General features: G+C 46.5%; 3 protein-coding genes across 3 annotated transcripts; all 3 read right to left on the bottom strand.

The window, feature by feature from the left end:
* Positions 1-120,832: 120,832 nt before the first annotated feature.
* On the bottom strand, positions 120,833-201,344 carry LOC132243251 (collagen alpha-1(XXII) chain-like). Its single transcript, XM_059723713.1, has 38 exons — positions 201,292-201,344; positions 200,805-200,849; positions 194,438-194,500; positions 193,491-193,535; positions 191,186-191,227; positions 187,972-188,004; positions 182,090-182,143; positions 181,653-181,706; positions 180,201-180,254; positions 177,499-177,552; positions 175,448-175,501; positions 174,602-174,706; positions 173,872-173,916; positions 170,973-171,050; positions 166,038-166,073; positions 164,691-164,744; positions 161,329-161,373; positions 160,792-160,839; positions 158,610-158,723; positions 157,875-157,928; positions 155,537-155,590; positions 154,448-154,501; positions 152,100-152,153; positions 149,112-149,165; positions 148,241-148,294; positions 147,136-147,189; positions 146,476-146,520; positions 145,306-145,359; positions 144,246-144,299; positions 141,292-141,345; positions 139,597-139,668; positions 137,831-137,866; positions 137,236-137,280; positions 136,733-136,912; positions 134,524-134,590; positions 130,607-130,789; positions 127,082-127,159; positions 120,833-126,187 (listed from the first exon to the last, which is right to left on the bottom strand). Exons 9-38 carry the CDS (start codon positions 180,249-180,251, stop codon positions 126,000-126,002), a joined length of 2,118 nt encoding a protein of 705 aa, XP_059579696.1. The 5' UTR covers positions 180,252-180,254; positions 181,653-181,706; positions 182,090-182,143; positions 187,972-188,004; positions 191,186-191,227; positions 193,491-193,535; positions 194,438-194,500; positions 200,805-200,849; positions 201,292-201,344; the 3' UTR covers positions 120,833-125,999.
* Positions 201,345-202,165: 821 nt separating this feature from the next.
* On the bottom strand, positions 202,166-439,408 carry COL22A1 (collagen type XXII alpha 1 chain). The gene is made up of 28 exons (XM_059723465.1): positions 438,995-439,408; positions 406,643-406,803; positions 404,885-405,451; positions 347,518-347,592; positions 316,417-316,528; positions 299,967-300,090; positions 297,925-298,200; positions 296,849-296,929; positions 296,019-296,132; positions 295,130-295,174; positions 290,165-290,218; positions 289,311-289,349; positions 269,694-269,747; positions 267,578-267,631; positions 265,639-265,692; positions 258,805-258,858; positions 251,718-251,762; positions 247,386-247,439; positions 241,712-241,765; positions 237,341-237,376; positions 236,599-236,628; positions 234,836-234,889; positions 233,799-233,852; positions 216,138-216,191; positions 204,358-204,411; positions 203,660-203,713; positions 202,669-202,722; positions 202,166-202,180 (listed from the first exon to the last, which is right to left on the bottom strand). The coding sequence occupies exons 2-28, from the start codon at positions 406,731-406,733 to the stop codon at positions 202,166-202,168; spliced, it is 2,352 nt and encodes a 783-aa protein (XP_059579448.1). The 5' UTR covers positions 406,734-406,803; positions 438,995-439,408.
* A 30,194-nt stretch (positions 439,409-469,602) lies between these two features.
* Positions 469,603-473,623, bottom strand: LOC109281726 (hypothetical protein). The gene is made up of 2 exons (XM_019481755.2): positions 473,482-473,623; positions 469,603-470,835 (listed from the first exon to the last, which is right to left on the bottom strand). The coding sequence occupies exon 2, from the start codon at positions 470,806-470,808 to the stop codon at positions 469,804-469,806; it is 1,005 nt and encodes a 334-aa protein (XP_019337300.2). The 5' UTR covers positions 470,809-470,835; positions 473,482-473,623; the 3' UTR covers positions 469,603-469,803.
* Between the last annotated feature and the right edge of the window lie 103,093 nt (positions 473,624-576,716).

The raw sequence follows: 576,716 nt of genomic DNA, 5'->3' as shown, positions 1-576,716 counted from the left end.
GTGTGTGCTCTTCCTGGATGGAATGAAAGTTAAGAAATCAGATTCTATCATGCCTTTACCTGGCACAACTGCTCGTGGCACTCAGGACAGGTCCCAGAGGACTGGAAAAGGACCAGCATGGTCCCTATTTTTAAGAAGGGGAGGAAGGAGAACCCATGTAATTATAGGCCACTTAGCCTCACCTCTATTTTCAGCAAGACCTTAGGAAAAAAAAATAATAAAGGATGACATTTGCAGGGGGCCAGTGAGTCACACTATGGTAAGAGGCAACCAGCCTGGGTTTATAGCAGGCAGATCCTGCCCGACTAACCTGATCTCTTTTTATGACCAGGTCGCAAAGTGCTTAGATGCAGGAGTGGAAGTAGATATTATTTACCTGGATTTTAAAAAGGCTTTTGACACGGTGTCAGACCCAATTCTTACGAGCAAACCGAGTAGCTATGATGTAAATTTTTTCATAGTAGGGTGGGTGAAAAGCTGGCTCATAGTATGCACCCAGAGAGTGGTGGTGGATGTGGTGGTTTCCCCCTGGAGGGATATGGGCAGTGGTGTCCCCCAAGGCTCTGTCCTTGGATAAGTGCTGTTCACTATTTTCACCAGTGATTTGGATGCAGGTTTCATAGTTCCATAGTAGCTAGGGTCAAGAGGGACCTGAATAGATCATCTAGCCTGACCCCCTGCCACAGGCAGGAATGAATGCTGGGTTCACAAGACCCCAGACAGGTGATCGTCCAACCTCCTCTTGAATATGTCCAAGGTAAGGGCGAGGACCACTTCCCTGGGAAGTTGGTTCCAGATTTTGGCCACCCTAACTGTAAAATATTGCCTCCCGATCTCTAACCTAAACCTATTCTCCATCAGCTTATTACCATTGCTCCTTGTCACCACAGGTGGTGCTGGGAAGAAAAGGGCTCTGCCTATTTGCTGTTGATCTCCCCTGATGAGCTTGTAGGCAGCCACCAGGTCCCCCCTCAGCCTCCTCTTGCTGAGGCTGAACAGGTTCAGGTCCTTCAATCTCTCCTCGTAGGGCCTGTCCTGCTGCCCTCTCACCAAGTGGGTGGCCCTCCTCTGAACCCTCTCCAGACTGGCCACTTCCCGTTTGAAGTGCAGCGCCCAGTACTGGATGCAGTACTCCAACTGCAGCCTGACCAAAGTCACATAGAGGGGGAGGATCACCTCTCTGGAGGGGCTTGAGATGCACCTTTGGATGCATGACAAGGTGTGGTTGGCTTTGCTGGCTGCAGTCTGGCATTGGCGGCTCATGTTCATCTTGTAGTCAATAATGCCTCTGAGATCCCTTTCCGCCTCTGTGCTCACAAGGGGGGAGTTCCCCAGCCTGTATGTATGCTGTGGATTCCTTCTCCCCAGGTGCAGCACCCTGCATTTGTCTATGTTGAACCCCAACCTATTCTCATCTGCCCGCTTTTGTAGTCTGTCTAAATCTAGTTGCAGCCTCTCTCTCCCTTCAAGTGTGTCCACCTCACCCCACATCTTAGTGTCATCAGCAAACTTGGACAGTGTGCTTTCCACCCCCTCGTCCAAGTCACTGATGAAGATGTTAAACAGTGCAGGCCTGAGGACTGAGCCCTGGGGTACCCCACTGCTCACATCTTGCCAGGTTGAGTACAACCCGTCCACCACTACTCTCTGGGTGCCCCCCATCAGCCAATTTTTTACCCATCCAACTGTGTAGGCATCAATGCCACAGTCGCTTAATTTATTGATGAGAATGGGGTGAGACACAGTGTCAAAGGCCTTCTTAAAGTCCAGAAAGACTATGTCCACAGCGACACTATCATCCAAGGATTTAGTTACTTGGTAATAAAAGGCAATCAGGTTGGTCTGTCAGGACCTGCCTTTGATGAACCCATGCTGGTTGCCCCTGAGCATGTTGAAAGCACCTTGTCCAAATTCGCAGATGACACTAAACTATGGGGTACAGTTAACACACTGGAGGGCAGGGAGTGAATCCAGGCAGATCTGGACAGACTGGGTAAGTGGACAGATCAGAACAGCATGCAATTTAACAAGGATAAATGCAAGGTGTTGTACTTGGGGAGAAAGACTCTCCAACACACCTATAGACTGGGGGGTGGGGGGGACAATTCTGAGCACCACAGCAGTGGAAAGGGACCTCCGAGTCCTGGTTGATGCAAAAAAGAGCATGAGCCGCCCGTGTGATGAGGTAATAAGCAGGGCTAACTGCACTCTGTGTTGCATCAGCAGGTGCATCACAAGCTGGTCCAGGGAAGTGATAATTCCCCTCTATGCAGCACTAGTGAGGCCACAGATGGAGTACTGCATCCAGTTTTGGGCACTACTCTTCAAGAGGAATGTGGACAACCTTGAGAGGGTCCAGAGGAGTGCTACTCATATGGTTGAGGGCCTACAGGTAATATCCTATGAAGACAGACCGAGGGACCTGAATCTCTTCAGCCTCCACAAGAGAAGGCCGAGAGGTGATCTTGTGGGTCTCTACAAGCTCATTGGGCGGGGGGGGGGGGTCACCAGGGAATAAGGGACACTGTTTACCAGGGTGCCCCTCGGGGTTACTAGAAACAATGGCCATAAACGGAAGGAGAGTAGCTTTAGATTGGATACCAGGAAGAACTCCTTACAGTGAGGGTTGCCAAAATCTGGAATGGGCTTCCAAGGGAGGTGGTGCTTTCCCCTACCCTGGAGGTGATCAAGAAGAGATTGCACAGGCATCTGGCTGAGATTACCTAACCCAGCGCTCTTTCCTGGCTGGAGTAGGGGGTCAGACCCAATGATCTGCCAGGTCCCTTCTGACCCTAGAAATCTATGAATGGATAGAGGGGCTCTTTGTTTTCCAAAGATACCCAACAGGACAAGAGGAACAATACCACCAATTAATGATTTTTTTAAATTGGGGGTAAACTGATTTTTAAACACAAACTCTCTGGAGATGTAGGTGGAAAATGAAAAACACGTACCAAAACATGACTCAGCTCTCTGTGCTAAATTATTTATAAAAAAAGATTTAAAACCAGAAAAAAAAATGCTATTTTGAAGCATCTAAAAAAAAAAAAAAAAGAGTGCGTTTCACAATGCAGTTATTTCAGTGTGTTTGCTTTTTGAAACAGTCCTACTAAAAATTGATGAGACCAAAGTGGAGTTTGGAAATATAGCAGGGTATTAGCAAAATTAACAGAGACATGACATCTTATTAAAATGGCATATTAGAATTCTTGTGGCAGGGCCAGAATTACAGAAGATGAAGACTTCGCTAAAGGTTCAGGTCAGTCGTGCAGCTAGAATTTCTAGTCCGTAGTTGGACTGACACCAGCTTGGATCAAAGTCTCTCACCACCTTCCACTATGTAATTTATACACGCATACATTCAAAAAGATACAGATCAAATCTGACAGTTCATATTCCTCCCAGGTCTTCCATCACTGGCTTTTTAATCAGTGTAAGCCCTTTCTCCCTTCCTCAGATCCCGAAAATAATAATGCCCCCCCCCCCCAATAGCACTGTCTTCTTTCCTCCATTTTGTACAACAGTCTAAGTGGAGAAACCATCTTACTGGCATGCTCAAAAAACAAACAAATAAATAATCCCCATTTATTCTACAGTCTGAGTGGTCAGACAATGAAGACAAAGTCTTCCCATTAGGAAACTATCACTAGAATAGCTCCAGAATAGATTGTTCCTGTCTATGTGCCCCATGTTAATATAAGAGCCAAGATCAAGAGTTCTAGTCCTACTTCTTCCACTGACCGGTCTTAATACTCCTGCATACTTTATAACCATTACAATTTAGGGCTTTCTGTTCATCTGCTCACATTTAGCAGAAGAGAGGGATAGAACGATGCAGGTGCTAGATCCACATCATTCAAATCTGGTGTTATACAAATCCAGACTGGACATAAGGCACACGTGATTTTCATGAGAGTAGTAAGCCATAGGATAGCTTGCCTGCAGGCAGGTGACCTTCACTTTCTCACTGCCAGCTTTTAAATCAGGACTGGATGCTTCTTAAAGCTATCCTTGAGCTCAAAAAGAAGGAGTATGCAGATCGCATGGACTCACAGGGGTTAATGCAGAAATTATTTGATAAAGCCATGCCTTCCATTATACTGGAGGACAGATTAAATGTTCATATTAGTCCCGAGTGGCCTCAGAAGTCTATAAATCCCTTCCTCTGAGAGGGGCAATATTGTTCCCTCCAACACAGCGGTAAGCCAGATTTTCCTTTTAAGAGAGTTGTGTTAATAATTGCACAGAGGTGAAAAAGCATGTTGAAAAAGGAAGAGATTTGGGTCTCTCTTTCTCAACACACAAACTATCCAGGAGCTCTGGATTCACCACTGTAAACCTATGGGAAAAGTATATACTTCAAATTTGTTTTAAAAAACTCCAAAGGTTCAGAAGTCCTAATAATTGTCAGCCAAAGACTGCAGCTCCAACATGCTGTAAGCAAGGGCACTTGACCCTGGTAGACTCAATTGCATGGAAGAGACTACCTCTGAACAACTGGCCCCGAGCAGCAAAGGGAGATGGAACAGAAGAGTCGCAAGCGAACATTTGCCCAGGCAAATGTGCAATCCACATGAACAGTGCCCTACCGACACAGGGTTAATCGGCATCAAAGAAAACCCCCACATGGAATGTCAGTCTGGACAAAAGCCCTTCATTTAGTGCTCATCAAGAGACATCCCGAGTGTGCCACAACATCATGACCTCCATTTACTCACATAATAGATGCAAGTACCTCAAGCCTGTCCCAGATGCCCCACTAAACCAGCTCATCCCTGACATAAATGGCCCGGGAAAGAGAAAGATAAATAGGTAAATAATCTGTGGTCAGATTGCTTAGGAGCATTTGGGAATGTGAACAAAAGCAAAACATAATCGTCATGGAAAGGGTCGTTTAAGTACATCAGGGGTCAATTTTGATGACTAAATGCTGGAAAGGTTATGGCTTCTATACTCAAAGGGCGAAAGAATGAGAAACTGCTTGGGTAATAGGCATGACGTTTGTTCCCCCTCCCTTACAGCAAAGAATGAGCTTATATCTCTACAATGGAGGGACAGTTGTACAGGAGCCTGGGTGAAATGGCCACATCCAGAGCAGACTAACTCAAACCACGTGCACCAGGGAGACTCCCCTGTTGAACACTGAGGAATCAGATTCCACAAAGATGCACAGAAGATGCATCCCAGTGACAAATATATAGGACCAAAACCTATGACTGTAGTGAATTCCCTTTTCATGGAATTAGGTTGATTCAGACCAGCTGACAACCCAGTAAGACAATGCCACCCCTAACTCAGGTTGAGCGTCCCCTACTTCATGAATGATGCCACTGCCATTAGTTGTGGGGAGCAGAAGGGGGAGACATCCATGTCTGTACAAACTAGTCTGAAGTCAGCACAGTGGGGCACAAGCAATGTAAATGCTCTCGTGAGAGTAGGCATTGGAAAGTCCCTGGGCACTGGGCATTATTTGGGCTTGTGCTTCCTTTGAGATACCCTACCATGAGCCTGCAGAGATGCATCTTCTGTTACCATCATCATGCCTGCTGCACTTCTCATCACTAAAGAGAACCATTCATTCACTGCATGCTATTAGAGTTAAAAACTAGGGGTGTGAGAAGTGGGCCCTATTCAATTCAGATTAGGATTCAGCCTGAATCAGGGACAGTGATTCAATTAGTTGATTTGGATCACTGTCCCCTATTTGATTAAGCCAAATCCGAATCTGAAGAGTCGATGCTGATTTGGACATAGACACAGCTTTAAACATCATTTCTACATACCTCGAGGTACCAGCATAGCTTGTGAAGGTTGCAATGCTGGAGCGGATGAAGCATCCCACAGAATTGCAGGGTGGCACTCTATGTGCTCGGCAGCAAACCCAGAAGTGGACTGGACATACTGCCAGTCCACTTCAGGGTCTGCTGGGGATCATGCTGGGGGGCCCCACATACCCCCCTGGCTCAGTGATTGGTTACAGGGGGACCCTGGGTCCCCCCCCAGACCCAGGAGGCACCAGGCACCAAGTCGTGGGGGGGGGGGTCCCCTGCGTGCTCCCTGTCGGACCCAAAAGTGCTTCTGGTCCACATCTGGGTCTGCTGCCAAGCACACTGGGGAGCCCCCCTGCACTCCTGTGGGATACTCCATGCACCCCAGCATCGCAGCATTCACGAGCCACCTGCTACCTAGAGGTATGTAGAAAAAACATTTAAACTGTGTCTATGTCTGAATCATCAAATCTTCCTGAACCTCTCTGAATTGATTCAGAAGATTCAATTTAAATTCAGAGAGCTTAAAGTGTCCTCTGATTTGATTTGGATTCGGAGTTTTGGCCACCAAATCGGGCCAAATCGAATCAGGGATTGAAGCTTCACACAGCCCTATAAAAAACCCATAGCAACATTGGTAGAGCTCCTTCCCTCCCACAGTGCTGCTTCCACCTGGATAGGAAAGTACAGAATTACCTGCCCTCAAAACCGACAAAAATACAGCTGGCAGCTGGAGTTGCTCTGCTCTTCCTGAGCTCATTGGTTCATTAGTCTACTACATCAGCCCTATGACAAGGATTTCATTACTCACCTCTGATTCAGTTTACCCCTTGCTGACTAACATAGCTTGATTTTGGATTACTTCTTAGTGAGCAGGGAAACCAAGACAAATTAATACTTATGTTAATTTTGGCTGGGAGGGGTCGGGCTGTGAGCCTAAATCACAGTATGGTTCTATAATGAGGAAGTACACCATGCTGAGAAAATAGTGGTGTAACAGGAACCCGAGGAGCCAAGGAGCACACCTGGTGGGCTGTGGCAGGTTCCATTTATCATCCATCCCGGCTGGGGTGCAATTATAAGTTTAGCATAATGGAAGTAGTTCATAGCAACTTGTGAAAAAGACAGTTAGGCTGGAGTAAGGGGAAGAGACAGAAATGCAACCAGTCCTCTGGCAGGTCCTGGAACAAGGATATAGCTAAGGAAGGGAATTCAGCAAGCTGAGATTCCACAAAAGGAATGGGCAGATCCCAGGAAGGGCCCAAAATTTGAGGCCAAGATGGGCAGGCACTATTTACTGGGGACTTTGTGTTGATGTTTGCTAAAGAGTCTCAAGAGGAAACTCCAGTGCTTGAAAAGAAAAAGAAAACCCAAGGAAGTGCCAAATGGAGAAGAGGAAGATGTTCTGAGAACACTGTAGATTCTGGGGCTGTAGATAGATGTGGCATTTGTCCTAAGAGAAAGCCTCTTGTCCCAGGATCCTACAGATGTTCGTGTCCATTTGACCTGCTGCAAGTGCCTCTGAAGTAAGGGGGATAAAATGTGGTAACTTTTTCCTGGGACATGCTGGTGCGCATCTGTAAGGTTAATATGCCTCATTCCAGGACAAGGTTGTGTGTGTAAATAGCTGTGCCACTCCTGTTTTGATGAGGGAAAAACCCAGAACAAATCAGGACCACCTCAAATGCAACCTTTGTTTACAGCAGTGTTTCTCAGCCTTTTCAGATTCACAGTACCCCTCCATCACTTCTGAGTGGCATTTCATTTTAAAACACGATTAAGAAAAATAGTCGCAGCAAATGGGTACTCAACCCTTTTTTCCTGATGCTCCTTCTCCTTAAAGCATTTTTTTTTAAAGAAGTAATTTTTTTTTTAATTAAAAAAAGGAAAGAAACATAAATACTGCTCCTACAGCCGTATTACAATTAAGAAGTTACGGTGTAGCAGCAACTTTGCCAAGCCCCATAACTCAGAGTGATGATAGCTCGTGTGCTTGCAGCTGGCCCAGCAGGAAATCAGAAAATCGGCAGAATGTCAGGGTGCTCCACCACTTCCCTGCCCTCATGTTGAGATAAGCAGTTAGTATGGAGCACACTCAGAGCTGGCCCCTTTCCCAGGCAAAAGTGAGGTGCAGAGCCATGGCTCTGGCTCTCAAACAAGGAGCTCAGCCAGCCAAGTAGGCAGGTGGCAAGAGCAGACCATAACCCCTGGGGCCCAGGAGCTACAGATGTAGGAGCTGATGAGTCCCTCTGAGGCTCTTAACACCTGGTGGCACACACAGGGTATGTGGAATCAAGCAGGGATCCAAGTTGGCCAGGTCAACCCAGAATTTATGGTATAAAAGAGCACCAGCCTCAAATGAAGAGGCACTGGACTGTACTACATTGCTCCATGAGAACCTAGGATCTGGATTGAGGACCAGGGAGCCATAAATTCTTCAAACAGCCCTGACTGTCCCACCTAGGGGCCACACAGGGGTTTGTGCAACTGGTGGCTCACAAGTATCTAAAGGGCTCAGCCCAGGCCATCCCTGGACTTGGACTTGGCTCACAGACAGGGGTGGGAGGGAACCCTGAAGAGCCCTGATCACCTCTGCAAGAGCAGCCGAGGTATACTATGGAGTTACCAGGAGACCAGAAGTAGGTACAAATAGCATTATCTGAGTTATAGTTGTGTATTTGTGGGCCCATCTGCCTGTCAAACCAAGCCAGATGTCTAATGAGACCAGGAGCCCAAACCAGACACTGACAACACCCATGTGGAAAGGGGTGGGGTATAGGGGAGGTGGAGCCCCACAGAAGACTTGCAGTTATAGGGACCCACATCTCCACAAACCCTGGATCATCAGGTACCACCTCTTGACAGCTTTTCCAGTAACACTAAGTTGTGGTGGGTGAGATATAGGAAGAACAGGAAGTAGACACCCATGGAGTAGGCTGTAGGGATGTGTGAAGCAGGCCCTGTTCAATCTGGATTCAGATTTAGCCTTGAATCAGGGACACTGATTTGATTAATTGATTCGGATCACTGTCCCTGATTTGATTCGACTGAATCCAAATCTGAAGATTCAATGCCAATTCGAAGAATCAGTGATTTGGACATAGGAAAAACTTTTAAAGCTGTGTCTATGTACCTTGAGGTAGCAAGCATGGCTCATGATTTCTGTGATGCTGGCATATGGAGTGTCCCACAGGAGCTGGGGAGAGGTGGGGAGGCCTCCATGTGCTCAGTGGCAAACCTGGAAGTAGCCTGGAAGTACCCAGGTTGCTCAATGGTAAACCTGGAAGTGGCATGAACCCCCGCCCCCCAGCTCAGTGATCAGCTGCAGGTGGACCCTGGGTACCCCCCCAGACCCAGGAGGCACCAAGCCAGAAGGGTTAGGGGGGGCCCCTGCACACTCCCCGTTGGACCTGGAAGTGGGTCGGAAGCATTTCTGGTCCACTTCTGGTTCTGCTGCCAAGCACACTGGGGAGCCCTGACTCCTCCATGCTTCTGAGGGATACTCCTTGCACCCCAGCATCGCAGCACTCATGAGCCCCTGCTACCTAGAGGTATGTAGGAAAAACATTTAAAGCCGTCCCTATGTCCGAATCTCCAAATCTTTCTGAGTCGATTCAGAGGGTTCCGATTAAATTTGGAAAGATTAAAAGGGTCCTCCAATTCAATTCGGAGATTTAGGCACCCAAGGGTCCCTCTACATATAGAAGGGGCTGCTCCCATACATGGCTGCTCACCCAAGGGTCCCTCTACATATGGATACACAAGAAGCCAGAAAATAAAAATGTGCTACAGTCACAGTCCTGTAGTTAAAAGGGCACAATGGTCTAATTGCATGATAGGGACTGTGCAGTTAGTCCCCCAAGCAAAGCCTGTTTACCTGTAGGTTTGATGCAGGGACTGGCTATGGAAATTACTTGAGAAGTGGGGAACAGTGGGAGTAAGCTTGAGCTGAACAGGAGAGATAGAGGACAGACACAGATCATGAATCTAGATACATGGTGTCCATATGCTTTTGTGCCATCTACATGGCAAGATTTGCATTGCACCCTTTGCTCCTGCATACAGGCTGGAAGGGGTTCGATTTCCAACTCAGCCAGCTAGATGTCCCCATGTTACCTTTTGGCTCTCTTCTTTTGAAGGAGTTGGCACTGCATTCTGGGAACCAGCAGCAGGAAGGAGAGGAGTCAGCACATGCGTGTCCCGCACGCACGTGTGCCCCTTTTCCCAACTGACTGACCGAAGGCGGCGGCGGCAGCAGCAGCAGAGGAATCAGCAGCGGGGGCAGCAGCAGCTGATCCCCCGAAGGTAAGTGGGACGCAGGGACCCGGAGCAGCTGAGCCGAATCCGGAGGGGAAGCCCCCCGGGTCCGTATAGCTGAGCCAGTAGGGAGCCGCGCTCCTGAGCCGCGCGGCGTGAACAGAGCGCGCAAACAGGCGCGCTCTGTAAGAGCACGCCGGCGTTTGCGCAGGCGTTCGCGCCGGCGGGCGGGCCGGGAGGGCCAGGAGTGGGACTCCTGTAGGGGTAGGGCGTAGACACCGCGCAGGTCTACAAACAGCAGCTTATAGAATGGTGTCTACGAGGAGTGCTGCTAGGGCCTCTGCCCAGGGGAGACAAGGCTACCCGGGGCAGGTCTGAGGCCTCTATCCAGACCGAGCCCATGGGGGAGCTGATGTCCCCCTACCTCCTGGCCTGTGGGGGATCCCCAGCAGGGCCGGGGGGGGCAGAGATTGGGGGCCCCCACACCTGTCCGGCAGGTGCCCGTCTTAGGGCTCTGGAGGCTCAGGTGAGAGAGCTCCAGGAGGAGGTTAGCAGGCTGAGGGGGATCAGGGAGGCGGAGGATGAAATTGACTTTTATTTCCTTTCCCTGCAGGCCCAGGCACCCAAGGAAGAAGCAGCCCGGGGAGTGCCCTCCGCAGCAGAGTGGCAGATGGTCACAGCCAGGACCGGAGCAGCTCGCAGCGAACCGGTACCAGCTTCTCCAGTCCGACTGGTGAACAGGTACGAGGCCCTGGTGACCCTGCAGGAGATGGAAGGGGAGGAGGAAACCCTTGGGCAAGAAGAAACACCACGTTCTTCACACTCCGAACAGATCAAGAGATCCACGAGGACCCAGAGGAGGGGGCGACGAGTGCTCGTCATAGGCGACTCCATCCTGAGAGGTACGGAAGGACCCATCTGTCGCAAGGACCCCTCGGCACGAGAGGTATGCTGCCTCCCTGGAGCAAAGATTCGGGATGTGACGGAGGTAATCCAGGCCAGGATCAAGCCCACCGATTACTACCCCATGGTCCTAGTCCATGTGGGTACTAATGATGCGGCCAGGAGAACCCCCGATCACCTGATGACGGACTACAGTGCTCTGGGTGGCGTGCTGAAGGAGTTCGGTGCACAGGTGGTTTTCTCTTCCATCCTACCAGTGACCGGAAGAGGAAGACGGCAGGAGAACTGCATCCGAGAAACCAACCCGCAGCTTCGGCAGTGGTGTCTTGAGGCAAGCTTCGGCTTCCTGGACAATGACCCGCACATCACGACGAGGGACATGCTCAGCTGGGATGGGCTTCACCTGTCCCCCAAAGGTAAGCGTGTGTTTTCTTCTAGGTTGGCGGATCTCCTCCGGCGGGCTTTAAACTAGGCTCGTCAGGGGGAGGGGAGTACGAGGGCAGGGGAAGCTGTGGACCACCAAACCATGTGGCACCCACAAGGACAGCCCAGCCTGAGGAAAGAGAGCATTGGGAACCTGAAAGCCATGGGGAGACCAGCACTACAGAACAGGTAAGAAACAAGAAGGTAAGAAACAAAGGGCCCCTTGGGACTGGGAGCAGGGGGGCAGCAAAGGCACCAGTCGCAGGGCTCAAGTGCCTATATACTAATGCTAGGAGCATGGGGAACAAGCAGGATGAACTAGCGCTCCTGCTTGCACTAAACACCTATGACTTAGCGGGGCTAACAGAGACCTGGTAGGATTCATCCCATGACTGGGCGGTACATATTGAGGGCTATAAATTGTACAGAAAGGACAGGTCAGGGAAGAAAGGAGGCGGGGGGTTGCACTTTATGTCACTGAGCAATATACATCAACCCTCATCAAGGCAGAATCCAAGGTTGAGGAAGTAGAAGGATTGTGGGTTAGGCTACATGGGGGGCAAGGAGAAAGGGATTTGGTGGTAGGGGTCTGCTACAGACCCCCACACCAAGGGGAAGAAATAGATGCGGGGCTCCTGAGGCAACTCTCGGAGACCATAAAAGCTAAAGAGGCAGTAGTCATGGGGGACCTAAACTACCCAGACATCTGCTGGGAGACGCAGACAGCAAGGTCCCATCGCTCACGCAGGTTTCTAACCTGTATACAGGACCTCCACCTGACACAGGAGGTGCATGGTCCCACTAGGGGGAATGCCATACTGGATCTGGTATTGGCAACAGGGGATGACATGATAGGGGACCTCCAGATCGGTAGCCATTTGTGAGACAGTGATCACCTAATAATAGAATTCAACATAAGACAGCGAGTGGGTAAGGTAACTAGTAGGGTGAAAGTGCTAGACTTTAGGAAAGCTGATCTCATTGCACTCAGGCGATTAGTCAAGGACGCACTGCAGAGTAGGAGTTTAGAAGTGATGGGAGCCCAAGAAGGGTGGCTGTGCCTTAAGGAAATGATCCTTCGGGCACAAAGCAAGACGATCCCCGAGCGAGGCAAAAGAGGGAAAGGGGCCAGGAGGCTTCCATGGCTGACCAGAGAAATCCAGGGCAGCCTAAGGGCCAAAAGGGGAGCACATAAAAAGTGGAAACAGGGTGAGATCACTAAAGATGAATATACCTCCTCTGCTCGTGCTTGTAGGGAGGCAGTTAGGCGGGCCAAAGCTACCATGGAGCTGAGGATGGCAACCCAAGTAAAAGACAACAAGAAATTGTTTTTTAGATATATTGGGAGTAAAAGGAAGGCCCAGGGAGGAATAGGACCACTGCTAAATGGGCAGAAACAATTGGTGACAGACAGGGGGGACAAGGCTGAACTCCTCAACGAGTTCTTTGCCTCAGTGTTCCTAAGTGAGAGGCACGACAAGTCTCACTGGGGTTGTAGAGAGGCAGCAGCAAGGCGCCAGACTTCCATACGTAGATCCTGAGGTGGTGCAGAGTCACTTGGAAGAACTGGATGCCTTTAAGTCGGCAGGCCTGGATGAGCTCCATCCGAGGGTGCTGAAGGCACTGGCCGACATCATTGCAGAGCCACTGGCGGGAATATTCGCATGCTCGTGGTGCACGGGCCAAGTCCCGGAGGACTGGAAAAGGGCTAACGTGGTCCCCATTTTCAAAAAGGGGAGGAAGGAGGACCCGGGCAACTATAGGCCAGTCAGTCTCACCTCCATCCTTGGTAAAGTATTTGAAAAAATTATCAAGGCTCACATTTGTGAGAGCCCGGCAGGGCAAATTATGCTGAGGGGAAACCAGCACGGGTTTGTGGCGGGCAGATTGTGCCTGACCAATCTAGTCTCTTTCTATGACTAGGTTACGAAACGCCTGGACACAGGAGGAGGGGTGGATGTCATATACTTAGACTTCAGGAAGGCCTTTGATACGGTATCCCACCCCATACTGGTGAACAAGTTAAGAGGCTGTGACATGGATGACTACACAGTCCGGTGGGTGGCAAATTGGCTAGAGGGTCGCACCCAGAGAGTCGTGGTGGATGGGTCGGTCTCGACCTGGAAGGGTGTGGGCAGTGGGGTCCCGCAGGGCTCAGTCCTTGGACCGATACTCTTTAATGTCTTCATCAGTGACTTGGACGAGGGAGTCAAATGTACTCTGTCCAAGTTTGCAGGTGACACAAAGCTATGGGGAGAAGTGGACACGCCGGAGGGCAGGGAACAGCTGCAGGCAGACCTGGATAGGTTGCACAAGTGGGCAGAAAACAACAGGATGCAGTTCAACAAGGAGAAATGCAAAGTGCTGCACCTAGGGAGGAAAAATGTTCAGCACACCTACAGCCTAGGGAATGACCTGCTGGGTGGCACAGAGGTGGAAAGGGATCTTGGAGTCCTAGTGGACTCCAAGATGAACGTGAGCCGGCAGTGTGACGAAGCCATCAGAAAAGCCAATGGCACTTTATCGTGCATCAGCAGATGCATGACGAATAGGTCCAGGGAGGTGATACTTCCCCTCTATCGGGCGTTGGTCAGACCGCAGTTGGAGTACTGCATGCAATTCTGGGCGCCACACTTCAAGAAGGATGCGGATAACCTGGAGAGGGTCCAGAGAAGGGCCACTCGTATGGTTAAGGGCCTGCAGACCAAGCCCTACGAGGAGAGACTAGAGAAACTGGACCTTTTCAGCCTCCGCAAGAGAAGGTTGAGAGGCGACCTTGTGGCTGCCTTTAAGTTCATCACGGGGGCACAGAAGGGAATTGGTGAGGTTTTATTCACCAAGGCGCCCCCGGGGGTTACAAGAAACAATGGCCACAAACTAGCAGAGAGCAGATTCAGATTGGACATTAGGAAGAACTTCTTCACAGTTCGAGTGGCCAAGGTCTGGAACGGGCTCCCAAGGGAGGTGGTGCTCTCCCCTACCCTGGGGGTCTTCAAGAGGAGGTTAGACGAGTATCTAGCTGGGGTCATCTAGACCCAGCACTCTTTCCTGCTTATGCAGGGGGTCGGACTCAATGATCTATTGAGGTCCCTTCCGACCCTAACATCTATGAATCTATGAACAGCAGGGCTGCAATGAGTGATGACTATTGACTAGGAGTGTTGACTATGGGGCCTACCCAGTGCCCCAGCACAGACATAGCCCCAAGCTCACGTGCCTGCTGCCAGCCAGACCCTGAAACCCTGGGTGTCCCTGTGCCTGCCTCTAATCACTCTCAAGGTCCCGTGTCTCATTGAGCTGCTTCCTTGCAAGTAATTGCAGCTCTTGCTCATCCTCCATGGACCCCTGCATTGGCACTGGGGACCACCTGCACCATGTGATCCAGTCCAGGCTAATTCTGTCAGGCCACCCCACCAGCTCCAAAAGACCTGGGTGCAAAGCACAAACAGGTCAAGCTGGGCTGCTTGCAGGAGACTGCACATACCCCATGGCACCTTTAGAAGTATGTTGCAGTACCCTGGGGTGCCACAGCTTCCTGGTTGTGAACTACTGGAAGCTGTAAGTGGAAGATGGATGGGGATAAGGAGGAGGAACTGGGAACTTGAAAGACACTGTTGCCCTGGAAAGGGTGGGACAGTCAAGTCCTCCGACAGGAAGACCAGCCATCTGGCTGGTCCAGAACATGGGAAAGTCAAAAAGGATGTCCTAGGAGGCTGATCTCTATCTCCCTTCCTCTCTCTCCGCTATTCACCAATTAGGGAAACATCTCTGCAGCTCATCACTCACTGTCGCCCTGCTGTTCCCAGAACACACTGCCAACTCCTGCAAATGGAGGGAGCCAAAAGCTAAAGTGGGGACATCTGGCTGGCTGAGTTGGAACTCAAACCCCTACCAGCCTGTAGGCATAAGCAGTGGGTGAAATGAAAAGCCTAGCATGTAGATACCACAGAACCATATGGGTACTACATATCTAGGTTCGTGCGTAAAAGCAAGGAGATGGACTGTATGGAAAGAGACATTGCACCCTGTGGCTGGAGAATAATGCTCAAATTGCAGCAGCAAGACAGAACACAGCCCTCTCCAGCTAGTGGATACTGAGCTGAAGACCAGTCACCATTAACTACAGTGCATGATTTCACCAGCATTTGCAACACAATAAGTATTTGCCACACAATAAAATCAGCTCAGCCTCCCATCCACCCGCATCACATTCTGTTCTGTCCACCTGCTGCATCCCATCTACTAGATGGATCTAAAGCTCTTTAAGGAAAAGTCTGAGAGGCATACTTGTCCATACATTATCTAACTGAAGGGGCCCTGGTTTGTTTGGGTTTTTTTGTTTGTTTTTTTTATGGGAAGTTCCTTGGTGCTACCTCAAATAACCATGTTGCACTATCACTCTACAGTATGGTGGGGTACAGGGTGTCAAATACATAGCCCAGTGACCAGATGCAACCAGTGGAGATATGCCTGGCCCAGGAATTCAAAGGTATGAAGATACCACTGAACAGAGTTGGGGAGAGAAAGAGGGAAAAGAGATAAATGGCTGTGGTAACCCACCCCCACCCCAAGACTGCTACTCCTGCTACATTAAGATGTGGCCCACAAGGATCCTTGCCATCTGCATCAGGCCTATGGGGCAGGGCAAGCTTGCCACCCCTCCTATACAGGAATGAAACAGAACAATTGCACATGTTGCGGGTGAACGTAGGTTGTAAAATCATTTTTTTCTCTTGCAGCTGTACTAATGCACATCTTTTCTCTGGCACTGCAATGGTTATTTCTTGTATTGGTATTATTTCCTTATTTATTTATTCATTCATTCGATACGCATGCTGCCTTTCCCTAAAAATGCTCAGGACAGTTTACAATGAAAGACCAAAAAAGTTATTGAAACAGAATAAAAATAGTGAAAAAAGGTAGAGCAAAACAATAGGGCTGTGTGAAGCTTTGGGAGCCAATTTGATTTGGAGGAGATTTGGCTCAATTTGGGGACTGAATCACCAAATCAACTCAGGAGACCAATTAAAAGCTCTGAACCAATTCAAGGCATCCGAATCAATTTGGAAAAGCTCTGGCCACTTCAGAGAGTCTGCTATAGACTAAGCAGGCATCTGACAGCTGCCTCCAGCTGGTAAGTCTGTTGGGTTTGCAGGAGGGAGGTATTGGGGCTCAGGCTGGGACAAGCTGCCCAGTCAGGGCAGGGGGGCACATTACTCAGGGAGGGGGCAATGTGGGTGCAATAACACTGGGAGGAGGGGCTCTGCCTTGCTACCACTTGCCCAGCCAGGGTGGGGGGAGGGGGAGGGGTATGGGATGCAGGTGTGGCTCTCTCCAGATGAATTGGGGCAACCAGCAGCAGGCACAGCCCCCGCTCCCAGCGCTACCACACCTGCATCTTGTGCCCTTCCCACACCAGGTGGCAAGCAATGACAGGAGCCCCTGCTCCCAGTGCCGATGCAGGCACAGCAGCACTGGGAGCAGGGGATATGCCCTGCTGAGGCTCAGGGTGAGCCGTGCCTACATCGCACCTCCCCCTGAACCTGCTGAGCAAGTGGCAGCAAGGCATAACCCCTGCATCTCCCTACACTGGGGCAGAGGCAGGCACAGCTGGAAGAACTGCAGGAGAAGTCCCCTTGGCTGCCCTGCCCAGCCCATCCCCTGCCCAGCCCCAGCTTAGTCCCAGCACTTAAAAAAATAATAAATAAAAAAAAAAAGCCCTGCACTCACCAGCTCTGGCAGTGGTGATCAGGGCCCCTGGGTGCTCATGGCAGACCCACCCAGCACAGTGCAGGGCAGGGCAAGGCAGCTGGGATTGTCCCCCCCCTCACCTGGAACCTGCACAGCAGCTGTCCCATGGCACGGGTACAGCGCAGCATGGCTTGGCAGGGCACTGCGCAATGTCTGGGACTTGGGGTGGATCCACCTGTCATCCAGAGCCCAACACCACTCAGCCCCATCTCCCAGACAGCACACAGATCCCTGCTGAGATGCGCAGCACCTGTGCAATGTGACAGCTGGAGCATGGATGCCAAGTGTGGGGGGCAATCCCTCCCCCCCCACTGCAGAGGGAACTCTGGCCCCAATTGCCGCTCCTGCAGCCTGTGAGTGGGGCCTTATTTTGCCCCCCTGCCTTTTTTTTTTTTCTTCTTATAATGCCCTGCACTCACCAGCTGCAGGAGTGGTGATTGGGGCCTCTGAGGGCTCATGGTAGAGTGCCCCCCCCCACGCACAATGCAGGATCACCCCTCCTTGGCACCCGCATGGCAGATGTCACATCGCGCAGGTGCAGCATGGTTCAGCAGGGCACTGCACACTGCCTGGGAGCTGGGGCTGAGTGTTGCCAGGCTTTGGCTGACTGCTGGAGCCACCCCAGCCCCCAGACAATGCACTGCACCCGTACCATGGGGCAGCTGCTGTGCAGGTGCCAAGTGTGGAGGGGCGATCCCCACTGCCCTGAGCGGGGCTCTGCCACAAGTGCCCAGAGGCCCTAATTGCTGCTGCCAGAGCTGGTGAGTACAGAGCTTATCTTATATATATTATACATACATACATACACACACACACACCTATAATAAAAAATAAAATTATAGTAAGTGCCGGGACTAGGCTGGGGCTGGGCAGGGCAGCTATGGGGGATGCTCTTGCAGCTCCCTCCACCTGGGGAGAAACAGGCACAGCTGGAGGAGCTGCCCAGTTGTGCCTGCTTCTCCCCAGCCAATCTGAATCACCAAATCTGTTCAAATCAGTGCCAGATCTTCCCAAGCCGATTTGGCTGAATTGATTCAGGACAGTGATCCAAATCTCCAAATCAAATCACTGTCCTCCAAATTGGCCAAATATAAATCGAATACTTCCCTATTCACCTAGACCTACAAAACAACCTGCCCCAGCCCCCCCCCCAATTCAAAAGCAATCTACTCCACTCCAACCACTCCCCTGCCTCCAATCACAGAGGGTGCCCCCCTTGCCCAGGGCGACCTCACTTCCCCAACCTACGTTCACCTACTCCATAGAAGAAAGCAACAACTCAATATTCCCCACCCCATTGCCTCCCATCCCTCTCCAATCCCATGCTCTGGCCACACACAGCCAGGGCAGTACTTCCCCTTACCATTCCTTCCTCTCTCTTAGGAACAGCCTAGTTCTTTCAAAGCATACTTATCCTCCTATTCCACCCAAGGTGACACATTTTTCAAAATGTAAGCAACAGCAATGAGCAAGGCAATCTCCCCATGAGCCTCATCCTTGTCTTTGTTGAAAGGCAACACCAAATGGCTCAATAAATCTCACTGGAAGGACACCCCAGTGCAGCCTGCAGTCCTGCTAAAGGACTCAAGCCATCTAGGACCAAGCAGTTTCCAACTCGTGCCTCCAGGCTCAACCCCTAGACTTTCACCCTCTGGATTCTGCTAGAACTGCCACACACTTGTAATTGAAAATGAAATCTTTGAAACTAAGTTTTAAGCCTGCCTTGTCACAGTAAACTGTTTCCTCAGTCTAGATGCTTTAACATGGGGTTGCTGCTGCCCTTTTTGTTGCTGAGCTACAATGGGAACTTTGCAACCACTTAGCAAGTGAGATATTTCCAAGTTGGAAAAAGAGAGGAAACAAGAAATCTTTGTTAACAGAGACAGCCCAGCCTGGCTTCTGTGATTAAAAATCCAACGGCTGCACAACTGGAGCCAGAAGGCCTTATTGTTCTCTCCTACTGTAAAACACAGCATTCAGCTCATCTGTCACCCAGCCAAGTCAGTCCAACTAATTACGCCTGCAACATGCATTTAAAATTGCCTGTGAAATTACTTACAATGAAGCTAATCTGGCCAACCATTACTAGAAATAAACCCAGGACTGAAAGTTGGCTGTCTTCAGTCACTCATACCCGGGGTGGGCTAAGGTGTGCAACAATATGTAGAATTTTGACTTGATGAAGTACCTGTGGTTGGACCGAATATCACCTACATGTAGTCTTAATCCGCCACTTCATGGACTATAGGGTGACCACCTGTCCCTACTTGGGTGGGACAGTCCTGCAACAGGAACCTCAAGTTCTGATCCTAGCCCGTGTGACTCCAGGACAGCATTTTTCCCAGATTTGCAGCATCTTCAGGGATTGGGAAGTGGCAGGTTTCCCCTTGCAGGCTGGAAGGATTCCAGCCTGCAAGGGGCTGCTGGGAGTGGGACACAGGGTGTGCAATGTACATATGCACACATGCATGTGGCTGGGAAATACAGCCAGGAAGCTTGGAGACAGGCTTCCTGCAGGTAATATAGGGGGGCAGGAGGGGCAGATCAAGGCCCCCACAGTGAGGGAGGCAGTGGGGCAGGAACTGGGTGTGCTGCCCAGCCATGACAGTGCATGAGACCAGGGCAGAGAGTGAGACTGAGCCATGGATGGCTTGTCTAGGGGGCAGCAGGCACGTGCCCCCCATATTTGTGCATGGGGTGGGACTCCCTGCCATGCTCCAAGGGGCCCTACCCCCAAACCCCAGAGTTCTGCAAAGGATAGTTTGAAAACCACTATTCTGGGGAAAGCCTAGATGAAAAATAGTCTTCCAAGTATAGTCAAAAACCCAGGATCAGGATTCTCTTGGGGTTTGGGGGTTTTAACATGTTAATTTTCAGGTGCCAAAATAAAGTCTCCAAATCTTGACCAAAAAAAGTGAAAATGAGCAACAAGAAAATTGTCACTTTTCCCAAAATATTTTTTCAAAAGCAGCCAGCTCTGACCATCTGGGTCTGACCTTTCAGAGCTCCCCTGGGGAGCAGACTGCTTAGAGCAACTGAGCTGCGGTGAATCCAAACCTTCCTTTGAGGAGTACATGCTACATGTCCAGCAAATGCAGAGGCAGAAGCACAAGCAGAGATTCCTGTAGGGCCGTGTGAACCTAGCCGAGCTGCTGCAGAGCCGTGATACCTGGAGACTAACACACCCACACACAACATAGTTCCGGCCTTTTGCCCAACCTGGAAACAATGAGTAAGGCTCATCCATATGCAGGCTCTGACCTTGTGTCTGGGACTGGACAGGCCAAACACCTCAGACGTCTGCCCATGGGTGACAAGCTTCTCTCTGCACAATGAACTTAATGTCCATCCTGGCTCTCCCACAACAGCGATGTTCCACTCATACACCTGAGCCTCCCTTCAACATTTATTAGTGATTGGGAGGAAATAATAAGCCACGCATTCATTATATCAACATCTGCTGCTGCAAATACTGGTACTGCCAGCAGCTCAGAGAAATGTTAAGAGACCTCAAGCTATTAGAAGGAAACTCATTTTATTTCCTCTCTGTATTGCTGACTTGGAGCTGTACATCCCTTGCTCATCACCATTAGCCATTCACCCTCCCCTCTTCCTCGCCCCCACTTGACCTAGACTCCCACCTTCCCTGGTCGGCTCATTTGCAACCTCTTTCTCTTTCAAACTTGGCCTCTTTCCCCTGCACAGAGAATCTCTCTGCCTCTAATTTCAGCTCTCTCTCAAGACTTTGCCTTTGAGCTTCATGAACAAAGTGTAGTCCCTCCACTTAAACAGCTTCTCTTCTCCTGGTTTCCACTGCACCCCACCCAAACTGTATTTAGCATCACTAATCGCCCTTTCAAACTACAAGACCATTTTTTTTTGTTTTAGTTTTGCCCTCCTTTACATACCAAATAGTTTTAGTCACTTACTAGATTTTCCTAAATTCTTGCATTCTCTCTCTCATTTTCTCATTATTCTTTTTTGCACATTTTTCTCCTCCCACATCCCCAAGCCTTCTTCTCAGTCATCTTTGAATGATGGCTCCTTTGCCTATTTGCCCACTCTCAGAGTGTGCATCAGGGATCATTCGTGGGTTCACTCTTCTCTCAAGCGTACTTTTTTCTCTGGACAGCATCGAATCCTTCAGTATCTCTGTTAGCTTCCTTCCAATGCACTGGTGATCACGTCCACCTCCATCTCTTCATAGTCGCATCTCATTCTGCTTGTCCCAAGGCCAAGTCACAGCACCGCAGAACAGTTTTGCTGCTATCTGTCTCCTACCAGGGTCATTTACACCTGTATAAAGCAAACTTAACAAGCTCCCATTCTATTCCAATAACATCTTGTATGAAGGTTGGGTAACACTAGGTCCCTCACTGTACCTCCCAAACCTCCCACTTTGCAAACACTCTTCTTGCTGTACTGGACCTTGAAGTCAATCATGGCCTTCACGCAGCAGTCAGTGAGGTTCAATAGCCTGCAGTATCCAGGATGCCAGACCAAATTACCCAGGGATACCTTCTTGGCTTTAAAGGTCATGGCACTACCAGCTCCACTATCCTCTCTCTTCTTAGCCTGACAGCTTCAATGTCATATTTAACTGCTCATCTTTTCTCCTGCTTCTAATGTATTCAAGACATCTCCCAGTTCTCCGAATTGGAGTGTCCTCCCAAAAGTTAGCCTCCAACTCACCTCTGTGCCCAACCCAGTTGTCCATCACTATCAGCTTCATCTCTGTTTCTACTCCTTCCTCTCTACTTAGTTTCATAGTTGGTAGGGTCGGAAGGGACCTGAGGAGATCATTTAGTCCAACCCCCTGCTGTGACAGAAAAGAATACTGGGGTCAAACGACCCAGCGAGGTGTTCATCCAGCCTTTTTTTAAAGACCCCCAGAGTAGAAGACAGCACCACTTCTTTTGGAAGTTGGTTCCAGGTCCTAGCCGCCCTGACTGTGAAATAACGCCTCCTGATGTCTATCCTGAAACTACCCTCCACTAGCTTGTGTCTGTTGTTTCTTGCAAGTCCCGGGATTGCTCGGGGGAACAGGGACTCCGCCAATGCCTGCTGGTCTCCCTTGACTACTTTGTAACAGGCCACCAGATCCCCCCTCAGCCTTCTCTTGTGGAGGCTGAACAGGTTCAGGTCCCTCAGCCTCAGCTCGTAGGGCCTGCCCTGCTGACCCCTGATCATGCGGATGGCCCTCCTCTGGACCCTCTCCATATTGGCCACATTCCTCCTGAAATGCGGCACCCAGAACTGGATGCAGTACTCCAGCTGCGGCCTGACCAGCATCGCATAGAGGGGGAGGATCACCTCCTTGGACCTGCTTGAGATGCTTCTGTGGATGCATGACAAGGTATGGTTGGCCTTCTTGACCGCATCCCCACACTGTCGGCCCGTGTTCATTGTGGCATCAGTGATGACTCCAAGATCCTTCTCTGTCTCGACATGCCTTTCTCCTCATGCCTCTTCACTTTTTTCAAAATGTCCTTGTGATGGATTTTCCTAGTGCTGCATTTTGCCCTCTCCCCATCTGAATCCCTTCCCTGGTTTTCCTTCTGCATTTCAGATTCAAGTTGTGTCCTCTCCTGCCAGGCTCTGCATTGATCTGCTTCTCCATACATCTCAACTGAGTCTTCCCGCAGGACCAACCTTCCATCCAACTAAGCCTCGGATCAAGTTCCTCTCCCCCTGTGACTTTTCCTGAGCTATCTGCCTTACTTGCAAAACTCCCTACCACAGAGATCGCTTTTCTCCATTACAAATCCTCCTTTAAAAGGCATGAAACACGTGTACAAAAATGAGCGATACAAATATCCCAACGGTTTCAAAATGAAACTTGGCTTATGTTCTTATTGAGTCATAGTCACTAAATACATCTGGACCTCCCTTGGCAATGCCCAGCCACAGGTTTTTAAATCTATATTTAGGTCCTTATCCAGCTGACTTGCTAATCCCACTGGCTTGACCAAGGTAGGTGCTCAGTTCCTTTAGCAACCAGGCTTGGCTAAAATAGAATTGCTAGGTTTTCTTTTTCTATTAATTTTTGACTGAAGGCTTACCCTGTTCTCCCATTATCACTTATGGCCCAGCATTTCCTAAGAGCAGATATCTTCACTTTTCATATTGTGTGTCTGTCTTTCCAGTTTACATGGCCATTTACATGGCACTGTAAACATTGTTCCTGAAGTTAAACGACTAAAAAAAATACCACTTTCATTCCTAATTGCATCAAATCATTCAATGACCCATCCATACTAAACGATGTAAAGGTAAATTAGCATTTAGTTCCATTGCTCAGAAACATAGGCAGTCTGCATATTGTCTACTAATAAACCCAAAACATATTTGAATGATCTTATTATTTCCATTCATCCCAACTCTGCTCTTGTTCTTAATGGTAATGGAAGAAAAAAAAAATTAATGATTTCTCCATGAGGAATTTTCCCTTAAAATAACTTTATATCACACCAATCTTTAATTAAGTGCAAATGTTAATTATAGGATAGCCTTTTAATATTGGCAGTAATGATGACTGCAGTTATATTATGCTGAGGATGCAGTTTCCTGAAGAAATATCCAAACAAAGACACTATAATAATGAATGCAATAGGACTACTGAGATTTTTAATCCGTTCCTGGAAAATCAAGAGGTATTTGCTTGATTTGGAGCCTGATTGCTCAGAAGCTCTCAGCCCTTGCCATTTTTATAGCCTTATTGGAGCTGTGAAGACTATGTTCTTATGAAAACCAGCTTCACCAAAACCTTTGTGGGGCTAAAGTGAGCTACACCCCCCTCACACACTGGTTATCCTTGTGTGGGTGACTCCTCTTAGGTTCTCCCAAAGAACTTAACTTCCCATTTGAGTTCTTATGGATGCTCTCTACCAAGACATTCTACCCATATAGGAAGGTAGGACTAGAAGTTGGTGACCTAGGGGATCCCTTGAGTCCCCCAAGATTACAGGCAACCACATAATAGACCCTCAGTCCATAAGAACATCCACTTTAGTCCCTCCCAAATACACCAGGGACAGAACCCCCCCCCCCAAAAAAAAAACTTCCTACCACCCTATGACAAAACTTAAAATCTCTAGCAGAAAGAGATCTGCAATGTGGTAAAACAAAGCAAAGACCCTAGTCTGAAGATCTCACAGGGCAGGTAGTCATTCAATACAAGGACAAAGGATTTGAAAGGGAAACCAGAGCCAACCCTAAAGTTTTAAATGAATCAGTCTTGAAACCTGGGGACTTCTGCATATGAGAATGAAAGCAAACACATGAAGATGAACAAGGAGCACCAAGCCAGGTGAACTGAAACTGGGGAAAGATGAACTATCTGCTTAGGATGCCTCCCACCCAATTGGTTAGGGCAAATCAGCAAAGGTGAAAGAAAAAAAAAAAGGTGACTAAACTCTTACTGGTTTCAAGTGGGAGGTTAAGTTCTTTGGGATCTGTCCTTCAGGGTCTTTAAGCAAATATCAGATGCGTTTAAGGGACATACTACTCTAGCTAGCTCACAACTTGAGGCAACAGACTCGGAGGAAAACTCTGCTATACAGGAGGTCAGACCAGATGATCTCAGCCATCCCTTATGGCCTTCAAAATTTATTTCTAATGAACTTCCTACCCCATTTACAGCCTCTGTGGTTGATACGATGGTAGAACGCCTTAATGCGGATAAGCTGTGTGTCAACACTCTCACCCACACCCATTCTAATTTGGATTTAATGCGGAAACTATACCAAATGCTTGATCTATTTCAGGAATCCTGCCCATCACTATCCCACGCCTAAGCTCATTAGATTGGCATATCAAGGACCCCCATGCCTTTGGCTCGCCTCCCTCCTGCAGATGGAGTAGGGGGATGGAGAGTAGGAGGGGATGTCTTCGTGGATGTGAATGCTGTTCTGTTCTTGATGGAGGAGCTTTGCCAGGTAAGAAAGTTGTTCAGTGTGACCCAAGGGCAGAAAAGACTAAGTCTCCATACCAAACTCCAGGAGAAACACGTTCATTCTACATCTAGCTCACTCTCCATCTAAAGGCCCCATCTCACACACTTTGCTCTGAGCTGTGTGAAGGTAAGTGCAGATTTGGGTCTTCAGTCTACTTCCATGTTTTCCGCTGCCCAACTACAAAGAGTGACATTAATGTACTCACAGCATCCTTATCTGTATAATCCTGCAATACAATCCAATAAAGTCTGCCTGATATTATATTTTCCCCCTCCAACCTGACAAACCACATCTGCTTAATGCTTATGCTCCCACCATTGGAAACATACTTAACATTTAAAATCAAGGGAAACTGCCCCTCTCTTTAATGAGCTAGCTCATTCCTCAAAGTCAGTAGCTAATTAATCACCTCCAGGCTAGCACGTCCTGCTGTGAGAAGGTTGACAGTGGCATGTTTAGATGTTCCTTTGGAATAAAAGCCTGCTGTCGTCACTCAGTCTGTTTTATGAGCTCTCCAAGCATTTGGTGCCAAAACCCCAAAATCTGTCAGGGACTTGCGTGCCCCTCAAATACCATATTCTCGATTGAGTTTGGGGTGGGAGGAGCAGTTAGACTGTTCAGCTAGAAGGCACCTCTGAAGCTTTATGATCCATCTAAGTATAAAACATGCCATACTTGGGGGAGACCACAGATCCTTGTAGCCCAGGAGCTGCATCTCATAGATGCCGATACCTGCATGGAGCCCTCAATATGGATACAATTCACAGACTCGCCAGACACCTGCATTTTATGCAGCAAGACAACAACTCCGGTGTTACTTCACAGCTCCGTGTTCTTGGGGAACCCTGACACAGGATGCAGCCTGTCTGACTTGCAAAGAATCCCCGCCTCTATCTGAACATGAACTGATTATGAAAGACAGTGAAGATGCAGTGGGAGACACCTAAAGCCCTCCAGATAAAGGTGACAAGAATGAAGAACTCCCCTAGGTCTCATTTGCATCTGAGATGGAACCAGATGACAATTCATTAACATGGGAGATGGAAAACAGAGAGCATAAAACAAAGACAGCAGTGAATTCTGGGATCAGAGCAGTTGGGGAGCACTGCATGCTGGGGAATCTGTGCTCCAAATGCTAATCCACCCACATTCACACACACCCAGCTCAGCATTTATCAGACCAATTCTAATCTGGATTTACAAAGGACTCCCCCCCCCACACATACACACACCTCATCTAACCAGAACTAAGCAGAAGTAAAGTTTAATAGGCATCTCAGGCCGTACATTCCCCAGTCCCACTATGGGATGCCAATTTAAACTTGATTGACTAAAACTCGGTTGCCAGGTTAGGGAACGCTGAGGCAAGAAACCGAGTCAGAATGGGTATGGGCAACATATGAACAATGGTAAAGGGTTTATCGCAGTGTCCAGCCCATTGGACCCCAGACCACAAATGTTGTCATACTTTTCCCGGGATGACTGGTGGAAGTCCTCCCCACAAAATGGATGAACACTCCAAGTAATCCCCTTAAGTCTGTCAAAAGACTACAGTAAGATCTGGAAAAGTCATGCTAAGCTGAGGCTTGCTCACAACAGGTAAAAATACAAAACCCTGATCCTGCAAGCTATCTATTGTATCTGAAGAAACAGTGAGGTATCCCATTCAGTATATCTGCTATCCATAGGAATTTCAAGCTGGCTCCTAAGTGTCTGGTTACTCCTGAAAAACTTTTGTTTTTCCTGGTTGTTAATCAGTTTCTTGAGATGTTCCAAACCAGATAATTGTCTTTTCTATTGTCAAAGGGTTATTTACACAATTAAAAGAATGCTTTGAAGAAGCTGAACTGAGGGTATAAAAATCTGTAAAAGCAGCAACCTGTGTGCTTCAAGAGAAGACATCTCTCTGACACCATCCACTGCTGTGCCTGAGAAGCTGGAAGAAACAGATTGTCTCCCTTCAAGGACTGTGCTAAGAACTTTACTTGTCAGTATGGGAACCTGAGTGCCTTGGACTGGTGAGACCCCAACTCTCACTTTCGCACTCTCTAGGCATAGATTTCTGAATCTGAATTGTATTAGTTAAGCTTGAGCTGTTTCCCCAAATACTTAGTGAAACCAGGATAGTATTGTAATTGTTTGCATTTGTTTTCCTTTGCATGTCTATTATTACTAGTCCCATTATATATTTCATATACTCAGCAATAATGTTTATAGTCAAACTGGTAGTAACTGGGTACATTTTTCCTTCTCTACTTCTCCTTCCCCACTTGCTCTGTAGCAACACTTCTTTTACCTAAGCTAAAGATCCCTGTGAAGCCCAGAAATACTGTGGGGTCTGCTCATCAGAGGCTACCCCTACTAGGACAGTTAGGACAAAAGATTGGGACATGCTGAGTTTGAAACACATAAGGGAATCAGCTTGTACAGGCTGATTGACCCAGTTTGGCTCAGATGTGCCCTTATGAACTGAATGCTGGCCCATGAGGGTGGCAGCTGGACACCCAGCTGGATTCAGAGGTATTTTGTTTACCTGTGTACTTGTGTCTGACTGCATTTTATTGTTACCTTAATGAACTGATTCCTGGCATATGAGGGTGTCAGCCTGTCCATGCTGATCAACCCGGCTGGGTCAGTCGTGTCAGGTTAATCTGTATGTTTGTGTGTATGACTGATTTCTGTGACTGAAGAAACCCAGCCCCATTGAAACCAAGTCCTGCAAGATAGCTCCATTGGGGGTGAGGACTTGAAGAAAGGAGATATACAGCTCCGTATAGAAACACAAGTAACACAAGCAGCACATTGATAGAATTACAAAGACCCTAGAAACATATCCCTAATAAATGAGCACACCCCAAAAGTGATGGGCAAATCTGGTAACACCGGTGCATCCATATCTGGCGCATGCCAAGCTGCAGCCTCTCTTCTACCTCCTCAAAAACCTCTTCTTCACATTCGGACTGTACTTTTCCCCCCACACCTATTAGATTATTCACATCCTACTTGTAGCCCCACAAAATCCCTGGACCTTTTGATGTCGGCCTTGGCTAAGCTGCCCATCTACAAAGCCAGAGAAGAAATTCTGGCCGGAGGGGATCGAGGTGACTGTGTAGCTGTCTTCCTTTCCCTTTCCCATACAGGTCGTGGAGCAGCATTTCACTGGACAGCACCCAATGATTCCTTAGATCCCTTCCAAGAGCAGTAGGCACCGGGTCCCTCTGCTTAGCGTCCTCCCTTGGCTCTCTGGTTAATAACTTGTAACTCTCACTCTCGTTCCCATTTGTCATTTGTTTTCCCCAAAAAAATCAATTGTTGTGCCCCCAGCACAAACCCTCTAGCCATGGAGGGGGCCTTGTAGGTCCAATCTCTGCTGTCATGGCACATCAAATAGGCCTGTATCTCACAAGGGCAGAGCATGGAAGCTACTGACAGAGTATTTATGCAGGGCCAAAACCAGACTGATCAGATCCGTGTTCTTCCCCCTGTCCCCCTACATGGCTGCCAGCATTTAGAGGCCTAGGAAGTCTTAACTTGGACAGGGGCACTAGGATTTTGCCAGACTATTGGGCTTCCTATCTTGCCAATATAGTCCACAGAAGCTTATTTTACAACTCTAAGTAAATTCTACTAATTAACTTAGGAGTTTCTTCTAGGTTGACACTGGTGTAAGTAATTATAGGCTTGTGTTGCCTTTACTCTATTTTTATGAATGCCTGGGGGATTGTGAATGATAGGAGGAGGGGTTCATTTATTTTTACGTTCAACCACCCCCATGTTCTCCAAAGCCAGCACTGAAATAGCCACTGGTTTACTCTGGCAACTGGGATAGAAAGCAGAGGAAGCCTTGCCTATCTCAGCAAACCTGAAAACTAGCCCAGGGTTGGATTTTTATGGCCAGAGTCAGGATCACAGGGGATCTTCACGGGCTAAAGCTCTTGTTTTCCTGCATCAAGCTGAGCAGGTGAACAGTGACTTTCATTACACTTGTTCCTTCCTCTACAGCCCCTGCAAGAGGTAGGCCATGGCAGGGAAGCAAGCTCTGGGCCTTCAAGGAAAAAAAAAAAAATGGTTCTTGCTGCCTAGGCCCAAATGAGCTCAGTCATGCTCCCCTCTGCCATGGGGTGCTCCATCTCATCCCTCTGTCATAACCCATTATCCTGGCCCTGCATCAATGCCTTAATATTACAGTCCCCTGGAAAACTGCAAGGTGCCCCAATGCCAGCATGCTCCAGATCCAGCATGCCCTCTCTCCTGGGATATCCTGTTACCACTCTGATTTTCCAATGATGAGCCACGGGTTCATTTACGGCACATTTCCAAGAATCAAAAACATGTTTTAATGTCTAATTCTGCTCTGAAACAAAACTATTTTAACTAGCACCTCTGTTATTCAAGGGACTTGTTCTTCTGAATTTAAGGACTAACATACATACTCCTTGCTATTTTCTTTTCAGGAACCTTGCAGAGCCAGCCTAACCAAAAGAACAAGAGTTGAAGTCTGTTATCATCCTTGGAAAGTGCTACACATTACACAGAACATGTCAAACCTGTGCCGGGCTACACAGTCTGAACTGAGGGCTTGTAGAAGTTCAGCACAGGCTGGGGCAGAAAGTTGTTCTGGGTATGAGGGTGAGTGGCTTTTGATTAAGTCTCCCATGGCATTCTCACTAACAAGCTAAAGAAGTAGAGATGAAATGAAAATACTGTAAGATGGATATGTAACGAGTTGATTTATCATGCTTAATGAGTAGCCATCAATGGTTCAATATCTGGTTTAGAGGAGGTATCAAGTGGGGCTTCCAAGGGGGTCTGTCCTGGGTCTGGTGCTGTTTAATATCTTCATTAATGATTTGGACAATGAATCCAGGGCACACTTAGCAAATTTACAAATGACATCAAGTTGGGTGGAATTGCAGACATTCTGCAAGGAAGGGCCATGATCCAGAATGATCTGGATAGACTGGAAAAAAATGGTCATCAATCCAATGAAATTCAACAAGGACAAGTGCAAAGCCTTCCACTTGGAATGGAATAATTGCATGCCCAAATGCAGCTCGGGGAATGATTGGCTAAGCTTCAGGACTGCACAGAAGGGCCTGGGGGTTACCGTAGACTGTAAGCAGATTACTTAACTTGCTAGCTTCTGCAGGCAGCTTTGCCCTGCTGTGGAGCTCCTCAGCTTTCCAACGACACCGGCCTCAAGTTATTACATGGACAAACAAAGGAACAAATGAAGCCAAAACCATTCTGCTTCTTCCCTGGCACTCAAAAATAAAATAAAATAAAAAAAATGGGGGGGGGGGGGCTTTTGGGCTCTGGCTCTCAGCCCAGCAACTTGGTTCCTTCTGGCAGCAGGAAGTTGCACTCACCACTTGCCTCTTCCTCCTCCTCCTTACTCTTCTGCAGCTTTTTATAGCTCCTAGCAGGACACTCCATCACTATCTAAATACCCTGCAGCTGGGCTCTCTCAACAAGGCTTCCTAACTCCTGTTAAGAGAAGCAGGTTACCCTGTTACATAGACTATAAGCTGAATATGAGCCAACAATGTGCTCTTGATGCAAAAAAAATCAACAGCATTCTAGGTTATATTGATAGAAGCAGCACTTGCAAATCAAAGGAAGCAATTCTCCCACTCTATTTGAAACTGGTGACGCCTCACCTGAAGTACTGTGTCCAGTTTTGAGCCTTGCACATCACGAAGGATGTGAACAGATTGGGAGGAGTCCAGGACACGGCAACAAAAATTATCAGAGGCCTGGGAAGCATGATTGATGAGAAAAGGCTGGAAGAGCTAGGGTGATCTAGTTTGGAGACTAGAAGGCTGACTGGGGGATTCAATACAAGCAGATACAATCTACATGTTTTAATTGTTTATATTTAGCTGCAGTATTAAAAAGAATATCTCAGGGGAAAAAAGGAGTAGTTAAACTCAAATATACACACCCCAATTGTTTTTTGTTTGTTTGTTTTGGTTTTTTTTACTGAAATAAAGTAAAAGCAAGACAAAAAAAAAAAAGATCTTGTTTGATCAAGATTTATAGCTCACCACCTGGCTTTTAATTCATCTTCCTCCACTAATTAATAGACCATGTCGATGGAAAAGAAGAGCATCAATGACACAGGACAATAATGTCATCTCCCACTGCAAAATAAATCTTAAAGAAAAATCAAGGCAGTTATTGTAAATAAATCAACAGCCCCTTCAGTGTTTGCTGTCAGAGGGGCAGGTATTTATCATATCACATGATCCTTGTGGAAGGACTGTCTGGAGTGCCAACTGATTCAAAATAAATTGAGAGAGGCATAAAGGGACAGAGGCAGATTTTCAGTGTCAGAACTGTACAATTCTGTTCTTTTTTCTGTAGTTTAAGGATGAAATACCAAAGCATGAGAGAGGCAAAAATTCTTGTGGGAGATATCTTTTATTGGAATGACTGTATGACTGGTATAATACACCGGGATTGGGGGAGGGGGGGTGTCTAGCCCAGGTTAATTACCTGAAGTGTGGGTGTAGTCCAGGTTGGCTCCCCAGGGTGCCCGAATCTGAAGGGTTCTGGTGTCAGAACTGGATTCAGAAGCTGTAGCCAAAAGTCTGAACAAACGGGGTTCAGAAACCAAAGCCAGAGATGAGGTAAACTGCATGTTAACTGGGATTTGAAGCCTAAAGCCAGAAACAAAGGTCAAACCAGAATCAAGGGACCAGAATCAAGGAGAGCCAAGGGTCTTACTACAGTCAGAAGCCAGAGTCCGGGCAGGGAGTCAAACCCAGAAGACCAGCAGGGAAGCACACAGAGGATCAGGAGCAAGAACATTGTCCTTTGCCTGGGCAAAGAAACTACAGGCTGGGCCAGGCTTTTAAAGTGTTGGAGTGAGTAAAGCCTACTGCCTGGAGCTTCAGGAGACTGGCTGCCATGACTGCCTCACTCAGCCCAGATGGGAACAGGGCACTGCTCCAAGCTTGCTGCAGGTAGCACTTGTTCTGGGGATGCCTTGTCCTGATCTCTTTATTGGGACAATCTGGGTCCAGGGTTCTCACCAGGCATTATTACAATAGGCAAGTTTTCAGGTATCAGAGTACCCTTCCTCAGGCCAGTACTGCAATACCTGGAAGTTTGTGTATTAGGAGTGTCAATGAATTGCTATTAACGTGCACGATTAAAGTGGCAATTGGTTCTTGCATTAATTTTAAGGCATTAATCACACACCTTGTTTTGGAACTGGCACCCAGGCTCCACTGCGCTGCCTTCACTGCTGCCTCCAGGCCACTTAGCTGGGCAGTGGTGGCAATGTAGAGGACCACAGGGCAGCCCAGGAGTGGGCTCCAGGCTGCTGCAGCAAGGCAGCAGTGGGGAGGGCCTGCACACAGACAGGCACAGTGGCAGCATGCATGTGGCTAGGGAACGCAGCCTGGCATGTTCAGTGGCATGTAGAACAACCCCCAGCAGTAGGCCTATGTGAAATGGCTAGTCTTCACTTCGGATTCAGCCAATTCGGCCGACAGTGATTTGATTTGGTGATTCAAATCACTGCCCCAAATCAATTCAGCTACTGCCAAATCTCTGAATCATCCAGGCCCATCTGCCACCCACTCTCCCAGCCTAGCAATGGCTGCCCCACCTGCCCCAGCTCCTGGCTCTTTGAAAAAAGCCCTGACTCACCGGGTGCTGTCTGGCAGAGTTGAGGGCAGGTGCAATCCCCACTTCTCCACACCATGTGGGGGGCTTTGCACAAGCCCCCTGATCACCCCCTCCCCCCCACTCCACTGTCCCTGCCCACCCCAGCCCTGGTCCTTTAAAAAAAGAAAAGGAAAATAAAAACCGAGAAAAAAACCCCGAACTCACTGCTCCTGACAGTGGGGGGTGATCCCCACTAGCCCCCACTGCCCCTGCCATGTGGTAGGGTTCTTCCACAAGCCCCACCCCCCACAAAAGCCCTCAGTCCATTGCAGGAGCTGGTGAGCCCCGGGTTTTTTTTTTTGTTTTTTTTTTTCTTAAAGGGCCAGAGCTGGGGTGGGTATGGCAGCTATAGAGAGACTGGGGGAGTGAGGGTAGGCAGGGGACTTGTGGCAGAGCTCCCCATGCAGTATGGGGGGCAGCAGGGATTGTCTCCCCACCCAGCAGCACCCAGTGAGTGGGGCTTTTTTTTTATTTTTTTAAAGCACCAGGAGCTAGGGCAGGTAGGGCAGCCATGTGGGGGCAGGGGACCATGGGGGAACCTCCAGCCCCCTCTCCCCTACCCCCTACTTACAAGATCAGAGTCCAGGTCCAGCTCCATGTTGCAGTGGGCAGGGACTGTCCAAATCAAAGATCTCCAAATCTTTCCAAAGATTTGGAGAGCTTCAAATGGATTTGAACCTTTTAATTGGGCCCTAATTCAATTCAGATTCAGAGATTCAGCCACCAAAATCAGGCCAAATCTCCTCCGAATCAAAATCAGCACCCGAAGCTTTGCACAGCCCTACCCAGCTGGTACGTCTGCGGAGGGGAAGGGGCGTGGGCAGAGAGAAGGGGCAGGGTGGGCAAATTGAGGCCTCCATGGTGAGGGAGGGAGTGGGTCAGTGGCTGGGGTGGGTCATGGGGCAGAGCCACAGGCACCTCATCCAGAGAAGTAGAGGAGGGCAATGGGATAACTTTAAACTTGTGTTCTAGACACACAGGTCTAGGTCTCCATTTCATTTATTGCTCTTCTTGAAAGTTGTGTTTTCACTGGCACTGAAAACAAATCCGTCTTGTGCTTCAGCCAATCAAAAGCCAACTTAGACCCAACTGCTCAAGTTGGCTTTTAAAATTCAGTGCATTTTGATCAAGGTGGTTCCATTGGCCGCCTGTGCATCAGTAAGCAGAAGTCAGAAATCCTGCAAGCTGTCTGCCTAAAAGAGTAATTTTCCCTTGTTATAATAATCTGTTCACAGCTGAGATTAAATGCCAGTTTAGTAGCATTCAGTTTGGCACTGGAATCAATCGACTGGCTGAACAACTGAAACAGTGTCCTGCAGTGGTTAATATAGGGGCTTAGAAGCCAGAACTTTGTTCCTGGATCCTGTAGGCTTTGTAGATTGTGTGATTTCATAAATAGAAGGGGCTCTGTGATCATTTAGTCCAATCACTTTCATAACAAGCCAGAGAATTGTACCTAGTCATTCCTGTAGCAGAGGGAATGAGTGTTTCTTTTAACGTTTCTACTATTGAGCCCAGTACACCTTAGATCCCATATTTCACAAAGGTATCAGATTTTGATCAAGCTACACTTCACCTTGGAAAGAGCAGAGAAAGCACGCACACACCTTTTTTTTTTTCTTTCCTGGCAAAGATAATCCTTGGAATAACTTCAGGGGGATTGTGACAAATTGATACAGGCTCTGTTTAAAATGTATGCTGCCGTCATGGCAGACACGAGCAAGATCAGCATTTTCAATTATAGGTGCCCAACCAAGTTTGAAAACATAGACACTTGATTCCTTTTCTGTCTTTGTAAACAGAGAAAAACCCCTGTCACCTCAATGGGATTGGGGGGACCTACCAACTATCCAGCAGGAAAACTAGGTTGAACCCCTTGCACTTCATTTCTGCCACCAATAAGCTGATTCTCCCATACTTACTCCCTTTGTGCTTACACCCAATGACTGTACTGCAATTAAGAGGGACACCACGTGCTGAATGCATTCCAGAGAAGAAAAATTATTCTACTCAATGCCTTTCCCCTGGGAAATATTGGTTTTCAATTGTTTTCTTAGAATCGCCCTATGTTAACATCGGTAGTTTAACATTTTGGGAGTTTTGTTACAAGCCGTTTTGATGATTTTTTTTTTTTAAGATAATTTTCAGTAAAAGCATTCCATTTCAGAAAGCTAAACACATTTTTATTTAGTTGTGGAATTATTTTTCTTTTTTTAATCAAATTATTTTTTCCATAGAACGTTTTCTTTGGTCAAAAGACCATTGACACCCCTTTGCCAAATAGTTTTACTAGAGAGAGTCATAATTCATCACTGAAACTAAATATAAGGATTTTAAGGTCTGGCCTTGAACACTTGTAAAATGCTTTCCGATCCATAGACATAAAGTATAATGCAAGTACTAATAAATATAATTATTTTTCTTTTTTATTACATCCTATTCCATTAGTTCCTTTTTCTATATCTTATACATACATGGGCCTGTAACCATAGTATCTGAGGACCTTGCAATCTTTAAGCAATGCATTTGCCCTCGCAACACTCTTATTTTTTAGCATCATATTAAACGATGAGAAAGTTTGGATATAGAGATAGTAAATGATGTGCCAAAGATCACAGAGGACATCTGGTATGGAGGAGGAACTTGAAGACACACATCTTGAATGCCAGGTTACTGCACAAAGCACTTGAGCATCCTTCCTTTCAGTCCCCTGGGAGTGACAAAGCTAGCAGTGACCGTGGGAATATAGGAGAATTTACATTGATCTCAATGCTGACTGAAGTATTTAAACTGGAATTCAAGTCAGTTTTTCCTTTTGCCTTCGTATTTCTTTTGTTCCCCTCCTCTTTGACGTGCAGCGTGGCAGAGGAACTGCTGACACTCACAGGTTCAGATGCTATGCTTTATCACAGCAGGATTTGTTAAACCACACAGGCAGGGCATATACAACATCAGCCCCTTCCCACTCACATCCCAGAGGCAGATGCCAACATGAAATTATTCTGTGTGCATAGGTGCAGACTTATTTTTGCCAGGGGCTCCTATGATGATGGACATGTGGAAAGTTTTACACATTTCAGGTGATACCTTCTTCCTGAGGGGACCAGAGCCCTTGGGCCCCCTCGTACTCATTGCCTGTCTGTGTGTGTGGTTAAACCTTGCACTGTAGAAGGACTTAGGCTTTGGCTCACATCAGGAATATGTACTTTGCAAACAGAATGGAAAAGAGCTACATCAAACAGCAGTAGGCCAAATAAAGTTTGTTAAGAACAGTTTCTTTGAATGAACGAAAGAACCAGACCAGATTTGCACCAACAGCAAACCAACACACTACCAAGAGGTACATTTCCTTCCATACACAACTTCCAAACAGGCAATATTAGATATTTCTCCGTTTCCCCCCTATACACACGTTGGAAGTCATTCTAGCGCAGGGGTGAGTAAGATGTGGCCCGCGGGCCAGATGTGGACCTCCAGGCCCTTCTATCCAGCCTGCGGGGCCCCTAAAAATTTATAAAAACTAATATTTATCTGCCCCTGGCTGCCTGTCACAAGGCCCTCGATGGCTTGCCAAAACTCAATAAGTAGCCCTCCGCCCAAAACAATTGCCCAACCCTGTTCTAGGAGGTATTGGAGTTGTCCACAGCTCTGACATTTATAAAGTAGATTATACGATGCAAATGCCAACAGTAACTGGATTTTTACCCTAACGGATCCTTTCCAATCCTATATACGTATGGTGGAGACAGCATAATCATAATCCGTGATAGAATGAGTGGTCAGGATTTGGAAGTGGATGCAGTAGTCAGAGGTTATCTCTTCCCTCTCCCCCCTCCAACCAAAGGGCTCCAAGTTGCGCAGTTGCACGTCTCTGAGAATCTGGCAAACCACAGTTACAACTGAAGAAACTGAAGGTTCCCCATGAGCATCGATTCACAGATCCTACTCCTTAGGCAGGATCAGCTAACTAGATACAAAGTGATTCTTACTGCTTCTGACGCTTTAGAAGCCATCGTGGGGACTGATATTTTGTAGTTGCGAGCTGGAACCCTTCCACAAAAGTTGTGTCATTGCACACATCCCCCAGACCACCTGCCTCAGCTTCCCGTTGGGGACATCAGTTCTCAGGGCTCGTCATCACAGGGAAGTCACTGCAAAATAATCTGGTATAAACAGATACGGCAATTCCACACTAACTACCCATGTGGACACTCATTCCACAAAAAGAGCCTAAACTAAGTAGTCAAAGGGCATATTTGTACTACAGAGGAATAACAGAATTCATGCAGATTGCTGCTGTGGAATAGCTACTTCCGCAGGAAGACAAGCCTAAAGAGTCATTTAGCCTCCACTTTCATTTAGGCTTTCAGCCTTCTTCTTTTACCACCAACTTGGGCTTCAATTATTGTATACCACATTTAGATATCCTTACTCTTGTTGGCAACATTTGACTCCCCAAATGTGGCCGTAACAGGACTTATTTTGAAGATTTTCTTTCAATAGAATACAGATTGTGACTGAGCTCAATCTCCCCTCCCTTCCTTTCCCCAACCATTTGAAACAGGTATTGGACAGCAAAATCTTTTGGTAACTAGTGACCTAGGTTGCATTAGCTATTATACGTCTCCAGGGTGCCACTGTCCCTTTTCAATGTCCATTTTTCTTAAGCGAAACTCTAACAATGCCAAAAATATAATTCATCTGCATTTAGGCACACAAAATAGATGGATAAATGTGACCCAGGCATTTCTATTTGAATGTTCTCATTTATGTTTGCTGATAAGTGGTCATCTTGTACTCTAAATCATATTGATTATTCATTAGGTGTTCATTGAAGTAATGGAAGTGTTGGCTATGTTCTACAACCTTCAAGTCATTTGGTATGAAAGGAGAGTTAAAGCAGATTAGAGGACAGAGCCAAACATGAGCATAAAGCTGATGCTAGCATAAATCACTATTTCCCCCCTGTTCCCTTAGTTCTGGCCATTCTGAGGGTCTCTCTAAATACTTTCACGTTAGGGACAATGTGAAATGGAGACAACGAATTCTGCATCTCTTAGAGACTACAAAATCTTTTGTAGTCACTTTAGCCCTATGATTCCATGATTCAGTAAATAGGATTTCCTCAATCTAAAACATATTCCTTTATCCTTCTATTTTCTTATAATGGCATAGAGAATGATTGTAGTTATATAGACATATCATGTACGTCTCTACACGTCCACATTTACTGTGCAGCATGGGCATGCATCTACACATGCATACCTGTACTGCATGGTAAATATGGCAACTTACTTCAACTCGAGCATAAATTTGATACCTACATCATGCAGGTATCAAATATACGCCCAAATAGTTACTGCACAGTAAGGCTTCTACACACGTGTCACTGTGCAGTAATACTGTGTGTGTGTGGACTGACTTGGGACAAACTTTAGTCTCAAGTCAGTCTGCACACAGTGTTGATGAGCTTTAATACCTGCACATTTAGGTGTCAGCCTATTCTGCTTACTGCACAGTAAATTTAAGCCACCATAAGTGCACATGTAGACAAGCACACTGATATTAAGAATACAGGCTTTCTTGTAATGGGAGTCAAAGCCCCCATTAAATCCTGACCCAAAGCCTAATGAGATAAATGAGGCTTAAATTTTTGTTTAGGTGGTTTGTTGAATTGGGATGGGTCAACAAATGAGCCATGGCCAAATTTTCAAGGGTCACTAAACCAAATCCATTTTTCCCCTGCATCTTTTCTGGATTCGTGCCATTTGCCATTACAGTTTGCAATTGAAAATCTTAGTGGAGGTTCTCAGGAAATCCACTGCATTTTGGAAGCAGTAGTGCTTTCTACAGGTATAAGGAGGTGTTGCCTTTGCAGCAGGATCAGCTGGGCTGTTCCAGCACAGCTGATCCATTTCATTGGCATTTACAGATGTTGCCCAGGTCTGTTGTCCCACAGGGTCAATCCCCCTGCCACTCATAGGGCTTCAGGGGCCTGGTTTGATAGTTGGTAGGGTCGGAACGGACCTAATCAGACCCCGGCTAGGTGATTATCTAGCCTCCTTTTGAAGAGCCCCCAGGATAGGAGCGAGCACCACTTCCCTTGGAAGTTGGTTCCAGATCCTAGCCGCCCTGACTGTGAAGTAGTGCCTCCTGATGTCTAGCCTGAGCCTACTGTCAATCAATTTGTGGCCATTATTCCTAGTTACTCCTGGTGGTGCTCGGGGGAACAGGGACTCTCCCATCCCCCACAGGTCCCCCCTGGTACGTTTATAGGCGGCCACCAGATCCCCTCTCAGCCTTTTCTTGTGGAGGCTGATAAGGTTCAGGTCCCGTAGCCTCTCTTCATAGGGCCTGCCCTGCTGCCCCCTGACCATGTGAGTGGCCCTCCTTTGGACCCTCTCGATGCTGTCCACATCCCTCCTGAAGTGTCGCCCAAAACTGGACACAGTGCTCCAACTGCAGCCCAGCCAGTGTTGCATAGAAGGGGAGGATCACCTCCTTGGCCCTGCTCATGATGCATCTGTGGATGCATGACAAGGTGCAGTTAACCTTACTGACTGCATCCTCACATTGGCAGCCCATGTTCATCTTGGTGTCATTATTGACTCCAAGATCCTTTTCTGCCTGTGCTGATAAGAAGGGAGTTCCCCAGCCTGTAAGTATGCTGCTGGTTCTTCCTCCCCAACTGCAGCACCCTGCACTTGTCAGTATTGAATTCCATCCTGTTCTTATCCGCCCAACCCTGTGACCTGTCTGTCCAGATCTAGTTGTAGCCTGTCCCTCCCTTCTATCATGCCCATATCTTAGTGTCATCCATGAACTTGAACAAGGTGCTTTTCAGCCCCTCGTCCAAGTCACTAATGAAGATGTTGAACAGTGCAGGCCTGAGGACTGAGTCTTGTCGGTCATCTCAAACTCATCTCATGGTCTTGCGGGAAAGCAGCCCTGGGTACTGTGCCCTGACCCGGGGCACACATCCACAAACAAGGGGAGCCTGATGTGTGCACGGTGGGGAATGGCCCACTGGTGAATTCCTGGAACACACAACCAGAAAAAGACTCTCCTCTAGGAGACATCATAAATTCTGACTACCTTTGGCCTGGTTGTAGCAGCATTTTTAGACACTTGGGATAAGTGCAGACAGTTAAAAAGCCCAAGGCAGAATCAATTCAATCTAGGCAACTTTCTCTAAGCTATGTAGGTTGAACCAATAACCAACTAAACTGACTCCCAGTTTTTAATTGGGAAGGGTTGGGGAAAGCCTGCACTGATCCAGGCCAATAGGCAAGGGGCATTACAGCATGTCTCCCAACCTGCTGGCCACTGCCATCAGGGCTGGCCCGCCCTATCCTGCAAAATCTGTGGCCACAGGGAGCCCCACAGCTAAGGGACTCCCTGCATCCGGCTGCTCGCCATCCCTCCCCTGCCGCCACTGGCTTCACATCTGGCCACTTGCCACCCCCTCCCCACAGCTGCTGCTGGCTTCACAACCAACTGCTCACCACCAGCCCTTCCATTGACGCCACCAGCTTCTTCAACCACTTGCCACCCCCCGCTGTTTGCTCACAACTTTTGCCACCATAAACATTTTTATTACAGCAAAAGGGCAATGTCTGGTTGCACCCTAATTGCCTCAATTTTACATTCTATTTGCAAAGTATGAACTGGCAACAATTATATGAAATTCTCACCTTTAATTGTATGAAATGTGTCATATTTTCCAAGCCTTATTGATGTGAAAGAAGGAATTAACATGCGAGCCCTAAAAGCCTTGGGAGAGAAATAAAAGAGAATCCAACCTTTTGTTCTTCCATCTCATGCTTTTTTAAGCCTCGTTGATGATTTTGAAGCTTTGAACTTGGCATTTTTGGGATCAGTTCAATCATTATCATTAACTTCAAAAAAAAAAAATCAGCAAAATTTTGCACAAATCAGCACATGCCACCATCTCCTTAAGTCCCTGTTGACAATGATTCACATTTTTAATAAGATCTTTGCTCATCTTTCACCAGCTGGTATTTCTTTATTTAATGAATTTTTAGGATTATAGAACCAAATCAGTTTTTCTTAAAAAGGATATTAATATGTGGACTTCCAGGCACACGACCATGAAATTCAGGTCACAGCATGGAACATTTTTTTTAAAGGGATTATCTCTCGATAAAAATAGACCAGCAAACAACCATGCTAGTTTTAACACAGCGAGGGGCAAGAGAGTGCTGAAATTTAGGAGGCAACTCTTAGGCCAAACATAAAATGTCTGATGAAACCTTTGTTGGGACAAAATCTTTTATTATGGGATCCTACCGATATACAAGCCCATTGATCCACTTTAAGTATCTGTGAAGTGGCCGAGATAACACTTTTTCCCTGGACAATTCAGGCTAATTCAAGTTGATTGCCATTCAAGTTGCATGTGTAAACAACTGCTCCATACCTCTTTTAATACAAGTCAGAGTTCAGGGCAATCAAACCCTGAATAAACCTGAAATCTATTTTACCCTTGAGTGAGAAATAGAAGTCACCAAATGAAGAGGATCAGCTGTGCTGCAACACATCGCAGCGTACCTGATCCCTTTCATCGGGTGAAACACACATTGCTCCCTACCCCTACCCTTTTGATGGCATGGGACAAGGGGCAATGTGACCTCCAGAGGCAGTGTGGGTAAGTGGGGAAAGCCTGATAGCCCAAAGCCACATTCAGAGATCCCAAGATTGAGTCTTGGTGAAGGGGGAAAACAGAGCTTTCCCTGCTCACACTGAACTGTTCCCCATGATCACAATAGCATATCTGTGCAAGCAGGGCATGGGTCTAGGTAAGCACGGACCCCTGCCTTCCCCATTTATGGAGAGGCACCCTGAGATTCACAAGGGTGCCCTTCTTTAAGCAGGAAGACATGGGCAGGTGCTCGGAGGACCTAAGGGAGCCAGGGTGGCTGGAGAGCATGAGCAGGCTGCCCGGAGAGCATGAGCAGGCTGCCCATACTCTCTGGCCAAAGAACTAAAATACATCCACGCTCATTTTCTTCTAATGTGGCACAACAACAGGTAGGGAAGTCTATTTGCTCACGATTTGTTCCACCCTAACCTTTTTATGGCTGCACAAATGAGAGGTCAGGCAAGGGCTACTTCTACCCTGTGAGAGCAAGAGCTAGGAGACATCAGTATCATAGATATCAGCAACCCACAGAAGCTGGCACTTGAGTACAGACCTTACGTTTAATAAGATGGCATGCCATTTATAATTTAGACATTTCCAACGAAAAGATTTCTGTGCATTTTACAGCAATGTACATGTATCATAACTAAAGTGGCACCCCAGGGCTGAGAAGGAAAGATAGCAGACCAAAGCACTAGTTTCACAAGACTGACATTTCCACCAGTGATACAATAATGAACGGATACTGTCATAGAGACCACACGCACACAAGGGATATGGCTATCGATATCTACACCTATATAGATACCGATTGATATCTGTCGATAGCTATATCCCTTGTGTGCATGTGGTCTCTATGACAGTATTCATTTGTTATTGTATCTATCTATCTCTATCTACCTAAATATAAATATCTATATGTCCTTTAGCAGCCATTCAAAGTAGTCAGGATAATTTTACCCTGAATTTTTATGGGCGACAAGCGATATCAATTTGATCCCCTGAAGGTTATCGCATAGGTTAGCTTGAGCCACAGAAAAGTTAAGAGGGTAGTCTGTGCAGCACCAAAGATTGGGTAATCCTTGGTCTGCAATGAATTTTAAAATCCAGATCTAATTAAGAGGGCCTGATTACCAGCAAGAATGACCTTTTCTGTGAAAAATCAAAGTGTGTTAAGATTGCTGCGGTTGGACTCTCAGAACAAAAGGCAAGCAAGGTCACTGTGTGCTTGCTCTCACCTTCAAGGTCATGCTGCCTTCTGCCACAGCCTACAGCTTGTTCCTGGTCAAGCAATAAAACTCCTCTTTGGATCCCTGTGCTCTGCCAGTTCTGCATCCCTCCACAGTCCTAATTCCTCCCTTCTTCCAGAACCACCACCATACTTCTTCTGGGCCACCATAGCCCAGGGACCAGGCAACCTTCCCTTCCTCATAGCACATCCTTGCCTGAGAGACTGAGGGAAAAGGTGGGCAAATTCATCCCCTTAATGGAACACAATCAAATAAAAGCATATAATAAAAACCAAAAGCTTGAAAACTAGCTTGAGTTGTAGTGTCTCAACCAAAGTGCACCATAAACTTGCCCTGAATCTTCTTCTTTAAAGTCTTTCCTGCCTCCTCTCTCTACTTTGGAGTCCTAGCATGAGATAGGTGCAGTTTGTAAACTCTTTAGACATGGGATTGTGTTTTTATACAATAGCCCTGTCTGGTTATGAGGCTAGATAGCTATGAATAAATAGCTGTGATGCTAGTGCTTGAGTTTCACAAGTGCTCCAGTCTGAGACCATGCTTAAGTGAATAGCAGCATCTGAAAGGGAAGTGCGGGGTTTATTTAATAGTCTTCTTAGAGACAATTCACAAATTCTTCTACTGACAGAGACAAATTTCACAGGGCTACTTTAGGACTATGGGTTGTAACACAGAAATACTGGTTTCCTAAAAGAGCACTACAGGTGACAACTACCAACCAAATGGCCACAAGGAAAGCAGCACATCAGTAGATGATGGAAGCCGTGTCCTGAGCTGACCTTCTAGCTTTGCAGAAATAAAACGGGGCTGGTTTACACAGGCTGAAAATCTGGCATTTCAGGGGTGTTTTGGCTAAGCAACACATTAGTGCCACCTCAGAGGAGCTGTATTTGGCCTGGTTCATCTTTGCAGACATACAAACTGTCAAACAGGCCTCAGCCACAACACTTGGGCATTTAGATCTGGATACATATTTCAGCAACATTTGAGCTTTTTAGACTCATTGCCCCAGTTCAAGCCATCCTACACTGATAGGCTTGACCTGAAAAATAGTTCCCCTTTGAGTCAGTTGAGTCAAGTCAGTTTTCTGAGTACATTTCCAAAAATCTGAGAGGTCGACTGACACAAATCCCTACACGCCAGGCTTGTCAGGTACCTCACAGTAATATTTATGCCTTACATCCCAAATCCTTTCAATCTGGCTCACCTGTCCTCATGGGGAAGAAGCTCACCTCTCATTGAAATGCTGGATAGGCTACACCCCATGAATACTGTAGTTTACCTTGCAGCAACAGTGAAGACGTGCTACATGTCTTTCTTGCTATTTGGAAAATAATCTTAGTGCAAAGAGCATAAGGTCTGAAAAGACACTGCGAAAGAAAGAGTGAATGGTGAGGAAGTAAGAAAAAAAACACAACTGCTCACACGTAAAGGAATCAGGGGGAGAGAGACATACAGATCAATAGCTGCACATCTAGTTGTTACTGTTGCTACTGACTTAGGTTAAACACTGAAGATAAGTGCAGACAGTCAAAAAGCCCGAGGCTGAATCGATTCAATCTTTGCAGGTTAGTCTAAGCTGTGTACACTGGACTGATAGGCAAGAAAAGAGATTCCAGAAATACAGCCGCATGCCTGCAGTGGCCCAGCCAGCACTGTACCCAGAGTCCTGGTGGCCCCGGGTGAACTTTTAGTATTGGGCCCCTCTTCACCAGAGATGATAATAATAATAAATGTTAAAATTACCATTTTGGGCCCCCTTTCTATCTGGGCCCTGGGCGGTTGCCCAGTTTGCCCATGCCCATGTCTGGTCCTAGGTCAGAAGTTGGGGGTGCTAAAGCATGCCTCCCTGCTCAGCTGGAACAGGCAGCTTGGGCCAAAGCTAGCCTGCCCACCCTGCAAGAAGGGTTTTGGGGGGAGGTACAAACATCCTGGGAGTTGACTTGAATCTGGAGGGGATCTGGGGCAGACATTCAAGAAACCATTTTACTGTAAATCAGTGAAGTCCGATACTAAATCTAACCAGGTTTGTCTTAAACCAGTTTCAGCCATTTTGCAAGCCACTTATATGCACTGAACTTCTGTTGTGTGGTACAAATTGAAACTGTTTTTTTCATACCAGGTTTCGTGTAATTTCTGTCCCTAGCCTAATTCTCACTTCCATATTACTCACCTTTGTCTCCTCCTACCTGAGGAATCCTCAGTTTCAATTTTCCCTCCCAAAATGCAAATCAAGCTCAAGCAAGAAGGTAATCCATAGGACAAATAAGAAAAGAAAATTAAGAGACTTGTATAAGAAAGGAGGCGGCAACTTGTTCCTCAAAGGTGCAGGGAAGATATGCCTATATAGAAAGGCTCCGAATATGAAGAGAATGGTGGCATTGTGACTTACTTTAGACAGATGTATCCCCAGGTGTGTAGGGGCAGGGGAATGCTAAAGCACAGGCAGAAAACTGAAAGAACAGAACAAAGCTGACATTACCCAAGACAGCAAAACAGGATGGCAAGATAAAAGGCCCAAATTACAACCGAAAGGTTTAAAGTTAGAATATTTTAGCTCCCACATTGTGGCCACCCTAACTTAAATCCTAGCCTTGACTAGTCCAAAGAGGCAGTGGCAGATCTGTAGGAAAGACCAGAATCACAAAGGACTTTTCAGTCAACAGCAAGAGGTTGGAAGGTGAAGTCATCGGAACATGATCAGAGCACAGGCATGGCCATCTGAGCATCTGATTTTTGCTCCAGACCTACACCTGTCTTATTAGGTGCAAGTCATGTATATCGCTTGTGGATCACGTTACCCATCTGTCAGGCATGCCTTGCCCCAGAAAACTTCTCTGCGGGCCAGATCCTAGGATTTGACTTAACCTCCTATGTGGCTTTGCACCATACTTTAGGACTTATATTGTGCTTGCGAAGCGCAGTCCAAAATTGCTGCTCTAGACACCTGTTTTAATTATATCTATTCTCCAGGGCTCTGAGAGGCTTAATTCATATTTGTAATAATAATGCCTGGCAGCACCTGGCATCCCAGCAAGGAAAAGCACTTTGCAAACATTTAATCAATCCCCCCCCCGCATGGTAGTAGGCAGGTAGGCATTTCATAATGACATAGGCCCATTCAGTGACTCATTCGGAAAAAAAAATTACACAAGGGATAAATGGTAGAAATGGAATCATGACGCCAAAGTATCAGCTCCTGCTTCCCACATCTCTCCACCTGTGAGGACACGATGATTTTGGAAGAGCTTCTGCCTTCTAGTGCCCAATGGGGTCTATGCCATTACTAGACCATGGCTGTCCACTGCACAAGCCAATAAAATTGGTTGCTACATGCAAGTCATATAGTGAATCCACCCATCATGACAGGTACCGCTCCTAGAGTACCCTCTGAACTGGCACACCTCTGCATTGCCTCCACATACTCCAAGTAGGGTTTATCATTAAGTTTTAGTGAGACAGCAGTACAGAAAAAGCAAACAGAGGGATACTAAGGCCATACACTCGTGTCCCATCCAAACCTTTAACCCACCAGTCAACAGATGATAGGCAGAGATGGAAGCTCTGAAGGATGTTTGCTAATTCATGGGCTCCTGGAAATAAAAGAGCTTTCCAACCTCACAGCCCTTACCCAGGTCATTCATATATGTTTTGAAACATTTTTGGGTCGCATGATGGTTGGCTTGTTTGTTTTTACAGCCTTGCTTGCCATATTTTATTGGTCTGAGCCTGAGATTTGTAACAATGGAGCCACAACATTTTGGACTCTGCAGGAAGGAGGGGCAGAAGGATGAGGCACTAGGACTCCAAAGACTTTGTTCAATCCACAGATTGAGCCATAGACTCCCTCCATGACCTTGGCCTGGCCTCTTCATTTACCCTGTCCCTTGCTTCCCCTATTTCAGGAAAAAAGAAAGCATTGTGAGGATGGATGTACTAAAGATTTATACAGTCAAATGTTGTAGGTGAGGTTCATATACTACCCAAGATACCTTTGGCTCATATGCAGTGTACCTCTTGTGTAAATAATTTCCTTTTTGACTGAGGAAACCAACAGAAAGTCTGATCTCTCAATGAATATTTTTTCTGTATTTTTCCCCTTTCTTCTTCTCCCCCCCTCCCCAGATGCTGCATTTGAACCACATCAGATCCAATGACTACCCTGACTACAGGAGCAAAAAAGAAGAGCTACCAAATAAACTGAATTAATATAAACATAACTCTCAAATAGCACAAGTCAGGAAACAATAGCTAATTAGTCAAGTCAACCTCTTTCAGTTTCTGTATGTGTGATATGAGGGTGGATGTTTAATCAAATCATTGCTTATAAAGCATTTGGAGATCCCTTGGTGACATGTATTATCACCAGTTTTTCTCTGTGCTATTTGTAGCCATCATTTATGGCTAGAGATAGAAGTCATAAGAGTTAGAATAGATAACAGAATCCCAGAGCATTCCCAAGCAGTAGAGAGCTATAGGCCAAAATACATGCGCTTTAGGGCCATGGAATACATTCATAGACATTTGGGCTGGAAGGGACCTCAAAGATCATTGAGTCCAGCCGTTGCCCCAGGGCCAGGAAGTCAGCTAGGGTCAAAGGACCCCAGCAAGATAAGCATCCAAGGCCGAGTACAGCAGGAGGATGACATCCTGAGATTTACTTAAGAAGCATCTGCAGATGCAAGCCAGGGTTTTGATTGCTTTACCAGCTGCAATAATCGCACTGGTGTCTCATGTTCATCTTGTGGTCAATCATGACCCCCAAGTCTTGTTCAGCAGTGGTGCTAGCAAGCGTAGCACTGCCGAGCCTATAAGTATGCTGCAGGTCCCCCCCCGCCACCAAGGTGGAGTACCTTGCATTTATTAGTATTGAATTTCATCAGGTGTGTGTCTACCCACTAACTAAGCTTATTGAAGTCAGCCTGGATCACTAGCCTCAGGTGTGGACGCTATGCCCCAAAGTTAAGTGTCATCAGTGAACTTAGCCAGCGCGCTTCTGACACCATTGTCCACATCATTGATAAAGATGTTAAAGAGAACCGGTCCCAGGACAGAGCCTTGGGGGATGCCACCGGTTACATACTGCCATAATGACTTGCTGCCATCAACCACTACTCTCTGGGTCTGACCTCAGAGCCAATTTCCCAGTCATTGGACTGTGGTGTAGCCAAGACCACATTTGGCCAATTTTTCCATGAGGAGGCCATGGGACACAAGATCAAAGGCTTTTTTAAAGTCCAGGTATATGACATCAATCTCTTCTCCCTTGTCCAGGTGATATGTCACCTGGTCATAGAAGGAGATGAGATTGGTCAAGCAAGACCTACCTGCGACAAACCTGTGCTGGCTATCCCTCAGGATGTTGCCCTCGGCCAGCTTGTCCAGAAGGGTCTCCTTGATAATTTTCCTTGAGAATTATAACAAGGATTGAGGTCAAGCAGATTGACTTGCAATTCCCAGGATCTACTTTCTGCCCTTCCTTGAAGATGGGTACCACATTGGCCTTCTTTCAGTCTTCAGGTACTTCACCCAAGCACCACGAATTTTCAAATATTTTTGCCAATGGTTGAGCTGACACCTGCCAGCTCCTTGAGTACCCTAGGGTGTAGTCTGCCAGGACCAACTGACTTGAAGGTGCCCAGGCTCTCGAGATGATCCCCTTTACTAGATCAACACCAATGCTGGGTGTAAATACGCCCTCACCCTGGCTGTCCCATGTCTTGCTAGGCAGAGCTGTCCCATTGGACTGATAAAAGACTCACGCGAAGTACCTGTTAAGCAGGTTGGCCTTTTCCTGTGTGTCTGTTATCAACTGCCCCATTTGGTTCAGCATGGGTCCAATGTTACCCTTGATTCCTTTCTGACTACCTACATATCTGAAAAAAGGACTTTGTTATCCTTGATATGTGAAGCCACATGGAGCTCGGTTGTAGCCTTGGCTTTCCCGATCTGCTCCCTGCAGGTAAGGACCAGTGCGGTGTATACTCCTTGGAGGCAATTCCAACTTTCCATCCTTTATAAGTCTCTCTTTTGAGGTGTAGGAGGTCCTCAAGTTCCCTGCTGAGCCAAGGGGGTTGCTGCACCCTTTTGCTACCCTTCCTCCGAGATGGGATGGCCATCCCTTGTGCTGTCAGGATTGCTCCCTTGAGGAGCAGCCACACCTCTTGGATTCCTCTGCCTGTTGAGTTATGGCCCCTTAGGGCATCGACAATGAGCCTCCTGAGCTTGTCAAAGTCAGCTTTCCTGAAGTCAAGGACTTCTGCTTTGCTGACTGACTTGCCAGATTTGCAGTGAATAGTAAAGGTGATCAGCTCATGGTCAAATTAAAGCTGGCTTGAAACCAGCTATAGAGTTGTTACACATTTTCAAGCACAAACTTGAAAGCTGGATAGTCATTTCTATTGTGTGATAATTCCTTTGCACATGTGGCTGGTCTGAATATATTGTGCAATTAACCAGTTAATTGCATAATATATGTAAAGTATAGCAGGGGCCTTAGCCTCTTCTTGCTGCATGTGGATTTCAGGGGGGGTGCGCTCTCCGGACTCCTTGGCCATTTATAGAAGTTATGTTTTTTTCTAGATTTAAGCCAGACAAAAGCCTTCATTATATACACATGTGGACTTCTGTAGCCTGAATTAAAATGGGTTCCAGTTTGAATGAACTAATCATCATTGAATGAGGATTAAAGTTAATGAAGACTAGGGCAGTTCGAATTAGGCAATTTGAACTGTATTAACCAACATGTACGTACAGTGTTGTTTTTAGGAAAAAAACAGTCCTTAGGGATTTATATACGCAGATAAGCATTTCAAATATCAGTCTCCACAAGGGAAACTCAGTCGGGGTTTTGCAACACAACAGAGGCTATCAGGCACAAAGCAACACTTTTACAAAGGCAAATGTGCCAACAGCACTATCAGGTCCATTACAGCTTCTGGAATAGCACTTTAGATAACTGTAACAATGTAGCAGTGCTTAAACAGGCTTATTATTACCTTCTAATTACATCCAACCTCTGTTAAGCAGCTATCAAGTGTATACACTGTGCGTAGCCATTGCTTCCTGCTATAATGGTTAATGGATATCTATTAACCCTTAATCCAAACTGAAATTTGATTTGAACTTTGTGCTACAAATCAGTTAACATGGGTTAGAAAATGCTGAGCACGTCTGCAAACAGCCCTTGATTGTAAATCCCAGTAGAAGCAGTACTGGGGAACCTATTGACCAAAATAAAACCTATAAACTAAACACCCTATACGGCAGAATCCAAGCTGGAGTGTGAACAAATGATCAGAGGTCTTTAAAGAAATCCTTAAACCTTTTCTTTTACCTGGCCTTGAGATAGTCTGTTCTGATAAGAAGTGGGAGAAAGAACTGCATGCAATTTGACTAACATGCCACATTTATAGAAGACCAGGATCATCCAAGTAAAAGAAAGCCACAGCAAGTCGTTTCACAGTCATTTCTTAAAAGCCCAATATGCTTCATTATAATTATAAAAGCATGCCTTATGGCAACTGAGCTAGCTGTGCTAGCTAGCTACTTGGCATACAACACGGCTTCTTCCCAGAGCCAAGAAGTTTTTACAAGTACCAGAAACTTGTGTTTCCCATTGATCGCTGTTCAGTCCTCTTTGAAATCCAAATAATTGACTTCTTCCCTAAAAACTGGATCCAATTCTAACTGTCCTATGCCAGTCTGAAAAGGTTAGATGACAAGGAGCTTCCTACCCCAGCTGTCCACTCCAGGGTTGAACCCAAGCCTGTTTCTCCATTACTGACTGCAAGGGCATTAATTCATTGAAAGAGGTGAGAACACCCCTCTTCGCACCCCTCTGCACTTAGGAGTGGAGCTGTAACTGAGGCCAGCAAAACCCAGTAAGGGTGCCCATCATCCATGAAATTCAAATAGAAGATATTGCATCTCCCAAAACGAAGGCCTGCCTGGCACTGCTTATGACCCAACTGCTGCCAGTGTAGGAAAAAAATAGTTTTGATTTCTTAAGAAAAAAAAAACAAAGACAATCTTTGTCTAGATTTGACAAAACTGAGTGGCCAAGGTTATGGACGAGCCACCAATAAGTGTAACCACAAAAATGGTGTAGAGGTTCATGTAAAATCTGATTTCCCAGAAGCTGTGTAATCACAGTCTCTCTCATATTTTAAAATCTCACCATATCAAAGTCTTGTACAATACTATGCAATAGAAAATCCCTTAGGCACTCTAAATGAAGCCATCAATTATATTCAGGAATCAGTCAAGCAAGTGAAATACCTGAGTGACACTACCAATTTCCTGGGTCCAGAGGGTACACAAAAGCTCGCACGCTGTATGTGCCACTTTGTGGATGGAGCAATATGAAAGTATCATGACATACACCGACCTTCGTGATGCTATTATTGCAGGACTGGAAGCAATGCTAGCCGACCAGACAAGAGCTATAGAGATAACACAAATCTGTGCTACAAACAAACACACAAAACAAAACAAAACCAAAACCAAAAAAACCCCAACAAATTCAATTTTGAATTTATCATCAACTTGATGATTGCTAAAACACTTTTAGGAATTAATCTTCCACCTTCCAAGGAACTTCAGAAGGTGCATGCTCACATTGCGCAATGTTATAAGGAAGTAAAAGTAGCATTTGGGGTATATGAAGATAAAAGGTCTAACTCCAAGGATGAATTCATTCAAATATTTAATTTTGCTCAGTTGCAACCAAACAGGATATTGAGGTAAAATTACCTCAGCGTTCAGCCCAGCAACAGCACAGATGCAATGCTCCATGTGGCAGTGTTGAGGACTACTTTTGAATTACCTCCTACCTAGATCCCATTTGGGGATTTCACAGTCGGAGAACTGACAGATTTACATCACGTGGCAAGGCTGTAACAGATCTAGGCGCTCTAATACCTCATTTTTCAAGCCAGTATCTATCTGAAAAACTTAACTGTGTCTTACGGAGGTATGAAAAAGACTTGTCAGGTACCCGGCATGTACTTTTGACAGGACTTCAAATATGGAAGAAGAAGTGGGAGGGCATGGAAAAGAAAGAGAGAAGTGCCAAGTACAGCTATTGATAGTCTGGCAGACTGCGACAAGAAATGGCATCCAAACGTTCCTATTTCACTCAGGATTTGGTGCATACTTCCTGCATCGACAGCGATGGTGGAAAGAAGTTTTTCTACTCTCCAGAGAATTAAAACTTGGCTTTGCTCAACAAGGGCCAATAACCTCTCAATGGACTCGCCGTGTTAAAAAAAATAATTCAGGTGTAGTCATTGTCAGTGAAGTACGGTATGCACAAGCTCGAGAAGGCTAGATTTTGTCTTATGAATCTGAATGCGAGACATGCATTTAATTCTAATGACTACAGGACTAATGAAACAACACAGTTTGATTATTTTCCCCATCTGTTACAAGTTTTATCTACTTAATATCTTGTGATGTGCACGAATCTGCTATGCAATAAACTTATATTGCTTTTGTTTCTATTTTAAAGCAAGTGATATAGCCCTAGGTCCCAAGCATATTAGTAAAGCTTCTAGGTTATTTTTAAATGGAGAAAAATGTGCTTTGTTGTATGAGATGATGCATACACTGTTGGCACCCTCTGTTTCAAAACCCTAGATCTGCTCACGAGGGCAGCTGAACATTTTTGCTGCCCACAGGTCTGGCTGTAATACTCCATAGAGCTCAGTATGGCAAAAGGATGGCACATCTCTATCAGATGAGCCCTTAGGGTAGCCCCAAAAGTTTGCCTTCCCTTAACGCTACAGAAAGGGACAGTGATGAAACTGCCTTGCGTTGCTCTGATCCAACTGCATGTTTTGCAGAGGTGGAAAGGGAAAACAGATTTTCCTAGTCGCCTATTATACTGTGAGAACCAAGGGCATTGAGCAAGTCTCGAGAGATGATGGGCTAGGTGACGGCTAAGCACAGACAGTCAAAAAGCCCAGGGGTGAATCAATTCAATCTTCACAGGTTAGTCTGAGCTGTGTGGATTAAACCGATAAGCAAGTGAACACACATTCACTTTTGATTCTGGAAATGCAGCCACATGTCTGCAGTGGCCCAGGCCAAAAGCTGATCGGGGGAGGGGGGCGCAGGGCACACCTCCCTTCTCAAACAGAGCAAATAGCTTGGGCTAAGATTAGCCCCCCACCCTGTGAGGGGAGGTTTGCAGGGAAGTACAAAGCATCCTGGGAAGCTGGGGAGCTGCAAGTTAACTTGAATCTGGAGGAGATCCAAGACAGAAGTTCAATAAACTGAACTAACCTATATCAATCAAGTCTGATGCTACATCCATCCAGGTTTATCTTAAACTGGTTTTGGCCATTTTGAAAGCACATTACGTTCATGGAACTTCTGTTGTGTTACAAACGTGAACCAGTTTCCAATCACTTGTACTGATTTATGTGCATTTCTATCCCTGGCCTTTAACACTCCTAGGTAGCCCAGGGTGGAGCTGGGTCAAGCACCCAATTTACAATTTCTATAGAAGACAATCCAAGAATTAACCCCAAATGAAAGGGTGGATTAAAGCTTGATGAGATGCATTTGAGAGAGAATGTTCTGCTCTGCTCAAGGCCTTTGGGGCGAGGATAACTCCTTCCATATACAGGGAAAGAAGACTCCCAGGTCTCTTCACAAAGTTAGAGAATCTTTAATAGCATAATACCGCCGAGAGGAAGGGGAGAGGAGATTAGCCTGAACAGCCCAAATCAGAAGGCATATCTTGCTAAATAATTCATCTCAAGAGAGAAACACTCTCCCATCAGAGCCCTGGGCTCAGCAGGACCATAGAGATGCTATGATGGAAAGGCTCTCCCAGAATTTACAACTGGTGGATATGTTCTGCCGCACCTCATTTCCAACACTGTTTTTTCCCCTTCCTTTATAAATCTACTGACATTGCAGGGAGAGGCAGGTTCCTTTCAGCTTGCAAAAGGCTTTGGAAAAAACACGTATTTCATCCTGGAGATTTAATAAGGGGGGGTGGGGAGATGGGGCGGACAAAACATTGCAGCTATATTTCTACTGAGCCACATTCCTTCTAGCCTCCTCCTGCCTGAACTGATGCTGGCAGGGTTTGATGCCATTCAGCAATTTGACAGGTGAGGAGCACAAAATAAAGGGAAGAGAAGGTCATATTCCTTGCAGACAGTTCAGAGCTTACTGGCATCCCCAGCAGCATTGGGCAGTTTTGGTGTTTTATGTAGGTGAAGGAAACCTGACAGGGAAGGCAGAGAAAGGCAGGGGGTTGAATGAAGGTCTCAGGAGGGCTGTGGGCACACGCTTGGCAAGAGCTGGGAGGGGTCTCCTAGAAATACACCCAAAGAGCCAAGGATAAGGGCAGATATCTGCCTGGGGACAGAGTGTACAGAAATAAGGCTTTAGAAGAGTGAAGTTTTATATGAGCCAACAGGGAACAATTTGAACAGCGAAGGAAAATGGGAGTGAGAAATGTAATTGCCATATGTACTCGCAATGCAATCTCGTGCTGATTTCTTCCCACACTCATCACTGGATTGCTTTCTTAAGGCCCAGTCTTGCAATCACTGAGCGACTACAGGGTTGGTTATGTTGGGCAGCACTCCATTTGCCCCCATCACCTCCTTCGGGGGAGAGGACTGTGCTTCTCACGTACCAAGCATGCCAAGTAAATAACACGTGCATCCAAACTTCTGATACCATACAAAAACCATGGGGTCCAAGCTCTTATACTAAAGAAAGCCCCAAGCTTGGCAAGCAATAGCTGCGTAGATTGCACTGATCTAACTTTTGCTCCAACTTTTGAGCTCAGACTCATCTCTTGTAAATACTTCAGGCCCAAATCCCCATTTCCTTATGCTTTACGGGGTCATTAACACATGACAGGAAGAATGTTTGGGGCTGTCATACATGTTAGCTGGGTCTACATCAACCTGAAAGCTTTGTTACACCACTCTGGCTGCACAAAGGGGTCAGAGCGAGTTGAAATGCAACATGAAGCTGACGTTATGTCCCATTTTGGGAATACAGGAGAGCCAAAGTATACACAAAAATCAGATCCCAGACTGGTCGCTGGCCATCTGAGTTCTGCAATCACACCCTGCAACTAAATGATACACTGTATATAGGAGCGATTCTGCAAAAGACTATTTGGGCTGGTCAAGTAGAAGATGACAAAATCTCCAGACAAAGCACTGGCTTTACTTTCAAAAGTACCTGCATAATAATAATGATCAAATCCTGGGGCACTTTATGAAAGTTGTCCAAAAGACAAACTGGGGTTTTACATTTCTCTTTAAAGGAAAAAACAAAAACAAAACATATTTTCTAAAAAATAAATATACACTTTGCTGAGATTTGACATTTTAATAGAAGTGTAGTTAAAATTAAAAAGCAACTGCTTCCCACATGACCGGCACTCTCTTCCCCAACTCCCCTTTTACAGCTAATTAAAGGGAAAACATTTTCCTCGTTGTTAAGTTTGGTTGAAATGTTCTTTTATCATTTTACAAAAGCTTTTTACACTCTTTTTTTTTTTTTTAAATAACTTTTGATCAAAACTTCTGGCCAGTGCTATTGTGTAGAACTGCAGGCCATACTAATAAGCTCTTGGATCATTCCCCTCAAAAGCCAGCAGTTTGGCAACTATCAAAAGGGTGAGCAGATAAAAATTGCAAACCATGAATAACATTTTGCATCATTTGTGTGTTTAATTCAAAACAAGGTTCTCCCATGCCAAAGGAGTACAAAGCATGAGCCTAGGTGACAATCTGATACCGAGTTCAGGTGCTGTCTCTCAAGTGACAGCGGTGATGCAGTTGGATTCAATGGGAACGCTGGCATTGCCTTCCACGAGTTTGGGATTTCCCTCAATGGATTTATACGGAAGTAAAAGCAGCATATGAACATGTACAATCAAGCCCTTTAATTGCATTCCCTCTTTGAAGAGAGGCACCTCTCCCAAAATTAATTCAGCAGTGTTATTCCCAATTTACATTGGCTTTTTCAGGATCAGGATCACAACTTGGGAGTTGTTTCAAAAGAGCAGTACAAGCAAGGGTAAAAGAGCCATCTCTTGTCACTATTGACTAGTTTTCCAGTAGATCTTCAGCTCAAAACAGAAAGAACAAAGGTGGATAAAATATTTAAAAGATTCCTCATTAAGTGAGTATGCCAGGGAGAACTAGCCTCCCAAACAACTAAACCAGGCAGGGATTAAACAAGCTTTAATATGATCTCTTATCAGAGCTCAGGCATCCCTAATTAAATAAACTATAGAGAGCAGCACTAAATGAATCTGCAAATAAATATAAGCAGGAGAGGGAAAGAAAGCCTGGGAGAGTCCAATCTTGCAAAGGAGGCTCCAAGAAGAGCAATGCAAGATCAAACCTGCAAAAATGCCATCTGACCTCCTTAATCTCAGTAACAGAGGTCCTAGCCAAGGGCCCATACATACAAACCCCTGATGCCCCTCAGAAAACTTTCACTTCCGTAACCTTTCCACTCTCAGCCCCCCACCCCCAATGCTCTCATGTGCTTAAAAAAAAAAAATCACTGCAACAAGCCCTTGCATGCACACCACTAAAATAAAGGAAATCTGGAAGAGAATTTGTTGTACTACTAATCGCTGGGAGATGGGATGATATGCACTGTGCTACCTGCTTCCTTAGGACCAGCTGATCTAACAAACACAAGCAACACTGGAGCTCTGAGCAGGGCTCACTATTTATATAGCTAGCATGAACACAGAGGCATGGGGAAGATTAACAATATAACACAACCCCCTGATTCTGCAGATGACGTTGCCCTGCAGCCACGGCACACGGCGATTCTAAATAATCCAAGGTAACCCGCCCCAGACAAGGAACGGCCAGCAAAACAATAGTCCACAGCATCTTCTGCCTCTCCCTGGCCTTTCCTTACTCCCACTTTATGTCCAGGATAACAAGTTGCATGACTCCCTCCCCCAGCATCCATCACTGACATTCGAACAGTCCCAATGAAAGTCTGAGCAGAGAAAACCCGCTCTCCCCTTCCTACCCAGCCCAGGCTGGAGCTTCCAACGTCCCATAAATTTTCTTCAGTTCCTCTTCCTTCTCTTCTGGTTTCTTTCCTTCTTTCTGCTCCTTTTGCTCCCATGCCCTTTCAGAGGTGCTCACTCACAGGCAAGGAGCCTGCTAAATTAAACATGTTTTTTTCACAAGCACCTTTGAAAAAGTGTAACTCCTCATTCAATCCAGAGCCTTTCTTGAAACTCTCTTTATACGTAGCTTCTACCCAGCCCTTCCCATATAGCAGAAAATCCAACACACCTGGCTCCTCTCCTCTCCACTGAGCTCTCCCTAGCTTTTAGAAAAAGCTCCCCCACATTCACAGCTGAAGCTGCTAATTAATCACAGCCAGCCAGGGAAGTGTAGGCCGCGTCCTGAGGACAACTCCTCTTGAGGGACTGGCCAGCTTGTGCTAGCTGGTAATTCCAACACTGCCTTGCTTTCTTCCCCTTTCATCTACTGCATCCGATCCTGATATGCCCGGTTAGAGATTGGCTGATGAATTATCACCCGTCTTACCTACCATGGTATTTCTACTGTTTTTTGAGACCCCCAGAGCATCCACAGGAGGACAGGAAAGGCAAACAGGTTATAAGTATGGGTAATAAAAAGTATCTGAGGAAAGGAACAAATTGGGTTGAATACCAGGAAGCAGCTCCTCGCTATAAATGCCTTTATGTTATAGCTTTTATGGTATATTATCTGCCTGTTATGAACTCCCCAGGCCTGAAGAAGGGGGATTGTGCCCCAAAGCTTGCTAAGAGCTTTCTTCCAACCCCTCAGTTGGTCTCATAAGAGGTATCACATCTACTCAAAGAACCTTGTCTCCCTTTATGTTATAGCGTAATTTCCCAAGGGAAGCAGCGGAAACCCTAGAGGGTTAGCCAGGATAAAGGGCGATTACTGCCGTCCATGGTACAACCACCTCCCACTTTGGGTGGGATCCCACTGAGAATCACAACTCTATTCCCATGGGTTACACTATGCATGGCCGTGCAGGTACGTAACTTATATTTGGATGCTACAACAGTCACTGAGCTGGAACGCCAAGCTGGGGATTGGCATTTAAATAAGCAGATGAATCATGTTGTGCTGTTTGAGAAATACCTTTTCCACATGGACGTTAAGGTGACACACATCATACACATTTAATATTGCACTGGGTCCCCAAGGAAATTTCAAGGAGACCAGCATCCTGATTTCCCCATGCAGCAGGCTAGAGGTAGTGTTTCCATAAGAGCCTTAAATTGCTCATTTCACCTCTTTTAACAGTCCATGCCTTTAATGGTTGTCATGCATATCAGATAACTAGCCCAATACAGCCAAGAGGAGATATCAGGAGATCACAACAGAGATGATAACCTCCCAAACCAAATTAGGCACTGTGCAATATTTCAGCTCAGAGATCTGATCTCGGTATCTTGTACAGCCTGGAATATTCAACGTACAGTACTGAGTTTTCCAGCAGGACATCACACATCTGCTCACTAACACAGCGATAGTCAGGATCTGATATGCAACAAGCAGACTGGCAATGACCCCACCTCAGAAAAGAGATGACAATCTGTGTGAAAGATGATAATCATTTATATTTACTACCCACCCTGCCTTTCTCCATTTTTGCCTCCAAGATAAGGTTCCTTATCTCTCTTTCCCCACCCCGCTCCCTTTTGGATATATTGTGCATGAGACTCACCAGCCTCCACCCGCTCTCGGCACTAGATAGTAGCGTAAGAAAGCAAATGGAGAGCACCCCTTTTATAGAAGATGCTCCACCCATAATCCAGGTTATCCTAATTAAGGGTGAGGCTAAGGCTACCTGTATACTTCCATGCTGGTCAGGGTGATTGAAGTGATGTAGAAAGACATTGCAGCATCCCAGATCTTCCCCGCCTTTCTTTTGGCTTTGCTCTATGTCAGGCCTGCTGTTGGAAAAGACTTGAACGCCCGTATCTCTCTGTCCAATCCTTATGAGCTGTGACTGACTGGCAGCTCTGATAACCAGACTTTTTGTTTCTCTCCCAATCTGCCTGTCATAATTTCTGCATTCCTCCTTGAGCCCTGGAGCCATGTGTTATAATAAAAGCCATAAAAGCTCTGCTTGTTGTACCTGCCTTCTGAACACAGGGCTCTTACTGGTATTTCCCAAGGCAAGAAAACATGCTAGTATCCACCGAGAGCAGATAAAGCTCATAAAGCAATAAAACTCATAATTACCTTTTTTTTTTTTCCTATGGATGGACAAATGTAGAACCATGGAGACAGGATGGCAAGTGTTGCCTCCCTCTCCAGCCCTGAAACAAGATAGTACCTGGCACCGACCTGCCTGCGTTAATGAGGTGATGTGGAAACATTGATTGAATCAACAGCAGCTCCTCTCCAGAACAATGTGACTTTCCTGATGTGCTTTCTTGTCCTCTATCCATGGGATGATGCAACGGTTACATGTACGAGCTTGCTATTTGTTTTATTATTTTTTGTGCCATGTTTGATCCCCAGTGCTGAGCTGTTCCTTTCTGCTCCCTGCTGTGCCAGCAGGTCATGTTTCTGCTCGCTCCAGTTTCAAAGGATTATTATTTTTTTTGCTAGCCCTAAGTCTCTTGTACTAGAGGTAGAAAGCACACCTATTCTTAGAATCATTTCAAGTCGTGCCTTTTTTGCTGTATGCCTATTTTTTGTAAAAGAAGAAAAAAAAAAAAAGCACAGCAATGCCCACGTGTACATTTTACAAATTTATTTTCATGACAAAGTCCAGAAGTTTCATTCTAACTTCCTAGGGGGCTTCAGGATGTACTCAATTGCTATTATCCCAGCTATAAATCACCCTTCCCTATTCCATGGCATGAGTAGGAATGGGGTTGATGGCTTAGTATGTAATTCTACCACCAAGCAGAGGATATAGGGATATCTTAAACTCAGTGAAAAAGTTTCCCAGTTACTACACCATCTTTCACTATCCTCCCTTTCACATTACACCATTTCAAATTTCTCTGTGGTATCAGCAAATTGGACCTGATTCTGTAAGTCTTCTTCAGCTGAAGTTGCTGGGAGCTCATTTGGGGTACTTAATACACTGGTAGAGTGACTGCATGCCATCTCTACCTTCTGGCAGCTGGTCCACCAGCAAGATAACAGTCTAACATTGCTACTACCTAATATACTCAATACGTTCCAGTAGTGAAGGTCTGAGCTGATGCCTTCAAGGTTTTTGGTTGAATGCCTGTGGTTGCCCCAAAGATGTAGCTCTTAAAAACACAGGACAGAGTTAAAGGATTGTGCTTCACACTGCATGGTTTTCAAATCTAAGCTGTAAATACAGCCAAAACTGCATTTACCAATTGGTGTCGCCTTACCCTTGCTGGTGTTGCCATACCCTTAGCTGAGCAATATGGAAAACTGGTTGTGTTCAAGTGCAAAAATACGTGAGTAAATCCCCCACCCCCACTGCCATGGTACTTTTTAGATACATACAAGATAAAGGTTTGAACCAGTTGATGCTATGTTGGCAGCATGTGACTGTTTATCCCAGAAAGAGTTTGATAAATTTAATCCAGGAGAAATTAGTGAACAGACCCTTCTATGGTGGGACAAGAGGAAGTGAAGAAGAGTGAAGGGAGATGATTTTGTTTCACCCGTTGCTGAACTACAGCCAGCTACATGTAGTTTGAGCTAGAATTGTACCAGGTCACCAGGAAAGCCACTGGACTGGAATTTTTTATTTTAATTCAGACACAGATATGTTCACAATCCTAGCACTTTAGTACCGTATCTCCTATGTCCCCCTCCTGCATTCCTAGTGCTTTATATTTACTTATAACCCCAAATTAAGATCCATTATATATTGATTTAAGACCATGTGGACCAATAACATTCATGGAGATCACCAAATCTCTAAGATTTCCTCTGATTGAGTAGGAAAAGATGTATATAGTCATTTCAGGTATACCAGTCATGTATATAGGCCAGTGGTCTCAACCAATGTGTGCTACCACCTTGGGGTGCTTTGAGATCCTTCCAAGGGGGCTGTCAGGTGCCAAGGAAGGCTTGCACTGTTAGGTGGGCAAGTGTGATTCATAAGATAAAATGAGATTTCCATAGGAATTCACAGTTTTAAACGCATTCTGACCTAGTGTGGTCTTTCTGAGTTCTTTACAGCAGAATTGCTATATTGTAGTTCTGTAGTCACAAAGCAAGTTAAAACGAATCATTTTCTGAGGGGTGCCTTGAGTCTAACAAAGGGTGCCTTGAGTTTTAAAAGTTTGGGAACCGCTGATATAAGCCTTTCCATTTAGGGGCCCAGGTAGGAAGCCCTGGACTCTCTCCATTTTAAGCACAGTAACTTACTGCTGAGAATGTTGTAAAAGTTGCCATAAATTATGAGACAATACATTAGAAGCCTCAGTACTGTTGCATCCAAGAGCCATATGCTGCCCCACGGAGTCTGAAGAAAGGCTAGAGCAATGCTTACCTTGAAAGAAAGATGGATAAGAAGTAACAGCCTCAAAGTCTGTAACAGAACGAAGAGTCCCTAGAAGTTAGATTTCCCTGTCTCACGACACAAAAAACAAGCTTTAAATGAAACGGGGAGGGGAGGGATCAAAATTGAGCCAAAAATGTTTGTACTTATGTCCTTATTTATTTCATGAAATGTGGGTTAAATGATTGGGTTAATTACTGCAGGATAAATTTAAAAGGGGAATAGATAGCTACATGGATAAGAATATACAGTCAGTATAATGATGAACAACTTTATCAGGAAAAAAAACTTAATATTAAACTGCTTGAACCAATCTCTATTAAAGACCAGAAGGAGAGCTAATGTATTGGGCAGATTATACTCATCAGCTGATTCTTACCTTTGCATCGTGGCCAGGAACCTTAAAGGAATTTGAAGAAGTTTGACCATCAACTCCCATTTAACTTCAGTGTGAGTTGGTCATCTAGTTTTTTGTGCTCCTTTGAATCTCCCAGCCTGGACCAAAGTCTGTTGGCCTGTAAACCCTCCCATCAACACAGTATCTGAGTACCTCAGGCGTCAGAGAATGTAGTGGGCCAGACCTGTGTTGTGTAATGCAGTTCATCATCCCACAGGTGACCACCTGTGGCTGTCTATCAGGCCAGTCTATCAGATAGAAGATTTAATGTTAGAATCTATTCTCTTTTGGTGACCCCTCTAAGATATTATATCATCATTTCTCCTTAAATCTTACCTTTTAACACCTTTCTGCTTTTCTATTAGCTCGGTATCGATTCTGTAAAGCTCTTTTACAGGTGCCTATATACTAATGCTAGGAGCATGGGGAGCAAGCAGGATGAACTATCACTCCTGCTTGCACTAAACACCTATGACTTAGTAGGGCTAACAGAAACCTGGTGGGATTCGTCCCACGACTGGGCGGTACACATTGAGGGTTATAAACTGTACAGAAAGGACAGAGTGGGGAAGAAAGGGGGAGGGGTTGCACTCTATGTCAATGAGCAATATACATCGACCCTTATCAAGACGGAATCGAAGGAGGAGAAAGTAGAAGGATTGTGGGCTAGGTTACATGGGGGTCAAGGAGAAAGGGATTTGGTGGTAGGGGTCTGCTACAGACCCCCACGCCAAGGGGAAGAGCTAGATTTGGGGCTCCTGAGGCAGCTCTCGAAGACCATAAAAACTAAGGAGGCGGTAGTCATAGGGGACCTAAGCTACCCATACATCTGCTGGGAGACGCAGACAGCAAAGTCCCACCATTCACGCAGGTTCCTATCCTGTGTACAGGACCTCCACCTGACACAGGAAGTACACGGTCCCACTAGGGGGAATGCCTTACTGGACCTGGTATTGGCAACGGGGGATGACATGGTAGGAGACCTACAGATCGGTGGTCACCTGGGGGACAGTGATCACCAAATAATAGAATTCATCATAAGACGTCGAGTGGGTAAGGTAACTAGTAGGGTGAAAGTGCTAGACTTTAGGAAAGATGATTTCAATGAACTCAGGCGATTAGTCAAGGATGCACTGCAGAGTAGGAGTTTTGAAAAGATGGGAGCCCAGGAAGGGTGGCTGTGCCTTAAGGAAATGATCCTTCGGGCACAGAAGGAGACAATCCCAATGTGAGGAAAAAGAAGGAAAGGGGCCAGAAAGCTTCCCTGGCTGACCAGAGAAATCCAGAGCAGCCTACAGGCTAAAAGGGGAGCATATAAAAAGTGGAAACAGGGAGAGATTACCAAAGAGGAGTATACCTCCTCTGCTCGTACTTGTAGGGAGGCAGTTGGACGGGCCAAAGCTACCATGGAGCTGAGGATGGCATCCCAAGTTAAGGATAACAAGAAATTGTTTTAAAGCTATATAGGGAGTAAAAGGAAGGCCCAGGGTGGAATAGGACCCCTACTAAATGGGCAGAGGCAATTGGTGACGGACAGGGGGGACAAGGATGAACTCCTCAACGAGTTCTTTGCCTCAGTGTTCCTAAGCGAGGGGCAAGACAAGGCTCTCACTGGGGTTGTAGAGAGGCAGCAGCAAGGTGCAGACTACCATGTGTAGACCCTGAGATGGTGCAGAGACACTTGGAGGAACTGGATGCATTTAAGTTGGCAGGCCTGGATGAACTCCATCCGAGGGTACTGAAGGTACTGGCTGACGTCATTGCACAGCCACTGGCAGAAATATCTGAACGCTCGTGGCGCATGGGACAGGTCCTGGAGGACTGGAAAAGGGCCAATGTGGTCCCCATTTTCAAGAAGGGGAGGAAGGAGGACCTGGGTAACTATAGGCCAGTCAGTCTCACCTCCATTATTGGCAAAGTCTTTGAAAAAATTATCAAGGCTCACATTTGCGAGAGCCTGGCAGGAAAAATTATGCTGAGGGGAAACCAGCACGGGTTCATAGCAGGTAGATCATGCCTGACTAATCTAGTCTCTTTTTATGACCAGGTTACAAAACGACTGGACACAGGAAGAGGGGTGGATGTCGTATACTTAAACTTCAGGAAGGCCTTCGATACGGTATCCCACACCATACTGGTGAACAAGTTAAGAGGCTGTGACTTGGATGACTACACAGTCCGGTGGGTGTCGAATTGGCTAGACGGTCGCACCCAGAGAGTCGTAGTGGATGAGTTGGTATCGACCTGGAAGGGTGTGGGCAGTGGGGTCCCGCAGGGCTCGGTCCTGGGACCGATACTCTTCAATGTCTTCATCGGCAACTTGGACAAGGGAGTGAAGTGTACTCTGTCCAAGTTTGTGGATGACAGAAAGCTATGGGGAGAAGTGGACACGCCGGAGGGCAGGGAACAGCTACAAGCAGACCTGGATAGGTTGGACAAATGGGCAGAAAATAACAGAATGCAGTTCAACAAGGAGAAATGCAAAGTGCTGCACCTAGGGAGGAAAAATGTCCAGCATACCTACTGCCTAGGAAATGACCTGCTTGGTAGCACGGAAGAGGAAAGGGATCTTGGAGTCCTAGTGGACTCCAAGATGAACATGAGTCGGCAGTGTGACGAAGCCATCAGAAAAGCCAATGGCACTTTATCGTGCATCAGCAGATGCATGACGAATAGGTCCAAGGAGGTGATACTTCCCCTCTATCGGGCGCTGGTCAGACCGCAGTTGGAGTACTGCATGCAATTCTGGGCGCCACACTTCAAGAGAGATGTGGATAACCTGGAGAGGGTCCGGACAAGGGCCACTCGTATGGTTAAGGGCCTGCAGGCCAAGCACTATGAGGAGAGACTGGGGCACCTGGACCTCTTCAGGCTTCGCAAGAGAAGGCTGAAAGGCGACCTTGTGGCTGCCTATAAGTTCATCACGGGGGCACAGAAGGGAATTGGTGAGGTTTTATTCACCAAGGCGCCCCTGGGGGTACAAGAAATAATGGCTACAAGCTAGCAGAGAACAGATTTAGACTAAACATTAGGAAGAACTTCTTCACAGTTCGAGTGGCCAAGGTGTGGAACGGGCTCCCAAGGGAGGTGGTGCTCTCCCCTACCCTGGGGGTCTTCAAGAGGAGGTTAGATAGGCATCTAGCTGGGGTCATCTAGACCCAGCACTCTTTCCTGCCTATGCAGGGGATCAGACTCGATGATCTATTGAGGTCCCTTCCGACCCTAACGTCTATGAATCTACGAATCTATAAAGTTGTGTGTCATGGGAAGCATGACTCTATACAGAAATTAAATCTGGCATGTAGAACCAGAGCAATCAGCAGATATTGTCTTTTACTGGATCATTTCACTGTAGCTTGGGAAAGGGTTTCCATCCCACATGCGTGATTTCCCTGGTGACACTAATTTAAATGTACTTTTCAATATCCTCATTTAATTGCTTGGGCTAATGGCTTTAGCATTATGATCAATAGCCCCTTGGAACAAATTGAAATGAATGTGGTTCAGTGGAAAAGAAAATGTAGTAAACCCCTTAAGACCCACCTTCTCTGCACCTCTAAACTGGTACAGAACCATAAGGTTGCTTTACGCAGGTCCCCCAGTAGGGCCCAGACTTCTCCTGAAGAAACCACTTCCAGGATGAAGAGAAGAGTTCACGTTACAAGCACATTCAGTCTCTGTCTTCCCTGCTGTGGGTGCGAATTAGCAGATTCTGGCCACGTCTACATGAGATGCTGACTGTGCAGTTGTTACTAGACAGTCATTTAGTACTTGCACACCCAACTGGTGTTACTGCGCAGTAGCATCCCCACATGGCTTCCTAGTGACACTGACTGTGCAGTAGCTCATAACTACTGTGCGGTAGCGTCGTATCATGGTTTGTGCATAGTAAGTGTCTCGTGTAGATGCGGCCCCTGGTGTGTATTTAGGATGCTAGGAAACCAATGGTACTTTGAACATCCAAAGGCAGAGAAAAGAGTTTTATTACTTTCTAGAAAACCATCTTGTGATCGAGTTGCTATAAAAAATAGGAACCTGTGACACTGCACTGAATGGGACAGAGCTTGCTTTTGGGGTTTGAGGGAGTTTTGTTTTAAGAAAAGATGCAGTGGATACATTTTATGACTAAACAGGGCATTCAGAGATAATTTTAAGTCAGGAATTTTGTTCTGTACGTTTAGTCATTTTGCTTAGACTGAGTGTCATAGCTATGCTTTTTCAGTCCAAAGGAGACCTATACAATGGAGAATTAGATGCATTGCTATAGACCTCTTAGTGACAGGAAGGGTGTTACACGGCACATTATACCTCAGTAGGGAAACGAATGATTTAGGACAAGGCTGTCCAAGTGGCAGCCCAGAAGCTGCATGTGTCATACATGGGGTTAACACTCAGCCCATAGGCTCTTGGCCAACTACCATTCTCCTTATTGCTCTTGCTGCAATGGTGGCTGAAATCTCTGGACTTCATTGGTGCCTCCCTGACTTCTGCTTTCTTCCTCTGCTTCTCAGGGCAGGGCAGTGCAGCAGGAGGGGGCTAAGCCTGCCATCCTGTATATGCACTGGGGGAAGAGTTGGGCTGCCTACATGGTGGAAGGAAGGGCTGCCTACATGGCACTTCCCTGCCTCACATTAGGACCCTGTCTGATTTGACCCGATTCTTCCAGAGGATGTGTTTCAAACTAGAAGCTCAGGGCAACAAACCAGCCCCTTTAGCTGAAGTGATGCCTCATGAGGCTCCACCTCTGCCCCTATGAGGTTAGTACAAAAATGTTACCATTGACTTAACAATGGGAGAAGGAGAATGGACACAAGCCTTAATCTTGCCATGGTTCAAAGTCACTTCAAATCCAGGTGCTTTCAATGAGAGCGGAGAGTGTGCCATACATCACAAAGACTGATTGGCAGGCATTGTCAGCTCTATTGGGCCTTGGGTATCCACGTACCATTCCTACTAGCAGTCAATCACTTTCTGATGTAATCATTTTTATACCTATCTCAGTGAAAAGGCGCAGATCCAGCTTGGTATCCTCAGCCCAGCTCACCCAAGCGCCTTTCCATCGTATCACCCGGGTTCCCATTCCATATAGCACAGGGGTGGGCAATTATTTTGGGTGGAGGGCCACTTACCAAGTTTTGGCAAGCTGCCAAGAGTCGCATTTCCCTCTCCAGTGCAGGGAAGCAGGAACAACCCCAAAGTACCAGGCCAGAAGCCTCTGCTAGGCAGGGCCTTCTAGTTGGAGGGGGTGGGGTTGGGGGTGGCCTTGCTGCTGGGTCCTGCTGCTAGCTTCCCCTGGGTCCTACTGCCCCCGTTTCCTGTCATCTTTGACAGGTAGCCAGGAGGAAATAAATATTAAATTTTCTAAAATTTTTAGAGGCCTTGGAGGCCAGATAGAATGGCCTGGCAGGTCGGATCCGGCCCCTGGGCCGTGTTTTGCCCACCCCGATGTAGCAGCAACAGCCTCACCACTGATAAATAGACTGTAATCTTCTGGTAATCCCAGACAATACCCAACACTTCTTTGCATTCCTGCCTTTTTCTTACATCTACTTCACAATTGTTTTCATCATTTAATGTAGATCCACATGCGGTTTATGATATTCCCTTTCACTACTATGTCTACCCATCCATCTCTGAACTCCCCATTACTTCTGTTCATTTTCAGGTCACCTTCCTCTCATGTATCTGCCCATCTAGACATCTTTTCTGCAACTCCCCTCCCGTCTCTGTTGTGATATGTAGATCATCTGCAAATAGTAACTCCCATGGTAAACCTCTTCTGCACACACTAATAATATAATGCACAAATAATACAATGAACTGTGTCTCATTTAGTAAAGAACCTTGGTTTAACATAATTGTCATGTTCTGGCTTTCTCCCTGATGTTTTGACATTCTGTCTTTCTATACATTGCTTTTACAGCCCTCGCAATCCCTTTGGACACTCCATTCTTATGCAAGAACTAACGTATTAGTTCACAAGAAAAAAATCCAATCCCTTTTCCAAGTCTGTAAATTTATGAGACAGTTCCTTATTCCCCTCTAGGAATTGTTCCTGCATCTGTCTTTTCACAGATATTGTGTCTGTGGTTCCTTTATCTTGTACAAATCTAAATTACAATTCATGTCTCTTTATTCTCTCCCAGTCACTTGTCCATGAGCCTTTCAAGGACTTCAATGATAAATTCTGCAGCCCAACATATCACTTGTTTGATTATTTTTCTTAGTATTTCTATCCAACAGCTGCAAAATTCACTTGATCCCTTTGTTTCCCACCACTTTTGTTTCAGCATTGATTCCGGATTTCTTTTTTGCTACAGCTATACTTACTTTAATCCCTTCCTCTCTCTGGCTCACAGTTGTTTTTTTCCCCCACATTAAACCCATGTTTTCTATTTCATTTTTAACATTATAGTCAACCTTCAAAATACTCTTTCCATTGGTTCCCAAAGTCCTTTCCTCTAGTCAGAATGGTCCCGACTTTATCCCTTAACAACGGTATGTTCCTCAAGTCCCTATTTGCTGTTTCTTTTGCTTTTGCTATTCTATGTATTGCTTTTCCTCCTCCAAGAGATACGTACTTAACATATAACACCATTCAATCCACAAGGGGATTCTGGATTTTTTACATGCTTTGTGTCTGTCCCAGTGGTTAAAATCCTTAGTTTTCTGCCATTCCCAAAATGTCTATTTATCATATTTTGCGCTTCTGTATTCCACCATCAGGCCTCTTTCTACTTTGGCTTCCCAGTCTGTCTTTCAACATACTTCTTTTGCCACCTTGAGTATTATCGTCTTAATTCATTTGTTCACTGATGTTTCAATTTGTGTAACTTGTTCTCTCTGTTCTCTCACCCCTTTTCTATACTTCTCAATGTTCTCTCCCTCCAGGCTCCACTCATTAATTTGTCCATCCTTCTTCCTCCTTGCACACTTTCCTTTATTCTCTACTGAGTCATCATTGCTTCCCCTAGCATGACCTTATTGTTTACAAGCTTTTCTCCTATCTGTTTGCCTGACCAGGATATAATCAGTTTGGCTTTTGCTCAGGCCACCATTGTACATGATGCCATACTCTTTTTTTTTTTTTTCCTTCTGAAATGCCATGTTCTCAATGACGGGATCTCAGCTATTTCCAGTACTTTGTTCTCCATCCTTATGCCTAAATCTGCCCCATTCACCCATGCTTTGCCTCAAGCCCTTCATTTCCTTCCCCAATGTATCCATTCACACCCACTTCTGTTTATACAAGGCATTGCTCTAGCCGAATCCTCCAGGCTTTCTCTGAATTCCTCTTTCTCTTCTTCCACATAACCCATCTGCAGTTCATTCCCCGGTCTTCCATATTGTGCCAACTCAACTATTATTAACCTGATGCTCACTCTTGTAGCACACTCAAGCACACTCTTGTAGTTCACTCAAGCACACTCTCTTTAAGGCTGCTATGAAATAACAAACCAACACCATTTATTTTCCCCACCCTCCCCACTATTAACTATCTTGCACCCCACTCCCTGTTCTTTGGCAGTACTGCCCTTCTACTTCATCCTTCACAAGCATCTCCATGTGCCTTTCTTGTTTCCAAGAGGCCTGTTGGAAACAAGACTAGTCCACACTGGTCTGTGAGACTCCCAGTACTCATTCTCATCAGTGGTGGTTCAACTCACTTCTTAACTGCAGTTGTAGGTCATGCCAAACCTCTCATCAACTTGCAGCTGCAATGGGTGGACCTCTAAGCATCACTTCTGGGGTACATGCCCCCATGTTTTTATATTTGATTTAAAATCTATTTGGTTTTGGAGCAATTGTTCATGGGTTCTCTGCATTGCTTCATAGGATTTGAATCTACAAATGGGCAGATCTGGGCTTCTGAACAGGGGGTGTGACCCCATGCTGCCCTTTGCTGATGGGGAGGGGGGGACTGAAGGGGAGTCTGAACAGCTCACCTTGGTCCTGGGCAGAACCCCAGGCTTGGCTGCTCTAGGTCACTCCACTGGCAAGAGGGCACTGGATACAGCAATGGAAAGCAACCTCTTCTTCCCTCCTGGTGGAAAGCTGGGAGGGCCTCGTCCCCATATGCCCCTGCCATCACCTCCTCTCTCACCAGATCATGCAGCTGATCTCAGTGCTGATCTCCCTGGTCATGATGGCTCCCTGACCCTGCTGCTGCCACAACAGGCCCAGCCAGCACTGAGTCAGAGAGAGCTCAGCGGAGCCACGCCAGCTTCTTCATAGCACCCCCCTTCACCGCTGCCCCCATAAGGAGCCAGGCCCCTCCTCTCCAAACCTGCAGCATGAATTCAAGGGGGTACAACCACACCACTGCACCCCCCTGGATCTAGCCATGGCCACAAGAAGGGTGCTCTAACCACCAGTTATAGGCTACTGGGGAAGGCAGCAAGAGGCAGATTTCCATCTGTTAAAGCTGTTTCATTGTGCATGGACTAAACACAGACTTATTGGGTCAGAGGAAGTGTATTAATCTGACTTTCTAGCCTAGTGTTTAGAGGGCTCTACTCAGTTCTTCCTCTACAGATATTGCTGTATTTTATATTAAGTATTACCGGATGCAGGGTCAGCAACCCAGGGTTTTCCCTTCCCTGTGAACACTCACATTCGGTAGCCCCTCGGCGTCCCTTCAGCCTGGAAGATGGCTGATCTGCGTGGTCTCTGAAGGGATTCGTGCATGGACTGTATTTAAAAGTGTTGCTCTGACCTAGCTGATTCATACCTTTCATGTCATTCCCATGGGCAAAGGATTATCACACTGGCACTGTCCTTCATGTACTAATCTCGGTGACCAGCAGTGCTTTGCTGTAATTAATAGAAGCTTCTGCTGCTCCCCATATGACATCTTGGGCAGCAGCTGTCTAATTAATTTGAGAGAGTTCCCTGCTAAGGTGAGGGTGAAAAGAACTGCTCATCAGCTGCACACCTGGCAGTGAGCTTGAGAAGGACAGGCCTCATTCAGATTTACTGAAGGGGCAGCTAGGCCACTTCATTTTCAGTTTGTGGTGCTGGGCCAAATGAATGTGTGATCCCATATTCCACTGTTGATTTGGATACCTGGGACTTTGTTGACTGCTTAGAGGTGACTGTTGTCTTCTCTGCACTTTTCTGTTATTTTTTTGGAACTGATCCAGGCACTTCGAAGTTCCTCCTCACACTGCTACAGCTTCATCCCTGGACAAAGGACCAGTTTGCAGCGGCATTTAGTCTGTTTGAGAAGATTATGTTATTGAAAGGCATGTAGTGCTGCAGGGGCTGCCTTCTCAATGTGAGAAACGTTGTCCTCATCACAGATCTTAATGCTGGTTTTGCAACAGTGTCGGCATTAATCCTCAAGTGCTGGGAAAGCTCACCTGGCTGATTACTTTTGCTATTTAATCAAATCCTACATTGCTGCTTCAGGTCCACAGACTCCAAGTCTAGACAAGGCCATTATGATTACTCAGCCAGACTCCACTGCTCTGTGTCCATGCAGCTAAAGATCTCATCCAAGTCTTCCTCCTTGCTGCCCTTGGCTACGACAGCATTGCCTCTGTCACATCCGCAACAAGTACGGCCAGTTCACTGCTGCACCAGAGTTATTCCTGCTCTGAGAAGAGGGTTTTTTTTTTTTTTCTGCCCTACAACCCTGCTCCCAATGCAGCCTCTTCTGACAGATGTGACAAGGAACTATTTAGAGTGGCTAAGTCGGTGTGAGGGGAAAGAGCAGCTCCCTGCATGGAGCCAGGATCACAAGGAGAACCCAGCAGGAGCCTTCAGTGAGGGATTAGCTGGCCGCTAGTAAAATGCAGAATGTGGAATCCAGGCCAGACCCGATGGCTAAACTATGAGATCAGCACATCCTTACTAAAACATACCACAACACAGGCCAGATCCAATGACTTTGTGGGCTGGATCTGGCCTGTGGGCTCTCTGTTGCCAGTCCTTGTTCTCGGCCATGCAGCTCTGATCAGTCTCTATGTCTGCAGAAGTTCTACATCCAGACTATGGCATCGTCGGTGTTACTGCTACCTGAACAAGACAGACAAAAACTCGGTGGGTTTGTGCCCGCACATGCTGTAATCACATCTCAATTCCAGTGCAAGCCTAGGCTAAGGCAAGGTCCACATTTAACCTTGCAGCTTCTAGCTCCTAGACACCCTGAGTTAGGTGCCTAGGGTCCCTACATGATGCACAAGTAGGCATATCCAAGCCACCTGCAATCAGGGCCACAGGGGTAGCAATAGCAGTGAAGACCCAGTGATGTGGGATTCACTGCTGGCAACCCAAGCATGTGTCCTCCTCTGGGAGAAGGTTGTACAGTCACATACCACTATAGCTTCAAGTATGTCCCTCCACAGGGATTTACTGGCATGGACTCTCTCCTGAGTTAGGCACCAAAGCAAGATGACTCTTTTCAAGGCAAAACACAGTAAGCAGTACCCAGCCACCTCAACCCTGGAATGAGGGAGACCTGGGTTCAGAACCCTCCTTTGGCTGATTAGGAGCAGGGATTTAAATGCCAGCTCCCAGGAGACCACCTCAGTACTCTTCCCCTGGCTTACTGGGTAGAAAGGAGCGGCCGGTCACCATCACTACCTGCCTGGCACCAGGCAGTCTGAATGCCAACCAGACTAGATGTGGCTGGCCAGAGACCCTAACACCAGGCTCTGCAAAAGAAATATGCAGAAAAAGGCTTAGTTTTTTTAATTGCCCTGGGATCTAGTCACCAAGTAGCATAGGGCTGTCAAGACTTGGCTGGTTGCTCGCGTGCCCAATAATACACACTTAGATGGCCAGAGTTAGTTATTAGGGCTGTGCAAAGCTTTGGTAGCCAATTCAACTCAGAGGAGATTTGGTCCGATTCAGCAGCCGAATCTCTAAATCTAAATTGAATTGGGATATCCATTAAAAGGTCTGAATTGAATTGGAAGCCTCTGAATCGATTTGGAGAGATTCCGAGATTCTGAAGGCTTGCAGCAACAGGCAGTCCTCGATTTATGATGGTAAGTCTGTTGTGGTGGGCAGAGGGGAGAGGGAAGGGGTGTGTGGGGGAAAGTTAGATCAATGCCTCCACAGCAAGGGTGGGGTTGGGGTTGGGGCTGGGACAAACTGCCCAGCCATGGCAGGGGGGGCTTAGGACTCAGGGCGGGTGGCTTCCACCACTGTGTGCCACCGTGCACCACTGGTCTGGGGGCTGCTTTTCTGGCGGCTCCTCTGGCAGCTCTCACCGCCGGTCCAGGAAGGCATGGGAGTGGGTGTGTGCCCCCAGATCTGTGCAGGGCAGGCTGGACTGGGCTGTACTACAGGAGGCCCAGCCGTCCACTGCGGGGCTGTGCTCTGTGGGGTGGGTGGAGCCAGGGCTGCAGTCCAGGAGGTTAGCCCCAGCTGCAGCCCAAAGTGCAGCCCTGGTTCCATCTGCCCTACAGACTGTAACCCTGCAGTGGGGGCTTGCCACCCAGAGCACAGCCCTGGCTTCACCCACCCCATGGACTGCAGCCCGGTGGTGGGCAGCTGGCACTGTGCTCCTAGAGTACAGCCTGGCCCAGCCTGCCCCACGCAGATCCAAGGCCACACGCCCACTCCCATGCCTTCCTGGACCGGCTGCAAGAGTCACCAGAGAAGCCACCAGAAGAGCAGCTCCCGGACCAGTGGTGCGCAGTGGTGGGAGCCCTGCTCCAACAATCCCATGCTCCCCCAACCCCGGCTGGGCAACTTGACCCAGTCTGAGCCCCAATCCCTCCCTTGCTGTGGGGGGCATTGATCTGACACCCCACCTCGCGCCCCTTCCCTCCCCCCTCTGCCCACCACAACAGACTTACCAGCTGGAGGCAGCTGTGTCCAGCATCGAGAACTGCCTGTATGGTTGAATCTCCAAATCAGCGCTGAATCTCCAATTCCAAATCACCAAATTGAATCACTGTCCCTCTGAATTGGCCAAATCTGAATCCAAATCAAATACTTGCTGCTTTGCACAGGCCTATTAGTTAGTGGTAGAAACTTAGGGCAATTTAGGTGCCTCTAGAGTTAAAGGGAGCCACTAAGAGGACTGAGGATCTACACTTTGGACATAACCAACTCCAGTGGCTGTAAGCTGCCAGTGTCTCTTTATACATCCAGCCCACAATCAATAATATTGTACTGTGCAGGACGTACATGTTCTGACCCATTAGTATTGCAGTCTTGGCTCAATGCCCTTGCAGAAGTGAGAAAGCAGGTTTTCAGTGAACGTTTGGAATTAAATACAGACAGTGTTGAAGTAGATCTGATGAACTCAGTACAGACATCTTCTTCCCCACTAAGGATTTCAGGGATGTCATCATTTATCCAATCTGCACTATCCTAATCACACAAAAGGTTGACTGCAAAATTCCACTTAATATGTGGCAATCTTCCTGAGGCAGTTATCAAATCACCAAACTGAAATCTCTTGGTCTTTTCATATACAGAAGAACAGATGTTAATTCAGGCTATTGATATTTCTAAGATGGACTACAGCATGTTATGTATTAATGAAGAGTAGATCTGGCTATTTATTACATGCCAGTCAAAATGACATTATTATTCTTTGCAGATTTGTACTCATCCATCTCTGCCTTTAAGCATTGTAATGAAGTATGTATACATTGTTGGATTCATTTCATAACCCTATTGATTTCTTTCAAGCCACTTCACTGATTAGCACTTAGTTTTCTAAGCAATCTTACTACTAGTTTGTAGTAACATTTGTAATCCTTGCATGCTGGTCTATACCAAGTCCCAGAACATTCAGAAGTCAAACTATATCTCTTCATACTCCTTCACCAAAGGACCTCATAGATTTTTGTAAATATTAAATCATTTCTCAAAGGACATTGGAGAGGGTAGATAAGCTTTTGGCCCCATTTCACAAAGAGAGGGAACCAGGCACTACTGGTGAAAAAAAATGTCTTTAAAGTATTTTTGGCAAAAAAACAAAACAAAACAAAACAAAAAAAACTTGTTTTTTTGTTTCATTTTGGTTTTTTTTTTGGTTTTTGGTTTTGTTTTTTTGTTTTTTTTACTAAACACAAGGTCTCATGAAAAGTGCCTCCTTTCTGTAGGAAAAATAAATACTTCCTAAAAGAAATATATATTTTTTTAAATTATAGTTCAGTTTCCTCTTGTCCCTATATTTTCTGTAAGGTCTGAATTTTTAACTACTGAGACCCCCCATAATGCAGTATCTTTCCCTCCACATTAGGAGAGGCCTTGGTCCACTGTGGGAGACACTGTGTGATGGTGAGACAACCTATTAAAACCTATTAAGCATGACAAACTATGGTCGCATTTTCAAAACAAAACATTTTTATTGTCAGCCAACATACTTTAGTTTTTGATATATATATATATATTTTTAAATCAGACTTTCCATGGAAAATTTAAAATTAAATCCTTTGTTTTTAAGGAAATGTTTTAAAGAAAAAAAAAATAAAGCAGCTCATTTCCAACCAGCTCTAGAAATGAGGTGGAGATAAGGCTGAGGTTGAGGACTCAAGGTAACTCAGACTTAGGATGCAGCGAGATGTGGCCCCCCACCACATTCTGATTTTCAACCACATTGAATAGGAACATCTCTAGGTGCTTTCAAAGGACTTCAGTACCTTTGAGAGCCAACCATTGCAAGCTTCAGGTTGGCCTCACGTGCTCAGAATGAGAGGACCATTTGTGTTGTCAGAAGGTCAAGGGAGTAAGAGAAAGGATCCTGAGACCCATTCACATGCCTTCCCTTGATCCTTCTGTGTGACACTGTAGTCACTTGGAGTAGGTCTACCCAACCATCGCAGAGTCCTTTCTCTGATGGCCAAGACGATGCTTGTAGCACACGTACCCTCCATTCCATAGGAGTCCACATCGGAAATGAGGAAGCAAAGATGCCCTAGCGGTGCTGCAAGCCACTTGTCTGGAGCATGCCACAGACACAGGTCTCAACTGCAGAGCTAGGGGTGTGTCCCTTGCTGTCTCATTTCTTGCAGTCACACCTTGGCTGGTTCAACACAAGCACAGTGGGAGCAACTGGGGAGAACCTCTTACTTGAAGCTGTTAATAAACCATTCCTCAATTCCTTTGCACATTCTTTCATGCCCTCTACCATAGGGATCATGTCTGCACATCAGAGACAGTTCTGAGATTGAATTAATCAACATGAGAATATCCTGGGATGAGAGACTCTGCCAAATACCTCTAAAGCTACTCTGACTAAGATGTACTTACTGTGGCATTTCCTTGCCTCTGCTATTTTTTCTTATTTACCAATATTTATTTTAGTTTCTCTGGGAAGTGTTCTGAGATTGACAGGCACCTAATGAAATATGCTAGGCCAATTCAGCATTTAATTGATTGGCCAATTTGACTCCCCTTCTGATTCTCTGTTTATGCGCAGTTCTGTATTTCATAAATAAAAACAGCTTAATTATTAAGTGGTCGCATTCATGACATGAAGTATCTTCAGGCATCCTAACTCCATCCATGCGGAGTGTCTCTGATGTTCAGGGAATTAAGGACAGAAAGATCTTCCAGCAAAATCAGTCACAGCAAAATCTGAGTAAAAGGCATAGGGTGAGAGAAATGTACTAAAATTCATAAGCTTTTAAGGTGGCACAGGACCCTACAATCACCTTGCCTGACCAGTATAACATAGGACAGCATTTCTCAAACTGTAGGTTGTGACCAAAAGTGGGTTGCAAGAATATATGAAAGGGTTGTGAACAAAAACTTTAAAAATAGATCAACACACTTTAAAAATGGATTCTCCTTTAAAGGAGAAAAACATGGGAAACAGTGGCTTTTCCCTTGCAGACTGGCAGAGTTCCAGCCTGCAAGGGGCTGCTTGGGGCCCCTCATGCCCCGCCCCCTCCCCCCCGCCCCACACACTGGGGTGCTAGGGCCTGGGGACAGGAGGGAAGCAGGTCAGGAGTGAGGGGCACTGGGTCAGGACTGGCCATCGATGGTTACAAATCGGTCCTGGTCCAAAAAAGGTTGAGAACCACTGACATAGGACATAGAATTGTACCTAAGTCCTGTGTCAAGCTCATACCTTGTTGCTGAACAAGAGGATATATCTTGAGATACATCCAGTCTGGACACAAAGATTTAAAGTGATAAATAACCTTTCCTATATAAGATTTCCAGTAGAATTATCTTCATTGTTATCCAATGTTGTTTTATTATAGTCTAAACATGTGTAATTGTTGTTTGAATTGTCAATTAACCAGATTCTAGAAGTGGGGACAATTACAGTCTCCTGAGAGCAAGGTGAAGGTTTTCAACACACCTCTATAGTTGGTATTATTATCTGGGCTGTAAGGGGCTAACTTTCAGGAAACAGTTAAGGACTCCAACTTAAACCCATGCACTCAAGTCCTGGTGATTTCAAGCTAAGCTAAGCACATGTTTGTTTTAGTGGTTTCATGAATCAGGAACTGAAATCTTTGTGTGCGTGTGTGTGCGTGTGTGCACACATGTATATTAGGGCTGTGCAAAGCTTCGGTCCCTGATTTGACTCGGTGGAGATTCAGCACAATTCAGTAGCTGAATCTCCAAATCCAAATCGAATCAAACGGCCCTTTAATCTCTCTGAATCGAATCAGAACCCTCCAAATAGATTCAGAGAGATTTGGAAAGATTCAGAAATTCAGACATAGAGACAGCTTTAAATGTTCTTTTCTACATACCTCTAGGTAGCAGGGGCTCGTGAATGCTGCGACAGTGGGGTGCATGGAGTGTCCCAGAGAAGTGTGGCGGAAATGGGGGGTGTTCTGCAGTGAGCTCAGCAGCAGACCCAGAAGTGGACCAAAAGCACTTCTGGTCCACTTCCGGATCCAGCAGGGAGCGTGCTGGGGGCCCCCCTCTGCACCCTCCTCAGCTCAGTGACTGGTGCCTCCTGGGTCTGGGGGGGCACTCGGGGTCCTCCTGCAGCCGATCACTGACCCAGGGAGGCATGGAGGGGGCCCCCAGCATGCTTGGCAGCAGACCCAGGAGTGGACCAGAATTACTTCTGGTCCACTTCCAGGTTTGCCACTGAGCACATGGAGGGGGTCCCCTCTGCACTCCTGTGGGATGCTCCATGCTCCCCAGAATCACAGAGATCACAAGCTGCACCTGCTACCTCAAGGTATGTAGAAAAATATGTGTCCGAATCGCTGATTCTCTGAATCAGCATCAAATCTTCTGGTTCGGATTTGGCCAAATTGAATCAGGGAAAGTGATCTGCACCAAGGAACTGAATCAGTGTCCCTGATTTGGGCCGAATCCAAATCGAATAGGGCCCACTTCGCACACCCTCAATGTGTATGTATATGTGTGTACAATTTATATAGAATTTCTTCACTACTTGTTCATTTCCCATTAAATAAGTCATCTACACTAGATTACATCTGAGGGAAAACACTACTCTGTTCCACTTTTTGCTTTAGTTCATGTCGGTGCAGGTTTCATAAATAAGCTTGAAATTAATTTATGTTACAGTACATTCAATTTACAATTCATTTGTGGTGGGCTCGCTGTAAAGTGTGTTTTATGGATTGCTTCTGTAGTTGCACCTGTCTTACCTTTTTGTTATGTCTCTCTAATGTTATACAAATCAATAAAAGAACATGTAAAAGTTTAACAGTCTGGAAGTCTGCACTTGAGATGGAAGGAATCCTCTTCAGAGGAAAGTGTACCTGGAAGTCTTGTAAGTCTTATATTTACATCCCAGAGTGGCAGATTGTTGGGGATAGGTGGGGGTGGCCTTGACCCACGTCTGCCCAATGTTTTACCAGTAAGCCATTGGGGAACCAGGCAGTATTGCCACTAACTTCCTATGTTCTCCTCTCACCTGCCACATCTTGATGTACTATTAACTATTGGGAGCTGGATGTAGGGTTGGCAAAGGTCCTGACAGATCATTTTTGCAGGGTTTTCTTCATGGGGCTCCATCTCCCCTCACACCCTACCCTTACCACATCCTGGATTCCTGACTCTGGGGCCCAAATCTTATACCACCCTCATGTGGCTGACAACTCAACACTGGAGGACCCAATGGGTGCTCCAGAGTTTAGACACTTTTACTCAGGCCACTTGAGGCCATTTTTCTCAATGCCCCTCACCCCTTTTGGCCAAGGATCTGCCAACAATGAGATCAGTCCATTGCAAGTCCACCAGGCCAATGGCCTTAAATCAGCTCTACCTAGATTCCTAAGTTAAACAGTCCAGGAAGGCCCCTTAAGAAACTAGTGATATCATCCAGTGGGTAGTAAAGGAAAAGAAATATGAACTCAACATGTCTCCCGTTCCTGGGTTAAATGGCCCATCTCTGTCCTTTGTAGGGCCTAATCCAAAATTGAATGGACAAACAAACTAATGAAGCTGATGCCCCTCGTTGGGCTCCTGGGTCAGTGAATTTAGGTCTGCCTCTTTAAGGATGACTCCATTCTTCAAACAGAAAACCTTCTAGCTGGGTCTTCTCACTGGTTTGGCTCCCAGGGTGAGAAACCTTCCAAAAATCCTTTCAGGAAGGGGCTTCTTCCAATCACTACCGCACACTGGGGGAAGGGGAGCACAATCCCCATGCAACAGAAAAAAAAAGAAAGGAAAGAACCAGAAAAACACCTGGGCAATGCCCCTGAACTCACAGACCACTTCTCAAGGGGTTCAACTACTTCCATCCTTGGCCAGTGTCTTCAGGGGATTCTTGTTCCAGTGGGTCACAAAGTTAATCAGTGATTCTCTCTGACCACTCTGTGCAGAGGATCTGATGCCTTCTTCTGCCACTGGCCATGGACAGCTGTTGGCAGGCGTGACTTCCAGCATCACCTCTGTCTGCCAGATGCAGACCTCCTCCCACTGCCCCTCTCCAGGGCCAGAAACACTCTCCTGTGCCGTCTGCCCACCTATTTTCAGGGAGCACATGCTGCAGAAATGTAGCGATGTGTTCCCCACTCCACCCAAGCCTCTCCCTGCACCTGGGGTGAGTGGTCCTTGTGCAAGTCCCTTGGGGCTTTTCTCTTGCCCCACACTTTCCCCCTCACACAGATCTAGCAATTTTTGTTTGTTTGTAGGCTGATAGCTTGGTTTTCTAGGGATAGCTCAACAGAGGCAAATGAAAGATGCAAAGTAGCAATAAGTGGGAATTCATAAATTTCATAGACTTTCGGGCTGGAAGGGACCTTGTAAGATCATCAGGTCCAGCCCCCTGCCCCAGGGACAGGAAGTCAGGTGGGGTCAATGGATCCCAGCAAAATAAACGTCCAAATGTTTCTTGAAAATATTTGTGAGTCATACATCAGAAATCATTTTATCCACTCCAGTACATTCAACTGAGAGAGAAGTGAAAGGAAGGCCTAGGTCACAGATCTGCTATGGCTCAGGTGAGTTGTAAGTGATATTCATCACCACTGAAGGCCAGCCAGTAGCCTGTAAAAAATGACTTGTTGGTCTCAGCCCAGCTTCCTCACAAGCGGACTTGGGGCCGGAACCAAGTGGACACAAGTGGGCCTAGTGTCAGCACCTTTATTGGCGGCTTCACCAAAGAGAAAAATCAGCAATGACTGTTCTTTCACTCTCCTTTCAAATTAGGGATAAGGGATAGTTGTGGATGGGTGCATGTGCGTTTTCTTGAGCAAGGGAGATGATCTTGCACAATAGCTGCTATGCTGTTGCTGTGCACAAGAGGACTGGTTTCAGTCTACTGGGGACACTACAATTCCTTGTCTGTCACAAGACTAAACACATTTAAGAATCACATGCAAAGACTGTATCAGTGAAAACAGCTGTAAGTGAGGTAACAGAGTACTGTTCTTTTAAAGTAGGGGATACGCCGAGTGATTCCAATCAGGGCACTGGTCTGAACAACATGTGGGCATGAATTCCCTGAGTAATCTTCTGTTGATGTAGGCGGCTGTTTCCTTGATTGCCTCCTTGTTCTGAGTACAACCTTTGACACTGTGGACCACCCTATCTTTCTCTCTTTCTGGTAGCAACATCTTCTCTGTTCCATAATATCTCCAGTGCAGAGACCCAGAGGCATCAATCCCTGGTGCTCTGCTCTTTTCTACTGTGTACCATGTACAATTGCAGTCAACCATGTTCAAGAAAAAAGATCTCAAAGGAGAAGAGTGCAGAGAAAGGTCATTAGGATTATCAGGGGAAAGGAGAGCCTAGTTTATGAGAAGAGAGTGAATGAGCTTGGCTGCTTTACTCCAGCAAGGGGACTGCTGAGAAAAGATATGATAGCTTCCTGCAATTGCATCAGTAGGGCAAACACCAAGGCTAGAGAATTATATAAAGCAAAAGGGAAATGCTTGCATAATGGCAAATGGATATAAACTGATTGTGAACAAAGTTAGATTGCAAATTTAGTTTGCAAATAAGAGGACAATTGCTAAGAAGACTCTGGGAAAGTCTTCAAGTAGGAATTGTGGAGACAAAGGAACCTAAGTAGTTTTAAGATGGGAACGCAACCAGCTTATTATAGGGCTAATGATATGGTTGCCTGTGACAGTAGGACGCTGGACTCAATGACCCAGAAGATCCTTTCCAGTCCAATGTTCTGCAACCTTCCCTACGCAGTCAACAAGCCCACCGTGCTGAACTTTTCTGCCTGTCAAGAGTCATTCGTACCTGTATAAAGCAAGTATAAAAAGCTACCACCACATCAGCACTAGAATGAATCACACCCTCTGTACTGAAGATATAAGGCAATGTAAAGCCAGACCCCATATCTCTCTTGAAATTGGGCCTAGGATTTTTGTTTTTAATTAGGAAGTGTCAGATGTTGGGCTCCAAAATCCCAATTTAGGCACCCACATCCGTTATCAATTCTTGCATCTTAAGCCATCTGATTCTCAGAAACACGGCATGCTCAACAGCTCCCAGTGCAAAGTTAAATCACCCAAACTGATTCTCCTCTACTTTCTACCTGGACATGGTTTTCTGATAGCTGTGCAGAGTGGGTGATAAAAGCTCTGTAAGGCACTCAGCACAGGTTTAAGTGACCCAGCTCAAGGCTAGGACAAATGAAGCCCACGGACCTGTTCAAAGTGTCCCCCATCACATACATCACTGTCTCTTCTTTCTTTTATATAGAATTATATGGGCTAAATCCTCAGGTGAGGGCTTGAGGTCTCTGCCAAAGCCATCATGAACCAAATTCTACTGAATTCATTAGATTCACACCATTTCCACTGGCTGTGGAGCTGGTCTGCTCTCTTGTTAAAATTTACCCCTTTCTGTGGGAACTGATTATTTATTTTATTCCAAGCCACTTAGGAGCTCAGAGTGGCTTTACATATGTTCCAGGATGGAGGGTAGGAGCATTTTCATTACAGCGGCTCTGAAAGCCACTCTAATTAAAGCATCTGCAGCGTCATGTGTATTCAGCGTCCCACACTTGAAAATGGCAGTGGGGGTTCTTTAACTAAACCTTGTTCGACGAGCTTTAGTTAAAGTGCCCCCATCACCATTTTGAAGCACAGACTGAATTCACATGACGCAGAGGCTGCCAGAGTGTGCTAATCAGTCTAAATTAATCAGGTCTTCTCTGACGTGTGCTAAGCAGTGGCTTTTGTAGGCTCAGGGCCTATCAATTGAGGCTGTATCTTGTCACAATGAGAGTCCAGTTATTTCATTGACTAGTTTGGTGTGGGCAAAATGTGCCCTTTCAACTGGATGTCGTTGTGCTGCATTGCGTGATGTCAGTGCAGGCCGGGGAGAGGATTCATGTAGTAAGACATGATCTAAAGAAGAATGACAGCAGCTGACATGAATTCCACTAGGCTGGCACGATGAAGATCCACCTTGCAAACCTTGCTCTTCTTGTAATTATGTCACTGCACATCAGGAGTAAGTTGCTGGGAGGAAGCTGTTTTTATACCCGTACTAAGAAAGAGCAGAGCTAAGCCCTCTGTTCAAAGAGGAATTCAAGCTTCCACGTGCTGAGCTAGTCAAAGCGAAAGGTATCCATCCGATGAATATAACACCTGCCTCACCAACCTATCACCACGGTAGTAGCTAATTCTTCTTCCCTTTGATACTAAAATGGGCCCTGTTTTCCTTGAAACAACCCCCTTCAAAGCATATAAATACACACACACACACACACACACACACACATATATCTCATCAGATTGCACTAGCTAATAGCTGGCTTTTATGGGGACTTGATTAAGAAATTTCCATTCAGGGAGAGTTATAGGACACCTGTCAGTTAATAGCCTGCACTGCTTTGATTTGCTACTGAACCAAGGGCCCTGTATGATATTAGGGAGCAGTGTGCTGCCTTGAGTGCTCTCCTTGGGATAATACATGTGATGTGGACCGGAAGATTTCATGGTCCATGATGTCGTAGTAAGACTGCTAACATCAGCATTGTGGCTGAATTCAGATTAGATCATTGTATCCTATTTATTACAGTTCTTTCATTAGCTTAGACTTCCTGTTATAAGTGCTTGGGCAGTCCTGCTGCATGCTCCTCAAAGCTGTAGCCATCCATCCCAGCTGGAGCTGGATTTCATTGGTAAACAAGGTGTCATGGGATACCCCCAATTTTTTTTAAATCCTTGTTCTAATGTCAGTCTACTCCACTCATGTCTGCCATGCCTAGGTGTTAATTGAAATATATACTGTGGGAGGCTGCCTTGATCTGACTATACTGACCACCCACCTTGTATTCATGGCCTTAAGGGCCAGTCACATGGTTCCTTACCTTCCCTACACCGTGCCCCTTGCCTCGCAGATGGCATCCTTACAGAACATCTACCTATTGCAGATACTGCCTCTTGCTGGGCCTTCTGACCTATTGGCCTCTCTCAGTCACACTTAGGTTGCCAATCCCCCCCCCCTCCCCCCCCAGTCTCTCCCCTGACCCCTCGGTGTCTTGTGCAACCACTCACTGGGTTATTGGCCACTCAGTCTCTCTCTTGATCCCTTTCCTAGATGACAGCTCCTGTCTTGGTTGCTTCTTGTAGACCCTGTTAACACTTCACTCTCCCAGTCACTCTCCAAGCCATTGGACCTGGCCAGCCCTAAACACTGCTCTAACCTTTCACTGGGCCACACTCTGCTCAGGGCTCAGGCCTCTCTTGCTCCCAAGGTGTTGGCTGGGCTTATACCCTGTCTAAGACCAGCCCTCCTCCACTCAGGCATCTTCCCTGCAGTCAGGGGACTCCCTTGATCAGACCTGGCCATACCTGCCAGCCCCTGTGTAAGCTGACTCTCTAATTAGGCCTGGCCCCACTGATCGGTGGCTCCATAGACTGCCTGACCTCTTCAAGTGGCAGGAGCACCAAGTGAGTGCCCTGCCACAGAAAGTTATCCTATGCTATACTAACAATTGTTTTGCCAACTGGGTACCATCAAAATGGAGGTCATTGTATTATGGGCTTGATTCTGCTCTCTGTTGTACCAGTCTCAGTCTGAAGTACTACATTAAATTCAGTGGAATGACTTCAAATCAAAGTTGATATAAATGAGGCTATATCATCAACCTTTATTCAGAGGATCATAGAAAAATAGAGCTGAAAGGGACCCCATGAAGGCATCCAGTCCAACTTCTTGCACACAACAGGATCATCCTTGTCTAAACTACTCTGGACTTTTCCTAACTCCTCTGGGTAATGCGTTCCAATATTAAATCACCTACATAGTTAGAAAGTTCTTGCTAATATCCAACCTAAATTTCCTTTGCTGCTATTTTAGACCATTACGTCTTGTCCTTTCCCTTGAAGCCACAAAGAATAGTTTATCACCATCCTCTTTACAGATACCCTTCATATATCTGAAGACTATTATCAAATCTCTTGCAGGCCTCTCTTATCCAGACTAAATACCATGTATCATGTTTCAGGGATATCAGGTATCATCTTTCTTAGACCTCTAATACCGTATCTTGTGTTAATCTCTGTTGGACTCCAATTTGCCACATCTTTTTTGAACTGTAGTGTCCAAAATGGACACAGTATTTCAGGTGAGGCTTCATCAGTGCTGAACAGAGTGGAAGAGTCACTTCCCCTGACTTGCAGGTGTCACATCTGTTAATACAACCCAGTATGCTATTGGCTTTACAAGAGCACACCGTTGCCTCATATTCAGCTTGCAGTCCATTACAACTTGCAGGGCCTTTTCTGCAGCACTGAAGCCTAGCCAGTCATCTCCTAATTTTTATTTGTATCTTTGATTGTTCCTTCCTTGTGTAGGACTTTGCATTTGTCCTGACTGAGTTTTGTTTGATCATTTTTCCAGTTTATCATGGTCATTCTGAATCCTGATTGTTATTCTGGTGTATTTAATATTCTTTATTAATTCTGATCCAGATCTATATTTAAACATACCAAATTTGGGGGCTTTCAGATCTGAGTCCATCCCTCCCTCTATTTAATTATATTTACAGGTAACCTTTTTCATCAACCCTACCCACAGCACATTTCCACTGTCCCAAATCTATTTAGTGAAACAAGCAGCATGCTAATGAACGCTGATCTGTGCCTGTTCACGGTTATACATGGCAATGGGGCCTCTCATAATATTCAACAAGTTCCTACTTTGAAGAACATTGTGAACCTAAAGTTCCTGCTCCAAATGTCCTTCTGTAAGGGGGAAGCTTTGATCTGTTCTCACTAATGGTTTCTATCATCCCAGCATTTTGCTCAGTTCTTGAGTTAACTGATAAAAATGGAAGGACTGAAGTTTTAAAATAGCAGAAACACAGTGCAGCACAGAAGAGGTGAGAAGAGGGGTTGGTGGAGACGATGTAGACAGGGAGCTTCAAGGAACTCAGCCACCCTCATCTAAATGAAGGGAAGGAGAGGTGAGGGAGAAATGAAAATCTTGTGTCTATTTTTCAGTGGAAATAATGTCAAAGGAAGGATATGCTGTCCTAGACCAGGGTAGGATGAATTCACAAAAGTAACAGCTTTAAACTTAAGAGGTGAAAAACGTTGATAGGAGTGGGGGGTAATTCTCAATTCAATTCAAGCATTGCAGGCCTCAAAAAGGCATGGAAAGTCAAGAGTGAGCCACTTTGCGGGTAGATTATTCAAAGGGAGTCCAGCTAATGTGCCTCAGAATAGCATAAGAGAACCTCATGTCAGGACATAATGTGGTCAGAGTGAGAAGGGGTGCAGTAGGTGATGACCACCATTTTGGCCAAAAGTTGGAAGTGGACTACACTACTTCTAGAGGAGCCTCAACAACTTGGACTGAAGAGAAAGCCCTGGGGCTGGGCCTACAGTATATATCCTCTGTGGATAAGAGATGGGCTGGAATAAGTAAAGACCAGAGACATTGCACTTTTAAAGGGGGAAAACTTGGAGGAGACCCCAGAAGATGAACTTTTGGCAAGAGACTACATCTAATGGCCCATAAGTGCTTTTCAAGCTTTCTCATAGTCAGTCCTGAGTTCTTGTGCATGTTCATTATTACACTGGAAAAGACGGGCATAACTGATCATAGGGGGGCTCCTGCTTCCAGTTCTTTGTATCCAAAACTTTTAGAGAAGATTTGCTCTATCATGCCTGCTGGGACCATGTGAATAATCACTGTATCACTCCAAAGGCCAGCTTCAATCATAGAAAAACACCAGTATCCAGTTCTTAGATTTCCCCACATTCCCCCTGTCCCCAAACCTAACACTTTATGGAAGATGGCAAGGCATTTCTGAGTCTCTCCCAAATAATTAGGCAGTCAAGAATAGGAACAGCAATAGTAGCATGATCCTTGGACTCTTGATTGATCAACAGAGCTGCACAGTAGCAGTAGGGGAGAGAGCTCCATGTTCCAAGACCAAGAACAGTACATGATCCCTGTATGAATTACTCTAATTATACCCTAATTATTGTACCTTGAGGGAATCCCTCAAGTACTCTATATTGAAATCGCATCGTTGAAATGTTACCGAACAGCTGCAAATTGCTATCAACGTCACTAAATCACTGACAGAATGAGGATATCAGGGAGTTTTAAATGGCACCTTTAACATGCCATTTCCTTCCCACCAAAAACTTAAATATCATCTAGAGGAGAGAATGGCACCTACCTCAGTGGTGAGAGCACCTTCCTGCCCCACATACTTTATTCCAGATAGGAACACTGGACTAGAAGGGGCTGCCCAGACCACTGAGTCCAGTTTCCTGTATTCACAGGAAATTGTTCATCAAAGGATTCCCCCAAATCACATCCTAACTCGCAGCTACATCTGAATCAGGCTAAGATACAAACATTCCTATTTCAATTAGCATATATACATATCAGCCAGATGCAGTTCGTTTCTATATGGCATATTTCACTCAGGCGTGACCATACAGTTATCAAGGATTGCATATGGTGGACAAGATGAGGTAGGCATTTTACCCATTTTACAGATAGGTACACAGATAGGTACTAAGCACAAAGAGATCCCAATTCTAGCACTGTAGCACAGCAGAAACTTCCACAAGATACAGAGGGAGTCACTTTTGTTCTGCAGAAGGAGAATCATTCCTTAAGCCATTTATTTAAAGTCTCCATGTACTGCATTTAGTGATAGGCAAGACTATAACCCAGGAGGTCTGGCTCAGTTTCTATACGCCTCTGCCTGCTTTTTTGTGCAAAACACTTGTGAACAAATCTTCACGCCTATGTTCCCAAAAGAAAGATCAGGCTTGACATACTGAGGTATTGTATGTACGGGACGAAGCTCAGGCTCTGTGCATGGACTACAAGGGGGTGCTGCACATACAAGGGCAAGTATTCACTGGTGCTCCTCCTCTTACAATAAAACCCCTGCTCAGTTCTCCTAGTCAAACAAATATGGACCCACTTAGAGAGATCCACGAAAGGGAACCAGAGAGGAAAAAAAGGGGCAATCCTGAAATAGATCTGGAGCGGTCTGTCAACACAACAGGTTCCTCCCACACCCACTCTGCCACTGCCATTTAATGCTCCTACAGCGTCCAGCTCAAAGCCGCCACAGCATGCTGCAACCAAGACACGTGGACAATTGTTCACATTTTTATAAGGATTTGGTTTATAGAGGGACAAAGCCATTTAACGAGATCAATTAAGCCTGGTAACAGCATTGTAACTGAACAGGCAATTTGACGCAAGGACTGATAAAGCACCTTGTAAAATGCCCTCTTTATTCCCAGACATAGCCAAATTGCTGTCTCAAGCTGTGCTCGCTGGACATCGTAAAATCAGAAAGCCACTTCACCTCCTTCAAGACAAGGACTCTGCCATAATCAACCTCCTTAACAAGCACACACACGTTTCCCTCAATGCCCATTGGGATCCGGGGACACACTCTTTCTTGCTTGTTCCCCTTCTGAACATGAGGGATGCCATGCCGGCTCAGACCACAAGTCCACCTAGCTCAGTACACTGCGTCTCACAGTGGCAAAGAGCAAATGCTTGAGAGAAGAGCATGTTTGATCTGTCCTCAGCCTTTCTTCCTTTACAGCTGCCAGCATTTAGGGCCCTAGGAAGTCTTAATTTGGAGGCTGTGTGCTGAGCCTCGGCAACTGGAAGTAAGGAAAGGGATGTATCTGGGACGTCACCCTTTTCCTGGACTTATAGGTTGCAGACAGAAGTGACAAGTTTTGCCCAATCTGGCCACAGAAAGCAGTCTATAGCCATGACCAAACACAAATGCACAGCGGCAGACTGCTTCAAAAATGGCCGATCAGGAGAAAATCTGAACTCATTTCATAAGGGGTCAGACGAAGATATTTCAAAACAGAACATCTTCTGTAACTTGTGTCCATGCTGATAGAGTTTCAATACAGGCCACTACATCCCAGACCTGATAGTTTGGGATTCAGTGGCATTAAACCCTCCATAAGCTTAAATTCACTTCTAACTGAATCAGCTATTGGTACGTCTCACATAATATTACATCTAATTGGAATGCCCCTACCAAGGACAGCAAAGCAGACCTCCATTTAACCACCGAGGAAAGTTGCAACCAGTTTTTTTGTTGTTGCTGGTGCTTCTATGTTGACTTGTCATTTTTCCATCAGGGTTATATTGTCATTTCCCAATTGTGTATATCTGTTCATGCCAGTCTCATAGATTCCCTCTTTTCTTTGTAAAGAAGAAATAATCACCTGGTCATAGCAGAGCCTTCTTTTACAAAAGCCAATGGAGCTAGAAATATCTATGACAAATTAGACTGGAAATGAGAAGATTCCTAACTCTCAGAAGACTGAACTTTTGGTAAGGTCTTCAGAGCCAGGTAATGAGAGCAAAGAACCCGAGTTGCTTAAAGACTGAACTGGATGAGTTTATAGAAGGGATTCTCTGACAGACCAGGGCTTTCTTGCCCAACAGACAAGGTTTGTGTTTTGGGGAGTTACATCTTTGCAAGCTCCTGTTGGAGAACTGAGGGCATGCTCTTGCAATCTGGCAAGAGGCAATTTGGTGATCCCGTGATTCAAGGCATTCGCTGATCATCTGTCAGAGCCAGGAAGGATTTTCCACCTCATGAATGCTACTGGCTTTTTGGGGACAAAATGGGCTCACCTTCCTCTGAGGCATTGGGCCACTGGTCACAGCTAAGGCTGAGGGATCCTGACTGGGGTGCACTGATGGTCCTCCAAGGAGGTAGAAAACTCAAGAGGTTCAAAGTCAAAAAGGTCTTGTTCTTTGCTCAGGGCCACAGAGATCATCAAACTGGGGCTGGGAATGAATTGTCCCCCTAGGTCAGATTAGCAAGGTCAGTAGGTTGGTAGGTCTCAAGCACTTCATCAGCAACCCAACACCCTATCCACCTGGGTACGAGGTCCCCAGAAATGTATGGATTCAACTAAACAGGATTTTCTCTGGAGCTGGATGCTTTAATGTTACACCCTGTAAGATTAGCTTAAAGGACAACATGTGAGTGTGGTGATGCACCACAGACTGCTGACCACCTCCTCACATGGGCACACACCCAAGACGAGGACCTAGCAAGCATCAAGGATCAAGCAGTTGTGTGGCTCTGCCGCATTAATCATGTGTAGAGGGGGAAATGAAGTATATGAGAGAAGAAGAAGATTAGGGAGGATGACGGGGGGTTTTGCCTACCTTTGTACCGTGGAGCAAAGTTGTTTTTCCAGGATTGCTGAGATTATAATAATCAATTGTTTTCCTGTCTGTGCAGTAACGAGGCATTGTTAGTGCCATTTTCTCCCCATTACCCACTGCATGTTATGAGGCGATCCTGATGTTTCTGCTTTTGTTCCTGGCAGTTGTGTGTGAGAGTCTGAAATGATCAAAGCTCGTGGCAGAGGTGATATCTTCCATTAGACTAACTAGATATTTGCAAAAAAAAGTCTGAAGTGGTGATTTTTGAGGTTTCTTGGGTAAATGGTTGCCTGTGGACATAGGGGCAGTCCAAGAGGTCCCTTCCAGTCTTATGTGAACATGCTCCAAACATTTCCCGGTTGGTTCGTTCAAATTCTCTCTGTCTTGCTGAGATTCTGCATAACGGATGGGATGAGTTCCTCGAGGGTCCACTGCCCATGTGGGGTTTCTGTTCTTGTGGCAATTGTAGCCTTGGGAAGGAATGAGCCCTTCTCTTCTTCCTTTTCATCTAAAGAAGCTGTGCATCACCATCCTGTTTTCTGCCTCCATTATTTACAGTCCTGTCTAATAAGCCTGCTTCTTGTTGTCCTAGCTTATCAAAAAAAAAAATGTACCAAAAGTATATATAGTCTTAAGAGCACAAACAATCTCAGGTACCGTTGGGTACATTAATCACTGCTTATGCTAACACATGTATGCTAAACCTACTGCAGGCTGTGTTTGAGTTATTTGTCTTGGGACGTTCTTGTCGGCTGTTACTTACTCGGTCTTGTTCTTATTCTATATTGCTATTTCACCGCTGGTTTGGCTGGACATACTAATTACTTTGCACATTCTGCTGAACGTGCCAGCTGGAACAACTGCAACGGTTCACTTTGAGGGCACTCAGATGGAGATAGGGGTGGGGGCCCTTTGAGTTATCTGTACATCTGTAGCTTGTCCCTGGACCCCTTGAAATTGCCTGAAAATAACCATATTTTCCTCAGTCACAACTTACATATTTATCTATTAGATCAGGGGTAGGCAACCTCTGGTACGAGTGCCAGTATGTGGCTCTCAAAGGCATTTTGCTTGGCACATGTGCCTCGGGGAAGATGGCGGGGAAGAGGCCAGGGCTGCACTGCCACAACAAGGATTGGGCACCTTCTGGCTCCCCCACCATTTGCCCCTGGCACGCCAACATCTACAAGTCGAGGTTGCAGGTGTTTCGGGCACTCTGCCCAAAAACGTTCCTGATGCCTGGATTAGATCTATATGCCACCCTTTCCCACAGAATGGCTCAGGACAGCTAACAATCAAAGACAACAATGTATAAAAACAGAATAAAGTATTAAAATAAGAGCTTGACAAGGGTAATGCCCCTACCTACCCACCCCCACATTCAAGAACAATCCACCCCACCACCCCCATCTACCGTCTATCACCTAAGAGGGTGGCCCCTGCCCAACCCAACCTCACTTCCCAACCCCCCTTTACTACCTCCAAAAAAGAAAATAACAGGTCTCCCTCCCATGTTCCCTCTCATTCCTACCCACCCCTACTCCTTCTCTGTCACCAAGGGCAGTCCCTTGCCCCTTCCCATAGTGTTTCTCCCAAGCCCATACCTCACTCTTTCCCAGGGTGGGGATGGCATGACCTCCCCTTTCTCTCATGGACACCATTACTCAACTAAAGCAATACCAACCACTTTTCCTGTTTCTGTTCCCACCAACGGACAAAGCCAATGGGTATTCTTGAGTATCTAACCCCATCAATTTGGATCTACTTTCTGGGGCAAGGCTATATGCCAAGCATTGCAAACCCTAAGTGAAAGTTGTTCAAATCTGGTCTCATGAACTCAGTGGGGCTGCAGGTACAATCACTGTCAGCACAAGTATTGAATAACAGAGACCATCCTGAACAAGCATCTCCAAGAAATTAGATGGTGATACAGCACTCAGTGAGGATGTTTCAGGATTGCATTTGCTCTTATACACTCCTAAACCCTTACCAATCCACTTGTCTTGCAGGAAGAGAGCATTGCTTTTTCTTTGCCAAGAGCCAATGTTATTCAATGGAAGTCACCCTGCACCAAAACTCCTTGCAGAAAATTGATGTGTTACTTCCAACATGCTGCAGTTTTGATGTGCTGTGCTGCTATTCCAAGCAAATAAAAGGAAAGAGGGTAGACAAAATAATTTAGCAATGCATTGTCTTGCCTTTCCTTCCACTCCACATAAAAACCAGGCCTTTGATAAATGAGCCCAGTCGATAAAACAAGATGTTTATTTACAGAAATCTGCTGAATGCCAAATTTGTGTAAAACAGAATTTCACTATAAAAGGATTGTCCATTAAACATAATAGCTCCAGTTGCATTGGACATTTTGTTTACATTGAAAACACTCAATAAAGGAGACTGGCTTTAGTTCAGAGGGGGAAAAAATGTAACATATGCAAAAACAGGAGTCAAAAGAGACATACAAGACCGGCACGGTGAAGGTGAAAACTAATTGCTTTCATTGATTTACTGCCTGGGTTCAGTACATCATTCTCAGAGTGGTAGGGTAGGCAGCAGCCATACAGCCAGAGAGCAAGGCAGGGGGAAAGCCGGCAATATCAGTTCAGAGCTCTACTGGACATATATGGCCAGACGGGATTGGTCATGGTCTCTATGTCTTTCTTTTTTTGCAATTCTCTGCCCAGAAGTTTGTTCGTCCTTCAAGCACCTCTGGGCTTGGAAGGCACATCAACAGACTCAGAGTAGCCTGCAGAGGCTGCGGAGAATGCTGTGAAGCCATGAGAAGAAGGCTTGCCAATGTAGGCCTGAGTTTTATCTGGTGCAAAAATGTTGATGATCATCAGGGCCCCTCTGGTTTCCAAATAGTTTGAATTGTTGCTTTTTTTTTAAGAGTATGGGGAAACAGCAATGGGCAAAAAAAAAAAGTTGTTTGTAGCCATGTGACTATAACTAACCTGACTTGAGAGAAGGAGTGGCCTAGTGTTCTAGTGTTCACAGGCCAGATACATTTTGTGGGTCCAATTTGGTTCACAAGGCCAGCTTGGTTACGACCGGCCCCAGCCTTGTGCACTAGATCAGATGCAGGCCTTGGCCCCAGGCCTGGTCTGTGCCAAATTATGTATGTGGCTTCAACCATATGCTCAGGCCATGTCATCTTACTCTCAGGACTTGGAAATTTGGTGGGAGGGCAGTGATGAAGCAATAATTGGAACTCCTCCCCCACCACCAAATGTCCAGGCCCGTGTAGAGCTTGGTGGCCTGGATGACATGGCTCACTGGCCACAGTTTGAGCACCACTGACCTACACTGTGCTAAATCTGGAGTTTCAGTGGATGCCTATTGTTGGGAACACAGGGTGGCAGCTGGGATGCTCAAGTGCATGACTGCAAGAAATCTATTTAACTTCAATGACCTGTTTACCAAGATATGGCCAACCACTGCCCTGACCGCTTCCATATCATACTGCTTCTCTTTGGTCTATGTCCATCTCCCTTCTGGTCTGTCTCCTTAGACTGCAGCTCATCAAGGCAGGAACAGCACATTCTTGTCCACACATGGCAGCTGCTACCACAAACACACAAAATGTTTGCTAGAAACAAGGGTACATATGAAGACTTTGACTCACATAGCTAGGAAGCGTCCTAATCCATGCGACTGAAGACTTTCAGACCTTGCTCTGAACAGTACCATGTCAACATCATGTTATACCACAGCCAGTTATCGCAGCTCCATTATGTTGTCTCCATTTAAAGCACTGTGATAATTATACTGTTGTTTTGATTATTACCACTTGTCTAGTGTTAACAGCTCTGCCAATTCAGTGTTTGATTTTTTTGTTCAAAATATCAATTCTTTTTCAGGACTAACCCCTGTCCCCCCACAAAAAAAAACCCACTTTTTCCCAGCAAGGAGAACACAAGTCTCACCAAAATGGGATGCTGCTGTTTTCTATCTAACCACAAATGACACAATGGCCTTGCCTCTAAGGCCTTCAGTACCAAGTTCGAGCTTGAAAGAAAGATTAACTGCTTAATTTACTATTCCATTATCGTAGGCACCTGCTGGATGAAGTTCAGCTGACACAGAGCAAGTCTTGAGCTGAGCTTGCTACAGTAAGTGAGAGTCAGGAGTGATCTCCGCTGACATCAGGAGGGTGGTGTCTCTATGGAGCTCAACTGGTGCAACCAAGGCTTCCAGGAACCAGTTAAGGCCCCAAATATTTTGCCTCCCCCTGGACAGGTCTGCAAGGACCTGCAAGGACCATCCAGCTTCTGGAGACAGGTGGAGCATAGAGCACTTCTCCCTGCCTGGAAGAACCTACCAACCCTGACTTTGTTGGGGAGGGTAGCAGGAAACAGTCACACAGTCTTGGGGCAACCATCTATAGGAGGGATTTCCCTTTGCCCTATAAGAGCAGTAGGATAGGGCAAGGGATCAGGCCAAGTGCAGTTGTACCGGTGTCGCAATGGTGCATGACTACACGGAGTCTTGTCCTTACAGGAGTTGCACACTATGAGGTTTCACTATAAGGCTCCCAACTGCCCTGACCTCACCTCTGGGATGGCAATGGAGAGATGTCCCTTCCCCTTGCAGAACGACAGTGATGCTGGGCCACTCTATACCCCAGGAGTGGTAGCAGGGAACCCCTCTCCTTGGGGCAGCAGAGACAGTAGCAAAGGTCCTAATTGACATTCCAGAAAGACAAGGGTGGCCTCAGCATCTACCTGTTAACTTGTGTTCACTTGTATGGATGGGTTCAACACACCGTAACCTCTTTCCACTATGGACTCCTCCCCTGGGGAGCTGCTGGCAGGGCTTCCACATCTTGGTGCTGACATCCCAGAGAGGAGCGTGACCCATTCCATCCCCTCAAGGCCACTGTCTGCAAACTCAGGTAGATACTCCCACATCAGTTATCCCTAGAGCACATTCTCAAATGTTTCTCCCCAACTACCAAGGCCTAGAGTTTCATTTTTAATAATGCTTGAGACTCTGATCTGACCATGTGAGATCCATGTGGGGGTCTTAGTCACAGCCTGACCATAACCTCCTCTGTTCTGCCATGGTGGAGCTACTTTTTGTCTTTGCTGACACCACTGGAGCTGCACTGACTTCTGCTATACACTTGTTGAAGTGAGAGATGATTCAGACACTATAAAGTGCCAGGTTCCTGGACACCTTCCCAGAGTACAGATGTAGACAAGTTCATATGAGTTCCGTTGCTTATTGTCTTTGCCCATGGAAAGGGACATTATGAGCCCTCATGTCAAGGCAGCTGCATTCTGTGGAGCAAGTGAAGTGATGAGAGTCTACCCTCCATCTACTGCACCCCAAGGAGGGGTGAAGAACAGGAAGCAAAGCCATGCCCCACCATACCAATTTAGTTCTAGCGCAAAACCCTCCCAGGATTGTTCCAGGACAGGGGAGCTCAACACTGGTCCCAATGCATCCCTCACATCACCCATTACCAGGAATAACTCGATGAAGACGAAGCCCAGAAGGCAAGAGTGAGGGGTCTCAATCCTCCATGGCACTACTCCCATTTTACGCTGGCATAGTTTTATCATACTTACATAAAACCTGTCTGGTGAATCATACATATGGGTATAGAAAGACCTGGAAAGGCAGGGAAAAAAACAGTGGATAGTCGACCATATTAACTGGCTCAATCTACTCAAATGACTGGCTGCCAGTTGGCAGTGTTGATGTTTAATATATTTATTGTCAGCAGCTGATGCACTAAAAGGCAGCACTCAATGCATTTTTGTTGTGGAAGATGAGTCTGCATTATGAAGGCCATGCAGGCTGCAGAGAAGCTTTGCTCTGTCCTTGTCTGCTTTTGGTTTACACCAAAGTAAGAATGGAGTAACCATGAAGCAACTCTAGATTCCCACTGGAGGAGCGGGCTACAGAATTTAACCCACATTCGACAAGTTGGCAATCACTAGTAGGTAAGGAATGGGATTTATGGGCATTGTGAACCTGTCTTTTTCTGTGCTTGTAGAGCAGCCAGCGCAACAAGTTTTGCAATCCATGATTGGGTTTACAGGCCTCAATACCACTCTGAAAAGTAATATAAACAACTCCTTGTACAACACTTCTGAAAACAAAAATGAAGCATTTCCTTGAGATTTGCTAGAATTTAGTACAAGATCGTAACAACCTAGCACTTCAATGAGAAAGGGGGGAAAATGGGTGGCTCTAATGAGCCAAACCAAAGGGAATGATATTATTTTGGTGGTAAACAAAAACCCCTATGGAAATGACCTGTTTCAGCATATTCTGTTTCTGCTTGATTCAGCAGAACATTTGGGTCCCTTCTTATATCCTGCTGTACTGGAACTACTGACAAGGAACCAGATATCCTGTTAATAAAATTAGTTTTATTTAAGGAACTTGGAAAGAAATAAAGATTGGCTGAAAGCTTAGATTTAAAAAAAAAAAAATGCATACGTCAACTGCATGAATCCATAGCCAGAGCATGCAGAGCAGGTTAGCACCAAACCCAATGGTTCTCAACTTATTAGACCCCTTGTTAGACTCAAAGCAGCCCATGGAAACTGTCAACTCTTAGCTTTTACTCGTTTTTTTGATTATGGAAAAATACTAAAGGAATTCTTCTGTTACAAAGGACTCAAAAAGATTGCAACAAGTCCGAATGTTTTTAATGTTATGCATATTTTAAATCTCTGGTTTTATTCTGAACCATGTTTGTACACCTAACAGTACTAACATTATGTAACACCCAAGAGCACTCATGAAAGAATCTGAAGGCTCCCTGGTTGAGAATCACTGAACTAACCTGTGCTCCCCACCTGGATGAGAGGTCTGACTTTTTACTCAAAAGTTTCCTTTATCTTTATGGAAACTGTCTACATGCTTTGATAAGAATGTTAATACTTTTGCCTCCATCTGACCAATTCTAAAGGTAGATGTATCTTTTTTAAAATCAGAAAACAGGAACAAATGACCCAAAATAGCAAAAATAAATTTTTACTGTGTTTCTCAACCACACCAAAATGAGTTCATGCTCCTGGAGGTCTTCCACCTTCAATTACTTGGGAGTAAGTTTTTAATTTAAACAACATATAACAATTGTGAGTCCTGAAAATGGCAGAAAGACAGAAAGAAATGCGCAGCAGAAATGGGCCCAATGGCAGATACAGCCACTAAAGCGAAGGCTGTACAGATCCAAGCAGTTCAGAAAAGATCTACCGCTGAGGTCTACGGAGAGGATTTGGAGGACCAGTTCCCATTACCAGAATAGCACCTAGGTGCCCACATCCCTTAGGAGTCTCTGACAGCCTGAGCCTGAGGGTCTGACTGAGTTGACGCATGGGTGTAGGGCAGGAGCGACACCAGTGATAACAATGGAGTCTGGTAAAAAGAGTGAATGGAATAAGAATGAGGTCTTGGCCTTTATTATTTGCACACACAGAATAGGAAAAAGTCCTTGCAGCTATAATGTGCCCTTGACGATGGACCTTGTCCGTGTCTCCTTGTCCTACCCCAATCAATGGCTCCCTTTCTGATCTGTCCTGTTCATTGCTCCTCTGATTTCCCAGCCCCTTCTCATCCCCACCCACAGTTCCAGTTCCTCAAATCCCCTTCTCATCCAGCCTCAGTATCCCACCTCCCCGTGCTCCTGGCTGTGTTCCCGCTCTAGGCCCTGTGTTCCAGTCTACCACCCAAGCTGCCCTGTGATGCCTCACCTACCAGCTAGGTGGTTTTCTTCTCCTCCTCCATGCTGCCTGGGTGCCAGTCAGACTCTCTACTCCCAGTTTCCATGCCTGACATCACATGCCACAACCAGAAGCAGGACAAATTCTACCCAGGCCCTGCATCTGGCATGCTCAGTCCCTCTCTGTGGACAGTTGCACTGAAACATAAGGGACTAGAATATGTTTAGAGTCTTTAGCTACTACATTGCAATAAGCCCCTACTCAGTATGCGAGGGCTGAACTTTTTCAGAGGCCAAATTTCAGCCCTGACAACAGGGTGACCCCCATGCCAGTCCCTGCTGCAAAGCAAGGAAGCATGAGATTTTTTCAAGATTATTTCTGCTTCTTAACTCCCCTTTCCCAGGTGGTCCCCTGAGCTAGAGACGGTCTCCCCCTTGCATTCTGTCTTTTGGGAATCATGCATGTCTTTCTGCAGTCTTCATAAGAGGCTGAAGTACACCCACCTACCTAAACCTTCACTCTTTATTCACACCTTTACTCTCCCCTTGCCCATCACAGAACAAACATTGCCTTGTGGTTTCCTTGTCCTGTCCTGTTTCTCTGTATCCACCTTTTCCTGCACTCTCTTAGATTGCAAACTCCAAGGCAAGGACCTGAATTCAGGGACCTTTACTTCTGTTTGTGTATTTTCCACCACAGTGGGGCATTATAGTATAGTTTCATAGTTTGTAGGGTCGGAAAGGACCTTGACAGATCATCAAGTCCGACCCCCTGCCATGGTAGGAAAGACCACTGGGGTCAAACAACCCCAGCAAGGTGTTCATCCAGCCTCCTCTTAAAGACCCCCAGGGTAGGAGCCAGCACCACTTCTCTTGGAAGTTGGTTCCGGGTCCTAGCCGTCCTGACAGTGAAGTAGCGCCTCCTGATGTCTAGTCTGAATCTACCCTCTGCCAGCTTGTGACCGTTATTTCTAGTCACTCCTGGTAGTGCTCAGGGGAACAGGGAATCTCCCAATGCCTGCTGTTCCCCCCTGACTAGTATGTAACAGGCCACTAGATCCCACCTCAGCCTTCTCTTGTGGAGGCTGAACAGGTTCAGGTCCCGTAGCCTCTCCTCGTAGGGCCTGCCCTGCTGTTCCTGCATCATGCGAGTGGCCCTCCTCTGGACCCTCTCCATGCTGTCCACGTCCCTCCTGAAGTGCAGCACCCAGAACTGGACACAGTACTCCAACTGTGGCCTGACCAGTGCTGCATAGAGGGGGAGGATCACCTCCTTAGACCTGCTTGAGATGCATGTGTGGATGCACGACAAGGTACGGTTAGCCCTACTGACTGTTCTCGCATTGGTGGCCCATGTTCATCTTGGAGTCAATAATGACTCCAAGATCCTTTTCTGCCTCTGCACTGACAAGAAGGGAGTTCCCCAGCCTGTAGGTATGCTGCTGGATCTTCCTGCCCAAGTGCAGCACCTTGCACTTGTCAGTGTTGAAACCCATCCTGTTCTCATCTGCCAACCCCTGTAACCTGTCTAGGTCCAATTGCAGCCTATTCCTCCCTTCTAGTGTGCTCACATTGCCCCACATCTTAGTGTCATCAGCAAATTTGAATAGGGTGCTTTTTACCCCCTCGTCCAAGTCACTGATGAAGATGTTGAATAGTGTGGGCCCGAGGACTGATCCCTGGGGAACCCCACTGCCCACATCCCTCCAGGTCGAAAATGACCCGTCCACCACTACTATCTGGGTGCGGCCCTCCAGCCAGTTAGTGACCCATTTGACTGTGGAGGTGTCAACACCACAGCCCCTAGTTTTTTAATGAGAATGGGGTGAGAGACAGTGTTGAAGGCCTTCCTGAAGTCCAGAAAGACTCCGTCCACTGCTACCCCTGCATCCAAGGATTTTGTGACCTGGTCATAGAAGGCCACCAGGTTGGTCTGACAGGACCTGCTTCTAATGAACCCGTTTTGGTTGCCCCTAAGCATAATCTCCCGTGCTGGTCCCTCACAGACATGCGCCAGGATAATGCTCTCAAAAAGCTCACCCAGGATCGAGGTAAGACTAACTGGCCTATAGTTCCCTGGGTCCTCCTTCCTCCCTTTTTTGAAAATGGCAACCACGTTGGCCCTTTTCCAGTCCTCTGGCACCACACCAGAGCACCATGAGTGCTTGTAAAGCCATGCCAGGGGTCCTGCAATGACCTCTGCTAATTCCCTCAGTGCTCTGGGGTGGAGGTCATCAGGACCAGCTGATTTAAATATGCCCAGTCCCTCCAGAAGTTCCCTGACTAGATCCTCACTGACCCTAGGCCTAGGCGCGTATCCCCAGGGGCCTGAGGAGGTCCTGGCGGACGGGCTGATCTGGTCCCTGTTGAGGTAAATGGAGGCAAAGAAATCGTTAAATAGGTTAGCCTTGTCATCTGATGCAACAAGCAGATTTCCTAGCGTGTCTTGCAGAGGCCCCACATTACCGAGTACCTTCTTTTTGCCCCCTATATATTTAAAAAAGGACTTCTTGTTGTCCTTAATCCAGGTAGCTAGTCCCAGTTCCATCTCCACCTTTGCCTTCCTGACTGCCCCCCTGCAGCCCCGAGCAACCGAGGTATAGTCTTCCCTGGTGATGGCCCCTCCCTTCCATTGGGTGTACACCTCCCTTTTAGCTAGGAGATGATCCCGTATGCTTTTGGTGAGTCATGGGGGCTTTTGAGCCCTCTTGCCCCCTTTGACAAGTATAGAGAGATGTAACATTTATTGTGTATTAAGAAGCTTAAAATTGCACAAAAATAAAAAAAAATAAATAAAAAGGTGGGGTGGGGGAGGGGGGCTCGGACAAACAGTGCACAGCACTATTGCACTACACGTCAGCCCTTCTCATATAAAAATAGCTCTACAAAAAGCAGAGCTCTCTCTGGAGTGCTTTAACAAAGCATATTAGGTTATATCCAACTGCTTCATCAACACATCACAGCTAGGTCAAGAGAAAGCAATGCTTACCTATCCCATAGGCCTGTGCAAAGTATCAAGTATTTGCTTTGGATTCAGATTCAGCCGATTCAGAGGACAGTGATTTGATTTGGACATTCGAGTCACCGTCCCAATTCGATTTGGCCGAATCAGATCCGAAAGATTTGACACTACTTTGGAGATTCAGCCATAGACTAAAATCCAAATCAAATCAGGAGACCAATTAAAATCAATTTGAAGCATCCAAATTGATTTGGAAAAGATTTGGTGATTTCGCTGTGGACTAAACAGCTGCCTCCAGCTGCTAAGTCTGTTGGGGTTGGGGGAGTGGAAAGGGAAGGGGCATGGAAGAAGGAGGGATTGGGGTTGGGGCTGGGACAGGCTGCCCAGCCAGGGTGGGGGGGCATGTTACTCGGAGAGAAGGGGTGTGGGGTGCAGGACGTAGGCACGGCAGCTCTTGAAGCGGGGGCTTTGCCCTGCTGCCACTTGCCCAGCCGGCATGGAGGGGTGAGATGTGGGCGCAGCTCACTCCAGGTGGAAGGTGGCAAACAGCCTCAGGGCAGAGCCCCCACTCTCAGTGCTGCCGTGCCCACATCCTGTGCCTCGCTGCACTGGCTAACAAGTGGTGGCAGGACAGAGTCCCAGCTCCCAGTGCTGATGTGGGCGCGGGAGCGCTGAGAGCGGGGGCTATGCCCTGCTGCCATTTGCCTCCTTCTGCCTGGAGTGAGTTGCATCTGCATTGTGCCCCCCCAACCCTGTGTCACCTGGGCAAGTGGCCCCAGTGCTGCTGCACCCTCATCCTGTGCCCCACCACCTCCCTACTGAGTCCCACACCACCACTCCGGCTGGGCAGCTTGTCCCAGCCCCAATCCCTCACCCCCCATGCCTCTTCCCTCCCCGCCCCCCCGACCCCAACTGACTTACCAGCTGGAGGCAGCTGTTTAGTCCACAGCTAAATCACCAAATCTTTTCCAAATCGATTTGGATGCTTCAAATTGATTCAGAGCTTTTAACTGGTCTCCTGATTTGATTTGGATTTGGAGATTCAGTCCCTGAATTGGGCTGAATCTCCTCTGAATCAAATCGGGTACTGAAGCTTTGCACAGTCCTACTATCCCGCTCTGCCTCTCCCTCTCCAGGAGCCTCTCTAGTTTCCACCCCTCGCAACTGAACCAGGATCTCAAAGCTGCTACATTTCCAGCTAAAGATGTTTCCAGCTAAAGAGCGATGCCTCCCAGGTGGTCTGTGATAGATTAATCTCCTGTGTGATTCAGGGACAGAAGGAGGCCTATCACACACACAAATGTATCATTTGCTTGTGGCTGAAAAGGCCACTGGGATTCCTGCTACCCAGTGGCAGATTAAGATTTAATGGGGCCCTGGGCAAACAGAAAATGGGAGTAATTCCCTCCTCCCACCCCCGCACACACCATTATAAACACGATACATTCATGAATGTATCGTGCCACTCCTCCCACATAGCCAGGCCCCAGATCCCAGGAGATGGACTCCAGTGGAGGAAGGGGCCCCTTCTCCTCCTGGTGGTGCTGCTGCTGCTGCTGCTGAAGGTGAAGTGGGCCCCACAGGGGAGGCCGAATGGACCTGGCTGGGCTAGGGGTGGGGTGGCACATGGTGCCTCTCCTCCCTATTCCCCATCCCCCTTCCCTTCCACCACAGCTGGAGCAGAGTTGAGCAGGGCAAGGATGGATGTGGAGTGCTGATTGTGGGCTTGGGGCTCTCTGCTCTGCTGCTTTTGCCCCAGGGGTCCCATGACAGTTAGACAACCCCTGCCCACCCGGCATTGGTGTGTACAGCTCACTGCCCCCACTGCTGTGGTGCAAGGCTCCCCTGGGAAGGCATCAGAGTAGAAAGCCCCGAGCCCACAGTGGGAAGCCTGCATCTGCCCCGTGCATAAACATGGGGGGGCACATGCCTCCCCTCCTCCACAGGGAGGTGCATTCAGTGGTGGGGAGTGGTCTCCCTCCTTTCCCACCAGACAAGCCACCTGTGGCTCCATGCCACTCCCCACCCTGGCCCCAGATCCTATGCACTGCCCTGGCTGGGCAGCATCCCCAGCCCCTGCCCCACTCCCTCCCTCACCATAGTTTCATAGTTTCATAGTTGGTAGAGTCGGAAGGGACCTGAGCAGATCATCAAGTCTGACCCCCTGCCTTGGGCAGGAAAGGATGCTGGGGTCAAATGACCCTGGCTAGGTGGCTGTCTAGCCTCCTTTTGAAGACCCCCAGGATAGGGGCAAGCACCACTTCCCTTGGAAGTTGGTTCCAGCTCCCAGCTGTCCTGACTGTGAAGTAGTGCCTCCTGATATCTAGCCCGAATCTACTCTCAGTCAAGTTATGGCCGTTGTTCCTTGTTACCCCTGATAGTGCTCGGGGGAACAGGGATTCTGCCATTGTCCCCTGCTCCCCTTGACAAGTTTATAGGTGGCCACCAGATCCCCTCTCAGCCTTCTTTTGTGGAGGCTGAACAGGTTCAGGTCCCATAGCCTTTCTTCGTAGGGCCTGCCCTGCTGCCCCCTAATCATGCAATTGGCCCTCCTCTGGACCCTCTTGATGCTGTCCACCTGCCTCCTGAAGTGCGGTGCCCAGAAGTGGATGCAGTTCTCCAACTGCAGTCTGACCAGTGTTTCATAGAGGGGAAGGATCACCTCCTTGGACCTGCTCGTGATACATCTGTGGATGCATGACAAAGTGCAGTTAGCCTTCCTGACTGCATCCCCACCCTGGCGGCCCATGTTCATCTTGGAATCAATAGTGACACCAAGATCCTTTTCTGATTGTGTGCTGACAAGAAGGGAGTTTCTCAGCCTGTAGGTCTGCTGCTGGTTCTTCCTCCCCAGGTGCAACAACTTGCACTTCTCCATATTGAAAACCATCCTGTTCTCATCTGCCCACCTCTGTAACCTGTCAAGATCTAGTTGTAGCCTGTCCCTCTCTTCTAGCAAGCTCGCTTCTCCCCACATCTTAGTGTCATCTATGAACTTGAACAGGTGCTTTTTACACTCTCGTCCAAATTGCCGACAAAGATATTGAAGAGTGCAGGCCCTAGGACCGAGCCCTGGGGAACCCCACTGCCCACATCCCTCCAGGTTGAAATGACTGAGTGCGGCCCTCCAGCCAACTTGTGACCCATCTGACTATGTAGGCATTGACAGCACCGTCACCTAATTTTTTAATGAGGATGTGGTGAGAGACAATGTTGAAGGCCTTCCTAAAGTCCAAAAAGACTACATCCACCGCGACACCTGCATCCAAGGCTTTTGTGATCTCACCATAGAAGGCAACCAGGTTGGTCTGACAGGATCTGCCTCTAATGAACCCATGTTGATTGCCCCTAAGCATAATCTCCCCTGCTGACCCCTTGCAGATGTGCTCCTGGATAATTTTCTCAAGGCGCTTCGCCAGGACTGAGGTAAGACTAATGGACAGATAGTTTCCTGGGTCCTCTTTCCTCCCTTTTTTGAAAACGAGGACCACATTGGCCCTTTTCCAGTCCTCTGACACCTCACCAGAACACCACAAGTGCTAATAAAGCTATGCCAGGGGTCCTTCAATGACCTCTACCAATTCCCTAAGCACTCTAGGGTGGAGATCATCAGGACCTGCTGACATGGGAGCCTTGATCTGCCAATGGGGGCCTCGATCTGCCATCCCCACACTTCTTCCCCTCCATAGACTTACCCGCAGGAAGCTGCTCTCTATGCTGCCTGGCTGTTTTCCTGGCCATGTGCACATGGTGCCCCCTGTGTCTCGCTCCTGGCAGCTCCAAGCAGGACCCCCTCCAAGCTGGAATGCTGCCTACCTGCAAAGGGAAACCCACCATTTCCTGAGGAAAACTAGGCACCAAGGGGGGCCTGATTGGCAGGGGACCTTGGGCCCAGGCCCATGCATTAATCTGCCTTTGCTGCTACCCAACTCCCTTGAGGTGAAACCATGCAATAGCATCAACCTCATCAAAAATCACTGTGGTTTTGGTAGGAGAGGACTGTGTATCTCTATGCCCCTGCTGTGATACAAACTAGAAGTGTTTCAAATCCCGCCTTTATTTTAAGCATTTTATTGTACATTTTATCAGTCCGTGCCCCTAATTTGACTAGGGCTCCTAGGTGCTAGGCCCATAGAAATAATTAGATCTCACATTCAAAGGTTGTAATCACCAAACTAACTATCTACAGCCAGCAAGAATCGATGTGCAATAAGAAGCCTCTAGGCTGCTCAGTTAGAATGCCACCGTACCTGATAGTAAATCCCTGTGTCGTTCTATAGTACCTAATCACTTCTGTTCCTCATCTGCGCCCATTCTTATTGGCATTCACCTTGACTTGAGACTGACTCACTGGGTGTTGAGCTAGGGGCTTGGAAGTGTTTATTTTCATGCTGTACACTTTGGCCTTCGCAGCTGCAGAAGAATTAGGATAAAGCAGAAAAGCCTAATGTTACATAATAGACAAGTTTGACACATCACTGTGATTAGCACTCCGTTAGACAGTGCTACACGCTGATTTGGTCTATTAAAAAACAATCCGAATTAATTAATTAACCCTTGTCCATATCACCACAGGTGCAGAAAGAGAAAGTACATCTGCTCTGCTCACCGGTCCCACATTGGAATTGACATTGATACGTCGTTTCTTTGGCTCTGTACCCAAATCACACAGGGGATCAAACTGGCATAGACCACCTAGGAGACATCACTCTTCAGCTGGAAATGTAGCAGCTTTGGGACCCTGGTTCAAGAACACAGCCACTGGATTGTTGCCTCACATGGGGACAAACTGAGGAAGCACTACCCAGGTAAGGAAGAGTTAGGGTTGTTTATTAGTAAATAGAAACAGGTTTGAAGGACTCATAGAAGAGGCAGGTTGGAAAGAAGATTCAGCTTGAAGGGGGGAAAGAATATATTTACCAGGTGGGATACAAAAAGGGCAAATATATTTACCAACCTTTTATGAGCTTGACAATCTCCTCCCAAATCTAATGCCCAGCTACTGCTTGCTGTTGCAACTGTCCTGAAGTCAAGGGTCTGGGGCTAACTTTTCTATGGCTCCATTCCTGATGACTTTGCATTGACTGATTGGTTTTGTCCCTGCAGAGAGTTGGTCCCTCACAGCCAACTTTAAACGTATGCAAACTTGGTCCTTATCTATTTTAATTGAAAAAAAAGGGGATCATTGTAAAGGGAGGGGAGGGGAAGTCAGGGATTTAGTAAACTCCTCATAGGAAAGTTAATGATTTGACTGTATTTGTCCTTTCTTGAGGGAGCTGTAAAGGAGAGGGATCAGGAACCCAAAGTGCACAATCACATGCCATACATAGAGGAGCCAAATTGTGAGGTCTCCGTGATGTCTGGCCAGTACGTTCAGCACAACCCAAACAGGTGTGGACCATACCCTCCCCAGACACTTCCACTACTGCTGGAGAGGAACACACATGGCACCTTTCTGTGAATCCATTCAGTACTCCTTAAGTCCAAGAGCTCCACTGCTCTCCTGCCTCAATAGTTCAAAGGCAAAAAATATGATTTGTTTGGCTTGGGGTTAATGTAAAGGGGAGAGAGTCCTTCACTGCAACTCAGTGCTGATAAAGGACAGAGTCTTACTGCATCTTATCATAAAGCCCTACCTAAAATGCGGGGTCTGAATAGTTAAGTTGATAGTGACTGCTACAGAATGTCCTTTAATAGCAGGTCTGTAAATAAAAAATACAAGCCGCGTGTCGGCACAGGAATCAGGGGTGTGTTCCCCATGCCTGTCATTCTACTGCACTAATTACACTGCAGCTCTGTTAGAAACGATGGCAATGTCACTGTATCTCACAGCCTCAGAGGCACAGCTCTGCTCTCAGATCCCTGCTGCACATGCTGTATCGGATCAGCATACTGAGCTCTCTCTGACGTCAGTAGAAGTTCACCTGGGGATTGAGAGCAGAGAGAAGGCAATCACCGAGCTGGAGCCAGACAGCATGCATTCGCCTAAGGTTTCTTTTTCCCACTCCAATTCCTCATTTTGTCTATGAGATGAGTTGAAAGGTGCAGGGTGGACAGAGGACTTTGCTCCTCTCAGGCTAAGTACAGACATTCTAAAAGCCCAAGCCTGAATTGATTCAATCTTTGCAGGTTAATCTAACCTGTGTAGATTGAACTGATTTGCAAGTGAATAGACATTCACTTTTGAGTCCAGAAATGCAGCCACTTGCCTGCATTGGCTCAAGCTAGCAGCTGTGAGATGCTATAGTAAGCTCTCCCTTTTTTTCCACAGCAGCCCAAGGCTGGAGGGAAGCTGACCTTGGGGAAAGGGCTTGACCAGGCCCTGGCAGGCTACTGAGTATGACTGAGGAGGGATTTAAATCTGGCCTGTGGGGAGGGGGGAAGCAGCCCTTGCCAGGTTTGTCCCCGAGTGTGTGTGTGTTGGGGGGGGTGGGGGTATGACCAGACACAGGCCCAAGAAGTGCCTTTGGCAAAGGAGGGGCAGGGAAGGGGATTAAACTTCCCTGTCTCCCACGGGCATGGGGACCCCAGCAAGAGTCTCCCAGCTTTGTGCCCTGCTGGCCACTCATGCAGTGGGGGGCTTGGCCAGGGCTGGCCGGCATGGATCTGCCATCCAGCTGGGGCTGCAGCTGGAGCTGGGGCTGTGGGGCTGAGCCGGGCTGGCCCGCAGGAGCTCCTGAGGGCACACACAGAGGGGATGGCTTGGGCTGGGCTGCAAGGAAGGGCCCTTCCCAGCTGGCTGAAGCTCAGGCTGGGGCCATGGGAGCTGTGCACCCGCCTTGCTCCCAGCTCCCTATGCCCAGGCTAAGCCAGGCTGTCATGGAGCTGCAGCCAGCTCAGAAGGGCCCTTCCCCCATGACCTGGCCCAAGCCAAGCCAGCCCTGCTATCAGCCCCCTTTGGGCAAGGCCATGCTGGCCAACTCTGGCCACCCCCCTGCCCCTGCCACTGAAGCTGGGTGCGGAGGGGACCCTGACAGGGACTGCTCTGCCCCAGCCAGGCAGACCCTGGCTGTGGTACCCCAGGGGAGAAGGGAGGGAGAGAGGGGGAATAAACCCCTCCCTGCCCCTTCACCTTAGGGGACCATGCTGGCTGGCTGTGCCCCACCCCTACTCCAGCTAGAGAGAAGAGGGGTGAGGCCAGCCTGCTCTCTGCAGCAGACAGCAAAGCCCAGCCCAGGGCTGAAATGCATGCTGCGATGCTGGGGGACTGTGATTTAACTTAAACTAGAAAAGGATCTGGGATAGAAGTTCTATAAACTGGTTTGCCCCACATCAGTTAATCTGATGCTACATTCAGCCAAGTTTATTGTAAACCACTTTCAGCCATTGTGAAACTGGTTTGTGTGCACTGAACGTCTGTTCTGTTACAGGTTTAAACCGGTTTCTAAACACTTAAACCGGTTTAGGTGCAACTTCTGTCCCTAGCCTAGGGCTTCATATCTGGGAAGAGACACATCAGCCCTGCCAGCCTGGACCTGCAGGGCAGCCATCTCTGGAGAAGAGAGGACAGTCTGTTCTTCAGATGTATTCAGTCCATAGCCTCCCTGCTGAGATTGCTGACACAGCTGTGAACAGGCAGAGCCTTAGTGTGATGTGGACAACTCTCCCCTGACAACTGGACTGAGACAGCAAAATGGTTTGCTTAGGCTACAAGATAACCATCACATTATAAAGAGTTGACAAGTGACTACAGGGCTTTGTCTGGGTCTGGGAGTCCCAGTATAGACATTTCTGTCTCTACAGTCACCCCCCCAGACTAGATTCCAGTCCGATATGTGAGATAAAAAGGAATAGTTCATGAACTGACCTTGGAGTGATTCAGTCCCTCATCTCTGTAGTGTGATGTCCATGGCTACAGAAGTTCAACGTCATGCATATAATTAGTCTTATTTTAAATCAGTAGGACTATTCAGAAGTATAAAGTTAAACTTACTCCTAGGTGTTGGCAACAGCTATGCCTATCTCTTGAAAAATGGTTTTGCATGCGTCTTGCAAAGACAGAAACAGAAATGTAAAAATATAATACAGTATGTTCTGTTACTGAATACCACACACAGGGTTTGTTTGTTTTTCACATGAATAAAAAGGTTTTCGTGAATTTGAAGAGGGAAAATTGCTATTTCTGATGGAAAACACTGCTCACAGTTTGTCATGGTGAGAAGAAGAATTTCATTCACTTAGATACAGATGTCTTCTTGGAAAAACAAGTTAAATAAATTTTTTAAAAATTTAAAAGAGGAAAAAAAACTATTTCAGCTTGGGTCGTTTCTAGCTGCAGGTATTCAAAGCTATTCCTAGCGACTGTCAGATTAGTTCTGATAAAACAGGTCTTTGCCCTTCCTCTTTCAATTAGTTCATGTTTAGACCCTAACAAGGAAGCGATCTCTAAGGCATGACAATCTAGTGTTAGATGGGGTCTCTAAAGTACTCTGAAGATGAAAACCATGTACAAGAGCTAAAGTACACAGTCCCTCTCCCTCTGCACAACTGTGCTACGTAGAAGAGGACTCACAAACCTACACAACAGACAAAAAGCATCCACATGTCATTTTTGTTCCCACTCCCCAATTTCTCAGCTGTATCAAGCCTTGAACCAGTCAAATTGTAGGCCTGGGCAGCACCAGGCATGTGCAGAGGTTGGTCCAACAAAAGATACTACCTCACTTCACCAGTCTTGCTCCTTGGAGAAAAGCGGGGCTGAGGCGGTGGGGTGGGGGAGGCAAAACCTGGGCAGTTTTCCAGAGGCAGGATTATCCCTTCCTGGCCGTGGCTGACAGGTTCAGCTCTGAGAAGGGCTGGAGACCCCACTGGAAATGTTCTTGCTGTTTTCCTTCCATGTGCAGAATGCATCCCCCAGCTGGCAACTCCCCTCCAAAGACCTTTACAGACCTGCACACCAACACTCAACACAGCCGCCAGGTAAGAGGAAAGTGTCTCACGCTATTGACCAAGGGAGAAAACTGAAGCTAAGAGTTGACCACCTTGCCCATGGCCCCAGGTCACCATCAGACCCAGGTGGGCCCAGTTCCTAACCACCAGCTCCCTCTAACAGCTCCCAGCTGAGGTCTCAGATGCCAATGGCTTTGGGTGTCGCCAAGCACCCCCAGCTCCAAGTGAACCGATAACCAAGAAGCACATCTCAGTGCAGCTCTGCCAGGCCATCCAGCTCCCTTTGCATGCAAAAGCCCATGACTTAGCTGCATCCATGATCACTCCCTACATGGGATTGTGTGCAACCAGAACCAACAAAGCAAGAACACGAGCTATAGAAAACATTGTTGATTTACCCTGGAGACATTTCCTACTTACTTTTTTGGGGCTGCCGTTTTGGCTGTTTGTTTTCTCTCTCTCTCTTTTCTCTCTGGCTGAACTGAAGGCTTGTTTGCACGGTGGTGACAAGGGAAACATATTTTCCAGTTTGCCAAGGGCAACAAAAAGTCTCTCCCCATCCCCACTCCTCCCCTCCCGGGACCTTTAACTTACGCTTGAAATATATGGCTTGAAGTGTTATGTTTATTTAAGCACTATTTACTGTCTATCACCATTCATGGCAAGGTGCCAGCAAAGCACTCAGTGGAGTTTTCCATCCTTCCTTGTGTGGCTGATAGTGCTCTTCATTATACGCGATATTTAGACTTGCATTGTAATTTGATGTGAAAAATGGTGCGGCACTTGCCCGTGATTCATCCCTTCGTCCCCACCACAGCGCAACGGCCAACTCCAGGGAACTTCCCGAGGTTGCAACCTGCTGCCCCTGCCGGTGCCTTGATTGTGGGCTAATAGCTGTAATGCAACATGCAGGCTGCATGGAGAAGACCAACAACCCAAGTACAGGCTGTTACGGATGCACAAATACTAAATACCGATTTTGAGGAAATAGCCACATGGAACGCACCTGCGGAGCTAATAAGTACATGCAACGCGAGCACGGGAAACCCCCCTAAGATGCACAAATCTGAACATAACCCCCTGATATATGAGGCCAATCAATATAGGAGCATCCATGCAAAAATTGCCCTCACCCATTAGTACTCACACACCTAATGCAGAGGTAAACTGCATCACACACACTCTATTTTCAAGCTACCTAGTGCATTATTTCTTCATGGTACAAGTCAGGATGCACTATGAATACAAATGAAAAGCTGAGTTGGCTTTTTTAATTGAATTTGCATTGAGAGAGTAAAAGAGAGTGGAAACATTTCAGAGACAGAGGTGAAGGATGCTCAGCACTCAGCGGGGGGTTTGGAAATGAGAAGGCATGACATCCTTAGGACTAAGTATACAGGTCATGCCATAGGACCACTTGCAAACAGTGTTCCCATATCAGTCCAAATTGATGTGTTAACACACTGTAAGCTACATAGGCAATTATCTATGGATTTACCTCAAGGATGACTGGAGGAGATGGGCTATACATAGTGCCAGGGATGGATGACACCAGCTGAGCCCTTTCTGGGTCACCGTTCACCAACTCCATTTCCAGACAGCAGTAAGTCCCCCAAATCCCATGGATAAAGACGGTGGTAGCAGAGGGATGTAACCGCCATGTTCCCAACAACATGCAAGAGGCAAGTCTGCTTCTTTCTCAGCACTGAGGAAAGGTGCCTTGTGCCAGAAAGCTCATCCAAGATCTCCCCAACCACACAGTTGGTCCACTAAAAAGTATCATCCAAAAATCCTCACCCCCTGGGTACAAATAGCACCAGTAAAAGAGTCGGTTTGCAGGTTTGAGGAAAACAACTACCCTGCACTATCCACCGCTGTCAACGTTTTTCTGGTGCGTACTTAAGTACTATCACCAGCCAGAATTTCATCCAAAACTCATACCTTTACTTCTTTACCTTTTTTTTTTGGCCATAAATATACCTTTCCCACTAGTGCTTGGACTAAATCTGCACTGTCTCTTGTTTGTCCAACATCTGAAGAGCTCCCTATTTCTTATTCCTCTCAAATGTACATTACTTGTGACATACAAACTATAAGCAAGATTTTTCAAAGAAGTCAGGAGCAGGGAAGACAGGATCTCGATAAGCAGCATGATCCTTGCCTTGTTTTTCATTTTTCCTTCAGACGCTGTTGTGAAAAAGCAGTGTAGAAAACCTTCAGACAGACAGATGGATTTAGAGATTTTGAAGGCCAAAAGGGCCTATTATAATCTGGCCTCCAGTACAAGATGGGACGCTGTTTCACTCCAGTTTCTGGCTGAGCCAGCGTACATCTTTTTAATCTAATTTTAATTTAACTCAAGGACTTCAAGGGTTGGAGAGTCTCCCAAATCCCCATAATGACTCTTGCAATGGTTAATAGCTCTCACTGTTAAAAATGTGCATCTCCTCATCAGCCCGAATTCCTGTAGCTTCACCTATCAGCCGTTGGACTTTATTATGTATTTATCTGCTAAACGAAAGTGTCCTCCTGTGCTAAAAAACCCCCACAAAAATCCTTTCCCCCTCTTCATAGCCTAGAGACACTTCCCAGGCTTGGTTTTACATGTTGTTACTGTTCAGCTGGAGTGCTTCTAATTTTTTTTTTCCCACAGAATTTGCAAATTAAAGCTTTTTACAATTCATTGCAAGCATTCATGTCTCACATGCACGTCCATTTACAGCACCATGGGGGAGGAGGAGAAGGAAATGTGCAACGCCCATTAATGCTGGGTGTCAGCTTTGAAAACGTCCCCATGGAGTGTGGCGCATTTCTAGGTCTTTTCACCAGAGGCCCATGTACTAGCAGCATGTCGTCCTCAAATATCAATACTTGAAGCTTTAATGAGTGAGGGTAAAGGGAAGAAAAAAAAAAAAAAAAGAGCTTAGGAACAATTCATAGCACACCACAAATGCAGGGAAAGTGCTTTGCGATTAGATTTTAATATCATCTTAATGACAGCGCCGTGAGCTAACGATTGCTCTGCGTAGCTCTGCCCTTTAGACAGATGCTGACTTTATTATGTTATGTATCAAAGCCTGTGGCCTCCCACTTTGAGAAGAGAAATTCCTCAGGGCTCTCTGCAAGCAGCTGGGGTGCAGGGAGAGAAGGGAAGACGCAGAGCAGGCTCTCAACAGTGAATGCCCTGCGCGGCTGGGCAGTTCATTTCAGTCTCGTTGCAGCTGGAAAACTTGGTCCTGTGTGCTGCAACGGGCATGCAGGGCCCGGCAGAGGCAGCCCAGGGCCCCGTTCCAGCATGCGCGGGTGGGTGGAGGTGACATAGCAAAATCCAGACAGGCTGAGCCAGGTCAAGGTGATGCAGGACCTAATCTTGGTGCACTGGGCCAGGCACAAGTGGTACAGAAGCAAGACCCAATCCAGGTGTGCAGGGACAGGAGAGCCAGCACGGGGAGGGGTGCAGTTTGGGTGCAGTTTGGCTCTCTGCCAGTCAGGGGCCAAAAGGTAGAGCACCACTGCATTCATAGTTTCATAGTAGTTAGGGGTCAGAAGGGACCTGAATAGATCATCTAGTCTGACCCCCCGCCACTGGGAGGAGCACACCCTGGGATCACAAGACCCCAGACAGGTGTTCATCCAACCTCTTTTTGAATTTACCCAAGGTAGGAGCAAGGACCACTTCCCTAGGAAGTTGGTTCCGGATCCTAGCCACCCTGACAGTGAAATAGTGCCTCCTAATCTCTAACCCAAACCTATTCTCCAGCAGTTTCTGGTCATTGTTCCTCGTCACCCCAGGTGGTGCTGGGGAGAACAGGGCCCTTCCTATTTGCTGCTGATCTTCCCTAACGAGTTTGTAGGCAGCTACCAAATCTCCCCTCAGCCTCCACTTGCTGAGGTTGAACAGGTTCATGTCCCTCAGTCTCTCCTCATATGGCTGCCCTGTTGCCCTCCAACCAAGTGGGTGGCCCTCCTCTGAACCCTCTCAAGGCAGACCACGTCCTTCTTAAAGTGCGGTGCCCAGAACTGGATGCAGTACTCCAGTTGAGGCCGGATCAATGTCGTGTAGAGGGGGAGGATCACCTCTCTGGACCGGCTTGAGATGCATCTTTGGATGTACAACAAGGTGTGGTTGGCTTTGCTGGCTGCAGTCTGGCATTGGTGGCTCATGTTCATCTTGGAGTCAATAATGACTCCAAGATCCCTTTCTGCCTCTGTGCTCACAAGGGGAGAGCTCCCCAGCCTGTATGTATGCTGTGGATTCCTTCTCCCCAGGTGCAACACCCTGCATTTGTCTACATTGAACCCCATCCTATTACCATCCGACCAACTCTGTAGTCTGTCTAAGTCTAATTGCAGCCTCTCTCTCCCTTTGAGTGTGCCTACCTCTTCCCACATCTTGGTATCATTGGCAAACTTGGACAATGTGTTTTCCACCCCCTCGCCCAAGTCGCTGATGAAGATGCTGAACAGTGTAGGCCCCAGGACTGAGCCCTGGGGGACCCCACTGTTCACATCCTGCCAGGTCGAGTACAACCCGTCCACCACCACTCTCTGGGTGCGCCCCATCAGCCAATTTCTGACCCATCCAATTGTGTAGGCATCAATGCCACAGTCGCTCAGGCATTGATGTGAATCAATTCACATTCAAATCAGAGCATCACAGAACAGTAGGGCCAGCAGGCACCTCAGGAGGTCACTTGGCCAACTGCTTGCTCGAGGCAGAATTGTCTCAGTCTAAGTCATCCAAGACACATGGCCTATGGGCTGCATCTATCCTGAACAGATGGACTAGTTGGCCTACAGAGCTTCTCATAGACTGAAGCATCCATCTGGCATAAGGGGCTCATCGCTGTGCCTACCAGAGCCCTGCCGAAATTGCTGCCAAAATCCAGGTCACCCACAGTGGATAAGATCAGTGATGGGGAAAAGAGGGAGGGTGGGTGGCAGTGGCATTAACCCCCTGGGTTCCAGACCTGCACTACAATAGTGGCTCTAATGGCCACGGGGATTACTGCTGCCACTGCCACTCATGGGTCATTCAGCCCATGGGAAACCCTATGGCCTGGATCTGGTCTGCAAGAAGCCTTGGGGTTGGATTCAGCCCACAGGGCCAAAGACATTCAACAGCCTTCATCCAACCTATCCTTAAAAGCTTCAGGAACAACCCTGATGAGCAACGACCAAGCACAATGCCCGGTGCATCGAAAGCATCCTTGAACCTGCCTCAGGTCAAGCAGGGGGATGAACAGCCGGCAATGTCATGCTGCTGCCAGGACAGGAAGCAGTTGTTAAACTACACTCAAGAGAGCAAGGGAAGAAGAAGGTGAATCAAGTGTCTTTACTCAAAGCACATCAGGATCTGTGTCACCCTGCTAATTACATACGTGCCTCTACTATTGGCTTGCAGCAACATCCATGCACACACTGCTGATGGGAAAACCAGGCCCCAGCACTCTTGTCTGACCTCACAAGGGCAGGAGAGAGTGGGAGAGAGGGGAATCACTCAATGTGCTTGAAAATGAATCCCTGCTCGCTTCAGCTCCCAGCTTCTAGAAACCCCTCTTGAGCCCTACCGTGGTGACTCCTTCAGACTTCCCCACTGAAGCCTATGACAACATTGGCTTTAATGCAGCCATAAATCAGAAAGATTAGTCATGCCTGGGGAACTCACTGGCACGATCGCTTTCCAAGAGGGAATGGCATGGAACAGAAGGGCTCCTGCAGCCCAAATGGGAAGCTCAAGCACAAAGCAACGGAGAGGGAAAAGACATTGCTAAAGCTCTGCAGAGCTCGTGGGGCTTGCAGGAGTTTGGCTGGAATTGCCAGAAATTTTCTTCCTAAAGGGGTGGCTGGCATTTTGTTCCTAGAAAGGATTTATGCAGCAAAAGATGGAGAATCTCGTCTTGAGGTTTTGAGAACTAACAACCTCAGACACATGCACACACCCCGGCAGAGCAAGGAGGAGGTCTTCTTTCCGCTGTTATTTTGCACTGAACTTGCGTGGACCACTACCCAAGATGCACTTTGCATGGCTGGTGATTATTATGCCCATCTAACATGGGAGGCAGGAGGCACAAAACAGTTTAAGTGACGTGATCAAGGCCAAAAAGTGAGATGGTGGCAATTAGGGGAAAAAAGAAACCAGTTCTTTTGATACTTCTCTGCTATAGCCACAGAGCCTGGCCCCACTGTTCCCAGTTCTATCATCTCTAACTTCCCCAGTCCTTATTTCACAAACAGTCTCCAGTTACACGTCTGCAAAATATTATGGCTGTAAGTCACCTGCAACTCATGTCCCTGCTCCCTTCCTTCCACTTGTTCCTGCCTCCTGGGGACTCTTGACCTTTATTGACATAACCAATGACCCTGATAAGGTAGCTCAGTAATACTCCTCATGAATAACCAGGATGCCCCTGTACCTCTGTTTTGTGTCTCCAGCATGTTGTTCTTCACGTGTCCTAAAGGCCCAGACAACACTGCCTTTGAAAGCTGTTGTCATGCAAATGTCCCTGTCCAGCGATGAATTATCATGCATTTGAACATGACTTTTACAAGTTGCTGTTTTAATGCTGGCTTCAAGTGAATATATCATTATGCACATCACCAACATCACATAGGGGTGGCGTACTGCTGTACTGGTTTGCCGTGTCATTGGAATAAGATGGACAGGCGAAGTATTGTTTTCCTGAGGCCAGGGATAGATTCAGTGAGAAAGCCCAGAAAAAAAGTCAGCTCTCACTCAGAGCATCAGAAGTTGCCTCGGCACCAGAACGAATTTCGGCATTAACTCACTTTCTTTGATGCTGATCCCTGCTATAGGGAGAGCAAAATGATCAAGCTGGAGGCTTAACATGCCTAGGATCAGTGTTTTAAATACTGTACTTATGATCCTTGAAACCACACGTTCAAACCCCAGCAGGTTTGACAGCCCGGCAGCTCTCCGGAAGAGGCAGAGTTTGCCGTGTGCTGTGCTCACGCTTGGACTGCGGCCAGATGAGAGGCGCCAGAAAGGACACAGCAGGGAAGAAAATAACATTTTCGAGAAAAGTGAGGAGAGTTTGGAGGGAGAGAATCAAAATAAGAAGAGCTGCAAAAGAACGAGAGCAAGACAAAACAGGATGCAGTGATACAAAGTAAAAAAAAAAAAAAAAAGGCTAAAAGTTTAGAAGAGAGAATGCAAGAATGAAAGAGAATCAGGACTCGTAGTAGAGATGATATTTTTTATTAGACCAACAAGATTTTGCAAAAAAAAAAATTCTTTAATTGCAAGCTTTCAGGCACAAACACCCTTCATAGGGCATTGGAGAAGAGATTGTAAAAGTTCTCCTGGGTAGAAATGAAAGTTCATATTTCATAGGATTTCACAGGAGTCAATAGACGGACAACGCCTCTGGGCATGGTGAATGAAAGAGAGGAATACAATTACTAGAGGCACCATTATTATTTTGCCTTATATTTTTCATGGGTTTCCAGTTTTGGGTGCTTCTAGTTTAAAAAACCTGAAAACTCCCCAGCTGAGGATAAGAAATAACCTTTCTGGCGTCATTGGATACTCTCCATCTACCTCCTTTTCCTCACAAAGGCTGAACAGAGTTTGCAAATGCCCCTCAGCAAGGCAAATACCCAGGACCATATCCTGCAAACAAACTGCTGGTGGTTGGGCTGTTCTCACCCGGCAGGCTGCAGTGAGATGCCACGTAGAGGCTGTCGTCTAGAGTCAGCTGCAAGATCAAAGTTTAAGCTGAATAGTGTAGGATTTACGTGTCTAAGTGACTTAGTCACACGTTCCTTTCTCCATCTCCTCACCTGTCCAAGGTGTGACCTGATACTATGTCAACTGAGCTGAGAAGAGCAGCCTCAATTCCCTGACTCTTTTCTGTTGCATCATGGGCCTTGTGCATGGAGGATGTTTCTTTTAATGCAGCATTAGATGCATCTATTTCCTCACTTTTACATCAAGGACAGACCGTATCTGGACTCTCAAGCACCTTCCCATTTCCAAAAGGATGGCACTCAAATCACTGGATCTCTTCCCTATGGTTCTTGATAGGCATTTCCAAAATGTGAGGAGACTCATGGGCATAGGACACATTATAGGATTTTGATACTGTGCTTTGGCCCTGAATGTTGCCCCCAATCTCAGCCTAACCTAATCCAGGTTGAGATTCAAACATGGGCTCTTCTATTCAAATATGGGTTCTTCTGTCTTTAATTTCATTTTAGGCAAGGGCCTAAGCCATGCCCATTGTAAAGATTTATACAACCATCAAAAGTGTGACTGGCACGGTACCCACAGAATTAGAAAGAGTTAGCTTCTTCATGCCCATAAGGCAATATCATTGCCAGAGAGAAACCTTTGAGACTGGAAATACCGGTAATGAAAAGATCCCATCCACTCCTGAAATATTTCTTGGAGGATGTATACAACCATTTGCTTAACAGTGGTATAAAATAACCATAAGCCATCTAAGTCTCTCAGCTTTCTAACTGTACCAGCCTTTTCCATTATGCTGGAAGATTTGGATGGTTTGGTATAAACCCATCAAAGACATTTCCCCATCATTTCTATTCTCTACACAGAGAAGAAAAGTACTCCCTGATCTGCCGTGGGCCTCTGCTGCACACTTCTGGGGGGGGACAATCCAGTGGGTTTCCCTCAAAGTTACATGAACAGTAATTATAACCCCAGTCCAAGTTTACCAGCTCCCCAAAGTTGGCAGGAAGGGATCTGAGCTTGTTATTGCCTAGCCAAAGAGTGCATAAATTTCTTAAGACGCATATACTTCCTGGTAGATGCTCCAGAGAATTGAACAGCAGCAGCAGCGTCTCCAGACTCTCCAGGTGCTGAATGCCAGGGGGGATGGAGCTGATCTGGTTGTCACTGAGGTCCAGAAAAGCCAGGTTTCTCAGCTGGCACAACTGGGGCGGCAGTTCTGTGAAGCTGTTGTTGGCCAAGTGGAGGCTGTGCAGCTTCTGGAGCTGCCCAATTTCCCGTGGCAGCGAGCGCAGGCTGTTGTTGCTGAGGGTGAGTCTCTCTAAGCGGCTCAAGGTGCCGATTTCAGCAGGGATCTCCTTCAAGTTGTTGGAGTCCATGTAGAGGAGGGTCAGATTCTTCAGCTGGCTGATTTGTTGGGGGATCAGCTTCATCCTGTACTGGAGACAGCTCTTTCTTTCTGGGCTTATCTCTAAAACCTGCAGGGCTTCCAAGGCGAAGATCTGCCGAGGCAAAGACACCAGCTGCTTGCCTTCTACTTTGAGTTTCTTCCGTCCTTCATACTTAGGATCATGCTCCACAAGGTACTTCCATTGCAGGTCTGAGCTAGCATAGACGGCACCGAAGAAGTGAGCGGGATGCATGCTTCCTCCAGAAGCAGAGAGGGGTGAGCAGAGGGGAATAAGGTCCCTAGGGGAGTGTCACATTCTCTGCCGGCCGCTGCTGACTTCTTGAATGCTCGACTCTTGGCTGACTCTGCCAAGCAAGTTCTCAGCACACATCGGGTGTTCAAGGTTGCTCAGTTACCTCCATTGAGCAAACACTCGTCTTCCGGCTCAGATGAATTTCCCCCCCCTTGTTAGAGTAGCACACACTGCCCAGCCCACTGAACAAGCACAGCCTCCTCTGTGCTCTTTGTCTAACTCAGTGAGACATGGGAGAGCTTTTGTCTAACTTCAGAAAGCAAAACAAAACTCTCGAGCTGAGCCTAGCAGCGGCTTGTGCTGGGGTCCCTTTTATGTCCAATTTTTACTAGGGGGATGACCTGTGGTCCTGTGGGTCTTCATTACTCACTGAGGAGCAGATCCAACCCCAGTGAGTCTTCAGATCCACACCCAGAGTGGTTCAACTAGCTCCAGGGGATTTTGTGCAACTAGCTCCAGGGGGTTTTGTGACAGCAGCACTAGGACCCTGTGATAAAAGCATACAGCAGAGTCAGGGGAGTTATTTCTACTCTTCCTGGCTCTGCTACAGATATACACGTGACCTCAGGCAAACTTATTTGGGCATCTCATTCCTGTTTAAGTGCTTAAATCCCAGTGATACCAATGGGAGTTGGGTGCTCGGGCCTTAAAGCTTTATTTCCAAATGAGGAGAAGACCAGCTTAGACATTTCAGTGGAAGTGCCAATGGGTCCAGCACATTTGAAAATCAGGTCCTAAGCTGCCTGCAAACTCATTTTCCCCATTTCTAAGAAGGAAGATAACCACTAACCACTGCAAAGTAGTTTTACAAGGCTGTATTCACCCTTTCAGATTCTGGGATTGAAGTGTCTGTGGCTACTATATAGGCATTTGTTGAGATTAGCCCCAAATGCCACGTTTGTGACACTATAATACAGAGGGTCAGTTCTGGGAAAACAACCCCAGTTTTGGAGGTTATTGAGGTCAGCAGTGTTTAATGAAACGCACACTGCTGACTTCAATGGGCATGGCTTAGGCCCTTGCCTAAAATGAAATTAGAGACAGAAGAACCCATATTGATGAAGGATGCCATCTTGGTGCTGAACTGACAGTGCTTCTGTCTGGAGGAAGTCCAAGGAGACGCCACGAGGTTCAATAGAGAGAACGTGTTGTTTAAGGGGCAGGAAGGGCTCAGTAACCTTGTAAGGTAACATATCCCTGGAATGAAAATAGCCTCCATGCTTCAGAGTCTCATTTGTGGAGGAAAAATTCCTGACCAGAAATGCTGGTTCCCCGCAAAATGGAGACTCGGGATGAGAGCCAAATCCCGCCAAAGGATGCTCTCAAAGACACCGTGCCCACCATCTCTCATCTGCAGGCACCAAATCGGCAGTGGAGCAACTCAGGGAACCCTCTTCCTGCTCCTGCTGGCTGTTTCCAGCATGCTGCGTGGTCCTCAGATGAGTGCTCACCCCCAGGGTAGGACGCTAGCACAAAAACCAAATAAGACTTCAGCCCCATAGGAGCTCTTGCAGCTGGTTCTGGCCATAAAGACATGCATCTCCCCCTCATTGCCTAAGAAAGCATGCGTGGAAAATTTGCCCAGGAAATGCCGTTCTAGCAAAGTCCCTCCAGAGCATGCTTCAAGTCGGCTGCGGACAGCGATTTTCCGGTGACACTATAGATACGGGTCCCCGTGTCACCGAGGAAGCCGAGCGCAGCCATACCCTTGGGAAGCATCTCCCGCATTTCTAGACAAGATTGTTCGCTGTGGGGGTACGGCTCTAGTTTGTCTCCTCTCTTGCTTGCATGCCAACATGGTCCCATTAATGTAGCTTTGCTATCTTTAAGGCCTCTCTGAATGAGTTAGTCTAGAAGGTGCCACCCTGCCTAGCTTTGTGCCTTAGCCTTACAACTGAGCCATATCTAGGCTGGGGCCCAGCTTCACAAAGAAACGCCGGCACCTCCCAGACTAGTTCGGCTCGTGGTGGATCTGAAGCGACTTTTCCAAGACTTGAATGATTTCTCTATGAACACAGAGGAAGTCTGCGGCAAGGCAGAGAACTGAACCCAATGTTTTTGAGCCCCGAGGTGGCCCCAGACCACTGCAGTGTCCTTCTCCTCTAAAGATGCTAATATCTCATACGGTAGCCTCCCATCGTGCCTAGGGCTCTGAGCGGAGACCCTCGAGTACGACACCGATGCAGCAAGAACATTATGTTTACAGACCACAAAATCATTCGTTTTACCCTTCTGCTCTTCTGTTTTCTGTTGGTGAGCACAAATTTCCAAACAAACAGGCAGAACAGCTGGTCAATTTGAAATAGTTTAATAAGCCCATATTAACAACAACAAGAGAAGAAAAAAAAAAACAGAGCTCAGTAAAATAGCACCATGAGACTGTGTTGCAAAGAACCATTCACAAATGGCAGGGAAGGAAAATAATTAAATGCCAGCGAGAGCTTCCTTGAAAGAAAGCTAATTCAGGCTGAAAGACTTTTAACCACAAATAAGAATCCCTGAAATAATTTAACGCACACGTTTCTTTCCCCCAAAATAATTCTGGGGTTTTCATTTAATAGGCAAAAGAATAATAATAAAAATATGTTTTTAAAAATGCTTGAACAATAGCTTATTTACTAACAACCACAATAATTTATACACTCCATTAAAAAAAAAAAAAATCACACGATGCCATAAAACTCAAATATAATTAGCACCTTTTTAATATATAAATAAAATGTTGGCTGTATCCCTAATCATATTTAATCAGCATGCCCTGTTTTCAGTAATGCTGGACTGCATTGATGAAAAAAGGAGAGCGATGCTCAGATACAAACCACAAGCTCCATTCATAGACATATTGTGATAGGTTGCACTTGCATACACTAGTACTTCTCATCCCATGGACATCACAGGGCTTGATCATGCAACCATTTAGAGATAGGGATGCTGAGGCACGGAGAGGTTAAGGCATACCATGTCAGATCCGGGTGCATATGCTAGGTAATTCAATAAGGCACTGATCCCCTCTCCTTTACTGAACTGTATGCCTTGGAGTAGCCCCCTTGCACCTGCTTATGATACATTGAGTAGGATCATAGGAAAGCACAGCTGGAATGGACCTCGCAAGGTCATCTAGTGCACCCTCTGATTAAACCATCCCTTCCAAGTGTCGGTGTACCCTGCTGCTGAAAGTTTCCAAGCCTGGAGATGCCACAACTTCCCTAGGTGGCCTGTTGCAACGCCTGACCACACTCATAGTCAGAAAGTTCCTCCTAAGCCCCAGCCCAAATTTCCCTGCTGCAGCTTGAGGCCGTTGTTCCTAGTCCTGTCCCTACAGCCAGAGAGAAGAGCCCATGTGTATCCTCTCTATAATCACGCTTCAGAGATTTGAAGACTTGTCAAATGCCCTCTCAAGGCTTCTCTTCTCCAGGCTATATAAACTCAGGCCTTTCCTCATAAGTCTCATAAGTCTTACCTCCCAGGCCCTTCATATTTTTGGTTGCCCTGCACTGAACTCTTTCCAAGCTGTGCACATCCTTCTTCAAGCATGGGGCCCAAAACTGGATGCAGGACTCCAGGTAAGGCCTCACCAGTGCTGAACAGAGCAGAAGAACCACTTGCCTTCATTGGCAAGTGACACTACTATTAATACAACCCAGGTTGCTGAGGGCTTTTTTTGCAACAGGAGCACACTGTTGGCTCATATTCAACATATGGTCAGCCCCAGGTTCGTCTCTGTAGCACTTCAACCAAGCCAGTCCTTCCTCAGTCTCTATTTGTGCAAACCTGCTCAGTAAAGCCCACGTGTAAGGACATGTGCGATTGGGGTCTAAAGAAATGCCCACTGGGGGCTGTGGGAAGATTTCTCAACACTCTTTAAATTAAGTCTATTTTGGATGTTGGGACCTGCACTTCAAATTGCACACACTGGGCCTGTTCCCATTGTGTTTCATAGCAACAGGAAGTTTCTTATTGAATTCTCTATCAAGGCTATACTCTCATCAGTGTATTTCTATATCTCCCGTGATATGAAGTTTTACCTTAAGAAGGGCTTGTTCTCCCTAGGTGATCCTTGTGGGCCAATCCTCTCCTCTGGATGTTATTGCTTAGATATTACAGGTTTGCTCCACAAGGAACACGTGCTATTTTTGCGAAGTGCTTGCGCCAGTTCACAGGGTATTGTTAACTGTTGGTGCGATCGGCATTATCCCTCTAGCAGCATTAATGACATTCTGCCCATATTTTAACCAAACACCACTCTCTTTAAGATCTTCTCTTCTTATGCAAGCCATTTCCTGCCCTCCTGCAATTCAGAGGGGCTTGTAAAGGGTTTGGTCACAACTGATGAGGATGGGTAAGCTACATAAATGAGACAGCCATAGCACACACTTGTAACCAAGTGCATGGAGCTACAGCAAGCAGTGATAGAGAAAGAAAAGCAGAACCATTGGAGTGCTTTCTCAGTGTCCCAGGAAGAGCATGGACTGAAATCAGGGGCATGTCACAAGCATCTAGTCTGTGCATCCTCTATTCATATTTGCTAACTGCCGCTCAAATTGCAGAAGTGCCTTTTATTTTAATAGTAGCCACCTCTTGGCAAAAAGTGCATAGATTTCTGAGTTCAAGAGATTGCAAAGGGGAAAAAAAACACCCTCTTCTCCCTCTCTCAAGCAACTGCATCCTGTGTTAGAGCCTCAAAATGAGATTCCACTGCACAATCTCATGGAGGGGAAAAAGGCCTTGAGCCTATTTTAAGAACATTTGTATGTATTTCCCACTTACACTGTGTACATCATGCTGACTTTGTTAAAGCCAAAGCAGAAGGTGCAGAGGCATTCCTAGATATGATTTAAAGAGTCTTGTGAGTTACTGAAATGACAGGAGTTAAATGTCACATTAACATGGCCCAGTTAAGATACCTGACCTCTACACAACCCGGCCGCTGCCATGATACCTATCAGAAATGACGTTCTGTGCTATCAAGGAGGCACCTCTTGAGTGTGAAACTCACCCTATGTTATCGCTATAGTAGGTGGACTGTATCCTAGCCTTGCACAGAAAGCCTGGTACTGCAAAGCGCTGTGTGATCAACATGCCTGCCTACTGTTTGCTGCACCGATTAGACATTTCAATGGTTTAAATACAGAGAATTGACCTATCAGAGGAAGCACAGCATAGATACACTTCCTTAAGTTACTCCATAAGTAATTAACTCTTCCATGTATGAAATGTTCACCATTATTGTCTTTATATGGCAAAGAACATGGTAAAATAAAATACAATGAACCACTGTGTATTGGCAGGGGAATGACACCACTGCAATCTACAGCAGAAAGACTTCTTTCCTCCCATACGGAGATACGGTCATTATTGCATTTTTCATACTGAAAAGATCATATGCTATGTGGGGGGAGGAAAGTTTGCAAAGTGGCAAAATGGCTCTGTTTATAGACGCACCATCGTTACAACTCTGCAATGCAGCAGTTTCCAATCGCGGTCCGGGTACCACCAGTGGTACACAGATCACCTGTCAGTGGTTCGCGTTAACAGATTTATTATCCTTATTTTATAGGACAAAAATGTGCTGGTGGTACTTAAGGTTGAACTGAAAAATTGGCTGGTAGTACTTAAGGCTGCATCGTTTTAAAATCGGTGGGGCACAATCTGTCAGAGTTTGGGAATCGCTGCTGTAATGGATTCACACTCTCCCCAAGTGACTTCTGCTCAGTTTAAATAACTTGGAAATGCCCTTTTTTTCCTCCCAAGAGAACTCAATTTTGGCATCTAACAAGATCTGCAAAAGTGTGCAGACATCAGCAGTGCCCACTGAGGCCCAACACCCCTTCCCTCTGTGAGAACAAGGCAAGTGACTGTATTCAGAGCACTTCTGACAGTCAGGGTGCTTTGTGTTGAAGTGTGTGCATGAGGCTCATCTTTCCTGATTGCTTGGGAAAAGCTGTCTCTTTGCTTATGGGATTGTGCTTCAATAAATGTGTTCAGCATGAGGGAGAATCTACGATGGAAGTGAATGTCTTTGCCCAGCCCAGCCTGGCAGAACAGGCTCTTTACTCTCTGTATATATTTAAGTTTATTTCTTGCAGCCTTGCGGCCCAAATATTTTCAACAGCTAGTCTCTGGGTGGGATATTTGACACGCCTACAACACTTCCTTTAACTCATTTGTTCTCCAAATGCTTATCAGCACTGCCCACTGCATGTAAGAGGCCTTCTTACGGATCAGCTCTGACATATTGTCCTTACATCCAAAGCTGTGCACAGCGTCGTTCAGAAATGGTGGGCTGCACATTGCACTCAGATGTTCAGATTCGCAGGCAAGGAGGGAGCTCTCACAGTCATAGGACTGGAAGGGATTTCTAGGGCCATCTATTCCAACCCTTGCACTGATGCATGATGGGCTCACTATTCCTAAACCATCTCAAAGAGACATTTCTCCAGCCTCTTCTTGGATCCCTTCCACAATACAGTCCATCTAGACTGACCTCCCATAATATGCTCCATCCAAACATAACATCTAGCCCAGACATGGAAGACCCCTCTATTAATGTTAGCTGGTGACGTTAGCCATTTACAGCAAAGACGGCACAAAATGTCATCTGAACTGAAGGAGGACAAACTTTCCAGTGGCTTGCAGAGGCTTCTCTTCGGCAGCAAGAGCAAAAGCCTCACATGCTGGGACTACAACCTCTGGAGCGTAATGGGAGAACACGTGCAGAGCAGGATGTCGCGTCTTACCTTCTATTCAGAGCCCTACTGTCACGCCTGTAAAAAGGCTGTAAAAAGCCTATAAAGTGGATTCGAATGATTAAAGTTTGTGTCCTTTATGAGCAAAAGAATGTTAAACTTAACATGGTTGTTCTGGGAAACCCAGAGCCTGTTGCCTATAACTGATTGTCCATTGTGAGCTGAATGCAAGGCATCGCTCTTTGCCAGCCTCTGCATGGCATTTTCCCCCAGCGACTTAGCAATTATCAGCTAGTGCTAACAACCTCGTTGCAAGCCCGTTTCACAGGCATGACCATGGATTGAATGGAGCACTTGGGATCTTTCTGGGGGTGGGAGAAGGGGAGGATGGGGTGACTGACGTTCAGACAAGAATTCACCAGCTGAACTCTTATTTTTGGCACCACAACAATTTCTATATAAACAGTGACAGCTATGCTATAAATCAATATCATATATATTTATATATATATATATTTTTAAACCTTTACTCTTAATTTTTAACATTCCCTGATGTTAGAGAGAACAAAAAACAAAATCACTTCTCACATCAACAATAATAATAATAATTAATAATAATTATAATACTAATCTGACCGACCGGCAGCATTTGTTGGCTATCATCGTCTAAAAGGCCTCCCATAAAGAAATGCAAGGAAAGAAATCCAGGAGCTGGATTGTTGAATTCAAGTTTTAGAAATCAGTCCAGAGAGGTTGTCCCTAGGCTGCAGTTTCTAGGGTCCCTTGACGTTGCTGGGCCTGGCAGCCAGACTTGCAAAGTAAGCGCACTGAGAGGGATCGCACTGTCCATTGGCTCCAGAAGGTCCTGGTGGGCCCATGAGGCCAGGCGCCCCAGCTTCACCTTGGGGGCCTGGTGGTCCTGGCATCCCATCTTTGCCATAGCCAGGTTCCCCTGGGAGGCCTAAAATATAAACACAGCATGTTGGGTGAGCACTGCTCCCAGGGGTTGACTCAACAGCATTGTGTCATGAAACAAGGGCCCCATCCAGATGTTTGGCTCAAGACCGTCATGATGTATCAAGCCCAGTCTGGACCATTTCCCCACATGCAGCTAGAAGCAGTGCACTTCCCTGCCTTTCACTCAGCTGCCACCTGGAGTGGCTACTGAACATGCCTCTGTGCATAGCTGCTTTCACACAACATGAGGTCCGCGTGCCAATCGCGGCAGACAGAGTCCTGAAGCACAGCGCTGGCTCCCTTTTGGCAGCGAATAAGGGTGTGAGGAAGGGATGACTAAAGGCTTTTCAACCTGAATGGCTATCAAATATTTGCACATCTGTTGATAAAGACCCAGGATTATGCTCATCTGCCTCAAACACAAGGCTTATATTGAGGCTTTACCAACATCTGGAAAAACCCTAGAGTCTGGGCATTTGGCTGAGATGTGATCCTCTACTTGCTGGCAAGGTACCAGCTGCACTCTGTTGTTACAAGGTTTGGGGAGGCTGACAAGCATCCCAAACTAATCCACTGAAAAAGGGAAGTGAGGAGCACACAGCTAGTAAGATGTCCTGTTATAGCTTGGGAGGCATGAGGTTGGGCCTCCATCTTGATGCAAACACAAAGACCACCCCAGCAGGCTAGCTGCGAAAGGGAGATCGGGTCATTCTGCCTGGGTGTCAAAGGCAGCTGGACCTTTAGCTTGCTACTTCATTCCCTTGTGGGCTGTTGATAAAGATACCAGCTTGCCATTACCACACAAACCCCAGAGGCCACCTATGCTTGGGCAGATGTCCGACCTTGAGCCTATCTTGAGAGACAGTGTGGGACCTGGTTTTAGGAACGACCAACACACCTGGAATCCCTGGAGAACCTATTTCACCCCTCTGACCAACGCCAGCTTCTCCTTTTTCACCATTCGTGCCTCTTTCACCTGGCAAGAGAAAACCAAAATGATTAGTATGATTGGCATAAAACAAAGGTACCCAACAAGGAGGTCCCAGCTCCTGAATAGTTTTGCTAGACCCAAATGTAATACAAGAAAACATAATGGCCATAGCAGGAGTGCTCACATTGCAGCCCTGCAAATTCTGCTAAGTAAATACCTATCATCAACAGTCTCAGACAGGACCTGGTAAGGAGATTAGAGAAGTTGTGTGGAGTGATGCTGTTTGGGACCAATCACTTCTTTGACACATGGTATCTACTGTGATGAAGGCCAGTGGCAGGGATGGGTTGAGAAAGCGTTGAACAGTTGGAGACATCAAGAAATTCTCCCATCCTTTGTATACTTCATACAAGCATTAGGCACATCCCAAGGAGTAATATTCTGCACTGGTCCGGTCCTGCAGGGAGCGAACCAGGAAAGCCAAAGCTGCAACTAAACTCCAACTAGCTTTGAGCTTCAAGGACAATTAAAGGTCCTTTTTCAGATATGTGGGGAGCCGGAGGAAAAGCAGGGGCAACATTGGACCTATGCTGAACCAGATGGGACAACTGACAACTGACACCCAGGAAAAAGCCAACCTATTAAATGGGTACTTTGCACTGGGCTTTCATCAGTCCCATGGGATGCCCATGCCCGCTACGGGACAGGGAGGTCTGGGTGAGGGAGATTCCCTGCCCTCTATCAATGTGGACCTCATAAAGGAACACCTTGAGAGGCTGGATACCTTCAAGTCAGCCGGCCCTGACAATCTACACCCCAGGGTACTCAAGGAGCTGGCGAGCATCATAGCCCAGCCTCTGGCACGGATCTTTGAAAACTCTTGGTGCTCTGATGTAGTGCCCGAAGACTGGAAGAAGGCCAATGTGGTGCCTATCTTCAAGAAAAAGGAGGAAAGTGGATCCGGCAAACTATAGGCCCAACAGCCTGACCTCTATCCCAGGGAAGATCTTAGAAAAGTTTATTAAAGAGGTGATCCTTAATGGACTGGCTGATGCCAGCACCCTGAGGGATAGCCAGCACGGGTTTGTTGTGGGTAGGTCTTGCTTGACCAATCTCATTTCCTTTTATGACCAGGTGACCTATCACCTGGACAAGGGAGAAGAGATTGATGTCATATATCTTGACTTCAAAAAAGCCTTCAATCTGGTATCCCATGATCAACTCTTGGCGAAACTGGCCAATTGTGGCCTTGGGTCCACCATGATCCACTGGCTGGAAAATTTGCTCTGTGGTCGGACCCAGAGGGTGGTAATTGATGGAAGTCAATCGTCATGGTGCCCTGTGACCAGTGGTGTCCTCTAAGGCTCTGTCCTTGGACCCATATTGTTCAACATCTTCATCAATGATGTGGACACTGGAGTCAGAAGTGGACTGGCCAAGTTCGCCGATGACACCAAACTTTGGGGCAAAGCACCTGAGGACAGGAGGGCAAACCAGGCTGACCTGGACAGGCTCAGCAAATGGATGGACAAGAACCTTATGGTGTTTAACACTGAAAAATGCAAGGTTCTCCACCTTGGGAGGAAAAACCTGCAGCATCCTTATAGGCTCAGCAGTGCTATGCTGGCTAGTACCATGGAAGAAAGAGACCTGGGGGTCATGATTGACCACAAGATGAACATGAGCCTGCAATGCGATGCAGCAGCTAGTAAAGCAACCAAAACGCTGGCTTGCATCCATAGATGCTTCTCAAGCAAATCCCGGGACGTCATTCTCTCCTTGTACTGGGCCTTGGTGAGGCCGCAGCTGGAGTACTGCATCCAGTTTTGGGCTCCACAATTCAAAAAGGATGTGGAGAAGCTTGAGAGAGTGCAGAGGAGAGCCACATGCATGATTAGAGATCAGGAAAACAGACCTTACGACAACAGGCTGAGAGCCATGGGGCTCCCTGGAAAAGCGCAGGCTCAGGGGTGATCTGATGGCCACCTATAAATTTATCAGGGAAGACCACCAGTATCTGGGGGAACATTTGTTCACCAGAGCGCCCTAATGGATGATGAGGTCGAATGGTTATAAACTACTACAAAAACATTTCAGGTTGCACATAAGGAAGAATTTCTTTACTGTCTGAGCCCCCAAGGTCTGGAACAGCCTGCCATCGGAAGTGGTTCAAGCACCTACATTGAACACCTTCAAGAGTAAATTGGATGCTTATCTTGCTGGGATCCTATGACCCCAGCTGACTTCCTGCCCTTCGGGCGGGGGGCTGGTCTCGATGATCTTCTGAGGTCCCTTCCAGCCCCAATGTCTATGAAATCCCCATCCCTCAGCTTGAACAGACAGACAAGGGGCTGCTCTTTATGATTTTCCTTTGAAGCCCACATCACTTCAGGTAAGTTAAGCAGGAGAGGTGCACAAGACATTGGGCCAATTTTAGTGCATAGCTGAGCTGTTTAGCTGGCAAGTGGTAACAGAGGAAGACTGAGTCCTTTTCTGAAGGTCACTCCTAAGTGGCATGGTGGGAAGCCTAGTTAGGAATCCACTCTAGAAACCATATGCCTTTTGCACAATTCGGTCAGGGTACTAGATTGGGATGTTTACATAATGGTCTACCCACCTAAGGCTTGATTCTGCAACTTACTGAGCTCTCTGCCCTGGTCCAGCAAAGCACTTTACCATGTGCTTAGCTTTAAGCTTGGATATCGCCCCACTCAGATCCAGGGCACTATTTACAGTTTTAAAGTGAAATGCGTACTTGAGCATATCGATGGACGACAGCCAGAGTGGAACTGAACCACTCCATGGGACTGAATCACTGCTTATTTGAGCTCTGGATGGCCGTGGCCCACATTGTTACAGTAATTGAGCAATGAGAAGTCAGCCTAAGGCAAAGGTTGATGATGCTCGGTTAGATCCAAAGCAGGGATATTTAAATGTCTTGCCAGATATAGGGGAGTTCTGTCCCAAATGATGAAATGAACCCCTTAGAATCATATGCAGTGCTAGGAGGGACCTTAAGAAGTCATGATTAGACTACATGATTTGCCTACTCAAGACAAAATCATCCTTGTCTGAACTGTCCCAGCCAATGATTTGTCTAGCTTGCACTTAACATTTCCAGGGGTGGAGAGTCCACAACCTCTCCAGGTAATCTGTTCCAATGTTTAAGTACCTGATAGTGAGAAAGTCTTTCCTAATACCAAAATTAAGTCTTCCTTGTTGCAATTTAATCCCATCACTTCTTGTCCTGTTTAGGACTAGATTTAGGAATAAGACTCCGAAACAAAACAAGTTAATTAAACATTTCACTGAAAATATTGATAACTGCTCTGTTTTTGGAATCAACAGAACCAAATGATATTTAAACCAGCTCCATTTACCAGCAAAACACTACATGCTCTGTATTTAGAGAAAGTACTGTGTATACTTGCAGCAAAGTGGCATCTTTAAAGGGTGCACAGGCTGCTGGAACAGACTGGTGGATTCACTCACCTTTTGGACCCACAGGCCCTGGTGGTCCTTCAGATCCCGTTTGCCCAGGTCGGCCAGGCTCTCCCGGAGGGCCAGGTCTTCCTGGGAGTCCTTCCTTGCCAGGAACACCTGGAGGCCCTGGTCTACCTTGAGGGGCTTTGACCTGAGCTGGCTGCATCTGAGCCATGAGGTAGGCTAGTTTTGCTGAGGATGGAAAAAGAGGTGGCTTTATTAGGTTAAAAGGTAACTGGCTGTGAGCAATGGAAAGCCAAGGATGCGCAGACAACAGGGCCGGGAACAGTACATGTATTTCTTAACTCACGTCTTAAAACTTTACAAGCAGACTCAATCTGTCATCTCCAAATGACATCCCTCACTTTCCCTAAAATGCTTTAACATACTGCCCTCTTGCCCCTACATTTCCTGAATCTCAAACTGTCCTTTCCTCACCCCGTTGGTCCACATCCTACTCTCTCCTGGGACTTGCTTTCCTCTGACAAAATGGTTAAGCACTTGCTGTGAAAAGAGAATATGTGACTGAGACATTACCCACGTCAGCATATTTTCCATGCATATGCACTAACTGCAACTTCCAGTTTGTGAAGGCCCTGAAATATGTAACACCAACATAAAAAAAATGTAAGGGGGCTTTAGGTGCCTCTAGCTAATCCAAACCATCAGTGATTTCTCTGCTGGGGGCATGACTAGCAATTTGGAATCATGTAGAAAATTCAAATCATCTCTCTTTCCCCCTGACTTGCATATGGACGCAAATCCTGCCCCCGGCACCATACGGCACATACTGCAGAACATGTGGTAGGTTTCCGCTGCATCTAAGCTTGTGGGGAGGAAGTCTGCACAGTGGGACTTCACACCTCATTGTGACGTGAGACCAGGTTCTGCTCTGACACTTGGTGTGGAGACAGGGGGCAAGACCGTGGGCTGGTTGGGGTAGCGGCCAAGCTGTGGCCAGTCATTCTGCCAGTAGTATAGGTTCTCTGCGCCTGCAGACTGATGAAAAATTATACTGGTTTAAATTACACCAGGTTTACTGCACATCACACTGTACTGATGTAAGTGCTTTGTGTGCTCACTCCTATACAGGTAGATGTGGAGAGAAATGAATGCAAGTTTCATAGTTGGTGGGGCCTAAAGGGACCTGAGCAGATCATCAAGTCTGACACCCTGCCATGGGCAGGAACGAATGCTGGAGTCAAATGACCTCAGCAAGGTGTCTATCTAGCCTTCTTTTGAAGACCCCCAGGGTAGAAGTGACCACCACTTCCCTTGGAAGTTGGTTCCAGATCCTAGCCGCCCTGACTGTGAAGTAGTGCTTCCTGATACCTAGCCTGAACCTACTCTGAGTCAACTCATGGCCGTTATTCCTTGTTACTCTCAGTAATGCTCAGGGGAACAGGGACTCTCCCATTGCCTGCTGGTCCCCTTTGGCCAGTTTGTAGATGGCCACCAGATCCCCTCTCGGCCTTCTCTTGTGGAGGCTGAACAGGTTCAGGTCCCGTAGCCTCTCCCCGTAGGGCCTGTCCTGATGCCCCCTGATCATGCAAGTGGCTCTCCTCTGGACCCTCTCCATGCTGTCCACACCCCTCCTGAAGTGCAGCTCCCAGAACTGGATGTAGTACTCAAACTGCGGCCTGGCCAATGTCACATAGAGGGGGAGGATCACCTCCTTGGACCTGTTCATGATGCATCTGTGGATGCATGACAAGGTGCAGTTGGCCTTCCTGACCGCATCCCCACACTGTCGGCCTATATTCATTTTGGAGTCAAGAATGACACCAAGATCCTTTTCTGACACTGCACTGACGAGAAGGGAGTTCCCCAGCCTGTAGGTATGCTGCTGGTTCTTCCTCCCCAGGTGCAGCACCTTGCACTTGTCAGTGTTGAAACCCATCCTGTTCTCATCCGCCCACCCCTGTAACCTGTCCAGATCTGATTGTAGCCTGTCCCTCTCCTCTAGCGTGCCCACTTCTCCTCATATCTTAGTGTCGTCTGCAAATTTGAACAAGGTGCTTTTCACCCCCTCGTCCAAGTCGCTGATGAAGATGTTGAATGGTGCAGGCCCAAGGACTGAGCCCTGGGGGACCCCACTGCCCACATCCCTCCAGGTTGAAAATGACCCGTCCACCACCACTCTCTGGGTGCGACCCTCCAGCCAATTAGTGACCCATCTGACCATGTAGGCAAGGTTAAATCAGTTTTCATTCAGCTTTAATGTTACAGCAGTTGAGCTCACTCCTGTCACTATAAAAAGTCCGCAAATAAAACTGTTACATTGATTCAGCTGATGTGCACTTCTGTTCAGCAGCTTCCACACACACCTCCTACTAGGCCTTTGCAAATAGGGAAGTATTCAATTCAGATTCATCCAATTCAGAGGACAGCAATTCAATTTGGAGATTCGGATCACTGTCCTGAATTGATCTGGCCGAATCAGCTTCAGAAGATTCAGTGCTGATTTGGACAGATTTAATGATTTGGATCAGCCGGGGAGAGGCAGGCACAGCTGGGTGGCTCCTCCGGCTGTGCCTGCCTCTCCCTGGGCAGGGGAGCTGTGGGAAAAGCCCCCATGGCTGCCCTGCCTGGCCCCAGCCTAGTCCTGGCACTTAAAAAAAAAACAAAAAACCAAAAAAAAAAACCTGCACTCACTGGCTGAAGCACCGGCAATTGCAGCCTTTGGGCACTCATGGCAGAGCCCCTCCATGCAGTGTGGGGCAGCAGGGATCACCCTCCCTCCTCCCCGTTTGGCACCTGCATGGCAGCTGGCCATGTGCTGTCTGGGAGCTGGGACAGCTGGAAAGGAGCATTGCCAGGCTCCAGCTGACATGTGGAGTCACCCCAGCTCCCAGACAGCGTATAGCGCCCTGCCAAGCCACACTTCACCCACTCCATGGGGCAGCTGTTGTGAAGGTGCCAGTCACGGGGGAGGCGATCCCTGCTGCCCCCCACTACCCCACACTGCAGGCACCAGCAGGGCAGAGCCCCTGCTCCTAGCGCTGTCACACCCACATCCCACCCCCACCACACCCCTCTCCCCAAGTAATGTGCCCCACTGCCCCAGCCGGGCAGTTTGTCCCAGCCCCAGTCCCAATCCCTCCCCTGCCCCCTCCCCCAACCCCATCAGCCTTACCAGCTGGAGGCAGCTGTCAGCTGCCTGTTTAGTCTATGACCGAATCTCCAAATCACTGAATCTTTTCCAAAATTTTTTCCAAATTGATTTGGTTGCTTCGAATCGATTCAGAGTTTTTACTTGGTCTTCTGGTTCGATTCATATTCGGACTTGTGGTCCCCAAATCGGGGTGAATCTTCTCTGAACTGAATCACCTACCGAAGCTTTGCACAGATCTACCTCCTATGCTTCCTCCCACCCCAACTTCTTTTTAATGGTATAGTGATACACCAGTCTACAGCCAAAATAAAGCAGCAGGCTTCATCTGTTTCCTCCCCCTCATTTTCCTTCAGGCCACTGCTTAAAGGGCACGTGTTTCTGAGCCTACAGACCTTTCATTCCAACTCTGTGCTCTCTCCCAAAGATACATTTGTTGGAAGATATCTGTAGTTCCCAGACCCTACTTACTGCCACTGTGAAATCCTGATGTGAAGTCACAATAATATCATAGTTATTCCTGTAACAGGAGGCCATGATGTCGTAAGCACATGCTTTGTGCCTGACGGAGCAGAAGGAGAACTTGGGCTGCAAGCCTTTGTGTTAATACAAGTACAATCAGTGACAGCAAAAAGTGCAAGGCTATGCAAGCACCATTTGGTTTTACGTGTCTTGTCTTCCCAAGTTGCTCCCATCCTAAAGCTGTCCTTGGACCTCTAGGAAAGGTTCAGACACAAATCACAAGTGTTGGGGACATACAAAGTACATTTTGGCACTTCAGACGCTGCAGTGGATTGCCCATACTGACACTTACCATCGAGCTGCTTTCCTAACTCCTCCTGAATAAGCCTTCTCAGAGTTTCCAAGGATGGAGGCTCCCCCTGGGGAGAAGAGTGAGAAAGAAACATAATACTCATGGCAAAGACAGCAGACAAAACCTGTCACCTGGAGTCTATTAAAGAAGTTACAGTGGGCTTGCTTCTTTCAGCTGGCAGGGTCTCCAAGTCTGAAGGGTCTGCCCCCCAGTTCCCACTCTGAACTGGTAAGAATAGCACTACAGCACCTGGAGACGGCTGTGGCCAGAGTGCCCCATGGATACATTACTTCACTGCATCTCCCCAGTATCCTATGAGTATCAAATCTCTCTGCAGAAGCAAGTTGCAGAGAGATTTCACCCTATACAGAAGGGTGTGTGGGTATACAAACATGCATGTGCATGTGTGTGTATGAGTGTCTGTGTGTGTGTCTGTCTGTGAAATGAAGGCAAGTATCTAGATTTGTGTTATTCGTACTGACTCATATTTGGACACTATATTGATTGACCTGAAGCTCCACTTCTCAGAGGATGAAATATTCACATGAAAAATTCCAGCCATCCCTAGCTTCATTTTAATGGATAATACAGTGGCATTTAACCTTTACCTCTGCTTGTAACCTGCTGAGACGCCTTCTTGAAACAGATTGTATTATTTTTCATTAATAATTAGGGAAACTCGTAAACATTTAAAAAAAATAAACCTCTAATATAATGTTAGAGTTTATACAACAAATATAATTCATGTCAGAATATAACCTATTTAAGTCCATTTCCTACCTGACTCAAACATGAAGACTGGTCCATCAGCATCAAAACCAATGTCCTCATTACTATAACTGAACACTTGCACCGAGCGTGTCAAAAATACTTTGGAGCTTGCGGACTGTACTTATAGGGCTATAAAAAGGAAAAGCCTTTTGCAGTTCTAAACTTATTGCGTTTAGTTGTCTTAATTCTTTATAGCTCATTAGTGTATGTCATCACATATCTTCCAAGTTGTTGAGCAACAAGGATGTGCTTTGTCTAAGACATAGCCATCCTTTCTATCAGAGCTTATTTCTCTTGGAATCCCCTTGAGGTAACAGTTTCCGAAGCCAGAATTCATTTCTCAGAGCATGAACAGTGACTATGCAACTATAAAACAAATCTCTTCATTCTCTTAAATATTGTGCCCTCAGGCACTTTAACTGATTATAGTGTTTTTTGTCAGACAGAACAAATTATTCAAATAAATAAGATTTAATGATCTTTGCTGAGCTGAATCCTGTAATTTTTGGACTATAGCAACAGTCCATGCAGCCTAGCATCTTCTTTCTGACAACATCCACTAACAGAGGAAGCTGTAAAACTTTTGAATCAACTATTATACAGTATAATGCTCCTGGAGGGAGCCTCTTCCTATCTCTAGGCCCTTTGTGATTACACCCTCAAGCATAACGCTTGCCAAGATAAAAAAATAAATAAGGAATATCTACTGCAAAGGTCTCATCTTTTGTTTTAATTATGCTGCACCGTTGTTTCCATAAAAGCTGGCTGCAGAGAGATCCCTGTGTGTTTTCCTGTGTTAGAGCATCTTCTCCATGCCAAATTTGAACCAAAAGGATCTTTTAGCAGAAATGAGTCACTTAACCTGCCTATATAACTCAAGGTTGGGTGTTTTTTTTCTGATCTGTAATTGAGCACTTTTTAAACACAGCCCAGCCAGAGCTTCTGTGGGAAGTGAATACAATCACATTCATCTTGAGGCAAGAGTTTTAGGTTGGTAGAATTGTGTTCCCCAGCTGGAATTCGCCAGTCAGACCTGAATGAATGTTTTGCAGAAACACTGCAAGGATATCAATGCCGCAAAAATACCCCAAGAATGGTAATGACTTAGTGATCTCATGGTTATGCTTCATCTGAACAATGCCCCTATGTTCAGCTATATCCATTTAAGTAAAATATTATGTAGCGGGAGAACCCCAGGAGATGCATCATCTCTATTGTGTTGTAATGTAGTTTGGAGAGACAGTAGGTGAGCATACGTAGTTCATGTTCGCGGTGTGTGCTGCAGTCATCCTTAGCACAAGGTTATTGGATAAGATGGCTCGTCTCCTAAGCAGCTATAGGTCGTTTTTCTTTGACTCCATGATCATGTTTGCCTGGTCTCATGCCATTGAGCTTGCATCTCTGTACAAAACTTGTCACTCACGCCTGCTGTCCTTACCCGTGGACCAGGAAATCCTGGCTGTCCTGGGGGACCTGGAGGTCCAGTTTGTCCATTGTCTCCTGGTGGCCCTTGAGGACCCATCAGTCCTGGGTGGCCTTTATGGCCTGGTATTCCAGGCTCGCCAGGTGAGCCCTTCTCCCCCTGTGGGCCTTTGTCACCTTTGACTCCAGGATCTCCCTATCACACAAAACCATTGCATCAGCACAAAGAGATGAACATGTCACTTTTTTCTTCCCCCCACCAACGCTTAGGAGAACATAAAGTTACTGAGCAAAGGGTTAAGCATCTTTTCACCACCAAAACGTGCAGTTTCTGGGTCCAGTATCTAGTTCACTGCAAGTTATGACTGAAGTACAATGACTAAAGGTGGTAGATGTGTGCAGAACATCAGATCCTCATGGGCTGCACTTAGCCCATAAGCCGTACTTTCGGCCAACCCCATCTAAACTTCTTTTGACTTCCATGTAATACAGAACAACAAATGATATTGTCCAATGCACCTTGTCTCCATTGGATCCATGTTCACCTGGTTTCCCAGCTGCACCCTGCAATGAAATAGTCAGCATGAGCATGCTATTTGAATACTGAGTTAAGGACAGGATGCTTCCCCTTCTGATGGCTCCCAAGACTTCAGGAAAATAAAGCCCTATATATTTCACAGTCCCTTCATGCTCTTTGTTTCTATTAGTAATTTAAGGATAAAAAATAAAAAGTACTCTTTTCTTGCATATATCACACACTTTTTCCCAAAAAAAAACAATTGTTGGAAATTTAAGTACATGTTATATGCAAAAAATAGGGTAAGAACCGTTTCTGCTCCTTAGAGCCAAAAATGAAAGTAAATCTGCAACCTTCTCACAGGGAGCAGAGCAATGAGCAGGGTCAGCTCCCTTGCCGCTGCTATTGAGCTACTTACTACAAGGAAAGATTTTGTTTGTCTTCAATCTGCCTATCAAAAACAAGGTGCATATTGTATTCCAAGGGGTTCTGTATGTGAAGAAATATGGTAATGTATAAAACCCAGCTGAAAAGCCCAATATTTTCACTGAGCTTAGACAACAGTACTGCTCTGAAACAGCTAGGAAGTGGACTTACCTCTTTTCCCGGGGGACCTTTCTCTCCCGGTTCACCCTAAGAGATACAGAGAATGAACTCAGAATATTGCACTACAAATCTGACTCTCTGTTACCATGTGTCAGATTTGAAAATGGTGAGTAGGGAATAGGAAAAGTCAATGCTAACCAAAGGGAGATCCTAAAGAATCAAAGACTCACAGAGGAGTAAGGTTGGATAGTCCCTCCAGAGGTCATCTGGTCCAACCCCCTGCCAGAAGCAGGATTATCCCTAATCCAAGCCATCCAATACAAAGCATAACCTAAACTTTACATCAAGGTTAAAATGAATTTCTCAAACTGCTGCATGCTACAGGAAGGCTCCTAAATACAAGGGAACTTCTAGTCATCCCTCCAAAGCTAGCAAGGGTTGGGATGAATTATTCTTTGCAGAGGTTTCTCTGTTTCTGGTGCCATACAGGGGAATTTTCTTTTGGATGTTTCACAAAGCTCTCAATGTGGTTTACTGAACTGCTAGTTAGGTTACCTAGGCTTAAATACACCCTTCTCCATTAGCTACTCTGTCATATTTTGTATTAAATTTTTTAAAAATTACATACTCTCTTTATTTTCACATTTCGTGCAACATCTGTTACTGCAATGGCAAAGCACTGGATTGAATGCAATACCCATGTAACAATGTAAAACATTGTAGGTACCAATGTACCTATTGCACTCTCATACAAGGAGTACAACATGCATCTAAGAGCCTTGGAATACATTTTATTTTTAGTATGCGTGCATGTGCGTATATACTGGATATTCCTTTCATAAGCTGGAAGTGCATGTAATCAGTCCCACAAGCCAGTGAAATATATATGCTGAAAAAAAAAAAATATATATATATAGATTACATATCCCTGTAAGTGATATTATGCTTCCTACTACATCACCTGCCAACTACACAAACTCCTGGGACTTATTCCAATGTTCCACAACCCCAGTGAAGCTTTTGCAGATACTATATTTTGCTTAAATGAGCTTGCCAAGGAAATATTTCTTTTCTCTCTCTCCAGTGAGGAATGCCCCTTTCATTCAAAAAAAAAAAAAATACCCTAGCCTGAGACTCAAGTTAGAGAAGCTTCAGTCTGAATTGGGAGCAGGTATCCTAAAGAGAGATTCACCACAATGGTAAGTCTGTTACTTGCAGGGCTCAGAAAAAGACATTTATGCAAAAGGAGAGGGGAGAGTCCCAGCTTCCCAGCAAGCCCTGACATTTGCCTCCAGCCTTGGAAATTTCTGGATGTTATGGCTGTGATATTCTTATGTATAGAAAAGTGGTTTTAAATCATGTTGGGCAACATTTTAATTTCTAATTGCAGCAGACTTCTATTTCTGAGCCTTGAACAACTAGACCCATGTGTATCAGGGAACTTAGCCTTTGGCACAGGACTATGAAAGAGTGTGAAGAATTCAAAATGCTTTAATCCATTCCTAATGCAGTTCTTTTATAATATGTGGCCCAGCGGAAAGCTTTCTGAGTACTGCAATCTTCCCAAAGTCATGCCAAGAAAACCTTTACACCACTCACTCCCTCCCTCTGTACAACCTAAGAGTGTCATGCCCAGGGATAATAATTTGACCTTTTGTGGGCAGAAAAGAGGATGTGGGGGAAAAGGAGCTTGCATTAGAGTTCCCCGTTATATGAGCCCTCTTGTCTGTGCTTTTGCACAGGTGAAGCATACCAGCTCCATCCACCTTCAACAGCCCAAAACAGGCACCGTGTTGGACAGCAAACCTGTTACTTACAGGAGGTCCTCGAGGTCCTATGAAACCAGGAACTCCTGGGCTGCCATTTTCTCCTTTGTTTCCTTTTGGACCCTAAGAAAGAGAAGAAAAAAAAAAAAACAAAGACAGTCATAGCTTCCCCTCTGCCCTGCCGTCTGTGTCCTCCCAGAGCGTCCATTTATTGAGTTATTTGAATGGAAAGTGTCGCCTTCCTCTCCCCTCTTTCCATGCTTAAAATAAAGGCATAATGACTTTGTGTGTTCTCCAGAAGGAAATCCCTGCTGCAATAATTTTTCTGTGAGGGTATCATGTTCATTTGAGTAGTGAGGGTCATCTTAGCGATGGCCAATAATAATCGACAAGGCTACTGTCTCATGCCAACCCCTTCTCATGCATCGTTTCCTCATACTCCAACATCAGTGCCCCTCTCTCAGTCATTTCCTGTTACATGCTCAGTTATAAGCCTTTTTTGTTCAGTGTATTTGTACAGAATGCAGTGTAATGTGGCCCTGGTCCACAACTGGGTCTTGTAGATGTTATGGGGATATAAATAAGAACAAGCACCAAAAAATTAAGAGCCACTTAACAATCTTCACTGAGCAGTTCAATGACTGTTGATATTAACTGCATCTCCTTACACCCCTGCACAAATGTACACCTGTACATTTTAATGGGTTAAGGACAAGTTTCAAGATTTGGAACCTGTGCACGCAGACTGTTTAGGAGACACCCAAGACTATGTATTGTGTAGTAGCAGCCAGGAGTAACAGCCAGAGGTGCTGGCTTGTTTTCATTTGCCATGCCTACTGGATGATGCTACCTCTCCTCCCATATGGCTGTGTACTATCAGCTACCCAAGGCGGAAAGACTTTGTCCACTTCATGGCCAGTGCATGGAAGGAGAGCTCCCTGAAGCTAGATTTGATGAAAGCCTACCCGAAGTGGAAGACCTAGTGGCAAGGCCATGGCTTACTTCGGACAGGGTAACAGAGGTGGCACTGGAACTATCCAAATCCCTCCTTGTGATACCCTCAGGCTCAGCCTGAATCAAAAGTGCCAATGAGCACCCGTCCTTAGGTAGTGCCAGAGGCACAGTAAGTTTTAATTGTCTCTTAAACCCTAAAGAACGGGGGAGGAGAAGAAACTAAATCTTCTTTTTTAGTTGTGTTATCAGCGCTCCATTGTCAGACTATTCTTGCACATATGGTGGCACCCGAGGGCATCCATTCTGTTTTGTGACCTCGGCTTACTACCCAGGGCCTACATTTCCCCTGCATGCCTCGAGTGAGCTCTCCACTGCTCCTTTCAGTGGCTGCCTGCCAGCTCTTCTCACAGTCTCTCTTCTTCCATGTGACACTCTCTGCTGACGGCACGTTTCCTCACTGGGCAAAATTAAATATCTTTTTAAGGAGGTGCCATACCACTCTTTTCTCTGTTTTGAATAATAAATTACTCCCCTCTGTCCCGTCTTTAGTGAGAAAACAGTGATACAACCAAAGGACTGACATCTCTTGATCCCAGCCACACAGCCACCCACCAGACAGCGGACCACCCGAGTATAACCTTCAAACAGTTGGCCTTAAACTTTGAACCTGGCAATTTCCCATTGAGAGTCTATGGACATCCCAGCACACCTCAGGCTTCTTGTTCCCCTAATCATCCCCTGCAATTGTTGCACGAGCCCTAACTGTTATACAATAGCCATCATCTCACTTACTGGGTTTCCTGCAGGCCCAGGCTCCCCTGGGGGACCAGGTGATCCACTCTTGCCCTGTACCAAGAGGGAAATGAGACAGAGTGAGAGAAAAAGAAAGAGATTTGGAACCAAAAATTTAAAAAATCAGCTGCATCTAAGCAGCAGGGAGATCCTTCACATCAAGGTCATCCCCACTGAGACAGAGACATAAACACCATGAGCTCCCTTCAGGATGCTCGCACTCTGGTGATGGGCACATTGAAAGACCTAACTGGGTACTAACTGGTTAGGATGTACTTCTGGGCTAAATGGCAATGGTAATTCTCCAATGGCTAATAGGTGGCTAAAGGAAGTGCATGTTTGGGAGAGGTGATAACAGGCTGTCACCAGCGTGGGGCAAGGAAGTCCTGCCAACTTCCTATGGCCACCTGCAAGAAGAATAAAAATCCCCAGGATCACCAGTACTCACAAAGAACAATTCCCTTCCATGTTTCTTTCCTCATTCTCTTCTCCCGGATCCCTTCAGCCACAGCTGAAATAAAGCTTCTGGATTTAAATGCAATGGCTTTTAGGTAACACTCAGAAAAAACAGCAAGTGCTTTTGGGATGGAAAACTAAGAGGAACTTCTTTGAATGTTTAATGGGTTAAGGACAAGTTTCAAGTGGGCATCATGTCACTTCAGAGACAGTGATTTGGCCTGGACCTACTTCAGCTGGAGGATCATTCCCAACCCTGGTTGTTTGACTCCTGATTCTGGTTTCCATCTTCTCTGGAAGAAGCAGTGAAGAGCACCTCCATCTCTGAGAAGTCTTTGCAAGAGGGGGACCTTGCTCTGTCCTTTGTACTGCTCTGGTGGCACCGAGGGGACAGGGAGCTCACTAGGAGGGCAGCTAGTTGTACCCATCATAGAGGGAACCTCTGGGGGCTAGAAAGCTGGGATCCTGGGCTAGGCCACCGAAGCCTGGGGGCCATTTCTGCACCATGTGCAGAAATGTAGCCACAGGAACTCAGCATGCCAGGTTTTCCATCTGCCTGGGGCATTTAGACATTGCCAGTGTGACCCTGCCTAGGCATGTCAAAATCCTTATCACCCGTGTTCAGCAGATCTTCTGATGTGGTGCCCACCATTCACTGATGATGGAAAAGCCCCATCACAGGGAGAATGAAAAGCATGGACATGAGCATGTGAGGATTTGAGAAATGTGCAAATGAGGAGAGCTTTTGAAAACTATGTTGGAGAAACACCCTTATATGGGACCCACAGACGTGCTAAAGAGGCCACCTTGTTGCCATCCCCTCCTACATCAGTATGCTGAGAGGTTTCCTGCCTAATTAGAACAGCCCTCGAAAGCTGGCCCTTTTACCTGTAATCCTCACAATCTGTATTGCCCCCAGAGCCTCTCATTAATTATAATTAGGATGACCATATGTCCCAGTTTAACTGGGACAGTCCTAGATTTCAGAGGCTGGTCCTGGCAGGCTGTTGAGCATTATAATGGGCATCCCAGAAATCCAGGGGCACGGTGGCACAGTCAGCCAGGAGCCGGAGTGACATGGGTGGGCGGGCAGGTAGGCACCACTGCCTACCCAGCATGCCCTGCACCCCAGCCCTGCTGACTTGGGAGAGCACAGGGAGGAGATGCGGGGCCAGTGTCCTGGATGTCCCAAATTTCCTTATGGTTGGCCTAATTATAATGCCAAGAACAGTAGGTACAAAAAGAACAAGAGGGGCTGGTGCTTTGTCCTTTCACTAATCCACCTAAATCCTTAGCATCTTATCCCTCCTGCCTTCCCTCCTGGAAGCCTTTTTATTCATTGCAAGTGATGTACTGGGGCAAGATGTGTTAGCGAGCAGTGCCAGCACCACAGGTCACATGTGGAATAATGGATTAAATTGAAAGGTAGGCACAAGGGCTCTCCATATGTTACTGTCATCTCCTCTAGACCCTGATGCTCCCTGCTCTCAAGGACCTGATGTTCTCATTCCTGGCAGCGCCGACTGAGTCAGCATTTTGTGCTTATTATAGAACAGGTTTCAGCATCTTGCTTTCTGTACCATGCTTTCCCACGGAGCAAAGAATTACCTGCTACTGCAATCCATTAGGGATGTGCACAGGTCCAAACATCCCTATTTGTATTCAGCCGTGGAATGAGGTGATTTTTAAAATAGAATAAAAACCATGAACAGCGGTATAAGCAATCTCTCAGTCATCCCAAAAGACACCTTTAAGAAATTTTAGCTAAATTGCTATTTCTGCACTGCGGGCAATACTACAAACCGGCTTCCTACATGCTTTCAATAATGAAGAAGCATCTTCTCTTGAAGTTGTTCTTGCACATGCATTGGGCATGATAAAAATCAGGAGCTGGTTAATAGGCATCACGATCAGATGCCTGGTGTCTTAAGGTGAGCATCACGTTAAGCATCAAAATTAACTACTTCTTTGGGAAACTGTAGTCAAAAGCCACAGAGGGCATCAAATGGCTAAAAAGAGCCAAGATAGGAACTTAAAGAATCACAGAAAAGTAGGGCTGGAAGGGAGCTCTAGAAGTTAACCAATTCAACCCCCTGCTCAAGGCAGGAACATCCCTATCCAAACCACCCAATGTAAGTGCCTGTCTAACCTACTCCAAAAACCACACTGATAACCCTGTCACACCGCTACAAGACATTCTGCCCCCAAACACCAGAATCACCCTAACCGGCCACGAGTAAAGAAAGGGGACAAGGACACTGTCATGGTCCCAGCATTGCAAGTGTTGTTCAAATGCACTCCTGGTTTTCAGCTCTCAGGAGAAACCACCAGTCTCTGCCCCTGCCTGTTTTAAATCTACTGGCCATCACACATCCTTTGCCAAATGCCACCAGAGGCTTCCACTGGATCATCTTCCAAAACAGACATCTGGAGTCTATGGTACACCTACGAGGTATTATCCATCCTTCAAAGACCGACTGTCTGGAGGGCAAACTCACCGGCTGCCCTCTGAATCCGCGAGGACCCTGAGGTCCGGTGAGGCCGGCGTCACCCTGGAACAAAAGAGCAATGGTGGCACTAAGCAAACAACATCAACAGCAAACAAACCCCAAAACACAGGCAATTTAATTGTCATTTGAAAAGAATTCAGGTCTCTTAATTACTTTTCGTTGCCCCTGGGTTAGCAAGAAAAATGCAAACAAAAACATTCTGGTTTCTAAATATCCTACTTTCCCAGGAGAAACCAGCACTCTGAATTACAAAAGGGAGCCTCCACGAGGCAAGTCTATTAACGTGGGAATTTCTAAGCCAAGGTCGGATTCTGGCCACATTTTTATTTGATGGGAAAGGCGAGATGTCTTTCACTGCACCTTGAACCAACTCTGATGCCTACACACCTCGGGCAGGCCTTTTCCATTTGATCTCTTGTAGGATGAATTAAAAAAACAACATATTCCAGTCATCAGAAAAGGATGCAAATGAGGATCTGCTTTCCAATGACCTCTAGAGAGACCATGGGAACCCACCGGGTCCATCTCTTGGTCATCATCACCGTATGTCCGCCTGGGCTCTGCTCTGTTACTGCACTGCTGCTAATAATGCTATAGGACTCGATTTTTCCCTTTAAGTAGCAGCTTATTCTAAGAGCAATCTCACTGATTTCAGTGGGGTTACTTGGGTAATAAGGTGCCATTCAGGATGAGAAAGGGTGATGGACTCTTGGCCAGTGGGACTTGGCACAATGAAGTACTGTTTAGAGACAGCAAATGTAGCAGGATCAGGACAACAGGTATCAGAGATACTGGACATACCTCGCAATTCAGAACATAATTCATTTCTCTCCATGTTTCCAAAGACGGAGCTGACATTTAAGTTTCAGGAGGCTAAGCAGTGACAAAGGCCCTCAAGTTCCTTGTTATCCTAAGGAGCCTTGTACAAGCATAGCTACAATAATATGCTGTTACTATAGCTTCCATGGCTGGATTTATCTTGTATACTGTAAAACAAGCCTTCATCAAGGAGCAGAGGATTTATTTCCACTCCAAGGAGCACACTTACATCCTTCCCTGGTGGTCCCTCACGCCCAGCAGGACCTGCCACACCTGGCTCTCCCTGCAAAGAGAGGAAAAGAAGAAATGAATTCAGAGCATCTGACACAGCTCTAGCAGTCCAGCCGCACCTCCACCAATGGCACAGGGAATCTGCAGGACGAGACTGAAGTTCAAAGGGTCGTTCATCAGGGCTGACAAATTTTTAAAGAACTGGGCAGCTGGCTGTTAGCCTGCCTTGCTTCTTGCTTCAGTTGGAGCTAACAGAGCTCAGACCTGACCCGCTGCTTATAAAATGATCAGGAGCACTCTCCATATGCCAGGTAGCATATGACCAGCAATGGTATGTTCAATATGGAAAGTAACTTGGGAAGAAAAGTTATGCACTTATCACATAGCACAAGGAAGAGGTGATCAGTGAGGACACTAGGGTTAGCCAACTGTCTCTCTATGGTCTTCCACTGCACCATTCATGTTTTCCTGGGGAGCCAGAGTTAGGCATAGGGTTTCCCATTGCTTCCGCAGGATGACACCTGCTATCATGAGGAGTCCCCTTGTACAGTGCCCAAAACATCGCAGACCAGAATGAGGGCAAATCTTGGTGTGGGGCCTGAGCTTCTGGCTTTTTTAGGAAACAGAGGTGAGCGCACCATAGAACGGGGATCACTCCTATTCTCTTTGCTGTGCTTTTCAACTCTGAATGTGTCCTACATCTCCCAAGCTTGGTGTCATGAGGTTTGATAGAGATTCAGCATGCACAAAAGGCTCCCCTTGCCCTCTGCTTGGTGGCTTTCATGCCAGTGGGAATGAAAGCACTGTGTGAAACAGGTGAACATCCCAAAGACCATCAGAGATGCTACCACGCTCACCGCAAAGGCTCTCACGTTAGATGGGCATGGAACTGCTGTGCAGATGAATGAAGGCTGCTCTCGTCAGCTTGTGAGACAGGAAGCGGACACCAGTTACGCCAGTGATTCTCCCCCAGTGGGTCAGTCAATATATGGTTGGATGGACCCGTTTATTCTGCCACCCATTATAAGACAACCCCACAGGGTCACAACAGCTGAGGTAAATGACATCACAAGAGCGGGACATAATCCCCTCTCTCAGTGCAGGACCGTTCAATGCTGATTCCTCGATAGACATGACCTCCTGCCAAAAGCTGGTGCATGCTACTTACCCGAGAGCCTGGGGGACCCATGTCTCCTCTTTGTCCCTTGAAGCCCTGCAGAGAAGAGTGATATTAGTAGCAACTTTGCTTCTAGAGGTGGGGATCTTTGGGAGAGCTCTGGTTGAATGGTGCATGCACACGTTTGCCTTCAGTGACTGGTCAGCATGGTGCTGCTGGGCTGTGGAAGAGGCTGTCACAGGGAGGCACAATCCCTCTCCCTAGCTGCCTTGGGGGTAGAGGAGACCATGCATGATACAGCCTTCTCTTACTGCTGTGCTAGGCCAGCAGACTGCCAGGGACTTCCCTTTCAGTCGTCCCTGCTCTGCCCTTCCACTCAGGAGATACACGTGCCATAAGGATACCTGGGGGGAGCACACGGCTGGCAGTTGTGAGCAAGTCTCTTCACTCATGTCCCATGAGAAGAGAGGGAAGACTCCTTGTGACCCACCAGAACAGCCTGTTGTAAAGCTGCTGTGGTGCAGAAGCTGTGGAAACCCCGTGTTTCACATTGCTGATGACTTGTTCTCTCTCACACCTGTATTGCCTAAACCATATGACCAGTCACTGCACAAAGGCTGTATGGCTGCACATCACCACTCAGGTCTCAAAGAGCTTCCATCTAGAAAGACAAGACAATTCATGGATTAAATCCTCTGGTGTAGTACCTACCGGTAACCCTCTGGCACCCTCCTGGCCTGGAAGCCCTGGTTCTCCTGATTTGCCCTAACAAAAACAAGGACAATTTAAAAATCATCGTTGGTCTTCTCATCATCCACAAAGCAATTCTGCTCTTCCCCTTGCATTGCAACAACAGCTTTAGGGCTGCGTTTTCAAAAGTGCATGCAGCAAGGATGCTCAAATAATACCTATATCTGAGCACACAAGACTAGGGGTATGGGGTAATCAATGGACATGCGTAAATTCACCTTTTGAAACATGGCACTTGGCATTTTGTGCAGCCCCTGCACTGGTTGCCACATACATTTATGTAGAAGATAAACATTTATGTTTAACATGAAACTGCACATGTCCTTGAAGTGGACGTACAAAATAGTACTGTGCACAGAACAGCAGGGCTCCTGCCACTGAGTACAGACAGTTTTGGACTCAAGAGTCCATTTTCAAAGCAAGATGCTCAGCACAGTACCTGAGCCCTGAGTGAGCACTGGTCCTCCCAGCATAAGGCAAGCATGCAATGTTTGGCAGAACTGCAGGACAACAGGAGCAGCATATTTCTCAATGTAATGAGCACACACATGGAAATCCCGTTTTTTGTCCAATTATATGAATACAGCCTTCTGGCCAGAAGGCTACAGACCAGGTCCTTTTCCTCCCAGTGATGACAGTTTAACAAAAATTGAGAAAATCAAACCCTCTAGCCAAGAAAAGAGAACTAATCAGGAAATAATCCAACAAATGCACTTTAGGATGCATGTTTCCTGTTTCCTTGTCCACCACGCAATTTTCTCTCCACTGCTGAAAAAAAGAAACACCCCCAAAACCCACAGCTCAGGAGGTTTAATCTTACGAGACAAACTGCTTCCTTACAATATGCACAGTGGTTTTAAGAGTAAAGCAGCCATATTTTCTTCTAAGGTGGTCTGCATGCAACTCATGTGGCTCAGGGCAGTGCAGTTTCCTTGCATTAAAAAGGCATGTGCAAACACACCTCCTGACCCCCTACATAGTCTGGAAACAGGCATCCCTGCAAGTGCAAGCCAGAGGTGGCTCTGTGAGCCTCAACTGGAAAAAAGTTTATAAAATGTTTTCTTACAGGTTCCCCAGGAGATCCTGGCTTGCCATCCTTGCCATCATTCCCATCAATGCCCTGTAAGTGAAACACAGAAGAGAGGTCAATAAGGAAAAGTGTATTTGTTAGTGTGGGATCTCCCAATGACTTCTCTTCTTGATCATAAGCTACCTTAAGATCAGCTGTCTCACAGTACTCATTTCTATTTTCACAGCTCATCTATCATAAGCACCTCAGTTTGGCTATTAGCCACACAAAATCTGTCCTCCCCTACTGTTCAGATAACAGACTTCCACCTCCCAGTCTGGAGATTATAAGAGCTGTCTTTCTTACCGGTATCTCTCATACACCACAAAGGCAGAAGCATAAGGGTGGATCCTCAACTGGTGTAAATCCAACTAGCTCCACTAACTTCATGAGCTAGGTGGACTTGCTCTAGAAGATGATCTGGCCCATAGATATTAGAGATATAAAATGCCACCAGAGATGCCAAAGAAAAGGTGTGGTCAGACACTGCACCAGTGATGCCTTTGATCTGGAGCCAGAGCAGGGGACAGAACTGCAATGTGGGGTGTAGAGCACTATCACTTTTGGTGCTGCGAATGGTTTGCACAGATATCACTTACTGTTATCTCAAATCTATGCCATCTGGGTGCAGACCTCTGCCAGAGTGCAAAGAGACGGGCTAGGGCAACTGACCCACTCCAGCCCAGAATCTATCGCTTGGGCAGAAGGTGATCACACACAGGATTCCCATTGCACAGAGCCAATGTGGAGTTAATCTGATACGTACAAGTCCAGCTCTTTCACTAGTGTCAAGGCATCTCCAACCTGTCCACGTGCTCAAAGGAAGTTTAACCCACCGAATGAGAAGAAGCTACAGGTCATCACTTACTTGAAGTCCAGGCAATCCTGGTGGTCCCTGAGGTCCTGGTGGGCCATCTTTACCCTGAAAAGAGAACAGGGATGTAGCAGCTCAAATAAGCTTCTCTAATGCTTCTTACATTTGTGCCTCTGTTTCTGGGAGACACCATGTAGGGTTGGGCAAGGAAGGGCTGTGGCCAGACTAGGTGCTCCTGCCTGCTTTTGAGTTATCAGATAGCCTAAATGCAGGCAGGAGAACATGCTTATGCCACAGACTTTCCTATCCTGGCTGTGCATGAGGAGTGGGGGACAGGTCCATGTGGCAGCAGTGGCTGTGGGGGACCTAGGCTATCACATCTCTGAAAGGGTATAGCGGCACCCTGGCTGAGAAGTACTGCTTTAGATCAAACAACCAATCTTAAAAAAACCCCCAAACCACCCAAAAAACAAAAACAAAAAAACCACATACAAGTGATAGGGAATGCCCCACAGCTCTTAGGAATTTATTCCAATGGTTTTTACCCTTGCTATCAATAACACGCACCTTATTTCTAGGCTGAGTTTACCCAGCTTTAGCCATTTGATCTAGTTACACCCCTGTCTGCTACAGACGGACACCCTTTTTCTCCTTCCCAGGTAGGTGCTTGCAGTCCTTCCTTAAGTTAAATGGATGGTGCTCCCTTTGCTTTCCCCTACAAGGCTTGTTTTCCAATCCTTTCACCACTCTCATGGCCTTCTTGGAGCCATCTCTAATTTATCCTGTTTGGGGTATGAACACCTGAACTTGGCCACTGGTTTCCAGTAGCAGTCACACCAGTGTTAAGCCCACCAGGACCTCCCTAATCCTATTAATTAAATCCCTGTTTATACATGCAAGGATCACAGAGGTCCATTAGACCACAACATAGCTGGTTGCTCATGTTAGCTGATTATCCACCATGACCCCCAGACGAACAGCTGCGGTCTCTCCCTGAGTTCAGCGGGCAATCATTTCAGATGGACCTGGATTTGGTCCAAGAAGCAAGCATTGCCAAGTGGAAAAGGGAAAAGAAAAACAACGTAGTAAATCTCTGCTCAGCATTGTGCTTCTGGGACTCATACACAGGCCAGGAAGTGCATGTTTTATATTTCGTGCACATTAAATTAGTGGTTATGAAGGGTGATTAGCCAGCAGCCCCTGAGAATAAAATCCTCTGTTTATCTCTGGAATTGTACAGTGTGTCAGATCCCTCACATTGCTTCAGCCTTGATCACTTGCAGGACCTGATCCCACCTGCTCAGTCCAGAGCCTCTCTGCTGAGTCGGCTCATTAATCGCACAGTAGCCATCCGCCCTGCAATTTGGAGACACGACTGATGAAGACTAGACTTGAATGAATGGGCAAGAGTGACAGGCCCATTATCAAACACTTAGTGATCCCAGATCTAGAAGTAACCATAACGCAAGGCTGCACTGTCCTGAATCAAAAGCACATTTTAGGCCCTCCCCTCTTCCCTTGCAGTGAAGATCGATCAGATTTACACCAGGGTACACATCTATTTTAGTGTTCTGTACTGCAACTGAGGACTAGCATCTGAATACATCCCACATAAAGCTGTCCACGATGGCCAAGTCACTAGCAAGTTTCAGAAGGCATGTAGGGACCGCTAACGTGACATGCAGCATGTTTGGTCTGTACATATTGCATCCCAAAAGGGGTGGGATGTAGCCTGAAAGTGGCAGTAGGCATGTGTCAAAAAGTCATCCTGGAAAGCTTCTTGGTTCATACCTAGTGCTGTGAAGAGGTGGCTAAATCACCCTGTTTTAGGTGCAACACATCTGGAATGGGTATGCCATGCTTCACCGTGACAATCCTTAGTGCAGGCCTTTAATGGTGTGGATGTTAGGGTCATGCAAAATTTTGCCAACTGTTTTGTTTTGACACTGTTTCGATTCGTTTCAAGTTCAAAACAGCAAAATCGTAACTAAACGAATGGCTTCGAAACAGCCTTGAAACAAAATGAGAGCAGTCAAAACGTTTTGAAAGTTTCAAAATGTTTCGAGTTTTGAAGCAGCCAGCCAGATGGTGGGAGACAGGGGAGAATCAGGGCTGTGCCTCAGCGGCTTCACAGCCCCATGTGGCTCAGCCCTGGCTCTCCCCGCCTCCCGGGGCTGGGCTGCTCGGTGGGGCTGGTGGAGCGTATGGGAGCGCAATACCAGCTCTGCCCACCTCCCGCCACAGGGCTGCGCTCCGATCGGCTCTGCCAGTCCCATGGAGCTCAGCTCAGTAGCAGATGCCAGCAGAGCCGGCGCTGCGTTCCGCCTCCCGCCATCAGGCTGACTTCCAGGGGATGTGGGAAGCCGATTGCAGTGCTGGAGAACTGCGGCCAAGCTGAGTTTCCTTCCCCAGCCTGATCGCAGCCTGATCGAAATGTCAAAACAGCGTCGAAACAGCAAAACCGTTTCGACGAAACAGAATGGAACAGTGCTTTCAAAATGATCAAAACTCAAAATGAAACACCATGTCGTTGAAACGTCAAAACAGATGTCAAAGCACAATGCTGCTGTTTCTCACAGCCCTAGTGGACATGAGGTCTCTACTGTTCTTCCCAGCTCGGTCTCTCAGCAGGAGACAATTCTGCTAAAAATACCAAGCATTTTTTTTCTATTCGCTCCATCCACTTCTCAATACCCACGTGGATACAGAAGACTCAGAAAGGATTCTCTAGAGACAGGCTGCACAGGCTGAGAGGAACCTTAGGAGGTGACAAGACCAACCAGATGACTTGGACTGGATTTGAGACTGTTTAATTTTCAGTTGCTTTGGACTCCAGGAAAAGGAATGAGAGGCACCATACTCAGATTCTAAAGAGGCTGGACGGCATGGAAATAAAGGGATCAGAGAACTTTTCAGCAGGGTCTTCTGAATATGGATAACATTTTAAATACAACTCGCATGTCTTTGGGAGGACATCATGTTTGTTCCAATTCAACCTCACACTAAAGAAGCCAAGGGCATTCTCTCTGATCTATAGCTTACAATATCTCCAGGGATCCCAGGGGCTCCTGCTGGTCCTTTTACACCATCTGGTCCCTAAATAAAACAAAGCAAAAGGAACATGAATAGCTTAAATATAGTATATCCTTGTCAACAGAGGCACTGCTACAGATGGCAACACTATAGGCTATTCTTCTGCATTTCATTCATCTGTATAAGCATCCATTCATGTTAATTCAGCAGATACATGAATGCCAACCACTGGATATAATTAGCCTTCTAATCCACAAAAAGTCAGATATTTGTGATCATTTTCCATCCCAAAAAATGGGTTATCATTAGGGAAAAAAAAAACCTGTGCGACACAAATAACTTCAGGAAGAAGAGAACTGCTGGGAGAAACATCTCTGAGCACACAGTGGATATGGCAAAGTCTTAGGGCTTTGTTACATGTTGCACTTTGAGCTGCTCAAAAGTTGCTTGGTATTAGTGCTAGCTTGGGTTTGAAGCTGTCGCACCTTTAGGTTAAAACCTTTGTCTGACTGTCCCCCACTTGCACAGCTATGAGTTGTCACTCCAGGAGGGCTGGTGAGCCAGGACAGGCTTCTATCCCAGCTCTAGGTGGGGATGTGTGAGAGCAGGCTGTTTGCAAGGGGTTGTGCCCCCAGGGATGGGAAGGTCACATCCCCACGGGTGGGAGGAGGAGTTGGCTTGGTACAAGAACTACTCCCATGGCAGTAGAGTTCAGGAGGTGGAAAGTTTGTCCCCACAGAACAGGAGGGTGGGAGAGGTGACACTACATCCTGGGAAGCTGGAGGACTGCAACTTGGGTAGCCCCTCTGTGGGGAGTGGCCACACACCAAAGGAACATGAGCTGGGCAACATGGATCAGAGAGAAACTTGCCCTGTGGTGGCATAACTAAACCACCTAAAGTGTGCTTAAAACTAGTTTCAAGTATTAATGTGTGGATGATCCAGGGGCGAAGAGCTCCAGGAGCCATCTAAAATTTAGGTGTAACAAGGCCCTTAGGAATAGTCACGTGAGAACAAAAACCTGCTGGCCTAAGTTACATCAGGGAAAAGGCAAATTAAACATAATACGGGAAAGCTGAACTGCAAAAATGTATAGCAAGAAAGCAAGCCCTTGAAGGGGGACAGTGGATTTATTGTACCTAGAAATGTCCAAGAAGACTTAGATAGCCACCAGCTGGAGAGGATATGTATGATCCTGCCCACAGGCCAAGGGTTGAGGGATATCAGTTGCTAAACTGATTCTATGATACTGTGCCAAAAAATAACACAGCCTTCATGACAGATGGCCTGAGACGGTTACTGGGACACCCCATACCATTTATGCTACCTAACCACTGGACTTCATGCATGTGGAACAGGTGGGGCTTGGTTCTCAGTGCTTGTCTCAAATTTGGCAGAGGTAGTGGCTCTAGTGATCCACATGTGGTCCTAGTGGCACCAAAAAGCCTTTCCATGTGGTATTCGTATCACAGTAGCAAAATGTCAACCAGTCTCCTACTGCTGATGTGGTGGCCCTTTCCCACTAGCTACACTAGAATACCCGAGTACCTCCAGGTAGACACCCTGTGTTATTTCTTTGGTGCACAGGCAGTTCAAACCATGATCAGCTTTGCTGCTGACACCAAGATTAGAGGGGTCTGCAAACCTTCAGGAGGGCAAATTCAAGCTGTAGTGACTAGATGAGGTTATACAATGTAGATGAGGTTATACAATGGTAGCTGCTGGCAATCAGAGGAGGCTTGGCAACAGAAGTCCTACACTTCAGGAAAAGATACAATTCAGGAGCTATAAGAGGCTGCACCCAATGATTGATGCAAACTTATTTTAAACTTGACTCTTCAGTGCTTTCCTAACACAAAAAGAAGCCACCGTTTTGTTTTGTTTTCCCGGGAGGAGCAGTGTTAGGATTAAGTTAGGATGGCACGCAAAAGGATTCCTCCATTGGGAAGTAGACCACAGAAAACAAAAGTTTGTGAAAACTGACTTGAAGATCTTCTGAAGACTCCAAGAGCCAAAATCTACCCCCTGACATTTGTTAACTGGCAGCCTGCTCTGCTGTGCATGGGCAGCATTGCGTAGGCAGTGAACATATTTTTTCATAACCATTTCTTTTGGGATAAAGAAGGTGATGGAAGCAATGGATGAGAAATGGCTGCACAGTATATGAAGTACCAGTTACCAGGCATGTACAAGTCTGTGCTGTTCTGAAGCCCGTTAGGAACCCAATGCAAAACATGAACGAAGTGGCTCAGAGGGTAGATCTTGCATATCTACTAAAAATCTCGTAGTTGCAGACTGGAGAACACACACGACAATATGCTTTTCAATATAAGGAAAAAGGGAAGAGGAACACTTACAGGTGGGCCTGGGTTTCCAGGTGGGCCCAAAAAACCAGGCATTCCATGGTGACCCTGCAGAATCACAAAACAACATTTAGATGGACACCGTACTCTTCATAGTTAACTCAGGTCCAGGTAAATAACTCACAGTCACAAGGACGCGGTGAGTAAGTGGTGCAATGGGAAAGTAAGCAGGAAATAAGCTCTCCTGGCATTACAAATTGAAACACAGACGTCCCAAGCATGCACATTTATGCTGTGTCTAAGACCTTAATAGATGAAGGCTTCAGGGACTGAACGTGTCAAGAAATGTAACAGCGGGCTTGGTATGAGTTGCAAAATTGTATGAAAGGGAAATATTCACTGAGCAATTACTGCAGTGTTAGCAACAAGTCAAGAACGGAGAGCAGTTATATTGAGGATGGACTTTTCCTAAGGCATCTTCTCTTGGAGGCTGGGAGAGGCAGACTGGGAGGTCATGGCAGAAGGATGGGTAGAAAACAAGAGCTGTGCAAAAGGTTTAAATCAGTTTAAGCCTCCCTGACTGGCCAAAAAGTCTGGCCCTGTTTAAACCAAAAGCTCAGAAAATCTTCCACAACATGGGTCTGAATTTTGGTTATGATCTGTATCATGTATTACCACTGGTTTTAGATGAGCAGTATGGGCAGCATGAGCAATTTAAAGGGGTTTCAAGGAGATAAAAACAGCATGGGTGCATCAAGGCATGGTAATGTTTTTGGTTTCCCTATGCTGGAAGGGTTGCTCATCCTCCATCAGTGCATTTCCTGGGGAAGGGAACTCCAGAGGGTGAGGTGACCAAGCAAAACACTTCCCAATGTGGTGGGGGTGATGGTGTTGGTTGAATAAAGCTCATCTGGCTGCTCCCAGATGCTAAAGGGGTGGGGGCGCTTTTATATGAAGGAGGTACTGACTACGATGGTCTCGGCTCAATCTGACCCCAGCCCGCCTGGAGATTGGGGTGCTGGGTGGCTTCACCTGTTGCCTTGCTGAGGATAGACTAAGTGTTGCCAGAGACAGAAGTATGGTTATATCATCCATACTTCCTTTCCCATCATGCTAATTTGAGAAACACATACTTCTTTTTACCTGTTCACCTTTTTCTCCAGCCTCCCCCGTTGTTCCACGGTCTCCTTTAGTGCCCTGATAATGAACAAAGCCTTTGAAAATCACTTATGGTCACCCAATTTCCTACTTTGGCATTTACATATATACATACATATATACATACACACAGGCATACATATATATATATATATATATATATATATATATATAATAAACATGTACACACACACACATATATACACACACATATATATACACATATAGATCAATCAATCGATCGATCTATCTATCTTGTTGTCTCCAAAATGGACTTACAGAAGTGCTTAGAGACAAGCAGACCTTTAAGTGCTTGGGTGAACTGGAGTCTTCTCTCTCTCAGGCACATATTCATGCATCTCCTCTTCCCCCATCACAGAAAAGGCCTCTAATACATTGTTCTATGGCAACTATCAAAGCTGGCAGATCCAACATGAGACTCCAGCAATAACACAGCTTATTACTAAATTGCTGGCTGAGGGAATCAGGTCACCTGATCATACAGGATTGTTCACTAAATGTGCAGTCACTGGATACCTGGGATCGAATATGTAGCACTTGAGAGAGATGGTTCCTCCTCTTGGGAGGAACAGGAAGCAGCATCTGGCTAGAGGAAGTGTGATGGAGAAAGGGTGTACAATTTTACTTAAAACTGTACCCAGATACTTGCTTGGTTTTTGGTATGCCAGGGTGAGAGCGCATGGGGCTCTTGGAAGAGCACAGCACACAAGGGAAACCCTAGAGTGCACGGCTCCTTTATGAATTCATGTGGGTTCATTACTTCATTTGGAAACCTGCAGGGTACATGTGTAGGAGCTGAATAAAAATTAGACTATTAGGGTTATTCATGTTCATGTTCACAATTTAAATCCGACGCTACTATTTAAGCAAATGCCTAACCTTCTTGCTCAAATCTCTCCTCTTGCTGCAAGATATAAGGGAATGGTAGAGGAGGGAGTATTTTCCAGACTGCTGAGTGTTTACAGCAATTACCTATATTGCCTGTGTCTATCTGGGTTGCTAACTATCCTCTGAGTTTTATCTCAGAGTCTTCTCCCATTTCCATCTGCTGCACTTCTGCGCCTGTTCCTCTCTTGCTTTTTTCTGTACTTTTAACTGCATGATGTAAAATTAATTTGCTGAATCAATACAGCAGCTTGTTGTACACTGTAATAAGTGCAAATGCAAAGAAATTAAAATAGCAAACACTGCTTAAGACAGCAGTACAAGCAAGTAAGTCTAGGGGGAATTATAAGTGCATCATGATGGAAACTTCTTATCTCTATTGCCACTGCCATTGCTTTGCTTCACGCTCGGCGGTTGTAAATGTTTCATTTGTAACTGAGCGCTGACATGCTGAGCAAACGGATGGCACGGGTTACAGGAAACAAGAGCTCAAAATGTTAAAAGTACTAGAGTCCTTCAGACATCATGACTCAGTGTGTGTCTGTGGCCCCTGATTATGAGGTCAAGATATGGTAAATAGCTGAAATGATCCTTTCAGGGTAATACTAGGTGCTAGATAAAGTGGCGGCGGCTATTCGTGAATCTTCAATATAGCCTCCGGCACACCAAATCTTCAGTTAAGTAGAAGCCACTGAAGCAAACAGGGTGACATGGAGAAGGAACTGCACAGGATTTCTATTGCTAAAGCTTACCACAGCTGGATCTACATCGACAAGAATAGATATTTACACACTTAAAGAAATGATGCCTATTTACTTATTTAAAGAAAGCCCCTGATCTTACAGCCTTTGCTTGAGCAAAATATCCAGAGAGATAAACTTTGGAGTCGAGGGTTAAATCCCCTAAAGGCTCTCTATAAACAAGGCAATGGTGAGTGAGATACCACATTGCAGATGCATCTACATGAAATGCTAACTGTGTAGTAGCCAAGTAACACTGTGCAGTAGTGTACCGGGCAAAACTTGTGCTAATACACTACTGCACGGTAGCATTAGGCTACTACTCTGTTAGCATCTGTAAAAGCCCATGTGCCAGCACTGCTGTACAGCTGTGCCAGTTACTGTGCATTGATTTAGTACTTGGTCATGCAAGTACTAAACTTAATGTGCAGTAACTACAGTGCATTTAATGAATGTGTAGACACACCCTGTGGGAACAGGCTGCGCGGTTCTGCCCTCTGGGGATGAAATTCTCACTCCCGCTCCCACTCCCTGGCAGAGTCAGTCCACCACGTCCGTCTCGCTTAAGTTTTGCCCCTTCACACAAAAATGCAGTCCATCTGTGTGTTGCTTCAACTTTTGACCTATATGAAAACCAGAGTCGATTTTTGGGATATCGATCAAAGGGCATAACTAACCTTTAGACCATCTGGGCCTGGAGGGCCTGGTGGACCTCTGGGACCAGTAGCCCCCTACAATAAAAAGCAAGCATTGGGTTAAGAAGAACTTAATCACATTCTCATCTTGCAAGATCAGAAGGGCACAGTAAGTCACCAGTAAGCCCATGGACAGTACTTTGCCCACCCTTTGTCATGCTAAGACTCATTCTACTTAGCCTCTTTTGCTACCTGATCCCACTTTTGCTCCCTGATCCCACCCTGTGTGGGCACACTGCCTCTCTCCTTCCTGGGCACAACTGAAAAGCCTCTGCTGGCTGTAGTGGCACCCCCTACTCAATGGGTAAGAGGAGCAGCAGAGGAGGAGGGAGTGAGGCAGAGCCATCTTTGTAGCTCCTGGATTTGAGGCTGCTCAGGGCAGCAGACCCCCACATAACATTAAGCCTTGAATCCTTGAAGGACACGGCTTTTCAGTCATTGCCCCTCTCACTCAGGCTATCGACAGCCAGGGTAAAACTGCATGCCCCAGCTTGGTGCTGCTCCAGACTGTGTCCCCTGTAGCTTGTCTGTGCTACCAAAGCAGGGTAAACGGGCAGCAGCAGAAGCTGGAATCCAGTCCCTGGGCTTCAGACCTGCCTACAAAGTACCCAGGACCTTGCTGTCACTATGGAAACAGGTAGAAAGACATTCTGGTAAAATAAGGTTAACGCAGTTATAGAAATGAGCCCACACAACATGCCTTTCCCCAGGACTCACCGTTTTCCCATCCAGGCCATCTCTCCCAGGAGGCCCTCGCAGACCTTTATCACCCTTGAAGCCTGGTATTCCTGCGAGCCCTGGCGGGCCAGGTGGGCAGTCTGTACACACGTCCTAGGAGAGAAAAGGGGATGATGAGAAAAGAAGCACAGGGAGACTGAGCTCATTCCTGACATTCAACATGAACCAAGGAAGGAGGGTGCGCTGCGTGCAGGTGTGCACGCGGTCTTTGTCCACATTGGCCTTGGCTTTGTCAGCATTACAGACCAAAGGTGTGACTGCAGCTGGTGTAGGTCTATCTGAGCTAACCTTAACTCAGGTCTCAAATATTTAAGCACAGAACTTGGTATGGGGAGGTCATCAAAGATTTGTCCCAAGTCCCAGTAGGTCCTACAGCCATGCAGAAGCTGCTGCTACCACACCTGCACTACTATCAGGACCCACGGTAGCTTCAAACTAGCTTAGGTCATTTGCTGCATGAGCTACAATTGCACCTTTGGGCTGCCAGGTGGTCACACTTTCAGAAGTATGTCACAGCACCGGTGTGGGGGGGATAGTCATAGCTGGGAAGTCATAGCTGATCATCCAGTGTGGGACCGCAGACAGGAGGAGACAGGAGAAGCAGAGGAGACATGGTGCATCTCCTCTGGTATGGTATGAGAAGACAGCAGAAGCAGAGGAGACATGAAGTAGAGCTACAAAAGAAGACTTTGCCTTCTTGTTGACTGGAAGATCCAAAACAGGGTTTCATCCACTCTCAAAAGCGGTGCTGAATCAGGTCAACAGAGAAAGTCCACCACTGCAGGCAGCAGGGTGGGTTATTTAGAAGGGGGTACTTGTACTCCTACTCATCACTAAACCCATAGTAGAAGGTGGTTTACAATTCAAGGGAGAAGGACACCCTACTTACTCATGGTCCTAAAAATTCTCTTCACATTTGTTTCATGAAAAGATATTTGCACCAGTGGCTTGGCCAGCTTCCAGCATGGGGGAATTATACTCCATCTCCTTCCGATGTCCTCTGGAGCATCAGTTTTGTAAGGTGCTCTTTCTATCTACTCCCACAAATGCTGGGGTGATGTGATTCCTCTCTATAGACAGGCAGGGCAGTCCAATAGAAAAAGCACTGGACTCGAAGACACTGGTTATAGTTCTGGATCTGCCAATGGCTTAACATGATATAGCCTTCGGCAAGATCTTGCTGACGCTCAGTTACTCCTGTCACCCATCTTTTTAGAAGAAAAGTCCTATAGGGCAGGATCTGTCTCTATGTGATAATTGTCCAGCATCTAGAAGAATGACATGAGTCTCAGCTGAAGTCTTCAGGCAATATTACAACACTGAAAGATGCCAGGCCACACATGCTGGGCTAAGACACCTGGGATCTGCTGACAAGAGAGCTGCTGCATGAAAACCAGGGCTCACGTCACAGCAGCAACTGTGAAAGCACCCTTTTCAGAATTAAAGAAGCCAGCAGGCAAGGCATTTTTCTACGCCTTTTAATTGACGCATAAAGATTTCTTGTCTTGAGACTGCTTAAACATTTCTCCACTGTGCCCATGGCAATCTGTAAAGATTGTGTAGCTGCTCAGTATCGAATCCTGAATTGCATCCCCTGATGCCATCTACGTGGCTTAGCAGGAACAAACATGTGCACTGACATTTTCAAACTTGGGTGTCCAGCACTAGCCACTTATGGCCACATCCAGACACTTACTGCGGAGGGACTTAATTTTCAAGAAGTGCTGAGCACCCGCAGCCCAGGGCCAGGTGTGGGTTTTCTGGCACACTGAAAAAATGAGGCCACTTTATTTAGCTGTTTCAGATAGCCTTGGGTGCCTTGCTTTGCACAAGTCTGCTTGGAAATGTCCAATCCAGTTCAGAGCCCAATAGATGTTAAAATAATAGCTCCTGGGCAGTTCAAACACACACCAGCCTGTGAAGTCCCTAATGAGCCAATGCACTTCAGGGGCTTGCTGGAATGAGTTTCACCACAGCGTCATCCCCCTCGGCTTGTATCACATCCCCCATTGCACATGGACAGGGTAGTTGGGTGGAGCACAAACTGCAAACCTGCTCCCTGCTTACCACATTCAGGCATGCTCTTTGCACGCAGAGCTGAGACTCTGCAGGTTAACGGATAAAACAACCCTTCCCTACTCAGCTGATATCAAGGCCTTACCTTGACTAGGAGGTTGATGTCTTCAGGAGTAAGCAAGGGAGAAGTACCCTGCAAAAAGAAAAGATCATTATTTACTGCCGTTTCAAACAAGGGATTTTATCAAGGGAGATGCTGCCAGTAAACTTGCAGAAAAACGCCCTGTGCTACAGTCCTGTTTTTCTTTACGCTGTCCATTGCTCAGATAGTCAAATATACCCCTGGACCATTGCATTAGAAATTAAATCCATAGTATCAGGGCACTGCAGATACAGGACAGAGTTTTGCTGGAGTGTATTATATCCCAAAGCTAACAGATTGTTACTAGGGGCTTTGACTTTTGCCTTTGGCTCACTTAGTTTTCTAGTGATCCAAACCACTCTATCATGGATGCTCCTACCATAAACCTGCACTTTCAGTGCTTCCCCAGCTGTTTGCCCAGCAGGGATGTTACAGTTAGCTGTTGCTGTAAGGGAGGCAGTCTAGCTAGGTGCAGAGATAAAAGGGAGAAAAGCAGAGTGCAAACTGATTGGGGTTTCGCATAAAAGCAAAATTACATACCGGCTTTCCAGGAGGTCCCCGTTCCCCTGGATTTCCAGGTAAACCCTAGAGCCAAGAGAAAGAAAAACCCATGAGATGATCTGACAAACCTTTCTGTCTTCCTCCACTACTCATGCAGGCGCACCCACTGTCGCAGGTTATCACACATCTGTGCTTGCTGTCACACAGCCCTGCCAGTTTGGGGACAATCATAAGCATTGCAATGAGAGCTATTCATTCTTCTAACCATCAGCAACATGTTGATCTGCATCTCAGTCTCTCCATCGCTCCTTCTTGCCGCCCATCAAATTAAATTCTCCCCTGGTATAGCTCTGACCGCTCTAGTAACCCTAGCTGAAATTGGCTCATCATGCTTTCGTGTCACAGGAAAAGCTTTGCCCAGCTGTGATAGCTTCACTGAGGAATGAATGAAGTATTACCTGATGATAAGTGGAACATATAAAGCCAAATGAATGATCTCGCAAGGGGAGCCAAGGGTGCAGACCCTTGTGCAAGAGTGGGGCAACCCCGAGCCATGCTGTGATGGCCACTCCTCAAAATCACATAGATGTAAGGAGATGGAGATGGATGACTGGCAAAGCACTGTTAAACCTGATGATGCATGAGGCCAGGTCCCAGAAGGGACCAGAGTGAGATACAGAAAATGAAGAGGGGCATGTACAGAGGCCCAGGAGGGGTTGGGAAAGGTCTCCAGAAGGACCAGAACCCAGTAGCTCTTGACATCGTGGCCCCTGCTGCCGCCTGGCAAAGCCTATCTCTGGGCTGGGTGGAAAACAGGGAAGTACATAGATCATGCATAGACTGCTGATCTTGTTTCAGCTGCTTTCATGCCACTGGCATTTGGCTCGTCTGCAAAATTTGGCAAAGTGGCCATTTCTACAACCAAAATGGGTGCAATGCAGGGGTGGACATTTGCTAACCTGGGCATTGAATGTACAGCATCTAAATGGGAATGCTCCAGCTTTCAGAGGAAGGTAGGGCAAGAAGGACCTTACCTAACTCCGCTGTCAGTCAGCAAAGCTGGCAGGCCCCACAGGGAAGCAAACTGCTGAACCTGCCCAGGGACCGACAAAGTGAGCAGATCCCCTTCTGAGCCATGAAGCCGAGAGAAGGTCCTGTGACCACCAGTCCTGCCTGGCTGTCTCTCTAAAGCACAATGCACTGCCATGTGGAAATCATCTTCCCTTTTCTATTCTCCATAGAGGTCTCCATAGAGGTCTCCATAGAGGTTTGATTTATAGAAAAGCATCTGCCTCTATCTGCGGTCTCCTAGCCAGTGACCTCCAGCCTCAGCTGGGATGGAGAAAGTGGGAAGAAATGTTGATGGCTCTTCTTTCATGATAAATGTGGGTGTGCAGAGAAGAGCCCTTCTGCCGCCTCTTTCTCACTCAAGTTTATGCATGTGAAGCCATGATAAAGAATCCCAGATGGGAATAGCTGCAACTCCCAAGAAACTGCAACTTCACCCCCTGAGAAGTCATAGGAGGTGAGATGATAAGCAGAGACTTGCCTTACAATTCCTTGCAATTATTCTTTGGAGGAAGTCAGGAAATGCTGGGAAAATGATAAATGATTTCTTAATTTTGCTTCCCCTGACACAGTAGAATATCATAAGGGTAAAAGATGAGAGATCCTCCCCCAAGGTGCTTTAGCTTTTGCCTAATTTTGCCGTTTCTCATTTAGCCAGGACTTGCTGGCTTATGCTGCTGGGGCTGCTTCTGAAAGCAGGAGCGGAGTTATACCGGGTAGTGAAGGGCAGACCTGTACTTTGCTCAAGGAGGAGCATAGCAATGCTTACAGGAGTGGTCGTTGTTCAAAGAGCACAAAAAGCATGCACAAGGACAATGCCACCTGCCCTCAGATAATCTCCGTCAGAAGTAGGGAGAAGAATGGCACATCACTTGTCTCCCCGTGACTGGGTGATGGATATACAGAAGCTATTCTCAACATGCCAGACAGCACACGGCAAGAGTCGGTGGGAAGAAAATCAGATGCTCTGCTCCAAAGCCCTCAGGAGGAACTGAGATCTATTCAAGATGGAAAGTACATCTCTCTAAGCTGATGAATTGGCCTTCGTGGGTGTGAATTTGGCCCAGATTTTGTTCCATCAGGTCCGTCATTTTCTGATGTCCAAAGTCACAAAATATTTTCATGGCTCAAATAAAAGCTAGGAATCACTTCAAGTATTATAGATGACAGGGTAAAGCTGCACCTTATAAACCAACTGTGCATCGGGGCTTTTGTAGGCAACAGCTCACTTCATCACATGCTGTGAACGGACATGTAGGCCACGTCCAGATGTGCAGGGGCATGCGCCTGCAGTGGCACAGATAGTAGTGGCACAAATTTGTGCCACTATTTTGTGCTGCAGGGCACACCCCTGCACATGTACTTTGTTGTGGGACAGCTTCAGGCAAGCAGCCCTTACCCAGCTCCTCCTGGCACCCGGCACGCTGGCGCAGCCCAAATGGAGGAGTGCAGACACTGCCTTGCAGTCACAGCATCTCCCTGGAGGACCAAGCCTCCATTTGTTCCAGCACATGCTATTGTAGCATGCATCATGCTGCTTTTTTTCCTTGGGTTTTTTTGCTACTGGGGAATCCTGGGAGCAACTTTTGCCGCTGCGCTGCAAATTGGGGCATGTTTTAATGCGCTACAAAGAAGTTTGTGGCAACACAAGCTGCACATGCTTGCATGTGAGGATGCAGCCATAGCAGGCACGTATTCAAAGAAAGAGTAGTTTAAATAAAAAAGGGTAGGAAATGGGGGAGAAAGGAGTGAAGCACAGCTGAGAGAGGCAACGGTGAGTTGAAAAGAAAAACAAAGCAGTAAAACCAGAAATCACCCAGACTGGATTACGTTAAGTGCTGTCAAAACAGGGACTACAGATTCTTATCCCATTACCTAGGTTTATTTTTTTTTTAACCCCTATGCTTTCAAACTCTTTTAATACCCAATGGGTTTACAGCAATAGCAGGAGTAAAAAAAAAAAAGGCTGAACAGAAGTCAAAAGTCACTCCTCCATGTGGCCATTAGTGGCTTCACCTGTCTTCTCACACAAATACCACCGATCCAGGAAGATTTGGGTAATTTTGGCAATCCCCCTTCCCAGTGCAGTACTGATCCTTAAGGTCTATTGCCAACAGCCGTCTCCAAGGTTGTTTTAAATAGCTTAAAAAGGCTTTGACCCTTCCTGTGAGAGATGATTCACTAGTCAAATAAGTCTACCAAGACACGCTTCCTTATAACCACCCTATATTTTCCTTTAGTTAATCGCTCTGCTATGAAGACTCCCCCAGGCTGCTTTTCAGGAGACAGGCAGCTGGGGTCCATGCCATTTCTCTCTCATCCTCTTTACTTACATCCTGCCCGGGTGGTCCTTGGGGGCCTGGGACGCCGGGTGAGCCTCGGGAGCCCTAGGAAAAGGAGAATAAAGGAACCCAATCAAGCATGACATATCCAGCAGCCTTCAGGTTCCTGTTTGCTGCCAAGAAGATATCTGCAGCCCATCAGCTCCCAGAAACTGCTAAGCTAACACGGCTCCAACTTTGAACTGTGTGCTGCCTCTGTGTCTTAAGCAAGGGATGGCCATTCCTCAGCTCCCAAGCCCCATGTAGCCATCAGGCTGTTTAAATGTCATTTCTGAGAAAAGTCATTTAACAACAAGTTACTATCTGAGCTGAGACGCTATTTACAGAACCCTGATTCTGGGTATCTCTATTTTGTGCCCTGCATTTCTTGGCTGTGTCCAAATTTTGGCTTGCAGCTGGAATGGTTATATGCTTTTAGCCACCCTTGATCTATAAAGCCTGGCATCTCCAGCATGGGATGGGTATTACAGGCCATTAGGCACCAAGAGGGGCACTAACGCACCCCAGGTCTCACAGGAGAGCAGGGAAAAGACTGCCAAAGTCCTGACTTCCAGTCCACTGCTCTTAAGGACAACTTGCCTCTGTGTAAATCCAGATTCACTCTGCCAATGGCAGAGGAGGTGCTCAGGATTTGCAGCAGTGACTGCTTAAGCTGGTATGTATTCAAGCCAGTTTATTTCATTCTGATCAAGTGGCAGACTGGTGATCAGGGAGATACTGTGATGGACTAGACACAACGGGAAGGAGACTGCATATCTTCATTTTCCATCAGCTGTCAAAGCCAGCAAAGCACTTAAAAACACGCTTATGTTTAAGTGTGTGAGCAGCTCCACTGACTATTAAGCTTGAGCTCAAGTGCTATGTTGGATTGCATCTTAAATCATCCAGCTTTCTCCTTCCACCTGTAGGATGTTTTTCAACAGCCTGAAAAGATGTGGCCTGATCCAGATTCTTGCCTGTCCACAGGGGCTCAGTTCATTTTCCTCCCAACACAGAAAAAAACCCTGCCCTCCCAGCCAGAGCTGCCTGCTGGGGCCCTGACAGGTCTCTCTTGGCATCTCTCCTCAACGTCCCCAGTTCAGGAGCTCAGCGCATTTGATCATGGTAGCTCTTCTCTCTCAACTGAGTCATTCAATGGTATCTCTAACCACTTGCTCAGTAGCATCAGAGAATTTACACGTGGCTTGGCCCCAGCTTCCAGAAAGGGCTGGCCATCATTATTAGACCCAAGGAAAAGCTAAATGTGCCTTTACAACTTTAACAATGGAAAATGCCACCCAGGGCCACAAAGCAATGCCCTCCATAGAAGATAGGTGTAGGCAGAAAGGTATACTGTACCAATGTCCCTTTGTCTCCTGGTGGTCCCGTGGGGCCCTGCAAGCAAACAACAAACACACAGGATGAAAACAAAGACAGCTGAACTTGAACTCGGCATCATATTTGACTAATAAGCACAAACGCATATAAGGGAGGAGGCAGGAGAAGGAATAGGGCCACCTTCGCAAGACGTCATCCTAAGGCAGGTTAAGGTGACTGCAAAGGGAGAAAATTAAGGAGAGGATGCTCAGAGAGACCAAGAAAGCCCAGAGCGTTGTGTCCAGAGGTCTTCCGGTAACAACAGGTGACAATGGTATCAGTGCGTTCAGTACAAGAGCCCGAAGCTAAAACCCGGTCAGTGCAGAACACTTGCTGATTTTAAGCTCAGAAGAAGTGTCTTTAGCAGCTGTTTCATATACAGAATGACACCCATATTATCCGCAAGAGAAATTCATTGCATTAGGGGAGCCAACATCTATTCAGCAGAGACCTTGAAACCATCATGAGAGAGAGAATTCAATCTTTCCTTCCATGCATAGTTTCTCTCTCGACTGGGATGTTTGCAAGCTGTTGACACGCAGCATGTGATGCAGTGCTTTACACCTATTGATTTCCTACTCCGAAGGGTAGAAAAAATAAATGTTTATCTCCGTGTCAGAAGCAGCAAAGCAGGAGATTTACTGAAGGCCACAGGAGCAGCCAGTATCAGATCGGGGAGTTAAGCGAGAAGTTGCAAGCTCCTAGCACTACACGCAGGAAAGTAGACACATCCCTCTCACTCTTCTACTGAAAGGCCCAATTTTGCCACTCTTAGCAATATTTATACACCTGACTAATACTGTTACTGTTACTTTGCTGTGTCTATGGGAGCTCATTCACTACAGATGTAAGCATGATTGGGAAGATGCCAATCAGTCACTCCACTACAAATCTCAGCTGCAGAGATCTCAGTCTCCCAGGCTAGGGACAGACATTACACGTAAATGGGTTTCAGCGACCAGAAACTGGTTTAAACCTGTAACAGAACAGAAGTTCAGTGCACATAAACCAATCTGAAAATGGCTGAAACCAGTTTGAGATCAACCTGGTTGAATGTAGTATCAGAATTAACTGATTTGGCTCAAACTGGTTTATGCAATGTCTGTCCAAGACCCCTTGCTGGTTTAAGTTAAATCAGAGTCCCCCAGCATCCCAGCATGCTCTCTGGGCTGGGTGGGGCTTTCTGCTCCACAGCACGGCTGGCCCCTCCCCTCTGCTCCCTGGCTGGAGCTCAGCACAGACTTGCAGGCACAACAGGGTCTGCCAGCTTCCCCATGCTCCCTTCTCCCTACTCGCTGCTTAAGCAGAGGTCCCTTCCTCCTCTCTGCCACAGTAGGGACCAAAGCCAGCATGTAGTATGCTAGCTAATGTCAAGAGGTGTCTGTGTGTGTGTGTGTCTCTCCAATTTCACTGGGACAGGCAGACAAAACAGTGACCACTTAGATCTTTTGGAGCTAATCAACAGGTCAGCCAGTAAGCTGTTTAAGAAGTTTGAAGTAATATGGAGAGAGGCTATTGTTTTGCTAATGGGGTGATAAAGCCTGTTATCAGCCCCCTGGCTTGCTCACCTGTCAGTTTGCTGCAGACAGTAGGATGAAGCAGGAGGGAGATTGAAAAGCTCCATATCATCAACAGATGCATGCACTGCACCCTCCCCCACCACTTGCCTCACAGTGCTAGCCCGGGACTAGGGGCTAGCAACGTACCTGCCCCTTGAGCAGCAAGCGGGGAAAAGCCTGGGATGGTGCAGGCAGATCTCCCTAATGAAAGAGTCCTGGCCTGGCCATGCTCCCCTCAGCTCAGCACTGGAAGGGAAGGGGGGGCTGCTGTAGCGCCCCCCGGCTTCTAGCCTGAGCCACTGAAGGCATGTGCCTGAATTTCTGTGCCAGAATGTCTGTCCAGTTTCAAAACAATTCAGCCTAGCCAGATCAGACTAACTTGCAAAGACTGTATCTATTCAGGCTCAAGCTTTTTGAATGTCTGTCCCTAACCCTAATGTAGCTGAAATCTGTCTGGAGAACAGCAGGAATAAAATCCACACCACTATATTTCATAGATTTCATAGACATTAGGGATGCAAGGGACCTCGGAAGATCATCGAGTCCAGCCCCCTGCCCAAAGGGCAGGAAGTCAGCTGGGGTCATAGGATCCCAGCAAGATAAGCATCCAGTTTCATCTTGAAGGTGTTCAATGTAGGCGCTTGAACCACCTCCGGTGGCAGGCTATTCCAGACCTTGGGGGCTCGGACAGTAAAGAAATTCTTCCTTATGTCCAGCCTGAAACGATCTTGTAGTAGTTTATGACCATTCGACCTAGTCGTCATCCCTTGGGGCGCTCTGGTGAACAAACGTTCCCCCAGATACTGGTGGTCACCCCTGATAGACTTATAGGTGGCCATCAGATCACCCCTGAGCCTGAGCTTTTCCAGGCTAAAGAGCCCCAGGCTCTCAGCCTGTCATCGTAGGGTCTGCTTCCCTGACCTCTGATCATGCGCGTGGCTCTTCTCTGGACTCTCTCAAGCTTCTCCACATCCTTTTTGAATTGTGGAGCCCTAAACTGGACGCAGTACTCCAGCTGCAGCCTCACTAAGGCCGAGTACAAGGGGAGAATGACGTCCTGGGATTTGCTTGAGAAGCATCTATGGATGCAAGCCAGCGTTTTGGTCGCTTTACTAGCCACAGCATTGCACTGCAGGCTCATGTTCATCTTGTGGTCTTTTCTTCCCAAGTCTCTTTCTTGCATAGTGCTAGCCAACATAGCACTGCCGAGCCTATAAGGATGCTGCGGGTTTTTCTTCCCAAGGTGGAGAACCTTGCATTTATCGGCGTTGAACACCATCAGATTCTCGTCCGCCCACTTGCTGAGCTTGTCCAGGTCATTTGAGATTTTAAAAAATGTGGAAAGCTATAGTTTAAAACAAGTCGGTATTCTTTCCCCAGAGCAGAAAGGGAAGCTTGTCAGGAAAGTAGTAAAAGTTGCCACATACTGTATCTCCATACACCACCCAGTCATATACCGATACATGACACTGGTACTTCAAGTCCTTTTTGTGAGCTAATAACCCACTTCTGACCAGTTTAAGGAAAAAAAAAAAAACCTAGTTTCCCAGAAGGGACTGAATGATGGACGGAGCAGGGACGAGATGGGGATACTTGGTCTAGTCACCCATCTTCACAGATGCACAATTTTTATTAAAAGCCAAAAGGGGCCTCTGATGATGGACCAACCTGACCTGAATGATGAACCAGCTGGAAATTTTCCAATTACCATTGTAGTGAGCTTTATAACCATTAAGAAAAAACAGTCATGCTCCTCTGGCTTTCAAAAAAACCAGTGCTTCTACTTGTTATGCTAATTTTAAAAGCCTCATTCAGGCACTGCAATGCATCAGCCTGGTGTAATGTTCATCACTTTTAGAGTCTAGGTGCTCATGCCAGAAAGCCTTTGGGTATAAGAAAATGTACAGTTGCTTATAAAGTGAGACAACTGGGTTGTGTCCATGCCAGAGGAGAAGCAAATAACTAGGCATTGTCAGCACACTAGGCAAAAAGCCAGCATGCATTGAACAGCCTGTGATGCTTGGTGAAGGACCACGCTGCAGGGCTTATTACCTTGTAATGGTCAGACTATATGTTTCACAGCTGATCTTTTGCCAGCAGAAGGCTTATAATATAGACAAGCCCAAAGATTACCACCCTACAGACATAGCTGCTGGAGACTGTGCGGCAGGGACTGAGAACTCGGATGGGAATAGATGGTTACTGCACTCCAGTAGGTCTACTGCAGAATAAGGTCTGCCTCATCAAAACTGATTTCATTTACATACCCAGGGAGGTGAATGCTCAAGATTATGAACAATAAAGAGGAAGAGCACCCTCAAATCCCATACTCTCAAGAGGCCCAGGAGCTGGCACCAGCAGGCCCCAAACCCACAAAACCCCAAACTCTTGAACGTAGCCTCAAAGAAGTATTTTGTTGTCTATTTAAAGAGAGGCAGGAGATGGGGCTGTGGGCACAAAGGATTATGCCTGAACATAGTTCAACTAAATCTCATCTGAGAGGTACTGCCTAGTCTAAAAGAATCAAAATTCAAGAGCCAACAATTTTAAGGAACCCAGGTGTCTTGAAAATCAGGTCTTTAAACAAACTTATTTGTATTTTCCAAATCGAGGCTTTTGACTGTAGTACCTGTTAAGCATTCATTTTAGAAAGCCATTTGTTTCAATGTTTTCAATCTTACTATAGCCAGAGAAAGAATCATATTTGATTTCAAATGCATTTGGCTTTCTAGGTGAAGCAGATAAAACATGCACGTAAGGGAAATGGGAAGTCTTATCTAGCTGGGATCCTTTGACCCCAGCTGACTTTCTGCCCCTGGGGCAGGGGGCTGGACTCGATGATCTTCCAAGGTCCCTTCCACCCCTCATGTCTATGAAAGCCAGAAGGGTCTAATTCTACTAGTGGAAACGTGGGATTTGTATTGGTGGTCCTTACTGAACGACAATGCAGACAGACATTTAAACAGCCAGTGAGACATGCTAAGTAAGCCAAAACGCAGGTGTCTCCCAAGATGCTTGGGTTAGGTGCCTCTGGTTTGAAGCCCGGCCAGTGTATCAAGAGCTCAAATAAATGTCATGAGCAGCAGTAACTGAACTTAACCGTGTTGGTATCTTCTCTCCTTCCTCTTCATTCTCCCTGAAATAAAAACAACCTCCCTAGCAACTCCTTATGATAGATGCACAAGCATCTGGGCAATGCCAATTTGTGTAACGGTCAGCCATTTGCACCTTAACTGAGTGAATAAAATAAGAGAGCCAAGTTCACAGCAGAAACCAACACGCAATGCTCAGTCGGCAGCTGGTGATGGGCATGCCCATGTCTTGTCATAGGTGACAACAGGTTCTGCCTACTACTCACAGGAGGCCCAGCGACTCCAATTCCAGGCGGACCTCTGTCTCCAGGCTGGCCAGGGAGACCGGGAGCTCCCCTATCTCCCTGAAACAGAGAGAGACAAAGGAGTTAAAGAATGGCAAGCTTCTGCATAAGCTTTCTGAGAAAGGCAATCAATGTTTAACACTAACTCACAACTCAGAAACCGCCCCTGATAAAACCTGCACGTTCTGCAAGGAACCTCTGCAATACGTATTAGGAGGCTGCAAGGGAACCGAGTCAGCCCACAGTAGTTCAGAGCCACGGAAGACTTCCCGACACATTGTGCAAGGAAAAGCACGCCGATGATTTACCCTATCCTTTAGCTGCCTTTGTCCTCCATAAAGCTCTCCAGCCCATGTCTCTGAGCACTTGTATGATCCAATCCTACATCATACCTGCTGGTAAAGCAGGAGCACAGGGTGCAGAAGCACTTTGGTTTACCTAGTATAGGGGGTGTCTGGTATTTCATTTCCAGCAATGTCATCGTTTTGCTAATAGGGCTGACTTAATGCACAGAGACCATGCAAGAAGCTCAGGGGTCTTGGGACAACTGTGCAGCTTTCACACAGCTCCATATATTGAATGCCAACTGCCTACTATGCACTCTGAAATGCAAAGGAAAACACTGTGTCATACAATGATCTACCACCTACTTTTCTAGAGAGACTGTTAAGTACTGTATAGCGTTAGTAGTACAGAGTAATTCATTAGCAGATCAAAAAAAAAGGGAAGAGTTTCAAGGGACTCATGGGTTACAAATTTGCGTGGCCTGATGCCTGTTTATTCTCTAAAACATTCTTCTTTACAAAGTCCCATTAAGTGTTTTTCACACTCTAGTTTAAAATGATTCAGTTTTTGCCAATCCTTTCAAAAGACTGTGTCTCCAATTGAGAGCCCTCCCTTTAGGATTTTAAATAATACGTACTGTAGGGATTCTGAATAGTGGTTTGACACCATTTGAATGAACAGTTTAGAAACAGGGTAGGATAGAAGCACAGACTATATTGGTGAGGTGCTTGCAACTACAATAATCCAAGAGCTCTGTTTTGCTTGTTGAAGTGAGGAGCATCCAAGAAGGCTTTTAAATGGACTCGAGTGCAATTGGGAGCTACAGCCTCATACCAGAGGTGGCTTTGCACTGAGTAGGCTTCTTTGCAGTATTTATATTCAGCTTTTCTTCTCTGGGCATGGTAGAAGATCATTCTCCCTTGACCCTGGCCTACCAGAATTCAGTTTGCAGCACTTCTTCTTTCACTCTGTCCCAATTTCAATTGCCAATGAAAATTTACTCCAAGGATTCACACAAATCCTATCTGGATTTGATCCAACCTATAGACAGATCCCTCTTCTAATATTTTGTTTGAGAAAACACTTGTACCAAAAGCTGATGAGTAGTTCCCAAGTACAATTATTTCACCTTCATTAGTTTATGCTTAATGATAGATTTTACTTAGGCTGAAGTGGTGTTGTAGCTGAAAAGGTTCAGAGACTCTGTGAGAAGCAAGGTTTTTTGGTGTTATCTTTTATTGTGCTTATTGTATAGTTGGGAGAGATGCTTTCAGGCATAGAGTGGGCACGCTATGTCTGATGCCTGGGATTCACTTAGGTTTTTTAAAGATGTTTATCGCTCTCTCTCTTTTTATTTTTTTTGGTAATAGCTTTCTTTGTGTTAGTAACTATGACTCCTGAAAAGTGAAGGACTAAATAGAGTGAAGTGTAGCCATGTCAATAGGAAATGCTGCAAAAACAAAATCAGTCTGGGGAGCAGGCAATTTGGTTTACCCCAGAATATGGATTAATTCTCATGGTCCCATACAAAACTGCATCAGTATTCATGGATGAGCCTGCTTTTCTACAGTTCCTGCTCATGACTTGATTAATCCCACTACAGAACTGCTGCAGCATCTGTCATGTGCTCTGAACACGACCCAGGTGATCCTAGACCGGTATTCATTCCTTGTAGACTTTGGGTAAAAAGGAATGTGTTATAATAAAGTGTATGCACTAGCTCTCTAACTTAATACTGAGTCTCAAGACTACAATTTCAACAGCAGCACAATAGGGTCAATCAATTTTTAGGGAGCAAAAGGCTGGGTTGCAGACAGAGACTCTTTAAGAATGGCAGAGGAGTCTTCCACCCTAGTCAGTGGTCCCTGGGCTCAGACAAGGATAAGGTAGGGGTAAGCCTGGATGTGTAAGCTGCCTTTTTGTTTTAAACTTATTCTCCGTTTGCTTTTGTTGCACAAGCTCTGAAGAAGCTGAACCACATGAACCTGCTGCCAGTGATAGGCTTACAAAGGGATATTTTTTTCAGGTGCCCAAATATAGTTGAGCCTCTCGTGTTTACAGAATCAGGAAAAGGGGGCTGAAATCCAGACATTCAACATGAGAATAGAAAACCCAGCAGGAGAGAGTTGAAAGCAGTGATGTCTTCCACCAACAACCATCCACGAGAAGATGGGAAGGGAGTTCAAAGTGCATTTTGCCTTGTAACTGTGAGGATGGGTTTTTTTCATTGCACAGCTTCAACGCAATAGCTAGGTGGGAACATGCATCAAGGTGCCAGCTGAAGGCTTCTTTCCATGCACATGTAGGACTTAGCCCACAAGCTTAGTTACAGGTTTATTATACGGATAAATGCTGGAAAATGAGCAGTCACGTAATGTCCAAACATGTACATTGGCAAAAGGCCAGTTAATTATGACATGGTAGATACTTCCTCCACTGAAAAAACAAGGATCCCATTTCTGGGGGAAAGTTTTACAGAATATATTTCCAGGAAGAAATAAAAGGGAACTTTCACAGAAGAGGTGACTCAACAGCTCCATTAACAAGGTGAAAAGTGGGCCTGATTGAACAGCAGCGGTGAGAGCCTCACACTTACCTTGTGACCAATGAGTCCCGGCAGTCCAGGCAGGCCTCGGTCACCCTAGAAGGGCCACAGCCAGAAGAGGTATTAGTCAGCACCGTGCTGAAGAAGAAGGACCTTCAACACCTCAAAACAAAAGCACGCCTGCCAACAAAAGCAGCGTTGCCCTGTCATCAAGCCAAAACTCCCGGGGGCTGCGTGTCATTCTCTTAGCTTGACGGGGATTAAATGCTTTCAGGGAGTTTCCAAGAGGGACCTGTTTTTTTTTATTCATAAATTAGTCACCAAGGTCTATATTTTCAAGCACTCACTAACTGGGGATGCCTAATGTGATGCAGCCATCAGTTCCCTCAGGTGCATCTGTAGGCTTTCCTGCATGAAGAACTTGGGACACTGGCTACAAGGGTGATGCAAAGATAGACAGCACAAACTTGGATGCTGCGTGGGATCCCGATGTGGCATCATACCGTGAAGTTCATCCGCTAGTGTTTGCTTTTCCAGAGGAGAGGTGGGGGGGGGGGGGGGCGTGGGGCTGGGAATATACAGCCATAATGAAGAATGCATGGGGGTGTCAGGAGTAAGACAGCTCGCTGTAGGTGCCATTGGTGGCAGCCATGTGAAGGGCAGTCTTTCCTCTGTGATTTTATGTGATTGAATAGTACAAGCTGCCTCTGACCGGGCCATTTCTATTGAGCCACAGAATGAGTAGCCCTCGTTGGGTGCAGAGGGTGGCGAGAGGACTTACCCGGTCTCCATCTTTACCCTTGCCAGGTAAGCCAGGTACTCCAGCAGGGCCAGGCTCACCAGCAGGCCCAGGTCCTCCTGCTTTTCCATCTCTCCCTGGCTCACCCTGTAGAAGAAATTACAACAGGTGTCAAGCATGAGCAAAGGACCATTTCTGGATCACATCCCTCCCAGGAATAAAAATATCAGAAGCTCTTGGAGGTTTTACAGACTGATTGCTTTTCAATGCCACTGCAAGCCCTGCTTTGTTGTGCGGCAAAATGTGATGAATTATCTTAGCTTTTAAGACTGGGCATTTTCCTCTTAAAAGAAAGCATAAACCCTAAATTTGGGGGGGGAAAGGTTGGATGGTACGATGAAACGAAGCCTCTGGTAGGACACTGAGAAGGAGGGATCTTCCATTATAGACCACACGTGCCCTCCCCAGCTTAGTGATACACTAGAGGGCCCATCTATTTTGGGGCAGGGGCTGAAAACTAGGTTGCAAGTGGCTTGAGGCATCTCAGTCTTGCTCCACTGATAAGGTGGAAAATGTAACTTCCCCCCACCCCATACTCTTGACAGAATCCTTCCTACAACACATGGCTGAGAAGGATCATTAGCAGATGGAGGTGATTTCAAGGCAATGACATCACTGCACCTAAAGTTGCCATGACACAGCTCATACACGGGTGAGCAGGTAACGTCCTACATCTTGTATTATGCAGGAGGTGAAAGGATACGCTCTAATGGTCCCTTGTGTCCTTAAATAACACATATTCATTAATCCAGATCAGACTGTTTCTGTTCCACGTCATAAAAAACCCTAGGCAGACACATTCACGTACCAAACAGGAAGGAAGCTTACCTTTTCGCCCTTTTGCCCATCCTTTCCTGGTGGACCCACATCTCCAGGTACACCCTAACGAAAAAAAATACATGATGATTAGTTAAAAAACTTCTTTCACAGATTCACAGAAGTTTAGGGCTGGAAGGGACCTCGTGAGATCATCGGGTTTAGCCCCCCTGCTCTGGGCAGGAAAGACAACTGGGATCAAATAACCCCAGCAAGGTGTGTGTCCAGTCTCCTTTTGAAGATTGCCAGGGTAGGTGCCTGCACCGCCCTCGCTGGGACTCTATCCCAGAGTCTGGTCACACAAACCGTGAAGAAGTTTTTCCTTATATCCAGTCGGAAATCTTCTTCTAGGAGTTTATGGCCTTTGCTTCTGATTTTCCCCTGGGTGGTCTCTGATTGTAAATGAAGTTCAATAGGAGGAGATGTACTATACTGTGTCTCATGGAGAGTTTTAGCAATTCTACACATCTCAGCAGAGAGAGCCTGTAATCCTGGGAACAATGGACTAGAAGAGCTGTGCATCGCCTGCCTAAGAGAAAGTTACTTTATCGAAGCAAAACTGAAGTGCAAATCCAAAGGAAAAAATGAGTTAATCCTAGATTTGTGAGCTATTTCCTCCACCACTAATCAAAGTACATTTTTCCCCATTGTAAAATTCTCTTAGTACTTTTTTGCAGTGTTGAAAACAACTCAGAAGTCATCACTTTTGATATCAGAGAAACCAGAAATCCAGACAGAAATTGTATACTTGTATTATTTCACTAATACCCTGTACTCCCACTCTGTGGAATAGGAATGCTCATAACACAAATCTGGCTTTAGTTCAATATTCATTTCATTCCCCACATTTCAGTTTTCCTTCCGTTTATTTACAGGCAGATGGAACCGTACTGAGTTGCAGATATAAAGGTGATTTTCCTCCAAGCCAAAAATATTACATTCATTTCATCCATGTTCAAACTAGGACCAAGTCTGCAGGATACATCTTTCATGAGATGCTTTTTTTTTTTTTTAAGGAAGTTACAAAATGATCCAAACCCACCAACAGCAACTGGGGCGTTGCCCAAATTCATCATGCACAGTGCAATTATATGGATTTTTTCCCTGCATCAGTAAGTGTTATATCTTGCTAGGTTGGCTCTTTTCAGGACTTCTGGCTACATGTGGAAGATGGCATTACTTCCAGCTTCCTTTTGGCCAAATATGCAACGTAGAAAAGGCACATCAGGGGGTCAGACTCGATGATCTATTGAGGTCCCTTCTGACCCTAACATCTATGAATCTATGAAAGTAGCTAGTAGAGTGGGTCTGTGATTATTTGAATTGCTTGATTAGCAAAGGCAATATCACATAGGCTTCCTCTTGATCTGGTTTGCTTAAAAAATGCCCCTGCACTCCAAAGTCTAAGATTTTTCTTTTTTATGCAGGTATAAATCCAGAGAAAGAACGTAGGTTACTTGTAAAATTACTCCAGATTTACCCAGCCAGAACAGATCAGACTAAGACGAAAAAATGAATATGCAAAAAATGAAAGGCTCACTCCTGCAACATGGTGCTGGTGAGCACTTACTTGTACAAGTAGCCCCACTGCATTGACTTCAAGGGCTCTGCTCATATGAGTGGTACAGAACTCGACTTGAGGGGATTGTAGGTATTCTAATAAAAATGGGAGGTGAGTGAGAGTCTGTTGGCTTGCCCTGGTCCTCCCTTCACTAAAACAGGCAATATGGGAACAAGGAGAAGCAAACCACAAAGAAGAAAGAAAGGAAGCAATGTCATTTTTCATCTGAGAGAGCTGGCAGTAAATCAGGCAGTGAGAAGTGAGGTGGGAACACACATCAAAACCTCCATCCATCCTTGTTGCTAGAGCGGTGGCGAGAATTAGCTCCCTGAATGCACCAAGCTCCTCCAGGTGCATTGAGCCTTTCAAAGGCAGAACAAAAGGTTGCAATGAAATACCACATGAACAAACAAGCATAGTGCCCCCGCTTGGGAATGGAAACCCAGTGAGGGGAATACAGCAGGACTCAGATGGGGAAACAAATCCAGCAATGACTACTTACCACGTTTCCTGGCAAGCCGCGTGGGCCTGGGGGGCCTTCAGCACCAGGAGCACCCTGGTTTAAGAAAATCAAATAAAATGCAGACTATTTGTATTACTCTAGTAACTAGCTGTTCCTGATGAGATAGGGGGCCAGACTAAAGGGTAGATGTTGAACGTTTCCTGTCCCAAATTGCTTATGGTCCAAGCTAAGATTAAACAACATAATACTAATGTAGATATATACCTTAGGGATTTAAAAATTATCCCTCACCCAGAAAAAGCCTCAGTTTAAATCAGGTATTGTGAAGGAGTGTCCTCTTGGGGAGGGGAAGAGGTTTGCTCAGGACCACTCCAGACTTGTTTAGTCTCTGAAAGCATCTCTGAAGCCAACCTGGGCATGGTTTCTGGAGCAGAAGGGAGACCAGGGCCCTTCCTGCTCTGAGACCCTGGTCTTTCCCTCTCTCACCGTCCCTGGTTCTCTGTGGCCCCGACTCAAGGAGTGATCATCCAGGTCTGCTCCCGAGATAGGGACTTCACCTCCTACTGGGGAGCCTGAGTGCAACCCAAAGTCCCAAGCAGCAAAGCAAACCGTTCCTTTGGCAAGAGCATTTAGTGGTTCAAAGGCCACCCTGTCCGAGGTCCTCTGCCCCCTCTCCAACAGGTCAAGCAGTTCCTCTGTCCCCAGTCCAGTTTGCCCAGCCCTGAGCAATGCCCAAGTAACTCAGTTGTTCCCTTCCCTCATTTGTCTCTCCAGGTCTCCCAAGCTGGTCTCCTACCCCAATCTCCTGCAAGGAGCGTTCTTGTAATGCAGTGATTTTAGGTGGCTTCTTAGCCCCTGGATTGGCTCCACAGTAATACCTTTAAATGGCTTAAAGTGCTCATTATTCATCTTGAAGTTACGCCACACCAGGGCAGGATTATCTTTAATCTGCATGACCTTCCTCCTATTCCATTAAAGGTACCTATATGTGTGCCCGATGCCTGCTCTGACACATGCTAATTAGCACGCGTCGGAACAGACACAATTAATTGAGTCTGTTGAAGCGTGCTAATTAGCATGCTCCAGCGGCCTTGGAATCCCTATGCTTTAAAATGATGGGGGGTGGGGCTTTACCTAAAAATCATTCAATGAGTTTTAGTTGAAGTGCCCCTGCCACCATTTTGCAGAGCAGGATGCTGAATCCAGGAGATGCCGTGGGTGCTTTAATTAGAGCAGATCCCAAGAGCCACTTTAATTAAAGTCCCCTGGCCCCTCCATCCCAAAGCAGATGTAAAGACACCCAAAGGTGTGGCCACTCCCCACAGCTATTCCACCCAAGTGGAAGTCTTCCAATATCCCGCGATGCAGTGGCTCCTCCTGAGTCAGGGCGAGGTGGGGTGCAGTGGGGCTGAGCACGGCACCTCTCCCCCACCGCTGCCACTGGGCAGTGAGCACCGCAGCCCAGGATTGTCTTCTGCTGCCACCGTACCTGCTCGCTGCTCTTGGCTCAGGAGCAATGTGGCAGTCCTGCCCCTAGCTCCTACTCAGGCCCCTGCTCACCAAGCCTGCCATGGCAAGTCACAGCTGTGCAAGTGAAGGACAGTCAGAGAAGGTTTTTTCCCTTAAGGTCTGACTGCTTCACCAAGCCACTCACACTAAGCTGATTAACATTTGTGCGGTTTACCGCGTAAGGTGTAACAAGGCATTTTGTTCACGCTCCCCTCCCCAGCGTTATGTTCATCTTTCTGCAGCCTCCTGGCTGTGGGCCATCTCGCCGTTGCTGATATGTCCACGATGATATTCAGACTCTGTGGATGCTACAGGTCCGTAGCGCTCAACTTATCTGATCCCAGAGAAGGGGAAGGGAGCAGGGCAGCATTCATTGCTGTATCTCTGGTATCTGGACCCAGACCCATGGGGAGCTCTGTGGGCCGTAGGTTGAGCAGCACAGCTACAGATCCATCTGGTCTCGTCTCGCACGTCCCAGGCATAGGCAGCTCTGGCACTTAGCAGGGACTCAATCAACCCAGTCTGAGATATCTGCAGGGATAGCTACTGAGAAAAGCCATGCACAGGGCTCAGACTCAAAGAGTTTCCAGTCCTGGCCTGTAAGGAACAAAGAGCTGCAGATGGGCTCCTCTCAGATGGGAACAGCTCCCCAGGACTGTATTCCTCTCTCCCAGGGACTACTTCAAGTACCCCTTCCAATACTGGCTGCCCACCTTGACCCATTCCTGGATGAGTGGTTTGTGGTAGGTTTTGTAATGACGATTCTCCTTTTCAGAGGCAAACATGGGACTGATCAGCAAGGAGGAGAAGCCGACGGCCAACCTAGATCGAAACTCATTCTGGCTCTCGACGAGAGGCACGCTCACCATGCCAGAGGGCAGTCTGTGCCTTAGCGATATGGGCACGCATTATCGAGCACATTTTGTGTCCAGCGTCTCATGCCCAGAAAAAGGAGAGGGATTTTTTGTTTGAGGAACCTGCTACTTAGACAGGAGGCTTGCAATTCAGACCTGCGTGCGTCAAACTGATTAGGGCATCGATCCATCTGCTGCTGCCAAGCAGCTCTGCATTCCTGTTTGCCCAGAGCAGCAGCTCTTGCTCCAGTTGAAGATTAGAAATGCAGGCTGGGCAGGATCAGCCTGAGATTACTAATCTGCAAGGCACCAATTTCAGAACCCCTTTGGGGTGTATTTCCATCAGGGGAAACTGCACTAAGTGAAGCAATTACTCACAGTCTCGCCAGGAGTTCCAGTTTCTCCTCTAGCTCCTTTCTGTCCCTTCATGCCCTGAGCAAAAAAGAAAAAGGGAGGCCAAGTGATTAGAAAGGGGACAGAACTGCCTGCAGGACAGAGAGACACAGTGTCCTCAAGACACCTGAACATGCTCTTGGCTGCCAACTTAGCTAATCAATTCACAAAGGACTTTAATGGCCCAGGAAACTGCTTCCAGTTCTATACCCAACCAGAAAATGACAGGTAAAAAGCAAAGCTTTGAGACACAAGATGAATGAGTAATGACTGATCAGCTCAGAGCCTGTTACTCAAGGCCAGATGCTGGGACGTGAGGATATTCATGTGGGTGTATTTCAGCTCTCGCGGTGCCATCCCCCTGCCCGCACACCACCAAAATCCAAGTGAGCCCCTCTGCACAGGGGCAGGTTTGCCCCAGCTCTTTCAGAGGGCAACCACATGAAGAATAATTCAGAAGGGATAAGATCCAACCGTGGGCAGGGAGGGAACACTCCCTGATGCACCACGGAAATGCCACTTATGCCTTTTGTGAAGGGTTTAGAGGGTACAGAGGGCCTTGCGCAGGCCTCTGTACAAAGTGAGATTTTCACATGAGAGTGTGGACACTAAAGCTCTTGCTTTCTTGGTGAGGCAGAGACTACTGCTGTCCTTAAATGCCTTTTCTTCTTTTTTTACACTAAGATTAAAGGGGCTCAAACCACATCCAACTCCTGTACCTAGAATGGGCCTGGCAGAGACTGTGACACTATGAACTTCTCCCATGCAAGTGTGCGGTCAGCCCTAACAGAGAGCCCACATCGATCAGAGAAAGTGGTGTGCTCCCTCCAGCCTACCTGTGCCCCTTCAGCACAGGAGTTACAATCCTGGCCAGATGGTAACAGCAGGTTGTGTAGCCCACACAATGGTTTTCAGTAGAAACAGGACTCACAATATAACCTATGGCTTGTAAACTAAGGAGAACTCAGAGGGTAAAGGACTTAGTGTGGCTCTGAATGCTGTCCTGAAATGTGTACTGATACCCTGTACCGGTACAAATACTAGTACAGATGCTGGGACGTGAGGATATTCATTCGTTATATGCGTAAAGATATTAATTTGGGTTTGTATCGTTCACTGGTTGGCCCAGTGGTGCAGCCCAACCCATCTTTGGCCTAGTGGTGTAGCAGTAAAGGAGACCTGGGTTGGGAGATCCCTCAAAGCTTCTGCCAGAGTAGAAATAGCAGGTCCCTACGATTCATCCAGAGCTTGGTTTTTTTCTCTTTTGCACAGGTGGGAATCAGGGGCAACTAACTTCATAGAAGTCAACAGAAGGAAATGAAAAGGGTGCCGCAATGTTCATGGGAAAGAAAGACATGCAGTGGCCTGCTCCCCGAGTCTCTCCCTCCTCTATCTGGCCCCTCCAGGGAGTTAAAGCCGCACCAACCCTCTGCTTACCTGTAGTCCTGCAAGCCCTGGGAGCCCCTGCTCACCGGGAGCACCAGCTGGTCCCTGCAAAGAAAAGGGCAGAAGGAAACAACTCAATAATTTTGCTAGGCCAACTGGGCTCGAGGGATTTGTGGGTCAGGGGCTGGACACATCTCAGGATAGCTGCAGGTCTGACTGAGAAGAAGCCCATCACCCTTGAGTGTTCCCCACCTCTAACTCAGGGGGGACGAATCGTTTGAAAGGATGTTACTCAAAACAAATGGATCAACAGAGCTCTTTCCAGACATCCCTCCCTGTACGCTTATGCTTTGCTATGCTATGTGTCTAGGAGGAACTCCTCATATCAGACACCTCCCAAGAGAACATGCCACCCGGCCACCACACGCTCTTCTAGGAGGCCATCACAGCTCTAAGCCACCTCTGATGAAATACCGTCATGTGCTTACAGGTTCTCCGCCGATTCCTTGATCTCCTTTCTCTCCTTTTGGTCCGGGTTCTCCCTGAAGCAAAACAAGAAGAGGATGAAGAACAAAAAAAAAGGAAAGCAAAGCAAAGCGATCTCCTTCACCAGGCTGATAAAAGCATGCCATTTCCGCTCTTCAATGGAAGCGGGAGACCAAAGAGACCCTCCTTCCCATATGAAGCAGAAGCTTTTCATTCCACATTGAAAATAGAAGGGATATTCTGGTTTGATAGATGATGAGGTGATCTGTCCTCTATTACCCTTCTACCCAAAAGAGGACAACCCTTTCCGGGTTAAGGGAATATGGCCAAGGACGTTGGCTTTATGAGAAGCTGGATTCAAAGATCATTTGAGGCCAATTAACAAACACATGGTAGAGCATGGTGGACTTTGGCCTAAGCTAAAAATGAATGAAAGAAAGAGCACCCTTCAGCTAAACTGCTGCCGTCGCCACCCACGCTTGGTGTCTGGATTCCCAGTGAAAATAAAGGGATGAGGGATTTTTACTGTCCCAGATGACGGGGCGCGTGGGATTGTTAGTGGCTGTAACTCAGTAAAATATTGCCTGTGGAAAAAAGCCTCGTTTTCCTAATTCTGCATTCAAAATGTTTTCAATTGAAGGGATTGTTACTTTCCCTCTGAGATTACACTGACATAATCTAATACCTTAAAAGCAGCACGTTGCATATTGTTTATTTCAGAGGATATAATATTCCCTGTGCTCTATATTACATGCCCAGATCGTTTGAAATGAGATGTCAACAGTAAGCATGCTGCAGTCAGTGAACTACTGCAACCTGTTGTAAGGTGGCAGGATGAATGTTTTTCCTTCTTACTCCTCTTCAATGATGGGCACAGAGAGGAGGGCCTGTGGTATATCCAGTGTTGTGGTTTCTACAGGCCCTCTGGGTAACGAATGCCATTAACCTCATCTTGCATTCATGGCATTTCCCCTCCTTTTCCCTGTTGCAACATCAGTGCATTATTTCGTGTGCTGCTGCCATTGATTAATGGGATTCATTTATCTCTGTCCTTCCTCTTTATAGCAGTTCAGTCTGTTCAAGAGGGTGGAACACTGCAAGATGAGAGTTCACCAACTTTCATTTGAATTGTAAAAAGTTTAGCAAGATGACCCCCATCGTGCTGCTGGGATAGACTTAAGCAAATAGCACACAGCTGTTGAGGAAACGGTGCATCATTGTGGGTCTGATCCTATCCCTACTGGCCCCGGTGGCACAAGGTAGGCCCTATATTCATCCCCGCATTTATATTTGTATGAAAACGTATGCAAGAACAAGCAATATTCATTTTTTGTTGTTGTGGTGCCATTTTATAAATGGCTCTATTACCCAGCTAAGGATCAAGAGTGCTGCATAACTTCTGTTACCAACCACACACCACCAGCGTAATGACCCGTCAAAACAGAGTTCGAAAAGACTCTGTTGTTTGACATCGGCCCGTGCGAGCTGTGCGCCGCATCCGTTTTAACAGTGTATTTTCAAACTTCTCGTTCTGCTTACAAATAATTGCTCGACTGAGAAAAGGAAAGAATCTGCAGTGAATGTTATTTGCACGGACGAATTCAACAAGGCCTAGTGCATGGAGCAGCCGGCGGGTAAGGGCTCGCTCCCTTGAACTGACAGTCGCTGGTGCCACCTAGTGGCCACACCAAACAGGAGGCTGCAACACAAACTAGTACAACAAGATTAACCAAATAATAATACTGTGACAATTGGTATTTGGCAAAATTACATTTCAATCTTTTAAACCCTTCTGTGTGATGAGAGCACCCAAAGGCACAACTGCACACTACTAAAGTCAAGGAAAAGGATGCTTTTATTAACTAGCAAGTCAAACAGGTATTGCCATGGAAACCAAGACTGCGGGAGAAGATATTCAACCGTCTAAGGAAGCAGCTTATTTAATTCTCCATTTTCCTACTTTTTGCTTGTATTTTTACGTTAGACTGGAACCTACCGGCCCAATGGACCGGCCTCCAAATTAACGATCTCACATACCCACAAATAAGGATAAAAGGGGCGAGTGGTTCCTGAGCCAATCTGCCAATGATCCTGAATCCAGAAGTGTAGGGACAATCTAGAGGGTCTCCCCAAATTCGATGAGCATGGGCTCTCCATGGAGCCTGTCAGCTGCATTAGGTCAGCTTTTGTCCACTGGCAATTAAACATAAGCCACCCACACACTGTCCACAGCTCGGTGAACAGCAGTGGGATGGCAATGACTAACATCTGCTACCTGCCTGGACTTGAGCTCAGAGCTTCCCTTGAGTTACTGCCTCCCACTGGGTTTTGGGGGGTTTTTTTGACACTTCATTACCTTCTTCCCTGCTTGCAAAGGGGAAATGCACATACTGGGTGCCAGAGTGGACCCTGCTACTCTGTGACTTGACAAGAGGAGGGACAAAAAGTGAGAATTCGGACCACCTAACCTCTGGGTATGACCACAGTCGGGACTCTACTGACCCAGAGGGCAAGACAGCTAAGAAGGGACAGGAGGAGACAGGGCATTAGCCTGGCTGTACACACGGGTGTTTGCTGCACCCTCAGCCAGGAAATTCCTATGCAGCCCCTTCTGCAGAGGCATACTTCTGCACAGCTCCCATTGCAGTGCTGAATATTAAGCACACAACCAAAGCCTGCTTTGATTCATTGTAGGCCCAAACATGGTTAAACCAAATCCACACTCATGCAAATCTCAGTGATGATTGAGGAAGGTTCGAGGTCAAGTGCTTTAATTATGAAAATAACCAATGTATAAAGAAGTAAATGGAGTGCTGATGCCACTTTGATCTAGTCTGGCTGTGTCTCAGCCTCTGTTCTTGGTTCCCTGCCAGGGTGAGGAGCAGCAAAAAATATGATGCCCTGCAAGATGCATGGCAGCTTTTCAACTTCTTGCTGAAATGTCATGGCCTACACAGGAATGCCAACCTGAGACAAGGCACAGCCTTCTGAACACCTCGCTTTCTGAACCTACGAAGCAAAGGCAGCTATGTCGACATTTCCCTCCTTTCTCCTGAAATCTTGCATCTTTATTTTCAGACTTGTCCTCATACATTAGCATTGCCATTTTACAGACCATGAAAGGAAGGCCCATTAAGTTCTGCCAGTGACACAGGGAAGCAAATCACCGAAGTTGTAGGTACGTTGCCCTGAGGCTTTCACAGCTTTTTACACCTGTGCGCTGCCAAAGCAGAATGACAAGACCTTGAGGTATGGTTGTGTACACCCACTAAATCAAAGGTTCACCCAAGACTAACAGCTCCTGGGGCTAGTGTGGTGAAGGCACTCTAGTTTCTATAGCTAAAGGCACATAATGGAGTGATGTAGCCAGCATCACATCTGGCTGCCAGAGTCACAGATTCATAGACATTAGGGCTGGAAGGGACCGCATAAGATCATTGGGTCCAGCCCACTGCCCCAGGGGCAGGAAGTCAGCTAGGGTCAAAGGATCCCAGCAAGATAAGCATCCAAATTTTTCTTAAAAGTCTCCAGAGCTGGTGCTTGCACCACCTCTGGGGGGAGTCTATTCCAGCCTAAAACGGTCTTGCAGGAGTTTGTGACTGTTGAACCTTGTCAGCCCTTGGGGCACTCTGGTGAGCAGGTGTTCCCCTAGGTCCTCATGCACACCCCTTATAGGCTGCCACTAGGTCACCCCTGAGCCTGCGCTTTTCCAGCCTGAAGAGTCCCGTGGCTCTCAGCCTCTCTTCATAAGGCCTGTTCTCCTGCCCTCTGATCATGCATGTGGCTCTCCCTTGGACTCTTTCAAGCTTCGCCACATCTTTCCTAAATTGTGGAGCCCAGAAATGGATGCAGTACTCCAGTTGTGGCCTCACCAAGGCTGAGTACAGTGGGAGGATGACACCCTGGGTCTTGCTCGAGATGCATTGGTGGATGCAAGCCAGAGTTTTGTTCGCTTTGCCAACTGTGGTAGTGCACTGGTGGCTCGTGTTCATCTCACGGCCAGTCACGACCCCCAAGTCTCTTTCGGCCAAGGTGCTAGCATGTGTAGCACTGCCGAGCCTATAAGCATGATGCCGGGTTTTTTTCCCCTGAGGTGGAGCACCTTGCATTTCTCCGTATTGAATGCCATCAGATTTTCATTCACCCACCTTGCAAGCCTATTGAGGCCGGCCTGGATCACCAGCCTATCTTCAAGTGTAAACACTCTTCCCGATTGGCCTGTAGTTTCATGGGTCTTCTTTTGTCCCTATGTTGAAAATGGGCACCGCATTGGCCCTCTTCCAATCTTCAGGTACTTCACCTGAGCACCACAAGTTCTTGACTATCCTTGCCAGTGGCAGTGCTACGATGTCGAAGAGTTACTTTAGCACTCTTGGGTGCAATTTATCTGGACCAGCTGATTTATGGGGGTCCAGACTCTTAAGATGCTCCCTCACACAATCCACGCCAACGGTGGGCAGATATTCACCCTCCCCTGGTCATCCCGTATCTTGTCCCGAAGGGTGGTCCCTTTGGGCTGGTAAAATACTGATGCAGTCATAGAATCATAGAAAGTTAGGGTTAGCAGGGACCTCAGGATGTCATCTAGTCCAACCCCCTCCCCCCTTGCTCAAAGCAGGACCATCCCCAACTACATCGTCCCAACAAAAGCTTTGTTTAGCTGGATTTTGAAAACCTCCAAGGATGGAACTTCTACCACCTCTCTGGTAACCTGTTCCAGTGCTTTACTACCCTCCTAGTGAGAAAAGTCTTCAAAATATCTAACCCAAACTTCCCTTGCTGCAACTTGAGACTGATGCTCCTTGCTCTGGCATCTGCCCCCACTGAGAACAGTCCAGCTCCATCCTCTTTCGAATGCCCCTTCAGGTAGCTGAAGGCTGTTATTAAGTCTCCTCTCAGTCTCCTCTTCTCTAGACTAAATAAGCCCAGTTCCCTCAGTCTTTCCTCATAAGTCATTTCCCCAGCCACCTCACCAATTTTTTTGTCCTCCACTGGACTCTCTCCAATTTGTCCATCTCCTTTCTGTAGTGGGGGCCCAAAACTGGATATAGGACTCCAGATGTGGCCTCCCCAGTGCTGAATAGAGGGGAAGAATCACTTCCCTTGACCAACACACCTACCATTGCAGCCCATGATGCCGTTAGCCTTCTTGTCCCAAGCCTGAATGACCAAGTGCCCATTTACAGCTGGATGAACTGGGGTGCCTTTGGCAGAAGCCCAGAAAAGGGCCAACCTCACCCTTCAGGGCTATACTGAGATATCGTACCTCTGCCACCATGTCCACGTACGCCTGTGCGAAGCCCATGCAAAATGCTGGCATTGGACTGCCTTGGTCACATGCAACACTTGCTTGCACAGGTGCAAACACACTGTACACTTCACCTAGTGCAGGCTTCTAGCAAAGGAAACCCAAGAAGTCCTGGTGCCCTATCTCCAGTGCTAGCTCCCCATTCATGTTCCCTTTCCCTTTGGCTCTCTGAAGTGCCAAGCATGCTGAAACCCCAATTTCTTTGTGTTTTGTAATGTCACCTCTGTAACCAACTGCCTGTGTTTGTTTGCATCCTGTGGTTTCCAAAAGGCATCAGTACACTTCAGTTTCCAGTTCAGCTCGGTGCTGAGCATCATCAGCAGGGTGCTGGAAACACCCACAATGTCAGCTAGGACCAAATGCAGCTGCTCCCCAACTACAGTTTGGATGCTGCTGTTACCAGGACAACAGCTTCCTGTTCCTAGAGACTGGCCATAGCAGTGACGTCTCCTGGAGCCAGCTTCAGACCCATCATACAAAACATTTAAATGATGTGTAAAACAGCGAGGTGCTTTTTATCTATCAAGGGAGAAAGGCAAGGAGCCATAAGCCATCTTTATGAGATATGTTACTTACTGGGATTCGGGGATGTGGGGTGAACAGTGCTGTCTGAAAAGGAAACCAAACAAATAGAGCAGAAAGTTAATAGAAGCACATTCATAAAATCATTATTTTCATATAAGCACTAATAATTTGTGCGTCTCCCTGTGCTTCAAATAAGAAGAGGAAGGAATTTGTATCTGAACAGTTAACTGTGGTCCCGCGTCCCCTGGAAACAAGCAACCAAAGCAAAACAGAGCAGCATCCAAACCACCCCAGCACTTCCTTGGGGTGTTTGTACTATGGGCGCCTATACACGAACAGCAAAGCTGCTCTGATGTGCTGTAATTGCAGCGTGTCAGAGCAGACTCCATTAATCAAGTCAACTGGAGCACGGTAATTACTGCACTCCAACAGACTCCAGGTCTTGTATATTGGTGCCCCCACACTTAAAGATGGTGGCAGGGATGCTTTAAGTAAAGCTTGTCGCACGAGCTTTAGATAAAGCATCCCTACAGCCATTTTTAAGCATGGGGATGCTGAAGCACAAGATGTGGTGGTGGTTTAATTAAAGAGGTTCTCAGAGCCACTATCATTAAAGCATCCCCCTCCCCCCACCGACTCGCAGAGCACACGTATAGCCAATAAACCAATATTGTCACCTAGGCACTTTTGTTACAATGAGCTGAACCAACATCCCAGATTCAAATGGTCTTGAAGTTCAGGATATTAGAAAGCTGGATCTGAATTTATGCTTGGGGTCATATTAAGTCTTAATGAATGTCCTGCTTTGGACCAAATTCAGGCTGGTAGTTGGTGCAACTTGCACTGAAACTGGAAGGCACTATAGTATGCTCACTCCATGTCTAAGCTCAGGCCATCTTCTTTCACCCTTGGGTCACGAAGGAGAGCTATATTTTTCCCCTCTGCGGGGTCCCCAGGAAACATGAGTGTTCAGAAGCGTCTTCATTCTCATGCGTATGGTGTTGCATTCATGACCACTGACCTCCTCTTTAGACTTTGCCAAAGTTATTCAAGCTGTTGTGGCTGGGTTACTGTCACAAGATGTGCACACATCTCCCCTTGCATTGACTTGACAGTACCCATGGGTGAAAAACCAAAAAGAGGAGTAGCTTGGCCATAGAGAACATACTACATCAGGCTTCTGCAGATTGCACTTCTTGGTGAATGTTTGCTTTATACCCAGGAAGGTCTAGATGAGTATCCAAGGGACCTGCTGACTCTATTCATGGTGCCCCATCATGGCAGCTGCAATCGGCTCTTGCTAACCATCCCAGACATGAACATCAGAGAACTGCTGTGACTGGAGTTTACTCTCCTGTCTAAGTGAGAGTTTCACTGTAACACAACTGGGGCAGTAAGCTTACTCCAGTTTTTTATGATCCAAAGAATTTGGCTTAATGACTGCTAATGACCTTGTATCACGTGATTTAAGAATGATTCCAAGAATAGCACAGCGTCATTTTAAAAGAAGCTACAGCTAGAGGTGCACCGATACATCGGTCCAATATCAGATTGGCACCGATATAAAGAAAATTGGCTGCATCAAAAATTGGCTTGATAGACTGATAATTTAGCACATAGGCGGCGAGAAGTACTGCCAGGAAACTTGGAGAGCTGCATGAAGCTGGTAAATCTGGTGTGGTGGAAGGGGAGGGGGGAGGGAAGGGGCATGCGGGGCAGATCAAGGCCCCCATAGTGAGGGAGGAGTGGGGATGGGGATGGGGCAAGTGCTGCCCTGCTGGGGCAGGTGCAGGATGGAGCCAAGCTCATCCAGGGAGTGTGGGGGTGGCTCCCGCTGCTGCACGTCACTCGTCCAGGAGCTGCTGGTCCGGCAGCTCATCCAGCACTTGCCTGCTTACCCGGTGGCTCCCGCTGCTGCTCCTGCTGCTTGTCCAAGAGGGCATGGGGGAGCATGTGCCCCTGGATCTGCGCTGGGTGGGCTCTTCCTGGTGGGGTGGGTAGCAGTGGTGCTGGGAAGGGACTACCGGGGAACTGCAGCCACCCCAAAATTCATTGTAGTTCTCCAACCTCCCTCCCAGTGCCCCTCCCTCCACCACCTGCCCCGTGCAGCCTCACCCCACCAGGAAGAGCCTGCCCCACCCCACCCCACCTTGCACAGATCCAGGGGCACACGCCCTCCCCCCTCCATGCTCTCCCAGACAAGCAACGGGAACAGCGGTGGTAGCCACCGGGTGAGCACTGGACAAGTCGCCAGACCAGCGGCGCACAGCAGCAGGAGCCACCCCCTAGCTCCCTGGGCCCCCGGGACGAGCTGTGGCTCCATCCTTTGCCCACCCCGCCCCGGCTAGGCAACACTTGCCCCAGCCCCTGTCCCAGCCCCAGCCTCACTTCTCTCATGGCAGGGAGGCTTGATCTGCCCTCCCCCACATACCCTTCCCTCACCTCTCCCCTTCCACCACACCAGACTTACCAGCTGCTAGGCTTGTAATAGAAATCAGATCGTTATCGGCCAATATTCCTCCTTAAAAATCAGCTATCGGTATCGGCCCCAAAAATCTGTATCGGTGCACCCCAAGCAACAGCAGGTTGCCCCGTGCTCTTCTAATAGTGAAAGGAAACTGGACATGGCTGATTTGGTTGCTCACTGGACCCAGTTCTGAATGCAAACTAACTCCATTGTGTCGAGGATGGCTTTTGGGAGCCCAGGGGGTCTCTGATCCCCAGCATATTATGGTGCTATAACTGCTGAAGTCTCTCCGAAAGGGCTCAGGGGGTTAGGAAACAGCCAGGATAGATTATTTTCAAGCTGTAGCCTAAATCCATGTTGGTGAGACAGTGAGATCCATGCTCTGCTACTGCTACAGACTCAGCATTTATTACTGAGAGTTGGAACAGTGCAATGCCCCCTTCAAGGTCGGCTTCTTTTTCCTATGGGATCTATACTGACAATGAAATGGTTTCGCAAGGAAGACACCAGGATATCATGGACAACACCCCCTTGCTGCGCATAAAAGCATTTTGCTGTACCCATGTAAAACCAGTAGTGTAGTAACACATTTTCTCCCTTTCTTTGCACTTGTGGGTAGACACAAACATAGATCCCAATACCTACTCTACATGTCAATGAAAAGGTGGAGTCACAGCTAAAGTGACAGCACTGTACACAAGAATGCAGGAAACCTGTGACCCCTTATTGAAGCTGTACCAGGGCTCACCTCTACAAGGCTATCAGAAAATAATAGACTATGGTTGCAATATTACTTACAGTTCCAGGCAGACCAGGGGGACCAGGAGAACCCACATCGCCCTAGGGGAGCCAGAGAGAGGAATGGTATTAAAGAAATCAAAGGGAAGCAAGATTCATCGAGTCTGCTCCAATGTGATATAGTTACAGCATGTCGGAACAGCCTCCCACACATTTTACCAGCCCCCTGAGTGACCAAAATGGAGATTTCAGTAGCAATCAGAACTCCTTGGGGGGGGGTTCTACCCTCCCATCTACATCCATAGGCTTGTGATGACAGGTGACTAGAATATCCCCCGAAATGCTGGTGCTTCCTCATCCCAACAAAGGAATGCCTCCCACGCTGGGCCCAGATGTGCAGGCAGGTGTGGTTTGTGGTGCTGCAAAATTTCTTTGCAACGCCAGAAACTGCCTGAGTTGCATGTTAATCAGTGCATGGTGCTGCTAATTTGCAGTGCCAGGGCAAAATTTGCTACTGGGATTTGCCAGTACCCAAAAAAAAACAAAAAACCCTGGACAAATAGTGGTGCAAACCAACTTAGAGGCACACAAAGTGGTGAGCGCCAGGACAAACGCAGAGATGGGGGAACAGGCAGCAGGCAGCTGCCTTCCCGGCTGGCTGGGATGCTGGGTACCCCAAGACGGGGGAGCAGGAGGCCCTGGGCCCAAGGGCTCCACTAAGGTGCCCCTGCACTGAGGCATGTGGGGCTCCCATGCCGAGGCATGCTGCACCCCAGCCAGCAGTGGAGCAGCTGGATGGGGTGCAGTGTACCTTGAGACAGGAAAGCAGCTAGCCCAAGACTGCCTGGTCCTCCGACTTGGAGCACCCTGCACTGCAGCCAGCTGGGGGATGGTTGGCTGGGGGCAGGGTGCCTTAGCACTGGGGCTGTGCAGTGCACGGATGGGGGAAGTGATAGCCCTGGGCTGCCTGCTCCCCCATCTCCATGTGCCACTTCCTAGCTGGCCAAGGCAAAGAGTGCTTCAGTGCAGGGAAGCCCCAGTCAGCACCCTCTGCAGCACATGAAGCACTGGGACAATGTGTCCCACAAAGCACGCAGGCAGGGGCATGCACTGCGGCATAAAGTAGAGGAGCAAATTTATGCCGCTATTATTTGTGCTGCTGCACATGCATGCCCTTGTTCTTGTGGACCCAGCCCCAGCAGAGTGTATGGCTTTACTTCTGTTAGCCGGATACAAAGTCCAGCTTCTTTTATAAGCTGCACCTGTGCTGAAGAGTTGCAGGTCACCAGTTTTATGGTTGGTTTGTGTCTCCAAATCACTGCAGAGCAGTGTGCCATTGTGTTTTGCTCATTACCCCTAATGAACTTAACTGTACAATAGGAAAGCGAATGACACCAGGTTTACCACTGGGACATAGGAATTACCATCATGCATTGCAATGCTGGTTCAGCTGATCCAGTAACCTGTCTATCACTGGCTAATACCAGATACCTCAGAAGCTGCTCTGTGTTTTATCAGCAGAAAAAGCACCTGGCACCCCTAATGGATGATTAACCTGTCTGCAGAAAAAAAAAATGGTGCGAGACATGACCAGAGAATTGATTCATGCTACTGGGGAGTCCGTGTAGTCATATCCTGTAACGTGAGCACTTATATCTTTTACAACGGGTTGCCAACCTGTGGCTGCAGCTGGACCCAGCCCTCCAGCCTGTTGAGCTGAGGTTTTCAGCCATGTTCTGGCAGCAGAGGAGTGGGGAAAGGAGATGGGAGGGGGTTGCTCATGCCAATGCCAGGTAATGGCAAGGGGGCTTTGGCTATGCCACCATTGGCAGAAGTGGCAGCAGTGCTGGCAGCATCCAGGTCTTAGCACTGGCCCACCTTGGACCTGAGCTGAGTTATTCCAGCACGCTGCTAGAAAATCTTGTTGACTGTTGTTCTAGTACATTATAACCTCCAGCTGTAACTCTGGCCAGTCTCTTAATTTTATCATCACCACGATGGCCTTTTTGGACTCCTATTAAGATGCTGACTCTCGTATCTTGTGACAACGAATGCCACAGGCGGTGCGCTTTATGAAAAGATGCCCTTCTTTCCCTTCTAACCACATTGCCTTTCTGGTTCTTCAAATGTTCCCCTTTTATTTCCACAGCTAGTAGATAAACAGAAGTGTCCCACTTGCTCTCTCTAGCACGCTCACCACATTGGCTTTTTTTCATCTGGCTCACCTGCATGCCTCCAACACCTTTTTTCTCCTCAATGCCACAACTTAGTCACCTTGCTCCTAGACCCCACCTGTGTCAGATGTACAATGCTCTACCATCTCACCCCTTCTTGCTTTAAGGGATCTACAACATCTGGTACTCACCTTTTCACCTTGCTGTCCAGGGAGTCCCTCTCTTCCCGTTTCACCCTAAATGCAAAGAACAAGCAAGAAACGTGCACACCGTGCTGTTACCCAAAGCAATCTTTGCTACTGCACCACTACCACAATGCTGTCATGTTTCATACTGTTGTCGAATCTTACCCATCTCCCCCGCTGCAATACATGGAAAGGCATGCAATCTTCCAAAGATGACAATCTGGGGCTTAGTTCATGGAAAGGCAAACTATAACCCTAAACCAGCTTGCAGATAACAAGTATGAATGCCTGCAACATCTACAGTAAATGCAGACTCTTAGTGTCTGCTAGAACATGAGGCAGTAGGATGAAGGATTATGAAGAGTAGCTTAGTGCTTTGCTCATGTGTATACTAGCTGCACATGCCCTGCCTCCGAGCAGGGGGATGCACTAGGTGACCTCTTACATTCCCTTCTGGCCCTACATTATAATTTCTGGTATCTGTGAAATCCAACAACCAATAGAGTCAACTGCTGAATTCCCACTGATGTTATGCCCTACCTACCCGGATATAGACAATCATTTATAAAGAAGATGGTAAGTGAGACATAGAAGCAAAAGTCCCCTGGGTTGCCACTGGGGCTCATAGTCCTTAATCATTCTGGTGCTATCTGGAAATCTCAATCTGTTTCTTTTTCAGTGTGGTGGGATGCTTCTCTCCCCACCTGCCAACACCTTGCAATTAATAAGATCTTTGTGTTTGATATAAGTCCCCTCACATTTGCACGGACCTGCCAACACTGTGATAGATGGCTCATTAGCCATCTCCGTAGTTGCGGGGAGGGGGGTGGCGAGCAGCTGCCCTGATTTCCAGGGGTTTTTCAGATGTTCACCACAAAGAGCGTATCAGGAGGGAAAAGAAAGACCGATCAAATGCCCCTGGTGTAACTCAGCAACATCTCACAATCATTCACCTGGTTCCCCTTCTCTCCTCTTGGTCCGGGTAAGCCCTGGAGTCCAGGAAGCCCTGCTTCACCCTGATAGAGAGAGAAAGAGTAGTGTATGAAACCTGGAGGACAGGTTTCCCCTGCCCCAGCAAGACATCCATGAATCCACATCAAACTTAATAAACAAGGAGGCAGAAAACCTGGCCAAATTCTGGGGTTTTTTGTTACTCTGATATAAATCTCTTGCTCCTGATTCCCCGGTTGGCCAGCCAGTGGCACACATCCTCTAAACTGAGAAGACACCAATCCAGTTCACATTGATCATCTTTTTGCACTGTTACAGCCAGAGCAGGAACGTGCCATTGGCAGAGACCTGGAGGACGGCTTACTGAGAACTACCAACCTAATCCTCCTCCAGATTGTAGAAGTCAAAGCTCCTTTAGGGCTTTCCCCAAAATCACACTGCAGCTGGCATGCTCCTAAGCTCTGCATCCAAAAACAAGGCTGGTACATGGCAACACTTCCATGACCTCCTATTCTGTGACACAACATGACCAATACGTTTCATTATTGGGGCACTTTTCCTTTAACTAGTCTGACATGGGAAGTAGGCTTGGAAGTGGATTCTAGCAGAATGATTGTATCATCCTCTATTTCATATATTTTCCCAGTGCCGAGACAACTTTGTGCTCAGTGCTGTACAAATGCAGAACAAAGTGATGGTCCCTGACCCAAGCAGTGGGTCTAGAGCCCCAAACAGTAGCTGGTCACAGATGGATGGGGGACTGCAGGGAACCAATGGGGCAGCAATGGTCAGAAGGATAAGCCAGAGTCTTGCTACTTGAGCAAAGGAGAGGTTGGAAGGAAAGCAACTGAATGGCTTTGGGGATGTTAGAAGGAGGCTCTTCGAAGCATTAGGGAAACAGAAGATGATAAATGGCCTTGCAGAGGAAAGCAAGGGGCATATATCTGATGCAACAGAGAGGGAGAGGTACTGCAGGGATGCCAAGAGAGAGGTGCAGTCCAAGTCAGAGGCTCAGAGACTGATAGTACAGCACTGTTTAAAATGCTTCAGTTTGCCAAAGCCAAAGAAAAAGATGCTGTAGAAGCAGGGTTGCCAGAGAATAAGGGTCCGGGCAAGATATTTTTTTTTCATTGTTGGCTAAACAAGGAAGACAGTATATTATAGGTTGTGCAGAAAAGATAGTAAAGTTAGACATAATCTGGGTGTGAGGACCAAGAGAGTAGTCAACATTGCAGCTGACATCCAGGCTACGGTGCTCAGTGACAGGCAGGGCTGCAGTGGGTCTGACTGCATATCGAAATAAAGGCATATACTGGGTTCATTTAGAGGGCGAGTACAAAATGGGAAAAGCAGCAGCAGAGAAAAACTGGTAGGATGCAGGCGGAAACCCCTCTACAAGAGGAGCAAGCAGATTCAGGCCAGGCACCCTTCACATGCCCCCATGGGAAGGGTCTCTCCCATTATACAGCTTCCTTATGGTATGGCAGTTCTATGAATCTATGAATCTATATGTTAGGGTCGGAAGGGACCTCAATAGATCATCGAGTCCGACCCCCTGCATAAGCAGGAAAGAGTGCTGGGTCTAGATGACCCCAGCTAGATGCTCATCTAACCTCCTCTTGAAGACCCCCAGGGTAGGGGAGAGCACCACCTCCCTTGGGAGCCCGTTCCAGACCTTGGCCACTCGAACTGTGAAGAAGTTCTTCCTAATGTCCAATCTAAATCTGCTCTCTGCTAGCTTGTGACCATTATTTCTTGTAACCCCCGGGGGCGCCTTGGTGAATAAATACTCACCAATTCCCTTCTGTGCCCGCGTGATGAACTTATAGGCAGCCACAAGGTCGCCTCTCAACCTTCTCTTGCGGAGGCTGAAAAGGTCCAGGCGCCCCAGTCTCTCCTCGTAGGGTTTGGTCTACAAGCCCTTAACCATACGAGTTGCCCTTCTCTGGACTCTCTCCAGGTTATCCGCATCCCTCTTGAAGTGCAGCACCCAGAATTGCACGCAGTACTCCAACTGTGGTCTGACCAGCGCCCGATAGAGGGGAAGTATCACCTCATTGGACCTATTCGTCATGCATCTGCTGATGCACGATAAAGTGCCATTAGCTTTTCTGATGGCTTCGTCACACTGCCGACTCACGTTCATCTTGGAGTCCACTAGGACTCCAAGATCCCTTTCCACTTCCGTGCCACCCAGCAGGTCATTCCCTAGGCAGTAGGTATGCTGGACATTTTTCCTCCCTAGGTGCAGCACTTTGCATTTCTCCTTGTTGAATTGCATCCTGTTGTTTTCTGCCCACTTGTCCAACCTATCCAGGTCTGCCTGCAGCTGTTCCCTGCCCTCCGGCGTGTCCACTTCTCCCCATAGCTTTGTGTCATCTGCAAACTTGGACAGAGTACATTTCACTACCACGTCCAAGTCGCTGATGAAGACATTAAAGAGTATCGGTCCAAGGACCGAGCCCTGCGGGACCCCACTGCCCACACCCTTCCAGGTTGAGGCCGACCCATCCACCACGACTCTTTGGGTACAACCCTCTAGCCAATTTGCCACCCACAGGACTGTGTAGTCATCCAAGTCACAGCCTCTTAACTTGTTCACCAGTATGGGGTGGGATACCGTATCGAAGGCCTTCCTGAAATCTAAGTATACGACATCCACCCCTCCTCCTGTGTCCAGGTGTTTTGTAACCTGGTCATAAAATTAGACTAGATTAGTCAGGCACGATCTGCCTGCTACGAACCCGTGCTGGTTTCCCCTCAGCATAATTTGTCCTGCCGGGCTCTCGCAAGTGTGAGCCTTGATAATTTTTTCAAAGACTTTGCCAAGGATGGAGGTGAGACTGACTGGCCTATAGTTGCCCGGGTCCTCCTTCCTCCCCTTCTTGAAAATGGGGACCACATTGGCCCTTTTCCAGTCCTCCGGGACTTGGCCTGTGCACCACGAGCGTTCAAATATTCCCGCCAGTGGCTCTGCAATGACGTCGGCCAGTGCCTTCAGCACCCTTGGATGGAGCTCATCCGGGCCTGCTGACTTAAAGGCATCCAGATCTTCCAAGTGACCCTGCACCATCTCAGGATCTACGTATGGAAGTCTGGAGCCTTGCTGCTGCCTCTCTACAACCCCAGTGAGAGACTTGTCGTGTCCCTCACTTAGGAACACTGAGGTTATGGCATGGTTCAGCACCTTGGGGTGCCTTGAAATCCTCTCAAGGGTGCTACACAGTGCTAGCATTTTTAGGTGGGCAAGCATGAGTCACCCAGAGAGGATAAACTCAAAGATTTCAAATAGCAAGCCATAATCGAGTCAAAGCCATGCTGGTCTATTGTGGGCTTCCTGAGTTCTTTGCAACAGAAGGATTGCTCTATTATTTTTCCTAGTCAAAAAAGTGAGTGAAAACTAAGAAATGGCATTTCCTGAGGGGTGACTTGAGTCTAACAAGGGGGTCCTATAGTCTAAGAAGGTTGAAAACCACTGAGATATGGGAGCACCTCAGCTCTTTTGTGATAACACCCAGTTGGTGGGAGGCCTCGACCTGGGCGAAGAGGGGAGCAGGTCCTGTAGACTGGCTGGTTTTGCTCCCTTCTCTTCTCTTTGGGTAAATGAATGCTTTAAAAGACACATTGAAAAAGACACAGAGCCCTCCATCACCATGAAACAACCAGAGCAGCATGACTTTTCTTCTATCGTGAGGCTAGGAATAGACTCAGGAGTCTGATTCGTGGTGAAGCACAGCTTTTTCATCTGTGCTGGAGACAGGTTTACAGGGTGGCAAACTGATGTTGCTCATTAGCTCGGGAAGGTTAATTGTGACCAGGTGCTTAATCCAAGTAAAATATACAAAAGTGGAGAAGAAGCATGTGACCAGAAGAAGGAACAAGTTAAGGCATATTGAGAGGACTTGGATGCACTGATATCTGCAGATCATAATGAAATACGGCCAAGATTACTAAAAGAACTTGTCGAACAATCTCTCGCTCGTTAGCATTTTTTTTTTTTTGGAGAATCCAGGTAGTGCTGATGAGGTCCCCAAGGACTGGAGTAGGGAAAACACTGTGCTAGTCATTGAAGAGGGAAAGGAACTGGCCTGGGGAACTCTCCATCCATCAGATTAGTGAAACACATTATTGAACAAGCACAGAATTGGAGAGACTAAGGCAGCTGAGACATCAAAGCTGTTAGCCAGCTGGTGTACACCGAAGGTGATTTATTTTTATTGCTACTGATTAATGTGGGGAGAAGAAGAAGAATGCTTTTTGGGGCTAGGACATGTGTTGTGGGATTGGTCAGACTCTGGGCTACTTCAGTGATTTAATTTGTTGGTTGTCCACACCTGACTGCTGACCAGGCGAGACTGCCCTGGCAGATCTTCTTTAGTGTGTGAATTAGTTATGAATGTCAATTAATGCAAGACTCTTTGAAGATAGAAAAGGGCAGTTGTCTGCAATATACTACTGATTAGGTGGCTAGGGAATGGAAAGGCATCACTCACGCAGTAGGGTTAGTGTGCGCAGGGGTGTCTGGAGAGACTAAGGCAGCCAGGAGGCACAGGGACTAGGCCTTGCAAACTCTATACATTCGGTACAGTGTTTTTTAAAGGCTTTTGAACCAAATAGGCATTTGCAACTTTTATTAATTGTTCTGAACCCTAAAGCAATGAATACATTTGAGATGAGCATTGCCATGTGACGCGGGAAGGGGGCTGAGTGCACCATGGGAGGGATGAAGCCCATAGGGGAGACTAACCCGGTAAAGGCTAATGATGGGCATAACTTACCTACACACACCAGATCTGCGCCACCGCCTCTCCATTTTAAGAGCACATGCTCCCTGCGCATAGGTGGGTGTGCAGAGGAAGATGGAATAAAACCATGCCTACAGTGTCAGAGGGCCTGGGCAGCTGAGCTGGACAGAGGTAGCAGAGAAAACTCTCCAGCCCCAGCAAACCGGATAACAGGGACATAGGGAGAAGATGCTGGAGCCCGAAGACAGAGAACCTGGAGGGATTCTCATCCTCGGAGATATCGTCCAGAGAAAGCCTGGACTACTGTGAGATCCCACACCTAGTTAGGGGGATTAGGAGGGATGTGTAAGTGTGAAAACCATGCCTAGCGCCGAATGGAGGGCACTAGAGGGGCTACGTTTTGTTTGAGTTTTCTTCATTTGTCAGAAGTCATTTCCTCCATCCATGACAACACCCGGAGACAATTAGTGAAGGGCATTTACCTACCCTGCTGCAGCAAAGGAGCTGATTAAGTTTTGAGTTCTATTTTCTACAAAGAAATCTAAAAGCAATCCGTGTTGGGATGCTGACACTGATCCCAAAGAGAAGTTATTGGGACAGGCTTTGCCCACCCAGCGTGATTGCCTAGGAACACCGTTGGCAGTAGGGCTGTGCGAAGCTTCAGGCGCTGATTTGATTTGGAGGTGATTTGGCCTGATTCGGTGGCCAAATCTCTGAATCCGAATCGAATCAGGAGACCAATTAAAAGGTCTGAATCGATTCAAAGCTCTCCAAATTGATTCAGAAAAGATTCAGAAAGCTTTGGCGAGTCAGGCAGTCCCCGCTGGCTGCAGCAGGGAGCTGGACCTGGACTCCATGCTGGTAAGTAGGAGGCAAGGGACGGGGAGACCGTAGGAGTACTCCTGCCAGGCCCCTAAGTGCCCGGCCGCCCGGCCCCCCAAGTACCCTCCCCCCACATGGCTGCCCTGCCCAGCCCCAGCTCCTGGCTCTTTAAAAAAAAGCCCCCATGCCTGCTGCCAGGCAGGGGACAATCCCCACTGCCCCCCACTGCCCTGTACTGCATGGGGGGCTCTGCCACGAGCAATCCTGCTTGCAAGTGGTTTCAGAGGAGCCCAGATCCAAAGGATAGGGCAGAGCTGGACAACTTGGCTGCTGCTAAGCTCTTCAGGCAACCTCTGAGCTGGGATTCTTTCCCTAACACATACTTTTTTTCACTACTACAATATTTAGAGATCAAGCAACACCACTGCCCTTCCCTGGTGTCATGCAGTTATAAAGAGGGCCCTGCCTCTCAGAAGCATCAGCGCTGCTCTGCATTGGTACCATGCATCCAGGGGAGGAGGCACATCTCACAAAGCCTCTCTGCCTCTCCTTTTTCTCATCCATCAGGAACAAGACCACACCATCCAGGAGGTACAGCGTGCTTAGCTACAGATCAGTTTGTACAGAGCTTTCACCATATTTTGGCTGACCAAGAACTTGATTAATCGGTACGCTATTGGCCTTCAGTTAGAGTCACATGAGTGTTGCTTATCTTGTTACTGGCTAAAGGCTATATGCTCATTTATAGTCCCTATATACTACTCTGGCAGATAGCCTTGTTAAGGCAAATTGGGCCACTCACCTGTTCGCCTGATAGACCCGGCAGGCCACGAGCCCCTGTGTCACCCTGGTAAGATAGAAGAACCACGTTAACATAGCAAGGACCCTACAGCTCTCTCGGCAATGCCTTTCAGTCACTATGTTGCGTCCTACATTGCTGTACAGTGGATGCATCTCTCCTGCCTCTCTCTGAAAACTGGTCCCCTTTCAGGGCCTAAAGCACGGTGATCCAATGTACATGACCTATCAACCCCACAATGCTTTGGAAGCACGTGTCAGCCCCCACGTTCGGGGTTGGGCTCGGCTGCATTTTTAAATGACACCTTATGCCAATATAAATTGTACCCAGACACACATGGCACCTACTCTTCCTCCTTGCCCCAGTTCATAAGCATGTCACTCCATTGACTGCAGCAAACAAATGCCAGCGGAAGTAAAATCAGCATCAGGCTTTGCCAGACCTGATTCATATCGATAGCAAGTTGCATGAAGTGGGATTCCTTCCCTACCTTGGGACCAGCTTGTCCAGAAGAGCCTTCCTGTCCCTTTTCTCCTTGTTCTCCCTGTAGGGAACATGAATGAAGGTTAATAAAGGACTACTTCTTTCAGCAGCTCATCATATTTGCAGACAGAAATTAATGAGGGGAGTGCTAAGGGTCAGATTTCTAGTAACAATGACCTGTGCAAATGTGTACGAGTGTGTATGTAGGTGTGTGCATTCATGTGTGCAATCCTGGCATGTCTTCCCAACTCTAAAAATATTAGTTTACTGAATCCCAGAAGTGATTCGACCCCATTCTGAAACCCCAGGCCAAATTTCCTTTTGTAACCTCAAGCCTTGTTGTACCATAGTTCGTGAACCAGAACTACAAACTTATACACAGTTTTCCTTGTGCCTGCACAGTGTGTAAGTGGATTTGACCATGGATTGCTAAAAAAGCAATACATCGGGGAGGGCTGAGACCCTGCTTATTGGTCCAAGAGGCTAATAGCTTAAATCTCATCTCAGAAGCTGGGTAACAGAAGTGCTAAGTGAAAGGCTGCTGAGACGCACTTAAGATCAAAGTATGGCTGTCTTCCAGGGATATCTTGGAGCAGGGAATGGATTAAGGACCCCGGGGTAGATTAACCCCAGTGCATTCATGCAGGGGAAGCAATAATTTCAGCGTCCTTCTGCAGCGCACGCAGAATGCCAGCACAGCACTAGGTATTGGGCATGTTTGTGATCATACAGATTGGAGGCTACTGCCTATCTGAGTCTGCTCCTGGCTATGGTATTCATAATGCTTCCACCTACCCCTTGTGGGGATGCACTTGCTGCTTCTCTGGCTCTGGCTGTTAGAGCTGGAGTAGGGCCCTTTCCTTCATTTTATTCAAGCAGCATCAGTGGTGACCCACCTGAGGACAGGAGGGTCCAGACAGGAGTCTGGAGACTCACTTCCATTTCCCTGCGATAGCAAGTCAGAAGAAGGGAAGCTGCTTTCTAAACCCATCATCACTTGTAGCATTCATTGTAGTTTTCCTGTTGTGCTCAATCCCTCCAATGGGGCAAAACAGCTAGGGAAGGGTTAAAAGCTGTGTTTGCCTTTCACATGGCCCAGTAGGAGATTAAAGGAATTAATGCACCATCTTTCTAGCCTCTCTGGGCCCTGGAGACCATATGTGTTATGCGTGTGCTTGAACAATATACTGTGCTCCGTCCAGCCACCTGCGGGGCTGAATGTCCCCGGATAAAATACCTCAAAAGTCTGTCCATGATGTTGCACCTCAAGGCTCAGTGGAGTGAACTAGGACAAATGAGTACCTGACTTGGGCCCATCTGTCACTCTGCACAGTTGATAAGGGAGGGAGCTAGTGTGATGTGAACACAGGCTGTTGTCACTTGCCTTTTGACCCAGAAGTCCAGGTAGACCATTTAATCCATCTTTGCCAGGCAAGCCCTAGACAAGGGAAAAATGATTAGTTGGAGGCAACCTTCTTCTTCAGATGGTTTCAAGCAACATCTTGTCCACCGTCTAGCTAGCAGACCTGAACACATGACCTTCTGAGGTCATCTTTTACCCTGATTGAAAGGACAGCGGACCTGCAGAGGGAGTCGTGCAACACACAAGTTTACTAAACCAATCCCATAAAGCAATCCCAGCCAGTGGCCACTGGATGTCACTGTAGCCACAGAAAAAGAAGAGCACACACGCATGTTAAAGACTATAAATTACTTGATTCTTAAGTAAATTTAGAGATGGCATCTTTACTTATCTCTTCCCAGTCTCTTCTGCCTGCGAGGATAGAAAAAAGTCTGCCTCCTTTAAGTGCCAGTAATTCATTAACTATACAATCTATCTTATCTGCATTAAACCATCAGCTGGCAGGAGCCGGATGAAAATTATGTCCCTAATGTATTACAGAAGTAGGGGAAACATTGTCCTCTTTCTGAATGTCAATTGCTTATACAGCTGATAACGAATGTTACGAGGTTGTGAGAGGTGCCCATTAAAGCCAATTACATCCTAATTGCTGTGCCTTGGCATTAAGCAGCCAACAGAAATGGGTTTACCCTTCAAAGTTGGAGATGCTGCTTCAATTCATATGCCAATTCAAAAGTATCCATGCACCCGAATTCCAGTTGTACCTGTGTAAAAGGATCCTGAGTCCTGGTCTGGTCGACAGTGGTATTTAAAGCCAGGATGTCACACACTAAAATCCTAAGTCTCTAATGTTTAAATTAAAGGAGGAAGTGCTCTTAATGGGCTCATTAAAAGCTTTTATGTTAACAACCCAATGGCAGAGGAACAAAGGCTCTTGCCTTCCTATTCGGGACACGCGCACACACAATCACCGACCACAGAAAGGAGATGAAATAAGCTGCTTACAACTTACAGGGGGTCCTGGAAGCCCAGGTTTTCCTGAAACGCCAAGTTCTCCAGGCAATCCCTAAAATGAAGCCATAGCAGAGAAGCATCACTGGTTCTGACCCACAGCAATCAAGTGATGTCCGCGCCCTTTCCCCCATTGCAGCTTACTGATTTTCACTCGACCCGAACAACACTATTCCCCTACCCACAGTGGCATGTTTCTACCTTAGGAAACCAGTGGAGGTGTTAATCCAGTCTGGAGTTGCAAGAGGTGGTATTTAATGTAAAGATAATGATGGGTGTTGAAGAACCACTACCTGAGGCCAAACATTGCCTCTCTGTGAAAAAGCATAAATGAGAATACATCCTTAGATGAGGGCCCACCAACTCTCATTAACTTCAAAAGGAGCAAGACTGCATCTATCCCATTTCAGTATGGTGCTAAGAAACCTTCCCCTGTAGTGCTCTAGGACCATGCTGTGGGCACTGCCTCCTGAAATGCAAGTGGTGTAGCTACATCTGTGCCAGGCTGGGACCATGCCAATGAAGCATGGACCCAGCATCAAGCTAATGCAGCTGGTTTGCACAAAGCAGGGACTTCATGTGGCAATGCAATGCTCCCTGGCACCATACCAAGGGAGCATAGGCATACCACACCCTTACCTTCAAACCACTATCCCTTTCCCCTATAAAGTAAAACTAAAGCCAAAGAAGGTTTCTTACTGGAGCACCAGGAATGCCACGGGGACCAGCACTGCCAGGAGGCCCCGGAGGACCCTGAAGAGGAAGAAAGAGCAATGGTTTATCAAACTCACCAACACGCAACCTTGGCCTGCACATGGGGACTCTGTTCAGGGAAACATAACTGCACAAAGCACATCCTTTTTGTTTTTCCATTTCATTTACACAACAGGAAAGATGCCAGGACTGAGGTCTCGGGGAGCCTGCGTTCTCAAGCAGAACAGAATTACCTGTGTTTCACAGGCAGCCTCTTCTGCTGCTAATTACCATCCCTGTGAGATGAACTCTGGCCTGGGCTCTGCTACAAGCAATCAGTGAGTCTACAGCAATCGATGCTAACCCGCCAAGCTAAGTTTGTCCAATGAAACATTCATACAGCATCCAGCCTAATTCCATCCTGCTCAATGCTGCTTTCAAAGAAAAGGAACAAATGATCTGCTTCTGCAGACAGATTATTCTGAAATCATTAATGTAGGAAATTGTGTGGGGTTTCTTTCTCCTAAATTCAATTCCATCTACTTGTCTTCAAACATGAGAGATCTGGGTAGACTACATCAAAGCCCAGACTGTGTATCAAGTGGCCTCAGTACATTATACAAGTTGGACATGGAAATGCTCACTCAGTTCATCTTGTCCACCCCCTTGCTAATACAGTGTTGCCTGCCATGGATCAGCCAGTTTTTGCATAGTTTATTTTAATAGATTAGAGCAATAGAGATTCCAACAGTATCCTTTGGGAAAATTTCTGACTCTATATCCCTCACTTTAGCAATGGCAAGCAATCCTGCGCTGGAAAGAGTGCTGGTCCAAATTGTCAAATAGAGGTCTTTAAAGTAAAACACTTGCATCTCTTTTTAATAGACTTAAATAAGTTGCTAGATAGTTAAAATGTTGCAGCTTCAACTGAAGATGCAGGGTGTGATTACAGTACTCATGGTTTAAAACTGAGAGTTTCCTGGATTGGGGTCTAGGCAAATCATGCAACAAAGGATGTCAGCAAAGGACCAGTGACCGAGCCATACAAGCTTCACAGCATGATTTTGCGGGCAGCTCCAGGTCTTTTATTTTGAAAACTTATGTGTAAGAAATCAAATGGAAGTAAAAATCAGGCACAAGAACAAAAAAGGATGCGTCAGCACCTTAGCCAAGGAATCCTGGCAGTGTCAGTAGTCAATAGCACAGGTCGCAAAGCCTGTGACTTCAATATTGCAGGTCACGGATCAATATTATACCTTTTATTTATTCATGTAAAGGCACGAGGTGGCCGGGGAGCAGTTTGGGGGTAGTGAGAATGAAGGATGAAGAGATGCTCGTCGCCCTGTGGTTTAGATGAGGGCATACTAAAATGCAATGTTCGAGTGCACTGCCTAAGAGGCATCTGGCAATACTGTGAGTATCTGACCAATAGATGGGGCTGAGTAACCAGAAATGGGACCAAGTTAGATTCCCATGGCTGGCTATAGACATATAGTCTACTTTTAATGAAGCTCTTTCTAGATTAGATAGCATTATTATTTAGAGAGGGTCTGCAGTCTACAAGGATATCTGCTCTCAAAGAGGAGACATGAATGCAGCCCCGGTTTACACTGACCGCGTTGGTGTAATACACGGCTAAGCAGAAAACCCATCTCTGGGGATCTGAGATGCCACAAGTCACCTGCACCTTACCGACATGGGGACCCCTTGATTGTACTAGTCAGGTGATGGCCAATGTCTATGCTAGCAAGATGCCTACCTAACTTAGCAAGAGAGAAATCAAGTGCAAAGAAGAGTCCAAATCATCCCTGGGTCAGAGACAAAGTACATATACTATTAAAAGGAACAAAAAACACAGGAAGCTTTCTGGAGAAGGATATTTTGTGTCCACAAGTCTGTCTCTCCCAGCTATAATGTTGGTCTAATAAAAGATACTGCCAAACCTTTTTTCCTATATTGGTAATTCCCAAACCATAGTGGCCACACGAGCACTAAAACATGCACTGTTGAAGAGATCAGGAGATTAAGGAACATGGGAAGTGAAGAGGCTGGTATTAGAGGAAACGCCAGGCTCGGAGTTACAGGCAGAAAAAAGGACCTGGTCCCATTCTTGTAGAAGCCAATGACAAATGGAAATAGCAGGATCAGGCCCAAAAAAGTGGATAAGAGAGGATGTGGGCAGTGGGGAGGGGGCTCGGGATGCTAGTGCCATTCTGGCGGACCACTGAAATTCTCCATCTGCAGGAATTTCTGAAAGGCGCCTCAGAAGGGTTGGGAAGATGTGAATAAGGTGAGGGAACAGCAATGGCAAACAAGGGGAGAGGGTCCCAGATGAAGGGGCTGTGTGGATGAAAGCACAAAGAGAAGACTGCAAGGAAGACTCAGAAAAAATGGTAAAAGGAGAGAGCCTTTTGGGGAGTGGAAGCAGAATGAGAGGAAAAAATAATCATGTCACTGTTTTTGTTCAGTCCAAAGTAAATAGAAATTAGACATGAATCCTGAAAAAAAATCTCAACTGTTGTGGGGAAAGTAAGCATCCCCATACTGGGTTAGACTTATGGGCCATATCTTGTCCAGTAGCCTTTTCTCAGAGAAGGGCTACTACCAGATGTTCTGGCAGGAGATGCTAGAACCAGGATAGGCAACCCTGGGCACGCATGCCAATTAGTGGCATAAGAAGACATTTTCCCCGGCATGTCTCCTGAGCCTGGCATCCTGCCTCAACCAGGCAGCAATACTTTGTGGGCAGGGCGGTGGTAATCCAGCCCCGTGGAGCTGCATGGGCCAGCTCAGGCTGGGCTCTACCTCAGATGCCATTGGGCGCCCCCGTCCGCCTGCCACGGCTCAAGTCTGTGGAGCCCCAAAGCAGTGCCTGCTTCCCACCTGGCCCCCTCTCTCCTCTGGCTGCTGCCTTCCCAAGTGCCCGGCCAAGCTGGCCACAGTGCCTCCCTCCTTGTCTTCTTCTCCCCGCATTGCCCAGACCCTGTCCCGAGTGCCCAGCCCAGGCGCTCAGCACCCTGGTGCTACTGCCACCTGGGTAGATGGGGTGTCTGTCTGCCCAAGCCCCGGCTGGGCCCTCCCTCTCAGCCCTGGGCCCAGGCTTCCCTTGCTCCAGGACCATCGGGGAGATTTGAATGCCTCAGCCCTGGCAGCTGCTGCTGGGATGTCGCTGCCTTCCTCCACTGGACAGTGCCCTGGATCAGTGGGCTGGAGCCACAGCCAGTAGCAGTGGGAGACATGGACAGCAAGGGACCCACCCTCTTTCTCTTGTTCATTTTTTTCTCTTTTCTTTCTCTCTCTCCTCTTTCTTTTTCTCTCTCCCCTCTTTTTTTGTCTCCTCTTTTTCTCTCTTCCCCTTTTCTCTTTTCTTCTTTCTTTCCCTCATTTTCTTTTTTCTCTTGTCTGTCTCTCTTCTCTTTTTTTTCCTCTCCTTTTTCACTTCTTCTTTTTCTCCCCTTTTCTATCCTGTTTCTTCTTTTTCCCTCCTTTTTCTTTCTTCTTTTCCTCTCTCCTTTTTTATTTCTGTCTTTTCCTCTTTCTCTTTCTTTTTTCTCTCTCTCCTCTCCTTTTCTCTCTCTCTCGTCCTTTTTTCTCTTTTTTTATTGTTGTCTCTTTTTCTTTTTATTTCTCATCACCACATGTTTAACTAAAAAGACTACAGAAAAAACAAAGGTAGCATGTGAAGTTTTATTTATTGTCACCAGGTTTCAGAATTTTTGGAAAGCCTAGTATTTACCCAAAAAAAAGCAAAATTTATGATTATTAACTATATTAATATGCAGTGTATGCTGCCATGTACCCCCTGCCCTGGTTTTGTTTTTCTGGCATCTAACTTACAAGGTAGATACTGTATTTTTTTCGGCACTCCAGCCAAAAACATTGCCTATCCTTGTGGGAGAAACCCCATAGAATATTCATGAGACAATCTCTCTCTTCCCCCAGGGAGTCTCACTCTAATCCCAGCTAGCCAGCAATCATTGTAAACCCCCAAACATGAGGTTTCATATTCCCTCACAGGTCTTTTAAAACCTTCATTGAAACATATCCTGGATATTCCTGCAAGCTACAGAAATGTTCATGCCAAGAACCCAACCGCCTTCTGCAGCAAGGAGTTTCACCATCTAGCCATGCTTTCTAATTGCTGCCAATAAATCATTCCAATCTTTTTTCTCTTGAAAACAAGGCTGAGCAGGATATCCATCTCTGGGGAACTTTGGAGGCAAAAGTCTCCCGAGACATATAATAACTGAGATTGATGAAGTGCAAGCAGACCAATACCCCTCACTGGGAACAGGTGCATGGAATCCACAAATCTGCAGTGATGGGAGGACGCCTACACTCTCAGAAACCTTGCCTGCAGGAAGCCGGTGGACTATTTCATTGCCAGGGCTCCTTGGAACAGCACTGTAAAAGGACACCTCCTTGACACCATGGGCAGTTCCAGACATCTCTGTGACACAGCTTGTGGTAGTTGCATGCTGCTACCACCTTTCCTGCTAGATTTGTTACTCTCTGCAGGCTGGATTGCATTAATTGCTCATTGGTATGAAGCAGTCGTGGTCATGTTCATAACATCCATCCTATCCTGTTCATATTCAAGTTACTATTAAGGCCTTCCCTTCTGCCGTGCTGCTTACAGTAAACCTGTTTTACTTTATAGATACACTGCCTATTCCTATTCCCTTTCCTCCAGTCCCTGTTGTTACAATCTGAAACCATTGTAAAAGCAATTGACTTTCTTGGGCATCAAAATGTTCACTAGAGCTTTCTCTTCTTCCCAGGATGGATAACTTGCCCTGCAAGCTGCAAGAAGCAGAGCTCCAGGGAGGAGAGGAGCTGAGCTTGACTGGACAAGGAGCAAGACTACATACTGCAGGGAAGCTATGAGAAAGCCCCTGCATCACCAGACAGCAGAAAATAAGTATTTTGGGAACTTGTGTTGTAGCTCATTGCCATGGTGTCATGTTTACCCAGGATTGGAGGGGCCTTTTATTTGACAGCAGATGCTCATATTTTTATTCATTTTGATTAAGTACTGGAGGATTGGGTTGTGGGTGTAGGTGGGCACCAAGAAGGGTGCCAGGAACAGCTTGAGTCCCAATCCCTGCAGAGAAGGATCAAGTAGTAGAAGGGGGCATTCTGTGACAGGCAGCCCAGCCCGGGGTCAAGGACCCAGAGGGCAGATATTGATATACCAATAGTGCTAACAGGAAAGGCAGCCTAGCCTGGGGTTAGGGACCTAGGGGCTCAGAGCCCGCATGGGTGAGACCAGGAAGCTGAGAGGCCCCATGTGGGTGAGACCAGGGGGATGAGGAGAGACAAGAGCCTAAGACCCAAAGCAACCCCCTTCTCCCCCCACCTTCTAGGGGCAGCCTCCTTGCCCAAATATAGCACCAAGACGTGGCAGGAGAGACAAGAGGGTGGGACCCTGAAAGGTAAGAAGGGAGTAAGCAAGGAGGTGAAGGGGTGACTTGGCCACCTCATCACTGGACCCACTACAAATGGATACAGAAAGTTCACTCTTTTGGAGATGTGAATGTAGCAACCTAAATTAGGTTTGCCCAGATCAGCCTATGGGGATGCCTCTACCAGCTGCATAAGCTAGAAAGGTGCACAGAGGAAGTTTCTTTTCTATAATCAACTTGTTTCTATCATTTGTTCATTGGTGTCACAAGTCCATCCAACACATGTGATATCCCAGCTCTTTTGCTCCTAGTGAAAGGAGATTTTCCTCCTTCACTGACTTCCTATTGATATTGTTCTTGACATAGCATCAAGGAATGTAAGGTGAGGGAGTGAGTGCAGCAACTTAGATTGCATGGCCAAAGTGGAAGACCTGGATTCTTATTCCTCACTCCGACAGGGCAACCTCTGATGTGGCCTTTGGCAGGGTTTTCATCATAGGTCCTCTCCTTGTTTACACCAGCTGAAAGGCTGATGTAATCTATGACCAAACCATGTGCCTGGGTCCTAAGGAAACTGTGGGAGTGAATAAGTTCCTATCACAGTTAATGCAAACTAAGTAGGGAGGGTTGGCACACACCACTCTTCTGTAAAAAAAAAAAAAGGTGGTCAAATTCCAGGAGGAGGTGAATGAATGCATCATCCGTAATGCATACTGGAGTGTAATGACCTCTCCAGAAAATGGCCACTGGATCTATGAAACTATGAAATGAAGCCTGCTTAGATTTGTTTCCTGTAGATCACATATTCCATGCTGGCATCCAAAGCCTCTACTAACATGAGAAATATTTAGATACATTCTTAAGCCATGTAACAGAGACAGGTGTTGTTTTTTTCAGATAGCAAGAAAGGCCTTTAAGACATAAAGAATGTCCTGATTCTCAATGCAATGATAATGAAATGAACACTGATCCCACTAATGGGTCTTTCTCATCTCTAATGTCTGTGCTGGTCTTCTCCTTTCTTTTGAGCCATTCAAACTCACACAACCTCCTCAATCCTATCTGTGGTTATTTTCACCCGTGTTTTCCCTCTCTCTCTCCTACTCCATTTCCCATTCCCTCTGTAAGGGATAAGGCCCCTTTGCTATCCCCACTCTGGTCCACATGCCTCACTCCACTGCACCGATTCCCAGTTCCTTTGTGAAATAGATCACAAAATGCCCTTCTATTATGCCATGTATAATAAGCAGGCTTCTAAATAGTTGTCGCTACTAGTTCCTTACACCTACTTTTGCAAGCTGTTTTTATGAAGGCTCCATTACAGCATTTAAGTGCTTTTCCTCCTCCAATCCTGCCCTATAAACTGAATAGTAAGAGGATGTAGGAAAGGTTTTTGTCTGCAACAATAAAAGCCAGGACACAAAGGGCCAGGTGTCCTATCTAACTGACTAACATACTTTTAACCATCTCAAGGGCTAGTTTTATCATTCCTAAATGGACCAGATCTCCATTTATGAATCCCAGTGGCGTGTTAAAATGAAGAACTAATGTTATTTTAGAAAATACCACTCCCGAACAAAGATTATTGGTAATCTCTCTGAAGCCATAAGAATTTGATATAAAGGCAGCTTTGGGCAATGCTAATTCCCATAGAGCAGTGTGGGGGAGGGACTTTTTCTTAGGCCTGCCTCAAATTAGCCCCATACCTTCCCCAAGTACCACTCCACTGCCCCTTCCCTACCTGATCTGTTGCTCTGCTTTTCACCCCTTGGTCCCTGCCTGATCTGCTTTCCTCTCCCTGGCCTAACGTGAACCCACGCTCCCCGTTTCCTCCCCCGTTTGCTGTGCACCACACACAAAAGCTGCCCATGTTACTTATGGCATACATGCCATAGGTTGGCTGCTCCTGTCTCAGAGACTTATCTTCAGCACAAGACAACATTTGTTCAACTTTATATTTGATTTAGTTTTGTATATTTCTGTTTATATTTAATTTTATATTTAGGTCATAACCTGGGATATCTTGAGGTCTCTCTCTCTCTCTCCCTCCTCTTTCCTTTTAATGGTTTCTATTAATGCCATGTAGCAAGTGAAAAACCACCAAAATATTCATCATGGCCCTTGTACCCCAGAAGTATGAGTGAGGTCTCAGACCCAAGACATCTTCTTCTTCCCCCTTTTCAAGGTACAGATCTTGTTAAAGACAATACTCAGCATTGCCTCCCAATGGTAAGCACTGTTGAGATTGTTTGGGTCCAGAGCACCTCTTTGCTTCAGGCCCATCTCTGTTTCTTGTATTTCTACAACCCTGTATTATAAATAGGACTTTGAAAATACAGCAGGTTCCAAGGGATACAGTTTGCTTTCACTGGGTTTCTTATACAGTACTTCTCATACTTATGGCATCTTTTAAAAAGGTAACGAGCTTGGAAGAACTTTGATCTTCTAGAATGACTCCACACTTGTCATACCGTACTCATATTCCAGAAATCAGTAGTAACAGTGAAGCTTGGATGTCTCCTTCAGAATGGAAAGGCTGAATGACCTTTGAGGCCAGCCCTAATCTTCCACTTGTTACTTGTTCAAAAAACCACCTTCATCCTTCCTTCCAGGTTGCCCCTCAGGTTTGGAAGGAGCTCCCTGTAAACATCTGAAAAAAAGCCCTATCCTTATCATCCTTCAATTCCTCCTTAAAATGCTATTTAGCTGTGATGCTTATGAAATATTTGACAACAGCTTGTTAGAAGGGATGCTGAGAGATCTGATTACCATGCTGACCAGTGCTGGCCTCACTGTTTCTTTGCATTCCCCCATCTGTCTTTATCCATCTGCTGTCTTCTCTTGTCTTATGTGTCTATTATATGCTTTTTGTCATGGGGACCATCTTCTGGTCCTGTCTTTGTATAGCACTCAACACAAGACTTTGATCCTTGAGTGAGATTCTCCAGTGTTACAATCAAGGTAATAGTTTAGGTGAGTTATGGAATCGGGTATATTTACTCCTGCCTCTCCAAAGTCTGCGTAAGGCAGAAGATAAAAATGCCTCATCCAATCCACATTCACTCTTCCACTATCAGGGAGGCTGGGGCACATTCACCAATGCTAGCGGCTACTGAAATAGAAATGCTAATTTTGTGGATATGAGACAGAACCAGCAGATATTCTTACAGAGACAGTCCATGCACAATTAGGACTGAGAACAGAAACCGGCAACATTTCATGATTAAATTTCCACTGGAAAAAAGGGTCCAACATTGTCACAAAAATCTCCAAACCAATTCTTGACCAGCTCTTCATACAAGTTGGGAAATGAAGAGCAAGGACACAGGTGTCACCCCCCTTAGTCTTTCCCTTCGACCTGGACAGAAAGAGGCAGGAAAGACAACTGCCAGTCAGGTATTGTGTCACTTGGGTGAAGTTATCCCACGTGTCCTCTACACCGTGTCCAACGGAGTAAACAGGAAGTAAAGAGAAACAGAGGAGGCAAAAATGGTGGCTGTTCTTAAAGGCATTGCCTGAGAAATCCACTTTCCCTCTTAAGTACTCATTGCATGTATGGATAAATGTACTGGCTTACATAGGAGACTATAGAAGTAGATAGAAGTATTAATAAAGGTCCTTTGAAAATCTGACACAAAATAAAAACGGTGAAAGTTATTCCCATTATAATCAGAACGCAAGTTCCTCCTAGGTAGGAACACAAACCTGGAAGCCTGCGGCCTTATGCTCAAGCTCAGAGTGTCATTGCAGGAACAGAAAAAAACCCTGTGTTTTCTCTCCTCATAAAGTTAAAGAGCATAGAAGAACAGCAAATGGACAGACAATTTAAAAATCCCCAGCTCGTTCTGGGCTTATATCTATTTCTGCCTAACCTAAAGTTTGCAAACTGTGATTCATGGAAGCCGAGGAGAAAGTTGCTTAATATGTGAAATCAGCAAATTCTAGCATTATAATTGAAATGGTATCATAAAAATATATAAAGGTTGATTTTAAAACCCCACGTAGAAATGTAAAGCTGGAATGACGCACATCCCTTCTTTCACAGACCAAGCTCTTGAAATGTATTCAGGGGAAGAGGGGAGGGGAACAAAAAAAAAAAAATGCTCACTAAGCATAATGTCCAAAATAATTATCAGGAAATTTTCATGCCACGGGACTTTTTTTACATTGTATATAAAGATATGCTCATGCCATCCCTTTTGGGCTGCTGGTGAATAATGGGCAAACCAGCTGTTGCAGCCTTGAAGTGAATCAGGGAAAGCAGCAACACAGTGACAAAAAAGAACATCAATGGCAGCTTTCTCAATTAAATATAACAGGACTCTTCAGAGCCAGCACAGCAACCTACTGGACTCCACCTCCAAGGATTTTCACAGCCATCTTAGCACTGCAAGACAGCAACTCTTGGAGAATCCTTTTCCAGCTACCGCTTCCTCGTTACAACAGCAGTGCTTGATACAAGAAATAAAATATATAGCCTCAAAGTGGAAAGCACAGTCATATTTACTCTTTATAATCACTAATCACTGTACAATTTACAGTTTTTCCTCATCTGCCCAAGACTGAACGGACCGTTGGAGTAACATTTTCAACACTGGGAACTAATGGTTTATTATTAAAAAAGGAACAAATAGATCTTCACCCCTGGATTTTCAGCTGGAAGGAAGTCCCAAATAGGTCCAGCACAATTTTTGGTCATATTCACAATTTGTAATGTTGGGCAAGTTAATAAAAACTTTAAATGGAATCGCCTTATTGGAAATAGCCATGAGCCACCGTCCTAGAGCAGTTGACATTGCTTATGAAAGGAAAAAACAGGTCAGAGCCACTTCACTTCATGTGCTGTTCCAAACAAGAGACAACAGGCCACATTCAGCCTGAACGTACAGCATGTACAGCCTCAGGCATGGGTAGATCTAGGATTTTGAAAAAAGGGGGTGCAGATAGTGTGGGCAACCATCACATATAACAAAACACATTTTGCTCAAGTTAAAAAGAACCTAGAAACTTTATTAACATGCTAGGGGCCTTGGGCTATATTATTCAGTGTGACATTGAAGCAAAGCCAAATATAACTTTGCTGGAAGGTGAATCAATTTGCTATGTCATGTATAGAAACGCAACAAACTAGACGAAAATAATCAAAAGACATTTCATTAGTCCTGTAGTCATTAGAATTGAATGTACACGGGGCATTAGGATCCCAGCACTCATTCCTGCCAGGGCAGGGGGTCAGACTTGATGATCTGTTCAGGTCCCTTCTGACCCTAGAAACTATGAAACTACATTTTTTTCAGACTCATAAAACAAAATCTAGCCTTCCTGGGCATCTTGGCAGTGCCTTCAGTGCTTTAATGAAAGTTATTTCCACATATGAGTTCATGGCTCTAGACAGAGTTAAAAACAGCCTTCAGGACTGTGGCATAAGAGCTACACTACCAGGGAAAGCTAACAGACAGCAGGATTGCAGAAAGCAAGGCTAGCTTGATTGGTGGAAGCACTCAAGACCATGAAAACGGAGAGAGGGTCGTTAACGCCTGTGGAACGGAGATTCCTACCTGAAGGAATCAGATTATAATGAGCCTGGATTTCAATGGAGTCCCTCACTTCTGCCTGAATAGAAAGTTTGGGTGAAGCAGGAATCAAAAGAGGTACAACTGCCCCACCGCAACCCCTGCATCCACCCCCGACCTCAGGGACCACTGTGGAATTGCAGCAGATGGAAACGAGGGCACAGTCTGACCCATTTGCCCCGAAAGACTGAACTAAGGGGGAACAGAATGAGACTAGGCCACTTTGGAGAGCATTTGGCCTGTCTGCAAAGATATTTAGTCAACTCCTCCCCATCTTCTTTGCAGAGAAACATGTACACGAAAGGCCCAAACCCAAATTTAAGCTGAAGGCTACAGGCTTCTTGAACAACAACTCAATGTTTAGGCAGCACTTTCCACTGAAACTGCTACACTTACAGAATCTGTAATTACCAATTGCACCATCGATAATTAGTAGGCGCTGCCCTAAATATTATGAACTGCTGCAGCATCCTTTCAGCCTGTCTCAAAGACAAAGCAGCCGAGAAGTGCAAAGACTATTACCCAGCATGTGCAGGAAAGGTGCATTGAGAGAGGCTGCTGAGGGCAATTAAAACAAATGGGATTGGGCCTATTCCTCCTTTTACTCACTTTGGTGCAAATCAGAGTAACTTCAATGAAACTAGTAAAGCTGTACCCCTACCAAAGTGGTGTAAATACAGTGAGAATGAGGCCACTTGGGGCCTACAACATTGCTGATGTTCAAAGAGTGACGTCTCCTTTGCCACTAGCCATTTTAGTTCTTGTTGCACTTCTACATTAAAAGGAAGAATGAATAAACTTTTCTTACCTGAGGTCCAGGCAGGCCATCAACTCCCGAGACCCCCATGTCACCCTTCTTGCCCTGTGCATTCAACAGAGAAGTCAATGTTATGATCCAGCACTGAACATGGCTTCACAGACTTTTGTTCAAACACATGTAGAGCAACAAAACACAGGGAGGTACTAGACGGATAAGTTAAAAACCCCCAGGCCAGAGTCTAGCCAGGACTTGTATGTGCAACTTCAGTGATTTCACTACCTCTGCGCATTCCTAAATCACACTACTCTTGGCCTGTCCAACTGTGATAGCACCAGCTACAGTTGCAAAACAATGACCCTGTGGCAACATCTCTTTTTTCAGTTGAGGTCTCTCCATAAGTTGATGAAAAGAACCTGAGTTAAAATGCATACTCACCGTGCAATAACAGAGAAGTCCTGCTTCTCTCATGGTCATGGTCTCTGTACATTAGTGGAAGAGGCTAACAATTATTGGACAGGCACTTGGCCTTACCACACCCACCCTTCCCTCTTGAATATAAGGGAAAGACAGTACAAGATGCGATGCCTTGTGCCCACACTTCGTCTGGGAGAGGGCTGCAGAGTTTGGGAAAATAGGCAGCTCCCCCTGGAGAGGTGAAGGCACAACAACGACTGTAGCCAAGTCAGGTAGGGCAAAGACGTCATGAGATACTAAAATGACATCACGAGATATTAAATTCAGATCAGAGCATAATCAATCCGGCGGCAGAAATTCCTCCCCAGTCTGATTCCACCACTGGTTTTCTGTTGCCAAGGTCCAAAGTGATCACACATTCAACCCCAAGCCATTCAGATCAACCGATTCCAATTAAAAGCAAACAGAAATATCAATTGCCAATGCCCCCATACTAAAATACAACAAAGATAAGCTGTGAAATGCTGAGATCTATTTATAGAGGGATATATTATTGGTAAAGCATGTCCTTAAGCAGAACTTCCCCTCCTTCCACTGTTTTGTAGAAAGCTGTGTGTCCACCATCCCCTGCCATCACCCCAGAGGTGGCTACAGTCCAGCTGTGCTGAATCTGTCAAACTTGTTAGGGTTTTTGACCCCCTTTGAAAAAACATTTCAAAAAACTAAAATGCTCTCTTGTTTTCCAGGGTCTAAAGCTAGACATCTTATAACATTAACAAGCCCTCTATAGTCAAATAATACTTTGAGCATAATGCATGAGCAAAGGCCTCCTATATTTAATACAATTTTACTTGTCAGCTGGGTATGTGTGTCAGAAGCCTCTCTCAGTTATGCCCAACAGGATCCCTGGCTGCTGCCATTAAAAAGTTTTCTCTGAAGTTTGGCAGGCCTGCAGATAGACGAGGGTAGGGAAATAAAGGCACCTCAGAAATTTCCCCCCCAGAATATGCATACTGCTATTACATCCATGCTGGTTGCACAAACACACACATACACCGATGCACACACACACACACACACACACACACACACACACAAAGATCAAGACATGCTTATCCGGCTACAGAGCTTTAAAAGCAAAGTGCATACATTTATGTCTGTAATTCCCTCTTAGTTCTAGGAAGAGCATTGGAATCCAATTTTGCCCTTGCTTGTGCACTGGAGACATAAAAAAAATAACACTCCCATTTTTAGGGATGTCCCCTGTATTTAATAAGACAATCAGCACTCTACCATAATAATTCTAGATCGATAAGATGCTTTTATATGTGCCCCACTCTATGTCCCAGAAACATAATTTGTACATTCCTGCTAATAAATGAGAGTTTTGCTTCTGCAATAGACTTCTCAAACCAAAAATATGCATTGATATTCAATGGGATCACTAGATTCCCTTATCTGGAGACCTACAGAAACATCTGGATGCTCATAGAAATGAGCTACTTCTACTCAAGCTTAGCCTGGTCTTCAAGGGGCAGACCTCACTGCTGCTTCTTCTGGCACAGAAGACCCTGCGCAGGAGCCTCCGTGAAGCACCACTGTGCGAGGGGAGCAAACTGCAGATGGGGAGAGCACAGCGATGAGGCATGCTCTTACACATCTGTTAGGGAGCTCCACGCTCCCGGGGCTCTGAGTACACAGGTGCACAATGGAGATTCGGCATGCAGAGCTCAGGGCAGGCGAGTGTGGAGAAAGGCAGCTTGGTGAACTGGACTAAAGGCAGGAGACGTGCCTTCATTTCTCAGTTCAGCTAGACACTTCCCGTGTGGCATCAAGCAAGTCACTCAACATCTGGGGACTTTGTTTTCCAGCTGTAACATGCAGGAAATATGTTCATAACCCAGGGGCACTGTAAGCAGGAAATCAATAAGATCTGGGAGGAACTCAGATGCTATGGCCATGAGCATCGTATAAATATCTAAACAAGAGGTAGGATCAGTCTAAAATGTGGTTCTCTTCTTAGGCAGGTTATCATAATTAAAGAAACTTCGTATGATTGGACAAAGTGATTTGCCACTTACCCATATGCCTAAACACTAGGCAGAGCACTGAGATGCATAGTGTATAGTAGAGAAAGATTTAGGGGTTTGATGAAGCAACACTCTCTTTTTTTTGCATTAAATTCTGTCCAGGGAGGGTACACATGGTTTCTATTTGATGGGTATGGAAGATGGAAATCTTCCAAAATTTGCATGTTTTTTTTTGCGACTGAAAAACAGTAGGGGAAAAAACCTGTGAAAAATTGCCCATATTTTCACTGCATTTCATTCTGTCTTCTTCTAATGGGAATGGGTGCATCAGAGGACAGAATCTACCCCTTTGCTTATTTTTCTCATAATAATACAATTAAGACCTGTCAAACCCTACAAAAGTTAAAGCTGCAATTAAAAAAAGCAATTAGCAGGCCCTGCTGTACCAGGAGGAGTTAATATAGCCAGCCTTGGTTGCATACCAGAGCCAAGAGGCTGTGCTAGCCATTCAGATACGTGCCATATGTTCTTTCTCCCAATGTTTCCTGTTCCCTGCACCTCTAATGTCAAACAAGATCATTTTTCAACTAGCCGTTGCACAGGCCGACTGCCTGCGACCACCTGGGGTTGCCAGACATAACCCACAACACCCACATCGCAACATGAATCAGCCGTTGTGCCACAAATCAGAAATATTCATTTAGCCATCTGGTGGAAAGGAAGCCAGCCTAGAAGGTGCCTATTAAACATTTGGAAGAGTAAAACAAAACACAAACGCAGGAAATGCTTAAAATGGCTTGCAGATTGGCTATTCCCCACTCCTACAGTGTAAAGCGACAGCAATACCAGTCTTGATTTTCAAACCTGATGGAGGGAAATGACTGGAGAGGCAACACGTGTGGTTCTAAATATCTCTACCCATTTGCACACCCAGCATGACAATGATATCCCACATTGCTCACCTGCCTCCATAAGGGACCTGCAAATTTACAATCAAGACATTCTGAGCTGAGCGCAGTGTGTGTCCGGATGTAAAGGAAAAGGCAGGTTTCCAGGTGGGATGTAGACGGTAGCCCCATGAACCGCTTAACCTCCATTTTCTATTAATACTACACGGCATTAAACTCTGCATGCAGTGCCAGCATGGGTGCAAGCACCAGCCATGGTTTTTCTGGGCTAGATCATCCTAGCCTACTTACACCGCTCTGGAGGAAATACAGCGCTGGGGGTTAGGACAGCACCAAACTCAATACACCACTGAATCTCACCTAAACCTTAAGGCTTAGGGGTGTGTGGACCTTGTGTTGGCTCTCCATGCGCAGGTAGATTTCAATGCTTTAAATCAGGGGGGAGGACGGAGGGCTTTCAGCTGCCAGCCTCTTCTCCCAACTCACCAACAACCCAGCCCCCAACCCCATGACTTGGGGGAACCAGGAACGCGTTACACCTCGCTCCTCTGCCAACATGGCTCAGAAGCAATGGAAGAAGCAGATGCTTGGCTTGCAATGATAAATATATAGTATAAGGTTTTATTCCCATACAAATGGCAGGCTGGGCTGATTTGAAGCTGCTACCAGGAGAGCAAAAGGAGCCTGCCCTTTCTTCAGGCCCAAAGCTGCAAAACCTTAGTGTCTTCAAAACAAGGAAATGCCTTAGAGCAGCATATAATTTAGACTGATAAGAGAGGCTGCAAGACTAATTTTTCTCCTGGGTAGGGGAAAATATTTTGGCCGCTCATGGTTTAGCTAAACTCAGAGCACAACAGAATTGCTCTGTCATGCAACAGCCTGTCTGGAAGGTACCGAGGACAGTCACTGGGAGAAATTATACCTATGAGAGTAAAACTCAGAGAAATGTCACATCACCTAATAATACTTGAGACAGAACCAGCAATTATGCTCTGTTTCTTATAGCAAGATTCATTTAAGTGCATATAAGTGTGTATCCTTTGACTGCATGAAAGGTATGTTATTTGCCTTCAATAGCAACTTGAATAATAGCACAGTTAAAAATGCGTGTTTTATTGGGAATGAATATATTTACCTCGCTGGCAATTACAGTTTTGCTCTTGATTTAATCTAGGCTATCAATCATGCTATTGCTCTTTTTTACTCATTTGCCTGCGTTTCTATTCCTGCACCGTTTGGTTAACTAGCTTTTACAAGGAGGTACGAAGCTGTTTTGCATAGCCCAATGCCCCACTATGAGTACAAGGTTATTCAGAAAGCAGTTATCTTTGGGAAGAGTGGTTAGGGCACAGAGGAGTTTGGTTTCTGGTTTGCTAGGGGAAGACTTTAATAAATTATAGGACAAGGCCATTTCTAACTCACTGTGCAACACACTGATCCTAAGTCTCAGGACACCCAGTTAATTCCTAATGGCCAAGATCACCTCTAACGGAACCATTACCTTCACTAATGCTACACCAGAAATGCAATTGGCCCCAGGTGTAAATGAGGAATCCTCATTTAGAAGATGTAGATTATCATAAATAATAGAGACCATTTGGGGTTGTATAAGGACTGAAGGGAATGCAAGTACTGTATTTTTGCATGCTCTGCCCCTAATATAGGACTATTACAGAGAGGCCAGAAGGGATGCAGCAGTGGGCAGCAGCACTGTTTGGGACTCCCGTGAGACTCGGCAGCCGTGGGGCTTTTGCAAAGCTGGATCTGTGTTTGACAACAATACATTTTGCCATCTTAAAATATGCCCCATATCACACTTTATAACATGCAACAGAATGAAGACCAGCCACTTGGAGCAGCACTGCAGGGGGGGATGCGACGCCAGAGAAGAATGAACTACTGGAAGACAGAGCAGCATAGGATTGCCCTTGTCGCCACCTTCCAAGAACGAGACCAAAGGACCCATATGCCTTGTGAAACCCCAGCCTGCCCATAGCAGCCTTCCTGAACCTCACTGTCTCTCTCTGCTGCTAGGCCCTGCTCCCTCTGGTTGGATCGAGGAGGGTCGCTCACATCAGAAGGACATAAATGCATCCACAAGGGAAAAACAGTAAGTAAGGTGATGTTCTCCTTGGGCTTGAAGCAGCAGTAATGGGGACTGAGGTCATAGGGCTGTTGTGGAAGTCCCTTTTTGTCAAAGGCAAAGGCAAGGAGGGGCACAAGCCAAGAGAACCTGGCTCCAGTCCTGGCTTGGACACCCTGAGAAGAGAACAACTGTCCTTACCCTGAAAACCTCCTCTCCCTATGCCAGCTGAACAGGGGCACAAGCATTTGTGCCCTATTTGGTTAACAAATAAGGTGCCTGACTTGGGTGGAAATCCCAGCTTGCTGTTTCCTGCTGTCCTGGCAGGGGCAATGGGGACAACACTTCGACTGCCAACATCAGCTCTGGACAGACCCAGGTGTGGATCCGAGCCAGGGCTGACAAGGGATGATGCCGACAAACACCCAATTGTTGGCACCGCTTCAGACAGCACCAGGTTTCCAATCAGATCTGGGGCTATCTGGACTGGGGTGGGCAATCACCTGAGCCGGGGCTGTCTGGACAGGCACGAGGCAGCCCCAGGGTCTGGGACATAACTGCCCCTGCCTTATTTGCAGGATGGGCTGGGGGCAACCTGCTAGCGGCACACTTCAGGATCTGAGGAATTGCACGCTCCCAAACACTGCACTTTCGGCCATCACCATGTATAACTGGCATGCCAAGACGCATGATTTTTGGGATGAGGCATAACATTTCTTAGCTCTTAAATGCACCATTACTTGCTCATCTGCAAGGGGCCTGGATTCTAGGCAGCTGTGAACATACTTCAAAACCCTTTGTGCTCAGGACTAAATTCCTCCACTGTCTGCAGCTTGTTACTCACTACCTGTATCTCCTGAGCTATTAAACAAACTGGAGTATCTGTACCGAGCACTCCTGTGGTATGTCCAAGTCATCCAAACATTGCGTCGCTTCAATCTTGCAACTCCAGCCACGGGCAAACTACAGTTGGGGGACGAACCTCTTCCCTCATCTTTAACTCCGGGGGAAAAGAAAGTAATATAAACAACCTACAATAAATTCATGCTCTCTGAATTTTACCCCTTTCAATGCAGTTGCAGTAAGATCAGCAGAGACGCTGCTGCCTACAGTTCAAAGGTCTTCAAAGGACAGATGGAAATAGCACAGCTCTGCTACTCCCACTGTGCAGTCTAGATATGAGGATATCAGGGCAGAAAGGTAGTCCTTGGCTGCCAGGAACACACAGACACTTGGAAGCTGGTGACTAATGAGACAAACATATCAGTGTGGCTTGGTCGAGGCTGGAATGATTATTTACTGGTCCCACGAGAGGATCAAAGCTATCAGTGAGATGAGGCTTCAGATGAGCATCTCAGCTGGAAGGAAGAGCTCAAGGGCAATTTCCACAAATGCCAGTAAAAGGCCTTTCATTACAGGAGAGTAAAGGACACTGGCAGATAAATGCCAACAGCTGATCGGTCACACTAGCTCACGCTCACCCCAGCAAGTGTGCTGTGGCTGAGGCTCCCCCACTTTTAAACAGATCTCATCAAGCTGCTCGTGACAGCTGCTCTTCATAACAATCAAACTGGAAACGTAAATTCATGCCAAACTGGGGCGCTGGGGATCACTGGGGTGTGCGCATGTAGGAGTGATTTTGAATGAATTTGTCGAATTTCCCTCTGGTGCAACTCAACTGAATTCAACTGAGCACGGTGCTCCCTCGCCCCTCAAACTCCTTGCCATGCCGAGGAAACCATCTGCCTGCATCCCCCATGACAAGGTGCACTACCCTCGCCCCTCAGCACTGGTTTTGCTCCGGGGCAGATGTAGGGCAGCTGATGCCTGACTGAAGCTAGGGTCCCAGTTGGGACAGACCTGTAAACCTGTATATATTCCTTAAAACCAACTCTAAGCCAAATGAAACCATGCTTCTCTCACTCAAAATCCCTTCTCCTCTCTCTGCTTTGCATCACAGGACAACTCCAGGAATTCAGTTGTAAACCTGCCTTCCGGTTACATCACTCGCTGCATAACCCTACCCTACTGGTCAGTGGCTTGGATCACACCGTCTTTTCCTGTAGGTGGCTGCAAAGCTGACGTATTGTGTAGCAAAGGCACCTCTAAAAGGGGTTCAGCTCCAAGACTTTCAATATGAAGGTACTGAAAATAAAGATATGCTTACAGTGGATGTTACCACTTAGAAGCGAAGAGAAACCTTATATGGGTGGCTTAGAAAATGCATGTCCCTCTCGACCATGCACACACACACACACACACACACAGAGGGTAGGGGTGTAGTTGTAGACCCCAAGCTCTGTTGGGTATGCAGCATGTCCTTTCCTTGTTTCCTCAGGGGCCACAAAGTGGGTTTGAAAGGGGCTGTGTCTCTATCCTTCCAGGTGCACCCAACCTGGCTGCCCTGGGTCCCTTGGATACCTGGAGCCAGCGACAAGATATATGTAGATTCCCCACACCAAGGAGACATTGGGCCTGAGAGTAGGGCTAGGGACAGACATTACACATAAACCAGTTTAAGTGATCAGAAACTGGTTTAAACCCGTAATAGAACAGAAGCTCAGTGCGTATGAACCAGTTTCAAAATGGCTGAAACTGGTTTAGGATAAACCTGAATGAATGTAGTATCAGACTTAACTGATTTGGGTCAAACCAGTTTATGCAATTCCTGTCCCAGACTCCTTCCTGGTTCAAGTTAAACTAGAGTCCCTTAGCATCCCAGCATGCTTTGCAACTCTGGGCTGGGCTATCTGCTCTAGACAGCAGGGCTGGCCCCACCCCTCTGCTCCCTGACCAGAGCTCCCTGCTCCCTGACCATGCCGTGCAGGCACAGCATGGTCTGCCTGGCTCTCCCCTGCCCCACCCTCCCCTCGCTGCTCACTGCTCAAGGAGGGATCGCCCTCTCCCTCCCATCTCCCACAGCATGGACCCTAGGCATGTGGTATGCCAGCTAATGCTGAGAGGTGCTTGTGTGTGTGTCTCCAATTTCACAGAGACAGGCAGACAGAACAGCATTTGCTTAGGGCTTTGTGGACCTAATCAATAGGTCAGCTGGTAATGTCCCTCCATTCCTTCCTTGGAAAAAGCTATTTAAGAGCTTGAACTAATGCGAGAGGCTTTTGTTTTGTTGATGGGCTGATAAACACTGTGCTATCAGCTCACTTCTGGAATACAGACAGTATGAAGAAGCAGGGAGAGGGAGGTTAAAAAGCTAAGTATCAACAGATGCAAGCACTGCCCTCCCCCGCCTCCTCCCCTTGCCTCAGAGTGCTAGCCAAGGGCTGGGGAATGGCAACACTCCTGCCCCTTGAGCACTGATCTGGGAAAAGCCTGGGATGGTTCAGGCAGGGTTGGGGTTTACACCCCTCCCTAATCAGAGGACCCTGTCAGGGCCTGGCCATGCTCACCCTCAGCTCAGCATTATGGAAGGGAAAGGAGAGCTGCTTTAGCGCCCCCTGGCTTCTAGCCTGAGCCACTGCAGGTGTGTGCCAGCATTTCATCAGTCCAGAGAGAATGTCTGTGCAGTTGCAAACTGGTTCAACCTAGGCAAGTTAGACTACCTGCAAAGATCAAATCAATTCAGGCTCAGGCTTTTTGAATGTCTATCCCTAACCTAGATGACTGGTATTGCCCCCTCCTCATATAGGCTGTGTCCACAGAAACCGTCCACTGATCAAGGACCTAGTCCTTACCATGGTGCAATTAACGTGCAAGTGATGATGTGACCCATAAGAAGCAAAGCCTTTCCAGTCTCTTGGTTTAGTAACCTGTCTTAAGTAGGGCAAACAAAAGCAAAACTCTCCAGGTCATTCAGTGGTCTGCTTTAAGACTTGCTACAGGTTGTGACTAAATGTGAAAGGTGCATTTCTGGCTCTGGGGCTCAAAGCTCAATCTCCATTTTAAAAACCACAGTTGCTCTACAGACACAAAAGTACTTAGTGCCCCTACCGTGTTGCCTTACTAATAGCCCTTTTTCATGGGATGACAATGAACTCACTTGAATAAGGGCAGTTTCTGTAATCCCATGTTAAGAAATTACAACCAAGGCCCTTTCTTTTCATAACAATGTAAACAGTACCTCTAACAAGTGGGCCCTCACTACTAATCCCATTCTTTGGCAGCAGTACTATACTATCCTTGCTTCAGTATCAGTAAGAGCAGCAGCCCTGGCCCTACCATACATTTCACATCTCCTCCTCTTCTCTCAGTCCTTCTGAAATGTCTGATACTGTTTCTGCTGCTACAGCTGCTGCCAGTGGCACTCACCCGATGATAAATCATCGTCTGATGAAGTCTCACACACTGCAAGGGAGGTATCACCATGTCTCACTGAGAAACTCAGCTGGATAGGGCCAAACTTTCACTCTGTTCTTTCGTTGCCCCAGCTTTCATAACTCTAGTGCGTAAGGAATGAAGTCCTGCAAGAACTATTTCATCCTACTGCATTCTGGGCCATTTGCATTACAGCTACCTAAACATCAGAGGCTTACCAAGAACTCTTGTAGGGTGTATCTAACTTCTTGGATTGTAAAACTCTCCAGCCAGGGCTGTCTGTCTCCTTCACTGGAGGTTTGCACTAGGAGGCTGGCTAAGCATTGGTTAGGGATGATTTAGCAATAGCATTCCTGCAGTCGTGCAAAGGGTTGGGCACCAAATGACCCTACGGGTCTGTGCATTTATCCAGTGCCTGACACAATAGCTCCAGTCCTGAGTGAGGCCTCTAGAGCAGCCGTTCCCAAACTCTGACAGATTGTGCACCACCAATTTAAAATGATGCAACCTTAAGTACCACCAGCAAATTTTAGTCATATAAAGTAATTATAATGAATCTGTTAACACATACCACTGACAGGTTGTCTGCATACCACTGGTGGTACCCCTACCACCGACTGCTGCTCTAGGGAATAGTACAATGATTACTACAATTGCTTTAAAGCAGACCTCTCCTGCATGGTGTCAGGGTCCTATAGAGTTATATAACTTCACAGGACCGCTGACACACATGCTTAGGCCAGGCATCTTCCCTGCCTTGTGTTATTTGCCCTTGTGAAAAGAGAGTGCCAAATAGGTCCAAAATGTAACCAAATCCTTGGTTCAGGTAAACTCAGAGAACCACTGAGCTGGAGCCTCCATCATTAAACCAGCTGAGGATACGGCTGCAGACTATTAGTGTCTATCACACACTCTGCTTGTGCAAACATGATAACAGAAGGTGCAAGGTCAGGGTGAAATGGGCCCTGCAAACAGAGTGAAATCTTTGCCCTGATGAACAAAATGGGAGGTTATCCAATGACTTCAGCAGAGCATGGATTTCACTTGTCCTTTTCTTCTCTCGGCTCTTCCCAGGAGCAGATCAGATTTTCAGAAACCTGAGTGCACTGCCCTTGGCATTGTATTCTCATCATCCTCTCCCACGCTCCTAGAGCAGGAAAAGTGTCTTTCTCTTTCTGTTTTTCCTTTTACCGTGGTGATAGAAATTCTCCACCTGCAAACACTCCGGCTTGGCTGGGATGTTCATTCCAGACATGTCTAAAGAGCACAGGCAGCATCCATGTTGAAAACAATATCATCTGCAAACCTCAGGGTATTATGCCCCTATTATGCTTCCATTCACACTCAGAAAGGGCTCTCACATTAAAGCTCTCCTAAATGGCATGTTTTGTAGTTGTTTTGGCTGTTTTCTCAGCCCTGCCCTCCACTTTCTGGTTGCAGACTGGAAAAAGGGGTTGTTTTACTAATGAATGCAGCAGACAGATGCCTGCTTTGGACACCATACAGATAATGCAGTCATCTGTCTGCTGCATTCATTAGTAACGGCACCTCTGAGCCCACTTATTCCAGCTGTGCCTAAAGGGTCCAGCTGCCTCTAAAGCCTCAGTGCACATAGTACCAAAGTGTACCTATACATGTGCTTTGGGTTGGGCAGGGGCATTTTAATTAGAGAGGCCATGCTAATTAAAACACTGAAGCGTCTTGTGTATTCAGTGTCCCACATTTCAAAATGGCCACGGGGGTGCTTTAACTAAAGCTCATTCAACAAGCTTTAGTTCAAGTGCCCCCACTGCCATTTTGCAACACAAGATGCTGAATACATAAGACGCTGCAGCATGCTGGATTAATGGAGACTGCTCCGATGTGTCAGAATACATCAGAGCACATGTACAGGCACCCAAAGAGGTCCTCATCTACACAGACAAAGAAGAGAAGAAAGGGAGGTACAGGTTGGTCAAGTCAAGGTGACCCAACGGTCATTAGTGGAACTAGGAACAGGGCCCAGGTGACCTGATTCCCTGTCCAGGGTGCTGCCTATTAGACCACAAGTCACTAAATGCTGTTTTGGAGGTGATCCCAGCCCCCTCAAAGTCATTTCAATTTGGGCTGGACAATCACAACCCAGGCACGGGTGGTAGTACACGGGATCAGAAACCTGAGCAAAGCCAGGACAGGGTGACAACCAGGGTGTGAAGCTAGAAGTCAAGCCAGAGTTAGATGATTGGGGGTGGCAGGAGGATGAGTGATGATGAGAGCCACAATCAGAAAAGCGTAACTCGAGTCAGAGCCAGAAAGCCAGAGTCAGTAGCCAGTGCTCACACCAGGCTCAGAAACTGAGAGCCAGAGTCAGGAGCAAGCCAAGGGTCAGAAGCCAGACAGACAGCAAGAACAGGAAGCAAGAGCAGGGACCAGAGGCAAGGCAAGGTCCTGAGACTAGGATAAGAGAGGAGATGCACTGTGCAGACACCTTCCTGGAGCCTGTCTCCTGCCTTGAAGGCTGTGAATGAGGCAGTCCATTTCTTGGATGTATCTCAGTCAGTGCTTGGGTGCCTGATGGACAACTCTTCCACAGACAGACCATGATTCATCACAGAGACAAAGCACTTGAACAGGTAGGATAGAGAAAAGTCTACTCTGTCATTTTAGCCCCTATGGTTTTATAAAAGCATTAGGCATTTGCACAGAGTAGTAAGCAAAGTCTGCATGTTTTGCAAGGATTAGGAAAAGTCTATACTAATGCTATAATATCCATCTGCTATAATCTCCACATGCTTTCCTGGATTCCCTTTTAAATTGAAAAAAAAAAAAATACCTATCCAGCTAAGTTTCTCAATAACTAATAAAACTTCCTTCCCTAAGGGGTTTGATAGCTAGGCACAATAGAGTAGCCAGGGAAACATTCAAACACAGTAGGTATTTGATGACAGCTCTAATCAATTGGTCATTAGTGCCAGCATTTTGTGTCATGCCACAGACCCTGATGTATCATGGTCCTTTACTCCGCTGATACCATCTATTAATCTTACTGGAGAAGCAATGTTTCAAGGCAGGTTTTAAAACCGGGACAATGCAGAACATGTCATCTCATAAATAAAGCACAGCACAGTAATTTGCTGAAGAGGTAGGGCGCTATTTCGTAAAGCACTGGAGGAAAGGAGAGATAAAGGAAGAATCCTTGTCCATTAAAACATTAACCTGCTCTTGCGTGTGCCATCTTTCTCAAGAGCGGACCCAAAAGGTCAGGATTATGGTTCAATTATGTGATTAAGCTGGTCGTCTGCAGAAAGCCTGCTATGGAAGAATAGTCTCTTCTCTTTAATTTTTTTCCCTTAGACTATAGGGTGATTTCATGTCCCTTTAATAGCTTTGCTGGAGAACTAAGTGCCAGGCACACTAGAAAAAAATGCCCCTCCAGTGTTATTTACCACGTACTACGTGACCAAGTCCTTAGATCTGGACAGATGGCACTTTTACAATAGTGGAGTTTACACGGATTTTGTATCCCGAATGAGTCCACATCAGGATGCAGAGTGGACAAGCTGCTATTCCAACGTAGTTGCTCATAGTAGGCATTGTCATAACAGCTACCCCAGGCTGGGAGCAGGCAGATGACACCTGTACCAGTGAAACTTAAGCCAGTGCCATTTTCTCACTGGTCTTTTGTGTGTGTGTGTCTTATAGCAGCACAGGGATTTATAGAAGTCTGCTTGTGCTGTCTGTCCAAGCCCTTGTGATTGCCATGAAAGACTGGCTCATCAAATGCCACAGTGACAGCACAGAGACTGGAGTGCCCATCTGCAATGTGGTTAAATATGTATTTTGCTTCCAGCCTTGGACTGGAAAGGATGCTTCTCACATCACTAGGGCCAAAACCAGGAAGGGGGTAGGGGTGGGGGGCAAAGCCTTCCTATGACAGGATCAATCATCCCTGCTGCAGTGTTACATTGCAACAGCATGCGGATGAATCCAGCTGTTACTGAGTCACTGCAAACCTCAACTCGACAATAGAGAAATGGGCTGTGCACTTTGTGAAGCCTCTAGAGCAGGGGTGTCAGACTCACCCCATGCGCTGGCCCAGATCTGGACCGTGGAGTTGCTTGTGGGCCAGACCCATGGGGCAAGCAGCAGCTATGGTGGTGGTGAGGCTACTGGTGGAGCCAGTGGGGCCAGGAACTGAAAGTCAAGTAGCTGCATGATGCCACAGTGGCACCAGGGTAAGCAGCCAGGGGCCAATTGGTGAGCAGGACTGTGTCCGTGCAGCCTTTGACTGCCTGCCTGCTGCGGAGAGCCATATTCAGTGCTGCTGAGGTCCCAATTCAGTGGCAGAGCCCAAGCTTCCCAGGCTGCTTGTGTGACCACTCCTCCTCTAGAGAATAAGCTACAAATCTACGAGCACATGGAAGAACCAGGAGGAAATAGAAAGAGTTATATTTATAGGGCTAAATCCTACAAGTGAGTTTGACTGATTTGGCACTGCCTTGCTGGATTCGATATACACGCCTAGGTGGTAGAACAGCAAAATGTCCCATCGGACATCCTATCCTAACCCTGCAGCCATCAATTCAAAGTTAGCCATTGACTCCAGTGCAAGAACTTCCTGCAAATTATCTTGTTATGCATACACATGTACAAGACAGGAATACACCCCGCACACCTGAACTGCTGCCAGAGAACAGGGAGATCAGCATATGTGTATATTCACCAGTTTTTTCAGAGGTCAAAAGTTTTAAGCATTCAATGGGACTTGTGCTCCTAAGTCAGTTAAAAGTAAAAAACATTGTTTCTTAATGAAACAAAACACAATTTCCCCAAGCATTTTAATACCCGAGAGCACTTCTGTTAGGCTCAGGGTTTGGAAAAGCTTTTACAAGGAAAAAAAAATAAAAACATTGGTCAAGTTTGACCTAAAAGCATCACTCTAAAAGACACATGCTATTGAGAGATATAGTCAGAGCTATTTTAAACTGCAGATGTACAATACATGAGCTAAAGCAGCATTTCTCAACCCCTGGGTCATGACCCAAAAGTGGGCTGCAAGAATAGATGAAAGGGTCATGAACAAACTTTAAAAATGTATTTTCCTTTAGAGGAGAAAAATGTGGGAAACCACAGGTTTTCCCTTGCAGGCTGTCACAGTTCCAGCCTGCAAGGGGGTATTTGCCCCCCCCCTCCCTTCCCCACACACTGGGGGGCTGGGGCCTGGGGGCAGTGGGCCGGGGGTGAGGGACACTAGGTCAGGACTGGTCATCAATGTTTACAAATGGATCCTGGTACAAAAAAGGTTGAGAACCACTGATCTAAAGCACACCCACATAGTTACTTCCAGCATACTGCTATATAACAGAAATCCACCTTTGTATGTTAACTTCCTCCCCTGCTCCACTTCAACTACCTGAAGCCTGCAAAGAGGATGGGGGTGGACTGTTCTCAGTGGTGGCAGATGACAGAACAAGGAGCAATGGGCTCAAGTTGCAGCAAGGGAAGTTTAAGTTCGATACTAGGAAGAACTTTCTCACTAGGAGGGTAATAAAGCACTGGACCAGGTTACCCAGAGAGGTGGTAGAATCTCCATCCTTGGAGGTTTTTAAGATGTGGCTAGACAAAGCCTTGGCTGGATGGATCTAGTTGGGGGTGGTACTGCTTTGAGCAGGAGTTTGGACTAGATGACCTCCTGAAGTCCTTTCCAACCCTAATTTTCCATAATCCTATGACTGATTGACATCAGACTTTCCTCCATGGCCACAAGAGACTGAACTGGGACAATGGATTTAAACTGCAGCGGAGGAACTTTAGGCTGGAGATAAGGGGGGCTTTCTGACCATGAGGGTGGTCAAGCACTGGATCAGGATACCAAGAGAAATTGTGGCATTTCCATCCCTGGGAATTTTCAAAAGCAGGTTAGACAGACATTGACTGGATGGTTTAGTCAGGGATGGTCCTTCTCTAAGCAGGGGTCTAGACTGCATGATCTCATGAGGTCCCTTCCCGCCCTCCTGTCCTATAATCCTAACACACACAACTATTTTTGGTTTCTTGTGGACGGAAACATTCAATGCACATCTCCAGATCACCAAGGACTTGATTCTGCAGCCTTTACTCCAGCCAAGCACTTGCATTGAGTTCAAAGGAGAGGTGTCCCAAGAGTGTGATCAAGGCTTGTATATTCAGATGTCCAGACTGGGGGTTGAGGTGGGGTGAGAGAAGAATGGATGTAGGAGTACAAAAAAAGCAGGAAATTGGTTTTGTAAGCATAGCATACAGCAGCGGCAGGCTGCAAATGGCCACTGGTCCTGCACAACAACTAGCAAAGAGTAGCATCTTAGAAAAGCCTGCGCTTTCAATCTAGGGGACTAGATTCTACTCCACAGTAGGTATATATGTAGACTTAGGCACCTACGTGCAATTCTCTTCAGGCCTGTTCAAGTTCAAAACCCATTCCTTGGTCTACTTTTGTAACATACCATTATATGACAATTAAGATTAAGCTCACCAAAAAACAGCGGGAAGGGGAATATACCTGTCTTCTGTATGACCTGGTCTCAAGCAGGGTGGAACAGAATCATACTTGGATGCCTAAATCTACTTAGGTACTTAACAGGCAGAACAGAACCTGACTGAGGATGTTACCTGAATATTTTAGATTGGGGCGGGCAATTATTTGGGCTGCAGGGGTCGTTAGTGAGTGTTGGTGAGCTGTTATGGACTGGGGCTAGGGGTGCTGACTTGCCATGGGGGGCAAAGCGGTGCTGACCCCTCCTGGCACAGGGGCAGGATGCAGGACACAGGAATTGATCCCATCTGGCCTGGACCTGTCCACTGTGCAGCCACTGCTGGGGTTGCCAGACAGAGCGGGCAGGCAGGGTATACAAGGAAACTGGCCAAGGACCCCCATGGGCAAGGCACGCTCAGCTGGGTGGATGGGATAGGGCTGCACACCAGCAGGGAGCAGCATCCAGGAGTGCTGCTCCTGGCAAGGGCTAAGGCTGAGGCTGGGGTTGGGATCCCAGCACAGTGACAATGTGGGGCCGGGGCTCAAGGCAAAGCTGCAATTTTCTCCCCGATGCCCCTGCCTATAGAACTGGTGCCCATCGCAGGGATGTGCAGGGAGCAGATCACAGCTCTGTCCCGGGCCTCAGCCCTGCACTGTCACTGCCCCTCAATCCCATCCCTGCCCACCCATCCAGCTTCTGGATGCCGCTTCCCACATGCCCATGATCCTATCCCATCCACCTAGCCTAGCATGCCCTGCTCGCAGGGGTCCCAGGCCAGTCTCCATGGAGAACCCACCTACCTGCCAGCTTGGTCCAGTGCCCCAGGTGTGGGGCGGATGGGCCATGGTGCCCAGGCAGCAGGGCCAGGTCCAGCAGCAGTGGTGATACTGGAGGAAGCAGCTACCACCACCTGGGCTGCTGAGAAGCTGAGTCCTGCCACCGCACCACCCCAGCCCCACTGCACACCCGGAGGCAGCAGGACCAGCCACATGTGATGGTTTAGCTGCTCCCTGCACCTGTCAGGCAGGGCCAAGGGACCTGCTGTACAATAGATAAAATCCCTTGGAAAGACAGATTCAACCCATTTTGGCCTCCCCTGTTCCAGACAGTCTTTAATATCACCATTATTCACATTTTATCTACACACTAAAATTATCTCTCTGTTATTATACCAGAAGAGTCAATGTGCCATACCTGGGTAGCATATATACAGATATCTAAGTAAAAAGTGTATATTGCACTGTTATAACTACTGCTGTAGAGGAGTAAGATAAGTTATAACAGTGTAAGATACCTTCATACTGATATAACTATATAAATACAAACTATCTGTGCTACCGACTGGGGAAATGTAACTCCATTAGTGGGAAAATAATTAATAGTCCCTTAACCAAAAAAAATTAATCAGTGCAAAAACATGTATGATAGATCTAAGTAACTAGGTTTCAAGGAAACAAAGCAACCATCTACTGACTAAGTGAGATGTATGTTAAATAAAAAAGTCAACTCACCCTTTGACCTTGCAGACCAGGAGCTCCGTGCTTGCCTTCTGGACCAGCTGGCCCCTTTAAAATACAAATCATTTATCAGAATCTGTTAAGTAAAATATGGAAGTATGCAGCCGCTTTCCCTCAGTTCTGTGCTATTGCTGCAGTGCATGACAGTCCAGATGTCTTATCTAGAAAGCATGTCACCTTGTGAATAGTAAAGATGAAAGCACAGCTTAAAGAAGGCGATTTAATGTTCTAATTTTAAAAAAGTATAATAGTACCTAGTTAGGTATTTGAAATGAGATTAGCCTCACCTACCTAGTGACATGTTTTCACAGTGCCAACAACTTTCCAAGACACGATACAACAGCTATAGCAAAATATGTCTGTTTCCCGCTTCAGGAGCGAGAATATATGGAGTGTGTGAACACGAAGTAACAATGAGAGTGTAAACTGTGATATCCTGAAGAGTGAGACCATAAGATATGTCTGAAGGTAAGAGACTGAAATGAAGCCAAGTTGTGAGATGCTGAATGTGTTTAGATGGTCGCAAGAAACCACATCAAATTATCAAGTCTCTGTTTCTCATACACACATGCTTATATTTTTTATAACTCATTGTAATGGCTTTGGCCTGGAAGTCTTGAATGATGCTATCTCCTGTGACAGCAAGCTTACTCTGACCTCCATTACATTGCTGTCTAGGAGTTAAGAAAAGGTTCCTGTTTGGAAACCACTCTGCGAGACACTGAGTAGGTCCCAATAAAACCAAATGGCATTGAAGTTAGCACCTCACATAGACTGGGCTCTAGTTGAATTTCACCTGTACGTAAGGGGACAGCCTATGCACAATGTACAGGCACTAAGTGGCACAAAGGATTTGAAGCCACATAAAAAGGATGATTTTTATTTACCAGAGTACACAACCTAAGATTGTGTACATCACTACAGCCTGTAACACAAGGTTTGAGATGTGAACAGGACTTTTGGGGTCTCCACTGGCTGGAGTGAGTTTCCATTCATCAGAAACAATATATACAGTGAAGGAAGCTACTCACCGGTGGCCCTGGCAGACCAGGTAAACCTTGTGGTCCTCGAGGACCGGGGTCTCCCTAAAAAAATAAGTAAAAAAAAACAAACAAAAAGTAAGTGTTAAAACAACCAATTTCCTGTTTAACACACTAAAACTGAGGGAGGCGGCTGGTACCCCTGTCCATCTGTACATACGTTGGGTGAGCACTCTATGTACCAATGGTCTTCACCCTAAATGTGGAACCCAATATGCTGTTGTGCACATATGATTCGCACCTAATACATGCACCATATAAGTTCCACTTGCACCCCATATCAGTGGGATATAAAACTGGTGCACAGATCTTTCACCAGCCTTTGCATAGGGCTATAGTGGCCCACTATTCCACTATAGTGGAATTGTATCATAAAACTGCTGTTATCCATAAGCTAATTCAGAGCCTTGATTGTTCATTCTTTGATTCTGGGACTGGCAGGGATTAGTTCATTAGAGCATGAACCAATCTGCCTGAGGCACCTATGGATGTTGAGACAACTGGAAAAGCACCCAAGGCAGAAGGCCATCCCAACCACATTCTCTTCCCTCTCCGATCTAGCTGGAAAAACTCCATATGCAAGGACTATTGTTGGGGAGTCAGCTCTCATCGAAGACCTCTTCTGTACCAGGGGTATTCTCCAAGGTCCCCGATTGCCCCCCGCCACTAACATAGCTATCAGTCCCCCAAAGTATATAATATGTATTTAAAAATCAATGACAGCCAGATAAATACCAATGGCTGGTTTCCCACCCCTGCCTGTGCGTACATGCTTGGAAAAAACCTCAGTTAGTGTTTGAAATTTTCATGAAGGCCTTCTATTAAAACACAAAGACTTTTAGAAAGCAAGTTGCTGCTTGCAACATGGTTCATGTCATGAAGGGGACACTGGCCACTCTTCCTGTCTAGCAGTACAATAATTTGGGGTGGGGTGGGGCGAGCAAAGCAGCAGACCTGGAAACTCTCTGAGAGGAGGCACCAGAACTGAACCGTTTACCCCCAAAACCAGGAATCTTTGTCAGAGCAGGAATAGCCCCTAGGCAGGCATAGCCCCTCACTCAGTGATGTCCCTGGGGGCAGTGAGCAAAATGCCAGCTGCCTGTTCACCCCTGGGAGTCGTATATCTGAGCAGGAAGGAGCAAACAGGGCACCAGGGGTGGCTCCTGGGCAGACTGCTGCATGGGACTGCTACAGCCAGTATGCCTTGAGCTTGTCCCCCAGAGAAAGGAGCCCGAGCCCCCACTGCTAAAGCAATAGCAGCTGCCACTTGAGTGCAGAAAGCAGGGACAAGAAACACCCTGTTCCTCTTCTACCCACTCCCTTGCTCTACACTGGTCTGTATTACCAATACACACAGGGCTTTTGTGGTTTCCACTGGCTGGAGTGAGTTTTTAGGGTCTCCACTGGCTGGAGCACCCCACAGGTGCTGAAAAACCTGCTATGCCTGTTCTGTCTAGTACCAAGTACTCAAGTACCAGCAATTGTGTGTGTGTGCGCGCACGCGTGCACGTGTGTGCGTGTGTGTGCATGCACCACAGGTGTACATGTGAGCGAGACAGCAAGCATATGAGAGGGGAGGGAAACAGATTTTTTTTAACGTAATGAATTTATTTCTAGGCACATTGGGCTTTGTAACATGCTCTTAAGATAAAATCTAGTCGGAAAAGCTAAGCTGCCTGGCAACATCCCTCTAGTTGTATAAAATACATGCATTACTTAAACCGAATGCAGCAAAGACACTGAACAGCTCTTACTCGCTCTCCCTTTAGGCCTTCGGTCTGCACCTGAAATGAAGATGCCAGCGTCATAACACAGAAGAGTAAGCAGGAAGACAGACACAGGAATTTCCGGTCCAGGATTGTTCTCCAGAGTGCACATCTATCCCATTGTCTACTCCCTCACGATCCCTGCTAATCTCTTCACAGCCCACTTCAATTCTATTGCATCCCCTACTTAGCCTGGCCTATGCAGTCTAATTGAACAGGATTTCTTGGCAACAGCCTTGTTCGCTTGGCTGTCTATTGAGTCATTAGCATGTGTGTGTTGTTATTTAAGCAGCAGTCAAAAATCTGCCTTGTCCTTGCCCTCTCCTAGAACTATACTCATCCTTTGTGTCAGAGGCTGAGCTGTTCAACCTGACCCTGAGCTCTCCTGTGCCCTCCCCAAGCCCATGATCATCACACCACTACCAGGTCATGTCGCAGGTCCCAACCAGTCTTCAGCAAACCATTGCTTCCTGTCCTGCCTCACTCTTTTGTGGCCTCTGCAACTCCCATCTTTTCATATTTCAAAGCCCCCCCCCAAAACAGAGGAGGTAATCTCCTCACTGGTACTCATGATATGCTGCTCCTTAGAAATTTTCATTGGCATAAGCCTCCTGTTCATTTTAAAATTCAGAACTAAATCCGTCCCTTACTTAACAAAATCCTCCCAGTCCAGCCCTGGTGTCCCCATTCTCTTCTTATGTATCGTGTTAATGCTAAAGAAACGTCTTACCGCAGAGCCTGGTAATCCTGGGAGCCCTGGTTCACCCTGCAGAGAAAAGAAAAAGCAATGACATTTAAAAATACCCTCTCCAAACTTTCTTTTCAATAGCAGCTGTTTGCCTTAACAGTCTGCTTTCTCCACACACAAACTGCGCCCAGGTAACATGCCAGAAAAGGAGAACTCACCAAGAAGTTTATAATACAGCAGTAAAATGGAGGGCCTGATCCAATCAGTTTTAATCACATGTAACACCACTGTTTCCAGTCGAATTCAGATAGCATAAAACTGGAGTCATGCAGTGAAGAACTGGATTGATAAGCTGTAATCTATCTTAAAACACTTTATCACTAGTGTTTATATATGAAATACATTTTAAAACCCAAATAAACAAACAACATAAAAAAGCACAGCTCAGCTCTCAGATGACTGGGGGATTTTGTAGGACTCGGATTTAGGGAGAAAAATAAACATCTGCCCTTGCTTATGAAGCGCGTGTGATTTTTAGCAACGATTTGCATCAAATATAGACCCCAGGGTGTCATCTGCAAAGTTACTGTGCAGACCAGAACCATACTATAAGTACCTTCAAGACTCTTCGATGATACGTCTCCATCCTGGTGATTTATTGCTTTCTAATGTATAAGTTTGCTCCAGCACTTCTCTCTCTAACAGTCCCAAATATTTATTACACTGTAACAGTGGGGCCCATACAGGTATCTCTTTAGCATACCCCCAGGCAGGGACTGATGGAAGAAAAATCTATATATGTTTCCTTATCTGCAATATCCTGTTCTTCCTTAATTGATCATTTAATTCCCTGGTTGACTTACCCCATCTTTCACATACTTCCTGATTTATAGGAATGTAATGGATTTAGGCTCCTATAGTATAGGATTTCCAAAGAGCCAAAGGGAACTAAGTTGCCTAATACTATTGGGTATCCTTGAAGATCCACCATAACTTTTTGATATACCATCCCTCCTTGAAACCTGTATGGAAAATCCTCCAACAACTACAACCCTTACTAGAAGAAGACCCAATTCTTAAAGAGATCTTCCCAGATCCATCCATCCTAGCCTTTAAACGAGCACCAAATCTTACCTACCTCATCACCAGAAGTGAACTTCCTTCGGCCCAAAACACACCAAATGGATCCAGACCATGCCAGGACAAGAAATGTAAAGCCTGCCAACACACCTCCACCACTCCCACAATAGCTACACCTCAGTACAGAACCATCACTATTCCTGGATCTTACACCTGCACCTCCAGAAATGTTATATGTCTCATCCAGTGCACTGAATGCCCTAATGGAAAATATGTAGGAGAAACCAAACAACAACTGTGCACCATACCACACATTTAGGATAGACAAAAATACCCAATTACCCATGGGGACACATTTCTCATAAAACAACCACTCTCTCTCCAATTTCTCAGTTCTAATCCTCAAAGGGAGTTTACAAAACACCTTTTGCAGATGAGCCAACAAACTTCACTTCATCAACTCCTGGATACAAAAAAAAATCATGGACTAAATACAGAAAATAGATTTATGGCACATAATAACCTGCAAAACATCTGATACCCTAGGTAACCTCTCTACAATTTACCAGCTATATTCTATCACAAGGTCATCTTTTCCCTTCCCCTCCCCACCCTACCCCACCTGTTTCTCACCCATTTTCTCTCGCCCCTCTGACCCTCGCTACCACACATTTGCATTCTCACTCACTTGCAATTCTTGGCTTCGATCCCATCCAGGAAGAGCACAAAACAACTGCAAACTCTTCCTCTGACTGAAGAAAGTTGTTAGCACCCAAACAACTTGCTAAGAAGAATTTTTCCAACTATTCTAGCTGCTCTAATAAAAGAGATAAGATTTACCCAGAGAACCTTGTCTGAGCATAACTTTGTGAAATCCAAGCAGAGATGTAATGGCAAAAAAAGCAGATTGTTTTGGACACCCGTGTTTGGGGATGCTCATCAGTCAAAGGGTTATTTAACTACTTCAGGGAAAGAATAAGGCAACTGTTTTCCCCTTAATGCCCATGAATTAGACATGGAATTAACAAACATGATGCATGTTAGAGGAAAGTGGCATGAGACTGCCCTGGAAAGACTAATTGCTAGTTTTAAAATAACAAGGTAAAACTCAGCACTAAAAATAACCTTGAAGAGCAGCAAATAATTAGTCGGAGGAGGGGAGGAAGGGAGTAGCTTGTCATTTTTTCTAGGCAGCTCTTTGCATGTAGATGGAGGTGGGAAGCAACCTTCACATGAACTCATCCCCACTGCCACGGTCTTGCTGATTCAATGCCTCTTTTGGTTCAACTCTCTTCACTAACCTCAATTCTTCCCTTTGTTTTCTGGACTCATCTACACTTCCTGATTTCTCTTTTGAGGACTCTGAATCCAGCACTGGAAGAATACAGGTTGCCTGATTGTCTTCTCAATAGTGCACATTTCAGATTGTTGCAATCCCACTGTCACCCCAGACTTGCTTTTGCTTTACACGAGGGACCAATACTGCCTTTAAACCTAAACAGAAACCCATACACTACACCCCGTTCCCCATGATGTTCACTTCTCCTGTATTATAGTGCTGTGGGTGTTACTGGTTTCATTCACTGAAACTACTGGCTCAGGGTTTCAATGCACCAGACGTGATTCTAGTTGAAGGAGCTGGGCCACCAAAAAAAGGAGAGCAAGAGTGCTGGGGCCTGGAGAAGAGCAAGGAAGAGGATGCCTGGCCCACAACCATGTAGTAAGGGCACTTCTGAGAAGTTGGAAGAAGTGGGTCAAAGCCCCCTCTAACAGAGTAAGACTTTAAGAATACAGTTCTCCCATTTGCTTGGCAAGTGCCCTAATTACCAGGCCCTGGGCCAGGCAGAGATGAGGGCATCCTCTGTCCTGTGTCCTTGTTCTCCTTCTGACTCCAGGATTCTTGCATTTCTTTTGCTCAGTGCCCCAGCTTCTTCAACAAGAAACACATACAGTGTCTCTCAACCCTGACCTGGGGGTGATGGGCACATAAAAGAAGGGTGATTCCTCCTCTTCATGATTTGGATCTTGGGATAATGGACATGGTCAACACAGGGACTTCACCCTTTGCCCCATAACTATCGTTTCCTACTGGATACCTTCAAATGACTCTCTCTTCGGTGCTCACCTGCTCTGGAGACAGAGAAGGCTGCTCACTGTGCAAATGGGAGAGCTATTCACCTCCCTGGTTGGAGGAAGATTCCTCTCCTGAGGCCAGGTTAATGTTTTAGAGGTTAGCTCCCACGGAGGCTTAGACGTTTCACAGACAGAATGGGATCTGAGTCAGAGTCTGAATTTTCTTCTCGCCGAAGAAGGGAAAAGGAGGGATATGCTCATGTTTTCCAGATGATTTCCAGAAAGTTGCATCAAATGCTTCTGGCCATCATTGGAAAAAGGAGTGAATTGGACCAATTCATATGAAGAGCAATCTAAAGGCAAGAGAACAAGCTGTGACTATTTTGTCAGAAGCACAGATCGCAATGATGATCAAAAAAGCTAACAAACGTATGATTCCTCGCCAAGTTTTCGTATCCGGATGTTTCATTGAGGGTGGACATGTCAGCCACAAGACTATCTGATCACAAAAGCATCTGGCAGTGCTTCAGGAAGGAAAATCAAGCAGAGCAGGAACCAGAACAAAGGCAGGTAAGCTCACACCAAGCGGCCCGTTGTACAAATAGTTTATGAACAATAATTCCCTGTGAAGAATAGGGATATAAGCCACAGCCGGTTGTTCTCATTTCCAAGCAATCCTAAAACAATGGGGACAGGCCCATAGGATCATCGTCTGCTCCCCTGCAAGTTGATGGGAGCTTTGCTATTAGCTTACACACCAATATCTGCTCTAGTGTTAGCTCCATATACTTTGTGGAGTTGATTCAAATCCCAGTGCAAGGTCAAATCCTGAGACTTCACCCATTAGTTCTCAATGGGAGCCTCTACACATCGCCCTACAGTGATGTAGCAACGCACTACATTGCTGTATGGCGGACTATAGCAATGTAGCAATCACATGTGTCTACACATGATCGCCAGCTAGTCACCATAGTGGCATGCTCCCTGGGTATAGCATGCTGCTACAGTAACGTAGCAGCAAAATTTACCCATGCGCTGCACGCACAGTGCAGTACCCGCCCGTACTGCACCATGCTTTAGTACTTCCAAGAGGAAGTGCCATAGCAACATCACTGTAGGGTGACATGTAGATGCGCCCAACATGACCAATTGCTCGATGTGTTTGATACCTTTGAGAGTAACCAGCAGCACCACCATTTCTAGAAGAGCTTATTAAATTCAAACTAGTTTGCTTTCCCTCGAGCCCCTTGTCCAACTCACCTTTTCTCCTGTAGGTCCAATGGCACCTGGTGGGCCTGAGCTGCCCTTGGGACCCTGTAAAAAGTTAATAATATATTAAGAGTTGTAGTGCAAGGCAGGGAAGAGCATTTAGCAAAACCTTAAGAGCTTAGGTTGTTTTGCTGGAGTATGGGCGTAGTGACCTAGTCAAGGTTGAGAGGTAACCTTATAGAAAGGGTTTGCAATCAGAATAAAACCAAAGGTGGTGACATTGTGCAGACAGAGGATTTGGTTCAAAGTTATGAAGCAAACCATCCATCTACGCAGTCTGGGATCCTTTCCTGGGACCAAGGGTCACTCCACGGGGACAGAGTCATACAAGTCCTGGATGTTTATAATCCCAGCTGTCCTGTAGAAAAGAAGCGATCTTCTTCCAGGTATTCAGTCTTATCCCATGGAGTCTACCCTGCAGCACAGGGTGACAGTGGGGGAGTGCCTGGCAGGTGGGATCGGGCAGGTCTGGCTGTACTGAATGTAAAGGAGCAGAACAGCAGAAACAGGAGCAGGGGAGAGCTTTGTTCTTTGTTTGTTGGGCTCCATAGTGCGGCTTTGGAGTAGGGACAGGATGCATAGCACGTCCCTCTCCCCTGGAGACACGGACCCTGAGAGTGCAATTCACCTCTTAGGCCAGTGGGAAGGGATCCTGATCCCAGGACAGAGCATCAGAGCCCAGCCCAGATCAAATACTCAGGCAACGCAGAATAACAAGGCCCAGGTTTGAAGAAGATAGAAAAGCCCCCAAAGAGTACCGTTATCTAACATGAAGCCATACAGAGCAGGTCATGATTAGCTTTTTTCTTCACATCACTGTGCAGTTTCCCAATGCAGCCAAAGTGGCTGGAAAAATTAGGCAGTCCTCAAAATAACTGAATGGCTCCAGTGGAAAAAATAAACTGCAATTTTAGTGATCCCATAACTTGATGCATTCCCATTAGAAAATTGGGAGATAAATAGAAACTTGGCAAAAATACTACAGTGCAGGTGAAAAAGTGACTGAGGAAAAAAAGAAAGGAAGGAAGATAGTGATGATTAATTGTCAGCTTGTCCAGCAAACAGAGGAACTGTTTTACATAGGTTACTGAGCCGGGAGCCATATCATGCCTTACAGAAGAAGGTGTATGTTCAAGCAGCATTAACTCTGCTAATGACATTGTACCTGGTGCAGAAACAAGCACACAGGCTGACAAAACCAAATTGCTAAGTAACCAGGAGAGATTATACATAGAGGATGCAGAAAGATTATTCTCCCTCAGGGAGAAAGTCAAGAGCACGGAGGCAACCTGATCTCTTCTCCTCTTTCCGGCACACTAAATCTAGTGTTAGATCTGCAACATGGGGCCATGCACCGAGGGAGAGTATTTCACTAACAACTCGAGTGCCTTTAATGCATGTTCAGATGAAGCGAACTGCTAATTCATGGGCTGTTCCTCTCCACCACTTAACACTTATTATTACAAACTCGCCACAAGCTTGTTTGATCCAAGCAGGCCTGGTAGCACCGGCCTCTGGCAGCATATCTGTGTAAGTGCCAGTCCGGAGCGGCAGGAGGCAAGCTTCTGCAAGGAGGCAGAAGGCTTTGGAAACCTCTCCAGTATCCAGAGCTCAACTTACCTGAACTGCAACTATTTGCACCTCAGAGCTCAATTTGCACCCATGCCACGCTGCAAGGAAGGCAGTATGATCTAGCAATTATGATACAAATGTGGGAATCTGTAGACATGGGCTCCATGTCCAGCTCTGCCACTGACTTACCGAATAACCTCAGGCAAGTAACTGCAACCCTCTGGACCTGTTTCATCTCCCATGCTGTCCACTTACATCATCGTCTCGTGAAGGCAGAGGCTGCTTTTCATAGATTCATAGATTCATAGATTCATAGATGTTAGGGTCGGAAGGGACCTCAATAGATCATCAAGTCCGACCCCCTGCGTAAGCAGGAAAGAGTGCTGGGTCTAAATGACCCCAGCTAGATACTCGTCTAACCTCCTCTTGAAGACCCCCAGGGTAGGGGAGAGCACCACCTCCTTTGGGAGCCCGTTCCAGACCTTGGCCACTCGAACTGTGAAGAAGTTCTTCCTAATGTCCAGTCTAAATCTGCTCTCTGCTAGCTTGTGACCATTGTTTCTTGTAACCCCCGGGGGCGCCTTGGTGAATAAATCCTCACCAATTCCCTTCTGTGCCCCCGTGATGAACTTATAGGCAGCCACAAGGTCGCCTCTCAACCTTATCTTGCAGAGGCTGAAAAGGTCCAGTTTCTCTAGTCTCTCCTCGTAGGGCTTGGTCTGCAGGCCCTTGACCATACGAGTTGCCCTTCGCTGTACCCTCTCCAGGTTATCCGCATCCTTCTTGAAGTGTGGGGCCCAGAATTGCACGCAGTACTCCAACTGCGGTCTGACCAACGCCCTATAGAGGGGAAGTATCACCTCCCTGGACCTATTCGTCATGCATCTGCTGATGCACGATAAAGTGCCATTGGCTTTTCTGATGGCTTCGTCACACTGCCGGCTCATGTTCAACTTGGAGTCCACTAGGACTCCAAGATCCCTTTCCACCTCCGTGCCACCCAGCAGGTCATTCCCTAGGCAGTAGGTGTGCTGGACATTTTTCCTCCCTAGGTGCAGCACTTTGCATTTCTCCTTGTTGAACTGCATCCTGTTGTTTTCTGCCCACTTGTCCAGCCTATCCAGGTCTGCCTGCAGCTGTTCCCTGCCCTCCGGCATGTCCACTTCTCCCCACTTCAGTTTAGGTGCAACTCCTAGCACAATGGGAACCTGATCTTGCTGGGTCCCATAGGTGCCAGAAGTGCATAGAAACCAAGTTTGGTGTTCAGGGCAAAGCCCACCCTCACCCCATGCACACATATGCTCACAGATCCCCCCCATGCTTGCCTGGGAGTGCATGCAGCAGTGGGAGCCATCCTTCCCCCATCCCTATGCCTTCCCCCCAAAACGAGCTGCTCACAGCTCTATCCTGTGCCCATCTCAGCTGGGCAGCACCTGTTGGCGCCCCTTTGATTTGGTGCCCAGGTCGGTCGCCCCACTCACCCTACCACTTGGTACAGCACTGGGTGCCAGCTTAATACAAGTAATGGTACCAATGTACTGTTTAACTCATGAGCTGCAGGGTGCATGTTCTCTTAAAAAAAAACAAGGTCCTTTCCATCTGTTCTTTTAGCTTAATGCGTTGAACAAACCGCACTGTAATTACTGCTGTCCATTACAAGGAAACAGCCAAAAAACAAAACAAAATACATAAAAAAAAAACCCTTAGGGAAAACCTATTCCATGAAAAGGTAAATCTTAGGATGCATTTGCCTTGTCTTTTCTCATGGCCTGGTCACAGCCTGGCAAGCATAACATCAGCCACAGCATTTGCTACTGAGCTCCACCGCTGAGCCCATCATGAATTCTGCGAGAGCACACACTCCTCTTGGCACTGGCACTCTTGCATCTTGTACACGTAAGCACAGGATCTCTTCTACAAATCCTGTTTTAAAAGGGCTCTGAAGAGTTGACAGCTTTGAGTGAAGCGTTAGGGAAATGCTTTGGATATGCAAGGATCCCCACACAAATGCCAGTGAGTGTCACAAGATGACTTTAAAGATTGCTTCACCCAGGGTGCAGATTAAAGGGGAAGAAATAGGCTGGTTTGTATTTATAAAAGGCAATAACAGCAAGTCTTAAGGGGATCATGTTGTTGTCTCTTTGCCTTTGAATGATCTAATGCCCATAGGCTAAGATGATAAGTCAATAAAATGTTTTGTTCCCTAACTGTGTTGCCGTACTGTGCTTTGTACCTAGGCAGGAGCCTTCTCTGGTCCCACACTAAAAGTATAGTGCTCTTTGTATCAGAAAAAGACTGGTTAGAGCAAAGCAATACTACTCTATATACAGCCAGGTCACCTTACAATTAGGAACTCAAAAACACTTTCATAGATTTCATAGACATGAGGGCTGGAAAGGACCTCGGAAGATCATTGAGATCATTGCCCCAGGGGCAAGAAGTCAGCTGGGGTCATAGGATCCCAGCAAGATAAGCATCCAATTTTCTCTTGAAGGCATTCAAAGTGGGTGCTTGAACCACCTCCAATGGCAGGCTATTTTAGACCTTGGCGGCTTGGACAGTAAAGAAATTCTTCCTTATGTCCAGCCTGAAACAGTCTTGCTTTAGTTTGTAACCATTCGACCTTGTCATCCCTTGGGGTGCTCTGGTGAACAAACGTTCCCCCAGATACTGGTGGTCACCCCTGATAAACTTATAGGTGGCCATCAGATCACCCCTGAGCCTGCGCTTTTCCAGGCTAAAGAGCCCCAGGGCTCTCAGCTTGTTGTCATAAGGTCTGTTTTCCTGACCTCTGATCATGCGCGTGGCTCTTCTCTGGACTCTCTCAAGCTTCTCACATCCTTTTTGAATTGTGGAGCCCAAAACTGCACAAAGTACTCCAGCTGCGGCCTCACCAAGGTTGAGTACAAAGGGAAATGACATCCTGGGATTTGCTTGAGAAACATCTATGGATCCAAGCCAGCGTTTTGGTCGCTTTACTAGGCGTAGCATCACATTGCAAGCTCATGTTCATCTTGTGGTCAGTGATGACCCCCAAGTCCCTTTCATCCATAGTGCTAACCAACATAGCACTGCCAAGCCTATAAGGATGCTGCAGGTTTTTCTTCCCAAGGGGGAGAACCTTGCATTTTTTGGTGTTAAACACCATCAGGTTCTCGTCCGCCCATTTGCTGAGCCTGTCCAGGTCAGTCTAGATCACCATCCTGTCCTCAGGTGTGGATGCTTTGCCCCAAAGTTTGGTGTCATTGGCAAACTTGGCCAGTCTGCTTCTGACTCCAGTGTCCACATCATCAATGAAGATGTTGAACAGTATGAGTCCAAGGACAGAGCCTTGGGGGACCCCACTGGTCACAGGGCACCATGACGATTGACTTCCATCAACCACCACCCTCTGGGTCCGACCACAGAGCCAATTCCCAGCCAGCGGATCATGGTGGAGCCAAGGCCACAGTTGGCCAGTTTTGCCAAGAGGTGATCATGGAATATCAGATCAAAAGCTTTTTTTAAGTCAATATATATGACATCAATCTCCTCTCCCTTGTCCAGGTGATAGGTCACCTGGTCATAAAAGGAAATAAAATTGGTCAAGCAAGACCTACCCACAACAAACCCGTGCTGGCTATCCCTCAGGGTGTTGGCGTTGGCCAGTTCATTAAGAATGGCCTCTTTGATAAGCTTTTCTAAGACCTTCCCCGGGATAGAGGTCAGGCTGATGGGCCTGTAGTTTGCCGGATCCACTTTCCTCCTGTTCTTGAAGATAGGCACCACATTGCCCTTCTTCCAGTCTTCGGGCACTACACCAGGGTACCAGGAGCTCTTGAAGATCCGTGCCAGAGGCTGGGCTATGATGCTTGCCAGCTCCTTGTGCACCCTGGGGTGCAGACTGTCAGGGCCAGCTGACTTGAAGGTGTCCAGCCTCCCAAGGTTTTCCTTCACGAGGTCAGCATTGATTTAAGAAGATGTCTTCCTGCTTCTATATTTGTTATATGTGAGCTCTCAAGATAAGTCCTAATTCAGGCACCAAGTTCCCATTCTGTACAAGTGTGTTCATTTTTAAAGAACACTTTCTCACCTCTGACTGCTCTCCACATACCTGTTTTCCCTCCACGCCTGGCTTCCCAGGGAACCCGTCAAAGCCTCGTTCTCCCTAGGGAAAAGAAGAGAAGTTAAATGATGACCCACATTGTAGTCATTTTGTAAGAAACGTTTCTGCTTACAGAACCGCTGTGCATCCCAGTGACAAGGCTGAGGCAGGGGAGGAAGAAAAGCAAGGAAGCGATGCGGGAAGACCTGGATGGCTCATCTGAGAGATGGGCCGTGGTTTCAGCAGAACGGTGCACCCCACTGCAGTGCTCTCGGGACCGCACTGCTGACCTGGTCAGGGAGGAAGCCCCCAGGCCAGCCATGCAGTTATCTTCCAAGCACACAGAGAGGCCAAAGGGACTGTGGGCATGAGTCAAGGGGAGCGCTTCTTGAGGAAACCCCTTCCCAGGACCAGGGTTATATCAAGCATCCCATAGCACACTAGTTAGTAAGAGCACTTGAAGTGGGGAGAAGGCATGAGCAGGTAAGCGCAAACTCGGCACTGTGAAGCAGATAGCAGAGCCAGTATTTCATGGTGCCGCTCTCTCGAAGGCTGCAAGGTGAGGAAATGAACAGCTTCCCTTCCCCGTTGCCTCTGAGAATACTATGGACATGCGACTGGCCAGCCGTCGTGACAGTCCAACCATCACAATCAAGAGGGAACTAGCGGTTTCAAACACCCACACAGCTCTGCAGCTTCCCTTCAGCAGTTCTTGCAAGATGCCTGGGAAGTTTGGCTGCCGAGGGTGCAGCTTCCCCCCTTCCCTGTGGAGCAGCACACGAGCCGCAGCTCCAGCAAAAGCTGAGCTGGCTTGGTCAGGAGGGGGCTGTACATTTGTACGCTACCCAGGTGGCACAAGCTTTAAGTGCTCCAGCAAAGGCAGAAATTGAGATGCTTTCTTGTGTACATCCATCTGAGCCCTGTTAGACCTCAGCATGTCATCCTGAAGTTATAACACAGATCTCAGCATCTTAAAAGCATGGCTTGGGGACAGGCGGCAAACAGACCGGGAGGTTCAACTCTTGCCTCTCCTCATGACTCAGATGCCCATGTGCAAAATGAAGATCATATTTCCCTGATCTCATCTTGCATCTGTCTGATCTTTTTAGATTTCATGCTCTTGGAAGCAGGGGCAGTCTTACACCAAGTGCATGTTCATCACCCAGTAAAACAGAGCCCTGATTTTGCCCGGGGGCTGTAAGCACTCATAGTGTTAGCTCGAGGCTGTGGTCACCTTGCCTGGTGCTGATAATGACGATTCCTGCTACAAAGGCAGATAAAGGGGTGTAGGTTTTAGCTGTATTGGTCTAAGGACATAGGCAGACAAGGGTCTTCGGGTGAATTAAAAGATATCAGAGAACCTTGCCTGCCTTAGTTTGATCAAGACATACAAAAAAACTAGAACTCTTGGTTCCAAAATGATACCTTTTATTAGTTTGAGAAATACATTTTACCACTGGAGGGAGCTATGTACAACAAAATATCAGAATTTTACTCCTAATCGGCTTTCTAACCCATAATGCAAATATTTAACTTCAGCAATTATCAGCAAACCAGTGCTTATAGCATTAGATTTAATGACCTGATGTTGTAAAAAAAAAAAATGCATTGATTTAGCCAGCTGAAAATGGAGTTGAAACTCAATTAATTGATGGACCCTCCCCGCCTTAAATAAAAAAAAAGGCTATAAATCATGTGGCAAAAAATGCTGTTTCATATGGAGATGTCCAAAGGCTGGACGTACGCTGCTCTGCATTTTACCAGGTCCAGTCAGGAGACTGCCGGATGGACTCTCGATCTTTTCTCTTTGCAATCAGAAGCAGCAATTGCTGCAGGGCCAGTTGTCTACCCACACAAACACATTCGCGCTGCCCAGCTCCTACTGCTAGTGCCCCGCGGTACAGTCGGACAGTTCGACAAGCCACAACTTTACTGACTGCTGACAAAGGGAGAACGGCACCACAGCTCATCTCCTCGCTGCCAGAGAAAGAGTGAGATAGAAAGCATGATATCCCCGCAGAGCTGGCGCAATCATGCTCCAAAGACAAGGGGAGTTTTGGGTGAGAAAACAGAATTTCAACTGAAAATATTCAAACACAACCATTTTGGAGAAATGTTTCATTCTCTGAAATAAAAGGTGGGGTTCCTTTTTCTTTGGTAAAGGAAAAAAAAAAATCAGAAGTAAATAGCCTATTTTCCCCTGCATTGCTCATTTTAAAACTGTATTTTTTTTCTCCAGCTAGAAAATGGTCAAAAAATATAGAAAAATGCCCTTTCATTTTACTATACATGATCATAGTTTTTCCACCATTTACCCTTAGAAGTCAGTAAAAAGTTTCTTAAAACATCATTTTCCAAGCTAAATCAATGCCCTGATTCTTAATTAAAAAAAAAAAAAAATTCTCCCTATTTGCTTACACTTTTTTTCAATTGGGAAACAGAAAGAAAGACAAGCAAACTGCAGGAAAAAATAATCCATATTTTAAAAAATATTTCCCAGGGAAACAGTAGAAATTTCCAGTGGGAAATTCTAGTAAGGTGGACTCCTGTACTAGAATTTCCTAAGTGAAATGTGCTGAAATGTCAGTTTTCTGCCCAGCTCTTTTTCATAAGTACACACGTGCGCATGCTAAATTAAAAAGTACTATTGATTTTATATCTATATCAGTAATCTAATCTTGGCAAGTTTCAAGATTGAATCAATGTGTCATTGGCAGCTCCTCCAAGTTTCTCAACATGACTTCACATAAGTTTACAAGAGTGCTGGAGGATCCCAGGTTTGGCCATGCATGCCAGTAGAGGACTTTAGTCCATATTATATAGTTTACAAGAGTGCTGGAGGATCCCAGGTTTGACCATGCATGCCGGTAGAGGATTTTAGTCCATATTATATACTTCATTGGTTCTTTGAAAGTGCTGAGATGATGAATAAAGGGTATGGTTATGGATCTCACCCTAAAGGCTTAGTCATACTCCTTTTTTTTAAGAAGCTCCTACCTGCACAGATGCAAGGGTGTCTGTGGGCTATTTGACTTTTCTTTTCAAACACTGGCATACTGATTGAAAGTACCAATAATCACAATATGGTTTCATAGTTTCATAGTTGATTGGGTCGGAAGAGACCTAAGCAGATCATCAAGTCCGACCCCCTGCCATGGGCAGGAAAGGATGTTGGGGTCATGGTTTATGGCTCTTACCTAAGATAAGAGAACAAATGCTTCACAGGCCGGGACAAGTCTAGGGGAGGTAGGGAACAATACTTAAGAGTTTTCCCAGGGGAAAAAAAAGCAATGGTAGATTTGAGAGCAGACAGGGAGATCTTTGGCCTGTCTCTTAACACCCACTGTTTTCAGCCAGTAGGAATGAAATCAGTGGAACTATGTCTCCTGAGAAGAGTCTCAATGCACGGCTAATGCATAATCATTATAACAGAGATCTGGGGTTTCAAGATACAATTACTTGTGCATAGCCTCAACATGAATGAAATAAAACCAAATTCAGTTGATCCACATGCTACACCTTGTTGAGTCTAGTCAGTCTTTCGCCCCCTCCCAGCTCCAGCCTCCTCTCCCATTTCCAGGAATGTGAAAACAATCTGCTGGTTTATGGAAGCCAGACACCCTCCACCCTTGGAGACCAGACAGTGATGCCACAGGAAAGGAGGCTGAGGGAAAGGCTATACGGTTTGCTGGTTGGACTCCAAGAGTGAGGGTGCAAGGAAGACAAAACAATAAAGGGCACTTGCTCTGGCTGCAATGGTGAAAACAGCAGGACCGAAACTAAACAATGTCCGCTTTTATTGTAAGCTCTATATGGATGTTGGGAGCAGAGCACGGGCCAACAGACACGATGAAGAAAATTAACATTCCTCAATCTGAGATGCATTGAGTATTTTGCTTGAAAGAAGCAGAAGAGAAAGAAATGAGAATGAGGTTGGGTTACAGGACCGATGACTCATGCAACTGGCACCTGGCTGACTGTGTTAGCAGACAGGCCCAGGGACTTGGCCCGTGAACTCCTTCTTTACCTCCACACGAGAGATCAGTTCCAGGCCAGGAGTGTGCTACATTGGCAGTAGCATAACTAATGCAGGGGGAGAGGTGTGTGTGCAAAAATAGCAGCTGCCATAGCCAGTGACCGGCTGTGCCACTGCCCGTGGCACAGAGCTGCCCTGTTACACCTCTGTACAGTCACAGGGCTGTGTGCAGCAGCTGTGCAAACTTTAGCCATCAGGATTATCAACCCAGCTCCCTTCCCCAGCCAATGCCCATTTAAAAAGCAAAAGGCCAAGAGGAATAGTTGCTGAACTTTTCCCTGCCAGGGACTTCAGATAAGCAATACCTTGTCTCCCCGAGTCCCCTTTTCTCCTCTTTCTCCTTGCAGACCCTAAAAAACAAAAGAAAAGAAATTTTAAAAGTCATCTTCCAACGTAGTCCATATTCTCCTCTTTAAAGCAGGAAAGAGTCCATTCACTAACCCCGGGGGCAGTCTCTGGCAGTGCTTCATTTAGCACTGAGTGACCAAACACAGCATTATTTGACAGGGCTGTTTCGTAACTGAGTAAAAATATTCCATCCCAATGGTGCAAAATGCCTCGGTGGTGGAGACACCTAACAGTCACCAATGACAGCACGGTATAACCCCAGACCCCTGGCCTCAGCTAAGGCCTGAATGAGAGGAAAAGTCTATTGAAGTGAATTTGGCCCACACCATTGTGTACTTCAGAGAGAGAGGCAGTGGTTTGTTGGGAAGGGACAGCTTCCACCTCACTCCGATGGGAAAGAAAGTCTTCTCGGCCAGAATGGCTGACCTGCTTGACAGGGCTTTAAACTAAGATTGTCAGCGGGGATGGGCAGACAATCACCAGTGCAAGCCCAGGAAGTGACAGCCACAGAATCAGGTAATGCAAGGAAACTCACTCCTACCCCAGCCCAAGCACAGGACTCTTCTAAGAGCGCAGGGAAGTCCAGAGTTTCCGATGGCTGGCTTAGCTGCCTGTACACAAATGCCAGGAGCATGGGGAACAAACGGGAGGAACTGGCCCTTCTGCTAAGCAAACATAAATACAATCTCATAGGGATAATGGAGACCTGGTGGTACTCCACCTATGACTGGATCACAGGTATAGATGGCTATACCTTGTACAGGAGGGATGGTGTTGCAAGAAAGGGCGGGGGTGTAGCTCTCTATGTGAAGGAGCAGTACACTTCCCTACAAGCAGAGATTGGCACCCAAGGAGAGCAACTTGAGACCCTCTGTGTTAGGATACGGGGCGAACATAGTGAAGGGGGTATAACTGTAGGAGTCTATTACAGACCTCCTAACCAGGAGGAAGAGCTTGACCATGAATTCGCTAGGGAACTGGCAGAGGCTGCACACCCTTGGTGCATGGTTGTCATGAGCAGCTAAACCACCCTGACAGCTCATGGGAAGAGCATTCAGTCAAATCTGATTGGCCGCGAAGCTTCCTCACTTGCATTGATAAGCTCTATTTGACTCAAGAAATCTATGGGTCAAGAAGAGGCAAGAAGCTGCTGGATCTGGTACTGGCCAAAGAGGATGATCTAGTCAGTGACCTAAGGATCGAAGGGAAGCTTGGTCACAGGATCATGAGTTGATCACTTTCTCTATCCATTGCAAAGCTTGCAAATCTGTCAGCACCACAGAAACCCTCAACTTTAGGAAAGCTGATTTTCACAAGCTCAAGAGGTTGGTTATCAAGGCCTTGAGAGAACATGACAGGGAGAGGAGTCCATGACGAGTGGTCGTTCCTTAAGAACACAATCCTAAAAGCACAAGGGAAGTCCATTCTGGCTCATAGGAAAGATAGCAAAAGGGCTCAGAAACCCCCTTGGCTCAATAGGGAACTCACGGAGCTCCTGAATCTGAAAGGAGACAGTTATAAGGGATGGAAGTTGGGAAATACCACTAAGAAGGATTATGCAACACCGGCCTGCACCTGTAGGGAGAGGACCAGAAAAGCTAAGGCTTAAACTGAACTCAAAATGGCTACGGAAATCAAGGACAATAAAAAGTCCTTCAGAAAAAAGCCAAGGGCAATGTTGGACCCTTGCTGAACCAAACAGGACAGCTGACAACCAACACACAGGACAAAGCTAATCTCCTCAATGATTACTTCGCATCCATTTTCCACCAGCCCAGGGGGGTCACCCTGCCTGACAGGATGCGGGATTACCAGGGTAAGGGCGACCATATGCCTACAATTGGATAAGGCCTTGTGAGGGAACAGTTTGAGAGGCTGGACATCTACAAGTCAGCTGGCCCGGATGGAATGCACCCAAGAGTGCTAGAAGAGTTGGCTGACATCACAGCACAACCAACGACAAGGATATTTGAGAACTCACGGCACTTGGGAGAGGTTCCAGAAGACTGGAAGAGGGCCAGAGTGGTGCCCATCTTCAAGGAAGGAAGGAAGGAAGATCCAGGGAACTACAGGCCAATCAATTTGACTTCAATCCCTGGAAAAATCTTGGAAAAAATTATCAAAGAAACCATCAACAACAGGCTAACAGAAGGCAATGTTCTGAGAGATAGCCAACATAGCTTCGTTGTGGGTAGGCCTTGCCTGGCCAACCTCATTTCCTTCTATGACCAGGTGACGCATCACCTGGACAACAGAGAAAAAGTTGATGTCATATATTTGGATTTTTAAAAAAAGCTTTTGACTTGGTCTCCCATGATGTCCTCACAGCAAAATTGGGGAGCTGTGGCCTTGACAAACTTACGGTCCGATGGCTGGGGAACTGGCTCCATAGTCAGACCCAGAGCGTGACAGTCTCTCTGAGTCAACATGGAGCATGGTGACCAGTGGCATCCCCCAGGGTTCAGTACTTGTACCAGTACTCCTTTATATATTCATAAATGGTCTGGATTCAGGTGTCAGAAGCGGACTGGCTAAGTTCACAGATGATACCAAATTATGGGGAAGTGCGGTCATGCTAGAGGATAGGCTGGCGATTCAGGCCAACCTGGACAGGCTTGCAAGGTGGGTGGATCAAGACCTGATGGCATTCAAGACAGAGAAATGCAAGGTGCTCCACGGCGGGAGAAAAAACCCACATCATACTCAAATGCTCAGCAGTGCTATACTCACAAGCACCATGACCGAAAGAGACTTGGGGGTCATGACTGACCACAAGATGAAAATGAGCTACCAATGCAATGCTGCAGCTGGCAAAGCAGATAAAACCCTGGCTTGCATCTACTGATGCATCTCAAGCAAGACCCAAGAAGTCATCCTCCCACTTTACTTGGCCTTGGTGAGACCACAGCTAGAGTACTGCATCCAGTTCTGGGCTCCACATTTTAGAAAGGTTATGGAGAAGCTTGAAAGAGCCCAGAGGAGAGACACACACGATTCGAGGTCAAGAGAACAGGCCTTATGAGGAGAGGCTGAGAGCCGTGGGACTCTTCAGCCTGGAGAAGCTAAGGCTCAGGGGTGACTTGGTGACAGCCTATAAGTACATCTGGGGTGTGCATCAGGATCTGGGGGGAACGCCTGTTCAGCAGAGCACCCCAAGGGAAGACAAGGTCCAGTGGTCACAAACTGCTGGAAGACCGTTTTAGACTGGGTAGAAGAAAAAACTTCTTTACCGTCCAAGTCTCCAGAGTCTGGAATAGACTCCCCCCAGAAGCAGTGCAAGCACCTACTCTGCATACCTTTAAGAAACGCTTGGATGCTTATCTTGCTGGGGTGATCTGACCCCACCTGACTTCCTGCCCCTGGGGCAGGGGGCTGAACCTGATGATCTCATGAGGTCCCTTCCAGCCCTAATGTCTATGAAATCTATGAATTCAAACCACAGCCTCCTGATTAAAGTGGAAGCCACAGGATTTGCTGTGACTTAGCCGACTGACAGACACACTGAATCTCAGATGGGCTTTACCACTGTCGTAGAATCCGAATGATTAACTAAAACCCCGCTGCAACCAGCCAAGTACGCTGCGTCAGCAGAGGCCTGTCAGAAACTGCTAAGGTGTTAAATGTTTTCCATTCTGGTGACTTTATATCTTAATACTTTGTGCATCTCTACATTTAAGTACAGCTGCCTCATCCAAAAAATTAATGGAAACTGCCTGCCTCCATTTATTTGGTCCAGAGGAAAAATTAGATGCTTCTTGAGCTGTTAAGATTCCAAGCCAGATGTGAGTATTATCGAACTCTGGACAAGCCCGTCCATCTCTGACAGTGTATTTGCGATCAAACTGTCCTCCTGGAAAAACATCTCACGTGCTATTGTCATGTCTGATAAAGTCACTTGTTTGCACTGCAGACTCCATAATGCAAAGACAATTGTTTGCTCCATACACATACACATATATACACACATACATATGTGTGTATGTGCATATATATATATATATAGAGAGAGAGAGAGAGAGAGAGAGGTATGTATGTATGTATGTATGTAATTTAAGTCTTATTTAAGTGAATTGTCATACATAATTTTTATTTCTTCTGTCGCCCACTAGAGCCCAAACTTGGACATCTTTTGGAAGTGCCATAAGCTCTTTCTATCTGGGCAGGCATTCAGCAGACAAACCTCGACTGCAATGTTGTTTATTGGGTCTTTGTTTTACATTGATATTCTCGTTCCCTTTTAGGTTACTCTGTTCTCTTGGCTTTTAAGTTATTCTGTTCTCAGATGGTAAGCTGCCCGAGCCTTTTTCAGGAAGGGCAGCAAATGAATCAAATAAATAAATAGATCGCTTCAAGAGATACATTAATTAATCAATAAAAATAGATAAATAAATAAAATGAGTAAAAAAATAAATACATTAATAAATAAAATATTAATATACTCAAGAGACAATCATGCCTAAAAGAAAGTCTAGCGAATAAGATGGACCAGAATCCTTGGAGTTCACTTCCATAGCTCAACCCAGCTTCTGACATCAAAAGAGTTAAGGGGGAGATAGGATTTTCACTGTTCATCTTTAGCAGCAGTGTATAATCATTAAGGCCTAAAACACCCTCTGCAATTGCTTTCATTTATGAGACTGGCAGCACCGCACGTTGTACTGTTTTACAACAATCCCATGGGGTTACACAAAGAGCAAGGTCACAAAGCTTGCTGGGCCACATTGGAACGATGGGTGCCTGTAGCTGTGCAGAGACGCTGCTCCCATGCACTGTAATTACAGCTCCTTGGAGCAGACTTCATTAATTGAGTCTGCTGGAGTGTGCTAATTAGCGTGCTTCAGCAGCCTTCGCGTCTCATGTATTCAGCATCCTCGTGCTTCAAAATGGCAGTGGGGGTGCTTTAACTATAGCACATAAACCGAGCCTTAGCTAAAGCACCCTGCCACCATTTTGAAGCACAGGACACTGAATACATGAGATGCTGCAGGTGCTTTAATTAGAGCGCATCACGGAGCTGCTCTAATTAAAGTGCCTCACCACTCACCCCTAGTGCATGTGTAAAGACACCCTATGAGACTAGAAGAGAAACTGGCCATCCAATTTAATGCCTTTGGGCCAATGCCAAATGCTTTAAAACAATTCATGATCTACCCCAGGCACCGCAATACACCTAGTTGTGTCCACTGGTGGAGATGTTCCCTGCCACATGGCCTTTGTGCCTTTATCCTAAGCATGGTAACTGAAATTCTGTTCTTTGAGTTCCCATAGGAGGAATAACAGAGCAAACTTTGACAGCATCCCATTCTGCATAGCAATTACCATGCCACTTCCAAAAGCAGATTGGGAGAGGTTAGAAAAACGACGCTTCTCCAATGCTCTACCGCCTTGGGGCCCACCTGCTCACTGCAGTGGCCGACTATATCCCGGTTCCTCGGTCACTATGCAAACCGGATGTCAGTTGGGTAATGAAAACAAATGGGGTTGTTCTCAACAGACCCCAAGCAGCACTGAAGCCTGACACTGAAAAGGCTTGCCTCCTCGCACACAGGGATGGCTTGAGACACAGCAGAAAATACCCTCCTAACTTTCTTCAAATGGGGCCACGAGTGCAGTTGAGCTTTTTGTTGCAATGTGGCCAAGCACTGCTGTGCCTGATTTATGGTCCTAGGGACCATCCAGGCAGATTGCTTTTTGCTTTCAGACATTTTAGTAGTAATATTGTAGAGACCCTTGCCATGTCCCCCACAAAAAAGAACCCCTTCCTCATATCCATTTCTATTCCAGTAGAAACCAGCCCTTACACAGGAGTTGGCACACACCTGTGTTGCCTGGGGTTATGAGTGTTAATATTGCTGTTGCTTTCATCAAATGTTATCAATGCCCTGTTAGTGTTCAAGTTTTAGGAACTACGATGCCGGCAAAAGTTGCAGCCAGGGGATCCCATCGCTGATCTTGTATTAAAGAATAACCACAGGCTTGGTTCAGTGGGAAAAATTTGGCCAGGTTTATTTGCTACAAGCACAGCCCCAACACATTTTGGCCTAACAAGTACGCTAGACCAGAACTTAAGGCAGGGGTGGGTGAAATGTGGCCCGCGGGCCGGATGCGGCACACCAGGCCATTATATCTGGCCTGCAGGGCCCCTAAAAAATTTAGAAAATTAATATTAATCTGCCCCTGGCTGCCTGTCACACGGCCCTCGATGGCTTGCTAAAACTCAGTAATCGGCCCTCCACCCGAAATAATTGCCTGCCTCTGAGTTAAGGCATTTGTACCTGTGACAAGGTAGTTGGCACAACACCACACAGGCTGAAACCTGCACCTGCCCCAGGGTATAAAACTCAAAACCCACTTGAAAAACCTAAGCCAGAACAGAGAAAGCTTTAAATGCACCAGCAGGTTGGGCATGCCATTTCAGTGTGCCAATGCACACGCTATACCCAGGTACAGTTGCTCTAAAGTTTACTTTAAGATGGATTTTGCTAGGATAGGTCCCATAAAAAAGCTGATAACTTAATTCTTGATTAATAACTTCTGGACGTGCTGTACATTCAATAAGGTGCCCCTATGCCTCTCATGGCTAAAATCCAGCACCCCAAATTGTTCTAAAATAACTTCTGGTGATAAACATCAGGGGGTGGCGCTGTCAGACTGGTCTGTGATATAACACTGATGCCGTATAGTAATGCCACAATACACCAATCCAACAAATGGTTTGAATACTGCATTTTATGCAAATGAGTAACCCTGCCAAAAGTGCCTAGGCTTCCTAGTAATTTCTATGGGCTGTTCTATACTCATACACTGAGCATATTTACCTGGGTATGGCCTATTTGCTTCTAGATCCAAACTAAAGTAATGAACTAAAGCATGGAATCCAGGAAGTTTCACCATATACATCTGAGGTGAGTAAGTGGTGCAGTAGACATCTCTAGAGCATGCAACAAAGGGTTACCTATGCAGAATACACCAAAAAAGTGGCGCAAGTTTCCAGATGGGAGAAGCGTTCTGCTGATAAAATATGATCAATGAATGATGACTTACAGGCGCTCCGACATAGCCTTTGATTCCCGGTGGGCCTGGTTTTCCCTCTGATCCCTGGTAAAGAACGAAGACACAGAAAGAGAGGTGAGGATCACAAATTGGGGTTATTTAAGAGAGAAAACAATACATAAATTCGTTCTGAAATTAAACGTGCCCTCCCTGGTCCAAGCACAGGTCCCTGACAGCTGGTTCATTTGCATTTAAGCACCAAATACCCAGAATGCTCTTCCACCCCGCTGCAGCTTACCTTCCCATTTCGCTCCCTGGGTTCAGACACTGGTACTGCTGCTGCTGCACCAGGTCCTTTGCCTTTCTACCACGTTCCCTGCCCTTTGAAGGCAAACTGAAGCATGGAGATTTCTGCATGAGCTGCTTCCAAAGCTGCAAATAGGACTGATGACGTGATTTTGGCACTTCCCTATCTGCACTCTGCCTCTCCCGGCTGGGCGAGATCAGTCATTCTGAACACGGCACAAGTGAAATAAAATGCAGGCTGGGAAGGCAGCCGGTCCAGGTGTCGAAGACGGGCCCCGGTGATAAGGGAAGCCTCGGAGCTCAGAGGAGCGTGCGCCATCCTTGTATTCGCATGCTTGGTTGAAGAGTGACAGATGGGGTTAGGAACTTGGTCCCCAAATGGAAACTTAAGAAATAAAAGACCAGATTCTCAAGCTGCCCGTCTCTCGGAGGTGCAGTGAGGGAGCCTGTTCTGATTCAATGATCCTGGAGCCAATTCTGCATTGGCTGTTGAGGAGCCATCTGCCGGGCAAGGCCAGCTGGAAGGCAGCAGGCTCTTCCCCATGTAGCACAACGCAGGGCAAACTGCAGGAGGGTCTGCTGCAAGGCCCAGCCACAGAACAATGCAAAGAGTCTGGAGAGACAATGGACTCAAGTGTTTCAAGAAGGCCCCGTTAGATCCCCGGTTTATTTGGTTGTTCCATATTGTGCTGTTTAAATACAGATTTTTTAGTTTTGTTTCCTCCAGTTGTTGGACCCTCCTAACACATAAGGCCTCCGTTACAAAAAGAGTGAGTTTTTTTTATCTGAAACATAGCTGGGTAGGATTTCAGCAATACCACGTGCCTGAGATTTCCAGATGAAATGAGGGCATATAAAAGCCGGCTGTGCTTGCAAGGGCCTCTCAGCAGGGTCAGGGGCTGTAGGGAGCAAACTTCAGATGCAAATGGCCAGGAGGGTCTTGGCGTCATGAGCTCCACTTGCACTGTGACTCGCACCTAGTCACACTGTCATCCCAGAAGAGCTGTTAAATCTGGTCCTGGCAGGGGATGACATGGGCATGGCCCTGCTGTGTTCAAGCAGTTTCGAGGAGAGATATTATAATGTTTTATTTTGTTTTGCCAGAAGGGGATTTTTATTGTAGAAAGCCAAAATGCCACAAGACAAGTACTATCCTGCTGTGGAGTAAAAACTCTGCAGCAGTTCAGGTGTAGACACTGCCCGGCTGCCTGGGGCACAAGGGTGCTTCGGTGCAGGGGCTGGCTGGTGGCTATCCCCACACTTAAACACCCTCGTGCCCAAGCCAGCTCCTCCACAGCTCTGAGTCACGGGGAAGCAGTCCTGGGCTGGCAGGATGACCTCTGGGGCTCCCTGGCAGCCAGGGCTTCTCTGAACTGGCTCAACATGCTGCAATCCCAGGTGCACATGTAAATGCACACCCGGAGCAATAAACTCCAGTGCGATAATCACTGGAGTTTACTGTACCGCATTAATATGCATGTATAGACGCACCCACTGGTGAGCAAAATAATGAGGCAATACGCTATTCTACCCACTACTTTTCAGGGGCCCCCTTAGTTTGACACTAATATAAGAAGATCGGGTAAGAGTTTTATTATTGCACTGCAAAGCTCACTCGGTCTTGGGACTAAAACACTAAATGCACTAAAATGATGCATTAGATGCACTAAAACACTACTGAGCTGTCATCATCTTGCTCTGAGAGAGGACCTGACCATGCCGAGCCAGACAGAGGTACCCAGTGGTCTTCACCTCCAGTGGCTTTGTCACTAGTCTGAGCACCTAGCATGGGAGACTTGGTTTTCTCTCTCACCTCCTTCAAGTCTCCATTTCCTTCCCTGCCTTATTTCTTCTCTGTCGTAGCTCTCTTCTTACCTCCTGCGCAATAGGAGCCGGCTGAGTCTGTATGCTTTGCCGCACTTCTCTGGGTCTGTGACTACACAAGCAGCTAAGAACAGCTGACTTACAAAGCCTCACACTTGTACAAGTGTGCCAAGTTTCTAAGTGCCCAAAGAGATCATATGCTGTGCCTGTCTTTCATTAGCAGGGAGGCTGCAAATAAGTGTCAGCATCAGAAAGAGTCGGCAGTTCTTATCTTCGCTCTTCTTTCCTCTCCCCCTTTGTGTGCGTTTTCCTTGTTTTGTCTTCAAGGAAGCAGTGAACAAGAGCAGCAAGTGCCCAGTCCATCTCAGCTAACTACTTCTCTTTCCCCAGACAGGGCAGTTGATGCCAATTTAAACACCACCTACACAACTGTCATGCAGGGAGGTTTCCTTATAAAAGCTTTCCACAGCTAAATGGAAAAGGAGTAAGGAAGGAAAGAAAAAAAAAGAAGAGGCCTTTACATACTATTTTAAATCCCACATGCTTTATCTCTTCTCCTCTCCCTTCTTTTTCAGTGCCGCTAACAAAACACGACAAGGATTGTTAAAGAGGGTGATTTGCTATGGGATTAAGCAGGCTGAAGTCCCTGTATTCAAAGCCCCAAACCTGGTCGAACTGTTAAATGTTGTGCAGTGACAGTTGTGCTAGCACCGTGATTCTCTCGGCCCTTTTATTCAATTGAAGATAACACAGCATGGTGCCTTCCTACTTCATTGCAACTCTTTTTTACTGTCCCCAAACCACTGAAGAGCCTGAGATTGCACTGGAATAGCAGGAGGTGGAGATGGGCTGGGCTGGGCTAGGCTGGGCTGTGTGGGACAGGGGAGGCTCTGTCGACCCTGCACGGGCTGCCTGTGCCACTTGTGGCCCCAATGCCACAGGCTGGCCACTCCTGATGTAGACGCACCTTAACACTTACCCATCAAAGCAATTTGCCACCCCAAAGACCTTATCTGTCCAAGCAGCTAACACTAGTGATGACATACTGAGGGCATGTCATTGCGGTAAGCCTCATTTAACAGCAATTTTGGGTACCTCTGGGGATTAAGTCCTCTTACCGGATGCCCACAATATCATTATTTGTGCTACCGAAGCTTTCATACAATTACCAAAGTCTGTAACAATTGCTCTGCATGTCTTGGAAGGAAAAAGAAAATGCCTGTGATTGCCACAGAGGCAGCAGGCTAGTAAATCCCTCAACCACACAGTTACATATATCTAGCTGGATTTCCTGAATGGCACAGGCAGCTTGTGAAACTCTGCATGCCAGGCAACCTGACCTAGCCGGGTAGAAATGAAGCCTGATGGACCCCAGGACCAGCCGCGACCCCACTGATCAGATAAACAGCAAGTTAGTGCTCCGGGGAGTCTGGAGCAGACCCCAGCGCTCTCAAAGTCATGGGACCGCTGCTCCGACTTCTTTTAAATAAAGATAAGTGATGTGACAAAAACCAATCATTGCGGCAGTAATAGGCGACATGACCTTTACAACTATCGACCCCTCCCTTCTTCACACACACACTTATTGGCTCTCCGCTGATATATAAGCTTAGCAAGGAATCGGTTAGTGGGTTTTGGAGCCGTAATTTGTATCTTAATGCACTGTCAGCAAAATCGGGCGAGCTTCTTAAAATAGCACAGCCCAGAATCCAGCCAAAGGACACTCTATCACGGCTGGTGCACTTTTGAAAATAAATACACCTGTGGTGAAAGGAGAAGACTGTTTTGTCTTTAGGCAGGGCAGCAGAGAGCGAGAGGCTGAAAGTTTGCTCGTCTGCAAAGGATGCTGGCATTGCCTTGTCCGAATGGATTTGCACTGTGCGAGGTAAGTGGCCGCAGCAGCCGTCATATAACCAATCCTTCCCAGCCCATACTGCCAAATGCACTCCAAAGATATAAACACACTGACTTCCGGTCACACTGGCATTTATTAGTATTAGGATTAGTAATAGTAGTAGTAGTGTAGCAGTACTACAGGAGAGACCCACCAAATTGGAGTATTGATGCTAAAACACACTATGGGAAGAATCAGGCCTTGCAAGTGCAGTCTACATAGGTAAAAAGACATGAAAGAAGAAAAACTGGAAGAGAAAGGAGCATTGTTATCTCCATTTTTACACCTGGGAACTGAGGTGCACAGCTGATCAAAAAAAGTCTGTGGCGCAGTTAAAACAAACCCCGCAGCTCCCAGGTTCCAGTGCAAGATGCTGGAGATGTTGCAAGGATTATAAATAAGAGAGAAATGGAAACTATCCTTCCTGCACAGCCCGGTGCTCTTCAGTTCCAGGTTTCTTCCCTGCCAGCTCTTGTGGCAGTGTCCCCAGCCTGGCTGGTCCAACGACTACCCCGGTCTGCGTGCCGACATCCTTCTGCACCTTTCTGGTGCTTTTGCTCTAAGCATATCTGGTGACAGTGCTTCCCGCTGCACTCCACCTGCACAGACCAGCTGGGCGCCTCTCCGCCTGTACCTTTCTGGATACAGCTTCTCTCCTTGTACACAATCTCATGCTCAAGGGGACAATCGAGACCCACCCTCTGCCACTATTACTCCCCAAAGGCCACTTTTCAGTTCCTTCTCTAGCTTCCTTTTAAATAATTCAGAGAATGAGGCTTCTCTTCCATTACTTATCTTAGGAAACTAGTCAGATTCAGGTATTTGCCCAAGAAGTTTGTGATGTTTTCCAACCTACATATTCCCCTTTCCCACTGTATCCTTTCCTTTCTAGCTCCTTTTATTGCTTTTTAGCATCTGGATGGAAGATCCTAGATGTTGCCTCTGCATTACTCTAAATAATCCCTCATTGACTCCGGTGTGCTAGGGGAATGCAATTTATCAAATACTTGCCATTTTCACACCTCCCCTTGAGCACAACTATACTCACTATCTTCTCATGCAAGTTCTCTGCACCTTCCAGGATTGAGCCTTTTAAAAAGAAGTATTCATAGTGCAATTAAGTATCTATAACTGATTCAAAACTGGAGCGAGCCCTAGGAAGAATAGAGGGATCAGGCAGGGCACAGAAGTCATCGCTATATTCGGTTACCATGGCACAACTGAAAAGCATCCGGGATGAATGCAGAAGTGGGATTTCTGTATTACACAACACATCGCAGAGCCCCAGCTGACCAGCATTTAGGGGTGACAAATGCATTTTGCTTGCTACCTGCTGCCAAATCCCACTGCAGATGAAGAGCATCTCAAGTCATTAGGAAATCTAGGGCTGGGTTACAAATGACTGAATTAAAATGCTTCCCAAGCTCCTCCTGCTCTCCCAGCCCCGGCTCCAAGTCACAGCTGCCATTCATCTTCTGCAGAACATGCTGTCATGTGGTTTCCACAATGAGCCCCTCTGTGCTGCTGGATACAATCACCGTGCTTCTCCCGCAGAGTCCCGGGTTCCCTGCCACATATTTCCACCACCTAATGCTGACCTGATTAATACCAATGAACTCATGAATGGGACCTATGGGAATTACAACAGTTTATAGCATTTACCCACGCCAGCTATGGGCAGTTGGGAGAAGAGACTCTCCATATTTCCAAGGCTGAGAAGCCTAATGATCCCTATCCACATGGAAGGTGCTTGCCTGCTTCATGCATCCCCTCGGACTGGGTCAGTTGGGAACTGAATTCCTTCTAGGAGATGCTGGGTGCATCTACATGAGACATCAAATGTGCGGCAGATCAACTCTACCACTTATCAGCCCGTCATGGCAAAAGCCATGCTACTGCGCTAATGCGCAGCAGAATGAGTCTACTGTGCACTAGCGTCACTAAAACAGTGTGCGCCAGCACTACTGTGCAGTAGTGCCGGTTACTGTGCATCCAATTAGTACCTTTTATAGGTACTAAATTTAATGTGCAGGATGTATGGTGGATTAATGCACATGTAGAGGTGCCCACTGAGTATAATTCTGCTTCAACCAAAGGCAAAATTCCCAGTGACATCAGTCGGGCACGTCTGGTATCCATTATTTCAGCCAACTGATTTGCTCTTTGGCACGTCCTACCTTGTAGCATATTGCATGATTTGTGTCTCTACAGCACAGTCGCGTGGCCATGCTCATCTTGAACATGGAAATGAAAGACTACAAGACATACCTCTCAGCTCAAGGGGGTCCACTGTGCAAGGGGACTTGTCTTACCTAGAGACTGCATCTCTGTATTAAAGGATGGTGCTGCTACCTGCTCAAGTTGATGCAAGTTCAGGGCTCTTTCTACTCCCAGTTACAAGGGAACAACTGAACTGTGTCTGGACCTGGATAAGTCAGTGCAGAAATTGGCCAAAAACGCATCCCTCCAGATCCAGATATGATCCTGATGCTGTGCTCAGGGGTGTTGCCATACCCAAACCATGCGTGTTCTTTGGACCAAATACAGACGTGGCGTCAACAGGTTGGCAGAAGTTGCACATTGAAGAATCATTGTGAACTGGTACAAACAGAGGCACCCAAAACTAGCCAAGGCTTCAAAATTGAGACCTCAGCTGCTGTATTTCCATTCCGTTATCTCTCTCTGCCCGAGGGAGGCTGTGAGGATTTACTGATAGCTTAATAATGCTCCCAAGGCATCGAGCCTGATCACCATCCTAACACTTTGAGCTTATCCACAGGATTATCCAACAGACCAGGCACGCAAATATTGTCATTACAAGAGCAGCATCTGGTAGTCCAAAGGCTGGATGGAGAGCTCACCTTAGGGCCCTCTGGACCAGGTAGTCCAATTTCTCCCGGCTGTCCTGGCTCCCCCTGTAAGCAAACAGAAGATTCATTAGTCCCTATGGGCACTTTTAGGTGCACTCCAGGGGTGGTGCTTTAATTAGAGCAGCTCTCAGAGCACACTACAGGCTCGCAAAGCTGGTCCACTTAAAGCGCCTCAGCACCTCGTGTATCAGCATCCCTGCCCTTCAAAATGGGGCACTTGGACGAGCTTTAGTTCAAGTGCCCCCACCGGCAGTTTGAAGCACAGGGATGCCGATATGCAAGATGCAGGAATGCGGTAATTACCACGCTCTAGCAGACTCGATCAATGGAGTCTCCTCCGATGCGCTGTAATTACAGTGCATCAGAGCCGCCTCCGAGCTCGTGTACAGCCACCCTATGATTGTAAAGGGTCTGGATTTAAAGCACTCCTGGGCTTTACGCAGGGAACGTGCCATGCCGTGCCAAGGTTTACAATTCTGTATGTCATGTACGGGCAGCCTGAAATGCCTATCATGTGCTTGATCTCAAGCAGAAACCCAGTAAGGGCCAAAGCAGACAGCTAAAACATTCAGACGTTCATTTGCTCTTTGAAGGCAGCAATTGAAGCGACAAGATGCCAGCTCTCTCATTCCCATCAACTAGGGGTTATTATGGCCTGGGTCTCTGAAGGCTGCACTAAGAATCTAGCCTTTACACATTGGCCCAATTGCTGCAGGACAACAGGTGGCTCCAAGCCTGGCTCACCCTGTCACTACGTGCCAGTGCCCTACTCCACATTAGTGCCATTGCTGTCAGGAGGAAGTGGTACTGATGCTGAAAGGGGTTGTGAGCGGGTATTATGTCCTGCGACTGGAGTAGTGCATCTCAAAATGTGGTGCAGGGGGCAAACTTGGCTGAACACTCGCACGCAGCATGGGAGGGAAGGGAAGTAAGAGAGCCTTTTGCTTTTCACCCCTTCCCCACCACTGCTTGGGCACATCTGCACTCCCAAAAGATTTATTTAGCCTTGTTGGCTGCAGCTAAATAGCCCCCAGCGACCAGGAGCCAAACGGCTAATGGACCCCAGCCCAGGGAACAGCAAATAGGGAGAGAGGCAAATCCTACAGATCAGTGGGGTGACCAAGATTTCATTGATTTCATAGACATTAGGGCTGGAAAGACCTTGGGAGATCATCGAATCCAGCCCCCCGCCCCAAGGACAGGAAGTCAGCTGGGGTCAAAGGATCCCAGCAAGATCCAAGCGCTTCTTGAGAGGTAGGGTACAAGGAGCAGATGGTTGAAGGCAAGGGTTGATGTGTGAGACCCACCGGGTAATACTAAAGCACAAAGGGGAAGTTTAAAAAAGCAGGCTTCAATGGGTGATAAAAGACACTCTGTTCTCTCGGTTGCATTTAGGCTCATGGCATTTTATCTCGACCCTTCATTTCCATGCTGCAAAGCCTGCAGCAGCTCTCCTAAGCACTTAGCAGGGGCGGCGTCACCAAGTGGACTCCCAGCCCCTGCTGTTGTGACATTTGCTTCCCCGCTACCCCCTTCCCCGGGTGCTGCAGCATCACTCCATCCCCGTTCCCCAAATCCACCAGCTGATAACCCCTCTCCCAGTGTGAGGCAAGTGACGGCAGCATAGAGCCAACACAGCAGCAGCCGGTCCCACTGCACAGCCTGCCAACCTGTCCTCTCTCCTGGCTTAATGAATTGCAATGGATCTGCCCCTGGAGTCTTTCCCTACGGTTAATCCATAAGTCGTCCACAGTCTTTGCAAGCGTGTTAGGGAGAGCGCTGAGGTTATTAACCTCCTGTCATTTGTTTCTGTTGCTCCTCAAATGGTCATACAATTCCCCCAGACACGTCCCACTCAATACAGGTAGATTTCCATTGCCCGGCTGATGCTGAAAGGAAAGGATTACAAAGAGGGAACAAAAAAGCTTACGGTTTCTCCTTTTGCTCCTTCCCTCCCAGGGGGGCCAGGTGAGCCCAGGGACCCCTGGAACAACAGAACCATCAGCAGTATAATATTAACATTAGCCGAAAGCACAAGGACATGAGTACCGCAGTGAGACAAGAATAAGCAAGAGGAAAATCATTGAAACCCAAACATCTATTATTTACTGTCTCCAGAGAGCCCAGTGCTGACATGCAGGCACTGTAGCCAAGCAGATGGGCTGCTAACGAGCCTAAGAGCTCCTGTCCACTTAGCTGATTTAAAAATAAAATAATGCAAACTCTCGGGAGATCACCATGTATATAACCTTGTGAACTTGTTACTGGCAGCCCCTGGCCACCCCTCTGTCACCCCTCCATTGTGCTCCTGTTGCATCTCCTCCCTAAATGGGGTCTTTGAAGCAAGGATCAATTCTCGCTACATACTTGTACAGCATCCAACACAAAGCCAAAGAGCCTCTAGGCACTGCTGCCAGACAAGCGCACAATAAGCTGAGCCTAAGACAAACAAAGACATCTCGGAAACTTTAGATGAGACAACTTTCCTGAAATGTCCGCAGGGAACTGAGCGCCATACAATTGGAGAAAGGTTGGGGGGTGGGGGGGATAAAAAATATTCCCAGGCAACTGAGAAGCCTGCATATTTCCATGTTAATGTGCATCTTTAACATGCATTTTAAGATGCTAGAACCCAAGGGCCTATAGCATCATTATGACTCAAATGGTGCTGTTGAAATGCAGAGGAGAGCCAATGTTTGTCCTGCAGGACTAACAGGGTGCGTGAACACGTGACAGGGGTTTAATCTCCAGGGTTTCATTTTATGCACCGTAAATTGAAATGATGGGTATTTGAATTGAATGAATAGGGCAATTGTTCTGTTGCAAAGGACACAGAAAAACCACATGTATGGATTTCTATTTGAAATCTCCGGGTTTATCTTGGGAATCACGTTCACAAACCTATCAGTGCTAACATTGTGTGGCACTGAAAGGATCTCAACCCACCCCATGGGGGCTAGGTGCCCTGATTAACAATCACTGACTTAGGCACTTTTGGAAAATGTTACTTGAAGCTAATCCAGTGGTGGATCCGGGATAATAATGTTCAGAAGGGGCTGCCATTTTTGCAGAAAAAATACATCTTGTTCCCAAAGCGATTTCCTTTAGACAGAAGAGAAGACGAGCTCACCTTGCCTTTTCAGTCACCGAAGATGCTGCGAACCAAGACATTTAAACTACCAGCAACACCAGGTGACAAAACCGCTGGACAAAACAACTGCAGGTATCAGCACTTTGAAGAAGCCCACAGCAGCTCTCAGGAAAATCTCACTGAAGACAGATCACAACTTACTCCGAATGTGATGTGTCTTACAAGCAGAAGCAAATGTGATATACCAGGAAGCAGGGGAGGAAGACACAAATAAAGATGCAGGTACTCACTAGGATCCCCTTGAGGCGTCTGTGTTGAGACAACTGAAATTTTGGGAATACACAAGGCAAGAATCTCCACAACGACCGTGTGATAGCAACAGGGTGCAGACTGCAGGGTGCATGCATCTCACAATGAGCAGGGACCAAAAGTGGCAGATCGTTTTCCTCCTCTGGACCCCACAATTATGGATAGGCACGTATCCATGAATGTATTGATGTCCACATGGCATCTGCATGCTTCAGCTGGTATGACTTTTATGGTGCCCAGTAAAGTGCTGTTCTCATCACTGCTCTACTACCAACGACCTTACCCCTTTCCAGTCCTCCTTAGGTGATGAACCATATGTTTGGATCAAAAAAAAAAAAAAAATAGTTTCCAGCCATGATATTAGCTTCTTCAGGCAAAAGAAAAAAAAAACTCCCGAACAACTGCTCACTTCTAAACTTAAATGGAGGCTGAACCTTCCTAGACACGTGCATATGATTGCTCTTCACCCTACTTCAGAGCAGGAAGTGGCAAAGACTAGCAAGTGCCCTGTTCTCCTGTGAATTCAGGTGATCTATCAAGTGCACCCCTACTCTGCCATCTGCCGGAGATGTCGGTGTTAACATGTATAGCCAGGAGATTTGGATAGCTTAACGATAGAGGTTGATGTGCCATTTCAAACACTTACCTTTTCTCCTTTTTCACCCTTCAATCCAGAAAAGCCCCTGGGCCCTTCTTCACCCTAAAATACAAGTACAGACATCAAACCTCAGCATGAAACACGGCATTGTTCTACATTGGACGGGTGGCATTAGGTTCCCCTAAAGTTGCCTTACGCTTGCCATTGCAAAACACTGCTTTCAGCTGCTTGTTACTTGCCAAACTTTGAACTATTCAACCTCAAATTTTCAATGCCTGGTACATGCCTTTAGGCTGAATTTTTTGGAAAGTCTCACTAAAAAAGCTCTGGCTGTTTCCAAGAATAAGATTAAGGGAAAATATGTAGTTTTGTTCCGTGGGGGGAAAAAAAGTCTTACAGTTGTATAATTGTCTTCTTAGGAAGCTCTAATGCTTCCCATCATCAAAGGGAGGACTACACATTTAGTGGTGGAGAGAGGAGGCTTCCTTTGTGTCCAAGATTTGCCTTTTGCTATTTCTATGAAAATCTGCCCGCAGCTGGCCAAGCGGTGGCCTCTGATACACCTCATTTTGCATATGGGCTATGGAGACTTATCAAAGTTTGACAAGTCCATGCTCTAAAGATCCTATCTGCACTGAGGATGCTTCAACTCAGGGGTCCTAAACTGCTCGTGCCCTGTAACCACCAGACGGTCCCCCCTCAAAGACTGGAAGAGATCCCTAAACCCCTCAGTCTCACCATTCTTTTGCTGTCGGTCATGAGCTCAAAACCCAGGATCAGCAAAATGTGGGCCTCATCTCCCTTTAGCAGCTGGCTCACATGGAAGATAACAACCCTCTATTGCTACCAGGTGCAGCTCCACTAGCAGAGATCTCTGCTGCAAATCTAAAGGTTTTCACACTGCTGCTAAATCATACTGGGTTACAATATGGTTCCCTGTAAAGGATTTTCTTCTTTTTTTTTCAGTGTACTTTTAAAATGCCTAGGAAATTACATGCAATAAAACATTACATTGTTAAATCAGGCTCTTAAAAATTAAGAAATGCCAGAATCAAGCATATATTACTGGATATAACTGTCTGTGAGCACACACATGCTCACTACACATAAGCAGATAAATCTGGGGGCAGTTTGTGCCATCCATGCTCACATTGCTACTTATTTACTGCATGGGTTGCCCCGTTGCCTTCAGCAGCTATTTTTGGAGGGTACAGTTCTACTCAATGGCATAAACATGACCACACTTGGCCATAACTGATAGGATTATTGGCACTTAGAGGTTAATAAAAAGCTGAGCCCCGGAAAGCACCTATAGTACATATGCATGTGAAAGTCATTAGGTACTTTTATAATCACATTTTTTGCTAACTGACCCTTTCAACCAAGCCCTCGATTTGGAGCTTCCAATGAAGAGAGTGGCAGAATCAGATCTGCTCTGCTTGAATAGTTCCCCAATAAGATAGAAAACCCATCAAAGGGCTACTCTGATTTTCAGCACAATTATTTGCTCAGCGAGGCCCATATAACGTGAAGGAACGGTGGCTTCCTGACATAAAGCTGTCAACACAGGTAAAAATGCAGTTTTTCCCTTTCTCACTCTTTGTTTCCATTGTAGAAAAGTCGGGATAAAATCCCTCTTTCCTCACTAATTGCCTCCCCCGATGGAGCAACACTAGCGTGGATGAGCGAGTGAGTCCTCACATCACCCACACAAGCAGCAGACAGCCTAGATGCACCCAAATCCTCCCACTCCCATTCCTCCTCCCAGAAACATCCCCACATTGGCCCCTAAGATAACAGGGTCTTGATCCATGTCACTGGAAAAAGGAGCAAAAAGCTATGAGGGGATAATGGAGGAAAAGACCAGTCCAGTCGAATAGTACACATTTGAATAGGAAGCCACTCCTGAATCCTACCTGGCACCATAAAGTCACGGCTCAGAGACTTATCATGTTTTCCCTTTTCATCAGCTCCTCATCAACCCTGGCTAGTTGCTTTCTGCCTCTGCAGAGCAGAGTAAATCACCTGGACAAGTCAAGCGATAGATCACTGCAGCTGCTTGTGCTTCAGTAAAAACACAAGGGCGGATCGTGGAGCTTGGCTCCAAGGTGTGCTTTGGCAAAGTAAAGGCTTTAACCTCTGAGAATGAACAGCGGGAAGGAATGCGAGCACAAAGCAATCAGGTCTGGTGCACATGTAAAAGTTGAGCCAGCACAGATAAGAGTCATGGGCAGATCCAAGATTGGGTGGGGGCACTGGTGTAGTTGCACCCCCTTTGCAAGTGAAGGTCACAATCTGGCAGCTCCACTCCTCCCACACACCTAGGTCCCCTGAAGTGTCCAGGCACGGCTGGAGCGGGACATCCAGAGGGACCAACTAAGGAACAGGTAAAGAAGGGGGACCTGCCTACTGCTGTTCCCAGCATGAAACCCCAGCAATGCCCCTGCCCCCTCCAGACAGAGGCTGTGGGGAGCGACTGCACACGGTGCCGCACCCCGTCCACCATGTTTCGCCCAGTAACTCTAGCTATGCAGAGGACCAGGCAGGGCTGGGGATGGCAGAGCTAGTGTACGGTCCCCCACTTCCAGCACTGGCTGCAGGGGTGAGAGAGGAATAATGCACCCCTAATAGATGCAGTTGGGCCAGCAAAAGATAGATGCAGCTATACTCGCCGGGGGGGGGGGGTGGGGAGGAGTCACTTCAGAAACTACTGGAGTATCCAAATACTCCGCTGACTACAAACTGCATCTCCACTAGGTAGCAAAACCGTTATACCATAAAACTCTACAAAACATCCCAATTATGGCCCCATTACACTAATTTTAGGCAGTTCCTGGAGCTCTTAACCCCTGGATGGTCCACACATTAACACCCTGAAACTAGTTTTAAGCACACTTTAGGCGGCTTAAAGTTATGCCACTCTAGGGCAGGTTTATCTCTGGTCCGTGTTACCCAGATTAATGTGTGGCCACTCCCCACAGATAAGCCACCCAAGTTGCAGTCCTCCAGCATCCCAGAATGCTGTGTCCCCTCCACCACCCTCTTGCTCTGTGTGGACAACTTATCTACCTCCTGAACTCTACTGCCAAGGGAGCAGTTCTGGCACCAAGCCAACTCCTCCTTCCAAACCTGGGGCTGCAACTCCATTCAAACAGCCTGCAGAGCATATGCCAGCTAGCCAGGTCACCGGGCACAGACAAATCCAGAAGTGGGATCTAGCAGGGGTGGGCATGAGGGAAACAAGGCAGAAGGCTGGATTGGGTCCCCATGAGGGGTTTCCTTCCTGGGGCAGGGTCAGAAGCTCCCTCAAAAGCACCTTTCCTCACCACTTCTACCGCCAAGGCACCCCCAGAAGCATGATCAGGACCCCCACATCCCAATTTATTAGAACACAAGACATTCCCCGCCCCCATTTCCTTTCCCCCTCCCAGTCCATTACCTGCCTTCATCCCGTTAAACTCTCCACCTCCTAGCATCATGTTCCCACCATACCGCCAAACCAATTTTCATGCACCTGCACCCAGAGCAGGGAAGAAGCCTGCCCTGATTCACCCTGTCGCGGCAGCTCACAGTTGTGGCTCCTAGTCCGGCCTCTGCTCACCAGCCCTCTCTATTGGCAAGTCACAGCTGTGCAGGTGAGGGACAGTCAGGGAAGGTTTTTAGCCTTAAGGTGTGACTGCTCCAAACTCAAGCTAGCATTAACACTGAACAACATTTGAGCAGCTCCAAGTGCAATACGTAAAAGGCCTTCAGTGAATGGCAGAGCAGAAGAGAATTTGGAGGGACCTGAGATACCAGCTTCAGCAATTAAACCCAGCCAGAAGGCAGCTGGCTTTACTGTATCCTGGCCCCTTTTGGAATCACTGGGGGAGCTGCGCCGTGCTTTCTCTTGGATTTGATCCCAGCCATTACCGACCACTGCTTGTTAATATCTTTGTCTACGTTGCATAAGCAGTAGCACTCATTTAAACCTTTTTGCCTGGGTTAGAGGGCAAGCAAAGATGCTGATTAGCTTCTACAAAAATATTTGCAGAAGGGAAATGTGTTGTCTGCAAGCTGTGACCTGATCTACAGTACCTAGTGGATGGGGCTTGGCAAACCACGGTCTGTCATGCAGAGATGGAAATTACCAGGGAAGAGAGGACACTTGGAAACCAAAGTCCCAGGGCTGTATAATTACACAGACAATAGGGACAACTTTACTATGCTGCTCTTTCTATGGTGCAGGTGAGGCATATAAAAATTGGCAGGCTTTTTTTTTTTGTTTTGAATTGCTTACTTAAATAAGAGTAATGCTTAGAGGGTGCATCTACATGAGACACTAAATGTGCAGTAGACTAATTCTACTGTGCATGAGTGTGTCATGACAAAAGCCGTACCATTGTGCTAATGTGCAGTAGAATTAGTTTACTGTGCATTAGCATCACTGAAAAGGCATACGCCGGTGGTACTGCACACTAGCAGCAGTTATTATGTATTGAGTTAGTACCTGTTATTACAGGTACTAAACTTCATGTGCAGTAACTACAGTTCATTAATGCATGTGTAGACATGCCCAGAGAGTCCTCAATGAAGTCATAGTGCTGGGTAATCTATATATACATAATAAAAGACAGTCACAGCACCTATAATTTCATTTTAACAGCAGCAAAACTGTCTGGGTATAAAGAAAAAACCAAGGAAAGGAAGAGGAGGGGAAGAGCAACACACTTCACACCCCTCCCCCATGCTAACTAGGCATACAGCTTATGCACAAGTGTTTGCTGATGGTGTGTAAGTATACCAGATATCTCAGTAGGATTAGTTCCAGCTGGCCACCTAAGTCTACAGGTACCTATAGTTTGATGGGAATTGCTATTCTGAGAAATTTGCCCGGAAAATAATGCAAATGAGGGAGAGAAATCCAAGGAAAAAGACACCCATAAGCTATGTCAAATGAATATGGCTCTTTGGAGAGTTTTCCTGCTCCGCACCTAAAATATTGGACAGCACAGCAATTTTGACAAGGGCATGCTATTTTGTCAGCATAGGTTTGCAGGTTAAAGTCTTTCACATGCTGTTTTAGCTGGTGCAGTGTATTTTGTTTGGGGGATGAACTAGAACAATATAAGCAAAAGTCCTTTTTCATTGGCATAATTCACCCCAGCACCAAGAGGGAGTTGCCGGGCCTCAAAAACACTCAAGAGGTGGCTTTCAGTAGGGGCGGGTGAGGATTTCTTTCACTTGTACTGATTTTAAAGGTGACATTCATCTCTATGCAAAGGGGCCTACATACCCCTTGTATTTCAGTGAGGTCCGCAAAGCAGGGTTTGAATGATGCATTTGGCTTGTACCGACCCATTGCACAGATGGTCATTTTATTCATAATGAATGGAGATAGTCTGTTGACATGTGTGTCAATCAAAGTGAAGAGACTGGGTAAATGGGTGGTTCTGCCTCGCAGGAAGCCACTTTAGATGTACAGCGAATCTCCTGACCGCGACTTAAGTTGGATTTCTTTCACATTATGTACATGGCCAGCTGCGGGCATACAGGGCCATGAAAGTGCAAAGTCAACTTTTAAATACATCTGCCATAGACCATGTGGCTCTGTGCTGGGACCTGTAATACAAAGGGCCTTTTTGTCATAGATAGTAGAATTTATCTTCATGTCAAAACCAAGTGGTTTAATAAAGGGAGAGAAGCATCTCATAGGGGCATGGAGAGATGTAGGGATGGATTAGAGCTATTTGTTATCATCTAGTTCTAGCTATGAATAATGAAAAAAAAAGGAAGAATCCCTCAGTGGTGTTGTTAAGCTTGCAAGCCATGTTAAAGTGCTTCTTTCTCCTGTAGTTGTAACTCCTCAAGTAGCTGCCAAGTATATAAACATTTCTCCTCATTTGAAAACAGCTGTGGTCTATAATCAACCATTTTATTTCGAACTCTAGGCTGTGGATTACGGTCATGGAAATGAGAGCAATGTAAGCAAAAAAAAAAGTCAAGGCAAAAATGAGCCCTAAACACAGTCAGACTGTAATTAGCCTTGTTGCCTTCAAAGTCAAACAGTAATTCACTTGACTTGCTTTTGACTTCTTAATTTTATATAGTGGGCAATGGCAGACGTATTATATGTAACCCGGGTGGTGGCCCAATAGTTGCCACCCCTGCCCAATATCAGGGATGGTGCGGTGAGAGTGGGGCAGGGCTTCCGGCCAGCACCAATTTACTTTCCGGCCGGCCCCTGCTCTCCACAGAGCAGGCCGTGGTCCCAAGAAGATCTAACACTTAACTGATTTAATTATGTATACTTTATATATGAAACAAGAATAGTAGGAAAGGTTATTTACAGGTGAACTTAAATGGCGTAACCAGAATCACAACACAAACCAAAATGCATTCGTCAACCCTTGACTCAAGAACCACAGACAGGGGAACTGGCAGCTTTCAGCCACTGCTGAGATGCTACCACAAGGAAGCAAGGTGCTCACTCCCAGCAGCTCCAACAGGCTTCCCAATGGGTGACAGACTGAAACAGGGTAAGCTCTTCTGGTCTGCAGCAATCAAATAGTATCAAACCCCAAGCCCCTAAAAGAGGCTGAAGAGTGACCCTCCTTTGCAACCCAAAAGGCAAACAACAAAATAGGGTCCTGCAGCAATCAGCATGACCCAAGCACAAAGCTCAGCAACTCCATCCGATGACAATCAGCTGCAGAATAAGGGACAGGACTGAGTCCCCCTCTAGGGCAGTCAGTGGCAGAGGGTCAGCAGCACAAGCAGCTCCTAGGGGTCATTGCTCTAAACCCCTGCTTCAGATGACTGGCCGGGCACCCCACACACTCACCAATCCTGCTCCAAGTGCCAGCCTGCACCCCCAGCTCCCAGGGACACTCGTCCTGGCACTCTGCTGCTCCTCAGGATCCCACTGCCTTGCCTGCTGCTGTCCCGCTTCCCCAGGGAAGGTAAGGGGTTTCCTCAACTCAACGGCCCACCTCCCTGCTCTGGATAAGGATGCCGCCTGTGCTCCTGGCCGCTGCCTCTTCTCCACAGTGGAGTGCAGGGCTGGCTGCCACCCCTAGTCTCCGGGACGCCTGGCATGTCCAGCACACTGCAATGGGGCCGTGGGGCACCAGCTCTCTGCCCCAAGCCCTGACCACTGCTCCCTCTCTGCTGCAGGTCTGGAGGCATGGCCGACTGCTGCTGCCTTCTTCTCCCAGGGCCTTCGAGGCTTTTCAGAGAGGTCTCTCTGCTCCCTTGGCTGGGTCAGCTCGCCCCAGCTCTTCCTAGGCCTTCTGCATTGTTGCCCAGAGTCACTGTCAGCAGCTCCTGCATGCTAGTTCGGCTGCTGCTTTTATCCCTTCCGGCAGTCCCTCCCTGGCTTGCAAACCGGCCACCCAGGGCTCAGGGTGGTGGGTCCCCGACTCTGGCCATCCACCTTCCATGCAAATGAGGGGACTGCAAACCCCTTCTCTAGATTGGCTTCTCCTTTTCCACGGGGCAGGGCTCCCCGCTCCACCCTTGGAGTCGCTCCAAGTTCACCAGCACTGTTTCTAGCCCAGGGTAAGTATCTCAAGCCAATCTGATGAGCCCACATTGGCAGTCTGTTACATATACAAGGTCTATCTATATTCTTTTTGCCCTCTCTTGTACACAGGCTCCTTTCTTGAAGCTGGATGCACCTCTCCTTTTAATAAAAAAGACCTACATGGAATTTCTCCCCAAGACATAGCAATGTCCATAGTGCCATCTCCTATGCTGCCTTCAGGAGTCCTTCAAAAGTCAGCAGAGGAGGATTACATGACTCGCAAGCTTGGATCAATGTGGCATGGGCAGCAACAGGGATTCAATGATCTGGTCACAGAGCACTGAATCATTCTCCCGTGCTGGCACCAGTTTAAATGCAGACCAGTGACTGATAGCAGTATCCATCTCTGCAACAAGTTTGGCAGTCACAGCCAAGCAGAGAAGACCTTACCTGACAAAACCACCATTGCTATGTCACCATCTGGGCTATAGACTATGATCTAGATAAGAAAGGGAATAGATGAACCTCTTCTCCCCCACGTCTTTAGCAAAGGATGGAGGGTTGTTGGCTGTGAACTGTCTGATGGCTTAATATACAGACCCTGGCAGTTCAAACTGATTTTTGAGTAAATAGAGGGCTCCCAGGTTAAATGGTGTCTTTCACTAGCACTTACATTTTTTTGTTTTTAATAAACAGAGCAATTTTTAGTATTATTTTCAGTTATTTTTGAAAAAGGAGCTGAGCTAGAAAAAGAGCCTGCCTGCAAAAAAAGTGTTGGTGAAAAAGCACAGTGGGGAGATGCCATTAATCAGGCCTCAACTAACCCCTTCTTCATACAGTACTTCTGAATACTACTGCTTTTGATGATCCGAGTCAAAGCCTCACCTCCCTGTCAACCGTGTTTTTAAAGAACATGTCTCATCTTTGGCCTAAACTTCAATCAAACCAGCAGAGGGAATGCACTGCATGGCAACTTTACAAGCCAAAATTATCAAGATCTTCAAAATGGGAGGGAAAAGGCAGGACCAGAAATGTGCACTATCCACATATTAAGATGACCTTGTCATTTTGGGATCTGAACACCTCAAAACATACCTATGAAATGAGAGCAGCAATATTGTTTACTTCACTAGAGTAGACACACTGTAGTATGAAGACGGAAAGTCAATCCCAGTTCATAAGAACCAGGCCAATGTCTTAACCACAAGTGCTTCCTGGCTCCCCAACATGCATTTAATGCAATAGCCTATATATGTCTTAGGAAGAACATGATTATGTTTCTCTTTCTCCTGCAACCTTTTCTTATTCTGCTCTTAGTAACCAGGGGATTTTGGCATGAAAAAGGCTTCACAGGATGGCCACAAATGGCCAGATCATGGAAGTATTTTCTTGCACAATCTCACCGGTTTTTTGTTTTAATATCATTATAGTTCCTGGGCGTTCTGTGGATTCCAATTTTACCCAGGACGACTTTCAGAAAGCTGCTGAGCACAGGCAGTACAAATTACTGAGCTTTGGAGAATACAGGTGCAGGATTCTTTTAGCTTAATGAGGTTAAAACCCTATTAATATATTGGCAAATTTGACACCAGATTTCTCTTCAGACCATTCAGCCAAAGGGAAATAAAAGCAGCAGAACTCGGTTGCTGTACTTAATTCTTTCTCCTTTGAACAGAATCCTTAAGGCTTTCCCTTTCAGAGCCCAGTGGAAGCCTCTGGTGACTAGCTCCTCTGAAAACTCAGGCCGTTAAGGTATGGGGAACTGATCAAAAGGCAGGTCATAAACCTTTTCTATACTATCAACACACACCAGAGTGATTTCATCCAGTACACAGGGAAAATACATGAAACTCAGTTGTTCACAAGAGGTACTGTCCTACTATGGACAAATACATCTTCAGCTCGACCTCCAACAGGCACTAGGCTTCAGGCACACATAGGGACTTCTGAGGTTTCTGTGGAGAGCAGGGGCTGTGGGACATTTCAGAAGGTCCAGTGACAACTCCTTGGAAAGATCAGAAGTAACATTCATTGTTATGTCACCAGAAGGGGAAAACCAACTTGGGCAGACGAGTGAGCCTGGTCCATAATCTTTCCACTGACCATGATTTCCTAGCCCAGGTCCTAAAAAAGTTTAGAACACCCTGGGAACTACTCTAAATCCTGCCAAGCCATCAGCATTTCCCAAGGAGATGTATAGTCTCCCTTAAGCCTCCTTTCTCCTTGCCACTCAGGGCACTGACAGACATGCAGATCCCCGCTGTAACTCATGGTGCTTCACAGAAAGCGCTATGAGTTACAGCAAACTGGCCCACAGACATTTATTGTTTGGTCAGGGAGGGGGAATGAGTTCCACTTTGGAGCTTGATTCAGTGGAAAGAGGCTATGTGTCTGCAGCCTTTCTCCCCTAGCCCCCATATCCTCCCCCCTCCTCCTCCATAACCCTCCCCCTAGCTCTGGTGCTGTCATCAAGATGAGCTGGGGAAATGGCAGGGGAGGAAGCTCTGTTCTGGGGTTTACCCAGACTGTGCTGGGGGGAGTAGATTGGAGCCACCCAGAGGTAGGGGGCTCCAATGCACCCACCCCCCCAACCCCTCGAGTGCAGGCTGGTCAAACCCCAGAATGGAGCACCCTCCCCAGTCTTTCCCCACCTCCCATCCTGACAATGGTGCCAGAGGTGGGGCTGAGCTGCATCTGCCAAGCCCTCAAATGTAGGCTGGGCAAACAGAAGATAATTAAGGTGCTCCACTTTGGAGTGCCTTTGTCTGAACCTCATTAAATAAGGGTTAATTTGTTGCATGAGTGGGTAGTTTTCAAGTGCTCTGCAGCCATGTGCTTCTGTCAGGGCACAGCTGCGCAGCACTTTCAAGGGGCTGATCAAGCAACAAATATCACTTCTGTCAGTGCCCTCAGGATACTGAGGAGGGATGGTAATTGCTTAGAGCAGGGGTGTCAAACTCATCCAACCCCATGGCCTCCAGATCTGCTATCTATGCTGGAGGAGGGGAAAGGTGGAGAGTCCATGGGCCTAATAGGGCCTGTGGACTTGGCTCTGCTCCATGGCTGTGCACCGGTCCACATGTGGGTCTGTGCTCGCTGAACACTGAAAAATTACTTCATTCAATGGTTCCCAGATTTGTTTGGTTAAACGATCAAAGTGTCTAGACTTTCTAAAGTTAAAAAGAAAGAGAGAAAGAGATCTTTCCTATTGTTTTCAGACCTGTTTTTGCCTGAACTTGCCAAAATGGAGGGCAAAGATCAAATACAGTCAATTGACCTCCTGTGCTCTGAACCACTCCAAGTTCCCAAGTATTGCTAAAGAAAATTACTACATTTCTGCAAGTGCCAGCCAAGTAACAGCTTTCCAGAACCGCTGCTTATAAAAGACCTCTTTGCAAGCACTTAGAATCTGTAAAAAAGCTCCTGTGTTCACAGTTCTCACCAAAAAAAGGCCCACAATCACAGAGTGGAGTTTGCACTGCAGAGACAGAGGCCATTCCAGGATCAAGGTGGATTTCTGAGAACCGGTGCCTACATTTCTTTTGATGCAGCTCTGCTGGTGAGCCACAGACAATGAAGATGAAGCCAATCGGTCTTGGGGAAAATCCTTGAAATAATTATCAAGGATCACATCTGTGAGGGGCCTGTAGGGGAGATCATGCCCAGGGGAAATCAACATGGGTTCATCCAAGGCAGGTCCTGCCAGAGCAACCTGATGGCCTTTTATGACCAGGTAACTAAATCCCTGGATGATGGTGTCGCCGTGGATGTAGTCTTTCTGGACTTTAAGAAGGCCTTTGACACTGTCTCTCACCCCATTCTCATTAATAAATTGAGCGACTGTAGCATTGATGCCTACACAGTTGAATAGGTCAAAAACTGGCTGACAGGGTGCACCCAGAGAGCGGTGGTGGACGGGTCGTATTCGACCTGGCAGGATGTGAATAGTGGGGTCCCCCAGGGCTCAGTCCTGGGGCCTACACTGTTCAACATCTTCATCAGTGACTTGGACGAGGGGTGGAAAACACGTTGTCCAAGTTTGCCAATGACACCAAGATGTGGGGAGAAGTAGGCATGCTTGAAGGAAGAAAGAGGCTGCAATTAGACTTAGACAGACTACAGAAGTGGGCAGATGAGAATAGGATACGGTTCAACATGGACAAATGCAGGGTGCTGCACCTTGGGAGAAGGAATCCACAGCATACATACAAGCTGGGGAGCTCCCCCCTTGTGAGCACAGAGGCAGAAAGGGATCTTGGGGTCATTATTGACTCCAAGATGAACATGAGCTGCCAATGCCAGACTGCAGCCAGCAAAGCCAACCACACCTTGTCGTGCATCCAAAGATGCATCTCAAACCGGTCCAGACAGGTGATAGTCCCACTCTACACGACATTGGTCAGGCCGCAGTTGGAGTACTGTGTCCAGTTCTGGGCACCGCACTTTAAGAAGGATGTGGCCAGCCTGGAGAGGGCTCAGAGGAGGGCCACCCACTTGGTTGGAGGGCAACAGGGCAGCCCTATGAGGAGAGACTGAGGGACCTGAACCTGTTTGGCCTCAGCAAGTGGAGGCTGAGGGGGGATTGGGTGGCTGCCTACAAACTCATTAGCGGGGACCAGCAGCAAATAGGAAGAGCCCTGTTCTCCCCAGCAGCACCTGGGGTGATGAGGAACAATGGCCAGAAGCTGCTGGAGAATAGGTTCAGGTTAGAGATTAGGAGGCACTATTTCACTGTCAGGGTGGCTAGGATCTGGAACCAACTTCCTAGGGAAGTGGTCCTCGCTCCTACCTTGGGTAAATTCAAAAAGAGGTTGGATGAACACCTGTCTGGGGTCACATGATCCCAGTGTGTGCTCCTGCCAGTGGCAGGGGGTCAGACTAGATGATCTGTTCAGGTCCCTTCTGACCCCAAACTACTATGAAACTTTGAATGCATTGAGACTAGAAAAGCATTTATCAACTGCACCTGTGTGCTACCCGGCGCCCACTTTCAGTGCCTTATAAACATCAATGATGAAGTGCCTGCTTTCTCCACCTGCATACAGGACCAACTGCAGGCCCCTGCTCAGCTTCCTTTGGTGAAAAACCAGCAAGGCAGACACAGCAGCAATATCTTTATTCTATGCAGCCATCTGCCACCAGATCAGGAACAAAGTGGAGGTCAAAGACCGATCCCCAAATGCAATGTGCAACCCTACCTTGGTGAGGGGGTGTCTCTGCTTCTGCATTATAAGTGAGGAATCTGTCTTTCCCCTGTAAAGCTTGCCATGGTAATAAAGACACACATCCTTCTCCATGGCCCTCACCTCTTTCAAAATGTGCATTGCAGCCATGGATACTGTCTATTGTGCCTTCCTCTGCTGACAAAAATGTTTTTGATAAAAAGGTGGTCTACTAACAGATTGCTTGCTATCCAACTTGCCAGCTTCCTGGAGAGTCCAGAAGCTGTTGGCATTTGAAGGTGCCTCAGCTATAGTTAGGGCACATTGTCAGTGGTGAACAAGGGTTGGACCTCCAAAGCGGTGCTGTTCATGAAAAAAGAACAGCCTAAAACAACCCCATGCTGCTAGTTATGCTCCCTGGGCTCCTTGACTTGCTGCCTATCTGCCCTAGCTGTCACAGCTGTCGTCCTCAACCTCTAACAGGGAAGGTCAGCGTGGCAGCAGGCTTTGATAAGGGGTGTGCAATATGAAGGGAGGATGTAACTGCCTAACTTTACAAGCAACTGATACTGCCTCTGCCCTTCTCCCTGTCTTCCAAGTGTTCAGGAGGGGAGTCAAGGGAGGTTGTTACCCGCTTGGCCAAAAGAATAGATTTCAAAGCTTTTAGTCACGCGAGAGATGGCAGATAACACATAATAGGGGGCTGAGGCCTTTGATAGATGACCAGCCCTGCCCGAGGTGACAAGGACCTGTTTTGTGTAACACCCCGGCAGGCTGTAATTTAATCAGCTAGCTCATTCATTTCATATTCTGCGCTCAAACCGAACCGTTACGGAGGATCTTTTCACCTCTTTCTGGCAGACAGCTAATCCATAGCTGTCAATCGGGAGACCAGGTTAAAAGCTGCTTGGTATGCTAATGCAGCTATCAGTGACGGCATCGCAGAAACCTGTTGCACAGATCTTTTCCCCAAACGGGAATGAGAGACAGCAAAGCTTTCTGACACTGTTCGTTTTCACACTCGGAGTTGATCTAAGCAAGGAAATGCCCTCCAGAACCAGGCGGCAGAGATTTCGCAGCCTTGTCATTGCCAGTAGATGTCATCATATACCAGCAATGCCTAACTATGAGAGACCATGATAGAAAACAACATGATAGAAAATAAGGTGATGTTCCCTGAAGTTATGTAAAAAGGGGTGGGGGTGGGGGGGGGGGAACCCCTGCATATAAGCAGAGCCATTCCCATAATGCTGAGAATTAAGCTGTCAGGCTGCACAATTAGTGTGTGATCTGGCTTCGAGTTATTTGTTACAAACCACAGCTGTTATTCTGGGTCACAGAAACCACAAAACGTACCTAAAACCCTTTAATTATTGTTAAGAAAAAGAGCTCCACCCAGGCTCAGTTATGTATTTAGCCATGCAGAATGGACTCGCAGCCTAGGAAAGAGGGTTTCAAAACATACCAGAGCCGCGGGATGAAATGGCCCCGAACAGACAAGAGGATTGACAGTTCCCTCTGAGCATACTAACCCGTAACAGTCCCAGAGCCGCTTTTATCTGAGGATCCAGAAAGAGCATAACAAACACCAACGCATCCGAAGTCACGTGACAACGCGGCAAAGCAAGGGAAATGTTATTATACAGATGGGTAAACACAGGGTGCAGAGGTTAAGTGCTGTGCCGCCGCAGACATGAAGTCAGTAGCGGAGCCGATTTCCAGTCCCCAGCATTACAGGAGGAAAAATCAATGAATTCCTGTCTCACACAGCCCCGGGCATGAACAGCTGCAACCTGTAACACTTTCAGATCTTCCTGCTGTGACCCGAGTCCTAAGGAAGTTGGGTTTCCCCCAACCCAATCAGCTGCAAAACAATGACTGTTGGCATTTCGAACTCTGGCAAAACCAGCATCTAAACAATGGTAGGTGTTTTCCCTCGAAATGAAGTGGAGAGGTTGGAAGGAAAGACACCCACTAAGATTACTCCACAAGCTCCGTCCACAGAAGACACCAGCATATGCACATATATTCATATACCTGCATTTTATAGCAGCACCTAAGGTCAGGCCCTAATACATACAAAGAGAGAGAACGCCATGGGCCCAAAGCACTTGCACTGATTTCCACAGGAGTTAGGAACCTAATCCCTTTGAGGATCTGGGCCTCAGGCAGGATGCACATAGGGTGCCTATACACGTGCAGCAAGGCTGCTCCTTACAGCGCGTCGGAGCACACTCAAGTCACTGAGTCTGCAGGAACGTGGTAAATACCGTGCTCCAGCAGTCTCCAGCATCATGTGTATCAGCGTCCCCACGCTGAAAAATGCTGGTGGGGGCACTTTAACTAAAGCTCATTGAACAAGCTTTAGTTAGAGCACCCCTGCTGCCATTTTTCAGTGCAGGGATGCTGATACACATGACACCCCGGGCGCTTTAATTAAAGCAGCTCCTAGAGCTGCTCTAATTAAAGTGTCCCCCCATCCCCACTCCCAGAGCATGTCTCTAAACACCTAAAATGTTTAGGGAAGAAAGCTATATTTTATAGATGGGAACCAGGGAGATTAACTGCCTGGCCCAAGGTCACACCTAGGAAGGTCTTTGTGGCAGAGACAACACCCAAAACGTCCTACCTTCCAGTCCAGTGAGTCTATACAATTAATTTACCTCTTGACACTTCACCTTGCAATCACTGTTATCTGTCCAATCCATTTGGGGTCCTATATTCTCATTAGAAATAGGAAAGCAATCCTCCTTTATTTTTGACCACTACTAATCACTATGAGAAGAACAAAATATGGAGTTAACTCAGGTTCAGAGTCAAGTTAGTTACTGCCAGTCCAAAGTTGAAAAAGGTAAAGCCCAATCAATCTCAAATATTCATGGAAGCATACTGGTGTGGGAACAACCTTAGGGCATTTTAGTCCATGATGAACTACATCTTTGTTCCCTTCGTAGCCAAATGTGAAATGTCCCTGCTTAATATGGTCTCCCACAAGGGAATTCTCTCCTATGGAAAACCAGGGAAATGACCTCTTGACCCAGCTACCTCGTTGCACATCTCTGGGTATTTTAATTTATCTGCCTACTGGCAAAGGAAAGTGGTGATTCATGAAATCGCCAATGTGGGATGCACCACAACACACTGTTTTGGGCAGTTCTGTGGGGTTTAGTTGATGAATAGGCTTTATTTAGGATTGGTCTGTCAAATAAGGAGAACGGGACGTAATTCCTGCAATGGGAGTGCAAAGAAGTTGACTGTGTGCTCAATAGCACACAGATCTCAGCCCTCTGAATGCCCTTTGCACTTAGTTTGAAGGAAAACTGGCTCAGCATCTCCCAGAAAATGCTCTGTCCTTTGCAAGACTAGCCCCTCATTCCTCAAAGCCTTCGAAGTCAAACATCATCCCCAGGCAGGCCTTGCACTGCACAGCATCCATCTCAGACATAACTTCCCTAGCCTCTGATTAAGGGGCTTGTCTTTCTGGTATCCCCTTGGGAGATGATCCCCCCTCCACTGCTGCTCCCCACCATCCTCCGGTTTTACCTGGACTTTCCCCATGGACGTGTGCAGGCCTATAGGTCTGTGGCACAGCTTGCACTGTACGCTCAAGGAGTAACAGAGAAGACAGGTTACATCCAGCGTAGCAGGGATCTTGCCAAAAAAATCCAAGGGATGAAGTCACAGACACCACAAAAAATATGTGTACTGATGATTAGGCCTGAGGGTGTTTAACCACGTAAAATCCGTACCATGTATAAATCAGTATTTCCGTTATATACAGAACTTCATTTAGGCTGAAAAAAATAAAACTGGTGTGGGCATGTGCTCAGAGGTAACAGCAAATGTGGGTGGGTGGGTGTATACATAAAACAGATACTTGTGTTTGCAACACAATACTGGCACATGCATAAATGTGCCAGCAGTCTTGCTTCATCACCAGACTGCACTTGAGACCTCATGATGTAAAGTAGGAGCTTCCACAGCTCGATCTAGCAGACTAACTCACAGAAACCGGGGCTGAAACAGATTCATCTCTGCAAACAAAACCTGCAGATGAAAGGATACTACATAATATAGCTACAGGTATTTTGTCAGCACAGTGGAGTATCCGAGGCCAAGGCCTACAGGTCCAACAATCTCTTAGTGTACTCATATGTATTTCAGTTCAAAGAGATCAAGCACCCATCAACCTGTCATACTCAACTATCCTAAAGATGCCATCACAGCATATTGGTTTTCTGTCATCCGAATCCTCATTCCTAAATTTTCCAGTCTGCAAGGAGAATTTTAGCCACAGTTGGTTTCATTTTAGCTCTACCCGTATGTGCTTGGTGTTGTATGATATCCAAATACAAAGGCGAACCTTTCCCTGACACACTTCAGTAGACTCCCTTGGGCCTTAACCTGATGTGATAGAGTGAAAAACCAGCCTCTCTGCCTCTACTCTCATCTTGGCAGAGATTAGGAGCTGACCTCAACTGAATGCTTGAGACCTTACACAACCACCCCCACAATATAATAAGGTTTTACAAAGGCACGGCTGGCAGGCATTTGGTGTCGCGCAGCTGGAGAGCACTACTGTAATAAGGGGAGGATTTTAATCAGCCCATCTCAGCTCTCTCAAAGGCAAGATAACCTTCTCTTCCATCAGCACTTGAGATGCAAGCGCCGTCCTCAAAAAGACCAGAGTGCAAAGGAGAACAAAGGAAGTCCCACATGGCTCTGAGGCTTTTGAATTCAGGAGTTTTCTCTATCTGGTTTCTCACCACCAGCGGATGAGCAGCCCACGCCATCATAAACTGCTGGAGACAGAGCTGTCTGTCCCAGCCAAAATGCACAGTGGGAACAAAGGGTTTATACAGACAGGGCAGTGCAAGGGGAATACATGCCAAGAGGTATACGACTTGTCTGCTCCCACGTGACTCCTCTGCTCACCTGCTCAGCAGCTGAGAACCCCTTTTCGGGAAGTCACGCTCGCACACTCCCTTCTTCCATCATGAGTACAAAGCACACCTAGAATTGCAGGGATCTATTTTGTAGCCGTGTTGGTCTGGGACCACCTAAAAATAAAATTACTTTCCACCTAAAGGGACTTTTACCATCTTTCATTCCCCCTCAGCCTGAGGAAGGGCACGTGTGCCCGAAAGATTGCAAAGAAAGATCATTTTGTTTGCCATTTTCTTCTCGTTCTAACAAAAGGAACCACCCTCTGAGCCTAAAATTGCATGCACTTGTCTCTCTGGCTGCCAAATGTACTAGCAGTTTCCATCAGTCAAGTACCTGTGCTCCTGACACATGCACACACGGTTCCTCTGCTTCTGCTCCCACCTTCGAGGCAGCTGATGATGAACAACCCAAGTGCTCAACACCTCCACAGTTCAAATCAGCAATGCCACCTCCTTGGACCTGCTCCCAGGGAGACCAGCCCTATTCAGCAGAAACACCACCACCACCAGCTGTACTAGGGGTGGGAAACTATTTTGGGCAGGGGGCCACTTACCAAGTTTTGGCAAGCTGTAGAGGGCCACATTTCCCTCTCCAGTGCAGGGAAGCAGGGGCTGGGGGGTCTTGATGCTGGGTCCTGCTGCCAGCTTCCCCTGGGTCCTACTGTCCCTGGCTCCTGTCATCCTTGACAGGCAGCCAGGAGAAAATAATTAAATTTTCTAAATGTTATAGGGGCCCTGTGGGCTGGATAGAATGGCCTAGCGGGCTGGATCTGGCCCCCGGGCCATATTTTGCCCACCTCGAGCTATACCAAAATACCCTTGAGGGGGAACACATTCTCCACTGGCCAGAAGAAAACCCCTCTGCCGCTGACACGGACCCACGCTACCTCCACTGGTGACCATGCTAAACAAACAGCCGGTGGCTCACAAACCCATCGATGACGAGGAGCATGCTATTTTGCAGCAACCTGCAATGGTGCCTGGCTGCTCTGCAGCTCGCAGAGTTGCTGCTCAAAAGTAGCAACAGGGCTTTCATCAAGAACTTGCAGACTCGCCATTTCCCCTCGGCAAAGGGACAAAGGCACGAAGTGACGCTTCCTGCCACTTGGATCTGTGCGGCACAGATCAAGCCCTATGTAAAGGTCACTTATTTCTGTTCCAGCGCAAATGTCTTGAATAGTGGCTGTCTGACCCAAACCACACATTGACATGTGCTGACGTCAGGCTGGGAATCAGTTTAGTGCCTATTGCAGGGCAAACTCTGCTTGCTGGCGAGAACGCTGCAGGTACAGAAATACAGACACGTCTTGTATCCCTCCCACAACTGTCGACTGGCTCAGTACCGATTTTTATCATAAGCAACCTTCCTTTAAAACCTGAGCAATGCATTACTGATTTATCAAATTAACAATGATAACGCCTGCAAGGGGGAACTGGAAGGCCCAATAATCATGAGCTCGCTCTCTCTGCCGGTGCAGGATTCTTCTTCCCTGCAGTACATTCATTGTTTCATTATCCAGTCTCATGTTATATATACCAAGCAGAGGCATTTCCCTGGAGAAAAGGTCATGCAGGCTATTATTTCTCAATTTCAGGCCCCTTCCTGCCATTCTTTTTAATTTACCCCAATGATGCCCTGCTACTGCCCTTTTTAATAAATTCAGCTTTTTCACTGGTGATCACTGTCTTCAAAAACATTTGTAGTCACTTCATGTCCCCCCAGAGCTGTCCCTCAATCACCTACTTTAAATCTTTCCACACCAGGCAACCCTTTTGTCCCCATCAATCTTTTCTGTTCTTCTCTCCAATTTGTCAGTGTCACTCCGGTAATAAGGTGAACTGATCATCGCGCAGGTACAGAGAGCGACTATTAAAACCTTCCTCTCCAATATGATGCTTCAGCATGCGCAAGCCTTATTTTGCATTAGCCCTTTAGCTACCGTTAGGCATAGAAACTAACCTCCACATTTGCAGAATACTAGCATCACCCCTTATTTCTTTTGTCCCTGCTGAGATCCTTTGAATGCATTTTCCCCCAGAGAAAGGAACCTACCTTTTCTCCTTTTTCTCCTCCTCCATATGCTCCTCTGGCCTAGAAATGAGAGGGGAAATGGTCAATTTAATACACTATAGTGTTATTTTTCACCTCTTTCTTCAAGGATCTCAAAGCATATTAGGAACATTAATTAATTCATCTAAAAAAATCAGGGGAAAATTATTATGGCGTGATGAGGCTATCGATGCGCACTCGGTCCTTTCCAGGTTGAAGTGCATAAAACAATGACACTGCTTTCAAGAGAGTATAACCCAAGGTATTTGTCCCTATAAGGGGAAAGGTCTATTCCTATAGATTCACTGGGAGGATCTGTGCCGGATTAACAAAAAATATAAGGAGAGAGAAATTACCCCCCCCCCCCCCTTTCCCAGAGCAATTTATGTGACACAAGAGAACAGGACCCCAGGAACAAAACCAGGTGGCTACTTTAGTAGGTGGCTCATATACTTTCAGGGTGACAGTATTTGACTTTAGTTCAAACTTGTTACACCCGCTCAGTGGCACTGCACCTACCCAGGGGCAGAGAGGTCAAGGACTATCTCCCTTCCCCTTGTGTGTGACCCTCACTAAAACCTCCCAGGTGGATGCTTAACTGCATTCAGCAGTCAATAAGATGATTCACACATACTAATTAAAAACCAGTAGGGGGTCAGCTATGATGTGGAGGCAGTGAATCACAACCCACAGACAACTGCATCAGCTGAACACTGCAAAAGTGAAATTTAGCCCCAGCCACAGGCCCAGCATGGACCCACAAAGCGCACAAAATTGTAAAAAGGATGCTAAACACAGGGATTACTATACCATCTCACACTGTAGAGCCATCCAGCCTCTAATACTTCTGTCCTTACCAACTCTCCTTTTTCTCCTTTTTGGCCAGGAAGCCCTCGGCTGCCACTTTCTCCCTTGAAAAGAGGAAAATAGTATTAGCACGACAACACCAAAAACACATTTCTTTGATGGAAAATGCACCCACATTTCTTGTCAACAGCCCACAACTTCAGAGCTGTCACATGTTACGGTCTCTGTGCTAAATGTTTCAGTAAAATAAAAAATGTGTGTTTATTGCTGTGATACACAGACTGTCTAGAAATACCGAAGCATACACCTCCTGACCCCTCAACTTGCAGTTAGCAACAAAGGGTGCTACTGCAGTCAGAAGGACCATGTGGTTATTGCTTTATTTAACTTAAATTGGAACGCGGGTATATTTTAGGCACCATTCTTCATTTTTAAAGACAGAGAGAATCTTTGAAGAAACTTTGTCAAGGAGAAGAGACCTTTCCTATGGGGACCAAGGAAAGCAAAAGCCAGACGAAGTAAAGAAGACCGGTACACCACAAAGGAAAAAAAAATCTTTTTTCTAGTTTCTTAATTTTTTTTTTTAAAGGAATATTTTAATTAAAGCTGATGAAAAACGTTTTCTTGCAACAAAAAAAAGTCTCTACCAGTTCTGGAGCTACAGTTGGTGTACATAGGGTTTATTTTTCACCTCTTGAACACAGAAGGGGAAAGGGCTCTAATGAGGGGGAAAGAACTTTAATGACCTTTATATCATGCATAATGCATAGATAATTTACATAATGCAAATGGCGCTTTTTTTTTTTTGGCTTTACATAATATAAATGATCATTTGCATCATCACAGAGCCTCACAGGAGGTGAGAGGCTTCATACCAGCTATGAACTGCCTGCCCAGAGGAGTTTTCCATCTATTGACTCCTCCTTGAAATCTTATGAAATATGAACTTTCATTTCTACCCAGGAGAACTTTTACAATCTCTTCTCCAATGCCTGATGAAGGGTGTTTGTGCCCAAAAGCTTGCAATTAAAGAAGTTTTTTTGCAAAAATCTTGTTGGTCTAATAAAAGATATCATCTCTACTACAAGTCCTGATTGCCTAATGATCTTCCTGTACTTTTATCCCATCCCTACTGGGCAGGGGCTGATTCAGCCTCTGCACAACTCAAAACAATTTTAAGCCTACTCTCACCCCTGCTGACTTCCAGCACTTCCTTGGAAGATCTTATACCAGTAAGAGGCTGCTGGAGAGGACTGCGTCCCATCCATGCATCTTCCACCCAGCATATATCCTTGCAGAAAGCACCCTAGAGCTGCTGTGCTGAGATCCCTGCCTATCATATTGATCAATGAGCCTCATTGCTTCCTTATACCACCCCGATGCCTGTATACATTTGTTATCTCCTACTCAGATTAAAAACTCCTCAGGGTAGGGGCTGTGTCCTTGCTCTGTGTGTGCATACAGAGTCCAGCACAAAGTGGCCGCCACGCTAAAAGCAATGCAGTGTTGCAGATGCTCCCACATTAAACACAGACTCCCTCTGAGCACGGCTTACTCATGAATTCATGATGGTAAATTCAATTTGTTCTTGTCAACACGTGTAACCACGGTGTTTTGAGCTGCCACTGCTTGCTGAGCCCCTTGACAGGAGCAGGCACTGCTTTTTGATGGAGACGATCTTTGTAAGGCCACAGAGACCAGCTGATGGTTTCGCTGTTTAATCTGATTATTGTTACAGAAGAAAAAGACACTCCCAGAATGAACACGAAGGGCATCGTGACAGCTTGTTGTCAAAGAAATTCAAGCCGGAAGAGCAGGTAAATTAACTGACTGCACAAAAAGGGTCACAACACTGTCTCTGCCAGGTTGTGGTTACAATAAAACACAGCTCCTTTCCCTTTTGGGGATGACAATAATTATATTTATCATTCCTCCAGCACTTCTGATAGGCATGCTTTCTTTAGCACCGTGATACTGTGTACACATGCTGTACAAAGGCTGGTAGGCCACAGCAGAGCTGCAATACAGAGAAGAGAGTAAGCTGCAGAATATAAAAATGACCTTGGCCATAAGGCCATAAAGCAAATTATTGGAAGTGTAGGGAGCAGAGCTGAGGCCTCCTGATGACAAACCTGATGCTGTAGCCAAGGCTGCTTCTGACCAGGTGTGCAAAACAAGCTGTACAAAAAAAAGGCTATATTCACCATTGCACTCTGTAGCAAATGAATGATATTCCACGTTCACCCTCTTTCTTCCAAGTCTATTTCCAGCTCCACTTTCTGCAGCACCATTTTTGCTGCATCTCCTTCCAAAGCATGTCTGGTGTGTCACACGGTATTACCCTCAGCTTGACAGCAGAGAGAGAGGACTGAGGCAGAAAAACTTGTCTGCAAGGGCATTTTCCCTTTCTCTAATCACAGGGAGCCCTTCTGTCTTGCCCTGGGTTACGAGATTTAAATTGGAAAACTACAGGAGCTTGTTATTTTCCTACACTGGATTTTTGCTCGGTTGCATGCCACATTCACATGACAACGCCACAATCCTGACAGCTACGGGGCCTTCCTCAGTAGCAATGTCGAAAAGCCCTTTAGTCCATCCATACGCACTTCTGACAACTTCGGTAAGGACTGAATATCTGTACTGAAGGGCAAACCTAGGCCCCGGTCACTCACAGTTGGACAGCACGCTGCATGGAGAGATGTGCCACAGCCCCACGCCGTGATCCAGTCCCAACCCCTCCCCTGCTCCCTCCTATTCTGGGGACAGAGCAAGATCCTTCCCCTTTTGCGGAGCACCTTCCTCCCCTCTCTGCAGCTGGCCAGCTCCTCTCTAGCCATTAGAAAGGGGGTCTGAGCTGGACTTTCCCTACTCCGCCCACCTGCTTGCAGTACTGCCAGCTTTCCTGACAGTATCAGGAGCACTGTGATCCTTCCCACTTGTTTCTGAGTGCCCCAGCTCCTGGATTCAGGTGATGCTGCTGTTGAAAAAGTCACGGTTTAATTCTCATGGTTGCAGAGAAAAAATTTAACATGCAACTCAAGTGGACCCTAAAAGTTCAGAAACCAGAAGAAAACAGAGACCCCTCCCCACCCCCAGGTCTGGTCCCAGGTCGGGTCTGCAGCAAGCCAGCCCTGGCAGCAACGGCAGGTAAGACAGCACTTGTCCCACCCTCTGTTCCCCTTGTCGCCCCAACCCCCTTGCTCTCAGGTGCTTGGCTTCCCACCCACTACCCTTTCCCCATCCTGCCCAGGGTACCCGTTACACCTCTGATGATAGCAAGTCAAGCTCTCAATATTCATGGCACATGGATGTCATTAAAGGCTCTGTATCCATGTCTTCCTCCCAGCGAGGACGAAGCCTGCTTTGCCCTGTTTGGCACTTGGAGAAGCTGACGCACAGAGAGATCAAATGGTTTGCCACGTTCTGCAAACCAAGCAATCAGCAGAGCTTTGATTGAAACCGAGTCCACAACTGGGCATGGACTCGGCTTGCTGGACCTCTGTGCCATCAACCTGCCTTGGCTTGTACGTGTCGTGGGAAGCCAAGGGATGGCTTTCCATGCTTCAGTGCAAAAGCATTTCAAGCCAATCATTCATCCACAGACTCATTGTTTTGGTCACTTGGGAAGTGAAGTGAACTAGTTGCTAGATAGAGCAAGATATGTGTAACACTGTGCAATACCCTCTTTACACACTGCTGCTAGTACCCAACTGAGCTCAGGTATCTCCACATTGGGCTGCACTGCACAGTGTAGATGGCATGTCCCCCAAACATACACAGCTTGCCGATGGGTAAAGCAACGCGAGCTTTGTGTTTTAAATCACTGTCCTGCTTTTGTGTCCTTCTCGGAACAATTCCACACGGTTCTGGCACGCTGCAAAATAGCCCATCATTACTTAAACTGTCACCCATTAAGAGAGGGAGCTGCTATTTATAGCCACAAAGAAACAAAGGGAGGAATTTGCTGCCAACTTCACTGAGTATAGCTCAAAGTTAACAGGCCCATGTTCATTTACTCGAACAGAAAATATACACCCCCCCTACCCCCCCCAACACACACACACACATGCATGACATTTCTTTGCAAACCCAGAAACATTTTTCTCAGGGTGCTTCAGCAAGCACCTCCAAAAAGCCAGGATCTTTCAGGCCACAAAGCATAAATGACTGCCTCGCTGCTCTCTTTTCTGAACAGAGATTTGCACTTCAACCGTCATTTCTGACGTCTCCTCCCTCCGGTGTTTCAGCTTAACAATCAAATAGGGAAATCAATTTTACACGCAGCCTGAATCATAATTCAAAGGTGCAAAGTTGAACGTCACACGGCTAAGGGACATCCAACTGAGTCAGATTTAGACGCATCGGTGGAAAGCAGAGATGAGCTCTGCAGAAGACTGTGTGGGGAAAAGGCCCAGGTAGAGCACAAGCTAATGTACAGCTCACATTGAAAAGCTAAAGAACAGATGGACTTGAGGCGCTGTGTGCATTTTCAGAGGAACTCTTTGCTAGAAGTGTGACCTAAATTTAACATCCTACGATGACTCAAATGGTCTTGCCAAGGAAAATGGATTACAGTGCTCCATTTCCCTCCCATTCTCATAAAGTTCATGGAACGTGACTAACGGTAATAACATCACCCAAGGTGCATTGCAGATATTGCACAGCATTCCTAGAAAAAAGTCAGTAATAACATCACCCAAGGTGCACTGCAGATACTGCAGAGCGTTCCTGGAAAAGCCTCATCCAGACCTCACCCGTAACACCAGGTACGTGGAAAACTCACATGGAAAAAACCTTTTAGTAGTTCTGCATGCTCTCTACGAATGCCGTAATGAGGTGAAAGGACCCAATGTAACTACTACACTCTGCCATACCCTAGTCCAGACTCAACTGCATCCTCCTCTAGTTTGCCATGACATCAATTAGCTTTTGGTCATCAAACTCATGAGGTGGTGCAGAATTACCCAGCACATCAGCTATTTGTTAATAGACAAATTGAAAAATGCAGTACTGACCTTTTGACCTTGAGGACCTTCGGGGCCAAATGGACCCCTCTCACCCTAAGGAGAAAAGAAGGGCTTTAGGAGACGGCACATTTCATTACATCAGAACAGTGACTGGCCCAATCCAACATCCATCAAGCTTCATGGAAAGAGCCCCACTGATTTCAGGGGGAAATACATTATAAACGACATGCTCTCAAGGCTTGAGCAATGGCACATTAATACAAGAACAGCAAGAACTAAAAAGACTGCAGCTGTGCTAACCCCTTGAAGGCACCTTTTGTCCGAGATGACATGAGCAAGCACCGCTCCACTGGATCCGAGGGGATTTTTTTTTCCCCATTACAGATGACATTTGCCCCCAAAACCTTCCCTATCCCTGCTCTCTGAAACCCAGACTTCAATGGGGTAGTAAAAAACAGCAGCTTTATTTTCTACATTGATATGCAGCAGCCACAATCAGGATAAGGGTACCGATAAACACCAGCGAAGAGACCACTCTTTGTCCCAACCAACACAATTGAGGAATAATTAACAAACACCTGGCTTTTATCAGTAGGTGTCAAAGTTTTATATAATCTGTAAAAGATGTATCCTCTTCATGCCCCTGTTAGGTAGAGGGGAATAATTACCCCAATGTCATTGATGGGGAAATGCAGAACAGAGAAGCTCTAGACTGCCCAGTGCCACACAAGTACTTCGTGGTGGAAGAGGGAGCTGCACACTTCCAGTGCTCATATCACTGGACCACTCTTACTTGACGCCATCAATCTACACTTTTATCCTGTCTGGCACTGCAGATCAAGCACCAAGTGTTTGACAGCACCCCCTCCTCTACTGACCATGCTATTCAACCCAAAAAGTAGCAGACGTTCCCAATGGAGAGTGCCCCGACACTCACCTTCTCTCCAGCAGGACAAGAACAGTTGAGGGTCTTTATGTGACCGATTTGTTCGCTGCCAACAGTGGGTCTGACTTCAGGGGGTGGTGCCTCCGTAATAACCGTCACCTGGCACTAAATCCAAAGAGCCCATGTTATTATCAGGTCTTTGCTTTAGAAAGCGCATTTGCCTTTTGCCCACTTTTCAGAAGCCAAACTGGCATTTATTTGGGCACGTAGCTTAGTGTCATGGGGGTCAAAAGGTTCAACAGATTTTTATTGTCTTTCCTAGTAACATTATTTTTTTTAACTAACTGAATAGTACCTGATTTGATGCTGAAATCCTGTTCAGCAAACAGCGGCCGAACAGCGGCTATAGCAGCAAGAAGCTCTGAAAACTTCCCCACCTTTTCTTCTTTTTGCAATGCAGACATCTGTCGACAGGGAACTGAACTGAGACTAACTAGCAACTTCTGCTGCTCTAGCTCTTCCCCTATAGCGGCAGTAGGAAACGTTGAATATTTTTACATTGAGTTCTTATTCTGCGCTCAGCACTTGGACACTTCAGCGTTTTCTGTTTCCCCATGACAGCTCGACAGAGAACAGACAGGGACTAGGAGACTTTTAATTTTTTATACTTCTTTCTCCTCTTTTTTGTTCTTCTTCATTTATGATGAACTCTTCCCTACGTTATGGGACTGGTACAGTTTCCGTTTGATTTGCTGTCATTATAAAATCATAAACTTACACTGGTGCATCCCCTTATTGGAATAAAAAAATGCAACTAAGAGAGAGGGAGACTGTGTGTGTGTTAAAGGAGCAACACCAAAAAAAACCCAAAGCCAACTCACTGGTCCAGAGGGAATGTCACAGCAGGTTTCCAACTCAGCATGTCGAGAATCACAGTAAATCACCATGCGCTGTAGATCAAACTAGAAAACAAAATACAACAATAAGCCCAAGGACTGTGAATTATTGATGATAAGTTGTCCTAGTGCTCTGATACAAGGAATAAAATAAGGGGCTAGATCTATAATGGCTCTAGGGATTCTACAGCCACTACTTATTCCCCTCTCTATGAGCAAATAATAAGTTGGCATGGTATAAGAGGTACAAATTAATAAGATTTTTATGATCTGGACTCATTAAAGATCCTTTACAACAGCTTACAAGAGTGAAGAGGTGTATTAACCTCTGTGTCCCAGACAAATTTCTATAAGGAAATAGGCAGACAAGGCTTTTTGGGTGAATCTGGTATTTTTTATTAGACCAAGTTAAATAATATGCACTCTACTCCTGAAAACTTTACTCTGGTTTCATTAGGACATGAGGGTGTTGATTTTTTGTTGTTGTTGTTCTGTGAGGAAAAGCCACAGGAATCACAAAACAATGGGAAATCAGTCCCCTTACATTCAGGAATCAGGCTTGATAGACCTACCTACACCCTTTAGCTAAGATCAAGTATAGCACTAATTTAACTCCTATTAGATTCAATAGCTTGTAAAGTGGGATCTATACCCTGCCTTTCCAGGGGTGAACTTAATGATATATAGGATTTTCTACTGCTAACTACTATACATGAATGCCATATAAAGCCAGATGGAGCCAACATTTTTTTTTCAATACCTAGTTAGGTACTATATAGATCGGGTGCCATTTCAGGGTGATCAGTACCAGTGAGTTTGCACTGGACTTCAACAAAGACAAACTACAACTGTCCAGAAGGATGAAAAGAAGTTCCTGTTTTTAACCCCTTAGTACATGCTTCAACCCCCCCGGCACTGGATGGGATGCTGGTCATTCCCATCCTAGGCAGGGATTCAGTAAGTGGCATGGAATAAGGAAATGGCATAACCTATCTTCCTGCCTTTTACAGCTGGCCAGAGAACCGTGTCCCCAGGTCTCGATCTGCCTACTCAGGACTTACATCGATGGGTACGCTGTCATAAAGCCGTTTGCCAATCACAGTCTTTCCCTGAATGTCGATATTTTCTCTGTCTTCAATAGGGAGCGTCTGCACCAGCTTGCAGTCTATGTAGAGGGAGACGCTCTTGGACTGGATGCTGAGGGCGATCTTATGCCAGTTGCGGTCAAACAGGTCGCTGACTCGGGCGCTTCGAAAGACCACTCTCACGGCATCCTTGGTCAGCCCGATGGCACTGTACTCCACAGCTTTGTTGTCCCCGTCCAGCCGGATAGAAACCTGAGAACCAACAGAAATAGCCCTGCACATGCAAACAAAACTTTGTTCCTTCAACAGTCGTCCTTTCATCTACGCCATATCTCAAAGTGATTGATGGAGTCATTCAGTTAATAACAGTAGAGGGGGAAGGACAGAGATACAAGCAGGGGGCTGGGGGATATACATTCAGATGAGATGTTAAATGAGACGGAGGAAGGACAAGGCAGAGGGATACAGAAAGGCTGAAAGCCATTACATGACACCTGGTAAAAGCCACCTACTCTTGTGATGCAAGAGTAACAAAAAGCCTGGAGCACTGAGTGCCTGGGATCAAACCAATGATGTTTTCAAGCAAGAGAGAAAAAGTCCAATTTAACCCTCTGCTTTACCCTTATCACCCATCAAATGTGAACTCTACTGTTTCATTGTAATCGCCACCCAATCTCGTTCCCTCCATTGCTAAGACCCAACCGCAAGAGATTTCGATCTGTCTTTGGACGGTGGAACAAGCAGTGTGCAGAGCAAACTATGGGATTTAGGAGCAAGCAGATATGAGTTAACCTTTTCAGAAGCATCTCAGTAATTTAGGACCCTCAATCCCTTTTGAAAAAAGACATCCAAATTGTAAACCCACATGACAAACCAGAACCTAGGTGGAACAGAAGGAGGCATCTAATGGGCCGTCCCGAGTCAGGCATCTGGTCCTGGGGTTAAAAAGGTGTTCAAACACCATTCCTGCTTTATGTTTCCAAACGTTTAGCGGTAGGCATCTTAGCACCGAGGTGCTCAGGACTGGCATTTGGAGGACAGGCATATCTCTCTCATTTGCTGCCCCAGGAAGCCAGCTGTCTACCCCCCCGTATCTTTCAATCACCTCCCTAGGAAAAGGCACCTATTTTTTTTAAGTGGGTTGAAGCTTCAATGGAGGCATGCACCACGTCAGCCTGATCGGGGCCGTATATCTTTGGGAGTCTGAGTTCTACCGACTTTGAATGAGGCCTGTAGTCACCTCTGGGAATAGTACTGCAGCGCTTTTGAAAATAATGCTCATGGTCTCTGTTGCTTTTTGCTTTCCAGATCTAACAGGCTCGATTTTTCAGCTCAGCCCACGAGAAAATGGACTCGTGAGTTATTCTACCATAAGAAAACAATGTGCGTATGCTGGGCAAAGAGAATTCCTGTGGCCTGGTGGTAAAAATCCTACACAGGAACAGATAAGTCTATCATGCTTTCTATCTGAGGATCTCGAAGTGCTTCAGATGTCAATGAATTACATTTAAAAAAACCCAGGTTGGAAAAGAAAGCATTGCTAGTCCCACTTCATAAATAGCAAAGCGGAGGCAGAGAAACACTGCTTGACATCTCCAGGGTCAAGCAAGAAGCATATGGTAGAGCCAGGGGTAGAAGCCACCTTTCCTGAGTGCTAGTCTTGTGCTGTAATTACAGAGACCATCTTCCCCCATTCAACACAAGCAGTAACTTTTCTTAAACAGCACTGCCTGAAAACCTTCAAAATTTGGAGTTCAAATCCAAAGTTTTTTTAGGAATGGGGACTTGTTCACAGGGATTTTGCTAGCTTGGCACACCTCCCTGCAGACAGATAACCACCATGGGCCAATGTAAACCAGGGGCCATTTCCAATTCAAAGTGCACTGCAGAGTGATCTGAGCAATGGGCAACCCAAAGGGATTGTTATTAATCCTTTCTGAAGAGATAGCGGGAGTCTAAAGCAACAATTCTGGCTTGTCCAACACGTCTTCTCCGAACCGCTGGAAAGAGTCCCGTACCTGAGGTATCCCGTATTTGTCGATAATCTGCCAAATATACCAGTCCTCTCTCCGGGAAGCTTTCCGGAATTTGAAGGTCGTTACAAAGGCATATTCATCAGGCAGGCCTTGTGGGAAGACATCCCTGGGAGAAAGGGGAAGAGAAAAGGCTTAACAACACAGAGCTGAGACTCCAGCAAAAAAACTCTGCATGTCCTAGCAGGGCTTTTTGAATGGCGTCACACTGTAAATCTGCTTTATCCGGTCACGCGGACGTGTGATACTCCATCCAGCAGCTCATGCCAACCCCATCCTTGAGAAGCCCTTCCCCATTCCTTCGGTGAAAAAAATTATTCATTTGTCATCCTTCTCCTAAGCACAAAACTCCTAGATTTTGCAGATGGCCCCATGCCATGCCAACAGGTTGGGTTGCTGTAGTACACCTCGCCGCCCAGCAAAGCCCACTGCGTGCTTGCCCTGATCTGGTAGCGACCAAAAGCAGGCAGGCCAAAGTGGCACATCCCTGCAGCAGCAGGGAAGGATTTTAAATGTATCTGCGTCCAGATGAGACAGGCATTGCCTCCTGGGAAGCAGATACCCTTCTCTTGCTGATGAGACTGATAAGCTTTCTAAAAACACACACTGCCCAAATGTTTGGTAGGGATTTGCTTGGAGTTTACTTCATTGCCACCAGCCAGTGCCCAGGCTTGCAACAGCAAAGAAGAACAGCCTGACTGAGTCAACCTTGCTACTACATATATGTCACCGCTTGTGGCTACCCAAGGGGTGCTTTGGCAACCAGTGAGAATCCAGAATCCCCATCAGTGCTTAATAGCACAACGTTGAGGAAAGCTGTTCTCATTGCCCTCCAGCTGACGGCATCCACGACTGTGCTGACACACAGAGCAGGAGCCAGGTCTGCAAACTCAGAGGCACTGAAAACTAGAGGCTGCTTCTGAAAAAAAGCAGGGTGCAGTGATTTAAAACAAAACCTGATTCTTTGCACACCTCAGCAATGAGTGAACAGCAACTATGCAAAGCCATTTTCATTTCATGGACAAGCAGTCCTAGACGTACGGCATTTCGAGTTACAACGAATGGCATTTACAACGTTTGCAAATCAACACCCTGTTTTGGCTTTCTAACATCAGTTTGGACTTTACCGCACCTGATCCCACGCCATGCCACACCAGTGAACAAGTTGGCCGTGTCACCCATTTCCCTGGAGAACATCTGTCCAAACTTCCTTGGATACTTTCCTTGAGAAAGCAGACGAGACTCCAGAAAAACCTACAGCCAAGACTCCTGACAAGACTCAAGCCAAGAGCCCTTCAAAAAGTCCAGCAAAGTCACCTCAAAAAAGTCCTTCCAAATCAATATGATTGCTATTTACAAGATAAATACATTATGTAGCTATATTACTCATCTATAATTGATAGAGTATAAAATTCTGGGGTATTTTTGGTGAAAATAGAGTATTGGGCCTTGGTCCAGGAACTAATCCCCCATTTATAACATTATTCCTATGGGAAAATCGGTTCCGAGTTACAGCGTTTCGACCTAAGATGTGGTTTTCAGGAACTGATGGTGTCGTAAATCCGAGGACTGCTTGCAAACCAATCCAACTATTGTGAGTCTGCACTATGTATTGCATGGCTTCAAGATACCAGAACAGATATCATGAGGATTTAAATCCATTGTTGCTGGGTCTCCGAACACACTCGCACCCCTGAGTTTCCAATGGTGGCACTCAGCACCTCGGAAAACCAGGCCAGCCTGAGAGATCAAACTCCAGCTTGCCACAGTAGCCTTCAGCTAGACAGACTCAGGTCCTGCTGCTAACAACTCAGGCAGTTGTTTCCCCCCATTGTCCTGATTCCCCTGGTGCCAGCATCCCACCTCTCTCTTAGTGCATAAAAGAGCCAGACTGCTCCCTCCCCTCCGAGCTGGAGACCCTCACCCTGATGTTTCACACCACCAAATTGTAGCCAAAAAACTTTCCGAATGAAACGCTGCAGACCACGCAGTCTGCGAGGCCACGAAAGAACATCAGAAACCTGGTAGCCACAACCCCGCATCCTTGCAAGAGCGCTGGCACTGCGAAAACCCCCGCAGCCAGGCTCCTAAAATGCTGCCAGCACCAATTGTGCTGGATTCATTCTCACTCGTTCCCCTTCGTGCCAGGCTGCCTTCTTCTCTTGTCACATAGACATCAGCATAGTGTCCCTCAATCTTTTGTCTGAGACAGTTTTTTTCCAGCCTTCGCACCTTTTTGTGGTGTCTCATCCGCAGCCTCTCTCTGTTGAGCTCCTGTTCCTAATGCTCTTTTATTCCCAATTTCCCTGTCTCCCCACCGCGAGCCCTGAACATTGCCTGGTGCCTCTCATGCATTTTCTGACTGCTGCCCTCTATGATCCAGCTAGCTGGAATCACATCTGGAAGCCGGTTAGCTCAAGTAGTGTTAAACCAAGCAGCGTTTCTTCTCCCTCTGCCTTAAGATTGCCACTTGGATACACGGCAGATCGGCAGTACTTACTTTGTCTGGCTGTATTTCCTCCACCCTGTTAGAAGCTCTCAGTTAAAAGCCAATCAATAAGCCACTGAATACTAGCAAAAGGTATCAAGGTAATCACCATGGAGACAGGTGACACTTTCTATACTTATCTAGTGCAGCAATCATAGTATCGTCATGCTTAGGGGTGGTAGGGACCTAAACAGATCATCAGGTCCGACCCCCTGCCCCGGGCAAGAAAGGGTGCTGGGGTCATATGACCCCAGCAATGCCAAGAGCAACATGCTCATCTCTCAAACAGCCCCAACAGGGTCTCAGTTCAGCAACACAGTGACACAGGTGTTGCATCCTAAGTCATGCGCCTCCATCCCATTGAAGTCAATGGGACTTAAGCAAGAGTTTCAAACACATGCTTGAAGTTAACCATCCATTCAAGTGCTCAGCTGAAGCCTGCACTCATAGCTGGATGGTTTCACTTCTGGTCTCTCTGCTAAGACTGTCGACACCGCCCCTTGGGTACCAGTCTGCTAGGGACGAGTCCACCAACTCAGTGCGCAGAGGCTGCTGAACCCTCCAACAGTTGGAGACATCAAAAAATTCCCCCATCCTTTGTCTGCTCCATGCAAGCATTAGCCACATTCCCATCCCTCAGCTTGAACAGACAGACAAGGGGCTGCTCTTTATGAGTTTCCTTTGAAGCCCACATCACTTCAGGTAAGGTAAGCAGGCGAGGGGCACAAGACATTGGGCTGATTTTAGTGCATAGCCGGGCTGTTGTGCTGGCAAGCAACCGAAAGAACCCATACGGTGCTGCCAGACTGAAAGGAAGAGAAGTAAAGAGCACAAGACTAGGCACGTCTACATGAGACATTTACTGCACAGTTGACTAATTACCTCTGCAGTAAATGTCTTGGCGTCCACACGCGCAGGGCTGTTAGGCTGGAGTCAAATAATAAACTCTGCAGCAGGACAGTACATGTAAATACAAGCATTATCCTGATGTGGAGTTTGTTACTCTGCAGCAGCACTCATGTAGATGCTGGAGGGGCTGGCAGGGGTACAGCTGCAGTGCAGGGGCTGCCTGCTAGCTAACCCCACACTGGAGCACCCTCATGCCCCAGCCAGCTCCTCTGCAGCATGTCCAGGCGAGGAAGAGCAGCCCCGGGCTGGCAGGCTGACCCCTGGAGCCCCAGCCAGCCGAGGCTGCTCTGACTTGGCTCAGCATGCTGCAATCCTAGACACATGTGGAAACAAGGTGCCCGGGAAGCAATAAACTCTGGCAAGATAAGTGCCGAGTTTATCGCTGCGCGTTGATATGCTGCGTAGAGATGTCCACTTGTCTGCAGACGCCAACTTGGGTGATAGGAGCTCTGCTAATGGAAGTTAGATAGCTGTCTTTATGTATAGTCTAGGGAACTGGATGCATCTTTAAATATTAAATTCCTTATTAAATAAGTTGGATGAGTGAATAAATAACATTTAAAAAAATAGAAATGATAAGCTCTTTAATTGTATGTATTAATGAATCTAACTTCCCCTCCACTTCTTTTTTCTTAAGGACCTGAAGAACGGGCTGGAAGTGCCAGACAAAGCCTCTGTGCCAACATTAAAAAAACAAAAAAAGGCTCTCTGGATGCCTGGAAGATGTGACAAAAACCGTTGCCGGCATCTTCTGCCTCTGCACCTTTTGTGAAGATGCATCGCCTCATAAACAACGAGCGCTGTCTTTTGGAGCTTTCACGTGAGTCCCTTTTTAAAGCACTGATATCCATCTAATGGCTCGGTTAGGTAGATGGGACTTCAAGGGCTGTGAGTGTTGTCCCCAGCAATGTTTTATTTCCCTGCTTTCACCTGAGGCTGAATTGAGCTGCTGATCCATCCTACAAAGCAGCTGAAACCCTGCTTTGCAGGATGCCCGATTCCTACTGGGAGCTTTCTGCTGGCAGCTTACCCCATAACTCTGACAACACGACTGGTCACGGGAGAGCTCTCCATTCAACTCCACGACGGGAGCATCCCCAGCTGCCCCCGGTTAGTCTAAGAGTTAATTAACCCGAGTTCAAGATCAGGCGAGTCATAACTTCTGTACAAAGAGAAGGACAGACAACAGTCGGGGGACTTCATGGCTCCTCTGTCTTTTCAAGATGCAGTGTTTAAGTTGGCAGGAGAGCCTTCGCACCCTCCATACCCAGACCACAGAGAAAATCATTATGCCGGGTTTTATTTCCTGACGCCAAATATAACTATGGAATAAGGTTGCAGGGAAGGATGTTGCTGTGAGGGGTCCCTCACATTGATTCTCCCACATCATGCCAGTGGGGAGAGGGGGCGCTCGCTTCTCTGCAGAAACTCAGTGCATCCCTTGCAAACCAACAAAAGGCCAAGGCCAGAAATAATGAGACTCCATGGTTCTACACCGGGGTCTGAGACCACATCTGCAAGCCCCCAGAGCTACACAGGCCGATGATCTCCCGCACGGGTTGCAGAAAATGCAGTGCATGCATCCACGGACACAGTGCCACAGAGATTACACGAGGTGGAGAAAGACTTCTGCAAGGATCCATGGACATCTCCCATCCCAGGAAGCAGCAGTCCATTCACGCAAGCCACCCCTTGAATTCTTGCCACGCAGCAACCTCCGCAGGGAGGTCACACATGGGATAAGCAAAGGAGACTTAGTCCAGACGTGCTCTTTAGACATCCAAGTTGAGGCAGGGAAAGAAACCTGAGCCACTCCAGCCACCCTTGCACCCCAGCCCATCCTATGCCCCAGGTCATCAAAGCCCTGAAACATCTGTTTCACTGTAAGCAAGAGCATCGGTCCCACTGAATTCAATATGAGACCACAGCACAAGTGTGATGCTTAATCAGAGCCCTAAGTCTATAAATGAACAAATTACTTCCATCTCCAGGGCCGTTAATCTGCCATGGGGTGATACAACAGCATTTAAAAAAAGATCAAATAAAAAATAATATCTATTAAATATTACATTTAATATTAAATTAAATACCTGCTGGCTATCAACTGGTAGAGGTTACCTGGAGGAAGAAGTACATGCTTTGGCACTATTTATCATTTCAGCTATCTGTTTTATGTACTACAAGGTTTCATTTTATTGAAGCGATGCAATGCTCAAAGGAAAATCTTCCTGAAACTCTGAATATATCTCTAGCTGCTGAAGAAAAATGGTGCATGTGCACATGCACGCACGCACACACACTTTGGATTTGTTTTACCCTAGACCACAGCAGTTTGTAAATTAAAATACAAACAAAGGGTGAAAAGGGTGCGGTGTTTTTCTCTCTTTATTTGTATGCACTGTTAATTGTTTAGAAGGAAAATGTAGTAATTTTAAAGTATATTTCAATGCTGGCTCATACTGGTACATTAAAGATGCAGATACAGCACGAGCAATGGCAATGTAAACCTCTCCCAATCACCATGGCCCAGAATCATGGATGCGTCAAGGCAAATCAATGTGACTGAAATCACCAAATTTATTCAGACTTAAATCATTTTGATTTAAATGATTCATTGCATCTTATTTTATGTTTATAGTTTTTTGTATTATTTTTAAAAGAGATTAATTATTTTTGGTTACTCTCTGCTACACTATATTTGGCTGTTCCTTCCACTAACCAGCAGGATACACAGTGTCTGTGCAAAATTATTTAATCAATTCTATAGCAATGTATTTATTTAAATTTTAATAACTTCATAAATGATGGAAGCAATTTATACATATTCTTCACTTGCAGATCACTGTTCTTTTGGAAAAAGATTGAATGATGCATTTCTTTTTTCATTAGGTATTTTATAATTTGTATTCATGATTTGTGTCAAATTGTATTTGAATGAAACTAGGAATTCAATTAAAAACAACATTGCATTTATTTTTTTCTTTTATTAAATAATATTGCCTTAAGTGTCCAGGATAAATAAGGGGGAGAGTAACTTTATATAGATATATCTTTCATTTTAAGCTGAGTTATTAAAGGAATATTATCTAAAGCATGCAAACCAAACTGGCTATTTCTGGTTACTATGGCCTTCAAGATTTTAAAATTGGTAGATCTCATTCTTTCAAACCTAATTTTCAGTTATCAGTTGGAAGAGGAAATTAAACTTTCATTTTCTTTTCTCAGCTCCTGACTGGTTTCTCAACTTTGCATGAACTAGTCATTGAACTGAGCTAGCTGAATAAACTGAAGTGTAGAAAAAACTTTTCTTTTATGCACCTAGAGGGAAGGTTACAGCTGTCAGAAGCTGGTTTACTCCTACAACGAGTGCTGGTTGCAAACATTAGCCAGCAGCATTCCCCAGGTCAGTGGAGACTCTCTTGAAAACTTCAGCAGCCAACATATTCTATTAATGCATATGATTAATTTAAGTAAAATCAATTAACTATATTATAAACTCAGGCTTTATCACAGGCTTTTCATAATTTTAAATTTCTTTTAAATAGATTCATTTTTAAAGAAAAATATATTAATGTTAAATAAAATGCAAAATATATATACATATATACACACACACACACATATATATACACACACACATATATACATATATACATACACATATATCTACATATATACATATATAGACATATACAGACATATATGTATATGTCCATGTGTGTGTATTATATACATATATGTATAGACACACACATATAGACACACATATATACACATATACACATACACATACATACATATACAGTATACACACATGGATATATATACATACACACATACACATACATACACATATATACATGCATACACACATATATACATGCGTACACACATACACACATATATACACATACATATATACATACACACATGCACACCCATATACACACATATATATACACATACATACACACACATATGTACATATATATATATATTTATATACATATATATATATATATATATATATCGTTAATATATAATTAATTTTACAATGCTGTCTTGATTGACCCATATCTAACAATTCATCAGTATCAATAACTATTCACACTCTTATCTCCCTGAGCATATTGGAGATAAAACTCATTGAAATCTGTGTACAGACTCACTTAAACATTACTAGTCTTTAAATGGCACCCTTAAACCAAAAAGGTGACAATCATTGAGAAAATCAATAGCTGGAGTTCATAAAATGCAGGCCCAGAATGGACTGAAAAAATCATCTTCTCTGATCTCCTGTACACCCCCAGGCACAAGAGTTCCTTGAATTAAATGCAAGCTGGAAGCAGAGCAACTCAGTTAGAAAACTTGCCAGCCTTCATTTAAAAAAAATGCTGCCCATGGAGAATCAACTGCCGCCCTTGTTCTGATGCATAACTACCCTTACAGGTAAAAAGCACCTCATTCCTAGACTGAATTTGACTGTATTTGTTTCTCACCCACTGCCTCTTTTTTAACTTTTATTTGCTGGTTCACTATTAAAGTTTGGTTCCCGACATAAATATTTACAAATTGTGGCCAACCGGCCTTTCACCCTTCTCTTGGTTAAGCCAAACATATTGCTCTCCTTGAGGTTTTCACTATACAGCTAATTTTCCAATCCTTTAACCCCAAGTTATCAAAGTCAACTGGCCCCTGGAGCCGGATCTGGACTGCGTGGCTCCTCATGGGCCAGGTCTGGATCCAGGCCTGGCAGTGGCAGCAGGGCAGGTAGCAGCAGTGGCAGTGCAAGGGTTAACACAACTGGGGATCAATCCCTTCCCATGGACATGAGTTCCTAGTGGGACTGCATACCAGGGAAGTCCATGGCAGTCCCTGCCCACACTGGTCCTGCCTTACCTCGGACCCACATGGTTCAACATCTTCATCAGTGACTTGGACGAGGGGGTAAAAATCACCCTATTCACATTTGCTGTTGACACTAAGATGTGGGGGGAAGTGGGCAAGCTAGAAGGGAAGAATAGGCTGCAATTGGACCTAGACAGGTTATGGGGCTGGGCAGATGAGAACAGGATGGGTTTCAACACTGATAAGTGCAAGGTGCTGCACCTGGGGAAGAAGACCCAGCAGCATACCTACAGGCTGGGGAACTCCCTTCTCATCAGTGCAGAGACAGAAAAGGATCTTGGAGTCATTACTGATGCCAAAATGAACATGGGCCGGCAGTGTAGGGATGCGATCAGGAAGGGCAACCGCACCCTGTCATGCATACACAGGTGCATCTCAAGCAGGTCCAAGGAGGTGATCCCCCCCCTCTATGCGACACTGGTCAGGCCACAGGTGGAGTACTGCGTCCAGTTCTGGGCACCCCACTTCAGGAAGGGTGTGGACAGCATGGAGAGGGTCCAGAGGAGGGCCACCCACATGATCAGGGGTCAGCAGGGCAGGCCCTACGAGGAGAGGCTAAGGGACCTGAACCTGTTTAGCCTCCACAAGAGAAGGCTGAAGGGGGATCTAGTGGCCTGTTACAAACTAGTCAGGGGGGACCAGCAGGTATTGGGGGAGTCCCTGTTCCCCCGAGCACTACCAGGAGTGACAGGGAGTAATGGTCACAAGCTGGCAGAGGGTAGATTCAGGCTAGACATCAGGAGGCACTACTTCAGAGTCAGGGCAGCTAGGACCTGGAACCAACTTCCAAGAGAAGTGGTGCTGGCTCCTACCTTCGGGGTCTTTAAGAGGAGGTTAGACGAACACCTTGCTGGTGTCATTTGACCCCAGTACTTTTTCCTGCCATGGCAGGGGGTCGGACTTGATGATCTGCTCAGGTCCCTTCCAACCCTACCAACTATGAAACTATGAAACCTCCATCCCTCTATGAGCCCTGTCGGCTAGGTGACCTCTGATACTCCTGCGTTAACCTATTTTCATGGGTCTGCTGATCCAAGTCCATTTTTCTCAACATCCTTCTTGAACTGTAGACACCAGTACCAGACCCATTATTCCAACAGTGGTCACAGCAGTGCCAAATGCAGAGGCAATGAGGCCCCTCCAGTCTCCCTGTTGATGCATCCAAGGATTACAGCAGGCCCTTTGGCCACAGTGTCCATCTGAGAGCTCATGTTCAGCTGAATACCAGCCACTACTTTTCAGGGTCACTTCTTCTCAGAAAGACTGCCTGATCCCATAAGGATAGTCATCATTGTTTGTTCCCCAGGGAATAACTTTATACCTGGCTATGCTGAAATACCAACAGTGTGCTTGTTCTCACCTTACCAAGCTCACAATACAGCAGTGGCCTGTTCTCTTCATTACTTACCATTCTCACCGTCCTCACACCATTTGCAAACATTGTCAGATCATTGACCAACATATTACAAAAAACAGAGAGGCAAGAAATGACCCCCTGTCAGGCCCCCTGGAAACATGCTTATTAATGAAAATATCTCATTAACACCTGCATTTTGCAAGCAGGCATTCACTAGTTCACCCACTGAAAGTACCATGCATATTTTGCATTGTTTCAAATAATGTTTTAGAGAAGTCTAAACTTATGACATTCAACACTTACTTTTATCAAGAAAATCTGCAATCACATCCAAAAGATATCAATTAGTACAAGAGTATCTCATCTCTGCAAACCTCTGCTGATTGGTATTATTTGTTTCCTTTATTTTTTTATTAATCAACTTATGATGTGGGCAACTGGCTACTAGGAAATGCACAGAGACCAGCAATTTATTTTACATAGGCCACTGAACAGCTATGACATGGCCAACAGTTTAACATGCAATGCTACTGCTACCCAGTGCCCAGTTAAATCCATACTTAGGCACCTAATTAAATGACTGGATTTATATAACTGCTGAGCACAGTGACTCCCACTGCAGTCAATCGTCACTGTTGAGCCCCGCCATTGTCTGAGGCACACATCAATAAACACGGCAGTCAGGGAACAAGCAAGCACCTACAGCACTTGATCCAGTCACCCAGCAGTGTACATCTGTGAGTCTTATCACTATTTTCCTCTAATTAACTCTGCCCAGCTAGTCTGTCTTCTCATCTGAGCAGATAGCATGAAGGCAAGTTCAGCACAGAGATTGCTCAGAACACATTCAGATATAAATGGCTTTCCAGTTTGACTGCTGGGTGAATTTTGGGTGGGCTACCCAAAAGTCTGAAAATCCTGCAATAACAATTTTTTATTAAGCAGACCCCCATGAGATGGTGAGACATTATCAGGATAACACTGGCTTTTCCAAATGGTGTCCTGGAACAAGAGCAGCAATGAGAACAATCTTCCCAGGCCTCCAGAAGGACCATCACTGTCCCCAAGCTGATTGATAATGGACCTAACTCCAGTGACTCTCATCCACCCCAAGCAGCTCAGTGCCCAAGTCAGCATTGTCTCACAATGAACAGCACTGAAAAAAAAGTTAAGTGACAGAACTAATATCAGCACAGAAAGCTTTCATGAATCCACCGTTGGCCTGGATTTCACACGGGCAGGTGCAACTACCTAAAGGCCAACGGTGACAAATTTGTTTGATAGCAGGTGGCTTTTATTGATACACAATAGTGGTCAGTGATAAGTAAAACAAACAAGCTATTAAGGAAGTCTTGCCATCCACCAGCTCTAGGGGTCTCGCAGGATCAATGGGCATCTGAGCATTACTGTCTTCCATGGGTTCAGAAACTTTTCAGAGGAGGAGCAGCCTCCCCCCAGCCTATCCCCACTCCTACATGACTGCTAAACAATCTTAATATTCTAATAAATGATCCTGGATTAGTTTTATTTAAATTTGTTTCACTGAAACTTCCAGAACCAGGTTAAACTAGACTCCTTGGCCAAGGACAAGTAGCAATGGCACACCTTGCGCTACTGCTACCTGTCCCAGGGGCATGCCTGTGCCATGCACACTCTGGTGAGCGGCAAGTTACCCCAGGGGGGTAAGAGGCAAGCACTGGGCTGGCCCCAGCAGCCATAACTGGGGTCCTGGGGGCCTCCCAGAGCTGCAGCAGTGGTGATTCTGCCACACAGAGCCTGGCTGGCAGCCACAGTGCAGCTCTGAGCAGCCCAGCTCCACTTCTGAGTGGTGCATGCTCCTCGTGCGTGCACTGCTTTGTTTTATTTTTTCTGTGGGGGGGGGTTTTCTGGCCCCTGAATACCCCCTACTGGGACTGGGGCACTGCAGATGGCCCTGCTATGTGCAGCTGCTGGGTCTGAGGCAGCACTGCATGGCCGGGGGTCTCTGTCAGGAGCAAGCATGAGCCCCACAACAGCCACTGCTCCTGCTGCTGTGGGGGAGTTATGCACCATGCAGGAGACCCACCCTTCCCGAGCAGTCCTCCCACCTGCATACGCACAGTCCCCACACCTCCCATCCCTACTTACCTTGGACAGAGCCTGGGTTTGATCCACTGCTGCAGCCTTGCCCCACTCCTATTTGCTCCAGCATACTGAGGCAGCATGTAAAATGCTGTTCTAGCCCTGTCTAACAAGACCTTGTTCTTATTGTGTCCAGTTGGGCAGATGGACATTTTTTTTCCTGTTTTACTGACCAAGCCAGCCACGGCATCAGCAAACACTATCATTATGGTATGTCACTCAAGGACAGGCTTCAGGCCTGCTATTGCCACTTAGCCATAGGCCCTTTGAAAATCACCAAGTTTCACAGCAACATACCCAGGGCTCATGTTACACAGGCCTATGTAGAGTCTACATCAGGGTGGGCAAATTACAGTCCATGGGCCAGGTTCTGCTGACCAGGTCATTCTATGTGGCCTGCGGGGCCCCTTCAAAATTTAGAAAATTAATATTTATCTGCCCCTGGCTGCCTGTCAAAGATGACAAGGGACATAGAGGAGTAGGACCCAGAGGGAGGTGGTGGCAGGACCCAGCAAGCACAGCAGCAAGGCCTCCCCGGCCCTGCCCCTGCCTGGTCCCAATCCACCCTCAACCCCCAACTGGAAATTCAGATAAGGGAGAAGAGGCAGGGGAGGACTGCAGGCAATCACCCCAGTCCTCGGGGCCAGGCCAGTTCCTGCCGAGTCCTGCAGTCCTGGCACTGCAACTGGGAACCATGGCGGAGCAGCCAGCAGGTGGGCAGGAGGGTGGAGAGGAGTGGCAGTGGCCAGGAAAGCGGGGAAATGGTGGCCGCAGGTGGGGGTGGAGTGACAGTGAGTGGGCACATGGGACTGCAGTGACAGCTGGGAAGGACCATGGGTCCCATGCCAGTGCCCTGGGGCCAGTACCAGGAGGGACCCAGAGCAGGGTGGCAGAAGCACAGGGTGCAGGCTGGCAGGGACTCTATGTAGCTGGGCCAGCTCTCTGCTTTCCCTGCTGGTGCAGCCAAGCCCAGCTCTGTAGAGCCCCTACCAGCCCAGGCCCCATGCTCTTCCCGCCACATACTGAGCCATGACTGCTGCTGGCCCTGGGGCACTGGCACGAGCCCCATGCTCCTGCCCAGCTGTCGCTGTGCTTCTGGTCACTGCCACTTCCCCCATACCTGCTACCGCCATTTCCCCATTTTCCTGCCCACTGATGCTCCTCTCCAGTCCCTCCCCTCCCCCCTCCCCCAGCCCCACAGGTCCAGCACCATGTGATTCCCAGTGGCAGTCCTGGGACTGCAGGACTCAGAAGGAGCCAGCCTGGCTGTCACAATTCACAGCTGCTCCATGTGGTGCTGGCCAAGTCAGTCTGGCTCCTGCTGCATCCTGTGGTCTCAGTTGGGATGTGGTGCCAGAGCTGGGGGAGCACAGGGCCTGCACTGGTACACCAGGGCCAGGAGTGGCAGGAGCACAGAGATTGGATTTGGAGAAGCACTGGTGGGGGCTGTGGGCACACCCTCCCCCTCTACACATGCCACAATCCTTCCAGCCACCATCCCCTGCATACACTCACAGCCCCCCACAAACAGCATACCCACCCACACCCCACATACACACCCACATGATCCCTCACTCCACATGAACACACATCAAAACCCCCCATGCCTAACCAACCACACAAACCCCCCCACACACCCTCCCCCAGACACCACATAACCACAGCCCCCCACAAACCTATACACATCCACCCATACCCCCCACAATCCCCAAAATATACAAGAGTAAGACTTCATTTTAAGCTATTATACAATCACTTTTGTCTACACTACACAAACGCATGTAAATTAGGACAAAATATATATTTTTACTCAAATTAATGAATATTGTAGTAAATGTTTGATTTTTAGAATGTAATTTGGTATGTTTCTGGTTCTGCAATGGCAAATCCCCTTGCTGAAAGGAGTACTTCCAAGGTGCAAAGGGAGGGACTTCTAGTAGCAAGGGTTAGGGGACGAGACTGACAGTCCCAAGATGGCAACCAGGGAGTAGGGTACTTGTCAAGGGGCGGGACTTCCCTTGAGGCCTTCAGCAGCTTGCCATAACTTGGTAAGTGGCCCTCAAGCCCAAATAATTGCCTGCCTCTGGCCTACATTCATCTCTCCACTATGTATCTGCATACCCACTGTGCACACCTTCTTCATCTTTGGTTTTGTGTTTAATGTCTGAAACAGTAGCTCAACCCTTATCCTGGGGTTCCAAGATTGGGAAAAAGGAAATTCATCTAGGGAACCTAGGAAATGTTAGTTTGGCAATTAACTTCCTGAGCACATTCCTCCAAAATGGAAAGGGTCAAAACTGAATAAATTAGAGTCTCTTCAGCACAAGGCAAACCTCAGTCTATTTCTGTAACAGGGGAGCCTCTCAGGATCTGATCTTAACATTGGCCCACCCACCTGTCTGGGATAGTCTGCATGCCTGGGGTGTTATATATGGTGCTGACCTACCCTGCACTGTGCCCCATGCCCTGCAGATGGCATTAAAAATTGATAACAGCTCCAATGCAAATCTGGGCTAACCTCTGCCCCTTGCTGGGCCTTTAGCATACTACTCTTGCACTCTGTACCTTCTCACAGGGCCTCAGGCCACTCTCAACCTGCCATGGATCCGTACTGCCCTCTTGGGAACCCCCTTGGGCCCTACTCTACACGGCCCTTCAAGCTTTCCTAGTCACACTCTAGCTGGCCCACATGCAGCCCTTCACATAGGCCCTGCAGCCACCAGCCTTATGCCTCACACTGAGCTGAACTCAGCCACTAGACCCTCTCTGGGCAACTTGCTCATGTTGTCATTCCTGTGGGAGTTGGCCCATGTGTAGCCCTTCAGGCTGCATGACCAACCCTACTCTACATGTCCCCTGGTGCAGCCCTTCAGGCCTGCCTGTGCAGACTCGCACACAGCCCTTCAGGCACCACTGTGCACCCTATTCTGTGTGGGCCACTACACACACTTCCGTCCCCTCACCAGGGCCCCTTTCTGTCCCGTCACTGAGCACAGCTCTATGCCCCCTTACTGGGGCATAGGGTCTTACGCTCCATGGGCTCAGGTGTCCGTAGACATGCCTGGCCCCACTGCCTGGCCTGCTCTAAATTATGCACTGGGTAGTGGGAGCTGGGGTTATAAGGCTCCTCTACCCACCTTTCATTGGGGAGGCAACTGGGCTGGCATTTCTGGGGCACTACCCTGCCATGGGTAGTCCCACCGGTCCATCCTTCCCCATCAGGGTGTAATTTTTGGTCATGCCCCAGGACCGGGAGCCTCCTGCCATCCTTGCAGCTCCTGTCCTTACCTCCAAGATGTTCCAAGCAGCAGCTCAGATGGGTGGTGCTCTTCTGGCTGCCGGCAGCAGACTGATGGCTCAGCCCTGGGGACCTAAGCTAAGATGACGGCCAGTCAGCCCTCTCCTCCAATCACGTGGTGTTCCTGTGGTCATGTGACCACCTCACTGGGGCTGTCCTACACCTGCCAGCTGCCCTGCTGCCTGCTCTCAGCCCTTAAAGGGGCAGGCACCAAAGGTGCCCTGCCACAATGTCATTCTCCCCACTATGAATGTGCCCTTGTAATAACTATTATCCAGCGATGAAACAACTCACAAGTTACAACTGGTAGGAATGATTGAGAGCTACGCATCATCCATTTATTGCTGTACCACAAAGGAAAAAATATATCCACACTATGTATACTGACCAAAGATTCTTCTGTCTGTTGTATTATTTCCCTATCCCTGAATTTATTATACCTGGGGCTTGATATACATGGTTTTTAAAACAAACTCTTTTTTAGTATATAATAGAATATAATATTTTTGCATTTGTGTGTGTGTGTGTGTGCGTTTGGTTGGTAATGGTGGGGAAAATGATTCTAGGATGCAAGATACCAGGAAATCAGAGAAATGATCACAAGAGCATCTCAAATCCTCAATGAGCCAAAAAGGACTCAAGAGAGATCACGAAAATAACTCCTCCTGTCCACAAGAAGGATGAGAATTAATATTGATTTTTTTTAATATTAATCTCAAACCATCACAGTGAAATTTAGTGCAAAAATGTTAATGATGACAATTCAATCTATTGCTCCACAGTCACTCAATAAAATTATGCTCTCACTCTTCTCAAGGCTAATGCTGGCAGAACTTATATGACAACCTGAAGAGAAACCATCTTGACGGGCTGTGACAGAGCTGGCAGCCTCATGTTATAAAAGGCCGTAAGGCTGGAATCCACACTGACAGCAGATTAACTGCTGCTCATTCTTTCAGGAAACTAAATTAGCTGCCTGATAACTACATCCACTGGGAGTCAATCTCATGCCGTTAGCAAGTGTGTACCTTGGGGAGAAAGTTGACAAACACCCATTTTAGAGGCAATGCCCTTCACCCAGAACTCCTTGTGGGATTTTCTTTTTTTATAGAGCTCCTTAAATCAGATGAGGTACACAGCAGACTACCAACTCACTCGCAGGTAGGAAGGATTAGTGGGTTAAGACCCTCAGCTTTAAGGTGGCTTGTGAAAGCATCACTCCAACTGAGCTCAAGGTCGGCATAAAGTGTGTGCTTTTCCCATGCTCTACAGGCACTAGAAGGGTTATGGGGTGTCTTAAAGGAACCAACCAATGGATGGAGGGGCCCACACGAAAACAAGTATAAAAACTTACTCTGTTTTCTGCACAATGGGGAAGCTGCCAAGTCGGATATAGGAACTCTGAATTCCATTGTCTTTCAGTCCAAAAATATCCTTCACGCTGAATAAATCCACCAGGTCAAATCCTGTCCAAAAGGAAAGAGGAAAACAAGGGCAGTGATCAGGTAGTTACTCAAACAGTTGAACAACAGGTCAAGCATTCGACTTGTGGTTTTATATCCATCTTCAGTCCTAGATGCCACATTTTGGAGAGTTGCCCACTTCCTCCTGGGAGATGTAGGAATAAAATTCCACCATGAACTCATCTAAGAAGTGACTTCAAATGAAAACACACAAGAACAGGAAATCAAATTGCAAAGTGTTTCAAGGCTGAGAACAGCACTCCACATGCAATTTTTATTTCTACTTTTATTACTACTTCTTGGCAGAATGGGGTAAGATTCAACTAATTCATGAAAAAGCACAGGTCAAGATCCTAACTAATCCAGCTAAGGAAAAATCAACAGCAAAGATAAACACTTGGGAAAGATTTTACTAGAGGGCAGGTACTTTGAAGGTTTCCTTATATGATTTTCGCACCACTTTAATTATATCAGCTCTGAAGCAACCCATCATACTTCAACCTGTAACCCCAAGCATAGATGTATTTATACCAATATAAAATTCCTCATACTGTAATGGCTTTTTTTTCTAAATTAAATTCACTCCGGGGGACTTTACTAATTTAAATATGCTGATTTATAAACGATCCTAATTACATTGGTATAATATCTGCATGTCGAATGACCTCAACCTACTACTGGCTGTGACAGTGGACAACAAATAAAGCATAAACCTCCAGGATGCCGCTCATTGTGAAGACTGAAATAGTCTCCCGACTGCAAGATAAGGCAGTCAATGCTTCTGTCTTCTATGAACTTTCCTTGCTATCAACAGTCTATATACCTCCTGTCCTGTCCACCCTGCTCTCAGCTATTATTGGACATTTAGATGGTTAAATAAGGAAGTTAAGGCACTCCGGAGCCTCAGGGCTTCATCTCATAATCACCTGCATGACAACTTTAGCGATAGACCTTCTGACACACTGTCATCAGGCACGATTGTTTCGATAAATTGTCTAAAACAGACTTCAAGCACATGAAAGCCCCCCACCGGCTACCATATAAACAGGATCTTGACCTGTGCTTATACTATCTCCACTAGCTTCTTTCATCCTACAACACCTATTTTTCATCTAAACCAGACACAGTGGTTTAGTAGAAGGAGCTTGAGTGGTATCTCTCTGGGAAGTGGCTCACACAATTAGTGAGAAGGCCTGTTAACGGTCCACAAAAGCTAATCTGTGCAAAGAGTAGGAGGTGGCTATCTGCCAAGGCAGCGACATGGTTCAATTCAACTTCCACCACCAGCCTTTTCAAACCATGTTGGAAAAGCTCTGCTACGCAGGTAGCTGCGAGAGCGATGAAAACTTCCTCCTAAGTCTTTCCATAATTAGCCGAGATGCCAAACATGCTTGAATCTTTCTGCAACGTCTCAAGCAAACATCCTCGTCACCAGGGATTGCTCTAGTTCGCAAACTCTTACAGCTGTCAAACTGCTGCAGTTGATGCAAACAAAAAGTCAGGTTCAATCAATCACTTGATCTCACTGAAATTTCCTAAATCCGACCCCCACGTAGCGGCTTGCAGTAACAAAACAAGCAAAACAAAGCGAACAGCACCATTCAAGGTCTTTGCAAATGAAGTCGACAGCAATCATGATCGCTTGCAATTTTGTAGCCGGCAGATAAACTGCACTAGAATACGTCCTGTTCACACTGAAAATTGCTACATTTCAAATGACTATAGTTTCTGAGAATTAATAAGCCAGCTGGAACTGTGCTTTGACCGGATCAAGTGCCGTATAATGAAAAAATACTCTGAAAAAAAAGTCAGATCTAATATAATTCTAAGGAACTGCTCATTAAGAAAGTGCACATCCTGTGCATTGTGAGAGGCAGGGCACTTGGAAAAAGTAATAAGTGGCCATGGAAATGGAGACTATCAAAACGTATAACGGGGAGATTTGAAATAACGTTGGAATTGTGCAGCTGCCTTTCCTAACTGGAGAGTGCTCGACTCTGTAAACATAATAATGCTCTTTTAATGCAGGTTTTTGAGTGCACGTAATTCTTAGGTTTATAAAAAAAGCAAAGGGCAAACTTGAGTTCATTCAACAATGCAGGCATGGGCAAATGCATATTTTACCTGTTTTAAGAGCAGAGAAGCAATACCTGTTATGATGCTCTGGTTATGGGTGCAGAATCGTACAGCAATAAGAGTTAATGAAATCACCCTAAATGAAGCAGGGTTGCAGATGAAGAGGTTTTGCTACCACTGTATCACTACAGAATCACACAGACATAACAGTTTCATCATTGCATCAATATTTTTAGATCCTGCTACAACCATATGATTGTCTATATACTGGTAGCAGTACAGTCCTAGAAGCACAGAGCATTAGGGCTGGAAGGGACCTCAGGTCATCTAGTCCAACCCCCTGCTCACAGCAGGACCAGCCCTGCCACCGCTTTGCCCAGCTGGGTCTTAAAAATCCTCTAAGGATGGAGAGCCCATAACCTCTCTGGGTAGTAAAGCCTGTTCCAGTGCTTTACTACCCTCCTCATGAGAAGTTTTGTTTTTTTTACTCTAATATCCATCCTAAACCTCCCTTGCTGCAACTTTCTGCAACTTCCCTTGCTTGCAAGTAGTACAGTGTTATCTTCGATGAGGACTACAAGGGCATGGGAGAGTTGGTCAGCAAGTTGCAGAGATATCTGCAGGCAGAGAGGAATGAACCCCAGGGGTCTGGGTTCTCCGACGGGCTCTGGAGAAGAGTACTCTCGAGTGGGCACAAACCCTTCTGCCCACTGCTCTCAAACTTGACCCTCTTCTGCCTCATCCCTTCAAATCTGTCCCCCTTCAGTCCCATCTCTGCTCTACCTTTGGTGCCTCACCCCAGTCCCAAACTCCTCACAAAGCCTTAGTCTCAGCAATGGTTGAACAGGTTTGGTTATAGGTTCCCAGAAGAAAAAACTCAGCCTCATGCCAGCACTGAACGTACAAAGTTTCAGCCTAACTGGCTAAAATGTATCAATGCTATGAGCATCCAAAAATAGGGACAACTACCAGTGCAATAAGTCCCTACTTATCTTGGCCTTTTAAAGCATATCAGTGAAGACAATATGGGATGTTAATTATAAATGTAGCAAAGCTTTGTTAAGGAAATATCAGGCCTTGACTTCTCCAGATATTTTGATACATTTGCAAACACACTATTAATCTTAAAACGGAATGAGCAAATTATTACATTATTTATTTTTTAACTACCTCATCCTTTTACTGTAGAAATTTTCCTAAAGAAACATCTTTCCAAATGAACACGTTACTCTTGTTATATGTACTGGTACCACCAAAGATCATTTGAACTTAAGGAGATGCACACACACAGATGCAAGTGCGTGCACTCACCCCCTACTCTTCCCCCCATTTATTTTCCTAGTGTTTCTGGAACCACTTGAGGATGAAATGATCTTTTACTGGTACATGGGTCAGTGCATGGACTAAAGAGAAAAATCATAGGTCTCAGCCCTCATGTCTAGCTATAGCTGCTCTCTGGTCTGCCCTCAGACACATTCAGGCTGGCTTTCTACAGACCAGGGAGATGGGGAGGCAGAAAAGCCACGAAGAAAAGTATTCTGTCTTCCTAAAAGGGCTCTGTCTGCCTCTTTGGGCTCCTCTCTGAGCTTCCTCTGGAAGGACGGACTCTCGCGATACAGAGATGAACTTGCAAGGTGCAAACCAAGTTCTGAATAAGGGTAACGGGGCTTTTTGACATATCACTTAGGCATTCCTGCCTAGCGCAGGGGGACTGGACCCAATGAGCTTGCAAACTCCCTTCCAGCCCCTAGCAATCTATGAATCTCTGTGATTAAAACAGGTACATCTATCCCATCCTCAATTATCACAGGCATGTTATTGGCATATCACGGAGTGCTGCAGTCTCAAATAGGGAGGGTGGACTTGTCCATACTCAATTTCTTTTTAAAATGTGGCTGGTAAGCATCACTACAGACATGGCTAGTAGCTTAGCTGGCAAGCCATTTAAACAGCAATGCTATAAATATAGCAGCTAATGGGATGGATAATGTTCTTTGATCATAAGGAACCTCCTCATTATGGCCACTAAAACAATACAAGCCTATTGAAAACATTTAACCTGATTTAGTCTCTGGAAAAGCAGCCCACCCCAGGCCATTAACATAACATTAAAATGATGACCTCAAAGGGAGGTTTGATTCACAACAGCAGACTTGGCTAGGGAAGTAATTATTTCCGAGCTGCTCTACTGATCAAATCTACCCGACATCTCTTTCTTTGCTACAATAACTCTTGGAGGGAAGCAGAGATTTTCTCGGGATGCCGAAAGCAAAGTTCAGGAAGGAAGCCGACAAAGTAGCCATAGATACCTTCCGCTGTCCTCAGGCTGCTCCTCGAGACAGAAACTTCACTTTCGCATGATGAGAAAGCACTGAGCTGGGTGAGGGGTTTCCCAACAAGACAGGCACCTGCTGTCCCCATGCTTAAGAGATATAAGTCTATCAAAAAGCAGACAGATCTAAAACTGGTGGGTTTTCAACCTGCTCTTTTGAAGCCCTTGTAAAGGAAATCAAGTCAGAAAAGTCTGATCAGGCAGAGATTTAGTCAATCTCCAATAGTGAATTCTGAGCCTGGGGGGTCATTATTGCTAGGCAAGAAATCTGGTCTAGGGCACATGCTCACCTCCTTACAAATCCAAACTGGCCTGCACTCAAAGAAGACTACAGGTGCCTGCAGTTATCTGTAGTGTTTTTAAAATACAACTTAATATGCAGGTATTGTGTGCTAGGGGGTGTCCTCACAGCTGCTACATTGAGTCTCCAGACAGGATTCAAAACAGCCCTTCCTGCTGGCCTACCTCCACTAGCACTGAACTCACTGAGTCCTACCACTGACTTCAATATAGGTGGAGTTAACACCGTGCGGAGCATGTTTTAAAATCCCATCTTCCACTGCAGGGGTGATGCGTAGGGGGTGCACAGGGGTGCACGTGCACCCTCTGAGCATGGCAGTGCACCCCCTGCAAAAAGGCACCACCGACACCCTGCTGTTGACACTGCCAGCGGGAGCTGCGGGTTAGTCGCTGACCCTTGGTTGGTGCTCACCCCCCCAATGCCCTCCCCTCCACTGCCAACAGTGCCGGCGGCGTCTGCGGGACCTCCCCACTCACCTCTGCCACTGCCATGCCCCCCCAGCCACCGGGGGCACACTCCATTCATCTTCCACTGGGAAACAAGGATTCACTAGGCTACTGCCCACTGTCCTAAGACTTTTCAGAAGACACTTCCTACTATGGATTGGTTGTCAGCAATGTAAATGGTTGTTGCCGTGCAACCATATTACAACATCTTTTACCTCGCTGGAATTAACCAGTAGTCAAGATGCATGCTGTCCTTCCACAGTTTGCCCCATTTGGATGAGCTGGTTTCACTTCCAATTATGTTCATTTTAATTTTAAAGGCCAGCTGCTTTAGCAGATAGCAAACAGTAAGGGTTTCTCTCATTGCAAAGCAATATGCAAGATAGAAACTATGGCTCCTGATCTGAACTCCAGCTTCAGACATTTGGGAACAAGAGGAACTTTTAGGTGCAATTCCCTATTATTCTTTGTCACTTAAAACTGGAAGTCTTCATTTATGTGGAACAGTGTGGTGGTTGCACTTAGGATGTCTCCTTTTACCACTCTGTAGTCACCCAACAAACCATCAGTACCCCGACTTTCCTGCCTGCCACGTCTTGGATGTTATTATTCTATGCTCGAATTTTTTATGTCACTAATCGGGAGGGGCTGCTCAAAAAATTTTTTTTTTGTTCTTATTAGGTCTCTGTTAGGGTTTCATGGGTACTATTGGTAAATTATCTCAGTCACTGCTCTGTATATTCACACACACTCGACGATATAGATAATCGTAGTCTGATTCAGATCAAAACTTGTATTTATTTTTATCGTGCTGTACAACAATCCTTTACTTTCCAGCAGCAACTTTTTTTTTTCTTCCTATCTATAATATCAACTTGGTAATTCTATTTGTATACTGTTCTTGCGCTATTACTATCAGCTTAACCGAAAGGAACCTAGTATTAATAAACAAAGTCTCTTTTCTATTTGTCCATTTTTGTTTCTATTTTTATTGCAAGCTTTTATCTTCAAACCCCACTATATACACTCTCTTCATTTTGCTGGCAGATAAGTTTATCTTTTTTTTTCCTGTGTGTGTCTGATGCCTCAAGTCCTTTCAATGGGTACTCAGACGCTGTCTCCAAGGCTGAATAATAATGTGTTAATTTGACTCTTTTCTTTTCTTTTGCTTTCTTTCCAGGTTGACAGTGCAATATGCATCCCATGGGGTTTGTTTCTTCTTGGATCCGCCCCTCATTCTCAGAGCTCCGTTCTTCCCCCGACACTGTGAGAAGTCTCCGTGTAAACTACTGATCCCCTGGGGATCCTCTTTCTTCTTCCTTTTCTCCCCTTTTTCTCCCATTGAGGCTCCTGTTTGGCCGCCGCGCTCCAATCTCGCAGCTTCTATCCTTATATGGTAACGGCTCCGGAAGCAGCATTCCCCAGGTCTTTTCACTGCCGCCACGCTTGCTCCTGCACAAGCAGCAAGCTGAGTGGGTCAGAGAGCTGACTGAGCAAGAGCTAGCTGAGTCTAGCCAGTGGGTGAAATTTTTTTTTCTAGAACACCTTCACATAAAGATGTGTCACCCTTCTGTCCGGCACCAGTCAGGAGCAAAAAGGGCTGGGTTCAATTTTGGGGGCACTAAATATATTTTACCTTGGCTTGAGTCCCCACCCAAACCACCTGAGAAATACTAAATGAATTACTAGCGTGTCCCACATAAACAAAACTCCCTCCTCACAAACCGTATAAACACAAACACCCAAGTTTATTACAGAGAATAAAACAAAACTAAAGAAAGCATTGAATATAATTTTAAAGCACTATTACTACAAAGCAAAGTCTATAGGTGGCATCCTCTTGGGGGAGGGCTCACACAAACCCAGGTAGTCTGGGGCTTAGGGCTTCACAATGGGCCTGCATCCCTACACCTGACCTTCCAGGGACCTGCACCCCTACACCTGCCCTTCTAGGGGCCTGCACCCCTACACCAGCCCTTCAGAAATGGGCTGGAAGGGGGCCCCACACCAGAGAGTCCTGTGCTGCTCCTTGGGTTCACCGAGTCACAGGGAGCTGCTCAAGAGCATGGGTCCTATTCCATTGCAAGGGTCTCTGTTGCTCCTGAAGGCATGGTAAAACACCAACCTCCACTTCCACATGGTAGCTTTGAGGGGTCAACTGCAGTTTTCATCAGCATACCGCACCCCAAAATCCCTAGTCCCAATCCCAGCCCTGCTGGCCAGAAAACTGCAAAGGAGCTTGGAGGAAAGGTCAGACCTACCTTGGCTCTGGCCTGGACTATATCTAGCGCCCAACCACACCACTTGGTTGGGACATAAACTACAAAAAGGACAAAAGGAGGCCTAGGCCCATCTCGCTGAGCCTAAACTGGGCAGCACAATGCCTGCCAGGACTCTCCTGCCCTGAGGCCTGGGTAGACAAGTAGTGCCAGGTCTCACCCTGGCTCAAACCCTGCCAGGCTTTACCCTGGCCCAAATCTGCCAGCCAAACATATGGCTGAGGTTCAGCCACATAGCTAGGCTGAAATGCAATAGATGTGAAATAGCAAAAAGGTCCCAAGCCTATGGCTGTAGCCTGGACATCCAGTCTCAGCTACACCACAAAGCTGAGACACTACGGTTCCCAAACACAGGGGCCAGTAACTGCTAGGACCCATTCCTGAGCAGCTTGCTCTAGGGATTAATACTCCCATGGCATTAACCCACTTAAGAAAAGAAAGTGGAAAGAAGGAGGAAATAGGCATCTCAAACTCCAAGACAGATTTTCTCTCCCTGTAACTGAGGCTTTTCCGTCCCATAGCTTTTGCTTGCCTCTCCAGTTAAGAGTGGGGAGACCTCCCCATGGGGAGCAGGTTTTCTGGCTCCCAACACAGCACCCAGCAGTGATAAAAAAAAAGAGCGATAAACCTTAGTTAAGTTGTTCTTATATACCTGGTGTGACATTACCCAAGCCTTGTCCAACTAGGGAGTACCATAGTCCGGCCTCTCTTTTACTCAACTGCATGAAGGATCTTCTGCTTCTTCTGGCCAGAGGATTTTACATATTTTCCCCAGATACAGGCCCCAGCTTGTCATGTGCTGAGCACATGGCCAGAACAACAGGAGCAATCTTGCCCACATAAAGTACACAAATGAAAAAAAAAACAAAAAAACCCCCCCACAATACCCAACCCAGTGTGCATGCGGGTGTTACAGATAGGTAGAGCAGGACAGATTAGGGGAAAGCAGTGGAGGACCTGAGAGCAAAGGAAGCAACACAGGAAAGCTATAAGCAAGCAGGTAAAGATACAACACACCTGAAAAGAGCACCGCACAGTACAGTGAAAAAATCTGCTTCGATACAGCACACCACCAGCTGTGGTGACAAAAATGGAAACGTTCAAACTATACAGCAATGTTTCCTCACTTGTTCTCATGATACCACTGTCCCATTCTAGTAAATCAATTGCTCTCTAACTTGTGATCCCTTCACTCTCATCCACATGCCTCTCTCTTTTTGCACAGTTACAAGTGGCACACTAAACATGTTCAAAGCCACATTTGACACGGACGTCTCGGCCCCATCATAAAAAAGGCGTTTCTATGAGGAGGGCAGGGTGCATTTCCTCAGAGATAAACTTTTGGAGTACTGCCATCACCCCCCTCACAGCTTCTTTCCTTGCTCCAGTGATTTAAAAGATTTAGCTGGAGTTAATTATTCTTTTGATGTCCTTGTGTGCCAGATCAGGTCTATGCCAGAAATACCTACCCAAACTGTTTGTAGTAGATGCTGATTTTAATTAACCGCTGTACTTTGAAGCCTTCTTTGGATTCAAGTTACCTTGGAAGTCATCTAGCTTGGGATGGTGCATGCTCACGTGTTGCTAACTACCTCTCTATACTTGGATCTTGCAATAGTAACATGACCGTTTGGAAGTAAAGGGCAAACGAGCAGAGTAAAGGAGAAGTGGATCCTCATGCACATCACCGAAAGAAGAGCAGAGCATAGATTTTTGTATTTGCAGATACTGAAGAGAAGCCCAATTGCATACATAACCATAGCCCCAGCTTGGTCTTTTCTCAGGCAATTTGTTTTGCCCTGGTAGAGTTTACATTCACTGGAAAAAAAATTAAAAGTGTTTGAGGCAAACTCCATCCTGGGACTTTGTTCCCCTCCTTGAGTCTGCGAGCGTGCTAAGGCAGCATCCTGAAATGCAGAGTTATAGGTGAGCAGGACTCCAGGAGGTGCCATGCTGTATCACAGGCCCGATCCAAAGCCCACTGATATCAACTTCCCTCACCGTCTGCTGTATGCGACTGTGTGGCATTCAGATACCAAGGCAGTAAGATTAGCTGAGAAGCAATCCTGTCACATCAAGATGGAAAACCATTCATGTTGAACAGCCTGGGTGATCTCCAGGGGGAAGAGGAACTTCTTTAAACTGTTTGCCCTTCTTCCGTATGAACACAGCTACCAGTAAAGCATCGAAGAAGATCCTTTGTAGGATACAGAGAATACAGCTTTCATTTCAGGGCATTTTTACACATGCAAATACAGCAGAACTAGGTCATTTGAAAAGTGCCTGGCGCTGCGAAGCGTGCACTTGTATAAGCATCAAAATGTGTGTCAGTGCGAATAAAATGGCAGCGGTGTGCTTTTGAACTAAAAGACCTTGGAGAAAATGGTGGCTCACCACCACCACTTCCTCTGCGCTGATGCACATTTCACTAAGTATACACCTGCATGCAGTGCAGCGCAGTGCACATCAGCTCGCGTGCGGAGCAGACCCACTTCATTGAGTCTGCTCAGAAGCGGCAGATCTCTGGTGCATCACCAAATGAAAATATATGTGTATGTTAGAAATGCTAGGGCTGTGCAAAGTGGCACTGTTCTGTTTTGACTTGCATTTTGATGTTTCAACAGCACAGCATTTAGTTTCGAATTTTGTTTCGATTCAAAACTGCTTTTCTGTTTCGTTTCATCGAAACAGTTTCGCTGTTTTGCCCATAGGTTATAATGGGGAAGCTCAAAACATCCTATAACTTTGTCATTTCTAGCCTGATTTGGATGAAACTTGCCCTTCTGAGGACATGATGTCTCATTTTCAAGGAGATAGATGCAGGGGTTTCAGGGAAACTGCACCGCAAGTCTTGAAAGCAAAACACTCATGTCACGTGTATGCATTAAGCCACAGCAGGATCAAAATTGCAGGGATAGTAGCCCCTGTAGAGGCAACAAATCCTGCCAAGTTTCAAGGAGGTAGGTGCAGGGGCTTGGGGGAAACTGCACCTCAGGCTGCAGACAAGGAGAACTCGTGACATGGGTGACGCCATGTGTGTGTTAAGCTGCAGCGGGGTGAAAGCTGCAGGGATGGTAGCCCCTGCTGCGGCCACGAAGCCTGCCAGCTGTCGAGGAGATAGGTGCAGGGGGGTTCTGGGGCCCTGCACCTCTAGCTGCTGACAGGCAAAACTCATGACATGGGTGGGTGACCCTGTGTGTATGCTAAGTTGCACCCTCACTCAGGTGACACCAAGGCAGAAAGCAGAGCAGTTCAAACAATGCTGCCTTTTATGCAGTTTTTCCATCCCTCCCCCAGAGCACTGGGATTGGAAGAGACCTCAGGAAAGGATGACAGTCACTGGCCAGCTACACAGTCAATAATGAGAGCAGTCCTTCCCACACCACCCCCCTTCCTTTAGTTTCTGTTTCCCTGCAGGCAAGCCCAGCTTGAGCTTCGAAACTCAAAACATTTAAAAAATTTTGAAATATTTCAACAGCCCTCATTTCATTTTGCAGCTGTTTCAAAGCTCTCTGTTTCATTTCGATTTTGCTGTTTCGAGCTCGAAATGAGTCAAAACAGCTTTGAAACAAAACTGCCGGCAAAATTTTGCACAGCCCTAATAAATGCTTTAGGTCAGATCTAAATTGAAAGAGCAGGCCGGCAGTTACCAAGAAACAATAAGGAGGCATCTAGAAAAGTTAAATGCCCTAAAACAACAATTCTCAACCAGGGTGCCATGGCACTTGGAGGTGCCTTGAGATGCCATGCAATGCTAGCACCGTTAGGTGTATAAACATGATTCCCAAGATAAAGCAAGAGATTTCAAGTAGGAATCCACAATGTTAAAAACACACTGATCTGCTGTGGTCTTTCTGAGGTCTTTGCAACAGAAGAACTGCTCCATTGTGTTTCTGTAGTCAAAACAAGTGAAAACTAAGAGCTGGCATTTTCTGAAGTCTTTCAAGGGGTGCCTGAAGCCTAAAAAGCTTGCCAGTCACTGCACTAGAGCAATAGGATGTGCTTGTTAAACACTTTGTAGTGCACAGGTTGGTGTCAAGAAAAGGGGAGCAGGGCTGCTAAATTATTATTTTGGCCTGTGCAAAGAATAATGTTTGCAGAAGCTTGTTTTCCTGAATACAGACACACCGGGTAGATCCCTGCAGAGTCCACACACTGTTTATAGCTGAATAAAGGCCTGGAAATCTCGCAGACCTGGGCTGCGCCTGCCAGCTCCAGAAGACGTCCTTTCATTTTGTCTGCACTGCTGGTATTAAATATACCACGGCTCTTTTCTGCATAATTAGCTCTGCGCTGACAGGCCCCCTTGTAACAGCAATTATGATTCCCTGTGTCTAGAAGTATCTCTGAATGCCACTCTCCTCCTGATAGCACACATCAGGGCTCAAGCTTTTCTGATACTGGTAAGTTTGTATGCATCTACATAGTCCTACAGAAGCCAGCAATATGTAGGAAATGGCAACGACTGAACTCTTTCCAAGACAGCAGTGGGTAAAGCACAAAACAGAGTCAAGAAGTACAGCTCTGCCCCCAATTTACTATGCAACACTGGGGATATTACTTAAATGCTTCAGTCAAATGTAACTAATATTTCCCCACCTCATAGGGTTTCCATGAAATTAAAGGACATTACAATCTCCTAGAAGGTCAGATCCTCAATGACATTTCCAAACTCTGCATATTCAGAGTTTTATATTGCAATATTCAATTCAGCTAAGGTGTGAGCTTGCTTGAACTACCTACGGACAATTATAGGCATATATAACTGTGTGTAGGGAAGGGAATGGAAAGCAGCCTGGGCAGTGCCCATACAAATTGCTACCCACCTCCTTGCCACTTGTCAGTGGTTCAGCCAGGGTCATGGTGTCTGTGCATTTACCGTATGCAGTCAGAGATCTTTTACAGACCTTTGTAGCTATTCTCATGCCTCCCTGAGGGATTGCCTAAGGAAACTATGATAGTGCCAATTTCCAGAGCAGAGCATGAAGGAAAGAGAAAATTGATGTCACGCCAGGGCGTCCTAAACAGTTAGAGCAACTTCGCGCCACCATGGGACATCTGCTAATGTGTCTCTTCTCCATGAGGATCAATGGCCTCGTGCTGCCCGGCTGCCACAGCAGGCTTCAGTGTCAAATATAAGTAGTTGGAGAAATAGTATAATTAGCTGGTGAGTCAGTGGCATCTCTGGAATGCAAACCCTACTCTGCTGACCGCAGGACATCAGAGCAGCACGGACAGTCAATCACAGCCATCCCAGTCTCTAATTGCAGGCTCTGGGTTTTACAGGCTCATATTGCTTCTGCAGTGGGATGCTGAAACATCCTTTATGGAGTTAAAAATACGTGGAGATTACAACGTATTGGCATTTGGTTTGTTTGTGCACAAAGCTTTCAGCAGCGGTGCGGAAGAGAGTCTCCAATTAGACACTGGGGTCAGGACTATTGTAGCACAACCCACAAAGCAAACAAGCAGTCTGGATTGTTCCTCTGTGATACTGCTCCATCCACAGCTTTCACTTACGGGCACACGGCTTAATTCATTATTAAGGCTTTACTGAAATCATTGCTGCTCGTTAATGTGTACTTTCTCTTCTCTTCTCTGGTGGATTCCCACTGCTGGCAAACATACGATTATTCAATTCAGGATTGTTCCCTCTCAGTCTGGATAATGCTTAAGACTAATATATATCTCTTTTTTTAATTCCTGGAATCACCTGGATTTCAGGAGCTAATCCTACACATCCTGCAGGCCTGTTTTAGCACATATTAGAAAGTCCAGAGTAAATTTTCAAGTGGACAGAAGTATCATAATGCTTCTTGATCTGGACTTAGCACTTGTCCCTGCATAGCAAGATGATAGTTCTGCAGCAGGGTGCAATGGCCCTATCATTTTAGCACAACACAGCATTGAAAAGGGTTACCCAGAGAGGTGGTGGCATCTCCATCCTTGGGGCTAAGTACAGACAGTCAAAAAGCCTGAGGCTGAACAGATTGAGTCTTTGCAGGTTAATCTAAATTGTGCAGATTGAACTCAGAAGCAAGTGAACAGACATAAGCAACTGGTGCCTCCCGAGTCTGGGGGGGGCACCAGATCGCCAAAGACGGGGGAGGTCCCCCTTCAACTGGCACTTCTGATTTCATGGCTGGCACTTCCGGGGGATGCACTGCCCATTTCAAGGGGTGCATGTGCACCCATGTGCATGCCCTATGCATCGCCAATGTGAACAGACATTCTGGAAATGCAGCCACATGTCTGTGGTAGCTCAGGCTAGAAGCTGGGGGGTTGCTAAAGCAAGCCTTCCCTTTCCTTCAGCAGTGGCCAGAAGGCTGGAGGGAAGCTGGGAGAGAAGACTTCAAGGCTTTCCCCCTCCCTGCATGAGCTTGGGGGTGGGGGAGTGGTATGACAAGTCCCCAGCAGGCCCACTGAGTATGACTGGGGAGGGCATTTTAAACACTCACCCTGTGCAGCACAGACCCCAGCCATGGTGTCCCTGGGTGGGGGGGAGAGAGGAGTGGGGAAGCAATCCTTACCAGGCATTTCCCCTGCTCCCCACTGGAGCAGAGGCAGGTGGGGTATGGCCAGACTCCGACCCAGGCAAGCATGCTGAGGCAGAGAGGACAGGAGGGGGGTTTAAATACCATCTCCCACCCACACGGGACCCCAGCTGGGGTCTGCTTGCTAGGACCCAACAGCCCCACCTGGCTTTGCTCTACTTGCTGCTCCAGTAGCCAGCACACAGAGATGGAGGGAAGGAAGAGGGGTTAAACCCCCTCCCCCTACCCAAATGGGACCCCAGCTAGGGTCTGCCTGGCAGGGGCACAGCAGCCCCTGCCAGGCTTTTCCCCACTCACCACTCCAACTGGAGGTGGCAGGAGAGTAGCCAGATGCCAGCCCCGAGCTGGCAGGCTGAGGTGGAGGGAAGGAAGAGGGGTTTTAAGCCCCTCTGCTTGAGTGGGCAAAAAGCTTAGTAGTGGCTGCTGAACCCCTGCCAGGCAGATTCCAGCTAGGGTCTCCCCCCCCCCCCACGCTGGACTTAAAGTCCCCTCCTCCCCTCTCTATCTTTCTGCTAGCCTGGCCCCAGCGCCTGGCCACCCCCCTTCCTCTGCTCCAGTGGCAAGTGGGGGAAAAGCCTGGCACAGCTCAGCCTAGGGCTGCAAAGCATCCTGGGATGCTGAGGGACTGTGAACTAACCAGGAAGGGATCTGGGAGAGAAGTTCCATAAAGTGGTTTGACCTACAACAATTAGGTCCAATACTACCGTAGCAGGCTCACCTTTCAGAGCTTGGGTTGAGTCCCAGGCTTGAGATCCTGCTGTTTTGATCGGTGCAGCCCATCCACCAATCAGGAGGCAGCAGGAGAAATAAAGTCATGCCCCTTTCCTGAGGGGAGGGGGAGAAGAGCTCCCTCGGACCTGATTGAAGACTGTAAACTGTCACATCCGGAAGACTTCAGGGGTGGAGCCCTGGAGCGTATAAAAGGAGCAGCATGCCCAGCATGAGGGGCAGATGCATCGAGGGATTCAAGAAAAGTACAGCCAAGAAAAGCTGGGGCGCTCTTCCCCAGCGGGCAATAGGCCCAAGAGTCCAAGCTTTGGGAGCCGCAAGTGGCGGCTTGAGTCTGCAACCCTGGCAGGGCATTGGGGGCTGCAGTGAGGTGGCTCAGGCCCCATCTCCCAGCAGGTGGCCAGGTCCCACGGTGCGCAGGGTAGTGCATGAGTCCAAGCCTTAGGAGCCAGGGAGCAACAGAAGCTGCTTAGGTTAGTCACCCGGCGTGAGGATGACTGGCCAGAGGTTAAAGGGCCTGGCCTGTGCTAAGAGAAATTATTTCCCTCAGTGCTAATACAGGGCACAGGGAAATAGTAGTGCTGCAGCGTGAGTCCCAGCACCCAGGAGACAGCAGCAGTGATGCAGCAGCTGGGAGGAGCTGAGCCCTTAGTGTCCAGCATGGGACATAGGGTGGAGTGGAGCTTAGCGGTGCAGGAGAGGCCTAGGGAGGTGCTGCAGCAGAGGGGACCCCATCGAGCTGCGCCCAGACCACCGCCACCTGAGGGAGCATGAGTCATTGGGCTCTTGGGTCCCACTGGGGAAAGACGTTTAGAGCAGGCAAACCCAGAGAAGGGGCTGGGGGAGCAACCCCCTGCTTAGTCAAGGCCCTACAGGGAGGGGCCCCTGATGCTTCCTGGACACCCCCAAGGGACCCCATTGGAAGGAGGACTATCTCTTGCCATGGGTCAGGGTCTATATTAAGGAATAGATGTTATTAAGATTGTTCATGTTTGCACCTTATACTTTGTAATTGAAATGTTGTATTGTGATGTTGTAAGTAGTGTTATTTAGGGTTTGACCTTGGTTATTGGCTAGTGTTTTTTGTGTGCGTGTGTATGTGTGTGTGTGTGTATATATATATATATATATATATATATATATATGATATTTAGTTGTATGTTTATGTACATTATAACTTAATAAATTGTATATAGTTAAGAACTCTGGGCTTGGGCTAACTCTATAGAGGAAAGGAGGATCTGCTTGAAATTCTAGCATCCCTCTCACAGCACCCCCTCCTGCCTACCCATCCTATTCAATTAAGAATAGGGCACGCCCATGGGTGTACCTGGGTTACACTACATTCAACCAGGGTTATCTTAAACCAGTTTCAGGCATTTTGAAAGCAGTTTGTGCACACTGAACTTCTGTTACAGGTTTAAACTGGTTTCTGATCGCTTAAACCGATCTAATCAGGACCAACTTAAATGGTTTTTAAGACCTGGCAAGACTAAGGCTTGGCTGGAATGATCTAGCTGGGGCTGGTCCTGCTCTGAGCAGGGGTTTGGACTAGATGCAACCTCCTGAGGTCTCTCCGAACCCTAATTTTCTATGATTCTATGATTCTGTGATCTTCAACTTGCTTTGAATGGCCTGTGGCTGTATCATGTGTCCAATGCCCCAAGGAACCCAGGTGAGAATTAGGCAATATCAAATGGACTAAAAATAACGGCAAGAAAATCTGGTTTGAATTTTGACTCAACTCATTTGGAGCAAGTCAGGAAAGTGTATTTTGTCTTAGTCTTCCTGCCTGTAAAATAAGAACAACACTTATCCAACTTCACAGGGACATGGTGAGAATTTTATTTGATTGAGATTACATGCTTCTTTACCCCACACAGTGTTAAATGCAATTTAAAAAAACAACAACAACAACAAAACCTTTGATATTTTCTGTACAAGAAGTAGCATTTATCCTGGTGTCACGACTGGATTCATGCTTTTGTCCTATATCCCATTTTGCAGTTTCTATTGACTATAGTATTCTTTATTTCCTGAAGTACTCTATTATGAACTGTTGCTGTGCTTTCTTGAACTGCTGCTGTGTTTCACCCCAGAAATGCATTTCAGTAGTGAATGAAAAATTTCCACTATAAATACACGGTGCATTATACCATTCTATAGAAGGTCTAGTAGCAATAATATCATCCTAGCACTCAGGAGCTCATTCATGGAGTCAGGCTTTATTGTGCTAAATGCCACACAGAGAGAAGAAAACAAAGTCCTTGCCATGCAAAGATTACAGAAAATTGGGAACAGACAGGGGAATAAGAGGAAACACAGAAAATAATGGCCAACATGAGCAGTCATGTACTATTAACATATTTTTTATTTTTAATAATAATAATAATAATGTTTATTGTTCATCGTATTTATTTTTATTAATAATACTTTCTATATTTATTTAAGGGGGTTTTTTTAAAGACTTTATGGCAAGAGAGTTTAAAAGAGGTATTCTGGGGAGGGCAATGAGGTAGCTTTGTGGTTATTTCCTGAGAGCTCCTCCTCAAAGTAAGAAGCGCATGAAAGCAGTAGTTTGAAAATGTAACATGGAAGCTGGTATCATGATAAACTCTTGTCTACCATATGCTCTGTCCACACCTACAAAGGTCTCTCTCACTGTTTCCCTTCACCCATTACCATCCCCTAGGCAATCGTTTAATGGTGACAGCCTTCACAGAGGGCTACTGAAAAGACTTGATCATGTACACAGAGACATGGGACTGGAAATGGCCCCAGGTTCACCAAATCCAGCCCCCTCCTATGTCAGGCAGTGTCCCTGACTCCAAAGATTTATCACCCTTAATCTTAAATGAGCTCGGTTGTTTGCCCCCAGCCTTGGAAAACTCTTCCAAAAGCTCATTCCTCTGATGACTGAAAACCTTTTTCTGATGTCTTGCCCAAATTTATTCATGGTCATTTCACATTCACTTGCTCACGGGCCAATCATAACTTAGTTTGCGTAGCTCTTCGCCCTCCCTCGTGCTTAGTCCCTGCAGGTAGTTATAGTCTACAATCAGCTTCTCGGCCTACTCTCCTCTCCTAAGACAGGTTTTGCATTCAAAGGGTGATCCCTGTAGGGTTTCTCTGCACCTGTTCCAGGTTCAATGCTTCTTCCTTGATATGGAAAAGGTTTTCCGGATGAAGTCTCACCAGTGCTTGGTACAGCGACACTAATACTTCACTGGCTCTATCGGAAATACCAGTACCTTGACTGATTCAGTCCAGGTTGGGATCATCTTATCATCTCCTAATACAGCCAAGTCTTTATCATCCCCAGTCATGCCTATCGATGGCTTTTACATGAGAAATTCTTGTCATTAGCCCTAAAGTACCTGACCGTGCACTTTGATCCATTAAATTTTAGTTCATTCCTCTTTCCCTAGTCCTGAAAGCCACAGGTTTTTTTTTTCCCTTCACGACATTTGGATCCTAATTTGTTTTGCTGGTCCCTGGCAGATGTTAAGTTAAGTGCGCAACCTGGATATGATTAATTTATTGCAGGTCCCAAAAACGGAGTATCCTGCCATGCCATCCCAATGTCAAATCCCAATCGTATGGCAGGCAGGTGGAAAGTCCCACATTGAGGGCTGAGGGCAGCTGCCTGCCTGCTCAGATGTTCAAAGGGCACCACAGGAAGGGCAGTATCAGGGACTAGCTCTTGATGGCACATTTCTGTAGCACCCTTTTGATGTGCCAGGACATAAGGAGCCCTTCAGGTGATAAGCTTTCATCACAACGCAGCCCTGTAACTGGAAAGCACAGGAAACCCATTACCTGATAGCATTCCTGCACTCCAGCACCTATAGCCCCCCACTCCCCAGCTGCTGGTGCCACGGACTCAGGGTATGGACAGCTGGGGTTGGGAGATGTCCCCAGGCCAACCCACATCTGCTTTTAACTTAAAACCCAGCCATGCAGCTGGCATCAGGCTATATGGTAGGGTTGTACCTAGCCATACATTCAAGTTGAGACACGATGAAAATAAGCTGCAAAAATATTGCACATATAATGGTGACTGGTTTCTCATTGTATTGTGCCATTTCAGGCCATTTCATGGCCTGAACATGTGGCAGGGTTACTATTTATGACGTGGTAAACACATTAACCGCATCATTAGTGCAACATCTGGCAGGGGCCAATTATGCCTCCCAACTTTATGTCACCAGCTAAATTCAGTAACAAAGTCCTACTCATTGTGCCAAGGTCATTAATGCAAATATGGAATTAGATCAGGTCCAAAAACAAAAGATTACATTACAGTAGTTATTTCCCTCCCACCCCTATTTACCCTTTCAGTATAGCACATTATGATTTTCTAGAACCAACTTTTAAATCCTTTTACTAGTCCTCACCTCCTCCATGCCTAGCAATAATGTTGGGACATTATTGTCTATCTAGATGAGATTTACCACATTTTCTTCAGCCAAAAAATAGACATCTCATCAAATATGGCTCAGTAGACTTTTGGTAAAGCTATGCTGCAATTTGATATATGTTTCATTTATTTCCATGTTTTAATGGTTCCTTTCTTCATGATTTGTTTGCCTATAAATGAGGTCAGACTAATAAGCATTAGTGAGTGGCTTAGTTCATGTCTTCCCTCCTTCCCTTCCTTAAATATAGGTACTGCACTATGGCAAGTTGATAGAGTGATTAAAATCCTTGCTATAATATTTGCAATTTCATTTGCCAGTTCTTTTATTATTCTGAGTTAACATTTATCCTTACTGCTGCATCCCCCAAAACCTGGGCCCATTAAAGCTGAGTTTTGCTTCAGCTCAGCCATAGTAATTTCCATGTCAGTACAATCATTCCAATGACCTGCCCTGCCTTTGCCCCCACCATGTTCTTCATCATTATCCTTATTAAAAATGAAGACAAAGTATTCATTTATTTGGGGCCGTACTGAGATTAAATTAATGTTGACCTGACTATAATGGCCTCACATTATCTGTCCTTGTTCTCTCTCTCTTTTTTTTGATATAGTGACAGATCCTTTTACTGTTTGTTTTAATTTCCCTTGCAAAGTCTAGCAGCTTCATTTCTGAGAACTCTGACTTTATGCCTCTAGGCTTCCTGACTTACAAAGCATGAACATTTTTTCTTCTTCTTTTCCTTCTATGGTCTCTGAAAACTTTTAATCTGTTTTTAATGTATTTCATAGTATCCTAGGAAAGTAGGTCTGGAAGGGACTGCGCAAGGTCATTTAATCCAGCCCACTGCTCAAGGAAGGACCATCCCTGACTAAACCACCCCAATCAAGTGTCTGCTTAACCTGCTCTTGAAAACTTTCAAGGATGGAGAGTCCACGACTTCTCCTGGTGGCCTGTTTCAATGCTGACCACTCTCATAGCCAGAAAGTTCCTCCTAATCTCCAACCTGAGTTGGAGCTATGGCTCCTAGCCCTGTCCCCTACAACCCATCTCTATCTGCTCTGCAGTCACCCTTCAGGTATTTCAAGACTGGTATTTAATCCCCGCTCCATCTTCTCTTCCCCAGACTAAACACCCCTAGTTCTTTCAGCCTTTCCTGATAAGTCTTGCCACTGGACTCTTTCTGGCCTGCCTTCTTGAAGTGTGGGGCCCAAAATTGGGCATGGTGCTCCAGGTAAGGCTTCACCCGTGCTGCACAGAGCAAAAGAATCGCTTTCCTTGATTTGCAAGTGGCCCTCCTTTGAACACAACGCACTATGCTTTTGGCTTTTTCTGCAACAAGAGCACACTGTTGGCTCATAGTCACTCAACTACTTCTATGTTCAAAGTCATTCCCTATAATTCACATTTCCCCTTGCTTGGAATCACGTTCCAAATTGCTTGTACACACTCAGCTCTTTAGTGCAGGTGACTTTTCTAACTAACACTTAATAGTCTTATTTGTCTTTTTTAATTAAAAAAAAAAATCTGGAGCTGCCAACCTCTTATTTTACCTTCCATTTAATTGAAACAGAATCAACTCTTAATAACAATCCAAGGCTTTTTTTTTTTTTATGACTGGCTCTTCAGTTTACTAAAACCCAAGTCCCAAAAGACATTATCTCTTGTGATTCAAATTATTTGATGAAGAAAGCTGGAAGATCTCAGTGCTTTTAATATTTGTCCTTCTGCCTACTTCTAGGAAGTCGGTTCCCCATAATAATATTCCTCCTGATAGTATTTGTCTCTCTAATAACACTGCAGGACTAGCAACAGAAACTACACATAAACCAGTATAAGTGATTGGGAACCAGTTCAAATCTGTAACAGAACAGAAGTTCAGTGCGCATAAACTGCTTTCAAAATGGCTGAAACCAGTTTAAGATATGCCTGAATGTATCATGTTATCAGACTTAACTGATTTGGGTTAAATCAGTTTACAGGCAACCCCCACTTGGCGCTCCTAACTGGTTCTGGAAAAACCGAGCACTAAGTAAAACAGTGTTAAGCAGAACCCATTTCCCTACAGGATTTAATGTAAATCAAGATCATTGGTTCTGCATCACCCACCGACCCATCCTGCAGCCCACCCTGGGCCATGCTGGCCTGGGCCCTGCGCTCCTGCTGGCCCTGCCCGGCACCACGCGGGCACTGCCAGGGAAAGCATCAGCTCCTCCCAGCCTCATTGCTCTCCCACCATGGTGGCCCCTGCCAGGCCGCACCCGCTGGCCACCAGTGCACCTGTGCACGGCCCCAGCCACCCTGCCTATAGCGCCCGAGTCAGGGCTTCAGTGCGGGGTAAGCAGTGGGGCCACCCACCTGCCCACACCCATCTTTGACCAGCAGGGGCTCCCTCCAGGGCACCCAGCACGGGGACGAGCCACCACCACCAGATCGCTGCAGGCTCAGGGGTGGGGGAGCTCTGTGGGCTCCTGCTGCCCTGCTGGCCCAGGCCCCACGCTCATGCCCCGCATCTGCCACTTCTCACTGTTGCCACCATTCCTCCCTGCCCGCTGCCCACTCCTCCCTGCACTCCTGTGCCGTGTCAGCCTGGGCTCCAAGCTCATGGCCCCCACTCTCCCCTTCTCACTGCTACTGCTCCTCCCCGCCCGCTCCAGCACCGTGTGCCGGAGCGGACCCTGGGTTCCTGCCACCCCTCCCTGGGCTCTAGCTGGCTGCCACGCACCAATTCCCTCACCGTCACTGCCACTGCTTCTCCCCACACCCATACTGCGCGTTATAGTGAAACGTGCTCAGCACTGAGCAAAACTAGGTAGGTATTTTAAAAGAGCATTGTAATGAAACCATGGTAAGTGAAACCACGTTAAGCGAGGGTTGCCTGAATTAAACTTCTATCCCAGATCCAAAAGTGCACTTGAATCAAAATGTGACTCTGCAGGTCTATAATAGCAACAAAGCACAACCCCAGTATGAGCACAACCTTCTCTTACCATCCCCTTCCAACCTGATTTTGACCCAGACTTACTGCTTTGCCCATGTTATCACTTTGCATTTCATGACAATCTACAGTATATTAAGGATGAATAACACCTGGCAGGCCCTTTTATCTTTATTTCCTGAAGTTCACATACCTTTCAATAGCTGTATAAAGAACTAGCCTGATCCATTTTTCTAAGTTCCCCAAGTCACAATTACTGAAGAAGGTTGATCCAGTGGGATTTCCAACTGAATCATAACCTGCTGTTCTTTTACTTGCACAAATTACTGTATCACCTCTCTTTGCTGGACATTTAAGTATATTAAAGGTGCTGGGTCACTGCATAAAATGCATTGTTATGGTCCTGCCTCACAGGCCTGCTGTTGTGTTTTGTGTTATATCTCTTTGCATTGTTCTCAGCACTTACGCAGAGCATGATGCACCACAATTGTGATATAAGAAAAGCCTTACCACTTCCAATTGTGTGTCTGTCTGTCCGTAATGCTCTGAGCCAACTGTGCAAGCACTGCCCAGAGCCTTATTGACAGACAGACACACAAGCGAGGTGGAGGCAGCGGGGACCAGGGTGTGCTCTGCCATGCAGGTGGAGGAGAGGCAAGGGGTGTGGCTTGTGCCCCGGAAGGGGGTGTAGCATGTGGCAGAACATGGCACGTGGCTGCAGGGTGCTGCAGGGAATGGGTGTGGGTGCACTGGCAACACTCACCGGCTGCAGCATGTGGGCATGGGGAAGGGTGCAGCCCCTGCACCCGCTCCCTGTGCAGCACCCTGCAGCCATGTGCCATGCTCCCCCCACCTCCCGTGCAGTGATTGCCCACCAGATGTAGCTGTGGGGCACACAAGGTGCATGGGGAGCTGGTGCTCACCAGCTACAGTACATGGCTGTGGGTGAGGCATGCTCCCCATGCCCACTCCCCATGCAGCACACTGCAGCCCCACGTCCCCATGGAGAGTGACTGCCAGCTGCAGCCACCAGGAGCACTGGGAGGGGAAGGGGGCATGGCCGCAGGGTGTTGCATGGCACTTGGGAAGTGGGGGGGCAGGCGGGGAGGGATTGCGGCGGCCTGCCGCCACCACCAGAAAGGCTGGGGGGGACTGGGGCTGAGGCTGCACCCAGTGGGGGGCAGGCTGCACTCAGACTTGGCCAGGCTAGGTTGCAGGCCATGGGAGCCTGGCAGCTCTTCCAGAGCTGGGGGCAGACAGCTCCTGCCACTGTGTGCACTGGGGGGAACCCGGGGGGGGGGCCGTACCACCCCCTGGGCTCCCCAGTGCTGTCCCTGCATGAGCCACTGGGCCATAGTGGCCCTATGACATGGCCTGGCCAAGGCCCCAGTCTGGGTGAATGTGGCCCCGGCCAAGCTGTGCCATGCCGTGGGACACTCAGAGCCCACTGGCCCCTCCAGGGGCAGTGCCAGGGAGCCTGGGGGGGGGCACGTGGCCTTCAGTCTGTGCACAAGGCACGGGTGGCTGCCGCTGCGGCCTCCACTCAACCTCTGCTCCCCCCACTCACTGTCCCTGCTCTGACAGCAGTGCCATGTGAGTCCTGCTGCGGGGTGGGCTGGGCAGCGAGGCACATATGCGTGGTGTGCAGCTGTGGTTGGGTGTGTGCAGTGCGCAGCGTGTGGCATGAGTCTGGGTGACTGGGTGTGGGTGTGCATGGTGCATGTGGCTGAGTGAGTGGGGGTGGCCAGGGGTGTGTGTCACATGGCTGTGGGGGGTGTCAGGTGGGGGGGGGCTCACAGGGCCAGACATGGGGAGTGGGGGGGGGGTTGTGTGTGGTCAGACTCACAGTGGCAGCGGTAGTGGGTGGTGGCGCTCTATTCCCACAACCCATCCGTCATTCTTGATGGGCACTTTCCTAGTAAGATAAAGTCCCACAAATCCTTGATTTCTATCTTTCTCCTTTCTACTTCCCCTTACTGTCCCTTTCTCGGGCAACTAAACAGAGAAAGAGAGAGAGTGTTTTGCAATCCAAGAGGCTTTGGCCTTTAATACAATTATCCCTACCTTTGACACTTCAAAATCAAATAAGCCATAATGTACTCTTTATGGGGCTTCACTTTAGGGAACTGAAGCTCCTGCAAAATGCAGCTATTGCAGCTGTGTAAGAAGCACAGTGCCCCGGGATCAACACTGCCTGGCAATACATTCTTAAGTGTGTGCAGGCCGGGCCCCGCTCCTGCCGCCGTGCGCGGGTCGGGAGGGGCGATCTGCAGCCCGTCTTTTGCGCACGCGGGCTGTGGCCAGCAGCCCGGGCACGCGGGGCCAGAGAGAACCGGCGGCGAGCTAGAATTAGTCACAAACACATAATGGTTGATTGAAAAGATTGTTTACTTACACCCAAAGATGGTAGTGGTGTAGGATGGACAGGTTTCCAGGCACAGCTCCCGCTTAGATCCTCACTAGAGGACCACGACAAATTGATTGCTCCCACGGAGTGGTTTAGGCTCCGCGGGTCCGGTTCGGTTCCTTACTTCCCCGGAGTTGTTTGGGCTCCGTGGGTTTGGTTCCCTGGAGTCGTTTAGGCTCCGTGGGTTCGAAGATTACAGGAAAGGGATACGTCTGGGATTGCGATTGGTGACAGGGAGAGGCTAGAAGCGAAAGCTCTGTAGGTTCGGTTATTAAGCCTCTATTGCCTGCTTAGGAGAGGCGCGTTGGGTCCGTGAGGGTCCGCAGCGCTTGGAGATCTTCATACAGAGTCCTCCAGTCCTTTCTCTCCCTCCCGGGGTTGGTAAAGTCTCTCTCTTTTTATCTCCCTCTGACTTGGGCGGAAACTACCCAAGCCTTTTGTAGGGCTAGCAAGCCAATAGCTAGCCGCCACGTGTGCCTACATTTGGAACTGGCCAATAATGTGGTGCGAATCCAAATACAAAGTCTTGGCAACTGACAAAGAAGATTACTTTCAGGTTGGTTTACCATTGGACTGAGCAGAATCCGAAGGACGATGATGTTCTTTTGCCCATAAATCTCTAGGCAACTGTCTAGGCTGTGAGAGGTTAGTGGAACGGTTCCAGGATCTCGCAAGTGACCGTGAGGCCATGGTCTTATTTGCTGGAGTGATGTCAGTCCCAGCGCACATGCTCTCGGATTCCAAGCACAATACGAGACGCCAATAATTGCCAGCATAAGATGGTCTGCGCCGTTATATTCTGGCCGTCCTGCATGCCACACATGGGCCTTTTGACTAATCAGTCCTGCAACAAGCGCTGGCAGTGGAATAGGCCAGTGAGTATTACATGTTATCATGTCGATGTTGGTGACATGTCCTCTACTCCACGAAGCTTGTCTGACTAAGAAGCTGGCTTCTTCTTGGTTCAGCAGGTTGGATCCAAGTTCTATGACTAAACGTCCTAACCATACAGCTAGAGTCTCTTCAGGTTGAATTTTTGATGCTCTACACAAATCCTGCAACTCAGTTCTGGTGCGAGCATAGTAAGTAGTAGCAACTCGGTTAGTTGTTGTTGTAGAACAAGCTGCTCCTTTGGGAGATGATGCTGTCAGAGGCTGAACTGCTGCCGCGGGGGTCACTGCTGCTGTTGTTGCTTCAGGCAGGAGGGGCGGATGCACTCCTCCGCTTGACTCTCTCCTTCGTCGGCAGGAAGGCATGGTCGGTAGGGACGCTGCTGCGTCGCTAGGTGGGGTTGCCGGCGACGACACTGTGTCGATGGGCGGAGTCGCTGACTGAACTCTCGCAGGTTCGTTAGAAGCTCCACCCTTCTTTTCCAGTTCTTCCACGCGGTCTCCCTCTTGCTCGGCGCCATCTTGGACTGGCGTTTCAGGCTCCTTTTTCTCAGCCGCTTCTTTGACCGATCGGATCGCCATCTGCAGCTGGGTTTTCAAACTTAAGTTTTTCTGCATTAAATCCATCACAGTACGAAAAGTTGTACCACATTCTCCCCCTTGTCGTACCGCAAGGCCACTCTTTCATCCGCGGGGCGTTCCTCCGTCTCCAGATCTTCGCGGAGCTCGGATGGAACCTCGCGACCCCGTAATCTAGGTATTACCATACACGGGGAGACCCAGCCGATTGGCTCCAGTTCTTCACTCTCCCGAGCATATCATAGGCATCGGGCACACTCCTGGGTGAAAGTCGGGTTCGTTTCGCCTGCCGGGTTGGGTTCAGCGAGGGACACAGTATCGAGGGGCCTAAACAGGACCCGCTCATCCCTCATTATACACCCGAACGCCGCAGGGAGCAAGTACACTTCCCTTTCTCTCGGGGCTCCATCTTCGGAGATTCCCTCTTCTCCCTTTAGCGACAGACGTCCACTTACAAATCTTTCACCCGTTCCGCCCACCTGGTGGTAAGCGATATGCACCTCCAGATCCTCAAAGCTTTTCACTTGGCATTGGTTATCGCGCCAAGGGCAGTTCTGAACCAATTCTAGCTCTAGCATATTCTCTCCTGATCCCATCCTCGTCGCCATGTGCGGGCCGGGCCCCGCTCCCGTCGCCACGCGCGGGTCGGGAGGGGCGATCCGCGGCCCGTCTTTTGTGCACGTGGGCTGTGGCCAGCAGCCCGGGCACGCGGAGCCAGAGAGAACCAGCGGCAAGCTAGAATTAGTGACAAACGTGTAGTGGTTGATTGAAAAGATTGTTTACTTACACCCAAAGATGGTAGTGGTGTAGGCTGGACAGGTTTCCAGGCACAGCTCCCGCTTAGATCCTCGGTAGAGGACCACGACAAATTGATTGCTCCCACGGAGTGGTTTAGGCTCCGCGGGTCCGGTTCGGTTCCTTACTTCCCCGGAGTTGTTTAGGCTCTGTGGGTTAGGTTCCCCGGAGTCGTTTAGGCTCCGTGGGTTCGAAGATTACAGGAAAGGGATACATCTGGGATTGCGATCGGCGACGGGGAGAGGCTAGAAGCGAAAGCTCTGTAGGTTCAGTTATTAAGCCTCTATTGCCTGCTTAGGAGAGGCGCATTGGGTCCGCGAGGGTCCGCAGCGCTTGGAGATCTTCACACAGAGTCCTCCAGTCCTTTCTCTCCCTCCCGGAGTTGGTAAAGTCTCTCTCTTTTTCTCTCCCTCCAACTTGGGCGGAAACTACCCAAGCCTTTTGTAGGGCTAGCAAGCCAATAGCTAGCTGCCATGTGTGCCTACATTTGGAACTGGCCAATAATGTGGCGCGAATCCAAATACAAATGGCGGGAACTCCTTTGCAGCGTGTATCACTATGATGCAAAAGAAATGCACCCTGCAAAGAAGCTGTATTTTGGCAGGAAATCCCCCGTTGCACCAGAGTTCTCTCTCACAGCAGAGAACTCTATCGTGCAAAGAAAGCTACAAATTGGCGGGAAAATAATTTAGCGGTGCCGAAGCACACACAAACAAAAACCACAACTTTGGGTTGTGACAAAGTGGAAAACAAGGCACTTAGGTTAACCCATAAAACCCTAACCAATTTAGGGCCTGGTTACCAGGGCCCAGTCCCTTCCTCCCCATATTACACTACTACAGTTGAGATCAGAGGTGCGGGAGGTGGAACACCCTAATTAACATGAAGGAGTTGGTCGTATGACTAACGGGAGACAACTTTGACACATGACACAGCCTTCCTTTACTGCAGCACACAGTACAGCAATGTCACAGACTAGTTTAGACCAGGAAAGAAAGAGCACCAAGCCCAACAGGCCTTATACCAAAGTGGTTTGGCAAGCAGGACTCAATGACTCACGTTGGTATTAGTGACAGACAATAGGGCCAGTAGCTTGAATGCCTCATGTGTTATCTCCCTGCAGCAACTCTCACCACATTGCTGGCCATAGGTCCCAGGAAGGAAAGGCATTTTCTCAGTCACCAACTGCAGCAAGAGCAGCTTTGCCGTTTCAAAATCCATCAAACCATTTCTAAGAGTTACCGTTTCGTAGAAAAGGCTAGAGGCTACTGTAATCCATTGCTTTAACAATCTCGTTGTCAAGTCACCACGCACTATTGACAATCTTTTTCTCTTTACAGTTAAGAGAGAATCAGTGGCTTAGTAAATGACTGCCTTGTGCTATCAATCTGGGTGGGAGAAACAAGTCATCTTTCATCCATAAGTGAAAACAGTGAATATTGACTTGCTGCCTGGTCCAGGATAGGATTTGTGGGGGACGTGGAGGTGGGGAAGGGAGGGATGGAAGGAAAGTGAACACTGAAAACTTGCTGTCTAGGTTAAACTTCGTGTCTGGTGCAGGATATTCCACAACAAGTGCTGTACAAAAAGGGATGCTTCTCTCTCTCTCTCGTTTTTAAATGCTCCGCACGAGCATTGAAGGAAAAGGAGGGGGTGAGTTTCCTGGTGACTCACCGCAGCAGTTGGACACACACGAAAGGGTGCATATAGTCATTTACACCAGTACATGGTAGACAAGATCACTCGATGGGTGATGACAGTGAAACTCAAGCTAAGCTGGGGCCTACTCACAAAAGTTAAAATACAAAATACTGATAACAATTGCATAGAACAAGAGGATGCAAGTTTTGCAGATGGTCCTTCTGAGAAGAAATATTGAGGTATCACTTCCAGCTTATCTTACTATACGCATGATGGTTTTAAGCAGGCTCCTAGTTGTCTGATATGTAGCTGGGTAAAATGTCTATCCGTGATTAATTAATACGGTCAATTTATTTTTTTGCAATTAGCTCGTGTTTACGCACAGGAAGAGTCATTCTCCACATGTGAGAGATGTCTCCTCCTGATTTACGCTTGTTTTGCCTTAGTGGTTACCTTAATTTCCAAGGACGGCTCTGCAAAAACCTTGGGTTTTTCCTGGTTATTAATCAAGTTCCTGATACGTTCCAAAGTGAATAGAAATGGATAACCTCTTGTCACTAAGGAAGGTAATTCATTCAAATTGGAACTATCTGATAACCAATCATGAGCAGTTTGATTAACAGGATTTTCCTGTTTGAGACTCTCAACTTACACAACTACAAGAATGCTTTGAAGATGCTGATTTAAAGCGTATAAGAGGAACGAGACAGCTAACACGGTGCGCTTCAAGAGCAAGAAATCTCTCTCTCTGACACAAACTGCTACTGTGCCCAGCTTTCTTCTAGGCGAGAGGATCCACACCTGGCGAAGTAGACCAGACAGACAGACTGCCTTTTGCCTGGATCAGTGAGAAATGACCACATTACAGCTAAATACTTGACTTTGCTTTGCTTTAGGCTCATTTAACTGTGAATACTTGTAGTAAATAAAGCCTTTCTGTCATTCATCTAATGAAGTGTTGTGTCACTCATTTAACCCATGAACACCGCATGCCCCCAGAGGCTGGGGGAGCTCCCACAGGCAGCCAGGATGCTGTTGGCAGTGGCAGGGAGGTGGCAAGCGCCCACCCGTGGTTGGCGACCACCCACAGATGCCACCAGCAGCGATGGTAGTCACCAGTGGTGTCAGTGCTGGTGGAGAACGGTAAGAGCCTGCAGGCATTGCCAGCACTCCTTTTCGCAGGGGGTGCACCATCATGCTTAGGGGGTGCACATGCACCCTCATGCACCCGCTACGCATTGCCAATGCTTTAACCCTAGTCCAAAATCCCATTTTATCACTTAACAGCGGGTGCTACCTTGGGGATAGGCTTCATCTTACTCATTTTGAGTAGTAATTGCCCAACTAATTTAATCTGAAATCACTCCGAGAGTAAGTGCTCAGCAACTGTTACGACAAGATTCAGGCCATGGCTTCCCTCCTAACCCTGGGCCACTAATGCCTGCCCAGGCATGCCAGGGACTAGCAATTAGACTTTGTAGATGACTAGGGAGTGCCCCTGACACTACTCAGACACTGTCCCAACTACAGAGAGTCCAGGAACGGCTCTGGGGCACACAGAGATGTATGCTTTCTCTAACAACTAGTCTCTGGTATACCAAAGAAGGAGCATAGGAGGCAGGGATTATTTTGTCATCAGTGGCACTGAGGATGGAGTGGAAGCCATGTAGACACACTGTCAGAAGGTTTTTAAAGGCAATTTTCCTCCAGAGAAGTCTGAAGAGGACTCCACTAGTGAAGTCAAAAGAGGCAGGAAGGACACTGCCACCCAATGTGGTCAGAAGTGTAGAGGGACCGTTGCCAAAATAGCCTAACAGCATGGACCAAGCATCAACATAAGGCTTTATGTTTCATTAAGCAGAAATCCTCAGATGAAATAGCAAGTACCAGGGCTTTCAAACTGTCCCTGCATCAGTCAAACTCCGTGACTTCCATGTGGCCTCCATAGCTGTGGCTAGGCTTCTTGGTCCAGTCTTAAATAATCCAGGAACATCCCTCAAGGGCTGCTCCTCACTGAGAGCAACTCCAGTCGCCACCGGTAGCTATAGAAGAGGGAAAATTTATGCTCACATCTGTCTGATGAAAATCCTTCTTCCAACAGATGAAAAAGACATGCTAAAATTCATGCTAAAAATTCAAGAAAAAGGCATCTTGATTTACTACCAATGCTGTACAATACATGAACACTCTTGTGGGATCTCTTTATTATATACACATACCTAGATAAGGATTTCTTTAGTAGTCATCACTATTACCTCTATGGACCAGACAACACTAAAAATATCAAATGACTACATGCTTAAACTACCTACAGGACAGCCAAACAAAAGACTTTCTTCAAGCCTCATTACCTTCCTTTATCTACTCCAGTAAGTTCTGTTGGAGCCACATCACAATGAAAACTCATGTTTCATTTGCTGTCCACTGTCACCTAATAGGTCTCTCCCAGCATGGTGGTTTCCAACATTTCTTCCCATTACTGCATATAAATTTGACAAAGGAAATGTCAAATAGGTAAACCATAACTGAGCCACAATGTCTCAGCATGAGTTGTACTGTTGCAATATTAAAATTCTCTGGCACACGGTAAAAAGGATCTCTTTTTACCTGGAATTTCGTCAGTCCCTCCATTGGTGTGTTTGAACCGATCTCCTTCCACGTGGACATTTGGGCATAGCACATCTGGGAAGGGAAAAAAAAAAAAAAACAACACAAAACAATTATTTTAAAGTAAGTAAATTAACTATTTCATATATATAAAGACACTGGACAATTCCTACATAAAAGGATCTATCTATCTGACTGCATAGGCATGAGATATAAATGCTAATATGCCAAACATTTGCAGGTCAACCAAAACACTGGCATTATTATTGGTAGTGTACTAGTTCTTATAGACCCCTGTGAAAACCCTTCTTAAGACATAATCCCTTGTCCAAAATGATTAAACCTAAATAGGCAAAGCATGGCAGAGTAATAAAAGCATAGAGAGATGAAGAAGTCTGATCAAGGTCACAGAGCCAGAAAAAGAAACCAGCTATCCTGAGTCTTGGTCCAGTCCCCTTTCCACCGGCCATCCCACCTCCAAGAACTTGGCTTTACATCCTACTTGCAAGTTCTGCTTTTTCACTCATTTTATATTATATATATATATATATATATATATATATATATATATATTTTTTTTTTTTTTTTTTTTTTTTAAGCCACAGTAATATCCAACCCATGTCAAACATTTTTCATGCTCTCAGTTGGTGTCAAGTTGATCTTTGGACTCATCCATCTACACACACTCGGTTCTGCCTACCTACCCCTTTCCTACCATACATCTTAAGCAACATTTATTTATACTTTGTTTTCCTAGATCAATAGCTAATTTCACACTTCTAAACAATGGGGCAGATATCTCAAGGAGCCAGTTTAATGAGAACATGAAAAATGCGCCCCCTCACCCCCGACTTTTCATTCTGTTCAAACCATGCTACTATTTTCCTTTCCCGCTTCAATGGCCATCAACATGGGAATTTACCACAGGTACCATCCCTTCCTCTATGTCCAGTGTGCACATAATAAATACCTTATGCTCTTCCACCATTACCCTCCTCCCGCTGTATACTTTCCCTACACCTCATGCTTAGGCCCTGCTCCTGGACACATTAGCACGCATCATTTCAATCACTATATTTTTGAGAGATCCAGCTCTGCTGTTGAGCCTGGGCTCAACGCAGGAGTGCTGCAAATAAACAATATGATCATCAGGAGCGATTTCAGTGCCAGAGACTGCATGATTCATCTGTATGCCAAAAGAAAGCAGAACTATCATGAAACAGAATAGACAATACTTATACTCTGGGACAGCTGCTGAATACAAAACCTTATATTATTTTTCATGCTCTTAGTAATCATGAGCATACAATAGATGCCACCAAAAGTGACAGTGTAATCATTGCATTGCCAATGTTACTTTACGATGGCAGTACCACACAGGTAGCAAAATGCGAGACAGGACAGTATATTTACTACAGGCAATCACACTGCTTTGTGCAAGTCCCCTGGGATAGGGGTTTTCTTTTTTCTTTTTTTTTTTTTTGGCTTCCAGTGTGCCTCTTCTCCATTCAGATCAGTCTGAAACAAGATTAATACACGTAACATTGAAAGGGATGGATGAAATAGTCTAGGTAAGAGGACACTGCTATGCAACTGCAAAGGAGGCTGCTCTGGTGACTCCTCCAACCCAAGCTGAAACAGGAAATTAAAAAACATCCTCTCACTAAAAAGTGAGTAGCAATGAAGATTTCATGATCCTAGACTTAAATGTAACATCCACTTTCAGTACAGAAGTATCTAGGGGTTGACTGACTGCATTGCACTACACATATTAATCTAAAGGGTAAACTTCCCAGAGCTCCTTTTCTTTGACACTTTGAATTAGGAGTAAAAGCTGGATGGATTTTGCAGATAATCCCCTTTGTCTGCCCTGACTAGGCAAAATATTGTAATGCCCCACGTTCCCAACATGTCCAACTTTCTTTTGGCAAAAGGCAGCCCGCAGCACCATATACATCTATTACTGTGGGATGGCCAGTCAAGAGTCCCATGCTGAAAATCTGTATGCACATGAACTAAAATAAAGTAACATGATTCCTGCAAGAGTCTGTAACAGGATACTGTGTCCCATTTTTGCCTTTTCTCTAATGGAGAAAGCAAAAGGAAGGACCGGGGGTGCTAAAATCCAAAAAGCAAGCTGGGGTTGAGGTTAATGAATCCAGATCTGGGAGCTCAATTAATGACCGCCAGAGCCTTTCTGTCTGACCTTAGACAAGTCACATCATCATCCCATGCCATCATGCCACATCAGTGAGATAACTTGCCTTCTCTCAACCTGGTCTCTTCTGATTGCAAACAGTTTGTGCCTTGTGACTTGTACGCCCCTGTGCAGGGCCAAGCTGGCCACGCTCCCGTCTCAGTTCAGGTGAACTTGGGCTCATGAAAGCTTCTGCTGTAATACATATAACTTATTTAACTCTATGAAGCTGCCTGCTGACTGACTTCAGACTAAACACAGCTAACCACCTCTCTCATGTCTCAGTGCTGCTGTGGTGGGATTGAGTGTGTATCTCAACTTCTAGGGCTTATCCCAAGGATAGTGCCACGTCCTTGTCCTCAGCTTTTGAGGGAAACCCACCAAGTTTCACTAACTGATGTTCTGGCCCATAAAGTTCATTTTGAGCCCCATTTCTAAATAGGGGGGGAATGGGGGCCTGGAGCAATCAGACTTGACTTTCCTCTTGCCACGAGACAGAAAAAAATGAAGGCAAGGATAGTAGGGAGAGCAGGGTAAAGTATAAAACCCCTCCTGACTCACAACCCAAGTAGAGAGAGACAAAAAAACCCCACGCAACCATGCACAAAACTGCCTTTAAATGGAAAAGCAGAGTCCCAACTACTACTAGTTAGAGTAACATGCCCAACCAAACATGATGCCCTCCAGCTGGCACTACCCATGGGGCCCTTGCTTTATAGGACAACCTACTGCATAATTATTACAGGTTGAAAACAATGATATTTTCCTCTGGTGCAAAATTCCTGGATTCACTCTAACTGCAGCGAAGGCAAGGTTAATATTCCCGCATAAAATGCACTCGGCTATAAAACACAAGACGCTTATTTTGCACAACAACCTTTGAAGGGGCGAGTGCCATAATTGATTGGAGAGAATAAAGAGTGAACAGAAAAGGCGGTGAGAGAAGAGAGGTCATCCCCATGGAAACATGCCGGTCTTTAATACTGTGTGTAGAGCTGTTTGCAAGATCCCATGGCCTTTAATTAACTGAGGAGGCTGCAAGCAGAGCTGGTTGGACCGCTTGTAGCAAACAATTGATCTGATGAACTTTAGGTTTTGTGCGTGTGTGGGCACAGAGTTGCCTGGCCAAACAGGACAGGCTTAGTATAAACTGGTCAATTATTGAGACTCCCATCTTCCTCCTCTATCGCTATGACTAGGCCGATGCGCTCTAGACAGAGGTGTTCTCACAAGCTGCAATGCAGCTTCCGGACGGCACAGCCGTCCTCTGCTCTTGTGACAGGCATTTCCCTTATGAAACCAACAGCAGCCCCTCTCTCTCAGTTGTGTATTTCTGACTCTCAGTGTAAAAGCAATGTCTTCCAAGGGCTGCATGTGCAGAACAGATGGTAAAGCCAGTTAAGGCTAGCAAGGAAAAAGGACACCATTTGCCTTTGATTTGATGGATTGGCTGAGATTTATGAGCCAGCTGCAGCTGAGGCACGCCCATAGCTGTGCAAAAGGAGATTTGTGTCACCTTTGCGCACTTCTCAAACTTCTAAAGACATCCTCCCTCCTGGCTCACTGAGTATGGCATAAGTCAGGAAAGCCTGAAAGTTGGTTTTCCTTCCATGACAATGGCCCAAGTATAAATAGTCAAGTACTGAGGACATCTGGGCACCCCATGGCCTGGACCACACCTTTTCTTTTGGCAATGGGAGCAGGGAGGGGGCAGTATAGAGGTCATTATCCCAAGCTGCCCTGTACAAAACAAAAATCATCTATGGACATTTGAAGACAGTTTTGCTTCAGTGGTGCAAAAGAAAATTGCCCAAACGCAGAGAATCTGAATGGAAATCTTGCAGGCAAGATACTTGTTGAAGCCTTTACAGCTTTTAAAGCACTTTGGTCATATCCTCATCCCAATCATTTGGGTCTGTAGCCCTGCTGCGTTTTAACAAACAAGTAGGAAAATGGAATTCTCTTTCCAACTTTCTTTTGCCTTGGTATAAAAACGTAGCTGCTGCCCCTGCAGATAAAACTCAAAACAATCATTGTCACGGTGGGGTCCTTCAGGAGGGCCGTGATCTCCCTACGGCCCCCTTACCGTGCCAAGTCCGCCCAAGGGTACCCTCAAATTCTCGCCTGCCACGTCTTTGATGTTTATGTATAGTTGGGAGGCTGCCTACGACTCCCTGGGCACGGTTAGCTGGGACCTCGGTCCCCGGACCCCCTGGGGGTCTCCTGGTATGATGGGTGCTTCCCAGGCACCCTAGCCTTATGGGCTACACGTGGCTCCTACCACCCCTAATACCATGCCCCAAGCCTGGCTGATGGGATAGATGCTTCTCTCTCTCTCTCTCTCTCTATATATATGTATATACACATACATACATACATACATACACACACTGCCCATCTCTTGGGCCTCCTCTACGTACTCTTGCCCACTCTCTGGGGCCTCCCCTGCTGTACTGCCCTCTCTTGGGATCTCCGAGCCTACTCGGGGCCTCCTTGTAATGTGGCCCCTTTCTGGGGCCTTCTCTATAGTGTCGGCCCTTGTCTGGGGCCTTCACAATAGTGCCCCCTCCTGGGGCTTTCCCTACAATGTCACCTGAACTCAGGCTTCTAAAATACAGCCCCCCATCTGGGGCTCTCCACGCCCACTCTGGGGACTTCTCGGTAACGCCCCCTGACTCTGGGGCCCACCGCACTGCTGCCCCCTTCTCCCAGGGCCACCGCGCCACTACCCCCTCTCACCGGGGCAACCGCAGCACTCTACCCTGCTCCGGGGGTTTATCACAGCACTAGCCCTTCTTCAGAGGCTCACCGCACCCGCACTGGGCTTCCTAATAATATAGCCCCCTCTCTGGGCTTCGTCGTGCCTGCGCTGGGGCGTCTCAAAGCTGCCCCTCTCTGGGGCTGGGGTCTACATACCCCACACACAACCCGGGGCCTATGTTCCCCGCCTGCAACCCACTGGTTGCATTCCTCACCGCAAGCTGCACCTTCACTGGTGCTGTGCCTTCACTGGCACCGGGGTTCCCATACCACTGGGGTTCCCCCTTAGAATACTGCGCCCTCACTGACACTAGGCCCCCACCCTCTGTGGGTCCCTATGAGAACACTGCGCCCTCCTCAGGTGCTGGGGCCCCCACACTCCCGTGGGGCCCCTTTATGAGGCCTCCTCCAACCCCTGTAGCCTCACCCAAACCACCGGTGTAATATCAAAGCCGAACATAAACTTGAGCCTCCCGGCTATAACTCAAACATAAAGCCTCCTGGCAGAACCAAGGTGCTCAAACCTCTCCGAGCTGCCATCCTTCACCCAGCTAGAGCGGTTCCTATGATTCTCGCCTCCTAGCTCCAGGAGCTCCTACCCCTCTGGCTGCTGGCAGGGAACTGCCAGCCTGGCCTCAGCCCTGGGCTTTATAAGGGCCAGGCCCTGCCCCCTTCTGGCCAGCTGATTCTTATTAGTTGCCCCAGCAACTCGCAGCTGTGGTTATGTTCTGCCAGGGCTCTCTCTCCCTGGCAGTTTCTACTCCTTAGGAGCAGGCACTGAGGTGCCCTGTGACAATCATCCTTTGACATGGACTTGGGAACTGTCCAACCTTGACCTACGCAGCCAATTTGCCTCCTGTTAGACTACAGACTTCTTTCTTCGTGCTACCTGATTGGTCACAAAAGTACCCCCATTATGAGTAAGAGCCCCAAAAGAAATAACTACCATCCCAACCCTACACTGCTTCAGGCAGGATACCACAATGTCCTTGTTCTACCTGAGCCACAGACTTGTCACTGGGGTTGAAATGACCTGTTCTCCCCTGGTCGCAAAGGCCTACTTCTCCTGATGCCAAGGCCATAACCAGTCTTTCACTAGCTGGTTGCAAGGGTCTCAGTATACTATTAAAATGGTTCCAGTATTGAACCACAGAACCCAGTCCTTGAGGACCAAAGGATTAAATGTATACCTTGACTTTAGCAAGGCTTGTCATACGTCTCCCACAACATTCTTGCAAACACGCTAAGGAAGTACAGGTTGGATAAATTGACTGCAAGGTGGTTAGAAAACTGCCCGGGTCATCGAGGCTCGAAGGGTAATAATCAGTGGAGCTGTATCCAGTTGGCAGCCAGTATCAAGTGGGTCAGTCCTAGGGCTGGTTTTATTCTATATCTTCATTAATAATCTGGAAGATGGGATGGAGTGCCCCGTCATTAAGTTTGCATATGACACCAAGCTGGGGGATAAGATTCATAGATAGATGTTAGGGTCGGAAGGGACCTCAATAGATCATCAAGTCCGACCCCCTGCATAAGCAGGAAAGAGTGCTGGGTCTAGATGACCCCAGCAAGATACTCGTCTAACCTCCTCTTGAAGACCCCCAGGGTAGGGGAGAGCACCACCTCCCTTGGGAGCCCGTTCCAGACCTTGGCCTTCAGGGTAGGGCTAGGATTCAGAGAAACCTCAAGAAATTGGAAGGTAGGACCAAAAGAAATCTCATAAAATTCAACAAGGACAAGTACAAAGTCCTATATTCAGGATGAAACAGTCCCATGTACTGCTACAGGCTGGGGGCTGACCGGCTAAGCAGCAGCTCTGCAGAAAAGGACCTGGGGGTGACAGTGGACAATAAGCTGAATATGAGCCAACAGTGCGCCCTTGTCACCAAAAAAGCTAACAACATCCTGGGCTGCATTGGTAGGAGCGTTGCTAGCAGATCGAGGGAAGTGATTCTCCCCCTCTGTTCAGCAATGGGGAGGCCACATCTGGAGTCCTGTGTTGAGTTTTGAGCCCCCCAATAACAGAAGGGATGTGGACAAATTGGAGAGAGTCCAGTGGAGGGCAAGAAAAAATGGTTAGGGGGCTGGGGCACATTATTTATGAGGAGAAGCTGAGGAAACTGGGTTTATTTAGTCTGGTGAAGAGAAGACCCTGTGGGGGGTTAACAGCAGCCTTCAACTCCCTGCAGAGAGGTTGCAAAGAGGATGGAGCTGGTCTGTTCTCAGTGGTGGCAGATGACAACAAGTAGCAATGGGCTCAAGTTGCAGCAAGGGAAGTTTAGGTTGGATATTAGGAAAAAGATCCTCACTAAGAGGGTAGTAAAACACTGGAATAGGCTACCCAGAGAGGTGGTGCAGTATCCATCCATGGAGGTTTTTAAAACCCGGCTAGACAAAGCTTTGGCTGGGATGATCCAGTTAGTGCTGGTCCTGCCTTGAGCAGGGGGGTGGACACGATGTGACCTCCTGAGGTCCCTTCCACCCCTCATTGTCTATGATTTTATTAAATGACAAATTGCTCACACCTCTAGTAGCTTTGTTCTTTTCTCACAACTCCTTTCCATGCTTGCAGCCTTCTTCGGTTTCCATCGTAGCTAGTCCACAGGTTCATATTACCTGCACACATCTTTGGTTACTTTGTTGGCTCTTCAATAAACTGGGAAACTGAGTGAAAGCCCAGAATCCAGCTGCTGTTAATCTGTCTGTGGCCTCATCCAGAGTCAAAAAGGGGCTTATATACCACTACCCTTCCCTCACGACCTAAAGCCTCAATAGATCCTGGACTACAAAGCTTAGGACTTTCCTGCTGTTAGAGGAAATCAAACACGGATCAGAGATCAGGTTTTTTTGACACTCACCATCTTTACCACCCCTTTTCTTTTTAGCAACCGGTAAGCTAAAGTTTGTCATTACCTAGAATGGATGTAACTGGACACGAACAGTACGGAAATGGAACCAAAAATAACAACAAAAGCAGTGTTAATGTAGCAAGTGGGTTTTCACTTAAAAGCCATATTTAGTACCACTTTATTCTGAGGGGTGCATAGATCTGCTTCTGAATACAAGTCTTCTTTAAACTGCATCTGAAGTCATGCCAGGCATTAAAAGGTGCTATAAATGTACCCTGGTTCTTAAAGGCCTAGAGACCACAGAAGTCAACTTTATGCAATTTTGGCTTCTAGCAGAAACATTTTGCAGACAAAAAATTTGCTTTGAAATATCACAAGCCCCTGTTATGATTTTTTTCTAATTCAATGTTTCCCATCTACAGGGGTGTAGGTTGTAACCGTGTTGGTCTAAGGACATAGGCAGACAAGACAAGGTTCTTTGGGTGAATCTGATATCTTTTATTAGACCAACTTAAATAGCTGGAAAACTATTATTAAGCAAGCTTTCAGGTTCAAAAACCCAAAAGCTTGCTTAATAATTGTTTTCCAACTATTTAAGTTGGTCTAATGAAAGGTATCAGATTCACACAAAGAACCTTGTCTGCCTATGTTTCCCACCTGTGATTTTAGTTCAACAAAATAATGGAGGCAGGTTTTGTCTTTTGCTGTGTGCTCATTTAATATGTTCACTATGTTCAGTTAGCGCTTGCCATGGAGCCCCGGTCTCAACTGGGCACCTCCGCAAACAGTGGTCGTAGCACCAATAAAAAAGTGATCACACAGCTTCTGTTGTCACACGTGCTTCTCCACCACTTAAAATTATCCCCTGGCAGAATAATGAGGTCTTAACTGGTCAGAGAGAAAGACAGAGATAAATCAGCGGACATCTTTAGAAAGATTCCTGTTACACCACTAGTATCTGCAGCAAAATGATATATCCTGCATAATAAGTCAACTCCCTTACCACAGGAAGCAGAAACCCCAGTGTCAGCAATATGATTTTTTTTTCTCTCAATTTAGATCTTCACTTTTCTAGTTTCTTGTAGAAGAGTGGAGTTCATATTGCCTTCTACTTGCAGAGAGTTGAGTTCCTTCTTAAACCCTTTGCTAATCCTCTCCCTTCTTCATCCAGATAAGAGCCCCCCGCAAACAAACAAACAAAAAAAAATAGCCTGGTGCTCTCTCCTCAGCTGTAAAATTCCTGGCAAAAGAAGGAGTTAGTGCTGCTGCAAAGTACAGGGAAATGACAAACAATTACACTGACAAGACTGTTGGGCTAGAAAAAATAAGTCTGTAAGTTAACAGCAAGGCCTCTTGTGTCCAAAAGAACATAGTGCCAACCTGGCAGCATATCAATCTGTGCCAGCTGGCAGCCAAGTTTAAGTGCTATATCCAGAGGTGAAATTAGAGGAAGAAACAAGACAGCAGCTGTTATTCTCATTTGGCTTCAGCCTTTATACAACATCCCAGGCAAATGTGACCAACGTTATGACACAGAAGAAGTGTGCTTGCCGCAGTGTTCTCAACTAGCACTCAAACAGACGGCATGCAAAGTCTCAAGCCTTGATGCAGCTCCTCAGAAACATTTTGCAGGCTTGGCTATTGAACGCAAAGGGAAGATAACACAAATGGAAAAAAAAAAAAAAGAAAGAAGGAGAGAAAATGTGTAAAGAAAATAAGCTGCTAAACCTCAGTCAAATGTTTGGCTAGTCTGTCTTTTCTTCCAGCTCAGCTAAGCATTGTTTCCCAGCTACAAGGGAAATCAACTCCTTAAAGGCACCTGCTCTGTAGCAATTCATCTTGGACTCTCATAGCTCAATGGAGTTGAAGGTCAAGAAGAGCCCATTAGGTCAGATAGCCCTCCTACGTATCCTACTGAATTGTTCGTCTAGTCCGTCCTCCTGGATGAGTGAAACAATGATAGAAAAGTAGGGCTGGAAGGGACCTCAGGAGGTTATATGCTCCAACCCTCTGCAGGATCATCCCCAACGAAACTATCCCAGCCAAGTGTCTATCTAACTTGTTCTTAAAAATGTCCCAAGACGGAGAAGCCATAACTCCTCTGAGTAACCTGTTCCAATGCTTAACCACCCTCATAGTGAGGAAGTTCATCCTAATGGCCAACCTAACCTACAAAGAGCGGTTCCCCCAGTACTGAGCTCCGCAACTTGTGTTCAGCCACAGCCGATCTTCCCAAAGGATCCATTCTGCCCCGAAAGGTGGAGAATCCACCATTTGCCTCAGGAATACGTTACAATGGCTAATCCCCATTATGGCAGAGAAAATGGGAGCCTTATTTCAATTGGTCTAAGTTCAGCTTTCAGTACTGGCTCTTGTTCTGGCTTTCTCTGCTATCTTAAAAACAATTGATTTACCCAGAATTTTCTCCTCCTGAACATAGTCATCTCTGCACTAAGTGTCATGTCGTTGAGGATGACATTGCCACAATGGGGGTACCTGAATCAAGAGCATTGTTAATCCAAATGGACTAAGAATGACCAGTACCTTTTTGTCATAAAATTCACAGGGTCATTTGGGTGCTCTTGCCACTGCTGTGCACCCTTTCCTTCATGCACTTTTCCTGCCCAAGGACACTCAAAAATGCCTTCATTCCTTGGCACTCCATTACTGCCTGTTTAGAGGCAAGAGCTCAAAAGAGTTAACAGGCATATGCACTTTTATGATTGCCCCCAAAACTCTTTCTTGAGTAACAATGCTACCTCTTCCCACTTTCCAATTCACCTTGGAGCAGCCACTTACATCTCCATGTAGGATCCATCCAGGCCATATGCCTATCCTTTTGCAACTGGGCCTTCCTTAGTCATGCTTCACTGAGGATGCAGTTAGGTACACGGCAGGACTACTTCATTGCATCCATGAAAGCAAATATGCACTGTAATCAAATCAGATTCTCAGTCCTACACTCCTCATCCACCAAGATCTAAATAGGTAGCTAGTCCTTGAGGCTAAGAAGTCAAAGCTGATTGGATATACTCCTAGCCCAGGGGCGGGCAATTATTTTGGGTGGAGGGCCGCTTACTGAGTTTTGGCAAGCCATCGAGGGCCGCATGGCAAGCAGCCAGAGGCAGATAAATATTAATTTTCTAAATTTTTTAGGGCCCTGCAGGCTGGATAAAATGGCCTGCTGGGCCACATCCAGCCCATGGGCCACATTTTGCCCACCCCTGTCCTAGCCACATTCATTCCCTTGCATACCATTGGCAACAGAAACTAGCATATCCAGTGTGTGATGCTGACTCTGGCTGGACTTTAGTGTCTGAGTTATATACCCATGCATGAAGCTATGTGCCTTTCCACTAGCCCAGCTTGCCAAGCAGTCCAGGATACTCTGCATGACTGCCCTGTCCATGTCATTTTTTTTTTTTAGCATTCTGTCAATTCTTCCTTAATCCACACTTATAAGTGATGATTTTACAATTTGTTTGCAGAAATACTTATGAAAATAAATGGCATCAGGGCTAGCATGGATATCAATACTGGAAACACTCTCATTCTGTCATGATTCCCTATTGTCAGCTACTTTTTGAGATCTGCCAATTCTGTGGTTCTTAATGCATTTAATGCACATTGTAGAGTGCTATCGTTAATCCAAATGCAATGCAATCTCGAGTAAAATGTTTCACATTAGCCTGCGACATCTAGGCAGTCACCTTTATCAATTTAAAATCCCCTCAGAAAAATGAAATGCATTTTGTTTGATACAACCCATTTCCATAAAAACCAGGCTGACTAACATTACACATTAAGGCTTGAATTTCTTTTTAACTGAATACTATAGCAACTTTTTCATTATTTTCTCTGGGACTGCAGTCAGGCTACTTGGCTTATAGTTATCTACAGTATTCTCCTTGCACTTTATGACTATTAGCAAAACCTTAGCACTCTTCCTTTCTTCTGCAATGTTCCTAGTCATGTAGGTTTTAATTAAAAAACAACCAAAAAAACCACATAATTGAGGCACAGATTTTGTTAAACATTTTTTTTTTTTAATTCTTGGGTTCAAGTTACCCATGCCTGATGAAGACAATTGCTTGCCTTCTAAGACTGGCATAGAATGTCTCTTGGAAAGGTTTGCTTTAATGTCAATTTGGGCATATCCTCCACAGCTTTCTGTTCCAGAAGCAGGATCAAGAAAGCTGACTCACTGTGTATCTACTTGATACTTCTAGCCAACGTAAAAGTCTCCCTGGTTCCCTTTCCTTTCTTTATGCAAATCTCCAAATCATCCAGAATCATTTCTGGCTCATCCAGGGATAAGCACTAGGGCTGCTTGTACATGCCACGGGGGTGTAATTCAGTTTAGTTCTGCCTAAATTGAAACGGTGGGTTTTTAAAAACACTGCTTCAAATTAAACCAAACTAAACCCCCATGGTGTGTACACAAAGGTGGGGGCCCAATCCTGCCTCTTCAGCACCGGGGGCAGGGGGTAGAGGGGTGAGCTTCCAGCAAGCAGAGTAGTCCCTGAGCTGTGTGGCTGCCCCAGGTGGCATCTACCCACTGGCACCTGGCCCAGGTGATCCCAGGGGGCACCGCAGCCATGGAGGGAAGCTCTGGGCCTCTGCACAGCTCAGGCAGACAGGCAGGCTCCGGAGAGAGGGGAAAAGAAAGAAAGATCAGGCTCGACGCTTTATTTTTTTTCCTTCTGTGGAGCCTGCCTGCATGGTCTACCACCGTGTCCCACAGCCCCTGAGCTGCGTGGGGTCCACCAAGCCATGAGCACACTGGCTTCCAGCGCCCCATGCACTGTTGCACTTTGTTAGGTAGCAAACTAAAACACCTTGGAGGTGTTTATCTTGCTGTGTACCAAAGTCATTAAAGTGCAATATGCTGCTGAGCGTGCAAAGAACAATGCCATTAAAGTAGAACATGCCACTGAGCGTGCAAAGAGCAATGCCATTCAACCAGTGGAAAAGAGCATTTAAGCCAATTTAAAGGCTAATTTTGCGGTGTGTACAAATGCCCTATAGTTCTGATTCAACCCAAAGCCAATACGGAGCCCAAGGCAAGGACAATGAAGAGCCAATATGCGGTTCTTCTACTGAGGGATGTTTGGGACTCTTTATGGACAACTACAGGGGCAAAGAACTGAAAGGGAAGAGAAAATTCCCAGCCATGTCTTTGCTTTTCCAGTACTGATCAGCTCCTTTTCTTCCCTGCCGTAGGATATCATTCTCAACAGGAAGGCAGAGAGAGAGAGAGATGTAGACAAAATAAAGAAGTCCAGAGAAAAGCAGTAACAAAGATTAGATGTCTATGAAACACACATGAGGCAAGTTTGAAAGAACTGAGATTATTTAAAATGGATAAAAGAAAACTGTTGTGGTATTAGAGAAAAAAAAATCATATATAAAAAAGGGTTGTTATAAAGAGGAACTCTCGAACTCTGGAGAATATTTAAGCGCTAGAATGGGTTACCTGGAGAGACTGTGGAATTTCTGCCATTGGAAATGTTTAAATGCAGAGGAATAAATAGTTGCCTTGGATGGCTTAGGAAGCAATGAACATTGAGCCAGAGGATGAAGTAGATGATCTCCCTATGTCCTTTAAGGCTCCATTTTTCTGATTCTCTGAAGTGCAGGCTACTGTACATCTGTGAAGAACTGAATACATCTCTTGGAGATCTCATAACAGCGAGACTCCCTTATGCCTGAAGACGGGTGATTGCACCCGAAAGCTTGCTAAGAATTTTTTCCAGCTACTCGGTTGGTCCAATAAAAGATATCACATCTACTCAATGCTTATGGGAGTTTTGAGTCCCTCTCAAAAAATGTTCATCACCTTGGAGAACTAAGCCCTCTCTACAAGCACATTACATTAAAATTACTATTAGTAATTCCTAGTAAAATATCACGTGAGATTTAAAAAAAAAACGTAATGTCAGATATCAAAAGTGAGGATGAAACTGGTCAAGTCCAAAGATACTTGAAAACTTACACATGAAAAAAACAGAGAGAGCTAAGTGCAAAATTAGTACAGGATTTTATCACATATTTTAAGGGCAATCAGCCACGGATCCTCAATACCTGACCAGTTATTAAATAAGAAAAAAAACAAACAAACCCAGATCACTTGGCTTGGAGGCTGAATGTCATTTCAGTCCTGATTATGTGGGTCTTTTACAGGTAACCTGGGAAACCATCAGTGGCAAGTCTTATTCCAAGTCTTTCTCAGATGACCTGACTGCCAGGCTGTTCCTGCCCCTCAGAAAAGGACGACAGTCACCAGGATGATCAAACCCTATCCCCCAGAGGTTGTCTTGGAAGGCCAAACTTCTCTGCAGTCACTGTTAAAACTGTGCTTCCACACAGCTGAGCTCAAGCCACACACACCCTCACCGCGGTGTCCATGGGCGACTTCAAGGCTCCTGAAAAAAATGCTTTGCAATGGTATGTCTGGTTTCTTAGATAATTATCCTTATGACACCAAGGAGATATCCTAATCATAATCAATCAGACTGTGCAATCAGACTTCTATCTGCCAGAAATACTCTAAGGAAGAAGGTAATCAACTGGCTCCCAGAAACATCTGGAGGTACAGGGGAGCTCCATTCCCTATTCACCCAACGAGCCTTGTCTTCCTATTCCCTCACCACTCTGGATATTCTTGTTAGCCATATGAATGTGAAATCCTTTTCGAATCTCGGTAACCTTGGTGCAAGGTGGTGTCGTACGTTTGACGGCAGAGGCATAACACGATGCCCGAGCAACTTGGATGGCAGCGCTGCCTGGGGCGGCAGCACTGCTTGTGCTACCAGAAGCGCAGCCGCAGTCAGTCTCATAGCACAGATGCTGCTTTGCCCTCCCCAACCCTCTGTGCTGGTGCCCTGGTTGCCTTGATTGGTTACACTGCTTTTTGAGAGTTTAGGGGTATGAGACAGCTTAACCAAATAGTCTGAATCTGATCAGCAGGGATCCTGGTTTTCTCCGATTTAAAAAACATCCCCAATTTTTAGATTAAAAAAATAACCACGGATCCACATTTTTCCATGATTAAAATAAAACACCACTAATTCATAGATTCATAGATGTTAGGGTCGGAAGGGACCTCAATAGATCATCGAGTCCGACCCCCTGCATAAGCAGGAAAGAGTGCTGGGTCTAGATGACCCCAGCTAGATACTCATCTAACCTCCTCTTGAAGACCCCCAGGGTAGGGGAGAGCATCACCTCCCTTGGGAGCCCGTTCCAGACCTTGGCCACTCGAACTGTGAAGAAGTTCTTCCTAATGTCCAATCTAAATCTGCTCTCTGCTAGCTTGTGGCCATTGTTTCTTGTAACCCCCGGGGGCGCCTTGGTGAGTAAATACTCAGCAATTCCCTTCTGTGCCCCCGTGATGAACTTATAGGCGGCCACAAGGTCACCTCTCAACCTTCTCTTGCGGAGGCTGAAAAGGTCCAGTTTCTCTAGTCTCTCCTCGTAGGGCTTGGTCTGCAGGCCCTTGACCATACGAGTTGCCCTTCTCTGTACCCTCTCCAGGTTATCCGCATCCTTCTTGAAGTGTGGCGCCCAGTATTGCATGCAGTACTCCAACTGCGGTCTGACCAACGCCCTATAGAGGAGAAGTATCACCTCCCTGGACCTATTCGTCATGCATCTGCTGATGCACGATAAAGTGCCATTGGCTTTTCTGATGGCTTCGTCACACTGCTGGCTCACGTTCATCTTGGAGTCCACTAGGACTCCAAGATCCCTTTCCACCTCTGTGCCACCCAGCAGGTCATTCCCTAGGCAGTAGGAGTGCTGGACATTTTTCCTCCCTAGGTGCAGCACTTTGCATTTCTCCTTGTTGAACTGCATTCTGTTGTTTTCTGCCCACTTGTCCAACCTATCCAGGTGTGCTTGCAGCTGTTCCCTGCCCTCCGGCGTGTCCACTTCTCCCCATAGCTTTGTGTCATCTGCAAACTTGGACAGAGTACATTTGACTCCCTCGTCCAAGTCACTGATGAAGACATTAAAGAGTATCGGTCCAAGGACCGAGCCCTGCGGGACCCCACTGCCCACACCCTTCCAGGTCGAGACCGACCCATCCACCACGACTCTCTGGGTGCGGCCCTCTAGCCAATTCACCACCCACCGGACTGTCTAGTCATCCACGTCACAGCCTCTTAACTTGTTCACCAGTATGGGGTGGGATACCGTATCGAAGGCCTTCCTGAAGACTAAGTATACGACATCCACCCCTCCTCCTGTGTCCAGGTGTTTCGTAACCTGGTCATAGAAGGAGACTAGATTGGTCAGGCACGATCTGCCTGCCATGAACCCGTGCTGGTTTCCCCTCAGCATAATTTGTCCTGCCGGGCTCTCACAAATGTGAGCCTTGATAATTTTTTCAAAGACTTTACCAAGGATGGAGGTGAGACTGACTGGCCTATAGTTGCCCGGGTCCTCCTTTCTCCCCTTTTTGAAAATGGGGACCACTTTAGCCCTTTTCCAGTCCTCCTGGACTTGGCCCGTGCGCCACGAGCGTTCGAATATTCTCGCCAGTGGCTCTGCAATGATGTCAGCCAGTGCCTTCAGCACCCTCGGATGGAGCTCATCCGGGCCTGCCGACTTAAAGGCATCCAGTTCTTCCAAGTGACTCTGCACCACCTCAGGGTCTACGCATGGAAGTCTGGCGCCTTGCTGCTGCCTCTCTACAACCCCAGTGAGAGACTTGTCGTGCCACTCGCTTAGGAACACTGAGGCAAAGAACTCGTTGAGGAGTTCAGCCTTGTCCCCCCTATCTGTCACCAATTGTTTCTGCCCATTTAGCAGGGGTCCTATTCCTCCCTGGGCCTTCCTTTTACTCCCAATATATCTAAAAAACAATTTCTTGTTGTCTTTTACTTGGGTTGCCATCCTCAGCTCCATGGTAGCTTTGGCCCGCCTAACTGCCTCCCTACAAGCACGAGCAGAGGAGGTATATTCGTCTTTAGTGATCTCACCTTGTTTCCACTTTTTATGTGCTCCCCTTTTGTCCCTTAGGCTGCCCTGGATTTCTCTGGTCAGCCATGGAAGCCTCCTGGCCCCTTTCCCTCTTTTGCCTCGCTCGGGGATCGTCTTGCTTTGTGCCCGAAGGATCGTTTCCTTAAGGCACAGCCACCCTTCTTGGGCTCCCATCCCATCAAAACTCCTACTCTGCAGTGCTTCCTTGACTAATCCCCTGAGTTCATTGAGATCAGCTTTCCTAAAGTCTAGCACTTTCACCCTACTAGTTACCTTACCCACTCAACGTTTTATGGTGAATTCTATTATTAGGTGATCACTGTCCCCCAAATGGCTACCGATCTGGAGGTCCCCTACCATGTCATCCCCTGTTGCCAATACCAGATCCAGTATGGCATTCTCCCTAGTGGGACCATGCACCTCCTGTGTCAGGTGGAGGTCCTGTACACAGGTTAGAAACCTGCGTGAGTGGTGGGACTTTGCTGTCTGTGACTCCCAGCAGATGTCCGGGTAGTTTAGGTCCCCCATGACTACCGCCTCTTTAGCTTTTATGGTCTCCGAGAGTTGCCTCAGGAGCCCCAAATCTATTTCTTCCCCTTGATGTGGGGGTCTGTAATATATATATATATATATATATAGTGTTTCATTTTAAGAATGGAAAGCATTGGAGTTGGGACTTAATCTGAAAATTGGGGATTTTTTTTTTTTTTAAATCAGAGAAAACCAGGATCCTTGCTAATCAGGGCCCTGCTAAGTAACACACCTTTCTCAAGGAAATTGTTGAGCAGTGTTTAGTGATAACAGGTGAGGACTCACTGCATCTTTTGGACTGTTCCTATTCAGATAGTTTCATTGCACACATTTTAAAATAGAAAAAAAAAGTGAAATTCTGGCAGGCTATCCATCTTGTAGGAGATCTGTGAATGGAAAAACATCAGTCTGCAGAAAACATCAGGCTACTCTATTCTATTCATATTTTGATCTGAAAACATAATAGTGTGATGCTGGGTTCAGAGGACTGATCGGATGGCCTGAAGAACCTGCCAGACTAAATGAACAAGCAAACAAAGAGCCCTCGGCATATTTAGCTTAGCAAAGAGAAGATGGAGGAGGAACTCGATAAAGATCTAATTACCTACAAGGGGAAAAGAGGGCTGATAGCCCAAGGATCTTGAGCCTAGCAAGTAAAGGTGGTGTCAATCCAGTGCCTAGAAGCTGAAGCTAGACAAATTCAGATAACAAAGTGTTTTTTGGAGGGGGCGCGGAAGAGGGAGGGGATTATTCTGTGCTGGGTTTTTTTTTTAAACAGTGAGGGCAATTAACCACCTTATATAGCATAGTAGTGAATTTTTCACTCCTCCTGCCCCCAACTCCAAAGACTTTAAATCAAGATCAGATGTCTTCCTTAAAGACTTGCAAATCGTCAGCCGCAAATTACGGGCATGCTTTCAGAAACACCTGGTGAAACGCCAGGGGCCGGGGAACATGGGAGGTCAGGCTAGATCAAGAATGCACAACGTGTGGCCTGCCAGGGCAGTGTTACCAGTGCGTCTCAGCAACCTCCCATTGCAAAAGGTTTGAGTCGAGTATCCTTGGCTCTAACTCACCATACAGGCTCTACTATGCTGGAAGCCACTTATTGGAAGTAGCTCCTGCTCTATGACACTAGTCATGGAGCGGTCATTTATCATTATGAACTTAAAAAACAACACGTGCAGGAGGAAACTTTCATTCAAATGTGGTCCTGCATCTCCGACATTAACACTGAACCACGTACGGAGATGACCACAGCTGCCCCCCCTGTGCTTTCCACCGAGAAATCCCAGCTGCCTATACCCCAGCCAGCTGCCTGCAGGGCTCTATTAAGCTGGTTCCTGTTTGTTTTTATCCTTTGAAGAGCAAGAAAGCCTTGAGCTGCCAATGACTCCTTCAGGGACTTGAGCGTAATGAATGCTGAACATGTGTAGCTGTCAAGTTTTACAAGAATCAGGTGGAGAGGGCAGGAGAGAAATACAAGGAGATCAGGACAAGGGATACTTTGTTTCCACTAAAATTTTCTTTTAATTAGGAGGCCTAGGATTTCTAAATTGTGGCAGTGTCCAGTTGCAATGCCAAAGTTACACTGAGGTTTAGTGCATGGGTTTTAAGCCTTGTTTCCCTTTCCATATTGATTTGAGGATGTGAGGATCCCACGCTATCAATTTTGTCCAAATCCTGTGTTTTGGCCACACCATCCTGCACAGGGATGAAAAGAGTCAGTTTGCCAAATTTAAATTGCTCATAAAAAATGTCTTATTTAGACTAGAACCTGAGCTATTTGAGGTCCAAAGGACTAAAAAAAACAGCTCTGAGATACTGTATCTTCTTCTTTTGCTCCTTGTTAGTTTTGGAAGAGCTACTTTCAGCCAGGAATGGTTATTCTTTGCAGAGAGCAAGCTTCCTGTTGCATGTTTTCCATTTAAATTAACCTTCCCTTGAGAAATTTTAATTAAGATGGGAAAGGGTTTGTAAGAATCTTTTTTTTTTTTTTTTTTTTAAAGTCGGACAGGTTTCACAAAACTCAGGACAATACTCAATGTTGCTACTTCACCGTTAAGCGCCATAAAGCAAAGCAATACACTTGTGGCCTGCATTATCCTCTGCAGTTGCCCACTTTTGCAATATATAGCGGTCCTTTTATTCTACACTTGCTTTAGATTCACAGAAAATGACATTTTAGCCTAAAAATCAAAGCTTCGGGGTTTTTTCCTACTCCTTGCAAAAAGGCCTTTTTTAACCTAAAGTGTGCCTAACTGATGGCCTGACGTACACAATATATATTTCCTGCTAAGTTAATTGTCCGCCTTTTTCTCCCTAGCACAATGAGTCGACACTTCACATGGCACATATTCTTGAAAACAAAGTCATAGGAAAATTGTATATACCTTTCATTTTAACTATAGTGGCAGCACAGACAGTGTAATGATACTGCAGTTGCTTCAAACACTAGTACTATAATTCCTAAAGAGAGATGACAGAGTATTACAGCAATTATATCATCACCTACTGCAGCTTTAATAGCTAGTTCTCCTTTGCTTCTTGAAATTACACTGTCCGTCATGGTAATATGTACAGGCCAACATGCTAGGAAGAAAAGGTGCCGAGATACCAAAGTGATGAACCCTGCAAAAGTATCTGAATAGAACAGAAGGGTAGAGAGGACCACAAAGAAACTTCCCCATTGCTTGTCCTATAGAGCAAGTCAATGCAACTGTAGATCTTTCTTACACTCCCATAATGCCACCGACCTGAAAAGAGATGGGAAGGGAAGAGAGAAAGAAGGGCCTTTAGCCGACATGACTTTGCCCTTCACACTGGGCGGCACAGAGAGCACATTGTACTATCCTGGACCTGCAGGCTAACACGCCAAAAAAGATTTCGTCCCCTAAGCTTAAATATAAATTGTAAATCCTTACGTCCATGACTGCTAGAGCAGATAGGACTGATGTGCTTCATCGGACAGCACTTGAGGAGCCTCCGGGGTCAAAGGTGATGGACCAACTGTACGGCCACATTGTCTGTCCTGTGACTGTGTCAAATTTGAAAAAGAGGCAAGCAAAGGATTGCTGGCATAGATATATTTCTTGACTCTCTGTCTGGAAGCAGGAAAAGGGCAATTCCACTGATTCCTAGAGCTTGCAGGACTTCTGAACAGCTCTCGAAGCTCAGCAAAAGAGATTATGTGACCCCCTTTTCCCTACAATAGAAACCCTTCCCTGCCCTACCCATTCCCTAAATCAGGCCTGTCAAACTTCAGAGCAGTGAGAGGCCACGTGTGTGAGCCCCCAGGCCACACACTTTGCACAATCCCACCAGGGATTGCTCCCCACTACACAGGCAGTGGCAATGGCACACAGCCCCACCACCCCCTGCCACGCGGATGGGTAATGCAGCCAGCCCATCTCCCACCACACAGGCTCATCGGTGGTGTGCAGACACCCAAGTCCCTTCTCTGGCGCACGGCAGCAGGAGAGGCAGCCATCAAAGCCCACAGGCTGCAGGTTGGCCGGTCTTGCCCTAAATAATTCATCTGTATCCCCTCATGCACAAAGGAGAAAAAATACTAATGCATTCCCGTGCTCTTCCCTGCCCATTGGATTACGTTGGGCAGTAAACTTTCTCCTACTTCTTTTACCCCAGTCCCTCTTTCTTCTTCTTACTGCCTTCTCATCTCAATGCTATGTTTCTCAAGCCTAAGAGGACCTGTCTCCGGGGCCGGGGACTTGAAATCCAAGGAGCACAATCGAAACCAGAGCTTCCTGATCACTGTTGGCACGGACAGCACCTCTCAGCTCAGGCATTCCCAGATTCCCAGGAGTTTAGGGACCTCGTGAGATCATCACATTGATCAACAGCAAAACAAGCTCCCCATTCACAGGCCTGTCCTGCTTCTCTGCATTAAAACCTACTGTTGAAGCAACCAATTTCCAATGCTCTCTTGGTGACAACCTGCTCCCTTCTTTCAGGGTACACTTATGTAGATGCGCTCTCTCTCACATATACGCACGCAATCTGGAAAGCCTTTGGCTGGCTGACAGCAGACACGCAGGGTCAAGAGGGCTGGTGTAATTAGGACAGTTTAAACGAGAAGTATACCAAATTAATTTTCACAGGGCCCCCTGCCCCCCCCAGGAATAAGTGGTGCGGTGAGCAGCACGCACAGTGCGAGGCCTTTGTGCTTCCAAGCTAATTTACCTGTATCTACCTCTCGATCAACTACGGCTGGTGTGCAGGGAACTTGTCTGCAAACTGGCTGGGTGGTAAAGGAAAGCAATTAGCAGCTGCGAGTCTTGCAGCACTGAGCCTGCTGGATGATTGGCATCCTGGGCCGTAGACCCTCTCGCTCTTTGAGGTTACCTCCATCTTGGGGAAGAAGTGAGATGTAACACGTGCACCTGCTGCAGATGAACTGCAGGGTTTCTCCCTGGTGTAAGGGTTGCCTCAAACATAGACAGCTAAGAAATTAGCTTGATGCAGCTGATTGGTAAAATAGTTATTGGATGACACTGTATACTGGATCCCACAAGATCTGGTAGGCTTTCCCCAACCACTCACCTGCTAGCAGGGCTGAGGCATGTCATGCCCTGGGATGCGGGGATAACATACAGATCTGTGTGTATTTGGGTGTAAGAAAATCCAGCACCCGCCGATTCCTTAGCCAGGCCAGACATGATGCAGCCTGTGCTGCTGCACGGGGCCCAGGACTTTCAGCCCAATGCAGCTGCTCTGGGGGAGCCTAACACAGAGTTTTGCCATTCAAATGATGCCTTTAAAGCTGGTTGCAAGCAGAGAGGCAGCTCCAGGAGTGCAGGTTTCTGCAAGGCCAATAGCAGTTTTATATTCTATATCCATCCAAGCAAAGCCCTCAAGCCAAGATGGCATTGCCCACCTTGCTCCAAACAGAGAATAAAGCCAGATGTAAAGGTGAGGGAGGGGCAGGAAAGGCCAGTGCAGCAGATGGCAAACACCCCTGCCTTCAAGCAATCAATCTCTAACCTGGTGTTTTAATTATTGCAATACTGTCAGCTCCATTAACAATTATGACATTTAAAAAAAAAAAATAACTGCTAGTTTGTATTTGCTGGCCATCCAGAGCTTGAATCTCTAGGCTTCACACTTTCAAACTTCACTCTGAAACCATAAGGGCTAGAGCCTTTCAGAAAGGTTGATGTGCCTATATCATCCCATGACTCCAGAAACTGGGGCTTAAGGGAAAAAAAATAAAAGATAGGTCAGGTCACATCCAATACCACTGGTGAAGCTGGCAATACTGAAATTAGCTTGGCAAATTTCATAATATTCAGGACAATCATTTGGCTTTCCTGACCAAATGACTTGATAACCGAAGCAGAGGGAGTTCCTGAAGAACCTATCCTTGCTTTTGCAGTGCATTCTGGGAGAGAAGATACTTGGAGAACGTTTGCTTAGTTCTGTGCAATGCATCGAGAAGGGCCGGCAGTATTCGCTTAAAAGCTCTTATCTCTAAAGACGATTGTGGGAGTTTGACTATCCCCATCCTGGGCCCCGTTGTGCTATGCTGATACAAACTCCCCGCCATGGGGAGTTTACCCTCTCGATGGTAATTTGATTAGAGGAGACGGGAAGCAATGTTTATTCAGTGGCCTGAATACTGCGCTATTTGAGTTTCTATAAAACACTAAGGTTGAATGAAATATTTGTTGAGCTAGTCAGTGTCTGGCTCCCATGGAACCTAATTCTTCCAGAGTTTGTTGAGTATGAGCCTGGATCACACTTTGGAAAGAGCCACCTGGATACCACGTGAAGGATTGCTGAAGTACAAAAAGAAAATCCCCAAAAGTTGCATGCCGTTAGTTATGACTTACCATCCCTCCTTGGAAAATGGTAAAACAACTGCAGCCCCTACTAGAAAAAGATCCAATTCTTAAAAAGATCTTTGCAGAACCACCCATCTTAGCCTTTAAACAAGCACCAAACCTTGACAACCTCATCACCAGAAGCAAATTTCCTATGGCCCAAACCACACTGAATGGATCCAGACCGTGCCAGGACATGAAATGTATAGCCTGCCAACACATCTCCATCACCCCCACAATAACTACACTCCACAACAAAAAATATCATCATTCCTGGATCTTACACCTGCACCACCAGAAATGTAATGCATCTCATCCAGTGTACTGAATGCCCTGATGGAAACTAGGCAGGAGAAAACAAAAACAACTGCATACCGAATGAACGCACACCATAAATCTATCAAAGACAAAAATGCCCAATTACCTGTGGGTGCACACTTCTCACAAGACAACCACTCTCTCTTCAGTCTCCCAGTTCCAGTCCTCAAAGGGAATTTACAGAACACCTTTCAGAGACAAGCCTATGAACTTCACTTAATAGATCAACTGCATACAAAAAATAATGGGATAAATGTAAACATTGGATTTATGGTACATTATAACCTCCCTGTTATCTGATAACCCCAGGTAACCTCTCTACAGTTTTATGAGCTACATTTTATCACTGGATAACATTCGTCTCTTTTGTGAAACCCACCCCCTCCCTCACCCCCACCACCATCTACCTGTCTCGCACCCATTAGCTCTCATCCCCTCTGATCTTCCCTGCCACATATTTGCATTTTCACAAATATGCATTTTGCATATTGGTTTAAGCTTCTATTCCACCCAAGAGAGTACACAAATATCAGCAGACTCCCCCTATGCTTGAAGAAGGGGGGGAGGGTGCCTAAAAGCTTGTAAAAGAACAATTTTTCCAACTGTTTAGTTGGTCTAATAAAATATATCACATTTACCCAAAGAACCTTGTCTGCCTAATTAATCATCAACACTGCCTACAACACTGAACTATTACTTAAATGTCTCCATCCAAGTACTGGCCCCTAGCTTGAGGTCATTTATAGGATATCACCTGCCTAATGAAGCAAAACTATGCATTTGTATGTCTCCCTAAGGCCTTATCTCAAAAAGAGTTGGGTCAAACATTGGCTTGATATTCATTAATTTAGAAACTAGTTAAAGGTCACTGTATACGTGTGCATGCTGTTTTCAGATGTCCCCGGTCAGCTCATAGGCACCATTATTCTAGCCTTGTCCTTTTTCCTGCACAAGTAATGCTATTGTTAGGGAACGGAGATCTTGCAGCAGCAAACTCCACATCAGGGAGAACGGTAGCAACATGAATAAAAAATGTGAAGCATCCTAGGGTGATGCATACTTTTCAGACAAAATGAGCCACTGTTAAAAGCTTCCAACCAGCCACTGCTAATATATATTTGCAGTTAAAAGCTTCCAACTAGTGACTGAATATATATATATATATTTTTTTTTTTTGCAGTGGCTTGTTGGAAGCTTTTTAACAGTTATATATATATATATATATATATATATATATATAGGCTGGAAATATATTGGTGTGTGTGTGTATATATATATATATATATTCTATTTTAAATAGAACAGAAATTCTGCTCTGCTCCTGAAACTGAAACAACAGCAGTTTGAAATAAGCTCAACAAGAAGCTTGGCTCAGCTCACACAGGTTGAAGCATTAACTACTTCAGCACTAAAGCCCCATTAATCTCAGTTGCACTCAGAAATCCTGAAAGACTCACGGCTGCAATGGGCACAGTCGAGCAGCACAATGACAATGTTGGCACAACCATTCGTTTCTGCTGTACCCCAGAGCCTCAAGCAAGACTGCTTATCATCATCCACAGTGATACTCCAGGCACAAGCAAGAGAGATCAGATTTGTCTAAAGGGGCATTGCCAAAATGTCTTGGTCCAAAGTTGGGGTCGGCACATTATTTTAAAGAGGAAAGCCTAAAAGGAAGGGAAGCACTATTTCAATGCTCTTCTACTTGAATGTTGTGCTGCAGAATATCGCATTTCCTAAATAATAGGCCATCTAAACATAGCATTGTGTTACTGCTCCTAACACAGAAGGGAAATTAATTGGAAACAGGTGAAACAAAGCAGCTGAATTTCCAGCTGATAAATATGTTATCCATTTGGGATCAAGAGCTTTCCATGGAAAACACAGCTCAAAGGCTTGTCTTCATAGGGAAATGGACTGACGTTGTTACAATTAGAGCGTACCATTTATACCTCTCTAGTCTTCCATGTGCACACTCTTAATCAAATAACAGTGGCTTGGCATTTTAAAGCCATATGATGGTGAAAGTATAATAACATGAGTACAGCAATGCCAACAGGCTTCCCCAGAAAGGCAAACGTCTTAAGTGTGGCTAAGATGTTTATTGCTTGGGTCGTTACTTGCTTGTTGTTTTTTTACCGCCCATTAACTGAAATGCTGTTTCTTAATAATAAAGACTTATTACACTCTGGCTTTACTTTCCATACATCAAAAATTGTATGGGTGATGTTCTATAAGCATGTAAGGAGAGGAGCACTACGCAAGATTTTCTTTCCAGGTGAGTTTAATGGCCACGACAATGAGAGAATACATTTAATCTGAGCCTATAAGAGGGTATATCATACCAACAACCTATGTGGATCTACCCTCCTTTTCGACACACAAGGCAACAGTCATCTGTAATACCTTCTTACTCTTCCAGAGAGCAGGCATCCAACTTACTTCAATAAACCAACCAACCAAAGTAGCTTCCTGGTTCTGAAGGAGTCACCAAGGAGTACCAAGAGAGAGTCACCAAATTCATTTTGCAGATAAGTTTTTACCTTAGAAGGCAGCCTGAACTACCCCACCCATCCCCATTTCATATGGAGCAGAGGCAGGTATCACTGGGACTTCAAAATACAGTTTCAGATTCAGATTTTGCAACCAGGAGTCTTCTCTAACTATGCTTCAGGTGAAATAGCCACACCTGGAAGATCAGCGACTACAAATGCCACACTCTCCGCACAGTGTTTGAAAGGACCCAGGGGCTTATGCTCCTGCATTTGATATTTTATTCTAAAAAGAAAGAGGAATATCTGGGAGTAAACATAGTTTTTTGCCAAGTCTCCCATGTCTCTGCACCTATGCAGAGAGCAGCAAGGGCACTTAGAAGATCATGCATAGACGGCGTACAGCCAGGCAACATACCCAATCTGGCTGGCAAAGGAGGTAAATCAGCTACCAAAAGCAGCCTAGCTGTGCACAGAAAACTTCCCCATGACCAGCCTGGTCCTGGAAGCCAAGCTAGCTCTCATCGAGCCAGCCCAGATATCATTACACCCCCCAGCAGTGTGCAGTGTGGACACACTCTTTGTTAGTCGGGCTGAGAGGCGTTTAGAGAAATGCTTCTAGTAGCTCCTGGGCATGCAAAGTAGCCGTCAAAAAGCGTGCAAAGGGTTTCTATTAAGAATGAACTGTGCAGCTCAGTTCGCACATCCATCTGCTGAGGTCTAAACAGGTCAGAATTCAGTAGGGGAAAATGTACACACAACGTTTGAGATGACTCTAGGGACCCAAAGACTGAGCAATGAAGGATTAACACATATATGCTACAGGACCTGTGCCCCTCACCCAGTTTGTGCCACTCTGGAACAAATACCCAATCGCCCCGGACAGCTGAGAGATGGTTGACAATGTCTTGACTTCAGGACACGAACTACAGCAGGCTGCAGGGGTCTTCAGCTATGTTTGCTGAGATGTCCAGACAGACACGTGAAGGCAACCCATCCTGGATTGTCATGGGCAGTTCCAACCTCCAGGGCAGTCCCTCAGGGTGCCCAAATTTTGGAGCAGATGGGAGAAGGAAATCAGTGCTGTATCAGTGCCAGCCAGTGTGCTGCTGCATCGGCTGAGAAGCAGCAGAATGGCTTTCTGGGTTTGTAGCTAGGTACAGCCATCCTAAAGCCTGCTAATTACTTCTGGAGTTCGTTGCAGGGTGCTAAGACGCAGCAGAGCTCATTAGCTCGTCCATAGCACTGCCCTGTGGCTTATGCACTAACTAGAAGTAGAAGTGACGTGACCTACTCCCACTTCCAGAGGTCTGCCGAGCATACAGGACTGTAACCCTGGATTTTTCCCCTAAAAATTTGTTCACTGGGGGTTGGAGCAGGTGCCCCCCATCGCGTACCCGCATCGGTGATGCCCTGCTGCAGAAAGGGAGATGCTGTCTCCGCAGTCAGGAAGAAGGGCAGCACATGCACGGGCCATGAGCAGGGCAGAGTGGAACATGTGTCTGTGCATGCCAAGGAAAACATGAAGCAGCAATGAAAGGGGGAAGTCTGCATGGGAAAAAAATACCAATCGTGTTACCACATAATAACAGTTTACATTTTTATGAGTCTTCAAAAAATGCTAGCTGCAGTACTAAAGGATATTTTTGAAGGAATTAGATGGTAGTCTCTCAGCAGTGTGACTCTGGGTAATACTTTTTAAAAATAGTCCTGAAAAGATTGAGCTCTGGCCTGGGCAGAGGAAAAGGCTGATATGCAAAAGAAAAAAAAAGGGGGGGGGGGTGGTATATTAGAGTTACAGATAATATGGCCTCAGTGCCCTCTAACCCTTTATACCAACCCCTAGTGACTTATGGCAAACGAGGGGCACCCACCTGCAGCTGAAATGCTGAGGAATCAGGACCCTGCTGTGCTGGAGACGATGACCATGAAATCAGATGGAAAAGCAAAACATATATTTTTTTAAAAATATAAAAATACCCCTGAAGGGGCCCAGCTGCTTTCCTAAATAATTCAGCAAGTTTCAAAAGACCTGGGCCTGGTTTGGATACGGCACCTGGCTTATTCAGACCCTTGAGCATACGACCCCTCTTGGGAGTGCGACTCTGAGGTGCAAGTCTCATAAGACGGGAAATTCCTACAACTTGCCATTATTTTCTGCTTCAAGACAACCCAGAAATATCATGGGGAGAAAACAAGTGCTTTTGCAAAAATGTCCGTATTCTTGTTCCTGGAAACACAGCCGGCCAAATACACAAAAGAAAAAAATAATTGGGGGAAAATCATATGTGGAATTTCAGATGTCCAACATGATACAGCTAGTGCAGAGAGCAACGCCTGCTTATTCAGTGGGGAGAGACGTCAGCACCATTGGTGGCCAATTCATTTCTGGCTGCAATGCAAGAGGCTAACAATGATCTACAAAGCCCTCTCTAGCCTGAAAACTGGCTGAGGGCTGCCTCTCCTCCTGGGAAAGAGCGCGATACACAAAATGAGTTTTTTCTGGCCCCCACAGAACAGTTAAAGCAGTTTCAAGAGGCCCCAAACTAGTCCTGAATCCAATCCAACTCTGTCAAGAGCAGCAACCGAAAAAACTGAGGGGAGAGATTTCCAAAATTTCTGGCTCAAATGTTCCTTTTCAATGTTTGCCAGATGAAACACTTTGGCTTTTTTGACTTGGAAATGGCCATTCGCATTTCAGAAGTGACCTCTATTGGGAGAAAAAAAAAAAAAAGAAAGAAAAACAACTCAAAAAGGAAACAAGTTTCATTTTACAGGTGTCTTCTTACTAGTCTAAAAAAGTATTTCCTTTGACCTGAAACGATTCATATGAAGTTGAATGAAGCATTGTGTTGGCCTGGAATGAAGCTTTGGTTTGCTTACTTGTGCCGACAAAAGTATTTCTGCAACCCGCCTGAAAACCCAGGTGTATCCCCCCCTACCTGGTGCAGTCCCTAGGTCTAAACACTTCCCAGCTGAAAGAGCCAGGTGACAAGGCTGCAATGCAAGGGAGCGGCAGGTCCCCATCGCCCTCAATGCTTTTGGGGCTTATCTTCAATGCTAAGAAGAAGACACAATACCAAAGCAAACAGCAGCGGTTCTTACAGGGGACTTATGCACTGAATTAGGAGCATGCCTAGGTATTTAGATGTTGGCTTTCCATATATTGACCTTCAAGTCTTAATAAACTCTTGGGAGACTAGACTCTACCACCTTTACATAACAGAGTCAGATATGATTTCAAAATGAGGATGGATGAGAGAAGCACTCCCAATGTTTTCCCCTTGATTTGGGACAAGGTCCTCGGCTTTATTCTGTGCAACAGGGAAGTCGTTTTCAGGCTGCCGTGCCGACTGACATTTCCAATAGTGGCATTTTTGCCCCTCAGACCTGTTCCTTCTTGCATACCTCAGATGAGCTTAGAGACCTCAGTTTCTAAGGATTGGGTTCATTTGATTCCAGTCCTGAAGAAAGCGGCCAGTTTAATGATGATTTTCTCCATGTTAGCAAGCCCCAAATTTTTGGCTCAAATTCACAGAGGAGAATCTCAGTGTGATCTGGAGAGCCGAATACTGCTAGGCTGCCCCACACTGACCCAGCTGTAAAGGGTTCCCAATCACTTGGGCTAGGACAGCAGCATCACTCAGGGGCAGGAGGGGGTGCAAGCAGGGCACCAGCCTCTGGCACTGATTGAGACAGGGCAGGCCATAGGGATCCCACTTCTCCCACCATGGCAGCATCCTGTTTTGGGAGCTTGTGCTCAGGCAGCACCAGCAGGCCAGGACAACTGCAGCAGACCCTGTGTGACAAGGTAAGTACAACAAGGTAAGTGGCAGCTTCTGCACTGCACCCCCCTCCCTCCCTCCTACTGCCACCAAAACCACCCAAGACACTAACATTTTAGGTTACACCTCTGGGCTGGGGAGTCAGAGGTAGCTGGATATGACACCAGGCACAGCTGGCTTGTGCCATTAGCTGGAGAAACCACCATGCCTTCACCACATCAACCCCAGAGGCCAAGGAGGCTCAGGAAAAACCTTTGACTTTTTTGTTACTCCCTTAAGCCATTACCGAAATCTCTGCTTTGAAATATGGACACTGTGTGTATTAGACACAGAAGGGATGGGAACTAAGCCATAGCCTGAGTGCTGGTGAAGCAGTGCTCTTGGGATAGACAAATATAGCTGGCCCAAAGCACTGCACTTTGGGAAGGATGTGGAGAGGCTCGATATAGTCCAAATGAGGGCCATGTGCATGGTTAGCGGCCTAGAGACCAGGTCATATGAGAAGAAGCTGAGGGACTTGGGACTGTTCAGCCTGGAGAAAAGACTCAGAGGGGAATTGGTGGCAGCCTATATCAGGGGCATACATGAGGACCTGGAGGAGCAGCTATTCACCAAAGTCCCCCAGGTGAGGACTAGAAATAATGGACATAAGTTGACTGAATATCACTTCAGGTGAGACATAAGAAAAAACTTCTTTACAAGTCAAGTCCCAAGGGTTTGGAGCAAGCTCCCTGCAGAGGTGGTGCAGTCACCCACCCTGGCGAGCTTCCAAAAGTGTCTTGATGCCCATCTTGTTGGGATCATCTGATCCCAGCGGTCTGTCCTGCCCAAGTGCAGGGGGGGGTGGAGCCGGTGATCTGTAAGGTCCCTTCCAGCCCCTAAAAACTGCAAAACTAAGAATACAACTAGGTAAGCAGAACAATGTTTTTAAAGATCTTATGTTCACATGGTGGCAATATAGTTGATCTTCCCATGGTCCACAACATAACCCTGCAGACAAGAAAATTTATTCAGGATTTCACCTCCGTAGCTGAAGATGACTCTTGCTGGCCAGTATAGCCACCAGCCCCTGCTCCAATCGTGCCATGCTATAGCCTCATGCTATACCTCACTGCTGTGTGCCATAATGTCATGTGCTTAGGTACACAGGATGGGAAGGGGTCTTCTGAGCTATCAAGTGTGGTCCCTTGCTACCACTGCCAACGTGGGTACATAATCCCATTCAGGCGCTTTTCAAGCCCCATACAGAAGCCAATTAAATGTTCTGTTCCTACCTCTCCCATCGGACGTCTATTCTAGCATCTCACAATCTAATTTCAAGCATGTATTTATTCATGGCCTCTTCAGAGCCATGTGTTCTTGTGCCAACAGTGTCCTTTAGCTTGAGTGGCTCTTCTCTCTCCCTGGTGTCCCCCACTTGATGTATTTATAGCAAGCAATCTGATTTCCTCTCAACCTTCATTTTGGCCAGACTGTAGAAGCCAACCTTTTCTCCATTCCACTCATTACTCTAATCATCTTTATCTATACCTGTCCCAGCTTGGATTTATTTTTCTTGCATGTGTGACAAAAAATGTGGCCGACTACAAAGCAGTTTGAAGTGATGGCATGGATATTTGGGTCAAAATTAACTTAGGAAAAAGATTTTTTTTCCCACCCAAGGTCGTGACAGAAGTCGACTACAGACCCAAAGCACTGGATTTGATTACTAAGAGGGATCTGCAATAGTAATAAAAATAAGTAATGGTGTCATAATGGGAGACTTCCCTAATAGAGACTGGGGAACAACAAGAGGACCCAGATGTTCCAGTAGGTAGTAGGTGGTGGATTTCTTGCTGGCTACGAACCAGGCAGAATTACCAATTAATTGCATCTAAAGGCAGCTTCATTAATCTGGTTTTATAGAATCATTGAAAATGAGGGTTGGAAGGGACCTCAGGAATTAATTTAGTCCAAACCCTGCTCAAACCAGGACCATCCAACTATATCACCCCAGCGAAGGCTTTGTCTAGCAGGGTCTTAAAAATCCCCAAGGATGCAGCTTCCACCACCTCTCTGGGTAACCTGTTCCAGTGCTTCACCACCCTCCTAGTGAGAAAGTTTTTTTCCCCTAATATCTAACCTAAACCTCCCTGCTGCAACTTGACCTCAATGGTACAGCCACAGCCACAGTTCCCTGCTGGTAGTCTCTAAAATTGTCCTCGAGGTAAGTTTTACTGGACTCTCTTTAAACTACTTTTCAAAGATGTATTCATCTCAGAGACGTCTTCACAGGACTTATAAAAGGAAAGCTGGAAAGGTATCACAAGACAGATATTGAATAGTTGTCTTGCTGCTTAGGTAGCCAGTCAGCTTGAGAGAGGCAATATTGATGACGGCCAGGCAGAAAAATGTTTTGCACCATGCTTGGCACATTTTCAAGGCTGTAAAACATTTCCCTAGCCCGTATCAGGATAAAGAATCAAGCCAAAAGTGGTATTTCAGTGAAAATGTCAAAAGAAGACATTCCGATGATTGCAAAACTTAACAATTTTTTTTCCCCCAACCAAGAGATTTGTCAGGATTGACTCCTTCGTGGGACCAGTTTCAAATTTCAACTAACTGGTATTTCTCAGAAAAAGAAAATCCATTGAACCATCCCCCCAGAAACTCCAATATTGATGGAACATACATTTCATACCAGTAGCTTGTCTTTCCTTTGCAATATAATATCCTCTGGCTCATGCATGCAGAATGGAGATTTGGATTCAGCAAGAGAGATGCATAAATCTTCTCTATTCAGAATGCCCAGCTCTGAACCAGTTTACAACTGATGTTTAAATAAAAAAAAATAAAATAAAACCTAGGTCCCCAGCTTAGTATTGTAGCTCTACCATCTTTGTCTGAGACTGAAGGATGACTTCCAGATCCCATTCACCCTGCGTTTTTCTACCCAAAGAACCATATAAAAGTTTCAACTGACTCAAAAACAGGACCGATTTTTATTCCAAAAGGGCTGCCTGTAGTTACACGGATCTCCAGGCAGTGTCACTGCAGAGTTATTTGCAACACTATTAAGACTATATAGTTAGACCGGCCAACAATTAAGTGCGGCTGGATTGAGGAAAGTGAACAACACCTTCAAAAGCTGTATTTTTAAATATTTAATGTTGCAGTAGTATACACCACGTGCTCTCTACTTCTCTAAAGAAAGGGAGAGAAGCAGCTGGAGGGAGACAGCTAGGAAATGTAGCATCTCCCTGGAGGGACATAATCCTGGTATCCTTCACAGGCATCAGAAGACAGTCCTAGTACCATGTCTCAACCATGGAAAAGCTAATAGGATCATTCAGACCAAGTCCTTGAAGAGTCCCACAGGATCTCAGGTGTGAGCAAGTAGGCTTTCAAGAGAGGTCCTGATCATGGGAGAAGGAGATACAGGGCAGGAAATCTGGGCAGAGACCTCCCTCGAACAAAACTTTCTGTTCACATCTGATGCAAACAAGTCGATTTTCAGTTCTCTAACAAAGCTTGAGTAGAGGATTGAGCCCCTGATTTCTCACTTCCGGCTTCAAGAGCACGAGCCTGCCCAAATGGAGCTTCTGTTGGTATCCTGGAGACCTCCGAGGTACATTGTGGAAGGACATATTTAATGCTCGATACACCAGTCTCTTCAAGTTGGCAAAGAACTAGATCTGTAGCAATCCCTCAGGAGCAGAGGGGTGAGCAGACTTGGCTCCCTAGCTGCTGCTACTCAGTTGCTTACTACACGGAAAGATCTTTTTTTTCCTTCATTTTACCTTTCACAAACAAAGTGCCTTTTATAGTGCAAGGTATAATGTATGCTAGAAAATACAGTATACAGTTTATAGTCATAACAGGAAGCACTCGTGATGACATCTCTTGTGACATCTCTTGCTAGATTATAAACCCCGCGGTGGTCCATGCAAACAGCAGATCTCTGTCATTACTCGAGGGCAGGCCTCAAGGACAAGAACTAGATCTTGTCAAGACAAGGACTGTGTCCTTGGGGTCGCAAAACCCAAAGTGGCTTTTAAGAACTCATGTCCCTGCATTGGACTTGGATCAGTCTTGTGTGTGTTCACCAGAACAGCCAGAGCAAAAAGTGCCACAGTACAGTTTGCAACTCTGACACTCAGTTAAAAGAGGTTGCTCTTATTAGCCACTTTTTCAAGTAGCGATAGAGTGATTTCTTGCAATCTGAGGCCTGCAGCTGGCGCCAAGAAGACTTTGATGAAGACTCAGGGCTATCAAGATGACTTTCTTGAACACTAGTCTGTAGGCGAGGACACTGAGCTTTCATGTAGGTGAGGACCCTGACCAAGTCCAAGATGGGATGCCATCCCCACCTTTCTCTTTGGAAACAGGAAGGAATCACCCCCTTTTCCCTCGGGGTGGGCACCTTTCCTGTTGCACCTCAACTTTGGGACACTGGTTTCAAACCAGAAGTTTGCCAGTGACTTTACTGAGGTCCAGTTTCCTATGCTTTGAGGAAATGCTGGCACACTGTTACACTACTGCTCCCCACTGCAGTAACTGCTGACCTACTATGATCAGCACTATGTCCCTCCGTGACAATGGGACATCACTATACCACTACATCAAAAAGTGGAGGTGGAAATAGCTAACTGTTTCTGGCAACATTAAGCTGAAGTTGACAGCAAAGGAATCAGTGAGTGGCCTAGATGCTATACTGGGTGGAGGCAGAGAGGCATCACTAGGAGAAAGGCAGCTCTCTGACCTCTTCTGCAAATGCAGACTGTGCCACTGGATTTTAAAGACCTTCCCAACAACTACAGCAACTCCAACCTTCCCTGATTCTTTGCATATAATTGGAGCAGCAGGTGAGAGAAGTTAAGACCACTGGCAGAAATTAAGTAACCAGCAGGCTGCAATTAGATACCATGAATTTTTTAAGTGCTTGGAAATATCCCTTCAGTTTTTTGTGGCTGAAAAAAGAGAAGATTTCCCACCCTCTCCCTGAAAATGCAGGCACTTACAGCATAGAAGACAGAAATGAAGAATAGAAAGATAGAGAAAAGGAAGTGAGGCTATAGACAAAGGTGGAGGGAAGCACACATTAGGTATTATGATGCAAGATCTGCGTGTTCCTGAAGCAATAAAGTTTACTCGGTTGCCGTGACTAGCTAAAGTTGCAACCAGTTTTAACCCTTGCATTGCTACAGAATCACACGGGGGTAACAGTTCTCTATATAAGTTGGCATGAGGCATCATACAATATGGACAGAACTGCTGGGTCTGTCAACACCAGTGTTTCTCAACCTTTTCTGGCTCCAGGCCCCCTCCATAACTTTTCTGAATTTGGCAGCACCCCATTTCAAGACCTAATTTGCACCTGCCACTGGTTACTTTCTCACACCCATGGCACCCTAAGACGGTCCTCATGGGGTAGTAGGGTGGGCAGCAGCGAGCAGGGCATCCCTGAGAGTAAGGCAGGAGGTGGTGCATGGCACTGGTAGGGGCTGTTCAATGGAGCGTATTGGGCAACTCATAAGATCCCTGAAAGGGACAAAAGGGGTGCCGATGGCCACTGGAAGCACAGAGGCTGGTGCCATGTGGGGGCAGCCGAGGCACTTAGACCTAGATTACAAGGCACAGAATTTAGTAGGTGTAAAAACCATAATATGTGCTGGGTCCTTTTACTGAAACTTCAGCACCTACTTCCCCCTGGATCTCTGCAAGCAAAAGAGCCCTCCTCCACTACAGCACCAGCAGAGGGTCATGCACCAGTCCATGTTCCTTCCCTTTAGGTGGTAGAAGCCAAGTTTCAATGGACACAAGTATCAATCTACCCAAGTGTAAATCTGCCCACTGGCACACCTGTTTGAGCATGCGTGGCACTCGGGTCAGGTCCCAGAGGACTGGAATGTGGTCCCTATTTTTAAGAAGAGGAGGAAGGAGGATTGGAGTAATTATAGGCCAGTCAGTCTCACCTCCATCCTTGGAAAGGTCTTTGAAAAGATTATGAAGGATCATATCTGTGGGAGTCCAGTAGGAAAAATAATGCAGCAGGGCAGCCAGCATGGATTCATAGCAGGTAGATCATGCCTGACTAATCTGGTATCACTTTATGACAGGGTCACAAGATGCTTAGATGCAGGAGTAGAGGTGGATGTCATTTTCTTGGATTTTAGCAAGGCCTTTGATACGGTATCTCATCCCATTCTCATAAATAAATTAAGAGGCTGTGACACAGATGTTTACACGGTCCGGTGGGTGGCAAATTGGCTTAGCGGTCGCAGTCAGAGAGTGGTTGTAGGCGGGTCGGTATCGACCTGGAAGGATGTGGGCGGTGAGGTCCCACAGGGTTCATTCTTGGACCTGTACTCTTCAATATCTTCATCAGTGACTTGGATGTGAGTGTGAAGTGTACTCTGTCCAAGTTTGCAGATGATACTAAATTGTGGGGTGAAGTGCACACTTCGGAGGGTAGGGGATGATTGCAGACAGACCTGGATAGGTTAGAAAAGTGGGCAGTACACAATAGGATGCAGTAAAACAAGGACAAGTGCAGAGTGCTGCACCTTGGGCACAAAAATAGCACACCTACCAGCTGGGAAGTGACCCTCTCAGCAGCACGGCAGTGGGAAGGGATCTTGGAGTTATAGTGGACTCCAAGATGAACATGAGTTGTCAGTGTGATGAAATCATCAGCAAAGCTACCCGCACTTTATCATGCATCAGCAGATGCATGACAAATAGATCCAAGGAGGTGATACTTCCCCTCTATGCGGCATTGCTCAGACCGCAGGTGGAGTACTGCGTCCAGTTCTGGGCGCCACACTTCAAGAAGGATGTTGATAGACTTGACAGAGTCCAGGGGAGGGCCACTCATATGGTTAGGGGATTACAGGATAAGCCCTATGAGGAGAGACTGAGGGGCCTGGACCTCTTCAGCCTCCACAAGAGAAGGCTGAGAGGTGATCTTTGTGGCCACCTACAAATTTATTAGGGGGACGCAGCAAGGGATCAGAGATGCTCTGTTCACCTCTTGGGGTAACAAGGAACAATGGTCACAAACTGACAGAGAGCAGATTTAAGCTAGATATCAGAAAAACCTTCTTCATGGTAAAGGTAGCCAAAATGTGGAATGGGCTCCTAAGGGAGGTGGTGCTCTCCACTACCTTGGGGGTCTTCAAGAGAAGGCTGGATAGGCACCTGTCTGGGGTCATCTGATCCCAGTTCTCTTTCCTGCCTAGGCAGGGGGTTGGACTCGATGATCTGTTGAGGTCCCTTCCAACCCTAGCACTTATGAATCTATGAATTTGTCCATGCCCCACTCTTTCCACTGTCTGCCACCTCCTTGCCCCTGGTCTGTACAAAAGCAGGTGAATGTGGCTGCTGCCTCCAGGGCAGCATCTCCAGAAAGTTGCATGCCGGCAACCACAGCCACCTGCCCCTGCTGTCTATCCCCCTGCTCCAAAAGCACGGGGGAGCAGGGCAATGCGTGGGACTGAAAAGTGTGATTGAGAGGTTCCTGGGCCCCATGTCCACCCACCTGCCCATGTGCAGCAGAGCTCACCACTCAACGCATCAGGCAGTTCAATGCAGGGGCTGCCTGGGGGCAGGAAATAGGAATGGGAGTCCCCAGAGGAGCAGCCATGGGTGCTGTCTGTCTGCGGGGTGCTGGCGCAGGCACAAAGTGCCAGGCAGGCAGAGGAACGAGCGCTTGGCTCCTCACACAGAAGCCAGGCATCATGGCATTATTACACCAAAGGAAAAAAAAACACAATAAAAGCAAATTGGCTCATTGCAATGGGAACAAGATCCATCAGCTCCACAAAGGTTGTCAGCAAACAAATCCCCACCCACCGGGACTCCACTGGAACAACCACCATTCTCACACGTTGCCTTGTCCCCTAGAGACACCCGGGCTGATATAGGATGCATGTAGTCAACATCTCCCAGCCTGGCACCAGTGCCCAAAGAGCTTTCCCAGTTCTTTCTCCTCCTCTCTCCCTCCCCCTGCTAGTCTTCTTTCCCCTTCTCTCATTTGTTTTCTCCATGTGCCGTCTGAGAGACAGAGGGGCTGCCATCCACAGAGAATGGACCTCATTGTTCGCTGCCCCAGGCAGCAACATCAATAAACCGCTTTGCCCCAGCCCCCAGTTTAAGTGAGGCTCTGACTGACAGCAACGAAAAAGTACCAACCCTTGAAACCAAGGAGAAACTACCCTTTACCAGCCAGCACAGCTGCCACTCACACGTGGGTCTGCACTGGCACTTTCCAAAGACTTGTCTATTTACATGGAAAGCAGATACAGCAAGAACATGCTGGTACCTAGCAAACAGGGCCCCAGATGAATTCCTGAAGTCTCTACGGGATGCTTTAGCTTTCGTTTGCAATGAGCTTGCTCACTCTTCCAGCAGCTTAGCAGAAACTTGATCTTGTAACAGGATTTTCCAGAAATGCGTGCACACCCAAAGAATGAGATACACGCTGAAGGTAAAAAAAAAAAAAGTGCAAGCCAGAAAGCACTTCCGAAAGTTTGGGCCATAAAAAAGTTCACTGATTTTCCTGCTGGCACACTCATAAGAAAGATATCCTTTAGGACCAAGTGATGTGATAAGCCACTGTAAACAAGCACAGGATTTGACAAAGCTAGGGCTTGTATTGCGGTCTTCTTCCACTAGTGATCTTCTACCTAAGTAGGAGCCAGGTCATACAACCCATGAGATTACCATCAATTCAACACCATCATTAATGACTTAGTTCGGATATGAACCAGCAACGTAGGAACAAAGTATTTCATTTGTGATGTTAAAAGTTGCTTGGAGCATCCATCTTCCACCCACCCCAAACCTGGATTCGGTGTTGCTCAGACATTCTCCTGTGTGCAAGGTGCAAGGCCTCAAATGCAGGTCATATTATTCCCTGGTATTTCCACTACTCTTGTTCCTAAATGGCCCTGCGCCATTTGGAAGTGCCTGGCATTGCTAATTCTCTTGAACATGGAAGGCTAATGTACTATATTGGTGCATTACACCTGTGTTTAAAAAAAAAAATTGACATGTAATACAAATTCCATAAACCAGAATACTTCCATCCTACCTGGAGTATAATTACTTCTGAAAGATGCATGGGTAAAAATATGCAAGTATAAGCTTTAGAATTTGCGTATCTTTACTTCAGGATATCCCATTTGTGACGTCACCATCCAATGCAAGAGCCACCTCCTTGGTCAGCTACTGCACAATAGCAGCCCATTGGTTCATCCTTGAAACTTGAAGTGTCATTTACAGCAGTTGGTTGAAACAATTGTTTTTACATCAGGGTGTATGTCCATCTGACCAGAGCCACAGGGCTCTCACTACTGCCTTAATTGAAGAGGCATCGGCACTAATATTACATCTGCCCCCTGCACCCGCCGCAGGGTACAAGCACTCCCTGGGTTCTCTCTCCAAAATTTGCAGTCACGCAGGGGAATCAGAATCTCATCCACACCTTCACACGAACCATGGCAGCTGCTCCAAACTGTTACTGCTGTTCCTGAGACAAAATGAGTGTGACACTACCACCAACCTATTTATTTAGGGACACATTAGGGTCAAATCAGTCTCTTAAGGAGTTGTTATGAGGTATCCAATGACCAGCATTGACCAGAATGGCTAGGGACAGGCATTACACACGACCCAGTTTAAGTGATGAGAAACTGGTTTAAACCTGTAACAGAACATAAGTTCAGTGCACATAAACCAGTTTCAAAATGGCTGAAACTGGTTTAAGATAAACCTGGTTGAATGCAGCATCAGATTTAACTGATTTGGGTCAAACCAGCTTATGCAATGTCTAACCCAGACCCTTTGCTGGTTTAAGATAAACCAGGCTCCTCACAAATCCCAACATGCTCTCTGGGGTAGGCTCTCTGCTCCAAAGAGCAGAGCTGGCCCCACCCCTCTGCTCCCTAGCCAGAGCTCTGGCAGAGACTGCAGGCACAGCAGGGTCTGCCTGGCTTCCCCCTGCCTCAGCCCGCCTTGCTGCTTGCTGCTTATGCAAGGCACCCCCCCTACCCCCCACATTTAACTCAGCATGGACCCCAGTCCCACAGACCCTAGGCATGTGGTATGCTAGCTAATCCTGAGAGGTGTCTGTGCATGTGTCTCCAATTTCACTGGGGACAGGCAGACAGAACAGTGTGCGCCTTAGGGTTTTTTGGAGCCAATCAACAGGTCAGAGAGACTATTGTTTTGCTGGTGGAGTGAGAAACACTTATCTTCCCCTTGCCTGCTTGCTTGCTTGTCAGTTTGCTGCAGACCATAGGATGAAGCAGGGAGGGAGATTGAAAAGCTCTGTGTCATCAACAGATGCATGCACTGCACATCCCTCCTTGCCTCAGAGTGCTAGCCAGGGGCTGGGGGCTGGCAACACTCCCACCCCTTAAGCAGTGAGCGAGGAAAAGCCTGGGATAGTGTAGGCAGCCCTCCCTAATCAGAGGTCCTGCCAGGGCCTGGCCATGCCCCCCTCAGCTCAGCACTCTTCAAGGGAAGGGAGGGCTGCTCTTGCGCCCCCTGGTTTCTAGCCTGAGCCACTGCAGGCACGTGCCTGAATTTCCTCAGTCCAGAGAGAATGTCTGTCCAGTTACAAACTGGTTTAGGCTAGCCAGCTTAGACTAACCTGCAAAATTTGAACCAATTCAGGCTCAGGGTTTTTGAATATCTGTTCCTAGCTAATAAGGACAAAGTGAGCTTTGGCCCACTGTAGTCACGTGCTTGCCCTTTATTTCCTTACAGTGTAGGAGGGTCACTCTTGCCACTATGACCTTAGAGATGAAGATATAAATTACAATGTTCTCACAGGAGCAGAACAGGCCTTCCTTCTAATTAGCAGTTGTTGGCCTAGTTCCTCCTGCATTACTGTCTTGTGGCCCTGCCACGGCATGCTTGGGTCAAATGGAGAGATCCGCTCTTGGCTCCCCGCACGGGCAGCACTAAGCCTCCTCACCATCTAGATTCTTAAAATCTGCACTTACCACCTACATATCACCACTTTACGACCTTAATATGCAACACATGCCACACAATATCTTGCCTGGAGAACTCAAGAAACCTTCCTAGTGGAGCATGAGTGACAGCTCATCAGGATCAAACACCTGAGAGAAACAGTTGCACACTCTCTTTTCATGGGAGGCATTAGCTAAGCATCAGTGCTTTCCCTGGCCCCTGACTGATTAGGGACTCAATACCTTGGCAGCTTTCCAAGCCACAGCACAAGAAAAAAAAAATCACTTTGCTGCCTTATGTACAAAATCTTCAATTTGTCTTTAATCATCTCCAGTAGGGCATGGTTTGCCTTCTAATCAGTAGCATATTTGCCATTTTTCTCTCCACTCGCTCTTAGGAAAAGTTGCTGCCGCCCATCTGCCTTCCTCACTTACCATCAGAGGAGAAAAATGTACAGACTTGAGCATCCCTCCCACCCATCTCTTGCTGCTGGGATCTGGTGGCAAGAGGCACTCTGGTATTAAAATAACCTCCCACGTCCTCCCACAAGGGAGGGAAGCCACAGAGGGTGTCACTCAACCTCAGGCAAAAGCAACGGTATGCCCAGCTCCGAGCTTCACAGAATCTGGGCTACATAATATTTCATGCTCTACATTTGGTGTTGACATTAAAGGGGTCTTGGGAGTTTCCGTAATTAGCCATGCTGGTACTGTAGAATGCATTTGATTCAGTTAAAGATTGTTGGCTATTCTAACAACCTGAAGAGAAGTCCTGGGTTGAGCTTGAAGCATGGAGTCAAGCATTGTATGAGGCTCATGACGGCTCTTTCCCCACTTCGTGTGCCTGTGGATTCTTCTCTGCCTCTTTTCCCAACCTGAACAAGGGCATTTTGTGCCTCAAAGCTTATCCAACAGGTCTCCTGATTATACAGCTGGTCCAATAAAAGATTCAATTAGACAAACCTAGCTTCTTTCTTTTCGCCCTAAACCGTCACCACAAACACAACAATACGTAGCATGTTCTTGACCACCGAGTTTTAAGGAAGGAGTCATTAGAAATACGTAAGTGTGAATCATAGTTTTGTGAATTAGAAAGTCTTATAGGAGGTAGAACAGGACAACTAGAGAGAGCTCAATTTAAAAATAAAAAAAAATCTACTTATGCTTCCCTGAATACGAAATGGCAGTCTCCCTGGTCTGACTACATAGCCCTTTGTCATTAAACTTGACAAGGCCATGCAGGCAAAGAGGAAGTAAAGGGTATTATTCTCAAAAGACCAAGGAGTTCAATGTATAGAAGGATAAAACATCATTATTAAGAGCCTTTTTAGCCTACTGATCTGCTGTTCCCTCCTGCAATCCCGGGGCCAATATAACAATTTATACATAACACGCTTAAAGGTATCCTCACAGTAAAGTGCTGTTCTGGCAGAGAAACAGACTTGCTGAAGTAAAGCCGAATTCATCCCTGATCAAAATATATGATACCAGTTTTACAACTTAAGCTGAAATGGGCATCCCTCCCAGACCAAAGCAAAGAAAATCTTCCTCTTCTTCAGGAAGCATCTTGACCCACGTGAATCCAAAACTATGAGATGCACAAAATTTGGCCTCCAAGTTATGGCAGAAGTTAGAAGCCAGTCTGAAAAGTTTAGCCATGAAGGCAGGCCATGAAGTTACATTGGGACACTGGATTCTCTTAACTCATCTGTTTTCTATATTCCTGGCCAGAACTAGGACAATAATAGAGAACAGCGGTAGGGTGGGGGTACCTAAACATAAAGAAATTATATATAATAAACATATATGAATGCACACGCTTTGCCTCTCCTCCCCCAAAGCACAAAGCTGAGCATCTACTGGTGCACCAAAAGCATCTCCCTTTCTATTCTGAACCTGCACTCCCAGAACGTGATCACAGACCCACCCAACATGAATAGCAGGCTCGGCCACCGCTGTGGCTTCCGTTCTCTAGGTTTGATTTGCGTTTACTGACAGGATGGCATCCACTTCCCAAGCAGTTCGGGGAAGAGAGAACAAAGAGCCCCTTCTCGGCAGGTCTCAAGAGAGTTTGGTGCAATGAGAGGAGGAGGAAGGATGGAGCTGTCACCGAGTGGAAGTTGCAATGCTGAACCACCAATGCTCGTGCTGGGAGGCCGGGCACGCTGGAGTCAGCTGAAATCCCACGCAGCAAATTCTCTACCTCCCTGAGCAGCCCACATATTCCAGCTGCTGAATGGATACCAATCTTCTGGCTGACTTCAAACCATATGGTAGCAGAGACAGGGATTCAACAGCTTAAAACCTAAAGAGGCAGCTGCCAGCCTGCCTTTGGCCTACTCAGGCATTGGGGTGGAGGGTTATCTGGAAGCTCATTAACAAGGTGGGAAAAACTTCACTGCAACCAAGAATTTACTGGTGCAAATTCTCCTGCCGCTCCAGGAAAACCCCTCCTGGGACTGCCTCAGGGAGGAGAGCCCTTTTCAGGAAAAGCTGTTTTCCCCCCTGTACATTTTGTGGTGACAAAGGAAGGGAGGACAATTATTGGAAAGACAGAAAGGAACAGAAGACTAAAGGGCCAGTCCTGGCACAATTATACTGTAACCTAGTCCTGTACCACCCCTGAACTAGCCCAACGTGGCAAACAGCATTCATGCTCGCCTGGCATCAGCAAGACCAGCTGCTCTGGAGTGGGAAGGAGATGAGCGCACCATCAAGGCAAAACATGGGGTGCCCATTTAGAGCCAGATTGTGTCAGGTGCTAGATCGTCATGTATGGGGGACAGGCACAAGGAGATTTTCCAGCTTTCACATCCTTGCCATTACACAGGGGCCCTTTCCTTCCATGGGCCTTCTGCTTACGTGTATTTGTGTGCATTTTTGCACTTGGGTAACATTAAGAGATTGAAAAGGTCAAAATATCAGGGTTTTCAAAGCAGAATGATTTGCAAATTCAAGCTGGGTTAAAAACAGGCTATTCGTGCTAATGCGGGTGCCAATACTCTGTTACATTTACTAGCTGTTTTGCAGCAAGAAAACTGGTATCAGCCAAAGTGTCACGGCTAAATTCAAGGATGTATCTGTATTATGCACAAGAACTAAACTCCTGGCCTGGACCTGTCTTGTGAACCAGGACCCAGATTTAGCATATAGCACTTACAAAAAAATAAATAAATAAAAGGTCGAACATTCAAATGCACCTAATTCCTATCGACTCACAGTGGGTGTGTTCATGAATGCATCATAATTATGGCAGTAACTTAATGTACCGTAATCGGTGCTACTGCACATTATCACAGATGAATGCTTTTTGTGTGATGCTTAATACCCATTGGACTAATCTACTGTGCATTAGCATGGTTTTTGCCAGCTGCACTAATGCGCAGTAGAATTAGTCCAAAGGGCATTAAGCGTCTCATGTAGATGCGCCCAATGGGATTTAGGTTTCTCAAGCACTTGGCCCAAAGTGAAAAAGACTTACCCAGGGCCTTAAATCATTTTGAACAAGGATGGACATAAGCACATGGAGAAATACTCTGCTGAATCAGTTTAACCTACTTGGTATTATGGTCCAGCCCTCTCTCCAGATCCAAAGTCCACTAACCTCGCTATAAATCTTTCCATTATCTTCACCCAGCATTAACCTAGGCCCTCGGGTGAATCTCTTGCTGCATGTGTGAAATATATACGTGATTTTACAGCATTTCTCCTTTAGGAAAAGTCACAGAAGCCTGAGATCAGCACTGACGATCCTTCTGAGTTTGATCCCTGATACAGAGGGAAATTTGTTTGGGAGTGCAGCTTCATTACAGAATAAAAGTGAAGGATGGCCAAATCAAATATGGATTTATGAGAGCCAGGCACACTACTCACATAAAGGATCTCGCCTGCATGCCTTGGAAGAAAAGGCAATTCCCAGCAAAGGTGTCTTTGATCATCATTAATTAAAGCAGCTCCCTGGCTTCTTCCCTGCCACCCTTAATTGTATTTCAGCCATTAGTTGGTCTTTAAAGCATTGTTTCCGTGCTGTAGTGAGTCAACAGACTGCAGCAGCTGCTAACACAGTGCATACTTCTTCAAAGGCCAATTTATCATGCTGTTTAGAAGGAAGACAATGATAAAGGGAGTGTAACCCACTCCTGTCACAGGTGAAATCTTGTCTGCAGCATGATTCAAGGATACTCTAGCAGTGTCGCATTATCCCTAAACATATGGCATAGCTATCAATGGGCCTTGGTCAATGAGAATGGTCTCCAGTGACTTCCTTCTTCATGTCCTTGTGTGACAAGGTATTTAGCAGAATTCACAGATTTGTTCGAATCTGACAGGGCCGTGCCATGAGCGCTTCTGCTACGGCCGTGAATTTGCAACCTCTGGGTTGTCAACCATATGTCTTAGCACTCATGCCACCCCAACAAAAACTGCTGACACCAGGACATGGAGCATGGCATAGACAGAGAGAGTAACAATTATATCTGTGAAAGAACAGCACTGGGTAATCTCTCCAGCCGAAGCCCTTATCTATCAAATGTAAATAATATTGTCCAATTTTGGGCAGGTCTACCCCAGAAAGCCAATGGTTCCCTCAAACATGCACGGTACTCCTCTGTGGCCATAAGTAGCATAAGGGGCTTGTCACACATTACACTTAGGGCATGCTTTATTTAGTTTGTAGTATTACTATGGGTTAGAAAGGTTTCTGAGCAGTCTCACAGTAACACCTACTACCATCTAAATAAAACATATAACTAAGACTCCAGCGAGCTGTAGTACGGTGTGGGAGCTGGCTGTGACAAACAGCCGTTTACGGCTCCCGGCCCCCTCACTGCACCAGAGTCTCCAGGGAGCAGTCGGACGTTAGCTCAAAGTGCGTTAGGTAATACAACCTGGAGATACTCCTGGCCAGAAAAAAGTCCTAACTATGCTACACTATGATGGCACTTAGCATGTGCTTTGCTACTTGACCACGTGTACATTTGTGTTTCAAGTGCAGCTAACATGCCCTAAGTGTAATGTTTGACAAACAAGGCACTGAAGACAGGTTAATAAGCTCTGCTTGCCGCAACTCGACGGCAGCATTAAGCAAATATCAGTCCACTTCTCCCAGGGTGGTGGCTGGCACACAGCGCTGTGATGCATTTAAAAGTGCTGCTCCCTGATGCAATAAGCCTGCAGTGCAGAAACACCGGGAGTGGCGACAGAAGCCACACAACACTGAGGGTTAAAGGAGGAGAGATGTGCTCGGACCCAATTCCAATCTGACATCAATTTGACACCAAGGTCCAGCCCCAAAAATGGAAATCAAATCACCCAGACCCAGAAAGCAAGTCACAGCACAAACAGTTAAAGTTTCCCCCAAATCCTAGATCACTGCTCAGTCCACAGCACTGCACTGCCTGTCTCATCACATTAGTGCACTCTCTTATATAGAAGCTATTCTGTACTGCCACAAAGGTGGGGGGTTATGCTAAGAGATGCAATCTATTTTGTTGTAATTTCCTAGTGAAGACAAAAGCTCTGCAGGTTTTACCAGGATGTTGATAGATAAGGTTAATCCTAGGTGCCATGTATAGTGTTCATCTTGGCCAGCTAAAAAGTGCCTGCATTTTGTCTCGTCTGTCACAGCAAGACTGGTAACATCCCTTAGCTATTTTGCTGTATCAAACTTATACTGCTTAGAGACAGATTAAACTGAGTCTCTCCGTATACAGAAAATCCTTTGAGATCACAATGCTGCGATCAGCCATCTCACAATTGACCTGAGCCTCCATGAGTTTGCTCAGGGCATACATCAAGGCAACATTTGCCCCTATAGGTAAGGTAGGACACTGAATCTTCCTTTGAAATTGAGATCTCACTGGAAGGCTTCAGCTATCCAATGTGATAACAGGAATAGTTTTGTCCAGAGAGATACAAAAAATACAGTATCCAGACATGATGTCATCTGGGAAAGATGTTCCTCATATTCTTTACCAGCACCAAATTTGGAGCCTATCAACCTCCCAATGGCAAGTTCTCCAATGACTCAGGGTAACTTCATGGAGAGCACTCTAAAAGCCCTTCATCTTCTGCAGGGGTAGAAGAGGGTATTCATGAAACGGAGTTTGTTACAGTTCCTCACTTACACGGGTTCAATGTAGCCAGAGATTGATCCGATAAAATAAAGGCCCAACTCATTTGGAATTTGAAGGAAAAAACACTGCAAGCACATCACCAACGTGAAAAAAGGGAATACGGCCTGTGGGTGGAACTCATAAGATCCCCAGCAAGAATGAAACCCTAACCCTACAATTTGCTCACAAAAATAGCCCATCAGCTTAAACAGAGCAGCGCCTCTAACACCGAGGAAGGAATATTCTTAGCAGGCCAGTGCAATGTGATCTCTTTGAATGACAATGTCTATAGAAAGTATATAGTAAATTGAGGTCGGAGATTCTTCTGCAAACGACAGTAATATGTTGAAGAAATTTCTGCTGAGTCAAAAATAAAAAAAAAGTGTTGGTAGTTCTGGTTGGCATGTGAACTCATGCAACCTAATAGCTCTCAGATTAAATTCTCTAGTATTGCACAGGTCCAGAACAAGGCTTGCATGCAGCTAAATCCCATGCTAAACTTCAAAAAAAGTGTCTAATAGGGAACTTAGGCCTTGCATTAGCCCTGGACATAAGGGGAAACATCACAGCCTTCTGAATAAAACTCAGCACAGCATAAAGCCAGTAGCAGGCCTTATATCCACACAGCGCGTCAGTAAACACCTCCGAAACAGAAATGTGCTCTGCTTTTAGTAGGCAGGTTGTTCTGAATATAGTTGCAACAGGAATACAGCAGCAATACAAATACAGCAGATGTACTGCCCAGGTTTGAGTATGGCCGTGTTGAATCAGTGAAAGGGCTTCCAAAACTGGTGCGATGTTCAGGTGATGTGAATACGGTTTAAGAGACAACACGTAGACTGCTATTTGCAAACATCTCAGAGGAAGTCACAATTAGGACCTGACCTGAAATGGTCCGATCAACTTTTCTGTGGTTAGGAAATGCCTGATCCTTGAGCTCTAAAACTTTACTTCATAGATTTCATAGACTTTAGGGCTGGAAGGAACCTCGGAAGATCATCGAGTCCAGCCCCCTGCCCAAAGGGCAGGAAGTCAGCTGGGGTCATAGGATCCCAGCAAGATGAGCATCCAGTTTCATCTTGAAGGTGCTCAATGTAGGCGCTTGAACCAACTCCGGTGGCAGGCTGTTCCAGACCTTGGGGGCTCGGACAGTAAAGAAATTCTTCCTTATGTCCAGCCTGAAACGGTCTTGTAGTAGTTTGTGACCATTCGACCTCGTCATCCCTTGGGGCGCTCTCGTGAACAAACGTTCCCCCAGATACTGGTGGTCACCCCTGATAAACTTATAGGTGGCCATCAGATCACCCCTGAGCCTGCGCTTTTCCAGGCTAAAGAGCCTCATGGCTCTCAGCCTGTCATCGTAGGGTCTGCTTCCCTGACCTCTGATCATGCGCATGGCTCTTCTCTGGACTCTCTCAAGCTTCTCCACATCCTTTTTGAATTGTGGAGCCCAAAACTGGACGCAGTACTCCAGCTGCGGCCTCACCAAGGCCGAGTACAGGGGGAGAATGACGTCCCTGGATTTGCTTGAGAAGCATCTATGGATGCAAGCCAGCGTTTTGGTCGCTTTACTAGCAACAGCATCACATTGCAGGCTCATGTTCATCTTGTGGTCAATGATGACCCCCAAGTCTCTTTCTTCCATAGTGCTAGCCAACATAGCACTGCCGAGCCCATAAGGATGCTGCGGGTTTTTCTTCCCAAGGTGGCGAACCTTGCATTTATCGGCGTTGAACACCATCAGATTCTCATCCGCCCACTTGCTGAGCCTGTCCAGGTCAGCCTGGATCATCCGCCTGTCTTCTGGTGTGGATGCTTTGCCCCAAAGTTTGGTGTCGTCAGCGAACTTGGCCAGTCCGCTTCTGACTCCAGTGTCCACATCGTTAATGAAGATGTTGAACAGTATGGGTCCAAGGACAGAGCCCTGGGGGACCCCACTGGTCACAGGACACCACGATCAGTGACTTCCATCAATTACTACCCTCTGGGTCCGACCCCGGAGCCAATTTTCCAGCCAGTGGATCGTGCCTGCCCTGCTTCAAAATAGTTCAAGTTGAACCAAATTGTGCTGAGTCCCAGGCAAGGCTGTTCCAGGGGAATTAACCTTTCCATACTGGCAGAGACAAAGGTAGAGCAGGCTCAGAAGCAGATCTAGCGGGGGAAGCAGGGGCAGCTGAGAGCCCAATCCCAGCAGAGCTGCCCTCCCCTCTTCCCCAGCTAACTTAGCAGAGCCTGCTGACTGGCTCACCCACCCAAGACCCCAAACTGCTGGGGCCCCCTCCCAAGCTGAACAGGTAATTGGTCAGCTCCAGGGTCCACCCCACTGCACCCCAATTCCCAAAATCCTAGATCTTCTCTTTTGCCCCATGAAGGTAATGAGGAAGGATCATGTGTTGGGCCCAAGTAGTGTTTCCTATGTGGCTTCTAATTAAACTTCAAAGGCAATCCTGTTCATTTTCCTTCTGTAGGTAGCATGTGCTGGACACGATTCCCTCTCGATTGTTCCATAGATATTTTAATAGCAGCTAAGGGAGAAAGAAGAACTAATGTTTCCGTTTAACTGCTTCCAAAGAGAATCTGCCTTACCCATGTCTGCTGTAAATGAATTGCACCTGCCTTGCCGAATTATGCTTTTCTATTTAAAGTTTGCATCTTTATTTAAATCTTTCAGCATAACGTGCTGCAGAGAGACGCATGGTCCACGAACAGCTCCCTAGAGACACAACACAGCTCCAGGCTCTCTGTCCCAACGCCTACGTCATAGCAGCAGACTCCCCCAACCAGCCCCATCAGTTAAACAGAAGAAGTTAAATCCTAGCCGTGCACTCCAGACCTGGATGCATCTGCCGGGGAGGAATACCTCCTTGAGCCAAGGCCTGTGCAAGCACCTCATGTAAATCACTGAAACCTGCACCCAGAGGGTACAAAATAATGCTATACAGCTTTGAATTGGTGAGATTATAGAACATGTAAAGACAGAGGAGGAACAGCATTAAAGACACACAGACCCAGAGCGTTAAAAACACGCAGCACCTTCTAGGGTAAGGCAATAAGGGCCGACCGCTTGCCTAGAAGGCAGAAAGTGATGGACACATGAGAATCGGAAAGGCCCTGTGCATGTACCTTGGCCGTTTAAAGGCCACTGAGCTTCATAAAGGGAAGGGCAAGAGTCTCTGCTAGGCTCTCTCCTTTGTTTGGACAAAAAAGGCTATAAAGAAACCTGGAATCTCAGAGGGTTTTAGTTGCGCTTCGGTTATGACTGCTGTTGAGGGCCTGCCCAGCTGCTTAGGCTTGGCTGTGTGCACGCAGCCAACCTTTCTCGTTATCTAATGTTCCTCATCAGTCCATCACAATGTGAGAGCACCAAGAAAGAGAGCACCCCCCCCCCCCCGATCTAAGGTGTCACAAGTGCCACAAGGGCAGCCTCTGTATGTGGCAGGTTGGGGAGGGGACAGGGAGCCCAGCGGCAGACAGGGCAGAAAAGCAGAGCAGAAAATTAGGCAGGGAGCACAGGGCTGGAAGCAGAAGGCAGAGGCACAGATCAGGCAGGGAGCAGAAGGCAGAGCCACAGATCAGGCAGGGAGCACAGGGCTGGGAGCAGAAAGCAGAGCATCAGGGGAAGGGGATCAGAGGGGCACTCCGAGAGGGGGCAAGACTAACCTGTGGCATGCCAAAACAGTTGCCTCCCCACTGTCCTAAAAGATAAGTGTCCTCCCTTTTGCTCCAGCATTTAAAGAGTCCAACTTGGAGCCCACTGGAAAAGATGTAAAAGCTTCAAATGACTTCACAGAGTTGCCCTATGGCCTAATTTTCAAACGTGTCTAAAGCTCCAACAAAATCAGTACGGGCTGCAGGTGCTTTTGAAAAACAACCTACTAATGACTTCCAGCACACAACAGTATGTTCCTGCCTTGGGTCTGTCTTCTATTTTTGTTCTTTTGCTGTTTAAAAACGTCTCCCATAACTGCAATATTTCTCCCCTTTGGTTGTTTAATCTGCGCATTATTTTTTTCTTAGCTTCTAATTTTTCCTGGCTCACATCTGTACATCTTCTGATGGCTTCCACATTCCTTTCTAATGCCTGGGACATTGCTTAAGATCAATGTTTTTTTCTTCTTCTGCTGTTACACTTAAGAAATCGCATTCAGAGGGATTCCTTACCTGAACTATGTGAAAGAAAAAGGAGTAAGATATTACAACAGAGCAGAAAGGTTCTTGTGCAGAAGAAGGGACGTGAGCTTGACAAGGAAGTATTGCAAGAAGACAAGGTGGATCTGTTCTAGACTTCCCTTCTGCGAGTTGTTCATTTTCTGGCATTTGTACTTGTTTTGTGTTGTTTTGTACTTGTATGTAACTGGTAGAATAAATGAAGTTACTACACCAGAAGGGGAATGCAAGAGACTTCACTATAAGTCTGTTTTAAACTCATGAACTTTAGCTTTACATTTGGCTGGTAAAGATCCCCTAAAAGTCTAACAGAAATAGAGGACAGAATATCATTCAAAATCTCTGTTGCTCGTGTGTCTTCCCACTGGGTTATTTCCAGAACTATACTGTGCAAATTAAACAGAAACAAGTCTTTTCATCCTGGAACATGAAAGAGGAGCAGTGGCACTCACAGCAGCCAGACCCTGACTGCCCCAAGGCTTTGAGTATCAAAACTGACTGTATCAGGCCCCAGTGCTCCCCATGGGGAAAGTCACCTCCAAAATTGAGGTTCTGCATCAGAGTAACCATCAGTCCTGCAAGGAGAAGCTGCCTTGTTGCAAATTCAAAGCAACAGCAACAGAGAGGTTGGAGGAACTAATGGTCATACTGCTTCCCAAGATACCACTCGCTGCCTCTCTGCTCCTACATCCCACTAACTTGCTTCCTGGCAGACAGAAGGCCATATTTCAGAGCAAGAGTGACTGGTGTGGTTTTGGCTGTGCTACCGCCCTTCACACCACAGCCAGCAGAAATTAAAATCTGTGAAGCGAGAGATACGATTTTTAAAAGCTTTCTTATTGAATAATTATTAAAATGTTTAAAGAAAATGTGACTGAACTGTGGATAGCTCATGCATGCCGGGGCATCCGTGAAACCAAGACTTTTCCAAAGGGAAGCCTATGAGCTGGTCTCAAACCAGAAGTCCTTGACTCATCCCCAGTTTTGGCTGATGTTGGTCTGCTCTCAAGAGAAACCCCAACAGTCTGGGAATATCTGTGATTTTGGCTTGCAAGGGCTAGATCTCAAAAAAAAATAAACCCACAACCAGCACATCCAGCAACAATCACCAGCACCTCCTGACTAAGATCAGCGGCTGTCTATGTGCTTGCACTTATCATGTTGAATCCACCTTCCAAGGCATCCCCCATTGAAACATTGTAACTCTGAAAAGTGTAGGTTTCTCATTCACCTTTCAACAGGAAGATGGTGCCAACATGTTTTTAACTATTCCACACCTGCCTGCTCTCGATGCTAAACCACGTGAACATAAACCCTATTTTGAAGCATGAAGACCCATTGAACATCCCTGGAATTTGTACAGAAATACATCTCCCCAGCCATCATGCAAAGCCATCACCCAATTTGGTCTGCTAACTATAGTCCAGAATGTAAAAGGAGTAGTTTGGTAAAAATATCTGTCATTGACAGTGTCAACTGAGTGCATGTGTTGTTTTCCAGAGTGCTGAATAGCATCGCATTGGACTAAAATACCAGTAACTCACTCAGTAACCAACTCTCAATGATGGATAATTTGGTTTTAGATAGCAAGATGTAATGACGGTTCAAAATAAACATCTAGCAGGACCAGAAACAAGTAATTCTGAGAAGCTGTTACTCCAGATCCAGGAGCTAGGCTACTGCTCTGGTCTTCCAGGTTTAGTAGTATTGCCAATAGTTGGACTGGGTAAGTCTTCATTGGTCAGCAGATTAGAGAAAAGACACTTCTGCTATGTCCTTTCATTCCAAGCCTCTCTGCACCATTCATCTTCAAACCTCAGCTCTCCACCACATTATCCAGTCTGAGTCTTGAGACCTCCACTAGCGATACCTCCACAACCTCTTTCAAGGTCCATTTCAATATAACATTGTTCATGCCAGCGAAAGGTCTCTTCTAACCTAATCCTAAATAGGCCACACATTAAAAGGGAAATGGAAAGCAAAAGTCAGCCTTAATGATACAGAAGATGCCTCATGCTACAGCTAGTAAACATTTGTAAACCTCTTTTTTTGATAAAGTGTTGATGAAACTGCTGGTTAACTGCTTTACTTGAAAACACAACCTGGAGGCCCTGACTTGGCCCAACAGCACAGTCACACCCCATACTTACCAAGACTAAAATGTCCCTTGCCATTCTGATTCATAGATGTTAGGGTCAGAAGGGACCTCAATAGATCATCGAGTCCAACCCCCTGCCTAGGCAGGAAAGAGTGCTGGATTTAGATGACCCCAGCTAGATGCCTATCTAACCTCCCCTTGAAGACTCCCAGGGTAGGGGAGAGCACCACCTCCCTTGGGAGCCCGTTCCAGACTTTGGTCACTCTAACTGTGAAGAAGTTCTTCCTAATGTCTAGTCTAAATCTGCTCTCTGCTAGCTTGTGGCCATTATTTCTTGTAACCCCCAAGGGCGCCTTGGTGAATAAAACCTCACCAATTCCCTTCTGCGCCCCCATGATGAACTTATAGGCAGCCACAAGGTCGCCTCTCAGCCTTCTCTTGCAGAGGCTGAAGAAGTCCAGGTGCCCTAGTCTCTCCTCATAGGGCTTGGCCTGCAGGCCCTTAACCATACGAGTGGCCCTTCTCTGGACCCTCTCCAGGTTATCTACATCCCTTTTGAAGTGTGACGCCCAGAATTGCACGCACTACTCCAACTGAGTTCTGACCGGCGCCCGATAGAGGGGAATTATCACCTCCTTGGTTCTGTTCATCATGCATCTGCTGATGCACGATAAAGTGCCATTAGCTTTTCTGATGGCTTCGTCACGCTGACAACTCATGTTCATCTTGGAGTCCACTAGGACTCCAAGATCCCTTTCCGCTTCCGTTCCACCCAGCAGGTCATTTCCTAGGCTGTAGGTATGCTGGACATTTTTCCTCCCTAGGTGCAGCACTTTGCATTTCTCCTTGTTGAATTGCATTCTGGTGTTTTGTGCCCATGTGTCCAACCTGTCCAGGTCTGCTTGCAGCTGTTCCCTGCCCTCCGGTGTGTCCACTTCTCCCCACAGTTTTGTGTCATCTGCAAACTTGGACAGAGTACACTTCACTCCCTCATCCAAGTCACTGATTAAGACATTGAAGAGTATCGGTCCAAGGACCGAGCCCTGCGGGACCCCACTGCCCACACCCTTCCAGGTCGAGACTGACCCATCCACCACAACTCTCTGGGTGCGACCCTCCAGCCAATTCGTCACCCACTGGACTGTGCAGTCATCCAAGTCACAGCCTCTTAACTTGTTCACCAGTATGGGGTGGGATACCGTATCGAAGGCCTTCCTGAAGTCTAAGTGAACAGCGTCAACCCCTCCTCCTGCGTCCAGGCGTTTTGTAACCTGGTCATAAAAAGAGACTAGATTAGTCAGGCATGATCTACCTGCTACGAACCCGTGCGGGTTTCCCCTCAGCATAATTTTTCCTGCTGGGCTCTCGCAAATCTGAGCCTTGATAATTTTTTCAAAGACTTTGCCAAGGATGGAGGTGAGACTGACTGGCCTATAGTTGCCCGGGTGCGCCTATAGTGCATCCTTGACTAAACGCCTGAGTTCATTGAAATCAGCTTTCCTAAAGTTTAGCACTTTCACCCTACTAGTTACCTTTCCCACTCAACGTCTTATGAAGAATTCTATTATTAGGTGATCACTGTCCCCCAGGCGACCACCGAGATGTAGGTTTCCTATCATGTCATCCCCCGTTGCCAATACCAGGTCCAGTAAGGCATTCCCCCTAGTGGGACCATGTACCTCCTGCGTCAGGTGGAGGTCCTGTACACAGGATAGGAACCTGCGTGAATGGTTTGACTTTGCTGTCTGCGTCTCCCAGCAGATGTCTGGGTAGTTTAGGTCCCCCATGACTACCGCCTCCCTAGTCACCTAGTCACATGATGTTCACCTAGTCATCCAACCATAGCATTTCTCCAAAAGCTGCATGTTTTCCACTGCCTGCTTGTTTAAAAACTGTCCCATCCAGCCTTCCTAATGACCTTTATCGGCTTTCTAGGATTCGTGGTTCTTGCACAGGCACCAACTCACTAGTTCAGTATTTTATCACTTCCCCATGAGAGTCCCCAATACCCAACACACCTAAGCTCTTCCTCTCCACCCACCCTCCAAGTTGCTTCGCTCCTACCCACATAAGCCACCCTTTCAGCAGGTGGTAGACAGCTTGAATAGTGTCAATCATAGCTCTCAGAATGAAAAACAATATGCCTTTGATAATCCTTAGGATCTAACTTAAGAAGGATGCATAAACTATGGCCCTAATCCACGATCAAAATGCCATATGCAGAGAATGTTACATCTGGTAAAATGGACAAATTGCTTTTTGAGAGGATGAGAGAAACTCAGAGCCCCAGATGCCAATATGTACTGTAACACATTATTAATTGGAAGAAGATGTTTTCCTAATAATAGGCACACATTTCAGCAGATTGTCAAGCCATGCTGGATCCATCAAAATGTACAGATGCACTTATAAGATATAACATACAGCACAATTCTTCCCAGCCCACTCTGACCTCAAATACATAAGACCAGAGGATTTTACTGTAAAAAAGGATTAACCCTATGGATCTGCATTACATCAAGCTAATAATCAGCCTGACTCCCTTTCATGACACAGTTAATGTCCCTGCCTATTTTCATTTGAGCTGAGGGAAGAAGTCACATCTTGATGCTATTATGCAACATCATAATGCTTGTGCCTCCAGGCCTAGTCACTCTATGCAAAGAAGCACACAAGTGCCCAAAGCAATGGGTGAATACATTATTTTCCTTATAATATGAAATCACAGAAGGAAATAAATGAATGCCATAATGCACATTTATGCCATGATGCACACTTCACGCTCAAGTCAGTCCAATAGGGTGCTACATAGTCACCATAAAGTGACTTACCTGCCCAGTGTGACTGCCTGAGCATCTTCACTGTAGCCCCAGGTCAAGGTATCACACAAAGACTCATCAGCTTTAGCGTATTCAACCCCAGGATGCAGGGCAATGTCATCAGGCTACAGAGCAACCTTAACCTCCTCAAGGACAATAAAGACCACAAAGCTTCCATAGCCGGAAACCCTTGCAGCACTGGGTGGTGGCTGAGGGCGCCTATACATGAGCAGGGAGGCTGCTCTGTCACACTGGAATTTGAACACGTTAGAGCAGACTTGATTGAGTTTGCTGGAGCATGGTAATTACCACACTCCAGCAGCCTCCTGTGTCCTATGTGTAAGCAACCCCATGCTCCAAAATGGCAGCAAGGGCGCTTTATCTAAAGCTCATTTGATAAAAGCATCCCCACCACCATTTTTGAAGTACAGGGATGCTGATACACAAGATACTCTTTGGACTGTAATTACAGTAGCTCTTAGAGCCACTCTAATAAAAGTGCTTCAGGAAAAACTTCTTCATGGTGAGAGCAGCCAAAACTTGGAAGGGGTTTCCAAGGCAGGTGGTGCTGTCTCCTACCTTGGTGGTCTTTAAGAGGAGGTTGGATAGGCATCTTGGGGGTCTTTAAGAGGAGGTTGGATAGCACTTTTTCCTGCCCAAGCAGAGGGTCAGACTTGATGATCTGATGAGGTCCTTTCCAACCCTAGTATCTATGAATCTATGCTCCCCCCACCCCACCACACCAACAACTCCTGGAGCACATGTATAAATGCCCAGATGTTCCAGCTAAGTTTCTGGGATACCAATGACAGGAGAATACCATCCCTCTAGAGATCCCCACATGAAGTCTCCATTGCCTAGAGTAAAAATGACATACAATAGTCTGCGAACCCCAGCACAGGCAGAGAAGAACATCTCAATTTGCACCCAGAGCTCACAGAGTACCCCAGCTTTGGAGGTCAATTAGCAGATCAAAGCATATTCTGGCTGTAGAGGAATTAAGGAGCTCATGCAGCTTCCAACATGGCTTGCAGGCCTCACCCCCATACAGGCTGCACAGGGCAAGGCATCAAGCTTTGGGTCTGTACAAGATTAGACTGCATGTAGGGCTTGGTGAGATCAGAGTTTCCAGCGAACTGGAACATATGACACTTATAAAACCATATCAAAATAAAAATGAATCTCTCCTCTCTCTTTCTCTCCAGTTTTCTACTGGAAACGGACCCTTCTGCAATGTTGTCTTGGCTCTTAAACTCAGAAGAAAGCACTTCTGCGACCACCCGTTGAATGGAAAATTCTAGGGAATAGTGGATAGAGGAGAGGATAGAATTATAAGGGAATAAGAGTCAATAAGGAAAGGTAAGGAGTAAGAAAGGATGTCACAGCTTCACAACTATCCCCATTTTAAGTCTTTTTTTTCCCATTACAGTTAAGACCACCACCACTTACTTTCACAGAGACGTCTTCTCAGTTTCCCTCGTATTTTATCAATGGCATTGTAATCAGAGACGTGGAACACGTGAGCAGACTTGGGCTCAGAAGCAATTTCATCCAGTTCCTCCTTCAAAGCTTCACCCACTCCTACCGCAAAAATTCGAATCCCAGCCTTGCGTGCTGCAGTGGCTGGGTTCAAGACATAATCCTGGCTCCTCCCATCAGTCAGAAGGATGGCCACTTTCTTAATGGCCCGGTCACTAGGCCTCCCACCAGCCTCTTTGGAAAAGCTATAGGTGTTGATGTACCGGAGGGCATCCCCGGTGTTTGTATTGCCCCCATCATATTTAATGTTCTTTGCAGCTGCTTTGATTTCCTCACGAGTTTGGTACCTTCCTAGGTCAAATTCTGTGGTTGGCCGATCACTGTACCGGACCACTCCCACGCGGGTCTTATCTTGTCCAATCTCAAAAGTCTCCACCAGGTTTGACACCCACTGTCGGACCTTCTCAAAATCTTCTTTGCCCACGCTGGAAGAGGCATCCAGGAGGAAGACAAGGTCGTAATGGACATTCTTGCAACCTGCGGGAGCAACAGGAGGTATTACTGAGAAAAGCTGGAAGAGGAATATCACCTGCCGTGCTAGCTGTCTAGGCATGCCTGTTGGGAGTACTGCGGCTGTGCCAGAGGCATGGATCTCTGTCCTGCAGTGGGGATGGAGGTTCAAGTTTCCAGCCTTTCTTTCCCCAGTGATACTAGTAAAAGTCTAGTAGATCTAGACATCTCCGTAGCTTTGACACGCAGACCCTTTCTTTTTCAGTGCTACTCATTATATCTCGACTCAATCCTTTGCCTACACTGGCTGCATGTATATGAGGCTACTTTTCTCTTTAAAGCCTCCGTACACTCCCCCTTCCATTCCTTCGGCTAATGCAACACACTGAAAAAGATTTTCATGGATCAAGAGATCTGTTTTGACTTTGCCTGTGCTAACCTTGATCTTGAACAGGAAAGCTTCCATATTCCCTGTTAAATTAACATTATGCTTTATTTATATTCAACCAAAAGCAATTCTTTTCTTCAGCAGGACGTCTTGGTGAAGCAAGTTTATAACAAGATTATTCTGATTCTGTTGGCCAGCAAATGTTGACTGAAGGATGATGATTCCTCGAATACTAGAGCTGCTTCCTTGACAACAAAGGACCGTTCCTTTATTAGCATTTCTTTCCCCAACCCTCTAACTGAACTTTTTGGTTTCAGTCAAGATATTTATAACCCAAATCCTGCATAATCCAAAATACTTGCACACTGCAAATCACAATTCTCTAGCACTGCAAAGCCAGACTTGCATATATTTCCCAGCAACCCACAAGCAAGGCATATTACCCAAGGGGCTTTTTCAGTGCCTTGCCTGAACATTTGCAAGCTATTTGTAGATCTACATATATGTACTGTAGTGCAGGGGTGGGCAATTATTTTGGGTGGAGGGCCGCTTACTGAGCTTGGCAAGCCATCAAGGGCCGCATGACAAGCAGCCAGGGGCAGATAAATATTAATTTTCTAAATTTTTTAGGGGCCCTGCGGGCCAGATAGGATGGTCTGGCGGGCCGCATCCGGCCCACAGGCCACATTTGGCCTACCCCTGCTTTAGTATATCCATATAAAGGCCCGTGCATTCCTTGGTTTGTCTTTCTACCCCTTTCCCTTCACAATTAAAGTCAAAATCTAGGTGGCTATTTGCCATGGTCTGGATACTGGAGCATCACCACGTACCTGCTCTTTGTGCCTGAATTCTCTCTCCACCCCACACAAGTGTAAGGAGAATCAGGATGAAGGGCACCCACTCTCTTTCCAGAGGGGACATACCTCCCTCCTTCTTTCACAGGCTTGTCTCTTTGCCGTGGTGGGAAATGTTTACGAATCCAATCCCCTGCCTGAGAAGAAAGAGGAGGAAAGTGATGCACAGCCATTAACTCATCAAGCAGAAACAGCAACAGTGACAATGTGGTTCATGGGAACCACACCTTTAGGGACATATCTTCTTCAAACTTTCATTTGATATGAACAGCTATGGACTGTGCAGACAAAGACGCAAGGAATTCCTCTTCTTCCCAAAGGATCAGGTCTTTCTGTAGACTCTCTCAAAGCCACAGAAGCCTGAGATGACAAAGGGGAAAGATCGCCAGATGATTTTATTGTAAATGAGCCCATCTATAATAGGTAATTAATGCACAGCATTGGAAACCATTCTTGATTTGGGCTTCACACGCATCCCTCATCAGGAGGTATACACCTCTTGAGCTAAGTTTGCTGCCAGTCATCATCAGCCACCAGCTGCTGCTTCACTAGGGACTCCTTTCAATTGTTTGAGGCCACTGAGTGCTAATACTATTTAGTACTTTTCATAATTTGCAACAGGTAACTTAGACCTTGTCCACACAAGAAAAACACGCCAGTTTAACTTAAAGGCCACACATTACACTTTTACTGATATACGTGATCGGAAACCAGTCTATACCCATAACAGAACAGATGTTTGGCACACATCAGCTGGTTTAAAAATGGCACACCCAGGCTAATATTTGCACCACCCTCCCACCAAAGGGCAAATGTGTGTCCTGTTTACTTCTGATCTAAACTACGGCACTTACAGAAAATCACATAACTTAGACTGATTCCGCCTCGGGCTTTTTGAATGGCTGTACCTAGCCAAATAAGTGTCATTTTAAACCAGTTTAGTTAAGCCAGCATAGACACTCTCGTTTCAGCCCAGCTAAATTGAAGCTCCAAAACATCACCCACAATTATATTATTACATACTAGAAACTCAGCCTGGCCTGTTAAAAGATTTTCTAAGCTTTCTAATACTAGGCTTGATTTTTTTAAGCAAAAACACCAGGTGGAGAATCATTGTGTGTTATCTATACAGGGATAAAATAAGGCTTGCTGTGTTCTCTGTGCTGTTCACACACATGCAGGAAAACCATCCCCAACTTGAAATGCCATCAGCTATGTTGTCCAAATCAACATCTTAAAGTTTCTGTCCCAGGGTCTAAGTCCAGTTTTCCTAGTTCACAGCATTATTCCCTACAACATATTTTTCCTGTATTTGACTTGGCTTAAGTGACTTGAGTAGCATCATCTTCTGAAGGCTTGTTCCCTTCACTACTTCTGAACACATCGGCAGTAGGTTGTTCATAAGCAACAGAATGCACGTGTTATTATGGGCTTTTTCATAAATGTTAGGCTGTTTTCCCCATCTTTCAAACATTACATTTAAAGGACAAACATAAACATTTATGATGGAGTTGCCAAGATTTTATTTAAGAAGTCAGCTTGGTCGGTTCAGCATTTGACCAGTCTTGACAAAGTCCCTCTAAACGAAATGAAGACCTAAGCTGGAAAAAAGAATAAACTACAAGCCAGTTGTGCAGCTATAACTCATTACACCCATATGACTGCAAGGCCCTGTCTTTTCAAAGACCCACAGTTGCACGCAGGAACAGAGAAATAACGTTTGAGGCGCTTCCTCTGACACTCAGACAAGAAACACGGGGAAGTGAGTATGCAGCAAGGAATGAATGCAAGGAAAGGTTCGAAAACAAACGTGCTGGTAAAAGCTATCGATTTAATATAATTATCCCTAGCAGAGAGCAACCCTGAGGCTGTTCCTAGGTTCTGTCATTCAATCTTTTTCCAGCAGGTGTCACTACGACACAGCAAGGTTCAGTTGCAATCAAACAAGGAGGCCCACCTTGAAAACTGAATTAGGCATTTATGTCTATCCACCTATACCTATAACGGAGTTAAAACATGCGTGCACGCATGTCCGTGTATGCCCACACGTATTACTGAAATCAGAATTCGTTTGCATAGACATGCCCCACTGAAACTACACTCCCTCTCCTTCAAAGGGCTAACAACCAATGTATTTGAAAGTAGCACTGAGGTTTTTCAGTCCCATCATTTTAAATATATTCCTCTGCAAACACTGGTATTTTAGCATCAGAAATCTGGTATAAATAAATATCAGTGAAGTCATTCTGACTGATACCTTCTGATCCGGGGTGCATGCGGGTTAACAGCTGGCAAAGGCTACTTTAGAAAACAATGCTAATTCTTGAATGCCATGAATGTCCAGACACAGAGCAATGACGCTGAAGATTTCTGGACTAAACTGTGGAGTGGTTTCTAATCTTACCCAGGTGCCATTAGGCCACCCTTGGCCTGGTGTCATCATGTCTGCCCCATCTGGGCAGCTTTCTGCATACAAGGCACTTTCCTTCCTAGCAGATCATGATCATAAATCATGATACTTGCCAATAATTTTACGTGACCAGGCCAAAGAACCGTGCTACATGTAAGCTGGAAAAAAGATGGAGAATGGAGCCTGTGGTTCCCTCTCTCCCTCATTCCCCCACGCCCTTCTTCTTAGTTCGAAGAGCAACGTGACACTGCACAAAACTGAAAAAAGATAGTCCAAAACACATTTTTGATACTAAGAATCAAAATCTAAACACCAATGCAAAATTTAAGCTGTAACAGGTGGTGACTATAACATATATTGATGTCACTCAAAACACTCTATATAATTGTACCAGAATACATCATAGTGTCATCTATATTACACTGGGGACAAATCAACTGAGACCTTCATCCCACACACTAATGAATAACTTTACACAAACTGGTTGGTCTCATTCAAGTGAGCAGAACTACTGATATGAATAAAATTCAACTTCAGCACGTCCGAAAATAGAAAGACTGGAGGCAAAACATCATTCAAGGAGGGCTCCTGCACTATGAATTTCAGTCTTGAGGTTATAGAGGAAGATCAATATTTTTCTCCAAGGCCATTGCCAGATGGAGGGGTGGATAGAGGGGTGCTAGTGATGGGAAGATTTTAGTTTCAGGGGAATCCCAAGTTCTTAAAACAGAAGGGTACTTATGGATGCTATATGCACCTAAGAGACATTACAGAGGCATTTTTTCATAATGACTCCCCCAAATTTGCTGTTTCTAAAGCAGGGTAGCACAAACACCTTTGCTACCCGGTTTTATTGCCCAACTGGCTGGTTCACTGGCTGAGACACCCTGCTTGTACTAATCTACTGAGAACAAAAGAAGTAAGAATGCAGTTTATACATGACGCCCCATGGAAATGGCATCCCCAACAGGAAACTACAGGAATAAATGCAACATGGCTCCCCTAAGCTTACAGCATAGGCCCCTTTTACTTGGTTATTCATACCATCTCAGAGCCGAACAAACACCACTTTCTATATTCAGAAAACCAAACACAAAGCTTCTAAATTGCCTTCGCTTCCAACATCTTGCACGAGTTCAGCCAGCATTTTAGACTAACAAAGGAACAAGCAAAACACTTTGTGGATTGTATGCTTGGGCAAAGCAATCTTCAATGATAATTGGCCTTGCTGTCTTTCTTGGTCTTGACTGACAGCTGGGCTTTGTCCACCTCTCTCATGTGTGATGGCATACATGCCTTTTCTAGTATTATTTCTAAAAGCTACCTCCTCCTCATTTTTTTAATTCATTTTAGAATAGGCTTATTATTACTATTATAACAGGCATGAAAGGAACATCAATTTAGTCAGCAAAGTATGTTTTCAAAAAACAACAGAGGAAGATGCAAGGAAAAGAGATTCCCCTTTTCCTTCCTCCCCATACACACACCACAGCCTGGCCCACAAGGGTTGCATCCTCCACTGCAGGGTCATCCAGGGCCCAGGGTGTTATGCTGGCAGAAAATACGTGTGAAAGAGGAAACAGGCCTGCATGTTGAGAAGTGTCATTTGAATAATGGGAAAATAAAGAAGAGAGGGGCAAAGCATGGGATGCAACGGTAGAGTAGGGCAGGAGGAGAAGCTAAGTAGCCAGAGACATCTAGAAACGTGCACCAGACATTTTGAACTCGGATCCCTCCTGCTCAGAGCTGTCACAAACACTAGAACCGCAGCAGGAAAGAGAGGAAGACGAATTTCACATAAGCCAGGGCTGTCCGACTTCAGGTTGGCTGGTGGCCCCAAACCACACAGGCCCTTGGCTGCATGTTGCAGGGGCTCCCCTAGACCCCCACCTCATGCCGTCCCTCACTACATAAGCCATGTGTTCTCTCCCTGGCCACTGCTGTGCATAACCCCTTGCAGGCTGGATGTAGCCCAAGGGCCACCAGTCAGACAGTCCTGATACATAAGCCATCTACTCCATCTCTGGCCAGTCACAGCATTATTCCCTACAACATATTTTTCCTGTGTTTGACTTGGCTTAAGTGACTTGAGTAGCATCATCTTCAATGCCAACTTCTGAAGGCTGTTCCCACCCAATATCAGCACATAGCAATAGATTATGGCATATTATGCCCAGATGCTGCAAAATTAATTATTCAAGACTGAATGTAAGGACCACAGGATAGAGAAGAAGTTAGAGAAGAAAGACCAAAAGAGGATTTGGTAGTAGTCATCTAATTTAAAAAAAAAAAGTCTGTTATGAAGAGGATGGAGATCAATTCATGTCTACATGAACCTGATGACGTTCAACACCAAGAAGGGTAAAGTGCTCCATGTGGGAAGCAACATGCTTAGAGGCTCGGCAGTGCTACGCTTACTAGCACCACAACAGAAGGAGACCCGAGGGTCTTGATAGACCATAGAATGAGCATGAGCTGCCATTGCAATGCCATAGCCGGCAAAGCAAACAAAACACGGGCATGCATCTACTGATGCATCTCAAACAAGACTAAGGATGTCATCTTCCCACTTTACTCGGCCTTGGTGAGGCCACAGCTGGAGTACTGCATCCAGTTCTGGGCACTGCACTTCAGAAAGGATGTGGAAAGGCTTGAGAGAGTCCAAAGGAGGGCTATGCATGTGGTTAGAGGTATGGAAAGTAGGCCATATGATGAGAGGCTGAGAGACTTGGGCCTGTTCAGCCTAGAGAAGAGAAGACAAAGGGGGGACTTGGTGGCAGCCTATACATACATTAGGGGCCCACATCAGGGATTGGGAGAACGTCTGTTTACCAGGGCTCCCCAGGGAAAGTTTAGGGCTAATGGTTATGAATTGCTAGAAGACCATTTTAGATTAGACACAAGGAAAAACTTCACAACTTGAGTGTCCGGGGTCTGGAATAGACTCCCCTCAAAGGTGGTACAATCGCCTACTCAGGATATCTTCAAAAAAACACCTGGTTGCTCACCTTGCTGGGGTCATCCGACCCTAGTGGTCTTTCCTGCCCAAGCACAGGGGGGCTGGACCTGATGATCTCGAGAGGTCCCTTCCAGCCCCTAACATATATGCATCTATAAGGGGACAAGAAGTAATGGACTACAATTGCAAAAAGGGAGATATTAGGTTGGTTATTATTAGGAAGAACTTTACAGTGATGAGGGTGGTTAAACGCATTAAACCAGATTACCCAAAGAGAGATGCTGGACTTTTTCTCAGTGGAAGTGTTCAAGTGCAGGTCAAGCAAGCATTTCTCTGAGCTGGTTTACTCGGGGATGATTTTGCCTTGAGCAAGGGGTTGGATTAGATGGCCTCGCAAAGGCTCCCCCAGCAATATTTTCTTGTCGTGAATGAGAGACTTTTGCTGGAATGGGACAGTTTTCTAGACCACATCATGGAAATATGGTTCCTCCTGTCAAATAAGGTTGGTTTCATTTGGATTCATTTCTTTATTTTTCTTAACGTCATCCCATTACTTCATCATCACTAAACATTTCGACTAACCCTATAAACCTAATGTCCCAAATATATCCGTGTTCATAATATGATTGTGTGTTGTCACCCTAATGAACATTGTCAGCATCTATCTCTACAGAAGAAAGCATGGAGCTTAATTATACAGTACTTCAGAGAAATATAGATAGCACATTAATAAATTCTGCATCTCAGTAGTCCGTGCACTGTGTGTCTATCTTCAGACTATTGAACTAGGCAATTTAATTATCTAAATTATTGCTGATGTGAGCAAGAAGTGGACCATATAAGAGCCAGCAGAGAAAACTTTATTAGCCTACTCATCCACATGTCTTTCTATACAATTCACCTGCTAGCATCTCTTGAATGTCTAGGGTATCTCATTCTTGACCCAAAGCCCACTGAAGTTAATGGAAATTGATTTCAGGGGGGTTGGCTCAAAAGCTGTGTTTAATAAGTGGGACATATTCCAGTGGCAAATCTCAAGGCAATTGTAGAGGTGCTTCTAGGGAATGCCACTTATCTACAGCTTGATCCCAAATTTGATAAAGCCAAGGAAAAACTGCCCTAGGACTTCAAGTGTTGTGGTTTCAATCCAATGTATACTTGAATAGCTTCAGAAACTCTGTATGAAAGCTAAGTAGGGTTAAATATGACCGATCCACTTGCTTCTTGTCTTTCAAAAGCTATTTCCTCAAGAAGAGGGGTGCTCACCCATGGCTCGCAGGCCAGATCCAACCCCTGAAATGACTGTATCCAGCCTGCAATGTGGGGCATCAGTGGCAAGCAACCCAAACCGGTGTGTCCCTGCCCTGTGCTCTGTTGCTGATCTATCAAACCTCATATCATTCCCTGCTCTCCCCCTTTCCCCTCCCCTACAGCTGGTGCTACTTACACTGTCCCTGCCTTGCTCCCTCCTCATCCCCTAGACATGTGCTGTTACCTGATGTCAGCTCTCTTCGTCTCTCCTTCTATCCCCCTTTCCCTCCCCTCTCTAACACTGGCTGCCATCTCCTCCCATCCCTCTCTCCCTCCCATACCAGAGGGTACCGGTGGCCCATGACATAGCTGGATTGTAAGCACCCAGAAGGCACTTGAGAAGGTGGAGAACTGCTGCTCAATTGAGGACATCATTTATAATGAGGCTTATGAGAAATCAATCACCCAGGCTTGTCTAGGATGAGCAGCCAGCAGGGACAGCCGACATTCATTTATAATAGGACAAAAAGGGTAAAAGGACAGATCTTCAAGGGACTCAGAACCGGCCTACTGAATGCACAGATATCTTAGCAGAAGGCAATTTCTCTGACCTTCCTGCCTCCCCCTTCTGTTTACTATACCTAACGACACTTAATGTCCAGGCTTAGTGAGACTACAAGCCCGTTGGAACAGGGAGCTGGTCTTTCCTAGCACAGAGGTATCCAGATCAGAGATGGGCAGGGGAGGTTTAGTGCTACTGCAATAGGAACTACTTGTTCTAATTCATTCACACATGCAAAAGAAACATGCACAGGCACATCACTTGCACACTCCTGCATTTCTGCTGTCATCCCAGTCACTTCAGGGGCACTACTTTTCCAGCTTTGCTTTCTAAAGGCTTCCGTGGATTTGCTTAGCCCTCTGGTAAAAGTTTCAAGGTGCCTCCATGACTAAAGTGGTCAAGTCCCATTTTTAGAAGTGCCATAACTCACACACACAGGGGACTGAATGAAGGTCACACAAGAAAGCATAATTATGGCCTTTTCTAATGCTTCAGTTTTTGACTCAGTAACCTTGATGTTCTTTTATACGTAGGTGTTCTCACACAATGCAAACATGCAGGGATGTCTGATAGAGGGGTAAAATTAAAATTCAGCAGTTCCCAGCTTTCTAGTATGTGCATTCCTCAGATCAAACTCCTTTGTAAATGCATCTACCTCAGACTCTAAAACAAGCTATTGCTACTGGTCTTCTGCCAAATGGAAGCAGTTTTAAAATACTCTGAGTATCAGTTGAGGACTTTGCAATGTATTTTTGCCAGCTGCAGCCACAAAGACTCTGCAAGCTAAAATCTTCGTGCAGTGCCTTGAAGCATACCTTCCTCATGACTCGCACTGGAAAAATAACTTGAGATTTTGATTTTATTCTTGCATAATATTAACCTTATGGACTGGCTACTGCTACTGAGTGGCTAGGAACCACACACAAAATGAGTCACTCCTACTATCCCTCTCCCAGATCTATCTCACATGTTGCAGGGGTCTTCCACTTGTGGATTGCAGACTCTTTGCAGCCAAGGCTGGGACTCACCATATTATGCTGTACCACGTTACTTGCCGAGAAGCAACAATCTCAAGTTGCAGTAAGGGACGTTGAGTTTATTAATTAGGAAGTATTTTCTCACTAGGAAGGTAGTAAAGCACTGGAGCAGGTTACCCAGCGAGGTGGTAGAAGCTCCATCCTTGGAGGTTTTCATAATCCAGCTAGACAAAGCCTTGACTGGGATGATCTAGTTGGGGATGGTCCTGCTTTGAGCAGGAGGTTGGACTACACATGGCCTCCTGAGGTCCCTTCCGACCCTAACTTCCTATGATTCTGTATCTCTGAAACACCTCCACGCTGGGCCTCACTCACACCAGAGACCTCTAGGAACTACTACTGTAAAGAGGTTAGATAAATAGGAGCAGTTAATAGACCAGATCTGTCAAAACCCTTTCTCTCTTTCTTTTTTCAGCTTAACAACACAACAGTTCTGCAACATCAACCTTCCAGCCACATCTATATTCTCACCCAGACAAAATCCAAGGCTCAGGTCTCAGACCTGAGACGCCAACCATCAATATGCACAAGGCACACCAGTCAGATTGACTTCAGCCTATTTGTCACACAGGCTGATAACTGAGGAAAATAAAAGCTTTTGTTTCCAGAATGATGCTTCATCGAGGCCCCAGACATGTGTGTATCCCCCTATGGAGAAAGTTAACTAAACTTCTGCCAAGTTTGGTCTTAGATGTTCCTGTTCAGGCAGACTACCAGGAAGGGGCCCGCATCCTTCACTGCCTCTAGGCACTTCAGTGCATTGCCCATGCAAGCCCTATTTCATGCTTTTTATATCCATGGGGAAGTTCTTCCAGCTCAGCAAATGAAACCCAATCTTTTCTTTTTTAGTACGGTCCAGGATTATGTAAATAAAATGCCCATGTGTCATGCCTTTATATAGAAGGCTGGAGCGCGCGTGAGAGAGATGGGGTAACAGGCTATATCTGGTTGGAAAATGAGGCAGTGTGTTACCAAGCAGAGGGGCAGGTTGTGGGTTTCTGGAGAGGGTTGCTCATACAAGGTGTCCTGCCAGAGTCCAGAGGAGGAGGAGTTTCCATAGGACCCTTCAGAAAGGGCGACTTTCTAAGCAGCACAGCAGCAGAAAGGGATCTTGGAGTCGTAGTCAACTCCAAAATGAACACGAGTCGTCAATGTGATGAAGGGATAAGTAAAGCCAACTGCACTTTTTCATGCATTAGAAGGTGCATCACGAGCAGGTCTAAGGAGGTGATACTTCCCCTCTATCGGGCGCTGGTGAGATCACAGCTGGAGTACTGCATCCAGTTCTGGGCACTGCACTTCAAGAGGGATGCGGATAACCTTGAGAGGGTCCAGAGGAGGGTCACTCGTATGGTTCAGGGCCTGCAGGTAAGGTACTATCAGGAGAGATTGAGGGACCTGAACCTTGTCTGTCTCTGCAAAAGGAGGCTGAGAGGGGATCTTGTGGCCATCTACAAATTCATCAGGGGGTGGGGGAGCAGCAAGGAGTAGGTGATACTCTGTTTACCAGGGTGCCCCTTGGGGTTACTAGGAACAATGGCCATAAACTGATGAAGACCACATTTAGATTAAACATTAGGAAAAAAATTCTTTACGGTGAGGGTTGCCAAAATCTAGAATGGGCTTCCAAGGGAGGTGGTGCTCTCCCCTACCCTGGGGGTCTTTAAGAGGAGACTAGAAAGCACCTAGCTGGGGTCATCTGACCCCAACGCTCTTTCCTGCCCAGGGCAGGGGGTCAGACTCGGTGATCTACGGAGGTCCCTTCCAGCCCTAAAAATGTATGAAATCTATTAAACTCCTTGCACCAATATGAGCAAAAATTTCATTACTATGAACTGGTACCCACACCCAGAAGGATTTATAGGGTTGACCTACTATTTAGGCCATAAGCCTTCACAGGGACACAGGACTCATTTGCCACTATTCCCCCCATATGCTCCTGCCTGAATTCCTCCAACCTTGGACCCAAGATACAAGATAACCCTGCCCTACTACTCTGGAGCCTGCAGGAACTGAGTAGATGGAGACTTATCTCTACATGCCCCTAATACAACAGCACCTACACCAAAAAGTGGATCCTAAAAGGACACTTGGGCATTTCAATGGTGAGCACATGAGACATTTATCTTCCTGGTGCCCCCCATGGAAGCCAGAACCCAATGTTCAGTGACTGGCTCCTCATGTAATGTGGGGAGAGAGCTGGGCACCTTAGAGCAGGATCCACAAAAAGCAGAAGGCTGATCCAGCAGCAGCCAAGAACAAGCCACTGGAGAAATACCGAAGAAGGGGTGGCCTTAATTCCTGCTCCTCCCCAGGACTTGGCTACCTTAGTCCTAATAGGAAGCACCTCCTTCCACCCAGGATTCACAGCCTTCTGCAGTAGGTGATGACACACACTGCTTCTTCAAGGAAGCTGGGGATTTATCCCCTCTTTTCAAAGGTAACATGGAGGGGAATGTGCCATAGGTGGGCAGCAAATGCTGAGGAGCAAAGACATTCACCCACAATGTGGGGTTCACTCCCTCTTCTGTCTGCAGGTTTGTATCCATCCACTTCTCACCAATGCTGATAGTGCCCAAACTAACAGACAAGGACACTTGATAACAGGGGCACCCTGTTGAAGTCCCATCCCAATGCAGAAAAGGATTCAAGGAGCCAGAGAGAGGGAAACATGACTTCAGACCCTCGTGGTTACAAAACTCAGTCAATAACGGTGAGTCTTGGGTTCAAGCCCCTGTTCCACAGATGGTTACAATATTTTTCACTATAACATAATAACTCCAAGACTGTTTCTGTCTCCCAAGCAGGGAGAAAACAGGGGAGTAGAGGGATACACCTGCAGTACGATGTATGGATGTGACCCTCCACTAAGGGCTGAGGATATAGATACTCTCTCAAAGCAGGCAACACAGAGAGTTGAGCCATCTCACTCAACTGGCTTCACCCAATGCCACAGCTAGGTTGGGAGGAGCAGTAAGCACCCATGGGGGAAAGCAGGAGAGTCAAACAGACACCAAGCGGCTTTTGCTAATTCAAGGCTCTTGAAACATCCCTAAGAGGGCACGAAGGAGAAAACACTGCTCCTCCCCTGAAAGGAGCTGTGCTCCATGAACAGGTGATGCTGGCAGCCAGGGAGCCCTCCGCAAAGTTCAGCCCACAGCTCCCAGTGCAGGTACTGCTGCCTTCAGAGCCACGAGGAGGGGGAAAAAAAGAAACCATCCAACTGCAGAAGGCGATGGGAAACTGTTGACAGTTCAATACAGAGAGCCTGGAAGCAGCAAACAAAGAGGAAGGAGCTATTAACCATGAACGGCTCTTACAGTCACAGTCCGTCACTGCTATGACCCCCACTGCAAAGGCCCAAGGAGGCTGCCTTTGGAAAGCAGAATTGCAGAGACCCGTCAGACAAACAGGGATCTCCATGCAGCTTCCCCACGAGCTGCAGCACCTCCACCCCCACAAATTTGACTTCTTGCTCCAAGCACACCTGGACAAAGAGCATTAGCAGGAGGGCTCCTTCCTCCTGGCAGCAGCAGGAAGTCTTGACCCCCACCACCCACCAGCTAATGGGAGTGTCAGCACAGCCTCAATCCATCTGCAACCCCTGCCACGTCCCCTCCCCCCCCGGCGTCGCCATGGCAGGACAGAGACAGATCAATGGTCCTGACATTCGCTGGAAGGAATCCGAATCATCTTGCAATATTTTTGTCACTTCCCTCCCTCCGGCCCCATTCCCCTTAATTCATTACACTGAGCTTAGCAGCCGTGGCATAGCTTTGGCGACAAAAGATCGCAGCAAGGGAGAGCACCATTAAACAATGGAGAGAATAGAAGAAGCTGGGCAGACAAAGGGGGAAGATGACACCGAGTCCTTTTTTACTGCTTTGGCCTCCTCGTGCTTTGCAGTCCTTTTAACCAACCCGGGGGAAATCCTGCAGTACCAAGCTGGTCTTGACAAACTCTTGGAGCATGAACACATGACCATTTCTCCCCCCACCCACTCAATCCCACTGAATTTTGTTCCTGAAAAGGAAAACTCATACTGAATTACAGCCATGAAGCGTGCACATCAAAAGGTTTTTGGGGAAGAATAGATAAATACCAGAAAATTCAGCCTTCATTCCTTCCCGGCAACATGCAGACAGACTGCAATGACATCCCCAGGCCCATGCGAGCATGTGCATGTCCCATTGCCAGCTTCAAGGCTCTGATATGAAGCCAGTTCAGAACAGGAAGGGTCACAGGGTGGCAAGTGAGAAGCCATACTTCTTATACAAGGGAGCCAGTTCAGAGACCTGACACACGATCTTTGGTTCAGCCATTCCAGTAGGTGATGCCTCCAAGAAGGATAATCATCCTCAAGCTACAAAATATATCAGTAAATGAAAGCTTTGCAAAGTTTAGAGCACTGTAATGGCATATGGAAGTCAACATCTAATCAGCAATGATTTGCCACTTCGTAGTTGCCATCAGTTCCTTTTGAGACGTAAAAGGACAAGTTTTGGATGAACTTTAATAGCACGAGGACTAGACCAGAAATCCCTAAACTTCAGTTTGAATTTTTCTCCTTGTGCCTGACTACACTGTACAGTCAATGTACTCTAGCTCCTCCTGTGAAATCCTAGATAAACTTATTCCTATTTTAATACCAACAGATCGCTGACATCCCATCATGTATAGCAGCAGTGGCGGCAACAGGAGAAGCTGCCTTCACTGTGCAGAGCCAGGGCAGGTAAGACTTCTCTTTCCCCGATTCGATTTACGCTGGTCAGCATAATCCCCCTAGGTGCTGCTGAAAGAGCGTGCTATGCTTCTGTGCACGAGAAGGAGAGGAACGCCAATACTAGATGTGAAAGCAAGAGGATGCCATCATGATACAGCCTAACTACTTTTTTAAAACAAGTCAAGGAACTTCTCTCAGGGTATGAACAAATGAAGCAATTATACTGGTTTAAAAGTGGGTTTGGGAGTCACTGTGGTTCAGTTAAGTCCATCACAACAGTTTCATCTATCCACTGTACCACGACGGAAGTGGAAACTAAACCATAATAGTGTAACACCCATTCCATGTGGGGCATATCACTGCAATTTGGTTTCACTTATTGTAGGATAGGTGCAGGCAGATGAAATGTTATACAATGAAGCTGCTAATACATGCTCAAGCCACAAGCTCCCTTACCTTAAACACAAATTGGCCTAATTATTCATCAGCCCATGCCCAGCCACTCCTTCATTGAGCAGATCTTATAATTAAGCTACAGCAGGTAGGAATCCCCTTCCCGCTCACCTGGCAAGATGTCTGAACTTGATTTGAATATTTGGTGGGATGGAGGACCCCCCATTCCTGGCATAAGTAGCTCTGATGGCAACATGCAAATACCTGACCCCTAGCCTTAGTTTGCCTAACTTCAGCTTTGAGGCCTTGAATTTCATCAGGATTCAGCCTGAAACGCATCTGGCTTTCAGAGCCTGGTAAGCATCACAAAGCTAAGTTACTGGGGGTCAGGGAGGGGTACCTCGAGGCACATGAACCCCATCGCACGGCTTTTTAGAGTCCCTTTGCAAACTAAAACTCATTTGAAAAGAAGCCCCAATACAGATATCAAGCACAGACTCTATTAGCTCGTGTGACAAGAGCAAGACATTTCTATCTTAATGCTGGCAAGTTACCTATGCTTTAGCTGCTCGATCGGTGCGCTCGAAACAATGCTGCTGTGTTTCAAGCAACTGCTCATATGCTTCATCAGGGAATTCAAATGCAAGGTGATACAGAGCCCGTAGACTGAGAAAAGTAGTGCATTTGTGTCCAAATGGACTGTAAGTACCTCCAGACGTTCCTTGCAAAGCATGGCTGGTCTCCATAGTAACCGCCATTCACTGTAATTTCCCTTGAATTTTTTTTTTTTTTTAAAAGCTCCTTACGGAAGTGCATTTTTTCCTCCATTATTTATGTATCTTTAACTTAGTGGAGACTTTTAGCCCTTCATAGCGGATAGATTATTCTCCTTTCAGCATCTGCCGTTTCATGTCCACTTGGCACACACTGCACACGAGTTGCTGGGGGGACGTCCCATATGCCGAGCTGGAATTTTGACGGAAAAATGAGGAACATTTCAGTCCAAACTGCTGAATTGTGTCTCACTTCCAGGATGAAGCTTTGAATATACCACACCAGCATAATGATTTGCATCTTTCAGGAGTGTCTGCGATGCCGAAGTAGAGCTAAAAGTTACTATACTCAGGTTACGTAAGTGATGTAACGTTCCCAAATATTGTAATGGGATCAGAGTATGCCCAACTCCCATTCAAAGGTTTTGAAAGTCACAGTCTTTCATGCTTCTAGAGTACTTTTAACTGTATTCACAAAGGGCCAATTCTGGCACTTTGACTTACATGGACAAGCAGAGGAAGGTACTAAGCACTTTCCAAACATGAATGCCAAGTACAGACAGTCAAAAGGCCTTGACTGATTCAGTCTTTGAAGGTTTATCTAAGCTGCATAGATTGAACCGATTTGCAAGTGAACAGACATTCACTTCTAATTCCAGAAATGCAGCCACATGCCTGCAGTGACTCAGTCCAGAAGCTGGGGGGCACTAGAGCAAGCCCTCCCTTCCCTTCTGCAGCAGCCACAAGGCAGGAGAGAAGCTGCCCAGGGATGTGACCAGAGCTGGGTCAGGCAGTAGCTTCAGGCATAAGAGGGGCAGGAAGGGGGATTAAACTTCCCTGTCTCCTCTCTCGGGCACAGGGACCCCAGTCAGGGTCTGCCCAGCTTTCTGCCCTGCTGGCTGCTCAAGCAGCAGGCCCATGGCCAGAACTGGCCAGCATAGCTCTGCCATCTGCCCGCCTCACCCAGGGCTGTGGGACTGAGCTGGGAGGCCTGCAGGTGCTGCTTATGGCAGGGTACAGAGGGGCTGGGCCATGGAGGATGGGCCTTTCCCAACCAGCAATGGATTGGGTTGGGCCCATGGGAGCTGTGCACCCAGATTGCTCCTGGCTCCCCATGCCCAGGCCAGGCTGGGCTGCAGGGGCAGGGCCCTTCCCAGCTAGCGGTGGCTTCATGACAGTCTGGACCAGTGCACATGGGCAGCAGCTGGCTGGGCAGCAGCGCAAAGGCGATGTTGCTTTGCAGCCGGACTGGCCTCATGGGACGTGCCCACAGCTGCCTGGGTTGGCTTGGAGGGACCAGCAGGCCAGAGCCTGGCAGACTTCTGCTGCAAAGACTCATGTGCCCACAGCCTCACTGCACCCCCTGCATGGTGCCCACCCAGAGAGCAGCAGCAGTGGCAGCGGGGCAAGCAGGTTAACCCTCCCCTGGCTGCTCTCCTGGGACAGACAGCACAAGCAGCCACCAGTAAATGGGGAGAAGCAAGGGGGCCAGTGAGTAGGGATCTGGGGTGCTAGAAGGGCAAGGAGGAGGCAGTGGGCCCAATCCAGACCAGTGGGGTGGGGGCGGGGGTAAAGTGTATGAAAGTGGCCACCACTCAACACCTTAGGGTAACATGGATCAGAGAGAATCCTGCCCTTGAGAGGCATACCTTTTAGCTGACTAATGAGTGCTTAAAAGTAGGTTCATGTGTTAATGTGCAGACAATCCAGGTGTTAAGAGCTCCAGGAGCTGCCCCAAATGACTGTGTACCAAGGCCCTAAGTGAAAGATGCCAATTCATTTTTCTGTAATAAAACCTACCGAACTGGCGTGGCTTTATTACTTAGCGTGGCCATCCTGATAAAAATCCTTTATATCACAGTCACGTTGTCTTTAACAATGTTGTTCCAGGCTCTGTAGAGCCCAATCCATTTCCCACCGAGCACTCCAATATGTCTATAGAGTCACCACTGAGCACAAACCAAACTCATGTCCTGCCTTGTATTTTTCTACATCTTTCTCATGCAATTCCTGTAAATATAAATGCAATAAAAGAAAGGACGATTTTAAAGATCAAGTGTAAAGATAATGGAGGGAAATGAGTTAACAAATAATTTGCTCCCCCTCCTACACACTACAGTCTGTTGTGAGGTTATCACTAGGTTTATTCGCCATGTCTCATATTAAACTATTATAATACCTGGAAAGCCAAAGTTGTCATATTGTTCCTAACCGCGTTCTACAGGCATATGATTATCCCTACATTCTGGTGTACAACATCAGCCTTAAGACAGCCGATGAATGACACCGGCAAGACTCAATTTCCCTAGCAATGATTCAAGAACAGGGACTGTGAAATAGCTTCAAACAAACATGAGTTATTGGGAGGATAGCACATGAGTGCCGGCAAAGTATTCTAGCTTAACGCATTTAAGTCTCATCAAATTCCAAGAGGCAGGACTCAAATATTTGGTTGTAAAGGAAATCTATGGTATAATAAAATCTGAGAGACCAATCACATTTAGCTCTGCTGCTCCAGTTTTATACCAGAGTATATCAAATAAATTAGTGGTTTTAGAATTATACAAAAGAAGAGCTGCCCCAAAGCAGGGCAGGCCCTTTGGCTGGAGCCTGACCTACCCTCCTGCTGCAAAAGAGGAAGGGTTCTCAAAGAGCCTTTAAAGGCAATTTATGCAATTCAAACAAGATGCCAAATAACAGCAGGCCTCTCTTTAACTAAAGATACTTATGGAGAGCAACAACCCATTCTGGTCTACAGTATCAGGATATCTCCACCCCAGTGTAGATGGGACACTTCTGAAAGCAGAACTCAGTCTTCATGAGGCTGGACTGTGCTCTCATTGTATTCAGGGGAGTAGGGGAGCAGGGGGAAAAATGCACCAGAACCTGGTAAGTAAAACCTACCACAGCTTCAGGTTTGGTCTGAGGACAGGACTACATCTCTGGATTCTCTGCCTGTTTGTTTGCAAGGCTGACAGGCAACACATAGGCAGCAAACTCTCTGGCCATCTGCAAGCATCCAGAGAAGTCAAATGCACCTCTCCAAGAGCTGTAGTCATCTCTGGAAACACCGCACGGATCGACCAGCTGGAACCGTGATGAACGGGCATCTCCGATACAGCTAAATCACCACTCTGGGCTTCTACAGGGATGGTGCAAATCATGCACCGCTCCTTGTTCAACCCTGCCCCTGAACACAACATCTAGGTTTTAATCCCAAAATGCCTGTTAATTAGCACCAGCTGCAGAGGTGGTTTGAATTAATGACACCTATTCATTAAGGAAAGCACAGAGACCCACTGACACTCACTTCATATTAAATGCCGATGGGTCAGAGAATGAGACCTTCCTCCTCGATAATAGTCATCTGGATTACCACTAAACCCAGAGTCCTAGGAAGAGTGCTTCTAGTGACACTCTGGCTCACTGGCTTCCTCTGTGCACAGAAGAGTCTGAATACATCTGTTTTAATTTCCCATAACAGCTTTAAAAAAAAATTATGGTTTCAGGTGGGATTTTCCAAAGCTGCCGATGCTGCCTCTGTAATCACAGGGTAAAATTCATTTACTGCAAAATGGGAGGAGAGTGAAATCAATGTAAAGTGCTTTGGGAAAATCCCACCTTTACCTTCTACATAACCCAAGACAATTGCTACAGTTTAGGAGTCCGGCCTTTCAAAGGTCACTCCTGATTCCACCACCCTGACTCACGTGTCGTGGTATTTTCACCTGAAAATAAGCCATTTTTAAATCAGTGGGATAACAGAAGGCACATGAAGTCCTGCTAATTTCAAATGGGCATGTTGAAGCCAAAGTCAGTACACAGGTCAAGACAGCAGGATCTGTTCCTAAATTATAAGACCATAATATAGTTCTCAAAGTTTAAGAGCCTGTGTTCCTCTGTTCTGGACAGGGCCAAGCACACTTTCAACACCCAGGAAGCCACAAACACAAGTTGTTAGATCTGTCTAGATGTAGATCTAGATTTTATATGGCTCTGTCAGATCACAGAGCTAGCTATATACAAGTTTAATGTAGGCAGTATTCAACCTCAGAGGAGGAGAACGTGAATTCTCAATCCATGTCTTCCCCTCTGTTAAACTGCTGTTAAGCCATGTTTCCAAGGAACCTTTTTGCTGGAAATGTGTACATTCAAACAAAGTTGGAGGGCTTTTCCACAAAATTCAACAGGCACAGCACAAGACCCAGCCAACACCAGAAGCAGCACAGTTTTATATCTAAAGCACAGAAATAGAAATGGAAAACCTGCGAGTTCTCAGATACAGCTCTTTGGCAACGCTGAGCATCAACTAACCTTTCCCTGCCTCAGTTTCCCCATCAAGAAAGTGGGAAGAGCTACCACCTCAGGATACCCTGGCTCCAAAATACAGACTGCAATGCAAGTGCAGGCCAATATTCACAAGGGCAATCACCAAGGCAAGCATCTAAACTAGTGCCTAGATTTTCAGAAGTGCTGAGCACCACCTGCAACTCTCACTGAAGTGACTGTATCAGTTAGTCTGTAAGGTGCACCTCTACCCTGCCTTGTTAAGAAGCTAAGAACAATAACTGTTCAATCTCCTTTGAGTACGAAGCAGAGGGGGGGCCTTTTCAAGGCAAGCAAGAGTTTGGTCCAAGTAAAGTTAATGGAGGTTGAGCATTAAGTTATTTGCTCCTTTGAAAAAAAATCTCTCCCTCTGCCTAATTGTAGGACACCCAGATTTGAAGCCTAACGTTAGCCTTGTGTATGTTGTTTTCCTTCTGCTGATGTACCCCACGGTGATTTATTGCCACAGAGTTGGAATCCATGCCGATTCTTCTGTGATTTATTACAACTTGACCAAGAAGGCCACAAACCTGTCTTTTGTGATAAATAGCAAACAAGTGTACCACCTGCTTGTACCACACCATCCTACACTGCCCCTGAGACCGAAGGAGTGAGCCACTTGACTGTTTGTTTGGGGGGGGGGTGAAAGCAAAACAAACCTGGTTTTCAGCAGTCATAACATTACATATTTTCTTCCTGAACATCTTATCTGGCAGCAACGCACCTAAAACCTATTTTAGACTTGTGACCAAAGATCTAGGCCTCCTCTACACATTACATTTATGTATGCATTCATCATGACATAAGTGACAAGGGTGCTCTACCTGCACATAATTTAAGGAGCCATAAAATGGCAAACCAGCCATAAAAATGTTCTACATTAGATTGAACATGTAGCAGGTCCAGGCTGGAGCTAATAATCAGCTGATTATTGGCCCTGTCCCCAGACCTGCAGGCACCTGGCTTCCCCTGCACTGGCAAGTAGAAAAGGCATGATCTCCCATCCCAAAATCACACGACCTACTACACACATGTGGCACATGTGCGATGCTTGATTGTTGAAATCAGGGGATCTGATCCCATGGCACCTTTAAATAAATGTGTGCCAGGGGTTGGGGACAACAATGCATACACAGTTGGTACAAGAAATTGGGGAGAGACATGATATCTCAAGGTAAGCATCAATGCTGTTGCTTCTCAAAGCAGCACTTTTCAATGGCTCACATGGCAGATAAGAATTTCATGGGCAGCATCAAGTAGCTGGAAGAACTGAGTATTATTTCTGCATCAACGGCCCATCTGCCCCTTTGAAGGCAGACTTGGAGACAGCCCACTACTCCAACTTCTGCTCCTCTAACTACCCAACCCCAGTTCACCACAAACTAAGGGTATGCCCAGGAGGTAGGTCCACATGGACCAGTTGAACCTCTGCACTATGGACCCTGGCAACCCTTCAAACAGACCCAAGTGAGCATTTACTTGGAAGAACTGGATCATGAGGACAATCCCAAAAACTAGACAAATGGTCTCAGATTGCGAGGAGAGAGCCAGCAAAGCAGAGGGAGCACTAAGAAAGCCAGGCGAGCATCAGAGAGAGATCGTGCTAGGGCCTCTCTCCAAACCCAAGGGTGCTCCAGTATCTTTGGGGAACTTGGTGAAGAACTGCACATCAAGTATAACCCCCTCCTCAGGGTGCTATCCAGCAGTAATCACCCCAGATCTGGGTTTGACGTTCACTGTTGAAAAATGTGGTTTTTCCCCTTTAAAGGAGAAAAGCACAGATGGGATGGCCAAAGCCCTGCTCCGCTTCACGTTGCTGCTGGGGAGCACAACACTGGTCCTCCCCACCACGCCACAGCCCCAGTCCCAGCCATAGCTGGTGGGGTGGGATGGCGTATGGCAGGGAGATGCGCTGAATGCATGTTGGAGGCCATCCCCACTGTGAGTCTGCAAGGGGCAACTGGGGACCCCCTCCGACAGGGCTGCGGGGAGCACAGGGCTGCCGGTGGGGAGGGAGGGGCACCAGCACGGCTGGGAGGGTGGGGGACTGTGGGGTCAGGAGTGAGGGGCACTGTCAGGGACCTCTGGCCTTGGCTGCAGATCAGGAGCGAGGGACACCAGTGAGGACAGGGGGCTGCAGGTTGGGAGTGAGGGGCAAGAGCATGAGCAGGGGCAGGGCACCAGCATATCAGAGTTGCTCAAAACCACAAAGAAACAGAGGGGACAGCCGCAGCTGGACCCACATCCTGGTGAGCGAAGGGGATAGAGGGAGCTCGATTTAAAAATATATATATCAAATGCCAACATTTATAGGTATTTGGAATTTATCTTATTATAGTGATTGAGGCACTGGAGGCTTCCAAATTTGCTTTAAACTGTAAATATATCAATAAAAACATTGTGTTCACCTGATACCTATATATATCTATCTATATAGATATATCTATATAGATAGATATATATAGAGAGAGAGAGATAGTGATGTTATATTTTAATCATGAAAAAACACAGATTTCAGGGTTTTCAATCAGAGAATTTGGGATTTTTAAATAGAGAAAACCGGAATCCTTGGTAATCACCAAAAATGCTGCTTCATTCTTCGCCCTGGGAAAGAGCCTGGAGTTCAGCTTGTATACCCCTGTGATCATATGCTCTGCCACTTGCGCTTCACTATACCCTATATCCCCCAGCAAAATCCATCCTCCCCTGTTCCTCATCAAATAAAATCAGGCCCTCAAAAGAGTCAGAGCCTGGAGCCGGCAGGGACTGTATCCAGTTTTGCCTTCAAAAGGATATTTTGCACAGGGGAAACTGAGGCAGGGAGATCGGGTTGCCCAAGGCTACCTTGAGCATCTGTGTTTTAGAACCAGGAATCATGAAAAGGACTGTTGTGGCCTTTGAAGCTCCCAGGACAATTTAAGCAGGCAGGAAGCTCCAAATTCATCTGCTTTATAACCTTGGTAAGTCAATGACATTTCATCATAACTAGTCAAATTAGTTGGCTAACCTGTGGCAGGTGGTTGATGAGGTAAGGGAGCTCAAAGTAAGAGAGACAAGTGTCCTAACACCTAGGGACAGGCAAGGAATATTCATTATGGCCCTATTTCATTTATGCATTTCAGACAGAGAGAGCCCACTTTTGCAAACAGTTTTTGACTGGCAGCAGTAAATGCATGTCCTGCAGAACATCTTTATGAAAACTCGAAATTCAACAAACATTATTCCATCTAAAATAGGCAAAAGTGGAAATGGATGTTCAAATTAAATGTGCTTTTCACTAGAAGTTCACGCTGAATTCTAGCTATGGCTTTACTTAGCTAATTTTGGTCCCAGTGAAACATCGCCAAGCTTCCCTACCTCATCAACCACCTGCCACTGTTTAGCCAACTAGTTTGCCTGATTCGCTGATAAAAGGTATGAGCTATTCACCATCCTTTGCATTTGGTGGTTTTGAATGTTTGGAAAGCTGGTACGGGGCTTTTTCTTTTAAACGCACCAGGTAATACTGGAATGGGGGAAGAGCAGAAGGATCCCCCCTGAATGCTTTATATATGTGCACAGTCCCCTCTATTACAATATGAACCGCTCGGTGAGTGACAGGGATCATGCCGGGTGAACTTGTTCTTCTGGGAACGTGCCCTGCGTAACATCTTTATGAAAAATCATAATTAAATAAACATTGTTCCACCTAAAAGAGGCAAAGGTGAACATTCAAATTAAATGTGCTTTTCACTAGACGTTCAGGCTGAATTATAGTGACAGCTTTACTTAGGTAATGTCAGTCCTGACGAAACATCATTGACTTACCGGGCTTATAACGCAAATGAATTTGGAGCCTTCTGCCTGCCTAAATTGTCCTGGCAGCCTCAAAGGCCACAACAGTTTTTTTCACAGTTGTTTCATCAGACACAGAAACCCCATGCTACAATAAAGACGGGCAGCGTTCTGCCATAGAGGTAGCTGCATGTCACCGTGCAGTGGTGGGAGTAATCGGCATCTGGGCTTCAGTTCAATGAAGTGGTGTGTGGCTTTTTGGGAAGAGAGGTGCTGCATACAGAAAAGTAGAACATGGGACAGAACAGCCATTAGCCGTGATAAACACCACCGAGTCTTTCCTCAACTGTTCTTGGGAAGCGGATGTAGGTAGGAACGGGTAGGCTAGAGGGCCACCTCACCGTCCCCTGGCAAGCAACTTAGTTTCCCAAATGAATGAATGCAATGACATTACCACTCACCTGGAGTCCCCATAGGAGTTGCCACCCAGGGTCCCTATAGGATGTGTCCTATGGAGACATGCTGCTAGAGCGGAGCAGGGGCTAGCACACCTAAGGGGAGGAAGCAGCATCCATCAGTGCAGCATGGCCCCTGTCTAGGCTTATCTGTGGTACCTTTTCCTGGGAACCCTAGAGACTTGCAAAGCTGGGAGCCTTCAAACTCCTCTCTCCAGAGGGGACAAATCTCCTGAACCCTCAGGCTCTCCCCTCTCCTTTCCTGTGCTAGAGAAGAGGAACCTCACAGATCACTGCCTCCTTAAAAATAAACCCCTCTGGGTAGCAAATGAACAGTTGAGGACGCAACCGAGGGATGGAAGTGAAAGACAAGTAAACTGGAATTAGACAGCTATAACCTATGAGCACCACTCCTGCTGATCATCACTGACGCATGACTCTCCCTGGCTGCCGTCACTTTTGGGACAGGGATCATCTCTTTGTTACATGTTTGTACAGCACCTCCCCGTAATGGGTCCTGGCCTCCGGGAGAGACCGCAATACGTGGAGTAAATAATAGTAAGTAATTGGGAAACAAAAGGAGAGGAAAGAAAAGGATCTACAGACAGGAGGAGAGGTAGAGAAGCCAAAGATAAAAAGAAGTGGAAAGCTGTGGACAGAAAGGGAGGTGGAAAATAACCCAAGTGGAAATAGAAAAGATCGGAATCCATTATGCATCTAAGGGCAGGACAGCAGGAAGATGTATCAGCCCAATAGCAGAGCTATTCAGTGTCAGGAATTAATCATAAAAAGTACTTACCTGTATAATTAAAGAGAGCCTACCCAAAGCCTAATGAAAGACACAACTCTGAGCAACACACTGCAGGTGGCACTGTAATTAAACAGCAAAACAAAGCTGGGTAGGGAGGAAATTAGTCTGAAATTGCTCAAGCATGAGACAAAACATCAGACTCACACAAATATCCTCAATCCATCTGCTAGAATGGGCCACCTCAGTCATGCCCCTCCCCAAGCTGCTTTTTAGCTAACCTAACACTTCTTTTAAAAAAACAAAACATATTAAATGAGTTTCCTGTCTCCTGTGACAAGACAAAGCCAAGATGAGCCACGCTCTGGCTGTGGCTGTGGCAACCAGGTCATTAGATGCCTGGTTTGTATCCTAAACACCCTGGGCTCTGACCCCGCAGGTCTGAGAAGGTAAGCAGAGTCAAGCCTGGGCTACAAATGAAACAGAAAATCAGGGGGCATCAGAAGGAACCCATTCTCTCTTCCCACAGTCACTTTTGGGCCCACATCCCAATCTAAGCATCAACTGGGGGAGGCTCTGTTCCCCCGGGCACCACCCGGGGTTACTAGGAATAATGGCCACAAATTGTTAGAGAGATTCAGGCTCAGGAGACATTACTTTACAGTCAGGGCTGCCAGGCTCTGGAATGGGCTCCCAAAGGAGGTGATGCTCTCTCCTACCTTGGGGGTCTTCAAGAAGAGGCTGGACAGATATTTGGCTAGGGTGATATGACCCCAGCACCCGTTCCTGCCCAAGGCAGGGGGTCAGACCTGATGATCTGTTTAGGTCCCTTCTGACCCTAAGCGCTATGATACTATGAACTACCTGAGCTCTTGAAGAAATAATCTACGTATTGATTCCATGCTGTTGAAGAACCAGGAAAGCTCATTGACAGTCTCACAGCATATTTCCCAGCAGCAAAAATGTTGAGCCCACTGCCAAACCTTACTTGGGGTTGAAAATGGTACCTAGCTAGTGTGCCTGCCTCCCCCACAGTTTCTTTTAATATTTCACTGGCTGCCCTGAACAACTGTATGGTGTTGCTTGTGAGCTGTCAAACAGCTGCTCAATAGAAATGAAGAAGCCAGCCAGCCACTCCTGGCTAAGAGCTTTGAAATGAGTTTTGAGGTATTGTTTCCTAACCAGAAAGGTGTCATTTTGTTAAGTACAGTCAAAGAGCCCGAGGCTGAATCAATTAAATCTTGTCAGATTAGTCTAAACTGCAGCTATTGAACTGATAAGCAAGTGAACAGACATTCACTTTTGATTCCGGAAATGAGCCACATGCCTGCAGTGGCCCAGGACACAGGTTGGGGGATGCTAGAGCATACCTCCCTGCTTTGCTGGAGCAGACAGCCTGGGCCAACACTAGCCTGCCCACCCTGCAGAGCATCCTGGGATGCTGGAGGACTGTGAGTTAACTTGAATCTGGAGAGGATCTGGAACAGAAGTTCCATAAGCTCATTTAACCTAAATCAGTTAAGCCTGATACTACATCCATCCAGGTTTATCTTAAACTGGCTTTGGCCATTTTGAAAACAGTTTATGTGCACTGAACTTCTGTTGTGTTACCAGTTTCCAATCACCTATGCTGGTTTGTGTCTAATTTGTGCCCCTAGCCTTAGTTTCTAATAACAACCAGGACAGTCTACACACACATTCTCTGTGCCTTTAATACTGGAGTACATTGCAATGATTCACAATTATAAGAGCTATTCTGCAATACAGGCACTAAATACTCATTTGACTCAGAACCCTGAGCCAAGGGGAATTCCTAGGCATCCCCAACTCTAACCTCCCCTCTTTGGAGAAGGCAGCTTAATTTGATATGAAACAGTTTTCTTTTTATCTCAAATCAATGCAAGCCTGCTGCTTGGGAAAGAAATATTTCAGATTCTACCAGCAAGCTATGTTATCCAACAAGCTTACACAAGTAGCAGCTGCAAAAAATTGTGCCCGAGTAAAGGACAGTCCAACAACCAACAAGTTCTGGCAGAGGTTAGATCAAAGTGCATGGGTCCAAAAACGTAGTAAATGTCAGTAGACCTAAAATTCCCCAGCTTGTGTTCCAAGTCACAGAACAGTATTATTGTTCTGACGCCGTAGCCTAAAATCATTAATAACCAACATTCAGTGCCTCGCAGTCATTGAAACCAGCTGCCTAAACTGAACACAGGGGGATTCTTCCGCTTTGCAGAAAGCCAAGGATAGATATCTAACAAAATACATCAACACAAAATACATAGATTGCAATAAACCTGGGGAAACCAATGATTGTATCTGCAGCATAGTAGATAAGCTCTGAAATATGAACACTTCCAGAGCAGAGCAAACATCAGTTCATTAGAAAAAAATCTATGCAATATGGTAATGAGGGCTGAAAGTGTTCCTGAACGGTTAGGTCTCTTGCTTGCCATTGGCAGATTTTCATTTATTTCTAACACAATTTCTTCTCACATAGCTTACGTATAAGTGCCCCCTCCTGCACAATCAGCCTTAGGGTTTACACAGTTTCTGGCCAGCTCTGTACCCTCCTCCAACACAAATTCTTCTAAGCTGTGAGTAAGATTCGTGAGAAAGTCTGGACCGCTATTACTATGTAGATCATGGGCTTTCCAAGTCTTGGGGGTCAGGTGCAGCATGCCTCATCCCTTACTGAGTGGTGCTGGTTAGAACTCAGTGGGCTACACTAAATGAGAAGTCCTGGCAAGGGAAGACATTAAAAACTACTGTTATAGAACCTCTTACCTACTCGTAAGTGATTTTAAGCCAGAAGATGGACAAAGGTAAGGAACTCATCCCCCCACAAATGACTTTTTGCATTTTTGGAATTGAAAGTCTCATCCTTCCAAAGCATTGGGCCCTGGCCACTGTGTATAGAGGCTATGAAAGACTCAGCATAGTAGATCATGCATTCGCCCAGGGTCCAGTGAAATGAAGGCAAAACTCCTGTTCACATCAGTGGGCACAGGTTTGGTCCTGCAGTTCTTATGTTGTTTCTGTACAGACAAGTAAGCGGTGCTCCAATACATGCAATACTGAGTTAAATCGACTTTCCCCAACCTGCCAGGAAGTAATGTTCTAGTTGTATAACCAGTAAATTCACAGTAGTTAATTACTGCGAGAGGTTGGGTTTTTTTCTTATTCCACTCCAAATTACAACTCTGCTCTAGAATACAACTCCCTTGCAAGCCACCAGCTACCCACCCATCCACCCACCCACTGCCAGATCTAAAATTGTTTTCAAGAAGGTAATAATAAAAAAGCATTTATATAGCTCTGCATTCCTAGAGTGCTGTGCAACTACAAGTTAATCCCTCAAAAACCTTTGTGAGGTTGGAAACTAAATATGATCATTCCCATATTACAGATTAGGACAACTGGCAAAGAGACAGCAACTGATTATCCCACAGCCATGCATGCAGGTCTTGATTCAGCACATCCTTCCTATTCAGTGAAACCCTTAAATGCACAGACTAACTTCAATGGGACTTAGCCCTGAGTCCATACAGAGTTCTAGTTACTCTGCCACTCATTTAACTCCTGATTGCACAATGAACATAAGCATGAGGTTTTCTCAAAGAGGCTGTTCATGTCCACAGCCACTCTTGGTCCCTGGTGCTCCTCTATCTGTGCTTAAAGGCTAGGGACAGGCATTCAAAAAGCCGAAGCCTGAATTGATTCAATCTTTGCAGTTTGTCTATCCTGGCTAAGCTAAACTGGTTTATAACCATACAGACATCACCTCTGAACTGAAGAAATGCCAGCACATGCCTGCAGTGGCTGAGGCTTGAAGCCAGGAGTCACAAAAGCAGCCCTCCCTTCCCTTTCACACAGCTGAGCTGAGGGGCTTGGCCAAGCCCCGGCAGAACACTATGATTAGGGAGGGGTTCCCCCACACAAGCAGCCCAGAAGGGAGTTGATAATACAGTGTTTATCACCCCTATCTCAGTGTTTATAAACTCATTAAGAAAACAAACAGCCTCTCTCATTAGTTCAAGCTCTTCTTAAATGACTTTTTTCCAAGGAAGGACCGGAGGGATATTACCAGCTACCTGTTGATTATGTCCAAAGAGACTTTCCTGTCTGCCATTGTCCCATGTGACACAGCACAGACTATAGCCAGCATGTAGTATGCTAGCTAATGCTGAGAGGTGTCTGTGTAAGGCGGAGGGGAGGAGGGAATCCCTTGATTGGCAGGGAGTGGTGAGGGGAAAGGGAGAGCAGGGAGAAGTCAGGCAGATGTCTGCAGTCGCTGCCATAGATACAGACAGGGAGCAGAGGGGCAGTACCATCCCTGATGGGCTGAAGCAGACAGCAGAGCCCAGCCCAGGGCAGAAAAGCATGCTGGGATGCTGGGGGACTGTGATTTAACTTGAACCAGGAAGGGGTATGGGACAGAATTTGCATAAACTGAGTTGACCCAAATCAGTTAAGCCTGATACTACATTCAACCAGGTTTATCTCAAACCGGTTTCAGCCATTTTCAAACTGGTTTATGTGCACTGAACATCTGTTCTGTTACAGGTTTAAACCAGTTTCTGATCACTTAAACCAGTTTATGTGTAATGTCAGTCCCTAGGCAAACGGTTCTAGTGGAGCCACACTGCCAGGGCTACTGCAGTCAGCAACATGCTCCAGCAACCAACAGCAAAGAGGCAGTCAAACACTCTCTGAGAGCAGGTGCTCCATATGCTAGGTAAGGTGTCTCTGTTTAGGATCATGAAAAATACTAAGTTGCCTTTAAAAAATAAAGGCTTTCCAGGATTTACAGCTCAGCCAATCATAAATAATGATATTTCTCACTGTCACTGTCGTATGTCTCCAGATCTGAAAGTGCCTTACAAATACAAATGTCCTAATCATCAAACCACCTCTATAAAACAGGCAAATTTTCTCTTTGAAAGATGGAAGCCTGAACAAGATATGTGGCAGGTACCTGGCTATGCAGATCCTCTATGCCAGAGCTGAATTTAGGATCAAGATTTCTGGACTTCTAGCTCCTTTAACTGTGGTAATCAGGCATACACCCTCCCAGCAACTTGACTACATTCAAAGTTACGGCCTGCAATTGGCCACACACCCGCTTTGATATGCATCACAGATCAATGAAGATTCAAATCTCTAAGAAAAATTGTGCAGCACTTTTGCAATGTAACTTGGCAGTGGGGGATACTGGTCTGATTTGCCATGTGAGTTATCTGAAACCCTATTCTGCTCTAAAACTGACTGTTTCAAGTGAAAAATGTATAAAATTTAATGGCTTTACCCAACAGTGATGAGACTTTGGCTAAAGGGTTCTACAGGTTTGAGGGTCTCCTCAGTCCGTCCCCTTGAAAGAGCTCTAAAGCAAGGGTGTCAAACTCATCTGGCCCCAAAGTGCAGAGCCGGTTCATAGGCTGGATGCACAGTGCATGGCCAGCCTGGATCTGGATTAGGCTCAGGCCCATGGACCCCTCGCATGCCAAATCCAGGCCATGTAGCACTTGCTGTGACCAATCCAGAATTGTGCCACACGATCCAGTCTGGGACCCACGCTGCACATGCTGCCTGCCCTGCACTAGCCAGGACAGGTGCCAAGTGTGATGCATGACCCAGACTGCCCAGGGCAGACACTGTGCAGCACAGGTCCTGGGGCAGGTGCTGAGAGTGGCATGGGCCCAGTCTGACATATGCTGTGTGTGGCTTGTGGGTCAACCCCAGACCCACAGGCAGCACTGAGGGCTGGATGATGGGACTCCACAAGTTGCATCTTTGACACCCCTTCTATAAGGGATATAAGCCTTACCAGAGCAAAATAGAAGAAAATATCTGCATGAGTCCAACTAACACCAATTTTCATGTGGTTCAGCCAAGACAGTCACCCTAAATCAGATTTGTATATGCATATTGTTGGCACTTGATGCAGCTTCCATCGAAGTCAATGCAGATATCCTTTACAGCTCCAACGGGATTAGGAATAGGCCCATTAAAGAACTCATCAGGTACAATGTCTAGGGAGCGAAGAGCAGAGCAAGGCAGAGAGGGACCTAGTATGAGATGGTCACCTGTGTCCTCACTTTGAGGCTACCACCCTGTTGCTGCCTAATCCACAGCAGGACTCTCTAAACACTCTCACAGCTGCTCATCCATAGTTCATCGGCTGCTGTACACTACAGTTTCTTTTCCTATGCAGGCACATACCACAGAGTCTCATATCTCGGTCAACATCATAGTACCTGATCCCCAATCAGCAGGGCATTAACACAGAGCATACAGTAAACAGGAGGAACCCAACATTGCAGTCCTTGTTCATTCATGTTTTCCCAGGTGAAACTTCCACTGGACTGCCTACAGGACTGATCCTTGAGTGTGGAACAAGATGGGAGGAGTAGAGAAAATGTATCACAGCACAACCATCACTGGGACACGTAGAAACCTCGATGTCAGCTGGAATCACATGCACAGCAAGCAGGAGGCTTCAAGCCACAACTATCTAAATGCCATGACGAACATTGAATAACTACACATCATCAAGGGAAAGGCTGGGGGTCTTGACCCTGCCTCAGGTACCCGAGGTACACGGTATAACCAATAAGATTTGAGCAGTCGATACAAGGTGATGCTGACAGCACATCATCCTTCCAATAGGTGCAATTTTCTTTAAGCTTTTTAAATCATCCATAAACTTTCCGCCCTTCAAGGCAAAAAAGGAAAGTTGCAAGCAACCAACCACGATTAAAATTAGGGCTCAGGGGAGAATGCTATAAAAAAATTTAAAAATTCTTTGAAGCAGATCTAATTACAAAGCAATCCTCAAGAAACATTTTAATGAGAGTTTTAGCATGCACTGAAGGCAAAGGATTATTTTTTCTGAAATATTGTAATCTCCAGCATCAAAAGCTAGCTCTGGCATGTAACAGAGATGTCTGCCCTAAAACTATTTGGAACAACAGCAAGTGGAGTCGGGAAAGAATTCACACGCGTGCCCTGATCTCAAAGCTAGGTAAATCCACAAGACTGTCCTTACCCTGCACCCATCAAAAAGGCTTAAAACTATGGAGCCAAATTCTGCCATCTGTAACAATGCGTGCAGTACTTCCCTTCACCAGCAGTACCTGAAAGCAAGGGTAGAAGAATCAATCCATAACCAAATCTTCTCCACTTCAGTCATGTAAGTGGCATCACTCAAAATCAAAGAGACTACTCCTCTCCACTAATAAAATGAACAAGATTTGGATGCAAAATGATTAGGAGAGATGGACTATTTGTACTCAGCAAAGCACTGACAGGGAAGGTGCTGGGGTTGCTTTTTAGGCCACTTCAAATTGGAAAACCTGGCCTCTAATCCTGATTCTGCCACTGATCTGAAGGAAACTTCAACAGGTCAGCATCAGATTGCAAGTCTCAGCCACAGTAGGATAAATCCAGAGTCAGACCAGTGTAGACAGTGTCCCTCCAGATCTATCCTGACATCTCTAGGACTACAGCACAACTGTTAATTGCTCTGATCCTCGGTTTCCCTTGGGCACAATTCCCCATTAGGGTAACACCACCCTGCACTTCTTAAGGGCCATGTATATACAGCACAAGTGAGCCCAAAAAGCACAGCATGTTTGCAATGATTCCAAGAATAAAATGTCCCATTTCACCTCCTAATCCTAATCACCCTTGAGGGTCATTTGCTCATGGAAATAATTCCATGATTCTTCAACCCTGACTCACAACTGTTACTACTAATATTGTGTTAATTTTGTAATATTGCATTTAAGAGTAAATATTTTCATTCTACATTTTAACCCCAAAAGATCCCAAAGCACTTTGCCCAATACTTGCATACACCGCATCTGTAAACTGCAACCACTACATAATCACAAAGCAGAAGAACACTGGAAAACATTTATGGCAGTTGGAGAAACTAAAATTTTGCCTATGGAAACTGAAAAACAAAGTGGGGGGAAGCCATGGACTATTTAAGGCTAACTTTATTTTTGGCTGGCATAATCACCTACCTACTTCATGGGTGCAATTACTCTGACTACCTTGTTAAGTCTAGTGTTTAGTCTCAAAAAAAACTCTTCAAATATATAATTGGTCATTTGCAATAGCAAGCAGATTTGTGCATACAAATTCAGTAAACCTGGACATAAATTAAGCAAACAATGGCACGCACAGATTTTTACAGGTGCATACTTCTCCAAACCTGTCCATGTTGAACAGATGGGATTTGTTATCTTAAGGTCTTAATCAGAGCATATGTACACACACAGTCAATAAACTCTTTAAGAACATTAGCTATGCTAAATTACTAAAAAAATAATACCGAGTTATCTTGCAAGAGTATTCTCAAATTCTCCTATTACCCAAATGTAGTGCCACATTATCAAGTAAAAAGTAGAACTATAGAAAGATATTAAACCTATTGTTTCTAGTATGATCTAAGGAATCAACCTCTAACGTGATAGTTATAAAGAAATGCTGGTATTTAAAAAGCCTTGAATACCTTAAACCTTTAGCTTTCCTTAATGATAATATTACCAGTTTCTTAGTCTCTGGGTCTGTGCCTTATCACAGGAATCTCGCAGTTACACATCAGCTGGCTCTCATCAAGCCAGTAACGTAAAAGAAAGAAGTTGATAAGGTCACATAACATAGCTTGAAAACACAGTTAAAACTTTGTAGACTACAGGAAAAAAAAACAGTTGGGCTATGCATGATTTAATATAGCTCACTTTGGTTCCCTTGTATTTTTAACTGCAGATCCTGTTGCTACATGTCTATAAAAACTTCTGTTCTCGGTTTACCCACTGTGTGCAAAAGAGGAAAAAAAAATAGATCCAAACTAACAAAAAGAAACGTGTTGTCTTCAGTTCTACCATGCAAAAAAGAATCCTCTTACCTGCAGAAAAATAGCACCAGCAAACTTGCCAACTGTTGCTCAACTCCTGAGCCACATTCAACACTCAGCTGGACTGTACTTTGTAGTTGTCAGCTAAAGTGGAGATTCCCACTTTCTCCCCAAAGAGAAGGGGTGGGGAAAAAAAATCACACCAAACTCAGCAGGGCATTGCAGGGAACAACAATTTTCTACATCCCAGCAACCAGGAACAAAATGGGGGACAAGGGAAAGAGACAAAAAGAAAGACAAATGAATACAGAGAGGAGGAATCCAAGCCCAGAAAGAGATTTCCCTGCAGCGGCAGCAGGGACAATGCTCAGCATGAAGCCAGTCTCTAAGGGAGAGGATGGAAAGTGAAATGAAGAGGGATCCAGGAAGGGGGGTGGAGGTGGGGCCAGGGGAGGAGGGTTTGGGCACTGGATGGGGAAGGGACGTGGTGTCAGGGGGAGAGGGACAAGGGTTGAGGGGGCAGGAGAGGAGGTGAAGTGGGTGACTTGAAGGAGCAAGGTGGATGCTGGGGTATGTTGTGGGAGGGGGAGGACAGTAAGAGAAAGGGGGCTGCTCTGACAGGAGACACTGGAGGGGACTGAAGTGAGAGGGGAGCTAGAGAGGATGCTGAGAGGAGGGAGTTTGGGGCTGGTTTGGGGAGCAGCAGGGAGTGGGGAGGGAAGGTGGAGGAGAGGGTGGTTAGGGTAGGGGGCAAATGGGTGGGAAGGCCGGGGTGGGGGCTATAAGGCAGCAGGATTCAGTTTCAGAAACACTTCAAGCAGCAGCAGGGGGCTGACAGCTTCTGGGCCATTTATAGCCCAACTTGGCAGAGTATTTCAGTCTCTTTACAGTCGCATCTGAAATAACTCCCTGCTGGAAGGCAGAGGGTGACTGGTAGGGAAGGGGAGCCTGGCAGCCCGTTCAGGCTGTGGAGCAATTGGCACCCCATTCCCCATTTCCTGGAGACCTGAGAGGGTGCTACAGTGTTGGGATGAGGAGGGATGTATCCCCCAGTGCCTTTGGGGAAAAATACCCTTTTCCAGCCTGGAGAACAGGTGGCTTCCTCTTTTACCCCTCCCTGAGCTCAGTGTCTAAATTAAAAGTCCTCTGCTGGGATATTTTTGGTTGAATTTCAGCCCTGGCCTGTATGCTGGAGCCATCCATCTTCCCTACACCCTCCACCCCACAAAGCACAACGCAGGCAGTTATTCCTGTACAGACCCAATGGCCACAGTCAGGCGTCCATGAGAACGGTACAGGTCCTGGTGAGCTTCTGCACAGTGCTGCTACAATACAGAAGAGGCAATACAAGTCGTTGAACTGCACTGAGTCAGCTTTCAGGTCCTGCCGCTGTTCCATGCTCCCCTGTACACTGGTACCTTCTTCAGGTGTTGTCCACTGGGCAAACTGCTACTCAGCCAGCATAGCGAGCAGAGGGTGAACCCACGATCCACATGAGTGGGCACTTATGCCAGTGATTTTCAACCTTTTGTGGACCCCTAAAAAAATTTGAATGGAGGTGTGGACCCCTTTGAATTGTAAGTGTGGTTATAGGAATACATATTCTGGAGACATCTCACTCATTCCCTTACTCCCCCACCTTGGAGTCTCCCTTGTTACTCACCCACTACACCTTGATGTTCAAAAGGAATAAAAGAGAAAAGAAGGGAGGTGAATTGTCACAGTCAGTGGTAGGACTTCAGAGTGAGCTCTTTCTTCACAGGGCTCCACCTCCCCTACATCCTGCCTGTACCCCACCTATCCAGAGTCAGGCAAGTGATCTCCCTGGACCTTTCATCCTACCTGGTTGCCAGGCTATACCAATCAGTCCTTTGTAATCATTTGTCCATAGGAATTGGTGACCAACAATCCCAGTTTTGCTGACTCATTTAGCAAATGAGCTGTTTTATATTTCAGCTGTTGGCGAGGCTCTCGCTGCCCACTCACCACATCAATTGGTGCTTATTTGTATTTCCCAAGTCAATGAGTTGCCATCACTCAATTGAATCTATATTTAATCAATTTAACAAGTTTTCCATCACTTGATTTAATCTCTCTTCATACTTCATCAATTGATCAAGTTCATCCTTACTCAATACCTATGTTTATTCCAGCATATAACAAGACTCATTATGTAATTACTCATTGTCAATGCCTCATTAATTACTGAGTTCATACTTACTTGACCCTTACTTATTCCATCAATTGAGGCATTCTTGGGGCACCTACTCATTCCCCTCACTAGATTTAGGCTGGGTCAGTTTGCAAGTCACTCCCTCAATACCTCCCGATCCATTAATCTCAATTATCCTGCCACCATTTCAGGGCCCTTCATTTTCAGACTCATCCCCTCTGTTAGCCCCCCTTCTGCCATGTCTCATAGTGCAGCCCCTCTGATAGAGGGTTTTTCTCTCACTGCCCAGCTTTGTCCATGGCTCCAACTTCCCATCTGGGGTCTGGTCTTCGGTCCTGGCTCTGGCTTGGTCCCCAGCTCCTGCCTCTGGTTCTGGCCATGGTTGTAGGCTCTGTCTCTGGATCCTGGCACCCTGTCCATGTCTCCACGTGGTTTATATGAGCTCCACTTCTCTCATGCTTTTCCCCTCTCCAGTTGTTACTAAATGTGCCAGTAGCCCATTTTGACTTTCAGCAGAACTCCCAGCAGCCAATTGGAGCCTGCCCCAGCTGCACATAACAATATGCCACCCGGGCTGACCATGTCAGATGTAGCCTGTCTTCAGACAGCTGGCCGCACATCTCCAGCAGTCATGCCACAGCCCCTGGGTCCAGAGGTAAGTTTCTCTATGGATCCCGGGCCAGCACAGACCATAACAGGGCCTGAAACCGATGTCCTGTTACAGTGGGCATTCACAGACTTTTTATAGAATCATAGAAAATTAGGGTTGGAAGAGACCTCAGGAGGTCCATCCCCCTGCTCACAGCAGGACTTTTGATTGATCATAATCATTGTTCATAGTCATAGGGGGCTCCCAGACACAGGGGCCATGTGCAGCTGAACTGATAGGACTCTTGGTCCCCGCTGCCCCTGTAGACCCAGGGGTTTCAAGCACCCCGAGGCCCTATGGATCACTGCTGCTGCCATCCCCTGCAGCCCGCAGGTTTCACATTGGGCATGATGTGCCCCTGCACCTGGGAGCCCCATCAACTGAAAGGGTTCCCAGTCTCAGAGGATACCCTGATAAACATGCAAATTAAAGCTCAGTAGCAACCAGTTATAAAGTCCATACACATTTTTGAGGTCTAACTTTATAGCTGGTTGGAGCTTTTATGGTGTCATAGCTATTCTGAATGAGTAGCTGGTCTCCAGTTAATTGCGCAGCATCTGTAGAATGTAGAAGGGGCCTCAGAGACACTGGAAGGTTCAAGATCATCTTTCCTTCACGTTGCAGCACACATGCCAGTCTATTCAAATGGAAGGGATTGCTTAAGTCCTGTATTTTGCAGTCCACCCCATTTTGACTATGAAAAGAAACTGCTGAGTTTCACTTTTGTTCCCAGACTGTTACGTTTTGTTATTCTCAAGAACTGATATGGTCTATGTTATAAATACATTATGGAATATTTATAAATATTGCTTTAATATATGCTTTCACGTGATTTTTTTTTATTAACCAATACACAAAAATGTTGCCATTGGCATTATTAAAGCTCTGATTAAAACTAACTTTCAATTCAAGAGTAATATAACAGTACCCTGGTATATTGGTCTTAGCACTATGGTAATGCCCTGTAGGAGCTGACGCACTAAAATGAAATAGTTGCTGGGTTTTTTTTTTTCCATAGCAATCTACCTACCATATGTCAGGTCATGTGACAATGTAACTAGGGTTGACTGTAGCTAGTACTAACACACCTGCAGAGGACCTACTGCCTTCAGAGCACAGGGATTGTGTGTGCACTACTCTTTCCTGTAGGGATCAGGTGGGCGGGAGTGTGGGCAGATGGAGCCATGCAAACTACAAACCCCTTCTCATAGATTTCATAGACATTAAGGCCAGAAGGGACCTCATAGGATCATCAGGCCCAGCCCCCTGCCCAGGGGCAGGAAGTCAACTGGAGTCACTGCTTCAAGGCAGTTGTGATTTGCTTTATGTTTCTCTGAAGGGCACATGCATACCCAGTCCCAGTGCCCCACACTGGGCAATGCAAGTGTGTACTGTTTCTTAGGGCAGTGCCTAAAGGTGTAAGACAAACCCTCCTTCATTTGAACAGCCCTGTTAAGGGCATGTCTCCACTTCTGACTTATTGTGCCAGGCAGCGCCATGTTGAAATACACAACCCTGCTCCCTGCACGTTATTACCCAAACTGACTGGAAGCAGTGCTGTTGTGTTCACACTCAGAAACAAAGCTAATTCACTCCCTCTGCAGTGCTCCATAAGACAGCTAAACTACTTCCAGTCTGGGACAGAAGTAGGATCTCTGGATCACTGTAGACGTGTAAGAGGTCTACTCAGGTGCCAGATGAATCCACTTACATGGAGTCCTGTGACCTTCACACCAAGACCTTCAACATACACAGCTAGGCAAGGAGGAGGAGTGGAGGCTGCCCAAGACCTACCATCTCCACGTAAGAGCATTGAGATGTTCAGTGCCTCGAAGGTAGTAGCTTCTGCCAGAGAGCAACAGATAAGAACTGCTGCTGACTACCTAACACCTCAGCGAGGGTGTATTTTTGTCAGGGGGGTGTCTCTTAGCCTTTCTCCAACCAAGAAATACCCACAAGGCAGTGCAGGGCTGGGTTTTGAGGCATCCTATACTCACCATTTACAGTCATACTCAGGACTCTGGGAGAGAGTGAGCATAATCATGGGACAGACATGCCCAGGGTGCATCCAACCCTGTGCTCAAAGCAGGACCATCCCCAACTAGAATTACTATTGAACTACTGTCCAGATCCCCTCTAGATTCAAGTTAACTCCCAGTCCCCCCGCATCCCAGGATGCTTTGCACACCTTCCACAAGCTCCCCCACCCCCTCACAGAGTGGGCAGGCTAGCCTTGACCCAAGCTGTCTGCTCCAGCCCAGCAGGGCGGTGTGCTCTAGCACCCCCCAGCTTTTGGCCTGGGCCACTGCAGACATGTGGCTACATTTCCAGAACTAAAAGTGAATGTCTGTTCACTTATCAGTTCAATCTACACAGCTTAGACTAACTATGAAGGTTGAATCAATTCAGCTTTGGACTTTTTGACTGTCTGTACATAGCCTAGATGTTTTACCCATAAAACATTTGCAGAGGTGTGACAAGCAGTTTCTGAGCTCTTGGTGGCAGTGGTAGCTGCAGCAGTGGTGGTGGCTGGGCTTGGGCAGCAGCCACAGCCATTCCTAGCACTCCATCAAAATCAACACCCAAGGCTGGTGTCCTGGTCACCCACCCCTAGTTATGCTGCTGGAATTTGAGGGACACTGGCAGTGAAATGGCTCTGGCGCAGACTCCCGATATGCAGCAATATAGCACACTTCTTGATGCATAATTGTACGGTTTTCCCCATTTTGCTATTCTGATCACACTGATTCATTCACATCATTGCTGAATGGTTACTCCTCAGTAGCTACGCTGTATGCAGATCCCTGTGCCTGACTGATTGACAACTATGAACTAATCTGAATGCAGATATTAGTATTATCCCCCAACAGTTATTTCTCAATAACTACACTGGAAATGTGTGATGTTTCTCTGCTGTAACTGTTTAACATATCTTGATTCTGGTGTTTGCCAGCAAAGAAACTACCTCTGTTCTTTTTTCAAAGGCAGCATAAAATGCACTTGTATGATAATGGAGGAAAATAACATTAAAAAAAAATAACGACACATGTTTAGAGTCTCAAAATAGAGTCTAGAAAAGGCGAATTAGGTATTTTTTGTTCTTCCTATCTCACAACACAAGGGCAAGGGAACATTAATTAATCTAAAACATGGTGAGTTCAAAACCAATCAAAGGACATAGTTCTTAATGCAGTGAATAATAAGTACAGTGGGACCCATTACCGAAGGAATGCATTGAGGGGAAGGACTTAGCAAGATTGTAAAGGGGGAACCAAACATTCATACAGGAATCAAAAATATGCAGCATTATAGCAGCAAAATGTCTGGAGGGAATTTAACCTCATGCCTCAAGACTTGAGCCAAACTTCACTCAATAGATATGTAGCCAGGTTACTGGATTATCCCCCATCTGTCTGCTGCACAGCTCTTACATTTTCTGCTGAAGTACCTGGTGCTGACCACTATTAGAGACAGTATCAAACTAGCTAGGCTGGATCCAAACCCAGTCAAATATCTGGGTGTCCCTAGAAAAAATGTATGGTGTCTTAAAATGTGAGCTACAGACCCCCAGTGGAATCCCTTCTTCCCTGTTGTCATGATTTATTTAAATATTACCCAGTATATAACAATTAGACAAAACAACACTGAAATGAAAGAAGGCTGAGAAAATATATTCCAAGATGACTGAAACAAAACATTTTGATCATTTTCCATCAAAGAGTTTGACACACCAATAGGCTCCAATAGATTCATGCTCAGAATTTCCCAGCAGAAAACAGGTCTATCAGAAAGTTCCCAGCCTGCGCTATTCATTTTGATATAGGGGACTGAAAAAGAAGCTGCCAAGAGGAATGTAAAGATCTGGAAATAGTAAGCTTTTCATCCGTCTGTTTATTGTCTGGTTTTCATTAATATATTATAGGATTTGCCATTCGCCTTTCCTAATGTATAAATAACTCACGCTTTAGAAATCTAGTTGCTAAATCTGGCACTGAAGGTAAATGGCTTGGTGCCACAGGTAATGACTTTGTAAATCATAATACCTTACCACCATCCCCGTGATTTACTGAAAGGGTTTATAAATCCAAACTAAAAACAAGTAATATATCTATAAATCTCACAGTAGCTTTTCAGAACAACACATTTATTAAAGAAAAAAGTATACTAAGCTTTCAAAACATGCTGCCTGCTCTTTGTTCATTACTTGAGTACCTGACTCACACAGATTCAATTCCTGTATTGATAACTCCAGTTTTATCTAAATCCCATTACTTATAAAGCAATTATAAGCATCGTTTTAAAGCCCTTATTTCTTCACAGTTGAGGATACCTGCCTTCTAAGAACACCCCCTTTTCCTAATGAAGTTTTAATCCTATGCCACAAAATCTACCTGGTCCCTGGTACTTTTATGGCATTTATTGCCATAATATCCAGGTTATAACTCTTCATACATATATCAATAGTTAAAAAAAAATTAAGCCAGAGCTTCCCAGGATAGTGGACAAGAAGTCAGTCACTGCTGCAAGATTTAATACTGTGCTATCCTTGCATTCAGTATAGCTTGGAGCAAAAGAAAGGGAAAAAATCTATTCCATGACAGCTTAATTTTAAAACAAACAGAGGTTGTTTGAAGCTGCTCGGTGGTTTGAAATGGTAGTGGGATGCCTAGCCTGGTGGAGTGCAGGTAACACAATCCAATATAGATAATAAATCCAGTTTATCATGGGGCTCTCTCAGTTGCAAGTTATAGAAGCAATGCAAAAGGCTGATGTATTTAGTGGTGTTTAGCCTGCAGTGATACACAACAACAGAGTTTTGACTCGGGCAGGAACACATACTGCACCATATCCTCAGTTCTGATTGAATGATTGCAGATTCACACGGATAACTGGTTCAGTAGCTTCAGTAAATCATACAGGTGATGTTATGTTCCAATGCAGTTCTGTAATTAAATGATTTTTTTTCTCCAATTTTTTTTCTGTGGCACTGAGTTACTGTGCAAAGTAATAAATCACTGTACACTTGAGAACAGGCCACTCTTTTAATGACATTGATACAGTTCAGTGCTGGTGTTTCTGTTTAGATCTGTGACTCACTGATGCAGTTAGCTAGTGAATTGCACAGTGGGGCTTGCTGAAAATAATACCATTGATTGAATAGCATTTCTTCATTTTATTCGGCATGATGCTTGGTTTCCAGGGTCTGTCTGCAGACCATTTCAAGTTCACATCTTCCCTAGCACATCATGACCCATATCAGCTGGTATAAACCAGACTAGCTCCAGTAAATTCAATGGAGAAGGGTTGAATTGCACTTCCTGAGATCTGGGTCCAAATCTTTGAGATGTCATAAACCTCTAAGAACCAAATTAATTCTTCCCTGGCCCTGCAACCATTGCCAAACTCAGGACTTTGGATCCTCACTCTTCATATAACATTGTGGCAATTCCAGGGCCAGGTCAACCTGCTTCTTGGTGGTGGTACCACTCTTGCAGCAGCACCCTGCCTTTGCTCTGTTCTGCACAGGCAGAGACCCAACCCCTCTACCCACTACCCCTCCCCTCCCCTCAGGGTCCAAACCCTTAACGTGGATGTCTATGGGGGACAGGGATCAGAGCAGTACTGAAGCATAGGGAGGGGTTTAATTTGTGGCATGCCAGCCAAAAAAGTTGGATAGCACTATTTGGATGGCAGATTTTTAGACCCAAAGGCTGAAGGACCTCCCTGTTCCCCAGCTGGAAGGATTACTTCTCATACCTCGGGAGCTATGTTCTGTGCTCCCCTCTTCACTCTTGTTGCTGACTCTTAGATCCCTTCTTGATTGACTTTCTTAACAGCGTGGCCCCCACAAGCATCCTCAGGCCTGCAACTGAGATCTCGCCAGTGCCAAATGGAACAGAACAACAACCTCCCACGTCTTCCAAAAAGCCTTCCCATCAACATGCTCCAAAAGGAGAGAGGCCATTTTGGGGCAACGCTTCTCTTCTTTTGGAGCTTGTTGATGGGCAGCATGTTGTGTGACATCTGAGTCTGGGAGTTGTTGAGTCAATGAGACAAGATGAGAAATATTGTCCATGTTTTGGGAGGGGCCATGCAAGGGAAGGGGAGTTTGGGAGCCGTAATGGTACTTTTCACTGTGTCTCACTGTAGACCATCACAGGAGCACCAATACGGGTGACCTAGGAGGAGACCTTCACATTCCCACACTGGTGACCAAAAGCAAAGTGCTTCCTGAGAAGGCAGGAGGAAAGGGCAGTTCTGGAGATGTGGAGGCAACTATTAACCACAGTCTAAGGAAATATACACTGAATAAACACTTTCTTTCCCCTAATGCAATACTGATTTTAAAGTTTCTTATCATTCCCATATGTGGCGGACACACTCCTACACTCTTCCAGTGCATCAGGAGTATTTTCTGGTCATAATAATGCATGTGTTCACAGGTACATTGAAATGCAACCTCGGATCCTTTTGAAGCAGTGGACTGCATGGTGGAGAGATAGAAGACAAGGTGCTGTTTGGGGATACAAAATGGGACAGGTCCAGAGGGAAAAGCAGGAAGTACAGAGTTAAAACTACCCAGATATCGGAAGCCTTTTCATCAGCAGCGTGTATGTGTACATGATTGAGCACCCATACATGTACATGCAAGTCTGAGTTAATGTTATGTGATGCCTCTGGGATTTTCCTTCATGGGCAACTTCTCTTCTTAAACCCACTGTCGCAGGGCACCTCGGTGCTCTGCTCCTAGAGAGGAGAAACTGCCGGAGAAAGAGCCCTGGCAGGGAATAAGGAGCACAGCTCTGGGTTGCCAGGGGCAACCAGGAGGTCAGCTGACTGGAGGGGAAGGGCCTGGCCCTCATAAAGCCTAGGGGCTGAGGCCAGGCTGGCAGTTCCCTGCCAGCAGCCAGAGAGGCAGGAGCTCCCTAAGCCAGGATGCGGGAAGAAGCCTGATTGCAAATACAGCTTATGGCAGCTCTGGAGGCTTGAGCAATGGTGTTAAGTTATAGCCAGGCAGCTTATGTTAAGTTATAGCCAGGTGGCTTCAATTTGTGTTACAGCCTAGGGGCTTGTGTTTTGCATTGTTGTTATGTATTACACTGGTGGCTTGGGTGAGGCTATTAGGGGTTGGAGGAGGCCTCATAGGGACCCACAGTGGTGTGGGGGCCCCAGCGCCAGTAAGAGCGCAGCATCATCATAGGGGACTCACAGCGGAGTGTGAGGACCCCAGCGCCAGTGCGGGCGCAGCATAGGGGGTACATAGACCCCAGCCCCAGAGAGGGGGGCACTACTGAGAAGCCCCAGCGCGGGTGTGGCAAGCCCCAGAGAACGGGCGTTATTGAGAAGCCCCAGTGTGGGTGTGGCAAGCCCCAGAGAAGGGGCGTTATTGAGAAGCCCCAGTGTGGGTGTGGTAAGCCCCAGAGAGGGGGTGTTATTGAGAACCCCCAGGGCGGGCGTGGCGAGCCCCTGAGGAAGGGCGTAGTACTGCGGTAAACCCCGGAGAAGGGCATAGTACTGCGGTAAACCCCGGGGAGAGGGGGTAGCAGTGCGGTGAGCCCTGGAGAAAGGGGGTAGCAATGCGGTGGGCCTGAGAGACAGGTGGCTTGAACAAGAAGTCCCAGAGCAGGCACAGAAGGCCCCAGGAAAGAGGCGGCTTCACAGGGAAGGCCCCAGAGTGGGCACGGAGAGCCTCAGGAGAGGGGGCGACATTACAGGGGGAAGGCCCAGATTGGGCACAGAGAGCCCCAGGAGAGGGGCAGCATTATAGAGAAGATCCAGTGTTGGCATAGAGGGCCCCAGGAAAGGGGCGGCACTAGAGAGAGGGCCCCAAGAGAGGGGCGGTATTCTTAAGAAGGCCCAGGAAAGAGGGCGGCGGTACCGAGAAGGCCCAGAGTGGGCATAGAGAGCCCCAGGAGGGGGCAGCAGTACAGAGAAGGCCCAGGAGCTGGGCGGCAGTACAGAGAGGGCCCAAGAGCTGGGCATGAGAATAGACCGAGAGACCGAACAATGTCTAGTCCAACTGCGAGGCTTGGGGCGTGGTATAAGGGGTGGTTGGAGCCACGCATAGCCCATACGGCTAGGGTGCCCAGGGCACCCATTTGCAGGACAAGACCCACAAGGGGTCCGGGAGTCCAAGGGGACAGAGGTTGCAACAAACTGTGTCCAAGAAGACGTAAGGCAGCCTCCTAACCTTATCTAACAGCAAAGACGTGGCGGGCGAGAATCAGACGGTGCCCTTGGGCCGACTTGGCACGGGGGAAGGGGCCTTAAGGAGATCACGGCCCTCCTGGAGGACCCCGCCGTGACACCCACAAAACCTGTTAACCTTAGTCTTGTGCGGGATGGGGAAAAGATAAAAAGAATTTTTGCTAGTAGAATGGATGGCCGCTCTTACTGGAAGTACAGCCTTACTGAAAGTTACACAAAGATAAAACATAGAGTGGGACAAGCCTAAGAACTACTGGAGATGTTACAAAAATGAGAGAGAGAGAGAAAAAGAAAGAAAACAATGGGTCCCATGATCCAAGATGGTTATAAGACCAGGGCACGTGACTAATGAAGAGAGGCTGAGGGAACTGGGCATATTTAGTCTGCAGAAGAGAAGCGTGAAAGGGGATTTAATAGGAGCCTTGAACTCCCTGCAGGGGGTTGCAAAGAGGATGGAGCTGGACTGTTCTCCATGGTGGCAGATGACAAATCAAGGAGCAATGGTCTCAAGTTGCAGCAAGGGAAGTTTAGGTTGGATATTAGGAAAAGCTCTCTCACTGGGAGGGTGGTGAAGCACTGGAACGGGTTAACTAGAGAAGTGGTGCAATCTCCATCCTTGGAGGTTTTTAAGGCCCGGTTAGACAGATCCCTCGCTGGGGTGATCTAGTTGGGGCTAGTCCTGCTTTCAGCAGGGTTTGGATTAGATGTGACCTCCTGAGGTCCCTTCCAACCCTCATTTCAGTGAGTTTATGACTAGCCATGGCATAGGCCTGTTTGCTTCATAGTTGTGGAGAAATAAGGGCCAATCTATACAAGCAGATATTCTAGAATAATTGTCTCTGAATAGCTTCATGTGTGGCAGCTCTTCCCAGAGTGGGCCTTCCTCCAGTTTATAGCTTAACCCATTATGAAAGTGGATTATAAATACACAGAAAGGAGGCACTATTATTCTGGAAGAATCAAATTCACACATCAAGTTCTTCCAGAAAAATCACTGCTCATCAGAGCTACAATTTACTATGAATCAATTTGGTGAATTACATTTTTTCCCCAAAACCTGAGTATGTTCTTGTGAAAATGTTTTATCTTTCCCAATTTGGGGGATTTTTTTTTTTTCCATAAGCATGTTGGGGATTGACGTGTTGAAAACAATACACACGTGTCTTTTCAGGTTGCCAATAAGAAAAAACAATGGTTTTGTGCAGCTGGGGTGTCATCCTTCAAGTGCTTCATAGCCATCATTGTGCTTATTGCAAGTTCTCACTGGGATTCTAGGTAGGATGGAGAACTCCGATGCCAGCAGGAAACATTTGCAGGATGAATGCAAATTATTGGATACAATCAGCAGTCATGGTCTATGCAACTGAATAGCAGGAAGGTAGCTAAGAAGAAGGAAGCTGCTTTGACATCTTCTCCAGTGCTGGAGCAGTCACCCCCTGCCCTTATTTGTGCCAGGTAGAATGCTCCTCCTCTCCATGTTCACACACTCCAGGTGCATATATACATGCAATTAATGTGAAGCAATAAACTCTGGAGTAGTTTGAGCCAGGGGAAACTACTCCTGGGTTCATTGTCTACATGTGCACCCAGGAGAGCGGCAATTTGAGTCAGAGAGGGCTGATCCTGCCCTGCTCTGCCCTGGGCTCCAGATGGCAGCACTGGGGCTGGCTGGGGCACAAGGGTGCTGCAAGCATGGAGCTGTGTGGCTAGATGGCGGGCAGCAGTCTGGCCCCTGCTACCTGGACTGACCGGGCACAATTTACACCTATGGGCAGCGTCTACACGTGCATTTAATTGCAGTAAACTACTGTGCCATAAGATAGTATTGTCCCTGACTACTAACTTACATGGAGTAAATTAGTTTACTGTGGCCTAATACCATTGCATGTGTAGATGGTGACACTTTACTCTGCAGCAAATTAGTTTACTCCGCAATAAAAGCCAGTAGCGGCCCCCAGCGTGCCGGGACCGGGTCTTCCTGGAGTCTCTTGGGAATGCAGCCCAAAGCTCGTGTGTAGACGCGGCCTCTTTCTCCCCACTATTGAAGAAGAGGTATAAAACCTGGGTGTCTATCAGCTCCAAAAGAACACCCATCATGCTTTTTAGAAAATATCTGAGGTCCATTTATACCATGCTGCTGAGGAAAAGGGACTTTTATCATGGGTCAGAGATTTGATCCATTTATTTAGCAATGAGTCCCCTTGCAAAACCTCCTTTGCAAGTCTTAATTAAGATGCTCTTCAAGATACCTGTTTCATGTAGAAACAACTGCCTGAAAGACTGTAAAGCAAGGCTGTTGACATACAATGATGGACTGAACAAGGCACAGGAAACAGAGTGCCTGGCAAGATTTACTAGCTAGGTTAATGGCACCCGCAGCAGGGAATAATTCAAGGGAGGACAGTGCTGGCTAGGCTGAGGGCATGACCGGATTGTCCAAAGAATGGGCTAATTGTAAGTGCTGCTGGAGACTGCACCTGGAGTTTAACAATGCTGTCCCTGGGTGCCTTCAGTTCTGAAGGATGACTTTCATCCTTTCGGCCGCACCCAGGTTATACCCATTAGCCCCACAGGGGCAGATCAGCTCCAGGCTCCTAGTTTTCTGCTGTAGCCTGAGCCATACACAAGTCCATTCACCACGTCAGTAAAAGCAGCACTGCAAGTACAACACTGCATTGTTGCTTGATCTCTGACTTCCTTTTATCAGGAGGCAGCAGCATCATTTAAAGTGTCAGAGGACCGGGGATGCTCTGTGTGCTTTCCCTGAGGATCACCAAGGAACGGTCACGTTATCCCCACTGCTCTTCCTCTGCCGGTTCAAAGGAAGCAATTGTCGTCTTACTTGTCTTGATCCTTCCCTATGCCTCCTCTCCTTCTGCCCCCATCCATTTGATTATCCAAAACAATCCAACCCAAAATGAAGAGGCCAAGCCTAGGACTAATCCCTGCTGTAATACCACTGGAGTCTACAGGGATGAACCCCAATCCAGTTTCATTTTATTAGTTAACCATAGCCGTGCAGTTCTGTAAAGTATACTTCAGTCCCTCAGGAAAGCATCAGACATCTAGTGACAACATTCAATGCTTACAGGCTTGTCGACTGAGGAAAAATGGCCAGCACAGATACGGCAAAAAAGACTGTTCTCTTACCTCTATGCTCTGCATAGATAGAGTTGTGGAAGAATTACTCTACTGAAGTCACATTCGTTTTAGAGCACAGTGTCCATATGGGGAGTTATCCCAGCATAGCAGTAGCAGAAGAGCTGGCTGTGCTATAGCTGCACTGATCAATCTTCCCCTTTGCTGTTATTCTAACAGGCACAGAGTAGACGGTCTGTCAAAAGAAATATGGGGCTGGGGGAGCACATACAAGAACATCTGGCCTGCCCCCCTGCTCCCTGGTGAGATCAAGTGTACCTGATATACTTATCTTACCCGGTGTGCAAATATTCCAAAGACAGGGGACTCCACCTTCTCCTGTGCCAATCCTTGACTGACCTTTCCTTATAATTGCTCCTCAACATCTAGTCAAAAGCTTACTTGTAGCGACTTATGCTGCTAACTTCTTAACTTACCCTCCGCGGATGTGGAGAATAACTGATCACAGGCCTCTTCAACACATCTTAGATATCCAAGGGATGTTATTATCTTCCCCCCTTAGGCTAATTCTGTCTTCTCGGGTCATGCTTCCTTAAACTCTCATCTTTCTTGCTGCTCTCCACAGGGCTGTCTCCTATGCGTCTAGCTCAAGTGTGGGGTCTCGCACAAGATACAAGACTCCAGCAGAGCTAAAGTGCAGCAGAATCACCAGCTCACTAATCTTACTCAAATATTCTCCTTAAAATACCCCCTGACTGATATTCATCCTTTCTGGAACAGCATTGCAACATTGACTGATATGCAGTTTGTGATCCTCTACAAGCCCCAGATGTGTATTTTGCAGGGCTGTTTGTTGCCTCGCCAGTTAATGCCTGGTATTTGAGCATCTGATTTTTATTCCTTCCTAAGTACCTTTGGCTTTAGTGACGTTCAGGTTATTATTTCAAGCCGCTGCTCTGATTTCTAACAATCACTTTCAGTCCCTCTCAGAAAGGGGTTGGCTTCAAATTTAATAAATGTGCTCCCTTTTCTGTCACCTACACTGTTGATAAAAATATTGAATAGTTCTGGACTCGGGACACCCCCCTGCAGGGCTCCGCTTGATATGTCCTCTCATTTTGACAGAGAGCCATTGATATCTGCTCTTTGAGTCTGGTTTGCAGCTACTTGGCACCCACCTTTTAGTTAATCTAGAGCAGTTTCCCTAGTTTGAGTATGAGCATGTCATTATAAAAGACTTACTAAAGTCAAGATATATCATGTCATCTGCTCCCCCCCTATCCATTAGGCCAGTTACCCTGTCAAAGAAGAAAAATAGATTAGTTTGACAGGACATGACATATCAGTGAGCTCAGGAGTATAGCAGGCTTAGACACATAAGTGAAAAATGAAAATATCCCCAGATACCTTGGACAGGATGAAACTACTTTCTTAAACAACAGACATAAACCATCATGCTTCCAGGCACATGCCAGCCCCTTTTAACTGACAGTTTAAATGATACTTTCCTTATGCCCAGCGTTTCCCATCACTGTCTGCTGCCAAGTGGTTCACATTTTCCTTTGAAGATGGTGATGTCCAGTAGTGTCAGATGGCCTGTTAGTGTGACCCTGCACTTGGTGGTTCAGATAGGATGTGGACCATCACTTCTGACATACAGGACAAACACACATGAATTCATATGCCAATACATTGCAATATAACCCAGGTATTCCTATATATATTCCCAGAAAGTCTCACCCACCTACCCTCTCTCCTCCTCACCTGAGAAGGACATTAAACTAGCAGAAAAAAAATGATGCATGCAATAATGTTGACTTGGCAATAGCCCTGTGGTGAGCACGTACTTTTATATGCCAATCCAAAGAGTCTTAATTCATCCTTGCTCTTGCACATCCTTGCAATATGCATTGCAGTACATGCAGCTACTGGCCTACTGAAGCAGTGATTTCACCCAGCAGGAAGAAATGGTAGTAAAAAAATAACCCTCCTGTGTTCTGTCGACACTGTCACTTCTGGAAGCAGCAATAATGCCCATTTTTTGAGGCCTTTGAGGGGGGGGGTCTCTCTATGTTACTGTAACACTCTGGATGAGCTAACCAGCCCTTAGAGCCACATGGGAAAGGAAGCCTAAAGATTTCACTGGAAAGCACCCAATTACAATTAGATGCCATCTTGGTGCAACAGATGCTGAGTTTTGCTGACACAAAGGACATGCTGAAAACCATACATAGATATTAAGGCCAGAAGGGACAACCGGACCATCTACTCTATGACCCAGGCCAGGAAACCTCATCCAGCTTCCCCTGTCCTAATCCCAGTAAATTGTATTTATCTAAACCATATGCAGTGTTTTTTGATTGCAAGTCCCATGGCGGAAGGGACCGTCAGTCATTATACCCTGCCACAGTGAGGCTCCAGTGGAGATCAGGAGCTCTTGGCATCACTGCATTATCAATATTCACCTACATTACAAACTTTGGAAGAAGCATGAGAAGCAGAGAACGGGGTTTGGGGACTGGCTGGTTTTTCCTTTGGGAGCAGGTGGCAGCAATTTCCGGTTATTTATTCTTCATTTCTAAAGCATGTAAAGAGACTGGATTTATAATTCCATGGGGTGAAAGGGCATCAGCACCAAAAAGAGATAAATCCACGGCTCCGGCACACACAACCATCCACAGTGCTCATGTTGGGCTGCTCTATTCCCGAAAGAAGTGAGCCATCTGCTGGGCAGCTGCTGTAGAAACCCTTTTCAGAAGAGCCCGGCACTGCAATAGTCCCAGATCCTTTGCTGTAACATGTACAGAGGAGGGCAAGGCAGAAACAACCCCTTACAAACATGCATCACAAACAACCCCTTACAAACTACTGGCACACGATAGGTGAAAAAGTTCCCTGGCCTGCATGGAAATACTGCACTGAAAACTATACAGAAACGTAGTCTGTAGGAAGATGGCATGGCACCAAAGGGAAAGAGAGCTGGGTAATGTTCCCAGCAATTCCACGCATCTGCCCTGCCTGAGTGCATCGCTTCCCCACTCTTCCCTTTGTCTCTTGTCAGCTCCTTGGGAGGTTAAGGGGAACGTTCCTGTCTTGTATATCTATCCGTACAGCTTAGCATCGGATGAAATAAGCTGCTGCTTATGAGAGCTTACGTGTCTTTGATTTAGTTAGTTTATACAGTGATAATCTACCCTGCTTTCTGCATCTATACACTGCAAAGCACAATGGACCTCAGTTAAGGTCTCCGGATGCTTCCAATGAAGATATCAACAATAATACATTTAAAAGCAACTCCGGTGCCTACAGAATTAGGAAGCAAACAATACAAGACGATGAACTGCAGTTAAAAGGGACCAGTGCCCAAGAGTGAGGTTGTCTTCATTCTATCAGGTATTCAACAGGCATGAAATTCTCTTCTACGCTCCCTTCATATAACGACTGTCAAATAAAGATCAGAGGTAAGATGATCAAAAGCACCTAAATGATTTAGCAGCCTTGGCTCAGTTTTAAAAGGTGACTTCGGCACAGACGTCCTTTTGAAAGTTTTATCCTGGGTAAGGAAAGGACAAGTGGAAATGCAAGGGGTGTCTTCTTGATAGTCTACCTCATTTTAAGATTGGTCCCAGTTGTCGTTCATATTGAAATACCTACTCATTGGACCAGCCACCTTAGCAGGATGACCCCATGGGAGAGTGGAATGGGAGAGTGTTGTGTCGCAGAAACACAAAGGGCTTTTTACACATACTCTTTCCTGTAAATACACCTTAGAATTGAAAAAGAAATGTGCCAATTTTGAGGTAGGCAAAATAATTCCTGGCTGATTTGCCCTCCCCCTGTGTTTTTCTCCCATAAGCTTTCCTGAAGGACTTCGAGCTAGATCCACACAAACAGTCGAAGAGCCCGAGACTGAATGGATCCAATCTTTGCAGGTCAGTCTAAACTGTGTAGACTGAACCAATAAGCAAGTGAACAGACATTCACTTTTGATTCCAGAAATGCAGCCACATGCCTGCCATGGCCCAGGCCAGAAGCTGGGGGGCTCTAGAGCATGCCTCCCTGCTCAGCTGGAGCAGACTACTTGGACTAAAGATAGCTCTCACACCCTGCGAGGGGAGGTTTGCAGGGGAGGTGCAAAACATCCTGAGATACCAGAGGACTGTGAGTTAACTTGAACTTCTGGGACAGAAGTTCAGTAAACCAATGTAAGCTAAATCAGTTAAGTCTGATAGTACATCCATCCAGGTTTATTTTAAGCCAGTTTCAGCCATTTTGAAAGTGGTTTTATGTGCACTGAACTTCTGTTGCATTACAGATTTGAACCAGTTTCCAATCACTTATACCAGTTTATGGGTAACTTCTGTTCCTAGCCTCAAAGACCCATATTGATTCTTGCAACTCTTTATGTTTGAGGCAGCGGGGGCAAGATTCCCAAGAATATTTAGGACCTTTTGATTTCTTTTGGCATCTAGTCTCTGGCTTCCAGGGCAGAAGCCACAGCCTTGCATTGGGTGCCTAGGCTCTCTATACAGTACCTGGTGAAGAGTTAGGCACTTCAGAATAAGATACAGAACAGCCAGCAGGAAAATATGAAGGACATTCAGCACTTCTCCGGGATTCATCTTCCTTTGGCACTTCACTCAAGACTGCTAGGAGGTGCATCCATTTGCTGAGGTTTTACAGCCCTGAGCTTGATCCTGGGGTTAGCACTTAAGAGCTGTTTTCAGACAGAGAGTAAAAGATACTCCTTTATTTGAAAACTCAGCAGAAGGAGAAGCCCCATCCCTCTCTGCCTAGTGCTTAGGGCTGTAGCTTAGTGGTTGGAGCATTCTCATGGGAGGGGGAGGCCTGGGTCCTAATCCCTGCTCTGTGGATTAGTCTAGGATAAGCACATCACGGTCTCTCACTCTCCTCTCTCTCTGACCCAATGAATCCTTCATTCTTTTCTGCAAAGTAGAACAGATGCAATAAGAGAAATTGAGATTTCATCCTCTCCACCCTACAGAATAACCCACTACCTGTAAGAGATGACATATCTCAGGGTGATGGGAAGTATGGGGTTGAATCCTTTCAGGAAAATGAAAATGTCATGCATCCTGGGGCCTGTTTTGTTCAATGTCTTTATCAATGACCTAGGGTGCAAGTTTGTAGATGACACCAAGCTGGGGGGAGCAGTAGATACACTGGAGGTTAGGGCTAGGATTCAGAGTGGCCTAGACAAATTGGAGGATTGGACCAAAAGGAATCTCATGAGGTTCAACAAGGACAAGTGCAAAGGCATGCACTTAGGACAGAACAATCCCATGCACCGGTACAGGTTGGGGGCTGACTGGCTGGGCAGCAGGTCTGCGGAAAAGGATTTAGGGGTTACAATGGACAATAAGCTTAACGTGAGCCTGCAGTGTGCCATTGTTGCCAAGAAGGCGAATGGCATCCTGGGCTGCGCTGGTAGGCATGTTGCCAGTAGGTCAAGGGAAGTGATTATTCCCCTCTAGTCAGCACTGGCGAAGCCACATCTGGAATACTGTGTTCAGTTTGGGGGTCCCCAAAAGGATGTGGACAAATTAGAGAGAATCCAGTGGAGAGCAACAAAAATGGTGAGGGGCTGGGGACATGACTTATGAGAAGAGGCTGAGGGACCTGGGTTTATTCGGTCAAGTGAAGAGGAGACTGAGAGGAGACATAACAGCAGTCTTCAGCTACCTGAAGGGGTATTCAAAAAAGGATGGATATTCTCAGTAGTGGCAGATGACAGGACAAGGTGCAACAGTCTCAAGTTGCAGCAAGGGAAGTTTAGGTTAGATATGAGGAAGAATTTTCTTACTAGGAGGGTAGTAAGATGCTGGAACAGGTTATCCAGAGAGGTTGTGGAAGCTGCATCTTTGGAGATTTTCAAAACCTGGCTAAACAAAGCTTTGACTGCGATGATCTAGTTGGGGATGGCCCCGCTTTAAGCAGGCGGTTGGACCTCCTGAGATCCCTTCCAACCCCAACTTTCTATGATTCTATCATTCTATGATCCTGGGGGAGTGCTCTAACGACTCGGCTATTGAACTAGGCAGACAGTTCCTCCCCCAGATGTACTTTTGAATGAAGGCAGCATCTGCTAACTGTATTTTGTGCAGGCCCAGTTCCATGGGTGAGCATTCAATGTAATCTAAGGATACCTGCTGGATGGGGATCAGGAGAGGAGAAAGGTGGGAGAGGACCTCCTTTGTGGATCCAAACAGCTTAGGCATTCTGGAAACACCAACCTGCATGCACAGAGATGCAGAATTGTGGGTGCCAAAGAAAACTTAAGGGCTTCAGGCACCTTTGGGGTTAAGCATAGGTCTGAAAATCATGTACTTTGACTTCAGAAACCTGAAGTCCACCTTTGACCCTGTTTCTGGGCCTCTGTCATCATCAGCTCAGTACTGCTGAGGGGAACTACCTTGCTTTGGACCAGTTGAGGATATATTTTTTCTGCCCATATTGTGCTTGTCACTGCTCAGGCCAGGTGGACACCTCTGCTCACCCTTTTGCAACTTGAATGTTCAATTCTTGCTTAACATTGGCTATTCATAGCTGTGATGGGGGAGGCTCTATCTGAGAAGCAAAGAGGCTGGAGAGTATTGCAAGGTGAAGCTAATTAATATCTTTACCTGGGTGAGGCAGGGTGTTCAATTAGCTAATGGGGATGGAATAATAATGACTTGTTCCATAGGCTTTGGCAGAATCCAGGTGCAACACACCGCTTAGAAATGACAGCTTGATGAGAAGCAAGATGGTTGATTTACCATGTGAATTACCACAGTGAGGGCACCCAGGCCTTGAAAAGCATTTATTAACTTAAGCCCCAAGTTTACTTTCCGCCCACACAAATCTGGCATGCTCCTGCTTCGATTGCCTAACTGCTGACAGTCGGTTAGAGTTAGAAATGCTGAATGCTTGAAAAAAACGAGATACTGAAAATGTTAATTAAGTTAAAGGAATGAAATAGGATGCTCACTTTCAAGGGAAAATTGCCTCAAATAATAACAAAAGGCTTTAGATTATTAGGACTGAAAGCATATTAAAATGGATATTATTCTGCAGTATTGATACTGTGCATGGGGGGTCGTTTTATATGTCAATACACTTCCTAGTAGGGCTGCATGAAATTTCACTGGCAGGTTCATTTTGACACTGTTTCAACTCATTTTGAGCTCAAAACAGTGAAATCAAAATGAAAGAAAGGGGTTTGAAACAGCCTTGAAACAAAACGAGGGTAGTCAAAATGTTTTGAAAGTTTTGAAATGTTTCGAGTTTCAAAGCTGAAGCTGGGCTTGCCTGGAGGGGAAAAGAAAGTAAGAAGAGGGAGGGGGAAGAGGGGGGAAGGACTACTTTGATATTGACTGTGTAGCTGACCAATGGCTGTGATCCTTCCCTGAGGTCCCTTCCAATCCCAGTGCTGTAGGGGAGGCATGGAAAAACAGCATAAAAAGCAGCATTGTTTGAATTGAGCTGCTTTATGCCTCAGGGTCAGTTACTGAGCTGACTTCCAGAATCTCAACATTAGACAGCAAAGGCTCATTTCCTACTTGCTAGCCTAGCAAGTGGGATTCAGCAATGCCGTTTGCTTGTTTTCTATACCCTTATATTATTATATTCATTGATTGATTCATTTCAATTTATTCCTCCCCCAAAATCCTCTTTTTGTTTAGGTTATTTTGATTCTTTTCAAATCTGTGCTTTCTCTCACAGCCTGTATTCCATTCACTGTGCAGCAAAGCACAGCGTAATTATATTGCATATTATAATATAGAATTTATGTAGGAAAACACATACATACATTTATATATTTTTATTTGCTTTATTACATAAATACATACATACAAACATACATTACATAAATACACATACATACAATTATCTTATCTACATATATTACATAAATCAGATAGATAACATTGCAGAAGAAGGGACAAATTTTCCAGTGCACCAAGGCAAAGACAAGACACTATGAAACACACCATGAAGCATGGTGGAAAGGCAGCTGGCAAGACTTCAGGGAGGGATGGAAGAGGGGGTAGAGGGAGAGCTGTAAGTCCCATCCCCTCCTAACTGAGATGCAGCTATTTGCTACAACAAGCAGAGATGAGGCTTCTACTAGTTGCACAGGCAGCAAGGAGAGGGGAGCACTGCCAGTGCCACTGCCTGTGCCTGAGTCTGCATCCCCTCCAAGAGCACCAGCCATAACACACCTTCCCCACCACCACCACTAGCATGACAACAACAAGCAGCAGCTGGATATCTTGCAATCCAGTACAGTCCACATGATGGCTGCCATTTGTGACCCGATGGTGAAAAGGAGCGTATGCAGCAGCCAAATCCTGAATCAGTGGACGGAGGTGCTAGTGAAGAGAGTCAGGGATTCAGGACAGAGGAAGTGGGGGGACATGGAAGAGGAGGATCCACTGTCCCATGCTAGCATGCCATCCACCAGCCAATCTCCTCCTCCACCACAGGTGCTGCCAATGTGGGCTGAGGGCATGGCTTCCATGGTGGGGTCCAGAGCACCAGACCCCACCATCAGGCAGGTAGTGCTCATGCCTTGGTGGTTGCCTATCTCACTGAGGATATGGAGCTACTGCTGTGCAACCCCTTGGCCTACTGGGGCAAGCCACAGCCTGATGTGGCTGGATCTGGCCACAGTTGCCCGGGAACACCTGTCCTGTCCAACAACCAGTGTTCCAAGCAAGAAGGTATTCAGTATTGCTGGGGATGTTGTGACACCCCATTGCACCTCCTTGGATCCTGGTTTGGTGGAGCAGCTGGTGTTCCTCAAGGTAAACCTCCCACTGCTGGGGTTCCCCAAGCTCCAGGTGCAGATTGAGTGAATGCCACCCTCCTCACTCCATCAGCACCTATTTCCTTTTTTCATTCTTTAAAAACCATTTAATGCCCACCTCTCAGAGCTGGAGGGGGCACTCACTGCATCACCAGCTAACAGGGGAAGAACATGTCCTTGCTGAGCTCACTCCCATGCCAGGACAAACTTGGAGGGATGGGCTGGGGCTATGGGGAAGGAGAAGCCCCTGGGTCCTGGACATGACAACTAAAACTGCACTCTGGCAGGGTCAAGAGGCCTGGTGCAATTGCCAGTGGTGTGGCAGGCCCAGGAAATGCAAGGACCAAGGATTCCCCTGGTGAAAGGTGGGTAGGAGGCACCATAACCTCCAGCTACGACATGCACACACATAGTCCTAGATGTGGAAAGCCCAGACTTGTCATGTCTTTGATAGGCCTGAGGCTTGCTGACTGCAGTGTAGTTGTGAGGCTCCAGGTGAGCTCAGCTTAGCTGCCTGGGATGCCAGCTTTCCAGTTGAAAAACCCATTTGTCAAGCAGAGGAAGCACCTGCAGTTGGTGTGTCAGCTGTTCCTGGATGGAAGGAATAGTAAAGAAGCCAAAGGCTGGCATTCAATGCAGGCAAGAAAGCCAGTCAGTGAAAATGGAAATGGAGGCATCAGGGGGTAAGGGACAGGCTGGGGGGTGAGAGGTGGGGGAGAAGGGGGATGTAGCAGCACAGGTACCGCCTGTAGGTAGCTGCTTACGTATCTCCTAGGTACAGAGGCTCATGGACTCAATATAGACATTGGAATTCTGATGCACTGCAACCTGCTGGATATCCGACTCCCCAGGTACCCCTCCACTTTTACCTGCACTGGTATATCCCCCTCCCCGCACCCACCCACCCTAGTCTGTTCCTCACCCCCTGACACCTCCATTTCCATTTATACTGACAGGCTTTCTTGCCTGCATTGCATGCCAGCCTCTGGTTTCTTTACTATTCTTTCTATTCATGAACACCACACACCAACTGCAGGTGCTTCCTCAGCCTGATGAAGGGTTTTTCAACCCAAAACCTTGCTAAGATATATTTCTGTAACTATTCAGTTGGTCTACTAAAAGATACCAGATTAGATTGACCAAAAGGACCTTGGCTGCCAGTGCCATGTCCTTAGACCAACACCCCTAGCACTTTTCCCTGGTCAGCTGACAGGAAGGACGCAGGGCCCTGAGCAGTGGGCACATCTAAGCCCCAGGACTGGGGCTGGCAGGGACAGTTCTCTGGCAGCTGCTGGAGAAGACGCTCCTACAGGAAAGGAAAGAAAGGCTCTGCGACAGTTTGGCTGCCTGAGATGCTGCTAGTGCTACTGTGCTGCTTACTAAGTTATTACCTGTTGTTATTTAAAGTGGTGGGCCGGACTGAGGCTGTAGGGGAGGAGGAAGCCTCATTGGGGCACACTACCGTGTCATGTAGATGCCACAGCACTATTGGGAACGTGCTATAACACACACAAAGTGTCACCCATGTCACGAGTTTTGCTTGTCACCAGCTTGAGGTGCAGTTTCCCAGAAACCCATACACCTATCCCCTTGATAGCTGGCAGGCTTCATGCCCTCAGAAGGGGCTACCATCCCTGCTGTTTTTAATTCAAATCTGCCAAAAGCTGACAAAGTTATAGGCAGTTTTGTGCTTCCCCATTATAACCTATGGGCAAAACATTGAAACCGTGTCAAAACAATGAAACAGTTCTGATGAAACGAAATGAAACAGTGCTTTTGAAAGTAAATGAAACTCAAAATGAAACACTGTCCCAGAAAAACAGAAGTCGAAACAAAATGGTACTGTTTCACACAGCCCTAGTGCCTAGCTCAACTGGGCTATGGCTTGAAGGTAGTACTATAGTGTAAATAAATAATAAAAAAAAGACATAATTGGTCCCTTTGCCTAGACATATGACCTAGCCTAATCCATTCCACTGCTGACTGTTATCACAGGCCAGGTCATTTTTGTTGTTGAACTGTGGAAAAGGTTTGACAAGTCTCAGTGCTAGAAGCAGAGGCAAGTCTAACCCTTGGCAGGGTTGCTAAAGGTCTTCAGGAAACATGTTGAACCAACACTTGCCAGTGGTCTGCTCAACCCCAGGAGCAGCCATTACACCCTGTGGGGGTATCTCAGCTCCTGAGCTGCTCTCTCTAAGGTCCCTCCCTTTTGCCTTTTGCTCTTGCCTCTCACACCTTGCTGCATTTTGCTGCTTTGCCCACCTCTCCAGGGTGAGTTACCTTCCCTAGGTAGCCTCTCCCTTGCCTTCACCCTGGTCTGTCTGCTGACAGCCATTTTATTATCAGCTAGCTTGTTTCTTAGCAGCCAGTCCTTCCTGATTCAGCCCAACCTGGTACTCATTTCTTTTAAAGCAGGGGCAGGCAAAGTCTGGCCCATGGGCCAGATGAGGCCTGCAGCAGACTCCATTTCCCAGCAGTTCCTCCCTGCCTGCATCGCAGTTACGTGGAGACCCCAGGAGCAGTGGATCTGTGACAGCGTGGGGCCAGGGTTTCCATGGACCAAGTGGCACTGGGAGGGCATGCAGTTGAGTGGAAAGCTGCTCCAGGGCTGGGGCCAGGATTTTGTGGCCATGACAGCATGGTCCAGAGTTGAAGCAGAGCTGTGATCTGCTGCCTGAAAACCCCTGCCTGGGGCATACAGGCAGCAAATTGTGGCTCTGCCCCAGCTCCAGCTCATGCTGTCACCACTGCAAGATCCTGGCCCGAGCCCTGGAGCAGCTCTTGCCCAGCACATGCCCTGCCAGCAGCACTTGGGCCGGTGTCCAAGGAAACCCTGGCCCCATGCTGTCATGGCCCCACCACTCCTAGGGTCTCCGTGAAAACCAGCCACAATGAGGCAGGCAAGGATTGCTGGTAATTGGAGTCCAGCTGTAGCTAGATCCGGCATTTTGCCCACCCTCATCTTAAAGTAACAGGAGCCTTCTGGCTTCCTGTTACAGGCTGACTGAGGAAGAAATGCAGGTGCACGGGGGCAGGTTTTCATGCGAGGTGTGAGAAAGCTCAGTTCCATCACGCTGAGGGCATGGTTGTGCAGATGGCAGCTTCCTGGCACTTGTTCATCACAACTGCAATGGGCATTGAGGAAGATACCTACATACAGTCCACCCCAGAAATTTACTACTCTGCCCTCTGAGATGGAAAATGAAATCAAATGGTTCATTTCTTATAGTCAAAGACTCCCATCAGACTCAGGTAACTTAACAACCCACCTGTCCCCATGACCATGCATCACGCTTGCTGATCTCAAGTTTATTGTATTTCCTGAACTTCCTACATTTGCAGGAATTAGCTGACAGTCTCATAAGAGGCCCAAGTGCTTCCTGCTTCTCCTTGGGCTAAAAATACTCAAAAGGCCTTTTGAAACACTGCCATTTCCAGCAGGAACCAGCAAGTGCAAAACAAAAAGGTGCTTAGATTGTACGTTGCACCTCTAGCAGCATTCTACTCTGATTGGCTTCCAGTTTTAGCCATAGCTTCCAGTTGGTTTTATTAGAACCAAACTAATCCCACCCACCCTGCTCATAGTTTACAATAAACTTCCAGAAATACAACTACATCCAAGTGCCCAGGACAGATCCCCCTGTGCTTGACAAGCAAAGTTGAAGTATACAAAGTGCTAACAATTTCCCGGCGTTGCTTATTGATGCAATTGCTGCAATTGCTTGTGAGCTTGTCGCCCATGGGGGCTAGTTAAATATTCACAGAAAACAATTGTGTTCAAAATTATGTCTCCCGCAAACTGAACGTTAAGGCCACCTGTTGGTACACAAGGCCTGAGAGTATTAACATATTGATCCCATGAGCTAGTCCTGTGCCAGCTCATGTTTAAAGTTACAAGGCTGTTTTCCAAGAGTCTAGCAGACCTGTGACATATGAACTAAGGACTAGGAACAGTCCAGGGCAGTATGGACAAAGTAAAGGGTAAAGTAGGGTCCAGCATAGGAGCCAGGATATCATCTCTTTTATCTCATCCATCACCCTGAAAGCTATGGACTTTGTCTTAGAGTAACAGCACTTTGCCACTGTGTCCCAATCAGAGACAACTGATTTTCTTTTTGATATTTCCTAGTTAGTTAGTAGTAGTACCCACAGACCTCATAAGGGTGCCAGGGAAATGAGCACTGGGGAGAGAGGAAGCTAAAACACAAGCTAGATTTTTAAAATGCCTTTTAAAATATCTCACCAGAGCAGGGTTTGTCTTTGCTTTACCCGTTGGTTTATATAATCCCAAGCACAATTGTTTCCTGATCCTAAACTGGTGCTTAGGTACTGGAGTATTAGGCATGCAATAATTAATAGTTAAAAGCACAGGAATTCTCCTTCTGTTTTTCTAGGTCCCCATTCCCAACAACAACAAAGAGCAGGAATCACCTCGGTGATATCCCTGATCTTAGCTCCAGGCACGCTTGTTCTTCAACCTAAAACGCCCTTTTCCCAGACTACAAGCTGGGCAAGGGAGCAGTCAGTAAGAACCTGTCAGGGAACATCCAAGTCCCCAGGAAAATCCCACCAAAGGTCCATTTATAGATATAGTGCCCAGCACGTGTGCCTAGAGTTAGGCTTGAGGGTCGGATGCACTTGATGTTGACTGCCTTTTGCTCTGGACTGGTGGAGGGGATGCTCAGCTGCATGTGGGCAGTGTCTTCCAATTGGTAGAGATGTCTTCATGGCTTCTTGAGGCTAGCTTCATGCCTCACCCCAAAACGTGTTACTCTACCCCCATCACCTTGCCGTGTAATAGCTCTTTTCTAAGGCAACGCACAATTATTTAATTATACACTGTGCCATCCCAGTGGTTCCCCCCTGTTGGAGAACTGTACCCACTACTTATCACAGCCATTACAACAGTCTCACTCTTATCTGTCCCAATCTGTTTGTTGTATCCACCCATCGTCTCCTTTTTGTGCTTACATTGTCAGATCTTCTGGGGAAAGAGAGCGGGCCTCTGTAGTTATACTAGTTTACAATGGTGTTCTGGCCTATACTGCAATGTTCTGTATTTTAGGCTCAAATTGTACAATATCATCAGAACCAAAAAGTAAAGAGAGCTTGGGTAATCAGGTCCTACAGCCGCACGTATATGCTGTGGAAACAAATTATTAAAATGCCATTTTTACACAGTAACTTCTTAGCTCTTTGTAGCTTAAGTAGTAATGTCAGCCTATAGGGATTTTTTTTTGTTCTTGTTTAGCTGCCAGAACTTAAAAGTGCCATTAAAATTTCTTTTATGGATGAATTGTATTCCAGCCCCTTTGACTGCCTCCTTCCCTCCCAATGCTATTTAAATATGTTCCTCAAGTCACACTTTTATTTCAGCAATAATAGCATGGAAACAAAGCAACTCAATTGACTCAAAATTGGAGTTATATTGGATTTACAGAATGTAAATGAAAAGCAGTGTTTGGACCCTGGTCTATAATGCACACCTTGGCACGCTCAGTTTGCGCTCTTTCCAACATTCCTATTTTATTCTAATATTGATTTATCAAATTAGTATGGTGATTTTTTTTTTAAAAGGAGCTCGTTTGAAGTTGCCTTTGCTTTGTAAATTGAATTTGATGCATACATGATGCTGCATTTTTATTAGCTATCACCTTATACTCTGGTGTAGTATTATGTAATATTGAGTTACAGGGTTTTTTTCCTAGTAGAAAGCTTAATATCAAGAGACTCCTATTCACGAGCATGGAGGCTGCTCCGATGGGCTGGAATTTCAGTGCGTTGGCGCAGACTTCTTTAATTGAATCTGCTGCAGTGTGCTAATTGCCGCGCTCCAGCAGCCTCCCGCGTCTTGTGTATCAGCTTCCCGGAGCTTAAAAATGGCAGCGGGGGCACTTAAATGAGCTCGTTGAATGAGCTTTAGGTCAGGCGCTCGCCCAGCACCATTTTGAAGCATGGGGACATGAGACGCTGCAGGGCTTTAATTAAAGCAGCTCTCGGAGCCGCTCCAATTAAAGGGCACCCCCTACTCCTCAGGCACATGTAAAAGTGCCCGTAGGCTTTAGCGTTGTTAAAGAACGATACGAGAAAGTACCCTTTTTCCCCCTGCTGCTATCATCACATACTTTTTCTATTGCTGAAAATTTTACACACTATGGAAACAAATATATAACATCACATTTCCAGATAGACTGGGCTTATAAATCTGGGAGAAATAAGAGAGGAATTAATAGATTAATAGATTTTTAAGGCCTGGGGTCACCATTATAATAGTCTAGTCTAACCTCCTGCATAACACCGATCAGTAAACCAGTTCATTAATGTCACTTTGAAAAAAATTACACCTGTATCTTGTGCAAATTTATCTAGCTGCAGCATCTTGCTATACCTTTTCTGCTACATTAAAAAGCCATCTTCTATCAGCAGTCTTTTCTCTAGCAGACCCTTCTCTGGGCATACTAGATAGATCAAGCTTCTTCTCTCTCACATATGGGGTTGCTTATGTTTTCCAGGCTTTCCAAGTTTCCCAACATCCTTTGCAACATGTGGACTTCAGAGCCAGGCATATCATTCTAATAATGCTTTCACTAACGTTGTAATCAGAGACTACACCACCTGCCTCCTCATACTTTACATTCCTTAGTGTATGCATCCAAGGATTTGGGTGCTTTTTTAGCTACAGCATTGCACTTGAAACATATGTTCAGCTAGCTATTTACAGGGACACGTGAGCCCTTTATGGCATCATTATGTTCCCAGACGCAGCCCACTATGGTTTTAGTGTGACCTGCATTCTTTGCCCTAGACAGATACCCGTGCATCTGGCTGTATTACAGCATATGTACACATGAGCTCACTTTTCCCAGCACTGCAGGACTACCTGTGAAGCTGGCCTGTCCCCTTCCATTTTACCAGCCATGAATATACATTTTCAACTGAATCATTTATAAATATATTGATAACAAGTGGCCTGAGAATGGGAATCCCTATGGACACATCTAAATCTTCCCTACCATCATAGGATGAGAGTTCCCTATATACAATTTCTCTAACTAACCATAATGAAAGAATTAGAAATGAAGCTGTTGGACTGCAGGGAACTCGATGGGAATTGAATTACTAATTTATTCCACTCCCTGAGCACCACTTGGAAAATATCTCCCTGAGTTTCTCCGGCTTTTTATTTAATTTTACAATTTCTTGTGCTGTAGCTGACAGTTAAAGCTCACTTGATTCTATTTATAACATCTTGAATGCACAGCCTCCGGGTTTATTGCCTCTTGGTTGATATGACTGCAGTTTATCAGCAGATGCAGGTTTGAGGACAACATATTTTATTTCAGTAGCACTAATGCTGTTGTGCCGTAGCCTGCTTTCTTCTCTGCAAATGGTCAGTTCTCTCTATGTGCAAGTGCTAGGGAGAGACAACGGGATGCAGAGCGTCCTCGTGGAAACTTCCACCTTCCTGGCAAAGCATATAAAACAGCAGCTTCCCACTCACTGCTTGTCTGCCTTCCTCACCCCGATACACTTAAAGGGCTGGAGCTAAAATCTGTTCCCCCTCTTGGCTGGTTTCCTCCCCTCTTTTTCTGCAATGCATTCATTAGTCCCATCGCAACATCTTGGGTCTCAGTTAATCAAGCAAATTCTCTAACCTAAGGGTTGGCCTGTGAAGGATTCTGCTTATTTGTCGGTGGGAAAATGAAGTATGGACAATGAACAGGGGAAAATGACTTTTATTGCATACTGTCGCTCTACAAAATGGTGGCATCATTCACCTGGCAGCTGAGCGATGGGCAGATGTAATGTACATTATTCGATTATTCGGCAGGTGTTGCATCTATGCCTAATGCTCGTGTTTGTCTTCAGGCTCCGAATTATGGAGCAGCAGCATCCAGGGAGGAACTTGGGCACCAAGTTCATTCTTCATCCACCTGGATGATGTCCCCTACAGCCATCCTTCGAGTAGACTGTTTCCTCTCGAGGGTGTTTCCACCAGCCGCATTTTGCCCAGCTCCTCGCTCCCTGTGCTTCTTGGCCAGGTTCTCCACGAGTCTGCTTGCATCAGTCAGGGTCTTTTGTGTTCGTTGCCCCACGATTTTCTGCTTTGCCTCCTCTGTGTTTGGAGCCATGGCCTTCAAGGGCTTGGCTATACTGTGCTCTTCTTGATGCTCTTTCATCTGCCTTAATCTGAGGCGGCGCTGGGCAGTGGTCTGGCAAGGACGAGGGCTACCATTGGGAACATTGGCCTCTTCATGTGGGTCGGGTACTTGTGTAGCATCTTGCTTGGCTTTGGGGGTTAACTGCTTACGGGATGTCACTGGGGTATCTTCAGCATCTGAAGTTTTTGCCACTTTGGAGCCTGTCTCTGGGGGCAAGATAATTTGCACCTTATACAAGGGTTTGGTGCCTTTCGGTGAACGGGGCTGATCTTTGTTCTCTAGTGTAACCTTCTCATTCAGCTTTATCTTCTGCAGGTTTTCCAGTTCTACCTGGGCCAGATTTTTCACCCGTTTCACATGGGGCTCACTGCTGGCAAAGCCAGTTGTCGCTAGCTTGAGAGCAGCCCTTTGAGCTTCTGCCTGAATGCTCATAATCTTCTGGAGTTGGGCTTCTTTCACGTCCTGGGGAATCTCCAAAGGAGCCAGCTTCACCGGCCTTTTCAGAGCAAGGTTGTCTGTGCTGCACACCTCATTTGCACGAGACAGGTTGGGAGAAGTGGCCCCCTCTTTCTTTAGTTTCTCAGCCCGGAGTTTTTTCTCCCCCTTGTTCTTAGCCTCTGAAATTCTTGGAGAAGGCGGGTGGAAATTAATGGCTCTGGACTCACTTCCCATCTTTCCACCTGGAGGGATGATGATGGGGTTTTTCCCCGGTGGCAAGTTCTTGACCATTACTTCACTAACTTTGCAGTTCAACTTGGGCATCGGCTTTTCCTCTGCTACTGGAGCAACCTGCAAGAAAAAGCAAGCATGAAAAGAAATCAATGCTGTGTGTAATACTTCTAGCCACCATTAGTTATTAGGAATAAGATTGTACAGCTTGCAAAAGTAGTGCTTTGACATCCCAGCAAACCTTAAGGCACTAAAACCATAAAACATCAAGGTCAGAGGTGGGCTAATAATGCACGTGCCCCCACTGCCCTGCAGAGATGGTTTCACTGCCACTGGTTCAAGAGGCAGCCTCCCATAGTTGAAGGGTGCCACCACCAAAGCTGGTGAGCTTACCAGGCTGCTTGCAAGGAATCCATCTCACTTATGCTGACTCCAAAAACAAAACTGAGCCGTCTAGTAACATGTTGTATTCCTCCTTCCTCCACTCAATCCATTCAGCCATCTCTGAGATCTTACCACTGCTCTGTAGTCCCAGTAGATATGCCAGAACTAGCTTTAAACTAGCTAGTTTGAGTACCAGGAAGAGTCCAGGTGTGGCAGTATGGAAGTGAGCACAGGATGTCTGCTCAAATACTGATTCAGCTTCCCCAAGTGGTTTTACACTCTATGCTGAGCTCCAAGCTAGTTGAAAGCTAGTATGTCTACACTACGCTGCGGGCACAGCAGTGACTTTATCATTAATGTACAGAGTCTGTGCCTTTAATGTGCGAGCTCCTCCTGGAGTGAGCAGGCCTTTGTTTCTGTCTGGGAATTGCCTAGCACATCTATGAAGAGTAGAAAATAATTGCTATGTTCATTTTAATGGCATATTCAGTGACTTCCAAGTACCACCCAGAACCAACACGGCTACCAAATACAGCTCTGAAACATGGAAGATTGTGAATTTTAGCTGATTTTGGATTTAAACTTCATTGATGAACAACAAGAAAGATCTCTACAGGTCCTTGCCTGTCTGCCATCTGCTACCAGCAGGGAAGGATATGGTGCCTTATCTGCACAAAGAGCAGATATCTTGGTACCTTATCTGCACAAACACACTCTCATGGACCCAGAGGAACAGGCTTCCACCTTCAGCTTCCACTGTACAAAAATGAAGTTTATTTTCTACCTATGGGGACTTTTAACCATCTTTTAATTTTCCCTGAGCCTGCGGATGGGTGTGCACCTGACAGCTTGCAGAAAAAGAGCATTTTTTTGTGATTTCTTAGTTGGTCTAATACAATGTATCATCTCCGAACCAAGGGTTCAACTTTTGCGTTTCTTTTTGTCTCAGACCAACACGGCTGCCAAATACATCCCTAAGTACTACCCGCTACTCTTTATAGTATAGATGTGGTTTGGTTTCCAATGTTTTTGTCTCTTAGAAGATAAGATGCAACAGTCACCAAGTGTTGTCAAATGTTGTCTTTTTGCATTTGGCAAATACTGACTTCCATTCTCCTCAGCCCCCAATCAGTGCAGGTGCCCTGAATACATGCCCTCTCCTTTGCCTATTAGAAAAACCCTCTTTTTTTTTTAACATCATCATCATGATGCTCTCCCCTACCTTGGGAGTCTTCAAGAGGAGGTAAGATAGGTATCTGGCTGGGGCATTATGATCCCAGCACTCATTCCTGCCCAGGGCAGGGGGGTTGGACTTGATGATCTGTTCAGGTCCCTTCCAACCCTAGAAACTATGAAACAATCATCATCATCAAAATACCAACAGCTCTATATAAATAGGGATTGTTACTCAGTTATGGAGGCAGCTTGGTCTAGAAGATAGGGGACCATCACAGGACTCAGGAAATCTGGGCTGTAGTCTTGGCTCCGCTGTGAGCTCTTGAGCAAGCCTTTTTGATCTCTCTGTGCTTCTGTTTCCTCTCTAACCCTTTGCTTGTATTCCCCTGATAGACTGTGAGCTCTTTGGGGCCAGCGCTGTCTCGTACTCTGTAGGACCATGAATTCAGCGGAGCCCCTGGGTTTATTTGCATGTTCTAGCCACTCTCATACAAATGACTCATTGCAAGATCCTATGAATTATTGTTCCCAAGCTAGCTGGAGAGCATGAACCAGTACACTCAACAGCCTCTGAGCTGTCGTCTAGTCTGACCCTGAGATTCTAGTTGCAGTGAACTGCAAAAAAATCTAAATTTTGCTCACAGTACCTTGGCTTATAATTATTATTTAAAAAAAATACAAACAAAAAATCCCCCTCAGCAGCACATTTTTAATTGCCCATATCATGCCTTTCCCTCCTTCCACTGAATAGGTCGGAGCTCTATGCACAGCCAACTGAAAAGCAGATTGAAAGCCAATGCAGTTAAAAGTCTGTCCTAGAATTAAACTACAAACAGCAAGCAAGGAGGGAGAGAGAAGTTGGTCTGGGGAAAGAAAGGATGGAAAGGTAATAAGGATTTAAGCATCCAGGGTGAATTCCACATACATCAATGATGATCACAAAAAGGGGAATTAATACAACATAGTTACTTAGTTAACCTGAGATGATGGGTCCTCAGTACTAAATTACCTCTAGGATACTACACCTTGCAAAGTCTCTAGGCACCTAACCTAACACCTGGCTAGCAAACTACTCAAAATGCAACTAAACCCAAACTGCGCCAAGCCCATAGTACAGCCAGTTGAAGCGAGTGGCTGCTGTACTACACTTTGTATGAAAAACCATCGCTAAAATTTCAAATTGGCTCCAAAGTTTTTTCCCCTTACCTCTTTCCTGCTTTGGTCTAGTTTTGGTTTTAGAAGCGTGAGGTTCAGAAGTTCGCACGGTCCTTGCTGCGTTCACTGTGAAGAAAATTTCCCCTTCTGAAGAGGAGCTATAGAAATGCTCTTCCCCACCTAAATCCCATTAACGTCCTAATATGAATGCACTTAATGCCTGTCCGAACCTAATGCGCAGGAATAAATTTCACCCTCTATGTCCCCTGCACACATTACTTAATACCTAGGCTGAGTGTCCATCTGTTATAGACATAATACGACTTAAGGCTTAATTAATTAATAGGCTTAATCTTGCACTGGTAATTGCTCTGTGCACAGAACTCCCATTGCAGTAAATGAGACTCATGCACAGAGCAACTATTTCAAGCTCTTAGGATCAAAGCAGCAGTGCCAAGCCAAGCAGACATTACTTTTTTGGTTAGAAGCCACAACAGCCTAGTTTAAGCACTAAAACTGCAGAGTTTGAGCCTCAAATGGCTCAGATTGAAGGTGGCGTCCATTGAAATCCTGCATAGTGATGGCAGGACAGCTACAGAAGTCACATGGCTGTGGACATATAGACAGTTCACACCGAATTAGCAGGTGAAGAGACTTGCCCTGTGTCAGTAGTAACTGCTTATGCACCTGCTCATACCGCAAGGGTAAGTGAAAACTAAACCGTGGTTGCTTTGCCCTGTTTCCCAGTCTAGCTTTCACTTACTGTGGGATAAGAGCAGGCACACAAACAGTTACCAGGGAACAGCAGAGGTGTGGTAGGCCCATCCTTCCCCACTAAAGCAATGCACGTTGTCGTGTTGTTCAAGTCCTTGGTGAAAGCAGCTTTCAAATAAAATATCCACTTTAAAATTATGTTTTATTTTCATCCAGGTCCCATAAGATATGCAACTTGATCTCCAGGCACCTGTTTCTCTAATGTTCACTTTTACCTTGATTTCAAGACAGTTTCTGTTGCAGTTTTGCAATCCTAACTATTGAGTCTGCATCCAGAGGACAAGCTTTTCAGACAAGCAGAAGTGAATTAGGTGCTTTCCAAAAATCCCACTACAAGCTGGAAGACCTGGCTCAGTGAAGAGGGGACCAGTCTTCTTAGATCCAAGGCCTTTTCTGCACAAATTTCACCAGCCTGCCCAAAGGGATGGAACTGGATGGCATGAAAGCGCTATCCTCCAACCTTGGTGCCTGGGGTTTTCTGTGAATGGCTTTGTCAGTGGGATGCACATTGAAAGCCCACAGCAGCCAGCAGGACCATAGCCAGAAAAAAAGGCCAGGCCCAAGGTATGTTCTCTCTTCTGGGTCTTGGGCTCAGTTGTCCCTGCCAAAGGTGCTGCATTGCAAAGGAACAGGGGAGAGTTACAAGGAGTACGGAGCTAGATAAACTTGGCAAAATCTGCCGTGCCTATTTCCTACACACCGCACCCTCTAGCTAACTCCAAAACTCACACATTTTCTTCCTCTTGTGTCCCAATTGCAGTTTTACAAAGGTACTGGTTTTCAACCTGTGGTCCGTGGACCCTGGGGGGGCTGCAGACTATGTCTAAGGGGTCCACGAAAGATTACTATGATCAATCAAAAAGTATGCAATTACCCACACTTACAATTCAAAGGAGTTCGCAACCTCCATTTGAAATTTCCAAAGTAGTCTCCACCTCCATCTGAAATGTTTTAGGGGTCCACAAATGAAAAAAGGTTAAAAACCACTGTACTAGAGGAAGAGGCAACCTCCTGCTGGGATTATCATGCAGGTAGCAATTTACAGCATAACACATGGGCTGAGGCTCCTTTAAATGTCATTGCAGAATATTTTCCTTCGTAATTTTTTAAAGTTCATGCACTCTGCTCATTAAGAAGAGATTTTTAATCTATTATATAAAAAGCCAACCCCTTCCTACATAAAAATGCAGTAAACCCCTTTGCTGCAGGATAATCTGCAGTGATAAACATTTGGCTGTTATGCAACTTGGACAGTTTTCTTCCGGTCATCACGCGTCACAGCCGACGATTGCAGCTGGGAGAGAGCGATGGAAATACCAAGGCAAGCTAGTCCATAGATCAAATCCTTCAGCTTATCCGCTTCCAAGCCGGGCCCACAGGGCCCCAACTTTCTGTAAAAATCCTGTATTAACTCCAAATCATCACTATGGGGCCCGGATTCTCCATGTGCTTGAGAAGTGCTAGTTTCTTAAACCCCACACTGACAAAGAGATCTGTTCAAAGAGCTGTCATGCAAAAGGATGGAGAGGGAAGGAGAAAGCAGTGATTTACTTGAAATGTCCAAGCACAGATGGCTTTGATCTCATTGTACAGTATGCAGATGCAGCGAGTGACTCTGGTGACTGCATACAAAGATTATCCTACGTAAGTAGGCCAGAGCTTCTTAATAACTTCCCAAACCGGAGCAAACTTACAGTGCCCCTCTACTATCCCCAGCTTTGCTGATTGTCATGAATGCTTGTGTTCTCTATTGATATCCTATTCAGTTAGTCTATAAAGATGAATATCAGCCCTGCCTTCGGACTAACGTGGCAAACTACCTGTATCATAAAGGACAAAGGAGCCCCGTCGGAAACGCACTCATGCCTTTGTAAAATCATTATGCAACAGGATGCTATTTTGTGCACATAGTAGATGCCTTAAAAGAGGAGTTGGGTTAAGTCCTGTTCAAAATTAAGTGACTGCATAAGCACGGGAATGCCGGGCAACGTAGACCCCGGCATTGGACATACAAATGCCGACAGGTACATAACAGCACCAACACCCTCGCATTAAACAACTCATTCTGGAGCAGCAAAGATCTAGAAAATCTTGCACTGGATTGTCATGTCGTGCCTGTGTGCACGATGTTAATGGTGTTAACCTTGTATAACAGTGGCAGAAGCCAGTTCAGAAGCAGGCCCATTGCTCCCTTGCTGTGAAAGATCCCATGGCAGGGCTCACCGGTGATGGCTGAAGAGCAAATACCCCATAGGAAAGCATGGGCACATGTTGGCTGGACTTCTCTTGTACACATACTGAAATAATTTCCCAAGAAAAACGATAAGCAACCGTGGTTCTCAAATGCAACTCGAGGAAGGATAAATCAGAGGTGAGGACACTACCCAAGTCCTTGCTCCACCAGCATTGTGCAAAATAAGATCCGTTGGCTCTTTCTTCACCGCATTCTGCAGCTGTAAAATTAGGTGGATGAGACTTCTCATTTCCCACAAGTATTGTGAAGATAAATTCATTAGAGATTACTCGGGTACTATGGGAATGAGGGTCACACGAGTTTAAGACGAACAGCTAGATTCAAGTTCAGACCCCTGAAGAGGCCCCTTTGAGCTTTCACAAAACATGAAACATCCAAAACTCATTAGCTGCTTTTGGAAATCTTGGCCAATGATACTGAAATGTTTGTGTAACATAGATGTCAAAGCCCTTTACAATGCTGAATTAATAAAGTCTCCTTTATACAAACTGTATGGTGTGACTGATTGCTTGCAGGGATGAAGGCATTGCAAACATTATTTTATGTCTGGGAGAATTGTCTTATCTTATTATATTATTATTATTATGTCTTATATGTGTATAGGTGACATCATTTCTGGATTATATTTAATATTTGCAACAGTTAACTGGGGGGTGGGGTATACAAACTTAATTTACACAGATATTCAAAATGTTGGGTTTTTTTATTTTTGGATGAGCAGCACTACAACATCATTATTGCCACCATCATAACCATCCTTTCCATTACTAGTTTCCCACCACATGGATGGGGAGTGAGACTGCCCTGTTTCACTCTGCATTCACTAATAAAAACCTAACAAATGCATGTCCTTCCTAGCTCTCAGGACTGGCAAATCATGGAGCCTTCAAAAATAGCAAGCTATTTTAGGTGCCTTTTGATCTTATCCAAGACCTCCTGTGTCACTGCTTAGCATTACTTAATGAGGTAAACTGATATTTGACTCTTGGCAAGCTTTTCTCCCAATTATTTTGCCCCGTTTATAGTATTATGGAGTAGGTATGAGTCTTGAGACCAATCATTTTTAACTGTAATCCTGAGCCTGATCATGATCCCTGTATAACCGTAGGCACGTCACTGAGGCTTATAGTTTCAAGCTGTTGTGTCTACGTAGGGCCTAATTCCATATTTAGGACAAGGTCAAGATTTTCAAGAATGGGTGCCTAAAAACAAGCTCCGCAATCCAGATTTAAGCATGTAAATAAAATACCCCATTTTCAGTGGGCCCTGCTGAGCACTCACCTCTTTAAAGGCAGGCCACTTATTTGAGAGCCTAATAAGAATTTAGAAGCTTAACTGTAGCCTTAAATATCTTGATACAGATAGAAGAAGCCATCAACTCAAACTTAGTTTGAGTTTCCAAAATGCTGAGCCCTGTCACTCCCGTGCAGCAAGACCCCAGGGGAGAGTCAAGACCCACACGTGCAGACAAGCCCCGATTGCAAAGTGCAGACCCATCGCTCCTGCTGGGGATGACATTATAGTCCTGGCAAGAACGTCCCCAAAGAAGCCTGACATTTACAGAAACAGGAATGAAATATAGACTCACTTTAAAACTACCTTCTCCTTAAAATAGACAGGTGACATGAAGGCCAGGTGGGCAGAACTGATGGAGACAAATAAGAACAAGTCCCATTCCTCCTACATTTGTGCCTGGCACTATATGGTCAGGCAGATAGAGTTGCCTGCTGTCATAAAAATCTTTATTTAGAAAAAATAAGGTGCTGCTCAGCACCCTCACAGATAACAGAAGCAGAAGCAGTGATACCCATTCAGTCTGCAGACCTTCAACCCAAAGCTATCACTTGCCCCTTCTGCCCAGAAATGTGTCTGAGTAGGCAGGGCCAGGACTTTCTGGGCTGAGTCTGCAAAGAGAAGAGTTGGCCACACCATGATGATGCACCCCAAAGCTACGAGTTTTATAAGAGGGCTGACAAGAGGACCTGCGGGCTATATGCTGTTAGGGCAGGTGCTAAGCAGTGAGGAGGTGGGAAACAAGCTATGATCACCTCAATGACATGGAGGAAAAAGCAAAGGCCTCGCTGAACTCTCAAAATTGACCACACGTGCCTACTCTTCCCAAAAGTCCCCTCTCAGGGGTACAATTAGGGGCTGTGATGGACAAGAACAGGGAAAGGAGAGAAGAAAAGATTAATGAGAAAGCATTCACTATGTCCCCCCACACTCGGGGTAGATCTCCAATCTGCCTGGCAATTAGTGCAGAGGTAGCCTTTAGAGTCCTGCTCCAAGCTTTAATATTGGATACTTACCCCCTACGAGAAAGAGTTATTATCCCCATCTTGCAGATGGTTTTTCTCAAGCGTAGAACAGCAAAGGCCCAGGTCCACAAAAGGATATAGGGGGCTACAGTGGGGTTTCACGTACTTCAGTCTCAGAGTATGAGCCTCAAAATCACTGCCCAGAGTCTGTAGGGGCTTTGGACAATAGTATTGAAAACTGAGGCTCCCAGATGCTATGATAATCTGGGCCAAACCAACACCTAAACATAGCTTTTGGACTTCTTCTGCAGCAAGGCCCTCAAGGTGCACACCTACTCCCACTCCGTGTGCACCAAACCTGCGAAGTCAGCAGTATTAATCAGCTTAGGCACAAATCCACAGCTGTTTTCAGGCTCTGCCCCTTCCTACTTCATTTGCAATCAGGTTGATAGGGCTGACAGTGCAACGGAGCAGGTAGCTGGGAGACACAGGTTACACTGCTGTCTTTGATGCTGACTTGCTCTCTTACCACGGGCGATCACTGAATGTCCCTGTGCTTTACAGTCCCTGGGGCACAGTCCCTAGGGCTTTACAGTCCCTGCATGGCATATTTTTGCCAGGACAGGGATTCTTGGCCATATACTTTTCCACTCCAGAAATGGCTACAGTTCAGTTCGGTTCAGTTCAGCCTGGATTTCAACATAGATTGGAAAGTGCTGGAGGACCTTCCAGATGGTAGACAGAATACATTAATTCCTATCAGGAAAACAGAATTAATCTGAAGGTAATAAATTATTTATGCATAAATAGACAGGGCTATTACATATATGCTCCAGGCAAAATTGTACCATGAGACAGGCATGCACAGCCCACAATTACCTCCGTTTTAGGGCTGCTATAACAAGTAACAAGTGAATGGAGAGGCTTCGAATTCAAATTGGATATGCCCCTGACTGTAGCTACTGTACTGTGAAACCAAGCAGGCATTCTTCATAGAAATCTCAACAGGCGAAAACAACAGTGATAACCAGCCTGTAGGCTTGCTGCTACATTTGCACTGACGTCAGACCAAACCAGATTAAATAAGGACATGCACCACTCCAGAAACACAGCATGATATTGTAGATCTGGCCAAAATCTTGCCTCAGTTCCACCTGCTTTGCTGACGTAGCGGGGGAGATGAGCTGCAGAAAGAAGCAGCTGAGGATTCCTCTAAACAGAGGGGCTTAGTGGGAATTATCTCACTGCTCATGGAGGGGGCATGTCGAGGTAGGGAGGAAGCATGCCAGGGGTGAAAAGGAGCAGAGTGCTCCATCTGATCCCCAGGTGCCACCACAATCCTTAAGGAACTGTGGCATCTGGCATATTTTCCAGTCAGTGCTAAGATGCTTTCAATTATGTTAAGGGATGATGTGGTGTCTGGCTGGTCCAGAATGGAGAGAACAGAAAGGTGGCTTGAAGTCATCTTTCCTACCACCCAACTTTTCTCAGCTCTGCCCAGTGTAGCCCTGGCACTGCTGAGAATTTGGTTAGAGACCTTGCAGATCTTGTGCCCTAGCCTGATAAAGAGCAGTAAACCAATGGAAAAACAACCAAATAGGGTCTTCAAGCTCTAGGGCTAGGCCAGAAGTTGCACATAAACTGGTTTAAGTGATCAGAAACTGGTTTAAACCTGTAACAGAACAGAAGCTCAGTGCACATAAACCAGTTTCAAAATGGCTGAAACTGGTTATGATAAACCTGGTTGAATGCAGTATCAGACTTAACTGATTTGGGTCAAACCAGGTTATGAAACTTCTGTCCCAGAGCCCTTCCTGGTTCAAGTTAAATGATAGTCCCCCAGCATGCTTTCCAGCCCTGGGCTGGGCTGGGCTGTCTGCTCCAGAAAACAGGGCTGGCCCTGCCCCTCTGCACCCTAGTTGGAGCAGTGAGGGCTGGCTGACAAGGGGGGTAGGGGACAAGCCCAGCTGGGGATGCAGCCCAGTCGGGTAGGGGGCGGGGGGAAAGCTGCCCCCCAGACAAACCGTGGCTGGAGTCTGGGTCCAGGAAGTGAGGAGATTAAACACTCCTTTGCCTGCTCAAACTTACTGCTGGCTGCAACTGTGAACTACAAATCCCAGAGGCACCTGGAAGCAGGAAGAGGAAGTGATAAGCAACCCTGCAGAGTCCTGCTGCTATAATTCTGGACTGCAACTCCCAGAAACCTTGGAGGACAGCAGGAAGAGGAAGTGAACATACAGCCAGAGAGTTGCTGGAGGGCAGGCATGAATTAAAAGTAAATGTCTGTTCACTTCTGTGTCAATTTAATCTGTGCAGTTTAGACTAACCTGCAAAGATTGAATTGATTCAGCCTCAGGCTTTTTGACTGTCTGTATCTAGCCTAGGAGAGTTAGAAACTTACAGTAGGAGAAAATCTGACTGTCCAACCAATCAAACAAAGCACTTTCAAGAAGGTGACATTGCCAAATCTATGAGTATTCATCTGTGCAATAAAGACACAACTGGGAAAATCAACCCAAACAAAACAGAACCTGCAAGCCATTCACCTAGGAAATTGTTCATGAAATAAGTTCCTCCAAAACACATTCAGATCAGCCTGTGAAACAGACCCAACTTGCATGGTAGTCAGTGAGCATATTTTTCCGCTTGACATTGAGGGTGAAATTCCCTACAGTGCCTTCACACTGGCACCATCCCTTCATACCATCTAATCCTCTCAAAACAGTGCCCAAACAAGACATAAAACTGTGTATCAGCCTCTGCTGAGCCTCAAAACAGGGATGCATTGTCCATGCTTTTATCACAATTTTTTCCCCTCTTAATTTAGTATGTAAAGTGAGTTTACTAAGTTCTCTAACAGGGACAAATTAATAGCATGATAATTTGGAAATAACTGCTGTGTTCAGATACACTGGGCACATCTACATGCGATGCTAACTGTGCAGTAGCCTAATAACCCTGTGCAGTAGCATGCCAGGCAAAAACCATGGTAATATGCTACTGCACAGTAGTATTAAGCTATTGCACAGTCAGCATCACTAAAGCCCGTGTGCCAGCACTACTGTGCACTAGCATGAGTTACTGCTCATTAACCAAATACTAAACTTAATGTGCAGTAACTATGGTGCATTAATGAATGTGTACACGTGCCCAGTGTTCCACAAAGAACATGGCTTTATTCCAGAATAACTATTCTGCATGATGGAGTTGTTCCAGAATAGCTAAATTGTACCAGAATAGCTGTTGCAGATTAGTTATTCTGGAATATATCTATGCCAGTCAATTTACCTCTGTATAAACAAGGCCTATAATTGTTTTGCTGTGAGACCCTGCAGGCCAAATTCTCCTCTCCTTTGCCTCCCCCTGGTAGATAGAGCCAAGCTAGCTCTTCCTCATTTCCTACTGCTTCAGGTCCAGAGTACAACTACAAAATGAAGACGTTATAAGGCCCAGGTGAATAATCATATTCTTCTCACCCCATGCTTCTACCCTGCTTGAAGCACCACAGGCACTAAAGCCCTTTCAGAATTTCCCTCACATAGCAGGTCCATCCTAAGCAGGTCATCACTATTTTCCAAAGTGAGAAAGGCATCCAACAGACTAGCAAGAGGAATGAAGACCAGTGACACTACAAGCTTTCTCAGGCTGCCCTGATAAGAAGTCAGGTTTTCACAGCATGAAATTGGTTTTATTTTCCTACAGAGGGAGGGACACTCAGCTTTCTAAAGGATGGAAAGTGGAGATAGCATTATACTGAGAAATCACAGAAACTGATGACGGAAAAAGGCCTGGTAGCTCATCTACTTCACTCTTCTACCAACACAAAGTAACTCCATAAGGCACTGAATCTGGTCTAGTTTTAGATGTCTTAAACCCATTGTTGTCAGCTCTCAGGATTTTAGTGCAGCCATTATAATATCCTCTGGCTTCCTTAAAGCCAAATTTTGGGGTATTAGTGAAAGTCACCAATTTCTTTAATAAAATAGTTCTAGCCATAATAATTACAGAAAAATATTAAACATGACCTGCTAAGGCTTAAAAATTGGAATATAGATATTACAAGTTCTACTATTTCCTCCAGGTGAACAACTACTCCAGTTCTATCAGCATTTATGCAGACCTGTACCTAGGATATGCACACTTGGTCTTGTGCTTTTGTTGTCAAATGTTGCTATGCTTAGTAAAATGCATATCATTAAGTTATATATCATGTTCTTACATGCAAGGACATGTAGGCTAGGGACAGAAATTACACATAAACTGGTATAAGCAATTGTAAACTGGTTCAAATCTGCAACACAACAGAACTTCAATGCACATAAACCACTTTTGAAATGGCCAAAAACGAGTTTAAAGATAAACCTGGATGGATGGTCATCTGACCCCAGCAGTCTTTTCTTTCCTGCCTAAGAGCAGGGGGGCTGGACCTGATGATCTCATGAGGTTCCTTCCAGCCCCTAACTTCTATGAATCTATAAACCTATGGATGCAATATCACACTTCATTGATTTAGGTTAAATCAGTTTATTGTGTCCCAGATCCCCTCCAGATTCAAGTTAACTCACAATCCCCCAGCATCCCAGGATCCTCTGCACCTCTCCTACAAGCCCCTCCCTCCCCCTCCCCTTGCTGTGTATTCCAGCCCAAGCTGTGAACTCCAGCCAAGCAGTGAGGCATGCTCCAGCACCCCCCAGCCACTGGCTTGGGTCACTGCAGGCATGTAGCTGCATTTCTGGAATCAAAAGTGAATGTCTGTTCACTTGCTTATCAGTTCAATCTATGCAGGTCAGACAAAGCTGCGAAGAGTGAAGCAATTCAGCTTTGGGTGTTTTGACTGTCTGTACTTAGCCATACACATACCTTTAGTGCTGGATGAAAACACAGTCTTAACAAATACCGTACAGAGCCTCTGACCACTTCCTAGTGCTAAAAGTGACCACAGTCTGCTTCTTCAAATCCAGCACTGTGATATAGACCACATTTCTGAGCCAGGTTCACTTGGCATTAAAGATTTTCCCTACTGAGATGCAGTGGGTGTAAGAGACACTGCTTGTGCTAATGCAGTGGGTGATCAATTCTCATGCACCTCTGTGTATGGAGCATGATACTAGAGCAATAGAGAAATTCTTCCGATGCTATGCATCATTGCAGAGCTAGGTGGGGGCTTTCCTTCTTTCTACATGTTGGAGATTGCCTGCATGTGGGGTCTATGATGTTATCTCCCCATGCCAGCTGCCAGAAGTCCCTGTTCTGTCTGAATATATAGGCTATGATTTGATAACATCTGGACGTAAAAACAAATCCCTCTTCTAACCCATTGTCAACACCCAGAACAACTGTACTTCACAAGTAGCCAAATCTAGTTCCCAACAAAGTCAGACGATGTCTTTCCACTGACTTCAGTGGGTTTTTCAGGAAACCCAGTAAGGGATATAATAATATAATATATAAATATAAACTGTAGTTAGAATTTAAAATTATTTGTTGCAATTAATTTACACAATCTGGGACTGCTCTTCTAATTTTGCTGTGCTCCTGAGCTCATACCCATTTAAGGCAATGGAAACATTTCCACTGACTTCAATAGATAATCACTCAGAATTTCACTATAAGCAGGTTACCCATAAGATAATGTTACAAGCTGTGTACAATACAGATTAATTCTGATCTATCGTAACACCCTATTGGATTCTAATACTAAACCTCTGAAAAAGAAAACACCCAACCATTGCTCTTCTCTGCGGTTTGTCTGAGCTCTGCCAATCTCCAGGGAGGAATCTCAACTAAGGTTTTCACAATCATTAACTCTTCTGGAACTTTTACTATTAAGTTACCCAAATGTAGACATCATGATTTCTACAGATTTGTGTAGGGCAAGTCTAGGAGGGACCATTGTCACCCTTTAGTCTGATCTCCAGCACAACACAGGCATTAGTACCACCATGAATTAATTCCTGCTGGAGTATAATATCTGTGCTTGAAGTAGAGCATATCTGCTAGGAAAAAAAAACAATGTTGGCGCATTCACCACAATCTCTAGTGAGTTGTTTCAGTAATTAATTGCTCTCACTATTAAAAGTGTGCATTTTTTGAGCCTGAATTTGTCTGGCTTCAACTTCTAATCACTGGCTCTTGTTACACCTTTGCCTGTTGGACTAAAGGTTTACATTTGCTGGATCAAATTTTTGTCCTTCATGCAGATACTTAGATGTTGTGATGAAGTCACCACTTTGATAAGTGACACTGAGCTCTTCAAGTCTTTCCTTGCAAGGTACGTTCTCCAGGCCTTTACTTATCCTTGTTCCATGTTCTCCAAATCTTCTCTGATGTTTTAGCACCCATCTTGAAGAGCAGATACTAACACTAGAAAGAGTACTTCAGTAGCAGTCACAGAACCCCTCTGCTTTTACTTGATAGTGTCCTATGTCCCAGCCGCCTGCGGAGGGTTCGGGATTGAGAGTATGGTCGGGGTAGAAAGGTAAGAAAGGTTTATTGACTTAACAAAAACACAACTACACGTAGCAACAAGACAAACAATGACAGAGAAGAATAATTCATGTTGGCAACTTATTGGCAGTCTCCTCTGATGCCTGATATACAACAAGTTTCTCTTCCCACAAAGCTCAGCGAAGTCAGGAGTCCCTGATCAGCACTGTCCGAGGGGTACCGGGAAGGACCCTGGTATTCAGGCTTTGGGCTCCTCGAGATCCAAGGGCCCACTGAACCAGGTCAACAGTTAACTAATCCTTTTCACAGAGCTGTATCTTTCTTCCGAATGATTTCTGGATATTCCAGCCAATTTATAGCTTCTGAGCGGTACTGATAACGTACTCTTGGCAACAACATATAGCTTAATATCTAAACACTTGGTCTAAAAACACTTGGTCTAATCTTCATAGAGCCTTCAGCAAGCACCTTTATCACACACACAATTTTCAGCTGTCACGCCCTATTTATACACCAAGCCCCGTGATAGATATTTTGGCCACCTATATAGAATTTACCGTCATCTGATTAAACACGATGACTTCAAAGTTTTTTTGACAGTCGTTGCTTTCTAGGATATAATACCCTTATCCTGTAAGTATGTACTATATTCTTTTGCTGCTAGATATATGATCTTACACTTGGATATGTTAAAACTTTGCCTTGAGAAAACAAACAATGATGTCAAGAGTTGCTAACCAACTCCAATGACACCACAGTCTCAAGCTCAGCCAAGTGGCAGCCTGCTTTGACATTAAGTGTGTCACCCTCAAAACAGAGAAAAAGGGAGCAAAGGAAGGAAAAGGAGAGACATCCTGGCTTACCACCTATTCTCCCCTGCAAAAAGACCTACAACGTCTGTGGACAGATCTGTGGCTCAAGGATTGGATTCTTATGTCACCTCAAGACCCACCAATGACTCATGGTAGAGATCATCCTTGAATTGGGGGATTGCTGCTGCCGCTGCCCAAAGTTAAACCTTATATTGTTTGCTAGTACCCAGCTTATACCAATTCATCCAGGTTCCTGAATATTCATAACAAGGGTCCTTTATTATTTATAAATACAAGGTGCTATATTTATGGGGGGGGGGGGACACCAAATGTATAAATATAGAATGGGAGATAATTGGCAAGAAGGGTAACTGGTACTGCTGAGACGGATCTAGGGGTTTTGGTCTATGGGAGTCAGCAAAGTGATGCAGTCACATAAAAAGCAGTCTTATTTTCAGCTGCATTATCAGGAGTATAGCATGTAAGACATGGAAGGTGAGAGTCCTGCTCTACTTCTGTTCAACATCTTCATTAATGATGTGGACACTGGAGTCAGAAGCGGACTGGCCAAGTTCACTGACGACACCAAACTTTGGGGCAAAGCATCCACACCAGAAGACAGGCGGGTGATCCAGGCTGACCTGGACAGGCTCAGCAAGTGGGCGGATGAGAATCTGATGGTGTTCAACGCCGATAAATGCAAGGTTCTCCACCTTGGGAAGAAAAACCCACAGCATCCTTGTAGGCTCGGCAGTGCTATGTTGGCCAACACTATGCAAGAAAGAGACTTGGGGGTCATCATTGACCACAAGATGAACATGAGCCTGCAGTGCGATGCTGCAGCTAGTAAAGCGACCAAAAAGCTGGCTTGCATCCATAGATTCTTCTCAAGCAAATCCCAGGACATCATTCTCCCCTTGTACTCGGCCTTAGTGAGGCCGCAGCTGGAGTACTGCGTCCAGTTTTGGGCTCCACAATTCAAAAAGGATGTGGAGAAGCTTGAAAGAGTCCAGAGAAGAGCCACGCACATGATCAGAGGTCAGGGAAGCAGACCCTACGATGACAGGCTGAGAGCCCTGGGGCTCTTTAGTCTGGAAAAGCGTAGGCTCAGGGGTGATCTGATGGCCACCTACAAGTTTATCAGGGGTGACCACCGGTATCTGGGGGAATGTTTGTTCACCAGAGCGCCCCAAGGGATGACGACTAGGTCGAATGGTCATAAACTACTACAAGACCGTTTCAGGCTGGACATAAGGAAGAATTTCTTTACTGTCCGAGCCCCCAAGGTCTGGAACAACCTGCCACCGGAGGTGGTTCAAGCGCCCACATTGAACACCTTCAAGAGCAAACTGGATGCTCATCTTGCTGGGATCCTATGAACCCGGCTGACTTCCTGCCCTTTGGGCAGGGGGCTGGACTCGATGATCTTCCGAGGTCCCTTCCAGCCCTAATGTCTATGAATCTATGAATCTATGAATCTACTTGGTTCTGGTTAGGCCTCAGCTGGGATGTGGTATGGTGTTCTCAGTTTGCCTTTCAGGAAATACATAAGGAAAATGAAGAGTATCCAAAGGCCAGCGACAAAGATGAGAAAAGGGTTGAAATCCAGACTGTCTGAGGAAAGATTGGGAAACGTGGCATATTTAGTTTGGAGAAGAGGATATTAAAGGGGGAGACATGATTGCAGTTTTCAAGTAGTTGAAAGGCTGCTGTAAAGATCAGGAAGAAAAACTGTTCCCCCTTGCTGCAAAAGGGCAGGATGTGAAACAATGGGTTTAAACTGCACAAAGGAAAAAACTGATTAAATCTCAAAAAAACCCCAACCCTTTCTTATTGTCATGATAGTAGGGCAATGGAGGAACTTACCTAAGGAAGTTATGGAATCTCCTTGACTGGAGATTTTTAAGGAGAAGCTAGATAAGCCTGGGATGGATATGAAATAGTGCATCCTTCATTCCTGCCAGGTTTGGATTTGATGACCCTTGAGGCATATTTCAACTCAATGATTCTGTTCTGTTGCCATTCCCCAAACATCTGTTCTCAGCATTTACGGGTGTGGTGTGCAGGTGCACTTAGGACCCTATTAGCTAAGGTCCCCAGTGACACACACTTCTACATGCAAGTCTCTCCATGCATGTAAATAGACCTCTTGGCTTAACCAGCCCTACTGACAAGGGACAGAAGGCATATGTAAGGCCAACGGTCCTCTAAATATTCAGTCCCTTATTATGAGGCTCAATTGAAAACTGATCTTCCAACACAGAAGGGAACTGCTCTGCATACGGGCCAAGTTACTCAGATGTGTAACTATCTGCAGGGTTCTCCACGCCCGTCGCACCACCCCTGTAACCAATCAAATGGTCTAACTTTGAGCAGTAATGATTCTCCAGAAATATGCTTCATCCCAAAGGGACCCCCAAGCACACCATCTGCCCACTCTGGATACACTCTGTGACTGACTTTCCTCCCTCATGCCTCAACATCACTGCTCCTCCCCCTGTGTCTCCCAACAGATTTTCCTCATGGCCCCCATAAACCCACTGATGGAAACTATGCTCTTCCCATTGCATCTGGAGAGACTGTGGTTCCTCTGCTGACTGACTAGGTCCCTTCCAGCCAAGGAGCCAAGTCCCAATGCACCTGCATTTATCTCCCCACTCCCCAAACAATGTTATCCAGTGCAATTCATTCTGCAGGTGCTTTGTGTTGCCAGAGGACACGGTATGGCAAAGCCTATCAGAGCATAGCAGGCTTACGTAAAGCTATTGCATGGCACTTTTCTTAGCAGGTGTGGGGGCAGAGGCAAGAATAATCAGCTACCAATTCATTTGCTTCTTTCTCACATACTTGAATCATGACTCAAACAGATGAAATATCAGATCCTCCCTGACAGCTTTAGGTACTATCAGCACAATTATTAAGGGACCCAACCTATTCAGTAACTTCAGATATCCTGTCTGTGAGACTATTTCCTAGATGGTGGGTGCCCAGGCTGAATGGGAGTAGAGCACTATCATTCATAATAAAGTCTGCCCCAGATGAGGAGAGCAAAAGCACAGCACAATCTAAGCTCTGGTTCAGCAAGGTACCAGTGCATATTTGCCTAAAAGCAGGTGACTAGTTGCACAGACCTCGATGAATCACAGCCTAAGCAATTTTCCAAGGTCACACTGAGTCACTGGAAGAAGGAAGAGCCCCAGCTCTGTCATCCCACTGTCTTCTCTACTGCTTCCCTCTTAACTACTTCATGCACCCAAGCAAGTGGGAGTTTTAGCCTCATTCATTTTCCTTAAATACCAGGTAAATCCAGCTTCCTAACAGGCTTAACCCAAGAGGTTCAACTATTCTTCAACTCCCCTGCCCAGTCAGATACAGTTTCTCTATGCGTCTCTCAAGCTGAGTAACAAATGAAGCCATACACAGGTAAGCATAGCTGGTACAACATGTCTCTTCTTGCTGCCTTTGCTACAGATCCTGTTCAGTGCTAACTTGGAACATCACCATCACTGGAAAAGGAGGAAGAATAAAGGATATACAAAGTCAAAAAGATCTTTGGTCACTTCAGTGTCATAAGCAGTACCCTGCATAGCTGGGAGTTGGATAATGTCCACTGAGAATTGATTGCATATTGCTTTTTTTTAGCTCTTGCTACTATAGTGGTACAGGGAAGATCTCAAAACGTAATTATCCAAAGGCTAAGGAAGCCCCACACGAGGCCTGGGAGGCTGTTGACTCTGTCTCTAATGGCCAAGCAAGGGGAGCAGCTACAAAAGACAGGGAGCAAATGAACCTATGAGTCACGGACTGTTTCAATGGAAGTGTTAAGAACAACGAGCAAATCTGGAGGCCAGACATGTCCCGGGGAGGACCCTTTTGCCATTCAAAAATGCCAATCTGCTCTCAAGGCTAATATCTACCTCATCAAATCATGAGGCTGATTTTGGAGGTCTTGGGCACTTCCAAAAGCTTGGGAGAACCCAGCAACACAATGTCCAAAGCTACCACGTGTCTTGTGGTCACTGCTTGCACTTGCTGTGCACCGAGAGGATATCTGTGCTGCAGAGTAGGCGTTATATCAGATGTACTTGATATATCTTATTGTTCCATAAGGGGATCTTGCATTATGATGCCCCGTGCAGTCACCACTCTGCCACAAAGCACGTGGTAAAGGCATGTCCCTTTGCTGTGGGTTAGAGCTGTGCGTCACCATGCCACCTTGCTGCGCCTCAGACAGCTTGCACCAAGCTGCAGCCTGCAGAATGTGTCACCGCCCTGCCATGCTCTGATTAAGTCTGTGCTGCCCGGTATGGCCCAAAGCACAATCACTGCTGCGCTGCTCTCGGAGAAATCTGTGCCGCACCGTCACTGCTGTTGGGGCAGAACATGATGCGTGCTATTTACAGCACAAAGACGCACAATATTGAGCTGTCCAGCTAATTTAGGTAAAGTGCCAGGTTCATACACCATGTACTTAGATAATTCCCATTGTTTTCAAAGGGCTGTTCCAATCTCACCCTATTAAGATAGCTAAAAAGAAATAGGGTTAGAGCCCTCAAAGCCTGAACAGTAAACACAGGTCTTCCCACAGTTTCCAAAGCAGATCTTTAACGTGCCTATCTGGATGCCCACTGGCCTGACTGGATCAGCTGTCCCGCAGAATTCAACGCTCAGAAATTCACCATCAGCACCCATGGATTCCTGGTTCTCAGCAGTGGGAGATATCAGAAGAAGGAGCAATGGTCTCAAGTTGCAGCCAGGGAAGTTTAGGTTAGATATTAGGAAAAATATCCTCATGAGGAGGGTAGTAAAGCACTGGAGCAGGTTACCCAGATAGCTTGTGCAATCTCCATCCTTGAAGGTTTTTAAGACACAGCTAGATACAGCCTTGGCTGGGATGACATAATTGGAGATGGTCCTGCTTTGAGCAGGAGGTTGGACTAGATGTGACCTCCTGCAGTCCCTTCCAACCCTAATTTCCTAGGATTCTATGAAATAGTTGATTCACGAATAGCCAATTTAATTTGACAAGCATTAGCAACACTGGAACAGGTTACCCAGAGATGTTGTGGACTCTAGTTGAGGTTTTTAAGACCTGGCCAGACAAAGCCTTGGCTGGGATGATGTAGTTGGGGCTGGTCCTGCTTTGAGCAGGGGGTTGGACTAGATGTGACCTCCTGAGCTCCCTTTCAACTCTCATTTTCTGTGATTCTGTGATTCTGGTACTTCATGCATGGCCTTCCTTTTCTCTGGACATTGAATACAGATGGCACATCACCCAGTTTTGTCTTCATAACTCTTGGCTCTCTCAATTATTTAGGGAAATCAGACCTCAAAGTTTTCAGTATGTCTTTTCCCCATAACCTAAAGAGAAGAGAGGGGTGGGGGTGGATAGCAGCCTGGCTGCTAAGCAAGTCACTAGAATGAATCTGCCTTGTTTTGATGTTAACGGTGGTTTTTTAGCCTGCATAAAGACAACTGACAGGTTCAGTATGTTTGCTGGTTACTTGTGAACAGATACGTATATTAGTAAAATCTAAAAGCATGGTTCCCTTATGGAAAACCCCTACAGAAATATAATAGGTGGGATTCTACAGACCTTATGCTAAAATATTATAAAAAGTATATATATGAAAGAACAATATAAGGATTTTTTAAGCTAGACCAACGAATTCCAGAGCTGAACTCCCTTATGCTCTCTTTCTCTATTAAATTATTGGGAATAGTTCAAAGCTACTGCAAGAAAATGATCATTTTCGGCTAAGTTCCCTAAGCCTGTTGCACAAGGGAAGGCACTAGTGGGTGGTATGTTCCTGGCGTATGCTATACACTAAAGCGTATCCTGAGAATGATTTGTGCAGGTGAGGATGCACAGGGAAAGCCAGCGCTTGCTGCTCATGATCATACTGACCTGTCACCCATCATTAAATACCTAGAGGACTTCAGGCTGCAGGCTTAGCTTGCACTAAGGAGGATTCTCCTTCACCAGACTTTACCCAGGCCTTCAAGCAACAAAACACTCATCTGCCACAGCTATCTTCAGTTTGGGCCATCATGGTAAATTCTTTTAAAATCAATGGGCCTTTAGGAAGTATTTTGTTCTGTTTTCATGGCATAGTCTGTGTTTTTTACACCATTATTACTACGGCACTTCAAGTACCCACTTTGTTCAGCCGAGCAATGCATAATTGCTTAGTTACTGATCACTACAGTATGACTTCCTACAGCTCTACCCCCCATCACCTTGTGCACTCATCCTTCTTACTAATCAGTGTCTCCTATTCTCCTCTCAACTGCTTCAAAGCAACATTTTACAGGTAAGATTTCCCCTCTTCTTGTCCACCAGATCCTGAGATCCTGAGCAAGGCCCCAGCACCAATTTGACTTACCAGTCGACCTGGCAGTTCTTGTTTTGCTCTTTGTCTTATCATTCCCAGCTGTGTCTCCTCCTGCTGAGGAGATGTATCTACTCTGCTGTGTTCAAACTGCAGCTTCAGTGTGCTGCCGAGACCAGAGTGCCTATGAGCACTTGGGATCAGTGAGGGCTTAGAAATATCTCTAGGAGATAAGTAATGGGAGGATTAAGTTCAGTGCTTATCCAGGCACATAGGGAAACCTGTCCAAGATGGATTCCAGATGCCCAAAAGACAACCTTGCAAATAGTATATTCCTTTCCTCGTGCCCTCTTTATTCTCCATTTCATTCTCTTTTCCTGGCCCTTCCACCTGTTCTTCCTCCTTCGTTACTACCTTCCCATTCTCTTTGTCCCTTTCCACTTGGGTTACGGTGTTGGTGCATCATCTACTCACACCATTTTCAACCCCAGGTTCCTACATCTCCATTATGCACCTGGATACACACCGTCTGATCTTTGCAGGTTCTTGGCTCCCAGGGACTTCAGACCATCAGGTGATTTACTCCATAACTGATTCCCCCAGGATGTCGCTGTAAGTGTTGGAGCTCGCTGGTCTTTGGATGCCGTGTTGGAGCTCACTGGTCTTTGGATGCCGTGTTGTGCTCCTCTGAGGGGTACCAAACCATGCAGAATAATGGAGAGGTTTCCTTCCCTAGCCCTGTCAGAAATAAAAGGTGCAAACACCCTCAGTGCGACTGATTTCAATTTTGACAGAAAGATCAATACAACGGTTCTCGACTCAGCCCCTAAGAACAGCCCCAGCAACCAGTTCCCAAAGGAATAAGGTCCCCTGCAACATGGTGGTCTTTCCCTCCAAGGACCAGGGACCTTCCAACCCCGGGCCATTGCTAGACTGGGCTAGGAAGGTCAGGTGATGGATGCCCCGCTGGGTGATGGGCTGGAGGAGGAAGACTGGCTCCTGCGACAACCTAAGACAGAGAGGGGTTGAGGCCTAAATCCTATGCTGGTTGGTAGGTGTATCTTTGGCTTGACTTATGTAGACAGATGCCCGCTGGAATTAACAGATCACCAGGGAAGGGCCCTGGGGTGTGGCGCAGGGTGCATGGGGTGGTGTGGTGCACAGCTGTGCGAGAGGAGTGGCGCAAGGCACAGCCACGGCACAGGGAGTGCCTGCCAGCTGTGACTGTATGGCTCAGGGAGCAGCCTCGGGGTGTGGCGCAGAGTATGCAGGGGGCATGGTGCGTGGCTGCAGGACGTGGTGTGGGGAGCAGCCATGGCGGGGGGAGCACCCGCCAGCTGTGGCCATGTGGAGTGGGGCTTGGCCCTGGGGTGTGGCAGAGAGCACACAGGGTCTGGTCGGGGGGGTGCATCCCACTCTGTGGCCATGTGCTGCAGCCAGTGCACGCTGCCTGCACCCCCGTGCCCGCTCCCCACCTGGCACCCTGCAGCAGCACACCGTGCCCCTCCAGCACAGCCGCAAGCCACAGCCCCCTACCCCCGCATGGTTGCAAGCCACTGCCCCCCCGCATGGCTGGTCCCCCCCTGCCACGCCCCACAGCAGGGAGCACAGCCTAGCCGCCAACCATCTCCGCCTGTCTTGTCTTTCCATCTGGAAGGCTCCGGGCCACACATGTGCAGTTGGCCCAAAGCATTACAGACAGACAGGCACACAGCCAGAAGTGGTAAGGCTTTTATTATATTAGAATGCCCCCCAAAGAGCCACGCAGTTGTCCCCAAAGATTTCAAATTTTCTTTGCCATTGAGTATTTATCAGTGGTCACATAGTATAAATGAGCAATAGGCACAGGTCTATCGTGAGCTGATAAATGATTCCAGTGATTGACAATGCCAAATTAGAAGAAAGCTGGCCATTAATTTCTCACAAGCTCTCCAGACTTGTTGCAATTGGAATCACATGTCTGGAGAGTTTGTGTATCATCACAGTCAGCCATTGCTGATAGGGAGAGGGGCCTTAACCAATGACAAATCGATACATTACACACACATACACACACACATACACATGCACACACACACTTAAAAGCCATGAAAATACATATGAACACACTCAGAGGCAACAGGAGAGAGGAGGCTTTTTCTCTGTGGTGAGAGAACGACTAGAGTAATATGGAGCAGGTATAGCTGGGGATCAGGAGGCCTACCCCAGGGGCTGGCTTGTCTTCCCAGACTGTTTGGCACTGTGTAAAGACATGAAAACCCATAGGAGGGGGTTCCTGTGGCTAGCAAAGCTGATTGTGGGTGTCACTGGGGAAGGGGATGGAGAAGCATTTGCCCTCTCTTCTTCATGAACTCACTGTTGTGCAAATCCCACCCTCCCCTGCACCCACCCCTTGCAGAGGGTTTCTCTCTTCCATTTTTATGAGGATACGGCTGCAGGTGGAGAAGGTAAGGAGAGACCTTGAGCTTCCCTGTTAACCTATTTGTTCAGGGGAATCAACCTTCTACCTCAGAAATGAGCAAGAGCACAGAGTGAAGCACCTGCATTTAACATCCATTACTGACAGTGCCACCTGAGACACAACTGTCACGCTCTTCTACATTTTGCACGCAGAAGGGCTCTGAGGAGCAACTGTAGACACATGTTGACTTTTCACCTGACAACCATGCTAAATTGGATTCGTTGGGGGACAAAATGATGATAGGACTGGGAGCCACAGTGGTTCTGAAATGATGCCTCTGACTGGAGATGCCAGATAATAATGTATTAACATTGCCTAGATATTAATTTGGGACAACTGGGATCAAGTGGCCTACATAACAGCCTATATATAACCTACACTCCCTTTGCTAATAGGCTCTGGTGCTTGCAAAGTGATTCCCATAAGATGGTTATGACAATCACAGGTATACCCATAACTAAGTTAGCTTTACTGCATGCCTGCACTTACCCAGTTTGCACACAGTGGACACATCTACATGTGTGCTTTACTTCAGAGTAGACCAATTTGCTCCACAGTAAAGTGTCACTCTACACATGCACAGCTGTTAGGGTGCAGTAGACCAATTTACTTCACCATTGGATAGTCCCATCAGACACATGGCAGAGTACACTACTGTGATTAAACACATGTGTAGATGCTGTCCCCGAGTTAGTTTACTCTGGTGCAATTTGTGCCGGTGTAAATTCAGTCACATTAACTGCACGCGTAGATGCACCCACTGAGGTCTATTTCATGGATAAATGCAGTACTTGTACATGGCAATATTTGCTCATATAGCAGCTGAGCATGATCTTTCAGCTTTTTCCTACCAGGATTTGGATTTCAGTGGGTGCATCTACACATGCAAATAATCCAGGAGCAGTTTACTCTCAAGTAAGCTACTGAAAAGTAAACTCTCCTGGGCATGTGTCTACACATGCAGGGATGAGAGAGAAGATTTACTGCTCCGAGCAGCAGACTGGTCCTGCTCCCTGCAGCCCTGCAACAGGCCCCTGCAGCAGCCAGAGGGAGCTCTAGGCTCCCACTGGGTGCTAGCCCAGGGACCAGGAGACAGTTGCCTCCTGGTGAGGGGTGGGACATTTTTCCCTGCCCCCAGAAGCTGCCTGCTGCCAGGGCGGGATCCACCACTGGACCCCGGATGGAGACAATGTCCCCCTGCCCAGGCAGCCAGGAGCTCCCACCTCCATGATCATGGGGCCCACACTGGGAGATCCTTATCTCCCAATGCCAGTTCCATGGTCCTGGGACCAGCACTGAGAGATCCTTAGCTCCTACCTCCATGACCATGAAGCTGGTGTTGGGGGATATGGATCTCCCATCCTGGGCCCCACAGCAGTGGACCAGGAGCTGGGATCTCCCTGATACCAGGGCAGAGGGACATTGTCCCTGCCCAGGTTCCGGTGGTAGAGTCTGCCTTGGCAGCAGGGGCAGAGAGCAATCTCCTGCCCCCTGCTGTTCTGGAGCATATATGCTCCCAATCAGGCATCTATACTCGCACCACTGAGCAGTAAGTAATCTCGAGTGAATTTGATAGTTGCATTTTCAGGTAGCAAATTTACTTGTGATTAGAGCCAATTACTGCACAGTAAGCTTCTGCACATTTAGACATGTATGCTTACTATGCAGTAATTAGGTATAGTGCACAGCAAAGCGTGTTATGTAGATGTGCCCAGTAATGCCAAGAATGCCACAACCCCAACTTTCCCCCTTGTGCTGCACACATACACCATACAGGTCAGCCCCTTAGTTTACAATCTAAATAGGCAGGACAATAAATGGGAGGAGACACAGACAGAGAGAGACAGGAAGTGATTACTCAAGTCATAACAGGAGGTTAATGGCAGGTCTCATGGGTCTGGGACAGAGATTGCATAAACCAGTTTGACTCAAATCAGTTAAGTCTGTTACTATATTCAACCAGGTTTATCTCAAACTGGTTTCAGCCATTTTCAAGCTGGTTTATGTGCAATGAATATCTGTTCTGTTACAGGTTTAAACCAGTTTCTAATCACTTAAACTGGGTTATGTGTAATGTCTGTCCCTAGCCCTAGTGCCTGGTCCAGTGCTCCATCCACAGGACTACACAGCCTCACAATCCAGAGGCTACATTTACAACTATTGCCCATTTTCACCTTTTCACCACTTCGGGTTCTGCTCCCTATCCTTCCCTATCCCAGGTCTTGGTCATTTATAACATTATGCCTCAACTGACCCATGTTAGCCTCCACAAAAGACAGAACATGTGGGAGACCTGCCTATAGTAGCAACTCAGCAGTCATACTCAAGCAATGTTAGGTCAGCTTCAAGAGGACCTTGAGAACCCTCTACTCCTGCTAAGTGAGCAGCAGAATCAGGCCCCACATACATGGCAGCCTTTGCACTTTCCCAACAGATTAGACCCTGTAGCAGGACACTAAGGTGCCTGCTACTCTCAGAGCAGAGGTAGGAACCCAGGTGCCAGTTGCTGGGACAACTGGTTAAGGAGGGAATTGGCCGCACCAGCACCCGGTCAGCTGACTGGAAGGAGCAGGGCCTAGCTCCCACATAAGTCCCAGGCCTGAGGCCAGGAGGGCAGTTCCCTGCTGGCAGCCAAGGGGGAAGGAGCTCTGCTGGAGCAAGCAAAGGGGAGAGGCCTAACTGCACAAGCAGCTCCTGATGCTGTTCTGGGATGGAGTATTCGCGGGTAGGGCTTGCATGATGGTTTAGCTGGGCAGCTTGAATTTATGTTATAGCCCAGGGGCTTGTGTTTTGTTTGCTGTTTATGACCGGTGGTTTGGGTGAGGCTGTTAGGAGACGGAGGAGACCTCATTTTTGGGGCCCGCTACGGAGTAGGGACCCCAGCACCAGTGAGGGTGCAGGCTTGGGGGGCACAGACCCCAATGCCAGAGAAGGTGCAGCATTTTGGGGTGCACCAACCCCAGTGTCAATGAGGGCACAGTGTAAGACAGGGCTGCGGACAGCCCGAGTGCCACTGAGGGTGCAGTGCAAGACGGGGATTTGGAAAGCCCAGGGAGGATGAAGGGGGGCCAGATTACAACAAGACCCAGATCAAAGCACGTCCGTATCGTTCTGCGAGGCTTGGGCTGCGGTGTATGGAGGAAAAGGAGCCGCAGATAGTGCCCCCTGGAATCAGGGCAATAAATGGGCAGCTTCCTGCTAATTACTATCTACAAAATAATTTAACAACAAAGCATGGCAGGAGAGAAGGCAGGTGGTTGCTCCATAGCAGGAGGGAGGGGTCACCCATAGATGGACCCCAGAAGAGGCACTCCCGTTACAGACCCCATCCAGCAATGACAGACTTTACTGGAAAAGATGCACTGGCTCTGGTATTTCTTTGACCAAGCCAGCAAAATATGACTACTCTGGGCTAAAGAAGACAATTCACTGCATTTCCACTCTTAACATAATGATTAGAATAAGGGAGAGCATCGTGAGAACTACTTTAAAGGAGTCACCTCTACAGGTCTTACTTTCTACCGTGCCTGGATCCTTCTTACAGATAATGCAACATGCAGGACAAGTCCTTGAGCCCCAGTGAAAATAGGCTATTGATTTTTTTTTTTTTTCTTCCATTTATGATTCTGTCCTCCACCCACAATGTGTTTTGCCTTTGTTTCTGAACTCCTCAGAGCTGCAGTGGAACAAACTGAGAGGAGCAATTGCTCGTAACTTGCCACAGACAGCACGTGCTGAGATGTCTCAATAAAAAACAGGAAATAAGTGTCTAATAGATTTTAAAATCAAGTGTTCTTTTTAATGAGAAGAGCTCATGGAATAAAGCAACTTGCAAGTTTGTTTTCGGTACTACTGTATAAAAGCCTCTTGAATGAGAGTTTGGTGAATCCAGGGGTGGACATGTAGGGATGAAGTGAGAGTTGGTGGGATTTGGCCTTTAGACACAGAGGCACTTCTGCAAATCTCACCCATAAATCATACAAATCTGAATATCTAGTTTTGAACATGCTTATCTCAGTAGGAGGCAAAGCTGGCTCTGGGATGGACAGCTGAGATTTTCAAAGCTGTCTAGGGGATGACCTTGCACCAGTATGTCCTTTGTCAGGCCCAGTGCAGTTCTTATGGTCTCCATACAAACCATACCTTTCTCTTCTCTCAGCTGTCTCACCTGACCCTCCTGCTGCACCTTGATATAATTCAGTGAGTGACTCGCTGCAGGAGAGCAAGCCTCCCTCACAAAGCCATAGCACCTTTCAGGACCTAGACACCTCTAAGCCACTTTGCATGCAGCCTCCAAAGCCTTCTTAACAGCCAGCATACCCCTTATGCTGGTTGGGTTTGCTATCTTCCTCTCAGGACTCATTCCAACCCATTCTCTATGTTCAGTATCTGTTGGGTCCTTCTCATAAGCCCTGTTATAGGCCTCCTAATTAAGCCTTTCTTCCAGTCACTTGGTCTCAGTCTGGTTTTTACCCACTCCAGCCTTTCCCCAAACCTACTCTGCCCCATGGTTTCAGCATTCTCCTGCAGGAGCTCTGCTCTTCTATGGTGGCAGAGCACTGCCGTCCTTTATTCCTGGGGTCCTTCTCTTGTATCCCTATAAGGACAAGGCCTCCCCGTCCTCACTGTCCCTCCCCTTTTTCTACCCCTTCCCTATATTGAAAGTCAAAAGGGGCTTGTTATGGAAATTAATGCAGCTAATTCCTTTGGACAGCTTTGAAAAATCTCAGATTAATTCTACTTCCTGCTACAACAACATGAGTAGCTTAAATAGGGCAGGGTAACTGAGACAGTTGCCCAAGTAGCCAACTTGAAGCAGAGGGGCAGAAAAGTATCAGCTACCACCACAGCTTCACAAGCCAGAAGTTGCTCCTGCCCCGATGCATCCTGCTGCCCTGGGCACCCAGGTGTCTTGCTATGTCTCTGCACAACGCACACGCTACATGGACAGTGAAGGTGCAGTCAGTCTTCTCAACCCAGCTCCAACACTCTGCCTTCTCACTGCATCTGAACCCAGACCTGGAGGACTCCCTTCCAAGACTGAATGGCCAGTAACAGTTTCCAATCCAACTTCTGGTGAGAATCGGAATTTGAGTCATGTCTAGAAATTCCAGCCAAAATGGGCTCCATTTTGCATTTATACAGTAAGGGAACAACCATTACTTGAAAGCAATTGTAAAGTGAAGGCAGTTGTAATGGGTATGATGGGAGTGGGCAATTATTTTGGGTGGAGGGCCACTTACTGAGTTTTGGCAAGCCATCGAGGGCTGCATGACAGGCAGCCGGGGGCAGATAAATATTAATTTTCTAAAATTTTTAGCAGTCCCGCAGGCCGGATAGAATGGCCTGGCGGGCTGTATCTGGCCCGTGGGCTGCATTTTGCCCACCCCTGGTCTAAGAGAACCACCACCTCCATATAGTTCACCAAAGCACTGTCAGATGGCAACTGTGATTAGCTACCATGGACTTGGTTTTGAGAAGTGAATATTATTCTATCCCACCACTAATTCCCAGAACCATCTCTTCACATGGATTATGATTTGTTGGGCTTTGGGTGGAAAGATAGGGGAAAGCACAAAAAGACTATAGTCCTTCAAAGAATACAACACAGAAGAGAGTTATTGAAACTACCAGCTCCACATGAGATCTGGCAGGGCTATCTAAAGGGTCTGGTCTCCCTTTACAGAAAGGAACAGGCCTTTCCGAAGCATTAGACAAATGCTATAATGTTAGGTTTGATGTTTTCGGAAAGAAACAAACAGTACACGGCCCAGTGGTAAAACTCCAGTGAAGAAAAAAGTGATCGCAAGAGCCACATGACTGCAAAGAGTGAAACACAATGGGGGATAATTAGCTTTTGAGCTGCTTCAGTATAATAAGAAAAATTACCAATAATGTCTAAAGGTGCTAGGGCATCCTCATCTCCCACAGCCTTCCATCAACATCTCTCAGGCTCTTACAGAGCCAAGCCTGAACATGACTAATAATGGCTTTACACACTGGTTTCTAGCATCTAGTCATATAATTGCAGAGGTCAGTAGGGATGGTCTGGATCAAAGAATTCACTGCCCACACTCACATTACCTTAAAGATAATAAATCACTCATCCATATCCAGTGGGCACAGCATGCGCTTGCATTGCAAGGGTTGATACAGACTGCAAATGAGAGGAAATCAACTTAATGGACAGGATAAGTCTGACTACCACATGCAGAGTATGTACACAATGAATAATGGCAGTGACCGATCTCAGTCTCCCGTTTCCCCAAATCCTTCCTACTGCTACACTTACTCAGACTGACTGATCTCCAGGCCAAAGCTGCCTATATTGGGCTCTCACCCTAAATAACAAAACACCTTGTGCCTAGGAAGGGCTCATCCTAGAAAAGGTATGTCCTTCATTTTGGATTCTTCCCCAGTCAACTACTGGCACAGCTGGATGCAGGCAATTTTGAAACAGTGAAAAGAAAGCAAAAGAGGAAAGGAAGTGTCAGATGCTAGGAGACATCTAGCTGTCTCTAGTCTACGCAATCTCCTTTTCAAAGGAAAGGGAATGGAAAAGATGGTCAGAAACACAACCAGCCCTTCTCCAGGGGCAGCTCCTTGGCATCTCTTTAAACACTGCTGTCCGGTAAGACTTATTCCTCCCAGTGGTACAAAACTGATGGAGGAAACAACGTGCCATGCATGGAAGCTGTTAAAGAGCACCTCTCGTGTCTCTTGCCACTTGAGAGGTTTGCACCGCTCGCACTCTGCCAACATTGCATTTGGCAATATGGGAATGCTGTAGAAATGGAAGTCATGCTCCTTGAGGCTAGACTAAATGCCTAAAACATAACGGAGCCATCATCTGCTAACTCACATGTACTCAGGCTGTAATTAACCATTATGAGTCCTTCTGCAGCATATAGCTGGCTCTGTTTGTGCAGACAGAATATTTACAGGGCATTGCATTATATTTCTTGTGTGGCGAGCATGCCCTTTTTATTTAACACGCTAATCCTTGCTAGGGCCAGAGAGTAGGGCAGATCTTAAGGTCTTAAACCAAGCAAACCTCCCAGCAAAGTCAAGGATTTCTCAAAAATGGCATGCTTTGGCTCACTTTGCACGTGTGAATTAGGGCTAGCTGAAAAGAAGAATTTTGTTTCCTGAAACATTTGTGGTATTTTTTCTGTTTGTTTGCTTGGAAAGGAAGAGGAGAGTTGTGCAGACACAGACCTCCGAAGAACTACTAGGACGGCAATTACTTTGCTTTTTCCCTTTACTTCATTTTGCTCCTTGTTCTCTTTCTCTCTTCTCCCCTCTTCTTTACCCTTATCTAATCTACCTGAATCAGAGAACCTAGGCCTCTCGCATCCAGCTGAACGCTTAAATCCACTGGCTAGTCTACAACGTTGATCTCATCCCATTCTGGACATGGAAAACCTGCTAAACAAAAGGTTCAGTTAAGTTGACACTTAGCTGTGAAAGGTTTTGATTTCAATTCATTTGTACTTCCCAATGGAAAAAAAAGAAGAAAAGAAAATGTTTTGTCAAAAAAGCCTTGATCGGCTCTAGTAGAGATCTTGAACCAGACCAAATGCATGCCTGGCATCCTGGGCAGAGAATAAGGGGGCCCTGTCCACCTTAATCTATCCACCTATCTGCAGTTGACTTATATATATTGGTTCAGTAAGCACCTAGTGTGAGATACTGTCTCCCCAAATGTAGAAGTCAAACTCCAGTGATGTCTGACTTAACGTTTGAAGGGAGTTCCACTCATGTATGCCAGGGCTGAATTTGGGTTTGGAAAAGTCACTTAACCTCCAAGTAATTCAGGTTGGTCCATAAATAAAAATCAGAACTATGACTACCTCTTCGTTGGATGTGAGTTCGTAGTTCTGAAGTTTCTTCATTTTTCAAATACAGAGGGTGACCTATGTACAAAGAGAACAACCCCACAACCAATTTAATGTGGCCATGTATTTTTTTTAACTTTGCTAAGATAATTTGCTGTTCGGGCATTTTAGTGGACTGGATGTTCTGCCTTGGATCTCTGAGCAGTACCTTGTAGAGCTGGCATGGATAATCTAAAGACAATTTTGTTCTATCTCATTCTTTCTGCACCCATAATGGTGCTGCTCATCACTCTTGTATCTCTGTATGGCCAAGAGTAGTGTCCTATGTTACAAAACACCACTTTCTATCCATAGGAATGTTTACTGATTCTTTTCCCACTTCCGCAACTTCTTCAGTTTGTCTTTCCCCATCACACCTTGTTGCTCCTTTTCTTCCTCCTTCCTTTTTGTTCACTGTATTTAGTTGGGCTCAAGCTTAATTGAGGCTTCTGCCTTTGTTCTAAGGTCAGTGATGTTGTTGGTCAGTCTTACTCCCCGGGGTAACAGAGTTCCCAAGTCTTGCCCTAGCTGCTGACAAAGGTCTGTGTCCATTCTCACTAGCGAGCCCCCTATACGGACAGCCTTAAAGGGCAGGAAGAAGACTGACCATTTGCTTATAATTTGCTGAATCTCCAGGGGTCTAAGTGCTATGCGCTTAACCATGACACTTGTACGACCTCACATTACCCCTAGGGACTGAGATGTCGCAGTCAGATTTTGCAGGATTCAAATGGCAAACAGAGAAAACTCTCAGGGCCAAAGTTTGTCTCCCCTTGCAGATGCACTATGAGAAGTAGGAGGTATGGGGACCTAAAGAGCCTTCTGTCTATTGTGATCTCCCTATGCAAAAGTCAGCAGCCACCATAGAAGCTGTGTTCAAACCTTTTGCCCATCTTTCTATAGTCAAACACTTCCAAGCTAGACAATGGAGTATGTGCACACTGGAGCTGGTCAGAAATTTCCCAGCTGAACAATTTTTATTGGATCGTGCCAATTTGTAATTGAAAAGAATGCAATTTCTGGTCTGAGCCAGAGCGAACCATCCTCCTCCACCACACAGCAGCTAACAGCCTAATGATTATGGCAGTCACCTCTGAGACTAGATTCGCGTCTTCATACTACCTGATACAAGCAGACTTAAATCTCAGCTGTTCTTCAGGCAAGGTAAGTGCCCTAATTCCCCCAGGTTATTGGATATTCTGGGCTGGGTCATTTTCAATACCTCCTGTTGAAGCTGCTGCGCTTTGTATATGTAACAAAACATTTACTGAAACAAGAACTTGAATCCTCATCGGAAGTAAGTGGTGTAAAGGCTGAGCTACAGAGTCAAGTTCTCCATTTCTTGGGCCCAATCTATACATAATGATTTCTTACAAAGCAGAACAGCTTCAACAGGCAAATGTAAAACCAGCTCTATTCCCTAGTTGTTATGAGACTTACTTGGGGTATGGGAGGCCAAGCCCTCATTCCAAAAAAATAGTAAAGATCGATGCTCCTTTGTTGTAGCTTAGTCTGTTGTTCCCTCAGGGCTCATAAGACCCCACAATCCTTGTCCTTTTATGCACTGCAATTGCATGTGTGTTTGCACGAGAGGGATTTCCCAACACTTTAGAAGTCTTTCTTGTGCATTAAATTAAAACTCCTCCGTAGTTTAGTTTGGATCGCCAGGAATTAAAGCGCTGCATCCATGGATTTGTTGCGCGCAGACAGTCATTAAAAGATATGTAATGAGCCTCTTTGTCCACCAGATGGCACTGTGACTTTTTTGTAGTTCACCCCTTCATATTGCTTTGGCTTTCAAATTGCTTCCACTTTTTTAAACTAATACTCCTTGGACATAGGTTGTTTTTCTTCTTGTGTGGTTTGCTGGCTCCCTGCTTCCACAGCTGTGTGGCAGGGCCCAGGCATGGGTAGGATGGGGGGCCCCAGGCGGAGGGGGGGGAGGGGGGAGGGCACAGTGCTAGACTGTCCCACTCTCCTGCAGCACCAGGCTGGGACCAGGCTTAATTCATTTGAAAACCTTGTGCGTGTGAACACAGATGCAACGCTCCAAGGTTTAATTCATTTGAAAACCTAGCATGTGTAAACACAGATGTTATGCTCCAAAATAAACAAGTGTAAATGTTATATACCTATTTTATTTAATGAGGATTAAAACCCATGGTGTGCACAATAATCTGGCAACATAGTTCTTGCCTAAATGTCCACCCCCAGAAATTGCAGTAGGGATTGCCTATGAGCACACAGTTCCTGTCATTAAAAGTATCAGGTCTTTTCTCATCATTGTTCTGAGAACTCATGAGGCTGTAGGCCATATTATGTCAATCATGGTATTCTTTACACAGTTTATAGTGTTCATTCAAGCGTGGCTTGGAGATATAACTCCATGGCCTGTTTCTGTTCCCATGGGTGGAGCATGTATCCATATCACAATGTTGTGTCTAAATCTGCTGAGGTCCCAGTCACTTCTTTAACAGATAACTTTCCCATTGCACTTGTTCCTTGTGAAATGGCCAGTCTGGGAGGATGAATCACATCACTGCTGGCTGCACCCCATTGCATTTGGTGCTCTGTTCCCATTGTTGAAGCCTAGCTTTGGAACAGTAGTGTAGCAAGTCAATACGCTACGTCCTCTACTACTGCTCCGTCTGGGCTGCTCTCTGGAAGATGTGCTTGGCTCAGCGTATCTGCCAACAATAACAATTTTTCCTGAGCAAGACTTTGTCCTCGCCGCTGTAATATGTATTGAAGCTGGTTCAGTATGTTCAGCCGTAGCTTATTCACAATGCTTTCTAATGGCTTGTGATTAGACCGCGTGTCCACCTTGCACCCAAAGCTGAGCGATAGGATCGTTCCACCCCACAGAGCACAGCCAATAGCTCATTTTCTGTCTGAACATATCCCCTTTCTGTACCTGTCAGGGCTCCACTAACAAATGCTATGGGCCACTGGTTTGCTTCAGCGCAGCTCTTAGACCTCTTTCTGAGATGCTACACTGTACTTTTTCTGTGTGGTTGTAGTACTTCCAGACCAAGGTTTTCTTTACCTTTTCAAATGCCTATTCCTGGGGCTCTGGCCATTTCCAAACAATATCATTTTGTGTTAATTATCTCAGGAGTTCACAGTCTCCCAATAAGCACATGCTGGAAAGTGAGTTGACAATCCCTGCAGTCACTGGACTCCCCTCACCATCTGCAGTACAGGCCTTTCCATAGTGGCTCCAAGTTTCTCAGTCCTCCGAGGCCCACACAAGTCTGATATAGTGGCTCAGATCTCCACAGCCTGTGTGTTTTATGTTGAGCCTGACAGTCTGCTCCCAGCATCTTTTTAGGAGGTTGCAACTTGCTCTCAAGGCCCTGGATTGCCCCTTCCTTCTCCTACAATAAAAATGCCATCAACTATGATCGTGCAGCTTTGGAGTCCCTCTGGTGCTCGGTTCAGCTTATACGAGAACACCTCTGGGGCAGGAGCAGATACAGGATTTTGAAAGAAAGGTTAGGAGGAATGGGGCACCATGAAAATGGTCTGGGGCATCATTAAGGGGGTTGAATCCATATGGCTCCACAGGCCAGATCCAGATTGTGAGGTTTCTCATGGGGTGGAAGATGCCCCCCTTTTCCCCTGCCACTGATTTTAGTCACCTACAACAACAAAAAAGATCCTGAATTCAGCAGTGGGTAAAGGCAGGGTGGGCCAAGCAGTGGTGGCATTCAGCTCCTAGGCTCAGGAGCTGCTCTGACAGCTGCACCAACAAGCCTTGTGCATGCTGCACAGTTGAAGGGGCTACAACCACACCACTGCACCCCCTGGATCCGGACAGAGACGTCTTTTTAGTGCTCAACTGTGGCTTCAGGTCAAGGCGGAACCTCAGTTTACCTAGCCTGTGGATCCACTCTTATGCTAATTTTAGCTTGTGCAGTGATGCTTCATCTTTGCAGGAGTGCCCGTGCCTTCTTCAGTGGCTCTGCAAGGGCTAATGGAACCCAGCATTTTGTTCTTCTCAACGGCTCCGCACGTGGGTCTATGTTCAACCGCAGTCTGCTGCGCGACACGTCCTTGTCCCTGACACAGATCCTTATCTGTTAAAAGGCTGGCTAGGTCTCATCCCTCATCCTGAAGTTATTCCACTTGTGATGCACTCCAATCTCATCTACAGCTTGCCTTGCTTCACTGCCTAGCAGCGGGGGTACTCCTGTGTTTCAGCTACTATAAACTGCAGGTGATCACTGCTCTTGGGTTTCTTATTGAAAGCCTGCATTTTGCCCACTGGTCTCTGAATGGTTTTGTTATAGTTTTACGAGGTTGGTCAAATATCTCTACTTCTCAGCACTGATGGGATTACACTGCAGGTAGTACCACAATGCAGCTGAAACTGCGCTGCTCATTAGCCTAATGACGGATGAAGTTCCCCTTGAACTCAGCAGACCGTATGTAGGCTGGCATGGTGAAGGCATATCCAGTTTCTGAAGCCAGCACCGGAGCAATGTGGCAGGCATTACTTCTGTCTGCCTTTGACTCCCCTGCCTAAACTGGACCCCCTGCTCAAAGTTGGGTCAGTTGGGGGTGGTCTTCAGCCTGTGCCAAGAGCAAGGCTTTGATTCATCTATCCGGGAACTTCCCGAGACATCTGCAAGTGTTTTGCTGCCACCATCTGTCAGCTGAATGGCTGGTGGCTTTCTTCTGTGTGTGCAAACTGAAAGTCCTGATCGCTGCTAGCATCACCCTGCACATCCCTGCCTCTTCCTCCTCAATCCTGTATTTTTTTTCCCTTGGGTTACCTGCATCATTTGGGGACAAAATGGTTTCTGTTTCCCACAGCTAATGAGCAGTGCATTTTTCTTCCTGCCTTTCATGCTGCCTTCCTTCCACAGTACATAACCTGGACTGTCGTACTTGCAGTCTTGATGGGTTGGTTTCCTGAGCTCCATTTGTCTGAGTCTGTGCTTGTTCTGCCCGAGCGGCTGTCATTGTTCTGATCCCTTCCCTGAATGCTTCAGCTGCCTTTGACTTTTTAGAAACATTTCCCTAGGGCAAGAGCCCTTCCTTTCAACGATTTCTCCTGTGAGTTTAGATTGCATAACCCCCCCCAAATGATCCCCTCATTGATTAGAGCTAGGTACAACTACAAATTGCTTGTGGGTGCCATTGTTCTCAGCATGCATATCTATTCTCTCTTCTGTTGCTTGGTATTGAGTAAAAGCAGTCTCTCCCTAAGGTTTCGCTCTGCTTGGGGTCAAATCCTCGTTATCAGCCATTCCAGTGTTGCAGGAATGATTCCAGGCAACAGCTTCTCATCCACTGCTCATCCTTTTTCTACAAATAAGATAGTAAGAAGTCTTCCCTTCAGCATCTGAAATTTATTTCTCATACCCAGCTCTGCTTCTATGCTGCGGTAAACCATTCATACTTAATGTGGTGCCCTGTCTCGCTGTGGTAGTGATGGTCGTTAGGCAGCCTAGAGGCTGATGAACCTGGATAGCTCAGGAAGTAGAGGCTTGCTGACTTATCTGGGACTGTCCATGTTACAAGTGGTACCCACAAGAGTAGCCTCAGAAACCTGGGATATGCCTCCCTAGCCAGGGGAGGTATAAGCTGTTCCACACAGCATTGCCTTGTCTCATCTTCTTGTGCAAGTTAGGCCACAAAGAGGTGCACCTGCTACATCCGGAGTGACACAAACTCAGGTTCTAGACCACAATACTCGAGATGGAGCCCTACACCGGTGTCAGTGACTTCACTACAGAATAAGTCATCAATACGTTTGTGCAAGGATGTCTGGCCGAAAATCAAGGTTTTCATTTTCATCTAGGCAACCTGACTGATTTGTTGCAAGCTAGGTGCTGCTCTGTTTTCCAGATAATCACGCTCTCCTCCTTATTCTGGGTCTCATTAGACTGTTTGCTGTCACCATCATTCACATACTAAGAACAGGGAAATAGCAGGAGCGGTGCTAATGCTTGTAAAATTAAATTGGCTATTCATGAATCAACTATTTCAGAGAATAATTTAATCCTAGAAAATTCAGGTTGGAAGGGACCTCAGGAGTTCATCTAGTCCAGCCTCCTGCTCAAAGCAGGACCAGCCCCAACTAGATCATCCCAGCCAAGGCTGTATCTAGCCACATTTTTAAAGTCTCCAAGGATGGGGATTCCACCACCTCTCTGGGTGACCTGTTCCAGTGCTTTACTACCCTTCCAGTGAGAAAGTTCTTCCTAATATCTAACCTAAACTTCCCTTCCTGCAACTTGAAACCATCGCTCCTTGTTCTTTCATCTGCCACCACTGAGACCAGTCCAGCTCCATGCTCTTTGGACCACCCTTCAGGGAGTTGAAGGCTGCTATTCAATCCCCCCTCAGTCTTCTCTACTCCAGACTTTGCAGAGTTGCGCCCATATGCACAGACAACGACCTAATGGCATCTCTTCCAATTTCATCCCTCCTACAACCTGTGCTTCCCCCTCCCAGTTCCATGCAGATTGTCATATCGAGGAATATGTAAAGCTCCTTCCCACAATCTGCAACTCACTACAGAGCCTTCCTGTCTTTGAATTTGACATTAGAAATTCAAATAATCTTTCATTCCCTATATATTAATGCAGAATCAATTGTTCCTCACAGTATATTATCCAATCCGATTATAAATTACACAAATGATATCTCTTCCACGGCTTCTCTAGGGAGGATATGCCAAAGCCTGATCGATGCCCCAGTAAGGAAGTGCCTGCTGATACACTGCCTCAATACCCTTTGTATTTGATTTCATCTCATTAGTCCTTTTTACTCCCCATTGAGCCACCCTGAGTCAATTCATTGTTATTATTGAGATTGTTATTGTTAGTGACTTGTGCTGCAGTAATGCAAAATGTTCCAAGGCAATCATGAATCAAAGCCCTATTTTCCTTGCCATTGCCTACTCTTGTGCCAAAGTACTTACAAGCTTATTTTATGGTCAGAGACAAGAGGTGGACTCAAACAAAAACATGAGATGTTCAGATACAAGATGGTGGTATATCTGCGTAGGTGAACGGTATCTGTAGGTGAATGGTATATGTACCGGTGAATGGTAGGACAAGCAATAGTCTTGACCCATGATATCTTCATTCTTCAGAAACGTATTACTTACTGTTTGTGTTGTGATGACATCGTAAGGTCTCCATCTTGGATCAGATTCCCTCTGTACTAGATGCTGCCTTAACACAAAATAAAAGACTGTGTCCAAGAAGTGTATAGTCCAAGAGATGCATGTGTCTAAGATGTTTGTAGACACCAACATCCCAGCCTTAGTCACTACTTAACTAAGAGATACCTATTGAGCTGTCTCCAACACACCAAACATATCTATATTCTAATATATTTTGGGATAGTGAGTTCAGAGTCTAGTTAAGGTCCCCCATTGAAATGATCTCAGCTGCTGAATCCAAATTAGAGACATGTACAATAACGAATCAGGGATGTTTAAGATAAGTGGTTTTGACTGAAGGCTTCAAGGCAATATTGGATCTGCCAGTACCCTTCAAAAGTAGAGTGCATAGAAATCATAGAAATTAAGAGCTGGAAGGGACCTTGAAAGATAACCAAGTCCAACCCCCCTATTCTGGGCAGGAATAGATCAAATGATCCCAGCAGGTGTCTGTCCAGTCTCCTCTTGAAGACTTCCAAGGTTGGGGACTGCACCACCTCCTTGGGAGGAATTTTCCAGATTCTGGTTTATGACATTTATCACTAACCTCCCTTTCTAGTCTTATTGCATACCATGACAACAAAGACTAGGTCCAAACTCTGCTGAAGATCCCATGCTTGATCCCCTGTTTCCTTCCTTAAGTTCTCCTCGAGGGCACCCTAGAAATGTTAGGCTTTTACTTTTCATAGAGTGGAGTTTGGCAGTTCACTCAGTCCATGGGTAATATTTAGGACAACCTGTCATGTGCAGCAAGTCTATTTTGTTCTTAAACTTTGCAAAAAAGTTTCTCCAGGGGTTTGAGACAGCACATACTTGCAGTGATAGTGCCAGTGTCAGAACAAAGCATGATTTATTCAAGCCTCTAAGGGTAAAGGCAATAAAAGGCCTACATGTTCACTCCATCTTTGGAGCCCCTAACCCCTGCTACTTGGCAGACAGTCAGCAAAGCAGCAGGGCTAATTGGTACAGGATAGTGCAAAGGGCAGCCTTTGGGAAGGCTGGCTGCAGAGAAGTAAGCCTATAGCTAGATGACTAGCAGCACATAGGTCCTATTGCATTGGAGAAGGGGTCAGGTGACTAGAAGGAGGAGGAGTCAGTGGGTATATAAGCCTGGCTCCTAGGCTAGAGATTCATTTTGCTCCAGATCTTCAGAGGAAAAGACCTTGGCAGAGGGCCTCACCTTCAGTTTATGTTCCTATTGTAGCTGTGAGGCATGGGAGTGGCAGAGGGGAAGTAGGGAGGCCACTGTGGGTGCCCATGGAAAGCACTGCAAAAATCTTGTCAACTTAAGTCTGCTAAGGGTTTCAGGTATGAGATGGACTGGCCAGGAGTGGAGACTACGGGACCAGGGGTGGAGGCCACTGGCCCTTAGAAAAAGCACTGAGGCCAAATGTAGGGATGATTTGAAAGATGGGGCCAGACCAAGGCAGCCCAATGATGAGCAGGAAAGAGTAAAGCACCTCTGTGCTCACACTGGTATTCTGAGGGCAGCCTCCAAAATGCATATTCCTTTTCCAGTAAGGCATGCCAGGAAGGATCAAGATGGTATCCTGGAAGGCAGAGTGAAAGACGGGAATAGTGTGGCCACTTAAGGGGTGCCACAGCCACCTTCAGAGGCAGGGTCCTGTTACAGGATAGGAGAAGTTCTGCGTCTCCATATCTCTCTACGTGACAGTCAGACAACTGTTGACTTTTCAGTAATGCAATCTCATTAGTCTCAGGTTCTCCCTAGGAAAAGCAAGGCCTTTGGGTAAAGCTAAGAGAGACTATCTCATCTGTCACAGTCGGTTCAATGCTGTTTTTGCTTCAGTGTTTACAAAAAAAGAAAAAAAAAAAAGAAGGGTAATTGCGACCAAATGCTCAACTCATTTGAAATTAAGAACACCAGGATAGGCACACAGGCTAAAACATGGAAAGTACATGTTAAATAACACCACCACTACCAATATTTCTACTATTAATACACATTTAGATAAGCTATGCATGTTGATCTTGCTGGGGTAATGTGACCCTAGCTGATTTGCTGCCCCTGGGGCAGGGGGCTGGACCCAATGATCTCACGAGGTCCCTTCCAGCCCTAATGTCTATGAAACCTATGAAGTTAGATGTATGCCAGTCAGCAGGGTCAGATATAGTATACCCTAAAATACAACTGACCAGAGCAATCACTAAATCATTATCAAATTAGATCTCATAGAGGACACATGACTTCCTGGAAAAATGGAAGGAACAGAGCTGGCTTTAAAAAGAGGAAAGGAAATAAAGTTACTCTATATCTACACGGTACATTTACCATGCCCAGATGTGGCACTCATAAACATGCCATGCTACTGTAGGCAGGCAGCCTCCTAAGGCAGAAACCATGTAGCTTTGTTCATATGGTCCCACTGCTGGGCTGATTAGCTTCGGTTGCACTAATTGGTCCTGCCATTCAACAGTGCACATTAACCTAAGAGAAGCACCTCGTGGACAAGTCAACTTTTGCTTCTGGTTTAGGAAGTAGCCAACTCATACCAGCACAGCTTACTGTCTCAGTAGGCCTCAGTCAGCCTAAAATTTGATAGCTAGGAAGATACTGGAACAAATTATTTATCACTCAGAGGAAAGTAAGTTAATAAGAAGCAGTCAACATGGAACTGTGGAGAACAAATCATGTCAAACCAATCTAATTTCTTTAGCTGACAGGGGAGCTGGCCTAGCCAATAAGGGGGCGAATCAGTAAAAATGATATATGTAGAGTTTGGTAAGACTTTTGACATTATTTGCTCATAAGCAAAGAAGGGGAATACAGGCTAGATAAATTATGATGATGTGGGTGCACAAGTTCAGAAACCATACTGAAAGAGTAGTCATCAATAGCTTGCTGTCAAACTGGAAGGATATATGAAGTAGCTTCCTGCAGGTGTTTGTTGAATGTCTGGCACTATACTACAGGGGTGTAGGTTGTAGCTGTGTTGATCTAAGGACACAGGCAGACCAGGTTCTTTGGGTGAATCTGATACCTTTTATTAGACCAACTTAAATAGTTGGAAAACAATTATTAAGCAAGCTTTCGGGTTCAAAAACCCTTTGTCAGGCTAAGGAAGTTTCTGCAGTTGGCGTGTGCTCTTCCTGGATGGAATGAAAAGTAAAGAAGCCAGCGGCTGGGCTGGTGTGCATATAAGACAGGTAGTCAATGGGTGAGAGTTTGAGGAGTCAATGGGTAAGAGATGGGTGCGGGGGGGGAGAGAGAGAGAGAAGGGGGATGAAAGTGGAGAGATATCTGGGGAGTCAGCTGTCAGGCAGGTTATAATGTGTCATCAATCCAATGTCTATATTTAGTCCATGATTTTTAGTATCCGGGAGGTTGATGAAGTGGAGTTCATAGGCTCGTCTCTGGGAAGTGTTGTGTAAGTTTCCTTTGGGGATCAGGACTGAGAGATTGGAGAGAGAGTGGTTTTCTTGTGAGAAATGTGCCCCCGCTGGTAATTGGGTATTTCTGTCTTTGATAGATTTCCAGTGTGCGTTCATTCTGGTGCGCAGTTGTTGCACCAGAACAACCTGCCTTACATATCTACAGGAACAAGATTACAACCCAGAATACACACCCAAAGATATTACTGACCTTATACACTTCATCCTCATACATAACAATTTCACTTTTAATAATCAACACTTCCTCCAGATGATGGGAACAGCTATGGGCACCAAAATGGCCCCACAGTATGCCAACCTTTTTATGAACCACCTGGAAGAAGACTTCCTCAAGAACTGCACCATCAAATCCTTGTTATACTTAAGATACATCGATGACATCTTCATCCATTTGGACTGAAAATGTACAATCTCTGATTGAGTTCCACCAGAGATTCAACAGTCACCATCCCTCCATCCAACTTTCTCTAGAGTACTCCAACACCAGCATCTCCTTTTTAGACACGATGATCAGTACCCAGAATGATAAAATACAGATCACGTTATACAAGAACCCCACAGACCAACATACATATCTGCACAGAACCAGCAATCACCCCAAACACACCAAAACAGCTGTGACATACAGCCAAGCCCTCAGATACCACCGCATTTGCACTCAGGAGAACACCCGGGATTGCCATCTCACCAATCTTAAGAAGGCTTTCACCCAACAAGGACACTCCTCCAGAGAGAGGGATCACATGTTTGAAAGAGCCACCCAGATACCACGTGAAGAACTGCTGCAGTACAGAAGAAAACCGCCCACAAATCGCACACCGCTGGTTATGACATATCACCCCTCCCTTGAACCTGTATGGAAAAGCCTCAAACAATTGCAACCCATACTAGAAAGAGACCCTATTCTTAAAAAGATCTTCCCAGAGCCACCCATCCTAGCCTTCAAACAAGCACCAAACCTCGCCAACCTCATCACCAGAAGCAAACTTCCTCAAGCCCAGAATACACCAAAAGGATCCAGACCGTGCCAGGACAAGAAATGCAAAACCTGTCAACACATCTCCACCACCCCCACTATTACTACACCCCACAACAGAGCCATCAGCATCCCAGGATCTTACAGCTGCACCTCCAGAAATGTGATATACCTCATCCAATGCACCAACTGCCCTGATGGAAAATATGTAGGAGAGACCAGACAACAACTACGCACGAGAATGAACGCACACCGGAAATCCATCAAAGACAGGAATACCCAGTTACCAGTGGGGGCACATTTCTCACAAGAAAACCACTCTCTCTCCAAACTCTCAGTCCTGATCCTCAAAGGAAATTTACAAAACACTTTTCACAGACAAACCTACGAACTCCATTTCATCAACCTCCTGGATACTAAAAATCATGGACTAACTATAAACATTGGATTTATGACATATTATAACCTGCCTGACAGCTGACTCCCCAGGTATCTCTCTACTATATCTCTCCACTATTCATCCCCCTTCTCTCTCTTCTCCCCACCCCACCCCCCTGCACCTCTCCCTCACCCATTGACTCCTCAATCTACATTTTCACTGACTGCCTGTCTTGTATGCATACCAGCCCAGGCTCTGGCTTTTTTTACTTTTCATTCCATCCAGGAAAAGCACACACAAACTGCTGAAACTTCCTTAGCCTGACGAAGGGTTTTTGAACCCAAAAGCTTGCTTAATAATTGTTTTCCAACTGTTTAAGTTGGTCTAATAAAAGATATCAGATTCACCCAAAGAACCTTGTCTGCCTATGGCACTATTCTATATTTTTATTGACAGCTGATACAATGGACTAGATAGTACAAGAAAATCTGTGGATGATACCAAACTGGAAGGGTTTGCAGGCACTTTGGAGGACAGGAGAAGAATTCAAAATAGCCTTAATACTTTGGAGAAATGGTCAGAAATCAATGGGATGAAATTCAATAAAGACAAGTGCAAAGTAGATCACATAGGAAATAAACAAATCAAACACACAAATGCAAAATTGAGACCTTTTAGCTAGGCAGCAGTGTTGCGAAAATGGAGCTGGGAATTTGAATAGACCATAGAATGGAATTAATAATGGAAGATGTGAGATTGGTGCCTTGGGCAGCATTAGCACAGGGTGTCTTTATTGATTGTGATTCAGAGATTCATAGATGTTAGGGTTGGAAGGGACCTCAATAGAACATCGAGTCCGACCCCCTGCATAAGCAGGAAAGAGTGCTGGGTCTAAATGACCCCAGCTAGATACTCATCTAACCTCCTATTCAAGACCCCCAGGGTAGGGGAGAGCACCATCTCCCTTGGGAGCCCCTTCCAGACCTTGGCCACTCAAACTGTGAAGAAGTTCTTCCTAATGTCCAATCTAAATCTGCTCTCTGCTAGCTTGTGGCCATTGTTTCTTGTAACCCCCGGGGGCGCCTTGGTGAATAAATCCTCACCAATTCCCTTCTGTGCCCCCGTGATGAACTTAAAGGCAGCCACAAGGTCGCCTCTCAACCTTCTCTTGCAGAGGCTGAAAAGGTCCAGTTTCTCTAGTCTCTCCTCGTAGGGCTTGGTCTGCAGGCCCTTGACCATACGAGTTGCCCTTCTCTGTACCCTCTCCAGGTTATCCGCATCCTTCTTGAAGTGTGGCGCCCAGAATTGCATGCAGTACTCCAACTGCGGTCTGACCAGCGCCCGATAGAGGGGAAGTATCACCTCCTTGGACCTATTCGTCATGCATCTGCTGATGCACGATAAAGTGCCATTGGCTTTTCTGATGGCTTCGTCACACTGCCGGCTCATGTTCATCTTGGAGTCCACTAGGACTCCAAGATCCCTTTCCACCTCCGTGCCACCCAGCAGGTCATTCCCTAGGCTGTAGGTGTGCTGGACATTTTTCCTCCCTAGGTGCAGCACTTTGCATTTCTCCTTGTTGAACTGCATCCTGTTGTTTTCTGCCCACTTGTGCAACCTATCCAGGTCTGCCTGCAGCTGTTCCCTGCCCTCCGGCGTGTCCACTTCTCCCCATAGCTTTGTGTCATCTGCAAACTTGGACAGAGTACATTTCACTCCCTCGCCCAAGTCACTGATAAAGACATTAAAGAGTATCGGTCCAAGGACTGAGCCCTGCGGGACCCCACTGCCCACACCCTTCCAGGTCGAGACCGACCCATCCACCACGACTCTCTGGGTGTGACCCTCTAGCCAATTCGCCACCCACCGGACTGTGCAGTCATCCACATCACAGCCTCTTAACTTGTTCACCAGTATGTGGTGGGATACCGTATCAAAGGCCTTCCTGAAGTCTAAGTATACAACATCCACCCCTCCTCCTGTGTCCAGACGTTTCGTAACCTGGTCATAAAAAGAGACTAGATTGGTCAGGCACGATCTGCCCGCCACAAACCCATGCTGGTTTCCCCTCAGCATAATTTGCCCTGCTGGGCTCTCACAAATGTGAGCCTTGATAATTTTTTCAAAGACTTTACCAAGGATGGAGGTGAGACTGACTGGCCTATAGTTGCCCGGGTCCTCCTTCCTCCCCTTTTTGAAAATGGGGACCATGTTAGCCCTTTTCCAGTCCTCCTGGACTTGGCCCGTGCACCACGAGCATTCGAATATTCCCGCCAGTGGCTCTGCAATGATGTCGGCCAGTGCCTTCAGCACCCTCGGATGGAGCTCATCCGGGCCTGCCGACTTCAAGGCATCCAGTTCTTCCAAGTGACTCTGCACCACCTCAGGATCTACGTATGGAAGTCTGGAGCCTTGCTGCTGCCTCTCTACAACCCCAGTGAGACTTGTCGTGCCCCTCACTTAGGAACACTGAGGCAAAGAACTCGTTGAGGAGTTCAGCCTTGTCCCCCCTATCTGTCACCAATTGTTTCTGCCCATTTAGCAGGGGTCCTATTCCTCCCTGGGCCTTCCTTTTACTCCCAATATATCTAAAAAACAATTTCTTGTTGTCTTTTACTTGTGTTGCCATCCTCAGCTCCATGGTAGCTTTGGCCCGTCTAACTGCCTCCCTACAAGCACGAGCAGAGGAGGTATATTCATCTTTAGTGATCTCACCTTGTTTCCACTTTTTATATGCTCCCCTTTTGACCCTTAGGCTGCCCTGGATTTCTCTGGTCAGCCATGGAAGCCTCCTGGCCCCTTTCCCTCTTTTGCCTCGCTCGGGGATCATCTTGCTTTGTGCCCGAAGGATCGTTTCCTTAAGGCACAGCCACCCTTCTTGGGCTCCCATCCCATCAAAACTCCTACTCTGCAGTGCGTCCTTGACTAATCGCCTGAGTGCATTGAGATCAGCTTTCCGAAAGTCTAGCACTTTCACCCTACTAGTTACCTTACCCACTCGACGTCTTATGTTGAATTCTATTATTAGGTGATCACTGTCTCCCAGATGGCTACCGATCTGGAGGTCCCCTATAATGTCATCTCCTGTTGCCAATACCAGATCCAGTATGGCATTCCCCCTAGTGGGACCATGCACCTCCTGTGTCAGGTGGAGGTCCTGTACACAGGTTAGAAACCTGCGTGAGCGATGGGACCTTGCTGTCTGCGTCTCCCAGCAGATGTCCGGGTAGTTTAGGTCCCCCATGACTACTGCCTCTTTAGCTTTTATGATCTCTCTGGAAAGACACTGTAGCCCAGGTACACCCAAGGGTGTGCCCCATCCTCAATTGGATGGGATGCGTGGACAAGCAATAGTGCTGTGAGAGGGAAGCTGTCACTTGGGCATACAGATTCCCCTGTCCTCTACAGAGCCAGGCCAGGCAAATGTTACTGTAACAGGTATCCACTCTGGGCTGACCTTAATGTGACCCACACACCTGTCCCTGGGGCAATCGCCTGCCTACTCGCCTGCCACACCTTGTTGATAATTGATTAATAGGTATTAATTAGCGGGAGGCTGCCCTTGTACTGCCCTGCTGCCAGGGGGCGCTATCTGCAGCTCCGTTTCCTCCCCTATACCACAGTCCACACCTCGCCGATGGAATCACCGTTGTCTCAATTCTATCACTATCTGGCCCCTTCCTATTCTCCCTGGGCCTTCCTTCCTTTGACGCACACTCTCTCCAGTGCTAGGGCTCCCTGGCCCTATCTCACTCTGTGCCCTCTTCTCCGGGGCCTTATCTACAATGCTGCCCCCTCCTGAGGCCTTCTCTGTGATGCTACGCCCTCTCTTGGGCTTACCTCACCCGCGCTGGGGCTTCCCAATAATGCTGCCCTCTCCTGGGGCTCTCCTTGCCCTCACTGGGGCTTCTCAATAATGAGTACGGCCCTCTCCTGGGGCTCACCATGCCCACACTTGGGCTTCCCAATAATGCTGCCCCCTATCTAGGGCTCACTGTGCCCACACTTGGGCTTCCTAATAATGCTCCTCTCTGGGGCTGGGGTCTATGTACCCCGTACACTGCGCCCCTACTGGCACTGGGGTCCCCACGCTACTGTGGGTCCCCTATGAGGCCTCCTCCAACCCCTAATAGCCTCACCCAAACCACCGGTGTAACAAACAACAAAACACAAGCCCCTGGGCTGTAACATAAATTGAAGCCGCGCGGCTAAAACATCAGTATGGACTACCAGGGAACACTCCTTCCCTCAGCAGTGTCAAAAGGCTGCTCCTGTAGTCAGGCCTCACCCTTCTTCCCTGAGAGAGTTCCTTCCCCTTGGGCCACTGGCAGAGAACTGCCTCTGGCCTCCGGTCTGTGCTTTATATAGGAGCCAGGCCCTGCCCCTTTCAGTCAGCTGACCTCCTGGTTGCCCCAGCAACCCACAGCTGGGCTCCTTAGTCATTGCTAGGGCTCCCTCCCTAGCAGTTTCCCTTCTTCAGGAGCAGGGCACCTCAGTGCTCTGTGACAGTTACGTAACTATATACAGTTTATTGATTCATAATCAATAAATATAAAATAAAATTTAACTATAAAACTATAAAAATATTTATATTAATATATTATATAAATTATATAATAATTTATATAATGATTTATATGATAGTAATAATATACATTATATTTATATATAATAGTTTAAAATATAAAAATATAAAAATATTTATTCTCATATTTTAGTTGTATTTTTAAATATAAAAATACACCTAAAATATGAGAATAAATATTTACAAAGAATAGAAATAAGCAATACTCCAAAATAATTGGTGCTCTAGGAACAGACCCTCCACTGGGGTGTCACACCCAGCACCAACACCTGATAGAAAAACCCTATAAGCAACAAGCATGTGAGTCCCCTAGTAACCCCAGGCACAGAGGAGTGATGGATCCTTAAATAGGTAGGGGCAGGTAATTCAACACAACTGGTGAATAACCAGGAACCCAATAGAAAAATAAACAGAAAATGGCAGTGGAAGGGTAAGTTCACACACAGGATAAATAGCAACTAAACAAGAATATCTATATACATATGGTAAGACATAACGAAATATAGGCACCCCCACCCTATTTTGGAGACATAGACACACTGGACGTTAGGGTCCCCTTCCCCAGAGATCACAGGCCCTAGCAAAATTCTTGATAGTAACAATAGGGGCCCAGTGCCCTCCCTCCTGGACCAGTGCTGGGACTGGGGCCTTCACTCACTGGCCCCCCAGTGGGGTCCCCTTCCCCAGAAATCACCTCCCCTATGGGACCCGCTTTCCCCACAACTCATGTTCCCATCTCTGGGGAAGTTGGGGCTCATCCCCTGGTTGTCGGCTCCACTGCAGCCTCCCTCCAGCTCCTCTCGTGGCCTGATGCTCCCACCCCAGCAGCCAGGCTGAGCTGAGCCGCACCGTCTCCTCCACTTCCTGGCCTTGCGCCGGGGTTTCCCCATGGCCCTGTGATCCACTCTGGGCACTGAGGCCTCTTTCAGCTATGCTGGGCTGCGCTCCCAGCTCTGCCTGCTTGACCTTGCACTGGGGGCTTTCCAGTCAGCCCCATGCTCTGCTCTGAGCACAAAGTGTTGGGGGGGGCGCACGCTGTTAGCTCTACTGAGCCATGCTACCAACTTCGGCTACCCAGTCTCACACCGGAATCACAAGCCCGAACCCCCTAAGGGTTCCCAGGACGAAGGCTCCATGCACTGGGTTGTGTACCGCAAATTGGCCCAAGTGGTCTTAAACCGCTGCCAGGGCCAAGGTTTCATGCACTGCATTGTGCACTGCAAGGTGACCCAAGCAGTCTCAAACCACTCCCAGGGCCAAGGCTCCATGCACCAGGTTGTGCACCACTGGAGCCTCCCACCACTTCCTCCCCGAGTGGCATCTCCAGGGGTTTTTCTGGGTGATTGCCTGCTGGGCAGCTCTCCTCTGCTCTTCTGGGCCCCATTCTTCTTGAGTCCCTTGATGCGTCTCCCCCACGTGCTGAGCATGCTGTCCTTTCATTCTCTCCAGAGAAGCCTATGTTACCAGCACTGAGTCCGTGATCCTCAAGCACCAACTTTGCTGAACTGGACATTGCGTGCAGATGCCTGACTCTCAACTCCCCAAACAAGTGCTCTACTCCCAGTTTAGTTATGGTCTGTGCTCTCACAGTGGCCAGAGGAAATGCTACAAGGACATACCAAAGGCATACCTCAAGAAAATGGATGCCAACATCAAGAGCTGGGAAGAGCTGGCTGCTAACTGACTCCAGTGGTGCTGCAACCTCAACCAAGCAGTGGCCTGTTTTGAGGTAAAGTGTCTTACCCTTGAAGCAGAGCAGAGAGAAAAGGAAGGAAAAGGAGACAGGTCCCAGACTACAGCCTCCCCTCCCCTGTGGAAAGACCTACAACGTCTGTGGACAGATCTGTGGCTGAAGGATTGGACTCTTAAAACACCTCAAGACCCATCACTGAGCTGTTGTAGAGATCATCCTCAAATCAAGGGACTGCCAATGAGGATGAGCACAGGGTAAACCAGAGTGTGAATTTAGAGCATGCCGCCTACCCTTCCTTAGCTCGGTGTGCAGACAACACCGGTATGCAGTAAAATAGATAGCTTGCTCTACTTTGAAAGTGGACTGCAAAAGCATTCAGTCAACATTACAGCACCCCGATACAGCGCCTTCCTCTCACTTCTATCCATGCGCTCAGTAACGATGACTCAACCAAATCAAGTCTACTACTCATTGGGCTTCTATGGTATAGTATTCACAGAGCATTTGGCCATGACTTCTTGGTATCTACAATGCCTGGGTTTCCACGGGGCTCTGCAACTCAACTAACGGCCTGATCCAGAACTGCTGAGATTCCAGGATTGAGTGCATTTTGTCTGCCACAGCCACTCTTCCTGGATGCTCACTAGCAAGCAAATACTACAGGTCTGTCCTGACAAAAATTCTCATCTAAGGAGAATACTTAGTGGCACGCTACTGTTAAGGTAAACGCTCACTTCAAGGTCCACATTTCCTTCTGAAAACATTGTGCAATCTGAATGATAGACGACATTATTTGATATTGCCCAGTCTGATGACTCCAGTCACTGCACAGCCAGGGTGGATATTGCAGGGTTTCTTTGAGACAGCTTTCTGCAGTGATGTGGAAAGCATTTTCAAGTGGTAAATATATGGCTACAAGGCCCCTCAGTCCCAAAGAGCACAGGCATACACATTCACAGCTACAGAATCCAAGGCAACCAAGAGAGGAGAGGTCAGGAAGCTATTTTAAGTCCTATTTAGATTCCTCGCTGGCAAGCTCTGGCACTCTTATGCTTTCTCTGACCCTTGTACTTTGCTCTTTCCTGCTATCACACAAGGGGGGGGAAGCATTTTGGACCCAGAACCCCTCTGAGTCTGAGATGGAGGGAGGGAAGGCTTGTTTGGTTTCAAAGCAGATTTAAAGTTTTATATTCACATACCTTATGGAGACTCTGGCCGCAGTATAGGAACAATAAAGGAAGCAAGGATTCCTGAAGAAGGACATGCCAGGGGGAGGAAGAAGAGAAGTGAGACAGGGTAAGCAAGGAAGCACCAAAGTCCTAGATCCCACAGACCCAAATGGGCAGGATCTTGTGCACATGCAGCCCGGCGGGTCTCACGGTCTACAGTGGTAGCAGAGGGAATGCAAAGTACAGGCCTGGCTTTGGGTTAACTCATAGCAATGTAACCGCAGTACAATTGTCCCGCATTGCACCCAGGAGAGGCAAAGCTACAAAGCCTTTTGCACCCGTAAGACAAGCATTTGGCCCAGCCTCTATAGCAGCACCATTTGTTTTAAAAAATAAATTCTCTCTCATGTTGAGGTATGAATCTCTGGAAACAGATACTCATGCACCTTACAGGAAAATGCCCCTTTCCAAGAAAAGAATGGTGCCTCTTCAATTCTGGAAAACACAGAGTCTATTTCTCCCTTGCTGGGTAGAGCATCAGCTGATGAAGGCAGGTTGAAACCGTGGCCAGCTGAGAATAGGCTTTCTGGGCAGAGAGCAGCACATTTGACACTAATTTGTTAGCTACAGTATGTTCGACCGCTGTCTGTGCAGTGCTACAGTCTGCTGCACCTCACCACCAGCACTAGCAAAATGGTTATGTTCTTAAAAACTGGACTTTGAAAAGGACAATCTGGTTTTGCAGCTCTCGGGGCATGATTCAATATTCACAGAAGCCTCCACGCCAGGGACTTGGGTTGGGAGGGGGTGTCAGGAAGACCAGGAAGTGCTTATTTCTAGCTCTGGCATGGTCTGGTTGACTTGGTTGAGTCTTTTCACTATTCTGCATCTCCATTTTCTTATCTGCAAAAGTGGGGGTGATAATACTGACCTCCTTCATAAAATACACTGAGGACTAAAGGGGAAAAAAATATCACTCTACAAGGCTCAGTATTCTGAAGCATTACACATACCATTTTCATTCCAAAATAATCTCTCTGGGTTTGTTGATACACACCTCATCACTGTGTTTCTCAAAGAGGCATATGGATAGCATCAGATCATCTCCACAAACTCAATTTTAGGCGCAAAATGTCATCAGCATCTGACAAAGTCGTATACCTGGAGTGCTATATTTGGCAGCACCGTGCAACACAGTTTGCTGGCAAATGTTAAAGAGAAGAAAATAAGGCGCAATTTTAATTACGTTCGGCAGATATTTTGCAGCAAAGAACTCTATTTTAGCAAATAAAGACATCTGGAGACTAAATATTTTACCTTCTGTTTTCCTACTGTTTCTGGGTAGGAGGAAAGGACAGAATGTGTAGATGCTTCTATATGTATTTGCTGTATCATTTGATTAAAAGACCATCAAGGGAATAAGGATGGTTGCGGTACTGGGAATGGTAGGCAGAGAAAGGTTACAGTTAAAACAAACTCCAGGGTGCATCTACACGTTCATTAATGCGCCTTAGATACGGCGCATTTAGTTTAGTTCTTGCTTAATAAAGTACTAACTAAATAATAAATTCAAGAGATGACAGTGGTCTTCTCTACTGCTATGCAATGGGATGCTATGCTATATAGTATATAGGAAATTACAAAACAACCATGCGCTGGTTCTTTTGCAATGCTTACTGCGCATTAGCATAATAACACTGCGCAGTAGACTCTTGGCACGGTTTTTAGGCCAGCAATTAGGCTAGCACTCAGCAAGCGTCTTGTGTAGATGCAAGCAAATGGGATGTAAATAATAGTGGATGGTAAGTCACAAGGACGAGTTGGGGAGGAGAGAGATAGGAATGGCAAAGTGGCACAGTTTATACCATTTGACTGAACACAAGACTAATCTTTTAGACCATTTACCAAATGTTGAGGGCAGCGTACGGACTGTTATTTATTCCAAGGTGTCAATCGCCTCTTTAACAGAATTAGAAGTAGCTTCTGGTTCTAGGATAAAACCTTGAACTCTAGCCTTGGCAGTACCAAGAAAAGTGGTTTGATCATTTTGTACTAAAATATAAAATGCACTGGCAATGTTTGCCCTGCAGCCTACAGCCCTATTCTCCAGGAGGGGCCGTCTGCAGGTCCAAGGTTAACGGCCGGGTCTAGCCACTTCCAGTCATAAAGGATCCCCGCACACTGCTGGTGAGCACTGGAGTGTTAACATTGGTGTCCTGGTTACATTCCAGTGTAAGCAATTACATTCTGTCCAACGAAGTTCCTCACCTGGATGCAGAAATTTTCTTCCCTTCACTTCCTATTACTGTACAGGAGGGTTTACATGCACTGTTAAACAGCTGCTGCATTTCACCCAGAGGAAAGTTGTGCTCAAGTGGAGTCTGAAGTCAAATTCTACCCTCAAATAGTGGTGCAAATGCAGAGTAAATCAGGGGCGTTCCTCCAGACTTACAGTGCCATGCAAAAGAGCAGTGTTTGTCCATACTGCAAGTGCCTTGGGATGGCAGGAATGTCTTGTTTTAGAGTCAGATTCGTGCAAACCAAGTGAAACTCCATCTCGAATGTGGGGCACTGATGAATCTCACCCGCAAAGCAGGCAGAAGTTGGGGTTTTGCACGGCTTCAGTGCCCAACCTGAAACTGCTCCATGATCACTTGGTCTTCAAGAACATGTTGGATCAAGCTGGTCTAAGTCTTGAGTTAGTAAAACCCCAAACACTATGAAAGTGCCTGGTAATAAAGGGGTTTTCACTTAACCTACTGCATACATCATTGTCTTGGCCACTTTTGCTGCCACTGGAATCAAAAGTAAACTCCCCATTGACTTGCATCAGAGCAGAAGTGGCCCCCATGGCCCAAAAGGTAGTTAAGATTCGTCTAACTGCCTCATCGACTGTCCAAACTCACTTAGACAGCTGCTTAACTGCCGTGATGTTTACTGATCCTTTTTGCCCCTTGAATGGTTTGAAAGCAAGCAGCACAGAACTGCTTGTCCTTTAGATCCACACAACTGGCTTCTGTGATATTTTCCCGTTTTTCTTTCTAGCACGAGAACTCACAGTTCCCCTCCTCGATAAATATATTGGATGCTCTGAACAAGTCATCAGATGCCCTGGAATCCATCCATGAGGGGCATTATTTTAAATACCTTCTCCATCATTAAAACAAAGAGGTCATACAGATCCCATTGCATAGCAGTAGGGAATACCACTGCCATCTCCCGAATTTATTGTCTGTGAGCTAATGCTCTTTCTAATTGAAGTGGCTAGTGACTAATGAATGAATAAAGGATTGCTGCTCTGGTTTGGCAGTGCATTCAGGGGTTTATGAATACATATTTTTACCATACTATGATGTTTTCCATAGAAAACGAGATTGAGTGATGCTATGACATGAACTGGGGTAGGGAGGCGTACGTACCCTGTCGGTTTTAGTACCTCCCATCACAAAATGCCCCAGGCACTGAATCGAATACAGGCCTGATCCTAGAAGCTATGGCTCACATGAATAAACCTTACTCATGTGAATAACCCCTTTGGATTCAATAATATTATTTCAGTAACAGATGAGTAAGGATTTGCAAGATCAGATTCCACAAAGGGGGAAACTCGATGTTTGGAGGCAGGTGTAGCTACCATTTACCAATAAAAAACTTGTCCCAATGGGAGATAGGACCTTTTCATTTACCACTGGGCTGTAGAAACCTCTGAAGTAGAAGATACCCAGTGTTGTTTCTGGCAAGGTACAACAGCCATGGCATGGACGTTTAGGAGAGAAAGCAAAAGAGACTACAGCACTGAATTGGAGGCAGGCATAAGCACAAAAATGGAATTTGCACCCAGGTGGCTGAACAAGAGAATTGAACTTACCCTCCTATTTGTGTCACCTGCCCTAAACAGGGCTTTTTTTTTGCTGCTAGGAGGAGTATTAATTGAAACATATTTTATTTGAAAGGTTTCTAGGTCATTTAAGTATACATTATATTTTGGATTTGGGTTGAATTTGGTTGAAGGGGGTCTTAAGAAATGGATACAATGTTATCAGCTATATTCCTAAATGAAGGCCCAGCCTTCATTGTCTAGCAAGTCACATATCTAATAAGGGAAACAGGATAGAACTGGGATTACCAGGGTCAAAGATCAACAGGCTAACCCTCCAACCCCTTTCTCTCTGCTTGTCCCCCCGGGTTTGGCATGTCTCCCCAAATCACTACTGTGACTAATGCCAAAGGTCTGTTGAGGCTGTTGATGGATCAGGAGCAGGGACACCATGCTGCAGGGAGAGGACACATATGCGGTGAGCTATCAAAGTTGTGAAGGAAGGGTGCAATGGTGGATAGATGTCCAGTACCCCACCTTTGGAGGCAGCAAATGTCTTTGGGCTGATCCTGTTGGCATCCTTTGAGGTAGGAGGCAAAAAATAAAAATAAACAGCTGACAAGAAAGGAGTGTACCGATGCCTGACCATTTCCTTTACTCTTCATTCTTGGGATTCCTTCACATGGAGCACGAGAGGAACGTGTCCACTCCGACTCCTCATGGAGTGGTAAGACCCTCAGGTCAAGGGCTACCTGTATTCAGCAAAGGCCACCTGCCTTAATCCCAAATTCTCTTCCAGCCTCCTACCTACCAGCCCACAGCAAGATCCCAGCTAGAAATTTTCTGATCTGGCCTTTCTGGGAGCTGCATTTTTTTGGTTCCTTCATACAGCATCAATAATGAGATGTCACTGAGCGGAAAAAGGCAGGAAATTGCCTTCTTCTGATGTGACTTCACTTGTCAGGAAATTTGATTAAAACAAAGTCTAATATTTTTTATTTTGCCATGTTTCTTTTGAGGGGTGGGAGGAAGGGAGCGTAGGGCCAAGGCAGTACAGATCCTAACACTTCCTACACTTGTATAAGCAGTGCTGCCAAACATCCTGAAGCTGCATAGTAATTTCTAGTACCGGTTAAGATCCATGGGTACTATTCATTTAACCCTTCCCTTGCAGGGTCCACGGCACAAAGCCACTGCATATTAAAGTCAGTCTCCAAGTACGACATCCATAATGCAGACAGCCATCCTGAGCCTACTTCTGCAGACAGTAATGCAGCCCATCAATAACTCCAGAAAGCTGGAATCGTAGCAAGGCAACATTGGCCCGAGAGCAGGACGTACTCCGTGTTTTGTTCTTATTTTGGGAAGATTCGCTGCTGCTTGGTAAAATCACTTAGCCCTGTACCAGGGGGCTGTAAATGCAATCTTATCAGCAGAGCATCATCTGATTACACTACAATGCACTGATGTAATTGCCTAAGGTTCAGAGGAGTGGAAAAACCCGGGTTATAGTTTCTGGGAGCTATATTTAACCCTTCATAGCATAGCTGTTTCTGGCACTTCTCATTTTATGACTGCTCAGAGGAGCTGTTCCTGCCTGCTATTAGACATATAGAACAAGAGGCGTAAATGGGATTTTTTATAGCCAAAGCAAAGATACAGGCCTAGACGTGAGGTGCTTATCATCTAGGTCATGCCTTCATGCTGTGAATGCTCCTGGGTAACACCTTTTACTTTGGCAAAGGTACTCCTAATTTATCCCTCAGGGATGCTGATGGCATGCTACCACAACAAGGGCAGCTACTGGAAACCTAATGAGGGTAAGGGAGGGTGGCTACAGGAAGAAAGGCCTCTTGTGCTCTGTCCACTACCTTTCAGCTAGGACTGGACTAGCTACCTCTAGGCCTCCTCACAGCATGTGAACTGTAGGAAGTGCCTTATATGCTTATCATCACACACATTTTTTTCTAACTAGCTACAGGACCATTTTTTCCTCATCTTCATTAGGACAAGTCTTGGACATGTATTCAGATCAGTCATTATGGGAGCTTTTTCTGCACCCAGCTTTCATGCAGTGATATTTAAGCAATCATCCCAGAGTTTATTGGTCATTACTCTTGTATTTAATCATCACAAGAGACCAAATAGATTAGCTAAATCTCTTATCAGGCAGGCTTCATTCCTGGATATCACAGGCAGGATATGACCCTTTATATACAGGCCTCATTCAGGGCCTACTAAAGAGTGGCTACCTCTGGGTGCAGGTAGGGCTGCTGCTTATACATATGTGGCAACACTTAGGCTAGGGACAGACATTCAAAAAGTCTGAGCCCTTTTCATCCCAGAAATGCAGGCACATGCCTGCAGTGTCTCGAGCTAGAAGCCGGGGACGCTAGAGCAGCCCTCCCTTCCCTTCCACAGTGCTGACCTGAGTGGGGTCTGGCCAGTACCCGGCAGGATACTCTGATTATGGAGGGGTGTCCCCCCCTCACTGCTCCTCTGGGCTTGAGCAGCGAGGGGAGGGTGTGGGGCAGGAGGCAGCCAGGCAGACACTGCTCTATCTGCAGTCTCTGCCAAGCTCCAGTGAGGGAGCAGAGCCCAGCCCAGAAAGCATGCTGGGATGCTGGGGGACTCTGGTTTAACTTAAACCAGGAAGGGGTCTGGGACAGACATTGCATAAACTGGTTTAACCCAAATACTAGAGCCCCCTATTAGATCTAGTTAGTCTAATGCTACATTCAACCAGGTTTATCTCAAACCAGTTTCAGCCATTTTCAGCCATTTTCAGATTAGTTTATGTGCACTGAATGTCTGTTCTGTTACAGGTTTAAACTAGTTTCTGACCACTTAAACCGGCTTATGTGTAATGTCTGCCCCTAGCCCTCCTTCACAGTACAGATTACTACTAGGGAAGAGGCATTTAGCACCCACCTGGAACTCCAGAGATGTTTTAAGCAATACGGATGAAACAGGGATTTCTCTTCCACACGTTGGCCAGCACTCTTCTGGAATCTAAAACAGAAGCAGGTCAGTTAGGCCACAGCCTCTAGGACCTATTGCAAACAAATTGCTGTCACACGCCTGGAACATCATGGAGAATGCCAGGCAGCTTTTTAATTATTTTTTTTCCACTCACCAAATCTGTTATTAAACAACAAGAATCCATCATGTACTTTCTCAGAGGAACCAAGCAAGTACTCACCGTGAATCAAACTAGTGCTGTTTTAGCCAATAAGTGAGTAAACAGCATCTTAGTGCCTTGGCTTATTGTATAGTGTGAGGAGCAGCCAAGAACAATCAATGGAAACCAAGGAACATACAGGATGTGGCCAGAAACAACGAGCTGCACGTTTCACAGGGACTCCCTGGGGCAGAATCTATCATTTCTCCCCAGTGGAGAGAGAGAGCGAGTGTGTATGTATAACGGGAGTATCCCCAGTTCACAATCACCTTCTGGGCCTGGCTCCCATTTAATGAAGCTGCATGCTGGGAACAGGCAGAGGTATGGTGCAGTGTGTACTTTCCACTGGCAGACAGCCCCTCAAGGATATTTTAGATGGGACAACTAGCCTGAAAGTCTTGAAGCTGCAACCAGCTTTGCTGCCGCCATGCCTATTTCTGCACCTAATTGATCCTGGGCACAACATTCGCTTCAGCCCATTATTTTCAGGCTCCATTAAGAGGACAATGGAGAGTGATAATTTATTGTTTTAATGTGAATATAATTATGTAAAAATACTTTAAAAGTAATAGCATCATTAGCTCTCAGAGCAGGGAGTGTCTCTTCCTATAAATGCGTGCAGTGCTGCTGGCAGTGGGCTCTGATCACTGCTGCAATCTATATAATGACTTGAAAATAAAAAATCATCATACTTGACATTCCCAAGGAGTTGGGGGCTCTAGTTTCGTTTATCCATTGCACACATGTTGTAATGATGGGGTGATTGCACGTGTGTGCATGCATGCATGTGCACGCGCATATGCGCATGAGAGAGACAGACAGACAGACAGAAACAAGTGATAAAGGGGAGGGCTCTAGTTTGGTTTGGCCAAGTTTTGTAGCTCACAGGCTGGTTACATGAGGCTGGAAATCAGGATCCTTGGGCACCTCGATGTTCATATTCGAGTGAGTGACCACCCACTGCTTTACACATTCTGAAGTCATTTATTCAACCCATCCATTCCTTCTGTCAAACAGATAGTCAAAGGCTTAGGAAATGTCAACAATGTCCTGCAGACAAACTATTCGTCTCCCAGAACTGAAGCATCCTCCCCTATTCAGAGAAAGTCTGGGAGCCTAGGAGCCTGGCTTGGAGGTAACCAAAAGTGAGCAAAGATAGATCTAAAATGGCCAGGCCACTGCAGAGACAGAAAGATCATGCACCAGGAGAGGCCTCTTCTTGAAACTAGGTGTCTGGTAAGTCAAGGATCTCAGCTCACACTGAATCCAGTACTGTGATACCACAAGAAACACAATGTCCCAGGCAGCAAAAAATCAAGCTGCTCAGAGATTTATTGCATATAACAGTATAAACCTATCTTAAGGACTGTCACTCCCTATGTAACCAAAAAATGCCAAACCTGCAGGACAGGTGCCTCTTGCCCAGGGATTCATCGTGAGAGGTCACTATTACCCTGCTCTTCCCTTCTTGCTAGACACAGGACGGTGCAAGAGTTATCTGACCAGGAATGACCAGATGATAGTTTAGAAGAGTTTTAACTCACTAACATAGATGCTTCTCTAGTTAATGTGTAGTTTCTTAGAGATTTAGCTAATCTAATTGGTCTCTTGTGATGATTAAACACAAGAGTAACGACCAATAAACTCTGGGATGATTGCTTAAATATCACTGCATGAAAACTTGGTGCAGAAAAAGTTCCCATAGTGACTGATGTGAATAAATGTCCAAGACTTGTCCTAACGAAGATAAGGCAAAAGCAGGGATCTCTCTGTGAACAGTGAACGTGTTTCTTGGTTTGTTTTTCAAAATACGGCCCTGTCTTTTGCTTTCCAAAGGCTAAATAATACCACTTCACAAGGACCTTCATTAGCCAGGGATAAAATGTCATCCTTGGCAAGGAAGGTTTGGCAAATTAATTAGCTAATATTTGTAAAGTGCCTTGAAGATTTAAAAGGCTCTTCATGTTCCAAGTAATAATGTTTTTGTTATTATTATCAGTATCATCATCATCATCATCCAGAAAACGAAATACAATGAAGGCCGGGAAATAACCCATCCCTCGGTTCTTCCCTCAGCTAAAATATTGACAAATCTTGCCTTTAGTTCAGTGGCACACTGCTACATGCATGGCATGTTTTCTGCCTATCATCTTAACTATTTATGGAAGCAACCACCAAGTGCTAGGTGCTTTACAGATGTATCAGGTGGCCTGGGCCTGGGGCTATGAATTGATAGACAAGTAGACAGAGTTTGAAGGCAATAGGAAACATTTTTGATGCATATATTCAATATACAACTCGGCATCACTCACGGTAGGCAACGCAGCAGATGGGGGTCTTCAAGAAGGACGTTAATGCAGGCCTAACAGGAAAGCTGAGGAAAGCACCATGATGTGTAGGAGGGAGAGCAGCAGTCTGGCAGACTGGAGCATGACAAACAGGTGGGAATATTGGCCTCATGACAGCGAAGAAGCAATAGAAATGTTATGAGGGAGGATAAACAGAGCAATGAAGAGGTCTGAAGATGAGGACAAGAAGCTTGAATGGGATGCAGGGATGGAGGGGAGCCAATGGGTGTATGGACAGCTACTGGGCAGATAATGCTAAGGTTTCATAGTTTCATAGTTGGAAGGGTCAGAAGGGACCTGAGCAAATCATCAAGCCTGACCCCCTGCCATAGGCAGCAAAGGATGCTGGGGTCAAACGACCCCAGCTTGCCTTTTGAAGACCCCCAAGGTAGGAGCAAGCACCACTTCCCTTGGAAATTGGTTCTAGATCCTAGCCACCCTGACTGTGAAGTAGTGCCTCCTGATATCTAGCCTGAACTTACTCTCAGGCAACTTATAGCCATTATTCCTAGTTACTCCTGGTAGTGCTCGGGGGAACAGGGCCTCTCCCGTTCCCCACTGGTCCCCCCTGGTAAGTTTATATATGGCCACCAAGTTAAAGCAGGGAGCAAGGCAGAAAACAAACTTTATTTCCAGCTGTCTGACTGATTCGATCCAAAGATTTTTGAGCTCGCAGGGCATCTTTTCTCCCTAGCTGTGCAATGGGGAGAAGAAACATTTGTCCTACCTCCCAATGGGGTTGGGAGCCAAAGGTAATAACAGTCACAGCAGTGAATATTGTCGTTGTTCTCAACGAGTTGTGTGTGCATGTGTCATTTCCTTCACTTCCTATCTCATTTTAGGTTAAGGCAGAAGTCAGACGACACTAGGTGAACCCCAATGAGTCTGACATAGTAAATCTGTCTCTGCACCAGATTGAAGATTGCTTCACATTGCATTGGTGCCTTGTGGGTAGTTCCAACTGCCGGAGAATCCTGGGATATGAGTACACCGTGGCCATTTCCCAGCAGTGTAGTATGTCATCAGCTAAGTGGAATTTGATATAGGGTCCATCATCCAAGATTCTCCCTGTACAGCAGCCATTGCTGAGGTAGACAGAACATAGGTTTTAATTTAATTTGCACAAAGGAGAGTTAACACACAGGACGATGGGGCCAAGGGATTCTCTTCCTTTTCTGGGAACCATCTCTGTTGGCTCGAATTTTTTAAAGTTTCCTTTGGGGGTTCCAAAGATGGACAACGTTAAAAGAGACTGAGAAAGCCTATAAGAGAAAGGGGCAGTTTACCGGGCGAGATGGATAGTTCCCATGTTCTGGAGAATCTAGACCCCGTATTTTCCACAACAGAAGGTCGACTTTGTTATCTTCTCACTTCGAGGACTACTGATCTTCTACCACAGACTGGGCCTAGCCTCATCTTCACCCCGACATAGGATACTCGACTCTGGAGAGGCCCTCCCCCTTTCCAAGAGTATGTCTCCATCTTTCCAAGGTCCACACGTGCCACCTGGTCCACCAAGGCGCGCAACACTTTGAGGCCCAATGACTCAATACTGAGGTGGAATGGCGGTGGCAGAGGAAGGAGAAGAAGACCAACCCGAGTCTGCGAATCCCACTCCCTCGTGTAACAACATGCCCCTATTGCTGAATACCATGTGTATCCAGAATTGGGCTCCTGAGGACCCATCAAGCCTGACGGACGTCATCCTTGACTCCGAGGGACTGCCGACGACAACTCTCCATCTTTGCGTTGAATACACCGGTGCTGTTCCAGCTCTCTGTGTGCAGGACTAGCTGCCAGCCTGGCATAAAACAGTGGCAATATATGGCTGGGATAATGAGGACAATCCCTCTGTAACCACTGCCCAACTCCCTGTTCTGCCTAAGCAAGCAAAGTGGAGAGGATGTGCTGACTTAGATTTATGGAGGTATTAAGAGGAGGCACCTCTCCAGTGCTCTAGGTGCCTTTGCCGTATATCAAAAACACAGATGAAATGGACTGGAGCAGACTTGGTGGTGTGGAAGCAGCAGGATCAGCAGTCCGGGCTGCAGACAGGATGGGGAAGGAGAGGAGACATGAGACTAATAACATAGCTTACTGAAAAGTAAGAAGATCGATACCCACCCCTCCCTCTTCCCAATCAATACCCTTCCCCCCCACCATTAGACACTGTCTTACATTATTTAGCCTCTTTCCCAGCTTTTTAGCAAACTCCTGGGTCCTGTGTGACTCTTAACAGGAACCTCTGAGGTTTTTGAACTCAAGGGGTTTTATTTGCACCAGAGTTGGCCCTGTAAGGGAAGCCAATTCCCTACCGCCCCACCTCAGTGCATTGAGACAGCCATTTAAACTCTCTCTGAGCGAACAGTCTAGCCATCCCTTTGTGCCTGCCAAAAGCCTAGAGGATTGCTACGTGGAGATTTACAGCAGTACCCAGCTAAATGGAGGCGAGTGCTTTTATTATCCATCTGTACCCGCACAAACGTTCTGCCTTGGTTATAAGGCAACAGCAGCAAGATGTATTCAAGTCATCCACCAAAACAGAAAAGCCGCATGCTTGGGGAGGGAATAAAAAGCCAGCGCTTGCTTTTGTAGGTGGAGGGGAGAGGAAAGAGTCTGGTTCCCAGACCTGAAAGTCAGTCACCCCTGCAAGGTGCAGTGAAACATATACAAAGAGCGAGCAGAGATTATACAAGGGCAGGTGCTGACGGTAGATTGGTGGTTCTCAACCTTTTTAGACTCAAGGCCCTCTCCATAACTTCTGTGAATAGAGTGGCTTCCCCATTTCAAAAACGACAGTACTCATTACACTGCTTACTTTGCTTCCAAGGGGACAGGTGATGTGGCCAGGGGTGCAGCCAGCCAGGGAGAGCCTGAGTCTACCCTTACCTGCTTTTCTTCTCATACCTGGGGTCTGATCCTGCCACTGTGTGCTCATCTCATGCATCTCTTCACACTTCCTGGGGCACCCTTCAAAGGATCCCATGGCACCGCAGGGTGCCTCCACACCCTGGCTGAGAATCACTGGAAGTGGAAAGAAGAGAGATGTTCTGGAAGAGCCGTGGAGAAGCAGCATGGCGCAGCTTGTCCTTTGGAGATGCTACAGTTAAGCTTTTGAGAGGTGCTGCTGAGCAGGCCAGCTCAGGTCCAAACCAAAAAAAATGGCAGTCAGGAAGATGCCCACAATCATGGTGGGAATTGCTCTTTTGCCATTAGTGGAGCTGTGTTAATTCACACCAGTTCAGGATCTGCCCCATTCACTTCCTCAGTCTGGGACCTACAACAATATTTTCAATCAGTCTGTTTAAAGGGAAAAGAAAGCAAGCAAGCAAGAGAGAGAACAAATGAATGAACCTCTTGCTGGAATTTCCTCCTTCTCAAATAGCACCAGGGATTTCTATAAGGCCCTTCGGATGAATGCTTAGTAGTCAAATGAGAAGGGTAAGACCCTGGGTAGCGATACAACTAAAGTCTAGACAAATATCACTTTAATTTGCTTGAGGATGCTGGGAGTCACTTTAATCTAAATTAATTTTTATCCAATTACAAGGCAGAATACATTCCTTTGGTGAACTGCCAACAAGAACATAATCACGAAAAAAAGTATTTAAAGAAATAAATACCGGAATAATTTTCAGCATCTTTTGAACCAGAATTCAGGGATGGATCATGAAAGCTAACAAGCATTTTCGGCTTTCACTGAGTTCAGGGAGTAAAGGAGGCCTAGCTCCTGAAGTCAGAGCTGAGTAGCTTGTAACACTGACTTTTTCCCTTGTATTCAGGCCCAAATTACTGGCTGCTGAGCAGATGCCTTGTTCAATGGTTAACATATTTAATGTAGTAGCTAGTGAAGATATTTTGAGTCACTAAGGTTGGAGATTTCACAGGGACCTGGGGAAGTCAGGAATTCAACTCTCACTGAATGGTAAAGGGATATAGGCATTTCAGGCCCTTTTGCTGCTGCTGCTGCAAGGAGAGAGGCATTATTAATGGCACTTAAAAGTGCCTAGTGAAGTCTGAACATAAACCCATTCAATGAATACAGTTATCTGAGGACAAAAAAGGGTCGGCAATCCTGGAAATAGATTTGATCACATCTTTGTGGCCATGATTTATTTCTCTAACAGGAGCAAGAAGAAGGAGTAGGATAGCTGGCAAAAGGGTCCTAACATGCAGCCTGCCTTCTGAGCCAGCTTTCTATCAGTGGCCAGACAGCCCAGTCTGAACTGGGGTACCACGGTGCTGGGCACAGTTAGGAAAGAGAGCACTGTGTCCACCAGAAGGATTTGCAGTGCTGGATGGAGTATCCTGAGGGTTTGCTCCTGCAGGGCACTGCAGATTTGGGCTCGTCCAAATGACAAAGTGCTGGAAGCCAGTGAGCGTATCTGTGCAAATAAAGCCGATTATACGAGGTAAAATTTGCAGGAGGGCCTATGTGTCTTGTGACAAATTGCAACCTCCTCCGCAGGGAGTTCCTGCCACAGAGAGGTGGAATATACCTTCCAATATAAGATGCCCTTGGCTTTAAGATGCACTCAAATTTTCTTACTCTCAATGTAAGAAATAAATAAAACATCAACTGGAGACACACTTCCAAGGAGGCGGTCTCTATACGGTGCATGGAAGAGCTTTTTACTTTTTGCATTTCACTCAAGCTTAAGGTTTTAGAAGACATTTTCTGATTATAAAAGTGTGTTGTATTTGAAAGAATATGCATTTCTGCTCTCAGCTGCACGCACTTTTATGGGGTTACACAGTAGAGGTTTGGCACCACTTGTAGTGGCTGCCACGTTGCTTTGCCCCCTTGACCCACACCACACCTCCCCACAAGTGCAATGATCTCTGTCCTGTCCCAGCCCAGCACTGCCGAAGTGTCCATCGGCTCAGACCTGCAGCACTTTGTCATGTACCCTTATGCATCCGCTCTGTCGCCATCTGAAAGCAACATCTCCAAGTGGGAACCATCTCAGCAAGTTTGCAGTTTGAGCCTGGCTGTTGAGTTACATGCTGGGCACTATCTAATCATAGAAAGATAGAGAAGTAGGGCTGGAAGGGATCTTGAGAGGTCATCTAGCTCAACCCTCTGCCTGAGACAGGATCATCCCTATCCAAACCATCCTACGTAAGTCTAACCCCTTGGCAGAACTACTGTCACCCCTGACAAAGCCACAGGATGCCACAGGATGCAACCTGCCACAGGTAAAGCAAAGAGACCACAGTGGCCAATATCCTGCTGCAGGGCTGTTAAAAATGCTTGAGAGATGCCTCACCCCCAGCTACAAAGTAAAGCAAAAACTCCCACAGCCTATACCAATCTGACCATGGGGTCCAGTTCCTTCCTGACTCCATCTATGGTGATCAGTCTAACCCTGAGCAGATGAAACACCCTGGTTCTTGTGTGACCAAGCAATATGGAGCAATGTGATAGCAGCAGCGCAGAATTAGCCTCACTCTAAATGTTCACACTGAAGGGTTTGCAAAAGCACTCTGCCAAGGAGGGACAGGCTTCCTCCTCTCAGCATGATCCATTAGCACATTTTCCTTTGCTTGCATCTTTCCAAGAATATTCGACTAGGAAAAATCTCTCATGCTTCTGCTTTGACTTTTCCCAGCAACATTAGGTGCTTCCACAGACTGTACTTTAATTTTTTCCAGCAATATTAGAGTTGACTCGCAGAATTGTCTCTAGTTCTGTTATATTCGAGTTACTTTTTCTTTCTCTGTATCTCCCCAGGCAAAAAAATGTCAATCAATGAGGATGAGATCCTGACAAAGTTAAACTGCGTCATGAATAAGATTTAAATAAAAAAAGAGAAACCTTTAAATTTATGAAAGGTGTTTTAAAATACCATAAAGCTTTAGAACTGGCAATTGGTATTTTACAACCTTGCCAAGTTGCTATAAGCAGTTTTACAACCACAACTACTTGATTGATTTGCCTCTAAGAGGAGGTTAATAAAAAACCCCAAAGTGGAGTGGAAATTTCAGCAATAAAAAAGATATCAAATTCTTCATCTTGCACTGGATGAGCCTATCAAAACAGTGACATTTTCTATTAAAGTCACCCTGATTCATTAGCACTAGCCCAGCAGTGGCTGTGATGTCAACAGTGAAGCTGCTGGGGGGAAGAGGATAGTATCATCTTTCTTAACCTGTGTTAGTCTTGTCGAGTCCAAAAACCAAATCCCTGGCTAAGTGCTCCAGTGTCTTCACAAGAAAGCCAGCAATGTCACCAACATTTGCAATCAGGTATATTTAGCTCAGCACCAACACTGCTCCCATGAGCCCACTCAGCCTGCAGCCAAGTGCTTATAACTGCTGTTTTCTTCCAGAGAAACATGATTACTGCTAGTGCAGCCGCTTTGCCCTGGGTAGCTGCAGCTGTATTGATGGGAAATGGGATTATCCTTTCTACTGAATACTATCTCATGTGTTATCACAGTTTGTGAACACCTGCTCACTCTCCTGTTCCTTTGAGTTATTTTTGCTATGGAGATCGGGGTCCCACTGTGCTAAGCACCGTACAGAAAGTGAGAGACGGTGCCTACCCCAAGGAGCTTCCAGCCTGAATACCCTTATAAACAAAAGGAGTCTGTGTAGGGGAGGAAAGAAGTACCCTTATCCCTATGTCATGGGTGGGGAATTAAGACACAGTCTTATCTAACATCAAGACTTGGAGGAGAATCAAGAATCAAGTCACATTTCCCTGAATCCTACTCCAGCACCTGAACTACAAGGCAGCCCTTTCTGTGCATTAAGGCATGTCTCACTTCCCCATCCAGTAGCTGGTTTGCTGAAGAATAACAGCCTACTTCTGTTGCCAAGTGATAGAGATTCTCTTCCAAAAGAAGTTACAGAACTGTACTTTGGACCTAGCCTCTGAAAGCAGGATCAGGAGCAAAATCACTACCACTATCTTGTTCTCCAAGGATATCACATGCATACCTACCTTATAGGCAGTGCTGTTGAAGTCCCATGGCCACTCTCCATAAGGATCCTCCTATTTTGATACTCTAGGTTTGACTATTGAAAAAACCAATCTAAAATACCTGCCCTTTTTTTCATTTGATGTCTTTTAAAGTGTAAAAATAAAATGATCACAGGCAAAATATAAAAAATACCAACTACCATATAATAACTCAGTATGCAAGGAAGTTTAATGGAGGAAATCTTTACTTAATACTGGGCAAAGATTGTCTACATCCACCATATTCATCCTCAGAATTGGCATCTGGACTGCGACTCTTTCACACGATGGGATAAATGGCAGAGAGCATTTATGTGACTTCCTGGGAGAGAACCAGTAAGATAACCAAGACCAGAGCCCTCAATTCTTGGGTCCCAGATTGTGATCTGTCCATTAGGTCACCTTTCTTTCATATTCAGCTCTCTCTCTGTCACGAAATCTCAAGACAAACATGTACCTAGTAACATGGAAGGGAGTTTAGAAAAATAAGCTAAAATTCAGCAAGAAAGATGATCCGATCAACCAGTTGGCCCCAAATAATCAAGCTGACAGATTAGCCAAGCAAGGATGAAGAGCTGTAATAAAGATAACTCTCTTTTTATTTTGCAATACACAACAGGCCTGTCGCTATAGCGCCAGATCACCCGTCACCGTTAATGAGATATTTTTCCTCATTTTAAAATAGCAGAATATGCCTGAGCCAAAACCAAATTAGTTTGTATGCTGAACAGCACATTTCAAGCCAAGTTTTTGACTATCCCTTAGGGCCTGCAACACTTGAATCTCTACAGGATGATGGGAGGAAAAAGCACCCAAGTTCAGAAAGAGCCCAGCCCGGTACTTAGAGCACCTCTTAGCTCGGAGAGGATGGCACAAGTAGAATGTGGTCCCTCCAGTGCAGTGGTTAGTGCAAGGAAGCACAGATCTAACATCAATTTTGGGATGAGTTTCTGTTCAGCAGCATATCTGGAAGTTGGTTATGTAGATATATTGCTCTTTGTGTTTTACAAGCTGGGGACATGTAGGCTAGGGACAGACATTCAAAAAGCCTGAGCCTGACTTGATTCAATCTTTGCAGGTTTGTAACCATACAGACATCCCCTCTGGACTGAAGAAATGCAGGTACATGCCTGCAGTGCCTCAGGCTAGAAGCCACGGGGCACTATAGCAGCCTTCCCTTCCCTTCTACAGTGCTGAGGTGAGGGGGGTGTGGCCAGGCCCTGGCAGGACAGTCTGATTAGGGAGAGGTCTACCGCCTCCGTGCTCTTGACCAGCAAGGGAGCTAGCAGAGAGTTGATAACACATTTAGCACCCCATCAAGAACACAAAAGCCTCTCTCATTAGTTCAAGCTCTTCTTAAACAACTTTTTCCAAGGAAGGAACCAAGGAACATCACCAGCTGACCTGTTGAATAGCTCCAGAAGCCCTAAGCAGACTGTTCTGTCTGCCTTTGTCCTGTCTGCCTTACACCAACACCTCTCAGCATTAGGTAGCATCCCACATGCTGCCTATGGTCCATGCTATGGGAGAGGGGAGGGGGGGGACAGGGGGAAGCCAGGCAGAAGGGTGGAGCCAGCCCTGCTCTGGAGCAGAGAGCCCCGCCCAGGGCTGCAAAGCATCTGGGATGCTGGGGGACTCTGGTTTAAGTTAAACCAGGAGGGGGTCTGGGGCAAACACTGCATAAACTGGTTTGACCCAAATCAGTTAAGTCTGATACTACATTCAACCAGGTTTATCTCAACCCAATTTCTGCCATTTTCAAACTGGTTTATGTGCACTGAACATCTATTCTGTTACAGGTTTAAACCAATTTCTGATCACTTAAGCCAGTTTATGTGTAATGTCTGTCCCTAGCCCTAGGTTCCATGTTTTTAGAAACTAGGGGTGCAGAAATCAAGAGATCCTCTCAACCCTGTTCTCTTTATGAATGAATGCAGCCTTTTAAGGTAGGTTCTCTACATATTTTCAAAAAGAGCCTCGAAAAGCTCACCATTTAAGCAGTCATCACTGATACAGGGTGGGAGAAAAGATATATAGAATCATCAGTGAAAACAGCTGGAAAGCATCTCCGGAGGTCATCTGGTCCAGGCCTGTGCTCAAGACGAGATCATGCCTGCCTAACCACAGCAGATAAATGTTTGTTTCACCTGCATATAAAAATGTCCAAGGATGGAGCTTCCATAGTCTCCAAGTAATCTCTTCCAGTCCTTCCCCACACTCAGGGTTAATCAATTCTTCCTCATATCTAATTTAAGTCTCTTGTGTCGTAAATCAGGCCAGCGACTTCTTGCCCTGTCCCAAGTGGACACAGAAAACAGCTGAGCACCATCCCATTTCTTATAAACTTTTTGCATTTGAAGACTGTTTTCAAATCCCACCTCAGTCTTCTCTCCTTCAGACTAAATAATCCCAGCTCTTCCAACCTTCCTTCACATTCATGTTTCCTAGACCTCTAATCATCATTGTTACTTTCCTCTGGACTCTCAATTTCTCGATATCTTTCTTGAAGTATGGTGCCCCCAACTGGAAACAGTACTCTAGGTGAGGTCACCTCAGAGGTGAAAGAGTAACTTCTCACGACTTGCATGCTATGCTTCTGCTTTCTCTTTTCCCAGAAATATTCTGTTTCCACGGACTGCACTTTACATTTTTCCTGAGCTAGTATACACCTTTGGGGGTGGAGGGGAACATTTGATGAACCACCAGTGATCCTTCTGACTATTATTATGCAACTAATTATGGGTTCCATCTTCTAGTTTCATCTAGACATATCTTACAGTTGTGTCATTAGTTGACTTAGGAGAACGTCATGGCAGACCGTGCTAAAAGCCTAGCCGAAATCAAGGTATAGCACAGCCACGTTTCCCCACATCCACAAAACTCACGATCTTGTCACAAAAGGGCATCAGATTGGTTAGGTATAATCAACATCATTTGTTTGACACGAGGAGCCGAAGCACAGAAAGGCTGAATGAGTCGGCAAATGCCATACAAGAAAACTGTGGTAATACCAGGAAATCCATCCTTGTCTTTTGAGCCGTAGTCTAGTGCCCCAAGCTCCAGCCTCCAATCACAGCTACGTTCCTTGCAATGTATTACTTGGCATTTCAGTTTATCACAGCTTTGGCTGTTAATTCCTTCCCGGTTCTTTTTTTTAATATATATAATTACATTTTATTTTTCTTCAGAAGAGCATTCTTTTCTACAGTCATATTTTTATGGGATTTTTAATGACTTACTTGGCATGACATTAATCACTGAAGATTTAAAGTGACTTTAAATTAGATTTTCTTTCCTCTTGAATGCCAACCACACATTTTTGTTTACAGTAAAACGCAGGGGGGAAAAATCTTTCAGCCTATTTTCCTCAGTGCTAATTGGGGATTTATTACTGCTTCATTTGCTTACAATTGAATGAAACAAAAAGCCTCATCCCGTTTCCGTAGTGCTCCTAATTGGTTTGAGTGGGTTATAATGATATTACTGTACATATATAAATGAACATTTTAAAGCAAATAAATGAACATAAAGCAAACTGACTGTCAAATTCAAAAACAGAGGCTAGCAGCTTCCCACAGACTTTTCTGAAGGGCAATTTATAGCTATTCTTAAATAGTCGTGGCCTTATTCTACGCTCGGATGTACAATGAAATGCAGCTAAGGATGGTTCTGTTGAAACAGAATTTAAGAATGCAATTTTTCTAAGGCCTAAGGGAATTAGATGCCTCTGTCCCATTCAATTCCAGTAGGATTGAGGCACCTAGCTTCCTGAGGCACCTTGGAAAATCACTGTCGGGGAGATTAGTGGATGTTGTATTGAAGTTGGCACCGCAGCTGCCCATCCTGCATTGCTAAATAGGGGCCGTCAGGCTTTAGTTAAAGCCAATCCAACATCTCTCATTAGTTATGAACTCGGTGTTCATTTTGTTTAAATTATCATTTAAAACCGATCGTGTTGCCAAAACCCATTCATCACTGATTGCAATAGTTTGCAGAGTGCCTTTGATATAACTCCTACTGACATAGATGCATCAGCTGAAATGCAATCCTCTCCCTTCCTTCCACCCCCCAAAACTGACTACCAGCAATGTTCTCCTGGGCTCTCTCTGCCGCAGGACATTTCTTACTGTCTTTGCAGCAATGATGCAACTGCGCCTGTCACCAAAAGTTGAAAAGACTGAAGCAGGTGTTCTTATCATTGTCCCATTTAATCCTTAACAAAATTAATGGAATTGTGGATCAGATCCAAAGCATCTTCTCTTGAAGTATGGCAGGCATCTTATGGAGACACAAAGGCCTCGTAAATGAGTACCCCTGCATGTGAAATCCCAAACTCAGAACCTTGCATATCAACATACAAAACTTTTAAAGCTCAGCACGAAGCAGTTATTTCAGGGATGCACTAGGTGTATCTACACATGCAATTAATTTGAAACAATAAACTCCAAAGCAGTTTGAGCCAGAGTAAACTACTCCCAGGTGCGGCGTCTACATGTGCACCCCGGACAACAGGAATTTGAGTCAGGGCTGCTCAGCCCTGGGCTCCGGGTGGTGGCATTGGGCAGCAGAGAGGCTGGCTGGGGCATGAGGGTGATGAAAGTATACAGCTGTGTGGCTAGGCAGCAGACAGGAGTCTGGACCCTGGCTGGCTGGGCTGACCAGGCACAATTTACACCTATGGGCAACATCTAACACGTGCATTTAATCGCAGCTAATTGCTCTGCCGTAAGACAGCACTGTCCCAAACAGTACTGTCTTTGTTGGTGTGAATTAGTTTACTGCAGTCTAATAGTATCACATGTGCAGACAGTGATGCTCTACTCCACAGTTAAATAGTCTACTCCACAGTTAAGCGCACAAGTAGGCATGGCCCCTGGGCCATATTCTGCTCTCATACAACTTGGTGGTAACCTACAGTCACTCATTTAACACTGGGGGACTTCTCCAGGATTAGCACTGATGCAAACACAAGCAGAATTTGCCATTAGCCTACACAGAGCAGGAGGCACTGTCTGGAATTTAAATAAAGGAGGGTTTCCTAATCAACAGCTATTTCAGGAGCCATTTAGATACAGTCCTCCTTTGGATGATTTAGTACATTTGTCAAAAAAAAGGCATATACAACTTGAATATAAATTGAAAAATCATGTTAAATTACAAGCAGATTAGCTTCATTGAAGTTGCTTGCAGCTCGCTATTGAGTTGCTAGAAGAAAAAATTTACTGGTGACACTTTATATTTCACTGGGACAGAAACCTAAATAAGATGTAATACAGAACATTGCATTTTTATGTACTTACCTGTACTTGCATAGTAATGCATAAGATATGACATGAAGGTGGCTATGTGCAGTAGTTTAGGAGTTGCTCCTGTCAGTTTTAATAACACATGGCATGGAGAAGTGCTTCTTGGGCATTCTTAAAAATAAAATACTTTAAAGCCAGTGTTTTTATATTAATCCCTGGAAGCCTGACAATAAGTTGCTGCTAGGGCTGTGCAAAGCTTCACTCCCTGATTTGATTCAGCAAAGATTTGACCCGATTCAGTGATCGAATCTCCAAATCCGAATTGAATCAGAAGACCCTTTAATCTCACCGAATTGAATAGGAACCCTGCAAATCGATTCAGAGAGTTTCAGAAAGATTTGGTGACTTGGACACAGATACAGTTTTAAATATTTTTTCTATATACCTCAAGGTAGCAGGGGCTCATGAATGCTGCAATGATGGGGTGCGTGGAGTGTCCCGCAGGAGAATGGGGGGCTCCCCAGCATGCTTGGCAGCAGACCCAGAAGTGGACCAAAAGTACTTCCACTCCATGTCCGGGTCCTCCAGAGAGCATGCCCCCATGTCCACCTGGCTTAGCGACTGGTGTCTCTTGGGTCTGGGAGGGCACCCGGGTTCCCCCTGTGGCCAAACGCCAAGCTGGGGGGTGCAAGGGTGCCCCCCACACACTCCCCAGTAGACCCGGAAGGGGCTGGAAGTACTGCCTGTCCATTTTCGACTTCACCGCCAAGCGCACGTGGGTCCCCCCACACTCCTGTGGAACACTCCATCTGCTCCAGCATCGCAGCATTCCCGAGCCATGCGTGGTACCTCGAGGTATGTAGAAAAAACATTTAAAGTTGTGTCTATGTCTGAATCGTTGTTCTCCAAATCAGCATCAAATCTTCAGATTCAGATTCGCGTGAATCGAATCAGGGACAGTGATCCAAATCAATGAATCAAATCACTGTCCCTGATTCGGGCCAAATCGGAATCAAATAGGACCCATTTTGCACACCCTTACTCTTTCCCCACACAAAGTGTTTAGTTATCATTGGGTTGTTCATAATAAGGGCAGGGCCAATGACACTATGTTGTTTCTAAATATTTATTTGAAAACTATTATGCATTTAAGATCAAACAGGAGACTACTGCTGACTTCCTGTGTAACTTTAGTCACTCAGTCTTTCCATATTAGTTCCTACCCCCTCTCCCTCCTTGCTGCCCCTAAAAAAAGACCATTGTAATACTTCTGTTCTCTCTCCTCTTGCCTGCTTAAATTGCAAAGCTCCTTGAGATAGAATTTGTCTATATATGAATATACCATACAACTTCAGTCCTCTTGGGACCTTTAGCCATAACCATAATATACATAACAATAATGAAAAATGTTTTTGGCATCTAGATTGATTCATAGATTGGAAGGGACTGGAAGGGACCTTGCAAGCTCATCCTGTCCAGCCCCCTGCATTAGGCAGGAAAGACAACAGGTGTCAGGTGACCCCAGCAAGGTGACCATCCAGTCTCCTCTTCAAGATTTCCGGGGGAGGTGATTGCACCACCTCTGGAGGGAGCTTATTCCACAATCCGGACACCCTGACTGTGAAGTTTTTCCTAGTGTTAAGCCTGAAATGGTCTTCCAGGAGTTTGTGGCCATTACTCCTGGTTTTCCCCCAGGGTGCCCTGGTGAACATTTGTTCACCAAATCCTTGATGTACTCTCCTAGTGTAGCAGTAAGCTTCTACCAGGTCCCCTCTCAGCCTTCTCTTTTTTTAGGATGAAGAGGCCCAAGTCCCTCAGCCTTTCCTCATATGGCTTGCCTTACAAGTCTCTGATCATACGGATGGCTCTTCTCTGGACTCGCTCAAGCTTTTCCAGATCTTGTTGAAGTGTGGGCCCAGAATTGGATGCAACATCTCCCAACATTGCCAAGAACCTGTTCTGTTTTTGCAAATCTCCTCTGACCCACTGATGAGCCACTGTTTGGAAAACACGAGTCTCCAAGAGAGGCCATGAAAATGTCTATGTTGGGTCTGCCAACTGCCACAGCTGCCCACAGCCTGACAACATGAGCTGACTATGAATCATTATGAAAAATCAAGGCCATGATATTCTTCCTTCTGTTTGGGGAGAGGAGTCTAGTTCAGTGCAGTGGCCTGAGCAAAGAACAAATTGCTCAGTGCACCTGGATTCTCACCTCAGTTCCCACACAGGCTCCTTCAGGTGCTTGGGGAAGTGTTTTCCCTTCTCTTCCTTAGTTTTGGAATAATGGTCATTGAACTTATGGCACTGAAGCCTTAAATACATCCCCATCAGCTCACATATGTAACCTGCTTGGGAGATTTGTGTGTGTCACACTTTATTTATTTGATGAAGCTTCTTAGAAATACTGACAGCTAAATCTCCCGCTGCTGTTTGATACAATATAAGCATTCAGAAGGGCTTTCAACGGGAATTGAGCGCTCCACAGGACAAATAAAACAGGCTGTGTATTTAGAATATACCTTTCAGTTAAGGATCCCAGAGCACTTTAAAAAAATTAATTAAGTCTTGCAGTACTGCTGAAGAGGCCACCAGTGTCTTGTCTTACCATCTGGACCATCAACTAAGGTGGATTTATTTGTAACTGCGCTAGATTATGTCAGCTCTCAACCTGGCCGCATTTGGTCTGATCCCCGTTCCCATGGGCGGATGAGTGGCAGCCCTATTAATTGAGCAAGAGGAACTCTGAGCTGCCAAAATGGCAGGGAAATTTGCTGGTGGAGGTTTCAGCAGTCAGGTGAGAGGGAAAAGTTGGACCCTAAACCATCTGTTGGTATTAAAGTCTCCGTGGCACTTTTGGTAAGAACTGGGAAGAAAAGGTGTTTATCTTGGCCACAGTGAATGTCCCAATCTCTGCCCTGTTGAAACTGAAAATATTATTTAGCAACCTGCTTGCTCTCCCACGGCCACTCCATCCCAGGTCATTTTCTACAACCAAGTCTTCTATGGGGTTGTCTCCAGTAACCAAATCCAAGTCTAAGATAGCATCCAAGGCCGGTGGTTCAGTGATGGCTTGGCAAAGAAACCTGTCAGCGATTGTATTCAGGAATATCTGTGTCCTTCCATTATTAGAAGCACTTATTTTACATTCTACATCTGGGAAGTTCAATTCTCCTACAAGGACAGATCCTAGTGGGATTTTTCTCTCTGATAATATACTACATGACTATTCTTTCCACATCCAAAATGATGCTGGGAGCATATTGCAGGCTCCTAATACCATGCGAGTAGGAAGTCTTTTACAGTCCAGCCCCTAAATGATTTTGATGACAACCAATTTGGTTTTATCCATGCTATTACTTCTCATTTCTCCAGCGGTAAAACATACAATGCTACCCCACTCCTTTACCTTTTTCTCTTTTCTGAACAGCATAGGTGCACCAAAACCCATGTTCCAGTCACAACTACTCTTTGCCCATGTTTTTGTTATCCTTGCAACATCCCCCATCTGACACCCTTCACCAGTAATTTTGTTTCTCTGTTTTGTTGCCAGGCTCCCTGCCTTAGTGTACGAACACTTCAACTGTTCTCTCTGACCTCATTCAATGTCATGGCCAAATTAGCTACAGTCTTTTCACTAATCACCTACATGATTATTGCTCCAGCCATAATAGGACATTATTTTGCCTTGTTATCCATTCCCCTACCGCCCAATATTCCTTTCATACATTGTTATAGACTTGTTAACCTGGTTCTCCTCTTTGATATATTTATTAAGATAGATAGATAGATAGATAGATAGATAGATAGATATTGATATATATATACACACACACACACACACACACACTATTGGTGTAACTCTATTGCTACACACACACACACACACACACACACACACACTATTTGTGTAACTCTATTGATTCCAAGGGAATTGCTTTACATGGATGAAAGTCAAGTCAGTCCCAAGGGCGTAGCAACCCTCCTCCACAACCCTCAACTACCCTCCCCATGACGTTAGTTGAGCTGCTTTGCATCATTGATGAGTCTTCGAGTAAAGTGACCTGGTGGTACCCATCTCCTCTCCAGGTATGGGTGGCCACTAGCTTGCAGGTAGCTCATCCACCCTTTTTTTTTAGTCCTGTTTTTAGTCCTGACACACCCTCCTCACCCAGGCTATCCCAGGTGGGGGCACCGGTTTAGTTGCTGGCAACCCGACCATGGAACAAGCTGTATTGGTTTATGTAGTACCAGATAGCAGCCCAAAAGTGGCCTGGCCTGCCTGATGAAAGCGGGATGAGAAAAAGCCCCACAGGTTTCACTGGGGTTGCTGGATGTAACTTGAGGCAGTAAGGTAGCCTCCCAACCAGAATTTCACTAGTGGTTTTACTAAAGATGGACAGGCAGAAAAGCATCCGACTCGGTCTCCCAACATTACATTTGTTCTGTAATATGGTCATGCTCTAAGGCAGCAAAAAGTAGCTTGCCTCCCTAAGAAAGCAGCTGTACAGAGAAAACAGATCTGTTCAACAAGACAATGCCTTTCTCATGTCACTATTCAAACTAGAACCACACTTTAAAACAGTACTGAGCGTTGCAGAGGCAAAGACAACTATCACACAAGGCCTTACCCCGCTCTGATAGCCAGGGCAAGACATACCAAGATCTAATGCGTGATATACCAAGATCCAGCAGCATTGAAACCGTATATAAAACGAGAGTTTGAGCAGCTCCATTAAGCAGCGGAAGCAGTTATCAAGGACATGGGGAAGTCATTCACTTAGTACTGCAGGCCTTTTGGAAAACAGGCCTCAAGTTCACCTACATTGCCCTGGGCTATATGCAGAAGTCACTGGGTGAAAGCCTTCATGATCATCATGGCCACTGGCTATCTTTAAAACCACAGGGAGAAATCCTGGGGCTATGAAAATCAATGGGGAAATTTTTGCTGATTTTAATGAGCCTAGGTTTTTACCCTACAAATAGATTTCTTTGATCACTGTGTCTCCCAGCACCTTTGGCCAAAGCGGAGCTGGATTCCATCTCCAAAATGCTGGATACAATGCAATTGAATATCTAAGGTTTGAAGGACGAAAACATAGCCTATGATTTTCCAAGTAACTGTTTTTAGCTGCAGATGGATTTATCACAGCCACTGAGATTTCTATTGCTGCTTTCATTCTGTTCGCCAAGCATTGTGCTTATTGCTGAGCATGATGGATGAGTTGTACCGGTGATACAAAATGCGGGACGTATTTAGCATAGCCTTTACGTTGTTCTGCCTGCTCTGATGATCACTTCAACCAGCATGCACACACACAAAGTTTTTTCTGCTTCCCTTCAAATGATCTAAAATTGGACTTGCATAAAACCCAAGCACAGATGCTGCTGGCAGGGGGATGCAGATACTTGATAAGCTCTGTTTCTTATACTGTTTTGAGGGAGAGATGCCACCTCTATCTTCGGGCGTGCTTGCTACTTGTCCCTCATGTTAAATGGCCTGAATTCCAGAGATGCTGAGCAACTGTGGTACCCATTGACTTCAGCTGAAATTGGAGCTGCTTCACACATAGGGGGGAAAAAAATAATCAGGCCACTGATTTAGGTGACTCATTTTAAGACCCCAAGTTGGAGAAATCTTTTCTTAGCATCTGTCTCTCCCTGCTTCCATTTCCCCTATTGAACCCTCCATGAAAGTGGTGTTATGAACTTTGTCTCAGCGCTCAGAAGAGAGTCGTTCACTGATATTTGTGTCTTTTCAGATGGAGGTGAGCAAAATGCTTCTACTGCGCTTGCACAAAAATTATGCAGAGTAGGAACTAGCCAAGCTTTCTTTGACTGCCGTGTGCCAGTGCTCCCGCAGGGACTTAAATCCAGAGGCTCCTGCCTAGAGGGTCTTGCCCCTCCGCTCAGGGTCAGCCCAATTGCTACATTTGGGGTCAGGAAAAAGTTTTACTCCATGGGCAGATTGGTGTTTGCTGTAGGTTTTCACTTTTCTCTGTAGCAGGGGGCATGTTCTTCTACCTGGGATCCCTTGAGCACATATTAACAATCTCTACAGCACCAGGATGTTGGCTGCTGTGGTCCCCCTGCTTTACCTGAGGCAGGGTTGGGGGTTATGCCTTGTGTTGTGCCAGGGAGGACTGCGTGGTTTTCTTAAGCAGCTAGACAATGGATTTGGGTGGGATCATTTGGATAGGGATGATCCTGCCTCAGGCAGGGGGCTGAACTAGATACCCTATGGAGGTCCCTTCCTGCCCAACTTCTCTATAATTCTATGAGGATATTTTTGGCACATTCCTAAAATAGGTCTCAAAGAAATAACACAGTTTTGCCCTGCCAAAGCTACTTTTTCCTTCCTCCAAAGAGCCGTGTCACAGCTATCCAATACCATGTGCATACTAATAAAAATTACTGATTATTATTTGCTATTTTTGCAATATAGGTCAGGCTGACCTATAATCACTACTAGCAGCCCACCTCTCACCACCATGAATAATTCCTCAGGAGGCTGAGTTCAATTCCTAGCTCTGCTGCAAGTACTGTATAGGACCCTGAGCAAAATCATTTGAATTGCTCTGCACCTCACTTCCCTGTCTGTAAAATGGAGAAAACATCATGCTGCATCTTACCTCCCTGTCTTATCTGATTAAGTTATAAGCTCCTACTTGCACGGATCACCCCACGTTATGTGTTAACATGCAGCATGTGCCATGATTTCTGATGGGGATGTCTATGTGCTACTGCAACACCTGTTAACAATGAACAGTCCTTGGTAGCTAGCTTTCCAAATGCCTGTATGGAGACATGGCTGCTTTAGGTTTTTCTCTATCACTGTATGTTCATAGAGTGCCTTTCCCAGTGATATAATGGAAATGAAATGGCAATACATGAACCCACTGAATCTCTTTACTGAATGCTGCTTAAAAAAATTAGAGATGCTTTTAATGCAATCAAGCCCATAACTGCAAGCACACAGTGGCCTACAGCCTTGTCACATTACATAATACAAAGGCAGATAGATTAGGTGCTATGTTTAAATACAGGGAGTTACATGTGAATACAAGAAAATCATTAGTAACCAAGACAACTAATTGTGATGGAACCTTTTTCATAACAAATACCAAAATGAGCTGAAGATGAAAAAAAAAAAGAGTCATCACCGTGTTTAGAAAAGGGCTTCTACTTTACTCACAGTCATGGCATCAGAAGTCAGATCATGTATATGAAGATAGAGGCAATTAATACAAATATGTTAAGTATGTTTGGATAACATTTACCACTCGCATATGAAATTCAAAATCATCCAATAATTGGGACAGATTTCCTTCTAGCCACCGGCAGTGTAGGTGTTTGTGTAAATATGTGGCACATGGGTAATTTAAAGGAGGGAAGAGTGCATATCACACAGGAATAAAGGCACTGCCTTTGCATAACGGCCGGATATCATGGGCAAGGTACAACAATATGTTATGGATTTCTGTTCTTCACCAGAACTGCTTAGTGGCTACACTGGAGGGAACGCACGTGCTCATTTGATCTTGCAAGTTAAGCCCTGGATAAGAGAGTAGCTGAACAAACAGAGCTAAATTCTACTTTCTTGCTGCTTAGGCAGTTTATAGGCATCGTTAAGGCCCAAAATAGGATTCTCCTTTGCTCTGTGCCTGAATACTTCGCCTGACTTCTGCAAAGACTATTAAATTCCATGTGAATCACAATCCTGCCCCCTGTGTCTACATTAGCCCTATCATACGCACACGGAAGTAATCCACCCAGGGATTGAACTCCATTTGTGCTTAGCTGTGACCCCTCTTCAGGTGCAGAAATCAGTTTGTTAGTCCATAAAGTCAATGTTAACCACAGTGCCAAAGGAACGGGAAGGGGCCGCAGGAGGTCATCTGGTCCAACCTCTTGGTCAAGGCAGGATTGACTCTAACTTGTCGGATATGGGATGTATCTTTAAGGGGCCTGCGGTGGAACGACCCCTGATGCTCGATGGGTGCTGTTTGTTGGTAGGGGGTTGTTGTTGTTCTCCCTGCAAGCTGTGAGTGTGCGTGTGTTGCTGAATCCTGTTCCTAATAAAGATAAAGCTGTTGTTTCTGCTGAACACTGACCTGAGGACAGCACCCCAAGAGCATGGAGGTCTGAGTAAGCACCCCATCCCAGGAGCCCAGTGGCCAAGGGCAAACACTATATGGTGTCAGCAGTGACCCATCTCTCAGTGGAGTCAGCAGCAGCCTGATTAACCGGGTTACAGCTTTCATTCAAGAGGAAAAAACATAGAGCATTTCAAACCTCCACCAACATTGTCCTTCACTGGAAATCTTGGAGAGAACTGGAGGAGATGGGAACAGAAGCTGTGATTATACCTTGCAGTTGCAAAGGCTGAACGAGTGGCAGAGGATGACAAAATTGTAGTGATGCTTCACTGCATTGGGGATAAAGCCCTAGAAGTCTACAACAACGTGCAAGGGGTGTTTGCAGACCCTGATAACAAAACCCGTACAGAGGTGCCTGCAGCCTTCAAGAGCTACTGCGAACCCAGAAAAGAAAACCCTGTTTTTGAAAGGTCTCAGTTCTGGTGATTTGGATACAATGAGGCTGCACTCACAGATGATTTTGTTACAGAGCTCAGAAATATAGCATTGTGAATTTGGACCTGTTGAGGATGTTCTGTTGAGGAAGAAAATTGTTTTCAGCATAACTGGCTGCAAACTCAAGGAAAGGCTTCTGGAAAACCCCTGCCTCACCCTAGCATGGGCTGTGGATATCTGCAGGGCAAAGGCTCTCACAAGAGCTCAGGCTCCTGTTATAGCTGCAGAAGCAAGCTTGCATACAGTTGAACCAAAGCACAGCTGCCAATAGGAGCCGACCTGAGCAGGGCGTGGGGCCTGGGGCAAATCAGCCCATGCGGGGCCCTGCCCCCACTCCGATCCCATGTGCCCCAGTCCCAAAGAAGCTGCCACCACCATTGGCACTGGGTGTAGGGGTAGCAAGTGGCCACTCCGCCCAGCTCCGCGGGGCACCGCAAAGCACGGGGCCTGGGGCCCTGATTCGTCCCCACCCCAGGGACAGCCCTGGCTGCCATAGCACTTTGCAAAAGCAAAGCAAACCACCAATAAAGTTAGCTCCACAGAAGGACCATCTATCTGCAAAGGGCAAAGTTTGCAAATGGTGTGGAAGCACACGCAAGCCTAGAAGCTGCCCAGCTTTTGGAGAAACTTGTTACAAATGCTCTGGAGTGAGCCACTTTGCAAAAATGTGCATATCAAAGGGAAAGGCTCCAAAGCCTGCAAAAGGAGTCAGTACCCTATATATGGGTACAATGTCTGCAAAGCAGCACTCACAGACCTTTGATAATGAGAATGCCTGGTATAGCACGGTCATGATTGCTGGCTTGCCAGTTTATTTTAAGTTAGATAGTGGAGCGGAAGCAAACACTATCCCAGTAGATGTAGCAAAGGCTTTGCAAGGAAAAGTATGCAAGAGTCAAACTCGTTACTTTAGTTGCATTTGGTGGTGCATGCATCAAATAAACGGTGCAATCATTGCACGCTGCAAATCTGGTGCTAACGCATCCGATTTAACTTTTTACATAAACGACAATAGTGACCCACCAATACTTGGTAGGGTGGCATGCGCTACCATAGACCTCATCAGAAGAGTCCATGGAATGGCTCTGACAATACCTGTAACCAAGGCGGACCTTCTCAAACTATACCCGGCTGTTTTCGAAGGGTTCATTCACAGTGGGAGAACCAACATGTTGACATTGCTTTACTTGCCCCATCAAGGCATACAAAGGTCAAAAGCACAAACTTGACAAATCATGTATTGGCCTCAGATGAATGCCTACATCAAGCAATGGATTGCAAATTGCATGCCTTGTCAAGAACTCCAACCCAGTAATCAGAAAGAGCCAATGATTTCACATGAAATCCCAGACCGCCCGTGGCTAAAACTGGCAGCAGACATTTTTGACCTACAGGGATAGTCTTATTTGATCATAATCGACTATTACCCCAAATACCCTTAAGTTTTGCACCTGCCAAACAAGACAGCTGGCATGGTAATAGCCAAAATGAAGTCTGTATTTGCTCGCCATGGCATACCTGAAGAAATTCTTTGTGATCACATGCCATTTGCAAGTCACATGATGAAATAATTTGTAACTGACTGGGGCATAACCATCACCCAGTCTAGCCCCGGTTATCCACAATCCAATGGTCAGGCTGAACGCATGGTTCAGACCATCAAATCAATGTTTAAGAAGCCTTTGCAGGACGGCTCTGATCTATATCGTGCATCCACAGATGCATCTCAAGTAGGGCCAAGGAGGTGATTCTCCCCCTCTACGCGACACTGGTCAGGCCGCAGCTGGAGTACTGTGTCCAGTTCTGGGCACCCCACTTCAAAAGGGATGTGGACAAAATTGAGAGGGTCCAGAGGAGGGCCACCCGCATGATCCAGGGACAGCAGGGCAGGCCCTACAATGAGAGGCTATGGGACCTGAACCTGTTCAGCCTTCACAAGACAAGGCTGAGGGGGGACCTGGTGACCATCTATAAACTCACTAGTGGGGACCAGAAGGGGTTGGGGGAGACCTTGTTTCCCCTAGCGCCCCCGGGATAACAAGGAATAACAGCCACGAGTTGTTGGAGAGTAGGTTTAGATTAGACATCCGTAGGAACTACTTCACAGTCAGGGCAGCTAGGATCTGGAACCAACTTCCAAGGGAAGTGGTGCTGGCCCCTACCCTGGGGGTCTTTAAGAAGTGGCTTGATGCCTACCTGACTAGGGTCAATTGAGCCCAGTTTTCCTCCTGCCCAGACAGGGGGTTAGACTTGAAGATCTACAAGGTCCTTCCGACCCCACTTCTATGATTCTATGATTCTATACCTGGCTTTACCAATTACCGATCTTGAGTACACTCCAGCGCAACTTCTGATGGGGAGACTTTTGCACGGTACCTTCCCTCCTACAACGGCGGTACTAACTCCTAGACTACTGTTGAATGCCTCCCACAAGTTGTGAAACCTCCAAAGGAGCCAGAAGATGCACCATGCCCACATGGCTGTATACTTGCCACATCTACAGGGCGGGGAGAAAGTAAGGATGAAAACAAGTACAGGTTGGATGCCAGTGTCCATTATGGCAAAAAGGAATGAATCGCATTCCTACATGCTAAAAACCCCAGTGGTAATGTCTACAAGAGGAACAGAAGACACCTAAGGAAAGATTACTCATCAGTACCAGAAGAACAAGTTGATGCACCTCAAGAGATGGCAGCAAAGCAAGCATCAGAAGTAAAACCAGAACACCAAGAGCAAGAGTTTTGTTACATTTCAGAGGATCCACCAAAACCCACAGAGACACCCGATGGCACCGTGGACATGTGGTGAAGCTGCCTGTGAAGTACAAGGACTATGTAATGGGCTAGCAGTAAAGGCTAGAGCCCATGAGTGAGCCAAGTGCTAGCAACGTCTGGCTCCATGATCCCAAAATGTCCCAAGTTAAAGTAGCTACTGATGAACATTCAGCTACTTAAGAGGGAGCTCCCAGAGTAAAGAAGGGGGATGTGGTATAAGGAATGTACCTTTAAGGGGCCTGCGGTGGGATGACCCAGTCTCTTCCCCCCAATGCCTCATGGGTATGGTTTGTTGGTGGTGGGTTGTTGTTGTTCTCCCTGCAAGCTGAGTGTGTGTGTGTGTGTTGTTGAATCCTGTTCCTAATAAAGATATAGCTCATTTTTATCCCACCTGTCTATGCTGGATGCTGACTCAAGGACAGAACGCCAAGGGCATGGAGGTCTGAGTAAGTACCCCATCCCAGGTTACATGTTGTGGCCAAGAACCCAAAGGCAAACACTACATAACTAAACCATTCCAAACAACATCTCTATATTATTATTTATTTGTATTATTAATGCACCAAGGAGCCCTAATCATGGATCATGATCCCATTGTATCAGACATGGCATAACTTAAACTACTGTATTTTCTTAATGTATGTGTAATTGCTACATCTGGAAGCTCTGATAGGTGAAGCAGGTGAATTGCATGAAAGTCCCTCAGGGCTGTAATCAGCAAAAATTCACGCCTAGCTGTGGTTGGATACTGCTCAGCTTGCTGACATGTTGATGGCACCATTTTTTTTTGCCCAATAGCCTATGGATTAAGGCATCTGGGGGTAACATGGGAGATTCACAGGCTTCATCCACCTTCTCCAGAAGGGATTTAAGCACAGATCTCTCAAAGTCTAGGGCAGTGCTCTAATTACCAGGTCACAAGCCAGGCAGAACCCCTCCACCCATCCTGTTGAAACAAGGCCATTGATAGGCAAGAAGACAAGACTCATGGAGCCAGAAGGACAGCAATGAAAAGGGAACCTTACTCTGTAGCACAGTAAGCTGTTGGAAAGGAAGGTTATTGCTTCCAATGCTGTTTATATGTCTTGTATTAAACAGTCATTGGATAAGACACTTCTTCACCTGGTGTTACACCTGCTTGAAACTTCCTTTATTGGGGTTGCAGTATATGCCCAGTCTCTCCTATTGGGAAGCCTTCTAGTGGTAGTCTTAATTACAGTACTTCATCACACAGGAAACGCCTGTTGGAAGACATTACTCAGAATCATTAAGAAGAAAGCATGTGAACCTGTGTTTGGAGAAAGGAAAATAAAGCCTGAAAGGTTGCTGGCAGCAAACCTCTAGGCCTTTATTTTCCTTCCAGAAAAATAAAGCCCACGCAGGCACAGCATTTGGCATTCTCCTGTCCCATCGCTAATCCAGTCCACCCGCGGGAATACCGGCCTCCTTTCTCACTTGTCAAATCCCTCCTGAAATCACATTTTTCCTGTGATACGTCCTACCACAAATCCACATTACAAAGAACACTGGAGCGGGCATAATAACAATGGGTGGTCTTTCCATTGCCTGGCGTAGTATAAGCCAGAATCTGCTCTTCCCCAGGCTGATGCAACTCCTTTGGGACAGATCCTGCCTTCTGTGACTAAAGTGTAACCCAGAATAACACCCGTATGTATAATAGTAGGACTCCACATTTATGATTAACATATGTGGTATGTCAATCAAACTCCCCCCAGGCTCCAGGCTGGATCCAGACCACAGGGCTTGTCCTGGGCTGGATTCATGGTTCCAGGGGCAGCTGCAGCAGGTCTGGCAACGATAAGGATCTGGGCACAGTGGCTTAGGTGGCAAGCAGGTCTCCAGGAATAGCTGTGGCATTGGCAAGACAGAGGTCTGGGCTCAGAGTTGAGAATTTGACAGCCAGCGCCTTCGTATGTCCCCTTCCTGCTGATGGCTGTGTCCATCAGGGCTCAGGGGCCCTGAATTCTGGGGTAGACCATGCCCCCAGACCTCAGTGGGCTGGATAAAATGGGTCCAAGAGCCATATTCAGCCTGCAAGTTGTACCTTTGACACCCCTGCACTGTAGATTATACATTAAGGAGTCACTGGATAAAGGGGTCCAGACCGCAGGACTGACTGACTTGCTTCCTCAGACCACAGTTAGGTTTCTTGCTTGTTCTTTCCCTTTTAGCTCCCCGGTGGCCCAGCTTCAAGGAAGGGATAGGGAGTACTCTCAGCCTAACCTAGTCTGCAGCTTGGTGGGTGGGATCCTTTGAACCCATAGGAGATGTGGGTTCAAACTCCCAGAACTTGAGAACTGCCTACAAGCCACGTCTTTCTTATCCAAGGCATGTATTCTAACTACTAGGATTATTTATGGAGCAGGAGAATTTACTTTCCGTTGAAGTCACTGCTGTTTGTTAGCCAGAACAAGGGAACTCGGAGATGCCTTAGAAGTGAAACAACTGGCCCTTGGTGAATACAAAACAAGAGAAACCAAGTGACTGCCAAGATTTTGTTCAACCCCATTAATTGCTGTTGAGCTGATTGGGAGGATTATAAAAAACTTCCAACCTGTTTAGTGCAGAATAAGGTGCAAAGTGCCTGAGAGACAAGAAGGATGGTTTGGGAGAGGAAGGGGGAGATGTTTTCTCAAAGTCAACCACCTATATTTCTTAAAGGATTTAAATAACTTACTTGCCTGTGATAGCAAGATAGTGGCGCAAGAGAGCCAGGAACTCTCTTCCAGCCCTACATCCCATCTTCCTATGTTTTAGGAGCATAAATTCAGCAGGACTTTTATTCTTAGGTTGTGTCTAGACAAGCACAGCTGTGCAGTATGTGACACTGCAGACCTGCCTATGGTGCCACTCACTGCACATTCAGGTGTTCCCCGTGCTGCTACCTTGCAACACGGGGGATGGTTTTTTGACCCTGAGAGATCCTGGGGTCAAACAAAAGTGAGGCAGCGCACGTGGTAGCAGTGCACACCACCCAAAACGAGCCTGGCCAGCTGGAGCCATGCTCCCAGCTGCAGGAGCAGTGACTGCATCTTCCCCAGCCCCCAGGATCCCAGGTAAGGCTGCTGGGGCCAGCACATGCATATGTGGCCAGTTTATACCTGCCCACATTATCCCATACCTTAAATAGCACTTCTCCCTCCTTGGACCCATCCAGGTCAACTCTCAGCCTTCATTTTGCTAGGCCAAGCTGTTTTCATGCATTCCCATGTGACAGGCTTTCCAGTCTTCTCTTTATCCTAGTAGCCCTTATCTGCGCCTGGTCCTCTTTCCGTTCACCTTTCTTGATTGTGGGTGACCAAACTTGCACACATTATTCCGATGAACTCTGGTCAGTGCTTTGCCCAACGCCTTTTTCAAGGTCACATCACATTGGCGGCTCATAGTCATCTGGTGACTGACTAGCACACTCGACTTTTTCTTTTCCCTCGTCACATCCAACGGATCAGGTCCCAGCTTATAGCAGAAACTCTTGTTACTTGTTCCTTTCTTTCTGCATTTCTACGAAAAAATGAAGTTGTTCAGAAGCGTGCAGGAATCGGCACCCGAGACAGCAGATGTATATTTGGAGTGAAGCGCTTTGCTCTGCTAACAAGCAGCCCTTTTAAAATAGCTATACCTTTAAAAAAAGGTTTTTCACGGAGCCACTGAACTAGAAAGCATTGAAGGGAAGTTAGCCTAGCATTCAGTGCCTGCATTCGGCTGTTAAGCTTTTTGCTGGAGGCACAGTGAGTAGACATCTGCATGGTGAGCTCTGCTGCTTCTCTCCAGATTCTAGGGTAAAAATAAATGCTGGGTAAAAATAAATGAATAAATGTCAGCTAAGGAGATCTGGGGAGCCTGCCCTTAATCACTCTCTTGCCTGCATATGGCATGTCCCCACTAGCAGGAATGTGCACTTTCACAGGGAAAAACAGGAGCGGCACATAGGTGCGGCTGCTGCTTGTCCCCAGGAAACTCCTGTGCACGCCAACACTGGCACACAGCACATTGCCCTGGATGGGGTAAGGGAGGCTGGGGACAGCACCTGAGCTGGCCCCAGCAGCCCTACCTGGGGTCCTGGGGGCCTCCAGGGACTGCAGCTGTGGCAATCTGACTGCAGCCTTGGCTCTGGCCAGCCAGGCTCCAGTGTCCAGCGGCACACATTGCTGCCCTGCTCTTTTAGGGCATGGGTTTTTTTGACACTGGGATCTCCCAGTGTCAACCCCCAATCCCTGCCTGCAAATTAGCAGCTCGGGGAATGCCTGCATGTGCAGTGTTTGTGGTGTGCAGCGGCGCCGCAAACCACATGTCCACGCTCGTCTGGATACGCCCATAAGGTTGTTTAAACAAGTATGGAGGCATATTTCCTCCTATTTATCATAGCGATGGGTAGCTCAAGATATTGTTTCTGAATCTTTTCTCCCAGGAGAAAAATGAATGACCCTATCCTCTCTAATCAGAGCAATACAAGCTAACTACCCTAAAACCCCTCTAATATTTCCAGTGCCAACATGATTGTGCACGTCCACTCCCAAATCCATTCTTTGGAGCATTGCAAGCCAGCCTTAGGGAAAATGGTGCCCTGGGCAAACTTGTAGTTTGGCACTCCCCCTCCCCTGGAATTTGACACCCCCCATGTCAGCACCACCCTGCCAGGGGGTGGGGTGGGGGGGCTGTGAGCGCAGGCTGCTCACATATGTGTGTGTGTGTGTGTGTGTGTGTGTGTGTGTAGCACGCCCCTGACCACAGCACTCTGGATGGTTGCCCATGTCAACCACCCATAAGGCCACCGCTGGGACTCTTATATATGGGCCATTTTTTCCCTGTCCCTGAACCAACCCCCATCAGAAGTGTCCTCACCTCCTTTGGGGAAGCCTTAGAAGTCCGTGCAGCAGATGTGGCCTAAATAGATGTCTAAGAAAGTTCAAACCCAGTCATGCTTGATCACGTCTTCCTTCTTGTGAGACAGGTAATTTGAATACTGTGACGTGTTTATTCCCTGCGTGTCTTATGGATGAGTGCTCCAAAAATAGCTTGCCCTTACCTGTCTTGTGTGGACAACGACTCCATGGGAATAGATGAACTCTTTCCATGGAGTTAGTGAGAGCTACAGGCTGTAAACTAGGCTCTTGAACGTTGCTTCCCACATGTCTGCATCTTAAGGACTTATGGTCCCATTGTTCTCTGAGAGATAGATAATATGGAGTAAGGCTGTACGATACTTCAGTAGCTGATTTGATTTGAAAGAGATTCAGCCCAATTCGGGGACCAAATCTCCAAATCTGAATCGAACTCGGAGACCAAGCAAAATCTCTGAATTGATTCAAAGCATCCGAATCATTTTGGAAAAAGGTTCAGAAAAGATTCGGCTGACTCAGACATAGACTAAACAAGCAGCTGACATGGCTGCCTCCAGCTGGTAAGTCTGTTGGGGTTGGGGGAGGAGGAGGGAAGAGATGTGGAGGAGGGAGGGATTGGGACTGGGGTTGGGGTTGGGGTTGGGACTGGGACAAGCTGCCCAGTTAGAGTGGGGGCTACATTACTTGGGGAGGGGGACACAGGATGCAGGCACAGCTCGCTCAAGGCTGAAGGTGGCAAGCTGCATCAGGGCATAGCCCCCACTCCCAGCACTGCCGCGCCTGCATCCTGCACCCCCCTCCCCCCAATGCCAGTGATCATAACATTGATTTCACTCTCCTCCCATTTTGGAACAAATGAATTTTACCCTGTGATTACAGAGGCAGCTCTCAGCTCAGCACTGGCAGCTTTGGAAAATCCTACCTGAAACCTTTTTTTTAAAAAAAAAAGCTGTTGTGGGAAATCAAAACAGATGCATTCAAACTTTTTTGTACATAGATGAAGTCAGTGAGCTGGAGTGTTGCTGGAAGCACTCTTCCAGTGCCAAGCAGTGCCCGCGCCCTCCTGCCCTCTCATGACGCCCTGCAGCCATGCACCACTCCCCCGCATTCACCCATATGCCACGCCTCCTGCACATAAGTGCAAGCCCCGCCCCCGCATGGCCAGTCCCCACAGCAGGGAGTACAGCCTGGCACATGCACAGTTGGCCCGGAGCGTTACAGATAGACAGACAGAAGTGGTAAGGCTTTAATTATATTATTTTTTATATTATTATATATATACAATGTTAACCACAGAGGCATAGGAAAGGGAAGGTTCTTCCAGAGGTCATCTGGTCAAACCTCCTTGTCAAGATAGGATCAATCCTAACAAAACCATTCCAAATAACATCTCTATATTATTATTTCTTTGTATTATTAAATCAACAAGGAACCCTAATCATAGACTATGATCCCATTGTACCAGACATGGCATAACTTAAACTAGTATATTTTATTAATGTATGTGTAACTGCAATATTTGGAATCTCTAATATGAAAGGAGCAATAGAAAAGTCATGTCAGACTTATTGGGCCATGTACTCTTCCCCCAAGCTAAAGTCTTCAGGCAATAACTCCTAAGGGAAGCAACAAGGTTCCCTCATTATTATTTATTTTACCACAATTAAGGCTGAGTATTTCCACAGATAACTTTACACACTGGAAGCTGAATGCTGCCATGGCAATAGCATAGGACGATGGGCATGTGCTAACGACAAAGCAGCTGCCACTAGCAGCATTCTTCCAGGTGCAATGTGTTTCTCCCTGGGAGAACAGATTCAGGAGGTAGGTCCCAGCAAACTAGCTGGAGTTCACAAACATCCCAGCACCTTTTGTGATCAGTTCTCAAGAGGGAATGGATCGTTTTGTTAGCAAGAGAGAATAGCAAGGCTCCTCCCCCCTCATAGATTCATAGATGCTAGGGCCGGAAGGGACCTCAATAGATCATCGAGTCCGACCCCCTGCATAGGCAGGAAAGAGTGCTGGGTCTAGATGACCCCAGCTAGATGCCCATCTAACCTCCCCTTGAAGACCCCCAGGGTAGGGGAGAGCACCACCTCCCTTGGGAGCCCGTTCCAGACCTTGGCCACTCGAACTGTGAAGAAGTTCTTCCTAATGTCCAATCTAAATCTGCTCTCTACTAGCTTGTGGCCATTATTTCTTGTAACCCCCGGGGGCGCCTTGGTGAATAAATCCTCACCAATTCCCTTCTGTGCCCCCGTGATGAACTTAAAGGCAGCCACAAGGTCGCCTCTCAACCTTCTCTTGCGGAGGCTGAAAAGGTCCAGTTTCTCTAGTCTCTCCTCGTAGGGCTTGGTCTGCAGGCCCTTGACCATACGAGTGGCCCTTCTCTGGACCCTCTCCAGGTTATCTGCATCCTTCTTGAAGTGTGGCGCCCAGTATTGCATGCAGTACTCCAACTGCGGTCTGACCAGCGCCCGATAGAGGGGAAGTATCACCTCCTTGGACCTATTCGTCATGCATCTGCTGATGCACGATAAAGTGCCATTGGCTTTTCTGATGGCTTCGTCACACTGCCGGCTCATGTTCATCTTGGAGTCCACTAGGACTCCAAGATCCCTTTCCACTTCCATGCCACCCAGCAGGTCTTTTCCTAGGCAGTAGGTATGCTGGACATTTTTCCTCCCTAGGTGCAGCACTTTGCATTTCTCCTTGTTGAATTGCATTCTGTTGTTTTCTGCCCACTTGTCTAAAACTGCCCTGTATTTAGATTAATTAACACTTGCTTACTTTACAAAGTTCCCGGTGAAGCTCATTCAGAGAACTTTCTATTTCATGGAGTAGGTGGATGGACAGAAGTGTCAGAAGGACTTTTATGACCCGGACAGGATTTGAGAAGTAGTGTTTAGAGGCCTCCCTCACCTCTGTAAAACTTCAGACATAGGCCACTGGCCCTAAGAGAATACTGGCCTGAATGGACAAGGGTTCCCAACTGGCATACAAGGTTTCTCCAAAGCTGTGAATTTGCTAGTGCTTCCCAGCCCAGAAACAGTGCAAGGGTAAAGGGCCAGGACTTAATGGACTCCCAGGCTAGTAGTTAGAGGACCAATAGATGTTTTTTTTCCTTCACCGACTCCATTCCCAAGCAGCAATGAAGCATCAGAATGCTGCAGTGCTACAGATATATAACTGTTTCCTGGACTGGCAAGCCTAACACATCACTGCACTCTCTACTGCCTCTAAGAATACAAGCGATTTAGCAAAGGTGAGATTTTGCCTGGATGCTCAGTAAGAGACCAATAAGCCCATCAGCATGCACACAGTTGACACGTCCAACCCATCAGCATGCACACGGCACTGCTTCAGCCAGTTTTGAAGTCTCACTTTTGGTTTGAAGGTTGAATCCCATTTATTTAAAATGGATTTGATAAGGACATAACTTGTTTGAAATAATCTGGTGCTAAATGCAAAGCATACATACGCACAGCACTTCTCAAATCCCAAATGAGGGAAAGAACTAGGAGCACTTTTTTTCCCTCCTGTCTTTGAATTCATTGCCCTTGACTTTATTTAAAACATTTTTTGTTGCTTTATTATAATGTGTGGATTTGGGCCATAATTTTGGAATTCATGTAGATAAAGTTATCAAGTGTGCCCAATGTAAGTTGAACACGTAATAGAGAACTATAAAATGAGCTGGTCTGTTTATATGCATTATGCTGCTATATCAGGTCTTGAAGATACTACCAGCACTGGAATTCTCATATAATAAAAGCCTGAACCCTTCAATCTATCTGTCTGTAACGCTCCGGGCCAACTGCGCATGCATGGCCTGGAGCCTTAGGACAGGCAGGTGGAGGTGGAAGTGGGTGCCAAGGGGGCAGGGCCAGACTGTGCTCCCCACTGCAGGGACCGGTTGTGTGGCCGCGTAGCTTACAGCCATGGGGTCAGTGTGGCTTGCCATGGGGAGGCGTGGCACGCTGCCGCAGGGTGCCACGAGGGGAGCAGGCTGGGGGTGCGGGCAGTACACACCAAATGCAGCACGGGGCCATGGAGCGGGGTGCATCCCCCATGCATGCTTCCCACATGGCACCCTGAGGCCACACCCCACCCATGCCAGGAACACCAAAACACGGGAAGGGCATAGTGTGTGGGCACAGGGTGCCATGTGGGGAGTGACTGTGAGGGGCGCGCCCTGCCCTCCAGCCATGAGCTGCAGCCGGCAGGCACTGCCCGCGTCCCCCTGCCCACTCCTCTTGGGGCTGCCTGCAGCTGCACACCCATGCCCCTGTCCATGCCCCCTCTGTGGCCCACAGGCTACAGGTACTCCCTGCGCAGGGGGGCCATGGCCACAGGGTGCTATGTGAGGAGTGGGCAAGGGGGCGGGGGCAGTGCCCACCAGCTGCAGCACATGACTGCGGGGCAGTTGTGCCCCCCTGCCCACTCCCCTTGTGGCACCTTGTGGCCACGCTCCACACCCCCTGCCACACGGGGAGTACATGTGCATGCCCAGGTGTATAGCCCCAGGGTGCTGCATGGGAAGCCGGCAGGGGAATCACACCCTGCGGGTTGGTGGGTGAGCAGGCATGGCACGTGGCCGCAGCATGCCGCAAGGGAAGCAGGCAGGAGGGCGCAGGTAGTGCCCACCAAATGAAGCATGCAGCAGCAGGGCAGGGTACATCCCCCATGCACACTCCATCGCTAGGCACCCTGCAGCCATGCCCCTCCCTGTGGTGGGGTGCACGGGGGTGCGGGGCACACAGGTGGGTGGGTGTGGCATGTGTGTGGCTGGGTGGGGGGTGGCTGGGTGAGGGGGTGTGCTGTGCGGGTGGCTGGGTGGGTGTGTGCATATGGCATCTAGGGTGTGTGTGTGTGTGTGTGTGGGTGGCTGGGTGGGTATGTGTGGTGTGTGGCTGGGTGGGTATGTGTGGAGTGTGATGGGGTGGGTGTATGTGCACATGGCTGGGTGTGTGGGTGTGGTGTGTGGCTGGGTGGGTGTGGCATGGTGGGTGGGTGTGGTGTGTGGGTATGTGTGTGTGGCATATGAGTGGGTGTTGTGTGGCTGGGTGGGTGGGTATGTGTGTGGCATATGGCTGGGTGGGTGTGGCTGGGTTTGTGTGGCAGGTGAGCTGTGTGCCTGGGTGTGTGTGTGTGGCATGTGGCTGGTTGTGTGTATGTGTGTGGCTGAATGGATCAGTGTGTGTGTGCCTGATTGGGTGCGTGGGTGGGTGTCTTTTGCTGAGTGGGTGTGGCATGTGGCTGGGTTTGTGTGGGTGGGTGTGGCATGTGGGTGTGTGCATGTGGCATGTGGGTGTGGTATGTGGCTGGGTGGGTGTGGCGTGTGGGTATATGTGTGTGTGTGTGGCATGTGAGTGGGTGTCGTGTGGCTGGGTTGTGGGATGTGGTGTATGCGGCATGTGGCTGGGTGGGTGTGGCTGGATGGGTGTGGCGTGTGCAGGGGTGTGTGAGTGGCATGTGGCCAGGTGGGTTTGTGGCATGTGGCTGGGTGGGTGTGACGTGTGTGTGGGGCTGGACACAGAACGGGGGTGGGGAGTTGGGAGGCAGGGTTGCACGCAGCCAGAAGCGGAGCAGTGGCCACGTGGGGCAGTGGGTGGTGGGTCCGTGTCCCCGCCGCCCGCCTGTCATTCTTGACGGGCACTTTGCTAGTATACTCTGTTGTTGGAAGTGCCTGGGCCCAGTCAAGGTCACAGGCTGCCTGCTCTCCTCTCTATTATAGCACTGTTTTATTCATCGTTGGGTAACAACTGTGAGATTCTGCAAGGCAAAAGGATTTAGCTGTTCTGATAATAGCCTTTACGGGAGAAATACACTAATGTGCTGACACTTACAAACATGTATAGGGGAGAGTGTAAATGTACCTGGATGAGATGGGTTAGCATTTTACAAAGAACAGAAAGACGTGCCAGGTTCAAAGACAATGCAGCTAAAATACCAGAAGCCCCTCCATAAGACTCACTTTAATAATCACATCTAGCCCTTACGTAGTGCTTTTCATCTTTCCAAGCCATGGAGCATGCTACCGAGCCAAGTACTCTAATCCTTGCTGACTAAAAATTTCCCATTTGCTTCCTCATTAACAAATTAGGTCCACTCTTCCTCTCCTTTTGGTTACATTCTCTTGTCCAGGCTCCTGTTATGACTTATACTACCATATGCAAACACATTAAATTTCGATGAGATACATACACACAGAACAGAAATCATGTTGTATTACCATATATACGCATATGGGGATCAACATTGTCTAATGCAGGGGTGTCAGACTTATCCTCCATCCAGCATGACGGCCCCAGTGGCCAGTACAGGACAGAGCTGCCTGTGGATCATGGACAGGCCACATGCAGCATAGTCCTGGCCTGGCTGGAACAGGCACCATGTGCGGCATACATCCCAAGCCCTGCACATGGGGCCAGTCCAGCACATGCCATGTGGCTCAACTATGAAACCCAGGGTCAGCACCAAGGGCTGGATAAGGGGGCTCTTTGGGCTAGTCCTGGCCTGTGAGCCATATCTGTGACATCCCTGGTCTTATGGATATGAAACTGGCCACGGCACTAGAAGATCTGGGTTCTATTTCCAACTCTGCCATTGACTGGTTGTGTGACCTGGAGCAAATCACTTCACCTCTCATCCTCCTCCAATTAGAGTAGGGACTGAATTGTGGCTTGTGTTTGTATAGTACCAAACACCAGACTCAGCTGCAGTCTAGGTAATACAACAATGCAAATAAGTATCATAACACTTGACTAATGGTCTCAAGCTCTTAAACAAACAGGAATTTCTCAGATCCATCCACATTCTCCTCTTCTCTGATTCAGTGAATGACCTAGACTTCTCTATACCGAGTGTACGGTTATCTGTCAGGAAAGTCAAAGACCTGTTCTCAGGATGGGACCCCAGAAGTCCCAGGAGCACCTGCCTGGTTTCCCCTTTTGCAGAGGGACACCACACGCCGGACTCCCTGGGTCTCTGGCTCTTTAAATGGGAAAATCTATTTGCAGAGGCACATCCCCAGTGTTTTCCCACAAGATTGGGTCCTGATTCCTCCCTGGAGCAGCAGGGGCCTGATCCTGCAGGACAAGGGGCAATGTGCATTATACCCAGTAAAGCAACAGCTCCCACCACAATTGATCCACTTCATTTGGTGGTGTCCGTTTATAGCCTAAGACACAATAAATCAGAAGGGAGGCGGGGGAGGACTCCCCCGCCTTTTGTATGAACAGCTTTCGAGCAGGGTGGAATGGGATTGTGTTTAGGTGCCTAAATCCATTTAAGTGCCTAACAGAGGGAGAAGGATCTGACCCATTGTCTTTGCACAGTTGACAGCACATTGCCAGGGGGGTGCCTCTTTGTGTCTAGCCAAGCACTTGAACAGATTATTCACACATTTTTCATGGAGATTAGTGCAATTCTTCCTGGGGTTGCTTGTATGCAGCATATTCGTCAGCCTCTACAACCTATGATCGCTGAAAAAGAAATGTTTCCTAAGCAACTCACACATCCTAAACGCTCCTGGATAGATGAATATTGTGAATTTTCAAAGCGATTGCTTTTCTTCTTTTAAGAGGAAATGAGTCCTTGCACTGAATTGACCCAGTAGATTAGAAATAGGATTTCCGGCTTTGCCATCGATAGAGATGTTTATTCTCACTGGGCATGTCTACACAAGATGCTTAGTGTGAAGCTGACTAATTAGCTGTGCAGAAAAATGTCAACATCTACATGTGCAGTGCTATTAGGCTGGAGTAAACCAATTAACTCCACCATAGGTTAGTACTGCTAGACACAAGTACTATCCCATGGTTAAGTTATTTACTCCACTGCAATGCACATGTAGACACTGCATGAGGGAACTGCAGTATGGGGGCTGCCTGCCAGCTAGCCCTGCACTGAGGCACCTGTGTGCCCCCGCCAGCCCCTCTGCAGCACACTGCACCAGGCAGGATCAGCCCTGGGCTGGCAGGCTAACCCCTGGGGCTCCCTGCCAGCCAAGGCTGCTCCACCCCTGCTGCTCCACCCTGGCTCCCTGCCAGCCGGGGCTGCCCCACCTGGCTCAACATGCTGCAGTCCCAGGGGCACATGTAAATGGCATGCCCAGGAGCAATAAATTCCAGCATGAATTGCACTGGAGTTTATTTATTCACATGTATTGCACGTGTAGACGTGCCCACCATGCTTCTGTTCCTTATGCATACAGCAGGGAAGATAGTGCAGTAGGATGGATGTTAGTGCAAGCTCCATTAGATAAGACAGAAATTAGCTCCCTGCAGAAGAGCTGGCTTTTGATATGTTTGTGCCATAAAGACGTTCTAATGTTCACTGGGGCCACGAGGTAGCCCATAATCAAAATAACTACAAATCAGGTAGGGATTTCCTAGTGCTGGCCCAAAGTTATGTTACTTGGCTTGTTGGGAGGGGGAAGACTGGAGAGGAAGAGCCAGTTCTCATGGCTCCCCGCAGCAGAACAGCCAGGACAGGATGAGTGGGATACCAGCCCCAGATGTCAACTATGAGGGGGTGCCAGGATCCTCTCCACTGGGACTCTGCCATGGCCATAGGAGCCAGGAAGGGCAACACAACACCGAGCACTGTACCTGCAGGGCAGAGGGTAGGTGGGGTGAGCAGCATGATGCTTCCCCCCACCCCACCCCCATAGCCTTTGCCAGGCAAAGCCCTGCACCTGAGATGTGTGTTTAGGGGGGTGGCAGACGGGAGCAAACAGCACTAGGGTTTGCTCAGAGGGACCCCGACCACAGGGCTGCTGCCTCTGGAGTGGAGCTGATATTGCTACAGCAACAGCAGCAGAGGTAGCAGTAGCCCAGGAAGCCTTCCCTTCTCCTCCCCCATGTCTGTCCATCCATCTCCCCTCCCCTCCTACACCTACAGTGGTCTGCATACTTCACACCCTCCCCTGGCCTAGGTGCTCAATGAACTCACTGTGCCTCTGGTGACTGATGAAAACTAGGAATAACAGATGTAAACCAGAAATAACTTCCTGACCCTCAACAGAGTAACTGTAGCAAGAATCCACCTCGCTGTCGTGGACTTCCTTTGATATCAGAAGAAAATCAGCCGTCACCAAAGTTTGGCTGAAGGATGCATCACTGAATAGCCTTTAGTTGCTATGCACCTCAGGCACAGCAGCATCTTTTGCTGGATAAGGAGCACAGGCTGGATCTGTTTTTAAATCTACAACTTGCGGCGTTCAAACAGATATTATGACATGTCCTTTTGCTCCGGTAATGATTTGCTGCTCTATTTTGTTTCATTAAGCTATTATTTGTAAAGTGCTTTGTAGTGCCTTGCATGGAAGATGCTATATAAGCAATTTCCGGGGTGGAATAACAATTCAGGTATCAACAGGCTAAGATTAATGACCCTATACTAAATATTCAATTGTATTGTTCCTTGCTTAAAGTCCACAGTTTCAAGGGATGGTGACTTAGAAGGGAACGGAAGGATGTAGTATAAATGGTATAAGTATTTTTGCTGGCAGCATATAGCTGAGTAAGCGGAAGAACATGAAAAATAATACCAAACATTATCTACTTGGACACTGCTATTATATGTCATGTTAAGGGTTCAATAAATAGCAATCCACCAGCTACACAGCAAAGCTAACAACACATCAAGTAACCTATTTGCCAAATTACTGCAATAAAAAATATGGTGAATATGTCCTTCGTCACATAAAATCCCCCTAGTTAATGCATGTACGTTCATTGCAATCTCTCATCAAAGCAGTCGTATGTCAACTCAATTCTAGCCTTAGCCCCAGTTGGTCTTTGCTGGCGCCAATGAAGCTTATATCAAGTCATTTCTTCTTCACAGTCTCAAGGGAGCTTCTTTTTAATGCTTGTTAATAAAAACTGCATTTGTTAATGAAAGACAGGTCCTGCTAGAATATAAACAATAGTAATGCTCACAGCCATAGGCACGCAGCTCGAAAGCTTTTACACCAAGGGCTCTGGTCTTTGCAAAGATATCATGAGTGACAGAATAAGGTCTGTAAAGTGATATCATTTTCTTACACAGCAATGCCCATCTCGCTCTTGTCCCTAGCAGATAACAAGGATCCTAATATCATTAAACTAAAAAGCAAGCTGGCATTAGATGGCTAAAAACCCATCGGTACATTTGGCCAGACATAGAAAAAGCACTTAGGCATGTAGGCTGTATTCAGGTAAAATGTAGGTGCCCAAATCCAATGGTGTGACCCCCTGGGAGTCTGTAGGAACCTACCTTTTCTGGAAAAAAATATGACTGAGGTTTCTAAGGCTCACCTGTGGCACGTGCTCAGAACGTCTGGCATCTTGCCTGAGCTCAAGGTTTCAACACCTAAACCTCACTCACCTAATGACCCCTGGCCTCAGATCTCAGAAGGGCATCATTTGGTGGGCAACCATATAATATGTCTGCTGCCAGATGTATTTCTGTTTTTTTTAACCAAAAAATGTCTAGGGGAAATGCATAAACAGTCCTGGCCTGGACACCGGGACTCCACTCATCCCTTCTGCCCCACCAGGCTCCTTTCTCTGGCCCCATGACAGCTGTAGTCATGGCTGCCTGCAGTGGCCCAGTGGCCCACCCCCCACCACGTCTTTTATAGCCTGGTGATTAGGGCCCTCAGAGAGGTGAAGCCTGTGGGTTTGAATCCCCTGAGTCTGAGGAGGGCCTGTGATGTACCTGCTCATTTCCTGGGTCCATGCACGTGCCTTAGACAAAAAGAGCAGGCATGGAAGAATGGTGTAGGGGTCCAGGTGAGCATTTCAGGCTGCAAATCCATTTCATACCAGTGCCTACCTGCCATCCCTTCTGGAAGTCTCTTCTGCGCTGTTTATTACCCTGCTTAGTGCGTTGAGTGCCATAAATCTCAGTCCTAAGCACTTAATTTCTCCTATTTGACATCAAGCAAAATTAGGTGCCTGGTTCTGCTTTGCAGCTACTACGCCCAGAGCCTTCTACTGAACTTTTAGGTATGTGAATGCCCAGCGCCCTTTCTGGATCCGGGCCTTTACCACCTCAAGTTCCCAGTGGTTGTAGAAGTAGAAGATTAGGTAACAATGGCCAACAATGGGCACAAAGGGCCACACCCTAGTCTGCCGATGAGGTACCTAAAGGTGATCCTGTTCCACTCTGTGAGTCTCTGGAAAACTGCTAATACCGATGCTGATCTTCCTCCTCACTGTTTTTTGTGACTTAGCTTGAAGGTTAAGATAGCACCGTGTTCACAAAATGGATGCATTCATGGATTTTCAAGCAGGGTGGACTAGAATGACGCTTAGGTGCCTGAGGTCCCCTCGACACATTACAGTTATGCCACGGTTAACAGGTTAACTGTGGCATAAATGGCAAGGGTGCTACACATACACCCAATTTAAGGTGCCATAAAACAGCAAACGAGCCATTAAAATGGTTCACCTATTACGTAGAACATTTTATGGCTAGTTTGTATGGTGCCTTCAATTTAATGCATAGTCGGGGTTGACAAACAGTTGACTAACGATCCTAAGACTGGCAGTGCACCAGGCCCTGACGTGGTCCCAGCCCTGGGACCAATAATCAGCTAATTGTTGGCCCCAGCCCAAGGCTGGGGGGAGATATGTCTGACCCCAGCAGAAATACCCAAAGCTAACTCACTCTCCAGAAAAATAGTACTTTGTACTATTTGCCCAGGTTTACATTTTCTCCCTTGGCTGAACAGCAGTATCTTCTGTAGCACAGGAGCCATTAATGAGACACTGGAGAACTAATTCTGTACGGCCCACCCACTGCTCACCAGAGGCGGTTTTTTGAACAAATACATCTTCAGCTTGGGTATCACTGAGGTACAAATGATGTTGTATGAGAACTAATGAAGTCACCGCCAGCAGTCACAGGCCTCTTGACCAAAGCATAGCCTGGTTATTAACAGCATTGGAAAATTATTCCCCTGCAGTTACCACTTATTCATTTTAATGTGTATTTAATGCAAGTTATACATTTTAATTGTGTTCTCCTCTCCCTACGCACACTTGCCTCCCTTTGACAGAAAGAACAGAACAAGGTCCGTCCCCCACCCCTCCAATGCTTTCACTTATTAGCAAGTGTTATAGGGACTGTTCTGGTCGGGGAAGGTTTTGGGTGCTTAGCAGCTCTATGGCTCTGACTCATCCCCTATTGAAGCAGAGAGGCAGGGTTATTTTCACGGTGCTAATATGAAAAAGCATGTGGGAAATGTAAAGTTTCAAAGAGATGCCTCAGTGCAAAGTCACCACTAATTAGGTGGGATATGGGTGTCATTTGGGTCCCCATAAACTATAGGTCATGCCAATATTTGAATCTGCTGAAGATTTTAAAACAGCAAGAACAGTTACGGGAGGAAATAATCAGCATTTCACCTTCCAGGGGGAAACTGTGATTAACTACGAATGAACTCCCTTTAACATTTTCCACTTGCACTAGAACTAAAGAGTTCCTCGCTATTATAAAAGCTCTGTGGCTAACGATACCTGGAGGGGAGTGGCAGAGGGCTACTGGGAGCGTTACTGGCCACTGAGAACAGTTGCTGTCAGTGTTAACTTTGTGCTGTAGCAATGCCTGTCCTCAGCCTAGAACAGGTGCCTATTGTGCTAGGTGCTTGATACAAGCACAAGATAAAATCCCTAACCCAGGTGGACAAAAAGCGAAAAGGAACGCAGGGACACAGAAAGCAAGGTGATGCATCCAAAGTTACCCAGCAAACCAGATCCCCAGCCTTTCAACTCCTGTTCCAGAGCCCAATTCATTACATGGCACTATTGCCTGGCTGGAAAAAACTGAGCAGGAATGTTACTCTTTGCAGTTGCTTTTGGAAGGATGGAGATTTTATTCCGGTTCATGATCCAAACACAGGCATCAGTGCAGCTTCAGTGGATGTACTCAAGATAGCTAACTAGCTAGTTCAGGTACTAAGAACAGTGCAGTGACAGCAGGATGTACTGCAAAACCTGCTTGGGACCCTGAATATATATCAGGGTGGCTAAACCCATGCTTCTGTGGCAATAGTGTTAGAAGCACCCTATGTGTGATGTTTCTTTGAGCACAATACTAGTGCACTGTAACCAGAACTGCAACCTCCTATTTATTTGCAGAAGGAAAGCTCTCCATAGTGTGCTATTCAGCTGTTTCCCTCTTCAGCCTAAGGATTTTTTTTGTACCACTACTCATTTTAAATCCACATCCATTCTTGATTCCAACTTTCCCCAATGTTCAGGGCCACCAGTTGCTAGAGTGCACCACATGAAGCCTTGTCTGCATCTCCTACATTATTCCTTTGCATAAGAAAGGAAAATTGGGGAAGTTTGTGTCCAGACGTGAACCTCACTAAATGTCTCCATCACAGTTGTAGGTTAAACCAGACCTCCAGAGCGAAACACGCCTTAGCTGGTCTATGTTTAAGTACAAGTGCAACAGGGTAGGGGCCTGAGGGCCATTGTGATGCCTCCTACAGGTCCCCTCATTCCTGCCAGGCTCTCTCTGCCCTGCCTCTCAAGGTCTCACCTTGCCTTCTTACCTGCCATGTCCAGATGGAAACTTCATGAAAAGGAGGATGCCCTCTGATACCAGGAAGTCTAAGGTGCTGTCTCTTCTTGAATGGCCAACTCTCTTGACCTTGCTTGACTTGAGAGCTTATTGCATGCCTCTGTCTGCTCCTGCACCACACCCAATGACTCGCAGTGTTTTGAGTCACCAATCAGGTCCCTAAGTCTCCAGGCAACCTCAGGTCTTCATTCCCTTGTTGGGGCTTCAGCCTTCATAGGTTCCAGCTCTCTACTCTGGCTGGTCCTTTAGCCAAAGCCCACTGTTATAGATTTGACTTCTGGGCCACAGCCCAAGATGTGCCCCTATTTGGGCTCCAGGCTCTGGCCCCAGACACTGCTTTGCTCTGGGCTCTGCCTTGAGCCTGCCACCAGCAGGGCCAAAGGAGATCATGTGCCCTAGTGTAGTAATGGGACCTCCAAATCACCCCGTAGTCCCAAACCTAAGCCACTGGTGCAAACTAACCAAAAGATAAGTCCCTGAGCTATAACACAAATGAGCTCAACTGTGCTCAACCCTGAGCCTAGCCCATAGGCTGTATTCCCCTGTAAACCAGCAGCACCTTGCCATCTGTTCCCCAGGCAGCTCTGCTGCCAGCCAGGCTCTCCCCTGCAGCTTCTAGGTCAGGAGCTCTTCCCTCTGCAGCTCCTGGCCAGTCTGCCTCCTCTGATTCAGGCCCTGGCTTATATTCCCCTAAAGCCCCACCCCTTCCTGTCAGCTGACTGGATTGTAGGGCTTCTCCTTACCCTGGCTCTGCTGGCTGCCTGTGCCACAAACAACCTGTCCTTTAAAAGGCCACACCGCTTTCCAGTAACAGGGCAAGAGTTTCCTTTGACAACAAGAACGAGGGGGCATGAGACACTGAAGCAACTGAAGTGGGCTCAGATTAATGTCAAACCAAGCCAGAATGTAAGGTTTCCAGTCAGCAAATGAGATACTTAGAATTGTTCGTGTCATGATAAACACTGACATTTCATCTTCTTCGGCCCTATTTTGGGATGAAAACAAATGCAAAAAAAAAGGAAAAAAATCTTTCAGTCTTCCATAGGACAGAAATGTGATTGTTGAACATTTTAAGAAGTTAAGATTGTTAACCTATCACATGACTCCAGAAGCTGGGCCTTTAAGAAAAAACATTGAATATTATGAAACTCAAAGCAGAATTGCAAATGTTTCTAAAAACCAGTTTGATTCAGCTATAGTGAATTTTTCTTACTCCTCTTAAATGAGTGGACCTCTTTTGTCACCACTGTCTCTAATCATTGTTGCAGCTCTAAAATCTCTAAGCCACCCTAGCCCTCCAGTCCTCATAAATCTGCCCTGAACAAACCATATGCTACATTTTGTTGGTTTGTTATGCAGTTTTTGCTTCTAAATATTCTAAAGATGCACATAAACTCTGGGAAAGTCCACTGTCCTGCCCTGTCACTCAGAGCACGGTTTACTGTCACGTGTTTGAGGGCTTGTCTATACTTGAAAAGCCATTGAATTTGTTATTTTGGAAAGATTATTATTCTGGGATAACTGTTTGGGTAAATCTTCAAGTGGACATTGTCAGGGATAGGTGTTATATGGCCTAGGCCCTGTCTGGCCCAACATCTTACCGGTGAATGATGTCAGGATGGGGGAAGGATCAATGATATCCCAGCTACTCTCCAGTGTTTCTCGCCTGCCAGGCCTTAGGTCTTCCTTCAAGTTGGGATCTGGTTCTGCTGGCAGATAGGTCCAGGCCTGTTGGAGGAGTTTCTTCATGAGGCTCCATCTCCCTTTAAACGTCACCCTTGACACATCCTAGATGTTATCCTGAATTCTTCTCTTGGGCATAACCCCTTGTGACACATGAAGCAGTCCTCCCTAGGGTACCAAAATTTTGGTCAAGCCCTTTCTGTTGGACTCCAGTGAAGCCATTCAATGGGGCTATCCTGATTTTGGTCTGCTGTTCAACTGGAATTCAACCTCTATCGTGAACTGGCTGACAGTTTGCCAACATAAATAAATTTAAATCAATTCAGTAATTCCTCAACCCTCTCAGAAGGTGCATCCATTGCAGTTCCTTCCTCCCTTCAGAGTTGATCCCCATCATTTCATTTCTTAGTGGTCCTGAAACAAACACAATAACTTTGCATAGGAAATGGTACATTTCTTCGGGGTTAATCCCCCTTTCTCTAGCAATTCCTTCTTTAGAAGTCCCAAAACAAACACAATCAATCAAAGCAAAGAGACTCCTGCCAGAGGGCTCTATTGCCACCATTCCCTGACAGCTTGGATTCCCGTCCCACACACCCATCTCCACAGGCACCTACTTCAATTCAGGGCCTCAAACTTCTCCAGGCACACTGTCCCCACCACTCTGTCATCGGTCCTTGAGCTAATTGATGGTCTTCCAACCACTTGTGCCTGTTGCCGTCTACCCCTTCACTGCAGTTGGTTGTAGGCTGGCACAGGCAGGAGAGTCCTGTGGCACCTCTTCTCCTTGCATGCTGCTGTCACTCCTTGGCTGCTCCTCTCCAGGGCTGGAAATACTGCTCCAGACTTCCTGGCCACCAGTCTGGATGAAGCACATATGGCAAAAGTGCAGCAAGATGTTCCAAGGCTCCAGCTGTACTTCCTTTCCCACCTGAGGTAAGTGGGGGGTGATTATCATCTCCAGGACCTCCTCTGTACTCGGAGCCTTTCCTTTCACAGATATATTCAAAGTACTTCAGGGACCTTAGCAGCAAACAGTCAATCACTGGGATCACACTGCCTGTGCAGACAATAGCCCTTGCCATTTCACACAGTATCAGCATAAGCCAAGGTGGACATCAGAAGCCTTTCACAGAATAAAGGAACATTGGCCAGAGACTTATGCCCTTGGTTGGGGTTTTCATGTTCCTTGGCGAGCTTAACTGTCAAGACAGCCTTGTTAAATGAGATCTTCCTTTAAAAGCCAGCTTATGCTGATCAAGTGGTACAGCTGGCTCCATAGGGGGTTGGCAACCCTTCTGCCAGCCCAAGGACAGGAATAAGAGTCATCTTATTCCTGCCCCGTGCCCTGCCTGTGGTTCATTTCCTCCCTTCCCCGGGTCTCAAGATAAAGTCCTTGGCACCAAGACCACTAATCTGTTTTCACCATCAGCCCATGGCGAAAGAGTCCAGTCATCTCGCGCTGAAGCTGAAGCGCAAAAGCCAACATAGGGGCTTGCCAGGTGGGCCAATAAAATAATTAAAGACTGACATGGAAAAAGGTACCACAAGCAGCAGCAACCTCTCCCAGAGGTCAGATCTGATCCTTGAAAGAGAAACCCTATAACAGCAGCTCCGTT

This window comes from Alligator mississippiensis, chromosome 3 (genome assembly GCF_030867095.1).
Source record: "Alligator mississippiensis isolate rAllMis1 chromosome 3, rAllMis1, whole genome shotgun sequence".
Taxonomy (NCBI): Eukaryota; Metazoa; Chordata; order Crocodylia; family Alligatoridae; genus Alligator; species Alligator mississippiensis.
Note: the sequence above shows the minus strand (reverse complement) of the source record. Positions and strands in the feature narration are given on the sequence as shown.

Coding starts and splice junctions, on each gene's coding strand:
- LOC132243251 (XM_059723713.1), bottom strand. CDS start 180,251: ATGAAGGGACAGAAAGGAGCTAGAGGAGAAACTGGAACTCCTGGCGAG. Junction 171,051..173,871: donor CGGGACTCATTGGTCACAAG/GTAAGTGTGAGG, acceptor TCTCTGTTTCAG/GGAGATAGGGGAGCTCCCGG. Junction 161,374..164,690: donor AAGGACCACCCGGGCAGGAT/GTAAGTAAAGAG, acceptor TCTTGGCTCTAG/GGTTTACCTGGAAATCCAGG.
- LOC109281726 (XM_019481755.2), bottom strand. CDS start 470,808: ATGCCCAAGTTGAACTGCAAAGTTAGTGAAGTAATGGTCAAGAACTTG.
- COL22A1 (XM_059723465.1), bottom strand. CDS start 406,733: ATGTCCCCTCTGGAAAGAGAGTGGGTGCCCTTCATCCTGATTCTCCTT. Junction 316,529..347,517: donor AGGGACTGACGAAATTCCAG/GTAAAAAGAGAT, acceptor CCTTTTGGACAG/GATTTGACCTGGTGGATTTA. Junction 289,350..290,164: donor AAGGAGAAAAAGGAGAGTTG/GTAAGGACAGAA, acceptor TCTCATTTCTAG/GCCAGAGGAGCATATGGAGG.